Raw genomic sequence first — 576,716 nt, 5'->3', positions numbered from 1 at the left:
CCCTGGGGCATGGGGGGCCTAACTTGGGCCCCCTACATGCCACTGTGCCCAATGACCATGCCCAGGGGACACAAGTCCCCTGGGCATGGCCATTGGGCAAGGGGGCATGACTCCTGCCTTTGCTAAGACAGGAGTCATTTCAATGGGGGTTGTGCATCAAAAAATGGCGCAAGTCCGGTTAGAGCCATGATTTTTTACTCAAACCTGACTTGCACCATTTTTTGATGCACAACCCCCATTTTCCCCTACGCCGGCGCTGCCTGGTTCGAGTCATTTTTTTTTTTACTCTGACCAGCCCGCAGCGCCGGCTAACGTCAGTCCTTAAATAAGGCGTTCGGCTGGTGCGTAGGAATGGCGTTAGCCGGCGGTACATTTTTTGACGCAAACCAGCGCCGGTGCTGGTTTGCATCAACAAGTATAAATATGGGCCTTAGTGTCTAAAGAGGGGACCTGGGACCAAAAAAGGCAGCAGTAGAAGTACTTAATAGTGTGGGATCTTAAAGCTATTCAGCCCCTTTACACTGATATTTGGGTGAGGTTGTGAATTGGGGACAGATCTGTCTTGTGAAGGAATATATATACTTTTCAGGGACTAAAACAAGGCTGTGTTCTGGCACCCTCTCTATTTAGCTTGTTTTTAGCAGATTTGTCTGACAAACCCAAAGTAGTAAACTCATACACACCTAGAATAGCCAGATGTCTATATCTAATCTGCTTTGTACAGATTATGTTATTCTTCTAAAACAAAAACGGATTGGGCTTCAAAGATTATTGGGAAGGTTAGCAGATTATTCTAAGAAAACCCGGTTTATACTAAATTTAAAAAAGACTAAGGTTATGGAATGTAGCTTGAGGATAAATAAAAAGCATAGATGGTTTCTGAATGGAGGACAGGTGGAGCAAGTACAATCCTATCAATATTTGAAAGTACTGTTTGATGAATGTGGATGTTTTATCCAACATAACAAAAGAACTAAGAAGAAAAGGCATACCACTGTGTTGAGCACTTTCAACCTTAAAAAGATGCTTGAATAGCCCTAGCATTTTACTACTATTTAAAGTGATATCAGCCAAATTGGCACTTAGTTTAACTTATGGTAGTGTAGCACTGCGTGGGTGAGATGCAGTATGTTTAAATGCAATTATAATAAAATGATATAGGCAGCCTTTTTTTCTACCGCCAACTGCATCTGCGTCACAAATATGTTTAGAGTTCGGGTTAGTAAACCAGATAATAGCCAGAAAAGTGGTCTACGTGAAAATCTGGTAGAGAATAAAAACAAATAAGAGGACTGATCTGTGCCAGGTATTGTGGCAAGAACTTCAATGCAATAGCGGGACTCCTGCTTCTCTTTACTTGGATCTGGCAATAAATGATTTAGGGTTGCAGAAAATCTGGGAAAGTGATTTATCGGTAGCATGTTTTAAAAGAGTAGTAAATAGTGATATAAAGAGGCTATTCTTATTGAAAGAAAAAGAAGCATTATCAAAAACATCACATACATGGGGGTTGGTAAATGATTATAAGCGCCTCTGACATCAGTGGTATTTGGAAGTGGGCTGGTCCCTCTTTTTGAAAAAGGGGATTCTTGCATTTTTGATTAGTGAAGTTGCCAGGTGATAACAATGACTACTTAAGAGGAAGGGTGACCTTGAATGAAAGTTGCAGGTTATTTAAATATGGGAAGAGGAATTTGATTCTTTTTTTATGTCTCTGCCCAGCCTTAGTGCAAGAAAGAAAATGCGTGTTAAAATCAATTTTTAGTCAACGTGAGATACGAACAAGTAGACAAGCAGTAATAGCATGTTTAAAACCAGATGATCCAATTTTGAATTCCTGTATGGTGAAATTTGTAAAGGAGGCAGAGAAGAAATGTTTAATAAATGAAAGGATACAATCTCTGCTGTAGCAGGATGGTGGATATTAAGATATTGTGAATCTGAACTTATTGCCGTATGAGTCTTGTTAAAGTTTGAGTCCATGTTTTTAAAAGAAATTGCCTTTTAAATCGTAGTTTCTTTTAAGACTTTGTAATATTCATGTATGTTATATGGTGGTATTGTCATTTTATAGGCATAACATTTTTTGTAATGGTTTTTATTAACTGTACAATAAAGATTCATTCATTCATTGGGTGAGGTGTTATACCAGGGGATACAAGCGTTTATGAACTCGCTCCACGACAAACAAAGGAGAGAAGACAGCTCCATCATACACACTTGGGCGATCTTCCATGTAGTTTTCTTCTCTATTCGCCGCTGCTGATTCTGTAGTTCCCAGGACACAGAGATTGTTGCTGGGGAAGTAGGCCTCAATATCTTCGGTTTTAGCCTTTCTACAAGGTGGAGTTTCTCCTCTGTGCTGCCAGCAGCATCCCCTGTATCTGAGACACATTGTTCCAAGTGATCCAAGCGAGCATCATGTTTCTCAAGTTGGTCTTTCATTCTGTCCAGCCTGGCCATGAAACTGTCAATTTTAGAGTCAATTGTTACTTGGCTGTGCTTCATTTTAAGTAGTAAGACATAGAGCTCTTAGTCAGGCAGTGGATCAGGATCCGACTAGGAATTAGCATCTTCCTGCAGTTTGTCAAGTTAGAAGAACCTCTAGGACATGTGCGTCTGTGCATCCCTGTAGCAGACAAAGTCACCTTACAGATTAACCAGCTGCATAAAGTACCATGCTGAGGATATTCACTATTTGTTATTCCCCATGCTCATGCAGTAGCAGCACTGCTGAGGAGGGCAGCAGGCAGGTGCAAAGACCCAAAGCAGTCAATGTAGAAAGGACAAACTCTACACCACACCACAGGTCAGGGTTCTGGAGAATGACCAGAGGAACAACTTGGAAGGAGCACAAGCAAGCTCACCAGGATGCACTTCACTCTACTCCGTTCAGTTGTACACTCTTGCATTGGACACGACTCCACTTACGCCACTCCACTGTGTGCTATTACACTGTACCCCACTCCACTGGGGCAAAGCTCTCCTGGATGCCCCATGTGCCAGGCCGAGCCTCCCGCTGTGAGCCACTGATCAGCTGCCACATGCACTAAAGGCTGGCACTTTAAACAGCAGGATGGAGGGTGAGGGCCGCGATCAGCCCCGCTCTCAGGCAACTCTCCAGCCATCTCTTCTGCCATATGCCCTAGAGCATCACTATCAAGGCTGAATTGTTGTTGGTTGGTCTGACTCACTCCCTCATCAGGCAGACTCATCTTCGTGGTCCCTTCAGATGGCCACTCGCTGATGGAGCCCGTGCAACAGTACCTCAGTATATCAGTAAGAGCCAATGCCAACACGCCTAGTGCAGTCCCATCCACTGCAGGGTTGCAGCTGCCAAGGTCAGACTAGGCCGCACTGTGGCTTAGGTGATGCACAGAAGGAACTGCAGAGCAGTGACTCACTTCAGCTATACGCAACTCCACTACCACCACAATGTCAACTGTTTCCTTTTATCTTTATTTGGAAAGTTGATGCACCCTCATGAGGGGAGGATAGATGTCAAATAAATGCTGCAGCCAGAAAAGGTTTACTATAGTGCAGCCTTCTTGCAGTCCTGGAGTTTGTAGCTGCCAATGTGGCTTTAAGACACTGAAAGGAGCATTGGAATCAGAATACGTTATTGTATGATTAGTTAAAATACTTTACAATTTTAAGAACATGAAGGACATTAGACCAATAAAACACAATGTTCATAAAACCATTGATACCATTTGTCTTGGATGATTAAAATTGCATTGCCGAATCCCTTTAGGATTGGAATGGAGGGCCTAGGTAAATGAGTCTGATAAAAACGACCTTAAGGTAAAGTAAAGGGGAGAAAGGAGTACAAACTAAACAATAAGGAGCATTATCCCAGGCTCTTGAACAGCGCCTTCAAGCATTGTTATGTGTGGCTTATGAATTTGCCAGATTTCGCCAGTTCCATTGACTCTGTGAGAGTGAACACCAGCAAAGTTGCCTTGTTGCAAGTTCTTATTCCATGTGCAAAAGAAAAGTGTTTTAATAAAGTACAACAAAGGTTCAGGAGTGACGGGCAACAACATAGTAAGTGATTAAAGGATTTGTGCTTATAGTGACAAATTCTGCAGTTGGGAGTTTTATTGAGTGACTGTCACTTGGGTTTTACTTCTCTTGTTTGCAGATCCATTAGCCATGCAAACATTATTTGTTTCAGACAAGGTGTCTGAAGTGTGCAATTGAGGGAGGTATGGGGTCTGAAGCAAGCCGGTTGAACGCTAACGTACGATTGCCCCACTGCTACCAATAATTTGGATTTGTAAAGTTTATCAATGTCACTAGCCTTGGACAGTGCTTTTATTTGTTTTTTCAACATTACTTTGATGACAGCACACGAGAGATGCAGATTTTCCAATACCGACTGGTCAATTTGAATGGCGGCCATAGACTTCCGAATATAAAACGACCAGTGGTTCCCTTCTTGGGAAAAAATACCCTGGACAACAGCTTTCAAAGTAAGTGGATGGGCCTTTATAGTCCTACAGTAGTAGTTTACGAAGGACGCCATACTTGCCTATTTTTGGGCCTTCAGACCAAATTCTAGCCTTATTAGGCAACTCCAGAAGTATGTTGATAGTCTGAAAACCAATTTGAATGCTTTGAATTGATACTTCTCCATGGTGTTGGCTAGTTGTCCCGGATAGGCTTCGAGGTGATACCTGATCATTGGTAGGGGAGTTGCTGCTAAGGCTTGTTTATTGGGTCGGTGGAAGGTCTTTGTTTTGTTAATTGAGTTACCAAAGACAAGTACTTTAGTCCTGAAACCATGGGCCACCTTTTTACTGATAGAAGCAATCACAAATATTAGATATGTTACTTGTGTCCATGCACCATCTTCTGCCACCACCTCCCTACATAGTAATGTAAATGTGTACTTGTAAAGCGCACTCTGACCCGGAGGTATCGAGGCGCTGAACGCATACCGCTGTGGAACCCCTCCTGGCTTTCCCTGTAAGATGCCCAGTCCTGGGCAACCCCCAAGGTGAAGCCAGGCATCCCAGCGCTGTTGGGGCCGTTGTGGAGATTAAGCAAGCTATTGCCCAGAGTTGCAGAGTGAGACCCATGAGTTAGTTTAGGCACCGAGGCGAGAAATATCCTGTCCAGGGAAATTGAGCCCAAGAACCGCTGAGGCGGGAATTGAACCCTGGTCCCAGGCCAGATCTCTGCATCAGGGTCTGCCTCTCTAACCATTGTGCCACACTTCTCCATAGTGGCATGGTTAAGAGAGAGCCATAAAATGCACATATTGCTGCACCTGACAACAAATTCCTCTGAAGATCTTGCTCTGCCACAGTCACTATGTTTTGGTTGTTCTACATTTCCAGTTGATGCCAGAATTAAGAAACGCACCATGAAGTAAATTAATATCTAATATCACCCATGACCCTCTAACCTTGGACTTTTAAGTCACGCTATTCACCTGGGGCCAGACGTACGATGGCCTAACACAGTCACAAACAGCAAAAATCGACATTTGCGACCGCAAAATGGGCTGGTACAATGTACCATCCCTATTTTGCGAGTCGGTCACAATTACCGACTCGCAAAATGGGGATTTGCGACTCGCAATCAGGAAGGGGCGTCCCGAGGGCATCCCTTCCTAATTGCGAGTCTCAAGGAGATGTATGATTGTTTTATGACCGCAATTGTGGTCTCAAAACAATCGCAGTTACCTCAATTACAAATTGGTGGTAACCCATTCGCAAACAGGAAGGGGTCCACGGACCACTGCTTGCTCTAAAAAAAAAGAAGGAAAAAATTATTTTTTAAATGCCTGCATTTCAAAAAAATAAAAAACTGATTTATTTAAAAGCAGTCACAGACATGATGGTCTGCTGTCCCCAGCAGGCCACCATCCCTGTGAGTGCAGCCATTCCCAATGGGGTCGCAAATTGCGGCCTACCTCATGAATATTAATGAGGTAGGTCATTTGCGAACCCATCGGGAATTGCAAATAGTGTCATTGACACTTGTGCATTTGGTTTTGCGAATCGCAATTGAGTTGCAAATTGTGAGTCGCAAAAAAATGTGGTCGTACATCTGGCCCTTGATCGGTTTACATATGCAAGGCTTTACAGGACTTTATGCAGCCTGTGCATCCATGATGTATCTCCGCATACTCCTCCACAGTTTCAGTTGCCTCATTCTCAGAATAAACTTTACGATAGACCAAAAAACTGTATATTACAAAATAATATAAAGGTCTTACCCCACTGTAAAATTAACTTCACAAACCTAATAAAAAATGTTTTATGAAAAGGACACGTATTAACAAATTACATAGAAACATTTTGTTACACGCACATATATATATATATATTTTTTTAACTGTGTTAATATTTATTTTTTACTAAAATAACACAGTATATTCGGGATAAATAAAATGCTTTTGTGAGAGTAGTACTAAGGACAGTTTTGTAAATAGATGATACAAAAAAACAATAAATACGTATTGCTACTATCGAAGGATTAGGTTTCAATTCGAGGCAAAATAGTCTATGTCTCACCAGTTGTTAAAATTATACATGTGCTGAACTTCTGAGGAACTGTTTAATTGCTATAAACAGTTGTCAGTATTTTTCGAATGTAACAAAAACACAGTTTCTGCTGCCTTATTAAAGCTAGGTTTCGATCCATACAGTTAGCCATTTATTTCCAGGTGCTGATTTTGAAGCTTAATTTCTATGTTTCCCAAGGGTTATACATTTGTTTGAAATAAAAAAAAACGTAAATATGTTTAATATATATGATAGCTTTGCTGAGAACTGAAATATTACATCCATAAGCACTTTCATTCAAATAATGTGCAGGCAACTTGATTTTGCTTCAATACCAGTCTAACCATTCTACAGAGCCACAGTCACTCATTTTAAGCCTATGAACAAATAATTCCACGTTAATTAGGAATATTATGTTTCTTTTTCATTATATGCAAACTGTAATGATTTTAAAATAAAATTATTTATGTTTAAATAAAACATATTTCATAAAATTATTATTATAGGTTAAACGTTACTGTATAAATGTGAATCAACAGACATATGTCCATGATCTACCTATCTAAGAGTAGTCAACTATATGTTGTATCTTACTTCACTGCCATCGTCTTAATCACTGCCGTCATGCTTTTGTCCAGCATCAACATCACCCTCCGGCAGTGGCTATTATTCGTCTTCTGTGATGAAGCTATGTTGTTCCTTATGGCAATTTGTGTAGCATCCATTCGAGCATTGCAATTTTAAAGACTTCACCAGGAGAGTACATTACAGCACCACTGGTATTACCTAGACGTCTGAAGTGAGCCTTTAGCATGTCAAAAGTATGCTTCACAGGCCCTCTGGTATGTGTGCTTCATTATAACAGACCTAGCCTGGAGTTCTTGGTTGTCAAAAGCCATGTTTGACTTGAATAGGCTGAATCATCTGCCATAAAAATGTATAGGTCAATAATATTTGTATAAACCTTTTAAAATATTGAAGATAAAACGTGAAATTATTATTGTGCACTAATTGAGCAACCATATAGGCTCTCGTTGGTGCTAGGGCTGCAGTCTACTGTGGTACACTGATGTTGATCCTCGAAACCATGCACAGACACTGGTATTAAAGAGGCCTGCAAAGCACACCATCTCCACACCGAATGCATGAAACCGCGCTCGGTACACTTGCTCCCAGTCTAGAGGTGGAAACGTGGTTGGAACTACTGACTGTACGTATGCAACCTTATGTGAAATTCCTCATAAAGCATATAGTTCAGCCTTAATGTTATTCATAATTGTAGCAAAAATAGAGAAGCAGGTGTATTATTCCAAATGCAGAAGCATAACTTTCAGGAACCATTTGAGGACAGAAGAAAGTGTTCATTGAGACATTTCGTTTGATTCTGCAATAGCATCTTGAAATTATCCAGTTCCACAAAAGTACAATACTGCTGTGATCCTAACAAATGGTGATCTTGCAGTTTAAATATTAATATCTGAAATCAGATCTGGTTCCAAATATCTTATAAGGCCAACATTGTGTTGTAGTCCAATCTATATTTCCTAATGATGTGTCTTTCGTGTATGAGATCTAGATCTGGGCGCGCCATGTACACACAGTAGTGGCGTACCCTACCTACAGTTCTTCTCTGTTGGTGAGGATTATGCTGTTTGTGTCTGTTATAAATAAGTGCATACAAAATACTATTACAATATGTACAAATAACATATAAAAAGACGTGTATACAAATAATCAAATAATATGAAATGTGTGGAAAGGTAAAAATACTATATAATTTCTCAGCGGTTTTTCCACCAGGGCAGGGGAGCGTCACCCCCCTGCCCACTGTGAGCCACCGGTGAAAATCATAAAATGGCATTGAAATGATTTCATTGCCATTTTGGTTTTTCCTGATGTGTGCACCGCAGTTCCACCGAGGCAGTAGACTTGTGGGGTGTGTCCTCTGCTGCTGATTGGCAGCATGCAGGGCAAGAGCAGTGGCTGGCTTCTCCAAAGTGTGTATGTCAATGTGGCCGTTTATCTTGACATGGCCAGCCTGACATGCGCACTTTGAAGCTGCCCATCTCGAGTTGTCTTAGAGAGCTGGTTAGAGAGAAAGCACAGGCCTCCAGGGCCTGAAGGAGTGTCCTGCCAACCCCTCCATCCAATCCAGGTGCTTCACTCATGCTGGTTAATAGCATGAGAGCAGTGCCTGGATTGGTTAGGGGAGCTCCACAGGAGGCTGCAGTTTGCAGAACCTTGAGGAGGACGTACAACAGTGGGTAAGTACCTTTTGTTTTATTTTTATTTAAAACTTTAGATTTATTTTGGGTTTTTTGAGGTAGTGGTTGTTTTATTATAGGCTTTTGGAGGGAGGGTGTATTTTATTTTGGGGTTTTGAGGGAGGGAATGTTTTATTAAGGGATTTTGGAGGGGAATGTGTTATTTTGTTTTTTGGGAAGTGGTGGGGTACTTTGCTCACCCCACCACTTTTGAAGGTTACCAGCTGCCCCTGCTTTAACAAGTTTTTAAAAAAATAGGACTATAGGTTATGCATTACTCTCATAAATAAAAATAATACAGTTTAAAATATATATATTGTTCATGATATTACCGATATACTATTAATATTTATATTTTTACATTTCAAATTATGTGTTTTTATAAAATAAATTTAGATTTTGTCATCTGCTATTTGTTGTGTATGCCTCCGTTAGCAACCATGATGGGCCTGCCATTTTTCTGGTTACTTTTAATAATGATGATAAGGGCATCATGGTGGACAAGAAATTAAAACATGACAGCCGTAACATGGCGGATGCCATATGCAGATGCAGGAAATGTCAGTTAATAAAGTCCCTGTTTGCCAGTTTGTTAGAAATGTACCTTTGTGACTATACATGAAAAACATAGCACACTCACCATGGTGGGTGATTTAGTAGTCTGCCATTAATGTACAATCCTCATCCAATAAACAAGCATTATCATTGGTGGATTTAGTTTTGGATTGGTGGAAGTACGTCATCTGCCATGGTATGTCTACCAATGGAAATACTTTACTGTGGCATGCTCGACCTGGCCAGGTTTCTTTAAATGTTCACCTTCCTTTTCATCAATGACTTTCCAACATATCCTCCATTGCTGCTGCCATATTGTTCTGTTTGAATTTAATATGCCTGACGGATGTAGTGACAGCGCACCCAGCTTTACTGTAGAAGATTTAGAGATCTTAGCAGAGGGAGCCCTTGCAAATATTTACAGTTATGTGGCCCAGCAGTCAAACAGGCCAAAAGATAAACCATTATTACATTAAGTTGGTTTCTGTGATATCCAGCTGTAGGCGGTCTGCCCACCACTGTCGCAAGTGGGACCTTGAGATGTCTCCTCCCAGATCAACACTGTAATAGCTTTGCGGTGAGTCCCATGTGTGATCAGCACCCTCAAGCCCGCCGAAAACACAGGCTCTTCATTCATGGTGTCCCAATTTATCTGTACGTGGCCCTGAGTGCATAGTGTAATAAGAAACTACCTGGTCTCCTAGTATGTTGGTTTCTTAATCCCTCAAAGAGGATCCATAGACCTTTGTCAAATAGGTCTCCCCAAGTGTGTATGCCTGCCTCCCACCATGATCTTGGTGATGTGTGAGTTGACAGCAGTCTGGGGGGTCCACAGTGCCAATTCTGGTGCATTCTGGTGTACTGCCCCAAAGTTAAATGCATGTGTCCCAGTTTCATTTTGCCACCACCATGAGTGCATTGCTGGGGAGTGCCAGTCCGCCCTTGTTCCATGAGCCATTGTAACATGTTGGAGCCGTGTAACCATGCCAGGATGTCATCTTGTTCTGGATTTCAGGTACTAGCTATCCAGTGTATTGGCCATTAGAGTTGGGCTGCTGCATAATACAGCTCATAGTTGGAGGCACCCCCCCTCCAACCAAAAGTGAGGTGTAGAGTTTTGACAGTGCCATCCTGCACGTGCCAAAGCATAATATTAATTGGGTCAACTATGAGCACAATTTTCTGGCAAATGGTTGCCTGATTATCACTGACAGAGTCGCAAAAAACTATAACAAGTGCAGAAGGATGAGCATCTAGAAGATAACAACTCTACGCATTGGCGATAGAGGCATGGAGCACATAAGGGAATAGCGTGTTGCTCGGCTGTTACTGCCCTGCCAAGATTACCTTCTAATACGCCCTGTTCATTGTGGTATATATTAATGCTCAACCATTTAAAGATGTTAAATCGCCAGTGCATCTCAACCACCTGCAGTGTTCTCATTTGCATCTCCATCAGTGGTATGAGAGGGAATAAACATGATTTTCCCTAGTCATTAGGAGGCTTGACATTTCTCTGAATTCATTGAGGGAGGCCATCAACAGTTGTAAAATGTGTGAGTTGTTGCAAAGGTACACTAAGGTATTGTTGGCATGAGATACTACGTGCCAACAGTTAGCAATTTTAAAACCCTAGTCTGGAGCTCGGGCCCATAGCAGGCCTGCTAGGACCTCCATAGCTAGAGCAAAAACTAATAGTGAGAGCGGACACCCATGTCTAGTCCCACTTTCAATGAGGAAACTATCTGAGATTACCTTCCCCGTATGGATCTGCGCAGTGAGGAGACATACCCCACCCAGGAACCCCTGGCCTACTCCCATTCTGCTGAGGATCTCCATCAGGAAAAAACAGCTTAGTGTATCAAAGGCCTTCTCTATGTTTAGGGAGGCCACCTAGTGATTTTGTTTCTGTGACTTGGCCTAGTTCATGACGACAAAGAACCTTCCTAAGTTAAGAAACATATTGTGCCCTAGTATGAAGCTTTCTGGTCGTTCTGTACCAGGAGGTGTAAGATAGGCGTCAACTGATTTGCCAGTACCTTTCCCAGTACCTTGCTGTCTAGGTTGAGCAGGGACAGTGGGCAGTAAGATCTGACCACCAGGGGGTCCCTCACAGATTTGGGAAGGACAACTTGTAAGACCTCTTGCATAGAGGAGGGCAGTAGACCCCTAAGTTTAGAGGCGTCTAGTAGTGATAGCAACTGCAGCACCAGTTGTGAGGCATATGTCATATAAAATTCAACTGGCAAGCCATTGTTGCCCAATGTCCTACCCATTTTCATTTGTTTAGGTGCCTGTTTAATTTCAACTAGGAAGGCTGGTACCTCAAGGTCTCCGCCCTACATTTATGTGAGCCTGGGTAGTGCGATTCTATCAAGGAGATTCCCCACTTGGGATTCTTCGTGCTCCTCTGGAGAAGACTACAGGGTGCTGTGATATTCTTTGAATGTGGCAGTGGAGGAGTGTTCTTTGGATGTGTTGCTCTCCTGTGTGACCAGGTGCCTCTTGAACTTGCCTACATCATCCTGGAAAGGGGGTAACTCGAGGTCAAGATAACTAATTCAAGGGTGGCAGAAGGTAGATCCTCATGACAAAACTGTGCAGTTCACCATTTTGGATATTCTGCTCATCCAATATATGTGAAGTACATTATTGTATCTCACCTGTCAAAATATAGGAAAGGCCCTAAATTAGTTTTTTTACATTTTTTGCTGGTGGGCTGCCATCCCAGAAGCTTTTCTGAGGTTTTCCTCTGTGGCACTCTGGTGGATGACTTTTGTCACATTTAGGTCCGTCCACCTGGTTGAGATGTTTGTGCCATCAAAGGAGCCACCTACATAGCATATCCTCTGAAGATATTGAAATCTCCAGCAAGGAGGCAGAGATGTCTTAATTGCATGGGCAATTGTCTGCCTATCCAGTTAAAACAGGGTCCTAAAACATTAAGAGCCTGATTATGAATAAAGTGGTCCTAAGACTGCTGCACCCATGGTGGCGATTCGACCGCTGCAACCTTGGCAGTCCGACTGCCAAATTACAATACTGGCGGTCAGACCACCACAAGAACACCGCCACCTCCAGGGGTGTGGATCCCGACACATTGGTGCTTGTGAAAACCATGTTCAAGCATGGCTTTGCTGTTGTCGGCACTGCCGTGCTGATCACGACTTGCATTTCCACCAGCCTTTTCAGGGTGGGGACCCGCCATGAAAAGACTAGCAGAAACGCAAAGATGGGGCCACAGGGGGGCCTCTGCACTGCCCATGTCCATGTCATAGGCAGTGCAGAGGCCCCATTGCAGAACATTGCGCATTCCGACTGTACTGGCAGCTCTCTCTTAGAGCCAAAGCCAATCCCTCCAAACTGACTGACCTGCCAGCCCCCCGAGAACATCAGAATGCATCAGTCTGGAGGACGCTGGCAGCCTCTAGACTGCTGTATTTGCAGTCCCACAGTCGGACCGCCAAACTCATAATCAGGCTTTAAGTCTTCTGCTACCCTTGCAGGATGGAGGGCTGCCCACCAAAAAGTAAGCATATGTATTAAAGTTTAACAAAATATGTCAGTATATTTTAGAATTTCAATTTTCACGTTTCAATATTATTTTGGAAAATGCATTACTTAATCAAAATCACTGAACAATATCACACCTTCTGTTATTTTTTAACTAGTAATAATATTTATATAAACTTTAAATTCACTGTTTGTCACCGTCCACGACAAGAAGTACCAGTGGGCCATCACAAAAACAGTGCGCTCTCCCTAGGGTCTCTCTGTGCCTCGGCATCGACGTGCACAATTTGAGGCAGGACCTCTGACGGTGGAGTTTCTGGCTTCATTACATCAAATGGGATAGTACACCTAGCAGAAGATGTAGGTGCAGTTCTCAATGACCCCCACTATGCTTCTCATTCTAGTGGTTGCCTGTTTCGTCTTGGCTGAGCAACTACAGGCCAGAATGTAGCAGCAAAGGAGAGAGTATCATAAAAGGAGTGAGTAACCTTAATGAAAAAATTGCTTTGTATGTTGTTTGTGAATAAACTAAAAATGTTGTTTATCCATAGTTAATACATATTTGTTTTATTCATGAAAGAATTCTCACATACAAATCCTTGTTGGCTTGTGTCTACTAAATATTTTAATATTCTGGCCTTTGAAGCAGTAAGCATTTTTGGCCAATATCAATTATATATCAAGTATATTGATAGGTATCTATTCATTAACATTAAAGAACAGGTAGATGTCTTTTGTATTAGGGGTAGCTGGTGGAATGTCTTTAAAAGAGGTTCTTTCCACCTAGCAAACATAACGGCCTAACCAATCTATTTACAATTGGACAACTCTAACTAAATGTCTCATCCTGTGTCTATCGTGTGTATGCCTTCTTTCTAGGGGCAGAGAAGCTTAAATACATTCATCACACGCAGTAAAAAATATCCCTCGTCATTTGGCCAATATATTATTATTTTTATACAAAATGTTATTTTGTGCTATTTTGTGAGTTGGTTACTTGCAAACAAAAAAGTTACAAAATAGGTCTGCTTTCACCAAGATGCACAATTAAAGTGTGGTAAAAGGCTATGCATTGGGTGCAGCTCAATCCACATAAGTGACATACTACCCCACGCAGGAAGCGACATTTTAATATGATGGGCATTTCTCCACCAGAATGACAGATGTGATAACATCTGGTCACATGGCATGACATTGGTCCACCATCCAAGCAAAACATAAGGGTCATTGGGCCTTCTTTGGAGTTTAACCCCTTCGCTGCCAGGCCTTTTCCCCCTCCTGTGCCAGGCCTTTTTTTGCCTATTTGGGGAAGTTCGCGCTTAGGCCCTCATAACTTTTTGTCCACATAAGCTAACCAAGCCAAATTTGCGTCCTTTTTTTCCAACATCCTAGGAATTCTAGAGGTACCCAGACTTTGTGGGTTCCCCTGAAGGAGGCCAAGAAATTAGCCAAAATACAGTGAAAATTTCGTTTTTTTCAAACAATTGGAAAAAGAGGCTGCTGAAGAAGGCTTGTGGTTTTTCCCCTGAAAATGGCATCAACAAAGGGTTTGCAGTGATAAACTCAGCAGCTTCCCAGCTTTCAGGAACAGGCAGACTTGAATCAGAAAACCCAATTTTTCAACACAATTTTGGCATTTTACTGGGACACACCCCATTTTTGCAATTTTTTGTGCTTTCAGCCTCCTTCCAGTCAGTGACAGAAATGGGCATGAAACCAATGCTGGATCCCGGAAACCTAAACATTTCTGAAAAGTAGACAAAATTCTGAATTCATCAAGGGGTCATTTGTGTAGATCCTACAAGGGTTTCCTACAGAAAATAACAACTGAAAAAGAAAAATATTGAAATTGAGGTGAAAAAAACATCAATTTTTCTCTACGTTTTACTCTGTAACTTTTCCCTGCAATGTCAGATTATCGAAAGCAATATACCGTTATGTCTGCTGGACTCCTCTGGTTGCGGGGATATATAGGGATTGTAGGTTCATCAAGAACCCGAGGAACCCAGAGCCAAATAAATGAGCTGCACCCTGCAGTGCATTTTCATTCTATACCGGGTATACAGCAATTCATTTCCTGAAATATAAAGAGTAAAAAATTGCTATCAAGAAAACCTTTGTATTTCCAAAAAGGGCACAAGATAAGGTGTTGAGGAGCAGTGGTTATTTGCACATCTCTGAATTCCGGGGTGACCATACTAGCATGTGAATTACAGGGCATTTCTCAAATAGATGTGTTTGTTACACACTCTCCTATATTTGGAAGGAAAACATTTAGAAAAAGACAATGGGCAATAACACTTGTTTTGCTAATCTATGTTCCCCCAAGTCTCCCGATAAAAATGATACCTCACTTGTGTGGGTAGGCCTAGCGCCCGCGACAGGAAACGCCCCAAAGCGCAACGTGGACACATCCAATTTTTTGAAAGAAAATAGAGGTGATTTTTGCGAAGTGCCTACCTGTAGATTTTGGCCTCTAGCTCAGCCGGCACCTAGGGAAACCTACCAAACCTGTGCATTTCTGAAAACTAGAGACCAAGGGGAATCCAAGATGGGGTGACTTGTGGGGCTCGGACCAGGTTCTGTTACCCAGAATCCTTTGCAAACCTCAAAATTTGGCTAAAAAAACATGTTCCTCACATTTCTGTGGCAGAAAGTTCTGGAATCTGAGAGGAGCCACAAATTTCCTTCCACCCAGCGTTCCCCCAAGTCTCCCGATAAAAATGATACCTCACTTGTGTGGGTAGGCCTAGCGCCCGCGACAGGAAAGCCCCAAAGCGAAACGTGGACACATCCAATTTTTTGAAAGAAAACAGAGGTGATTTTTGCGAAGTGCCTACCTGTAGATTTTGGCCTCTAGCTCAGCCGGCACCTAGGGAAACCTACCAAACCTGTGCATTTCTGAAAACTAGAGACCTAGGGGAATCCAAGATGGGGTGACTTGTGGGGGTCGGACCAGGTTCTGTTACCCAGAATCCTTTGCAAACCTCAAAATTTGGCTAAAAAAACACATGTTCCTCACATTTCTGTGGCAGAAAGTTCTGGAATCTGAGAGGAGCCACAAATTTCCTTCCACCCAGCGCTCCCCCAAGTCTCCCGATAAAAATGATACCTCACTTGTGTGGGTAGGACTAGCGCCCACGAAAGGAAATGGCCCAAAACACAACGTGGACACATCAAATTTTTTCATAGAAAACAGTGCCTACCTGTGGATTTTGGCCTGTAGCTCAGCCGGCACCTGGGGAAACCTAGCAAACCAGCGCATTTTTGAAAACTAGAAACCCAGGGGAATCCAAGATGGGGTGACTTGCGGGGCTCTGACCAGGTTATGTTACCCAGAATCCTTTGCAAACATCAAAATTTGGCCAAAAAAACACTTTTTCCTCTCATTTCGGTGACAGAAAGTTCTGGAATCTGAGAGGAGCCACAAATTTCCTTCCACCCAGCGTTCCCCTAAGTCTCTCGATAAAAATGGTCCCTCACTTCTGTGGGTAGGCCTAGCGCCCACGAAAGGAAATGGCCCAAAACACAACGTGGACACAGCATATTTTTTCACAGAAAACAGGTGTTTTTTGCAAAGTGCCTACCTGTGGAGTTTGGCCTCTAACTCAGCCGGCCCCAGGGGGGGGCAGAAATGCCCTAAAATAAATTCCCCCCCCCAAACCACCCCTGCCCGGGAGCAACCCTTGCCTACGGGGTCGCTCCCCCTGCGTGACATTGGCGGCAAAAAACAAATCCCCGGTGCCTAGTGGTTTCTGCCCCCTTGGGGTCAGATTGACCTAAAATCGGCCAATCTGCCCCCAAGGGGGGCAGAAATGGTCTAAATACAATTTGCCCCCCAGGGGAGCGACCCTTGCCTGATCGGTCGCTCCCCATCTCTAAAAAAACAAACAAACAAAAAAAAATTGCCCTGGCGCCTTGAGGTTTATGCCCCCAGGGGGGGGCAGAAATGGCCTAAAATAAATTTGCCCCCCCCAACCCTCCCCCACCTCCGGGAGCGACCCTTGCCTACGGGGTCGCTCCCCCTGCGTGACATTGGCGCCAAGAAACAAATCCCCGGTGCCTAGTGGTTTCTGCCCCCTTGGGGGCAGATTGACCTAAAATCGCCCAATCTGCCCCCAAGGGGGGCAGAAATGGTCTAAATACAATTTGACCCCCAGGGCAGCGACCCTTGCCTGATGGGTCGCTACCCATCTCTAAAAAAACAAACAAACAAAAAAAAACACAAAAAAAAATTTGCCCTGGCGCCTAGAGGTTTCTGCCCCCCCTGGGGGCAGAAATGGCCTAAAATAAATTTGTCCCCCCAACCTCCACCCCCCCCCGCCGGCAGCGACCCTTGCCTACGGGGTCGCTCCCCCTGCGTGACATTCGCGCCAAAAAACAAATCCCTGGTGCCTAGTGGTTTCTGCCCCCTTGGGGGCAGATTGACCTAAAATCGGCCAATCTGCCCCCAAGGGGGGCAGAAATGGTCTAAATACAATTTGCCCCCCAGGGTAGCGACCCTTGTCTGATGGGTCGCTCCCCATCTCTAAAAAAACAAACAAACAAAAAAAAATTGCCCTGGCGCCTAGAGGTTTCTGCCCCCAGGGGGGGCAGAAATGGCCTAAAATAAATTTGCCCCCCAACCCTCCCCCACCTCCGGGAGCGACCCTTGCCTACGGGGTCGCTCCCCCTGCGTGACATTGGCGCCAAAAAACAAATCCCCGGTGCCTAGTGGTTTCTGCCCCCTTGGGGGCAGATTGACTTAAAATCGCCCAATCTGCCCCCAAGGGGGGCAGAAATGGTCTAAATACAATTTGCCCCCAGGGGAGCGACCCTTGCCTGATGGGTCGCTCCCCATCTCTAAAAAAACAAACAAACAAACAAAAAAAATAATTGCCCTAGCGCCTAGAGGTTTCTGCGCCCCCCCGGGGGCAGATCGGCCTAATAATAGGCCGATCTGCCCCCGGGGGGGCAGAAATGGCCTAAAATAAATTTGCCCTCCCAACCCTCCCCCCCTCCGGGAGCGACCCTTGCCTACGGGGTCGCTCCCACTGCGTGACATTGGCGCCAAGAAACAAATCCCCGGTGCCTAGTGGTTTCTGCCCCCTTGGGGGCAGATTGACCTAAAATCGCCCAATCTGCCCCCAAGGGGGGCAGAAATGGTCTAAATACAATTTGACCCCCAGGGCAGCGACCCTTGCCTGATGGGTCGCTCCCCATCTCTAAAAAAACAAACAAACAAAAAAACAAAAAAAAAATTGCCCTGGCGCCTAGAGGTTTCTGCCCCCCCCCTGGGGGCAGATCGGCCTAATAATAGGCCAATCTGCCCCCAGGGGGGACAGAAATGGCCTAAAATAAATTTGCCCCCCCAGGGAGCGCCCCTTGCCTAAGGGGTCGCTCCCCTTGCGTGAAATTCACGCAAAGAAAAAACTTCCTGGTGTCTAGTGGTTTCTGCCCCCCTTGGGGGCAGATTGGCCTCATCAAAATAGGCCAATCTGCCCCCAAGGGGGAGAGAAATGGCCTAAATATAAATTTCCCCCAAGGGGAGCCACCCTTGCCTAAGGGGTCGCTCCCCACCTAAAAAAAATTACAAAAACATAAAAAAAAAAAAAAAAAATGGTCTCTGGTGCCTAGAGGTTTCTGCCCCAGGGGGAGCAGAAAAGGCCTTCCTGAAAAAATGCCCCCCCCGGGAGCGACCCTTGCCCAAGGGGTCGCTCCCTTATGTGAATTTCACCACAAAAAAAAAAAATCCCTGGTGTCTAGTGGGGTTTCAAAAGCCGAATTGCAAGCAATTCGGCTTTTGAAACCCTGGGAGAGACTTCAAAGGGAAGGAAATACATTTCCTTCCCTTTGAAGCCCCTCCGGGCCTCCCCCAGTGATTGAAAGAGAAATGCTTTTGCATTTCTCTTTCAATCGCGCTGGAAGCAGAGCTTCCAGCGCGATGGGGGAGGCCCCTGTGACAAATCAGCGCGCGCTCGCGCGCTGACGTCACAGGGGGGGGTCGGGGTGGAAGGGGAAGGTCTTGGGGGGAGGGGGGTGCACGGGAGGCGCGCTAGCGCTCCCCCAAGTTCCACTGTGCCTTGGACGAGGTGACCTCGTCCAAGGCACAGGGGAACTGTAGCCTTGGACGAGGTCACCTCGTCCAAGGCACAGAACAGGTTAAGAGAATGGATACTCTGCACTAATGTAGTGGATGATCTGTTCGCCGTATTACAAGTGCATTAAAGCTTATGAAGCTTGTAATATTGTGACTGGGATAGCTGCCACATTCAGTTAGACTATCCCATCTGCAAAACTCTAAGGAAGAACCCATAGAAAAATATATTTTAAAAAACCAACATAACACCTTGATATATGTTCTTAATCTACATGAGCAACGTGTCGGTTCATCCAGAAAAGCTACAATACTTAGGCCCTCATTACAACCCTGGCGGTCGGTGTTAAAGCGGCGGTAATACCGTCAACTGCCCGACAGTAAAAAAAGGGAATCAAGACCATGGCGGAAACCGCCAACACAGACAGCCACTTTAACACTCTGACCACCACGGTGGTAGAAACAAACACTGTGGCGGTAACCGCCAACAGACTGGTGGAAGACAATGTACCACCCACTGTATTACAAGGCACCAATCACCCATCTTTTCCGGGGCGGTACCAACACCATCAAAAGCACAGCGGAAACAGTACACAGAAGGGAAACCACTCACCTCTCAAAGACGGCGGCAACGACCATGGTGAGTACTGCACCTAGCACACAGGGGAGGGGGGGAGGAAAAACAGAGTGACACACACACGCAACACGCCACACCCCCACCACCACCTTCACCCCCAACACCATACACACAAATACATGCAGCAACATTACACATACAACCTGTAGCCCTCTGGAACAGTGATACTCAAAGTACGGCCCGGGGGCCGCATGCGGCCCTTTTGACTTTTACATGCGGCCCCCCAGGGCAGCAGTAGCACTAGGTTGCTGTTTACTGAACTCAACAGGCAATACTTTGTTTAAACATTATTGAAGATAAAGAAAGGAAGTAAGGAATGAGTCCTGAACCGCTTAACTGCAGGAACACTTTTATTTTTTAAAGAAATCTTGCAGCAAGTGTCTGCAACTATGATAAGGGTCCATAAAATTTCAAAAAGTGTTTTTCATTTACACACAGGACCATTTAATCTTAGTACTTCAGATTATATCAGTGCATGGAGAAGTATTTTTTTTTTTTAGAACAACAGATTTCAAATATAAATTCAGAAACATTCATTCATACACCCACCTTGATAACAATGCCAATAATTAATTAAGTCAGTTATTATCTGCAATCTTTGATTGGCCTGATGTGCTACTATACCTGAACAACTTCCTAGTTTTTTTCAATAAAACACAGGAGAAGGATTCGCACAGCACACATGCATTGTGGGGTCCTCCTACATGCAATAATGAAGGGAACGTGAAATATAACAGTTGCCTAGAATCACACAATTTGGTAAAGTGGGGAAGCTTGGATGAATGCCAGATTTTCTGGTTTCACATTGAGTGATTCAGCCGCTAGATCTATATGCTTTGCTGCCCCTTACACCCCCCATAATGCCACAACCCCTCCCCATCCAGAGGCCCCTCCTCCCTTTGATCACCACGCTGCTTGCATCAGTGTGGCCCACGGTCACACCACCGACCAAAGTTTGTGGCCCCTGGGAAAATGTTTGTGAGTACCCATGCTCTGGAAGAACGCAAGGACAAAAGGAAATTATTGTAACGAGTGTAATCATCGAAAATTCAGATATGGAAACAGGTCTGTAACAGATCATTATATACAAATATGTACAGCAACTACACAAGTCCGGATAGTGTTCCATTCATTGTCCGTGGACCAGTGGTCCCAAAATGCATGGGCGAAGTCCACACATGATACCTGCCTCAAAATGGAGAGAACACTGCTGGGGCATCAGGTCGAAAAAAACAGGCACCTCAGGGGGAAGGGGCGGGGGCACCTCAGCCGGATGATGGGACAACGCCACTACTCCTTGAGGGGGCCCCATGCCCACTATTTGGTCCTGGGGAGTGCAAAGCCACAGTCTCACAAGTCTCTCAAGTGGGTGGGTTGCCCACTGTTTGGTCCTGGGGAGTGCAAAGCCACAGTCTCACAAGTCTCTCAAGTGGGTGGGTTGCCCACTGTTTGGTCCTGGGGAGTGCAAAGCCTAGTCTCTCAAGTCTTTCAAGTGGGTGGGTTGGCCACTGTTTGGTCCTGGGGAACGCAAAGCCACAGTCTCTCCAGTGGATGCTGTTCTCCACTGGTTCTGGATGGGGCTTGGTGCCCAGAGTGCTTCATCCTGCCAAGGACTGGGGTAGTGGATGCTGTTCCCCACTGGTTCTGGAGGGGGCTTGGTGCCCAGAGTGCTTCATCCTGCTAAGGACTGGGGTAGTGGATGCTGTTCTCCACTGGTTCTGGAGGGGGCTTGGTGCCCAGAGTGCTTCATCCTGCCAAGGACTGGGGTAGCGGATGCTGTTCTCCACTGGTTCTGGAGGGGGTTGGTGCCCAGGGTGCTTCATCCTGCTAAGGACTGGGGTAGTGGATGCTGTTCTCCACTGGTTCTGGAGGAGGTTTGGTGCCCAGAGTGTTTCACCCTGCCAAGGACTGGGGTAGTGGATGCTGTTCTCCACTGGTTCTGGAGTGGGCTTGGTGCCCAGAGTGCTTCATCCTGCTAAGGACTGAGGTAGTGGATGCTGCTCTCCACTGGTTCTGGAAGGGGCTTCGTGCCCAGAGTGCTTCACAAGGTGTGTGGCAGTTCCCATTCCCGCACCTGGGTGTCAGAGCCACGAGATTTCCTGGGAACAGGTAGCATGATACTCCATGGAGGCAGAGACACACTCCACCCTCTGGCGAGATAGCCTGCTATCTGCTGGTACTGCAAGTGCTGGTTGTGGTGCCTCATGTATACTGTGCAGGGTCCAGGACGTCTCCTGCAGCCTCGAACGACTGCCCACTGGGGATGATGGTCATGTGGGCTGTGGTGGCACAGTCTGAGTACTTCGTGGGGCAAGTGGCGGTGGTTGCGGCGGTGTCAGCGGCGGAGAAGCTGGCGGTGGTGCATGTGTCAGCACCTGCGGAGGGAGACACCAGGACGTCTCCTGCAGCCTCTGATGGTTGCCCACTGGGAATGATGCTGGGGACTGTAGCAGAGGCAGCAGACGGGCAGGTGGGCGTGCAGGTGGCGGTGCAGGTGGCGGTGGTTGCTGCAGTGACCACCGCAGTACAGGTTGCTGTTCTGTCCTGCAGAAGGGGTGTCACCAGTCCCTCACCCTGAGGCTCCGTGCCCTGAGCTGACTTCCCTTTAGCCTTGTGTCCCTTCCCCACCTTGGAAGTCGCTGCTGGGACCTTGGCACTGTCCTCTTTTGTCTTGGAGGAGGCCTTGCTGCTTGGTTGGTGCGGCTTTTCCCTACGGCATGGTGTCCCCTTCTTCACCTTGGCAGGCGGCGGAATAGGGTGATCCTTGGCCTCACTAGGTGGCACACTGGCAGTGCTGATGGGTGAGGCCCGCGAAGTTACAGGACTTGCAGGGACCACAGTGCTTGAGGATTTCGTGGCTGAGGTGCTGGGCTAGGATCTGGACATCCTGGCCCTAGGGGAAGGACAGGGGGGAGAGGTGTAGGGAAGAGGTCAAAGTTAGTGAGGAAAAGTTTTTTAGACACACTGGGACGGGAAGATGGAGGGGGTTTGGGAGTGGAGGAAGAGGTAGTGGTTGTAGGAGGTGTACGTCTACTGAATTTGGGTGAGGGTGCATGGGCTGGAGGCTGTTGTGAGGTAGATGGCCGTTGAGTGGCTGTGTGCTGGCGTTTGTGTACTTTGGGAGGAGGGCTCACAGACACACTGGGAGAGGACACAGGGGAAGTGTGAATGGTAGTGGGGGTGATGATTGCACATGAGCGGTGTTTGGTGATGGGAGTGCTGGTGATGGAGGTGGTGGCTGAGGATGTAGTGCATGCAGGTGTGAGTGGAGATGAGACTGGGAGGGAGGACGTGGAGGAGGGGGACACAGTGGAGGCAGTGGATGTTGGTGTGTCTGCATGGGGATGGTGCTAGTGTGAGTGCCTGTGGGATGTGTGGTGCTTATGTTTGCCATGTCCACTCTTGTGTGTTGATGAGTGTGCATGCTGGTCTGATGGTGTACTTGGGATAGGCTGAGGTACAGGGGATTGGGTCTGGGTAGTGGAAGTTGGAGGTGGGAGGCTGAACACAGGGACAATGGCTGCCATCAGTGCTGAGGCCAGAGCCTGAAATGCTCTCTGTTGCGTTGCCACATCAGAATGAATGCCCTCCAGGTATGCATTTGTTTGCTGCAAATGCCTCTCAACACCCTGGATGGCATTCAAAATGGTTGATTGCCCAACAGTGAGGGATCTCAGGATGTCAGTAGCCTCCTCACTGAGGGCAGCAGGGCTGACTGGGGCAAGGCCTCAGGTGCGTGGGGTGAAGGAAATGCCCACCCTCCGGGGTGAGCGGGCAAGGGAAACTCGATGAGGGGCTGCTGGGAGGGCGGTGCTGGTGGGGGGGTGGCGGCTGTACCTGTTGTTGCGATGGGCTCAGAGGTGCCCGCCACTGCAAGGGAGCTCCCATCAGAGGAGGAGTCGCTGTCGCTGGTGTCTCCTCCTGTCCCCGTCGTGGAGCTCTCCTCGCCCTCTGTCCCACTGGTGCCTTCAGACTCCGTAAATTCACCCTCCAGGACCATGTGGGTTGCAGCTCCCTCCTGCTCCGGTGCCACTGCTTCTCCACCAGATTATGCTATTGCACAGAAGGACAGGGTGACAAAACAAAAAGGGGGGGAAAGACAGAGGAGAGACATGGTCAATGCCTGCAACAACACCACAGTTGGCGGATACAACACACAGGGAGCAGCCCTATGCACTAGGCCATGCACTAACAGTTCAGGGGAAATTCACATGCCCATGGTGGACTGTGCCTATACCCATTTGATGCACACCTGGAACCCACAGGAGCCTGTCTAGGTGTAGATGGCCACTACCACTTTTGGGGTTGGACTGGCACTCAGCCTGCCTTACAATGGATCTACCCTGGCACGCTTGCCATACCCTAAGGGAACCCACAGTCCTCTTCCCACACCCAGAAACCTCATAAAGTGCGCAGAGTCAGCTGCATGAGACTGTACTCACCCCCTTGTGGCTGCTGTGATGCCCTCAAGCGCCTATCGAACTCCTGAAATGCCACCGACAGGATCCGGTACATCAGGGGGGGTCATGGTGCGACGGGCACCCCTTCCACGTTTGGAGGCCACCGAGCTGGACCTTTGCTGTCTTCTTGGTTCAGCGGCGCAGGTCCTACCATCTTTTGCAGCAGTGGGTGCTCCGTCTATGGTAGACCCCCAGGGTCTGCACTTCCTTGGCGAAGGCACGCCAAATACCCTTCTTCTGGTGGCCACAACCTCCCACCCTGGCCCACAAACACATACACTGACCATCCTCACATGCTGGCCTCTGCCCACCCCCCACCTGTATGTTCCATCGACGCCACTCCATACATTCATGTCCCATCCATCATGCTCACAGTGTACTTACCTGTTTGTCTGGTGGACCGCAGAGTTGCGTGTACTGGGGGAGGACCCCATCCACCAGTTTCTCCAACTCTTCCACAGTGAAGGCAGGGGCCCTTTCCCCAGACACTGTAGCCATTGTCGCTTCCAGACTCAGGTCACAGCAGCACTTGCAGCGTAGGTCCTCTCCTGTTGAAGGTCAGGTGTCAAGTGAGTGAACAGATAGAAAATGGCAGTCACGTCCGCGGCGGTGCGTACCGTCACCACCGGCGTACATCGTCATTGGCTCCTGGAACCCATAGGGCCCAATGATAACCAATGCTGAATTGCACTGCGGTCTTCGTCCACCTACCGCGACGTGTACAACGCCAGGGAAGTTACCTCATTTCCCCTTGTCCCTCCTTACAGGTCAGGCAGCCGCCATTTCTGGTGGCCACATGGCAGGCCAACTAACTGCGTCACAGCAGTTTTGTGCAGGAATACAGATAAACAGCACTAAACACAGATTACATCACATTTGTTCTAAACACCCTTGTGAAACCTCTGTGGTGTATGACCCTCTGCTCACCCTTCACCTCCATATGGCATGTCCGCTGGGGCAGATGATGAGATGGCGTCATCCTCCGGTATACAGACCCCTGGTGGACCTGTCGACAATGGAAGACAGACACATCGTTATCACCTACAGACATGAACTGTGTGCCCAGTTGGAGCCAGACCTGATGTCAGCTATCCGCCATGCCACGAGAATCCCCCCTCTAGTGCAGGTCCCGTCAGAACTCCATTTCCTGGCCTGTGGGTCCTTTCAAACAACAGTGGCCATGGCATCAGCGATGTCACAGCCAATGTTCTCTAACGTGTTGTCCAGAGTGTTGTCTGCCCTGCTGAAACACAGGCACAGCTACATCGTTTTCACCCAGGTAGAGGATTTGCCCACATTGAAAGGTGACTTCTATGCCCTGGGACATATCCCCAACATCATTGGTGCCATTGATAGTACACATGTGGCATTTGTCCCCCCCCGCAGGAATGAACAGGTGTACAGAAACAGCAAAAGCTACCATTCGATGAATTTGCATATGGTGTGTTTGGCAGACCAGTACATCTCCCATGTGAATGCCTGGTATCCTGGCTCAGTGCATGATGCTTACATTTTGAGGAATAGCAGCATCCCTTATGTGATGGGGCAACTCCCCGGAGGCACTGTGTGTGGCTAATAGGTTAGCCCAAGGTCCCACCACAGATTACATAGGTTTCTGGGTATGGTAGAGTTCCTAATGGTTGGTGTGTGTCTCACAGTTGTCCCTCGATATTTGCAGGTGACTCTGGTTACCCCAACCTGTCATTGCTACTGACCCCAGTGAGGAATCCCAGGAAAGGGCAGAGGAACGCTACAATGAGGCACATGGGCGAACTAGGAGGATAATTGAGCGTACTTTCGGCCTCCTGAAGACCAGGTTCCGGTGCCTCCATCTGACAGGTGGCTCCCTATACTACTCACCGAAGAAGGTGTGCCAGATAATCGTGGCATGCTGTATGTTTCACAACCTGGCTTTGCAACACCAGGTGCCTTTGTTGCAGGAGGATGGGCCTGATGTTGGTCTTGTGGCAGCTGTGGAGCCTGTGGACAGTGAAGAAGAGGAGGCAGAAGAAGAAGATATAGACAACCGAAACAACATCATCATGCAATACTTCCAGTGAGACACAGGTAAGAGACTGGAACTGCTCCTTTCATATCAGACTACTGTAGGACATTGCATGATTCTGCCTTTTTGCTTCTGTGTATGGACCCTGACAGTTCACTTTGGCTTTCCATTTTACAGATCTGTGTACCAATTTCTGTCTTCTGCTATGTTTACTGCTGCCCAACAACTGTCTAACATTGGTATGTGAAAATGAACATTGACATTGCTATTTTTCTGAGAGGTTGCAATAACAAATTTGTGAAAGTACAGACTGACTCCAGATTGTTTTGTGATTCAAGGGTGTTTATTTCTGTGCTAATAAGTGGAGGGAGCTGTGCAATGGGCTGGGGGTGATGGTGGAGGAATGTCCATGGTGGAGCCCAGTCTATTGGCATCACAGGTGCATTGTTCAAGGGGGCATAGGAAGTAGAGTAATGGCAGTTGAAGGTGGACAGGGTAACAGAGTGGGACAGAAGGGTGACAATCAGGAGAGGCTTATTTCCTGGTGGGGGTCTTGGCAATGTTCTCTGTCTTGTTCCTGGATCTTAGGGCCCATTTGCAGGGTGGTTCTCCTTCTGCAGGGGGTAAGGTGCTGGTGGCCTCTTGTTCCTGTGGCAGGACCTCCTGTCCACTAGCGCCGGCAGAGGTGGAGGGCTGTTCATCATTCAGGCTAGTGTCAGGGGCCCCTTTGGTGTGCCAATGTGTCCCTCTTAGTGTTGGCCATGTCTGCCAGCACCCCTGCAATGGTGACCAGGGGGTTGTTAATGGACTTCAAGTCCTCCCTGATCCCCAGGTAGTATTCCTCTTGCAGCCGCTGGGTCTCCTGGTACTTGGCCAGTACTGTGCCCATGGTCTCCTGGGAATGATGGTATGCTCCCATGATGTTGGAGAGTGCCTCGTGGAGAGTGGGTTCCCTGGGCCTGTCCTCCCCCTGCCGCACAGCAGTCCTCCCAGCTTCCCTGTTATCCTGTGCCTCTGTCCCCTGAACAGTGTGCCCACTGCCACTGACCTCAGGTCCTTGATTGTCTTGGGTTAGTGGGGTTGCCTTGGGTCCCTGTAGTGGTGGACACACTGCTGATTGACATGTCCTGGGGACAGAGGGATGGGCCCGCTGAGTGGGTGCTGTGCTGGTGTTTCCTGAAGGAGAAGGTTCTGTGGTTGTTTGTGACAGTGGCAGTGGAACCGACTGTCCTAAGGTCCCAGATGGGCCGGGCTGGTCATCTTGATCCAGCCGTGCAGAGCTTCTGTCGTCACTGTGGGGGACTGGATATGTGTGGCACCTCCTGTCCAGGGACGTTGGGTAGGGGTCCTGTTGGGGGTAAATGCATAGTTATTGTATCTGTGTGTGCCATCTTGTCCAATGTGTGAGTTACCCTCTACTCCTGTGCTTGGCTTATTGTCTTTGGCCTTGTGTGATTGTTAATTTTGGGACCTGGGTGAGTATCTGTACTGGACATGCTTTGCTGATGGGTGTCCATGCATTGGTGTGACATGCAGGGCTTGGTTTAGGGATGTGTGGATTGTGATAGTGTGGTATCTGTGGGGTTTTGGGTTGATGGGTGTGAGGGTTGGGCTAGGAGTTTGTGATGGCATGCAGGTAGGGTGGGGGGATATAGTAGTAAAGATATGACTTACCAGAGTCCAATCCTCCTGCTACTCCTGCGAGGCCCTCAGGATGCATGATCGCCAAGACTTGCCCCTCCTATGTTGTTAGTTGTGGGGGAAGAGGTGGGGTTCCACAGCCAGTCCTCGGTACTGCTACCTGGTGTCTGGATACCACGGAACGCACCTTCCCCCGTAGGTCGTTCCACCTCTTCCTGATGTCATCCTGTGTTCTTGGATGCTGTCCCACTGCGTTAACCCTGTCGACAATTCTCCGTCATAGCTCCATCTTCCTTGCAATGGATGTCTGCTGCACCTTTGATCCGAACAGATGTGGCTTAACCCGGATGATTTCCTCCACCATGACCCTGAGCTCCTCCTCAGAAAACCTGGGGTTTCTTTGAGGTGCCACGATGTGGTGTGGGTGATGTGTGAGGTGCTGTTTGTTGTGATGTGTGATGTGTTGTGTTGGGGTGTGCTGTTTGAGGTGCATGGATGTTGTATGAGTGATGGTGTTGTATGCCTGTGGATGCTGGTGTTGTGTTTGCTATTCTCTTTCTCTGTGCTTCTTCCAAAAATGTTGTTGTAAGAGGTTGTGGGTTGTGTGGGTGTGTGTTTTATATTGGATTGGGTGTGTGGGTGTGGTGTGTGTGTATGTGTATCAGGTGTGTGTATTTTGAATTGTCCAATGTGGCTGTGTTTTGTAAGTGTGTGTGTATTTTGAGCGCAGCGGTGTGTACCGCTAATGGATTACCGCGGTTGAATGACCGCCACGTTGATTCGTGGGTCGTGATAGTGTGGGTGTAGTTCTGTTGGCATGGCGTTGTAAGTTTTGCTATCGCCAGTTTATCACTGACCTTTGGTGTGATGGACTTGTGTGGGTGTCTCTATTGTGGCAGATTACGAGCTGTGGGTCATAATACCTGTAGCAGAGTTCCGCTGTGGCCATGGCATCTTGACAGCCGTCAGCACGGCAGTAAGCGGGATTTACCGCCATGGTTGTAATGAGGCCCTTAATATGTTGTGACATATGTCAATATTAAACGTTTTTGCAACCTGGAAAGGAACAGAAGAAAGTGCTGATGAGTTTGTAACAATAATAAACTATAACAGTCTAAATTTACACTCTACCAGTCGCATAAGTAGAGGTGATGTGAACTTTTTAGATTTTAAAAAATATATACTATTAAGAGTAAATTATTACAGCAAAAGGTGTGCTTGCGGTAAATTTTGACCATGACTGGTGTGTAATTTTGTGATGTGGCATAATAGCATAATCTGGGGAATTTCACATAATAAAAGTAATGCAAAATTACTTTTCAGAGTTATGGACTGATGTAGAGTTTGGTGGAAGGGTCACTCTGTCACGACGGTGATGGATATCCCGTTAGCCAAACTATAAATCCCATTACATTATGTGGGATTTATATTTCGGCAGGCGGGATATCTGTCACCGTTGTAATGGAGTAACTCCTCTGAAAAACAGTAGATCAGGCCCTGTAGTGGTGGACACACTGCTGATTGATGTGTCCTGGGGACAGAGGGATGGGCCCGCTGAGTGGGTGCTGTGCTGGTATTTCCTGAAGGAGAAGGTTCTGTGGATGTTTGTGACAGTGGCAGTGGAACCGACTGTCCTAAGGTCCCAGATGGGCCGGGCTGGTCATCTTGGTCCAGGCGTGAAGAGCTTCTGTCGTCACTGTGGGCCTCTTCTGTGGGGGACTGGATATGTGTGGCACCTCCTGTCCAGTGACGTTGGGTAGGGGTCCTGTTGGGGGGTAAATGCATAGTTATTGTATCTGTGTGTGCCATCTTGTCCAATGTGTGAGTTACCCTCTACTCCTGTGCTTGGCTTATTGTCTTTGGCCTTGTGTGATTGTTGATTTTGGGACCTGGGTGAGTATCTGTACTGGACATGCTTTGCTGATGGGTGTCCATGCATTGGTGTGATATGCAGGGCTTGGTTTAGGGATGTGTGGCTTGTGATAGTGTGCTATCTGTGGGGTTTTGGGGTGATGGGTGTGAGGGTTGGTCTAGGAGTTTGTGATGGCATGCAGGTAGGGTGGGGGGATATAGTAGTAAAGATATGACTTACCAGAGTCCAAACCTCCTGCTACTCCTGCGAGGCCCTCAGGATGCATGATCGCCAAGACTTGCTCCTCCTACGTTGTTAGTTGTGGGGGAAGAGGTGGGGTTCCACAGCCAGTCCTCTGTACTGCTACCTGGTGTCTGGATACCACGGAACACACCTTCCCCCGTAGGTCGTTCCACCTCTTCCTGATGTCATCCTGTGTTCTTGGATGCTGTCCCACTGCGTTAACCCTGTCGACAATTCTCCGTCATAGCTCCATCTTCCTTGCAATGGATGTCTGCTGCACATTTGATCCGAACAGGTGTGGCTTAACCCGGATGATTTCCTCCACCATGACCCTGAGCTCCTCCTCAGAAAACCTGGGGTTTCTTTGAGGTGCCACGATGTGGTGTGGGTGATGTGTGACGTGCTGTTTGTTGTGATGTGTGATGTGTTGTGTTGGGGTGTGCTGTTTGAGGTGCATGGATGTTGTATGAGTGATGGTGTTGTATGCCTGTGGATGCTGGTGTTGTGTTTGCTATTCTCTTTCTCTGTGCTTCTTCCAAAAATGTTGTTGTAAGGGGTTGTGGGTTGTGTGGGTGTGTGTTTTATATTGGATTGGGTGTGTGGGTGTGGTGTGTGTGTATGTGTATCAGGTGTGTGTATTTTGAATTGTCCAATGTGGCTGTGTTTTGTAAGTATGTGTGTATTTTGAGCGCAGCGGTGTGTACCGCTAATGGATTACCGCGGTTGAATGACCGCCACGTTGATTCGTGGGTCGTGATAGTGTGGGTGTAGTTCTGTTGGCATGGCGTTGTAAGTTTTGCTATCGCCAGTTTATCACTGACCTTTGGTGTGATGGACTTGTGTGGGTGTTTCTATTGTGGCAGATTACGAGCTGTGGGTCATAATACCTGTAGCAGAGTTCCGCTGTGGCCATGGCATCTTGACAGCCGTCAGCACGGCAGTAAGCGGGATTTACCGCCATGGTTGTAATGCGGGCCTTAATATATTGTGACATATGTCAATATTAAACGTTTTTGCAACCTGGAAAGGAACAGAAGAAAGTGCTGATGAGTTTGTAACAATCATAAACTATAACAGTCTAAATTTACACTCTACCAGTCACATAAGTAGAGGTGAGGTGAACTTTTTAGATTTAAAAAAGTATATACGATTAAGAGTAAATTATTACAGCAAAAGGTGTGCTTGCGGTAAATTTTGACCATGACTGGTGTGTAATTTTGTGATGTGGCCTAATTGCATAATCTGGGGAATTTCACATAATAAGAGTAATGCAAAATTACCTTTTAGAGTGACTGATGTAGAGTTTGGTGGAAGGGTCACTCTGTCACGACGGTGATGGATATCCCGTTAGACAAAATATAAATCCCATTACATTATATGGGATTTATATTTCGGCGGGCGGGATATCTGTCACCGTTGCAATGGAGTAACTCCTCTGACAAACTGTAGATCAGGCCCTAAGCCTAGGATAAAACAGATTAAGGGGCTCATTAGGAGTTTGGCGGGCGGGAAGACCCGTCTGATGAACTTCAGAAGGGGAGGTTGCGGCCATACTGGCTACCTCCCTGCCGGACCCATTAAGACTTTTCCGCTAGGCTGACTTGCGCAAACGGAGGTTTCCGCCAGTCAGCCTAGCGGGAAAGTGGTGGCAGCATTATCTCTGGTTCGTAATCGAGCCGGTGGCAATGCTTTCGCCTGCAGGATGCACCAGCACCCTCACAATGTTAACTGTCTACACAGCAGCCAGTGAACATTGTGATGGTGATTGGCAGGGGGACCACTGCACTGCCCATGCCAAGCGCATTGGCAATGAAGGGGCCTCCAGTGGCCCCCTGCACCTGTTCTCCGCCAACCTTTTAATGGCGGTGATACCGCCCTGGCCGATTACAACCTGCACCCACCATCACCCTGTCGGGATCACCGATCCCGGCGAAGACGGTGGACCCCTGGTGATAATATGGAGGTCAGACCACCACATCAGTGGCAGTCCTGACTGCCACCGCGAGGCTGGCAGTCTTAAGACTGCCAGCCTTGTAATGAGGCCCTAACTCACATTTCATCCGGGCCTAGACAAAAGTCTATCCCTGTTGCCTAACATAATGTTCAATGCACTCAGGAAATGGGAAATTAATAGAGTTCAGTGATAGATAATGAGAACTGATGGGAGGTCATGAAGTTGCACCACCATCTGAAGGAATGGGAGGGCTGATCTAGAGGTCATTGGAAGATCTTTGAGTGGAACAAAATGAACCCATCTTGTGAAATGATCAGCGACCACCAAGACTTTGTATAAACTGTCCACAGCTGGTGGTAGGTCAACTATAACATGGAAAAATACTCTGCACCACCCATTGCAGGATTACTTCTATTTTTTTATGCCCATGCTGATATCCAGGTGAGTCATGATGAATTCCAAAAACTTAAGCTGTGAAAAGAAATATGCATTTTTTTAGCTTGGCATAAAAAACAATTGTTTCAGCTCCTGAAACACTGCCTTTCCTGCTGAATGTGTTCAGGGATCCAGCAGGTGTTGATTAAAATGCCACTGACATATATCACTGCAAAGACATCCATAAAGTCCCTGAGGATCTTTTTTTGTTTTTTCAAATAAAAAAAAAAGGTCCAAAAGACTTGTGGTCCTATTCGAACCTTTTCAGGCTCTGACAAGGCATCAAGTGACCAGCGATCTAGTTTCTTATACATTGTCTTATTATACGTCTTTCATCTAGTCTAAGGATATTAGAGCATCAGGCCAGTTGCGAGGATGATGGGGATTTACAATGCCAAATAAAGCCTGTCACCATATTTTCCTTCATACTGGTTTTTGTATTCTCATTTTCTATTTCAATTAAGGGATAGGCCTGGATGCATGATATCAGGCAACCAGCTCATGGACTTTTCAACAGTTATGGTTTCTACTCCACTTCCTTCTTGTTGAACAAATGTTTGATACCTTGTTAAGGAGAAGGAACACATTGGGGGTCATTCTGACCCCGGCGGGCGGCGGGAGCCGCCCGCCTGGAGGGAACCGGCAGAATACCGCTGCGCGGTCAAAAGACCGCCGCGGGTATTCTGGGTTTCCCACTGGTCTGGCGGGCGACCGCCAAAAGGCCGCCCGCCAGCCCAGTGGGAAATACCCCTCCATGAGGATGCCGGCTCCGAATGGAGCCGGCGGAGTGGAGGATGTGCGACGGGTGCAGTAGCACCCGTCGCGAATTTCAGTGTCTGCTAAGCAGACACTGAAATTCAGGGTGGGGCCCTCTTACGGGGGCCCCTGCAGTGCCCATGCCATTAGCATGGGCACTGCAGGGCCCCCCAGGGGCCCCACAACACCCCATACCGCCATCCTGTTCCTGGCGGCCGAAGCCGCCAGGAACAGGATGGCGGTATGGGGGTCAGAATCCCCATGGCGGCGCAGCAAGCTGCGCCGCCATGGAGGATTCTACAGGGCAGCGGAAAACCGGCGGGAGACCGCCGGTTTTCCCTTTCTGGCCGCGGCTGAACCGCCGCGGTCAGAATACCCTGGGGAGCACCGCCAGCCTGTTGGCGGTGCTCCCGCCGACCCCGGCGGTCCTTGACCGCCGGGGTCGGAATGACCCCCATTGTCATTAGCCTGAGCCCCTACCCATAGGGTTGGGTGTGTTTATGAATTTTGGGTGCAGTACAATAAAGGCAGGCCTGCAGTCTCCTTATGGATTATTATGTGGCTCTGCTTTTTACCCAGGGTACCCCGTCCCAAGTAGAGCTTGCAACCGTGGAGTATCAATGGACTTGAAATGTGTTCTATACTGATGTACCTTTCCAATTTGTAATTTAGCAGATGTGTTGCTTCAAAGGGGCCTAATGTTAACTACCTTCTTTCAGTGGCTGGGACAGGTTCTGTTAAGGCCTTAGATACAAAAGTCAGGAATAAGGAATGTGCAGCTACCACATTCATGAAATTACCTGTTTCCCCATAATTATTGTTGCAAGACATAAAAGGCTATTTTTAAATGTAAGTTACATTTGTGAGTGATTCACACATGTAAATTTTCTCTTACACGTTTGAGTAACTTTAATACTTTTGACTAGGCACAAAACGTGAGCGTAAAGTAACTCAAAAGTATAGACCTACATTTCTCAGCCTTTGAATATGGGTTGGAACCTAACTTACAAATGCAAATTGCTACAAAAAAGTGTTTTTACTTCAGATGGGAATATGTATTTTAATTTAACCGCTTTGGTGCAGGCATCGGCCATTGGCCTACACCCACACTACCTCCCTGGTGCCTCAAACGAGGCCTTCCTGACCCGGTTTCCTGGCCCTGGATCGCAGTACAACTGCGATCCAGGGCCAGGAAACCCTACTAGACACCAGGGATTTCACTTGGGGGAGTTGGCCCCCTTGGTAAATTTTGTTTATCAAAAAAGGTAGGATTATCCCTGTGGGTGCAACCGCACCCCATCGCGCCCCCCAGGGATTTAAAAATATATTTTTTAAAAAGGCAATTTTTTTTTAAGAAAAGAAATTGACAGGGGGTAGCCCATGAGCAGGGCGATCCCCTGTGGGAGCAATCATTTAAAAAAAAAAAAATTGTATGGTTTCGCTGGTGGCCACTATGGCCCCAAGGGAAACCATACAGCTATTTAAAAAAATATAGATCTATATATATATATATATATATATATATATAGAGAGAGAGAGAGAGATATATATATATATATATGTATATATATATATATATATATCTATGTAGATAGATATGTCAATATAGATAGATATATCTATCTACATAGATAGATATATCTATCTATACAGATATGTGTATATATATATATATATATATATATATATATATATCGATGCCTATATCGGCCCCCAGGAAAACCACACCCACATATAAAAGTGATTGATATATATATATATATATATATATATATATATATATAACTGTGACCTTGCCCTGGCATCGCATGCTATTTGGTGAGTCCGTTTGGAATCCGCATTGATTGAATAAAGTTCCAAGTTATCAGATTGAGCACCTGCCGTACAGTCGTACACATTCGGAGTGTTTTGCAGCAGGCATTGTTGAAGCTCCGATACGTGTGAGCACCATCAGCGCGTCCGGAGCTTCATTCTGACGGGCGCACACACGTACTAAGATTTTGAAAGTGTGTTTAGCCTACAACGTAGATCTTCCGCTCAAAAGCGCGTTTAAAATTGAAGTAACGTGGGCTTAATTTCAAGCAGGTGTGAGAGGTTTCACATTTCTGCTGCGAAGCACACGCAAATATGGCATCAGTATTCTGAATTGGACGAATGTTTGGAGATATTCATGAGGATCAAGAGCGGAAGCAGAAGAACAGTGCTATACTGCTACTCAGAATGAAAATATCATTTTCAAACAACTTTGAACAGTAGCAAAGGGACTGCTATGATAATGTGAGTACGGACCATCTATCCCTTCTAAGAATTAAATCTATATTGACTTAAAAACTGCCTTAGAGCTGGGACAAGTTTTCTAACTGTAAGTTTGATGTTATTTTTTTTATTTTTTATTGAATAAGAGACTGATGAATATTATACATATATAGTGAATGTGATATATTTATTCAAATTTGAAGAACATCAAGGCATTTAAGCTGGGCAATAGCAGCAGAAGACTCTGTGAGTAAACAGAGGGAGTGTCACTTTAATTTTTGATCCTTTTGATTTTGGATTTACTGGCTGTAGGCGGGTCTCTTCGACCTCACCTTCCAGCTCCTCCGACTGGCGCCTTTCGCACTCCTCGGCCAGAGGAGTCTCGCGTTCCCATGGCGACATGGGAACGCCTACGGACGTCTGGGACTCGGATTTCCGGGTCCCGGCGTTGAAAGAGAGGACGGACACCATGAACGGGGAGGAGGAGTTCTCCCCGCCAGCTACGGTAACAGAGGAAGACCGCAAACAGCCAAGCACAGCAAGAAAAAACACGGAAGACGACGAAGACAGACAACAGGAGATTCCAGGGACCGGCAGAGAGTCTGCCGAGGCGACCAGAGTCCCCGAGAGGAGCTTTTTCCGCCACGGCTCCGGAGGGACGTGGCTTCACAAGGTACGGTCCTTGTTCCAAGGACACCACAAGCCTTTACAAATACGAGGGCACAGGGGAGAGGGGACAGAGACAAGAGGGGAGGGGACTGAGGAGGGCATTTAAAAAGGGGACACCAGAGAGAGACTGTTTCTGGAGACTAGCAGAGCACTTGGGGAAAGCACGGAAAGGGTATTTTTTCATAAACCACACGTGTGCCTAATCCTCCCACCCATTCACAGCCGGGTCTCTCGCTCTCTCTCACTCTCTCTCTCACTCTCTCTCTCACTCTCTCTCTCTCTCTGACTTTATCTCTCTCCCTGTATGTTTAAAACTTTAGTACTACGCAAATATCCCCACAACCAACTTACCTTTTGTTTTCGTTCCTTTTCCTTTTTCCGGTTTCACCTGGGAGTTCACATGAACCGACGCCAGTCAACCAGGAACCTATAAAAGACAAAGAAAAGAGACATTAAAGAAGAAATCCGCTGGAGTACAGCAATCAAAATTCCGTTAACTTAATTATTTCCGTTCCACCTTATTTCAACATCCTCAATAAATAAGCACTCTCACTAAAGAACGTCTCAGAATCCTCCGTACCACTCACCTCACCCCACCACAGTGGTGTCAGAAGTGGGATTGAGTACATAGGTGGTACATAGAGGCAAGACGGGATGAGGGAGAAAACTACGCTGGAGGATATGATTCAGCAGTTGGCGGAAGGTCAGCGACACCTTCAACTGGTTTGGGAAGCTCATCAAAGGGAAGCAAAAGAGGACCGAGAAGCCCTACAAACGGCATTAAAGAGCCAAGCCACCATCATGGCTAATAACCAGCTGGTGCTCCAGAAATTAACTGATACCATCGCAGCCAGCAAAGTACATCCTAATGTCCCGAGTTCTGTCCTACAAAAATTCCAAAAAGGTAAGGACCCTGACGCGTTCTTCACAAACTTCGAACGTGTGGCATCCTCGGCACAATGGCCGGAAGAACGCTGGGGTCAATATATCGCTCCTCTCTTGACGGGTATCCTCCAAACAGCATTCCAGGCCGCTAATCCTGGGGGTACAACCCCTTACAAGGATATTAAGAGCAGTATCCTAGAAAGGGTGGGACATGACTCAGAGTACTATAGGATGAAGTTCAGGAAGGTGAAATGGGGACAGAGCGAGGATCCCCGTACCTTCTACTTCAGGGCTAAGGATCTTGGCCTAAAATGGCTGGGGCCGTTAGGAACAGACCGAGAAGATGTCATTAAAGCCATTATTTTAGAACAATACCTGGATTCCCTCCCAGGCAGCACGAGGAGTTGGATAAGACAACACCCCAAAATAGATACTGAACTGGCTGTAGACCTGGCCTGCGCCTATCACAGGTCTATTGACTTTAAGACTCTAGGGCCCAGAAACAATGCCAAGCCTCCCGTGGGACCCCTCAAATATTCTCCACGACGACCTCCAGAAGAACCCGGGACCCATAGAACCAGAGAGGCAAACCCCATGCAACAACCCCAATGTTTTAGCTGCAGGAGTGGGGCCACATTGCTAGGATGTGCCCAAGAAAAGGCAACCGGGTAGAACCCATGGAAATCGGGGTCACCAGGGGTAGGGTATTATGTACTGGTAGAGGAAACCATAAGTTTAAACAAATTTAAAAGTAAACGGGACCCCAATAGAAGCACTGATCGACTCGGGATGTAGTCAGTCGGTAATACGCAGAGACCTGTTAAGTCAAATGGATCGGACCCCGAACCAATGGGTTACTATCTGTTGTATTCATGGGGATAAAGAAAATTATCCACTGGGCCTGGTAAGAGTAGAGTGGGGAGAGCATCAAGATTTTCTTTCAGTAGGAGTTAGGGACCGATTGGTGGAAGACTGTGTCATAGGTACAGACTATATCAGGTTCACCGATCTCTTAGATAAAACAAGGTCCCCCGTACCGTCACCAGATTGGTGGTCTGAAGCACCGTTTTCTAGCAGTCATATTGAAGGGTCCCCAGCTCTCATAAAATTGACTAGGAGGGAGAAAAGACAAGAGAGGCAAAAGTATCAAATCTCAAGGTCCGGACAAAACCCTGAGAAACTAGTAGCCAGTACAGTCAACCCTACTATCTCTTTCCGAGCTAGTCAGCGAGAGGATCCCACTCTATGTCACGCATGGAAAAATGCCAAAACTGGATCTACAAATGAGGTGGGTCCTTATTTTTCAATACATAGGAATCTTCTCAATAGAATCACCACGTCCACAAACGGAGAGAAGAAACAACTGGTGGTACCCAAACCCTATCGTAGTCAGGTCCTATTCCTAGCCCATAATCAGCCAGGGGGAGGACATTACGGTCAGGAAAAGACTGAGGAGTATCTATTAAGACGATTCTACTGGCCAGGGGTTTATGCTCAAATCAGAAAATACTGCACACAGTGTCCTCGGTGTCAGTTAATAGACCCAGGAGCTCTGAGAAAAGCCCCTTTACAACCCCTGCCCATCATTGATATTCCATTTTGTCGTGTTGGTATGGATCTGGTCGGACCACTCTTTCCATCATCAAAGGGACACACTTATATACTAGTCTTGGTAAATTACGCTACCAGATATCCGGAAGCAATTCCCCTACCTAGTATGACCACGAAATCGGTAGCCCAAGCCATGATAACCTTCTTCTCTAGGGTAAGATTCCCCCAGGAGATACTAACAGACCAAGGCACTCCTTTTATGTCGGCCCTTATGAAACAGATTTGTAAAATCCTAGGGATCACACAGATAAAAACCTCAGTATACCACCCCAAAACTGACGGTTTAGTGGAACGCTATAACCGCACCATCAAAACCCTGCTGCGGAAAACAGTTGAAGACTCCGGAAAGGACTGGGACCATAAACTACTGCTGGTCCTCTATGCCATCCGGACTCATGAACAAGCCTCAACGGGACATAGTCCCTTCGAACTGGTGTTCGGGAGGCAACCCCGTAATTTACTCGATAAGGCCGCAGAAATGTGGGAAGAAGAAGGAGATGAAGAAAAACCCCTATTAGAATATGTCAGTAAATTAAAATCTCAGTTACAGGTAGTGTGGAAAGATGTACGGAAACATCTAGAGAAGGCTCAGGCGAACCAATAGGCATATTATGATCAGGGGACCAAACTACGGTCCTTCCAACCTAATGACCAAGTCCTAATAATGCAACCCTCCTCCGAAAATAAACTGTTAGCTAGATGGCAGGGACCCTACAGAGTTGTCAAAGCAGTTTCCCCAGTCACATATGTAATCGAATTATATCAGCACCCAAAAAGGACCCAAATATACCATGTTAACTTATTGAAGAAGTGGGAGGAACCAGAAGACACTCCCAACCCCTCTGCTACCGGGTTTTTAGTAACCCTGATCACTGCTTTAGATATGGACCTCTATCCAACAAATAGCGAAGAACAACAGGAAGGTCCATGTATAAACGACTCTCTTACAGAAGCGGAAAAAACCCAACTCTTCACCCTGTTACAGAAACATTCACAGTTTTTTTCTGGTACACCAGGTAGAACTACATTAATCCAACACCACATTAGAACACCGGAGGGCCAAACCATCCGCCTACGACCCTACCGAATCCCTGAAGCCCGAAAGCATCTTATTGAAGAAGAAGTAAAGAAAATGCTATCCCTAAAAGTTATCGAACCATCCACAAGCCCCTGGTGCTCCCCGGTAGTTCTAGTTCCTAAACCGGACGGATCTGTTCGGTTTTGTATCGACTTCCCTAAGCTAAACGACCTCTCTCTCTTTGACACATATCCCATTCCACGAGTAGATGATTTACTGGAGAAACTGGGAAATGCCCGATATATGTCCACCCTGGACCTAACGAAAGGTTACTGGCAAATCCCACTCGCCTCTTCCGACAAAGAGAAGACGGCCTTTTCAACACAGTCTGGCCTTTATCATTTTACTGTTCTTCCCTTTGGCCTTCACGGTGCTCCAGGCACATTTCAACGCTTAGTGGATGGGCTTTTAAAACCGTTCCAAGCGTTTGCCGCGGCTTACTTAGATGACATAGTAATCTTCAGTGACACCTGGACTGACCATCTACAACATCTCCATAAGGTCTTCTGCACCTTATATGAGGCCGGCCTTACGGCCAACCCCAAAAAATGTGTCCTAGGGAACACACACATCGCGTCTCTCGGTTACTTTATAGGTAATGGGATTCTACAGCCCCAGAAAAACAAGGTTGAGGCTATATTGCAAGTGCCAGTACCCAAAACCAAGAAAGAACTTCGATCCATTTTAGGTCTGGTGGGGTAATATCGTAGGTTTATTCCTCAGTACTCCACTATTGCCTCCCCTCTCACTGATCTCCTAAAAAACACTATCCCACCAAGTTGCCCACATTCTCAGACTCCCAATTCATCAGCTTCAAACGGTCCCTCACATCCGAGCCCGTTCTTAGGTGTCCAGACTTTTCCAAGACCTTTCATTTATATGCAGATGCTTCCACTGTCGGTTTAGGTGCTGTCCTTACTCAACCAGACGATGAGTGTCACGAACATCCCATAGTATTTATCAGTAGAAAACTACGTCCCAGAGAATGCCACTACCCCGTTATTAAGAAGGAGTGTCTGGCTATTAAGTGGGCCGTGGAGTCTTTGCAGTATTATCTGTTGCGCAGGCCTTTCATCCTGTATACCGACCATGCCCCTTTGACCTGGTTAGCCTCACATAAAGACACGAATGCTAGGGTGTTACGTTGGTTTCTGGAGCTTCAACCTTTTACCTTCCAGGTCTGCCACATTCCAGGTGCCCAGCAGGGTCCTGCCGATTTTCTCTCCCGGTTTCCCGACTCTTCGGTCCTCTACCAGTCCCGATCATGGGATGGGGAGTGTAGGCGGGTCTCTTCGACCTCGCCTTCAAGCTCCTCCGACTGGCTCCTTTCGCGCGCCTCGGCCGGAGGAGTCTCGCGTTCCCATGGCGCCATGGGAACGCCTACGGATGCCTGGGACTCAGATTTCCGGGTCCCAGCGTTGAAAGAGAGGACAGACACCATGAACAGGGAGGAGGAGTTCTCCCCGCCAGCTACGGCAACAGAGGAAGACCACGAACAGCCAAGCACAGCAAGAAAAAACACGGAAGACGACGAAGACGGACAACAGGAGATTCCAGGGACCGGCAGAGAGTCTGCTGAGGCGACCAGAGTCCCAGAGAGGAGCTTTTTCCGCCACGGCCCCGGAGGGATGTGGCTTCACAAGGTACGGTCCTTGTTCCAAGGACACCACAAGCCTTTACAAATATGAGGGCACAGGGGAGAGGGGACCGAGACAAGAGGGGAGGGGACTGAGGAGGGCATTTAAAAAGGGGACACCAGAGAGAGACTGTTTCTGGAGACTAGCAGAGCACTTGGGGAAAGCACGGAAAGGGTATTTTTTCATAAACCACACGTGTGCCTAATCCTCCCACCCATTCACAGCCGGGTCTCTCTCTCTCTCTCTCTCTCTCTCTCTCTCTCTCTCGGATTTTATCTCTCTCCCTGTATGTTTAAAACTTTAGTACTACGCAAATATCCCCACAACCAACTTACCTTTTGTTTTCGTTCCTTTTCCTTTTTCCGGTTTCACCTGGGAGTTCACACGAACCGACGCCAGTCAACCGGGAACCTATAAAAGACAAAGAAAAGATACATTAAAGAAGAAACAGGAGTACAGCAATCAAAATTCTGTTAACTTAATTATTTCCGTTCCACCTCATTTCAACATCCTCAATAAATAAGCACTGTCACTAAAGAATGTCTCAGAGTCCTCCGTACCACTCACCTCACCCCACCACGCTGGCACATAACACTATGGCTTCTGATAGAAATGTTTCACGATTGGCGGCAGCTGAGGCATTATTTAGTGCAATCAATAACAAAAATTCGGATACGGGAAGCAATGGAGGAGGTGTTAAAAATCTGCGAACTTTATGGAATAACTTGTGGAAAAATTCCAAAAAAGAACAGTCCAAATGGTGGGAGGCAGTAACTCTGCAGAAATATATAGACTGTGAAAGAATCCCTAGGGGTCTGAGGATCTTTATTATACCAACCTTTGATAATCCTGACCCGGAAATGGTCGTGGAATGGATGGAGAATAATCATCAGTGCAGCATGAACATGTTAAAAATACTTGTTAAATATGCATGGAAGGACCAAGTGAAATTGAGTGAAAAGATAGAAGCAACGACCAAGGAATTGAAGGACATGTGTACTGCAGAAGAATTTGAAAGGGAAATGGAAAAGTGTAATGATAAATTACGTAAGACCGAGGATTTATTAAAGGCAAGGAAACAACAGAAATTTTTAAGGGATCTTAATGACTATGAGAAAGGACAGATTCTCACCTTTAGAAGAAAATATGAAATGATTAGGAATAGATCTAGAGAAGGTTTTTGGAATATGAGAACAGGGAGTGATAAGAACTTGACATCAGAAGAGGAAACAACTAAAACACAACCAGAAGCGAGTAGAGTAATACAGGACAGTAAAGAGAGTGAGAGTGATATTTCGTATCAATCTGATAGTTGTGGAGTAAAAGACAATGTTTTAAAGGAGTTCGACCTGATAGCCCAGGGAAGATCCATGGGCCAAGTGGGGAGAGGCAGAGGAGTACACGCAGGGCGAGGAAGAGGTGGAAGACCAAGAAGAGGCTTCAGAGACTCAAAGGAAGGTTCAACAGGAGTACAGACGAGGGGCCAATCATCAATGAAGTAATGAAAAAAAAGACAGTTGTTAACCTTTCTACAAGAATAATCTCTGATATGGAACGTGAAGTATTAGCATTAGGTTTATCATTTTGCCCGGTTATGCAGTTTGATTATACACAAAGTCGTATTGATTTTTTTCATTTTGTCAGGAATTTAAAATTGAAAAAATGGTTTGAAACCAAAGTGAAGGATGGTAATACAAATAGTAATAATAGGCCATCAATTTTGGAAATTGGAGATATCGATTTATTGCATACTTTGTGTGAACTTGATGAGAGCACTGTAGCGGAACAAGATCCGATTTTAAATTTATCTCAGATGGGAACTGATATTGATGAAAGATGTCCCAGTAATTTCAAATCTAAATCAACTTTTTTACCACCAGTTAATTGTGAAGCAATCAATGTTTTTGAAAGAGGTGTAATTGGATGTTTGAAATCTCTCAGATATACAAAGAGACCCAAATTTGATAATTTATCAATGGAACATAGAAAAGCAATTCAGTCTCTTCAGAGTGATAAAAGTATAGTGATTAAACAATCCGACAAGGGTGGAAATGTTGTAATTCTATCTAGAGACAATTATCTAAAGGAAGGGTTAAGACAACGACAAGACCGAGAAAGCTACTTAGTAGTAGATAGAAATGAAATGTTAATAGCTAAGAAGGAAGTGTATGATAGATTAGAGCAGAGGTCTTCAAACTTTTTGATGCCGGGACCCCCTCTTAAAAAAATGTAGGTGTAAGGACCCCCTTCTTGATAAAAATTTCTAGAACCTCGTACTCCTCATCATCAACAATAATAAACATCCCCATTTCGCAGAGCAAATCATTTTTACTGTGAGGAAATAATATTAAACAGTGTTTTCGCAAATCAAAGATCAGTGAGTGTGGGGGCGTGGTCAAGGGTGTGGCTAAAAACAAAGGTCCTCATTTATTAGGAATTGACATGGGGCAGAGTTTCAAGGCTTCTTGCTACACTGCCACACTCCAATACAAAAGGGCAGGAATGGACCGTATTTATGAAATACAGAACATTTCTGTCCTTTCCCCCCTGCGCTGGTGCACAATTGCTGCCTAGTGCCAACATAGGCAGGATTGTATTTGTGCAGGAAGGGGCACCTTCCTGCACAAAAACAATCCAGAAAGGCATTGTACCTCTTTCTACATGCGTGGCAGATAGCAGCACACATGGAAAGAGAAAAAAACAAGGAGAAATTAAAACATTTCTCCTCATTATGTGTGCTCTAGGGAGACGTAAGGTTTTGGTACTGCTCCAGTTTACGTGATTTTGTAAATCTGGGGCAGTGTCAAAATCCATCTGTGTTGCATAGGAACACCCACCACTACGCCCGTGGAACGCCTCCTTGACGCAAAGTAAGGCAATGCAGCAACTTGCACTGCCTTGCCTTACTCCATATCTACAAGGCCATTCAATCCACTCAGGGTGGCTTTGAGTCAGCTCATAGTACGATTGAGAGGCTTGTGATGCTGGAGCATCAAAAAAAGTGATGCTCCAGCAGCGCAAGCCTCTCAGAAATAAACCCAAGATATTCTCTAAATTTTTTTAAGTCTTTCACCGCCAGGTAGCTACATATAAAATAATAGCCAGCTGAAATTAAAAATAAATAAAATAAAGTTGTTACTCATTGGGAAATGCACTGTAGTGCATTATGAAACCTCTATTAGTTAATGCACTGCAGAGGTCTGTGATTAACCGGAGAGCAACAGAACTAAATCTTTGTTAGTACAGTTGAGAATAGTGACTTGTGTATGTTTAGTGCCATGAGGTCACAGCCTGTGACAGAAAGCACTGTGAATATATAAAAAGGCATTATTTTATACTTACATTGCACACAGTATAATATAGGCCACTACAAAAAGGTTTATTATAAAACTGTGCTTCCAAAATGTTGATTTAAGTAATATCAGAGCATATGCAATACCTTTTTTTTAATAGATGTCCCTTCAACACCTCCAGGTGAAGTGAGCGCTGTGTAAATACAATTACAAGCATGCACTTCACAGCTCAGTTGTTAACTCTTCGCACTACCCCTCAAAAAAATAAATGTTTGTCTTCACAAAGCTTTGATCATTTAAAGCTGCTCCCAAGCATCCTTTACATTTGCAGATCAGCTCGTAGAGCACATTTGCTCTTCATTCAGGAAGCAGAAGCCCTGGGCTGAAAGTCTCCTTAGCTGTCTGTGCGGCTTTCACAGCACAGGAGACTCAAATTAAAGTTCAGCTGAGGCATTTTAAGGATCAGCTGGGGGAATGTGCGACCCCCTTTCCAGGTCTCCATGGCCCCCCTGGGGGTCCCGACCCCCAGATTGAAGACCTCTGGATTAGAGGAATGGAGGAATTCAGGATTGACTGAACTAGAGGAGTACCAATTCTTGAAGGTAGAATTCCCCAGAACTGCAGCAATTTACTTCTTACCCAAATTACATAAGAATGCAACTGATCCACCGGGGAGACCCATTGTATCATCTATGGGCAGTCTGTTGGAGAATGTTTCGAAATATGTAGATTTTTTCCTGCGCCCATTTGTGGAGTCTCTTCCCTCCTATATTAAAGATACTAGAGATTTTTTACGGATTATTGAAGGAATTGGGTGGGAAGATGACTATATCCTCCTTAGCCTAGATGTCAATAGTTTATATACATGCATCCCACATGAAAAGGGTATTGAGGCAGTGAGACATTTTTTGCGGGCCAGATCATTGTCCTATCTTTTACACACCGAAATGTTACTTGATATGATACGAATGTGCTTGACCAACAACTTTTTCATTTTTGACAATACATTATACCGACAACGCCAGGGGACTGCAATGGGGACCTGTTTCGCCCCCAGCTATGCGGGTTTATACCTAGGTTGGTGGGAGGAACAGGTGGTCTGGAACATCACTGGTTATGAGGACCGGGCAGTCCTTTGGGTGAGGTATATTGATGACATTTTTTGTATTTGGAGAGGTAGCAAAGCATCAGCTCTTCACTTTGTCGAGGAATTGAACAATAACCAGTTAAATTTGAAGTTCAGTTGTACATTGAACTCAGCTGAGCTGGAATTTTTGGATGTGAAAGTTAAAGTAGTTAAGGACAAATTAGAATGTGACTCTTTAGGAAAATCACAGCGGGTAACAGTATCCTCCATGCAACCAGTAGCCATCCAAAAAATTTGATTTATAGCATCCCATATGGAGAACTATTACGGGCTAGAAGGAACTGTAGTTTAGATACTACATTTGAGAATGAGGTTGGAATAATGGTCAACAGATTTCGGGAAAGAGGTTATCCACAGACAGTCATTAATAAAGCACTAAGTAGGATCCGAAAAATTAAAAGGGACGATCTTCTGGTTGAAAAGCTGGATAATACTAAAAATGAGAATATCAAGATAAGATTTATAACCTCTTAACATAATAGGGTTAATGATATTAAAAAGGCCTTTTTACGATTCTGGCCGGCCCTTAAAACTGATGAGAATATAGGCAAACTATTAGATGACTACCCAGCCTTTACCTTTAAAATAAGTCGCTCTCTGAAAGATGTGTTAAGCCATAGTTTGATATCGAGAAATGAACAAACAAAGTCTATTGAAGGATTCTACGCTTGTGGTAAATGCAAAGCGTGCAAGTATAGTATTAATTGTAAGGAGGTGAAGTTTCCAGGGATGAAAAAATCTTTTACAATAAGGAAACATCTCTCTTGTATATCGGATTATTGTATTTATGCTTTAAAATGTCCATGTAATAAATTCTACATAGGTAGTACGATACATATGGCAACAAAACGTATCCTGGAGCATATGAGAGCAATTAAGAACGAAGTCATATCCTGTGGCTAGGCATTTCAAGGAATATCATGACAAAAATGTAAATAAACTACAGTTTATGGTTCTTGATAGGATCCCAATGAAAGTAGGAGGCGGAAACAGGACCTTGGATTTGAGGAAATTAGAATCCAGGCTGATCATTAAATGCAACACGATGGACCCTATAGGAATGAATAAGGACGAAGAATTATCTGTACATTTGCACTAACCAGTCGTGATTCCAGTATTATGCATTTTCTGATATGATTACTTAGATTTAGTATTAGTAATTTTATTGTACGAATTTTTGATTTTCTCTTTTTGATTTGATATTATTAATGTCTTCCCATTTTTTTATCTCTTGACAGGAATTTATATTGAGCATATAAAAGCAAAAGAGCTATTATATCGGTCTAATCTAAGGACTGTACGAAGGGTATGGCTTTCAGAATGTCTATCAATTACAAGAGGTATGATAATTTAGATGATACATTTTGGAACTGATGTATTTAGAAAATGAAGCAATGTTCGGGGAATATATAAAAAGTTAAGTGTTACAGGTACACAACGAGTGGAAAAATGTGTAAAAAAATGTGTATATATAAGTGAATTATAATTATGAGGAATATTCTGTAATTAGGTTGATTTTTTGGTTTAATTGTGGTTCTGTTTATGGTACCAGTAGTACATTTAAATATGACAGCCATTATTGTATAAAAGAAAGTAAGTCAGTTTTTAATGTTAATGATTTAGGTAGTATGTAAAATAGAGAGGGAAATGGGCTCGGAAATATCTCTGTGAACAAGGGTGCTTTGCCTCCTGAAACGCGTTAGAGTTTAGAGTTTTGTTAGCTGTTTTGCTGTTTTTGCCACATTAAATTTACTTTTAGTGACACGAGTGGCTGTAAGTCTCTCTTCTTTTAGAAGTGATTTGTTGCTGAATATATATATATATATGTATTCGCCACCAGTTGTCTTGCAGTTGCAGCTTGCGTCTTCAAAGTGATGCACATACTTCAAATGACGCGTTTCAACTGTAGCTTTTAGGCAGCAATAAAAAAGTCAAGTAAGTCTTGTGATTATGTTTCTGCTACAAAAGGATCAGACTTTTGTCTAATGAGAGTTTTGATGCCATAAGTAGCGCAGAAAGTTTATATGCCTACGGCAAAGATCAAATCTGTATTTGATGTAAATAGCTGAGTACATTAGTAAAGTCAGCCATTGCCTGCGCTAAAATACAAATGAAATGTATGTGCGGGGGCTGTGGAGGGATGAAGGGCACTTTTGCTGGGTGGTAGTGAGGGAATCCGAGGAGAAGGTCATGGGAGTGGGAGCACCAATAGTGATTGTTGGACTGGGCGCTAGAGGCGCTAAAACTGTAACGATTGGTATGTGACAAGGTGAAGTAAAAGTGTGTCTTTTTTTGAGTGTCTTGAAAGAACGTGCTGATTGAGGGAAGAAGTGAAGGTAAGGTGACCTCTACTGTTGCACGTATCACACACACACACCCACCAGCAATTTTGTGACTGTCTATGTAAGCTAGTGTTTTAGAGCAACAGTACCCTGCAAAGCTGAAATGTTGAATAAAAACTCAATATTTTCTTGGATTTCTGCCACACAAACGAAAGGAATATGCTGGGATCCACACAATTCCTACCACCCCGTGTTTCCACACCTGCCCTTATAAAAACACTACCTCACTTGAGTGCCTGTACCTAGTGCCTGCGTCAGGAATGGTTCACCCCAGGGTCAACAGTTGCCCTCATGTAAGGGCCAACATTGACCGTTGTGTGATCAATTCCTGTCTCTGGCACTAGGCCTACCCACACAAGTGAGGTATAATTTTTATCGGGAGACTTGGGGGAATGCTGGGTAGAAGGAAATTTGTGGCTCCTCTCATATTCCATAACTTTCTGTCACCGAAATGTGAGGAAAAAGTGTTTTTTGGCCAAAGTTTGAAGTTTGCAAAGGATTCTGGGTAAGAGAACCTGGTAAAAGCCCCACAAGTCACCCCATCTTGGATTCCCCTAGGTGTCAAGTTTACAAAAATGCACAGCTTTGGTAGGTTTCCTTGGGTGCCCGCTGAGCTAGAAGCCAAAATCCACAGCTAGGCACTTTGCAAAAAACATCTCTGTTTTCTTTGGGAAAATGTGATGTGTCCATGTTGTGTTTTGAGGCATTTCCTGTCGCAGGCACTAGGCCTACCCACACAAGTAAGGCACCATTTTTATTGGGAGACTTGAGGGAACGCTGGGTTGAAGGAAATTTGTGGCTTCTCTCAGATTCCGGAACTTTCTGTCACCGAAATGTGAGAAAAACGTGTTTTTTGGGTCAAATTTTGAGGTTTGCAAAGGATTCTGGGTAACAGAACCTGGTGAGAGCCTCACAAGTCATCCCATCCTGGATTACCCTAGGTGTCTAGTTTTCAAAAATGCACAGGTTTGGTAGGTTTCCTTGGGTGCCGTCTGAGCTAGAGGCCAAAGTCCACAGCTAGGCACTTTCCAAAAAACACGTCAGTTTTCAATGTAAAAATGTGATGTGTCTATGTTGCGTTTCCTGTTGCGGGCATTAGGCCTATCCACGCAAGTGAGGTACCATTTGTATCGGGAGACTTGGGGGAACACAGAATAGCAGAACAAGTGTTATTGCCCCTTGTCTTTCTCTACATTTTTTCTTTCCAAATGTAAGCCAGTGTGTAAAAAAGACGTCTATTTGAGAAATGCCCTGTAATTCACATGCTGGTATAGGCACCCTGGAATTCAGAGATGTGCAAATAACCACTGCTTCTCAACACCTTATCTTGTGCCCATTTCGGAAATACAAAGGTTGTCTTGATACCTATTTTTCACTCTTTATATTTCAGCAAATTAATTGCTGTATACTCTGTATAGAATGAAAACCCATTGCAAGGTGCACCTCATTTATTGGCTCTGGGTACCTAGGGATCTTGATGAACCTACAAGCCCTTTATATCCCTCAACCAGAAGAGTCCAGCAGGCGTAATGGTATATTGCTTTAAAAAATCTGACATCACAGGAAAAAGTTCTAGAGTAAAACATGGAGAAAAAATGCTATTTTTTTTAGCTCACTTTCAATATTTATTTTATTTCAGCTGTTATTTTCTGTAGGAAAACCTTGTAGGATCTACACAAATGACCCCTTGATGAATTCAGAATTGTGTCTACTTTTCAGGAAATTAGCTTTCTGGGATCCAGCATTGGTTTCACACCCATTCCTGTCACTAACTGGAACGAGGCTGAAAGCACAAAAAATAGTAAAAATGGGCTATGTCCCAGTAAAATACCAAAATTATGTTGAAAAATTTGGTTTTCTGATTCAAGTCTGCCTGTTCCTGAAAGCTGGGAAGATGGTGATTTTAGCACCGCAAACCCTTTGTTGATGCCATTTTCTGGGAAAAAAACACAAGCCTTCTTCGGCAGCCCTTTTTCCCATTTTTGTGAAAAAACCAAAATGTTCGTAGTATTTTGGCTAATTTCTTGGTCTCCTCCATGGGAACCCACAAACTCTGGGCACCTTTAGAATCCCTAGGATGTTGGGAAAAAAGGACGCAAGTTTGGCATGGATAGCTTATGTGGACAAAAAGTTATGAAGGCCCACGTGCGAACTACCACAAATAGCCAAAAAAGGGCTCAGCACAGCGGGAGGGGGGAAGGCCCAGCAACTAAGGGGTTAACCTTGAGAAAAGTAGGCTTAATGTAATTTGATATATTTTACATTTTAACTTAGAATGTAGCTAATACTGTTGTCGCATTTTTTCTTTCATCTTTCATTTAAAATGAATATATAAAAGAATTTAAATTGATATTTAACAGAAAATGTTTTTCCAGTGTTTTTCCAAGTTTAAAAAACGTTTTTACTTTTCCCTATGCTTTACCATGCAGAGATATCCAATCCGACTGCAGAGCGCTCCTTGTGGTAAAGGCTAGGCAACTTTTCCCTAATTTTACAATGGCAAGATCTCTGCCTGATCTCTGAGAGCTCCCCATGGGAAAGAATAGGCAACTTTTCCCTAAACTGTACCATACGGAGACCTCTACACCAACTGTGGAGTCTCCCTGCGGAAACAAATAGTGAAAAGTAAAAAATGTTTATTCACCTTGGAAAAAGGTTGTTAAAATTTGTCTTATGTAAAATATGAATGTAAACTATTTTTATTTATTTATTTTAATTACAAACCTAAAGAAATTACTACAGCATGGCTTACTTACAATTTTGACATAAAAACAAAATTATTTAAAATATATTTAAATTATTTTTCACAAGATGAAATTAAAAAAACACCTGAAGTAAAAAATTTTTTTTTTTATTAAATAGTAATAATTATTAAAAGTGATGTATAAAATTGGCAGTCATGTCCGGTTTGTTGTCTATGATGATTCTGCTGTTTCTCTTGTGTAAGCAAGGCTTGGGAATGGGTCCCCGGACTTTTGTTCCCCAGTTGAAGTCCCATAGTGAGGCATCTTTCCCAAAGACCACCACATTGTCCAAGTTCAATTTGAGGAAGCTGGATTTCATCTAGGTTGCTACTCGGGTCATGCATGTGATGAGCTTGTTCGTGGTGTTGGGTATTTTGTCGGAGAGGGACAGTATCAGTTGTGTCTCATCGACATACGTGAGGATGTGTATTTTGAGAGATTGTATGATATCGGTCAGAGGAGTCATGTGGATATTGAAGAGCATAGGGCATGACATTACCAATGAGAAAAATGCCATTGCACCTCTGTCTAAGCACACAGCTGGCAATACCCCTACCAACTTCAACAATGACACTGTAATTGGTCTTTTAACCATTCTACTTTCCGATCAAGCCCATGTTGGGCCTTCCATAATATGCTTGCTAATCTCCCCAAAAGAAGCGCTGTCACCCCAGAGCAGCTTACCACAGAACACCATACCTGCCAATTTCCATGCAAATTAAACTGCAACCAAACCCTTCTCAATCAAATCCACTATAAAATTCACCACATCTCCCAGACTCACAGCTTCTGAGCCATATGCTCTGGTTCTATACTTAGCCTCTGAGGCTACAAAATCCTCCCTTGTATTCTGGTAAGTCTTCCGTATTGAGCTTGCCAATGACCCTTCAATGACTTTGACTACTCTCAGCAGCCTCCATCTGCATCTCTATGACATGCCAATCCTCAATTAATGCAAAACCATGGAACGCTGTCCACAAAAAATGAGACACTGTGTCCGCACTGTAGTTATTGACACACAGCACATGCTGCACTCTGAAAACAATGTTCTAATGCAAACAACCTAAATTGGATATCCATAATACCAGTAATAGGCACAAATCTTTCACAGACTGCCTGTTAAATATGTACACCACTGCCATGTTACCTACATAGAATGCCACTTTCTTGTTCTCAAAATATATTCCCCACATCACCACCGCCACCACCAAAGGGAAGAACTACAAGAACGCAAGGCTCCTACCTCCTGCATTCCAATCATCCTCCCAGCATTCCGCACAGCATTTGCCATCCATAAACCAGCAGAATTCAAAAACATCTCACTTTGCCCTAAGTCTCTGCCTGTTTCACCATGTTCAGAGCATCTTCCACTGAAGCATACATAACTGATGTCAAGTCTTCTACAATAAAAATATTGACGGACACCCCTTCTGACCAAGGCAAACGCTGTATCAATTGAAATTGGCATCTCTCATTTTTGGGAACCACACCCGTGGACGATCTTATGAGGTGCTCAAACGACCAATTTGGAAGCACCCCTAAATCCCCCCCCTCCCTAACTTCTTTGTCCAGCTTTGTCTGCAACTTACCCTGATGTATCTTTGCAGAATGTAAATTCTCTGCTCAGAGTCTCCCCAAGGACCTTCATACCTAACCTAAAACCCTCTGCAAAACCCCTTTCCAACTCCCTGCAACTTTCACCAAAGGATATCTGCAAACAAAACTGAAGTCCATCCACTTTAACTGGTGACTAGTTTTTTCCCTTCTGACCCTGACAAACCCTTCCCCGTTCTCTTTGTGCCTGACCAACATCTCTTGTTGTACTTGGGTCTATTTCCAAAGCAGTGCATGACCAGATGTGTTCTCCACATATAGAGCATTTGTGCATCAATTGGGAGAATTTCCTTTTGCAAAAACCTAAATTAAAGGCTGAACAGGTCCCTCCCTGCACAGTCTGTTCTCTTCCAACCTCTCCCACTCATCCCTGTGTCAGATGCCCTTGGAAGGGCTGATAAAGCAGCGGAAGTCCACTCACCATATGCGTCTTAGGGACTTGACTAGTAGGTGCCATCCACTGAAGCCACAAATCAGTGACCAACTCTCTCCATTTACCATTTACGTCTTCAGCTAATCTGGGTCTAAGTTTCTCATGGTACCTAACTGAGGCTAACCATTCAGAGAATATCTATGTACATAAATAGCACCACACTGTGCTCTGGAATCTTTGTGCAATAAACAGTAGCATATATCAGAAATACCATCGTCCAATTTTTTATACTGATGGGCTATTTTGGTCTTCTAGACAATTCCCACTCCTCTTCCTTCAGCTTTCAAGTAATAACTTGAAAATGTCAATATAATCCCCCTTCCAAAGGTTTTCTTTCATGGGCGCAATCAAATGCACACCCAATGGTTTTGTAATGCCCATGTAGTGGAGTGTCTAATACCTTATATCCTTACTCTCTTATTTACAGCCCTCTTTATCCACCCCATTTGTTGTCTCAACTGCAAATTCTTCTTACCCTCATTTACCACAATAACCTCATTCCTTTTACACTCTGGTCCACAATGTATTTACATTTTATCAACTACCTTCCTACTCTGTCCTCCCCTCTATTCCCTCTTACCCTAATTGTGTGACAGTGCAAGACATCCTTATAGTTTGAAGGCACTAAAATTACATGCAGTGTTAGGACCCGCTCCAAAGCCACCCGCAGCAACGGTATCATCATGTCCACTCTTCCACTTACATGCTCTTGTGTTTGCTTCTGCTCAGACACCTGAAAGACACTAATCTCCTTGCCACTGTTAGACAACACTGCTGACTCCGACCCTATAGTTGTTCTGGCCACCATTGCCACTCAGCTCATTTCCCACACACACTAAGAGGGTCATTACAACCCTAGCGGACGGTGTTAAAGCTGCGGTAATACCGTAAACAGGGCGGCGGATAAAAAAAGGGAATTATGACCCAGGCGGAAACCGCCAACAAAGACAGCCACTTTAACACACCGCCCGCCATGGCGGTACAGACAAGCAGCGCGACGGTCACCGCCAACAGACAGGCGGAAGACAATGTACCGCCCATAGTATCACAACCCGCCAATCCGCCACCTTTTCCGGGGCGGATCCACCGTCGATAAAAACACGGTGGAAACAGCTTTTGCAATGGGAAAACGCTCACCTGAACACATCCCACGAGGAACGAGGACTCCATGGACCCGGAACTCCAAATACTCCCTTCCCTTGTCTTTCTGCTCCTCTACGACCACCATCTACGGAGGCGCCGAAGACAACGGTGAGTACTGCACCTATGACATGGGGCAGGCAAAAGTTAGGGGGACACCCACCAAACACCCCCACCCCCAACCTCGCATAATACAACATACACACCAATGCATCCAAACAAAATCACAGTAACAACCCACAATCACCCCGGAAGAATGAAAAGACAAAGTGAAATCCGTTCAAACATTGTAATGTTGCAATATACATGTCTTACAAAAATATACAGATATATACGATATTCAGTCAGAAATATATACATTACGAGAAGTAGTGCAGATATGTACATAACAATGTCCGTGCACCAACAGTCCAAAAATGCATGGGCGAGGCCCACAAAAGATACCTGACCACAATCGGAGAGAACACTGCCGGGGCATCAGATAGAAATACTACAGGCACCTCAGGGGGAAGGGAAAGGGGGGCACCTCAGCCGGATTACTGCAAAGCCAGATCCATGACGGGGCTCCATGCCCATTGATGTATCCTGGGGAGTGCAAAGCCACAGTCTCTCAAGTCTATACAGTGGGTGGGGTGCCCACTGGACCATCCTGGGGAGTGCAAAGCCACAGTCTCTCAAGTCTCTACAGTGGGTGGGTTGCCCACTGTGCCATCCTGGGGAGTGCAAAGCCACAGTCTCTCAAGTCTCTGCAGTGGGTGGGGTGCCCACAGGACCATCCTGGGGAGTGCAAAGCCACAGTCTCTCAAGTCTCTACAGTGGGTGGGTTGCCCACTGTTCAATCCTGGGGAGTGCAAAGCCACAGTCTCTCAAGTCGATAACATTCTCCACTGGTTCTGGGGGGGACTGGTGCCCAGACTGGATGAGTCTCCGCGTGAAAGTTCCTGTCCTGTCACTGTCCCAGCTGAACATGGGATAAGGATGCCTGATGTGGCGGTCTATTCATTCCTACCCGGTGCTTGCCCTGTTCAGCGGTCTCCACCATGGCGGTCTTTGCCCTGTTCAGCGGTCTTCACCATGGCGGTCTTTGCCCTGTTCAGCGGTCTTCACCATGGCGGTCTTTGCCCTGTTCAGCGGTGCTTTGCCATGGCGGTCTTTGCCCTGTTCAGCGGTCTTCACCATGGCGGTCTTTGCCCTGTTCAGCGGTGCTTTGCCATGGCGGTTTTTGCCCTGTTCAGCAGTCTTCACCATGGCGGTCTTTGCCCTGTTCAGCGGTGCTTTGCCATGGTGGTTCTGGTACGGACATTGGTGTGTGGCATGACGCTCCCTACACTGGGCATTGGTGTGTGGCATGACGTTCCATCATAGCCCACCTGGGCTGTGGCAGCCGGGGCCCTCCTGGGCACTGACTCCGGCGGTGGCGGTGGTCTTCTGACCAGTGATGATACTTGGGCCCTCCTGGGCTGTGACTCTGGCGGTGGTCTCCTGACCAGTGACGATACTTGGGCCCTCCTGGGCTGTGACTCTGGCGGTGGTCTCCTGACCAGTGACAATACTTGGGCCCTCCTGGGCTGTGACTCTGGCGGTGGCGGTAGTCTCCTGACCACTGACGATACTTGGGCCCTCCTGGGCTGTGACTCTGGCGGTGGTGGTGGTCTCCTGACCAGTGACGACAGTGCTGGCGGTTGTGTCTCGACCGCCGGGAATGATGCCGCCCTTCTCCGCCATGACACTCACAACAGGCTGGGCAGACTTCCTCTGGCCCTTCCCCACCTTTGGTGGAGTCACAGCTGACTCTCCAATCCCCTTGGAACCCATGTCAGTTGTTTTCCCACCAGGAGTCTTCACACAGTCCCGTCGTCCACTCTCCAATTTTAGAGCCTTTACAGGGGGTGGGCTGCCAGCGCCTTGGCTCCGGGTCACACTGCCTGCCCTGGTGGCCGGTGCACTCCACAAACCTTGAACAGGCACCACTGGTATTGGAGGCTTTTTGGCTGAGGTGCTACAACTGGACTGATGAATTGGAAGGGGGGGTGGGAGCAAAAAGGTCAACTTTACAGAGGGACTGACGTACACTGGGATGGGTAGTTGGAGGGGGTCTGGGAGTGGAGGAAGACGAGGTGGTTGTCGGAGGTGTCACTTTAGGTGTTTTGGGTGCAGGTGCAGGTACTGGAGGCTATTGTGAGGTGGATGGATGTTGGGTGTGTGGGTGCCCGCGTTTGTGTACTTTGGGAGGGGGTGTCACAGACACACTGGGAGAGGACACAGGGGACGTGTAAATGGCAGTGGAGGTGGTGAGTGCAGGTGAGCGGCTTGGGGTGCTGGGTCTCCTTGTACGATTCATGGTTCCTGTAGATGTGGTGCATGCAGGTGTGTGTGTAGACGAGACTGGGAGGGAGGAGGGAGAAGAGGAGGAGGGGGACACAGTGGAAGCAGTGGATGTTGCTGTGTCTGTACGTGGGTGAGGCTTGCATGAGTGCCTGTGGGTTGTGTGGTGCCTATGTTTGCTTGAGCTACTTGTGTGTGCTGACTTGTGTGCATGCTGGTCTGTAGGTGTGCTTGGATGGGCTGGGGTACAGGAGATTGAGTCTGGGTGGAGGAGGTTGGAGGGGGGAGGCTGGACACAGGGACAATGGCTGCCATCAGTGCTGAGGCCAGAGATTGCAGGGTTAGCTGAAGGACAGCCTGACCAGAACGAATGCCCTTCAGGAATGCATTACTGTGTTGCAACTCTCGTTCTACACCCTGAATGGCATTCACAATGGTAGACTGCCCAACAGTGAGTGACCTGAGGAGGTCAATGGCCTCCTCACTGAGGGCAGCAGGGGTGACTGGGGCAGGGCCTGAGGTGCCTGGGGCGAAGGTGATGCCCACCCTCCTGGGTGAGCGGGCACGGGGTGAACGCTGAGGGGCTGCTGGGAGGGCGGTGCTGGTAGGGGAGGTGGCGGCTGTACCTGTAGAAGTGGGGCGCACAGATGGTGCCGCCACCACAAGGGAGCCCCCATCGGCGAACGAGTCCGTGTCGCTGCTTGGTGATCCGGTGGCCGACGTGAAGCTCCCCACGCCCTCCGTCCACTGGTGCATTCAGAGTCCGTGGTGTGGCCCTCCATGGCCATGTGGGATGCAGCTCCCTCGTGCTCCGGTGCCAATGTACCTCCGCCTGATGATGCTGATGTACAAAAGGACAGGGAGAGCAGAAAAAGGGGGGGGGGGGACAGAAGAAAGAGAATTTTAGTGCATGGCATACCGCTACCGTTGGCGGACAAGACAGACACAGCAGCCCCCTGCATTACGCCGTGCTCCTGCCCTCTGCACATGCAATTTGTGGGATATGGCCTACATGGCAATGGTGGACATCTGCACACATGGATGCCACAGGGGCAACTATACCTGTACTTGGCACTCTGCTGAGGTGGGGTAGAGTGCCACATGGCCTGCATTACGGAGGGGCCTTGCCTACCAAACTCGCCCTGGCCTAGGGACACCCACAGCCCACCTCCCCCACCCAGACACCTCCACTGCACGCAAAGTCAGCAGAATGAGAGTGTACTCACCCCCTTGTGTCTGCTGTGATGCCCTCAAGCGCCCATCCAACTCCGGGTAGGCCACCGCCAGAATCCGGAACATCAGGGGGGTCATGGTGCGACGGGCACCCCTCCCACGTTGGGAGGCCATCCCTAGCTGAGCCTCCACCGTCTTCTTGCTGCAGCGGCGAACGTCCTCCCATCTTTTCCGGCAGTGGGTGCCCCGTCTCTGGTTGGCCCCCAGGGTCCGGACCTCCTTGGCGATGGCACGCCAAATGTCCCTCTTCTGGTGGGCGCTGACCTACATGACAAGCACAAGGAAAGAGGATCAGTCATTACCAACTGTGAGTGGCCCCCTCCCTACTTTGGCCATGTGGCCAATTCATTCCCATGCATTAATGTTCTATGAACTCTGCCCCCTTCCCTCTTCCAACCAGCCCTCTTCACCCAGGCCTAGCCCATACAACGTGCTCCCTGTGTACTAACCTGTTGGTCTGGAGGACCGTAGAGTAGCGTGTACTGGGGGAGGACCCCGTCTACCAGTTTCTCCAACTCCTGTGCAGTGAAGGCAGGGGCCCTTTCCCCAGACGCAGCAGCCATCGTCGCTTCCAGACCGAGGTCACAGCAGCACTTGCAGTGTAGGTCCTCTCCTGTCGAAGGTCAGGTATCTAGTGATTGAACAGATAGAAAATGGCGGTGACGTCCGCGGCAGTGCGCATCATCACCACCGGCGCACCTGTTCATTGGCTCCTGGGACCCATAGGGTCGTATGTCAACCAATGCAGCATTGCGCCGCGGTCTACGACCGCCTACCGCGACGGTGTGCAACGCCAGCGCAGTTACCCCACAATCCCATTGTCCTAGTTTAGAGGTCAGGCAGCCGCATTTCAAGGGCCCACATGGCTTAATTTACCTCTGCGTCACACATAGCTAGGCCTACACTCAACACACATACATGAAGGGTTTTGTGAGTGGTGTAGTCTTGTGTGTAACTGTGGGTACATGCCTGGAGGAATAATGACTGATTCGTCGCTGTTGTCCTTCGTAGGCACCGTCAGCTGGGACATGTGAGAAGATGGCGGAATCCTCCGGTGTACCGACCGCTGGTGGACCTGTTGACAATGGAAGAGCGACATGTCATCGTCACCTACCGGTTTGACCGTGCCACAATCCAGGAACTATGTACCCAGTTGGAGCCAGACCTGATGTCACCAATCCGCCATCCCACTGGAATCCCCCCTGACGTGCAGGTGCTGTCAGTGCTCCATTTCCTTGCAAGTGGGTCTTTTCAGACAACAGTGGCCATGGCATCAGAGATGTCCCAGCCTATGTTTTCCAACGTGCTGTCCAGAGTGTTGTCTGCCCTGCTGAAACACATAAGGAGATGCATCATTTTCCCTGAGGTGGCAGATCTGCCTACAGTTAAAGGTGACTTCTATGCCCTTGGACATATCCCCAACGTCATAGGTGCCATTGATGGGACCCATGTAGCTCTGGTCCCCCCCCACAGGAGTGAACAGGTGTACAGGAACAGGAAGAGTTATCATTCTATGAATGTTCAGATGGTCTGTTTGGCAGACCTGTACATCTCCCAGGTAAATGCTATGTTCCCTGGCTCAGTGCATGACGCCTACATCCTGCGGAATAGCAGCATCTCTGATATGATGGGTCAACTCCAGAGGCACCATGTATGGCTATTGGGGGACTCTGGTTACCCCAACCTTTCCTGGCTATTGACCCCAGTGAGGAATCCCAGGACCAGGGCAGAGGAATGGTACAATGAGGCCCAGGGGCAGACTAGGAGGGTGATCGAACGCACCTTCGGCCTCCTGAAAGCCAGGTTCAGGTGCCTCCATATGACAGGTGGATCCCTATTCTACTCACCGAAGAAGGTGTGCCAGATCATCATCGCCTGCTCCATGCTTCATAATTTGGCTTTGCGACGCCAGGTGCCTTTTCTGCAGGAGGATGATCCAGATGACGGTGTTGTAGCAGCTGTGGAGCCTGTGGAGCCTGTGGACAGTGATGAGGAGGAAGCTGAGGAAGAAGACAACGACAACAGGGAGTCAGTCATACAGCAATATTTCCAGTGACACACAGGTGAGAACATTTTCATTTTTAACATGACATTAACTTTCACACGTCTACCTATATCCTGTCTGTCGATTTCAACCACTATTTGGTAACTGAGTTGTACCTTTCCATTACGGTTTCACAGGTGTGGTTACCAACGTGTCATCTGCTTGCATCCTTCAAGGACTTGTGATGTGTGACATAGGTATGTTAGCCTTAAAATAGGAAACGCATTATAACACTGTCATTGATAATACATATTTACTAAATCACAGACTGACTCCAGATTGTTTTGTGTTTCAAGGGTGTTTATTGAAGTGTTCAGAAATGGGAGGTGGTTGTAAAATGAGGATGGGTGATGGCGGAGGAATGTCCATGGCAGAGTCCAGTCTATTAGTCCCACAGGTGCACTGCCCATCTGGGCATAGGAAGTGGAGCTGGGGCAGTTTAAGTATGGACAGGGTAACAAGGTGGGACAGTGGGAGTACAAACAGGGTGGTCTAATTTCCTGGCGGGGGTCTTGCCATCTTGCTCTGTCCTGTTCCTGGATCTCAGCGACCGCTTGCGTGGTGGTTGTCTGTCTGCAGGGGGTGGGGTGCTGGTGTGGTGGTCCTGTGGCGGGGCGTCCTGTCCACTAGCGCCGGCGGAGGTGGTGGGCAGTTCATCATCCTGGCTAGTGTCAGGGGCCCCTTGGAGTGCCACAGTGTCCCTCAAGGTCTGCTGTATGTCCTTCGGCACCCCTACGATGGTGCCCAAGGCGGAGCTGATGGTCCTGAGCTCCTCCCTGAACCCCAAATACTGTTCCTCCTGCAGGCGCAGGGTCTCCTGCAACTTGTCCAGGACGGTCGCCATCGTCTCCTGGGAGTGGTGGTATGCTCCCATGATGGAGGATAGGGCCTCGTGGAGGGTGGGTTCCCTTGGCCTGTCCGCCCCCTGTCGCACAGCAGCCCTCCCAGTTCCCCTGTGTTCCTGTGCCTCTGGCCCCTGGACTGTGTGCCCACTACCACTGCCCCCAGGTCCCTGTTGTTGTTGGGGTGGTGGGTTAGCCTGGGTTCCCTGTAGTGGTGGACACACCGCTCATTGACCTGTCCTGGGTAGGGAGGTTTGGGCCCGCTGGGTGGGTGCTGTGCTGGTGTTACCAGAGGGTGGAAGGTCGGTGTTGGGCTGTGCCTGTGCAAGGGGAACCGACTGTCCCGAGGCCCACGATGGTCCGGCCTGGTCATCAGGATCCAGTAGGGCAGAGCTGCTATCATCACTGTGGGCCTCTTCTGGGGGTGGAGTGGTGTTGTCTGGACCCTCTGGTGTGGTGACGGTCCTTCGGGTTCCTGCAGGGGCATAAGTGCATGATTATTGCATGTGTGTGTGTAATGGTGTGCAATGGGTGGGTGAGCGTGTACCCCAGTGCAAGCATTCCTGTGTGGGAGCTTGTGTGATGGTGGTTTAGGGGGTTGTATGGGTATGTGCAGTGGGCATGCATTAGTGCTGGGTGTCCATGCTAAGTTGTGTCATGCAGGGCTTGGTGTTGGGATGTGTGGTTTGTGTTATGAGTACATTAGTGAGGAGTTGTAGTGATAGGGGAGGGGGTGAGGGTGGGGGTGTGTGAGAGCATGCAGGTAGGGTGGGGGATATGATAGTTAAGATTTGACTTACCAGTGTCCCATCCTCCACGACTCCCGTGAGGCCCTCAGGATGCATCATGGTCAAGACTTGCTCCTCCCATGTTGTTAGTTGTGGGGGAGAAGGTGGGGGTCCGCCGCCAGTCCGCTGAACCGCGATGTTGTGCCTGGAGACCGTTGAACGCACCTTCCCCCGTAGGTCGTTCCACCTCTTCCTGATGTCCTCCCTATTTCTTGGATGCTGTCCCACGGCGTTGACCCTGTCCACGATTCTTCGCCATAGCTCCATCTTCCTGGCTATGGAGGTGTGCTGTACCTGTGAGCCAAATAGCTGTGGCTCTACCCGGATGATTTCCTCCACCATGACCCTGAGCTCCTCCTCGGAGAAGCGGGGTGTCTTTGGCGTGACATGGGGTGGTGTGTATGATGTGTGGGGCGGTGTGAGTGTTGATGTGTGTGGTGATGTGTAGTGGTGTGTGGTGTTTTGTGCGTGGATGTGGTGTGGGTGATGGTGTTGTTTGCCTCTGTATGGTGGTGTTGTCTTGGCTTTGCAGTCTCTCTGGCCTTCGTCTCGAAATTGTTGTCGTAGGGGTTTGTGGGTGATGTGGGTGGGTGTTTTATATTGTGTTGGGTGTGTGGGAGTGGTGTGTGTATGTGTATCAGGTGTGTGTATTTGTAATTGTCCATTGTGGCGGTGTTTTGTATATGTGTGTGTATTTTGAGCGCGGCGGTGTGTACCGCCAATGGAATACCGCGGTTGAAAGACCGCCGTGTGGATTCGTAGGTCATAATAGCATGGGCGTGTTTCTGTTGGCGTGGAGGTGGAGGTTTTGTTTTCGCCAGTTTATCACTGACCTTTGGTGTGGCGGAGTTGTGTGGGTGTCTGAATTTCGGCGGATTCCGAGATGTGTGTCATAATAGCTGTGGCGGACTACCGCCGCCGCCGCGGTGTATCGGCGGTCTTCTGCACGGCGGTAATCGCCTTTTACCGCCAATGTTGTAATGACCCCCTAAGCTCTTTAGCACCCTCCCTCTCCTTCTAAATCCTCATCATCCTCCAACACATCCAATTTTCTCTCTCAGCCTCTTGCACCTCTCATGCCCGGCAACTCTATGTCTCCCACTCCATCAATCCAAACCGACATGCATTGGTTGACCTTTTAGTGATCATCTTGAAAGGGATCACTCTAAATCTACACTTTCTCTCACCTCTTTTGACCAAAGCCACTTCTGAGTTGGTTGCCAAAGGCTAAACCCTCTTCATCCCGGGGTCTTTGAGTCTTGTGTCGCTGCTGCTTCTGCTGCTGAAGAATGTCTCTCCCCTCAGAGCTGAATCTCCCCACACCCCTACTACCCACCAAAGACTCCTCATGTGCTAGTCCCTCTAACTACTGTCCTCCTATGTCTCATCTTCCACACAAACCCACTCTCCCCTTCCGCCCCTCTTCATTAAACTCCCCCATTCGCTACCCTGACATCCGTCCCTCCACCCAGACCACCTGTTAACTTGAATTGCCGTCATTTGTTGTGCTTCTCCCATGCTCCTCACCACGCCCTCCCTTTATGCCCTATTTCAGCCCCCTCTCCATTTGTCTACCACAAATTTCTTTGGGTGTGTCAGCTTATTCTGCCCTCTATCCTTTTGGCTAAAGGCATATCAGTATTCACCCACACTGCCTGCCACCCTGCTACAGCCAGTCCTTTCCTCTATTACATCATAAAATGCATTACTTAGTTCTGTTATAAATGCTCTCGCTGATCACGTATACTCCCCCTATGTAACCAGTGTGACATTGCATGTTTTAGCCTGCCCACCCTTTGTTCGTTGCAGATCCATTGCGGTGTGTGTGTTGTGCTCTGGATCCTCCAAATCCAATAGAGCATGCACAGCAGTCAACCTCATCCCTGTGTCTCCCAAAACCAAAAACTCAGGGACACCGCCGGCTGCAGCTAATCTGCATGTGGCCAAAGAGTGTTTAATTTTTCTCCTGACAGCTTCAGCCCCGTCTTGTCTCTGCTACTGATGCGTATCACAGTCTGTCAGCCAAAACATGAGGGGGGATACCTGCAAGATATGCTGAAGGAGCCTTTGAAACTCACATCAGTAGGGCCTGAGTGGGAGGCCCTCCAGTGTATGTAAGCCAGTATGGACTAAGGGGGCGTCTTACAGTGTGGATAGGCCAAGCCCCCCGATACCGCAGAAGCTGCAGGGTCCTCTATTACAGCCCTGCTGTCAGCATATCTCTTCCGCAAACCTGCTCCACTCTCTCTCTCCTCAATAGTCCTGGCCTCCTGATATACCTCAGTAAAAAAAGTGATGTCCAGAGATTTTCATTTTTAGTTTCTGTTTTTGTATCTTTAGAGAAGTAATTTAGCTTATGTAGAAATTGCTAATCCGGGCCAATTTTTTCTGGACAACATTTTTAAAAATGGCAGCTGTGTTGCAATGATGATGTAATATTTCAGGAGCAGGGAGACTTATATGCTTCATTTTGGTGTCAGGTTTTAGGGGTAAAGTACTCTTCTAGAGACAGAAAATAATTCCTCAGTGCAAACCTTTGACCATTTCCCAAAATGGGGGCTCTTTAATGATGTTTTACCTATCATATTGGTAATTTATCTTTATATTGTTTTTGTTTCAGGTTTTCCTTTGATTCAAATTCGTAAACATGAGCGAAGCAGGTGGGAGCAGAGGATCTTTACCTCCTGACAGTGTTGTTCACTACAAAATCTGAGGACTCCTTCAACAAAGAAAAATATGTCATATGCCAAACTAATCTGAAAGAAAAGCTAACATCAACTGTGGCTGGACAGAATACAGTTTGAGATGCTGTAGAAATATGGCAAGACAGAATTACCAAAAGATTGAAACAGATGGGTGTAGAGGATCAAATGTTTTATCATTGTAACAGCAAGTGCTACAAGTTGTGTACAATAAAAAAAAACTGGATTTTTTTTTTCAAAAATAGCAGAAATCAGAGAATCACAACAAGAATCCAAGTCTTCTGAGAAAGCGACGACAAACAAACCCAGTGCCCATTCAATTAGAAGATCGATGGCTATCCCTTGTCCACCTCCAAAAACTGTTCAGAAAGGAGAGGATCTTCAGTGTGTTATCTGTGGGTTAGCCAGAACAAGAGCCAAAGCGATTGACAAAAGAACAAAGTACAAAGTATGTGAGTCTCAAAGGGCAAACATGGTATTATCTGCAGCTAGTTTCTTCCAAGATGAGGTTTTCAGCTAAGTAGCTGATCTAAACAGTGAGGTGAATGTATTTGAAGCGGATTTGTATGCCCGCCCAAACTGCATGCATGCACACATTAAAAAATACGAATGTACAACGAGCTCCCAGCAACAACGTAACAGCCAAACTTCAGTTAAGTTTGCAAATTAAGGGTCCGATTACAAGACTGGCGGTCCAAAGACCGCTGTGGCGGTCCAACCACCACATTACAACATTGGAGGTTGGTGCCATCAAAAGACCACCATCTCCACCTGAGTCTCTGATCCCGACGGTATGACGCGGTCATGGATGCAATAAGCCACGGCGGCGGTGAAGTCAGCACCACCATGCTGATTACAGCCATGTTCTAGGCCAGCCTTTTCATGGCGATTCACCTGCCATGAAAAAGCTGGCAGAGAACAAGTGTAGGAGGCCACAGGGGGGCTCCTGCACCGCCCATGGCATTGTCGTGAGGAGTGAATGGGCTTCCCTCCCCAGCACCGTCAGAATACACAATGTCTGCTGTGCAGACAGTGTGCATCGAGAGAGTGCTAGGGGGGCCCCGTGTGCGATTGCATTAGACTTGGCTCCATGTGGAGCCAAGTCCAGTGCCGCTGCACGTTTCCATTGTGCTGGCTGGTGGAAACCTTGGTTTCCGCTAGTCAGCCCAGTGGAAAACTGTTAATGGGCCATTGGGGAGACCGCCAGGTCTGCGGCGATCTCCTCCCCATGGGTCTGGCAGTCGGGTTTCCCGACCGCAAAACTTGTAATCAGGCCCTAAGTTTTAAAGCCACTCTTGAGTGCTGGCTACGGGTTCACACTTAGTGAGATCAGAGAAATAATGGTCAACATTGATGAAACTGTATTGGTCCATAATATTGAAATTTAGATTTGTCTGGTGAAAATGTAAAATGACCGACTTCATTTTTGCCACTTTAACAGAAAGAATGAGCCACTTACGTTTTTCACAGCTGATTTGACTCATGAAGTTCTTGCTGCCAAAATAAGATCACAGGATCATGTAAAATCAGCCAGAACCATTGTAAGAAATGCCCTGAAAGATTCAGATTTTGGACTTAATGACAAATTTTGTGATGCCCAGAAGCTCCGCAAATCATGGGAGTCAACACAAATGCCTGATGTTGTCTTAACATTTTTTACATCATTGTTTAATATCAGTAAAGCAAAACTGTTGCAAAATAAAGTTCTTGAGTTCGGAGCCCACAACACCGATGATGGCTTTGAAGATATAAGCAGAGAAGTGGAAGACAATCCCAAGAACTGAAAGGCTTATGCTGTGCAAATGTACTGTATTTTCCAAATCCTGTTTTATGAATTACATCACATCAAAAAGAAAACTCTGCTACCCATGATGACTGCCCACGCAATCTATGACAAGTGCAAAAGTAGAGAGCTAATCATGTCAATAAATCGGATGGGTGTATCATCAAGTTATAATGACATAGGTCATCATTATGAGTTTGACGGTCCCACCACGGAACCGCCAAACTTGTGGGGATGATGTCACTGACATGGCGGTAGTGTCCCCCCTGCCCTTTTACAATGATCCCACCAGTTTGACTGACGGAAACATTGCAATAGAGCATTCCCTCTGGTCAGACTCATAGAAACAGTGCTATCAGATAGAACTCGGATCCCTATCTCATAGCACAGAGGGGCTGACCAGCACCCTTAAAATGCACACAGTGGTATTCCGATGGTGCTGGGTGGGGGGGCACATCATTACCGTCAGCCTATCTATGTCAGCGAAACTGCCATGGAATGGCTGGCTATGATGGTAGTTGTACTCAGCTAGGCGGTGCTGAGTTCAGCGCCTCCCTGGCTGAGTACAACTCTGACCGCCATCATGCCACCGTGTTCCCAGCAGGGACGGTGGTCATCTGGTGGATCCGCCCGCCACGGTTGTAACTGGGCGATCGGGCTTCCCGGAGTGTGGGAGTTCAACCATAATGAGGCCCATGGCACACAGCAGGAACTTATTAGCAGCTCCTGCTGTAAAAACTTGTGAATCTGACAGCACACCACTTCCAAGTCACTTTCCCAGGAAAGGGTTAACAATTGTTGCTCTTGATAATTTTTATTTTGAAGACAGCTCTTCTTTGTCTGGAACATCCAGCACACATGATACTGCTATGGTTTTTCAAGACTGTACGAATGAAGTAGCTGCTGGAAAACAAACTGTGACAGCTGTAGGCATTAACAAACGAAGCTGCAAACTGATAACTCAACTTCCTTGCCATTGTGTGCAAAATCACTATAAGCAATCCACACGTCCCAGTCTACCAAAAAGTTTCAAAGTGACTGAGGACATGAATCTTCTTCTACTTGATGCTGTGGACTGCAAAGTTGATTTAACTGAATTTATCATATAGCTTATTCAGTGCGGATTGAAGGATGAAAAAATGCCAGTTCTTCTGTGGGCTTAATTTCATGCTCTGATCTCCCAGAATACTGTCCCCCTGAAGAAGGTTGTGGTTTTACCAGTAATACCATCACCAGTCAAACTAAGCAACACTATACACAGCTCTAAAGAATTTCCCAAATGTGCCTGCTCATCTTGAACTGCCAATTTAGTGCGAAGAATGTGTTTTCTGTATTGTAGCTGACATTTTTATGAGCAATCCAGTAGAATTTGATGTTATTTATCCAATAATACGTTTTTTCTACATGACAAATGTGGTATTGTTATGAGCAGGAAGACATCTCAGTGGACGTGGCATAGATGATGCACTTTTTGAGGCTGAAATCTTTGGAAGCAAAACTGTCCGGTCAGTATTGAGTGGAAACCATTTGCAATAAAGTATTATCATCATATCTGAGGCTATAGAAACATTGCTTTGGAATGCTTTCTTGAACAAGAATGACAAATTATATTTTGCATATCTTATCAGAAGTGAACAAGGCACATGGTGCACTTCATTTAAAAGACATAATGCAAATCCAGGCAATGTTCAATACCCTCAGTTCAAAATCAGAAAACCTGAAAACCAAGTTCGTAGAGTTTGTCAAAGAATGAGGAAAAAAAAAATCTGAACTTTGCAAGTACTGGGGAAATGTTTTACACATGATAGCTCTAGTGAAAAACTTGGTACAAGCTGATTGGAATGGTAATTGGGAGTTGCATGTGAAGACTGTGGAGTTACTGATCACTGTGTTTCATTAATTGGATTGCATAAACTACCTGAGATATGGGTCCTAGTGTTTGGAAAGAGTGGAGAAGCAAGAGTTGGTAAAACCATACCTCTACAGAAAATTCATCCAGTGACATTTTGTGGTGAAAGACAGAGAAAGGAGGTTCCATGCTGTGGCTTCAGGTATGAAACTGGAATAGACGATCCAGAGATCACAGAAAAGCACAGAAGGAATTGTTGGTCAGACACGTAAAAGTGAATATGTTGCTCAATGGCAGCTAGTTTACCATGAAGTCCTTTCTCTTTGCAATGTTTTCAGAGAGATGACAAATTCAAAATTAATGGACCATTGTGAAATGGTTCCTCACCACAAACTTGTGGGAAAAAGAGGGTAACATTTTAATTAACTTGTTGACAGCCATCTTCATTTCACGCAGCAGCAAGGAAACCCCTTTGAAATTAGTGAGCCTGTGTGACTACATACCTTCGTGACCAAACAATATGTGGATAACGATATAAAGACATGTCTACTAGATGTCCTGTAACGTCGATCAAAACTATACAAGAACTGAAGCAGGAAGGAGAGAAAAAGCTGTTTGATATAATCACTTAAGCTTTAATTGCCATAATAAGAGTTTCGTCCAACCAGCCACTACAAAACAGATTACATAAAATCAACTTTTGCAAGCACATAGAGAGATGGATGTAGCACAAAAAGGAGTGAATTTATCGAGGACATTCTGTGCATGCTCTTCTTCTTCCAACAAACGCATTATTTGATGGAGATGCAGCAACCAAACCAGTGAAGCACCAACTCGTACAAGAGCTCTAAAAAAAACCTTTTGCCGGAGGAATTTCAATTAAAAAATGTTTCCTCATTGAAAACTACTGGTGTTGTGGACTATAGGTCACAATTGCGAATGCCAGAACTTCGGAGAGAGGTCCATGCAAAACTTCAGAGAGGTCGTTCAGGATTTTTCTACAGATATCAAAGCCAGTGTACACCTCGCAAGGACTGCATATTGTCTTTAACAGTTATCTTGAACTATCTGTCAAGGAATGTGAGCGAATCAGATGAATGTCTACAGGTGGAACAATTGACCTTGCCTACATCAAAAATTCAACAAAATGAACTTGGAGATGCTTCAGTGAGCACTGAATTTCTAATTATTTGCAAGAAGAATGATTCTCAATGAGGAGATGGAGCCTGCAGAGATGTATTCTAAGGGTATGGGCCATATTGTTTAAGAACTTAAAAGGAAATTGGAGGAAGCTGACCTTCGTGTTGTGCCACAAGCTGAGTAGGGTGTTCTAAATGGTTCCAATCGAGTCATTGTACTGTCAAATTATACAGATGCTATTATTGTGCTACTTAGATTTGGCATAATGTTCATAAGTCAAGGATTGTCAGGGTTTTCGATATTTTATGGAGCAGGCGAAAAAACACACTTAGGGCCTCAGTATGAGTTTGGCAGTCCGAGGACCGCCATGTTGGCGGTGGCTGTCAGACTGCCAACAGGCTGGCAGAGAAGACCGCCAAATTATGGCATTGACGGTGAGGCATACATAATCCCACCAAAGCACCGCCGGCACAGCCAAAGCGGTCAGACTGCTGGGGTCAATCGGAGCCATTTTCAGTCCGGTGGAGACCATGTTTCCGCCGGACTCATTACGGGGTTGCAGACAGCCAACATAACTGCCACGGTCGGACCACCATGGAACACCAGGCAGAAACGAACAGCATAAAAGAAGACACTCACCTCCAGGAAGCCATACTCACCTGGAGCCACCATGGAACCACTACTAGACGTTATGCTGCTCTCCTGCTTGCCGAAAGACAACGGAATCATCGCCAACAAGGGAGACAAAAACTGTAAGTACACACACTCACCTGTTACATTTGTAAAATGTATAAATTTGTACTGTAACATAACATACCATAGGGAGTGGGTGCAAGACTATACTCGCATGTAACAGCACAGTGACACACACACCCTCACATACAGCAACAAATATACCCACACATACATAGCATGCACACTGCAGCCAGCACACACACACCACACGTCAATAACACACACTTATGCACAACAACACGGCACAGGGCCAGCCTCACTAATTCATATACAATAAATGAACTCGTAACAACACCACAACCGCACTAATATGAACACATATCAAACACTCACAACACACACACACAGTACACCGAACCTATTTTGCCATGCACAATGCACGCAGACTCAAACAGGTCAAAACACAGAGCCACACAGCACTACAACAAACACATATCAACACTAACACAAAACACTACCATGACAACAACAATTCGGCTACATACACATACCTGTCACACAAATCACACCCTATCCCGGGGGGATAAAAGCACTGCACAGAACCTCACAGACTGCTCAGATAATACTGGAAGCATCAAGCAGCACACACACACAAATACTGCCACACAGCTAATGTCAGCCACAAACAAATCAAACCTAGAAAAGGAAATACAGGACAAAGATGTAACCTGAAAACCAACAACTGCTTGGTTTAAACTTTATGTTAAATATTGTTTTAGAAAACATTGTCCAAGGCCATAGGCCAGTTCTCATTTGCAGAACAATAGCACCAAAGGCACTATATGATGCCCCCACTTGACTCCTGATTGTCATGTAACCTCCACAGGTAGGGGTATCAAGGGGGCAGGTAGGTACTGCAGGAATCCTTGGGGGGTGGTGGTGGGAGTCATGGGCTTAGGCTTGGGAGGGGGCGGAGTTTTTCAGGAGTGGTTGACTTTTTTTGGCATGGAAGGGGCCTGGGTGCTGGCGGGGGGTAGGGAAGTCCTTGGAGGTGGAAGGGATGGGAAACTGACCTTTTAGGGGTGTCACAGGGGAGGAGGAGTAGAGAAGAGGTCAAACTCGGCAAGCAAAGATTTTTTTGGGTACACGAGGATGGTTATCTTAAGGGGGTTTGGGTGTGGTGGGTGAGGGAGTCAGAAGAGATCACCCCAACGGTATCGGAGAAGGAAAAGCCATCGCTCACAAATCCACCCTCCAAAATCCACACCCACACGGATGACACTCTCAAGACCGCCGAACACCTACACTTCCGGATCCACACTGACCCCAACACCACCCTCAGGGGAACGTTCATCTACCGACCCCCAGGACCACGAGCACCCTTCAGCGTCTCCATCGCCGACCTCACAAGCACCCACGCGCTCACCTCTATGGACTACATCCTCCTTGGACACCTCAATTTCCACTTGGAGAACAACAACGACGCCAACACCACATCCCTGATCGACAACCTTTCCAACCTCGGCCTCAGACAACTGGTCAACACACCCACCCACATCGCCGGCCACACGCTCGATCCGATCTTCTCCGCAAGCAACCACGTCACCTTTAGCCACACCACCGAACTCCACTGGACCGACCACCACTACATCCACTTCACATTCAAGAAGCACATCGAACACCACCGCACCCAACTACCACCACACCGCCGCTGGAGCAAAGTCACCGAAGACCAACTGACCAGCACCCTCGCCCAGAACCCGCCCACCGACTCCACCGACCCAGACACCGTCGCTCTCAACCTACGACAGTGGATCAATGACTGCGCCAACACCCTCGCACCACTCAAGAGGTCCACCGACAACCAAGGAAAGAAAAAAGCCGCCTGGTTCACTGACGAACTCCTCACCTCCAAACGCACCTGCCAGAAACTAAAAAAGAAATGGCTCCTCGAACACACACCCGACAGCCTGGCGGCCTACAAGGAGGTCACCCGCAAGCCCCACCAGCTAATCCGACTCGCCAAACGTTCCCACTTCACAGAACGCCTGAACAACAACGCACACGACAGCAAAGAACTCTTCTGCATCGTGAAAGAGCTCTCCAACCCCAGCGCCAACGTCAACGACATCCCACCATCCCAAGAACTCTGTGACGCCCTGTCCACCTTCTTCTATCAGAAGATCGCCGACATCCATGACAGCCTCAACACCACGCCTCCGTCAGACCCCACCCCCGACAACTCCACCTGCGCCAACCGCCTTACCGCCTGGACCCATGTAGACGATGCTGAAACTTGCAAGATCATGAACTCCATCCACTCAGGATCTCCTTCAGACCCTTGCCCCTACCACGTCTACAACACAGCCGACTCTACCATCGCCCCCCAACTTCGAAAGGTCATCAACTTATCCTTCGAAACCGCGACTTTCCCGGACAGCTGGAAGCACCCAAAATCCATGCCCTCCTCAAGAAACCCAAGGCAGACCCCAACGACCTCAAAAACGTCCGCCCGATCTCCCTCCTCCGCTTCCGGCGAAGGTCATCGAGAAGATAGTCAACGCTCAGCTCACCCACCACCTCGAGGACAACTCCATCCTGGACCCCTCCCAGTCCGGTTTCAGATGCAACCACAGCACCGAGACTGCTCTCCTCGTCGCCACAGATGACATCAGACAGCAAATGGACAACGGTGAAACATCAGCCCTCATCCTCCTGGACCTTTCCGCAGCCTTCGACACGGTCTGCCACCGCACCCTACTAACACGCCTCCACGAAGCCGGAATACAAGAAAAAGCCCTCAACTGGATCTCCTCTTTTCTCTCCGGCAGATCCCAGAGAGTCCGACTCCCACCCTTCCGCTCCGAAGCCACCAACATCATCTGCGGCGTACCCCAAGGCTCCTCTCTAAGCCCGACGCTGTTCAACGTCTACATGGCCCCCCTCGCACAACTGGCCCGTCAGCACAACCTCAACATTCTCTCCTACGCCGACGACACCCAGCTCATCCTCTCCCTCACAAAAGACCACACACACCGCCAAAGCCAACCTCCACGAGGGAATGAAGTCCATCGCCGAGTGGATGAGAAATAGCCGCCTGAAGTTGAACTCTGACAAGACGGAGGTCCTCATCCTCAGACGCACCCCCTCGGCCTGGGACGACTCCTGGTGGCCCACCGCACTGGGACCCCCTCCAACGCCAGCCAACCACGATCGCAACCTGGGTTTCGTCCTCGACTCTGCCCTCACCATGTCCAAGCAGGTCAACGCAGTTTCCCCCTCCTGCTACAACACCCTCTGTATGCTCTGTAGAATCTACAAATGGATCCCGACGGAAACCAGAAAAACGGTGACCCAGGCCCTCGTCAGCAGTAGACTAGACTACGGCAACGCACTCTACACAGGCAACCCAGCAAAAGACATCCGTCGCCTCCAACGCATCCAAAACGCCTCCGCCCGACTGGTCCTCGACGTACCCCGCCGATGCCACATCTCCCACCACCTGAAAGACCTCCACTGGCTCCCCGTGGACAAGAGGATCACCTTCAAGCTCCTCACCTACGCTCACAAGGCACTCTACAATGCCGGACCAGCCTACCTGAACAACAGACTCAACTTCTACGTCCCCTCCCGCCAACTCCGCTCCGCCAACCTCGCCCTCGCTCCCCGCTTCCAACGCAAGACCTCCGGCAGCAGATCCTTCTCCTACCTCGCCGCCAAGACCTGGAACACCCTCCCGACCCCCCTGCGGCAGACCCAGGACCTTCTCACCTTCAGGAGACTCCTCAAGACCTGGCTCTTCGACCAGTAGCAGCACCCCCCCCACCTCAGCGCCTTGAAACCCTAACGGGTACGTAGTGCGCTCTATAAATATTGTGATTGATTGATTGATTGATTGATAGGGAGTGGTTGTATGATGTGTCGGTGTGGATGTTTTGGGTGCGTGCTTGAGGGAGGTTTGCTTGTGGGTGGTGGGTGTCTTTTGGGTGGGTTAGTGTGGGCATTTATATGCCTTGGGCTGAGGGGGTGGAGGTGCTGGAGGATGCTGTCTGTTGGGGAGGTGACTGCTGGTATGGTGGATGTGCTGCATGTAGGAGTGTCAGTGGTTCTGGTGTCTGCAGGTGTGGTGACTGGGGTGGATGTCTGAGGGTCTGCTGGGGTGCTGTCTGTGGGTAGAATAGGTGTGGTGGCTGTATCAGTGAATGTTGGTGTGGGGCAGAGGTGCCTGTAGAGAAGGAAACGCCCACCCTCTTGGATGGGAGGGCACGGCCAACTGGGTGAGGAGCTACAGGGAGGGTGGGGTTAAAAAGGGGGTGGAGTATAGAGATCGTACTGAGGTGGTCCCCGATGGGTCCACCACCACTAGGGAGTGGCCACTGGCTGAGGATTCTGAGGAAGATGTACTGGATCTGGTCTCTCCCGCCGCACTCCTCTCACCCTCTGGGCCACTGGGTCCCTCGCTGTTGGTGTTCTCGTGACTGGAGGTCCCGGGCCAGAAGCTTCCTGACTCGGCTGTGCCCTGTCTCCTTCCTCTGCCGGTAATGATGCTGAAAAACAGAGAGTCATGTATGGTCATCACATTCACAAGATAACACTTCCATCATACAGTACACATAAGTCACATTACATGCTGTTCACCAACACCCCCAGGTAGTGCCAGTAAAGTGCCAACATCATGTCACAATAAAATATGATTTATGTCCCTCAATATGAACATTGTTAAACACCAGCTGAGCTACCTAACTGACACCTGCAATACCATGAATTAAGTACACCAATCACACTGACCATACCATTTCAAGGTGACTTTGCCACATGATACAGGTTCTCTATCCACAACAACATGGTCAAGCACCATTGAAGCAATATTTTAGGAATGTGAAATTGCTTTATACTGAGCCAAGACATACCCAACACATACAAATATTTTAATCTGATGTCATGTACCAGGCTATGACACTTGTAAAGTAAAGGCAAGTAAGCCTTGTGTAGACAAGCCAATCCTTCATTTCACATAGTCATTACCATACACAATAGACATATGCAAACCTGTAAGAACTCAAATTTCAATACATTGGAAGTTAAGGTGAAGGTGTCACACACACATGCACCAATAGTGATGTATCAAGGATTGAAAATACAATATGGACCAAGTCATCTAGGTCATTGGTCTTCAGAAATCAAACATCATCAGTCAAGTAAGGGCCAGGTTAGCTCTGACCTATGTCCCACACACAACCACAAGATGTCAAAAAGAGGGTACCAGAAATATGGACAACTGAACTGTGCAGAAAGATGAAAGCAAACCTACGTAATCATGCAATTTGTCCATCATTGGGCCACTGATTGAGTGGGTACATCACTACACACACATCAGACATGGCAAGCCTTACATCTGTCTTTGGAGGATTCTCTGGCCCAAAGCACATGTGTTGCCAACATGACAGGTACACCTACCAAGATGTAAGCCACAAGCCCAGATACACTTACATTACTACTCACATGTGTAGTTGAGCTACCAAACCTGCACCACATAGGTCTCAATTCCAACATTAGGCTTCCAAACAGCCAGAACTCATTTGTCACATCCTTCACAGCAAGTATACATACCTATTTACAATGCTGAGTCTTTCCTGAACCTTTCAAATGATACATGATGTTGATATATTACTGTCAGGAATGTAACTGTGAATAGGCTACAATTGCCAATGTGTTATGCCTACAACAGTATGCCCGAGGACAATGCTGTGTGGCCACTTTCCACTAACAAAACATTAGCAAGGTTGGAACATTCCTAGCTTCTCATATCAATATATGTATGCCCATAGAAATGTTGGAACACCACAATGGTATCCAACATCCAAGTTGTCTATTCTGATGAGGCATAACAAATGTCTACGTACATCCCGCTCTTACCAAGGGGGATTACCTTGTAACTGGTGTGAAGATGTTCACCTTGTAGATCTTGTGACATGTCAGATGGACATCACAGCCTCACATGCTGCTGTCACTTATCAGAAAGCATTAGGAAATTAGTGATGAATAGGAAATACCTGACTCTAAATTGCACATCAACAGGGATCTTGAGACATTGCAGAGGATACAGATCAAGGACATAACACTTTACTACCACGACATTGGGAGGATTGACCTGTTGGTGGGTATCAACAATCCCAAAAGTAGAAAATGCAGTATAGTGGTACACATGACACCGTCATATGTGCACCAATATATGCTATTGTACTGGGGGTGACCACCATAGTTGAGTAACATGCCTCTAAATACCTTTGTATGTGCACACCTGTGTGCTATGGATACCTACGGTATATCAATGTGTACACAGGAGATCTGCGACACTTTGCACTTACCACATTGTCAGAGCCAATATTCTGTTCCCTCATTCAATCACCTAGTAAAAGGACAAACATTAGTTAGGTCTGTACTTACCCCTTGTGGCTGCTGTGCTGCCCCCAAATGCCCATCCAACTCAGGGTAGGACACACCAAAATAGGGGCCATTAGGGGGGTCAGGGTTTGATGGGCACCTCGTCCTCTTTGGGAGGACATCCACAGCTGGGCCTCTGCGGTCTTCCGGGCCCAGTGTCTCAGGTCCTCCCACCTCTTCTGACAGTGGGTGCTCTGTCTGCTGTGGACCCCCAGGGTCTGCACTTTCTTGTTGCTGGCACAGCCAATCCCCTTTTTCAGTTGGGTGTTGATCTGCATGGATGACATAGATAAAAAAGTATGTCATATCCACATATACCATACTATAACAGGCAGGATTATAACCAGTTAGCACATCAAGCCAAACAAAGACTGTCTTCAACATCCCCTCCACTGCTAGATGAGCATATGCAGTCAGGACAGATGTGAGGTGGAAACAGGCAGACAATATGCATCTCCAGCACCATCTGTCATGTTATCACATATGACCAGACAGCAAACACACTTGCAAATATGCTATTTCAGGAGGAGTCTGGTATACGAACTCCGCTAACCTTGTGCAACAGTTACGAGGTGGGTCAGGGAACATACATCAAACACTCTCCACAATGTCTCAGGACTCACAATCTGTCACCAAATGTAAGTTCATGACCAGGAACTCGTCCCTTTCTATCACAACTTTAGACCCCTACAGACTGTAAGGGCACAATCAGAAATGTTGCCCATCAGCCTTTGCTTTGCTTCACAGAGTATAGCTGGGCTAAGGGAATATTTGTGCACATGGCGAACTTGCCTGATCCTCTGGTGCACCATAGAGGTGTCCATACACTGGTAGGACCTCCTCCACCAGCTTCTCGAACTCCTCAGATGAGAAGCCAGGGGTCCTGTCACCTGTAGGACGTGGCATGATTGCTCCCAGAGACAAGACACAGCAGCTCAAGTCATGGAGATCTTGCTGGCAGCAGTATCAGGAGTCAAGTGAGAGATGACGTATGAAATGGTGGTCACGTCCGCCACGTAAGACACCCTCACCACTGGCGGACTTTGCCAGTAGCCCAAGACCGCCAAAGGCAGCAATGTGTTCCAATGGCAATATCCACTGCGGTAGTATCCACCTATCACCATGACGACTTCTGCCGGTAGACGTAGGTCATTTCCTAATGTCAAGTATAGTAGGTCAGGTAGCTGCCATTTTTAACGTCCTTAGATGGTCAGAAAAGTTTAAATAAAGATACATCACAAGGCCAGGAACATATCTACGTCATAGTTTTCAGTGCTGGCTTTGAGCCACCATGTATTTAAATTTGGATTTAATATACATGTTGTAAGATACATGAAATGTGAGTTGTGTATAATTAGTGGCATGGCCTGCATCCTCATGGAAATTGGATGGATGGTATCGGTGTCTATCATATGTGAAACATAATAAGAATGTCATTATCACTGAGACTTTCAGTGACATGCATATCCATTTCCTAGTCATAATCAAGGTAAGGGGATGACATTGCAGCAATAGGTAATTATTTCCCTAGGTATGTCCTGTGTACCATGTTTAACTATTTCATAAGGCATGTCCACGCATCATGTGTGACATATGTGGATTCACACTTACAATGGATACATTGACTGCTAGACATACCATCTGATACTCCTTCATCCAGTTACCCTGCAATGAGAAGGATAAAACAAACTCCAGTGTACCGTCCACTAGCAGACCTGCGGGCCATGGAGGATCGCCATGTCATTCAAACCTACCGCCTGGATAGGCAGACAATCATGGATCTCTGTCGGCAGTTGGAGCCAGAACTGATGCCTTCCATTCGTCAGACAAATAACATACCTCCCATTGTACAAGTCATGTCAGTGCTGCATTTCCTAGCCACAGGGTCTATTCAGAATACAGTGGCCCTAACTGCAGGCATGTCCCAGTCTATGTTCAGTCTGGTCTTGAAGGATGTACTTTCTGCATTGTTAAAATACCTGGACAGCTACATCATATTTCCACAACATTAGGATTTGGCCCATGTGAAAGCAGATTTTTATGCTTTGGCACACAACCCACATATGGTGGAAGCCATTGAGGTTCCCTCAAATGGCAATGAACAGATGTATCGGAACAGGAAATACTTCCACTCCATAAGTGTGCAAGTAGTCTGTTTCGTGGACCTCTACGTTTTCCAAGTATGTGCAAAGTACCCGGGTTCATTTCATGATGCATTCATCATGCAGAACAGCAATATCCCACTGCTGATGACACAACAGTACATAGAGAGGGCCTGGCTGGTTGGAAAGTGATATATGTGATGTGTGTCAGTATCTTATGTTGCTGCCACATGTAAGGATGTCAAAGATTTATATTTTCACACATGTAACGATTCCTTTCAGGGGATTCTGGCTACCCAAACTGCCTCTGGTTGTTGACACCAGTCAGGTACCCAAATACGCCAGGGGAGGATTGTTCACTGAGGCACACAGAAGGACAAGGATTGTCGAGGGCAGATTTTTTACTCCTAAAGGCTAGATTTCATTGCATTGATAAGTCTGCTGGAGCCCTCCTCTACTCACCCACCAAAGTGTGTCAAATCATTGTTGCCTGCTGCATGCTCCACAATCTCGCCCTGAGACATCAGATCCCATATATTACAGATGAGCGGGAGCCAGCAGTTCCAGCGAATGAGAATGCAGAAATGCCAAGTGAGGATGACTGTGATTAGGATGAAGGTGGAGACAGCTGGACAGATCTCATAAATCAGTACTTCAACTGACTGCAGGTATGTGTTGTTCTGTTACATACTTGACTCAGTGGGTTATTGGGGGGCTTAGAGATGTTTGAGAAGGGTCTTTGTACGACCATCAGACATCTCATTAGTTGCTTAGCAGAACATAGCTCAGGTGTGCATGCAAACTTGTACTTGGAGTTGTGATTATCACGATGATCTCCTTTGTTAATGTTTGTCACATTGCACAATCAGTGTTACTATTGTATTTGGGACATGTCTTTATAGGTCTCCATTACCATTCTCCATTACCTTTACCTGCCTATACCTTTTGTATCACATTTATACTCTGCAGATTTCTTCTCAAGGTCATCCTCATGTGGTCAATTCTGAATTGTGTCACAGGCAGGTGGGATATGCAGGTCTGACATGTGAAGTGAACATGAATAGTTCCAGGTACTTTATGGCATCATATTGGTGGTGTATGAGTTCCATGCCCAGACTGTCAGGACAGTGGGATGGAAGTGTACTGTTCCACACATTCGACCTGTGTGCCATGTTATCTGGGTCAAGGGGGTCAAACGTGTGATCTTGTGTATCTGACACATGTCATCCTGTGCAATCCGTAACCTGTCCCTTCTCATTGGTTTGATGATGATGCCATTTCACTTGTATGTAGCTGTCACTGTGTTACCTCATTTGTAGTGAAAATAGGTAGGTTTGACCACTTACTTTATGTTTCACCACTGTGCATATTAGTTGTTCAATGTTCACCAGTTGCAGATTACATTTTGTATTCAGTTTAGCTGCCTATTGGCTTTATCGTGGCATTTGACATTGCAGTTGAGACATTGCAGATGAGCTGTGTTTTTCCACATGGTAAACTAAGTTTGTGTTCTTCGTATTTTCTCTTACCGAACACAATAGCATGATAAGAGAGAACATATATATTTTTTTTTTTTTCAGAGCAGGGAACAAGTTGGCCTTGGAAGAGGGAGCCATGAAATCTTGGCCAATTTTCAAAGTTGTTTCTTCCAACTCTGACCTACAGTAGCCAGCATGTTTTGAATATTTACATCTGAGAGGGAATGGCCTTTCAGAAGGCTTTTTCCATGATTGTTTAAGCTATTAAAAGGTGGTCCTGGTTGGCAAATAGGGCAATTTCCGAGACCTCAGTCAGGATTGGACGTCAAATACCTGACATTTTCGCGTGAGGGTGGAAATCTCTTTCTCGCAGTTGAACAGGGGTCATCAACTTGCTGGCATGAGAAAGATGAAGAGCATTGGCAGGCCCTACAGTGATGAATTTTGACTTTATTCTGTGCTTTGCAATTATGCTATAATATAATCACATATATTTGCTGTGTACATTGCAGTTGAGGATCACTCTGATATATTTTCCTTTCATTGCTGTGACTATTTTTAAACGTTTGCCTCCGACCTACTAATCTCCTTTTTCAGGAACCTCGTGGTGAAGTAATAATAAATGTCTTCTTTAAACTAAGAAGTGCATTCCAGAGATTTTTGTCAGCTCGGTCATTAGTGAAAGCAAAACATCATTGCAAGACACTGTGCATGTGTGTGACGACTGACCTAGGTTAGTAGCATGCCTACAGATACCTGACCATGATAAGTGGAAGGTTCAATGACTGGGGACAGTTGTACTGACCTCTGTCTGTATCATGGAGTATCATCATTAGAGTCGTATGATATGGGAATGAGATAAGACTTGACCAGATGACTAATAGAACCAATCTGTTTGCCTATTTGCATAGACAAAGACTGACATGTCCCAACTACATTAGTCTGTGGGGTGCTTGTTATTCACACCTATGCTGAAACATTACATTGGAAAGCTGTACTGCACTGTGTGCTATTTGGCATGTTGTCAACCTATGTACAGGAGAGTGCAACAAATGGGATTAGGAGTGTGTCCGTTTGTTTTAATGTACATATATCCGAACCAGATTCAACAGTGCATGTGACATGGGACTTAACAGATTTGATACATATGTGAATATCATGTGTGAGCAACACATTTCACAGTTAACTGTTCAAAATAGCTGAAATATGACTCCCAAACATGATATGTGGTTTAGTTGTACGTATTTACAAGTGCACATGGATATTTAAGGAATGTGATCAAATCATTTAGTGCAAACTGTGGTGGATGCAATCATGAGGGTAGCTGCTACATTTGGAGTCCCTTGTTCAGTGTCCTTGTGCCATTGGAAAATGGATAGTGGCTGTAACACAGTCAACAGGATGTATCTGTGCCACAAGGGGGACCAATTAGTAAAGGATCACTTCCTGGCAGTGGTTTAAGTCTTGGCATCTGCTCCTCCTAGATGTTTTGGTGGACATTCATGTTTGCAGGGGGGTTCTTCAGCCACAGAGGCTGGGGTGTCTGAGGCATGTCCTTCCCCTTAGAGAGCCTCCATTCTACTGGCTGCCACAGATGATGAAGGGAAGGGGCAGTTACATTGCCAATGGAAGGGGTCTGCTGTTGAGGACATGACCTACTCAGGGTGGTATTAATGTCTCTCATCATTCCTGTTATGGGGGACATGTTGGCATTGTGGGCCTCACTTTTGCATGAGTTCCTGGTGGTTGTCCCTCTGCAGCTGCTTAATCTCCCCCATCATGGCAAGTACCTGGCCCATCACGCCTTCAGACTGTTGGTAGGCTCTCAAAACTTGGGAGATGGTGTCCTGGCCAGTTGTATCCCTAGGAGCTTCAATCCGCTGGTCTATACCATCCTTCCCACGCACCCTACCCCCACGTGTCTGTTGCCTTGGCACAGTTTGCCCACTCCACTGGAGCCAGGTACTTCATTGTCATGGTCTTCTAGTGGCGATTCCAGTACCTGTACTGGGGGGGTACATGATGGTATTAATTGTCAATAGAACACAGGTTTAGGGGCGAATGGTTGCTTGGGATGTAGATACAACAGGGGTGGGAGGGGTCGATGCAGGCAGGGTGAGGCTGACAGTTGCAGACTGACCAGATGTCCCAGATGGGCCAGAGTCATCCTCAATGTCCTCACATCCAAGCGTGTTCTCCTCACTAAGGGCTTCACCCAGGGGGCAAGTGGCTGTTTCAGGTATTCTCTCCCTGGTCACAATGGGTAGGTGGCCTTTGAAGAAGTGGAACAGACAGTTACTGATTGTAATGCAACATATGGGATCAAACATTGACAAGTAGATATGATATGCTTTGAGCCATGTACAGAAAGGCTTAGCTTGATTCCCTGATATGACAGTGACACCTGCCTTCAAGTCTGGGGTAGAGCTATACGAGATACAGGGATTTCCTATGACATATACTTTGCTACAGAATACCAGATTAGTTTGACAGTTGGATGTCTGTTGATAAGCTCATATCTTGTCTGCTGTGTAGCTTAATATTATTGTACATGTTAGCTCCCAGTTAGCAATGGTTCAGTATTGAGACACCAGACAGCTGCAGAATGTTAAATGGAAACTGACCTGTACATCAGCTTAGGGGTAACCAATCTACCAGGCCAAAAATATCAGGTTACACCTAGTACAGCACACTGCAGATGAGTGTGTTCCTCCTAAGTGAGTAGCTTTCAATGGGTGATGGGAGCTAAAAGGGACATTTTAGAACTGGACACAGCTATAGCTGTGTGTTGGTGGTATTGTACCAGCAGATGCCCATGGCATTGCTATAATTGCCCTAGACTGTGATGTTGTGGACCATTCTGGTGGGTTTAGTCAATTGTGTAGTTGACATGCAAGGCAATTTTCATTTTGATACACAGACACTGTGTCCCCAGGTGAGTTTAGTAGACATGTGGTATGCCAGAGAGAGGTATTTAGACCGTTGGACAGAGGGATGGTGAGTGTGTTGGCTGCGAAGATGTCAAAAAGTGATCAGTGAGCATGCAAGACAGAACTCAGGGTGACATTTTGAGTGTTGTGACTTACCTGACTCGACTCACCTATGTATTCCTGCCAAGCTCTCAGGATGCAGAATGTCCAAGTCCTTCTCCTCCCATGATGTGAACGTTGGGGGAGGAGGTGGCCCAACACCAATCTTGAAGACAGCCAGCTGGTGCCTGGCGGCCATGGAACTTACCTCCCCCTGAGGTCATTCCACCTCTTACTGATATCCTCCCCTGTGCATGGATAGCTTCCTACAGAATTTACCCTGTCAACTACATTTTGTCACAACTTCATTTTCCTGGCAATGGAGCTTTGTTGGACCTTTGCTCCAAATAGGTGTGGCTCTATCCTGATGATTTCATCCACCATGACCCTCAACTCATTGTCTGTGAAGAGGGGATGTTTTTGTGGGGACATGGTAGAGGTGGACAACACAATAAGGTAAAAAAACTGGTGATGGGTTGTGGGTGCTATGTTGTGAGTGGGTGACGAGTGGTGTCTGAAGTGTGGAAAAATGTTGTGTGATGAGTAGTATTTGGAGTTCTTAGGGGTACCTATTCTATGGTTCCTAATTTCTGTGTGCAGCCTCTATCTTGCTGTGTATACCGTTTTTGATGCAAAGGATTTTGGGGTGTGAACGGGTGTGTTTAGTAGAATGGTTTGTAGGTGTGTTGGGTTTCTGGATATGTGTCAGGTGTGTGGAATTCAAACTATCCAATGTGGTGTGGTGTATTGCCATGTAGGCCGCCGACCACCGCGGTTCGCACCTCTATTGGATTACCACCGTGGGAGAACCGCTATCGTGTTTTGTTAGTCATAATTGGTTTGTAGGAGTTTTGACAGGCTGGTGGTGCTGGTGGTGGAACTGCCTTTTTCCCACCCTCCAGAGTCCTGGCGGTGTCAGAATTTTTTCTGGGTTTAGGAGGTCCTGGCTGGGTAACTCCTGATATGATATGGTAGTCGATGTGCCCGCCAACATGGTGGTCTTTTGGTGGCTGCCTCCGCGGTGGTCTTACCATCAGACCGTCAAACTTGTAATGAGGCCCTTAATCCCGCTTCATATTCTGTGCAATCAATCATTCAATCAGGGATTTGAAAAGTGCACTACTCAACCGTGAGGGTCTCAAGGCGCTGAGTAGTGGGGGGTAAAGGCAGGTGGGGAGGTGCTGCTACTGCTCGAACAGCCAGGTCTTGAGATAGTTTCCTGAAGGTAAGGAGGTCGTTGGCCTGGCGCAGGTGGGTGGGAAGAGTGTTCCACGTTTTGGCGGCGAGGTGCGAGAATGATCTACCCTCGGTTGTAGTTCTGCGGACGCGTGGGACGGTTTTAAGGGTGAGGTCGGTGAAGCGGAGATGCCGGGTCGGGGTGTAGAAGGAGAGTTGTCTGTTGAGGTATTCTGGTCCGGTGTTGTGCAGTGCTTTGTGAGCGTGGGTGAGGAGTTTGAAGGTGATTCTCTTGTTGACTGGGAGCCCGTGCAGGTTTTTCAGGTGGTCTGTGATGTGGCAAGGGATGTCCAGGATGAGGCATGCAGAGGCGTTCTGGATGCTTTGCAGCCTCTTCTGGAGTTTGGCTGTGGTTCCTGCGTAGAGGGCATTGCCGTAGTCCAGCTTGCTGCTTACGAGGGCTTGGGTGGCTGTTCTTCTGGTTATGGTGGGTATCAATTTGTAGATCTTTCGGAGCATGCAGAGGGTGTTTAAGCAGGAGGAGACGATGGCGTTGACTTGCTGGGTCATGGATAGTGAGGGGTCCAAGATGAATCCTAGGTTGTGTGCGTGGTCGGTGGGAGTCGGAGCGGTTCCGAGAAGGCCACCAGGAGTCATTCCATGCGGTGGGGGTGGAGCCGAAGATGAGGACTTCTGTCTTGTCGGAATTGAGTTTGAGGCAGCTGCTCTTCTCCCATTCGGCGATGGCCTTCATTCCTTCGTGGAGGTAGGTCTTGGCGGAGTCTTTGGTGAGGGAGAGGATCAGCTGGGTGACGTTGGCATATGAGATGATGTTGAGGTTGTGGTATCGGGCGATGTTAGCGAGTGGGGCCATGTAGATGTTGAAGAGGGTCAGGCAGAGGGACGAACCCTGGGGTACGAAGCAGATGATTTCGGTGGCCTCTGAGTGGAATGGGGGAGGCGGACTCTTTGGGTTCTGCCAGTGAGAAAGGAGGTGACCCAGCCCAGGGCTCTGTCATGGATTTCAGCATTGCTGAGGCATGAGTGTAGGGTGTGGTGACAGAAGGTGTTGAACGCGGCTGAGAGGTCCAGGAGGATGAGGGCCGTGGTTTCGCTGTTGTCCAGTATGGTTCTGTTGTCGTCCATGGCGCCAATGACAGCAGTTTCGGTGCTGTGGTTGCTGCGGAATCTGGATTGGGAAGGGTCCAGGGTACGGTTCTCCTCTAGGAAGCGGGTTAGTTGTCTATTGACGGCCTTCTCAATGACTTTTGCTGGGAAGGGGAGCAGGGAGATAGGCCGGAAGTTCTTGAGGTCCTTTGGGTCCACCTTGTTTTTTTTAAGGGGGGCGTTGATCTCAGCGTGTTTCCAGCTCTCCGGGAAGGTGGCGGACTCAAAGGAGCTGTTGATGATCATCCGTAGTTGGGGTGCGATGATGGAGCTTGCTTTGTTGAGGATGTGGTGAGGATAGGGTTCAGATGGAGAGCCGGAGTGGATGGTGTTCATGATTTCGATGGTGTCGTTGATGTTGATGGGGGTCCAGGAGAGCAGGAGGTTGGTCGGAGGTGAATTTGTGGTGTTGGTGGTTGCCAGAGGGGTCTGGGTGCTGGAGCTGTCGTGGGTGTCTGCAATCTTGTGGGGGAAGTAGGAGGCTAGGGAGTCGCAGAGGTCTTGGGATGGCGGGATGCCGTTGGCGTTGGAGTTGAGGTTGGAGAGTTCCTTCACGACGTTGAAGAGCTCCTTGTGGCTGTGTGTCTTTGAAGGCGGTTCTTTTGGTGGCCAGGATGAGTTGGTGGTGTCTGCGGATGGAGTTTTTGAAGGCTGTGTGGTTATCCAGAGTCTGATCTTGGCGCCACTTTCGTTCGAGTCTTCGGCAGCTTTGTTTAGATTGCTGGAGGTCGGAGGTAAACCAGAAGACCTTTCTGTCGGTGCGTCTATTGGAGGGATTCTTGATTGGGGTGAGAGTATTGGCACAGGTGTTGACCCATTGCATGAAGTTGCGGGCGGCTGCATCAGTGTCGGTGGTGTCGATGGGTGGGTTCTGGGAAAGGGTTGCGATAAGTTGTTCTTCGTGACCTTGTTCCAACTACTGTGGGGGATCCGTTGTGGGTGGTGGTGTGTTGTGGGTTTCTTGAAGGAGATGTGGATGCAGCGATGGTCTGTCCAGTGGAGTTCAGTGGTGTGGCTAAAAGAGACGTGATTGCTGGCGGAGAAAATAGGGTTGAGTATGTGTCCTGCAGTATGGGTTGGTGTCATGCTGAGCTGTTTGAGGCCGAGGTTGGAGAGGCTGTCGAGCAGGGTGGCAGTGTTGTTGTTGTTGTTGTTGTTGTTGGTGTTCTCGAGGTGGAAGTTTAAGTCTCCGAGGAGTATGTAGTCAGTGGATGCGAGAGTGTGTGTGCTAGTGATGTCGGTAATGGAGTCGCTGAATTGCTGTCATAGGCCGGGGGGCCTGTAGACAAAGGTCCCTTGGAGGGGTGGTGTTTGGGTCAGTGTGGATTTGGAAGTGCAGAAGTTCGGCGGTGCTGAGGGTGTCTCCGGTGTTGGTTGTGATCCTGAGGGTGTTCTTGTGGATGATGGTGATGCCTCCTCCTGGTTTGTTGGAGAGGCATCGCAGGTGATCTTGTAGCCGTCCGGGATGGCTATGGTGATGTCAGGCTTTGAGGAGGGGTCCATCCAGGTCTCGGTCAGGAAGGCGACGTCTTGGGAGGCTGAGTCAAGTAGATTCCATAGCTCTAATGCGTGCTTGTGGACAGAGCGGGTGTTGAGGAGGATACATCTGAGATGGTTGCGTTCTGCCATGGTGGGGGGGTTGTTGGCGTGGAGGCTGGTGCAGGTGCAGTTCCGGCAGGAGAAGGGTCCGCGGGTGGTCTGTGGGAGACTTGAAGGCAGACGGGAGAACGGCCGGTGTTGAGGGCGCGGAGGGTTGCGACGTCGTAGTGAAGACGTGCATGGCAGCGGTGGGCGCTGTCCAGGCGCGGACGGGTGTGGACGGGCGCAGACGGGTTTGCCTTTGGTATGCCTTTAGCACGCCCGCTGCGCACGTCTGCTGTGCACGTCTGCTGCGCAACCATGCATCGCCCGCCATTAAGTAGGAAGGTGGGGGGAGGAGAGGACAGCTGGGAGGCGGGGGGAAGAAAAATGGTGCGGAAAAGAGCGTGGAGCCGAAAAGGGGTCGGGTAGCAGGGGCAGCAGCGGTGGGGGAGAGAGAGAGTGGGAAAACAAAAGTGAGAGAGAGAGAGCAGAGTGAGAGAGAAACTAGGAAAAGGAGCACTAAGGGACAGTAGTGGAGCAGAGAGCAAAGCAAAAGTAGGAGAGAGGCAGAAGGTAGCCTAGTAGGAAAGCAGAGCTCTCCCACTAGACACCAGGGATGAGGCGCAGGCAGAAGCCTGCGGGTGGAGGAGGGCCTTGAACTCTCGACAGCGGTCAGGAGTTCCGAGGAACCAGGGAAAGGGCTCTACTTAGAGGGTGGAGTCACAGGAGGTAGAGCAATGCACTGACCAGGCAAGAAACTTGACCCAGAGATGGCCAGTGTTCTTATCAAGGCACATATTTTTACAGGTGATGACATTATGAGCAAAACTGGAACAAAGTTTGGAGTTTTAACTGTTGAACCTGTGAAGTTTCTAAAAGGATTTGCTAAGACACATGAAGAACATTACTTTAAAGACGTAGAAAAATATGTTGTGCATGTGTGGAAAATGAGTTTTGACTGTCACACATTTGACAATCTTTTGTATAGTGAGCTCAAGAGATCAGTCCTGCTAAGTGACCTTCTACCGACATCATATTCTGTGCATGGACACATTAAAAGAGCATTCTAATTGATCAGATTTGTACATGTTTTGGATCATGCATATGTAGGGAAAGATCTTTGTGAATTTGGTTGGTGAGAGATTGATGGGGTGCCAAAATCTATGAAATTTCTAAAGCCTCTACCCACAGAACTTACACGTACACGTACTTGCAAAATCTGTGCTCCAAAAAGATGTCCCTGTCGATATGCTCTTTTCAAATGTTCAACATTCTGCAAATGTACCATAAACAATTGCCGGAACAAATAAATAAAGTGAACTATGAAAATGTGTCTAAAACAGGAGTGATAAACATTATTTTTTCATATTCAGATCATAAACATTGTTTGGTGTATACATAAAAGGATTAAACGCCATTATGATTTGTTTAATTTCTATATATGACTCTTCTTCCTCTATTATAGTTGCCATTTTGAAAAATGGCTGAAGGGTTGCTCTGAGGAGTTTTTAGCTGCCTATAAGACTACTTAACCCCCAAAACCTATGTTTTCACACCAAAATGAAGTATGCAGGTCTCATGGTTCCTGAAATATTGCATCATCACTGCAACACATTCGCTCGGATCAGCAATGTCTCCCCAGGCTAAATTACTTCTCTAATGATCCAAAAACACAAATCAAAAATGAAAATCTCTGGACAACAATTTTTTATGGCGTTATATCAGGAGGCTGGGATTACAAAGGCTGGCCTTTTCCAAACACTTTTGGATATTTTGTAATCGGAGCAGAGCAAGTGAGCACCACTGCTGTTACTCCCTCTGCTAATCTCCTGACAGGATAGGCCAGATGCACTACCCATACCTGTTCCAGCACACCAGGGACTATTATGGCCTCTTTGAGAACAATGCCATAACCAAAGTAGACATTTGAAGGGCCAGGCCAGTCGATAATAACCTTTGGCCCTCTGGGCACACTATTTATCAAAAGTCATTTTAGTTAGGAAAACTGCATTCGCGTTTGAATGCATACATTGTATAATAAACACATATAGCCTTGAAATGATACAGCTTTACTTAAGGAAAAGGCGGTGCTATGGGGCACCTTTGAAATCAAAGCAATTTGCTGCTGACAGTAAAAGGAAGGGGTGGCCTTGACTGTCTTATATCCTGGGCAAAGGCCTAGAAACGCAGCAGCAGCAGTAATGATGCAGGACACTGTGCACTTCGGGACTGCCTGCGGTGCAAATCCACAGGTCCATTTATTTGCTCAGAGCAGGGGGACCAACACCAGGAAGGGGAGGGAACCTCCTTGCAACATAACATTCCTCCCTTACCCATGAACAACAAAAACCCAACAAATGCAAAACATCATGACATAACAAACATTCCAGTCCTCACTTAATTAATCAAGGGTACCACCCATAGCCAGACATGAAATATTACACAATATGCCAGGTCATAGCAATACCAAGTCTCGTAGCTTAGTTGATCACACTGGGTGAGGCCTGAGACCATATCTTCCAGCTCTGGCCCTCAGAGGTGCACTCACCACAGCCTCATCAAAGACAGTTTGTCCAGTGTTCTCTTGTGGATCATTCTTCTCCCGTACATCAGGTGGACTTCCAGGATGGAGCATGTTCTCCTCTTGGAGATCACCTCGGGTTGTCACTCTCTCAGACCCAGGAGTGCAGACGAGGTCCTTAGCCGTATTCTCACCATCCGAGTCAGGAACAGTGAGTGTGTCACAACCCTCCTCAGAGACAGATGCCTGGTGGTAGCGCTTGAAGAAGGAAATGTTCTGAGTCACCGACTCCTGTCCTTTGTTGGCAGTGACCATAGTTCCTCGAATCCTCACCACAGTCCAGGGCATCAGCTCAAAAGGGAGTTTGAACTTCCCACCTGAGTGTCTGCTCCGCACCAGCACCTGATTTTGGAGAGGCGAAGCACGTCAACGTCTCCTATGTGACATACAGTCATTGGCAGACCCATGCTGTTGCAGCTTCTCACCCTCCTGCTCTTGCAGGGGAGTGGGGACATCACAGTGGGGGATGGTATCTCCCACGTGTCGGTTTATGCACATGAACTTGGGAGTACTTGAGTAGTAGTGTGGGGTGTGAGACGGTACTCCCTTAGGGGAGCATATAAAGCACAATCAATGTTATGTGACTTGGCCACCACAATCCTCATGACTTTATTCAGTGTCCGCATGAACCACTCAGCCTCACTATTAGCTTGCGGCCAATATGGGGTGATTTTCCGGTGAGCAATGCCATGAAGAGCCAGGTAGTCTGCAAACTCCTGGCTAGAGTATGGCAGGCCATTATCAGTTCGGAGCTCCCAAAGGATGCCATGAGTAGCCATTAATTTCTCAAAACAAGGAATTACATGTTCAGCCGTGGTCATGTCCAGTATTTCCACCTCTGGATACTTGGAAAAATCGTCAATGACCACCAGCATGTGTCTGCCATCAGGCAGAGCACCCAGGTCAGCACTAGCCCTGTACCACAAGCTGGATGGAATTTGCTCCGTAATGATGGGTGCTAACATCTCAGAGGGGTCTACAGCCTGACAAAGTTGACATTGTTGCACCACTCGCTCCACATGATGATCCAGCCCCAGAAACCACTCTTTGCATCGCAATCGTGCCTTGGTTTTGACCTACCCTTGGTGGGCCACGTGAGCTAGGTCCACCTAGTGACCTGGGAACCACCAATTGCACATCCTGGAGTAAACATCCCTCTGGAGACACAGATAGATCCTGTTGAACATGATGAAGCGTAGCCAATGTACTACGAGCATCCTCGGTCCTTCTAGAGAGATCGGGACCAACTCATGCCATCTTCCAGTACGGACACTGGCTATGGCTTGTTGAATGCATTCATCATCTTGGGCCGTGCTCCGGAACTCTTGCATAGACACAGGTAGAAGTTGAGACCTATCAACCACCAACCGCACATAGTCCTCCACATCATCTGCCTCCACTTCCTCTTGAACCGTCGCCGACCTAGCATGCCATGACAAGTAATCTGCTGGATTTTGGCACCCTGGCCAATATATTTAGCAAGGTGAATTGGTATTCTTTTAATTACAAAATCCACTTCTCTATCCTGGGAGGGGAGGTGGACGTGGACCGGTTGAAAAGGGGTATCAGGGGTTTGTGATCCATCACCACTGTGAAGGGCTGGCCATACAGGTGAAGGTGGAAATGACGAGAGCCCCAGTGATCAGCAATTGCCACTTTTTAAATGTGGGAGTAGCGTTGTTCCGTCTCCGTTAGGGCTCGGCTGGCATAGGCCACAGGAGCCCACTCCCCCGTGTCACAACATTGAGACAGAATAGCCCCTAGGCCCAGCGGGCACGCATCACCCGACAGCTCAGATTCTTTTGCTGGATCAAAGTACCACAACATGGTGTGAGCTGATAGTGCCTTCTTAATGGCACGGAAGGCTTCTTCTTTTGCGGATCCCCACTCCCAGGGAGTATTGGTCTTCGTCAGTTCTCTGAGGGGAGCAGTGAGAGACGGCAGGTTCTGAATGAACCTCCCGCAGTACGTGAACATCCCCAGAAAACTGCGGACACCGGTGACGGATGTAGGGGCCGGCGCCATCTGGATGCCTTGTACTTTTTCAGGGTCCGGCATGACTGCTTTGTCAGAAAGGTGATACCCAAAGTACACTATGTGGGTTTGTAGAAAAGCACACTTTTCTCGATGCAGAGTGAGCTCACGTTCTTGTAAATGCTTGAACGTGGGACAAAGTCTCTCAAGGTGTTCCTCCATCGTGGGGGCATGTACCAGGATATCGTCCACAGGATGCTGGCGTGCAGGGAGCGTGATGTAGTTGTCACACGGGGTCTCCGGGACGCTGCCAGAGGGGCGAGGGCCGCACGTTGTGAGTAGCACGGTAAGGAAGTGCTGCGAGCGGAGAGGCAGGACCACCCACTACTCGTCACCAATTTGTTATATCCTGGGCAAAGGCCCAGAAACGCTGTTCATTTCGGGACTGCCTGTGGTGCGAAACCACAGGTCCATTTATTTGATCGCCCCTTATGTCAGGGACCTACCACTGCTCTGGCCGGAGCAGGGGGACCAACACCAGGAAGTGGCGGAACCCCCTTGCAACATAACAGACTGAACTGTCAAAATAGCACTATTTGGTGCTTTAGTTTATTCATGTGTTTTGTGAAGAAGGCTTGAAGTGCTGATTGCATCCTGTCCTGCATCTAGGGTCGTCACCATTCACAGACAAAAATACCATTAAATTGTTCACATTTTAAGTTTCTGCACAGGCCCAGACACCATATTTAACTAGAACTTTAAACAAAGTTGTCAGTCTTCACTTTTAGGGTGGCTTTTCTGTCTTTATCAAGTTTATCAGTCAGCCGTCAATAAAGGAGCTCTAGAACACCTTTTAAGGTGCTTCCTTCGTATAACTACTGATTTACATATGCACTGATAACGGGTAAAACACCGGTTTTAGATTTTTTTTTACCGGCTGGGACATAAAAATACTGGTCATGTTGGTGAATAACCGACCAGGTGGCAAGTGGCAAGTCTACCTGCATTTATTTTGTAAACTTGACATGCTCTGCAGTCTACATATTGCCCTTTTGTGCGAGTGAAGTTTGCATAACTGGTGTCCATACTGTATATTTTGCGAAGGCGAGTTTCATTGCTTCTTGCTTCCAGTGTTCTACAAGCACATGCTATTTATGTTTTGTTTGAAAGTGGTTTACACACAGCTCCTACCATCCTCTACCTATTTTGTGAGGGAGGATCCTACTGCTACGTCTTGTAACAATGTGAAGGAGGGTTGCACCACAGTTTACAGTGATGCACCATGTTATGTGAGAGATGCCTGTCCAGCTCATTTCCTTGGTGCAGCTGCTTTGACTGAGAGTGATTTTCTTGGTCACAGTCTATACTGTGCCTTTTTTTTCTAGCCTAAAGAAAGTTTCCCCTGCACCTGTCCATGTTTCTATGTGTTAAGGAAGATTGCATAGCTACTTTTGTGCTTTAGTTCAACTGGGTGTGTGAGCGAAGCCTGTAGTGCTGCTGCCTAAGGTATACCTCTCCTCTGTGTGATGTAATCTTGCCTTCTAGCCCATGTTCCACCTGTTTAATGTATACATGAAGCTTGTGATGCTATCTGTGCAGCACCTGTACTACATATGAGCTAGATTTAAAATGCTACTGCTTGTGCTAACCTGAACCCTATAAGAGAAACTTTATTTTCTGCTGCCTTTGAATCTTTTTGAAAGCATGTCTGTGATCTCTATGCCTACCCCTCCCCTCGACTTTGAACTCTGCACTTAATCGCAATGTCATATGTCATCTGGATAGGAAAGTGATTCGACTGGGCTAAAGCACTACAAACAAAAGGACTGCAGAGTTGAGACAGAAAGACAAACCAAACCGGGTATTGTTAAGAAAGTGGGGGGACACCAAGCAAAGATGGGAGGGTATGAATGCAATGAGGAGAGTGTTGATACAGATATGCTAATTTGAAATTATTCATAAATGTGTATATGTTATGATTTATCAAAGTTCATAGAGAAATTAATTGTAGAGAAAATTAATGTGCATGTTTTAAAATGTGCCCACGGGTATGTCAGCCACTTATACAAACTTGTACTATAAGAACTAAAAATGCGTGAAATAATGAAAATGTGTAATAATGATGTAGTAATGTGCCATAATGAGATGTATAACCTATGTTTTGCATTATATCATAGAAGCTAACTTAGCCAAAGTTGTGGCCCACTTGCCAGGCCTCATGCAGAAGCAGAATTAATAAATGCACGGTGTAGAGGTTGCTAATGCCTATGAACTGACCGTGAACTGTGTGCTTAGCTAGAATTTTCTGCAATTTACCGACAGATAGGAGATGATGAAGTCAATTTGATACAATTATGTGTACAGGAGGATGAATGTACTTTCCCAGGACTTGAAAAATAGAGACACTGACTAAAGAGTAACATGCAACATTTTCGATACCTGGAGAGCCGGATAATGAATCGTACAGTGGACCAATCCATGAACTGAGAAAGACGAAATACTAGAACTCATAGATATGTAGAATAAAAAGTATTGGGTAACGTCACATATGGAGAACTGATTGACCAATTAGAAATTAGGGGGGTGGACTGAAAAACTCTAATAAAAAGTCATGACGAGGGGCTTAAACTTCAGATGAGAGGGCAAATTCAGATGCGAGAGGTGAATGCTGATGACGTCAAGAGACGCGGTTCGAGATTCTGCCTTTGGGCTCATACTCTTGAGAGCCTGATGCGTTGCTGATCGATTGATGACCTTAAGACGAAGACTGACTTTGTTGCTGATCCATTTCGTGGATAGGTAGCTATGACAATGTGACTGATTAACTTTTATGCCTTTCTTTCTAGGTACCAACTGCGTTGTTTTACAATATTCCTCTTAGCTAGATGGTTTCCAAATTCACGTTTTCTGAATTGTTTTTGCATGAAGTCCCACATGCTAAATGCTAATCTGGGTTGGGTGACGTTGACAGTGACAAATGATTGACGGACTGATTGCTGAAGTCTGCTATTAATGCTGTTATATTCTTCTTTGTTGACTTATGCTGAAGCATTCGAGCATATGTTTTCTCAAGTTCTGATTAGATTATGTTATTGGTGTTCATTAATGAACTAATTCTGAGTTGATTGAATAAAGTTTGATCTAACCTGATGACTTAGTATTGTAACTGATAGGGAATAAAATTGATAAAACGTATAATTGAGTTGTGGTTATTCATGAAATGTTGATTAATTGTCTCATGCTTAATGATTCCCTTAGTGGTTGTTGATTGAGTACATTGATATTTGATGTTCATCGATTACTGCATAGCTAGGATACTTCATGCAATCCAAAAGGTTCATTGGCCTATACGCGTCCCTTTGTAAGTTTACTTACTAAGGACCAGGTGCGCTTGCAAAAGTAAAATGAAAAGAAAGCAAAATGAAGAAGCCAACCCTTGATTTGATAAACCACTGCAACTACCCCCCTAATTCTCTCCTTCCCTTTTCACAATAAACTTTAGATTAGACACCTTGTTCTCAAATTAATACATTTATCTTGTGCAGGCATACTTTCTTCCATGCCTTAGCATTTGACTGATAGTTCTATCGATCTTGGGTAAACTGAGAGCAGAGGTTTATGCTGGCTGTGTCAGTGCCCAGAGTATTTTATATCTGTTGACAGCATTCACATTTGATGTGTTTTATAAAATATTTTACAGTGGTGGTATTTAGGGCACTGTCTTAACATACATTACTAATGCAGTGCCTTAAATATCCATCTATAACTGAATTTTAAAAAACCCATGCAGCTGTAGTTTGTCAGTTTTGCTAGCTGGAAGTAATTATAGTATTAAAAGTACATCACTGCAGAGTATGTAAGAGCGCTGAGGAGCATGCAGTGATTTCCAAACACTGCAGGAAAGGGGGCGCCCTCATCCTATGTTTAGAAATCACTGCATATCACCTGGCATCCTTATCAGGGGTGTTTGCAGTGTTACACTCCCCTAATAAATGTATTTTCTGGTACATAGTCTGGCACAGGTGCTTTTAGTTTGGTATAGTGAGGTGTCTGTCAGATTTCAGCAGGACTTTTCCATACATACACACAAACCTCCATCTCTGTTTTTAAAGTATTCAAAAATGTTGTTTATTTGACAAAATGTTGTGTTTTCTCTCATTTAGTACCCCTATCAATTTGCATTTCTCTCCCTTTCAATTGCCCCATAAGCCCTTCTCATGCACCCTGCCTGTCTTATACTGTTTCTTAACATCACATGCCAGTGTGAATGTTGGAAACTCTGACGTTCACACCACCCCAGTCTTAGGGCCTCATTACTAGTTTGCCAATCCCACCACGCGACTGCCAAACTCACGGCGAGGATGACACCACCATAGCGATGACATTCCCACCGAGCATATTACAATGTTCCCACTAGGCTGAAGGCAAGGGGCATGGGCAGTGCAGGGACCCCTCTGAGGCCCCGAGCACTGGCTTTCTGCAAGCCTTTTCATGGCAAGGACCCCACCATGAAAAGGCTGTCGGAGAGACGACTTATGATCAGCACGTTGGCACTGAACTCAGCACCGCCATGGCTGACCCCACCGGGATCCATAATTCTGGCAGTGGCAGCAGTCCCCTGGTGGTCAGACAGCCAGGGTTGCAATCTGGCAGTCAGACCGCCAGGAGTGCGGCAGTCCAACCGCCACCGCTGGTTTGACGGTCCTCGGACTGCCAAAATTGTAATTTGGCCCTACATTTTTTTCTATAATTATAACTATATATGTTCAAAATGTAAAAATATGTATTAAATAAATGATGAAAAAAATAAAAAACAGTGAAAAATGCTACATATCTTTTTTTCTACGAAACTATGTAAATAATAATGGTATTTATTACAAGTATACAACCAAATACTATGCTAACAATCTTTCTAAATATTAACAATACTAATTTGATGACATTAAGATACTCCTACTACATAGAAATACATGTTAAGACAGTTATAGATCACTAAAAGTTTGGAGAAAGCTATGGACACTAAAGGGGTAACATTCACTATTCCCATTCCAGTTGAAAACATTATGAGGATGGTCTTGGACTCTAAAAGGGCAACATTTACTCTTCCCACTCCAATCTGAAGTATTTTGAGGAATATGTTGGTAACTAAAGGGGTAACACTATTTCCACTCCAAACTAAACCTACTACATATAAAACTATTTGTATGATTGTATAATATATATAAATTGTATTACATTAAATTCATATATTTTAGAATATATATATTCCTTACAGCAGAACTTATTTCAATAACAAAAATAATAACAATAACATTATTCATATTTTATATAATTTCAATAAATAAACATGACATTTCATTATGCAAACAAATACTAAATCATACATCGTAAATAACACATATTTATTCTATTTTCACAATTCAATTATAAATAATTCTGAATATTTTAAAATAAATTTAATAATTAAACAAATCCAGCAATTTCACAATGAGATAATTTCAAAATTAAAAAAGTACATTATCAAATAATATAAATATAAATAGTCAATATAAATAATAAAAGTATCAAAAATATTATCGAATTACCAATTATCAATTACCAAATGTATTAAATTAAAAATATGTAACAAAATTACATTTCCAAAATGTTCACATTATTATATTTAACTGTAATACATTTTAATATCTTCAAAAAGTTTATTATTAAAATAATCATTTTTACAATAAAATACAGTGATTTCAATTTTGATATATCAATACAATAAAAATACATGTGACATTATTTATAAAAATAATAATTTACCAAAATACATTTACTAATGTTTCAATATTATTTTGCATGCTATTAAAAAAATGAAAATTACATTTAGATTCAAATATTCACTTTTTAAACATCTCCTCACTCTCATCCCCTAAAAATCCAACATTTGTTTTTACTAAAAAACTTACATATACATTAATTTCACACATTAATGCTAAACTAAAACTAAAAATTTCAAAATTGTCATAATTAATCAATTATCCTATTAAAGACATGTATTAAACACATAAAAGCAAACACTACAATAAAATAAATATATTATAACACAAACAACATTGTATATAATATTTTAAAAAAATATATCTTTACAATGGTATTAAAAACAACACTTAAAAAGATATTATTAACTTCGATATTCTTGTCCACAATATTTTTGCCATCCAGATATTCTTGACGCACACTATGGGCCTGATTACACGTTTGTTAGTCATACCGCCAGACCACCGCTGCAACGGTCCCCAGTACACCATTGAGTTGGAGGTCTTTCCCCCATCCAGTTCTGATGCATGCAGGCTGAACTGCCAACTGCATCGACAGAGTGTGTCCTGCCTGGAAGCGGCGGACTGCAATGCTGGCTATTCGTACTCCATCACCGTCAGGGCCAAGGCTTCCCGCAGAGCAGATTACAAAAATACAGTGGCGCTGGTGGTCCCCTTGTGGCAGATCCCTGACAGCAGTAGGCTGTCACTGTACACGCTCAGCATAGCACCACAATAGTGGCCATTGGATGGATACAAATACACATCTGATGTCCACTGGCCAAGTGGATACACCTGCAAATCAAACTATAAAACACACCCTAATCCAGACCATGATACTTTGTCAATCCACTGCATCACCACTATTTGGACACATTTTGATGAGAAAAGGCAGATCTTTTTCCACCATCCCTATTACCACTCACCACACACTCTGCCAGCACATTTTCTTATAATTCCTTTGTGTACTTTTGTTGCACTGTCCCACTAACTTTAATGTGGGGTATGCCACGGCCACAAAATCCATGTTTCTCAGAGGTAGAGTTGTCAGTCATGGTCAATGAAATCATAAGGGTAGAGCCACAATTGTTTGGAGCACAAGTCTAAAATACCATTAGTCAGAAAAGGGACATGTGGTCCAGAATAGTAGACAGAGTGAATGCTGTAGGTACCATCTTGCGCATGCAGAAGATAATTAGGAAGAGGCGGAATGACTTTAGGAGGAATGTGCATTCTCTGGCCTCCAAGCAACACTTGGAGCCAATAGTACTGGTAGTGGTCCTTCTAGCATCCAATTAGATGATTTCCGTGGGAGAAGAAGGTCTTGCAACCCCTACATCCTGAAGGCTTGACAGGAATACCGGTGGGAGTAAAGTCTCACTAACTGTCACAATACCTCATTGTGCTGTCTACCTAGTTTCCTCACATAATATCCCCAAAGTATTAGAGATGTTGATTTTTCTGTGTCAGTGTGTATTGTTGCATTTGAGATCACGTGTATCAATCAGCATCACATACCATATGCTGTAACTGTGTCTGTAAGGGTATTTTCACAAAGATCTAATTTCAGGACCCATGAAATGTGTCAATATGTAAGCATATGGTCCATGCCAACTGCATTTTGTGAACTGGTATATTACACTAAGGGTCTCATTATGAGTTTGGTGGGCCGACCGTCGGCCCGCCAGACTTTTGGGGAGGAGAACACCGTGAAGCTGGAGGTCTCCCCCTCGGCCCTATTACAATGTTTCCACCAGGCTGACCAGCGGAAACCTCCGATCCTCAGGGAGCCCCAATGCCTTTGCACAGAGGGTGCCCGCAGCATGCTAGAATGCGCACTGTCTGCCGAAGCAGATAGTGCGCATTCTGAGGCTTGAATGTTTGGGAGATGTCATGTTCACCCCCAATCCAAAAACAAAATCTAAGGACATCTAATGAGCTGCTTAATTAAAGTATATGTATTTAACTTCTATGAATGTCTTGTTAAAAAGTTTAATACTACTGAAATATATTACAATAGTAATCTCTGCCTATTTTGTCTTCTTCTAGGTTTCTACTTACTGTGTCACATAAGATCAGGATGTAGATACCATACTTTCCATCAATAACAATGTTCTCTATTTCACAACAGGTCTATCTGGCAGAGCACATGCGCAGAACTCCGACACAGAAGAGACACCCACTCTACCCCAGGACCAAGCTTTCAGGGATGACAACACTCCTGGTGATCTGGATGAGGATGGTGGTGCTGGTCCATCTGGTCAGCCTGGTCAGAGGGCAACAGTGAGCCTCCTTCCACCACAGATATAACACCTTAGCCAACATCATCCACCGAACCTGTGTAACTAGCACTGTTACAACCATTGTGTGCCCCCTGTGCTGGATCCTTATGTGACAATTACCACCCCAGTTACAGGAACCTCCTCCAGGAGTGGGCAGCTTGGGCCAAGAGCACAGGCTTGTGGTGGGAAGGGGTCATGGGAGAATAACTATGGGTGATCATAGTGAGGCCACGGGTGACACTCACACCCAGGACTCCATTGTCCAAGTCTACCATGAGTCCAGAAGCATGATGGGCCAAGTACTCACTGAAATCCAGGAGATGAAGCAGCTGCAGAGGGACATACATCAACAGACGGCGGTCCATAACTCCAACATGGGCTCCCTAATTGGGGTGCTGCAGGATTCACACCCACCTGTGCAGGATTTTACCAGCACCATTTACCCCTTCCTATGGTCCAATTACATCAGGACCATCAACATCTGCTGCAGCCACAGGAAGGGAGGCTTTGCCAGAGGAAGACACACCTGCAGACACTCCTGTCCCTGCAGCTGTGGATCCCCTCTGCACTGGCAAGCTGGGATATTCCTGCAAATTACCAGGTGAGGATGGCAAGACCTCCACCACCACCAGCAAGAAACCTCAAACCTAATTTTCTCCAGTGTGTGAAACACATTCACTCCGTAGACTATTTCTGGACATATTTACCTTTCTAGATGACAGTATTATTTTGGGCATTGGTCTCCAAACGATTTTGTAACTATAACTATGGTTTCATTCACCATGACTGACTTCTTCACTTTTCAGTTTCCTGATTGTTTTTCACAATGTTTCTTTTCCCCATGCTCACTAAAATAAATCCACTAGTCTGAGACTCATCGCCGGCTGTAGTATATCTCACATCTAGCAGTGCATTTATCTACTTCCATACAAACTTGATATCTACTTGTGTAAGCATGAATACTTTGGATATTCACAATGTTTATCTCTGGGTCACAACTATGTCTCACGAAAACATACATACAAGTGTGTTTTCATATACTATCTTTGGTCCATTGCACCACAACAGCTTGGCATTATGCCAGAAACATAGCAAATCATACATAATATCAAATCTGTGCCAGTGGTCACAATTATATTTGCAGACCTTAACAACAGAGAAGGACGGGCTAGATCTCACAATTTCCTATTGGATAGGCAAAATGAAATAGGTCTATGTCATCAGGTGGAGCCATATTGCAGCAATAGACAAACACACGGCAGTACTACATTTTCTGAACACAAAATCATTTCAATCCATATTTCCATTATATGGTGAAATGTCACAAAAAAGATTTGTATTGTGCTATAAGCACTCAGCCCTACAATTATGAGACACATCAACAGCTACATACACTTTGCACACAATGAGAATTTCACCACTTCGAAGAGGTAGTAGCATGATTTGGCTCCACAAAAAAAGATTGTGTGAGCACATGATGGCACACATTTTGCATTTTTTCCACCACATGACAAAGAAAAGTCCAATGGAGTCCTCACAACTTCCATCCTATCACTGTGCAAGCTGTCTTGGTGCAGGATTTGTACTTCCAAAGTTGGTGTCTGCCACACCCAGGAACAACCCATGTCCCCAATGTGCTTCCAGACAGCATCATATACCCACAAATGTCACAACTCTGAAATGTCCAAATGATGATGCCATGATACCTAAAACAGACAAAAAAAGACAATTAGCTATCAAATCACTCGCCAAAATGGCGGCTGACTGACCTCACATATTGGACATTGTGCACCTGACACTGCCGGTAGATAAGACAATTGACAAAGTCAGCTCCTGGAGAACACAGTCCATGTCAAAAATCTGAGCAAAACAAAGCAACACAAACAAAATGACCATGGGTCATAACCTTGTTCACCAAACACCTTTCACGGTTTTTCCCACTTACATACTCCTCTCATCATCACAACAAGAGTTGTACACCACCACATTATGAGTGTGGTGGGTTGACCGCAGCCAACCCGCCACATCTCCACTCACACCACCATGGTGGCATGAGCCGTCGGGCCGGAGAGGTTAATCTCCGACCTAGCGGCCCACAGAGTACAGCTACAGCCGGAGGCATGAAAACCATGGCAGTAGGGCCTACTGGTGACAGGAAATTCCTTCCCTGTCACCGGTAGGCGGCTTCCCCCCAGCAAGCACCTAACCCCCCCAGCAATCCCCCCATCCAAACTCACCCCCCAATTCAAACACCCCCACCCCCGATTCAAACACACACCCCCACCCCAGATTTAAACACCCCGACCCCCTCCGATACATACACACACCCCACCCCCTCAGATACATACACACAACACCACCCCCTCTGATACATACACACACACCCCCACCCCATACATGCACACCCCGCAGACATGCGCACACACATGACACCCATTCATGCATTCGCAGACACGCACCCACCACACAACTGCCCCCACAGCCAAACACGCACACAGCCACACACGCTCGCATCACCCTCCTCCGTCCACCACCCTACAATCACAGCACCCCTCACCCCACAACCCCCTCCCCGCATACACACACACAGACACCCACATGCACCACACATACACCCATTCACCTACACTTCCATACAAACATCCACTCACACTCATCCATACACACATTCACTCATACACACCAACACTCATTCAGGCACGCATACATACAGACATACTGAAGAACCAGAACCTTATGGGCCTGGCGGCGCAGGGTACGCCTGAAATCTCCTTGGATTCACCTGCCTCAACTAACAGAGACACGGGACACTCTGTCAGGCGTAAAAGATCAGATTTTATTAGCTGCAGCTAGTACAGTTGTCCAAGAAGTACACAAGGTATGTTCTCAGGAGACTGCCACTTTACTTTGTGGCGCACAATCTTATATACCGTATAAAAACCATTTATTAACTACATACACTCCTAGAACACATAGAAAGGAGCCAGTAAGAATAATGTAAAGATAGAACAGAGCCAATAGAAATGTCGGAAAACAAGACAGCACCAATAGAAGGAATTGGAAAACAAAGTATCAAGTGACTTAAGGTTGCCTCCCCTCCAGCTGTGTTTGTCACCCCTCCCTTGAACTAATTCATTAACCGATCCACAACGAAGTTGCATGTGGTGCGATAAGTTTGTGTGCGTTTGGAGGACAGTTGTGAAATGAGAGAATACTAGCAAAGGACAGCGAAGGCCAGACGATAAGATAAGATCGGCGGAGAATAGTGTGAGCCTACAGATAGTTGAAACAAGGATTAGAAAACCAGACAGGGATTAGTGTACTCGGTCAGACCTTAATACCAGCCTTGTAAAGATAGAGGCAGAAGGCTGTTTTGAACACCATGTTGCAGAATAAGCAGAAAAGGCAGAATGGACTTCGTTCGCTGTGCTGCCTGAGTGAAGGCAACATAAAATGGCGGCGGGCCACAAAATGGCGGGTCGATACGATCGTATTAAAAATCGAATTTCCTCAGACCCTCCTTTTGCCAGAACTCAGGCAAGATACACAAACTCATGTTAATCTGAGTCGATGTCTATGGCCATGAGGTCATCAAGCTGTTGCTGTACCATCATTTTGATATTCTCTGCTCTTTGTGACTTGGGTTTGGGAATACATGCAGTAGCACATAGGTTGCAGATGGCAGGACCGCAGTGCATACAAAGACAACAAGAGAATATAAAAGCTAAAATTACTCCAAAGAATGTCAATACCTTCCAACCCCATTTGGACAGTAATTCCCAAAACCACTCTGAAAAGGACCAATCTCCTTCGTCCTGATGAATCGACTCGGAGATTATGTGTAACTTAGAGATAGCTTGGTATACTGTCGGAGCGTCATTAGGTATGAAAATACAGCAACTTGATCCGATCAATTTGCATACTCCACCACGGTCCGCAAGAACAAAGTCTAAGGCAACACGGTTCTGCAAGGTCATAAGACGATCAGCCTGTAGTTCAGCTGTAATGTTACTTAAAGCTCCTACAGTGATGTCTATGGTGGTTTCTACGACACGAACCAATTGCCTTATATTTCTGCTGTTGGCCATTGGACCCCAGAAGGGAAGAAATCCTTTGAGGAAATCTCCTCCCTCTTGTCCTGCTGTGTCTTTCGAATCCACAATCCCTCTGCCATATCTATTTTTATGATGGTTCGCAGGAGCGGTGTATGTAGGGGGAAGAAGAAAGGCTATATAACAAGTACCAGAGAAATCAGCTGGCAACCATGTATAAGCCCTATCGTGGCAAACGAAGTATGTACCTTGAGATGGTACTAACGGCAGTGAATTCAAGGCTGAATAAACATATGTATGGGAACATAAACTTTCTCTTTGTCCGGTGTTTGGAGTTCTATCATTTATTTGCAGACAGAAATTTCCTTGTTGGGGTATGACCCGTATCGGAGGAGATTTTCCTTGCTTAACCTTATCATTGAGGCTGGAAATGTAATTAGTTATGTTCCAATTGGTATATGCTTTTCTTTCATCTATGGAAGCTTCACTTTTTTCCATGATTTTAGCCATAGCTACCATTCCCTTTATCAATAAACTATGACTGAAATCTGAACCAACACTATGTGAACTGACAGGTTGTTTAATTTTACTTTGATATGCATTATTGAAAATGACAAAATAAGCCCAAGCGGAACCTTCATAGGAGAATGGAAGAACTAAATATGGCATTCCTTTTTCTACCGTATGTGGTATGAGTCCACACACCCAACAGTCAGTTGTATTGATCACTAACTGATGTTGATGTAACAACTGGACGAAGGAATTGTTAAAGTATTCAGTTCTTCTGATGAGTTCATGCTGGGGAAGAGTGTGAAATAGGTGCGGAGAGATAGTAGAAGAAGATGTAGAGGTAGGAGAAGAGACAACTTTTTGCTGCAGAGTAATAATGATCCAGTTTACAGATGCCAAAAGAATACACGACAATATAATGACGCATAGAGCAATACTACAACGACTATATATTTCTTTACAATTATTCTTTACATTTTTACTTTCTCTTTTATCTAATGTAGCCTCCATCTTTCTAAGTGGATGCTCACGGCAATCTTCCTCAATCACTGTAGTCACGATTATCTACCGTCCTATGACACTGTGAGGTCCTGCAGGCCTATTGCCACTTACTCAGGTCGTAACTAAGACTCCTACCGTGACCCTGCAACCGGGATAGAGTACTACATAGGAGAGAAATTTACAAGTTCTTTGGTCTTGGTCTCAAATTATAGCGTTCCTGTCCAGAGGCAGTCTGGTTTTGAAACAATGTTCCTGGATTTGTCGTGTTCAAGCGACGATGCGATGGTATTGCTTCTTGAAGGATGTCGTCGTCCTCTTTCTCAGAAAGTGTTCCAATTAGACGCGCATCACTGAATGGTACAAATTGCGGAACTTTCTCACTTTCAGAGTCACTGATGCCTCTACGGACCCACTGATCGAAAGGCAAGGGCAAAGGCACTTTCTTGCAGTGCACGGCATGCACCCAGTTTTTCTTTCCTTCGACTTTAACTGCTGTTCTTGTGGTCAAAAGAACCAGGCGTGGCTCTCTCCATCTGGGCTCCAAATTTCTCTGTCGTTGGAAATTTTTCGTGCAGACCCAGTCACCTGGTCGGATGGAATGACCTGGGTCTGTGGAAGCCTCTGGTAGAGCACTCTGAACCTGTTGATGAAGAACACGCAATTTAGTTGTAAGGTCATGCAAGTAGTCAATCAACATCGGGTATGGCAAGTCTGAGTATTTCTTAGGGCGAGGAACTCCCCATACATTAGCTGGGCGACCAAATATCACTTCGTAAGGGCTAAGCCCCAAACGAGAGTGTACTGCTGTTCTGGTGGACAGAAGAGCCAATGGTAAAGCATCAGGCCAATTAAGTCCTGTGCTAGCTTGCACCTTAGCAATTTTAAGCTTCAAGGTTCCATTGTAGCATTCTACTAAACCAGCCGACTGTGGGTGATTCGCCGCGTGGAACTTCTGTTTTATGCTAAGACCTGCACAAACTTTTTGCATGACTTGACCCACAAATTCGCTCCCATTGTCACTCCAGACAATGCGCGGCAAACCAAACCTAGGGAAGAATTCTTTCAAAAGTATTTTGGCAGTTGATAAAGCAGTATTGTCCTTCAGAGGGTAGGCTTCTACCCATCTAGAAAAAGCACATACTACCACCAGAACATATTTGAGGTTGTTGCATCGTTCCATGTGAATATAATCGATCTGCAACACCTCAAATGGATATGTTGGAGGAGCAAAATGACCTGCTGGAGTTGGGGTTCCCTTTCCCGGATTGTACATCAAGCAAACAATACAATGTTTTACCACATTATTTGCACACTTTGGGATCCCCTCATTTTGCCACACTGGAGCCAGAAGTTTACATATTCCTTTTGCACTTAGGTGAGCTGGACCATGTGCCATAGTAACTACAGGTAGTACATAAGCATCTGGTAACAGCCAACGTTGATGTTCTGATAATTCAACTCAACATCCCATCTCATCTAACATTCCTGTACTTTCCTTCCACTTTCTCAACTCATTCTCCGTAGCCTCTCCTTGAATTGATTTCACACTCTCTACTGTATCTTCACACATTCCCTTTTCTCTTACGCAGTTTGCGGGACCTGCAACATACATTCGACTTGTGTTGTCTCTGGCTGTCTTTTTCGCTACCTCATCTGCAAATGCATTTCCTCGACCAACATCGTTCACAATCTTTTTGTGTGAACTACACTTCACGATCGCTATCTGAGTAGGCATTGTAAGTGACTCAAGAAGTTCAGTCACTAATTGACCATGTTGTATCTTAGTACCATGGGAAGTAAAGAATCCTCTTTCCTTCCATAAGCGCCCAAAGTTAAACGCTACACCAAAAGCGTATTGGCTATCAGTGTACACGTTTACTCTTTTTCCTTTGGATAACACACACGCTCTAGTTAAGGCTATCAATTCAGCTGCCTGAGCTGAATTATGTCTAATGCGTGCTGTCTCCACAATCGTATGCAAAGTAGTAATAGCGTAGGCTGAAACTGTATCTCCATTCGGGAGCTTGAAACAAGAACCATCTACCCATAGTGTTCCATCTGGATTCACTAATGGCGTGTCTTTTAGGTCAATTCTACCCTTAGTCTCTTCTTCAGTACGGAGAAAACAATCATGCTGTTCAGAGACATCTCTCTCTTCTGGAAGAGGCAACAAAGTAGCTGGATTCAGGGTATTACATCGTTTGATGTGTATGTGACTAGCCAAAAGCGTCAGCTCATATCCGGACAACCGAGCACTTGTAAGATGCTGCGTTTTTGTCCTATTTAGTAAAATATCCACTGCATGTGGCACCATAACAATGAGAGTATTATCTAGTACTACTCCAGCAGACTGTCGAATAGAAATTGCTGCTGCCGCTGTCGCCTTAAGACAACTAGGCAATGCTTTAGCTACTGGATCTAACGTAGCTGAGAAATATGCGCATGGTCGCTGTTGATCTCCAAAACGCTGCGTTAAGACTGACAATGCACAACCCTCTCTTTCGTGGACATAGAGCGTAAAGGGCTTACTGTAATCAGGAGTACCCAATACAGGAGCAGAACACAAAGCAATACGCAACTCAGTAAAACTCTTCTGACATTCGTCAGTCCACGGAAGAGGCTGAGGCGTATCTTTTAAAGTTAGCGCCAACAGCGGTTTAGCCAATAAAGAGAAACTCGGAATCCACTGTCTACAATAAGAAGTAATGCCCAAAAAGGCACGTACCTCTCTTTGTGTGGATGGCACTGACATTTGTGCAATTGCCTGAATTCGTTCGGGGGTCAATCGTCGTCCCTCCTTTGACAAGAGATGACCCAAATAAGTCACCTCGCGACAGACATATTGTAATTTAGAAGGAGAAACCTTGTGATTCAGATCAAACAAATGACGCAACAGTGCAACGGTCACGTTTTTGCAAATCTCCTCTGAATCAGCGGCAACTAATAAGTCATCCATGTACTGAATGAGAGCGGCACCGGACGGTAAGGAAAAGGCATCAAGATGACATTTTAGAGCTTGACTGTAAATAGAGGGACTTTCACAATAACCTTGAGGTGCGCGTTTAAACCGGAAGCTTCGGCCTCCGAGGGAAAAACCAAAAATATCTCTACTCTCTTCGGCGATGGGAATACTAAAGAAAGCATTCTTTAAATCAACAACTGAAAACCAAGTCGCTGTAGAAGGTATCATCGTCAACAGAGCAGTGATATCTGGGACTACAGGAAACTGCGGTACGACAATCTTGTTTACCTCCCGAAGATCAATTACAAAACGATAAACAGGAGGCTGAGAAGGATCAGTGCGTTTAAGAACCGGAAGAACAGGACTGTTACATGTATTTCCTCTCGTTTCCTCAACCACACCCTTCTGAATCAAATCATGGACAATTTCCAGAAGTGCTTTCTCACCTTCAGTAGAGATTCTGTATTGCGGAATACGTGGCATTTCAACATTGGGCTTAAGAGTAACAACATAAGGTGGGATCTCAAGACAACCAACGTCATTCGGACCCGTAGCCCAAAGCGTTTCGGGAAGAGAAAGCAATTCAGGTGGGAATTGATCTTTTGATAAGTACATTGGACTAGTCATTTTCTGTCCTAGAGTGAGGTATACACCAGAAGGTGAACAATATATCGTAGCATGCATTCTTTTTAATAGATCTAAACCCAACAGATTTTCACCACAACCATTCGTCAGAAGAAGCGGAGCTTCTAAATCATAAGGGCCTATTGAAACAGGCAAAGGGCAAGAAACTGGATTGCGAACAGGGGCGCCAGAAAATCCTACAGATACATTCGTTAAGCCAGACAAAGGTGCGCCAGGGAGTTTAGAATGAATGATAGAGCTTCTCATGGCACCAGTATCTAAAAGAAATGGCTCTGAAACACCCATTGTAGTGACATTAACATAAGGTCCATTCTGATCCACTGGAATTGACGTAACCCCCTTACTTTGTCCATGGCTGTCCTATTCAAAATGAAGACTTTCATTCCCTCCTTCAATATACTGATCCTCACTGTAATACTGTGTAGACCTAACATTTTGCTGGTCAAAGTAATTTCCGGAATTTGGAGGAACAAAAGAACGCTGCTCTTGGGTTAACACACCTCGACCTCTACCTCTATTTGCTGACTGAAGACCACCACGACCTCGTGAAGCAGATGTTGCTCCATTACGCTGCAACAATGCCGGACAATTGTTCTTAAAATGACCTTCCTCCCTACAATAAGCACATTGATTGGGACCTAGCAAAGGTCTTGGAATGAATGGTTCAGGCTTTTGATACAACCTCTGAAACTGCGGAGGCTGTTGAAACTGAGGCTGAACATAACGAGGAGGATAAGCCTGTTGCAAGAGAACTTTAGTTTTTAATTCTTTCGTCTTTTTCTCTTGTTTTTCCCTTTCTTCTTTGTCTCTATTTTCATAATATTGTGCAGTAGCCAATATCTGGGCGGAAGAAGAAACTGCCCATGAACTCTCGGAGTCTTTTAGCTTGTGTGATAGTTCAGGAAGCAAGTTATATACGAACTTATCCACAAATAATCGCTGTCCCCCTTCTGTAGCCATATCTTGACCACTGTGATCAATGAATGTCTCCTCGAATCGGGTAAAGAAATCGGAAACACTTTCATCTTTCTTTTGTTTACATGCTGCTAGCTTATCCCAATTAACTCTCAAAGCAGGCATCATTGTTTTCATTAATGTAATAATCCTACCAGGGAGTTCTGAGATCAAAGCGTCGGGCTTTGCACCACCTACTTGACCTCTATCTGCGGCAATAATAGCGTTCCAATCGCCGCCTAATTCTTGAGCGTGATCCTCTCTACGAATTTTAGCCCATATTGTCTGTGGAACTACATTTCCCATCAACATGTCAATATCTGCTAGATTCATAGTACATGCATCAACTGTTTGCGACAACTCTTTATAGTAACCAGCAGGATTTTTGCGTGGATCTGGTAGTGACTGTTTAAGTGCTAAAACTTCAGACCTTTTCCAGGGGACATGTATCCATATGCGCTGAAAATGCGCAGGAATAGCTGGATTAGCACCTGCTGCTGCAACTTCTTCCTTCCATATTGGAGAAACCTCTCTCATGGGATAGTTTTTCAGTGCTGTCCTAACTGAAGGATCAGAATCAGGAAAAGTCTGTGAGAACAATAGGGATCTGAAAGAAATAAGTGTTCTGACAGCGTTTTCAACCTTAGGACCCACAATAAGTCCTTTGTCAAAGTCAGCCTGAACATCTAACAGATCCTGTGGGACCGAACCCAAATTCATATCCTCCCATTCTTTAGCGAGAGTATCGCACATAACTTTAAAAACATATCTCTGCGTAGGTGCATTCCATTGCAGAAAGGTGGACATAATATCAGACGTACTATATTGGGGACCCTTCTTGATCCATCTACAAGCAAGTGAGTCCAATTTTTCTCGCTCTTCGGAGTCTGGGAATTGACTACGAGACTGTCTTCGAGAAAAAGCTGGAGACACATTTAAAGCTTCAAAGAAAGGTGATAAGAGACCAGAGACAGTATCTGCAAATCGCTTACGCATAGATGGAGAATTTGACATAAGGATAGGGGACAAGGTATTAGGTGAACTAACTAAAGGAGCATTAGGAATTGCCAAAGGAGCAGAAGGCAAAGGAGTTAAAGGCAAAGCTGGCATAGGCAATACTTGAGGAGGCAAATGTGGAAAAGCTGGAACAGGCGGAAGCACAACTGGCGGCTGAACAGGCTGTAACATCGGGGGTGCATTAGCACCTTGTACATAGGGCGGAGGCAATTTCAATAAGTGGGACATTAAGGAATCTTCCTCAAAATCTTTTCTCTTATCAAGGGAAGAGATAGGCAACGTCGGATAGCATTTATCTATTGCCATTCGATGCTGTCTGTCTGAAATTTCCATTGCATTATCTATTTCATCATCTTTGAATTGCTGAGCAGCCTGTATAATCGTCATTCCCTGTGTTTTCCTATCTCGTTTCGCTTGTTTAATTTCTCTCTGTTTGGCTTCCTTACGCCAAAGGCGAAAAGAGTCAAACATTGCCGGCCGGGCTTTTCTTTTAAATAACGTTGCTTCTAAATTATCTAGCACATCAGTTTCGAAACTACCATTTTCTGGCCATTTTAAAACACCATCTTTCTTTGTATATCGGGTCCATGTCTTATTAAAGGCAATAGGACCAACACCATGTTTAGAATAGAGCTCATATGTGGGAGTTCCAACCGAAGGAATCGGACAGGAGTCCTCAAGCTGGGAGTCCCTATTACAACCAAAGCAACAAAGTTTTCCAAACTTAGTCAGACCAGACATCTCACGATTTTTACTGGCTGTTCACAAACATCAAGGGGGTAAAACTTTCAGTTTACACAGCACAAATGCACTTCCCCTCGGCTTTGGCCACTGCAATGGCCAAATCTAAGGACCTAAGGACAAAACAAAGACCAAAATTTGTGGGCGCAACCCACCAAATACTTAACTAAGGATGTCTTCTTACACCAACAGAGGCCCGTCTATCGTCTCGCTTTACCATACATCATCAAAGAAAGGGCCAAGGCAGGGCGGCAGTCAGGGCAGCAGTCGTCAGTAGCCGTCAGGAAGGAGTAACCGCGCTGAAAAAGACCTTCGGACCACTTCGACATACAGGGGTCGCTTGACGTGGCTCGCGATTCCTCCAGAATTTTCTTGCGGGGTTCCTCACGACCTTCAGGCAGAACCGGTACCGCTGAAGCCGCCCCACGTTGGGCGCCAGTTGAAGAACCAGAACCTTATGGGCCTGGCGGCGCAGGGTACGCCTGAAATCTCCTTGGATTCACCTGCCTCAACTAACAGAGACACGGGACACTCTGTCAGGCGTAAAAGATCAGATTTTATTAGCTGCAGCTAGTACAGTTGTCCAAGAAGTACACAAGGTATGTTCTCAGGAGACTGCCACTTTACTTTGTGGCGCACAATCTTATATACCGTATAAAAACCATTTATTAACTACATACACTCCTAGAACACATAGAAAGGAGCCAGTAAGAATAATGTAAAGATAGAACAGAGCCAATAGAAATGTCGGAAAACAAGACAGCACCAATAGAAGGAATTGGAAAACAAAGTATCAAGTGACTTAAGGTTGCCTCCCCTCCAGCTGTGTTTGTCACCCCTCCCTTGAACTAATTCATTAACCGATCCACAACGAAGTTGCATGTGGTGCGATAAGTTTGTGTGCGTTTGGAGGACAGTTGTGAAATGAGAGAATACTAGCAAAGGACAGCGAAGGCCAGACGATAAGATAAGATCGGCGGAGAATAGTGTGAGCCTACAGATAGTTGAAACAAGGATTAGAAAACCAGACAGGGATTAGTGTACTCGGTCAGACCTTAATACCAGCCTTGTAAAGATAGAGGCAGAAGGCTGTTTTGAACACCATGTTGCAGAATAAGCAGAAAAGGCAGAATGGACTTCGTTCGCTGTGCTGCCTGAGTGAAGGCAACATAAAATGGCGGCGGGCCACAAAATGGCGGGTCGATACGATCGTATTAAAAATCGAATTTCCTCAATACTCACACGCATAGATACTAATATCCTGTTTTTCTTCACTTTTGACTCAGCCAAAATATACACGCTGAAAGGCATTGAAAAGATTCTCTAGAATGCACTTCTTAATCTGAAGAAGACATTTATTATAACTTTTCACAAGGCTCATGAAGGAAGGCTTGAATAGCAAAAAGTGTTCTTTTAAAATGTGCAACAATGAGGTAAGGCCATATATAAAGAATCTTCAATCTATAAACAGCAAATATATACATGCAAGAATACAAACACTCATATTGATATATATATATATATATATATATATATATACATATATATATATATATATATATATATATATTCATACACAATGCAAAGCGAATAATTAATCAAAATGAATCACCGTAGGGCCTGTCAGGTGCTTTATCTCTCTCCTGCCAGCAAACTGATGACCCCGTTCGACTGTGAGAAAGAGAGATCTCCGCCCTCATGGGAAATCTATATCAGGCATTCGAGGTCTGAATCCTGATTGAGGTCTCCGAATCCCCACGGTCAATCAGGGACTCTTTTATATCTTTAAAAAAAACAAAGAAGGAGCTTTCTGGAAAACCTCTCCCATTGAGAAGTATTCAGAAATGCTGGCCAGTTTAGGAAAGCTTTGAAAGAAACACGTTGGGAATTAGCCAAAATCCAGAGGAGTCCCTCCCAAAGCCAAACCGTTCCCTTCTGTACCATACACATCAGTCTAGTACATCCTTATCGTCCTGACTGACTAACTCCCCCATATTATGTCCTAGCTCTTCAGTGAGAAAGAGAACACGCAGAAATATAAAACACGTTGAATAACTAGTTTGTAAGTAAACTACTCGCACCTCTAACGTGGCAGTGACGCAGTGAAGCTAAGGCTAAGCTGAATACAAAATGGAGTCTGTAACTGGTGGCCACTAATGTGACAGTGGGCAGCTGAGCCAAGTGCAAAGTGGTGCAACACAAAGTCATCGGTCCAAATACAAATATCACTACACATCCTAACACCCATTCAGGCATGCATACACACTTACATGCAGACACGTACTCACTTCACCTTTCATACACGCATTCACTCACATGCATACGACGATGCATACACCACAACACTCACAGATGCATTCACCCACGCACTCACACATTCATATACACACGCAGACACCACACACGTACACACAACTCCCCCACCCTCCCACCCCTCTCCCCGGTCGGACGCCCTACTTACCTTGTCCGGCGAGGAGGTCGTCTGGCAGGGAACAGTAAGAGGCACTGCTACCCCCAGCAGCGCCCCGCCAGCAGGACACCACCAGGCCATATTAATGGTCTTAATACGGCTGGTGGCGTCCTACTGGCGGGGCGGTGTTACCAGCACCAGGGCGCCACCTTCCACCAGCATGGCTACTACAGGATTACTGCCCTTATTGTGGCGGAAATCCTGCAGTGGGCATAATATGGTGGGCAGAAGACTGCCAGCACTGGCAGTCCCCTGGCGCCCGTCATATCAGTGGTATTCCCAGAATACCGCTGATGTCAAAATGAGGGCCATTATGTGTTAACTTTTGATTTATGCTTGTGCTAGTTGTAGACAAATTATTTGACAACATAACAGAGATCCAATAAATTGCAGTGATATACTGTTTTTTACTCGCTTGTATTCACACAATTCACACATTCGCCCATCAGAAGCACACATTTGGAAGGCCATCGCCCGGAAAATGCAGACCCTATTGTCAGTGCAACATCCTTTGCAGGAAAAGGAAGGGGGACCTGAGGCGCTGGACCCGGAAGATCGCAGAGGGCCAGCTGGAGAAGTCCACCCAACATGGATGGGGAGCGTGCGACAAGCTGACCCCCCCAATGGCCAAGCATACTGGCTGTGGTATATATGGAGCTTGATGGGCAACTGAGGGCCCAACAGCAGCTACAAGCAAGTCCATTTTTTCTTGCCAACTTTTTTTGGTAGCAGGCAGTCATTTGTCCATCAATATTGAGGGTGTATCATGTCCAACGTACAAGAAGAATCCTGGATTGTGTAGGTCTGGTAGTAGGTTCATGATAATGTGCTTTGCCTGATGTCTTTATGACCAGGAACCCAGCAGAGTCCAGTCCACTACTAATTTGCTGTCTCTAGCAGACACATGGCTGAGTAAATTCATAATCACCTCATGTTGTTTGATGTTCTAGATGAAGGTTGTACCAAGCAGGCCACTTGTCTTCATGGTGTCAGGAGGGATGCTCCCTCACTACTGTGTCACATGCACTTTTGCTGCAGTGACTGAACAACACTTTCCATTGGTACTCTGGGATTCAACAGTAACATTAGTGTGCAATCATCACTGGTGGCATCAGCACTAGTGCCTTGATGTTGCCCGGTGCACCTTTCCCTGTTATAGTTTGCTGTGTAATACTGTTTCAAGATTCATTGACTTACTGGTAACATGCATCAGGGAGTGAGATGTTGAAATGTAGGGATCATATGTGAGTCTTTACACTCAGTTTTACAAGGCCATCGGTGTTTGCAATACTAAATGCTGCAGTGCTCTGCCATCCGATTAGGACTGAAGTGTGTCCACCTCTTCATGTCATAGGTATTCACTGACACTCAACAAACTTCAAAGTTGTATTGGATTTTAGGAATGCAATCTAAGAATTGTGTTGTCACAGGTATCACACAGGACTGGGGATGTTCACAGGTTCATATGGACTATTATGATGTGGCCATTTGGAGTATATATCTCCCAATGCTTTGCCCTGATTCTCTCCAGCCTACGTTTCTATGCTACAGGTGATATGTTGCAGAGCTATCTCAGCACAGCTTTCAATTTACTTTCTTGACAATGGACAGATGAGGACGTTTCAAGGAAAAAACATAACATCACTGTGAACTGAGCCATTGCAAGTGACATGATTTCTGCTACAGCACGTATTGCAGCTACATTGCTGAATGACTTGCTCATCATCATATCATAATGTTTCAGGGAAATGAGCATTAGCTGAATTCAGGGGCTTGTATGGTCACTGTGGAAATGTATGTTTGGTAGCCATCATATCTTGTGACATCAGCTCAGTATGGTATGCTACAAGGGTCAAGGTATATAAGGTGAGCAACTGTCCTAGTATAGACATGAGGATGGAGTGTAGACAGGTTAATTCAGGGTATAGGAACTTTTTGGGCTTATGACATCACTGTGATCAACTGTTTTCACCTAATGTTGCACGAATGCACATGCTCATGCTAATGTTGAAGCCCATGTAGTGAAACATGCAGCTGGGTTAACCTGTGCCCTTCTGTAATGTTTTGTGTTTGAATCTAATGGTCAGATGTGTTCAAGCCGATGTAATCAACCATTTTTATGTGTCATTTCAGATTCATCTAGGGCAATTGAAGGAGGCAGGGTCAACATTGTTGGGACAGCAGCTGGCCACAGGGGTTCTGGTTATAATTCCACTGACACAGAGGGAGCCAATGGCCGAGAGGGTGTGGAAAGTGCCATGAGGGATGCAAGCTCGACATCATCATCTTCCAAGTCACCCTCCAGTGGACACTCCTGAGTGGTGGGTACCCCACAGGATCTGTTCCTACTTCGTCCATGTCTGACACCCAGTTCCATCTCCACCCAGTTGGCCAGGCCCACTCTCCAAAGAGGGAAGCCGTCTACTTTGCTCCAGCACCTCAGCCCCTTCCCGACCCCCCCACCACTGCGCAGGGTGAGGAGGCTATTGACCTCCTAAGAAACGTCACTGTGGGACAGACTGCTATTCTGAATGCAGTCACTGGGTAGAGCCATTATGGAAGGTTATACTACACATATGTTTATTGGGTACTTTGATATGTACATGCAAAATTTAAAATGGTATGTGTTGGTGACAGGCTTTTCTGCGTAGGCTTTCATCATGATGCTGAGCACGTGCACCCACTAATTGCTGTGCTTTGATACACTGGGATGTGGGACTGCAGGTGTGTTATTTTCACCCTGATTGCTCATCAATATGACCAGGTTTGTATATTTAAAGTTTGGGACCAATGCAGGACTTAACACAAGTCAATGGGGCTTTTCCATGGATGGATATGTGGGATGTATTCAAATTTCTAATGGAATTTCAAATAGTAATGGTTTCAGCTTGTCTTGTGCAATGTCAATCTCATGGTGCTTGCACTTCACCCTATGATGTATGTTGGACATGTGTTTACTGTTGCAAGTTTGTTATTTGTATATTCACATCTGGAGGGTGGTTGGTTGGTTGTCATGCTTTTTTGTGATGTACCAATTGTTTTGTGTGTACCTTACACCTACATCAGTTGCCCGGTGGAAACATTTTAATATGACTGGGGTGAGGCCACTGGTATGACGGCAGCCTCACCCCCGCAGGTTTGGCAGTCCGCCAAACTTATAATGAGCCTGTGAGAAGAGTGTACCTGTGCAGTGTCAGTGACCTGGCCAAAGAGGGCATCAAAGAGCTGGCTTGGGATCATACATTGGAAGCTGTTCCGAACAGGGACCCACAAAATAGGTTTAGTCCAAGTCATCCGTGCACCTTAGGTTGCATCTGTCTTTGCATTTGTTAATTGAACAGTCAATGGGAACAGTTACGATTGTGGATTACCGTTGATTGCGCCCACAAGGGTGTTGGTTTTGGACGTCATCAGGCAGCAGCGGCAGGACGTGTACTATTGGCTCCATGGCGGCAGAGGTGTCCAGGTGAGTAGAGGTGAGTTTCTGCTTTATAACCTTCCCTTTCCACTGGTTCAGGTGTGGAGGTTTTACCTTTAACAGTCAAGTCGGTGGGAAAGGACATCGTGATTGGACTGGCGGTGTACCTGGCGGTTTGCCCTGTGACATATGCATTGGCCTATACTGTGGTTGGGATTTTCTGGCAGCGGTGGTCTTTAGTCCATGCACCTGTCTGGTTTGTAATTGGGTGGGTGGCCCACAGAGTTGCCAGGCAAGGAACCCAACACCATTTCAATAGCGGTACCCTTTCGGCTAAACTTATAATTGGGCCCTATATTTTTGTACCATTCTGTTTTTTATTCAATATTTTGTCTAAACACCATGTAGATGGCTTAATTCCTGATAAGAGCTGAGGTTGGGTCCCAGCATGACTCTAAGAGCAAAAAGAACCCTTGAATAGGAACATCATGTGAAACCTTTTGCTTTCTCTGATCTTCCCTTTCTCTCACAATCTGCCTCATCTTTCTTTTTCTCTTTCTTTCTGCCTCTCTCTCTAATTGTCCATGTGCCTCTCTCATTTTCTCTCACTCTCCTGTCCATTTTTATGTGTGCTTTCTCTTTCTGTCTCTTCTACCCCTCGCTTTCTCACCCCTTTATCCACCAAGTTTGCCCTCTTTTGGATCTTTCTGTATGTCCCACTTGCTCTCTACTATTGTCTGCCTTTCTCTTTCTCTTTGTTTCTCCTTCTGTCATTCTTATTATTAATTTCTCTCTCCTTCCTATAACTCGATGATCAGCCCCCTTAAGCTCATGCTGGATATATGGGTTACATTGGGCCCATAGATAACTCTGGTGTCTCTGTCCACACCAAGATGTGCTCATACACTCATCTTCTCTGCCTTTTTCACCTTTCTGTGTCCCCACTCACTGTAGGTGCATTCAAGATCTTTGCTTAGTGCCAGCAGCAGGGCCAGCCTTTAACATGTGTGATCTGGGTCCAAGTCCAGGGCTCTGACTCTAGAGGTGTGCTGAACCACCCTCCAGCAGTAATCCTGTGATTTAGGACTAAATCAAAATGTGTTTAAACACTTTTTGAGAAGGGTCCCGGGGCTCTTGTCTGTTTTTCTTGTGTTTTTCTGTTCATTGTTCTCCTTGGTTTAGCTGATCTTACCCATTCCAACCAGTGTTCATATCATACAAAAATAGGATGAGTGTGAGAGGGCACCAAATTTAGTTTCACCCAGGGTGCTCGCTGAGTGAAGGCCAGTTCTATCCAGTACCAACAGACAACCAAACCAACCCTAGCACCAACCCACCACTTCCACTGCCTCTTCTGACCCTCAAACTTACAGTGAGTATTCCATGATCAGAGTCAGCCACACATGCATCCTGCATTCAAACAGCATTCTATACTTACACAGACACCAATGTCCTTCCTTTCTGTCTCCTTATCATCCCTCTTCTGCACTTGCATACATCATTCTTCAAGCCCCACTGGTGCAGTAGAGGAAGGCTGAAAACTGACACAGGAATTTTGGATTTTGATTGTAGAAGTGCTTAAAAATAGGTGCTGGCCAGTGCCCCCTGTGCTGCACTCTTAGGAGCTTGGAAATGAGGTGAGAGTGCATGAGTGGATACAAGAGACAGAGAAGCAACGAAGAAACATGGCTCGCTTTTTGTTTTGTTTGAGAGTCCCAGAGGACCATGGACCATGCACTCATGCCCTCACCTGTGTATAGTGCACCCTGCCTTAGGACTGTAAGGCCTGCTAGAGGGGTGACTTACCTATGTCACAGGCAGTGAGAGGTGGGCATGGCACCCTGAGGGGAGTGCCATGTCGAGTTAGTCATTTTCTCCCCACCAGCACACACAAGCTGTGAGGCAGTGTGCATGTGCTGGGTGAGGGGTCTCCAGGGTGGCATAAGACATGCTACAGCCCTTAGAGACCTTCCCTGGCCACAGGTCCCTTGGTACCAGGGGTACCATTTACACGGGACTTATCTGTGTGATAGGTGTCCGCCACCACTAGGGAGCCTCCATCGGAGGAGGAATCAGAGTCAGTGTTGTCACCTCCTGTCTCCGCCATTGTGCTCCCCTCACCCTTTGTCCTCTTGGCGTCTTTGGACTCTGACTCCTGGATCCTATGGGTTCCAGCTCCCTCTTTCGCCTGTGCCCCTGCTCCTCTGCCAGATGATGCTAATTCACACATGGACAGGATGACAGAAGAAAAAAGGGGGGGGGGAGAGAAAAGGAGCACCTGGTCAATTGCAGCACCAACACCACAGATGGTATACACATTACTGTCACACACAGGGATCAGGATTGAGCACCATTCATCGTACTGGCATTCCATTGGCTAGATACCACAGCAAGATGTGAGCCAATCCCCACCAATTGCACCCCTCCTGGGAGTCACTAAGCCCTGTCTGACATGGAATGCAACCTAGCTAGTTTACCAGATCTAGCAATACAATCATTCCCCTTGAGCTGGATCACGCTGCGATCTCTGACCTAGCATTAAGGGGCACCCACTAACTGACACCCACCACCAGGATCCCATGCCACCTACCAACTGTATCCACCCCCATGTGGCTGCTGTGATGCCCTCAAGCGCCCATCCAGCTCTGGGTAGGCTACCACCAGTATGCGGGCCATCAGGGGGGTCAAGTTCCAACGTGCACCCCGCCCTCGTTGGGAGACCATCCTCAGCTCGGCCTCCGCAGTCTTCTGGGCCCAGCGTCTCAGGTCCTCCCACCTTTTCCTACAGTCGGTGCTCTGCCTGCTGTAGACCCCCAGGGTCCGCACGTCCTTGGCGATGGCACGCCACAATCCTTTCTTCTGATGGACACTGACCTGCAGAGGAAACACTGACAGGAGGACACCATTTCACATACAATCCAGCCTGTCACACATATGGCCCACAAATCCCATTTCCATCTCCACTGGCAAACACATCACCCAGCGCCCACAATGTACCCTACCACCAGACATACCACCCCCCCCCCCCAAATGACACGAGGCTTGCACACACATCTCCATGCAACCTTGTCATATGCATCGTGCACACGGTGTACTCACCTGTTGGTCTGGAGGCCCATATAGCTGTTCATACTGGGGTAGGACCCCATCCACCAAGCTCTCCAACTCCTCCGAAGTGAAGGCAGGGGCCCTTTTCCCGGTCACATGGGCCATGGCAGGATCCAGACACAGGTCACAGCAGCACACACAGTGTAGGTGTTGTCCTGTGGAAAGTCAAGAATCAAATGAAGTTATAGACAGAAAATGGCGGTCACGTCCGCAGCGGTGTACACCGTCACCAACACCAGTGATCCCCATTGGCCACTGTACTTCATAGAGCCCGGTGTTAGCCAATGAGGAATATCACGGCAGTGCAAGAGCGCCTTCCGCCATGACACCCAACACCGGCGGAGTTATCTCTCTTCCACCTGTCCCTACATACAGGACAGGCGATTGCCATTTTATGGTGGTGGACAACACTCAGATAAACGAGAACTGTGTCATTTCTATAATTTACACATACATTGCCATTCCCACTGTCCCATCACATTAGTGCTCTATGTAAACTGAGGTGGTGGCTCCATTGTTCAAATTGTGACACCCTACTCACTCTTGTGTCCCTTAGATACCTACCACTGTGGAGGAATCGGAAAAGGAGACAAGACCCCATGTACAGACCCCTTGTGGACTTGGCTACACTGGAAGACAGGTACATAATACTCACCTATAGACTGGACAGTGCCACTATCACAGAGCTGTGTGCTCAATTGGAGCCTGATCTGATATCAGCTATCTGTCATCCCTCTGGGATCCCCCCTCTGTGGAGGTTCTATCATAGCACCATTTCCTGACTACTGGTACTTTCCAAGTGACAGCAGGCTTGGCAGAAGGAATGTCTCAGTCTATGTTCTCAATCGTGCTGGCAATGGTTTTGTCTGCCCTGGTGAAACACATGTACAGTTACATTGCTTTCCCCCAGGTGGGAGATTTGGCCACTGTGAAGGCAGGATTCTATGCAATGGGACAGCAACCTAATGTTATTGGGGCGATTGACGGTACACATGTTGCGTTTGTCCCCCTTCCCACCAGAATGAACAGGTGTTCAGGAATCGGAAGAGTTTCCACTCACTCAATGTGCAAATGGTGTGCCTGGCTGACCTGTACATCTCCCTCGTCGCTGCCAAATATCCTGGGTCGGTGCATGACGTCTTCTTCCTGAGGAATAGCAGCATCTCAAATGTGATGGCACAACTACAGATGCACAGGGTGTGTATAATTGGGCCCATATTTATACTTTTTTTAGCGCCACATTTGCATCATTTTTTGACACGAAAGCAGCGCAAACTTACAAAATACAATCGTATTTTGTAAGTTTGCGCCGATTTTGCATCAAAAACCGACGCAAATGCGGTGCTAAAAAAGTATAAATATGGGCCTTAGGGAGCCCGACTCCCCACCATGTATGTCAGTGTATGCCTTCTGGTGTTAAACCCAGACCATTGTGTAAGGCTAATATTTGGCCCTCAATACTTGTAGGTGACTCTGGCTACTCAAACCTATTGTGGCTCCTGACCCCAGTGAGGAATGCCAGGACAGGGGCTGAGAATCGTTATAATGATGCACATGGGTGAACCAGGAGAATTATTGAAAGGACCTTCGGCCTCCTGAAGGGCAGGTTCAGATGCCTCCATCTAACAGGTGGATCCCTGTGCTATTTACCCGAGAAGGTCTACCAGATAGTAGTGGCATGCTGCATGTTGCACAACCTGGCCCTCAGACAACATGTGCCTTATCTACAGGAGGAGGAGACTGAAAATGCCCCTGTGGCAGCAGTGGACCCTGAGGACAGTGGGGATGAGGAGGCAGAGGATGAGGATGTGGACAACAGAACATCAGTTATACGCCAATACTTCCAATGACAAACAGGTGAGACAGTAGAACTGACCATTCCTCTGATTATTGATGTTTTCTGTGTGGCTGTAGCAGGATGGTATTCACTTCCTTTGCATCTCTACTTACTGTCACCTATGGCTTCTCATTTTGCAGATGTTGGTGATGTAACAACTGTGTACTGATGTGATGACTACAGACATATACAGGTAATTAAATGTATGCTATCACAGTGTTAAGATCCTTTGCACATGATGTGACTGTTTCTGTATATGCACATTTTCATCCCATAAAACACTTTCACTCAAGTTGTGTTCAAGGGTGTTTATTGTAGTGCAAATAATTGATGGAAAAGTGCAATGGAATGGGGTGATGGTTGAGGAAAGTCCAGGGTAGTGTTCCAGTCTGTTTGTAGCACAGGTCCAGTGTCCAAGGGGCCATAGGAAGGGGAGCAAAGGCAGTTTAAATTTAGAAAGGTGACAGGGTGGGACACAAGGGGGACATTCAGGAGGGTCTCATTTCCTGGCAGTCGTCTTGGTCTTGGCAAGTGTCTCTGGCTTCTGTCTGGGTCGCAGGGAATGTTTGAGTGGTGGTTCACCTTCTGCTGGGCGAGGGGTGCTGGCGGCCTGTGGGTCCTGTGGCAGAGCCTCCTGCCCACTAGCTGCATCAGAAGTGGTGGGCTGGTCAGTAGACTGGCTAGTGGTAGGGGCCCACTGGTGTGCTATCCATTCCTTTATGATGTTGGCCATATCTGCCAGCACCCCTGCTATGGAGACCATGGTGGTGTTGAGGGCCTTCAAATCCCCCTTGATCTCCTGATAGTGTATCTCCTGCAGCTGCTTGTTCTCCTGCATGTTGGTAAGGGTCTGGCCAGTCTTGTCCTGGGATTGTTGGTAAGCCCCCAGGACATTAGTGAGTGCCTCCTGGAGAGTTGGTTCCCTGGGCCAGTCCTCCCCCCGGCGCACAGCGGTCCTCCCAGTGTCCCTGTTCCCCTGTGCCTCTGTCCCCTGACCGGTGTGCCCACACTGCCTCTGACCCCAGGTCCCCGATTGTCTCCTTTGGGTGAGGTGTGGACTGGGGTCCCTGTACAGGTGGGCACACTGCTGATTGACGTGTCCTGGGGACAGAGGTCTGGGCACGTTGGGTGGCTGCTCTGGTGTTGGATACTAATAGGGGAGGCTCTGTGGTGGACTGGGAGTGGGCTGGCCGACTGACCAGTGGTCCCTGATGGGTCAGGTAGTTTATCCAGATCATGAAGTCCAGAGTTACTGTCATCACTGGGGGCATCTTTTGTTGGCACCTCTACCACCTTGGAAACATCGTGGCACCTCCTTGCCACTGAGATTGGCTGGGGCACCTGTGGGGATGTAAGTGGTGTATTATACTTCATGTCTGTGACATATTGTAGATCCCTATCTTCACTCTCTATTTTTGCTGTTGCCCTGCCACCTTTGTTTGTGTATGGTGATGTATTGTGGGATTGTTAGTTCTCCATGCTGTGCATGCTTTCGTGATGAGTGTACATCCAGGGCTGGGAGCGCTGTCCATGCATTGGTAAAGCATGCAGGGCTTGGCAGTGGGGTTAATCAGGTGTGTAGGTGCAGTGTGTGGGATGGAGTGGAGTGATGGGAGTGGGGGTGACGGGGTGTGATGGCATGCAGGTATGGGGGGTGATGAGTAGTAAATATTGGCTCACCAGCGTCCAGTCTTCCGGCTACTCTAGTGAGTCCCTCAGGATGCAGTATTGCCAAGACTTGCTCCTTCCATGCTGTGAACTGTGGGGGTCCACAGCCAGTCCTCTGGATGGCGAACTGGTGCCTTGCTGCCACAGAACTTACCTTCCCCCGTAGGTCTTCCACCTCTTCCTGATGTTATCCTTTGTTCTTGGATGCTGTCCCACGGCGTTCACCCAGTCCACTATTCTCTATAGCTCCAACTTCCTGGCAATGGATATTTTCTGTACCTGTGCTCCAAACAGCTGTGACTCTACCCTGACTATTTCCTCCACTATGACTCGCAACTCCTCAAATGTGAAATAAGGGTGCCTTAGTGGGGACATGGGTGTTGTGTGGTGTGTGTTGTGCAGAGGGTATTAAGTGATGTGATGGGGTGTGGGATGTAGGGTGCGTGACAGATGGATGGGTGTTTGTGGTGAGTGTGTGTAGCTGTCTCAGTGGTCTTCGTTTTAGTCTTGTGGTGATTATTGGTATTCATAAAGGGTTGTGGGTAATGTGGGTGGGTGTTTTATAGTGCTGTGGGTGGGTGGGTTTGGTGTGTGTATCAGTGTCAGGTGTGTGATTTTCGTTTAGGCCAATGTTTTGTTGTTTTGTATTTGGGTGGCAATTATAAGCGCACCGATGTGTACCACCAATGGCTTACCGCCATTGAATGCCCGCTGTGGTGATTCATGGGTCATAATGTGGTGGGTGTTGTTTTGTTGGCGTAACGGTATGGGTGTTCGTACCAACACTGTAACACTGACCTTTGAGCTGGAGGACTTGTGTTAGTGGCAGTATTCTGTCGGTTTGGTGTGTGTGTGTCATAATATGGCAAACGGACCGTGCCACTGTGACGGTAAGCGGCATTTACCACCAATGTCATAATGAGGGCCTATATATTTTATTAATATTATTATATTTTTTACATTTCAAAGTTATTTTTTTATATAAAATATTTATGTCTTTTAATATATTGTTTTAATTATTATCTAGTTCATATCATTATAGAAATTGGAGTACTTAATAGATAAAGTTTTATATTTAGTGTTCAACACTTTTACAAAATTATTTTAGTGTGGAGTGGAAATAGGTAATGCGACCAAATTATTGTACACATTTTTCCCTAACGGTTTTAGATTGCAGTTGGAATCACAAAAGTCACCGCTTTGGTGTCCAAACCCTTCCCCTACATAGCTTAGATTGGATTGGGTATACTAAATGTGATCACTGTAGTGGCTAACACCTTCTCCTAAATGGCTTTGGTTGGAGTGGGAATATAATATGCCACTCCTTTAGTGTCCAAAACGTTCCCCTAAGTTGCATAAATTGGGGTGGGAATAGTACACTCATTTAGTGCCCTAAATTGTCTTCTAAATGGCTTTTATTGGTGTTGTAATAGACTACTTTAGAGTCTAATACATTGTTTCACATATTGGTATGTCTCATATTTTTTGGAACACAAAACATGTCATATTTTTAACATTGTTTCATATTTTGGTATTTCGCAACAATTTTGCAAATATGGTCCATCTTTTTAAACAATATACGTTAGTTATCCGTAATTCTTTTTAATAATAAGTTTAATAGATTTTTTTTAAATATATTATAAATAGTACTATATTATATTATTTTCCTAGTACTATTTATTTTAGACATTACATAATTAGATACATAATACACGTATTGATATGTTTGCATATTTTATAACATTGTTATATATTTTTTTTTTTAGTTCCATTGTTTTTCATAGGGAGATAGTCTTTTTTTTATTTTCATTTAGCTGCAATTATTTTACTGCTATGTCTACTTTTGTAGTCTGTTTATGTCATTTTCCGTCAGACTTGGTGGGAATGAGTTGCTGTTACCTGCAGCTGATCGTTAGATAAGTAAGACCTTTTAAAAAAAAAGAAATTATGGGGCTTGAAGGATGAGGGAGATATAGACAGAATTAGTTTGTTGGTATAGTGTTACTTTTGATTTTGAGGCTTAGTTAGTCATAGTTTGTGTTGGTTAGTTGTGTTGTGCATTAGGCCTGTTGAGTTTGTTAGTAGTCTTGTGTTATTATTGATATTATAATTTTATAAATGAAGTTTATTAAATGAAATTTGTTATGTTTATTTTGTATTTGAATGTATTTTTACAAGTTTACAGATCAGAAGTCATCCCGTGGACCTGTGAGTTTTGCATTTTTTTAAAAGGAAGTTAATTTGGTTTCTAGTAAATAATTATTTTTAGTTTTAATTTGTTTATTCAGCTTTTCTGGACCATTTCTTTTTTGTTGATTTTTTTTTTATAACCAACTTTATTGTTTTATTTGGATAATGACATCTCATAGCGCGGATTAAGCAGATTAAGCAATTTGCGATGTTCCCATACATTACCATACTTAATTATGATATAGTTTGTTATGTAAAAGATCAATAGTCCACAGTGGCCAAGCCTCACCAAATCCTCTACATATAAGAACATTTACATTTCCTGTTTTGATCATGTAGTCCCCAACCATTTAGACCAAATCTTATCATATTTTCTCAGGCAGCCCTTTGCCTGATACACTGGCCAATCCATTCCCTGCCTCCACTTTGATGGGGAAGGAGGAGTGCTCATCACCCATCATGTAGCAATATCTCTTTTGGCTATGAGCAGTACCGTGGCCAATAGCGTTTTTAGTGCTCGTGATCCATCAATTCCCTCCATCACCCCTAGAAGGACCATCAATGGGGAGGGCTCCAGGGCAAGCTCCAAAACCACGGACAGTTCTTTCAGGATTTGCGACCAATAACGTGTGATGATGGGGCAGGGCCAGACTACATGGAAGAAGTGAGCAGGTGAGTGGGAACACCTATTACATCATGGGTTACGTCATAGCGCTGCTCGATAGAGCCTGTTGGGGGTTAGGTATGCACTGTGTAGATAATATGTTTGTATCAAGCGTAGTTTGGCTGATACGGTAACAGCACATAGTGCCATCAGCGCATCTCTCTATCCTCATCATCTATCTGTCCGATCAAGGTTTCCCAATGGGAGCATAAGGATTGGAGAGATGGAGAGGCATTTAGTACTAAGGAGCGATATATCTGTGATACCCCCCAGTGCCCAGGGCCCCCATCGTAGTCTTGGCCTCCCTGGGGCTAAATTCAGGTATAAGAGTATTTTTGGAAATATGTACCTTCAGTGCATGTCTCAGCTACAGGAATTTATGGATTTGTGTCTTGGCCAGTGCGCCTGTCTGCTGGAGTTTCTGAAAGGAAATCAAGTGAGTGCCTTCCCAGATGTCAACCACTAACGTGAGGCCGATGGCATCCCATCGTGAGAATCCCTCTAGGGCCACTACTTCCCATAGTCGTGTACCCAACCATAAAGGAATGTGCTTGGTGATCTGGCTCCACTCCTGTATGTTTTGGGCTGGGCACCCGCTAAGGACCTGGAATGTTATCTCAGGAATAGCCCTGGGGAATGGACTACTGTACAACATATCCATGATACATGAGAATCCCGTGGTTGACAGCTCCAGGCGGTAGGCTGGGTCATCCCAACCCCTCGTAAGCCAATCACTGATGGTCAATACTTGCATGGCTAAATGGTAGAAGTCCCAAGAGATGCGTTGTCTGTCGTTATGCCAGACGAATGTGTGAGAAACTGCGTCCATCTCTCGGACCCACTGGTGTGAATGGGGAGATTCTGAAGGATATAAAGGAAACGAGGTAGGATTAACATCTTGTACAATGCTATACGGCCCATTCCATTCAGAGGCAGTGTTTGCCACTGCCAGAGGTCGGTCCTCACTCTCTGGGTAAGGGGGGGTGATATTTAGGGCACAGGTCATGAACAGCTCTAGAGCTACTCTGATGCCTAAGTAGGTGAAGCTAAGGAGCCGGATGGGGATATTTGAGAGGCTGTGAGAGGGACCAGAAGAGATTTTTTGTGGTTCACCCGGAGGCCTCTTAGAAGACCCAGAGCAAGTACAGGCATCTGGGACTGCTCACTGCTGGGTAGGATAAATAAAGTAGCACATTGTCAAAGTATAGCGCGATGTGGTCTTCTTCTCTTCCCGCCCACCGCCACCCAGTAAGAAAAGCATCTCGTTGGATTAAGTATGCCAAGGGTTCTATGGGAAGGGCAAAGAGGAATGGGGTAGAGGGCAGCCCTGCCTCATCCCCCTACCAACAGGACAAACCTCTGAAAGAACCCCGTTGACAAGAACAAGAGCTGTCTGTGTTTGGTATAGAAGTTGCACCATATTAGGGAAGGCGCGTCCCAGACCCATTTTTCAGAGAACAAGGTCTATGTACCCCCAGTCCACTGACTCAAACGCCTTTTCAAAGTCTATTAATAGTAAGACCAGAGGAGAAGAGAGTTTGTGTCGATGTGTCAGGGCAACATGAAACCTTCTATGGCATTGGTGAGTACCAAGGGTGGGCATTAAACCGCACTGATCGGGATGGATTTGATGGTGCAAGACTGTCTTCAGGTGAGTAGCTAGGATAGTGGTGTATATCTTTACTTCTCCATTTTTTAGCTAAATAGGTGGGTAAGCAGCACAAGATACAGATGGAGGATTTTGAGAGTACTACAATTGTGGCCTGATCCAGATCATAGGGCAGAGCGCCTCTTTGTAAGGCATCGTTATGAAGGTCATGAAGGTGGGGTATCAATATGTCTCTAAATTTGGAAAAGTATTCGGCAGGGTAACCATCCGCGGCAGGAGTCTTGCCCAACTTCAGGGCTGCTACAGCCTCACCAATCTCTTTGGGCATTATGGGCCCCTCTAGAGTTCGACTGACAAAGGCCGGGAGGTGAGACAAAGGTATCTCGTTCAGGAGTGGTGTAGGAGGCTGGCCTGGCTTGTAGTGGGTACCTTGGGTACTTCTCCGTACACCAGGTCCAGTTATCCCTTGTTAGTGAATGTAGTAGTGTTCTAGCAGCTTAGGCTGATAGAGGTAGCTATAGCAGAGCAGCTTAGGCTGAACTAGGAGACATGCAAAGCTCAGGCAATACCACTTATAGTTGCACAGTACTTATACACAAGTAAAGACAATACTTAGTGTTACCAAAAATAAAGGTATTTATTTGGGTGACACAGTACCAAAAATATCTTAGAGACAATACTCCTTCTCGAGGTAAGTATTATACACAATATGTACACCAGACACCAAAATTAGACAAGTAAATAGTCATAGAACAATGCAAACAGTAGGAAATCCTATAGAATGCAATGGGAGAAAATAGGTCTAGGGGCAACACAAACCATATACTAAAAAAGTGGAATGTGAATCACGAATTCCCCCCTAGACAGTGTATTGTGTGCAGAATCACTGGGAGAGTGAGAATACAGTAAAGGTAAGTAAATTACCCAACCCCAGAGCCTGGAAAAGCAGGAGTAAAGTACTGCAAGTTTCCTTAGGACACACTACACCTCTTTTTGGGGATTTTGCAGCAGCCAACCAAGTCTGCAAAGAACAACTGCTGGATTCCTGGACCTGAAGACCTGCAAAAGAAGGGGACCAAGTCCAGAAGTCAAAAGAAGTTCCAGGAAGGACAGGAGCCCCTGCCAACCCAGAAGAGGGTGCAAAAGAAGAGTCCCTGGTTAGCCAAAGACTGCAAAAATGCACTCAAGGAAAATGCCAACGGGTTTCTGCATGATACAAAAGATGTCCCACAGCGTGAGGATCGTTGCAGATGAGATTTCGTGTTGGAAGTGGCCAACAAGCCTTGGCTACGACAAAAGTGTGTTTGTTTGTCAAAATGGCACTGGATGGACCTAGGAGGGACCTGGGGGCCTCACCTCTGTGTGAGAAGGAAGAGGGGGCTCTCACTCAGCACTTTAGAGAGCCCTCAGGAATGCCAGTCAGCACCCCAAGAAGCTGCAGGATCCAGCTTCAAAGGAGGTGCAAAATGCGGTTGATGCAGCACAACAAAAGAAGGTCCCACACTGTGGAGAACAACTCAGCGAGTTGAGCGTCACAGGGTGGAGTGCTGGGGATCTGGGCCAGGCTGTGCATGAAGGAATTTTGCAAAGAGCACACAGAGGCCTCAGGAGGCGAAGAAGACACAATACACAGGGGTGCTGTCGTTCTCAGGGAAGGCAAGGTCTTACCTCCTCCAAATTGTGTCAGCAGGACCTCAGGACAGTCTATGTCGATGATGTCCACCCTCTGGGTCCTTAGGAGCACGCTCGTTGCCGTGAGAGGAGTCCCAGGGTACCAGTTGTCACCTTCGAAGGTGCCTGCTTGGAGCAGGGGAGTGACTCCGTCATTCCACGTGAGATTTCTTCAGTCCTTCTTGTGCAGGATGAAGACAGGGAGTCCCCAGAGCATGCACACCATGGAAACTGTTATAGTTGCTGACTTGGATCTGAGGTTGCTGAAGAAAAGTGTCTCTTGTAGACACTTTGTTGCAGTTACAGCGTTTCTTGGAGCAGACTGCAGTTGATCCGAGGTCAGACGAGTCTGAAGTTGTTGCAGAGGATTCCTGAAGGAAACTTGCAAGCAGAATCTGAAGAGAACCCAGAGGAGAGACCCTAAATAGCCCAGAGAGGGGGATTGGCTACCTTATGGACCCGTCAGGAGGGGTCTCTGACGTCACCTCCTGGCACTGGCCCCTCAGAGCCCTCCAGAGTGCCCCCACACCTTGCCAAGCAAGATGGCTGAGGGCTGGGACACACTGGAGCAGCTATGGGCACCACCCCTGGGGTGGTGATGGAGAGGGGAGTGGTCACTCCCTCTCCTTTGTTCAGTTTCCCGCCAGAGCAGAGAAGAAGGGCTCCCTGAACCTGTGTAGACTGGTTTATGCAAGGAAGGCACCACCTGTGCCCTTCAAAGCATTTCCAGAGGCTGGGGGAGGCTACCCCTCCCCAGCCTGTAACACCTATTTCCAAAGGGAGAGGGTGTGACACCCTGCCCTCAGATGAAATGCTTTGTTCTGCCTTCCTGGGACTGGGCTGCTCAGTTTTCAGGCGGACAGAACCCTGTCTGTGAGGTGGCAACAGCTGTAGCTGCAGTGCAAGCCTCAGAGAGCTGGTTTGGCATTACTGGGGGTCCATGGTGGAGCCCCCAGGATGCATGGAATTGGCTCCCCAATACCAGATTTGGAATGGGGGGGACAATTCCATGATCTTAGACATGTTACATGGCCATATTTGGAGTTACCATTGTGAAGCTACATATAGGTATCGACCTATATGTAGTGCATGTGTTTAATGGCGTCCCTGCACTCACAAAGTCTGGGGAAATGGCCCTGAACTATGTGGGGGCACCTGTGCTAGTGCAAGGGTGCCATCACACTTAGTAACTTTGCACCTAACCTTCAGCAAGTGAAGGTTAGACATATAGGTGACTTATAAGTTACTTAAGTGCAGTGAAAATGGCTGTGAAATAATGTGTGCATTATTTCACGCAGGCTGCAATGGCAGGCCTGTGCAAGGGTTTGTCCGAGCTCCCTATGGGTGGCAAAAGAAATGCTGCAGCCCATATGGATCTCCTGGAACCCCAATGCCCTGGGTAACTAGGTACCATATACTAGGGGCTTATAAGGGAAGTCCAGTATGCCAATTGAAATTGGTAAATGTAGTCACTGGCCTACAGTGACCAATTTAAAAGCAGAGAGAGCATAAGCACTGAGGTTCTGATTAGCAGAGCCTCAGTGGCACAGTTAGGCACTACACAGGCACACATTAGGCCACAAACTATGAGTACTGGGGTCCTGGCTAGCAGGATCCCAGTGAGACAGGCAAAACACACTAACATATAGGTTTTTATCTATGAGCATTGGGGCCCTGGCTAGCAGGATCCCAGTGACACAGTAAAAACACACTGACACACACTCACAAACAGGCCAATAGTGGGGTTAACCATGCTAGAAAGAGGCTACTTTCCTACAAGTGGTGCATCTCGTTCATTGGTTGGTCTGGGCACAACTGTGTACAGAGTGGCATAATATTGAATAAAAGTAGAGGCTATGCCGCGAGGGTGGTATGAGTTGTCCTGTCTGCATCCACCACCTCTGGAATCACCCTCCCCGCCAATGGTCTACTGACTAGCCAATGCAGCAGTTTCCTATTCTTTTCTCCCCAGCCATATATGTGTGCTTGGAAGGCTTGTCATATCAGTTTCTCTTCTTCGAAGAAGAGAGTCCTAATTTCCTCTCACTAGCTTCAGGGCACCTTCCGGCCCTCCTCAATTCCCTCGTCTAGGTCCCATTCCGGTAGCATTGCCTGAGCTACAAGTTGTGTTATGCATGCCTGCCTCCCCTTTATTTGTTGGCGCAGGAGAGCTTTGGCATGGCCATGAATAGCGGCCCTGTCTGCTGCCCACAACTTTATATTGGACTGGAACGTGCCTGTATTTTCCAGAAAGTAATGCTCAATTTCTGTACGGAGGCCAGTGGAATAGGTGGCATCCTGTAGAAACCATGCATTGAGGTGCCACATAAGCCTCCGAAGGAGGTCAGAGGAACCATTGGTCAGGAGTATTGGGGTGTGGTCAGTAACACCTTGAGTGAATATCTGCGTCTGGGTGACTAGGGGAAGATCAGTGGCCGGCATAAAGAGCATGTCAATGTGAGCATGTGTATGATGAACTGCCGAGGTATAAGCGTACTATCGGGAGCAAGGGAGCCTAGTTCGCCACACGGGCCAAGACTTGATATCCTTATATTTAGAAGGTTGGATCGCCTGCAGCGGATCTGCGAAGGGGGCCTGGTAACCTCCAAACCCGGGTCAAGGACAGCGTTCACATCGCCCCCTATAATTGTAGGGCACAAAGACATCTGAGTTATCGTCTTCGTTAGTATGGTGAAGAACGATTCAAGCTGTGGGGGGCCAGGGGGACAATATATACTGAGGAGGTTGATAGGGTGGCCTTCTACCATGTCCGCCAGGGCAATAAATCTCCCATGAGGGTCAGATCATGTCCAGTGTACCACCATGAGATAACTGCGGTACAAGAGTATTGCAACACCCTTGGCTTCACGCACAAAGCCCACATGGTATGCACGGTCAAATCCATATCAAGCAAGAAACGGGCAAGTAGCCCCCATTAGATGCGTTTCTTGTAAGAAAAGGATAGAGGGGTGAAGACGATGTGCTTGTCGCAGCACCACCGCCCTTTTGATTTTATCAAGGAGTCCAATGACATTACACAATATGATGTTGCATGAGATGTGGGGGGGGTTAAAGTTTGTTCAGGGAGGACCACATGTCGGAGAGCATCTGAGGCCTACTGAAGGAACCTGCTGCATGAGTTTGAGCATGTGTATAGAACCCATTTATATGTGGCTTTCAAGTTCCGCGTGACATCAACATGTAAAACAATTGATAATACCCAAATATTAATGAACTATTGTTAACACCCCCCAATACCCACTGTCCCCCTACTTCCCCCTCCAAATGAAGAAGCATCTGTCGCCTTTTAATAATTTCATAACATTCATCCGAAAAGAAGTAAAAATTAGATGGAATGGAGTGGTGGACCCCTCCAGAAAGCAGGATTACTTTGGCTGCCGTGTCGACTGGCCTGTCCAGCCACCACATCATGTCATTGTGATCAGTTAGATTATTGGTGTTTGACTCAGTCTCTCCTCCCCAGGAGGGGGTGTTCGAGAATGCTGGACTGGACTGCAAGGTGAATCTGTATGTTGTGGAGTAGATGGGCCAGGAGACTCAAAACTGGATGATCGTGACAGATGTAGTGTCTTTCGTCTCCTGCGGCAAGATCAACTGCAGGAGCGCTTAGGTTGGGCCCCCCACCCCTCGTACGCCCTAGGCACATGGCCCAAGATCCAGCCAGAGGGAGCAGCGGCATCGGGGTATGTCTGGAGCAGCTGCTCCTCCGTCATCGACTCCCACGCAGACTCAGGGGAATCAAAGAAATGAGCCTTGTCTGCATGCAGGACCTTAAGCAGGGCAGGAAAAAAGAGCATATATTGCAGATGTAGCACTCTCAGTTTCTGTTTGACTTGTTCATAGGGGCGCTGCCTAGTTTGAACCTCACAGAAGTACTCCGGGAAGATTAGGATCTTTGAGTTTTGAAAATGTACTCCATCTTGTCAGCTGGCCTCCGTCAGAATACGGTTGCAGAAGTTGAGTAACCGGGCAATCAGTGCCCTAGGAGGTACACCCACCGGAGGGGGGTTTGGCAGAGAGTGCTTAATGGGCTCGTTCCACTGTGAACCAGGAGGACAGTTTATCAAAGGGTACCATGGCTTGAGCCATGTGTTGAGGAAGTCAATAGGCCGGGAACCCTTGGCTCCTTCCGGAAGGCGAAGGAGATGCCAATAATTGCATCACGATCGATTCCCTGTGTCTGCTGCACGCCATTGTAATTCATGAGTGTGGGTGCGTAGGCGATTTACCTTGTTCTTTCATTCTTGAACCTCATCTTCCACTGAGGAGACACGCTCCTCTGCTTCGGTAATAGGTGCTGTGACATTTTTAAGGTCCTGTCGTATCAAAGCCATGTCCACTTTTACCTCCCCAATCCTATGCTCAACTGCCACCTGTGAAGACTGAATGGGCTGTAAAATCTTATCAGTGTCTCATGTAGCAGGGATTGAGTTTTCCCGGGTGTCCCAGCTGTGAGCTCTGGCCTGGGTGGTGAATTTGTCAATGCGGGTTGGGGAGGATGAGGGTCTGACTGCCAGTGTCTTAATGTGGCAGTCGGACCACCACGGCAGCGGCGGTCCTGACAGCCAACGCGAGGCTGGTAGTCTCAAAACCTCCAGCCTCGTACTGAGGCCCTAAGTATTGTATGTAGCATGACTTATTCAAAGTTGATTATTATTTTATGTGGGTAGTAGTTATTTGTTTTAGTTTAAATGTGATTTAGAAGTTTGTAGTAAGGTCTCTGTTACTGTAAGGAAGTGCCTTTTTTGCATGATCGTCCCCAAAGTTTTGCACTGCTGCTGCTGTTTTTATTGACTGTGAGAGTGCACGGAGGCCTGCTAACCAGACCTCAGTGGCAGTGTTCTAACACCTTATAAAATGTATGTTGAATTGGCTACCACCAGTTAGCATAAGCCATTGATATGGTACCAAGGGTGACCAGGGCATGTAAAACAGAGGGCCTCATTATGAGTTTGGCGGTCTTATGGCAAAACCGCCACGGTGGCGGCTGCCAAAAGACTGCCATGTTTGCGGTCATACAGACTGCCACATTACGAGCTACACTACGAGGACCGCCAAAACCCAGCCAAAATTCTGACACCGCCAGGACTCTGGAGGGTGGGAAAGAGGCAGTTCCACTCCCAGCACTGCCAGCCCATCAAAAATCACTTGAACCTACTACGACCCACAATAGTGGTTTTTCCATGGTGGAAAAACCAATGGCGGTGCGAACCACAGCAGTTGGCAGTCACCATGATAATACACACCACATTGGATAGTTTTAATTCCACACACCTGACACACATCCACACACTCGATACACCTACAAACTGCACTATAAAACACATCCTTTCAGACCCCACAATCCTTTGCAACCAGAAGACCACACTCAGAAAAAAGAGTACCAAATAAAAATTCAGAACCATAGATTAGGCATCCCACCACATTCAAAATACCACTCAACCCACACCTGCACATCATACACATCAAACTTATTTTTCCCACACACATCAGACATCACCCATTACCCACTCATAACACAGCACCCACACCTCATCACCCTTTTTTCTCTTTTATGTGTTATCAACCACCAGCATGTCCCCACAAAAACATCCCAGCTTCACAGATGATGAGTTGAGGGTCTTGGTGGATGAAATCATCAGAGTAGAGTCACACCTATTTGGACTACAATCCAACAAACCTCTATTGGCAGGAAAATGGAGATGTGTCAAAGAATTGTCGACAGATTGAATTCTGTAGGCAGCTATCCATGCACAAGGGAGGACATCAGGAAGAGGTGGAACGACCTTAGGGGGAAGGTCCATGCCATAGCTGCCAGGCACCAGCTGGCTGTCCTCAAGACTGGCGGTGGTCCCCCATCTCCTCTCCCAATGTTCACATCATGGGAGGAGAAGGTTGGGGATATTCTGCATCCTGAGGGCTTGACAGGAATACCTGGGGGAGTCGAATGAGGTAGGTCACTACACCAATAATGTCACCCTAAAGTTCTGCCTTGCTTGCTCACTGATCACCTTTTGACATCTTACCAGCCAACCCCCTCACCACCTCGCGTCCAACTGTCCAAATATCCCTGTCTGGCATCCCACATGTCAACTAAACTCACCTGGGGGCACAGTGTCTGTGTATGGTGTGGGTAATACAGGGACTAACAGCACTACAACTCCCAGCAGGCAAAGTTCTATTATTAAGAAAACCAGAACAGTGTACCATAATGAAAATAGCCTTGCATGTCAACTAAACAATCGATTAAACCCACCTGAATGCTACACAATTGTACAGTCTAGGGCAATGGCAGCAATGCTATGGGCATCTGCCAGTACAATACAACTAGCACACAGCTACAGCTGTGACCTCTGCTAAACTGGTCTTTCTAACTCCCATCATCTATTGAAATATACTCCCCAGGGACACACACACACATATATGCAGTGTGCTGTACTTGGTGGAACCTCACACATATGCCAGGTACAATGGTTACTCCTAATTTGATGGACAGGCCAGTTTCCACTTCATATCGTGCAGCTGTCTAGTGACTCAATAATGAACTACTGCTAACTGGGAGGTAAGATGACCAATAAAAAGCTAAACAGCAGACTAGATATGAGACTATCAACAGACGTCTAACTGTCAAGATACTCTGACATCCTGTAGCAAGGTGTATGATATAGGAATTCTCTGTATCCCATATAGCTGTTCCCCAGAATTGATAGCAGCTATATTTGTCATATCATGGTTTTAAGCAAAGTCTTCCTGTACATGGCTCAAACCATATCTACCTGTCAAAGTTTGTAACCACATTTTGCATTACAAACTGTAACAGCCTGTTCCACTACTTCAAAAGGTCACCTAGCCACTGGGGTCATGGAGAGGACACCTGAGACAACCACTTCCCCCCTGGATGAAGCCCTCGGTGAGAACAACCCTGGATGTGAGGGCAATGAGGACGACTCGGGCCCTTCTGGGATACCTGGTCAGTCTACATCTGTCAGCCTCACCCTGTCTACATCGACTCCTCCCAGCCCTGTTGCTTCTACATCCCAGGCAACCAGTCATCCCCAAACCTGTGTCCCAAGGACCGCTAATACCATCATGTGCTTCCCTGTACAGGTACAGGAGTCACCACTAGAGAACCCAGACAATGAAGGACCTCACACCAGTGGGAGAGGGCAAACTGTGCCATGAGCACAGGCACATGGGGGTAGGGTGCGTGGGAGGGATGGTGTGGGCCAGCGGATTGAGGCTGTCAGGGATACAAATGGCTTGGATACCATCTCCAAAGTTTTGGGAACTTGCTAACAGTCCCAAGGCGTGATGGACCAGGTACTTGCCATGATGGGGGAGATAAAGCAGCTGTAGAGGGACAACCAACAGGAAGTTATGCAACAGTGGGAGGTCCACAATGCCAACATAGCCTCCATAACAGGGGTGCTGAGAGGCATTAACAACACCATGAGTAGGGTTTGTTCACAACAGCAGACCCCTTCCATTGGCCATGTAACACCAGCCCTTTCATCATCTGTGGCAGCAAGGGGAATGGAGGCCCTGGGGAAGGACATGCCTCAGACACCCCTGACTCTGTAGTTGAAGAACCCTCCGCAAATGTGGACATCCATCAAAACATCTTGGAGTAGCAGATACCAAGAGACTACAACCACTAGTCGGGAAGTGATCCTCTACTGATTAGTTCCCCTTGTGTGACACTGATACATCCTATTGACTGTTTTCTGATCACTCTCTATTTTCCAATGGTACAAGGACACTGGACTTGAGACTCCAAACGTTGTAGCAGCTACCCTGATGATTACATCCACCATGACTGAACCCTTCACTATTTGCACTTTTTGGTTTGTTCGCAATCCTTTCTTTTTCCTGTGCACGTGTAAATAAACACCACTAAACTACATATATTGTTTGAGAGTCATTTTACATCTACATAGAACAATGAATAGTGAAATATCTTGCTTGCACATGATATTAACAAATGTACCAAATCTGTTAAGTTCCATCTCACATGTACTGTTGAATCCTGTTTCAATTTACACACAATAATACAAATCAACAATCTTCAATCCCCACTTATAGCACTGTCCTGCACATAGGTCGACAACATGCCAATGATCACACAGTGAAGTACATTTTGTCCTTCAGTATAGGTGTGAATAACTAACATCCCACAGACTACTGAAGTTAGGGACATGTCAGTCATTGTCTGTCCAAATAGGCAAACATATTGGTTCAATGTATCATCAGATAAAGCCTTAACACATACCTATACCATACATCCCAAATGACCATACCCCACGATACAGACAGAGGTCAGTACAAATGTCCTCAGTCATGGAACCTCCCAATTACGTGGTCAGGTATCTATAGGCATGCTACTCACCTAATTTCAGTACTGGCACTGTTTGTGTTGTCCTGAGGAGGACAGATTTATAAAGATTTATAAAGGCTGAAACGTGTCGACTTTAACAGTGGAAGAATGCGCACTGAAATTTTCAAATAACTGGATGTAAATAATATTGGACTGTATCGGAGATGGTTTACCAGCGATAGTTTTTCTGCTGATGGACGATACATCTTTTCCATTTATTGCATTACCTCGACATAATACTGCTTGCCACTGCCTGGCTAAGCAGTTATAGGTTAAGAGATAACGGTGCTCAAAGGAACTTTAGATTCAATTCTTTTTAACATCTTTTGTTTTTCATGTTCAGGTTATTGTATAGCACTTTTTTTCCTGACATGTCATTTTTTGTTTGTATAATTTATTTATTGTATACTGTATAAGATTCCGTCTTTTGTCACACAGTTGTGAGAGTGTGACCTGTAGACACTAAGCTTAATTGTATTTAATTGATTTATCTTGAATGAAGAAATATATTTTTCCAGTGAATAATTTATGTTTTTACTGAGTTATTTGGTTTCGGATTTATCCCTACTGGATTTTTGTTTGCTGCTTTTGATTCTTGTCCCTAATCCAGTGGGGTTAAAGGGCTCCCCCTTTGTGTTCATTGTTCCACCTGATGAAGGCATCATGGACTGAACCCAGGTACCTTGCACATACTTGTGAAATATAGAGGTCCCCCAAACAGACTACTTGGGCATTTATGGAGTAGAAGTTCTTCCTATTCTGATATACCTGTTCATTGCCATGTGGGGGAACCAAGGCTACATAGGTACCATCAATGGTTCCCACTTCATGTGGGATGTGTGCCAAAGTATAGAAATCAGTCTTCACTTGGGCCAAATCATCACACTGTGGAAATCGGATGTAGCTGTCCAGGTGTTTCAATAATGCAGACAGTACATCCTTCAAGACCAGACTAACCATAGGCTGGGACATCCCTGCAGTTAGGGCCATGGTATTTTGAAAGGAGCCTGTGGCCAGGAAATGCAAGACTGACATGACTTGTAAAATGGGTGGGATGCACTTGGAATGACGAATGACAGGCATCAGATCTGGCTCCAACTGGCGACAGAGACCCATGGTCGTCTGCGTATCCAGGCAGTAGATCTGCATGACATGTCGATCCTCCATGGTCTGCAGGTCCACTAGTGTTGGTACACTGGCGGTTGTCTGAACCGTCTCATACCAGGGTAGCTATATTTTAGAAAATAAGAAGGTATGCCTATCCATCATTGTGTCCATTGTAAGTGTTAAAATACATATGTCACACATAACACTTGGACATTCCATATGATATTGTAGAAACATGGTACACAGCACAGACGTAGGGAAATAATGGCTCATTACTGCAATCTCATCCCCTTTCCTCAATTATGACTTTGAAACGGAAACGCATGTCACTAAAAGTCTCTGTGATAATGACATTCTTATTATGTTTCACATTTAAAAGGCGCAAATATTATCTATTCGATTGGCATGAGGGTGCCGAGTATGCCACTAAAGATACACTTACTTATATCTCATCAATATCACAACATGTCTGTCAAATCAGGACCTTAAAATGGCAGCTGCCTGACCTTCTGTACTGTACATTAGGAAATGATCTACGTCTGCCGGCGGAAGTCGTCATGGCGGTAGGAGGGTACTACCTTAGTGGACATTGCCATTGGAACACATAGCTGCCTTTGGTGGTCTTGGGCCAATGGCGATGTTCGCCGGCTGTGACTGTCTCTTATGTGGCGGATGTGAGCGTCATCTCAAACTTTATCTCTCACTTGACTCCTGACACTGCTGCCAGCAAGATCTCCACGATCTGAGCTGCTGTGTACTGCCTTTGGGAGCAATCATGCTACATCCTATAGGTGATAGGGCCCCTTCCATCTCACCCAAGGAGCTGGAGAAGCTGGTGGAGGAGGTCCTACCCCGTATGGACAGCTCTATGGTGCACTAAAAGAGCAAATAAGTGCACAATGTTCATATATGTTGCATTAGCTCAACTATTCTTTGTTATACTAAACAAAGGCTGATGGGCAATGTTTCTGATAATGTCCTTAAAGTCTGTAGGGTGCCAAAGTTGTGGTACAATGTGTGCGTTCATGGGCATGTACTTATGTTTGGTGACAGAATTTGACTCTTGAGACGTTGTGGAGTCTGTTTTATGTATGTTCCCTGATCAAACTTGTGACTGTTGCACATTGTTAGTGGAGTTGGTATAGCAGGCTACTCTTGAAAAATCATTTATTCATATGTGTTTGCTGTCTGGTCATACGTGACAACATGACATCTGATGCTGGAGATGCATGTTGTCTGCCTGTTTCCGACACACATATGCCCTTACTGTATATGCTCATCTATTAGTGGAGGGGATGTTGTACTAACTTGTTAGTGACTCTGCCTGTTTTAGTATGGTACATGTGGACAGGACATTTTTTTTGTCTATGTCATCCATGCAGGTTTTAGTGTCGCGCCAGCTATGGCGCTGTGCGCCGAACACTCCCATGTGGTGTGGTGTTGAAGGGGTGTGCCCACTCCTCAGCACCTCGTGGTGTTCTACCCTATCAAGGGGTTGTTTTGTGGTTTAAACCCGAGGTCATGTGACCCGGGTAATAAAAGAGTGATCGGCTGGGGGCGGGTTTGGAGTTCGCTGCAGCAGACACGGGAAAGATATGTGTCTTGCTGCGGAGGCTGTGAACGCGCTGTGGGTCCTAGCACAAGAAACTAAATAACGTGCTCAGTGTCCTAAATACTTATTTACTAGGTAGTGCCGGCCGTCGCCGACACTACACAGGTCAACGCCCATCAGAAAAAGGGGATTTAGCATGCCATCGCCAAGAAAGTGTTGACCCTGGGGGTCCACAGCTGGCGGAGCACCCACTGTCAGAAGAGGTGGGAGGACCTGAGACGCTGGGCCTGGAAGACTGCAGAGGCCCAGCTGGGGATGTCTTCCCAACAAGGATGGTGTTCCCATCGGATCTTGACCCCCCTAATGGCCCACATTTTGGCAGTGGCCTGCCTGAGTTGGATGGGCGTTTGAAGACAGCACAGCAGCCACAAGGGGGAAAGTACAGATGTAACTCACTTTTTTCCCTTTACCAGGTGATTGAGTGATGTAACAGATTGTTAGTTCTGACAATGTGGTAAGTGCAAAGTGTCACAGATCTTCTGTGAACACATTGATGTACAGTAGCAATCTATAGGACAAAGGTGTGCACATAAAAAATGTATGTTGAACATGTTACTCAACTATGTTGTCCCATCAGTACAATAGCACATGATGGTGCACATATGACTCTGTCATATGTGTACCACTACACAGCTTCTTCGCCCTTGGCAAACGTTAATTCCCACCAAATGGTCAATCCTCCCAATGTCATGATGGTAAGGTGGGTAGGTCCTTGCTCTCTGTCCTCTGCAATGTGTCAAGATTCCTGTCTATGTGCAACATAGAGTCAGACACATTCAAGTCATCAATAGCTTACATACAGTTTCTGAGAAGTGACAGCATCATGTGAGGCTGTGACGTCCATCTGACATGTCACATGACATACAAGTTATCTTCATACCTCTTGCAAAGTAATCCCCCTTGGTATGTGAGGGATGTACATAGACATTTGTGATGTTTCATCAGAGTTAACAATAAGTATGTTGGATACCATTAAGTTGTTGCCACATTTCTATAGATACATATTTGTGTCAGAGGTAGGAATGTTACTACCATGCCAATGTTCTGTTATTGGAAAGTGGCCACACATCATTGTTCTTGGGCATACTGTTGTAGGCATGATACATAGTCAATGGTAGCCTATTCACAGGAATATTCATGATAGATATTTGGCAACATCATGTGTCAATTGAAAGGTTCAGTCATGAATCAACATTGGAAATATTTATATCTACCCCTGCAGTTGCTCTGAAGGATATGTCAACAGAGTCCTGGATGTTTGCTGACTTAATGTTGGCAATGACACCTATGTGGTGCAGGTGTGGTAGTTCATATACACATGAGTAGTATTGTAAGTGCAACCAGGCTTGTGGCTTGCATCATGGTTGGTGTATCTGTCATGTTAGCATCACGTGTACTTTGGCTCTAAGAGTCCTCTACAAACAGATGTAAGGCTTGCAATGTATGATGCGTGGGCAGTCATATTGTTACTCAGTCGGTGGCCTATTGGTGGACTAATTGCATGAATAGGTAGGTTTGATAGTCCCCTTCCTGCACAGTACAGCATTCCATTTGTAAGGCACACATTAGTGACAAGTTGTGGTTGTATGTGGGGCATTGGTCTGAGCTTACTTGGCCCTTACATGACTGATAAAGTTAGGGCCATATTTATACTCCTTTTGCGCCGAAATTGCGTCGTTTTTTTTGACGCAATTTCGACGCAAAACTAACGCCAACTAACGCCATATTTATACTATGGCGTTAGAGGCGAATAGCGCCAAAGTTCCCGGAATGTGCGTCATTTTTTAGCGTGAACCCCTTCCTTGCGTTAATGATATGCAAGGGAGGCGTTCCCGTCTAAAAAATAACTCCCAGGCCTTTACGTGGTATTTATACTCCCGGGCAAAAGAGACGCCCGGGAGTTGGCGTGACAAAAAACGGCGCATTTGCGCCACTTTTTAACGCCTAGTCAGGGCAGGCGTTAAGGGGCCTGTGGGCTCAAAATGAGCCCACAGGTGCCCTCCCATGCCCCCAGGGACCCCCCCTGCCACCCTTGCCCACCCCAGGAGGACCCCCAAGGATGGAGGGACCCACCCCAGGGACATTCAGGTAAGTTCAGGTAAGTATGATTTTTTTTTTTTTATATTTTGTTTTGGTGGCATAGGGGGGCCTTATTTGTGCCCCCCTACATGCCACTATGCCCAATGACCATGCCCAGGGGACAGAAGTCCCCTGGGCATGGCCATTGGGCAAGGGGGCATGACTCCTATCTTTACAATGATAGGAGTCATGTTGATGGGGGATGGGCGTCGAAAATAAATGGCGCAAGTCGGGTTAAGACGATTTTTTCGACGTAACCTGACTTGCCCCATTTTAAGACGCCCATGCGCCATCTTCCCCCTACGCCGGCGCTGTCTGGTCTACGTGGTTTTTTCCCACGCAAACCAGGCAGCGCCGGTCTCATTGCGCCGTCTAACGCCATTCCATAAATACGGCGCCCGCATGGCGCTTCAGAATGGCGTTAGACGGCGCAAAACTTTTTGACGCTAAACTGCGTTAGCGCAGTTTAGCGTCAAAAAGTATAAATATGGGCCTTAGTTTTCAGTAGACCAATGACCTAGAGGCCTTGGTCCACATTGTATTTTCAATCCTTGATACATCACTGTTGGTGCAAATGTGTATGACATGTATTCTGACTCCTTGACCTGAAATTGATATTTGTGACAATTTGAGGTGTCACAGGTTGGCATGTGTCCATAGTGTATTGTAGTAACTATGTGAAATGAAGAAGGTATGGCTTGGTTGCACAAGACTTGCTTGCCTTTACTTTACAACATGCGCCATTGCCTGGTACATGACATCAGGGTAAAATATTTGTGTGTGTTGTTTATGTGTTTTTGATTAGTGGTAAGCAATTTCACATTTCTAAACTATTGCTTGATTGGTGCTTGACTATGTTGTTGTGGATAGGGAATCTGTATCATGTGGCAGTCAACTTGTCATAGTATGGTCAGTGTGATTGGTCAGCATAATTCATGGTATTGTAGATGTCAGTTTGGTAGCTTAGCTTGTGTATAACAATGTTGATATTGAGGGACAAACATCACAATTTGTTGTGACATGATGTTGGCACTTTACTGGCACTACCTGGGGGTGTTGATGAACAGGATGTAATGAGACTTATGTGTAATGTATGGTGGAAGTGTTATCTTGTGAATGTGAGGCCCCTACTTCACTATCTGTTTTCAACATCAGCCCCAGCAGGCAAAGGAGACGGAGCACAGCCACTTGGGGAAGCTTCTGGCCATGGGACCTCCAGTCACGACACCACCAACTGGGAGGGACCCAGTGGCTGCGTGGGGAACCTTCTGGCGAGGGGGCCTCCTGTCAGGACACTACCGAAAGGGAGGTACCCAGTGGCCCGGAGGGTGAGTGGAGTGACACGAGGGAGACAAGATCCACAACATCATCTTCAGAATCCTCCTCCAGTGACCACTCCCTAGTGGTGGTAGACCCATCTGGGACCACTCCAGTACCATCTCTGTCCGCACACAAACATAAGCACCAAAAGACACACCAGCGGCATGCAAACCTAACGGACAGCCACCCACCCACCATGGCATTCCCCTAGCATCTCCATTCCCCCTCAGCCGAAGACACATAAACGCCCTCACTCATCGATACAACAGACAACCACCACCCACAAGCATTCCTCCCACAAACACACACCCCAGACATCCTTACCTAAACATCAAATAACCATTCCCTCTCCCTCCACACCCAAACCCCCTTCAGATGACCGTCCCTGTGTGTCAAAAAATGTTTTCCTTTCTGAGTTTGACCTTTTCCCAACTCTTCCCCCATGACACCCCTAAGAGATCTGTTTCCCTCTCCAAGGCCATCCCTTCCACCTTCAAGGCCTCCCCTTCTCCCCCTGTCAGCTCCCATGCCCCTCCCCACACCAAAAAGAAGTCCACCCCTCCCAAAAAGGTCCAAACCTCTCCCAAGCCAATGCCTAAACCTCCCCCTCCCAAGTGTAGCCTCTCCTCCCCTTCCCCCCAACAAGAATCCCTGAGGTGCCTGCCTACCCCCTGGATGCCCCAACCTGTGGAGGTTACATGGCAGTCAGGAGTCAAGTAGGGGCATCATATTGTTCCTTTTGGTGCAAATGTCTTTTGCATATATGGACTGATCAATGGCCTTGGACTTTAAAGTAGCTTAACATCCTAATATTTGATAACCAACCAGTTGTTAGTGTTTCTGGCTACATCTTTGTCCTGGATTTCTTTTCCTAGGTGTGAGATGTTCCTAGCTGACATTGGTTGTGTGTCAGTATTTGTGTGTGTGTGCTGCTTTGTGCTTCGTGTATTGTGTGAGCAGTCTTTGGGGTTGCGTGCATTGCTTTTGTCCCCCAGATATAGGGTGTGTATTGTGTGATGGGTATGTGTATGTAGCTGAAATGTTGTCATAGTATTGTGTTTTGTTTGTGTTGATATGTGTTTGTTGTTGTGCTGTGTTGCTCTTGTATGTTTTGACTGTTTGAGTCTGAATGTATTGTAAATGGCATTATTGGTTTGTTGTGCTGTGTGTGTGTGTGTGTCGATTGCTAGGTTGTATGATTGTACAATTGTGTGTTCCATCAGAGTTAGTTGTACATTGTGTTGTAGGTGTGTCGAGTCTCTGGCCAGTGTTGGTTGTGTGTGTTTGACATGTGTTTATACTTGTGCAGTTGTGATTTTGTTGTTATAAGTAAGTATTTTGAATGGGATTATGTGAAGCTGGGCTCGTGCTGGGTTGCTGTGTGTAACTGTGTGGTATTGACATGTGGTGTATGTGTGTGTGTGTGTGTGCTGACTGCCGTGTGTGGGCTTTGTATGTGTGGGTGTATTTGTTGCTGTATGTGAGTGTGTAGGGCCGGGGGTGGGGGGTCGGGTAGTTTTGATTTGGGGGTGGGGCAGTCGGAGTACTTTTGTTTTTGGGGGTGGGGGATTGGGGTAGTTTGTTTTTTGGGGGTGAGAGCTCGGGTAGTTAGTTTTTTGAGGTGGGAGGATCGGGCTAGCCTTTTTTGCAGGTGGGGGGTCCGGGTACTCTAGTTTTTGGGGGTGGGGGTGGGGGATCAGGGTCATTTGTTTTTTGGGGATGGGGGTAGTTTGGTTTTTGGGGGTGAGAGATTGGGGTAGTTTGTTTTTTGGGGGTGGGAGGATCGGGCTAGTCTGTTTTTTGGGGGTGGGGGGTCGGGGTAGTTTGGTTTTTGGGGATGGGGGTTCAGGGTAGTTTGGTTTTTGGGGGTGGGGTCATGGTAGTTTGGTTTTTGGGGTGGGGGATCAGGGTAGTTTGTTTTTTGGGGGTGGGGGTCAGGGTAGTTAGTGTTTTTGGGGGTGGGGGTGGGGGTGGTTGGGGTAGTTTGTTTTTTGTGGTGGGGTGGGGTAGATTGTTTTTTGGGGGTGGGGTAGTTTGGTTTTTGGGAGTGGGGGGTCGGGGTAGTTAGTGTTTTTGAGGGTGTAGGTCAGGGTAGTTTGGTTTTTGGGGGTGGAGGGTAAGGGTGGGTTCATTTTTGGGGGTGGGGGTCGAGGTAGGTTTTTTGGGGGGCATGTGGGGGGTCAGTTGTTTTAAGGGGGGCTGGGTGAGATTGGGGAAGTGTTTAGGGCTCAGGGTGGGTGGAAGGTATCCGGAGTAGTTTTGTTCTAGGGGTGGGATGTCGGGGTAGTTTTATTATTGGGGTGGGGAACTTCTGGGCCTTAGGACAAGTGGGCGGGCCACATGCTAGATCCATGCATGCCATTCCCACACATTCCTTTACTAGGCATGCTTTTACAACAAAAAATTGTTGTAAAAGCATGCGTAGTAAAGGCATTTGTGGTAAAAATACGGTTGTTGTTCCGACAGCGTTGCTCAGGCAAGCGTGGTTCCAGCATTCGTTGTTCCACCATACATTTCCAGAGTGTCCCCCAGGGCTACAGCACTCATTGTGCAACCCTGTATGTGACCAAGTCCAAAATGGCTCCCAGACTGCCACTTCAGCATGAAAGATCAGTTTTAAACTGCTAGTGTAACTTTGCCATTTAAACCAAAGGCAAAACCCCACTTCATTTACCAATATATGTAAATCTCCCTGCAGGAAGGCCTATGGAGCCCTTATAAGGGGAGTTGTGTACTATTAAGCAGGACATATACTTTTTATTTGTCCTGACAGCAGAACATCCAAATCGTTATTTTTGCTATGGAAAACTTAGTAGCCCTGTTGGCTAACACAGAATTATCAGCTGAGCACTCAGTCAGGCTATCTTCTGAATGGGACTACTAAAATGGGTACTTTAAGGTATCACATTAATCATAGCCTTAAACCTGAGTTGATGCCCAAGTCAAGTTTAATGTCACTTTTATGGAAATGCAACTTTTATAAAGTTGACACTCTGTAGCTCAGTTTGCCCAGTGGCCTCACACGGTTGCTGGCCAACAGACAGCCATCTGCTCCATTGTGGAGTAGTGTGAATGACTCTCAGGCACATGAACCATAGTAGCCTGTTACAGAGGGAGGTGTTAATTCTTTCTTGTAGGAATGCACTCAGTGTGTTGGCCCAAAAGGTGGGTGTACTCTGGTGAACCATCCTGAAGTTTCCCCCCTTTGTTCAGGTAGCCAGGCTGGCTGCAGACACAGAGATGGGAGACCAGTGCCCAAACCATTTTTCCCTGGGGTATGCAGCCCACAGGCAGTCATGTCTCTGGAGGGAGCTACCAAGCTCCTAACATCTGAGGAAGGGTTCAGACATCTTGGGAGTGGGCAGAATAATGCACTCTGGAATCTGTAGATGCTACAATTAGCCAGGAGTCTACTTTACTTTATAAAACTTTATTCGGCACATATAAATGACCATAAAAGCATGAACAAAGAAAAAAAAAAAAAGACAACAGTACATATTTACAAAGACATTGCAATTAAAACTTACAGTTATTAATTATAGTTAATGGCTCATTGAGTAATACATATGGTCATTCATAAATATATAAAATGAATAATGAAATACATTAAAAACTCATACTTTTCCTGGAATTGATGCACTGATTTAAAAAGGTGGCAGTATAAAAACAAATATCTGCCGATTGCAGATTAAAAATTAAAGCCATGGCATGTTTAACTGTACGTGTTCCGTATTTAACAAACAGAGGTTTCAAAAATACTATACGAAAACATGTATACAGTTTACAGAACAGCAGAAGGTGCACAGTGCTCTGTGTAGATACATTATCGCACCTACATGGCCCAATCGGGTGTTTCTTAATGTTTGGATGGGCTACTAAACAATGTGCCATCCCAAATCTTAGTCTGGTTAGCACAAATTTATGTGAATTCCTAGTCACCATAGTTAGGTAAGATGGAAAACCCTCCATTAGATTGTATCTATTATAAAAAATGACGGAGGACAGTGATCCGGCTATGGTTGCTCGTTTCCTTTCTGCATAAGTTAGAAATATACTTTTCATTTCTGATTTGGAGATCGTGGTTGCTGCACTAGGATTATTTAAAATATTCAGATTAAAAATGTCTGAAAAACAGACAACAACATATTTAACCCAGGGAATATCTCGATATTTATCGAAACGTAGGCAATCCTCAACAATAGTTCTGTTAAGTAGCTTCTCATCGCCAAGCCAAAAAGACCGCCAGATCATCAATGGTTTAAGTGATATCAGATCAGTTAAATAATTAATGGCTAATTCGCGATGGCTTAATTCAGTTGAGGCAGAGATGGGCAAAAACAGGAGCTTTTTTAAAAACATATTTTCCTCCAACTGTAAGTTGTAGGTACAGCTATAACCCCATACTCCTGCCCCATACAGAGCAATAGTCACACATCTAGCTTGGTAAATCTTGAGCATATCCCTGGTTCGACGATCCCCAACTTTTGCAGCAAATCTATAACTACCATAAGCATTTTTTGCCATTTTATTCCGGATGTTATTAAATTCATTGTTCCATTTCCTGTCGTTAGAGAAGGTAATACCTAGGTAACAAAATTTATCCACCTGTTGCACCTTTTCGCCGTCTATAAAAAAGGCATTTAACGTTTTGGCTTTAGCTCCGCAGGTCATGGTATGCGTTTTTCCCTTATTAATTACTAGTTTTCTATCTTTAATAAAGGAGGAAAAACTATCCATTAGTCGTTGTAATCCGACAGGTGTTCGAGAGAGTAAAACAGCGTCGTCGGCATATAGTAATACCGGCACCGGAACACCGTTGATCTGAGGAGCATCAGCATTAACCTTTTTTAAAATATCATCAATTCCATTAATAAATAAAATAAATAAGAGAGGTGCCAAAACACAACCCTGTCTAATTCCTCGTGTAACACAGATTTTTGGAGTACATTCTCCTTTGGTTCCAAAACGTACGTTGGTTTTCAATTTCTCGTATAACCTAGCGAGGAAAAAGATTATGCCTTCTGGGGCTCCTAAATTTAACAGAGTTGGCCATAAAATGGAATGATCTACCATATCGAATGCGCTGCTCAGGTCAGCAAAACAAAGATACAGGGAACCGGGTTTCGCTTCAGTATACTTCCCGATCAGTAGATCAAGATTGATGCACTGGTCGAGCGTACCTCGTCCCTTCCTAAAACCATACTGGCTATCAGCCAGTATGCTATCCTGCTCAGCCCATTCCTCTAATCTTACTAACATCACTCTACTCATAACCTTGACTGAAGAGTCAAGGAGAGAGATCGGGCGGTAATTCTTAGCATCAGATCTACTTCCCTTTTTATGAATTGGCACAATGATTGATTCACCCCAAGTTACAGGGGCCTCGGCACACACGGCAACATTAAGAACAATGGTTAAAAGGGGGCCCCAGACATCTGGCGCAGCTTTATAAACGTCTATAGGTACCCCGTCCGGGCCCTGAGCTTTCCCTCCTTTGCTAGCCCGTATACCATATTTGACCTCACTAACAGATATATCCAAAGGCAGAGTGGGCCACTTATTGGGACTAGGATCATTGTCTTTATCAGAGTAAAAAATGCTGGAGAAATGTGCAATCCAACCCTCGCTAGAAACATTAGAAGTCAACTGTGGTGTTTTTTCATCCCTTAGAAAAGGCGAGTTGACCGTGGCCCAAAATAATGTACAATTTGATAATTCAGCAGCTTGGTTGAGGGAATCCCAAGCCTGTTGCTGCAGTTCACCCTTCCTCTGTTTGAGCGCACATTTATATTCCATTCTTAATTTATTTACCAGTTTTTTGTCCCTGGGCCTCGCTGCTAAAGCCTGCTTGAGGCCAGTTAGTGCGGAAGTGCAAAGGTGATTAAACCATCTCGGTCCGTTCCTACTTTGCCTACTATTGCGACTGGTAAACTTGGCATCGATAGCTTTATTAATTTGGTTAAAACAATATAAAACCCTCTCAGAGTCAGAACTATTTTTTAAAATAGAAGCAATGTCCAGCAGGCTCTCATTAATTATGGAGCTAGTTAAATCATCGGCTCTTTCACCAATCCATCTTAGCCTTACACTGTTAGTCCTATGTGGTTCTACATTAGAAATAATAATTCCCACATCCACCGAACTACCGGCCCAAAGGGTAGTGTCCAGAATAATACGGTTGTGGTCACTTTGGGTAGTTACTTCAATTCTTGGTGGATCACAGTAAGAACTAATATTAGAAGATGTGATCACATGGTCAATGACCGAGCTGGTGTGCCAATTTTTAAAAGTGGGAATGGGTAAACCATTAACATCTTTACAGCACTCCACTATTTCCAGGTCATAGCAGCCCATGAACTTATGCAGTGCTTCCCCATAACTGTTATGTCCAAAATGCGGGACATCCCAGCCGGCACTGTTAGTAACCCCACAAACCCTTTGTGTAGACAAATCGCACAAAGTAGTATTGAAGTCCCCTACCCAGATGAAGTCAAATACAACATTCTGTTCCAGACATAAGTTTTCGACAGCGCCGGCTAAGTCTGTTACTACTTTGACCCGGGTAACATCAAAAATTTTATTATAATAGTTAATCAATAAAACATTATGGTCTTTGTCATCCACAAGCCAGAGGATCTGCACAAGGTCCCCTACAGGTATATACTTTTTAACCACAATAGGACGACAGATCGTTACAAGTATAAGGAGACCGCCTTTCGCTCTACCTATACCACCTCCTAACGCCGGTAAATTGTAAGAAACGAATCCCTCATAGTTAACTTCATCTTTACACCATGTTTCTTGAAGACATAAAATGTCATGGGCATTAACAAACGTTAACCATCCCGGATCCCTCTCCTTCGATTTCAGCCCTGCCACATTCCAACAAACAATAGTAATAGTATCCTTACCCCTGACACAATTACTATCAGGCACCATACCATTGTTTCGTCCCCAATTCGCATTCTGGTTTGAATTGCTTATGTCCCCACAATCGGGCGGTGCCCTTATATCCACCGCCAATTCAATTTCTGTGTTGTTGGGCATCTCTTGGGCCATGGTATTGTCTATACCGATATCCACACAGGGAATAATAATCACCTGGGGTAAGAACTGCCCTCCCTCATTGAGTCAATCATTTGCATCCAGAGAACTTAGGGGTTGAAACCGGTTTTGCATTAAAATATCAGGGTATAGCCTGTGTGTAGCAGGGCATAATCTACTTCCTCTACTCCCATAAGGGGCATTATTATGATGGCTGTAAAAGAAAGCAAGCGAGCGGGCACACACATTATTATCAGCAATTGGTAATGAGGCAGCTCTTAATAATACAGTGGCAGCATGTTGAGGGTGTTTAAAGTTTATAATGACACAGTCACCACTAAAACTTTTCTTAGAGCTCCCTATCCAATTTACCCTTCTGGTAGTCAGAACTTGATCTGAGAGTTCAGTTGGGAATCCACAATGCCTGTGCATCCAGGAAACGGTTTTATTTTTTAAAGACTCGTGGGTTTCCTGATGATTCCCCTTTGCAACAGGGGGAACATTAGCTAAAACTACCACATATGGTGCGCAATCAGGAGGGAGATTAATGGCGCGCCTTCGCCTTACCTCAGTCCAATCCTCTTTTCTATCAGGTATTAAAACAACCTGGCTATCATTACAGGCTAAGGACAGTGCTGTCGAGTAGTTCTGTACAACACTCCTACTAATATCTAAACCTGTAACATCACCGGGGGGAGCAACCTGAGTATCATGATTGCTTATTGTTATTGGGGCTGACACACTATCTGCTTCCACCAGTGTTTTTTTGAGGAGATCGCCTAATCTATTAACCTCCGCGGTTAGCTGATCAATTTTTACCATAAGGGGTTTGACAATACCCTTAATCTTTAAGTCAATAATACTTACTAACTTTTTTGTTTTTTCTGCATCTAGTTTAACGTCGTCGATATTTGCCGTATTATCCTCATCCTTATCTGGATTCTTGAGGGGGCTAACTAATCTTTTTTTTTGCGGGCCGAGCACCCCCACGTTTAGTCTGGGTCTTTCTACATGCTCTAACCACTCTAGGTAGTGGGGTGGGTGGATGTTGCACTATGGGATCAGTGGAAACCTCTAGATCGGCTAAAGTAGAAGTATTTTGCATAATCACTTCCCCATCAGGAACACCGGAATTAGTGCAGACACTACTACTGTCATCCAGAGCCAATGGAGCAGGTGAAAGTTGCACACTAGATAATGGGGGAGAGCTGCTAAGCCCTAGGGATTGTCTCCTCTCGCAATTAATTTTACTAACAATCTTCACTAAATAATTATCCAATGTCTGGGGTATAGAGGGGACTTTTTGCTTTGACATGCTTAACAGTCACAAATTATCACTTTAAAATCGAATAAGGCTTTTCCAAGTTACACACAAATAATAAGATAATAAAGGCTACTTGAAAACAAAATGTGATATACACAACCTACATACAGTCCCCTGGTCTCGGCAGTATACAAACACCGACAGAGCCCCTTGCTCTGCTCCGTCTTTGCTCCGTCTTTGCCTCCACACCTCGTCACTGTCTCGCTTCCTCTGCTCGGAGCCCGCGATCCTCGCAGCCAGCGTCGTGTATGCAGGTGCACTCAATTAATCCACCGACTTCCGGGGCACACCATTTGCCGGGGTCTCCGGGCCGAGGCTCCTCGGTGCCGCGCTGCCTGCCGGGATACTAACGGAAGCCGCAACTGATTTATGAATACCTTGGATAATATATTCCAGAAGCCGATAGGCCCTAATTGAAAGGTAGTGCGATATAGGTAAGGATGTTTATACTTAAATAAACCCAGACGCACTACTTTTAAGGGGCATCACATTTGAGCCTACCTAGTTTAAAACATTAGGGGGGTGGCCCTGCCCTGGCTCTTCCTGGCAATGACGGGCAAGGACGGGCCTGCCCTTGGCCCGGGCTTTGCCCGGGCTTTGCCCGCGCGCGTCCCGCGCAGCGGGAGCGCGTTAATGTTTTTAAAGGGCTCCTTGCCCTAGTGTGTGGCGGCTGGCCCCTCCTCCTGCTTCACAGAGCGCTACCCGCGGCAGCGGGAGCGCGTTAATGTTTTTAAAGGGCTCCTTGCCCTAGCGTGTGGTGGCTGGCCCCTCCTCCTGCTTCACAGAGCGCTACCCGCGGCAGCGGGAGCGCGTTAATGTTTTTAAAGGGCTCCTTGCCCTAGCGTGTGGCGGCTGGCCCCTCCCCCTGCTTCACAGAGCGCTACCCGCGGCAGCGGGAGCGCGTTAATGTTTTTAAAGGGCTCCTTGCCCTAGCGTGTGGCGGCTGGCCCCTCCTCCTGCTTCACAGAGCGCTACCCCGCCAGCCAGGAGTCATCACAGAACAGGAGGGATCCTGGTAGCCTTTTAGCTAGTAATGACATCATCCCTCTATGGAACTTTCTAGGCATAAATAGGGCACCTCTGGAACCCAGAACCTTAGATCATGCTGGAACTGAAGCAGGGAACAATGGAGGACTGGTCTGCACCTGCGGCACCTTGGGCTAGCAAAGAGAAGCCGGTGGCTCTTGGTTCAAGGGAAAGTCTCTCCCAAGCCCCAGACCAAAAGAGTGACTCCAAGGGTCATTCGGCTGACCCTGTGGAACCAGCACTAGAGCCATCAAAGCTGAAGAAGCCCCATCCGGCAAGTTGGTAGCCACATTCCTGGAATTATTGCCAACAGCCACTGGGCACCCCGAGGGACAGAAACATTGCACACAAGTCTGCTGGACCCAGGAGTGTCTTCTGAGTTTGGGGAGTCACTCCCAAGGGACACTAGAATCCACCAAAGGATATTGTTTTGGACCTGCTGTGTACGGAGACTGGTAGTCCAGAATCAGATGACCTTCTACTGGCTTTAAGAGGACTTCAAGGGACCTCAAACTCTGTGGTTAAAGTCACCCCACCTCATCCGTGTAGTAAGGAATAACCACAAGGGCATCCCGAATGACCACACAGCGTCCAGAGCATCCTCAGCATCCTGCATCCACAGCATCAGGACTTCTACATTGAATTAGCAGTGCAGGGGACCCCATGCCATCACCCTTGGACTGTGCAGTGTGCATTCTGAGGGCACGTGTGTGCTATGGCATTGGCCTCAGCTCCCTAAGTCACACTGTTTCCACTGGGCTGACCTGTGGAAACATCGTAATACGACAGGGGTGAGGCAGCTGACTTCACTGCAGCCTCCTCCCTGTGAGTTTTGACCGCCAATCTCATAATCAGGCCCTTAGTTTTAATACATTATCTGCTGTAGCAAATATAATGATGTGTTTTTTCTTGAATAGGTTGTCAGGTAGGAGGAAAGGTTCATAGTTGTGTTTTGTGGTTAAGTGTTGAGGTATTAGGATGTCTTCATATCTTCTAAGGGTAGCAGGACAGTCACTTAGTTTGTGCTATTAAATGTTTTAAAGTGGATATAGCAGGTAGCTGTCCTGCGATGTGTTCCAAGTACTTTAGGGAGTACACCTTTTAACATTTTAGTTGTGGGCTCTTGGGAACTAGTGCTTGCCTCTTTTAAGTATTGGAGTACATGCCTTACTTCAGTTTCTGTGACATTTGGTGGGTGGGGTGGTTGTGTTCGCTCATATTAAAAGCAACATCATTTTTCATAGTAGCACTCTCATTACATGCTTTAGAGTAGTATTTTGCACATTTTCTGTTAAGATTCTTGGGGGGTCATTGCCAGGGTTGGCAGGAGCACCGCCAACAGGCTGGCGGTGCCCCGCAGGGCATTCTGACCGCGGCGGTTTGGCCGCGGTCAGATGCGGAAAACCGGCGGTGTCCTGCCGGTTTTCCGCTGCCCAAATGAATCCTCCATGGCGGCGCAGCGAGCTGCGCCGCCATGGAGGATTCTGACACCCCATACCGCCATCCTGTTCCTGGCGGTTCGCCCGCCAGGAACAGGATGGCGGTATGGGGTGTCGTGGGGCCCCTGGGGGCCCCTGCAGTGCCCATGCCAATGGCATGGGCACTGCAGGGGCCCCCGTAAGAGGGCCCCACTTTGTATTTCAGTGTCTGCTTTGCAGACACTGAAATACGCGACTGGTGCCACTGCACCCGTCGCACCTTCCCACTCCGCCGGCTCAATTCTGAGCCGGCGTCCTCGTGGGAAGGGTGTTTTGCACTGGGCTGGCGGGCGGCCTTTTGGCGGTCGCCCGCCAGCCCAGTGCAAAACCCAAAATACCCTCAGTGGTCTTTCGACCGCGGAGCGGTATTTTGGAGGGGGGAACTCTGGCGGGCGGCCTCCGCCGCCCGCCAGGGTGAGAATCACCCCCTTGGTGTTTAAGTGGAGCCCAGGCACAAGAAACTGTTTGCCTTTCTGTGACGTGATATAACTTGGTCTTTCTGTCTGGAAATATTTTAATAATATAGTTAAGTGAATTATAATAATTTTACTTTTGCTTCGCTGATGTGCATACAGTATTACGACAACTAATTTGCACATGGGGATGGAGTCCTATCTCTTTCTAGGTGAATGTCTGCTGTTTGCTGTAGATTTGTAAATTGCTTTGTGTTGTCCCAAGAGAAGATGTGGAGGAACAGATGTCCCCAGTGGTACTGTGTGCCATACATGAAATCAGTGACGTGTGCGAAGTCTCTCCCTTTTAGAGTTGTGACGCCTAAATCACGATATAGCCATGGCTTGTGATCATCATATTCCACGCAGCCCTTAGAGCTGCTGATTGACATGATTTCCTCCTTTTGATTGAAGAAGTGGATCCTTGTGAGCATGCCTGGTGGTGCTTCTCAGAGAGGCTTCATTGCTGCTCTAGCATTAGTTCGGTCTAGATGAATGGTCTAATCCTCCAGCCTATCCCGATCTGGTGCATTTCCTCTGATCGATCATCTAGTGAATGATCCACATTATTGACCCTTCTGCCCAGGTCACTGAAATATTGTTGAATCTCTAGCAGTTAGTCCTTTAAGTCTCTCCTTGATGGTACTGTTATAGTCTTTTTTCAAATTCCGTTTCTGAATTTTCAACATACAGTTTCACATAATACAGAGCGGATCAGTTACAAGTTGCAAGGGTTTTATCGTGCAGAGTTTACAGGGAAAACCAGCAGCATAGAAACAAAGCGTGTAGTTTAGAGTGTAGTAGACACATTTCAACTGCTGTTACAGTCTTTAATTTATTGCAAGAAGTGCTGGAGATACTCCTGGGAGATAACTGCTGATGGACTGTAGTCATCATCTTTGTGGGGACCGCGTAGATCACGGAACCCTCTATCACTCGTGGGTGTCTCCCTTTAGCTGTGAGTATTTCCTTGACATGTTCCCAGCAACCTCTACTGGAAGTGATTGTGGTGCTGTCATATGTATGTAGAGTCAAGCCAATGGCATTTGTTTCATTGGTGTCCTTTGTTGTGCCACCACACTAAGACCACTGCAAGATGAGTTAGAACTCCTCAGGAGTGTGGAGGGTACAATTGCTGCCACAAACATTGATACTTTCCTCTCTAATTTAGAAATAGGAGTAGAAGTGGAAGTCCTATTTCACATGTCCTCTTGTTTGCAATTTGGAAAGGATTACAAAACCCTTATAAAAATGTGAATGTTTTTTCTGACTCATGTGATTTTGCACCTGAGGAAAAGCCTTTCTGTGCTTATAAAGCATGTGATTTATGTTGCAGATATCAGGGTCTGCTACAACAAAAAGATTTTGTACATCCTTGAAGACTCTGAAAAGGTTGAGTAGATCAGAAAGAAAATATTTCCCCTCGGAAATAACATGCTGTACTCAATGTACTCAAAGTCTACAGAAAGCAAGCTGGTAACATGAACATTTTCCGAACTCTTGACATTTCCCGAGTGCTGTATGAATTAATTTCTAACACTGAACCGGATCTTCTGTTCATTAAATAACCACAATAACTGACTTGAGAACTAAACTTTGAGCCTGAGGGAGCTTCCAGACTTGATGGCAAAGAAAAGCATCTGAAAAACAAGGTTGTCACATACTGAGGTATTGTAGCCTTATGGCTGACAGCTAAAACATAGAACCTTCGTTATTCAGTCATGTTTATGTGGATGCAACAACAAGCTGGTGGAATAATCCACAGCACATGAAGCTACACTCAGTTGAATATTCAACATTCTGCTTACCAATCAAGCAGAACTGAGATTCAAACTTACCATGTGTGACACTGATTGTACAGGCCATTCTGGAATGAAGAGTAAGAAAGTTCCTGTGTTTTCTCATTGATATTTACAAATATCTTACATCCTTCGCCCTTCCCTGGAGTAACTGTGAACTAATGATTGAATTGTGCCAATCCTCTCTAGCAGAGAATCAAAAAAACAAGCAGTCAAGCTGCAGATGTTAAATAGCTTTTGATGTGATCCTGGTCCTAGGTCAGAAGAGAAGAGACCAATGACAAGTAACTTTTAGGGGTTTCCACTGCCTCACCTGTGAAGCAGTGACGTAACGAAACTTGAGGGGGGCACCCTGCAAAGTACCTTGAGGATGCCCCCTACCCCAGGACCCATTCAGGGGCCTGCCACCAGTGCACAGTGTACTGTGCTGAGGGGGCCAGCAGAAACTACCTCCCCCCCCCACCCGCACCGCAGGTGCTGCAGGGGCCTTTGTTACGCCACTGCTGGGAGGCCCAAGAAATAATACTATCTTTGAAATAACATCAAGCAGCAACTCCTTTTCATCTAAGAGATTGTGTTCTGCAGGTAAGAGCTTGTGTATTCATACTCTGTTCAGATTAACTTATTTGAAAGGGCAAGGACTTTACTCTTTAGATTCTGAGGTGTCGAGTTCTTTTTATATAAAGTTTCAAACCAAAGCCTTTTTCATCTTAGTTAGAAGACATCGTTCAACTTTCCATTTTAACTATGCTCCCTTCAAGTTGATGTGACATCTAGAAAAACACCATCAGAGATTACTTTGGTTCCATCGATTCTGTTGGAGTTTTCTTCACTTAAATTCGCAGTGAACGTTATATTTTCTGTCTTATTTTGTGCTGGTGTATTTGTGTAGAATTCAAATAAGATCACATGAAAGAAAACCATGATTAGTCACATAACACAAAGCAATGAGTCAAACAAGTTTATTTTATGTCAAAAAAAGTTTAATTAAACATTAGAGGAGTTTTGCTGACACACAAGAGATTGTTTGTGATCTACAGTTGGGGAACCCAACGCCTATTTGTTTTACCCTAAAATCATACGTTTAGGTTAACCACTGTACAAAATAAAGCATAAGATGGCAAATGTTTGCTGTACTGAAATTGGCACATTAAGAAATGGGTTGAGTGAATAAATAAGGAAAGGTGACCATGCAGGAAGATTCTACTTTACGACAGGCAGGAATAATCAAGTTTCAATCACCAATACCACGTCCCACCAGAACAAAATGAAAATCATGTTGGCAAGTTTGAATGTAGCTACCTACATTACCTAGTAACACAAACCCACACCTCTCTGGTAAGGCACTGTAGAAAAGTAGCTGCCATGAACCACCAATTGTGGCCACCAAAATTCTAATAGTGGGAGCCAGCAAACACCATTGCCACCTCTTGCATACTGTCTACAGCTGCCACCTTTCTAAATGCCTCTGCCACAATTTTAAATGAACGAGCTAGCATCCTACCAGTAACTGCTGTCTACACAAATGTGTGATTGAGACAGCTAGCCACAACAGAGCGGTAGTTGTTAACATTCTCATGACAGCTTCAAACATTCTACTCACAGTGGCAACATCATGCAGTCACCAGGATTCTGGTGGCAGTTGTCAACATTCCATTGGTAGTTCACAACATTGTGTTGATGGGTGTCAATTTCCTACTTGCAGTTGTCAACAGTTTGACAAAGGGAGGGAAACGAGAAATACGGCTAAACGGGGAACAGTGTCTTAGATTAGCTTTGTTCTTCTGAATGCTTCTGAAGAACGCTGCCCTAACTCTGTTTTATCTAGTATCAGGCAGTCAGGGACACTCGTTTGTGTCTGTGAAATATACAAACCGGTGGCAACTTCACAAACGCTAGTGATCACATTTTTCCCTATCGTGTATATTGGGAGGACATTATAACATAGATTAACGTAAGGACAAGGAGCAGCTTCCATTGTGATAGGAGAAAAATTGTTGCCGGATGTTGCAGTGGTGGGGTGAAGGTGCTGGTTGGTGAGTAGAGTAATATGTGTGTAGTAATTCTGCCTCATCCAGGGAGAAGGACGTAGATGGTCAATTGAAACTGTAGCAAAATAACAAACTAAACAAAACCATTCTGGAAACAGTAGCAAAAACACAATCTGGTACATGCTCAACTAAGAGTGCATTATTCCCAGCCTTTCCTCGGCAAGGGATCACAGATCATTCTGAATTTACATCATGTTTAACCACAAATACCACAAATTTTGTTCGGGTGTGGCCTTTGGCACTAGCTTTCAGCACAGTCACACGTGAGGTGCACATGTCCTGTGTGGTTGCCCTTTGCAGAACCCTGGTCTTTTGCACCATCTGGAGATATCCTGTGCCGATTGCAGACCAGCATTCCTTGCACCAGTCCTTAATTAGCGCAAGGGATTTGGCAAGCAAGACTTCTCTGTTGCTCACAAAGAGCCTGTGCAAAGGTTTGACCTTACCTGACAGAAGGCTAACAACACACCTCAGCTACACACCAAAATCAGTAAATGCATCTAAGAATTTTACCAAGCTCCTCACTAGGACATGCAACTGATCAGCCTCCATCTATACCATCATTTAGGGACGCTCTTTTTCTTTCACCAGTCGCTTCTGGTTAATGGTGTTGTGAAGCCCTCTGCTATCCACGTCAGCGCCCAGATTATCACCGCACACCGTTGTGACGAGGCTCACGCTCAAGACCAGCTAACTCAGTGAATCATTCAGCAAAGATTTTTGAAGCTCTCCATTCTTATACCCCTTTATGCTCAGTGGAAATGTCACAGTCTATGGTGGACCTTTCAGAAATCACAGGTCTGTATTGGCAATGGTAACCAGGCACAGTGAGAGGCACTTGTGCATTTTGTAACCACAACTACAACTGGTTTAGAGATAGGCTGGTTCCAACTCACCTACAAAAGAGGCTGTCCTTACCCAGCTGTTTTATGTCAGATGACATATGCATGTGCTTGTCAATTTCAACCAACTCACCTGCTCTCAAGGCCCCATTTCGCCACGAACACATGCATGCAGTGCAACTAAACGAAACAAATACTCCTTTTGTTTTCTGTGTGGCAAGGATGAAACTGACATCCAGCAGTCAAACATGGTTCCTAACATCACTCTGGTGTACTGTGGGCTACAGTCAGCATACTGCCCATGATCGCATATCAAAGTAATACTGGCAACATACTGGAATGAAAAAAAAAATCACAGTGGAGAACAAATTTTAATTGCGCTCATGCCAAAAAACATACATTGGATCGCAATGAAGCACATGTCAAAATGTGGCACAGGTCGAAATGAAGCTGAGGTCGAAATGAAGCTGAGGTCGAAGAAAGGTGACCACCTCCCTCCAGTCCATTTTGGACACTGTTTCCAATCCTGAATTTTTTGCCTAGAAATCACTCTCTTCGGGTGTGTCAGTCCAATTAGTTCAATAAAAGCAAAGAAAGACTACAATACCAAGAATGTAATAGGAGATCACACAAACTTCAAGACTGGAAACAGATGCAGTGATGATGTGAAAGGAAGTCTCTCTCCACGGGGTGAAATCAAGTGACAGGACAAAATACTATATAGAGCACATGTAAGGACCTAAGTAAGTATTGTATTTTGATTGGCCTATAGGCCAATCAGGAAGTGCCCATACGGCTGGTCTGAAGGGTCAGTGTGTGGAGCAGCTGTTTGGCTGTTATGTGGGTCTGTTTTGTGGTCGGGCGGGTTGATTTTTCTCTGGCATTACTAAAAAACCAGCAGCAAGCACAAATGCATGTTTTAGTCCATATCTTTAAAAAAAACATACATCTTGTCTTTACAAGTTCAAAACTGCCCTGGCTTGTTTTAGCCAACTGATTCACAAATTGGAGCCACATTTTTTTTGTGTCTGGTCCAATTTTCTGTCCCTGTCTGACGATGAGCACAGGTCAAAATGACGTGCAGGTCGGAATCCACGATAGGTTGAAATGGATCACAGACTGAAATGGAGCATCAGTTATTTTGGAGCATCATTAAAAAAAAAAACGTGTGAGCAAGAGAACAGGTTAAATAAGCAGACCTGACAAAACCGAGGACAGTTTAACATGGATGACAGGGCAGAACGGATAAAAGGCCAACACGAGCGGCAGGCCAACAGAGATCACAATAAAAATGGAGGACAGGTCGAAGCAGTGTGCAGGTTAAAATGATGAACAATTCATATTGGCTGGCGTTCAGGAGAGGCACAAACGAAGCAGTTAAAAATGAAAGGTCAAATTGAATGGCAGATCTCACTCAAGGAGGGTAATATTTAGTGCTGAAAGCGAGAACGAGATCCTTTTGTAATTAAATATGGATATCGGGTGATGTCTACTCTATCCTGTAAGATAAGATGGCAAAGTACCACTGAAATATAAGCTTCCAGAGCTGAAAAAGTCTCTCACGTTGTAACTCTTGTTTGGAAGTAGGTAGTATAATGGTATTCTTCCGGTGTAGAAAACCCAGTCTGTTGAAATGTTACTATTTCTGAAATGTGCAGAATAGCCTAAAACTACTCAGACCAGTTCTCAGAATGGGCGAGCGTTGAAGGGAGTCATTCTTCCTGAACTGCCACCATGGAATGAGCATAGCCACCTTTAGTGTTGCGGGTGGCATTTGGCCCCTATGGTCTGGGGGCTCACTTGAACCAAATTATGACTGTTTGATGCTACTCAGCTGGGCTGGGAGGAGGAGACCTTGCTTGCTTTAGGGTCATTGGCACTGTAGCTACACTGCTGGATCCTATTGTGATATTTGGCAGCAAATCTTTGTCCCAGTGCAAACCTCTGCCGGCTCAGTCACCCATTATGTAAATAAATATCCCATACTCCCTGGTGTAAGACCTTGCAATTGTATATGGCATAACTGGGTCTGAGGGGTTGAAGCTACTTGCAGGGGCCCTCATTCTTCGCCTTCACGGTTTTCACTCATGCTTACCCGAAGGATCGTACGTCAAAATGGCATACAACTTCCGACAGATCACCCCTGGACACTCTGAGACCGATTTTCCTGCTATCCCATTCCAAACCCTCGGGTGTGGATGGACTGAGGAGCATAAGCCATTCTGAGAAACGTAAATATGACAGACTGCCTCTTAGAGAAATAAAAACTCACGCCAACAGGAAAAAATATGGTAATATTAACTTACATTATACCTCTTGTGTGTCTGTGAAAAATAAGGCAGTGAAGCGCAACATGATAGTTGTACGATTCCCAGAAGGTGCGCACATGAATCGAAAAACTGCACCTCATTCCTACGCCCACTCAGACCTCCACAATTCGAATATTATGTGTTGATGTTTTGTAACTCAAATCGCACAAAAAGTGTTTCATGTTATTTTTCTCCCAACCAGTCAGGGGCAATACTGGCGAGAGTAACAGACAGGTTTACAGACTCAAATACAAAATGATATTCAGAAATAGTCCATTGGCGATCTCTTCGGCTGGGTCTTCAGTATAGCGCCGCCAGGGTTGGGTAATTAGAAAATACTTCTAAAATGTCAGAACAGCGTTGGTCGCTGCTGCGCGCACATTAGCCACTGAGTGGCAGTGTTGCACTTTATTTCAAAAACGATTCAGGCCACAGCGTTGCCTTGGTCCTCGGTTCTCAGGTGCGAAAAATCACACCACTGCTTCCACTCAAAGCGCGCTTGAATAAATAATAACATTTAAAAAAAAGTATTACGAGAAAATGTGAAGTGGTCCTTCACTGCACCTCGGCTTCTCAGGGCTCCTTGCAGAGTAGTTTCTGTGGTTTGTGTGGCTCTTCCTTTTTGTGTCTTTGTTAGAAGTTCGCGCGCTGCCACCAGAAGAAGCCTTCGGCACTCGGTTCGGGCAGCTCCAGCAGGACGGCTTTATTTAGGTGACCAGGACTTTCCTTATCCAGATCTTTAAAAACAGGAAATCAAAATAAACAGTATTAAATCTCACTTCATCAAAAACAAGACAATTTGGCTAAAAGTATGATTTCAGGGGTGGCCATTATCCACTGTATTTTATACACTTTAGAATAGAAAACGTTTTTGATTTTAGAGTTTGTTATTGGAATTGTGTACGCGTTTTACTAATTAAAGACTGCCATAATGAATATATATCCTATGTCATGTAAGCCTCTATAATGATGCTGTTTAAACGTGCACATACTTTCATGAAGGTGAGTATTTAGTTTAAAACACTGACTGGTGCATTTCTTTTTTAATTCTTTCTTTCCTGTCTTCTTTGTTTTGCTCTGACCGGTGTCATGGTCATAAGTGTATATCTTTTCATGACGCAAATACAGAAAGCATGAAACCATTTTGATAACTGTGTTGTGAATGGATGTTAAATATATGATGTGGTTAGGACGCTCTTTGTAAAACTTGTAAATCAATGGAAGCTGTCCTGTTCCCACGAAGACATCATCATCCCATTGGTTGGAACCAGAAGTTATCTTCATGAGACTCGCAAAATGTTACTTATTAAAAATGTTTAAATGGGCGCTCCTAGAATAGAGATTAGAAAAGAGGAGAGTGTTAGGGAGAGTCTTTTTCCTAGACTGCCTGAAAGTCCTTTTCGCAGACTTCTTTGAGAGCACTTTAACTCAGATACATTTTGACTAAGGGGCCTGATTTAGATCTTGGCGGAGGGAATACTCCACCACAAATGTGACGACTATCTTGTCTGCCGTATTACAATCTCCATAGGATATCATGGGATCGTAATAAGGCGAACGGGATATCTGTCACATTTTTGATGGAGTATTTGCCTCTGCCAGGTTCTAAATCAGCCCCTAAGTCTCCTTGCTGATATTTCTCAGATTCCTTCTGAGAAAGACTCTTATTTTATACTTTAACATTATGCTGTTCTGACTCTACTGAGTTTCTTGAGTTTCTCTTTATGGGAAGTTCTATTGCATCTCTTATGCTTTCACCTCTCAAATCTTAGAACACTTCTTAAATTTTGTTGATATTCTATTTCACTTTATTTAGCTTAAAAAGAGGTTAATTTTATGGAACACACTTCATGTTTTGTTCTGTAATTTGCTCTAAAAATATTATGAAATGCTAATAAAGAACTTAACTACTAAAAAGATTTGAATAAAGAATTTAAATTATACCAACAATCCCGTTATTGACTCCTATTGAACTGAATGATAATTAAAAATGTTGATAACCTATTGAGTTAATTGGCGTTTTATTCTGTTTCCAACTTGTAGGAAACCTGCCACCCAGTGGTGGGACTGGAACAGCTAGTATATATAGCAGAGATTTGTATTTTTTTGTGACATTTGTATAGCGCTTTCCCAGTCCTGACGAAGCCCTCTAATACCTTTGGGTGGTGGAGCATGAAGCTACTCCATTTTCTGTGCATGGTTGGTAGATTGTTGTTTTAAGAGAGGTACTTACAGGAACTGCAGTGGTGTTGTGAGTGAGGCTGGCTCAAAGGTGTGGTCCAGAACTGTTGCAGCAAACTTGTGTCTGTGCTTAAGCATTGGCTTAAAGTGGAGATTTGTAGGTTAGACAGAGTCACGTTTTATATATCTACCACAGTTACCTTATCAAATTTATTCTGGCATTTGGGTAAGCCAACATGAACACTAGATTGGGTCCATCCAGAATCAGCGATGAAGCAAGTCAGAAAGTCACCAGCACCCTCCGTATATGTGGGACTAAGCAACTTTCCTGGAAGTGGTAATGACATGCCCATAAAAACGCCACAGACACCACAGCGCATGGGTCTGCAGGTCCACCCAGAAACATTGGTGGTACAACCCAAGGATAACCATGGACAAAACTGCATGTGCCTCTATGGGTTCCCCCATAAAAGTGGGTGGGTTCTATGGAGCCTAGAGGAGGCGATAAAAAAGTATTCCTGTTGAAGGAAGTTGTAGTTATATGAGATTGAGCAGGAGGACTTAAGGAGAATTGTATAGGGTTGAAAAGGATAGAGGTTCTCGCCCTTTCCAGCTCCTAACAGAAGCACACATGCAAGACACAACAGGAAGATACTTTTAACCTCTCTGTCCTTTCTATGGCTATACATGCTGGATGCACTGAAAGGAGAGTTTAAAAACGGTCAGGGAACCAGGATGAGGAGGAGGACTCAAGCTCATGTGGCATGCCAGGACTGCATATATATGTGCATGTCGCCATCTTGAAGATAAAATAAATGCATCTCGGTATATATCATTAGCAAAGATCAAAAACAGCCAATAGGAATCTGCAAACAGATCACTGCTACCACAAGCCTATCACACAGTTGTGCTGGATTGCTACCCACCGTGTTACTAGTGTGAACATTTATTTACATAATTTTGGGGCAAAATGAACATAATGAGCCTGGAACTAGATGCAACTGTTAAATACTCTGGGGCTACTAACAAGTTTGGCGGTAGGAAAAACCTGACCGCCAAACTCCTAATGAGGAGACTGCCACGGTGCTGGCAGTCTCCCCACTGGCCCCATTACGTGTTTTCCACTGGGCTGACCGGCAGAAAGGTGAAAAACATGCAGCAGAATTAGACTCTGCTCCACGTGGAGCTGAGTCCAATTCCATCGCATGGGTGGCATCCGTAGCACCCTCGGAATGTGTACTGTCTGCTAGCCAGACAGTACATATTCCAACTGTGCTGGGGAGAGAAGGGCCCTTGCACTGCCCACAAAAAAGTTGTGGGCAGTCCAGGGGCCCCCCTGTGGCCCTCAGCACTTGTTTAATCAGCATGGCGGAACTGACTTCAATGCCGCCGTGGCTGATTAAAACCACGGGTGCTGAAAACCTGTCGGGATCAAAGATCCTGGTGGAGACGGTGGTCTTTTGGTGGTCCACCCGATAGGGTCATAATGTGGCGGTCGGACCACCATGGCCACGGTGGTCCGACCTCCACTGCGAGTCTGGCGGTCTTCAGACCGCCAGACTCGTAATAGGGCCCTTTGTCTTTTAGCCTTGGTGTCCAGCCCAAACTAACCCAGACTTCTAACATCCTCTCTGCCAGCTGTGGTTGAACCTATACTTTTATCATTAATTGCCACTGACTCTGCTGTTAACCCTTCTCCAGCATGGCTCTTCAGGAAGCTCAGCATTACAAATGTTATTGATAAGTTGATAAAAACTTTTACCTTTAAAATCATGGCCCTAGTCCCAGAGATTTGGGTGCAATGTTTCCACTTAGCAAAACGTAAAAAAATATTCCTAGTAACTTTAAAGTGCAAATTGTTTGAAAAGCAACACGTTTTATAAAAAAAATTGTAAACAGATGATTGAAACCATTACAATTACAATCTGGGCAGTTACCCCCAAAACTTAAGTATATTCTTGCCATTTATCAAAAGGATTCCTAGTAATTTTAAAATGCTGTTTATGCAAATAAAGTAACAACACAAAATGTACTGAAGATAAATTGTAAACATACTTAAAATGATGATGTAATAATTATAAGAGTAGAGTTAATTACCAGTGCAATTTTTCTTCATTATGCCCACCCCCCCTTACACAATTGTACAGTATGGTGTATAAATAAAGTAAGAGACAATTTTGAGAAAATAGTATAAATTAAATTCATCCACAACAGCAGTATATTAAAAGGACTGTCAACTGTAACATACTGCTAATGGCAATCTTTGAGGTTTTACAAATTCACTGCATGAGGCTGAAAGTCGCCTGTTTGCAAAAGCAAGTTGCTTTACAAGCTATCCACTTTGTTAGGCGTGACTGGGGGTTGTAACATTGGTAGTTTCTTCTCAGCAGACATCATACATTTCATAAATCTTCCATTCAGTACTGTATCTTCTCCTTGGCGGCAGGCTAAAACTGCCTGCCTATAAGTGTGGCACCTTTTCCTATGAAGGGAATCTATATTAACCATCTTTGTTCCTCCGCCATCACTGGGCATATGCACAAAATATGAATGAAGTCCTCCTGCATGGTGTTGTACAGCTGACATTCAGTCTCTATAGAAGATCTTTTCTAGTGGGGGGAATTATATAGGATGGTGAAGTTGCCCAGTCTTTAGCCCATTGGTTTCAGTTTCACCTTACGTTTGTAAGGTTTCCCCAAGTAACTTCGCAGTTTCAAGAACTTACACATGCCAATTGTCATCCCTGCCTGAGATCTTTTTGAAAACAGCGGCTTATCTACAAGAATAGAAGTCTTTTTAACTACCGATTTGTTTAAAACTAACTGGTGGACCATAGAGGTTCAAGTTGTAGCCTTACCTGTACTGTTGAAATAAAATATTTTCTACACCAGATACAGCTTCCAACAGAGTGTTATTTAGAGTGCCTTCCTGTGCCCTTTTCATTTTATAGCATGTTTTTAAATAACCACTCAAGCTAACCAAAATGTTGTCTACACAGACCAAATTCTAGCCTTATTTGTGCTGGCGATATATGGCCTGGCAAATCGAACTGGTCCCAGGATGCTTGTTTCCGGTCCAGGTAGGACCTGGCTTGGCAGTTCAGGCTGGGCATGGGGAGCAGGGTGAAGAATGATTTGCATATAGCTGGGTCTAAACTGGGGTGACGTGGTGAGCAAAATAATGATGGATTAAACCCAGGTCTGTGACTGGGCGTTAGTGTTTGAAAAGTTTCAACACTCTGTCCATGATTTTATTTTGTGGTGTTGCAATGTGCGCCTGTAGGAAGTTGGCTCTGTATATACTATTTCAAAGTAAGAAATAGTGTGCACAGAGTCCAAGGGTTCCCCTTAGAGGTACGATAGTGGCAAAAAGAGATAATTCTAATGCTCTATTTTGTGGTAGTGTTGTCGAGCAGTAGGCTTATCAGAGGGTAGTGTTAAGCATTTTTTGTACACACACTGGCAATAAATGAGGAACACACACTCAAAGACTTATTCCAGGCCAATAGGTTTTTATATAGAAAAATATATTTTCTTAGTTTATTTTAAGAACCACAGGTTCAAGATTTACAAGTATACTTCAAATGAAAGGTATTTCACTCAGGTATTCTAGGAACTTTAAATAATCACAATAGTATGTACAGTTTTGACAAAAATGGCAATAAGCTATATAAAAGTGGACACTGCAAAAATCAACAGTTCCTGGGGGAGGTAAGTAAATGTTAAGTTCACAGGTAAGTAAAACACTTACAGGGTTCAAAGTTGGGTCCAAGGTAACCCACCGTTGGGGGTTCAAGGTCACCCCAAAGTTACCACACAAGCAGCTCAGGGCCGGTCAGGTGCAGAGGTCAAAGAGGTGCCCAAAACACATAGGCTTCAATGGAAACAGGGGTGCCCCGGTTCCAGTCTGCCAGCTGGTAAGTACCCGCGTCCTCGGAGGGCAGACCAGGGGGGTTTTGTAGGGCACTGGGGGGGACACAAGCAGGCACAGAAAATACACCCTGAGCGGCACAGGGGTGGCCGGGTGCAGTGTGCAAACAGGCATCGGGTTTTGTATTGGAATCAATGGGGAGATCCGGGGGTCTCTTCAACGATGCAGGCAGGCACAGGGGTGGCTCCTCGGGGTAACCACCAACTGGGCTAGGCAGAGGATCGCCTGGGGGGTCGCACCTGCACTGGAGATCGGTTCCTTCAGGACCTGGTGGCTGCGGGTGCAGTGTTGGTTCCAGGCGTCGGGTCCCTTGTTACAGGCAGTCGCGGTCAGGGGGAGCCTCTGGATTTCCTCTGCAGGCGTCGCTGTGGGGGCTCAGAGGGGTCGTCTCTGATTACTCATGGGCTCGCAGTTGCCGGTGAGTCCTTCCTGAGGTGTTTGTTTTCCACAGGTCGAGCCGGGGGCTTCGGGTGCAGAGTGGGAAGTCTCACGCATACGGCGGGAAACATGGAGTCTTTAAAGTTGCTTCTTTGTTGCAGAAGGTTGCAGTTTGTTAAACAGGGCCGCTGTTCTCTGGAGCTTCTTGGTACTTTGGATGCAGGACAATCCTCTGAGGCTTCAGAGGTCGCTGGTCCCTGTTGGATGCGTCGCTGTTGCAGTTTTCGCCGAAGTAGGGAGATAGGCCGGTGGGGCTGGGGCCAAATCAGTTTTCGTCTCCGTCTTCACTGCAGGGCTTCAGGTCAGCAGACCTTCTTTCTCTTTAGGTTGCAGGAATCTATCTTCCTCGGTTCTGGGAGCCCTAAAATACTGAATTTAGGGGTGTGTTTAGGTATGGGAGGGCAGTAGCCAATGGCTACTGTCCTGGAGGGTGGCTACACCCTCTTTGTGCCTCCTCCCTATGGGGAGGGGGGCACATCTCTAATCCTATTGGGGGAATCCTCCTTCCACAAGATGGAGGATTTCTAAAAGTAATAGTCACCTCAGCTCAGGACACCTTAGGGGCTGTCCTGACTGGGGGGTGACTCCTCCTTGTTTTCCTCATTATCTCCTCCAGCCTTGCCGCCAAAAGTGGGGGCAGTGGCCGGAGGGGTGGGCATCTCCACTAGCTGGGATGCCCTGTGGCGCTGTAACAAAGGAGGTGAGCCTTTGAGGCTCACCGCCAGGTGTTACAGTTCCTGCAGGGGGAGGTGAGAAGCACCTCCACCCAGTACAGGCTTTGTTCCTGGCCACAGAGTGACAAAGGCACTCTCCCTATGTGGCCAGCAACATGTCTGGTGTGTGGCAGGCTGGCAAAAACTAGTCAGCCCACACTGGAAGTCGGGTATGTTTTCAGGGGGCATCTCTAAGATGGCCTCTGGGTGTATTTTACAATAAATTGCACACTGGCATCAGTGTGCATTTATTGTGCTGAAAAGTTTGATACCAAACTTCCCAGTTTTCAGTGTAGCCATTATGGTGCTGTGGAGTTTGTGTTTGAGAAACTTCCAGACCATATACTCTTATGGCTACCCTGCACTTACAATGCCTAAGGTTTTGCTTGGACACTGTAGGGGCATAGTGCTCATGCACCTATGCCCTCACCTGTGGCACAGTGCACCCTGCCTTAGGGCTGTAAGGCCTGCTAATGGGGTGACTTACCTATGCCACAGGCAGTGTGAGGTTGGCATGGCACTCTGAGGGGAGTGCCATGTCGACTTAGTCTTTTTCTCCACACAAGCTGTGAAGCAGTGTGCATGTGCTGAGTGAGGGGTCCCCAGGGTGGCATAAGACATGCTGCAGCCCTTAGAGACCTTCTCTGGCATCAGGGCCCTTGGTACCAGGGGTACCAGTTACAAGGGACTTAACTGAGTGCCAGAATTGTGCCAATTGTGGAGACAAAGGTACAGTTTAGGGAAAGAACACTGGTGCTGGGGCCTGGTTAGCAGGTTCCCAACACTTTCAAGTCATAACTTAGCATCAGCAAAGGCAAAAAGTCAGGGGGTAACCATGCCATTTCCTTACAGCGCCCTAAGTGACAAGCGTTACCAGACATGGGCCTCTTGCTCGCTGTGCCACTGGATTCAAACTAGCTTGGCTGATGAGGGATGATACCTCGAAACTGGTCCCCATATGCTTGTTTCCGGTCCCAGGAGGACCTGGCTTGGTGGTTCGGGCTGGACTGTTCCCGTGGGGGGCAGGGTCAAGACTGATTTGAATATGGCTGGGTCCAAACTGGGGTGACATGATGAGCAAAATAACAATGGATTAAACCAAGATCTGTGACTCGGGGTGAGATTTTGAAAAGTTTCAACACTCCGTCCATCGTTTTATTTTGTAGTGTTGCCAGCAATAAGAACACCCGCCGGCAAATGGCTTCAGAACCATATGCTTGCTGGCAGCAAGTTTTTCCGTGATACTTTGTATCAAAGGTTGAAGAGTTGGTCTGTATAGAACATTACTAAGTATACTAAACACAGCTACCAAGATGATGTTTTTTTAATAAGGACTGTTTGTGTGCTACAAATGTGACTCTTGCATCAAATACTACACCCAGGTATTTGTACCCCAATGCTGATTCCAGCATTTTGTTATTCATGGTGAATGCGGGCACCGTGGACCTCCCTGTGCTGATTATTTTTGTAAGGTTGACATCCAGGGTGTTTGTTTCTGAAAACTTCACCAAGGTGTTTATTAACCTCTGCAGACCTAGCTTTATGTGAATTAACAAAACAACGTTGTCGGCATACATCATAATCAAAGTATTAAAACCTACTACCGTTGGAGAATGGGAGTTGACCTTGTTGACTGATGTTGTTAATTCTGCCAAGCATATATAAAAAAGAAACAGAGCGAGGACACAGGCTTGTTTCAGTCCATTGTGGTAAATACTTTCAATGAAAGTGATGTTCCAGTCCCAAGCCTAATTCTTATCCATGTGTTGGAATATAAAAGCTGTATGGCCTTTAAGAGCAGTGGTGAAATGCCACTTTGCTGGGGTTTGCACCAGAGTGAATTGCGCTGGACCACTTCAAAGGCGGACCGAAAATCCACAAATCATCGGTGTCGGTTCTGACTTTGGTTCCTTATTATGTTGATTGTAAGAAGAGCATTAAGATATTAGTTGCTATTCGTGAATCCCGAATGAAGACAGATTCAGTGAGTTTTTCTATGCCCAACTGGAGAGCTCTGATAACTAGAGTTAATAGTGTGTTAAGGACTGAGGAGACGCTGCAGGTTGTGACGGAGTGCTCTGCACATAAAAATGTTGATAACCTATTGAGTTAATTGGCGTTCTATCCCCTTTCCTCCTCGCCTCCAAGATCTCACCTCTTGGGCCCAATGGGGGTGCGGGAACTGCATGTTTTCAGATACATCAATCCTTTAACAGTGGAGTCCCTTATAGTGCCCGCTTCACCAGAATAAATTGGCATATCATACTTTTATTCTGTTTCCAACTTGTAGGAAACCTGCCACCCAGTGGTGGGACTGGAACAGCTAGTATATATAGCAGAGATTTGTATTTTTTTGTGACATTTGTATAGCGCTTTCCCAGTCCTGACGAAGCCCTCTAATACCTTTGGGTGGTGGAGCATGAAGCTACTCCATTTTCTATGCATGGTTGGTAGATTGTTGTTTTAAGAGAGGTACTTACAGGAACTGCAGTGGTGTTGTGAGTGAGGCTGGCTCAAAGGTGTGGTCCAGAACTGTTGCAGCAAACTTGTGTCTGTGCTTAAGCATTGGCTTAAAGTGGAGATTTGTAGGTTAGACAGAGTCACGTTTTATATATCTACCACAGTTACCTTATCAAATTTATTCTGGCATTTGGGTAAGCCAACATGAACACTAGATTGGGTCCATCCAGAATCAGCGATGAAGCAAGTCAGAAAGTCACCAGCACCCTCCGTATATGTGGGACTAAGCAACTTTCCTGGAAGTGGTAATGACATGCCCATAAAAACGCCACAGACACCACAGCGCATGGGTCTGCAGGTCCACCCAGAAACATTGGTGGTACAACCCAAGGATAACCATGGACAAAACTGCATGTACCTCTATGGGTTCCCCCATAAAAGTGGGTGGGTTCTATGGAGCCTAGAGGAGGCGATAAAAAAGTATTCCTGTTGAAGGAAGTTGCAGTTATATGAGATTGAGCAGGAGGACTTAAGGAGAATTGTATAGGGTTGAAAAGGATAGAGGTTCTCGCCCTTTCCAGCTCCTAACAGAAGCACACAAGCAAGACACAACAGGAAGATACTTTTAACCTCTCTGTCCTTTCTATGGCTATACATGCTGGATGCACTGAAAGGAGAGTTTAAAAACGGTCAGGGAACCAGGATGAGGAGGAGGACTCAAGCTCATGTGGCATGCCAGGACTGCATATGTATGTGCATGTCGCCATCTTGAAGATAAAATAAATGCATCTCGGTATATATCATTAGCAAAGATCAAAAACAGCCAATAGGAATCTGCAAACAGATCACTGCTACCACAAGCCTATCACACAGTTGTGCTGGATTGCTACCCACCGTGTTACTAGTGTGAACATTTATTTACATAATTTTGGGGCAAAATGAACATAATGAGCCTGGAACTAGATGCAACTGTTAAATACTCTGGGGCTACTAACAAGTTTGGCGGTAGGAAAAACCTGACCGCCAAACTCCTAATGAGGAGACTGCCACGGTGCTGGCAGTCTCCCCACTGGCCCCATTACGTGTTTTCCACTGGGCTGACCGGCAGAAAGGTGAAAAACATGCAGCAGAATTAGACTCTGCTCCACGTGGAGCTGAGTCCAATTCCATCGCACGGGTGGCATCCGTAGCACCCTCGGAATGTGTACTGTCTGCTAGCCAGACAGTACATATTCCAACTGTGCTGGGGAGAGAAGGGCCCTTGCACTGCCAACAAAAAAGTTGTGGGCAGTCCAGGGGCCCCCCTGTGGCCCTCAGCACTTGTTTAATCAGCATGGCGGAACTGACTTCAATGCCGCCGTGGCTGATTAAAACCACGGGTGCTGAAAACCTGTCGGGATCAAAGATCCTGGTGGAGACGGTGGTCTTTTGGTGGTCCACCCGATAGGGTCATAATGTGGCGGTCGGACCACCATGGCCACGGTGGTCCGACCTCCACTGCGAGTCTGGCGGTCTTCAGACCGCCAGACTCGTAATAGGGCCCTTTGTCTTTTAGCCTTGGTGTCCAGCCCAAACTAACCCAGACTTCTAACATCCTCTCTGCCAGCTGTGGTTGAACCTATACTTTTATCATTAATTGCCACTGACTCTGCTGTTAACCCTTCTCCAGCATGGCTCTTCAGGAAGCTCAGCATTACAAATGTTATTGATAAGTTGATAAAAACTTTTACCTTTAAAATCATGGCCCTAGTCCCAGAGATTTGGGTGCAATGTTTCCACTTAGCAAAACGTAAAAAAATATTCCTAGTAACTTTAAAGTGCAAATTGTTTGAAAAGCAACACGTTTTATAAAAAAAATTGTAAACAGATGATTGAAACCATTACAATTACAATCTGGGCAGTTACCCCCAAAACTTAAGTATATTCTTGCCATTTATCAAAAGGATTCCTAGTAATTTTAAAATGCTGTTTATGCAAATAAAGTAACAACACAAAATGTACTGAAGATAAATTGTAAACATACTTAAAATGATGATGTAATAATTATAAGAGTAGAGTTAATTACCAGTGCAATTTTTCTTCATTATGCCCACCCCCCCTTACACAATTGTACAGTATGGTGTATAAATAAAGTAAGAGACAATTTTGAGAAAATAGTATAAATTAAATTCATCCACAACAGCAGTATATTAAAAGGACTGTCAACTGTAACATACTGCTAATGGCAATCTTTGAGGTTTTACAAATTCACTGCATGAGGCTGAAAGTCGCCTGTTTGCAAAAGCAAGTTGCTTTACAAGCTATCCACTTTGTTAGGCGTGACTGGGGGTTGTAACATTGGTAGTTTCTTCTCAGCAGACATCATACATTTCATAAATCTTCCATTCAGTACTGTATCTTCTCCTTGGCGGCAGGCTAAAACTGCCTGCCTATAAGTGTGGCACCTTTTCCTATGAAGGGAATCTATATTAACCATCTTTGTTCCTCCGCCATCACTGGGCATATGCACAAAATATGAATGAAGTCCTCCTGCATGGTATTGTACAGCTGACATTCAGTCTCTATAGAAGATCTTTTCTAGTGGGGGGAATTATATAGGATGGCGAAGTTGCCCAGTCTTTAGCCCATTGGTTTCAGTTTCACCTTACGTTTGTAAGGTTTCCCCAAGTAACTTCGCAGTTTCAAGAACTTACACATGCCAATTGTCATCCCTGCCTGAGATCTTTTTGAAAACAGCGGCTTATCTACAAGAATAGAAGTCTTTTTAACTACCGATTTGTTTAAAACTAACTGGTGGACCATAGAGGTTCAAGTTGTAGCCTTACCTGTACTGTTGAAATAAAATATTTTCTACACCAGATACAGCTTCCAACAGAGTGTTATTTAGAGTGCCTTCCTGTGCCCTTTTCATTTTATAGCATGTTTTTAAATAACCACTCAAGCTAACCAAAATGTTGTCTACACAGACCAAATTCTAGCCTTATTTGTGCTGGCGATATATGGCCTGGCAAATCGAACTGGTCCCAGGATGCTTGTTTCCGGTCCAGGTAGGACCTGGCTTGGCAGTTCAGGCTGGGCATGGGGAGCAGGGTGAAGAATGATTTGCATATAGCTGGGTCTAAACTGGGGTGACGTGGCGAGCAAAATAATGATGGATTAAACCCAGGTCTGTGACTGGGCGTTAGTGTTTGAAAAGTTTCAACACTCTGTCCATGATTTTATTTTGTGGTGTTGCAATGTGCGCCTGTAGGAAGTTGGCTCTGTATATACTATTTCAAAGTAAGAAATAGTGTGCACAGAGTCCAAGGGTTCCCCTTAGAGGTACGATAGTGGCAAAAAGAGATAATTCTAATGCTCTATTTTGTGGTAGTGTTGTCGAGCAGTAGGCTTATCAGAGGGTAGTGTTAAGCATTTTTTGTACACACACTGGCAATAAATGAGGAACACACACTCAAAGACTTATTCCAGGCCAATAGGTTTTTATATAGAAAAATATCTTTTCTTAGTTTATTTTAAGAACCACAGGTTCAAGATTTACAAGTAATACTTCAAATGAAAGGTATTTCACTCAGGTATTCTAGGGACTTTAAATAATCACAATAGCATGTACAGTTTTGACAAAAATGGCAATAAGCTATATAAAAGTGGACACTGCAAAAATCAACAGTTCCTGGGGGAGGTAAGTAAATGTTAAGTTCACAGGTAAGTAAAACACTTACAGGGTTCAAAGTTGGGTCCAAGGTAACCCACCGTTGGGGGTTCAAGGTCACCCCAAAGTTACCACACAAGCAGCTCAGGGCCGGTCAGGTGCAGAGGTCAAAGAGGTGCCCAAAACACATAGGCTTCAATGGAAACAGGGGTGCCCCGGTTCCAGTCTGCCAGCTGGTAAGTACCCGCGTCCTCGGAGGGCAGACCAGGGGGGTTTTGTAGGGCACTGGGGGGGACACAAGCAGGCACAGAAAATACACCCTGAGCGGCACAGGGGTGGCCGGGTGCAGTGTGCAAACAGGCATCGGGTTTTGTATTGGAATCAATGGGGAGATCCGGGGGTCTCTTCAACGATGCAGGCAGGCACAGGGGTGGCTCCTCGGGGTAACCACCAACTGGGCTAGGCAGAGGATCGCCTGGGGGGTCGCACCTGCACTGGAGATCGGTTCCTTCAGGACCTGGTGGCTGCGGGTGCAGTGTTGGTTCCAGGCGTCGGGTCCCTTGTTACAGGCAGTCGCGGTCAGGGGAGCCTCTGGATTTCCTCTGCAGGCGTCGCTGTGGGGGCTCAGAGGGGTCGTCTCTGGTTACTCATGGGCTCGCAGTTGCCGGTGAGTCCTTCCTGAGGTGTTTGTTTTCCACAGGTCGAGCCGGGGGCTTCGGGTGCAGAGTGGGAAGTCTCACGCATACGGCGGGAAACATGGAGTCTTTAAAGTTGCTTCTTTGTTGCAGAAGGTTGCAGTTTGTTAAACAGGGCCGCTGTTCTCTGGAGCTTCTTGGTACTTTGGATGCAGGACAATCCTCTGAGGCTTCAGAGGTCGCTGGTCCCTGTTGGATGCGTCGCTGTTGCAGTTTTCGCCGAAGTAGGGAGATAGGCCGGTGGGGCTGGGGCCAAATCAGTTTTCGTCTCCGTCTTCACTGCAGGGCTTCAGGTCAGCAGACCTTCTTTCTCTTTAGGTTGCAGGAATCTATCTTCCTCGGTTCTGGGAGCCCTAAAATACTGAATTTAGGGGTGTGTTTAGGTATGGGAGGGCAGTAGCCAATGGCTACTGTCCTGGAGGGTGGCTACACCCTCTTTGTGCCTCCTCCCTATGGGGAGGGGGGCACATCTCTAATCCTATTGGGGGAATCCTCCTTCCACAAGATGGAGGATTTCTAAAAGTAATAGTCACCTCAGCTCAGGACACCTTAGGGGCTGTCCTGACTGGGGGGTGACTCCTCCTTGTTTTCCTCATTATCTCCTCCAGCCTTGCCGCCAAAAGTGGGGGCAGTGGCCGGAGGGGTGGGCATCTCCACTAGCTGGGATGCCCTGTGGCGCTGTAACAAAGGAGGTGAGCCTTTGAGGCTCACCGCCAGGTGTTACAGTTCCTGCAGGGGGAGGTGAGAAGCACCTCCACCCAGTACAGGCTTTGTTCCTGGCCACAGAGTGACAAAGGCACTCTCCCCATGTGGCCAGCAACATGTCTGGTGTGTGGCAGGCTGGCAAAAACTAGTCAGCCCACACTGGAAGTCGGGTATGTTTTCAGGGGGCATCTCTAAGATGGCCTCTGGGTGTATTTTACAATAAATTGCACACTGGCATCAGTGTGCATTTATTGTGCTGAAAAGTTTGATACCAAACTTCCCAGTTTTCAGTGTAGCCATTATGGTGCTGTGGAGTTTGTGTTTGAGAAACTTCCAGACCATATACTCTTATGGCTACCCTGCACTTACAATGCCTAAGGTTTTGCTTGGACACTGTAGGGGCATAGTGCTCATGCACCTATGCCCTCACCTGTGGCACAGTGCACCCTGCCTTAGGGCTGTAAGGCCTGCTAATGGGGTGACTTACCTATGCCACAGGCAGTGTGAGGTTGGCATGGCACTCTGAGGGGAGTGCCATGTCGACTTAGTCTTTTTCTCCACACAAGCTGTGAAGCAGTGTGCATGTGCTGAGTGAGGGGTCCCCAGGGTGGCATAAGACATGCTGCAGCCCTTAGAGACCTTCTCTGGCATCAGGGCCCTTGGTACCAGGGGTACCAGTTACAAGGGACTTAACTGAGTGCCAGAATTGTGCCAATTGTGGAGACAAAGGTACAGTTTAGGGAAAGAACACTGGTGCTGGGGCCTGGTTAGCAGGTTCCCAACACTTTCAAGTCATAACTTAGCATCAGCAAAGGCAAAAAGTCAGGGGGTAACCATGCCATTTCCTTACAGCGCTCTAAGTGACAAGCGTTCCCAGACATGGGCCTCTTGCTCGCTGTGCCAAAGGATTCAAACTAGCTTGGCTGATGAGGGATGATACCTCGAAACTGGTCCCCATATGCTTGTTTCCGGTCCCAGGAGGACCTGGCTTGGTGGTTCGGGCTGGACTGTTCCCGTGGGGGGCAGGGTCAAGACTGATTTGAATATGGCTGGGTCCAAACTGGGGTGACATGATGAGCAAAATAACAATGGATTAAACCAAGATCTGTGACTCGGGGTGAGATTTTGAAAAGTTTCAACACTCCGTCCATCGTTTTATTTTGTAGTGTTGCCAGCAATAAGAACACCCGCCGGCAAATGGCTTCAGAACCATATGCTAGCTGGCAGCAAGTTTTTCCGTGATACTTTGTATCAAAGGTTGAAGAGTTGGTCTGTATAGAACATTACTAAGTATACTAAACACAGCTACCAAGATGATGTTTTTTTAATAAGGACTGTTTGTGTGCTACAAATGTGACTCTTGCATCAAATACTACACCCAGGTATTTGTACCCCAATGCTGATTCCAGCATTTTGTTATTCATGGTGAATGCGGGCACCGTGGACCTCCCTGTGCTGATTATTTTTGTAAGGTTGACATCCAGGGTGTTTGTTTCTGAAAACTTCACCAAGGTGTTTATTAACCTCTGCAGACCTAGCTTTATGTGAATTAACAAAACAACGTTGTCGGCATACATCATAATCAAAGTATTAAAACCTACTACCGTTGGAGAATGGGAGTTGACCTTGTTGACTGATGTTGTTAATTCTGCCAAGCATATATAAAAAAGAAACAGAGCGAGGACACAGGCTTGTTTCAGTCCATTGTGGTAAATACTTTCAATGAAAGTGATGTTCCAGTCCCAAGCCTAATTCTTATCCATGTGTTGGAATATAAAAGCTGTATGGCCTTTAAGAGCAGTGGTGAAATGCCACTTTGCTGGGGTTTGCACCAGAGTGAATTGCGCTGGACCACTTCAAAGGCGGACCGAAAATCCACAAATCATCGGTGTCGGTTCTGACTTTGGTTCCTTATTATGTTGATTGTAAGAAGAGCATTAAGATATTAGTTGCTATTCGTGAATCCCGAATGAAGACAGATTCAGTGAGTTTTTCTATGCCCAACTGGAGAGCTCTGATAACTAGAGTTAATAGTGTGTTAAGGACTGAGGAGACGCTGCAGGTTGTGACGAGTGCTCTGCACATAAAAAGATAGAGCTGGCCTCTCTTTTTATGTGCGGAGTTCTCCAAATGATTCTCCCGAGACTCTGAAGTCATCGTAAGCTTACTACTAATTTGTGGTTTGTGAATATTAAAAAAAGGTAAACGTACACAAAAGTGTATGTTCACCTTTATGAACCGGGCCCTGTTTGTCCAAGGAAGTGCTCCCATCTAGGGGTTCCCACAGGGCTCCCCTTTTTCCACTTGCGCTCTTCACTGCATACTTGTTGACATCGTAGAAAGTGCTGAAGTAGGGTTTTTTTCTCATGCTGGTGAGCCACAATCCTATTACCATTTTCATTTTCATTTTGGTGAACGATGGCTAGTGGACTCGACCCGCACCATCTAAGACACCCGTCACTGTTGGCTTCCCAGGAACAGACAGGTTTCTGTTTTTAGGAACACCACTGATGCCACCCAAGAAAGAATGCCTAGATACTACTACCATTATTTCCTATAAAGGAAAAAAGGAACAGAGTGGCTACGATAAAGGGGGATAGAGCGGCTATAAACCAAGAGTAACAGAGCACCATAAAGGAATGCTGCATAACTATGCCATATCGTGCAATGGGATAATTTCAGGAATGCCACATAACAAATGTCACACAAAATTCATAAAGTTACGTGAGATTACGCTTCCATCTTAGAAATTTCAGCTAATGAGATGGAAGGACTGTTGAGTGTTGAATATAGGAGTACCTCATCAAACTCCACCAGCATCCTTATAATTAAGAGCCTAGAGTTACAGGCTCTGACCATCCAGGGCCAAGTGGGCCTGTGTAGGTGGCCTCATACATTATTCTTGAATATTTGATAGAAAAGGTGGTCTCAGCAATATCCTCTGCCAACTTAAATGAGATTGATTGACTCCTTGCTAAAATAGTATTGGTATTTTTCAGCATTCTTGGTAATCCCAGATTTAGAAAGCTAGGTAATTTTGATAGTCTTTCTAATTTATCTGTTTTATCATGGAACATGCCTTATCCTAAGAAGGAAATGGGCCACTTTGAATGAGCTGATTTAATTGATAGTTTCTCATTTTTCATTTGTATGTCCTGGAAAGACGTGGGCATTATCACCGTTGTGTGTGCAGGGATTTGATAACATGATATCATGTGGTGAATGAAGACTTGGTGTCGATAAATAGCACATTTGAAATCGATACATGTTTTGAGAGCTCCTAATGGACACACTCGCTATGATTTTAACGACAAGGAGGTCTACAAAAAGGACAACTAGACTAGTGTTGTAGATTACATATTATTTAGCTTAAAATTTTGATATGTACCTCGTTATCGATGTGGAGAATGTGGATTGTGCAGAAAAATACCATTAACCCTTAGCTTAGTCCCTGAAATTGTCTGAATTAATACAACTTCAACGTGGAGATCAGATCAGTCTGGGATCGATTGTTTAATTCTGAGTAAGAAGATTGAAATGAGGCAACCTAAATCTATCATATGCCCTACCTTCTGCGTATTTCTCACAGTCTGGAATCTGCCTTTGGCTTCAGTGTTCACCAGAGAGGGCACGTTTCAAAAGTTACCAACACTGATTATAGCACTATAAACACAATAAAGACTAAAGTTACTAAATATTTTTTTTTTTCTATAGTTGTGGGGTTTGTTAGCAGCGAGATGAAGGAGCAGGACATTACCGAAATACAATCTGCAACTGAAGCAGCAAGATTCCAGTCCTTTTAGTACAACATAGAGAAAATTGTAGCAGCACATTCACCTCTAAGCATGAGGTTCATTTTGCTGACTGAGTGGTTCAATATTTTTCTAGTATATATCACAATTTAAAGGCTGACCCATTACCTATGACTACTGATGAAACACTTTCTCCCCTACATGATCCAAAAAGATGGGACATCTTATTCTGTTTGTTAGAATCTCTATTGACAATAAAAAGGCTCAAAGAGTTGTTAGGTTCTTTTGGCATTGATAAACTCCTGGTGCATCTCTACACATCAGAACTTATTATCTGAGCCCATTTATAATATTTGCTGTTTAATGCAATAGCATTTGGTCTTTCTGTCCCCCATGCACAGCAGGTTGCTAAGATCCTTATGTTTTATTAGAAGGGCTTCCAAAAGGAGCCATCACATTGCTGTGAAATAAACCTCATGAATTTTGACTCACAATTTTATGATACATTAATATCAATGTATTTAGAGGTATAGGTCCAACAAAATACCATTTGTTTCCATTTTTATATTGGTTGTAGGAAACAAATCAGTACAGTGGATCCAGTCATCTCTTATTACTTAGTTGTTCAGTAAGAAAACATCTCTTTATGTTGATGTCTCTGACCTGAACACTAAAGTATATAAAAAAGGATGTTTGAATTGCTTGAATTAATCAAGTCACTGGTGATTACTCAGGCCACATGCCAGTCCACCAAGGCAAAACCTTGGATTCCTTTACAGAAAGGGTCAGCTTGGCAGTTCAGGTAGACTGTTCACACTGGAGCAGAACCAAGGCCGATTTGCTTATGGTTGGGTCTAACCTGAGGTGGCATGGTGAGCAAAAGAACAATGGTTTGGAATACTATCCTGAGCCTTTGCCAGACTTATTGCAGGCATCTTCTCATCTCCTTTTGTGTGTTTAAAGTAACACCCTTAGTGGACAAGGGTATGCCCTGATGTGGGTCCCTTGATCATTTTGCCACTGGAACCAAGGTACACCTAACTAAAGAGCTCAAATGAGGGCAAAACCAGCTTTAGGTTACTTGTGTTCTGGGTTAGAAAGAGTCTGGCTTAGCAGTTTGGGCTGGGCTAGTCCCATCGGAGCAGGGCCAAGACTGATTTGCATTAGGCTGGCTCTAAACTGAGGGGTCATGGTAGGCCTAAGAAAAATGAGTTGGAATGCTACTTCTAGCAATTTCCAGGGTTTGGACTTATTGAAAGCATCCTTCTATTACCTTTTGTGTGTTTGATGCAACTCCCTAAGCGGCTAAAGGTATGCCCAGATTTGGGTCCCTTGCTGAATGCACCACGGGAACCCAGGTACACCTGACTGAAAAGCCCAAATTAGGGCAAAAAAGGTCTTGGGCTGCTTGTGTTCTGGTTCTGAAAAGGTTTGGCTTGGCGGTCTTGGCTGGCCTGTTCCAAATGGATCAGGCCAGGGCTGACATGGCTGGGTCAAATCTGAGATGACATGGCAGACAAAAGAATGAAGGGTTGGAATGCTACCCTGAGCGATTGCCAGTGGTTAGACTTATTGCAAGCATCCTTCCATCACCTTTTGTTTGTTCTCTGACATGCAGGCAGTGCTTGACAACATCATTCCTGACCAACTTTGGAAGAAACTAAGAGACACGGGGCACCCAGAAGAACTGCATGATGCACGGCTGACAATTTTGATTAAGTTAGATGAGACATCGATTGCCAATCTGGTAATAAAATGAGGTCTGAAAAAGTTGCATTCTTGCACCCACCCTTTTTTATTTGCACTTTAAAGATGTGACACCATATCTAGTAAACTGTCTAAATGATGCTCGGTGATTGGTTAAGTGAACCCAAGTACCTATAGTTTGATAGTAGCACCTTCCTAATGTCTCAAAGACCGACAGTTCTACAAAATATGTTCAACTTTTTTCTCAAGTTGGTTTTAAAACGATTAACCATTAATATCACCAAAATAAAATTGATGTCCCAAATCCCAAATAAATCCTCCAAATCTAAGATGTTCCTGGGGATTGCTTACAGAAAAGATGTGAGATCCAGGAACTAGTGGCAATTCCAAACGAGCAAAACATCTTGAAAAAAACCAGTAGTCTTTTGTGCCACAGTAAAGGTGCTATTTTAAGATTTACTGTGTGAAAGATTTTTGTGTGCTTATATTTTTTTTGCTTCATTAATAATATGCAGACTTATTTCACACTTACAGGTCACACTGATATAGTACAGTAGGTTTTTAAATTAATTTTCTATGATGTGTTGAAGCGCATTTTCATGATCCTTGTGAATTAGGCCTCATTTGCAGTACAACTGCAATCTTGTACAAAATGGAAGTCATTCTCGTCACTAATGCTTCCCATTTGTCCACGTGTCTCCTTGCATTTCCGCAGCACGCAACTAAGCTGAACTGTATATGTTTATTTCTATGGTCATTGTTTATACTACTCTCGATGAAGTTACCCAAGCTCAGTCAAAACAAACACTGATCTCAAGGTCCTCCTGCTGGTTCACTGTGCCATTTCCATTTATATAGCACGTTACTGTTCATGCAACTTATCTGTTGTAGCAGCTATGGACAACATTAGCATACAGGGGGATGAATTAATACTGATGTAATAGAATAGTAATTAGGTGCTAAGGTGACACGATGTTTTCATTTGTGCTCTGATTTGCTGATGAAATGATACCTCTGTTCAAACCACAGTGACTCTCCTTGTTAATTTCATATGTGAAAATAATGTATAAAAACCCTCGATTTTGGGTGTGAACCAGACTTTCCTGATGTATTAGGGATGCTGTCTGCTATTCTCCTGATTTTGCTGCTAACTTGGGGTTTAGAATAATTTAGAATTTTAGATCTCTTTATACTATTTCCCATTGAAAGCCTCTATGGAATTGTCTCTTCATCACTCTATTTTTGAATTCTACAATAAAACCATTTAACTTATTATTCATCTAGGATTCACTTGCTGAGTTGGCCCATTTACTTAATTGATGATTTCCCCATATTTTTGATGTTTTGGAAGGGGCTTTAATGTGGGGACACATCTTCTCAAGAAATTTGAGATTCAATGCCGACTTCGATCCAGTGAATGTGGCCATTTTATTTGAGGAAAGTTTTTAGGGTGTCTAAATGTTTGGGGTTCTAACACCGACAACAGCCAAATATGGTGGCAATATTGCATCTTTGGGATAGGGATATAAAGATCTGATAAAGGCTGTTTCCTGGCCTGACTAGCTGTGCAAGGGTGAGAGATGAAACGCATGTTAGGTTGCGGCCCTGCAGAAGAACAAATAAATCCACCGCATGCTAACATTCTGTCTTCACGCTACTATTTGAGCCCAATAATTTTTATCAGGTCCCAAAGAAGCTTGCTCCATCTCGTTTTACACGAAAAGGCATCCTCCTGTACTTCTATAATTGCCTCCCTGACAACTTCCACTTTCATTATTAGTAGGAAGTGAGATTTCAGGGTAAATGAGGGACAATGTGGTGAAATCAAACTTGCCCTGTTTCCCTTGTTTCATGTAGGACAGCAGCATGAAGAGTAGCCTGTTCCTAATATTTAGAAATGGGGTCCCTAATTGTCATTTGGTTTTCACCTTGTCCAAGTTGGGCCCCTCACTCTAGTCAGAATAAGGGAGATACCCTGCTCAGATAACCCCTGCTCACCCCCTTGGTAGCTTAGCACGAGCAGTCAGGCGTATCTCAGAAGCAATGTGTAAATCATTTGCACATAACACACAGTAATACAGTGAAAACACTACACAAGGACACCATACCAGTTTTAAAAAAATAGCCAATATTTATCTATGTAAAACAAGACCAAAACGAGAAAAACCCATCATACAATAATAAAGTTATGAATTTTGCAAGAATGAACTTAAAAATACAGTTGAAGTCAGTAGCTCAATGTGGGGCTATCACTGCATTGTGCGCAACAAATCCAAGAGCTCAGGCCGGCCGCGGAGTGCCGGGCCAGCTACGGTGTAAGGAAGACCTGCAAACAGTACCTTGGAAATGCAGGGCGTCATGATCCTCGCAATGAGATCCGGAGTGCGGTGTCACTGGCGTCGCAGGCGTCAGTTCCGGAGGTGAGTGAGGGGTTATCGGGCCCTTGAAGTTACACACGTTGCAGATCAAACTCCAGGCTGATGACTAAGTCAGGATCGCTGGCGTCGATGGCGTCAGGGCTGCGGTGCGAAGTGGGACTATGCGACATGCAGTACCCATGGGTTATGGTGCAGGCAGCGGCTCGGTAATGGCGTCCTGGGGCGTCAGTGAAACCAGGGCTGCAGTGTGAAGCGGGCGGTGCAACGTGTTGTGTCTCCAGGTTACAGAGCAGGAAGCGTCATCATTGCTGAAGCACTGTCATAGGTAGGCTCAAGGTAGCAGTACGACGCGGGTGGGCTCTGTGCATGCCCACAGGTCGTGGTGCAGACCGGGGCATCTCTTGACGACACTGGAGTTGATGGCGCTGGCGTCGTCGGACCGGGGCTGAGGTGCAGGGCGGGACCGTGCTCTGAGTACCTCACGAGTGATGTCCTCAGGCCACGGTGCAAGCAGTGGCATTGGTGTCAGCATAGAGCAGCGGTGTATGGGATACCAAGGCTGCGATGTGAGCAAGGGGATGGAGACTGCGGGGCCCACAGGTCACGGTGAAAGCAGTGGCTTGGTGACGGCGTCAGGTGGTGCCGTCAGTGAGACCAGGGTTGCAGTGCGACCTGGGGCACAGCTCTGCGTGGCGTGGTCAAGTCACGGTGCAGGCAGTAATCGTTGACTGCATCATGGTGGCTTTTCTTCTGTTGCAGCACAAAACACGCAGTTTCCAGTGCTGTAGGCAGATAAAGCTAATGTCTTTGATACCCCTGAGACTTCCAACAGGAGGCAAGTTCTACTCCAAGCCCTTAGAGAAACCTCACAAGCAGGATACCCAGCAAAGTCCCTTCTTTGCCCTTTTTAAGGTAGAAAAAACAACTGCATGCCAACCCAGCAAAGCACTCACAGCAAAGGTGCAGTATTTTTCCTCCAGCTCTTCTCCTTGGCAGAGGTTCCTCTTGATGCAGAAGTGTTCTAAAACTTTGAGGTTTTGGGTCCGCTACTTATATAAGTTCTGGCTTTTGAAGTAGGCAAACTTCAAAGGAAAGTCTCTGTTTTCCACAAGATCCTACCTTGCCCAGGCCTGGCCCCAGACACACTCCAGTGGGTTGGAGACTGCATTGTGTGAGGAGAGGCACAGCCCTTTCAGGTGTAAGTTTCAGCTCCTCCCTCTCCACTCTAACCCAGGAAACTCATTAGGGTATGCGGGCTACACCCCAGCCCCCTTTATGTCACTGTCTAGAGGGAATTCACAACAGCCCAACTGTCAGTCTGACCCAGCCGTGGAATACACAAGCAGTCAAAGGCACAGAATGGTTTAAGCAAGAAAATGCCCACTTTCTAAAAGTGGCATTTCCAAACTGACAATCTAAAAAACAACTTTACCAAAAGGTGTGTTTTTAAATTGTGAGTTCAGAGACCCCAAACTCCAGATCTCTATCTGCTCCCAATGGGAAACTAAACTCAAAAGATATTTAAAGGCAGTCCCCATGTTAACCTATGTGAGAGATAGGCCTTGCACCAGTGAAAAACGAACTTGGCAGTATTTCACTGTCAGGACATAGAAACCACACCAGTGCATGTCCTACCTTTTAAGTACACTGCACCCTGCCCATGGGGCTACCTTGGACCTACCTTAGGGGTGCCTTACATGTACAAAAAGGGAAGATTTGGGCCTGGCAAGTGGGTACACTTGCCAGGTCGAGTTGGCAGTGCAAGACTGCACACACAGACACTGCAGTCTGAGACATGGTTATAGGGCTACTCATGTGGGTGGCACAACGAATGCTGTAGGCCCACTAGTAGCATTTGATTTACAGGCCCTGGGCACACATGGTCCACTTTACTAGGGACTTATTAGTTAATCAAATATGCCAGTCATAGAAAACCAATCACCAATACAATTTACATACAGAGCACTTGCACTTTAGCACTGATCAGCAGTGGTAAAGTGCCAAGAGACAATAAACCAGCAAAAACAGAGTACAGCATTCCATAAAAACAGGAGGTCAGAAGGCATAAAGACAGGGGAAACACACCAAAAGATGCCTCTAATTTTCGAAAGGGCCATGATGTTAGCAGAAACACAAACACATGCTCTCTCAGTGCATGACTGAGAGCTAAAGAAGGTTCACACTGGAAGTAAGGGGGAACCACTGCAGGGAACTGGGGCAGGTGGTGGAGTGTGCGGTGGAACAATGGAGAGGTAGAAATTTGGAGGAGGAACCAGCAGCAGTGAAGGGGAAGAGCACTCCTGAGGGGGAAAAGAATACACAAACTAGAAGAAAAGGATAGACAGATTGAGCTGCAGCCTTTAAAATGGCATTCTGGCAACTTTAGCAATCAAGCACAGTTGTTTTTTATTGTATAGTAGCAATTATGTAGCGCTTCATAAACCATTAAGGGATGGTGAACCACATTTTTGGAAGAGCAGCATGCTACACTGTGGGAGAATGCGTGGTTGGTAGTGTTATATTTGTTGGAATCATTGGTGGGAAGTGATTTGGTTTATATCTTGTTCACATTATTAAATGTGTTATAAATGATCAATTTAAATGAGTTCATGATTTCCATTGGAATTTTATATGTGATGTGAAGGTTTTATGGGTCAATAACTACAAATACATTTTTACTAGTACTGCAATTAAACTTGAATATTGTCTGAGCTGACAGCCAGCTAACTCTGTTAGACTGATGAGAGTAAGTTACGAGTCACTCCACTGTTAGGTTGTTTTCCCGCAAAGGGTGAAGGAAGCAGTGATAGAGTATAAGAATACAAAGAGATGTCCATGCAAATGTAAATGTATCTACATATGCACAAATGATAAACTTAAAAAACTACAGGCTTCCGGGGAGGAGGGAGGGTGCATGTGAATCTGCAGCACTACATGCCACGAGCAGATGTACACTGGGTAAGTTATATTTTCTGTTCGATGGCATGTGTAGCTGCATACACACATGCTATGCATAGACTACAAAGCGGTCAATCCTCCCAAAAATTAAGCGGTGGCTAGCCTGTAGGAGTTAATGTTGTTTGAAATAATGTCTGGAAGACAGCTTGGCCAACATTGGCCTGTTGCTTGGAAAATACATCTACACAATAATGTTTTGTAAATATATGAGGAGTTGTCCATGTGGCAGCTTTACGTATATCAGCCATTGGTATGCTTCCTAAGAATGCCATAGACACACCTTTCTTTTGTGTAGAATGTGCCCTAGGGGTGATCAAATGCTGTCTTTTTGCCTTAAAGTAACATGTTTGTATACATCTAACATCCATCTTGCTAACCCTTGTTTAGAGATAGGATTGCCTTTATGTGGTTGCTGAAAAGCAACGAAAACTTGTTTTGTTTTCCAAAAACTTTAGTTCTATCTATATAGTACATAAGGGCTCTTTTGAGGTCCAGAGTATGAAGGGCTCTTTCTGCAATTGAGTCAGGCTGTGGGAAGAAGACTGGCAATTCCAATGTTTGGTTGATGTGAAAAGGAGATACTACTTTTGGGAGAAATTTAGGATTTGTTTAAAGTACAATTTTATGTTTGTGTACTTGGAAAAAAGGTTCCTCAAGAGTGAATGCTTGTATTTCACTAACTCTTCGTAATGAGGTAATAGCTACAAGGAAGGCAACCTTCCATGTAAAAAATTGAATTTCACAAGAGTGCATGGGTTAAAACGGTGGGCCCATGAGTCTGGTAAGTACAATATTTAGATTTCAAGAAGGAACAGGTGATGTTCTCGGTGGAATAATGCGTTTTAATCCTTCCATGAAGGCTTTAATAACAGGAACTCTGAACAGAGAAGTGTGTTGAATAGTTTGTAAGTATGCAGTTATTGCAGTAAGGTGAATTTTGATGGATGAGAAAGCTAAATTTGTTTTTTGCAAATGGAGTAGGTAACATACAATATCCTGTATTGATGCTGTAAGTGGATCAATGTTTTTAGATTGACAGTAGTAGACAAATCTTTTCCATTTGTTAGCATAACACTGTCTAGTCGTAGGTTTACGTGCTTGCTTGAGTACTTCCATACATTCTGATGGAAGGTTTCGGTATCCAAATTCTATGACTTCAGGAGCCAAATTGCTAAATTGAGAGCACTGAGGTTTGGGTGCCTGATTTGACCTTTTTTTTGTGTTAACAAATCTGGTCTGGAGAGTTTGGAATGGGGTACTATAGACAGGTCTAGTAGTGTTGTGTACCAATGTTGACGTGCCCATGTTGGGGCTATAAATATGTCTGGCGTAGTTTGCTGACTAGAAATGGAAGGAGTGGGAGAGGGGGAAAAGCATAAGCAAACATCCCTGACCAATTGATCCATAGAGCATTGCCCTTGGATAGGGGATGTGGGTGTCTGGATGCGAAGTTTTGGCATTTTGCATTTTCCCTTGTTGCAAATAGGTCTATCTCTGGTGTTCCCCACTTTTGAAAGTACATTTGAAGTACTTGGAAGTGAATCTCCCATTCGTGTGTTTGTTGGTGATTTCTGCTTAAGAGATCCGTCAGCTGATTGTGTATTCCTGGAATGTATTCTGCTAACAGATTAATGTGATTGTGAATTGCCCATTTCCATATTGTTTCGGCTAGTAGGGACAATTGAGATGAATGTATCCCACCTTGTTTTCTGAGGTAATACATGGTTGTCATGTTGTCTGTTTTTATCAGAACAATCTTGAGTTTGAGAAGGGGTTGAAATGCTTTTAGGGCAAGAAACACAGCCAATAATTCTACATGGTTTATGTGAAATTTCTTCTGATTTGAATCCCATTCCCCTTGAATGGTATGGTTTTTGAGATGGGCTCCCCAACCTATCATTGATGGGTCGGTTGTTATTATGGTCTGAGGCACAGGGTCTTGAAATGACCCCCCCTTCATTAGATTGCTGAGATTCCACCTTTGAAGGGACGTGTACGTTTGGCGGTCTATCAACACTAGATCTTGCAATTGACCTTGTGCCTGAGACCATTGTTGTGAGAGGCATTATTGTAAAGACCTCATGTTGAGTCTTGCATGTGGTACTATCTCTATGCAAGATGCCATCATTCCTATAATTTTCATGATAAATCTTACAGTGTATTGTTGATTTGGCTGTATGTGTGGTATGAGATTTTGGAAAGCTTGTATCCTTTGTGTATTTGGATATGCTACGGCTTTTTGAGTATTGAGCCTATCACCTAGGTAAGGTTGTACTTGTGCTGGCTGAAGGGGAGATTTCTGGTCATTTAGAGTGAACCCTAGTGTATGTAGGGTTTCTATTACATACTGAGTGTGTTGTTGACATTGTGTAAAATTGCTTGATTTTATTAGCCAATCGTCTAGATATGGAAAGACGTGAATGTGTTGCCTTCTTAAGTGGGCTGCTACTACTGCTAGACATTTTGTGAACACTCTTGGAGCTGTTGTTATGCCGAATGGCAGAATTTTGAACTGGTAATTTCCTGCTATGAAAACCTGAGGTATTTTCTGTGAGCTGGATGGATGGGTATATGGAAGTACGCATCTTTGAGGTCTAAAGCAGTCATATAATCTTATTGTTGTAGTAGTGGAATTATATCCTGCAGAGTTACCATGTGAAAATGTTCTGACAGGATGTATAGATTGAGAGGTCTGAGATCGAGGATAGGTCTTAGAGTGCCATCTTTTTGGGGAATGAGGAAGTACAGTGAGTATACTCCTGTTCCTTGCTGAGAGTGTGGGACCAATTCTATTGCTTGTTTTAGTAGTAGAGATTGTACCTCCTGTTGCAACAGAATGTTGTGTTTTGGGGACAATTTGTGGTAACGTGGTGGAATGTTTGGAGGGGTGGAGATTAATTCTAGGCAATAGCCATTGCGGATACTTGATAACACCCAGTTGTCTGTGGTGATATTTTGCCAATGAGAGTGGAAATGTTGATGTCTTCCCCCCAAAGGAGATGTGTGGGGTGGAGGGGTGGGAAAGAAGACACTGATGGTGTAGTGGCTTGTTTTGAGGCTTGGAACTTGCCTCTGCTTCTAAAATACTGTATAGGATCCTCTAAACCCCCCTCTCTGATATTGTTGCTGCTGCTGTCACTGCTTTGTTTGGGAGGTAGAAACTTCCAAGGATTGTGGTTTAAATCCCCCCCTAAACTGTGGCCTGCGAAAGGAGCTTCTGTATGGTGTGGTGTATAATGGTCCTATAGCTTTGGCAGTATCTGAGTCTTTCCTCAGCTTCTCTATGGTCGTATCGACTTCAGGCCCAAATAAGTGTTTCTTATAAAAAAGCATGTTAAGTACAGCCTGTTGGATTTCTGGTTTTAGACCAGAAGAGCATAACCATGCATGCCTTCGTATTGTAATGGCAGTATTTACACTTCTTGCTGCTGTATCAGCAGCATCTAGGGCAGACCTTATCTGGTTGTTACTTATGGCCTGGCCCTCTTCTACTACCTGTTGTGCTCTCTTTTGATGCTCTTTTGGGAGTTGCTGTATGAGTTCTTGCATCTGACCCCAGTGGGCTCTATCATATCTGGCAAAAAGTGCTTGCGAATTCGCAATTCACCATTGGTTGGCGCTTGTGTGGCCACACTTTTGCCAGCGGCATCAAACTTTCTGCTCTCTTTATCAGGTCAAGGAGCATTCCCCTGAAGACTGGCTATTAGCCCTTTTTCTAGCCGCACTCACCACCACTGAATCTGGAGGAACTTGGTGTGTGATGTAGTCTGGGTCTGTATGAGCAGGTTTGTATTTTTTGTCAATTCTTGGAGTAATTACTCTCGCTTTGACCGGCTCACAAAAAATTTGGTCTGCATGTTTGACCATTCCAGGCATCATGGGAAGGCACTGGTATATAGAGTGAGTGGAAGACAAAGGGCCTCATTACAACATTGGCGGGCGGCAACCGCCACCCACCAAGTTGTAACCGCTGTGCGGCCGCCAATGCGGCCGCACTCCCGTGGTGCCCATTATGACATCCCCGCTGGGCTGGTGGGCGGAGGCCCAGCGGGGATGTGGGCCGCAACATGGGTGCCGGCTCCAAATGGAGCCGGCGGTGTTGTGGGCGTGCGACGGGTGCAGTTGCACCCATTGCGCTTTTCATTGTCTGCTGTGCAGACAGTGAAAAGCTGTGTGGGGCTGTGGCAGGGGGCCCCTGCACTGCCCATGCCAAAGGCATGGGCAGTGCAGGGGCCTTCATGGGCCCCGCGACTCCCCTTTCCGCCAGCCTTTCCATGACGGTTCCTACCGCCATGGAAAGGCTGGCGGGAAGGGGACTCGTAATCCCCTGGGCAGCGCTGCAAGCAGCGCTGCCCTGGCAGATTACAACTGCTAGGACCACTGTGGCGGAAAACCGCCGGTCCCGGCGGTGCGTTGCACCGCCAGCCTGTTGCCGGTGCAATCGCCAAAACAGCCCAGACCGCCAGGGTTGTAATGAGGGCCAAAGTGTTGAACAAGAAATCTTCCTCTAGGGGCTCAGTATGCATAAGCACCCCATGATAAGCAGCTGCCCTGGAAACAACCTGCATGTATGCAGTAGTGTCCTCTGGTGGAGAAGACTTTGAGGGGTACAAGTCGGGATCATTATCTGGAATAGGATCCGGGTCATATAGATCCTAGGGATCCACCCTATCTCCATGAGAGTATTATGAGTGCATTGGAAAAGGCAACGGTGGTGGGCTATTGTGTGGAGGTGAAAAAGAAAGCTGTGGAGCATGAGGAGGAGAAGTAGGGACAGGTACTGGCTTCTCTTTTTGTTTTCGGATTTTTGTTGGTGGTGGAGCAGAGTCTAATTCCTCTTGAAAAGCCAGCTTTTAGGCACTGTAATAATTCTGCCAGTCTCCTTGTGTATATGGATTCTGGATTGTCTCTCATCCATAACCTCCAATATAGGCTGAATCTCTGTGTCCTCATCAGAAGTTCTGTAAGATTCTTGCATTGGCTTCGAGACTTGCTTGAGTCGGCTGGAAAGTCCTTGTTCCTCTGTATAAGAGGCATTCTTCGGTTCCGAAGTTTGCATCTTTTTCGGTGCCAAAAATGAAGTTGGCTGTCTCGGCTCCGAAGCAGGGCGTCGAAGCTTCGACTCCAAGGGGTGAGGACACTTACTGGAGTCCGAGGCCGAACTTTTAACTGACTTACTCGACTCCGAAGTGGACGGAGGAGTGGCCTTTTTCGGCGCCGAACCGGAAGGTCGGTCGACAACAGTCTTTTTTTCAGGCCAAACCATAGCCTTCCGGCAGTGGTGTACCCAAGGCATTCGGTACTTTTTTATATGTGGGCATAGGGGCAGACGTACTCACGTGCTGGCCAGCAGTGACAGGTGTATCTTCTTCCGATTCTTGCTCGTAGTCGGTATCTCGGACGGAGACTGCTGTCTGCGCCTGTTCTTCTTCCATGATGTCGAGATGCTCTGTACTCTTCGACGCCATCTCTAACCTTCGGGCTCTTCAATCTCTCAAGGACTTCTTGCATCGAAACGATCGACAGGCCTCACAATCCTCTTCTCAGTGGTCCGGAGAAAGACACAAGTTACAAACCAGGTGTTGGTCTGTATAGGGAAACTTTGCGTGGCACCGAGGGCAGAATGGAAATGGAGTCCGATCCATCGGGCTTCCATGCGGTAGGCCCGAAAAGGCCTGAGTGGGGTGCATGCACCCAAAAGGGCAAAATCTATATTCCAACGGTACTATCGGTTCGAGGCTAGATGGAACACGATCGAAACAATACAGAGGATTAAATTCGTTTTCTAAGGTTTCCGATTTGAAATCTCAGAGCGAGAGGAAACATGTCCGAACCCGACAGTGGAAAGAAAACAATCTAACAATGGAATCAATGCCCATGCGCACTGTAACCGAAAGGAGGAGTCACTCGATCCCGTGACTCCGAAAAGACTTCTTAGAAGAAAAAAAACTTGTAACACTCCGAGCCCAACACTAGATGTGGGAAGAGATATGCATAGCATGTGTATCTACAGCTACACATGCCATCGAACACATACACATATATATATATGAGGAATTACCACTGGGACTAGAGAAACAGCTGCTGCAGCATTGTCTACAGGACTAAGAATTAGGAATTTCCACTGGAACCAGAGAAGCAGCTGCAGCATTGTTTACAGGACTAAAAATGAGGAATTACCACTGGGGCTAGAGAAGCAGCTAGCAGCACCGTCTAGAGGATTTATATTGAGGAATTACCACTGGGACCAGAGAAGCAGCTAGCAGCACTGCCTAGAGGACTTAGAATGAGGAATTACCAACGAAACCTGAGAAGCAGCAAGCAGCACTGGCTATAGGATAAAGAATTATGATTTACCACTGGGACCAGAGAAGCAGAGAAGCATTGTCTACAGGACTAAGAATGTGGAATTACCACTGGGATTAAAGAAGCAGCTAGCAGCACAGTAAAGAGGATTTAGACTGAAGATTTACCACTGGGACCAGAGAAGCAACTAGCAGCACTGCCTAGAGGACTTTGAATGAGGAATTACCGGAGGCACCAGTGAAGCAGCTACAGCATTGTCTACAGGACTAAGAATGAGGAATTACCACCGGAACTAGAGAAGCAGCTAGCAGCACTGTCTAGGGGACTTAGATTGAGGAATAACCCCTTGTACCAGAGAAGCGGCTAGCAGTACTGCCTAGAGGACTTAGAATGAGGAATTACCGACCGGATCAGTGAAACAGCTTGCAGCATGATCTAGAAGACTTAGAATGAGTAATTACCAATGGGACCAGAGAAGCAGCAAGCAGCATTGCCTCTAGGATTAAGAATGGGGATTTACCACTGGGACCAAAGAACCAGCTGTTGCACTGTTTAGAGGACCTTAGAATGAGGAAGACTGAAAGTGAATGAGCATGATTCTGCAGCACACAGAGCCAATTATTTCTAAAACAGTAGAGGAAGGAAAAGTGGCTTGGAAAACATCAATTAAGTATACCCGAGCAGTGGCACAAGAACAAACAAAACCTGAAACCTTTGGTGCCTTTTAAAACCTGTGTTATTACTGGTGTAGTGTGAACACATTGCTATGGACAACCAAAAGAACACTAAGGCTGCAATGCCCAGACAGGAGATGGGGCCATCACATGTTGTAACAAGAGGAAGCATGAACGCACATGAACGTAGTGAAATGGCCAACAAAAATGTTCTCTTGGTGAAATTGCCCGTGAGGGAACTATGCACACAAAGGAGGAACATTTAGAAAAAATGCACCAATAAAAATGAAGCATTTAAGACAAGCACAACAAAGAACGAATGGCAATTGTGGGCGTGGTAAAAACCCATAGATTGAATACATGTCTTGCAGACAGCACATGGGTGCTGCCTAGGCTCGACCTAAAAAGCACACTTTCTGGACTATGATCTAATGTTCTGCCAAATTTGGTGTGATTCTGTTCAGCTGTTCTCGTGGTTGTAGCATCCTCCCCAACCTGGGTACCCGCCAATGAATACACCACACACTGAACTATGTATTACATGTCTTTATTTTTCAGCGTATAACAGCAAACTCAGCATTGTAAACTTGCATTCACTGCACCACGTTCTAACCACTTACGTCATCGTGCCATCGCGCTACGGAGTCCTTCAGGATCCAAAAAGTTTCCATCATTCATACTCACAGGACACAACATTTCCGCCTCTGTTAAATAAAAACCTTTTTTTTTTTTTTTTTTTTTACAAAATATACATATTATATTTCTTCAATGAGTCTTCTTGGTGCTTTTACAACTCGTCCGGATTGTATCTTGGGAAACTGGGAATCAATATTCAGAGTGTCCTTAATCTTCTTTGGTGATGTAGGAGGAATGGCGGCCCGTGATTTGCCAGAGGTTTTCTCTGAGCCAGCCTCCACATTGACACTAATGTCCAATGAGCGTTGAGCCACATGTTTGAAGTGCGAGGAATCTCACGTGACAGATTTTCCTGGATGTTGGGCAGTCACCATGTGACCTTTGTTGGTTACAACTTGAAATGGTTTGGCATCAAAAGGGCATCAGATTTGCATTTTCGTGGCTGATGAATAAAGCCCTTGATCTCCTCATCGGAAAACAATGTTCTTTGCATGTTGCCTTTAGTCATTGTAGGCCTTTATTTTCTGATTACAATTCAAGTCAGTTGTACATGTGTCGGCATCAGTTTTGGATCTGATGTTGGTCCACTGAAGCAACTTGGTGGCTATGGCCTGCCCGAACATCAGTGTGGCAGAGGTTCCACCTGTGAATGAGTGAGGAGCTCAATGGTAAGCTCGTACAGTAGAATTCAAGACAGTCTTGAGGTTGAGCTTCTCTAATGTAGCACACTGAACAGCTTTCTTTAAAGTAAGGATGAAATCATCGATGAGGCCATTAGCCTATGGCCAAAGAGATGTGCTTTTCTAATGCTTCACATTGAGCAAATTGTGGAAGTCTCTGCTATTAAAAGGTGGACCATTGTCAGTTTTCAAAATCATAGGAATGCCCCATGTCACAAAGATGCCATATAATCTCTCAATGACTCTGTCCTAAGTGATAGACGAGAGATCTTCAACGAATGGGAAGCAAGAGCATTTGTTCACAATCACCATCAGGTGATGTCCATTATCAAGTAGACAAAAAAAGTCAACAGCAATCTTGACCCAGGCATGCTTTGACATCTCTCACATATCCAAAGCATATGGAGTAGTTTTCGTTGATAGGCATTTACATTGATGACAGGTTTTTTATTCTTTTTCAACTCGTTCATCGAGATGAGGAAACCAGACTCCATCACGGAGAGCTTGTTTAGTGGCAAGGATTTGATGATGTCCTTTATGAGCCACTTCAATCATTTGTTGTTGTATACTCTCTGGAATGACAATCTGTAAACACCTCAGAATAATTCCTTCTTTTGTCACTGATAGCTCATATTTGACATTGTTGTATTTCTGGTACCCACTGTCACCAGTAGGAGGTCGAGTATGTTGATTCCATGACTGATGTATAATAATGTCTTTCAACATCAACATGTCACTATCTTGACTCATGACAGGGACAATTTGTTCCACCAAAATGGCAGATGGTGTGTTCGATTTCACAATTAAATGTATTTAGGCTTCAGCAATCTTAGATGGGAAACATGACATGAGAAGTAGCATGCAGGATTTTGATCTTTCCCTGTTTGATGCACAATTGTATAGTTATACTCTTGCAATAGTAGACCTCATCATTCAATTTGTGGAGGCCTCTTGGATTTGGGTTGTCAAATATAGTCAGTAATGCTTGATGATCTGTCACAAGCGTGAACAGTTTTCCGTACAGGAATACACAGAAATGTTCAGAAGCCCACATTACTGCTAAACTTTCTTTTTCTGGCTGTAAAAAAATCACATTCAGTCTGAGGCAAACTTTTACTTTCATATTCCACAATATGTCTTCAAGCATTTGGCTGTCTGCTGTGTTGTGCAAGGTTAGCGCCTAACCCGACTGGGCTAGCGTAAACAACAAATTCAGTATGTAGCTTTGGGTGAAAATATGCCATTTCAGTAGTGTTTTCAATAGCCTGTTGAATTCCCTTAAAGCTCGCATTCATGTGACCAGTGAAATGAAACATTATTTTTTGTCAACACTCTCAGTGGAGCACTGGCAGTGGCAAAGTCTTTTATATATCATGAAGAGTAGCTGGCCATGCCAACGAGTGAACGCAACATCTTGTGGGGGACTGGCAGTTGACAATGCTTGTACTTTAGCAGGGTTGGGTGCCCCATCAGAAATGAAATGGGCAAAGAACTTTAGCTTTGCCTCATTGAATTCACATTTCTCAGCATTTATCGTTAAAACAGCATTCACCACGTAAACAACATACTTGCAGTAAAGCTTTGTCATGTTCCTTCTGTTTAGCTCCGAAAACCAATATGTTATTGCTATGGTTAAAAGTTTTTAAAACAAGTTGAACGATATGTCTAATGACATCTTGAAAAAAATCTCTGCAGCTGATGACACACCGAAATTTGGGGGCATATTTAAGAGCACATAGTGCCACCTTAGCGCTTCCATACCTTCATTGTTTTGACCCTAAGGTGGCGCTAAAGTGGCTTTTTCCCCATGCCATATTTACAAATTGGCACAATGCATGCATTGAGCCACTTTGTAAACCCTTGCATCACATTATGCCTGCACCCAGCATAATGTATGCAAGGGGATCGTTCGGGGGCTAGCAGGCCCACAAAAATGGAGCAGTGAAATCTAACAGATTTTACTGCACCATTTTTGGCGTCAATTTTAACGTCTGCTCAGAGCAGGCATTAAAATGAGACTCCTATAGAAACCTATGAATCCTCCTTGCACTAGCGTAAAAAATGCTGATGCTATTGTGCTAACGACCACAATCGTGTGCCGTATTATAAATATGGCCCAACCTTGGTGTTGTTAGGTGCTGGTAGGGGGGTTGGGGGGGGGGCAGAAAAAGTGGCACATCAGCTCTGATGCACCACTTTTTCCTAAATAAGGGCCTTAGTCTCTTGGATCGAAACAGACCAATATGTCTAGAAAAGGTTGTAATGTACCTGCAATTCTCCCTGAGTTCCAAATGACGATATCCTTTGTGTAAATCAAAGCGAGAGAAGACTTTCAATTGTGTTATCATATTAGCAATATCCGGACTGGGATGTCATTCTCTTTCAATTGCCTTCTTTGCTTGATGCATATCGATGCAGATGCATACAGCTCCTTCACCGTCCTTTTTGGGCACTACCACTATTGGAGAAAAACATGGCTTCGGATGAGTAGAACATTCAATAGTATCATGCTTAAGTAATGGTTCATGCTCAACAGCTTCTTGTAAATGAAATGCAATTCTTCTGTGTCTCTGGGCAACAGGTGGAACATCTTACTTGATATGTAACTGTACTTTCATAGTCTTAAGTTTTCCTAATCCCTGAAATAAGGACGGAAACTGACACTGTTTTGTGATGAGCATTCATAGTGTAATTTACCAATATCAGCCCCATATCAGCAGCTGTGCTGAAACTAAGTAAACCGGTATTTGATGCTGTACCTTGAAGTATGTGAATGGGCCCTTGCACTTTTGTTTTCTTGTGTTTCATTATTGCCACAAATGAGCCTTTACTTTTCAGAGGTGTTGATGCAGCTCATGTGTACTCTTTTTTTAATTCAATGGTGTTAGTTGCAGAAATGGAGACAGTATTTATTGACGCACTGCTGGTGATGACAAAAATATTTTGTACAACCATTTACTTTCAGTGTAATCTTTGGACAATGTTTGAATGACTTTGGAGGAGAAGGAGAGGATGTGACGTAATGGTCTGAGCTGCTGACTTTGGAAGTAGGGGAACCAGTATAGAGTCTCAGCGCCGGCTCAACAGCCTGTGATTCTGGGCAAATCACCTAATCTACCTGTGTCTAGAATTCAGTGCCTTGAGACCCTCCTGGGTGATTTGCCATGCTTTGCAAATGCTGGATTTATTTATTTAATGACTTGGGTGCTTTCTCATGTTGAATTGTTTTTTACTGTTATTTTTCTTCACATGCAACCAGTCCAACATGTATGCATTACTCTGAGGCAAACACTGACATTGCGCAATCATCTTCTTCACTTTCACTCAATATTGATATTGACAAACTTTTCAACGTTGATTTAGATGACAAATGACTTTGTTTGGGTTGATTTGGCTCAACTGATGTGGTCGCTTGGCCTTGTGGGCATGTGTTGAACATCGCTTCTGGAATGTTTGGTCGGGCATTTTGTCTTCTCGCTGAGACATACATACTTTTTCCTTCACCCTGAAGCCTGTTACAAAATGGTTATCTTTACCACAACCTTTGCATATCTCTCCGATGACGGGACATTTACCTTCGTTTGGAAATGACAATACACATCTGAAACTTCATTTTCCGAGGAGACATCACCTTGTGCCCCTCAACTTTGTTTTTCTGCTTACTTGTCCTGTTCATGACTGATTCACTTTGGGCTCCTACGGCCTCCATGTCAGCAGCTTGTCGATCAGCATGCTCTTCAGCTCTGGCAGCCATGAGAACTTGCTCCAGACGAAGAGTTTCTCTCAGCATTCTTCGTCCAAATTAATCTGAGAGGCATCCATCAACAAATCTGAGATGTATTGCTTCCTCATGATTAAATTCATTACATCTGCAGTGTTTTATGAGTGTATCCCGTCTCTCAGCAAATTCATCTATGGTTTCACCAACTTTTTCCGTTCTTAACTGAAAAAACACATTCGGCACTGGAATGAACTTGTGGTTCAAAGCTTCTATGATTTGACAGTAGGTAAGTTCATCAGCTCGTGGCATTTTCTTCATGACTACTTTTACACCATCGCTAGCAAGATTTTTGAGGTACTTGCTAATATTTTTATCTGTTTCTTTCAACGCATCAATGAAATCATCAAATGTCTCTATCCAAGCAGTTGATCTATCGTCAATATTTTGCTTTTTGGCGGTATCGAAAGGTGGTGATTGTTTCAGGAAAGTGGCAGCATTGTAACTGTTTATAAGATTAGCTGATACTGTGACTGGAGCTGCCTCAAGCTCCACTTGCCAGAAATCAGGATCTGTTCCATTCATGCCCCTACCTAGGCCCTCCGATGGGCCCGCTTTGGGGTCATCTTTTATGAGCTCCATTGGCAGAACGGCTTTCTGCTGGACCTCTTGTTGCTGCAGGTATGGATGGCTCCGTAAAAACATCCCGGGCACTTCTCTGGGAGTCAGCCTCAGAAGCAGTATGAGGACCTTCTTTAATTAGTTCAAATAAGCAGATGACCTTTGTATGTACTTGAGGGGTTGTGTTTGCAGCTTCTCTTTCCTGACTCTCTTTTAACACCTAGCTGATCTCTGCCTTGCAGCACTTTTGATCACAGCGTTATTACATATTCTACCATAGCTAACTGCTGCACTTTCAAACCCTGATGGTATTTGCCTTCAGCAGCAGTGCTCCGTATGCTGTTTAGCTCTATATTGCATAATAGCGCAGTACCTTTTTGTATGGCCTTGTTCGTACCTTCTTGACCACTGACCCGTAGACTTCTCAGTTAAGCTTTCTTTACCTTTAAATACTTTATATTGGCTGGGAACGCATTTTGACTCCACATGTGCCAACCGTCGGCTCGGTACCCGCCAATAAATACACCACACACGGAGCTATGTGTTACACGTCTTTATTCTTCAGTGTGTAACCGTGAACTCAACATTCTAAACTTGCATTCACTGCACCAGGTTTTCACACTTACGTCATCATGCTACGGAGTCCTTCAGGATCTAAAAAGGTTCCATCATCCAGACTCAGAGGACACAACAGTGGTATCACTGTACAATTTTCCTGTTGAAAATTGAATGGGTAAATTGCATTTTGGGAACACCCTTCTTCATGGCCGCCAATTTAAGGAACAACCCGAAACATTCCATGAAGGTGCCAAAATGTACGAAACAGTTTTTGAAAAGGTTGGTGAAGATTAGCCAAACAGCGTCACAGTTATTAGGAAACCAAATAATGTTCTTCCTTTGATTACTAGTGCCTAACTATAACTACACAGTGGCAACTGCCACAGTGCGCTATCTATCTATCTATCTATCTATCTATCTATCTATCTATCTATCTATCTATCTATCTATCTATCTATCTATCTATCTATCTATTCACCTGTATCTAGTCACTAAAAAAACAAAGGCTATAGGGACGTTATAGTTAGGATATTGAATGTAAAAATTCTTAGGAACTCAAAAAACAAACAAAGGTTAGAAGGGCCTTATAGTTAGGTTCTGATTTTACATGCACAAAACCATAGAAGTTCAATATTTACAATTATACTTATCTCAATAAACTATAACTGGTGACCTAAGGAACCTATAACATATGCCCCATCATGCACAGTTCTCTCATCCATAATTTTATTGCAAATGTTGCAGATATATTATAAATGATGTCATAGAAGATGTCATTACTGATGTAATATGTAGGGAAAGTAGAAGTGTCTGGCGAAGGCATGAGTTATAGCTACCTTAGGACACAAGTTATAGTTTCTTGAGATAAGTATAATTATAACTGCTGAAGTTCTATGGTTTTGTGCATGTAAAATCTGAAGCTAACTATAAATATGGGCAGGCCCTGTGGCTAAAACCCCACAGGCACCCAACCCCATGCCTTTGGCTGTGCATGGGGGAGCTTGACAGCAGGGTGTGGCCTGCAGCCAATCCCTGTGGCCAGCCCTCTGCAGACACCTAACCACACCACGCTGTGCGTGGGTGGGTCTGCTGTAGGGTCTGGCCTGCAGCCAGGTCCTGCAGTCAACTCCCTGCGTACACCCACCCCTGTGCCTCGCACAGCCTTCCTCCAAGCTCGATCGGGGTTTAGACGCAGGGGTTGGCCTGTGGCTGCCCTGTGGGCCACCCCCCATTTGTAGGCAATACAGGAGGGAGGCACACAGTCCCCTTCCTCTGGCTAATTACAGCCCCAAGGACCCCATCCAATTACTAGAAGGAAGGGGGCTCCACAGCCCCTCTTTCTGAGCTGATATAGGCCCCAGGGACCCAATGCCCCAGAGCCAGGCCTATTAGTGAAAGGAGAGGAGGCTGCACAACTCCCCTCCCTGGGCTTGTTTCAGCCTCAGGGGCTCCATTCCGTGGGGCCTGGCCAATTACTCAAATTTGAGAGGGGCCACACAGCCCCTCTCTGTTGGCCAATATTGACTCCAGGGACCCCATCCCCCAGAGCCCGTCCAATTAGTGGAAGGGGACTGGCCCTACCTCAGGCTGATTTTGTCCCCAGGGACCCCATCCCCTGGGGTCCAGCTTCTTCATGCTGGGTGCCCTGGGTCAACCCAGGGCACCTAGTGTGCACTGTTGGGGACCCTGCTGGCTCCCTGCCTCCAGTGAAAGCCGACATTGCTCCTGCATGCAGGAAGCATTAAAAAAATATCTCTATATATATATATATTCTAGCTTTGTGTGGATGGCACTGTGCCAATCCTATGCTTAAAAGTTTACTAGAAAAACAGACTTTTGAGGTGAGCAAATCTAGCGTGTAGCTGGTGTTGCAGGGTGCTTCTTACTAGAGATGCTCTCCACCTAAACTTGGGAACTACCCAGAGTTCTCTCTTCTGTTTTGCAGCATAATTTATGCATCACTATATATATAAATATATATATATATATGTATATATATATATATATATATATAGAGAGAGAGAGAGAGAGAGATAACTTTAGGGTTATGGGGCGGGTAGTGGTAAAGGGAGGTAATGGTGCGTTTAGGGATGGGTACTGATAAAGAGGTGTAAGGGTAATTTTTAGGTGTTAGGGGCAAGTACTGGTGAGGGGAGGTAATGGTGATTTTAGAGTTTAGGGGTAGGCAATGGTAAAGGGAGGTAAGGGTAAATGTGGAGATAGGTGTATTTACACGTGCCTTTAGGAAACAAAATGGTTTCTTACCTGAAGGAGTAGGTTTGCAGCTTGAAGCATTTTCTGGATTCAAATGCTATGCAATATTCCGCAATCTACTGGTCGGGTCAAGAATTCTCCACTATGCTAGTAGTTCTTCTCTTTTTTGTTGTTTTTGTTGGGGCGTTGACGGCCCCACCATTTGGTGTGCACTCCAGCCTCCTCTGATGTCATATGCCCTACCCAGAAACTTTCAATCGGGGTCACCACCTTCAGATTCTTTTTTTTCCTTCTCTCTTATCTTCTAGGGGTGGTGGGTGGGTCCCTGTGAATCCAGAAAATTCTTCAAGGTGCAAAACTACTCCTCCATGTGAGAAACAATTTTGTTTTGCAGCATGAATCTTTTTTGGATTCAAATACTGTGCATCAATTTTTTAGCTTTTTTTTATCTTGCGGTGGTTGGAATGAAGATGAGCTTTCATTTGTAAATAGATGTTTTAATACTTTTTGGGCGACTTGAGCTTCCTTGTTCATTTGAATATCTATGCAATAATGTTTTGTAAATGTAAATGTGTACACTGATGACCAAGCAGCTGTTTTGCAAATGTCTTGCAAAGGTATGTGTGCTAGAAAAGCTATTGTTGCTCCTTTTCGGCGTGTTGAGTGCACTTTTGGTTTACAATATGAATGTATTGCTGCACCTAAGTGGCAGAATTGAATAATTTATGAGATCCATTTACAGACTGTACCCTTTGTCCCTCTGGTGTGCCCATTTTGTTGTCTGCAAATGACACAAATAATTGCTTTGTTTTTCTACTTGTCTTTGTTTTTTCCATATAGTACGTTTTCGCTCTTCTTGCGTCCACTGTGTGTAATGCTCTTTCCACTTGATTTTTTGACTCTTGGAAAAATCTTGAATTGACTAATTTATGTAAAGTGTGAAATAACTTTGGCTAAAAATTGTGGATCTGTCCTCATCCTTGTGGATTTGTAGGTATGGCTCTTGAATTGTAAGTGCCTGCAGTTCACTCACCGTGTGAAGCAATGTCATTGCCACCAGGAATGCCGTTTTCAGCGTGAGCATTTTTAATGAAGCCTTGTGCAATGGCTCAAAAGGGTTTCCGTATTAGCAGTGTTAGTACCAGGTTTAGGTTCCATGTAGGGGCTGGCACCCATCTGTGTGGTGCTATACCATTTGCTGCCTCTAGGAATCTTTTTAATACAGGTGTTCTAAAGAAACTTTTTCCTGCATGACCTCTTGTGTAGAACACAATAGCTGCTAGATGAACTTTTAATGAAGCATATGTTAGTTTGAAGTCTAATAGGTGCGTGAAATATTTAACGGCTGTTGTGTCCTTAGTATTGTCCTGTAGTAGGCCCATCCGTAGGCACCAGATGGAGTAGCTTTCCTATTTGGCCATGTAACACTTTCTTGTTGTTGGCCTTCTTGCTTCTCTGAGAATGGCCATTGTGTTTCCCAGTAAGCCTACATGTCCACATTCTAAGTCCTCAGGAGCCAGACTTCCAGATTGAAACTCTCTGGTTCTGGATGGAGAACTACCCTAACTTTTATTGACAGCAGGCCCTGTTGTTTTGGTACTTTCTGAATGTTGCCCGTGCCATTTTCTATTAGTTCAGAGTACCGTGTTTGTCTTGCCCACTGAAGGGCTACCAGTATTAGCATCAATCTTAGCATGTTTGCATTTGTTGATTACTCTGTGTAACGGTGGTATGGGGGAAAAGAGTAAGCAAGTAACTCTGACCAGTTTATTAACAGATCATTCACTAGGGACTGGTGATGTGGATGTCTGGACACAAAATATTAGCATTTTGCATTTGCTGGTGTTGTGAATAGATCTGTTCCCCATCATTTGAATATCTGTTTGAGTACTGCTTGATTGATTTCCCATTCATGGGAGGGTGATTCTTCCCTGTTAGCTTGTCCAATTCGACATTGTCTTTCCCTGGAAGATAAATTGCTGTTGGGTCTATTTGTCTCTGATTGGCCCAATTCTAGATTTCAAAAGCTAGTTTTGATAGAACAAAGGATTGTGTTCCTCACTGCTTGTTGATATAAAATGTTATCGTAATATTGTCTATTTGAATTAATAGAGATTTACCCCCCCAGCTTTTTTAAAAAGGCTTTTAAGGCTAGGTACACTGTTTTAAGTTCCAGGACATTGATATGCTGGACTGCTTTTTGTTCCTTCCATACAACTCTGACCTTAAGTGAGCCCATATATGAGCACCCCAACCCATATGTGAGGCTTCTGTGGAAATAGTTACTGTTGGCATTGGTTGTGTAAATGGTCTTCCCACTGTTAAATGTGATCTGTTTCACCACAACATCTCCTACTGTATTTTATGTGTGACAACCACTAGATCTTTCTAACTCCCTATAGCGTGTGATGTTTTGGTTTTGAAGACATTCCTGAATTTGACTCATATGTAGCCTTGCATATGAAATAAGAATGATGCACGAGTCCACCTCCCCCTCCGGCAACACCCTCCCACCCCACCACCCACCTGCTGTCGGAGACTGCTGCTTCTGGTAAAGGTAAGTTTCTTGAAGTATTGACTCAAAGGGATACACTTTTACCTCTTGAGTTGATTCTCGCTCCCAGAAAGATTTTTTCTTATTCTTGTTTTGGTGATGATTTTTTTATATTTATTGAAAACCCCAGGCTGAAAAGTGCTGCTGTCATGGTTTGTATGGCTTTTTTTCATTTACCTAAAGAGTTTGCTCCTACTAACCAGTCATCTAGACAGGGATAAAAATGTAACGGTTGTCTTCTCAAATTTGCTGCCACTGCTGATAGGCACTTTATAAACACCCTTGGTGCCAACTTTATCCCGAAGAACAGCACTCTGAATTGACAGTGTGTCTTGTCCACTACAAATTGCAAGTATCTCTTGTGTTTGTGATACATTGGGATGTGCAAGTAGGCATCTTTTAGGTCTATAGTTGCCATGCCATCCCCTTTTTGTAACTGCAGCAAGATCTCTTGCAGTATTGTCAAATTGAATGTTTGCATTTATATAAACTTGTTTATAAACTGGAGGTCTAATATAATACATTTAGGGCCAGATGTATGAAAGCAATTTGCATTCGCAAACGGTGCGAATGCCCGTTTATGAATGCAAAATGCCATTTCAGAATGTATGAAATACATTCTGAACGCAATTTTAAGGAATCGCTAAAATAGCGATTCCTTAAAATTGCGACCCTGTTTAGAGAGTCGCAAATTGTGACTCTCTAAATTAGAAATCGCAAATAAGGATTCCTTATTGCGATTTCTTAGCACATGTATGAAGCAATTCCTAAATGCGATTTTGGCATTTAGGAATCGCTAATTACCACCAAGTTGAACTTGGTGGTAACCATGTGCAAAATTTAAAAATGCATTTAAAATGCATTTTTAAATTGTACATGTAAAACACGCATGCCCTTTTGGCATGTGTGCACCTTACATGTCCCCCCAAAAAATTGGGGTGCAGCAGAGGGGGCCTTAGCCCCCCAGCACCCTGGGGTTTTGCATTTCTAAAATTGTGATTTCTGGTTCAGAAATCGCAATTTTGGAAATGCAAAAAATTTGCAGATAGGGGCCAATAGCTGCGAATGGGGCCGGTATCGCAATTTGCGATTCGGTAATTGCATTTGCGATTTTTAAGAAATCGCTATTACCGATTCGCAAACGTGATACATGGCACTTTGCGAGTCGGAAATAGCGATTTCTTAAAAATCGCTATTTCCGAATCGCAAAGGGCCGTGATGATACATCTGGCCCATAGTTCCTTCTTGTTTTGGGATTAAGAAATATGTTGAGTAATTTTCCTGATTAATCTCTTTCCTGGGCACCCTTTCTATTGCCTTCTTTCCCAGCAACTCCTCTACTTCTTTCCTCTTTTGAGTGGATCGTTTTCATTGGTCCCTTTGCTGGTGGTGTTTGGAGATCTATGCAATATCCAAGTTTTATGATGTTTAATATCCAATAAGATGATGTTACCTTCCTCCACTACAGAAGGAAGTCTATTATCCTGTCCCCACTGGTCTTATGTGTGATAGGTTTTGATGGCGTGCTAAGTCACTTACTGACAGGGGGCTTCTCCTCCCCTGTAAGGCTGCTCTCCTCCTTGTGCAAGACCCCAAAAGGACTGACACCCTTGTGTCTGACATGCCAGTATTATGGTGGTGGTGTCTGTGTGATGTGAGGAGGTACTAGAGAAACTTCCTCCTGCCGACCTTGTGACCGGTGCTGTTCCTTTCCTTAGACTGCCTCCGAAATATAGAGGTCCCATAGATTTAGCTGTTTTGCTGTTTTGTTTCAGCTGTTGGAGGGTTTCATCTACTGTACTTCTGAACAGTCACTCCCCACTGAAAGGCATGTTGATGATATTCACCTGAACCTCTGGTAGGAAACCAAACACCCTCAACAATGCATGGCATCTTAGAGTTGCTCCACCATCATTTGTTGACTTGCAGTGTTTGCAGCTTCTAGTGCCGATTTAAGGCATGTATTGGAGATTTTTTTTTCTTCTGCTAGGGAAGCTGCGTTTTTCTGGTACTGTTTAGGGAAGTGCTTCGTTGGCTCAGCCATCTCATCCCATTGTCGGTATCCATACCTATTTAGCAAAATGTTGGAGTTGGCTATTCTCCAATGAGCAGCAGCATCTCTCTCACATTTTCTGCCCACCATATCCATCTTTTTACTTTCTTTGTCTGGTGGTGGACCAGAAGTAGTTGGGATGTTTTCTCTTTTCCTAACTGTAGATACTATAATAGTCAGCTGTGACTGTTCTTCTTATGTACAGGGGATCATTAGAAGAATGTTTGTATTTTTTCTTTGCCCTCGGTGTCAACAGCTCTGCACATTGCTGGCCTCTTGAACGCCTCTCTCCCCTGATCCAAAATGCTGAGCAGTATTGGCAAAAACTGGTTCCTGTTTTGGGAAGGCAGCAATGTCTCTAGGGGGAAGCAGGTTTGGGTTTTTCCTCTTCTCATTACACTCCATACTTCTCTGCTGCTCTTTAAATAAGAGTCCATACATAGCCATATCATTCAAAGGCTATGGCCTCAATGGATATGCATCAATTCCCTCTTCGGAGCAATCTGTTTCGATGTCTTGCCACTGAGTTTCGACATACTCAGGTCTTTCACAGTCCACAAACATTCCCATGCCCAAGTTGTCAGGATCCTCTTCATTGAATAAGAATTATTGCTCTTCTTCTTCCTCCTGTGATTCAGGTGTCATTGGGAGTTCTAGTTCTGTGACATCCTTCTCAATCTGTTCTTTCAGCATTAAAGATTTCTGAGAAATTTGAAATTGCCGAAGGGACGTGTCAGAATCCATTTCTGCCTCAAGTCGTCTTTGCTTTCACTCGATTTCAGTGAATCAATCTTCGGGGTCAAGCATCGATGCTGATTTCTTTTTTGACATTGAGGAAACCTCTCTGCTTTGATCATCTTTCAATGTTGTTGTCTTTTTGGGTGCTTGCCCTTCTGCGGTGTCCTTTTTTTGGGATCCAAGGGATTCTTTTTGTCTCTGCTTGCCTTTGGTCAGCGATTTTTTTCAATGCAGAGGCCGCTCTCTGTGCTTTTAAGTCTGATAGTTTAGACTCTCCCCCTGAATGTTTTTTTTAAGAGTTATCTTGGGTTTGAGTTGTTCCCTCTTGGCATCAACAATTCTCAATTTGACGTCCGAACCTTCTCCTTTTGCCCTTTCGGCGATGTTATCCCCGTTGTTGCTTGACAACCCGAGATCTTAAAGCAATGGAGTCACCTTCTGACCCTGCATGGGGTAGTGTGCCTGCCTCTGTTTGTCCTTCGCCCTCAGCGTCTTTGGTTTGAAATCCGCAAAGGCCTCGCAGTCTTTGCTGTTGTGGTTGAGCGGGAGACAAAAGGTACATACCTAATGCTTGTCTTTCTTGGAGAATTTGTGATGGCACTTCAAGCACAATTGGAAAGGTGTCTTCTCCCTATCACATGGAACAGGTGGGTCCCTGCCCGGGCATCCTCTGATATACGCTTAACATTTTTAATGAAAATTATCCTTCTCCGTGCCTCTTTTTGATGATCTTGTTTGGTTTTTGGTTGCCAAAAACGGAGTCCAAACTTTTTATCTTTGCAGACTGGAGAGCCTTCAGCAATGCTTCCAGAACCAACAGTGGGAAAAATAATCTGAAGAAGGTGACCTTGAGTGGGAGCTTCCAGGGACGACATATGATTTTAGAGCAGGTTGGATAATGCACCAAATGGTGGGACTGTTGACACCCAACAAAAAAAGAGAGAAGAAGGACTACTAGTATATTGGAGAATTCTGGACCTAACCGCCAGATGGCGTTACAATGCACAACATGTGAATCCAGAAAAGATTCACGTTGCAAACCAATGTTTACTTTGGATCGAGGCGTTAACAATGGAGTGCGTGTCTCTCTTGATGGGGTGTTAAGAGAAGTGTGTTGGAGATATATATATACATACATGTATGCATGTATATTTGTATGTATATATATATATATATAGACATCAAACAGGCTCCACTTCAGAGCCTCCCGGAGCACTCTTGGAATTTACAGCCACATTAATTTCATCTCCCCAGCATGACGCGTTTCGGCAACCTGCCTTTCTCAAATGCCAGTCGTGAAAAGGACATTTAAACACAGGTGCTTAAATACGTTTTTTTCATTGCTCTTTAATCATGGTATTTGTAAGTGAAAAGGGACTTGCGTTCCCCATTGAAAATCTAGCTAAGAGCGCCGCCATCATGTTATGTCTTAGAAGTTGTTTACATAGTCCCAGTCATGATTTTACTCCAGTGGATTATAATACCAAAGTGGTTTCTGGGCACATTCCTTCAACTTTTATATCCGGTGCACTCTCAGTTTAAACACTGTTGTTAAATATCGTGTCTTTCAAAGCATGTCAATGTCCCTTCATAAATAAATGTGCTATTCCTTTTCATCAAGCCGTATTTTTGCCCATAATTTTACTCCATGCTTGAAAGCGTTTGTTAAGTAACTTACGCTAATCCATGTAGTCATGTCCTGAATTAACAGCAAGCATATATTTCCGAGTTGGAATATACACACACACACACACACATATATGAATATACACATTTATTTATTTATTTAGGGGTTTTACTTACCTTAAATATATTTATAATCTGTGGTAAAGGCACGCGTAGTAAAGACTGTGTGGAAAAGGCATGCGTGGTAAAGTGGTAAAGGTATGTGTTGTAATATCATACATTCGTGATGGTTTGTTTGTGCATAAGAGATGAAAAAGTGCTTCCTCGTCCTGACTGGTTTTGTTTTCCATAACTAATAAATAACTGGCCCTCTAACATCTAGTGTATGGAGGGTCCTCTCTGTCTGTGCTTGTAGATGCTAGAAAAATGCATGTAAGTGCATAGCCTGGTTAACATGGAAGTGTGATACCACCTATAATCTGTGTGTTTTTTCTCATTAACACTCAATTCTTTGTATATGCAGGTAAGGCTCCTGTATTGTGAAGGCCTGCAGTTCACTAACTCTTCATGGAGACATGATAGCAATCATGAAGGCTGTGTTTACAGTCAGATGCTTGAGTGCCACATTCTGCAACGGTTCAAATAGTAACTTCATAAGTTGGGTCAGCACCAAGTTGAGGTTCTATGTAGGTGGTGGAGCAGACTTTGGAGGTGCGTCCAACATCTCCCTTGTATACGCCATTATTTCTGGAAAATGTATATTTAAGTGAAGCATAGAAAAGCATCTCATCTAGTAGGTGTGTGAGGAACTGGATACTGTAGAGTCCTGTATTCAGAGTTTAATAAGACCTTTCCTGTTGCAACACTTCACAATGTAGATCTTACTTTTAGTTGGCCTTCTAGCTTCTGTAAGTATCTCCATGGCCATAGTTGTTAAACCCAGGTGTCCAAACTTTAGATCCTCAGAAACCAAGCTGTTAGCGTAGCTAGTTCTTGGTGGTATCCCTGAACCCCCTGTATAGTCAGTAGGTCCTGATGCGCTGCAGACTCATGACTCTGTCAGGTCCATAACAGCCTGGGCCACTGGGGTGCTGTCAAGATTAGCACCATTTCTATCTGCCTGCATTTCTGTATCATAAGAGGAATCAACGGCACTGGGGGAAAGGGTAGGCAAATTTCCCTGACTATTCTTTCAATGGGGCATTCGCTGTTGACTCGTGGTATGGAAAACCTGGATGCAGCTGTTAATTTGTAAATAAAAACGTGCCGGTGCCCAAAGCTCTCCTCTAAAACACGCTGCTGCTGCAACTTAATGTGCCAGCACAGAATACTGAGGCAGTGTAATCCTAATGCCACCTCGGCTCCCCTTAATCCATTTACAGCCACTACCTGCCCCTTCAGCTCACTCTTGCAGCTTTATCGTTTCTCCCTTTGTTGTGCTTTTCCATCTTTCCTTTTTCGGTATTTCCCATATCTGTCTTTTGCTCATAGCGATTGCCTAATACAGAAAAATAAGTGCCGGCCCTCAAAAATAAGTGCTGGTGCCCTGCACTGGCTCAAATTAAGCATTGCCTGGATGCAAAGATTCGGCATTGGGCATTGCCACTGAAGTGGAAATGAAATGAAAATCTCATTACTTCACAGTGCTTTAAGAGGCTTATCTTGAAAATTAACCACACATAAATCCAAAATCCAGGAAACTAAAAAGTCATGTTTTTCTCAGGGCACTTCCCATGCCCCCAAATCTCTCCAGAGACCTCCTTTGGACTATCCATGAGCCACCGACTTCCTGTTATATGCTTTTTGTTTTTCAGCACGCCATAAACCTTTGTGAGATGCTTTCATCATTTTCCCCGCAAAAGATCACCATCATCACCACAGGCTATTTTGAAGGGAATGCATTGTACAGCCAAGCAATTGCAAATTACTTATCTCTCCCATTAAAGTCATCATCACATTTGTATTGTTTCACTGTATCTCCAATCAGCATGTAACTCACATCACTTTGCACAGTTGCTCATCGGGTTGCACAAATTATCTTTACTGGGCAACCAGACGCAATACCTCAACCTGTTTCTGAAAGAGGGTTTGGTGCGTCGTTTTAACGGTTCTCATTGTCAGGGAGTGGTTCCTGTATAAAAGAAGGAGGCAGTCGTCACACATGAGCTACAAAAAACCGCTTTGAATACTGACAGTCCTCTAATTCTCAAACCATTTCTCTTTTACCTCGTCTCCATTTTTCTAAATATTGAAAAAACTTGTTTTGCCCTATTTCCCAAATATGTCAAACGAAATTGATTTCTTGATTCCTTCTACATCTCTTCAGGCCTGTACACAGTACAGGCCTGTGGTACTTTCAGCACTAGATACTCTCCTGAGACTGGTGCATAACTGTGGTGTTAGCGCCATCAAAACTCTGGTTCTCCTTTGCTCTGTTCGACACATCGGCCATGAGACTGGCATTTCAGGCCAAGTGCTATAATGGATTAATTCTCTTCTGTCCAACAGTGTGTGATCCGCCATTGTCCTTCACTTCAAAATAAATCCCAGGCTAGTAAACTGGGTTGCCCATCAGAGTCCTTCACTCTCCCCACTACTTTTTTTCAAATTGTACATTATCCCCATAGCTACGCCACTTCATCATTATGGAGCACAGTTGCGCATGTACATTGAAAACAACCGGTTTATTTTTTCTATCTTGTGCCATCAAAACTCATCTGTCTAAATCCAGTCAGCAAGAAACTGAAACATTGCTTGGCGTCACCTGATGGTGGATGTCCCAGAACTTTCTGAAAGCTAATCTACAGAACACTGAAGTTCTTTTGGTCCCTGCTGACGTGTACCAGTGGCCCAAAACTTACTGTCCTGTGGTAATGGGCCCCTACACAGCCCCTGCGTGTTCCCCAAAAAGGCATTCATGTTTGATTTCTCTCTTTATCTGGAGCTTAAGGACTCAAAGGTGGCCATTGCTTGTTTTTTTCATTTACAAATATTGAAGAAAATTGTCTCTTGACTGTATGCTGATGTGCATATCCATCATCAATGCATTAATGCAATCACAACACGATTATGCTAATTGAATCTGCATCTTCTTCCAAACTATTTCACAGCCTCCAGCTTGTGAAAAACATAGGGACACTGGTTTTTCACTGTTGTGCCTGAAAGGGCCCCATTATTCCAATTTTGTGATCTCTTTATTGACTACCCATTCGCAACAGTGTCCATCTTCAAATCTAAGTTCACTGTGCATAATACGTCTCATGGAACAACTCCTAAATGTTGGCCACCAAATTTTCCTGGAACAATCCAGATAGAAATTTCTGCCAACATGTTCCTTATGTTGGTTCCCTGATCTAAATATGTTTCTTATGGTGATATGGTATTCGCCATAGAAGCTGCTAATGAATAGAACTCTTTGCTGTTGTCTCTATGATCATATTTGTCTGCTCTGTTTCAAGGAAGAACTGAACACCCGGCGTTTTACTCAATAATTCATTTTGTCTTTCACTGTGTTGTGTTACTGCTCTCCACAAGAGGCTTATTTGTTTGAATGCTCAACAAATACCAAGAACATGCTATGACATACACATAGCACAGCATGATATATCATAACATAATATAAACTCTAGCATTACATAGGTCAATGGTGGAGGAAGCAGACAGCATTCAGCAGAGGCTACAAATGTGTGGACCAGTCTCTAGAAAAGATGGTACATTTACAGAATGGCCTCAAACACTGATGGACGATGTTTGGAATGCCCTCGCCCTATTAGAACTAGTGGCCACACAGAAGACACCGAACTAGGTGGCAGATGTGTGAATCATCCCTTATCAGAGGTGATGAATGCATGGACCATTCCACAGTAGAGGTAGTCAATGTGTGGACCAGCCCCAGGTGAAGTGAACCATGCATGGGCCTCAAGAGGTGGTGGATATCTGGACCACTTTCCAGTATTCTACAATCCAGCACACTTTATTGCTGCACAGATTCGAAATTTGGACAGGAGTAGGGCGTACCTCCCTTGCTCTTCCGACATTCTTTCATCTCAAACTGTAGCCAAAATGTCAGTATCAGAACAGCTAAATCATCAGCATGAACTATGTCCCCAAATGATCATCCATATCATCCTTCAGTTTTAAACAATTTGTATGCCCCTTGGCACATCTTCTTGAGCAGTGCCAAGTGAACTTCCAAATGTACGCAGATGACATACAGATCTATTTCTGGTTATAATGCAACCTCAAAGTTCTAGGAACATCACCACATGCCTAGATCATGCCTTCCACTAGAGAAAGGAGAGTTTCCCATGTATGAAAAGAACCAAGAGTAAGATCAGCTGAATCAGAAAAAAAACACAAAGGGTCATATTTACATGAAAGTTGCGCATTATTAGTGACGCACCACTTTTCTTGCGTCCCCTAACGCCACCATGTTAGCATCGTATTTACAATACGGCACACCATGGCGCATGTTAGGGGCAATAGCATCATATATTTTACGCTATTGTAACGCTATACTGGATTATCGTTAAAAAATGACGCTAATCCAGAGGCCCACTGAAATCAATGGGAGCCTCAAGCTTTAAGCAGGCATTAAAAATGACGCTAGAAATGGCGCAATGGAATCTTGTAGATTCCATTGCGCCATTCTTTTAGCTTCTCTCTAATGAGGGAACGCCCCCTTTGCATACCTCATGCATATATATTATGCATGATGTGGCGCAAAGGGTTTACAAGGTGGTGCAAACCTGGTTTGCGCCACCTTGTAAATATGGCGCTATGGTAGTGGCCCGTTAGCGTCACATTTGCGGCAAAAATGTTGCTATAAATGTGGCGCAAAGGGGCGCAAGGGCTTTATAAATCTGGCCCAAAGTGAGGAGGCGTGGCTTAGGGCGTCAAGATGGCAGTCGCACTCTAAGAGAGCTCCGGACCCCTCCGTCATCCGCCCGCAATAGCCTTTAACATCCTGTATTTCCATACATTGCTGGCTGCCCCAGATCGACCCAAAACCCAGCTGGAGCCCGGAGACCCCGGAGGTCTGATGATGCCCGGAGACCCGCGGAGAGCCGGACCTGGCCCGGTGGTAGGATGGTGCGGCGCCGCTGACAATCCGGCACCCGGACCTACACCGCTGGAACTGGCCGAGCAGCTGAGGGGCCGAGATCGTGACCCGCTGCCAAAAAACCCTGGGGGAAGAGGCGACCGGTGCGGTCCTGCATGCGCTGGGTCCGGGGCAGTCCGGGGAGAGGCGGAGGTGGCGACCGCGGCCGGCCCCCCGAGTCTGGGACCCGTCTGCCCGGGACTGCCACACGTGAGACACCAGCAGCCTTCTGAGGCGCGTGGGCGGCTCCCGAGTCCCGGGATGCCTGCCGAGGCCTTGGCACAAGGCACCTGGGAGAGCCGGGCCGCCGGGAGTGTGAGGAGCTGGACCGCGTCTGGCGACCACTCGGAGCAGCCCGAGAAGGAGGTGAGGGACCGGCCCGAACATTTAAGGAGCGGGGTGAATCTGGGGCCCCGGATGGGACTGAAACCAGTATGCTGGGGGGTGGGTACGCCTCTACACCCCCTGCCCGTGGGAGATCTATTGCCATCAGAACAACCTGGACGACCCGACGGGGCGGTGAGATTCAAAGGCCCCAGCCTGAAATTTAACGAGCCTGCACCAAGGGGCCCTCCAACATAAAGTCAACCAGCGAGCAGACAAAACCACGCATCGGATTGAGGGCTCTCTCCGCGGAACCGGCCGAGGGTGGCGGACCACGCGCGAACGGCACGAAGGCAAACAACTGCCAGGAGGAATGAGAGTTGCCTGAGGTCCTGCTGCCTCTGACCGGATAGGCCCCAAATCCAAGTGCGTCACCTGCATGTAAACGACGCTGCAGAGATAAACAGCTTGGTGGCCCTGACCGAAACTCCCCCCCTTGGAATCTCACCTTTTGACCCGGAGTGCTCGCCGGAGGGTGCCCGCGCTTCTTGAGGCCCTGAGACGGCCGGCTTGGAGCACCACCAGTCCCGGCCCTCAAGTCACTACGGGCAAAGACAGGTCCACCAAGCAACCACCGGCCTCCCAGCAGAGGATTGACCAGTTCACCGCGCCAACGGTCTCCCGGACTGGAGGGGACACAGCCCCTGGGGCCCCTCCTCCGGATGGGGTACATGCAATCCTTCAGGCCATCCAGACCTCTCAGCTGGCCGTAGAAACCAAGATCGGAGAAGTGCACGAAGACATGGGACTAATAAGACAAGACTTACAAAGCGCAGTGGGCCGAATCACGGAGGTTGAGATCTGGGTATCCCAAACAGAAGACGACCTAGCGGAACTTAAGACCAAAGTGGCCCAGTTGCAGACCCGAACGGGCGAGTTACACCGCCGTGCCGAAGACACGGAGAACCGCTCCAGACACAACAATCTGCGATTGGTCGGGTTCCCAGAGGAAGCAGAGGAAAATAAACCCTCTGAATTCCTAGAACAATGGATCAAGTCGTGGATACCAGAACACTCCCTCTCACCCTGGTTTGCCATTGAACGAGCGCATAGAGCTCTGGCCCCGCGGCCCCCTCCGGGCGGACCCAGAAGACCGATGATCGCCCGCTTCTTGAACTTTAGAGATCGCGACAGCATTCTTAGGGAAGCCAGGCACTGCGCCGACCTCCACTGGAACAATCCAAAAATCATGATATTCCCAGATTACACCGGAGAGGTTCAGACCCGACACCGATCGTACGAGCACGTAAAACAAAAACTCAGGGCGATGCAGCTCTCATCCATGCTCCTTTTCCCGGCGCGCCTAAAGGTCCTGATGGGAGTGAAAGCATATTTCTTTGAAAGACCGGAGGAGGCCTGGGACTGGTTAACGGAGGGGGGGTTCGGGTCCCGGAGGGGACCTCCTGTGCTCACGGGGGTTCCCCGGGCCGGGGCCCTCTGCCCTGGACGGACACCCGAGGAGGGCGAAAACGCACCAGGTCTCGGCGGGGGAGGCGGAGAGACTCCAGCGGCCCACGTAACGGATCCGAAACACTGAATCCCGACCATCACAGAACTCAAGAACCTGTAGAAAACTCTGGGACCTGAAATTCGGACCGTGCAGAGGAGAGTGACCGCTTGAGCCAAACTCCCACAATTTGATGACTGCGAGATGCGTCTCCCTCGTGACTGCATTATTGGATTGGCGGAACCGGTGAAACCGTCCGCGTAGGGCCCCGGACCAGAGGCCTGCACCCATTACTCGAGACTCTTGGACTGATGTACAATACCACCTAAAGGGCATTAGTCACGTTCTACCAACTACTAATTGCAAATGATCAGCATCAAAGGAGGGGTCCACCTCTCAACACCACTGGCAGCCTACCTGGCTGTGTTACTTTGTTTGGGACATTGGGCGACAGATGCTTCGGGGCCTGAAGTATGGGGTGGGGGGTTGTTGGGTGGTGGTTAGTTTACTACAGGGTCAAGTGACTCTAGTTACACTTGGTTTCCTTTTGGTTCTTTTATATTGTTTATCTGTTTGAGACGGCTGATGCTGTGCCAAACTACAGGCCCTCAACACTCTTCCACATTACTATGCTCCACACAACCCCCAGGCTGACAAAAGTCCTTTCATGGAATGTAAACGGACTCCTAGACAAAATTAAGAGGTCAGCAGTGTTCGCCACGCTTCGTAGATACGCCCCCTCGGTGGCCTTCCTACAAGAGACTCACCTACTTGGCACCAAAAGCCCTATGCTAGTGCGGGGAGGGTACGATAGGGTTTACCACTCAGGGTTCTCAAGGGGCTCTAGGGGATCTGCTATCTTGCTACACCGTACCCTTCCCATGGTGGTCACCGCCACCCACTTGGACCCACAGGGGTGGTTTGTAGTTGTGACTGGCTCCCTACAAGGAACAACAGTAAACCTCGTTAGTGTATACGCCCCCCCAGCTGCCTTTGAGAACTTCCTACTCACGCATCGAGGAGTACTGTCAGGACTCCCCCAGGGGACAACCCTAATAGGTGGGGACTTCAATTCTGTTCTTGACCCTGCAATTGATGTGTCAGGTTCTATATCCACCAGCCGCTCTTCCTGCTCGGCAAATCTAAATGGATGGGCAGAGAGCCTCGGCCTTTGCGAGGTCTGGAGAATCTGGCACCCCAGGTTGAGACAGTACACACACACCTCAGCGGCAAACCAAACACACGCCAGAATAGACCTGATGTTTATGCCAGCGTTGGACGTAACGCGGGTGACCGGGGCAGAAATATTACCCTGCGGGGTCTCCGACCACGTGCCTCTACAGATTTGCCTTGGAGGCACAGATCCAGCACAACGCCCGCTATGGCGTCTAAACGCATGGCACCTACTGGACAATGACTACAACCAGGAGGTGCGAGATCACCTCGCCCAATATTTTAAGCAAAATGTAGGATCTGTAAGCTCCCCAGGCATAGTGTGGGCTGCTTGCAAGGCGACACTGTGGTGACATGCTAGACATCTCCTTCGTATACGCGAATGGGCACGTAACGCGCGAGTAACGGAACTTGAAGCTCAGGCGCTGCGACTTGAACGCCGCCACGCGGCCTCCCCTTCGTCCACTTCCCAGAGAGAACTCACTGCACTTAGAGAAGAGATTAGACACTTACTGCTGGAGACGGCGAAACATCTCTGGCGAGCTTCAGCGGCCCGGGTCTATGGTTGGGGGGACAAGAATGGAAAACTCCTGCACTGGCTGGCCTCAAGACCGCTGGCCAATAGAGTTATCGCTGAAATAACGGATGACTCCGGAACTCTGGTCACATCGCCAGGTGACATCGCAAAGTTCTTTGCCGCCTACTATGCCCGTCTCTACACAGACCATCCCCAACCAAAGGCTGAGCAAGAGTCCCCCCTCCCAGAAGACATTACTCTCCCTAGAATCTCGCGTGTAACTAGAGAAAATCTAGACGCCGCCTTAACTCTCGAGGAGATCAAAAATGCTATAACCAAACTAGCGTCAGGTAAAACACCTGGCCCGTACGGGTTCCCGGTGGAATTGTATAGCAGATGCGGAGACATCCTAGGCCCCCACCTACTGAACATGTACGTAGAAGCCCAAGCAACCAATAGCTTTCCCCCTGCGATCGACCAGGCCACAATAGTCGTGATCCCGAAGACACAACCCCCGTCGCGGCACTGCTCGGCGTACCGCCCCATCTCACTTCTAAACACTGAAATGAAAGTGCTTTCCATGATTCTCGCCACCAGACTGAAACAAGTGCTTCCTTCACTGATACATCTCGACCAGTGTGGGTTTATGCCCACCCGCAGTACAAGGCACTGCATAAGGCGTCTGCACGTAGTATTAGCCCATCGGAGGGACCTGGCCCAGTCCCCCCTGGCTCTCCTCTTGCTAGATTTTGAGAAGGCCTTTGACACTGTAGACTGGTCCTATTTGGAACGAGTCCTGCAGAACAATGGGTTCGGACCCAAGTTTCGCGGCCTTGTAAGGCTCCTGTATTCCAACCCAACGGCTCGAGTCTTGGTAAACGGTGAGATATCAGACCAATCCCCATTTGCCAGGGAACCCGTCAGGGATGCCCGTTGTCCCCCCTGCTCTTCGCTCTTGCGATAGAGTCCTTGGCGAAAATGCTGAGGGAAGACACTCTGGTTGAGGGGTGGGCTTGGCCTGCGGGTCCTGAGGACCGCGTGGCCTTATACGCGGATGACGTGCTCATATATCTATCGAACCCTGCCAAGTGTGGCCCCCGAATCCTGCAACTTTTGAACCTCTTTTTCGAGGCCTCTGGCCTGACACTGAACCCCAGTAAATCCTTGCTGGTTCCCCTGCATCCCTCACGGGAATGCATTGAGTGGCAGCAGCAGATCCCAATCAGCTTTAAATACCTGGGAGTGCAGGTGCCCTTGCTGCCTGAAATGGCATGGGCACAGAATGTTGCTCCGATGTCCTGATGAATTAAAGAGGACCTACAAAGATGGCAGACCCTACCCCTCAACCTACTTGGTAGAATAGCACTCTATAAGATGATGGTTCTCCCCAGGCTCCTCTATCTTTTGCAAAACTACCCGTACCCAATTCCTCGGAAATGGTTCAGAGAGACCGACACGATGGCGCGCCTCTTCCTTTGGGGCAGTGCCCTCCCAAGGCTGGCTCTCACCACCTGCCAAAGGGACGTTTATGAAGGTGGTCTGGGAATGTCGAATATTTACTACTACTATCTCGCCATGCACCTATTAGTGATCAATGACTGGATGGGAGGAGGTTGGTCAGATCCAGCCTACCGACTGGAACTCCAAGCACTGGGCTACAACCAGATCCTTGACATGCTATATGGGTGTCCAATTCCCAAGCAATGCCTGAGATAACTAGGGTGGTCCTATTGGGATGGCGGAGGCCCAAAAGAAATCTGGTTGGTGGAACCGTCTCACTCAGCAAACCCCACTGTGGCGGGGCAGATTGTTGACAGAGACATCGGCGCTGGAGGGATTTCACGGTTGGGACGCCATCGGTATTTCCCTACTCGGAAATGTCTGGGAGGGATCACGGATCCGCTCCTTCGAGGAGCTCCAACGACTCTTCTCTTTAAATAGAACTCAGTTTCACAGATATTTGCAACTCCGCCATGCGCTGTCAGTACATATCCAGGGTGGTGAAGCTGTACCGAAACATAGTCCTATGGAGGCGAAGGTGCTGATGGGAAGCCTGGGCGGGGGGGTTCGCAGATATACCGCTCTTTGATGACCAATACTGCGCTGCCCCTGGAGGGTCCCTGCCGGAAGTGGGAGGGCTGGGTGTGCCCCGTGGAGGAGGGGGAATAGAGAGAGGCACTCATGGCCCCGCGGAACCTTACAATGACGTCCCGTTTCAGACTGCTGCAGTCCTACTTTCTCCACGCAGCCTACCTCACACCACTCAGACTACACAAAGCGGGCCTCCGGCCCCAGGCCGACTGTCCTCGCTGCTCTGGCCCGGCGGCCGACTTCTTCCACATGGTGTGGTCCTGTCCATCCATAGCATCTTCCTGGAGGGCCGTGGTGGGAGAGGTCTCGAAGATCCTGGGTAGTGAGATCGAACTGGCCCAGATAACGCTCTTATGTGGGGCATTGGAAGATGTGGGACTCAGGAGGGCGGACCGAACCTTCCTGGGTATGGCATGCCTAGTGGCTAAAAGAGATATAATGATGCACTGGAAGGCAGCTGAGGCACCAACACTGGCCAGATGGCGACAAGGCATGGACTGGTGTGCCCAGCGCGAAAAACTTGTGTACGAAGCCAGAGGTTTCCCAAAGAAATACTATAAGATATGGGGGAGGTGGGAAGCCTCTGGATGCTCCTGAGCGGTGGGAGCCATGTCAAATCTACTAGGACTGAAGGTGCCTCGAACTCCTGGGGCATCGCTCACTAGGAGCTTATTATATTAATTTATGTCTTACAGTGTGTTATACGGCTGCAAATGGAACCATAAATGTGAACTGTTATTATTGCCCACTGGGCTTGTTTGGACTTAGAAGAGCATCCGTCTCCAGGCACCAATTGGTGCCTCCTATCGTTGATTATTATTTTTATTAATTTTATGTGTTTTATTTTCTTCACTCTTTTTCAAAATCAATAAAGTTCTTTATAAAAAAAAAAAAAATCTGTCCCAAAGTTTCAATAGAATGGCCCTCTGCCCATTACTCTGAAAACTAGAGGCGTGTCTACACTTTGACACAGAACAAATCAATGCAATGATCAAGGTGATTATCCTCAGGCTCTCCCCAGTCAATAAACTCATGCTACTACTTTAAACTGATGAACCGTGGAGCTGAAAAGAGACCTCATCATGTCTCACTTGAACTAATATCTACACTGGCCACCTCAAAACACTAATTGGCAAGTTACCAAGGCTACAAAACCAATCATCCACTACTGGCTATCGGTTTAATCCAGGATCAAAATCACGGTCCTCTGGATCGGCCACAGGAACCTCTCTGCTCATTAGCTGCCAACCTGTTCCAGCAATGGTCGTTCAGAAAAATGAAATACAGAGGAAGATCCCTGATAAAGTAAGGACCAAGACTGGGGATGTTGCTCTTGCAACACCCAGAGCCTCCTCCTTGAAGTCAGAACTCAAATGGAAATACTTGACGAAACCTACAAAACCTGAACTATTTAGACTTTCACTAATTAAATTGCTACGCTGGGACTGACTATCAGCTAGGCACACCTCCCCTACCTGACCGGAAATCGTGTCTTCCTCATTTACTATCCTTCTAGCTACATTTTGCTCTATCTTGCACTCTGAAGTAACTGAGAGTTTTTACGCAACACACTATAAACTTCCCCAAAATAAACAACAAATAGGTGGAGGATACATGGACCATCTTGCAAAAGAGCTGGTCGGTGTGTGGACCGTACCCCAGCAAAAAGTGGCCTATGCTTAGTCCATTCCCCATTAGTGGACAATCCACCACCACAAGTGGCAGATGCATGGACAATCCTGCAGAACAGGTGGGTGGATTATAGAAGAAGTACAATAACATTGTTGGCTATTCCCTAACTGAGAAAGAAGGATAATTTGTGCTGGGCGAGTGAGGTAAAAGAGGCCATATTGAGGCTTTGATTCCGCGGCAGGGAAGAAGAAGACCAGCCTTGGAGTCCCTCGTATTATGACCAGACACTAATTGCTAGGCAACAAGGATTTTGCTATTTTAAAGACCTTTAACACTGTCAATAAGACACTCGCTCGTGGTGCACTGATGCTTAATTTCCAAATGTCAGATCTGACACACTGCATATAGTGTGAATTAAAGCAAAACATGGAGCGTGGGATGGGATGGGTATATGATAGCAAACAGGGCCTGCACAGTGCCCAGTGTTACACTGCAAAATCAATCCTGACTTTGTAATAACCAATTAACCGTAACAAGATTAAACATGATTTGAAATACAACGTAGCATGTGAACCTGCTCCTGGAGGTGATGGTAAAGTGACTGACTCTTTATGGCAGCGATGGAGGAACAATGATAAACAGGTGTTCCAGAGATGTTCTGATGGGATGGGCTCCATGAAGACTGATTTTTGTGGTATCATTAGATACATGTAAGACTTCCTCAATTCTGTTTTGACTTCCACACGACCCCCCTCATATATGCACCTAAACCTTAGTATACAAATAAGAGCAAAGTGTTTTTAATAGAAACATCCATTGCATTCCATACCTCTTTGTGGTTGAACCCATACTTGTATTCAATGGGTTTTCTTTTTCGATAAAACTTTTTTTATTTTTTATTAATATGATGTCGAACAGCACAAACAAAACCCAACAGGTCACTGATAAAAAATTGGCACAATTATCATAACACATCAGGCAGGTCCAAGGTAAAACAGGTTGATGCATAGACTGGGGCCTCGGCCCCACACACTGAGCTACACATCCCTCCCCCTACGATAAAACTAGACTCTTTGCCCCGTCCCAGTTTTCAATGTTTTTAAATGATTAATTACCCCTATAATAGTAGTAGAATGACTGTCTGTAACCAGCACCCTGTACACAGTCAGGAAACTTGAAAACCTTACAACTGGCTTCACATCTCGTTTAGTGGTCATGCATTGACACAATCTTTTCTTACAAACGTTTTAGAATCATGCATCATAGGGATCACCTATGTAAATCTAAAAACATGTCAGGTTGCAATACTAGTGTAACTGGCAAATAACTCACATTGAACTTTGGATTTTCCTAGATTCACAGGTTTACATTGAGTAATAAGTATTATCAAATGTGGGGAGATGTGAAGGGAGTAAATTGGCTTATAATTATGACAACAAGAAAAAAAGATGATACATACGACAGGTTCATAAAACAGGTTTGACTGCCCTGGAGTAAAAATGTGGAAGAGGTCTAGGCACAATTCTACACCAAGAAATGCAACGAATGACCTTATAAAGACATTCTGTACCTATGAGAGAACTCGGTATAAAACATGTTTGGGGATGGATGTAGCAGGTGTTGGCGTTTGTGGTTGGGAATGGGGTAACATGGCTTTTGGGGTGAGGGATAGAAATCATATATTTGTGTTTGGGGTGATTGGATGGCAGAATGAGTAGTATTTGATCTGTGTCTGGAACTTACTGCAGTGGCGGCGCATGGGTGAAAGTGTCTGAAGAGATGGCAACAATGGGACATCAAGTTCTGAGTTGCATTTGGGAGTGTGGGCACCACATGCAGACTTGTAATGCTCCTTGTTGATGCACACCCCTGTTACTTGCATATGCCAGGCGAATTTAGTTAGTGAATGCCCCACTACTAGTCAGTTGTACAAGTAAGGATACATAACTGTGAGAGTTAACTTCTAGGCAATCACTTTCTAATACCAGAAACAAATCCATTCACACAGGGCTTAAGTCTGGATAGACAGCTGACAAATAACTTACCAACATTTACAACGTGTTTTGTTGGGTGAATAAAACTAAGGGCCAGATGTACGAAAAAAGCAATTTGCGACTTGCAAATTGCGAGTCCCTGCGACTCGCAATTTGCAAGTCGCAAATTGCTATGCAGTACGGTGTCTCAGACACCGACTGCAACTCGCAATGGGGTCGCAATGACCCACCTCATGAATATTCATGAGGTGGGTCGCAAATTGCGGCCCCATTGCGAGTATGGGCACTCCCTAACATGGAGGCCTGCTGACGTCAGCAGGCCTCCATGTTAGCGACCTGCTTGTCAATAAAGCAGGTTTTTTTTTTTTAAGTGTAGCCTGTTTTCCCTAAGGGAAAACGAGCTGCACTACAAAAAAAAAACGAAACCTTTAGTTTCGGATTTTTCAGGGCAGGGAGTGGTCCCTTGGACCACTCCCTGCCCTGAAAAAATATTTTTGGGTGCAATCACAAACTGGAAGGGGTCCCGTGGGGACCCCTTCCAATTTGCGATTGGGTTACCATCCACTTGAAGTGGATGGTAACTGTGATGCCATTTGCGACCGCATATGCGGTCGCAAATGGTATTGCATCCCAATGCGACTCGCAAATAGGAAGGGAACACCCCTTCCTATTTGCGAGTCTGAAATGCATTTTGCGAGTCGGTAACGACTCGCAAAATGCATTTCTGCATTGGGATACGCGTTTTGCGACTCGCAAACGGCAAATTTTGCCGTTTGCGAGTCGCAAAACGTTTCGTACATCTGGCCCTAAGTCACATAACATGGGTAACTTTATCTGTGCAGCACTGTGAGATATGCCAGGAACCTGTGACATGAAATAAAATACTCATTAACTCACTAAAAAAATAACCTCTCAGTAGCGGGGAACATACCAGTAAAAATTCAGATTGCTAACAAGAAAAATGAGACCTGACTGGAACAGTGGAACAAACACCGACAGCAGATACCCAAATGGTTACTTGTACTATATGCGCTAGGCAGTCTTGGTCATGGGTTTCAGAATTCCAGCCAGACATGCAGGCTCTAAATCAAGGTAAAGTGGCAGCAGACGTCACAATAATATCTCTGGTTTGCTTTGCCACACTGGTCCTAGGTGGGATGACGTTTAACTCATGGCAGCTTTAAGTTCTCTTTGAGGATATTGTTCCCTTCTCATAGTCTTACATTCGCAACCTACCAGATGCTTGTGCAGCACTGGAGTTATTTTTACTGTCAGGTGATAAAGCCGCCGCTGGGCCTTCTTCTCCATTTGTGTGATCAGATAGGTCACCTTTTGATAAACTCTTCTTATCTTCTTGTGCATACTGATCTACTTGTTGAGAGACCTCGGATTACTCCTCCTCTTGCTTCATCACGGATATACTTGCTTCAAATATCCTTTTGGGAGTGTTGTGTGTGGAATACTCCAGTGTTTGTAAATGTTCTTGTGCTTTTGGGATATAGAATATGCAACCTTCTCCACGGACCTTTTGCAATATTGAACCTACGACCGTGGATGTCCAAATGCCACCTCATAAGTCATCTGCTCAGATTTCTAAACATAAAAGTGACTCCCTCAAGACTTATTAAGGCTCAAAATGTTGTAGACATACAACATTTGAATTAACTTCATCATCATGCTGCACTTGGATTTTCGTGGTTGTGGGCACAGTGCCACAATGTATTTTCGCAGCTATAGTCAATTTTGGTTTTAAAAAGAAAAACCTCAAATCTTTCAAGACAGATTTTTTTCTGGAGTCTTTCCCAGTATTGTGTGCTTTTACCTGAGGTGATGTATTTGCTTATGCATGTTTATCCATGGATGGGCTTTTGTTAATCCCCTTCACTGTGAATCTCAATTAGTTGGTATTTGGTGGATGTTGTCTGAACCCTGTCGTTTTTTGGGCACTCCCTAGAGATTGCGTTTTTGGGGTATCGAATCATTAGAGCCCAGCTATTGCAGGTCATTTCAGTTCTTTGCATCTGCTGATTCTTTACAGTTTCTGAGGTCGGGCCACACATTAAATATTTTTATCTTCTATCGTTAGTGTGTCTCTCATGAGCTCTCCGTAAGTTCGCAACATTCCTCTCGGCTGTCTCTTTAAGGCACTGATTTCTACCTTTAACCCAAATAACAAACGAGGTACAGCAACATCAAATCTTAAATGCAATTTTCTCCATGTAAAACTGTATTGAATCCTAGTTTGTTTTAATGGGAGACAGGAGTTAGCTAAATAAAACCTATTGAAACTTTACTGCATCCTCTTCATTGCCTGTGTTTGATTGAGACATAGAGTTTATGTGACAAAGAGGTAATCTCTGTTTAACCACGACACTCCTTGAGATGTCACACTCTTGAGTCCATGTGTAAAGGCTGCCACAAATCACCTTTTACTGTTTGGGTTTTGGTGAGGTGCTGCTTGTGAGCTGGGAGGGTTGGGATGACAGTTGTGGCTTATTGTAGGACTGGCATAGTCACCTACAAACATAAGTACTGTCATCCTTAAACCAGCAGTCTTGCCTAGAACAAGAGTCAAACTACAACAAAACCAAAAAAGGATTCATGCTTCAAAATGAAATGGTTTCCTACCTGTAAACGTAGTTTTGCAGCTTGGAGAGTTTTCTGGATTCACATGCGATCCACCCACCTCCCCAGAAATGGGATAAGAAGCAAACAGGTGGAGAGAGGAAAAAAGAAAAAAGGGAAAAGGAAGACAAAAGGAGGAAAAGGAAAAACAAATCTGAAGATGCAAGCCACGCACTGGAACTTCTGGGGCACCGTCTGATGTCACACAGAGGACGGAATCAGCACCAAATGGTGGCCGACGACGCCCCCCAAGAGTAAACAAAAAAGGAAAAGGCTAGAGCACAACTTTCTGGACCCAACCACTAGATAGCTGAATAAATAATGCACAGTATGTGAATCCAGAAAAGGATTCATGCTGCAAAAATAATACCATGAATGTGAGCGAGCAAACAATCTCAATTTCACTTTGGAGATTTCACGGGATTCCATCTCAAATAATAAAAAAATTAATGGTTATTTGTGAAGCGCAATTTTCCCATAAGCTTGCTAAAAAGACAAAAGCTCTGAAACAACATCATTAAATACACAATTCCTTTCATAGTGTGCCAAGTCAATGAAACCCGACGCTCCCCAAGTGTTGACTCAATTTTTTCAAAGATGTGTTTTGGGTGCCCACATATGCCAAAAATTACCCTATTGTGCTGATGATCCTTTGGGTCGTGGGGCCTTGTCAAGTAGACCTTTTCGCATCCAGACTGAATGGCCATTTGAAACTATTTTTCCAGATAGAGGCTGGATCCAGCAGCTCTAACCATGGATATGTTTCTCCAGGATTAGTCATCCCAGGTGAATTACGCATTTCCCCCTTTTGCAATGATTCCCAGGGTGGTAGCTCAGGTCTGACGGCAGCAAGCGCAACTACTATTGGTGACCACTACCTAGAAGACCCAGTCTTGGTTCCAGGCCCTTCTGGAGATGTTTATCAGTCTTTCCACTCTTCTCCCATTATTCCCGGACCTTCTGACAGATCCAGTGGGCTTTTTTCACACTCTTCTCCTTCAAGATCAGGGGCTACCTTCTCCAGTGACACCGCACACATCACAAATGAGGAGTCACTGAAGTGTGTCACACCCCTCAGGCTAGGGCTCAAACTTCACCAGCCCTGAACAATCTGTCTCTAATATTTGGTGCAGGTTCCTCTATGTTTGTGCGCCAGCCATGATTAGATGTCACTGTTGCCTCCGGCTTCTTGACCCTCACATGCAGCAAGTGCCGGAGTTTGTTTATTACACTAAATAGTGAATTATAATGTATTTTTCACCTTTAGTGTATTAAAAACAGGGCAAAACACACGAAGAGTGAAGACCCGAAGCCCATAAAGGCGAGCTGGACAATGTGGACGGACCCCTGGTTAACATCAGACAGTAGCATACACACTTCCTACTTTCGACACAAAAACCACCCAAGTTTTCACAAAACGTTCACTTTTCTGACACAACCACTAGATGGCAGAACATGTACACAATGTGAACTGATTCATGGTCTGAAACCGTTTTTAAGTCTTGTCTACTGGACAATGAAAATACCTATTGTCAGCTTACAATGGGCTTAGAGCAACGGTACTCAAAGTACGGCCCGCGGGCCGCCAGCGGCCCCACGGACCTAGCTTGGCGGCCCGCGAGACGCACAACAACTCTTAGACCATGCCTGTGAATTCACCATACGTCAGCAGCCTTTAATGTGCACATGGGCTTCATTTTACACCTCTGACGTCACGCGCTTTAAGATGTTAAAAATACATATCTTATTGCAGTGCAGCACAGGCTTGAAAGCAACATTGGTAATAATAACGGGCACTGCATCTGCATTCAAGTCACTGCACGTGGCCCCCTTTCAGGCCTCTCTCCTCCTTCATAGAAGGGGCAAGTTGTGGAAGCCTTTGCATTAATGCATTGATGTTTGCAGTGCAATTGATTTTTTAAGGTCAGACTATTGCAAATACACTTACGTACACATAGGGTTCTTTGAGACAGCCGTCTTGCGCTGTAATTCACAGTTTGTGTCTGCCCACTACATCATCCTACTGCAGCAGGGGTCTGCGGTTCAGCCCACTTGAACCACTGGCTGTCAAACTTTGAGTGACAGTATTTTGCCTCATTACAAGAATACAGGTGCCTGAAAGGAGCGCATTTCAGTTTCGGGGAGGATGTATCTAGGCTGCTGAGCCATACATTTATTTTTCAAGGTTTTTTTATATTTATTCTACCATATTGCATATTTTTGCAAAACATCAATACATTAGAAAACATTGCACGGTTGCCCAGGCCATGCTTTTGAGCTTTAGTTTCAATTGCAGCCGCCCGTGTGCCAATAAGTGGGAAAAACATGTTTTAAATAAAGAACAGTGTATTGAAGCGGGCCGCACTGCCTTAATTATGAAAGTACCTTACTTATACAAAAGTCTGGCACTCCCTGTGTGGCAGAGTTTGGTCCTATCATAGTTAACGTAACACATGGGTTTCCAGGCCTCCGTGCCAAGACAAAGGTCAACGCAGTGCCACGTGACAAAATATAGCACAGCTTGTGATTAAATGCTGACAAAAATACCATTGAGTCGTTAATCAAACGCTTCTTGTCACATAAAATCTGAGCCTCTGCAACCATTAAGATTACCAGTGAGTGACCTAATTTACGTTTTTTTTGCCCCAGTTCTGGCTGCTGGCACAGAACATCCTGTTAGTGAACTCTGAGGTCGTTCACACTGTCGGAGAGCTTCAGCGGTTTAGCGGGGAAAAGAGTAATTTGTCCTCTGATTTAATTTTCATTTTTAAACCCACAGTTTTAATGCACTGACTCCCGTCTCTTGATTTTCACAGTACTCGTGTTCTAGTTATTGTAGTATTTGGGGGGGGTCCTAGGCCCTCATGCTACTGTGAAAGATGACATGGACACATAGTTGTGCTTATTACAACCGGCATGCACCTGTAATGGATGGATGTGGGGTGAGTGTGGAAGCCTGCCCTGGAGGAGTGGCTGGTGGAAGCACTTCATCTCAAAACACTAGAATGAGTTCATGTGGACTCTACATCCCTCCAAAACGTTATAATAAAAAAAAAAAAATCCAACCTGTGGGAGAGAATAAAACTAAAATAAACACCACTGAGTATCTTCAGGCAGTTCACCGGATATGAAGATTGGACAGGTGCAGCTGGGGGCAATCAGCACAGCATCAAGGCATTCCTTCGTAGTTTAACCAGACTATTCTCAGCATGAATGGCAGTGCTGACAAAGTCCGGATCCCTCAATTGCCTGTCCACGAGGTTACAATGCACTCGGACACTGTTAGTTCTGTCCCACCTGGGCTCACAGTGTTGGAGTCTATTTACAATGTCCATTGGGATGTCGCATCCTGAGCAGCGGTGAAATCTATGTACAAAGTTCAATGTGGGTGCATCAGGAGTGGTGCTGTAAGAATCTCTTGGTAGGCATTCAGGCTCCATTGATAGCAACTACGTGTTGGTGTATTGTACTGGGAGAAAACTAGGCGCTCTGGGTAGCGAGGTGAATATCAACGAAGAATGTCAAATCTCGAAATGGTGCACTCTTGAAAGACCACACCCAAAAGGTCTTGATAGATGCTAAAAGCACTATTGCAAATATAAAGTACAAGAGGCACTCATTATAACATGACATTTTTCATGTTATAATGAGTGCCTCTTGTACTTTATGTTTCCATTGATAGCAAACCTTCAAAGACTAAGGATGACATGGATGAAAGTACATCATCTTCGAGGGCCTTGGTGTTTCCCAACATCAGCTCGCACCCAGCTGCACTCTGTATAAATAAAAGGCATAGCGGTGCTGCCATTAACTCAAGGCACACACTGACTGCTTCCACAGTGCCACTCTGGTATTACACGGAATAATGTACCCCCATTAGGAACAATCCGAGGACAGATACATCGCTTTGTTCTTCAGGGCCTGCACCGATCTTTTCGTATTTTAACAGAGTTGCAGGCACTAGTCAATACATTCGTAAATCCAACATACCACACCTAATAACATTAAATGGGTAGCTTTCCGACAAAAAAAGGAAAACGCTTGTAGCCTCTTTACCAATCGTAGCAAAATCCCAGCTCTAATTGAACACTGTGAGCCTCGGCTGCGACCCATAACCATCAGGAAAGGCTCTCCCCCCACCCCATGCTTTCACAACAAACTGATTGCCTGCTGTTCTACATTTGTGGCATCTTTACAGTGCTTTGAGTCAGGTAAGGCTCTTTGGTTATTTATTTGTTTTTAATGTAGTGTGTGTTACTGGGGTAGGCGTGAGAGCAGATTGCGCTGTGTGTGTGTTACTGGGGTAGGGGTGATAGCAGATGGTGCTGTGTGTGTGCGCACTGTGTGTGTGTTACTGGGGTAGGGGTGAGAGCAGATGGCGCTGTGTGTGTGCGCTGTGTGTGTGTTACTGGGGTAGGGGTGAGAGCAGTTGGCGCTGTGTGCAGATGGCGCTGTGTGTGTTACTGGGGTAGGGGTGAGAGCAGATGGCGCTGTGTGCAGATGGCGCAGTGTGTGTTACTGGGGTAGGGGTGAGAGCAGATGGCGCTGTGTGCAGATGGCGCAGTGTGTGCTACTGGGGTAGGGGTGAGAGCAGATGGCGCTGTGTGCAGATGGCGCAGTGTGTGTTATTGGGGTAGGGGTGAGAGCAGATGGCGCTGTGTGTGTTACTGGGGTAGGGGTGAGAGCAGATGGCGCTGTGTGCAGATGGCGCAGTGTGTGCTACTGGGGTAGGGGTGGGAGCAGATGGCGCTGTGTGCAGATGGCGCTGTGTGTGTTACTGGGGTAGGGGTGGGAGCAGATGGCGCAGTGTGCAGATGGCGCTGTAAAAAGGGGGCGGGGTGGTTGTTCCCCCTCTAAGCCCCGCCCCCTCTAAGCCCCGCTGTCACTTCAGTGCGGCCCTCGGCCGCAAACCATACTGCAATTTTGGCCCCCGAGAAAAAGTTTGTGAGTACCCATGGCTTAGAGCCTGCCCAGTGCTTGTTGGTTTTATTGCCAGTCTCATTTTCTTGTTTATCTCGTTAACTTCTGTGGGCGTTCTTTCGTTTTTTGCATTTGTCCCTTCCCTAGAGCAAACACAGCCTAATTTTCTTTCTGATTAAACACTCCATAAGAATGCATGTGTTCTCAATCTCACTTGTGTGCTTCTCTCTCCCTTCTGCCTTGCTGCATTTTGCTCTCTCTCACTCGTGCACTATTCTCCCATGTCCCTCCATATTGCACTTGCCCTCATGTGGTCCTACCATTACGTTGCTTTCTTGCTTGTGCGCGTCCCCCTCAAGTGCTTCTTCCCTCTCCCATCCACCACCTCCAGGTTGCTGCACACTCCCGCTCCCAGTTACTAGCCCCCATGCCTATAGCTGCCCTTTCCACAAACCTAGGGTCTTTTAAAAAATGTGCTTCTCTTATGCAGAGGACCAGGCAGCAAATTCCTGCAAGCCTATCCGCCATAAAGGTGCGCTTGTGCTACTTCTACTTCTCTTTTTTTTAATTTAATGATCCATCCCAAGTAGTTACATTTTAAAAATGGCGCCTACGTCATTTTGTACGAGTGTCTGCGTAATACAGTATGTGCATGCCAACAAAATGACGTTGCTGCATGGATGCGTCATTGCACCTTTTTAAAACAAAATGTAACCATGCTGTACATCATAGTTAAAAAGCATTGACAAACTCAATAGGTCCCAGAGGTAAAACCTATTGGTTTTCTCAATATTCCTTATAAAATAATGTTTTTTAATCTCATTCATCCATTAATTTAAAATCTGGGGCCATATTTTTTTTTTCACATATTTGCAGCAAGTTTCCATAAAGGATGCAGTAATCTCACAGGCAGTTTTCCTCATTAGACCAAAATATCTAGAAACATTGCCAACCACAAGAAAAACATATCATGAAGACTTTAGTTTCATAACACATTCAAACGATTGTGCGCATGTCTCTCTGTATCCACAGGGAACTGCTCTGTCTTTACCTCTCCAGCCAGAATACCCATCTCGTTGCGCGTTGCCGATCTGCAAGTCAACCTAACTGCAGCAATTCTCACAATGTTCAAACTAGAGCAAAGCCAGCTCACCTGCACTCAATCCTACCAAAGATGGTTCGGAACTCTGCTTGTGTGGTGTTACCGGAAGGGTATTCTGATGATGATAAGCAGATGTTGCTTTATCCAGCGACCAGTAAGATGATACACTGAATGGCTTGACTCTTCCCAGGTGTTTCCCCCTTACCTCTGGCTGAAACCCCAAACGTTAAGGTGCCCTACATCTTAGATATTCAGCAGAGCTCACATCCAGCACATCAGAGTTGAGATACCCTACGTCCAGTCAATTTTGTCATGGGTGCCCTTCCTTCAACATGCACAGTTTTCACAAGACGATGGTTCACCCCTCCACTTCTTAGTCCTCGTTGAACATCAAGTGTGCCAAGGACCATCGCCCTGCAATCATCTATTCTTCCTTCAACATATTGAGAGGAACTCCTTTAAAGGAGTTAAAAATGCCCATGGCCACTGCCAAGACAACAACTGCAATAGCATGATTTATTATGATCCTCATGGAGTATGTTTCAAACTTCACCACACTCAAGCCTTGATCAAGAAAGTGTTTCAGAGTCTCAGTGGGTTTGGACTGAGAGGATTCTTTCCAGTGGGCCAATTTCAACAGAGGTCATTCTCCTTTCGTCTTGGTATCCACTTCTTAAGCCCACTTATGAAACTGACAGCCCTCCTTTCTGCTTGTGGCCAAGGTGAAAGAGGTAACTCGAGCAGAAGTGGATTCAAGCCCAAACTCCCACTGTCTAGACCAGGTAAGAACATTAAACATTTCACCTTCATTCAACAGAGGAATGAGATGGTGTGTTGCAATGTTCCTCTTAAACTGACAATTAATTAAATTAGTTGATTTTAGGTTGTCATTATACAGTTGTGTTTACCCATCTCTTCTTCCAATGAAGAAATACATTTAGTAGCCAAGGAGGCTGAGAAGAAGCTTAAAAGGAACTGTGGCCCTTGCTCCTTCCCAAGATGGTTTCGTCAATTCCATCTTCTGAGTATGAATTAAAAAGGAAGTATTGAGGCTTGTAATAAAACTTTATGCCCTAAACTGATCATAGACATAGGAGCATTTTCAAGATTGAGAGAACCTACATTCTTTAAGATACTCTTATTTACAAAGAATGAATGATCAGGCCTGACTCCTCCAGGATGCATACTTTTCAATCCTGCTTTTTGAGGGACATAAGGAGTTCCTGAAGTTCCAGTCGAAGGACAGGATGCAGCAATTTAATTGCCTCCTGTCCAGCCTGTTACCAAAACACACAAAGCAGTGGTTGCCCACCTTTGACCAAAGTCATTTAACATTCATCTACCTAGCCAACAACTTTCCAATGTACCAGTATTCTGTGAAACCAGCTTAGCACTTTAATCCCAGTGTTCATCTCCTGCACAAACTTTATTTAACACAAAGAAGCATTCCTACACATCAGGTTTAGTTTATGGGCACATGCTTGCATACTAGTGTGCTCTCAAACTGGTACAGAAGAATGTTTTCACCAAGAGAGAAGTGAGAGTAGTCCTCGATATGGGCTCTCTTCTTCTGAAGCGTCTGGCATTGTTGACTGGAATCTTGACCATCTTAATTCATGCCTTTTTCCCAACTCTAGTTCACTATCAAACACTCCAGTTACGGAACGCCTCACCACTTCTAAGACGTCTTTCGCATTATGACTCTACTCACATCAACACGATATGGAAGGATGAATTACTCTTGGGATTATCCATTATGGAAGCACAGAAAGGGAGAACTATTTTTGGTCATCTCAGACATCATTATAATGTCTGATACAAGCAGGTGATGTTACCATTTGACTCCAAATGAGATTACTACTGGCGGAATTTGGTCTGTAGAGGAGTGTTTCCCTGCATCAACTTTTTTTGGAGTTTCTTTCCTTTCATCCTGATATATGTAAACAGACAATATTCCCAGTGTTGCTTGATCCTCAGTATGCAAAATATGCCCACCTTCAGGTATATAAACAAGCTCATAGGTGCTCATTCCAATGTCCTCATTCCAGTGTCCAATGGAGTACTAAAAAGAGTTCAGCCGCCGCTGCCTGATGAACAGTTCTCAGTTCATCTCAGTGCTTGTAACTCAACAGAGGACTGGGTTTCTTTGCAGCAAGGGCTGCACCAACACAGCTTTCTTTTGGGATCCTCTGGTGATTGGCCCCTTTGCATTCTTTTAAAACTAGCAACTTGGGAAATGTATTTACTGGTGTCTGGACCTAGGGCCTTTTACAAAATGATCAACTGACTGGTTGGACTTCTTCGGTTGTGCCTTTCCATCATTCTCGCTCCTACTCAGTGTACTGTTGAATGTGAGAAGAACGTAAAATGTACTTGTCCTGATCACCCTCTAGTGTTCCTCAGAAACCTGTTTGTCATCTTTCCTGGAGATGAAGCTGGACTGCCTGCATCTTCTACCAATCAGAGCTGATCAATTGGTTAGTCTATGAGGTTTCTCCAGCATTGGACAACGTTTTGTAGCATGCAGCAAATGCTTCAAAGCTTCTTGATCCATCATGGGCTTGGACACTGAATGAGCACAGGCATTAGCCTGGGACGTGGGGGCAGAATGTGGATCCCACTGACGATTCTATGCCTGCCTTGGTAAACTTTCCCTGAAAATTATCCATGCATCTTTAGCTCTTTTTTTCTGCTGGGGGGGGGGGGGTGTGATGTTAGTGATTTCTCCGTCATCAACAACCACTTCATGTTTGACAGGTTGATGTGTAACATTTCAGGGAGAATAGTAGCTGGTTCCCTCTCTAAGCTTATTTTGCCTCTTTGCCTGCCTCCCGAGAACCTTGATGGCCCATCTCAGATGTCACCAACCAATCTCCTCTCCTACTCTGACCACGTTGATTCATGAAACCATGGTCTCAGGTGGTATACATGCATTAGCTTTCGTCCCCATATGTTGTGCAGCCCTGTAGCAGCCAATGGTTTCTGCTTGGGACACAAGTTAGAGGACAGTCTTCAGGGAGTGCATCAGTCCTGCACGCCTTCCTACTTTTATCAGATGCCCATGGACTTTGTGGCCCTTTGGGTACTTAAAGAGTTTTAAAATTAATGCATGTAATATTGAGTTTGTCATTGTGCAACAAAAAACGAAATGTTCCTGACCGGCTGTAAGTTTTCTTGCAGTGTGTGGGTGACATTTCTTTGTTTGGGACCTCTAGGCCTTCCCTCTTGGCCCAAAAAATGGACGTTGGACGTTCACCCTAAATTCCAAACTAGGGAAGATGGCCTGAGTTACATTGCTGCAATGCCTTATGGGCTATCCACTGAATGTTGTCATAACATAATGCTTCCCTAAGCTCTAAATTGAGCAAGGAAACCGTGAGTTTGGTGGATGGGAAGCCCACCATTTCAGGTCAATGCCCTGCATTTGCCCAACTTTAAATTGGGCCCTGTGCAAGTATATTCACAATAGATCTACACATTAAGAAATCAACTTGTGGTCTGATTAGTGAAATTCTCGAGGCAGTCGAGCCTGTTGTTACCAAGATCTTTGACGAATCAAAGCAAATTCATGGTCTGCTCTTGGTAAATGCAGTCTAAATGTATAGTGTTTATGGAATCGGTGTAAGATTTAAAGGTCTGGGGCCTGAAATTCACATTTTGAAATGAAAAATATGCTTTCCATTAAAGTCTATAAGTCATGGAGACTCATCAGGTGTGAGCGTGATGTCTGTCTCGGAGAGACATCCTTATTGAGGTGTTAGGTTCCCTGATTTACCAAACATCGCTGAGTAAAAAAGGCAAACCAGAAATATCACCCATGGATTGTGCTGCCTGCCAGACTGGAGAGTTATACGCACAAATGCTTCTTTGTCGATATTTAAGGTAGTTTTTCCCTCAAGACAAAGGCTGACCTGCTTTCCTATAAACATCGTAGAAAGACTCCTATCGTAAAACAATATTTTTAATTAAATTGGGTCTGTCCTCTGGAAGAATGGTTTAGCCAGTACCCAGGGTTCTTGTAATTGAACTATAAAGCAGTCTGTTGACATTTTAAATGAAAAAACTATTCCAGGAAGGCTTAGTGCTAACAATTCATGTTAAACAGGCTGTTTTATATTTTTAGGACCGTTTCTATTGCTTCTGTAAATTTTAGTACGTTTAGCTCCAGCGACATGAAGGGGAAAAAAGAGCACTTTATAAAACAGTCTGCCTCTGTGTTGTTTACTGGTTCCGGGGCACTCACAATTGCATCTGCGCCTTGCGGGAACACTTAAGCTGCGCTCTTCAGAGCACGCACTGGGGGATGTGTACTTCCTCCTCAGCTGTGGCAGGCAGGAAGTAGTAGGATGACCACCTCACCCCAGGACATCATGGAGGACACTGCTTCCAGTCCTGAACGTTTCATCTAGAAATCACTGCTTTCAGTTTGTAAGTATAATTAGCTGAAAGGAAGCAAAACAAGACTACAACACCCAGAATGCATCAGGCTATCACACAAAAGTCCAGGTGTGGGAATTGTGTCCATAATAACTTGGGGGAAGTGGTCACCCTTCTTGCTGAAGTCCAGATGCAACAAAATTTTGGTTCAGATCTCCACAAATGTTTATGGGTCTGCTTCAGCTCACGATTTGGGAATCCGCTTTGTTGTAAAATTTTGGTGTGCAACACAGTCAGTTTTGTTCCAGCTACAGCATTTAAAGGCAAACACTGAGATTGTTGCTGCATGAGCCAGTCACTGGTTCAGGTGATAAGCATCCTTATTTCTGGTTAACCAGTTTACTGTCAGTCAGAAGAAAACACTACTAGACATTAGAGGAGGAATGTATCAATTAGAGGACTGAGGACTGCAAAGAAGAGTGAGTGACAGTGCAGGAGGCAAACACATGGGACACAAGCAAGACACAGAGAGACACAATTAAATAGTAACAAAGTAAACAAGAGACTAGGGCATCCTGGAAGCGAACAAGGTAAGGTATGCAATGTGTGAGCAGGTAATAGCATGGGGAATTTACACCTCCTTTTTTAACACGGACATTTGGCTGCCTGCATTGGAGTGCCTAGTTAAACAGTGCTGCAGTTGGAGGTGGTAAAGTGTAGGGAGGGGAGTGAGGGCATGGGGGGTACACTCCCTGAAAAAAAAAACTTAAACAGCAAGTCACTATCAGGCAAATACTGGCGTCGAGAGTGTTTCGGTGTTTGCCCCTCTGTGAAATGTCCACAGATCGTACGTAATGTATCACCCAGAACAGAGTTCAGTCTAACAGTGTGTGTAGGAGTAGCTGGTCAGTGAGAGTGTGGCACGTGAGAGGTTCTTTGTCTGAGCTCGGCACAGGGGTATTTTATTACCACGGGGAGTCATTAGTGGGAAAAGTTGAGAGTCACAGAGAGTGGTGGATTAGGGGGAGTATCACAGGGAAGTGGTGACAGGGAAAAATTCAGGGCATATTTGCAAGCTCCTAGCGCTACCTTGCACCCCTCTAGCGTTATGGTTTTTTATGCTACGGCAGTGTTAAGGAGGCCTTTCTCCCACACAGTCCTTACAAAGTGCCGCAGGCATAATGTATGCAAAGGGGGCATTCCAACGTAGGGAGACCTGAACAAATGGCGCAGTGAAATTTACAACATTTCACTGAGCCATTTTTTCTGTTATTTTTAATGCCTGCTCAGAGCAGGTGTTAAAATGCCACGCCCATATTAACCTATGGGCCTCCCTGTGCTTTGCTGCACTAGCGTCACTTTCTTGCAAATATGCCCCTCAGTATCGTTGACTGTCACCAAAAGCAATGAGTCGGAAGAGGTGGGCATCTAGGAAAGAAACCAGTAGGGATGTCACAGAGCAGATATGTCTGTGCGTTCAATGTTACTTTAAGTGAGTTCATTAGACATGATTGCACAAAACCTGAAAAATAGGCTTATAAGGCTTCAAAATTGATGAAATTAGTTTTCTTGCTTTTCCATGTATACTAGAGAAATGTGCTGTGTGTGCAAAACTGCTACCTATTCTGTTCTACTTTATCCAGCTAAGTGGATTTTTGGGGCCGGATTCACAAAGGTAAATTTTCACTTTTGTGTAAGTTTATGAATGTTTGTTATTCACAAAGGTATTTTACTAGTAGTATCTTAACGACTGCGGAGTCTCCACATATGAAAAATAGGGCAATCCCATCCTATTATGTGCGAAAAACTCAGAGGTTGTAAAGATACTACTAGTAAATACCTTTGAGAATAGAAAACAATCATAAACTTGCACAAAAGATAAGTTTCTATTTCCTTTGTGAATCAGGCCCTCTCCATTTTGCTGAATATAAGTTGTGTCTTTGGCAAAGAGGTACAGCCTTCTTCGCCTTCCACACTAACGAGGCGTAAAAGTAACAGGCAGTAAAATCACTACTCTCACAGATGCTTCACATGAAAGGACTGTGTTATCTTAGTGTTGCAAAAACAGGGTTCTGGAAGAGTAAGCAGCCGCCTTCACCTTTGAACTACTATGGAGGAAAAGATGCATCAATGGCCCTAAATATCGAGTGCCAAGGAGAAAAGAGATGCTCGGTTGCATGCTGTCTATGTGACCATTCGATTGAAGACCTTCTGTCCTACAGGTATGAAGCGACATTACATGACTCAGCAACACAGTGCATAATGACACAATGCTGTAAGATGATTTAGACTAATTGACTAGGGATGTGTGATGAATAATGTTTGGAATTTATATTTTATTTACTCCAATAATTGAAATTGCTGGGGTGTTCGCTATCGTGATGTAATTCTTAGAAATTCAAGTTGCAAGTTTATGAATAATTTCGGCAGCAGTAGCGTTTCGTGTGGGAGAATCTAAGTAAGCTAGCTGTACTCAGGCAACAAATTACTAAAAAGGAAAATGAGTACTGAAGTAATGAAGGATGTAAACGGTCATAGGCAAATGTAAAAGCAGTAGGTACATTTCAACAGTGTTACCAGGGGCATTAAACGGCGACATTTAAACACACGTACAGCTATGGACAGCTTTGAGGGAGGCTAGAGAAATAGGGGAATATGTAAGAAAAACGGAAAGAATTGTGACGATTAGGAAGGTCACTTCAGTAAATGCGTTTATAAAACAGGTTCTATGTATAACGTAGCAGAGGTAACAAGGGGAGAAAAGCACAGGCTATTTGGGGAGGATGGAGAATGGATGGACTGCAACCGGTGGGCGGATGCTTGTGTTCCCTCCTCGAGGGGGCCCGGCCTGGCAGTCGGGGGCGGACTATTCTCAGAAAGAGCAGGGCCAGTGCCACTCTCAATGGGTGAAAAACTATGGGTTAGAATGCTACCCGGAATGATTATCAGTGGTTTAGACTATTTGCAACTATTTCTCCTTTTACCTTTTGATTAACTTGATGTTTACCTATTTTGTTAGCAGAAAATGGGAAAATAGCGTTACCAGAGGAACTGTATCAGATAAAAAGGTAAATGACAAATGTGAAATGAAATGCCGATGAAGACATTCGTCTTGATCACTACTGGGTGGTTTTACATCAGGTTTGCATGCGGCGGACTATTAATTTCAGCATAAAGAATTTGCAGACAGTTTCTCTGGAGTACCACAAAAGTGAAGGAAGATTTCCCTGCTGCAACCAACTATAATTGAGTCATTATCAGATCCTCCTATGCTATAGACTCGGTGTAGCCTCTTTAGGAGTGACTGCCGCAGACGTTGTCGGAGTTGCCCCACTGAATTAGCAGTGTTATTGCAAACAGATTTTTGTCACTCTTGGATCAATAACTGGGTACATCCAGCTTACTTCTTTGGCCTTTCATTTTTCATGAACTTGAATTTCAGTAGTTTGTCAACATCTTAATTTGCTGCTGCTGTTACTGACTTGATGTCAAAAGTGGTAGTTGGAGCAACATTTCTCAAGTTTCTTTCTTCCTGCAGCTCCACTTGAAACCTTACTACATTTTATCTTATGATTCAACCATTTTAGCCAGCTCCCCATATATGTTGGGAAGCACAGACGGCTAGAAGAGGCATATACAATAGGAACAAAATTACAATTAGAACAGAATTAAACCCACATTCCTGGGAGGGTCCTTTGCTCTCCTCAGCCCCATCTGGACTGTCACCAATGCACGGTCCTCTGGATCCACTTAGTGCCCTGTGACCTCCTGAGTTCCATCTTTTGAGTCAACAGCACTTCCTAATTGCCCCCATTCTACCTCCTGCAAGTCCTCCACCTGTGCCACAACAGGACACGTAGGGGAGGGCGGATGTTCTTTAGATTTACTTGCTCTCCTCCTCTTTCTCAGGGTCTAATCGTCTCTTCCTTTGGTTGTTTCATTCAACCATAGACTGGATCAGTGGAGGACACGCTTTCCTCCCAAGAGTAGATACACCAGCCAACAGGAGTGCACTTTTTTCACGGGTTGTGTTGGGCTCTGCTAATTCATTCTCAGAAATAGGTGAGGCAAGGGTGATTTATCAATGGACTTTGTCCTTAAAACTGGACCCTGGTAATGGGGCACCTTTCTCTACACTGGGAAAGGACTTTGAGATGCATAATTAACTCAATCTCCTCTCTCTACGCTGACATATGGAGTACAGTGTCATAAAGCAAGGAATGTAAAGATGGTATCCAAAGTGAGTGTGCTGTCTGTGTTCAAAAACAGCAATCTTGTACAGGGTAGACCACAGGAAGCAGCCTTAGTGTTAGCATCAGGTAAGGTATACTGTTAAATTGGCAAAATATGGTGTGATTTTTTTGCATTTGGTAATATAAGTTTACTGAATGTAATGTGCATCATGGAGCTTATAACAGGGCCAACTGACTGAGGTTCTCAGATAGGTATGAACATTTCGAAACGCTGCCTTAGCTGATCCACCCTTGTGGCTCACTACCACCATCACACCTGCAACTGCTCATGACTTTCTGAAGACGGTTCAGTCCAGTTTCCCTGGAGTATGACAGATATGTATGTATTGTGAATCCATGTGTGAGGAACTGGCAGGATGTCAGATCATCCTATAAGTTGGACTGGGCCTCAAGAGAGGGAAGTAGACAACTGTGGACCAGCACCATCAATGGCTGCACTCTGTCTGCATGCCTCCATAGCCACTTCCTTCAGCCAACCTAGTCATTCTAACTCTCTTGGTTTGCAGAAGAACAGCACATAATAAATACTACTTATGATAAAATACCAATATTTTTGTGTGCGATGATTTTAGGGGTTCAGGGCGGGCATACTTTATTTTCCCCTGTAACAGCAGCAGATTCCCTGACAGGTGTGCCAGGTTCTAAGCATTTCCTTGACTCCTGTAAGAACAACTCTGAGGAACTGGTGGGGAAACACCTGTCCATTCTCCGTTTCTCCGAAAAGATTATAGTTTATTTTAAGGGATAGTGAAACCTACCAGGTGAAACCTCCAAAAAACCAAGGATGGAGATCTCTGACACATAGTGGAAGGAGCTCAGTTTCACAGTGTTCAGTGAATAGATTCATTCAGCATCGATTCCACAAAGCTTTTTCTATGAGCAGTTGTGTCTTACACCTGTCTTAGACGTATTCCATCTGAATGGCCAGACCTGATTCACAAAGGATTTAATGTGACCAGTTTCCAGGTATACGACCTGTTTATTAATAGAATCCATGCATACTCAAGCTTTAGACCCTGAAATTAATGCAAGCCTAGAGTAAGGCACACCCACGCATAGTAAAAGATTTCTGAATCAGGTCGTCACATAAAGCAAAGTGGGAAGAGGAGGGAGGCAGGACGTCGGATCAGTTCACGGTCACTCATAGCAAAGATTGGGATTTGTTGAGTGAGAGACAGCGGTGAGGTGGTGGAGGTAAAGGCCACAGATGGCAATTGGAGAAAGCATGTTTCATACTCACGTGTACAAGGGCTGCAGCTGTAAGTGTGAAGTCTTCTGAGGCGCCTGGTAGCCATAGGAATCAAATCCTCCAATGAAGTCAACTGTGACAAGAAAGACAAGCATCACCAAAGGTTGCGGAAGAGAGGTCTTCACCCGTCTACATCAACAATCCAAGAACCTAGAGCGGCCCAAATGTTGGAAAGGTCACACTAGGCACAGGCATTCAAGACACATTGGACAAGGGGGGTGATCTCTCAGTAGGCTGGAGGTGGCATGGGAAACCATGAAGGCTCCCAGACAGAGATTTGTTGACACTGCCGCTTAGGGGCAAAAGCTGTTTGCAACATCTCACAATTTCCCTATGAACGAGTCTTCCTTTGACCCAGCCTCTGGGATCGACAGAAGCCTCTCGCTAAGTCTATGATTTCCTTCCCTGGAAAGTCATTTGTATTTTTATAGTTCAGGATTAAGGACATACAAAGTGCACTACTGCCAGACTGGGTGGACCACACCTGTCCCTTACATCATTGGCAGGACATCACAGCAGCCTAGTAACAAAGGACAGAAGTACATAGATGGAATCAGCGACAGCCTTGAAAAGATTTCTCGTGCTCTCTTCTCGCTGCGCATAATGGGGCTTCACAGTTTTACCTCGAAGAGATAGGGACGGAAATTACTCCCTCATTGTCTGTATAGTGATCTTCATGGCTTGTTCACATGGCGTACAATCTCCATTGAGGCGTGTAATTTAGGAGCGCTCGAGCTACCAATCAGGCTGCTCCTGAGTGCTGCTCTTTCATGACTCACAATGCCAGTCTGGCATTGTGCAGGGAAGGGCAGCACATTCTTGGCTCTGCCAGGTCTTGATTCAGGCATTATCCAAAGGAAGTATTAATACTAATGATATAAACGCTATTATTATGAATAATATTAATAGCAATCATAATAATAACCAGAAATGCTAAAAACAAAAAATAATAAAGAATGCACACAATATACACAGAATATGAATCATAATACTTATGTTAAACATAACAAGATCATAAAACTATAACGAATAGTGCTAACAAGAACACTTGTGTCGTTATTATTACTGTAATTTTTAGTAATAGTAATAGTATCACTGCTGCTACTAACAATATCATAAAAATACTACTACTACCAACAGTGCTAACAAAAACAGTATTGTAACTGTCGTTATTGTTATTAGTAGTGCTGGTAGTAGTAGCAGCAGAGGGCTGGTAGTTTGTGCAGCAGTCGTAGCAGTAGGACTAGCAGTGCTATTGCTGACAATGGCACAAGATCCAGTCTTGTCTAGGTTCATGATCAAGGCCCGCCTGCTCTGAATTCGAAATAAGTTAGGACTTTGACGTCTCACAAGGTTTCCAGCACTTTGTAAGTGAATGGTGAAAAGCAGGAGAAGAGAGAGAAGAAAAAGATGTCGAAGAAGAACTAGAGAACAAATGACCATAAGATTGGAGAGAGACAGAAGGAACAAAGTAAAAAAAAAAAGGCAGAAGAAAAAGGGAAGGGGACAGAAGAATGAGGATGATGAGGAGGATATGGAGAGGGCAACGAAGGTCAAAGAGAGATGTAAGAGCAAGAAGAATATTAGGATGCTGGTAACAGTGCACTTGAACTCTTGCTGCGAGCTGGGTGCCACCCCAGGTACAAACTGTGCACCTGGTAAAGACCGATAACATGGGGAATGGTGTACACGTTGTAGACAATGTGTGCATTATTCTTAGTTTCATACCTCATGGTGGGAGATTAAGTGCTAACAGATAGTGTTTTCATATGTTCCAAGGAGCGCCAACTCAAATCTCACCCTCAGATGTCGACTGGGATCTGCCTGGCAAAAATCACGCGATCAAAATCCCAGGGGTGAGCAATTCGAGCATGAGCTGCAATTCTGATTCTGGGATTAAATTCTAATGGAAATTTGCAGCCTTTTTGTAATAACATTCTAACTGTACGTCTAATTTAGGCACTTACAGTAAATGCCATTATTTTACTGCTTTAAATCAAGGCCATCCCCATCATGCCTTGACTTGCTTTTCATTTACAGGGCAAACCGTATCACCAGCTCAAACCCAGGTGACATGCGGACACCTCCAAAGCAGAAATCAGTAATGATCTAAGGTCAGCAATTTCCTCATGGTGAATAAATATGTAGCTAAAAGCACTTTACTAGAACATTATTTTACTATTTTGTAAGACCATCATATAAAACATATAAGCAGTCAAGCAAACAAAATTCCAGCCAACCCCTTGCCTTTTGCCCCTTGCCAACGCCATTAAATCTATAAATGAAACAGTTATACGCTCAAACCTACCAGCCAGTTCCACATTCCCACCCTCCCACTCCGGCGCAGCCACTGTTCTGTAGCCTTTGAGGGCGGACGCCAATCCTAGAACCATTTTCCAAAGGTAGTGAAATTCTCCTTACCTACTCTCCATTTCCCCCCTGACGAGACAGCCTCTGCTGCCTGCTCCGGGTCAATATTCCTCAAAGGCGCAGCAAAGCCTTAGGAGGTGGCAGGCTCACCTGGTACTTGGCGTCTAACAGCTGGCAGGTCACTTCTCGGTTAATGAGCACCGCCACTGGGGTTCAATCCTAGAATGCATCCTTATTGTGTGAGAGCAATCAATCAGGAATTTGTAAAGCGCACTACTCACCCGTGAGGGTCTCAAGGCGCTGACGTGGGGGGGGGGGGGGGCTGGGGAGGTTCTGCTACTGCTCAAACAGCCAGGTCTTGAGAAGTTTCCTGAAGGTAAGGAGGTCTTGGTCTGGCGCAGGTGGGTGGGAAGAGTGTTCCACGTTTTGGCAGCAATCACCCTGGTATCCTGAGCAGGAAAGGCAGAGCTCGTCTCTATTCCCTGTTCCAGTAGTAATGCATTCTATGGCGGCTTCCATTGGTACGAGCTGAAGCTTAAACTGATAGTACGCCCCTACAGACAAGAAGAGCTTCCCTATACCAGTCCCCAATAACTTTAGCTACATGTGCGTCCCACCAGGCATTCAGTTCTTCCACAAGTTGTGGAATGGAATGGGATGGAATTTTTTTTTTTAAGCAAAACCTTCACCAACGTAAGCATCTTGGCGCTAGGAACAACCCAGATTAGAGGCAGCAATGTGCAATTAACATGGCAGATAAGCCTTCAAGGCCTTCCCAAAGGATCTGTGGCATATAATGGATTTGGTCCTCAAAGGAAGATCGTTCCAAAGTCAGGGTCCAGGCAAGAAAAGGGCCCCAGCTCTTAAAACAAGGGATGGCACACAGTGACTGGGTGTTAAACTAAAGACTCCTCACAGGATTATGTAGCTTGTAGAGACCTTTTAGTGTCACTATAAATCTGCATAACACAGAGCCCCTTAAAACAACCTTGTGTTTTAACGGGAGCCAGTGTAACGAGATTCTGGCCCGATTGTTGTGGCAAAACCTTTGCCAAATCCTTGCAGAGTGTTGAAACAGTCTGATGCTGTATAACAAAATACTTTTTTTTAGTGCAGAGTCCTTCACAACTTATCTATAAGCGCTTGTCTCAAATGAAGGACATTTAACATTCCTCTCTTCTTGCTACATCTTTACAAGGGTCTTTGTGACCTCACCCTTTGCTATGTCCTTGAGAGAAGGGATTTTCTCCATCCCGCGGAGCATGTGAGAACACAGACATCAGGCACTATTGATTACAACCATAGAGGAATACAAATTGTCTTATATTTTAAAATTTCAACAAGACTACATAATAATGAAACTCCCAAGAGACCTATTTAACCTACAGCCAAGAAGATCTATAATGTGTTGCTGACCACCCCAGCGTACTGGCAGTCCAGCAAGCAGCCAGCAACAGTAATGACGTGGTTGTCCTCGGGGGTCCTGGTTAAAGTTCACTACTGGGGTCACCATACCCTCAGGTACCATATGTTACAGCCATAGAGGAATACAAATTGTCCTCATTTGTGAGTTTGGTTGAAAAAAAGCATCCCTATGCTGAATAAAATGTGTCCTACCTCCCTCTGATGGCAAAAAATCCAAGATCTATTGATAGTCCTTGCCCCCTTCGTTGTTTATGAATTAAATGGCACCACACACAGTCCTTTAACTCGGTGCTTAATTTGTAAATAAAAAACGTGCCGGTGCCCAAAGCCCTCGTCTTAAACACGGGGCTGCTGCAATTAAATGTGGGAAGATGGAATACTGAGACAGCGTAATCCTGAAACCATCTCAGGCCTCTTTAATCATTTACAGCCATTCCCTGCCCCTTCAGCTCACTCTTCCAGATTTCTGCTTTCTCCTCACGCCTTTTCGTTTTCCCCTTTCTCCGTCTTTCCCATATGTGTCTTTTGCTCGCAGGAAATGATTGAGGTAGAAAAATAAGCCCCGGCCCTCAAAAAAAAAGTGCTGCTGCTCAGCACCGGAAACAACAAGCACAAATTAAGCACTGCTTTAACTGGTTGATGGGTGGCACTTCACCCCTGTCCCAGCTGCTGTTGTGTCCTCAGGGTGATGGAGAGTTGTCACTGTCTCACTGCTCACTTTCCCTTTTAATCGCCTTTTCAGTGCAGGGGCAGAGCAGCTATCCTGCAGTGGTCCTGCGGCTAATGACCGAGACTAATCTGCCTTAATTATTTCACAATGCTGCTGATTGTAGGCACTGGAACAATGGCGTAGGTACTTACAGCTGTCTTCTTCCTCCATGAAGACTTTGCTGACGTAACAGGCATAGACGAACCCGAACAGCTATGGGTAGAGAAGAAAAGAGAGATAAAGAGGGAGAGGAGAGTTACGATTCATTGATTAAACGCAAATCGTACTGTGGCCAGGAGCAGCGATGATTCATGATGTATTAGACAAGCAGATGCACTCAGTGTCGGCTGCTGGACTTGTACATACATCACCAGTCTTGCTACTTTACAGACATTCTCCAAAGGACACCGCGCATGCTTTTTAGAAACATTAGAGGGCGCTACTGCTACTTCTAAGAGCAAACTTCATTAATACCCGTAGTTCAACCAGCGCTCAGGATTCACAACCTAGTTTACAAACACGCTTTGTGAACCTCCTGGTTCTCGAAATAATGTCATTATTATATATAGTGTTTGGAACAATCTTCACCGACACTTAGTGCTCCTTTCACGGTTCACCAGGACGCCTAGGTCTACGAACACTCTTTATTAACAGAGCTGGGTATAGAATGCTCGGTGCTAAAGCCCTAGTTCCCTTAACACTCTTAATATCCCAAGTTCGACGAGGCCCCATTAAATAGGTCACACAGATTTTTGCTCACAATTTACTTAAATCCCTAGATCTGAAACCACTATTCATGTGAGTAGTTAGATCTGAGAACACTGTTAAGCTACCCGTATATTTTTCTTTACTATGAGCTTAACTTTTTGATTACCCATCACTAGATCCTGAGATATGAGGTCACTATTCAGAACACCATGGGATCTACGAACACTTTTCACTTGGGCTCTTATATCTGAAATGAACTTGGCCTTGGGCCTGTAGATCCAACCACACTCTTCATTCAGCCCATTAGATCTGAAATCACTCTCAACTCAGACTCTTAGTCTGAAGATTACTTGTCCTTTAGACCCTTATATCTGGCAATACTCATCACCAGGACCTTTAGATTTAAGATCATTTTTCAGTTTTGCCCTTCAAACTGAGATTACTTTTCACTCAGGATCCAATGCCAGTAAATGTGACATCCACCTTTATTCGGAATACTAGATCTGACATGACTCTTATTTTGGACCCTTAGACCTGAATTCAATTATCACTTAGACCCTTACCTCTGAGATTATTCTTCATTCTGCATATTAGGTATGAAATCACTCTTTGGATTTGAGATCATGTCCCACGTGGTCCCTTAGATCACTCCTTATTCTAACCCTTGTATCTGAGGTCACTCATTAGCGGCCTAATACCAGAGAGCACTCTTCATTCTGACTCTTAGACCTGGGATCACTCTTCCCTAGGGTCACTAGCTCAGTGCAAACCATCACATCACAACATGTTTGCATCTTCTGTTCTATTAATTCCCTTAAGGGATGTGGATTCCATTCCCATGTTCACCTTTCCTTTGACTCCTGTGGTCCAGAATGGGGAAAACAAGAAGGCATGCATTAATTATTAGCACCTTGTATAAGATGACCCCCAATAACAGAATGTACCCTGTTCATGATACTGTCTTCTTTTAATAGTTGTATGTGCTCTGTGTTTTTCCTGTTTGACATCCTACTCACATTCACCCCAACTAGCCTCTCTTTGCCTAAAGAAAATCTTTAGACGGGTAATAACTTTGCTTTTATGAATTTGTAGCTATGTAATAAGCTGTTACTATTTTTTTATATAAATACATATAAATACTTCAAATTTGTATTTTAAAATTTCTGCAAGACTACATAATAATGAAACCCCCCAAGAAACATATTTAACTTACAGCCAGGAAGATCTGGAATGCACTGCTAACCACCTCAATGTACTGGTAGTCCAGCAAGCAGCCAGTAACTGTAATGACGTGGTGGTCCTCGGGGGCCAGGTCAGAGTTCACTACTGGGGTCACCAGGCACCCAGGCCCGTTCTCCATCCACCAGGAGCGGTGCAACGAGGTGTTGAATGTCATGATAAAGTCTCGATCCTGGAGAGATGGGGTGCATAAAAGAGATTCACGGTGAGAAGGGCACCTCATCACCCCACCCGCCTCACAGAAATGTGGTACCTTCATAGGCAGTACTGCAGTGAGACTCATATGCTACAGGCTTGTATATCAAAATATCATACACAGAAATATCATCAGCCATAAATATAATGTTCGAAATAGCGTTTACAAAAACATTCGATTTTCTACTATTAATTCCAAATAAGTGATCCTTTTATAAAAATTACATATTTTTGCCGGACAATATTTTGATAATAATATTCTGGCAGTACACCGCCACTGGCACATTGCAACACCCGGGAATCAACCATGGTAAGCAACACAACTGTCAATGTATCCCCATGTCACAGCTGCAGAAATCCTTAAAAACGGGTCACTCATAGTTAAGGACGCTCCTTAAATTAGGGCCCGCTGCATTTAATCTGTATACACATTTTGCACGAGTGACGTGGATAGGGCCATTTCTCTTGGCTTGTTGTTTAAATAAAGCAGGCTGGTGAGGCATGTATGTTTACTGTTTGAGGTGAAAGTGTTCTGATTGTCTGACTACCTCCCACTCTCCAGCAGGACGATATACTGTACCACCTACAGAAAATGCAGTGCCATCCTCAGCAATGATACCAGTACAGTTACTCTGCACTCTCTCCTACATATTCTCTTGGTTCACACAGTCAATTGGTTAAAATAAGCAATTTCTCACCGAAGATTTATTTCGCTGGATGTATAGTTGCACAAGAAAGGCTACAAATGTCTTCTTGGGTGAATGAAAATTTATCTTGTGCTACCTATCGGCCCATGAGATTCAATATTGTTTCATGCAATGTTTGATATTTGTATGATATCTTGTTGACGTATAGAAATGTTTGTCTCACTCAAGCTGTTTTTGCACCACTACATTCTATAAATAAATCCCCTTAAGTGATGTATAGTGTCCACATATGACTTATTGGCTCCTTTCCTGGATAGGTAAACTAAGATACTGACCCAATTTCAGGCTGGTTTTCGTACGAAAACCAGCGCAGTAGATCAAGTGTTCAGGTTTCAGCTAATCAGGTGGAAGGAGGTCGATCTAAAAAAGGATTGCCTTTATGTTGCTTTTGTTGACCTTAAAGCAGCATTCGATCTGGTCCCAAGAGGCAAGCTGTGGTGTATTCCTAGAGATCTAGGCGCTCCAGGCCACCTCCTCGATATTACTATTTGGCTACACTGCAATACCTATGCGCAAGTTAGATGGGGAGCGAACACAGAAATTACCAAACCCTTTAGGGTTGATACAGGAGTACAGTAAGGCTGTTTCGTAGCCCCTACATTATTCTTGCTGTTCATTAATAGTTGTATAAATTATCTCTTCGGCTGTGACAATGACTCTCCAGTACTAGGGGAAATAGAAATACCAGCTTTATTCTCAGCAGATGACAACTTGCTAGTATCCAGAACTCCCAAATACATTGAGACCCTTTTGAAAAGGTTTTACACTTTCTGCTTTGACCATGGGCGTATTATCAATGCAAACAAGACAAAGGTCATGGCCATTCATCCCCACAAAGGATTCAGAGGGACCTTGACATTTAATGGGGAGGAGCTAGAAAGAGAGTCCTTGATTTTGACCATCTCAGCATTCAGTTGTCCAATTGCAATACCAGGGTAAATCAGGTTACAAAAAGCACCCTTATACTAAACCACAGGGCAGCCAATGTCTTAAAATTAGCGAATAAAACTTCCCTTTATCCAATCTCTCCCCTTCTTGGAACATGGAGGGCCAAAGCTGTAGCAGCTGTAGCCTATGGAGCTGAATTTTGGGGTCATGGTAATCTCAATCCCCTGGAAGTAGCTGAGAATACATTCTTGAGAGTGGTGCTTAAACTCCAGCAAAGCTCTTCACTAGTCCTCAAGCAAGATTTAGCACCCATAACCCCTATGGCTCATCTGAAACCGACAGAGTCTGGTCTACTCCCGAGCTGAGACATTACAGGGTGGGCCTTAGTGATGTCTTAAATAGGTCACAGGGAGGGACAGTTACCTTGGCTGAACTACGTTAAGCAGTTACTTTTATCGCTGGCTTTGCAAGAGTACTGGCTAGAGCCACATAAAATGACATCACCAGCAATTAATAAGCTGAAGCAAATCTTTTGGGAACACAAAGAGGGTAAACTCCATAAACACCCAGACTTGGGGCACATGACTGAGCCTTTTTTAGAATTTAAGCCATTTTCAGTCTTTAAAAATTAAATGGGTGACATTGATTCTCCTTTTACAAAAGGTATACATCTAAAGTTCAAGATGGGCTCACTTCCACTTCCTTCATTTACAGCTAAATGGAAAGGTAGTCATGAAGGCAGTAAAACCTGCCCTACCTGTAGAGAGAGTGATGAAACAGATGCTCATGTACTATTCTTCTGCCCAAGAATCAAAAGTAACTGAAGAGTTGCATTGTTCCTTTATGTCGCCCTCTGGGCATTCGCCAGTATAAGACGGCTTTGAGAATATGCAGAGTAGACACGTAAAATCATTAAGCATCTGCCCCCACAGGCATAGCTTAGTTTAGACAGTTGCTTTTCCTTCTGGATTTTTAACATTGCAACAAATTAATGGCTTTATTGATTGGATTATATTCCTGTGGCTAATATATGAAATATAAATATTTTTATTGAAAAGTTCTTATCAAGCATAAAAACGTGATGTTTTTGTTTTATATTGTTGATTGTTACTTTTATGGTCTTTGATCGAAATAAAGTATTTAAAAGAAAGAAGACATTCTTATTCATCTCTACATACACTTTTCTCTCTCTAATGAGATGTATCCTCTTTGAACTGTTTTGATGGTCACATGATTTCTAAAAGTATATAGGCATTCAGGTTCAAACTCTGTTTTCTAAAAGATGAACCTTTTCTATGTAAAGAGCTTTGGTGGCTGGTCGGCCTAGTTTGTGTGATATAACAATGTAAATAAGTATAAAAGTACACAAGCTCAAGTACCAGGCTGAATAGAACATTGTGACTCAGTGGCCATTTGATGTATCTGCAGTCAGGAGGTATCTATATATTTAGGAAGATGGGGAATGTTTGCCATTAGGAGACTTGTTTTAAAATCATAAGTGGTGACAGTACTGTAATGCTAAAAGGTGTTGGAATGATAGAGGGAATCTTGAAAACTTTTTAGTTGCAAAATTTTCACAGAAACCCAGAAGTCAACAGACGGATGGCTAAATGATAAAAGCCAGTGTACACAAATCAGAGACCTCTACCAACGTGTAAGCTTAACTGATTTAAGATTAGGAAAGTGAATCTAGAGAGTGCTCTCAAGTCCTCTTCTTGTGGGTCAAGCAGCTAAGGATGCCACTATGTTCAGGGGCCTATTTAATAAAGTTTCATGCAGCACAGCAAGTCACCTGGCTGTGCTGCATAAAAGGGCAGAAATGCACCATATATAACATTATTTTGCACATTCCTGCTCTCTGCCTGTGCTGGCGTACAATATGTTGCCTAGTTCCAATGCAGGCACCCTTGCACAATGGTGCAAGAGTGCCTGCGATGTAGGAAGTGGCACCTTCCTGTACAAAAACAATCCTGTGAGGCATTTTCTCTTTTTAAGTGTCCTGCAGAATACAGCACTGTTAGAAAGATGAAACAATGAGGAGAAGAAAGATGTTACTTACCCAGTGAGCACCTGTTCGTGGCATGTAGTGCTGTAGATTCACATGCTTAACCTAATCCTGCCATCTAGTGTTGTGCTCGATTGTGTGCAAGTTGTTTTTCTTTTAAGAAAGTCTTTCGAGTCACGAAGTAGTGTGACTCCTCCTCTTAATGGTAATGCGAATGGTCATCGACTCCATTGTTAGATTGCTTTCCCACGTGGCGGGTAAGGATGGAATACAAAGCAAAGTATTGTATAAAGAGATGTCCGTTTGAAAGGAGATTATGTGTCCGGTGGGCACATGTGAATCTACATCATTACATGCCACAAACAGATGCTTACTGAGTAAGTAACATTTCCGTTCAAGGCAAGGTGTGAAGCAGTCCTCCTTGTGTTTCTTCCAAAGATGGTTTCACAATTCCACCTTAGTCAATCTATCGAACTGCCTGTCTTTTTTCCCCAACCAGACTTAGTTGCAGAAAGAGCTCTGCACATGTTAGACATAAAACGAGCTCTCATGTTCTACATTCACAGGACTAAGGCCCTCATCATGAACACGGCGGTAAACACCGCCATGTTCATGCTGGTGGTCTTTCTACAGATCACCAGCCCTCTTAAGACCCCGCCGGCCCAGCAGAATGCAGGGCCGGTACATTGCCAACGGCTCCACATGGAGCCGCCGTCAATGCCTCAGTGCAGCGGGTGCAGCAGCACCTGTCGCGCAGATCACTGCCCATAAATCGGGCAGTGACCGGCGCAATGGGGCACTGCACGGAGGCCCCTGCACTGCCCATGCCAATTGCATGGGCAGTGCAGGGGCCCCCAGAGGGGCCCCAGAGCAACCGTTCCGCCAGGCTTGCCCTGGCGGGGGAACCCACCAGGGAAAGGCTGGGGAAAACAGGGTACATTATCTGGAGGGCAGCGCTAAATGCAGGGCTGCCCTGTCGGATAATGTAATCCGCCATCGTCAGGCTGCCTAGCAGTGGCGGTGGGGCGCCACAGGCGGCCATCCAGGTGTATATTATATGGTGGTCTTTTCCACCGCCGCCGGCATGGCGGCCTGAACCGCTGGGTTCATAATGAGCCCCTAAATACCAATATGTCCTATGGGATTTAGATTTTGACGGATGGGATATCCGTCACCGTTGTGATGGAGTAACCCCTCCGCCAATATCTAAAACAGGCCGTAAGTCATTTAGAAAAACACAACAACTATTTGTTGCTTTATCAAAACCACACAAAGGAGGGGCCATTTTTAAATCAGGCATTGCAAAATGGATTTTTAAACACATCCAAACATGCTATGTTAAAGCTAAAAGAACTGTACCCATTCCACCGAGAGCTCACCCCACTCATAAAAAAGGAGCTTTAATGGCCTTTTAGGAATGACATATGTAAAGCAGATCCATGGTCTAAACCGCATACATTTACAAAACATTACTGAGTAGACATACTGGCCCACGAACAAGCCAATGTGGGCCAAGCAGTTCTACGTACGCTATTTCAAACCGTAACTCCCACAGGTTAGCCACTGCTTATGGAGGAGGACTGCTTTACAGTCTATGCTAAGCATGTGTATCTACACCCACACATGCCTTGAATGAAAAATGTTACTTACCCACTAAGAATCTGTTCATGGCATGCAGTGCTGTCAATTCACATGTGCCCACCCATCCTCACCCACCATGCTGGAAAACAATCTAATAATACAATCAATGACCACATGCACCACCAGCAAGAGGAGGAGTCACACTACCTTGTGACTCTAAAGACTTTCTTTCAAGAAAAACAGTTTGCACAGATCCGAACCCAAATCGACATGGCAGGATAATGCTAAGCATATATATCAAAAGCCACACATGCCTCAACATAAAGATATTTCTCCTTGTTAGGGGAAGGCATACAATTCTGATGCATTTCCCGGTCTACCACTCGTGGTCAAACTGGGTATTCATCAGAATACAGGGATGGATGCGTGGGAACACCCACCCTACCCCACCAATGTAATCTGTCCACCTAGACTCTTTGAAAGCACAGCCGGGGGCCTCTTTATCAGCTTTTTCTTCATTATCGATTGAAGAAACTATGGGGAGTATTCTTATGTAAATGAAGCTTACCATTGGATCCCTGCCACCTACACATTTTGGGTCTGTCAGCAGATGTCATCTGTCCTATTTTCATTGAGCTGTTTCAATGTTTCCTTGGTCCCGGCATCTGTAGCACTGACCTGGAAGTTGGCAAGCGTCGTCCTGTTGTTAAAAAAACTTCTATTGACTATTCTCTTTTAGCCAACTACAGGCTCTTTTAGTATTGCCCGCTGCTTCCAAGATACTCAAGAAACTGATTAACATTCAGTTAACAGAGTATCTTGAATGTAACCTATTTCTTCATGAAACTCAGTCAGGTTTTAGACCTTATCACAACGCTGACAGCTCTTCTAGCATGGACGCCAATTCACCGAAATGCCAAGGGTAACAGACGTGAAATCACACGCCCTATAACCACTTTCACTTTAAAACACATACTTACACATACACACATTTCTCTCTCACATAAACACACTCTCACCCGCAAGCACACACATAACATACATTGAACAGCATTTTTTATTTACCTCAGTTGCCAGTGAAGGGCATATTCTATCTAATTTTACACCATTTTATTACACTAACAGTGAAAAATATATTATTATTCACTATTAGTGCATTAAACATTTGACAGAAAACAAAGAGATTGGAGCCTGAACTAACTTCCATAAGTGAGCTGCCACTGTGTTCCTGGCACTGAATTTACCTCCTCTTGTGTCAGGGGGTGGCAAAGGCAGTGCCAGGGGTCACAAAGTGCAAGCCAGGATTCACGGCTGTGTTCCCCTAAATGACGTCCATGTCTTGTAGCTGTTTCAGAGCATAGCAACCAACAGCGGCTCCTCCGCTATGGCAGAGGTGTGCAACACCCCCCACCCAAACCACCACCAGCAGCAATAAACTATGTTTATTATTGTTTTATTTTTTAAGGGGCGGGGCCATGGTGATGACAAGCATGTAGGGGGAGAGCTGTGCACTCCCCTCAGTGCGCATGTGTGTCTGGCTGGCCGTCTCAGGCCGGCCAAACACACATGCGCACTGAGCTCTCTCCATCCCAGCACTATGTTCTGGCCAATTGTAACACTGCTTTGATGCTGGCAGCAGCATTTGGATTGGCCGCAGGGAGGCCTGGGAGCCTGTCCCTGCAGTGGAGCCAGAAGGCTAATGTGCGACGATGCAGCGATTCAGTACGATTCAGGGATGTTTTTTTTTTTTTTATATAATTTCTCTCTCTCCTCTCCCTCGCCACGTGCCACCCCGCCCCTTTTCTGCGCTGTGAGCCATGACTGATAGCAACTCTACTCTTGACAGTGGCGGAGCTGCTGTCTTGGTGCTATTAGACTCGCTGGCGGTGTTCAACACTGTCTTATGCTCTTCTGCGACACCGACTCGCTAACGTGGGTGCCTGTGGCCTTAACTTAAATTAGCTAAATTATCTTCCTTCATTTTTTCTAAATCAGTCTCTTTTCTTCCTTTCTCTTCCTCCCAATGGCTTTAGAGCCTGGAGTATCTTTGGGCTCTTCATTGAGCCCTTCCCAGCACATATAAGGCTTCTTTGGCCGATTTGGTACACTCACTTGGCCTTAAAGTGTTTCCATGTGCTGTCAACATGCAGCTTATTGTTACCATATCAGAGAATGTATTACTAACTCTAGTCTCTTAAACCCTTTCTTATTCCTATAGCCAACCGGATAAAGGAAAGCTGTCTTCAATTCAATGTAGATAAAACTGGTCACAATCCCAGCCTCCGGCTGAATTTAGTGCCTAGCCTCTCCCTGCTAAGTCAGCAAGAAATCTGAGAGTAAAATTTGATCAGGCTCTCTCTTTCAACTCTCAAATGACTAAAGTCTCTCCCAGTGGTGGCTGGTGACATTTGAAAGTGGTGGGGCATAAACGTTCTGGATAAGAGGACGGTGGCGAGTGATGTAGCAAGCTAGCCCGACCATCCTAAGGGGGAGTCAGGGGGGTTGTCCCCAGTGAAAATGTTGAAAAAAGTGTGGGCAAAAGGTGCATTTTTAAGCAAATTTGAGAACGGAAGAAGGTTAATAAAGCAGTTGTGAAACTGTAGTTATGTAATGTTGTCAGGTTGTGAATGTGACATGAACAGCCACATAATCCATCTTCTGCTTTGCAAACAGCAGATTTTAATGAAAAAACAAATTTGTTTCTAGCTCAAACAGATCAAAAATTACTGAAAACATGGCAACATGTGTTTGTTCCTTTGTAGCGGAAGGCCCTTCTCAAAGGCTAACAAGTCATCTTTTAGCTGCTCATTACTGTACTTGGGTGTTAAACTGGTACTAGAAAGGGGAAAGCTTTACCAAAGCAGTGTTAGCATCTGTGAAAGCCGCAAGTTCTTCATAGATTAAAATAAAACCAAACCTGCTTTCCTGCATTGAGCAGCTAAAACCAGTGAAAGGAGCCCCTCCCGCGGGGTCGTGATTCTGCTATCGCCCTGCACCCCTTCGTCTCTACTCTTGCGATGTCTATAAACCATATGTGCACTACTCCTGGATCTTTTTTCACCTCTTCCTACGCACACGCCTTGAATTGCTCACTGACTGCGCCAAATCTCTGGAAAACTCATCCAACCTGTCCTTAAAAGCATTGATGGGGGCTGAAATGGTCAATGACATGTGAATCCCTGTAGAGAGTAGCATGGACGTATTTACGACATACCAGACAGACTACGTTCCCGGAAGAGAGGCGCTAAACGGATGTGTTCATCTATCTCATGCATATGGTATCTGTTTGCATTTTTCACCAAGTTATGTATTCTACTCCTGATGCTATGTGCAGCGCTCCACTCTTCCCAGTGTATAGGTAATTTTCAAGGGCCCTTATAGAGGCTGGGTTAGTTGCAATATTCTTGAACCAAAACCCTTCAAAGGGGTGTTACACAGCTGCCAGGCTTCCCAGTTCCATGTATACCTCGTTAGTCCAGTCCTGGTGTTTCCCTAGAATTCGAGATTACTCCATCACCAAGGACAGTGCTTCTTTTACACGTCATTGAATTGAGGTACTGCTTTAGGTGAAGTGAACCAGAACTACAATATACAGAATGCACTAGGTTGTGAACATCCGACACAGAAGACCCGTGCACAGTGTTCTGAAAAGCTTCCTTACATACATGTCATGTGCATGTGTGATACATGTGCTACCGTACTCGCCTTACTCCATCCAAAGGCAATGCTTGGGGTGCAGTAGCTTTACCCACCAAGGACACTATACACAGTACAGCAGCATATACAGCACTGCATACTGTGCACACAGAAGAGTGTGGTGTTTCTGACACATACAAATGGGCAAGAACATGTGTGACCAACCTGTTGTGGAAGAAACAATTCCTTGCACCACACCTGTGGTACACTTATCACAATACCAAGAAGTTTAGAAGTAAACATCTGCTACCCTCTTCGCCGGAGAGCTCCCGATTGTTTTCTTTGCAATATAGTAGTCCCAGCCATGAGAACTACAGGACTGCGAGTACCAGAATGCAAAGCAAAAACACAGAGCTGATAACTTCTCCCACTGGGTAAGGATCTTTGATACGACGAATTAAAATATAATGGAACTTTCTGACACATGTTTTTAATAATGCTGCTCTACCTACAGAAATGAAGTGGACTTTAAATTGCAATGAATTTCCAATCAATCAATCATTGAATTTATAAAGCGCTCTACGTACCCGTGAGGGTTTCAAGGTGCTGGGGGGGAGGGGGCTGCTGTTACTGATCGAAGAGCCAGGACTTGAGGAGTCTTCTGAAGGTGAGTAGGTCTTGGGTCTGTCGCAGGTTGGTAGGGAGGGTGTTCCAGGTCTTGGCAGCGAGGTATGAGAAGGATCTGCCGCCGGAGGTCTTTCGTTAGATGCGGGGAACAACGGCGAGGGCGAGGTTTGCGGAGCGGTGTGGACGGGTGGGGGTGTAGAAGCTGAGTCTGTTGTTCAGGTAGGCTGGTCCGGTGTCGTGGAGTGCTTTGTGAGCGTGGGTAAGAAGCTTGAAAGTGATCCTATGTGATTTGCAGATCTATTTTCTCACCTTGACATTCAGCGGCCCAATAAAAGCCACGCTTTGAAAACACACATCTCCGTTTCTTCATCGGGGCCCGCTCCACTCTGCTTACACCTCAAATCAGCTGTGGAGACACTAACTTTAGGGAATACCAATGCTTGATTTGTGTAGGAACTTGCAGGTTGTGAAACCCGCACTCATTCTTGGGAACCATTGCAATGAGCTTATTTTTCAACATAATTTGGCCCAGAGCAAGAAAGACAAAGGAGAGAAAAAGTGAGTGGAAAAATACGAAAACAGTGACCAATGTTCATAGCAGAAACAGAGAGGAGCTTGCAAGAGTGACATATACAGAGGAGAAGACAAAGGGAAGTGGAAGCACAGCTGATGTATCATTTAACACCTCAGCAGCACCAACTTCCTCTCCTAAGAAACCTGCACTTGTGTTTTTCCCACAAGTTAAGCATCGAGAAGTCCCCTAAGCTTAAGGGTCACTCAGCAGAGCAGTCAGCTGCACGGCCAGCAGCCTGGTCCTCCGGAGGCGCAGGAATCAATCACTTTACATACAGGCAGCAGGACTGGAAAGCCCCTGAGAGGAACCAGCATAACTCAAAAATTTACTGTACTCGCCCACGCATCCTTGTCCGCCACTAGAATGGAGTCAGCGCGAGTCCTCCAGGAGCCTCAGCCAACTCCCCTCCACAAATCCGGACGCTGATCTCATTCTGCTGATAATGTTAGCAACATGAGAGCAGCACCAGGATTGGTTGGAGTACGGCTGCCTTGACGCTCCATCAAGCACTGGTTGTCTGTGCCTGTTCTCCAACCAGGTGTCTAAGTCAGCTGAGTAGAGAGGTTTAAAATGCCCATGTCAGGCTGGCTGGCTCAAGACAGCCTGCCAAAGTGACAAGCACAGTTTAAACTGGAGCAACTCTGCTCCTTGATGCCAATCATTAGCTTTGGCCCCGTCCAGCACTGCCACTCGCGGTGGCTGAAATGAAAAATAAAATGGTAAGCTCTTCATTGCCTTTTTATTTTTCATACTTGCTGCATTGTCAGCGGCAGGGATGGGCGATGCCCCTCTGCCCTAGGGGAGGAACCGCCTCTGGACTCTCTCCTTGCTTTTTACCCTACTTGGTCCCATCAGAACGGTTTTAGAAACTGCCCATCTCTACGTGCAAAGATGCAGTGCACGCTCTCATTATGGCCAGGTTGACCTACGCTACCTTGTTCTACCTAGGGATTGCCAAATATCTGATCAGGAGACTCCAAGTGGTGCAAAATGCGGGTGCCAGCCCTATTCTTAATATTTCTTGCCGCTGCTTTTTCCCTTCGTCTCAAGGAGGTTCATTGGCTCCTGGTCACAAAAGATTCTAATTACAAGCCCTCCTGATCACCTATAAGGCCTGACTGATAATGAATCCCCCTATTGTACAATTTAATTCAGCCAGGGCCGGCTTCAGGGCAGTGCGATCAGTGCAGGCGCACCAGGTACTGACCTGCGCTGGGGGACGCTGATCTCAGGGGGCGCTGTTTTTAGTAATAACTTACGAAACTTGCGATTTTAAAGCACCTGCTTAAACGTTCCTGGTGCGTCCAGCCTTCAGGATGCAATTAAAATGTCAAGATACTTCTTGTGATTAATGTTCCTACTAGGGAGAGAGATGGGAGTTTTGTCTAGTGGGAGCTTTGACTCGCCATAAAGTAGCGTAGAGGGTTAATGTGTCTGCTGCAAAGAATAGAACTATACGTTATGTGGATAGCTGAGTGGATTAGTAAAGCCAGGCTTTACAAGCGCATTAAAACGGATGCATGTGAAAGGGGGGCTAGGGAGAGATGAGAGGTACATTTGCCGGGTGGTAGTGAGGGAATCTGAGGAGGTGGTCGTTGGGGTGGGCGCCAAAACAGACTGTCACACAGGATGCCACCAGCTCTAAAACTGGCCCTGAATTCAGCCATACTTTCCTTTACTCCATTTACATACCTATTCGGCTGACTTGGTATCTATTCCATGCTTTGCACAAGCTAGATATAGAGGACGCTCGTTCAGTGTCCTTTCCCCCAAGCTCTGAAATAAACTCCTGCCCCCGCTCCCCCAACCGCCGTCCACCCAGATCCCTCAGAAACCTACTTCCCCAAATATCTTAAAACGTGGGTCTCTTCCTAAGTGGCAGTTCTATTCCTGTGACTGTTCTGTGGTATTTATCATTAGCGCCTGGGCGCCCAGTTTGGGCAGCTGTATAGGCTTTACAATGAGTTCATGTATTCATTCATACACATTACCAGAGCAAGCTTTCTTTGCACACTCTGAAAGAAAATGAACGGCACAGAAAGAAGCAATTTTATGCATCATTACATACATTAACAACTAAGGCCACGACCCTACTCTGATGGTTTGCCCATTTAGGTAATCTTCGGGCTCCTCAAATGATCTCATGATTATCAGTCACTTTCTTGGAGATCTCTTCCCCATGTGTATAATTAATCCTCTCAAGAGCAGGTTTTGAATCTGTTCTTGAACTGTATTATGCTTCTTTCTGTATCACTATTCCCTTGCATTTTGTTCGGAATCTTTGTTGCTTGTAAAGCACTCTGCTGTCCTCGTGGAACATGTCTATGCTTATTAAAAAACTGCAAATCAATAGATGAATACCTTAGTAGATAAGGTGTGAAGTGACTTTTAAATGGTGAGTGGTCTGGGGAAGAAAAGCAGATTACTATTAGTTCATTTATATCCATATATTTATAGGCCCATCTGCCACCCAAGCGACCCCCCCCCCCTTTAACTGTTGAACTGACAACCGGCTCTTGCTTCACTTCAAGGCTTTCAATCAATAATATTAAAAGTGCAACCCTAGGCTGCTTACTTGAGAGAGCACTAACTCGATGAAAGATGTTAAATGAACGAGCAAGAGTTCATGTACACGATAACTGAAGGAAAAGAAAAGAAGCAAATAAGGAATCTTGCATCACTTAAGTGCAGGAAAACCTTCATTTTTAAGACAACTTGCAACAAAAGTCTAAAATACGATAAAGTCTCTTCAAAATTAAAAAAAGGGCACTCCATTAACATGGGAGAAGCATTTCACCTTATTTCATCAGATTATATCAATATATTGAGAAGTTATTTTCTTTTATTAAGTGGTAGTTTAAAAAAATGATTGTAAAAACATTCATGCCTTCTCCCATACTGACAACCACACCAGTAGTGAACTAAGAGGCGAGTTGTCATGTGGATCCCTCTGGGTAGCCTGGGCTATTACACAAGACCAACATTATAGTATATTAACCTACATGCAAGAGAAGGTTTTGTACAGCACATAGCCTGATCGTATGTGTTTCAAGGTACTCTTATGTGTGATCATGAATAAAAGAGGCAAAGTGAAATAAAATAATTGCCTAGGAGCACACAGTTTGGTCGAGTGCGGAAGCCGTGACTGATCTCAGATTTTCTGGTTTCACATTGTATAATCCTATTTCATTCAACATTCAAGTTAGTTCCATTTTACACTCGACTTTCCCAAGGTAGTGATAGCAAGCAGAGAAAACGTACCCTAATGTGGGATAGAGGGATAGCGATTCAGATACAGCATAATACAGCACTGTCAAATCTCTGACTCTATTCTACAGACTAGGGGCTTCATTTGTTGGGCAGTTTGGACTGAAGCCCTCAAAAGAACTCCATGACTCACTGAACACACCAGAAGCTTTGCGTCCCTTAAGACAACATAAGGCTACAACTTTTATCTGGCTGTACAAGATTTGCACATTGAGCAATCTTGAACTTTTGGAAAGACAGTGATACAGTTCAGCACCAATGGCACTCAATGACCACTGCAAACGGATGCAGCAAATGATCAGTTTAAGAACTTTATTTGTACTGGTTGAAAATGCCAATTTTAATTGGTCATTAAAAATGAATACTGCATTTCACAGCAAAGCTTCTACGTTTACAGAGGGACAGTGCTAGCTCTTGTCAGGACATATGCTGTGCTTACACAGAGGCAGAACTGTTGTGTCTCAGCTGAACTGCAATGTGTACCATTGTGCAGTTTTGGCACATCTCGTGAGGCTGCTACTTTTTAGGTTTCACCTACACAGTGCATGTGCTTTGCTGCAAGCCATATTGGTTACAATTCAGTCCTGCCCACAACATACCATTAGTTGTTTTCATTATCACGCTCACTTGAAATCTTTCAATTGTTTTAACTCCCATAGGCTTTCCTTCCTTTCTTCTGTGATCTCCTCCCTGGAGCATGGACCAAATATATTAGTTCTTCCTAGTCTTTGTTCTTCCTCTTCGTTTTGCAACGCACTATTTTTTTATTTTATTTTATAAGCGTTTCTGTATTATTACTGGACGTGCAATGTCCTTTCCTACTTCTAACACAGGCATATTGCTTCTTATTTATATTGCTCTCAGCATAATACAATCTGTATTGATGCTTTAGTTACTTACACTCACAACTGTACTAATCAGCGCCACTCTACTCTATGCTACTCAACTCTATGCAATTCAACTCCACTCTACACCACTCCACTGTAAGCTACTTCACTGTATGAATATCAACTCTATGCCACTCTACACTACACCACTCCACTCTACACCACGCCACTCAATACCATCCCACTCCTCTGTATGTCACAACACACTATGCACCTCCATGTCACTCCACTCCACACCATTCATGTCTATGCCACTGTACTCTATACCACTCTACTCCACTCCACTCTATGCCGCTCCACTCTACTCTATGCCACTCTACTCTACACCACTTAACGCCACTCAACAAAATGACACTCTATGGCACCCTATGCCATTCCACTCTACGCTGCTCTCCATTATGCCACTCTACACCAGTCTATGTCACTGTCTCTACGCCACCCAACTCTACACCACTCCACTCTATGGGCCAGATGTAGCAAAGGGTTTTTCCCATTCTGTGTCAATGGTAAAATGTGTTCGTACATATGGCCCTATGTCACTCCCCGCCTCTTTACTACACACAACTCCCCACTCTTTGCCACTATACACTACACCTCTCCATTTCACTCTAGGCCACACTATGCCCCTCTGCTCTATGCCACCCAACACCATCCCACTCCACTCCATGCCTCTCTGACATATGCCACTTTACTCTACCCAGCTCCATGCCACTCCACACAATGCCACTCTGCATCATTCCACTCTACACCACTCTGTCACTCTTCTCTACGCCGTGCTACTGCACGCCACTCCACTCTAACCCACTCCACTCTGTGCCACTCTCCACCACTCCATGTCACTCTACTTTATGCCACTCCATTCTACGTCACTCTACTGTACTCTATGCCTATCCACTCTACACCACTTAATTCTACTCTACTCTGCGCAACTCTATGCCACTGCATTCTACTCCATGCCATATTACTCCACTGTACAACACTCTATGCCACTTTACTTCACTCTGTGCCACTCGACTCTATGCCACTCAAGCCTCTCTACACTGTGACAATTTATACCACTCCACTCACTCTATGCCATGCTACTCTGTGCCAGTCTATGCTATTCTACTCTACACCACTTTATGCCACTCCACTCTACACCAATCTAATCTATGCCACTTTACACCCACTCTACTCAACCCCGCTCTACGCTACACCACTCTGTGCCACTACACTCCATTCTGTGCCACTCTATCTACACCACTCTACTCATTGCCACTCCAGTCTGTGCCACTCGACTCCACTCCACTCTACTCCATTCCCCTCTACTCTATTTCACTCTATGCCACTCCACCCTAAGCCACTCCACTTCACTTTATGCTATTCTATGCCACTGCACTCTACACTACATCACTCTACTCCACTCTCCTCTATGCAACTCTCCTGTACTCCAACCCACCAACCAATAGCCATGCTGAACAGCAGCCACCCTGCTGTACAACATGGCTCAAAGATACTAGCAAAGAGAATAGCTCTCACGTGAGTAAGACCAAATGGCTTTGTCAATGCTTAGTTCATGATTCAGCACTGGCGCTTCTCACCTGCACTGCTAAGCTTACAGTGGGACTGTGGTGTCACCGCAAAATGGGGCACCAACGCGTACATGGGGACAGCGCCAGGGTCGGTTTGGGAGTAAAATAGGCCACGCACCCCCAAAATATGTGGCTCACCTTTGAATGTGTGACTTTGTGCAAAGTATTAATTGTATGATGGGACTCATTTTGTGGAAAAGGCATTCAAAAGTAAGTGTTTTAAAGCCACGAAGGATTGGTAGAATTTGTCAAGATTGGAACCCATTATTCCACTTCATTTCATCCAAAGTTCTTCTGGTGCTCATCTTCAGATTTTAAATCCTCACCTCACTCTCTAGTCCCTCAATCTACTGCTCACTAATAGGTCCCTTAGCTCTTGCTCACCCTGAGATCCAAGACTGCTCATCCCATCATCAAACCCTAAATGTCTTGCTCCTCCTTAGGATTCCACTAGCCCCATTGACCAAGAGGGCTCCAGAAAATCTTGTTGACCTTCATGTCTGGAGAGTTTGGATCATTCTCAGGGGTCCATAAGCCTTCCTTACATGAGGCTTTAGCTCATCATCAGTTGGTCTCCACACTACCCACTTCACTTCTGAAACCCTTTAGGTTTTCTGTACTCTTGGGCCCGTGTCTTCCCTTCTCACCCTTAGGCCCTGTATCCCTTGTTCATACTTAACTAGAAGCTTTGGGGCACCCCCAGATCTGCGAGGATCATTCACAATGTGAATCCAAAAAAATGTTCTGGTTGTTCTCAACGCCACTGGTGCCCTGCTCATCTTAAGGCCCTGATGCTTGTACTCAAACCCAGAACTCCAAAGCTCCTTCTTACCCTCTCTTCTTCACCCATCCCCTAGTGTTCCAAATCCTTCTACTCACGTTCACGTTCCCAGTAACTTCCTGCTCAATTTGAGCCCCTGAGGCCTCTCCTCAAACTCAGTTCCTTGAGGCACTTGCTGGCCCTCACTTCTGTAAGGTTCTTGTGACCTTTCAGTGCCTAGAGTCTTCTGCTACTACAAGGGCAGAGTCATGTGTACAAAGAGCACCTGCAGGCCAGGACTGAAGAGCACTGAGAGAGTTTTGTTTGCATATCCTTTGTGCAGATGAGGATTGGGATGCATTGGCAGAGCTCCACTGTCCCAGATTTTGCAGAGTCAGAATGAGTTGCTCTGGCAGAGCTCTATGCATATGGTGTATCTGCAGGTTAAGACTTCAGTGCACTGATAGTGCTGGTATTACGTCTGGGATGTACAGCTTAGGAATGAGGTGTGCTTACCGAGTGTGATCAGTGTTGCGGTACATTGGTAAAGCTGTGTGTACACAGTGTACATCGATATCAGGACTGAGGTGAACAGGCAGAGCTTGAGGATGCAGGGAATGTGCAGGTCATCCGGCACAGCTGTATGCGTAATTGATCAATGAAACCAGGTTTCATGAACTCTAACAGAGCTGTGTGTGAACAGGATATGCGCTGGGCAGGGCGGAAGTATGCTGACAATGCTGTGTATGCACAGGCATGTGCAGGTTAGGGCTGAAGTGCACTAGCAGAATCACCAGAACTCCGTGCGCATGTTCGATCTAACTGCAGTACCCGGTCAAAAACTACTTGTTGGTGCCCTTTTCCATTTGTAGCCAAACAGTTTCACAGAAAATTGACGCCAAATGGTACATTTCAAAGCATGTTGGGCCAGTAATTGGGCCAGTAATAGTTCATATGGGCGCTGGGGCTTCCACTCCAAGATTTTCTTAGTTAAATAAGTGGCAAAGTGGGCATTTTAATGAACAATGGATCAATAACATTAATTGAAGACAAGTGGCAAACTGAGCATTAATAATATTTTTCAAATTAAGACTGGTTCCAGTAGATGCAAGTGGTGGGCACCAACATGCATTTTTCGAGGCAGGAACTTAAGAGCCAAGTCACAAGAGGGAGAGTCAGAAAATGAAGAAAGACAAGGCAAGAGAAATTTAGGAAAGCATTGACAAGGGAAACAAGCATTTGCCATGCAATGGGTCTGGCATTTGCTCGAGTCAGAGCTATCAGCGTTGTAAACTCCTAACCAGACTTTTCTTGCCACATAAATTGAAAATGAAAAGTAAAACAGTTTCACATAAGCAAGCCAATTCAAAGCGCCAAGGCATGAGCATGAAGGAGAGACACAAAAGGAAAAAAGTTCGCTCAAGGTCAAATGTATTGGCAAAAGTGTAATTATCCATGTAACAGGGTCAATGTCCAAGGTGGTAAACAAACCGCCCCAAGGAGGGACAAACGTAAAGCATTTACCAATGATAACAAAGGATTTTTAAAAGGCAAACCCATGAACGAGTGATAGTGATGGGAGTGTGGGCGTGATTAAAATAGATAACAGTAGGAAAAGCATTGCTTGCGCACTGCCATGCTCGATCAGAAAACGCAAGGATGAAAGAGGACATGCAGGAGTGAGATAAAGATGTGTTGGGTGGTAAGAGAAAAAAGCATGGAGTGGGTTCAAGCACTGGAAGCCTTGGTATTTGGCCACCTCAGCATTAGATAGATCCAGCGGCAAGCTCCTAAGAAAAAACTATATGCGCCTGCAATAATTCTTCTATAAATTAAGCAAGGAAATGACCCACTGCGCGCATCCACGATGAGGGACTATGTTTGTCTTGCAGTTATTCCGGGGCAAGGCAGACTGGGAAACAAAAACATGTTCAAACTAGCTCCACACTGCAGGAGGCTGGAAAAAGAATGGATGCATGGGATTTGTTTGGATCAAAACAGCTCATCCAGTTCTGAAAGCGCCTCCGAGACTGCAGCCCAACAGGAAATGCCGAAGTTGGAGAATCGTCACTCAATCTCATGTAAGAAAATCTCGTCCTTTGGCTGAAGGAAGGACACACTGCCATTGGAGCTGCCTCTTTTTCATCATGGCTGCGTTAGACCATTGCCCGGTGCCTGGGAGTAACATATCAGGCTCTTCTTAAAATTCAGCATATACCGGATTACACAGTACATCTGGTTTCTCGGATGAGAAAACGTGACCATGTCACGTCGCTCTGAGAGCTCTGCCCTACCTTCTTGTGCACTTTTCTTCAAGGTTCTTTGCCCCTGCCACAGAGCATTACACAAATGTAGCCCATTTAGTCACAGACTGGGGTAATCACCCTTTTGGAACATTCAACATTTATCTAGATTCCTCAGTGTAGGAGTGCCACTAGGTACATATATACATACATTGACTGGCTTTGGGTTAGCCCGCTTCATCCAGTGGTCTGCTCAACTGGCTTTCACATTTTGCTTCTGCCCATCACAGCGGCAGGCAGTGGGTCAACCCACTTCAGCCACTGGGTCTCTTGTACTGTAAGTGACAGCTTTTGAATTAACCATATGTGCACATCTGCCTACAAAATGCATCTTAGTGCCAAGACAGCGGGAGGGGAGGCAAAACTTAACTTTGTCAATTATTTATTTATTTTCACTCATAATCGTTTTGTTATTTTTTTGGCATCATTGCGTGATTAAACTGGGTTTTCAGGCTACATTAATTGAAAGGCAATAGTACCTTATCAGTCCATCAATAATAACATATGTTCGTGTGATGCCTGTTCAAACTAAAACGTGGATTCTCACAAGTCTATAAAGCAACAAATACTGTTCTAGTAAACTTATATACAGTGGTTATTTTTTAATTAAAATAATTGGAAGTATTTGACTGCTAACTTTAGGCAGCAATGCTTTTTTATGTATTTATGTAGAATATGCTATGAAATTAACAATTCCACTTGCTTTCCAGGACCAGACCTATTGGCTTTACCAATACTTGTTACATCATGGTATTTTATTTGTTACAGCCACACTTACTGAGTAGTATCTAAGACCAGGCACAGTGAAGAAAATGTAATATGTACAATATGCTAAACTATAAAAATAGTTTGAAAAACTTACTGTCCTAATGTTATTATGGAACACTTGCTCTTGTCAGGTAGGTTTCTTCATCTCTTTTCCCGAACTTCCTCAGGAGTTACAACATCAAAGTTTCAAGGGGCCTCGTGATGTCTTTCAAGTTTTGGGGTTTTGAGTGAGCATTCGTGTATTCACATTCCCAGCTCAGACACATCACAGCAACGTGATCTTGGGGAAAAACACTTCACTGCACCCTGTCTTAGTATCTCCACATCTAATCAGAAGCAACAACAACCTTCCTCGGTGGCGCTGCTTGAATATGGAAATCCCTACGGTTCCGTGTTTCTTCTATGCAATAAAACTAGGGATGCTGTCCTACCGTGTGTGCCACCCTCAGATTTCCAAAGGACCGCTGACACTGTTTTCCAAATTACTCAGGCTCCTAACAGAGCCCACCACAACTTCTTTTCAGGCTGTTGAGGGCCCTACACACCACATTTGTGCATTACAGACACTCAACAGCATTTCTCAGAGGCGTAGCTTGATAAGATTCGAAGAGTAGTGAATCTCAAATTTCCCAACAAAAAAGGTAGTGGGTTGCAGGGTGAAGGGCTGAAATGACCAACGTTCACAATGAACTGTTCCCATGAAGAGCAGAGACAGTACTTATCTGATTATGTGGGCCTCTGCCTAGAGTGCCAAGGTGGGCAAAAGATATGGGCTGGAATGCTACTCTGGGCGACTGCCAGTGTTTAAAGTATTTGCGAGCATTCTTCTCAACGCAGTTTGGGTGTATGATAGTTTGCGTAGAACTTTGTGTAGTCTGCTTGTGAGTAACTAAAAAAAATTGGGCAAAATTGAAATTACGTATTATTCAGTGAAACAAAGCACCTTGAACGACAGCCACTCGCAGTTGCTCATGTGTGTTGGCAGAATATTTTATAGCAAATTACCTGCTCTCTGTAAATTGTTATTGTGAATGGCACGAAATTATGCAAAGTGGCGTAATAGCATAATTTCGGGAATTTGGTGTAACAACCGTAATGCGATGCTCCAGAAATGTACAAATTAATCCTGGCTTAGTGTTTGATTGCCAGTTGCGTGCTTGGAAACCTGACAGTAAAGAAGCTTTCCAAGTCTACTTCGGCCAATGTTTGCGAATTCTAAAAAGTAGTAAATGTGCACCCATTCACGGCGTGCTGCAATTGGTGCAGATTTACTACGTTTTTGGTAAACCGGCCAATATATATAGTTAAGTTCCTGATCCAAAACATGTTAAAACATCTCAGTGAAATCAGGCTGTCAGGAAAAATCAACAGAGACAGCAAACCTGACTTAGAGCCCTGAGACCCAACTAACAAGTCATAAATACATTTATTTAGAGGGGGTGTCACAGCCAATACACAACCCTGAAGCTACCCCACCCCCAAGCATTTTCACCATCCTACCATCATACAATAAAAAAAAACTGCATGCACTGATAAAAGTCTTTTCATTCATGTTTTCTTGTATTTGTAAAGAAACTTCATGGTTTCACGCCTTGGAAACATTTGGATATGTTCCTCTGAATATGTTGCTCTACCAAAACTATTGTTTTGCAGGACCCCTCCTAAAGCATTATTATGTCCTGGGGATCCGATCTCCCGGGGTCAAACCAATGAAAAAGGGGAAGGGACCCATGTGACCTCCCTCCCCGAGACTTCATAGGCTGCATCCCCCAGCGCTGTTTTCTGTTTAAAAGGGAGGAGAGCTGCACGCCCCCCTCTTCAAACCTTATCAGGCCCCGGAGATCCAAACCCCAGGTGCAGTGCAAATTAAAAGCGTTTTTGGGCCCCGGGACCCCACCCCTGAAGCCAAATTTAATAAAAAAGGGGAGGGGGCATGCAGCCCTCAGCCCGAGCCATATTGGACCCCAAGAACCTCCCTTTAATAAATGTATTGTGCTGTGGGGGTTGGGGCCTCAGGGGCCAAAAACAGCATATGTTGGAAGCTGCAGGGAGTCCCAGGGCTCCCACTAAACCAGCCAATTCCCTGCATGATGCAGGAGCTGGCATTGCTCCCGCCCGGAGGGAGCAGCTATTTACACCCTCCCTTTAATAAATGGATTAGGCCCTGGGGTGTGGAGCCTCAATAGCCAAAAGCAGCTCAGGGCCCCGCTCCCCTTCCCCTTAAATATAGAATGAGTCCCTGGGGATGGTGTCCCTGAAGCCCTAAATGGGCTGGGGAGTGGGGCCCTACTCACACCCCTCCCTCTCAATAAAATGGCAACTGGCATTTTTTTTCCGCAATCCCATGGTACCCCCATGGGATCATGCCAAAATTTGCAGGTTTTTTTTTTTGGGTGTAATGGGTGATCTCTCTGGGTACTCTTCATGGGGCCTAGGGAGCAGGGTATCCCTACCATGCCAAATATTATTTTTAAAGTTCAGGACAGGGGACCAAGTCCCTGAGTCCTGTAATGGCCACTAGTAACATTTTTCTCATGTTGCTGGTAGCCAATCAGAGCGTTCGCTTTCACTTGAATCTGACTAACAGGAGTGAGATGGATTAAGAAAAAAAAAGCTCACTGGGCCAATCAGAGCACTTTATTTTTAAACTGGGGCTCTTGCGGAGTCTCTTGGATCCAATGGTCCAGATATACAAATATTTTTTTACCTTTCTTTTTTTAAATCTACTGAATGGATTTACACCAAATTGAAAAAAGCACGCTTTCTGGACCAAGATCTAGATTTGGTGTACTTCCATTCAGCAGTTTTTACGGTAGTGCTGTCTAAAAAAAAAGTCTAGAGAAAATGCATGGGGATTTTTGCATTTTGAAACCTCTTTTTTTCTCGGCCTCCCTCGATGGATCACTCCAAAGCTTTCCATGCACAAACTAGGCAAATAAGAGCACTTTTTTTAGAATCTTTTGTGAAGATTCGTCTAACAATGCCACAGTTATTAGCAACACAAGAAATGCATTTGCTAAGGAAAAGATCCCCTAACTATTACTGCCCAGTGGCGACTGCCACTGGGTTATATACCTATATAGATTTGGATCTGCTCTAGAAACCCATTATATTATTGTATTTATCTTCACTTAATATGCCATCTTTCAGTTACTGTTGCTTTTTTAGTTTACTTTAATAACATTATGCCAAAGGTAATTTGGTAACACCCTCTCTAAAATTATCAAGGTCACTCAGTAATGCAATGTAACATCCTGTGATGTCATCAGCAGCTGAATGGTTGGAAGATGTCACTTCCACTACCTCTGCCATTTTGGGGAATCGATGCCAATGAGTGTGATCTTCCCCTCAACAAATAGTACCAGTAAAAGATTCTTTATTTGAAGTAAAATTAACTCCTTGTGTTAATAGAAAGCTGGTGTACGCATCAATATGTGCAGAAAGGAAAATGCAATGGAAAGTGTTGATATTGCCATTGTTATGCCAATTGCTGCACCAGCAGTAATATTCATACTCTTGAAGAAAAATACCCCCTGCTTTTTAAACTGTACTATAGCGCCCAAGCCTCCCGGTTTCTGGGCGCGAGTCATTTATCTGAGGGATGATTTCAAGCAAGCGGCATGTCTCGAGCCCACGAATATACGTCATCCTCGGCACCCGTGCAGAGTAGGGACTGGCACCAGAAAGCATAAACTAAGTGCCATGTTACCTGCACCAAGCTCTGCCCATAGCTGGAGAGACCATGTACAAGTCACCATCTGCTGCTGTTACAACGATATAGGTAAGTAGGCGATTGGAAGAGAGCAAATGCACTGAGCTCTGTACAAGAAGAGGGGGCAGCGGTACAGATGGCATCGGGGGAGTCAGGAGGAACGGATGTATAGTGGCACAGTACCCTAGGGGATCAGGAAGTGACGAAACATCTTCCGCTTCTTGTCGAAGTACAGGGGTGATGCTGCATGTCGGGTCTCTACTGGGATGTTGTTAAAGATTTTGGGGAAAAATAACATATATAAAATATCCGGTAGCAATAAATATCCCGAACTAGCAGAGCAAAAACATTGTAAAACCATTAACAAAGAATATAAACTTAAATTGATGAACATCACTATTCTAGAAAAACTGACTATTATCACCAACATTCGCTCGGTAAAGGGGGGGTCGAGGTGGGGACTAAGGTGAAGGAACTTGAGGCTGTGTAGAAAGGGTCTCCTGCATTCCAGGCACCGAAGCAGCGAGGCGAAGAGCTCCCCCGAGGAGGGATTTATACCCCTGATGTACTCTTGGACTGTGGAGAACCCACAGCGAACCCAGCACCTCTGGCAGCCATCTGCCTATAGAAAAGATTGCATCGCACCGCTGACCCACTAAGCTTTCATGTGTGTGTTCGTGGGGAGATGTTCATACACACACACACACATTACCTATGCATAACATGCGTGGCACACAGCATGCATGGTTAAGGCACAAATACCTGCATGGTAAAGGCACCGTTGTAAAAGCTGTTTCCCCGACATACATTGCCTGCAGGAAGCACAATTGCAATACATTGCAAAAGACCTATACTGCTTTTCCTTACAAGTTCAAAAGTGCACCGATTTGCAAACGTGGATCTCTTTTTTTTAGTTATCTCGTTCGCTAATGGGAGCATTTTTATTATGCCCCCTCCCCCCCCCTATTTTCTGTCCCACTCTGACAGTGAATACAGGTACAAAATGAGTGTCTGTGAACCGGTTTGCCTTTGGCTCACAACAGAACAAACCATCATCGGTTAGGCTGTCCTCCCGTCATATTTTTCTGGAAAACGTTGCACCAGCTCCTGTTTTCGTCACTTTTATCAAGATGTCTGGTCAAAAAGATAACCGGCCTGTTACTGACGTCATCCTCTGTGCTATAAATGCTGATATTCACGGCGGCTGCCTTGACATGCAGCTTTTAATCACTCCTCCTTGTACGACAGAAAGTCACATTGTCGACGGTGGGCCTGGCGCAGCTTCGACCGACGGCCTTCAGCCATCCCACTGCCATTGAACAGGAGATTAGCGTCTCTCAAGTCCACTATCAGGCTGCTGCAGGCGCGGCGCAGCGGATTATGGTCGCGTTTTATCCCTCTGCTCATTGACAGCCAGGCTGAAGGCGGTGAACGTGACTCTGCGGATCCGCATTTAAGAGTCGTGCCAAGATCGGACAGGGGCGCGGCGAGGGCCCTTTAGAGACAACAATTTGCTATAATTGTCCAGTTTTTGCATGCCACTTAATTCAGGCGATGAGCAGGTGAATGGTCCCATTTAAGCAGACATTGGAACCAACTGGAGAGTTAAAGTTGATAATTGAGGACTATTCAGAAAGGGATGAACTGGTGAGCAGGGACGTGGTGGCGGTCATGGCAGAGCAGATGCTGTTCAAAGGTGTCCAACCTTGAGTCTTCCACCACTGCACGGCTGCTCCAAAATAAGCCCAGGCCACTGGTGACTGAAGATCTCTTCCCGGGGCGTAGCTTGGTCAGTAAAGTTGGGGAGGAGGACGGCAGTGTGAGTTTCAGCATTTCCAACAATCAGGCTGGCATATGGGCTCATGAGAGGGGCTTAAAGGGCAGTGGAAAGGGAGAGGAATGCGGATTGGTAGTGGCACTGCAAGAAAAGACATTATTTTGTGAAATAACCAACATTTTTTAAGCCTTTTCAGAGTAAAGGAAAGATTATGTGTCTGTTTTTGTCTGTGTGTGTACAAAGTCTTGGTGAAATCCGATAGACACCTCACCATACCCGAATGAAGGTACCTGTACCCAATTATTTATCCCAAAATACATTTATCAGAGGGGTGTACCACCGAAACACCACCCTGAAGCTCTGCCCCTGATAACTTATTAAAAGGACAAATTAATGGTCCATTGTACATCGAAAAAAAAAACTCTCAATAGTGGCTGCTCGATATATTGTGAGAGACTGCTCACATTTATTAGTGCATAGTGGATGCCCAAATGCTTCTCTATACAGATGGCATCAGACTGAAGACCTCGGTCCTGTTCACTGTTGAAAGGGAACGCTTTGTACATTGACACCAACTCTCGGACCTCGTGTTGTACTCCCTAGGAATTGGCAATCTCTCCCAAGAGGGGCCACAATCTCTAAAAGGTCAAACATTACAGCAATTGTAAATAATGATGTGCTTCAGTGCGAGATAACCCAATAGTACAATTGTCTATGTGGCAAGCCTCTGTCCAGGATGCCTGCTCTTCTAAACCCAGTTGCGCCCAGTTTAATTCCAAAAATAGATTTTTACACTGCCAGAGTTCCAATACACAGCCTTATAGATATGCAGACAGACCCCAACGCCCATACATAAAAAGTTTTTTTTAAAACACACACTCAAGAACTGTGTTCAACACTAATCTGACAAAATTCTCAAGTTTGTGTTACAGATTAATTCAATCAATTTATGCAGCCACCTCTTCTTCCGTAATTAACTATGCTAGATATCCATCCCGTCCCAACCTCTTCTGTTCTGCGACACCATGTCAAGGCCAAAATATGACAACATTTCAACATTCAAATCATGTCTCTCTGCCAAATGTCTGGTAAAAGAAGTTAAAGGATCTCGGTGTTTAATTGCCCGAAGATGTTCAAGGACACATTTTTGTTAATGGGAACACCGCATTACCCACATATCAAAAAGTACACAACAATACATTCACACAAAAGCCAGAGGAGCAAGTCACCCATTTTCCGATCCTCCTTTCTTTCAGCCTATCAACACCTATTGCTTAGTATTGCTATTCTCTGCAGGTTTTACCTCTCCCACATGTAAAGATGCCTGTACCAGTCATTGTCCACTTTTCTCCTGCATTGGTGCCTATGTCACTACTAACGAGGAGGTCCCCAAGTGATTTTGGTTTATGGTATGTAACCCTAACTGAATTATCTAGCTCCTTTCCGATGATACTATCTACCTTTACAACATTACAATATTTGGTTAGGGCTTGACATACTTTTCTTGCTTTTGTGAGGAACCCTGTGATAAAGCGTATGGTGCTACCCTTCTATTTCATTCTATGTTGGGGTCCAAAAAAGTATTGCATCCCAATTAAGACTCTTAGCCATGTTGGTGGTTTACTTTAAAATCCTGAATGGGTGTCCCCTTTTTTTTAACATCTCTACAATGTTCTGTTTCTCCTATCTGAACAGCACTTCATTGCTACAATTTATTTTCGCTTGCTTCAGCTCCCCATATAGGGTACTCCATTTTTGTTTTTTTTGGGTGATGGCTGTGAGCGTGGAGTATGCATTTGCATAGTAGACTGGTCTCTAACCTATTTCCACTTACTCTCACATGTATGTTCAGAAAATCAATCTCTTTTTTATTCATGCAGTGTGTGAAGGCCAGATTTAGATTATTTTCAACCAGACATGACACATAACCCTTTTTGACTCTCTATCACTCTCCCTGATTACAACAGGTCACCGATATACCGTACCAATAAGAGTGTGTGGCTGAAGACCGCCTCATTCTCGGTATCCCAGACACTGATCCACAAATCTGAACAGCTGGGGGCGAATCGGGTGCCCTTTACAGCTCCAGATGTCTTTCTGAAGTATTGATTCTAAAAATTAAGAAATGTTATTTTTCAAGTAAATAGTATGATTTCAAGTAGCATGTTGGTATGATCATAAAAATATGGGGGTCTGCTATAAAAAAACTATCTACATGCCGCCAGGCCTTGATTGTGGTCTATGCACATGTTGAATAATGCTACGTCTAATGTTAGTAGGAGGAAGGTGGACTCCTGGTGGATCCTCGAGATCTCCTGTAAGAAATCATTACTGTTCAGACAACATGATGACAATTTGAACACAAAAGGTAACATGAAATGATTTAAGTATGTCTCAGTGTTTTCAAACAGACTAGCTATTGATACTATAGGTCTACCCAGGGGCTTGGTCCTTTTCTTGTGGACCTTGGGGAGCAGGTAAAAGACAGGAGGGGTAGGCTTCTCTGTCTTCAAAATCTGGTACTCACCATAATCTATCGACCCCTTCTCTCTCTAGTCCCATAGAAGATCATGGTATGTGCTTACAGTTTTCTTATATTCTGAAGCTTCAGCGCTTGTGTAACAGCCTGATCCTAGCAATTGATGGTATGCTTGTTCTTTGTACTGTTTAAGTCCCATAAAACCAAATTCCCCCCTTATCCAGGGGTTTTATTACTATTGTATGGTCCTCTTTCAATTGTTTGATAATTTCTCTCTGTTTCTATATCAAATTGCTGCTGCTATTATTTGTACTTCTCTGGCTCAATCTTAGTTTCCAAAGTTCATCAGTGACTAACTCATGAAACATATCAACATTGACCTCTCGGCATGTTGGGGTAGTTCCTTGACCAGAGTGATGTAATATGTGAGGTAATTAGCGGTGCATAATGGGGGGTACAAGTTATAGTTAGTTCATTAAACTATAACTGGCATTTTTGAGTAGTATTTGGGTTTCGTGTTAGCTAGTGGCCTTTTCAACACTTTACTTTAATGTAACTTTAACCTTATTTTTTAGTGAATGTACATGTTCTTTTATGTGTGTGTTACTGTTTATTTTTTACCACACGCAGCATCCAGCTTGTCGGCCCTTTAACAAAGAGCACACCCACAGAAAGCAAGACCCTTAAGTGCCAGGGACTACTCGGGCAACGTGTGCTTTTTGAGACTAAAAAATATTTTTAGTTTTACTCGATGCCGTTTGTTCAGTTAAATGAGGGTCCAACAACTTCCACAACAGTAAAGGTTTGGAAAAACAAAGACAAACCTAGCATTGACAAAGCCAAAAGGCTGCTGCCATCACCAGACCTATTGGCTTTGCCAATGCTTGCTAAGTCAGAAGAGTCGCACGTAATCAAACAAGGTGACACAGCCAGTGAATCCAGTGGTATTCAGTGGTATTCACTTTACTGGTTCCAAATGAAACATAGCAGAGGTCTCCTTCTGAGGTTGTGTGAAATCATCTTTCCTGTATTATTTAGCATGGCTGATGTTCAGCTGCAGCGATCCTACTTATGTCATCTTTTCTAGTGAAATAATAGATGTCATGAATGTTTAAAGGTTTTCTGGCCAGAGTAAAATTGCATTTTGCCAGGGATTCGATTTTAGTAGCTTACCTCATTTTCCTTTAATACTAAATTGGCGTTTTGGCGTTTGATTGCATAAATAGAGAAAGTTTGGGGGTTTTGCGTTAGCTAGTGGACTTTTCAATACATAACTATAATGTATCTTAAACCTTGTTTTTTCAGTGAATGTTTGTGTGTGTGTGTGCATGCCTGTGTGTTGCTGTGTATTTTTTTCCACACACCACAGCATCCCGCTTGTCTGCCCTTTAACAAAGAGCACACCCACAGAAAGCAATACCCTTAAGTGCCAGGGACTACTCAGGTTTTGGAAAAACAAAGACAAACCTAGCATTGACAAAGCCAAAAGGCTGGCTGCCATCACCAGACCTATTAGCTTTGCCAGTGCTTGCTAAGTCAGAAGAGTCGCACGTAATCAAACAAGGTGACACAGCCAGTGAATCCAGTGGTCTTCATTGGCATTCACTTTACCGATACCAAATGAAACACAGCAGAGGTCTCCTTGTGAGGTTGTGTGAAATCATCTTTCCTGTATTATTTAGCATGGATGATGTTCAGCTGCAGCGATCCTTCTTATGTCATCTTTTCTAATTAAATAATAGATGTCATGAATGTTTAATGGTTTTCTGTCCAGAATAAAATTGCATTTTGCCAGGAATTCGATATTAGGAGCTTACCTCATTTTCTTTTTACACTAAACGGGCGTTTCATTGCCTACATAGAAATGTGCAGAGATATTTTTATTGGTAAAAGTCTGCTGCGTCCATGAGTGCGGGAACAGCCCCACTCCATAGCCCCGCCTCTCTATCCGTTTGCAAGGATGGGGCCACCTTCTTCTAAGGAAAGTCCTTTGCCACCAGAGCCAGGGCTACTATTCACTAAACTCCCCAGTCCCTCTCTCAAAGAGTGCCTATTTCCTTCACCACTAAGGCCAGCTGCCCACCCCTCCCATCCCAACTTCAGTAAGTTCACCTTCAAGGAGAACGCTGAAGTCGGGAACTCATTTCAATCCGATTCAGACAATCGTGACTGAGGAACAACACAGAAAAACTGCCTGCAGGGTATGTACTTTTCTTGTGTCCTGAAGATTCGCTAGTCAGACCATTTACAACTAATCTCATCCAGGACCTCTTCTTTTTAATCTAAAAGCTGATCTTTCATGTGTCCTTCCTCCCGAGGTAATTTATCTTTTCCATCACTAGAAGTCAATTGCATCCACCACAAGGTCCCCTCTCGTTTACCTAAAGGCTGAGAATGCACCAGCGGCTGGGAATCAAACTGATGATGCCACTGTATTGGTTTATTCATAGTTCCGGTATGGAAACACAGCAACAGTGGGTAATATCAGCCATCAGCAGATAAGGAAACAGTGAACTATTAAGAAAACAAACATAGGAGATGGTAGGTTCACTACACCAAAGGGAGTAGAAAGATTCCATGTCACGGGACAGAAAGTGTGCACTAAGGATCCAAGTGGAGGGTGGCTCTAGTGAGGAGGGGGCATGCAAAATGAAAGTGGGAAAGGGATGGGGGCATGCTTGAGCATTCAATGTTGCAAAAGAAAATCCGCGGTCCACCAGTGACAGTAAACTAGGCTGGTCGGCCACTGTACCCTTGCTGCTCAGCACCGCTCTTGCTCTTAATGCAACCTGTGATGCAGTGCCTCTGAGGCCTCTGATTCGCCCAATTGCTTCGGCATACCGGATATTCACTGACTGTTCTCGAACAACACCTGCCTTTCAAGGGTGCCAGTGTTTCAGCAAAACCACTTGTTTCCTCAACTGGCCAACCACCTGTGGTTGGCCTATGAAACCGGACACTATACAGTTAAGGAAAAAGTTAATTGTTGGCTTGTGCGCTATGACTTTTAGCTAAATTACCTGCACCGATTGTCTTGGTAAAGAAGGCACCATACCGAAATTCCTGCTTAAAATGAGATTTGCCTACATTGATCTTATTTATTCACTTTTTTATGAAGTTAAAAAAAGGGGTTGAGTGCTTTCTGACATACGTCAAAATAAAATTATATTTTAGGTTCAAAATAGTTTTTCTTAAAGTTTATCCAACTACTTCAGTTGCAATACCAACCTTTGACAATACGCTGTGGGACACATGGGCTTTTTTCAAGTTTCTGCCTCCTTGGTTAGAGCCTCTTGGTGAGTCATTGGTGTGAGGAAAAGTTTTCAGTATCAGTACATGACCATTTTGGCTGATCACCATGCGCTCTTCAAGTTGTTTTGCATTAGTTTAACTGTAGTTGGCTTAAACCAAAGCACACCAAAAGGGAGGAGGAAATCTTGGAACACAGCAACCTGATGTGTGCTGGTCTATAACTTTCTGACCTTGATCCAAATTCTGAACTGATGACTTCAGTTTGGTGATTTGGTTTTTGGAACCAAGCCATAACCCAACTACCCCCCCTTCAATTTCAGGGATCAAATTGATCCCCACTATCCGCTTTGATGTCTTCTGTATGTTTTTCGTATGCCTGGCCTTTTCTGACTTTGCTCCAAAATGCAAAGGATTCTGCAGTTTGCCTCATGAGGAGTTTGGACAGGCAGGAGGCAGTGCTTAATTTGTGCTTGTTGTTTCCGGTGCTGAGCACCGGCACTTATTTTTGAGGGCCGGGGCGTATTCTTCTGTTTCAAGCATTTGCTGCAAGCAAAAGACCCATATGGGAAAGACGGAGGAAGGGGAAAAATGAAAAAGCGTCACAAAGGGAGAAAGTAGAAAGCTGCAAGAGTGAGCTGAAGGGGCTGGGAGTGGCTTTATATGGATTGAAGAGGCCCGAGATGGCTTCAGGATTACGCCACCTCAGTATTCCGTGTTCCCACATTTAATTGCAGCAGCTGCATGTTAAGAGGCGGGCTTTGGGCACCGGCACGTTTATATTTACAAATGAAGCACTGGCAGGAGGAGTTCTTTGCTATGCTACAAGCTGCCCCTGGCTTCTGTATTCAAGAACAATTATGGTCCGCAGAGACCTTCACTGGGAGGCTTTCCTGATGCAATCCATGGGACTGAACAAACCAGGGGCTTTCCTGTGACTCCCAGCCTTGTGGACACAGCACATGGGCCCATCAAGCTAAGATAACAGACAGTGATCTCAACCAATAGTAATTTGCTGGTGGGGCCCGATTGGTTCTGAAAAATCAGGAAACACAACAGGTGTGTACCTACAAATCTTTATTGTGTGTTATCCTAGTGTATGGAAATGGCAAGCAATTATTGCAACAACTATTATAGCAGTAGCCAAAGTGAATAATAAAAAAACTGAACACATAGGCAATTCCTTATATTATAAAGAGAGCCTAACAAAATTCTACACTACTGTATGCTAAGGTAATTCTGCAATCCCCACATACGTAGACCCAGCCTTATAAAAGTGTCATGCAATGCAGTGATGCAACCAAAGATGCTGTGTTGCGCTGTGTGACAGGAAGAGAGCAGGGGGATTCCATATCTGCAGAGACATGGCTCTCTCCTTCCCTCTCCCTAGCCCCGCCACAGAATTTTGCTGCTGTGAGCAAAGCACACAAGTTTGCACCATAGTGCAAGGTTGTGTGTGTGACTCTAGCGCAGGTTTTATTCTGGCAGGGTAGTAGATAGGGTTTTGTGTCAAAAAGCACGGTGGTTGCATGAGAATGGCCTTGTAACACCCCTGTAATGCCCCCTTGACACTAATTAAGGCAAAACCGCGCTTTGCCTTGGTTTTCATTACTTTTCCTTACAAACCAACACAACCACCATTTGTTTGTATTGGTTTGTAAATTCACAAAAATGTGTTGCGTCGGGCTTTCGCTGAAAAAGTATTGCAAATCTGTTGTAAAATGTGCCCTTATGTGCTCAGTCCTTGCTCTGCCAGCAGTCCAAGTTAATGGGTCGGTATACTGTTCTCTCAGTCTTCGTTGACCTCCCTTGGCCTAGCTTTCTGATCTCTGCCTACATTCTTAGACAATGTCTATTGTTTACGTTTTTTACTGATAAAATGTGCAACAGCAGTTTTTGCAAAAACGTGAATTTTATTTTCCAAAGCGGGATATTCGTGTTTTTGCTATACAATTGCTTTACAAGTAATAAAAGACCCACCAGGAGCCTGCAAAGGTAAGCAGGAGAGCTAATAACACAAAACCATATTATGCTACTCCAACAAAAGAGGAGGGGCAAATGCCATATTTCACAGAACAATATCCATTTTCTTTTCATTTAAATGCATCCACTACTTGCACAACTGCTCTTTCAGGTCTGATTACCCGATGATCTGTCTGCAGGGGCTGCAAGAGCTGGGTGTCATGTTTCTGTCCTAAGGAACGGTAATGGAAGTGTTCCCTTCCGCATTCGTCTGCTCAGGGCCACCGATGCTTCAGGAAGGAAGTACAAGATTTTCGAGTTTCGACTACATCGTGAAACCATTGCACTCATCTCTCAGTCTCGCTGTCTCTTATCCCTCACTGCTGAAACCCCCGTCCAGCAGGGTCACCTTCAGAATGATAAGTGAAGTCCTGAACATTGGAGACAACAAACATTTCTCTTTCTGTAATAATCTGCCTGACTGTTCAGTTCCGAGTGTTCGAATTTCGGCATGTCACTTAGTGCCTCGGGGCCGGCACCGTGATGCTTAAAAGATCTAAAGTTCAATTCTATATCAATTTTCAGACTTATAGTCGTTGAAACTCATACTGTTAAAGGTTCTTTAGAGAATGTAAAAAAACACTAAATCTTTTTAAGCACAGAAAAAGTGAAAAATGAAACTTTGATAAAATACGATGTCTAAAAGCGGATTTGTTTCTGTGACTAAGTAGCATCCGATAATTCACAGAATTCATCACCTGTGGCAGAGTAAATCGACGGTTGCATAATTAGTGGGCGGGCTTCATCCCCAGCTAATCTGTCTCGCCTGTTGTGCAGTTGTGGATTTATACTTTTGATCCATAGCTGCAATCTGCTCCTTCGACTTCCTCCATTGAGCTCCTCGCACTGGTCCATCCATCTATGTCTGAGAAGAACAGTACGCCACTGGGCAAGCGCAGCACGTGGGCCCAAACAAGAAACTCATCCCTGTTATGGAGGGGAGATACAGTAGATCAATAAGGAGGCCCTTTGGTTTGTTTTTGAGTGCCAAAGAACTAGTTCAAAGTCACAATTTGTGTCAGGCAGGAGCTACTGGACACAGTTTAACGAAGGCTGGTTAGTCTCCTATATGTCTCAAAGGTTGACATTCAGTTGGGAATACCAGTGCTGTAAATAGACTAGTACCTACAGCACATCTGATGGTTGGTACCAAACTTCATAGCCCAGTATCTCATGAAAAACTTCCTACAGTCAACAGTTCTAGGGGATTGCGACACCAACAGACCTTGGCATCTGCTGGATTCACTGAATGTGGGGTTGGGGCTCAGCCATAATAGATCCAGAAACATCAACCAAAGAGGCACCACCTTTAGGCTTTGGAAAACAGGATGTCCTACTTGAGCTGGAAAACGGGTGGTATAGATGCAACTGAGACTGGGAGCAGAATAGTGTAGGGGACACACTACCATGTATTTTACTGCAGGCTGAGCCTTGAAACATTTCCTGCAGGTTCGTAGCACTCTTGAAAGTGAGATATTTCAAGTTTGTCTTTGGTCAGCTAGGCTGAACGGATATCAGAGCTAATCTGAGGCACAATCAGTTAAGATTACCTTAGTGACCTTAGTTCATTGTCCTCCTTGTCAGGGGCCAAGTCTTCTCCATGGTATGTACAGTAGAGCTTTCTCAAGAGTAAGTGAAAGAGGCAGATTTTGAGGGAGGCTCAGTTTTAATGCTATATTATGCTATTCGTATTCACATGGCATTCATTCTGCCATTGGTATGGCTTCATGGCATCCGTCCAATAGGCAGCCAATCAGAGCACCCGTCCAATAAGCAGCCAATCAGAAGCAAAGCTGATTCAAATTCCTTTCACTGAAATGTCTAACTAAAACAACTTTGTCCTAGCAGGATATTATTTCCAGCTCTGAGTCATGCAACCTCTTCTTGAGTCAGGATGTGGGGGGAGGGACCAGAGAACAAAGGCGGCCCTTCCAAGAAACCATGGCATCTGAAACAAAACATCAGGAGTGAGAGTGGACAGAAGGCAATACAGGCACAGAAAATAATGAACCATGCATGCTTTGCAGGAGCCAAGCTTTCACGGCTTGCAGGCTCAGTTTTAACATTGACTATGTCCCCTTCCCCCAAAAGCCCCCCATTACTTTAAAGGGATCTTATATCTTATTTTCTGAAGATGGAAAGAGAAGAGACTTACAAGTAAATTAAATATGCCAAATGTGGAGAAGTCAATGTTACCATGTTTTAGAGGACAAACCACCTACACTTTAGCACTGATCAGCAGTGGTAAAGTGCACAGATCCCATGAGGTCAGCAAAATAGGTCAGCAAAACAGGAGGTCAGAGGGCAAAAAGTTAGGGGAGACCACGCAAAGGATGCCAGGTCTAACGGATTCTTATGTAACCCTTGAGAAAACTAACAGCAGTTTCAACAACCCTACAGACAGGTTAACACAGCTGCTGAACTACTTCAAAGAACTATGAACATCCGAATTTCTGGGTTTTGTCAAAGCAAGCTGGCCAGTTGATTGCCCTTCTTACCCTTCAAATGCAGTCTTTTAACAATTTCAGCCACCACCCCAGTCAAAACAGTGATTAACAACTCCTCAACAATAGGAGGTTTTCCAGAATACTTAAAAAAGGCACACATAACCCTTTTAACACAGGAGGCAGAGAGCCAGCTGGTACAGCAGGGGCCTTGAGACTCCCCCCGAAGTCCCCATCGTGCACACTGGGTGTGCATGGCACCCAAGTGACATGGCCTGGCCCGAGGGATGAGGTCCCTGGGGTTGAGATCAGCCCTGGGGAGATTAAGTTGCGGGCGAGCCCGAGGAGATAGGGTCTTCGGGCCCGTTCTGGCCATGGTAGTCATTTCACAGAAATTAAATCTCATCAGGAAGAACTTACAAATTCAAACATAGCAGGTGCCCCTGTCGAAGATCCACTTCTGTAAAGGACAAATGAGCCTAACTCCTCGCCTTGGGGAAGGCAAAGCAAGTGTGTTTTCTCAGAGATTCCATATCGAACAAGCATTTGCAATGCAATGAGTCTCGCATTTGCTCGAGTAAGAGTTATTAGCGCTGTAAACTCCTAACCGGACTTTTCTTGCCACATAAATTAAAAATTAAAAGTAAAACGGTTTCATATAAGCAAGCTGATTCTCAGCGCCACGCATAAAGAGACAAACAAAAGAAAAAAAGAAGTTTGCATGCAGTCAAAGTTACCGGCAAAAAAGCAACTAGCCATGTAACAGGGACGATGGCCAAGGCGGTAACTAAACCTCCCCAAGGAGGGACAAACATAAACCATTTACCAATGTCATCAAAGGATTTTTGAAGGGCAAGCCCACAAACAAGTGGTAGTGATAGGCATGAGGTGGGAGCTGTTAAAATCACAGATACATACCAACATGTCAGGTTCTTTCTTGTCCTCTCCTGGTGAGAGCAGACTCCATGGTTCTCCCTTTAAATTGCTACAAGTATTTCAAATGTGCACTTATTTTATATAGTGAAAAGGAAGGTCCCTGGTTTGGTGGAGATTTACCTCTTTATAGTCTCATTGTCTTCTCTATAGCAGGATTCATGTTATCACATATTTCTGGATAAACATGCACCAGGAACAATCATATTGCCAAAACGCAAACAAGGTCACTAGTGACATTTCCTTGTGCTCCATTAAGCAGCTGTAGTGTAGAATACGTACTGGACATTTCCCCAAGAAGGCAGAAAGAACTCCACTTGAGTAGATATTTTGTGCAAAACTGTGGACTCTTATTGGATGAAAGGGAAGGTGAGGTTCCTCTGTGGCCAAGTCACTCACACAGCTACTGATACACCTACGTAGACACTCACACACCACAAACAGATGCACTCAGACAACCATGCACTCACTCAGAGACTTATGTACTCACTCAGAGACCCACTCAGATGCTCACAACCTCACTCACAGACCCACTAAGGTACTTATGCACCCACTCACAGACCCACTGAGACATTCATACACCCGCTCCCAGATCCTCTCAGACATTCATGCACCCACTCACAGACCCACTCAGACTCACGCATCCACTCACAGACCCACTCAGAGACTCATTCTCTCACTCAGAGACCCACTCAAAAAGTCATGCACTCGCTCACAGATGTGCTCAGAGGCTCATGTACCCCCTCACAGACCTACTCAGACACTCATGCACCCACTCACAGACTCATTCAGAGACATGTTGTTAGGCTCACATTTTAAACATACAAAACCATAGAAACTCAACTGCTATAGTTAGAGTTATTTCAAGTAACTATAACTTGTTCCCTAAGGTAACTCTGACTCATGCCATCGCCATGCACTGCTAATTACATCTCATATTACAACACTGATGACATCTTTGATAACATAATTGATAATATCAATGTAATATTTGCAGTAAATTTATTGAGGAAGAAACTGTGCATGGCGGGGGGTGAGTTGTAGTTACCATAGGGCACGAGTTATAGTTACTTGAGATAACTCTAACTATAACCGGTGAATTTCCATGGTTTTGTATGTTTAAAATGTGAGCCTAACAACAATATCCATGTAACCTTTGTTTTTTTAAATGAATATATACACACACACACATACATATATATTTCAACACTATGGTACACATATATGTTCTATGCATGTATATTTACAACTTAACACACATGTCTGTACATAGACAACTCATTATGGGTATGTACATATGTGAAAATATTTAAGTCTGTACTTTGGATAGGAATGGCACTGTTCTCTCTTTGCATATGTGAATCTGTGCATATTTATGTATGTATGTTTCTATTTCTAAATTAATTAAAAACAAAAAAAAATAAAATTTGTGGGTGAATATTTAATATATACATATCTAACTGGTGCTGTATGCATATGCCTTTGTGCATCATTATGGGTTCACGCATCTATGAAGACATTTTATTAAGCTATAAGTATGTCATTGTGTATTGATAACATATGTGGAGATGAGGATCTATTTATGGGGCTATGACCCTTTCTTTGATTTTACTTAGATGTCTAAGTATGTAAATATGGCTATAAGGATGGTACATGTAAAGGTAAAGCAATATGTTTTAGGTATTGAAAAGAAAAAAATACTATAACAGAATATGTACAAATATAAACAATATACATGTGTATGTTTGGCCATGTAAATGTTATTACATGTATGTACACAAGGATATTGATGTATAGGGATCAATTAACTGTACCAAATTATTACTAAGTGTAATTCACATATGTATGTATGCATATAATTATTTGTATATACGTAGATAACTGAGGTTGTTTGCATATATGTATTTGTTGCTTTTGGTCATTCAAAAAGAATAAAAAAATTATATAAACAAAAACATGTATGTGTGTCACAGTATAAAGATATATACAGAGAGATATATGGCATATCTATATCTATAGTATATCTATAGTATAGATATAGCTATAGAGTATACAGACAAAGATAAGTCATTTAAGATGACTGTTTGCACAAGGGTTTATACTTCTTTCTATGATAATACATAAATATATGACGGTATGTAATTGTGATTAAAGGGAAGGTACTTGTAAGTTTAAAACAATTTAGCTATTAAAAAGAGATAACATATACAAATGTGTAGTTATAGTTAGGACCTAGTTACCAAAGGAAATAGATTCTTGGTTTTGCTAATATCTTTTGTGCCGTTTGACAAATATTCCCAAAGCCTTCCATATAAAAAAGGTTCATCCAAACCAGCCCCTTCCTGGAATGTTTTATGGTGATCCATTAAGCGGGGGAGAGGGGTGAGAAAAAGATGGACTGGAGGTTTCTAAATGGAATATCCACATTCAATTTTGTTAGAGATTTTGTACAGCCCGCAGCCAAAATGGCGGAACGAAAATGCATATTTTTGCGATTTGGTGTAAATCCATTCACTTGTTTTTGAGAAATTAAGATGCAAAATATATAGACACCTGGATGGTTGTGTCATGGGAATCTCGAAGGAGTCATGTGGGCACACAATTTCAAATAAAAGCACCAATTGATTGGCCTTAGAGGGTTTTTTCCTGTTGATTGCCTCACTACAGTGGGTGCGAGAAGCTCCCATGATTTCAGCTGGAGCTCGCACACTAATTGACTGGCCGCAACACGAACAGAAATGTTGCAGCTGCCATTAGAGAACATAGGGACTTGGACCCTGTGTCCTGGTAATGAAAAAGTATAAAAGTAGCATGGTAAGGATACCCTGACCACCTGGACATTGTGGGGCAATCCCAGAGGGGCCAAATAAAAAGAAACAAAAAAAACAAAACATTTTGGGTTGCCACGATCCCGCAAGACTCTTGTGGCAGCCAGTGTCACCCACCTTACTCTTGCATGAGTCCCAAGGGATCGAAAAACATTAAAAACAAATAAACAAATGGGATGGGTGTCCCTTGGGCAAGGCCAAGCCCTGCAGCCAACACCATAACATGAATGGTGGAGTGTTATCGTCCACAGGAGTTTGGGTGCCAGGCCCTTTGGCCAACCCCATACTGTACACGGCCAAAGGATGTGCACCGCAGGAGGTTGACTACCAGGGGAGTTGTGAATGGTAAGGAAAATGTTACTCACCCAGTAAGCATCTGTTTGTGGCATGTAGTGTTGAAGATTCATATGCTGTGCATAATCCTGTCATCTAGTGTTGGGCTCGGATGTGTGCAGGTTGTTTTTCTTCAAAGAAAGTCTTAATGTAACTACTCCTTTCGCTGGTAATTCACATGGTCATAGACTCCATAGTTAGATCGTTTTCGTGCATGGTGGGTGAGGATGAAACGTGAAGCTAAGCGTAGTATAGCAAGATGTCTATGTCAAAGAAGTTTGTGAAAGTAACTGTAACAAACACAGGCGACCAGGTAGGAGGGTGGGCTCATGTGAATGTACATCACTTCATGCCACAAACAGATGCTTACTGGGTAAATAACATTTTACACTTGAGGCATGTGTGACTGTAGATACACATGGTGTGCATACACTGTAAAGCAGTACTCCTCCATAAGTGGTAGCTAGCCTGAGGAAGTTACAGCTCTTTGGAATAGTATAGCAGAACAGCTTGACCCATCCTGACTTGTTTATGGACCAGCACATCAACACAGTAAAGTTTTGTCAAGGTACGTGGTGTAGACCATGTAGCTGCATTGCATATGTCTGCAATAGGGATATTTCTTAGGAAGGCCATAAAGCCCCTTTTTATGAGTGGAATGGGCTCTAGGAAGAATGAGTAAAGTTCTTTTAGCTTTAGCATAGCATGTTTGGATTCTTTTAACAATCCATCTTGCAATGTCAGATTTAGAAACAGCCCTTCCCTTGTGAGGGTTGGAGAAAGCAACAAAAAGTTGCTGTGTCTTCTTGAATGATTTAGTCCTGTCAAAGTAATACATGAGTGCTCGTTTCACATCTAATGTGTGTAGATCCTTTTGCGCAACTGAGTCGGGTTGAGGAAAAAACCCAGAAAGCTCAATGGATTGTCTTAGGTGGAACTGCAAGATCACCTTTGGGAGAAATTTGGGGTTGGTGCGGAGTATTAGTAAGAAGGGTACTCACAAGGTTAATGCCTGAAGCTCACTGACACGTCTAAGGGAAGTGATACCGACTAGGAATGATACCCTGTAGGACCGAAACTAGGGCAAGAGGCAGCAGTAGAGCGGCTCAAATGGAGAGCCCATTAATCTTGTCAATTGAGCGATGCGAGGCCTTTGGGCAGTCATGCGCTATATAAATCCAAATAACATAACATAACATAACAATACAATATTGAGATTCTTGGAGCTGGAGGCACCCGAAGAGGAGCAACTAAGACCTTCCAAGAAGGCTCTGATGACCGGAATTATGAATAGGGAAGTATGTTGCCTATTTTGTAGGTATGCAGCTACTGCCACTAGGTGAAGCCCAGTGGATGTAAAGGCCAAACCAGAGGGGTGCAAGTGAAATAAGTAGCATACAATGTCTTGTACCTTGGGTGCTAAGGGATCAATGTGTTTGGATTGGCAAAAGTGAACAAACCTTTTCCACTTAGCAGCGTAACTGTCCCAAGAAGTAGGCCTGCTTGCCTCTTTGGGAAATGTCCATATATTCGGGTGGGAGATTGAGGTAACCAAATTCTAGGACTTCAGGAGCCAGATCACAAGGTTAAGGGACCTGGGGTCCGAGTGTGTGATTTTTTCACGATCCTGCGTGAGAAGGTTCTTCTTACTAGGGAGTGTTTCTTGGGGAACTACTGAGAGTTCGAGGAGTGTGGTGAACCATGGTTGTCATGCCATTGTGTGAGCCACCCGGATGAGGGTGAGAAATGTGTGCCGAAGTTTGTAAACCACAAATGGAAGCAATGGGAGAGGTAGAAAAGCATAAGCAAATATCCCTGACAAACTCATCCATGGGGTGTTGCTCTTGGACTGTGGGTGTGGATAACTGGAGGAAGTTTGCCCATTTGCCATTTTCTGCTGTGGCAAAGAGATCGATGCGTGGTCGTCACCAATGCTGGAAGTATTGGAGGAGGACTTCCGGCTGGAGTTCCCACTTGTGGACTTGTTGACGCCTCCTCCTGAGATCTGGAAAGTCATTGTTCTGGCAGATACTCCATTAACAAGTGAATGTTGTGTCAGACAGCCCACCTCCAAATGGTTTGGGCTAAATGAGAAAGCTGTGGGCACCTGGTGCCCCCTTGCTTTTGGAGATAATACATGGCTGTCATGTTGCCTGTCTTGATGAGGACTACCCTGCCAATTAGAAGAGGAGGGAAGGCTTTCAGCGCTAGGTGAACAGCTAGTAGCTCTATGTGATTTACGTGGAGATGTCGCTGATTTGATGTCCAGTGGCCTGGACAGTTAGATCTTGCAAATACACTCCTCATCCTGTAAGGGAGGTGTCCATTGCTATGGTCCTCTGCAGAACTGGGTCTAGGACATGCCGTACTTTTCACAGATTGCTGGTGTTCCACCATTTCAGAGAGTGGCAAGCTTGATAGCCAATCAACGCTAGATCTTCTCATTGATCCTCCTCTTGAGTCCATTGGTGTGCTAAGCACTCCTCCACCAGATGCATGATAAGGCTGGCATAAGGTACTATGGCGCTACATGAAGACATTATGCTGAGGAGGTGCATGACTGTCCTACCCGTCATCTGTTGAACTACCTGAAATTGGGGAACGAGTATCTGTAATAATTGTACCATGGTAGTATTCGGATAAGCTATTCTTAGTTCTGCATTGAGAATAGATCCCAGATAAGGTTGGCTCTGAAGAGGTTGGAGGTGGGATTTTAAGGTGTTGATTGTGAAGCCTAATTCGTGAAGTAGGTTTATGGTGACCTGAGTATAATGGTAAAATTTTTGACGAGTCGCACTCTTGATGAGCTAATAGTCTAGCTGTGGAAAGACATGTATGTTCCTTCTGCGCAGGTGAGTGGCTACTACCTCATGACTTTTGGTAAAGCCCCTGGATGTGGTAGTGACCAAAAAGGGAAGCACTTTGAACTGGAACTGCTGGCCGTTTACTACAAACCTTAGATGCTGGTGATGTCCCGGGTGACTAGGAATATGGAAGTTGGTGTGCTTGATGTCCAGGATGACATCGTGAAGAGTAACCATGTGAAAGTGCTCTGAGAGGATGTTTTTGTTTAGGGATCTGAGAAACAATATTGGACTCAGGGGCCATACTTTTTGTGAATAAGCAAGTATACTGAATAGACTCCTGTGCCCTGTTGGCAGAGAGGAACGCGTTCTATAGTTCCTTTTTTCAGGAGCGCTTGTACTTCTTCCCTGAGCAATGCTTGATGTTGTGGGAAGAGTCTGTGTTTGCGAGGTGGAATGTTGGGAGGTATGGAATTTGGCTTCAGACAATAATCATGTTGGATAATATCCAACATCTACTGGTTGGAGGTGATGTTTCACCAGGCAGGAAAGAACCCCTGTAGACGACCCACTTCATTTGTTGTGTGATTGGGGATAGTGAGAGATAAGTTAGGGTTTAGTGGTGGCGGCAGATGGTTCAGTGAATCCACCTGTGCCTCTGCCTTTGGAGTGGTTACCCCTGTATGAGCCTCGGTAGTAGCCTATAGGAAAGGTGGTTTGACTTTGTGGTCATTGGTATGAAGTGGAGGTCTGAGGAGAAGTTGTTTTGGACCCTCTGCAGTAGGATGCAGTGAAAGGAGCCGCAATGGGAAAATGCTTGCAGAGCTTTCACAGTCTCAGAGTCTTTATGAATATTTTCAAGTAAAGTATCTACTTGAGGGCCAAACAAAAGTTCTCAATCTAATGAAAGGGCAAGTAGATTCTGCTACATTTCTGGTTTAAACCTGGAGACCCGAAGCCAAGCATGTCTGTGCAGTAAAACACTTGAGTGTACCGCCCTAGCCGCAGTATCCCATGCATCGAGGGCACAACATACAATTGTGCTGGATATTAACTTTCCCTTAGAGGCTATTTGGTAGCCCTGTTTTTTGTGATATTGTGGGAGGAATTAAAGGAGTTCCTCCATCTCGTCCCAATGGGCTTTATCATACATGGAGAGAAGGCTGTTGGAATTAGCAATAAGCTAATGATTGGCGGATTGTGCGGCTCCCCTCTTTCCTGATGCATCTATTCTTTTGCTCTCTTTATCTGGTGGAGGGGCTTCACCAGATGCTTGAGAATTGGTTCTTTTGTGTGTGTTTGCTACCACTAAAGAGTCTGGTGGAAGTTGACCTCTTATGTACAGCGGATCATTTGGTGACGCCTTGCATGTTTTGTCTACCCTTGGTGTTATCACCCTAACTCTTAGAGGGTCATTGAATATATCAGGTGTGTGACTGCCCATACCCTTTAGCATTGGTATATATTGGGAGGAACGCTGTGTAGAGGAAAGTGTCTCAGTGAGGACGTCTTCCTCTAGGGGCTCCTTGTGTAGTTCTACCTTGTGGAAGATGGCAGTCCTACCAATTAGGTCATGACAGATAGTAGTGTCATCCTGGGGGAGTGGTTTTGCGGGGTACAGATTGTGGTCTGTATCCACTGGTGTGTCTGTGTCATATGTATCCCATGGGCCATCATGTGGTGGGTTATCAAAAGTGTCTCCATTGCTTTGTCCCCTATAAAAGAATGTGCTGACCCTTCCAGTGAATATGGTGATGGGATAACTGGGGAAGCAGTCGGTGAGGGTGAGTGGTGTACAGCTTGTAGGGGTGGTGAACTAGTGTGTAAAGGACTTGTGGCTTTATCCGTCTTCTTTGTCTGTTTAGGTGGAGTTGGTAAGTCCAAAGCCTCTTCAGAAGACAGCTGCCTTTTGGAAGTTTGAGCACCAGTCTGTAGAGATTGAGTAATTAACCAGCCTAAATATCGAAGTAAGACTGCAAAAAGGCAAAGGCCCGTGCGGAGCCACGGTCGATGAGTCACACCAATGGAGCTGGAGTCATCGAACCGAACGAAAGAGAGAAAGGGACTGTGATTGATAACAATACCGACAGAAATCAGATATGAACTGAAAAGAGTGCAGCATGACGGTGTTGAACCGGATCACAAGAACACACATCCTAACCCTACAGTGGAAGAAAATAATCTAACAATGGAGTCGATGTCCATGGCATTAGCAGCAAGAGGTGGAGTCACAGTCCCTTGTGATTTGAAAGACTTTCTGTAAAGAAAAACAACTTGCACACATCCAAGCACAACACTAGATGGCAGGATTATGCACAGCATGTGTATCTACAGCCATACATCCCGCAAACTAACATATTACTTTATGTTAAAAAAAATCTCGAAATCCACTGGAAAAAAAACAAAAGTTAAAGTGACGTTATAGTTCGGTATGGTAAAAATATCTAACTTTATATTAAAAAAAAAAACAATAGACTGAAAAAATCAAAGGTTAAAATTATGAAATAATTAGTTGAAAATGTAAGCTAAAATGTAATATTTTAAACTAAAAAAATACTACAATTCTCACATATAGTTAAACAAAGTAACTTTAACTTGTTCACTCACCTTGCACTGCTTATGACCTCACGTATGGCCACACTCACTCATCTAACATATTGCATAACTCATGACATGTTCTATATCATTGATAGCATCACTGATGACATCTGAAATGTGTTCATTGTTAACAACATTGTGCATTTTCCTTTAACTGGTGAATTTCAGTGGTGTTTTGAGCTTAAAATTTTACATTTAACCTACATATTTACTTAATTATAATGTCACTGTAAACTTTATTTTCTTCAGTGAACTTCTGAGCACTTTTTAATGTAAAGTAAAACATTTTTAACATAACTAACGATAGCGTCACTGTAATCTATGTTTTTTTTTGTGAATTCTTAAACATGATGGCATATGTATATAGATCCCGTTGTCTTCATAATGCATTTAGATGCATCCTTTTATAAGAAGTTACATAAATATGGAAGAAAAAGAACAAAATAACAAATATTGCACAGTCGATGAGTATATATGCCCAACACATATGTACATATGGGGGTTCTGTGACATGTACATAAAAATTAAATAACTATACATGTGTTATAACTGTAATGTGTATGTATGTATACTTATCTCTATAGACTGTGGCTATGTCTCAATATGTGTATATATATTTATTTTTACTTGCGGAAAATAAAAATATATATACTTTTCCCTTCAACCTCTGCCTGTACCTCCACTCTTGGACTTATCCCAAAACTCTCTGACTACTCTGGAGACTTCTAAACACTCTCATCAAATTCTTGCCCCCTTTATTTAATTCTTCTGACTAATAGGCACACATGCCCACCACTCCAAATAGCATGTCACATCTTTTCTTTACTAATCCACTTCAATCAATCTATTCCTTTTAAAACAATACACTAAATGAATGAGATCACAAGAGCACCTACTTAACACACTTGCCACAACCAATCTGCAAGAAAAAAACTAAAATTGCACTTTTATTAATCTACTAACATATTACTTCTAACCTTGGGTTCTGGAGTAGCATGCTATGCAGTGCAATGAGCTTCAATGCCTCGTGAGGGGTACTAAGTGCTATATAAATACTATTTACAATTACAATACTGGTGTGGAGACATAGGATTCCTTGTAGTTTTATGATGGAGTATGTTACAATAGTGCTTTGTGCAAAGTAATTCTTGAAAGTTACTCTTTTTTCATATTATGTCATACTGGTTGTATCAACTGCTGTAAACACCCCAAAAAGAAGAAGAAATTAAAAGACATATATCCAACATTCATAACTGTTGTAAATAGAGAGACAAATAGTCAAACAGCTGCACATTACGGATTCTATTTCCCAGTGAAAAACGCACTTAGACTCACACACCAATCATTAATACACGGCTTCTGAAAATCAGTTAACGGCTACTCAACTACAAAAAGCAAAGAGAAACAGTTAAGCAACATCCCTACGTAACATTTGTAAAACAAATGCTTCTCTTGTGGAACCCTACCACTGTCAACAAGAAACGGGAAATGTCACACAACACATTACAGCCTTAGAGCCCGCCGTAATGGGGCTCTTCCAGCCATTAAAGGCCCGAGCCGAAGGTGAGGGCCTTTAACAAGGAAGTGGGCCTTTAAAGGCCTGTAATACCGCTATGGCAGGCTCTAAGGCTATTAGAACATTCTGCCACTAGAAGGTAGAATGTTCTAATATAAAAAACAAAGTCCTCACGGAGCCCGAGGGGACTTAAATCCCCTCGGGCTCCGTGAGGCCTTTATTCACAGCTATTGCTGTGAACAAAGAGAACATTGGAATGTTGACGCTCAGCTTTTACCGGCCAGTAAAAGCCCAGAGCACTCCCATTGTCTGCAATGGAGCTCCCAACATTCCAATGTTCTAATAGCTATTCAACAATTCAAGGTAACCCAAGAACCAGCACCGGTCAAAACACATTAACAGGTGACACACGCCTCTATTAAACTAGTTTAATTTGAAGTTAGATTGGACAAAATTACTGCAGCCCCCTTCCACTAAGATGTAATTGTATCTTTTATTTCTCTGAATGCCGCAAGGATCCAGGCTTTGCGGACTTCAAAATACCAACATATTTTTTATTAAATGTGAATTTGTATAATGGAATACATGTTCAGTGAAAAGAAATCATTGTTGATATTTCAGTGCCATACTTAAGAATAGTAGATATTTTGGTATTGAAGCTATAATTGCATTCCATGACAAGAGAGTGACCAAAATGTCCACTAAAATATACACTTCAAAGTTTAACGCACGTATCACCAAAAAGCATCTTCGGTTACCAGGAGTATTCCAATAACTAAAAATTATCATTCCACTAGAAACTTATGCTGGATTGTCAGCAATTAATCCACAATGGAAAATTAACAATGTCACCATAAAATCTTCCTTGCTACACATGAATGTGATAATCAATGTAGCCAGGAATATTCTAATTTACGCATACTGTAGTATAATTCAGAGTTCTTCCTTTGGACGTCTGTGACTGACTACTACTGTATTTCTGGGAACAGAGGATCTTAAAAGTTTGATACTCCTGCTTTAGCCTTACGTTCACGAAAAACTGGATGTATGGTTGTGGACTGGTGAATGAGAGCAATTGTCAACAAGATAGCCTTTGTAGTGGTTTGTGGGCTCTGCTTTGTTTTTTCTTTCAAGTGCGTTTTTGAAGTACTTTCCACCAGGCTGCTCTGAAAGAGTAGTAAAGCCATTTTAGGATAACCTAGATAGTATGGATCTTCCAGTTTTCAGGCAAACACTTCAGTAAACACTTAAACCTGTAAAGTGTACTCTTAATTCTGGCTACGGCCTATGAAAGCAAGAAAGCATCTGCTCTCTGGAACGTTGGTACTCACAGAATATTGGGTATGTACAGAGAGCATGGACGTACCTGGGAAAGATGTCCGACTTCAAGGTAGAAACAGATGATGAAGGCATTCCATCCGACCCACACCACCAGCCACACAGCATACTGTGGGGAAACACAACAGGCACATGAAAAGGCAGAGCTGAGATGTGGCAGATAGTAGGCTGAAACAGTAATAATGCAACGACCTTATACATCTACAAAGTGCAAAAAAGAAAATACCAAGCAACAGGCCTTTCCCATCTGTGCACCTAGGATCTGGAGCAACGTTCCCACAGCCAGAATCAAGTCCCAAAATCTTACATTTTAGAAAACAGCTGAACATACACCTCGTTTAACTAATACTAGATCACAACGATGTAACAGCATGGGCATTATTTAGGGGTCGCCAGTGGTCGCAGCTATGACCCCAGGCTTGTCCCATGCGACTCCTGGCACTGACTTTGCGACCCCTGGCGTCAGAGGCGGCAAAATCAGTCCCATGAACACAGGGGCAGTGTTTCATTTCTTATTTTCTGCTCGTTTTTCATTAATGATATACTATTATTCACTACAAATATAGAACACAATTAGCTGGAATGGGACATTACATGCCAGCTCTGGCAAGTAAGTATGGTTTTAAATGTGTGTTATGTGCATGCTTGGGGGTGAGCGTGTGTTTATGTGAGAGAAAGCATGTGTATGTTTAAGCATGTGTCTGTATATGTAAGAATGTGTGTGTGTGTGTGAAAGTGAGTAATAGCCAGTGACAAGTAGTGAGTGAGACTGTGGCCCAGATTTACTATTCCTTGACACAAGGCAATGCTGCACCAAAGTTGCTGCACTACCTTGCATCAAAGGGAGGGAGAAAAAATGAACCCTCACTGTGCGCTGTTGCCCTTTTGGCAGCCATGCGCCAATGCACACACCCTTCTGCCATAGTCCAAGTATATGTGCAATCTCCGAAGCATAGCTTTTGTAGTGGAAAAGACCACTTCCATACAAAATCTATACTTTACGGCTTTTTCCACTTTGTATGTGTGTTCTACAAGGCAGCACACATGCAAAGTTTGTAAAACAAGGAGAAAAAATGTTTCCTCATTACATTTGCCTTCAGGAGTCGTAAAATGTTGGCCCACACTACTGTCCACCAATGTTTGTAGATGGAGATTTGTGTCAATACCCATGAGTGGTTTCATAAGAATACCCATGCACTTCCCATGGATTTCCACGTTGACACAAAATAACACAAACCAGAGCATAGCTTAACTTTGTGTTACTTTGGGCAACTATCCAATTCAAATGTAGATGAGTTGTATAGTGAAGCCCACCCTATCACTTTGTGCTGGGCGATGCAAACAGGGTGCAAAGCATTAGTAATCCTGGGCCAGAGTGTCAGTAAGTATAGTGAGTATCTGTGAACTTAAGAGTGAAAGCAAGTAAGTAAGTGACAATTATTAAGAATGTTAAGGGTTTATAGGAGAGTGTGCGTGTGATGATAGGACCATATGACATGCCTTCCTGGTAAAAAACAGGGTCAAGGGTCATATGATGTCACTTTCTGTGACGTATTTAATGTCTAGATGCCACTTACGCCACCCCTGGCCTTTAGTTGAATTGACACCCATGTGTGACAGTTCTGTTCCACTCTCAGAGCCTGTTTTCCCCTTCAATCATTCATTGACTGTCCATTGCTTTTGTCCCAGTACACTGCTCCCCTGCCTTTTAGCTAAGTTCACACTCTACAAATAGTGCATATACACCTGTAAACAACTGACAAGATCCTCATTGCTGTCAGTTGGAAAAAAATGTGTATATTAACAAGCTTGAAGAATTTCTCAGAGATTATCACAATTGGATGTCCATCACAGCTTATCATTTTATATGAGTTATTTGATATAGTGTGTACCTGACTCTAGGAAACAACAGAATGATTTCTTGATCATATTTTTATGTTGAAAAAAAATATCAGAAATTAGGACCTGATTGTGAGTTACACTGAGTGGTGTCCGTGGATGGGATTTCGCTCCACCTGATCATAAGGTGTCCAGTGTTCCTGTACACAGATTTAGCGGGTACTGGAACATCGGGCCCATTTATACCCCGTACATAGTGTTCACCTACAATATTTGTATCATGCCCAGTGTACAGAAAGTCTGGGTTGGGTTAAATATGGTAGGCATCTGTCTGCCTTGTATTACACCATCAGGTTTGGAAGGTATGTAATGCTCATCTGGGAAGGATAGCAGAGGTGCAGCATGAGGAGACATTAGAGGAGGATGGTCAGTCATCTGGAGAATAAGTGAAACACTCTAACCAATGAAGTATGAAATGCCATTGATCTGGGCATTACTAGAGAAGCTAATGGCATGCACAGGGGTAGTCATGCTAGCGGTAAGAGGCCCCATTACCATTGATGCTAGAAGCACAGTAAATGCCCTGACAACATATGAATAGGGCAAGCAAATAAAACTGAAGAGAAGCAAAAAAAGTCATTCTTACTGAAGTCTGTGCATGCCACGCAAAGACTGACATAATGCACAGCTCGAGGGTAAGGCAGATCCCAGGGTACTTTTTCATTTTGTCGGAATGAGAAGGTTGCACTTTAATAAGATGACAGAGCATAAAGGTGGCTCTGGGAAATTGATTTGGCTTAATGAGATTCTACGTTATGGATTACAAGAGCACCCATTTTATTAGCGTTAAAGTACTGCACTTTGCAGAGACTGGAATCCATCCAGCGCTGGGCTCCAAGGAACACTTACACTCATATCACTGAGAAAGCCTTGCACCGTAGAGAGAAGAGCACCGTGGGACTTGGATCTGAGAACAACACTCTGGTAAGCAGAAATGAGGCTACCCAGAAGGGTCAGTCATAAGAAATCTCAAAGAATGAACAGGGGTATGATATAGTGACAGATAACCGTCAAAGACTTCCCAACTGGAGAAATCCATGATATCTTTGGGGGGGGTATATGGGTATAATGAAACTACGTTAAAGATCCATAAACCTACATGGGGTCAGGAACTCATTTAGAGGTAAAATGCTCCAAAAACAAGGAAGGTGCATGATCACCGAATATGGGCTGTAGAAGATGTAAAGGCTTTTAGGTTTTAAAATCAATAAAAGTCGAATATCACTGTAAGTTGACTGTCACTTGTCAGCTAAGTGAGAAACAGGCAAGCAGGGCTTTTCTGCCATGGTGTCTTTGTTTGGGGACAGACCTTTGCAATCTCGTGGTAATTCCAGCATTTTGTTTCTTTCAGAAAAAGAACCAAGATTTTTTTTTACATGCTTAAAAAAACGTCAGTCTATCTCAAAGACAATTGTCAGTGACAGGAATACATCGCAATGCATGGGCCATAAAATGTGTGTCATGGTGTTTCAGTAGTTATTCGTTTTTCATTTAATTTAGTATTTCAGTATTGCTGCTCTCCCTCTTCGTGTAGTTAATTGAAAAAAAAATATATATATATATATATATATATATATATATATATATATATACATATATATATATATATATATACATATATATAATCTCAAAAATGCACCTATGCATTATGTAGAGAAAGAAGCAGACCTGTAGCAAATTGCAACTTCAAAAATGTGTAAAAGAAATGAGATAAAAAAATTTAGTCGGGGAGTAACCGAGGTGACAGGAAGAGGAGCCAATACTGCTGAGCAGCAATGAGAAGCGGGCAGTAACGAAGAACTTGGGAAGTTTTAAGATAAAACTGAAAACAAAATCTAAGAGGGAGGCATGGAGGAATGAACTTAAAAGCTAAGGATGGTAAAGCAACACAGAGTGTGAGGGGTGGCTGCGTAAGGGTGGAAGCAGCACATGGTACAAGACCATGAAGAAAACACATGCTCTCCTATGGAGTGCTTATAAAAAAAGAAACAAATGTTCAATGAAAGGGAGGTAGTTCAAGGCAATAACACAACTCATCCAGCCAGACAAATCTAAAGAAGCTATTTTTGAGGAAAGGGACAAGCATAATAATAAAATCCAAAGACATTGAATAAGATGTAATCAGATGACATTGAGAAGAGAGGGGAAGCGCGTTTACACGGCCAGAGGCAGCCAGCGGAAGGGTGCAGGGCCCGAGAGCCCCTTTAACGACTTGGTCGCGCTCCCGACTTGCCGGAAGCGCGTTTACACGGCCGGAGGCAGCCAGAGGAAGGGGCAGGGCCCGAGAGCCCCTTTAAAGACTTGGTCGCGCTCCCGCCTTGCGGGACGCGTGCGGACGGCGCCCGGCCCAAGGGCGGGCCCGTCCTACGCCCGTCATCGTCAGGAAGAGGCTGGGTCCCCCGATATTCTCTCTGTGACTGTGGGACTTGGGAGTGTGTGATGATCAGATTCTTAGGCAGGTATTTCTATCTATTATTTTTTGTTGTTGGGTGATTAATTTTGTATTTCTATAGGCAATCCTGCTAGATAGACTCCTCGCATTGTGAGAAGGCTTTTTTTTATCTTTGCACTGTCATAGATTTATAGAGACTGTTCTATTTGTGCTAATTCTTTTAACTCTAGCGATTAGTACTTTAGAACATTATTGGTTGAATTCTTTTAGCACAAAATAACTAGTAAAAATGGGCAAGAGGAAGCTACTTAGTGCAAAAGATACTCCTTCTCAGAAAGATCACTCTTCAATACTAAAATGTATCTCAGGAGCAATGGGTGCTATTGATAAACAGATTACTAATGTTGAGGAAAAGATATTAACTCAGAAGGGCCCGTTGGGATCCTCTAATAATTTCCTTCTGCCAGCATTAACCTCCCCGAAATCGACTAAGCTGTTGGAATGCGGGATCCAAACCAAAGGTCTAAATGGATGTATCCAATACATAAATGAATCTATCTCAGATGCTGACGAGCATTCACCCTCCTCTAAACGCACAAGAAAACCTAAGTCAGCTAGAAAGGGTAGAGTTTCCAGTCAAGAGCCACCTGATACAATTAGACACGGCAACTCTGGAGTTCAACCCACGGAACCCACGGAACAAGTTCAAACTGTTCTTGAGAACATAAAAACTGGTCAGAAGCCTAAACAATCTTTAGTGAAAGTAAAAACTAACACCATATACACCATTAACGCCTTGGAACATTTAGTGAGGTCATCCTTTGAGCTAATGATAAAGCGTTTAACCCAAGTGGAGGAAAATGTGGAGTTAATGCTCAACTTAATGAAGGCTCAGTCTTTAGGCTCAACAGCTGTAAATACTCAACATTGTGGTAATACAGACCCAATCCGAAATCTAATTTCTCCCAAAGAGTGTCAGCACCCACTAATCATTCCCCAGATTACCCAACGACATGTAGATCCCTGCTGATCTTCAACTAATATTAGAAGTCCCCAACATTTAAAAGTGAACACAAATGGATGGGAACAACAGAACAGATTGAAACCTCCCCAGGATACTTCTCCAATATTAAGAGATATATATTAGATCTTCCTCCCTCTGACACTCCCTATGTGATAGTTCTTGCAAATGTCCCTACCCTATCCGAGGATAATAGGGAAACATGGACAGCTTTGAGAAATAAATCCCTGAATTGGATAGGAACTCGTATGAAACCTGGAATGACAGATTCACTCTTTGAAGACATTAAGATGGTCAGAAGGGTAAAATGGGTGGGCAGGAACCATAAAACATTTAGAGGTGACTGCGTGGTGCTCTCGTTTAAAACTCCAAAATTGGTCGAAGAAATTTAGAGAAATTTAAGGCTGCGACAAATCCCTGATCACGGTATTTCACTGCTCCCTTTAGGTTTTTTTAATAATTGTAATCTAAGACATGATCGATCTGGCCTTAATCCTGAAAAACAACTAAGTAGGTTTGAAAGAAATTACACGGTCCCTACTAAGAATAGATTCCATGGCCTTTCCTTGGAAGAAGTTGATTGACTGTCAACAGATCAGGGAGTGGGCAGGACTAAGGGCCAGATGTAGCAACCGTTTGCGAGTCGCAAACGGCGAAATTCGCCGTTTGCGAGTCGCAAACGTGGGTTTGGCATGCAGAAATGCATATTGCGAGTCGTTACCGACTCGCAATATGCATTTGCGACTCGCAAATAGGAAGGGGTGTTCCCTTCCTATTTGCTAGTCGCTGTGGGATGCAATACCATTTGTGACCGCGTACGCGGTCGCAAATGGCATCGCAGTTACCATCCACTTCAAGTGGATGGTAACCCACTCGCAAATTGGAAGGGGTCCCCATGGGACCCCTTCCAGTTTGTGACTGGACCCCAAAATATTTTTTCAGGGCAGGGAGTGGTCCAAGGGACCACTCCCTGCCCTGAAAAAATACCGAAACAAAAGGTTTCGTTTTTTTTTGCAGTGCAGCTCGTTTTCCTGTCAGGAAAACGGGCTACACTTAAAAAAAAAAAACTGCTTTATTTAAAAGCAGGTCGCGAACATGGAGGTCTGCTGACGTCAGCAGGCCTCCATGTTAGCGAGTGCCTATACTCGCAATGGGGCCGCAATTTGCGACCCACCTCATGAATATTCATGAGGTGGGTCATTGCGAACCCATTGCGAGTCGGAGTCGGTGTCTGAGACACCGTACTGCATAGCAAATTGCGACTTGCAATTTGCGAGTCGGATGGACTCGCAAATTGCAAGTCGCAATTTTGCTTTTTGCTACATCTGGCCCTAAGCTCTTTATGATGAGCTCTGCGCTTGACCAATTGAAGGGTGGTGATGGCTTGGTGGAGAGTATGGGAGACGAAAGGACGGATATGGAAAAATCAGTGAGATGGAATGTCAGCGATGAAACGCAAATTCTGTTCAATCGGCCTTTTTTACATCAACTTCCACCCTTCATATAGAGAGTAACATCTCCCCACCAACAAGGAAAGTAACACAATATTCACCTGAGGGACAGGGTATAAATACCCTGAGAGATTATTTTTTATTTTGGAACGTGGCAGGTTTGCGCACTAAAATCAAGAATGAGGATTGGTTAGAATACATCAGACTTTTTTCCTGTGTGTGTTTACAAGAGACTTGGTCCGTGGATCCCATTCACATAAATGGTTTTAGGACATTTCACATCCCTGCAGTTCCTTGCTCACGGGGTAGGGCAAAAGGTGGACTGTGTACATTCATCTCTAATAAGTTTGATTCAATAAAGGACATTACTTTAACTTCTAATATGTTTTATCAACTGATTATATGCAAACTAAAAAATATAGCACAACTGTTGATTATTAATTTTTATAATAATGCCCCTCAACAAAGATTTTTATCTATACTTAGGCTATTGCAAGAAGACATGGATCGAGTATGTAATTCCTCGCACAAAGAGACCTTTATTGTGTGGGAGGGCGATTTCAATACACATCTGTGTTCTAGGACTGATGAGAAACCCTGCTCTTTTGGCACAGATGGAAATGATGATTCATTTAATTTTATACACAGTCATTATGGCAACTTGTTGAACGACGTATTATTTAAATTTGATCTCCTTTTTTGTAACAGTTTAAATCGTAGCAATTCACAGCTAAAATCTACTTCTAACGGCAGGTGTGCTAATACAATAATTGATTCATATTAGTATCTAATAATTTAGTTTTTTGTATATCCGAGTATAAAATCCATGACATCATGTTCAGCGACCACTATCCTCAAAGTTTAAGCCTTGTATTGCCTCAGACAACAAATAAACATAAGGGAGTAGTAGAGAAGGTAGCGTATATTGAATTGGGAGCAAGAAATGGGTATACTATTTGGTGGTCGCAGATTGAACCTATAGACTTCATGGAACAATTGATGAGTAAATACATTAATGAGTTTGAAACTTGCCACACAGACAACATCAGTCCACAGGATTTTATTAAAGCATTCACTGTAATCACCACTGAAATAAAACATTCTCTCACATAAAGTTTAGGTAAATCTAGATCTCGGGGAGACAAAGGATGGTTTGATAGCGAATGTACACAAGCCCATAAGAGTCTAAAACAGTATTTACAAAGTCAAAACCCTGTCAAACATTGAATTATTTTTCTTCGGAAAGAGTATAAGAAGGCCATAAAAATAGGAAATGGAACTTAAAACATGAGGCATGGCATTCTCTTTATGATGCAAGTCTCCAGAACGACAATGTCAAATTCTGGAGGATAGTGAACTCCCCCCTCCTGTGTGATGGAATGATACCAACTATTGAAATAGCCATCACGGAAGAGGAGTGGGTCACCTATTTTTCCAGAATATATTCCTCAAAGAACTTAGCCTTGGACTCAAACGTCCATAGATCAGATTTTTACCCTATTATTCCACCATTTAGTTTAAAGGAGGTCACTGATGCTATTAACGCCAGTAAGAGCGGGAAAGCACCAGGCCCGATGGAGTCCCAATTGATATCTATAATTCCAACGTTTTATTATGGGGCCCATTATTGACACAGGTTTTATATGCCTGATGTGCCACAGCCTTTATCCCAACCTGGGCAGAGTCCAATATTTTCCCAATATTTAACAAGCATTTACAATGCAACGGGTCTCGCGTTTGCTCATGTTAGAGCGGATTGCGTTGTAACTCCTAACCCAACTTTTCACCTGTCGGGCAAAAGTGCATTTATGTAAGTAACCCAAAAAAGTGCAATTAACTATGTAAAGCACTCGACTTCTGCCAAGCGAGATCGTGCTTGTAAATTAGAGAAAAAGAAGTCCACGAGCCCGATGGAAAACAGCGAGCCTCGCATGTTTTCTGTACTTGGTCGCTGCGCTCGAGGCGGGCTAGCCATTGGAAAAGGCATGACGTATGCTTGCCTTCGACTAATGAAAGCAAGCAGATTTTATTAGGCAGGCCCACGAACCAATAAAAAACACTGACGTGAAGTTGACAGGGCTCCGAGCCCTTTTCTAAATACAAAAACGTCTCGCTGCGATACGCATGCGCGAGCGCATGCAACGCAGGCTCGACCCTAAAAAAGGAGACCGCCAAAATCCTGCATGTTATCGTCCAATTTCACTACTTGATACTCTTGCAAAGATTGCCGGACGCATTGTTTTAAATAGGCTACGGGAATGGATGGAAGACAATAACATCCTTTCTGAACTGTAATATGGTTTCAGAGTTAGGATAGGGACTATGGAGCAGGCCCTGAAGTTGGATATTATAATTGGTAAATATACGAAGGCTAAGTCAGGAGCCTTATATCTTGTATTTGTCGACCTCACCTCAGCATTTGACTGTGTGATTCACAGCAAACTTTGGTCTATCTTACTGGATTTGGGGGTAGATACTACAATAGTTCATTTCATTAGGGAATTATACGCTGGAGCTAATGCTAGGGTGCGCTATGGGTCTCAGGGGGAATGTACCTCAGCCTTTCCTATAAAGCGGGGGGTACGTCAAGGTTGTGTTTTAGCTCCCTTACTGTTTGTTTATACATTAATAAACTAGAGGATGTATTATCTAATGCTTGTAGTGATCTACCACAAGTTGGTCCCCGAAAGATCCCAGCACTCATGTATGCGGATGACGCTGTTTTGATTGCACGTACTCCAGTAGCTTTGCAGCGGTTATTAACAACCTTTGATAATTACATGGAAGACTTAGGCCTTAGAATCAATCACTGTAAAACTTTTTCAACGACGCGTGGTATAAAATCTGTAAAGAAACCCCAAGTCATGTGAAAAGGTGTCAAACTAGACGACACAGAAACCTTCTCATATCTAAGTATTATGTTTGATAATAAAGGCAATTGGTCACAAGCCATGAGGTCTAGAAAATTGCTATTTATGAAAACTATTATGGCTATAAAAAAAATCTAAAAAGGTTGGTAGGGCCACCCCCAAAGACATGATGACAATCTATAATGTAAAAATAGTTTCTGTTGCACTGTATGGGGCAGGTCTTTGGGGATATCGGAAATGCAATGCCCTACAGCTAGCTGAAAATGATTTTCTAAAGTCCATCTTAAGTGTTCCAAAATCTACCTCAACCCTGGTGTGTCATACAGAAATGGGGGTAACATACATTACAGATTTAATAAGCATTCAACCAATCTTACTTTGGCACAAAGTATGGACTTCTGACTCTGCAAGGCTGAATAGGGCTATTATAGAAGATGCTCAAGTACTAACTCATTCGTTGCATATCCCATGGCTGACCTTTATAAAGAACTTTCTCACAAATCTGGGCCATCCTGAGTTATATTCTACTCCAGATAAAATGGAAACTATCTCTAGGAAAGACTTGAAAAATATCTGCCTTACCTATTTGGCCGCTTCGCGATGGGCCATTGAGGTAAAGAAACCTAGTGAAAGGAGGAATCTTCTGCTACAGCAAGTAGATGGCATAGAAACATATTTAAAATATGTATCGAACTCGAGACACCAGTATGTTCTCACACGCTTAAGACTAGAGAACTTTCACCGTATCGTCAGTTTTCCGCTTGCTAACGACTGGACTCTAGCTCTGGAAAAATGTCCTTGTGATTCAATGTCTGACCAAAGTACAATGCATATAGTTTTTTTCTGCAAATTTTATTCTGATTTGAGGAAATTATTTTTAATTCCATCTTTTAAACTCTATGCATTTTAAACAGTCGCCCAGCTTTTATTTACCTGTCGTCCCTTCAATCAATTATGATCTGTAATGGATTAGCTTTATTTTTATATGCAGTTATTAAGGCCAGATCACATTATTAGGCAAACCGGGGAGGTTTTCTACTTTTACATTTGTTAGTCAGGTTAATAGTATCCATTTTACATATACTGTTTTATTGATTTTATATTGTTCTCAAGAAGAATACCTGAATTTAGCTTTTTGCAGTGAAATTTATTATATGGTATTAATTCTTGTATGGTTTGACTTATTTTATATTCCTTTTATCTTTCATGATTGCTGATTGGTGGTATTTGTATGTATCACTTGCTTTTATGATTGTGAAATACAATCAAATAAAGAATTTGAAGAAGAAGAGGAGAGAGGCACCAAATGGAAAGGGAACGGTCTGATCCAAATCCCACTATACGTATTGCTCTTTCAGGACCTAAAAAGGGAGAGTCTAATCAGCCATTAATGTGTGAGTGAAGAGAAATTCTGAGGAAAAAACATAAGAGGGGGGGAACTCTGAGAAAAGGGGAAGATATAAGAGATACTGAGACACGACAGGGTTACACCCATGGGTAACTATGTGCTCTGCATGTGTATAATCAAGTAATCAGTCAACATTAAAGGGATCCCTCAGAGCGGGCGAGATAAGAAGAGACAAGATAAAAGGGAAAGTATTGAGGGATTCTGAGAGAATGGAGTGAGCTGTTGAATCCCAAAAGAGGGTCCTACATGGTCATAACTGTGGCATCTTAGTAGAGTGTCGGATACAGAAATCATGTCTAGAACTAAAGTCTATGAAGGTGTTTCCTTTTTGATTCCTTCATGAAAGAGTGACTCATGCCAGCACACATGTTTTCATCCTGCACTCATTAGTACATGTGAAAGGAGTCAGCTGTCTCCAAGATGCCCAACCGTGTGCTGAGCACGGAGTGAAGAGACATGCTGCACAACTGCAGGATAATTGCAACTTCAACTCATACTCACATCCAAAGGTAAGCTCCTGGCATTGATGTAGAAAATATTCAGAAAAAGTAAAGAGATGATACACCCAGGTAATAGTGCAAAAGATTTGGAGTCTGGAGAAAGGGGTGAGAGAAAGCAGGAGCTTTGTAAAAAAAAGGTAAAAAGATAAGAATTACTGGCAAAAGGGACCTGGCTGATGAATGACATAAGATGGTGTGATATATGAGGAATTCTAGAAGCTACAGGGAGACAAGACACATACAGGAAGACAAAATGTGGTTTTCACAAAGAGAGAAAATAACAGGCAGCTCTCTGGGGGGCCTGTAAGACTCAAGGGAAGTTTACAGCGTTGAGACATGCATTGCCACTGTCCTTGGAGACAACGGATCCAGATACTAATACTAGCTCACTGAACCACCAAGCATCTCCTCCTTGGACATTGTCTCTGGTAGCGAAGTGAACAGTCAAGCTAACACTAGAATGATGATGCGGGATGGAATGACTACCTCAGGCAGCACATGTATTACTTAAAATAAATATAGTGGCCAAGCAGTGTTATCCTTTTGCAATTGAAAACATTTCTATTGTTAATAAGTAATATGCTCAGTAGCTTTGAAAAGTTTTATGGTGCAATTAATAGTATTAAGACATATCTTGCTACTTAGTGGCTACTCTTTGCTTCCTAGCATTATCCACAGATGCAACACTTTAGGTACAAATAGTTTCTTATTAATCCTTCAAATAACAATGTTTGCAATGTATTGTTCTCACCAACACAGTTCGATACCTGTTTCAGTCTTTGTTGTTATGTTAGATGCAGTTTTCTCAAGCCACGGGTTGGGATTTGCACTGGTTGCTACATTTCGAAGACATTAGGCGCATGGGTGCCGTTAGTGCTTGAGGTCAGTGCTCCTGTTCAAGGGGTGTACATTTTAGGATTTTTGATTTGCTTCCTATGAAACCCCTCAAAGACCAGGTTATCCACAGATACACCTTATAAACACTAGATGATGCTCGCCCGAATGCCTAGTAAGCTATCAGTAACACAAAGGGCCATGCAGGGAAAGTGCCTAGTGCCCAGTGATGGAGGCAGAGCCACAGGAGTTTACTAGCTCAGAGGGCTACCATTGGGTGACTAAAGTTCACTGTGCTGCCCATTCAACATAATCCCAGTAAAAACACTATTTTAAAAGCCCTTTGAGTTTCAAACCTCCAATAGAGGTTGGATTTTCTTTTTGCCAGGGGAGCCTACAGATCCAGGGACATGTAATTCCAAAGGCAAAAAGAAAGCTGGAGACAAGAGAGGAATCACTTGCAGGGCTGCTAGGCAGTCATTGATTCCCAGGTGAGCGCAGCATTGCCCATTGAATTATCTTACTTCTTCAGGATAGAGGATGCAGTGGCATAACAAAGGCCCCCGCAGCCCCTGTGGTACGGGTGGGGGCCTCCAAGCTCCAGGGGGCCCCCTCAGCACAGTACGCTGTGCACCGGCGGGGTCCGCAGGGGAAGGGGGTTCCCTTCAGGTACTTTGCAGGTTGGGCTCAAGTTTTGTTACGCCAATGAGAGGATGATCGTGGCTGTGGTTTCTGGAGGCACATAGGGGCTTACATAAGTCTGCAGCATGGGTGGGACAGGGGCATAGCAGGTTCAGCAACCATGATGAAGGTGAATCCTCTTCCACCGAGCCCCAGCCAATGCAGACCTCTGTTGTTAGCTTTTCCTTCTGTACTGTGGCTGGGAGACCTTAGTTTTGGAGTGGCACACACCTCACAACGCTTGTCAGCTAACTGAAATCTTCTTACAGACACCTCTGTAGGGTGTAGTCCAGTACTTACTCTTACAGCAGCCAAAGATATCCTCTTTGTAAGACAGTTTAGTAGTACAGAAAAGGGTAGGTTTTAAATTGCTTATGGGACCTCAGGTGCTTTGCTAGAAGATGTAACAAAAGTTGCAGGCTGTTCCACTTCACCACCACTAAGTATGAAAAGCCATCCGGAATGGAAATTTAACTGTGGGATCTTTAATAGTGTCATGAAGACGAGCGCAGCTGGTGAACTTCAGAGAGCTGGCTAAGTCTCTTACAAAGGCACTTGGGGCTACAGGCCTTAGGCACAGGATACATGATCTAATTACAACTTGGGCACAGCAGAATTCCTATGTGGAATTCTGCTCTGCCCCCGATCATGTCTGTCTCGATGCCCCCGTGCCTGGTTTTCCAGCGTGCAGTAACAGAGATCTTGATTTTAGGGACTGGAAATTCCAGAATGAGCAATCTGTACCAAGGTAAATAAGTTGGGTGCTAGAGATGTCTTACTCAAGTGCCAAAAGTGGTATAGTGCAGCGGTGATAATTATAACTAAAGCTAGTTTTGCTACATGGCTGTCATCTAAGGGCACCATAGACTTGTAAGGGTGGTAAAATGGTCCCACTATCAAATCACCAAGTCCCAGTTCCCATGTGCACTGAGTGAAGACATTGGGTAACTAAGCTCCTGGATTTACAGCTTCCTCCTGTGTTTTGCCTGCCAACCGTCCATCGGTGCGTCCAGTGACTTGTCGATCAGCTATTTTGTGCAGCCATGCCAAGAAAGCAAGTGAAACCGTCAGACCTGAGGTGGTTCATGGTAGACATTTAGCTGCCTGGGCCTAGCATGCTGTTGGATTGCATAAAAAGGTTCCGACTCATTATTCACTATCTAATGTCTGGGCAGTGCCCAGGAGGGTGAAGTATCGCAGAGTTTCTCCTTTGCACCCAGACTAGGGCCCAGTCTAGACTCTGTTCTTGTGTTCTCGGCTGCACACAGAGTTGGGGCTCCAGCCTCTTTTCACTGATAAACAACCGCATGTGCTCAGGAGCGCACTTCGCAAACATCAGAATAGACAAAATGTGCAGATGGTTGAGAGAAGGAGCTTCAATGCCCTGCGGGGGTTCAAAGACTGGAGAGGCAGCCCGTGATCTGAGACCCGAGAATGTTCATTGATGATGATTGGCGAGAGTCAGAAATCTTTCTTAAGAATATGTAATTAGGAAAAAATATGTTTAAGGGTGCACAGTATGATTAATTTTCTTTTTAAGGTTCCTCTAATGTTATCTAACATTGATTTATAGCGTCAGTGGCGCCACTTATGATATGTGGCTGGAAAGTAAATGTCTTCCTGCCTTTAAAAAGAGTGGTGGTCTGCACACATGTAGCTAGAGTGTGTGTTCAAACTTTTATGTTACAGGAAACTCAGCTGTACCCCTGGAAATACCTAAGGTTGAGATCTTGATGGGTTACACTACGGTTTTGCTTCTCAGTGAAGGGGATCAACATGAAGATCCATTGTAATACGCCAGTAAAGGGGTGTTATGGGGCGATGGGCAATCAGATTAATATGAGCGACAACAGTGGGTTATCACAGTTCTAACTTGAACAATACTGACTTATGCATCATGACTGATGACATCATTAGAATATTATCCAAAACCTTACATATATTGGAGGTAAAAGAAACATTGTAGTTGATCTTATTTATTTTGCATTATAAGAAGGTACTCAGATAAATTATCACAACTCTTTCTTTGTAGGCTACCTGAAGAGCAGTGCACCCATGTGACTGATCTTTTATCTTGGTGTCAACTTTATATTTCTCTGGCACGGCATGAACTCTAGGCTGGAAGTGTTGTGTGATGTGTAATTTGTATATTAAAGAATGTAAACTTGGATGACCATAGCTTCTTAGTGTGAACACCTACATGGCTATTGGTAAGATCATTAAAAAGTTCTTCCAGATAGCTGAAACATATTGATGACAAGGGATGACTTTGATACGATTCAAGATGGTAGATGGGTAGGAGCTACATATCTGAGTTTCTTTAACTATTTTTACCTTCTAACTGATATGTGGCAGTAAACACTACCACTCGCACTCCTTTGAGAGATAATGGAATGTTCTGACCAGACACCTGCAGTCTGCAAAACTGAAACACCGCTTCTCAGGCAGCTTTCCTGCAAGCTCCATGAGGGTGCCTTAAGTGCCTTAAGGGCTTGATCCTTCTGGCACCTCATATCCTAAAACCAGGGATGTAGAGCACTGCCACACAGAGCAGCCAGGGAACCTGGTTTGTCACCAAAGAGTGTAAAGAAGGCACATACAGTTCATGCGGCATGGTGGGCCTGCGCCCTTCTGGGATCCGTAGTCAGCTCAAGGCCAGTGAATATCGTGAGATGTGGGATTCACAGGGATCCCTCCTCACATTCCGCATGTGGCCCTATCATTTTGTGCTTTGCCAGTGCTGTTACTGAGTGACAGCAATCATGCGGTAAGTAGCAGTCCACCCACTGACCAGAGGACAGGTCTGCCAGTTTGGGATGGAACTACTGTATAAGTAGGCACTGCCATGTCACGTAAGGAGTGTGTGGTAGATTATATTGGGGTAAACTGGTGTGGACTGGGTAGACTGGGGTGTAAAGTGGAGTGGCATTTTGTAGAGTGGCCTTTCGTAGAATTGGTGTGGTGTAGATGGAAGGGCATAGAGTGGAGTAGAGTGCTGTAGAGTGGAGTGGTGTAAAGTAGAATAGAGTGGTGTTGAGAATGCATTCTGTAGTACCGCAATGCCATTACAGACAACACATTTTCAACTGAAATGACCATTACATTTTCACAGATAAAACTGTACAGCGCACAAACGATAATGTATGGAAATGTCATCACTTAGTATACAGAAGTTTTGATGGTATCCAAATATTTTTTTCCATCAAACTTCAGAATTACCAAAAATTTGATTCATTTGTATTTTGCTAATTCTGATATATTCTGAAATATCAGCACGGTACACTTTTGTGCTAGAAAAAATAACATTGTACAGCCTCTCCTCTTGCATGGGTACCCAGGATTGTCACACACATTCTCTCACTGTCAATTCAGAGAAAGAAAAGTAAACACCAAGCTCCTTGGAAAGCAGAGACTGACATTTGGCCCCTGCCTTTGAATGCACAGCAAATGTGACAAGATAAGAACAAGATTTAAACGCCTGTTTACAGAAAGAAGTACTGGGAAGGACAGAGTAAACAAGAGATGCTCAAAGAGGGACGAACTCAAGCTGGACAGCCTAAAGCAAATAAAGCAAGCAAATAGAAAGCAAGCAAATGTGATTAACTAAACACAAACCAAATGGTAAGCAATGGGTGGGATGCGTTTCCAGGGAAGCTTTCATAATACCCACAAGACGTCATAAGCAAATTAGATAGCTGAGCTGTCTGGTAGTCTTCGACCTAAAAATGAGGCACACAGTCAGGGTATAATTAATTAAGTCGATATAGTATACGTTGACTGTCAAAAAAAGCAGAACATGATTCGTCAAAAATCAGAGAAAGGGAGGAAAAGTCAACTGCTAAATTACGGTTGAAGATGGAGTTACGCCTACATTGGAAAAACAATCAAGAAGTTAGCTGGGCATTGTGTGTCACAAAGACTTATGAGAGTGTCAACTGTATCATGTCCATATAGGATCTATATTTACCGCTGCTGGTAAACAAAGATAGAAATTCAAGTGAGGTCCTCTACAGAAGGCTCTATGGATTAGAAAAAAATGTGCAATAAAAAACATGAGGAGGAATTTACTGCCCTGTGTTTCCAAGCTCGGCTGTCTGCAGCCCGTGGACTAACTTGGAGATACAAAGCCACAAAACAGAAACACACAGACCCCATTTGCACCGGCGCCAGTGCAGACAACGGGATCATGATTCCCAAGTCGAAAAGTCTTGCTCCCCTCTCTCTAATAAACGAGAGCTTTTATTTCACACACCATAGTTCTCATTCTAAGTGCGGTGTTATCCTGCTTTTGGTGCAAAATGGGTGTTTGTGCCTGAAACAGGATACTAAGTTGTGCACAAATCGAGCTTGCTCTGATATTTGAAGTAGGATTTTCACAACAACAAATATTTAGCTGGTAGTAATTTGTGCCCGAGAATGGGCTATACATGAAAAGAGGGTGAGCAGCCTCTTGATACTTCAACCTTCACTCCAGGGCTTGCTTAGGTAGGGGAGATCCTCGGAATCGCATTATGTGAGAATAAAAAAAATAGTTTGATGAAACGTGAATTGAAAAAAGTGACAACATTTTTTTTGGGGAGGGGGTATATAATAAATATTAAAAATTGTAAAACACTGCAAAAAGGAAGTATTTCATATTTAATGATGTTCTTGATCTTTTCTTCAGGTCTTCACTGAGCTGTAATCTACCGAGAAGAATAGAGGTCTGACGGAAGGGGGAACCCCTAGGTGAGAAGTGCAGGCGGATCACTGAGCCATCTCCCCTAGGGCCTACGGATTTAGCAGCTCATCAGTGGCATATCCAAACACAAAGAAAACGGGTGACTCGGAGTTTCTTCCATAACAGAACTCGGTAAGCAATTATTGTATGCATTTTTTCTGTACAAGTATTAAAGCAGCACAAGGCAGTCACAAACTCTTCCTAGCCTGGCCAGTGTGCCTTGAGAAAACTGTCCCTGAAGGAGGATTATTTTCTTGAAAGGTAGTCTGAGTAGTTTACCTGAGTCCATTTGTAAAAGAAAAACTGTTTATGTTTACAGTAGTTATTGGCATAACACAGTTTTACCAAAATTTACTACCCTGCAGCCTTAATCAACAATGATTGGTTTGGTTTTGCAGGGTAGCGCTTTATTGGTGTCCATGAATACCAGGCAACATTTTATATTTTACCACTACAAATAAATTAAAGTCTACCTGTTCACCTTTCGGTCCAGTGGCCTGTAGCTCTTGCTGTATCAGTATGCTTTTAGTGTTCATTTAAGGACAGGTGTAGGGATAAGGAAGACCATGCCTTTCTCTGGCCCATTCATGGAGCCCATGCTGACCTCGCAACCAGACCCTTCCAGGCAGACTCTGACATGAAATACAAACCACGTTTGCAGACATTGCTTTGGAAACTAACCAATGCAGATTACATGAATGCTTTCGTAATTCATTACTCCGATGCATATCTAAGAAAGGTACATTTTACAAAGTATTGATAATTATTGCCCACCAATGGGTGTAAAACGCTCAACTTTTCTATAGGAAAAAACCCATTGCTTGAAACCTACAGTGGAATAGTGTAGAGTGCACGGGATGTAAGGAGAGGCATTTGCAGACTGTGGTCCCACTATGTGTCCAATGAGGTGATATGCAGTCTCTGGTACTCTTGTTTGTCTTTATGGAAGTGGTGCGTGTTCTCTGATCTACCAGTGTCTGTAAGCAGGTAGTGCGCCATGTTTGGCCCTCCTCTGTGTTGAGTGTCTGTAAGCAGGGAGGTGTGTTTGGCCTCGTCCTCCTCGGTGTGTAATGGGGAGGTGTGTAGAGCGGAGCCATCCTGTGTATTTGCAAGGAGGAAGGGTGTACTGACTTGTTCTTCTGTATAACTGTGAGGAGGAGGGTGAGAAGTTTCTTATCTTTCTGTGAGTCTTTGTTTCCCGCTCTTCTGTCTTACCTGCTGTTAGTGGTCAGGGTGTTCTGTGTGTCACTAGCAGTCAGAATGTCAGTGACCCAGATCGTGTGTATAGGCTGAGCTGGGAACGTATGCACCAAGCCTCTTTAACTATTGTAGCAGAGACTGTAACAATCTACTTCTGATAGGAAAAGCAGGAGCCTTCTTAACAGGCTGGCGCATCTAAATGTCTGCTGGGGCCTGTCATTGTCATGCCTGGCAAGTACCATATATACTTCTCACTATTCTGACGTCATGAAATACACTAATTCCTCCCCGATCAAGAAGTAGAAAACAACAGAGGTTTTGCGGTATGTGCACCCCGAGGATGTTAGGACAGGCTGTAGATGTCACCCACATTTCACAATACCCTGGACACTGCTGCTTGTTCAGAGAGTTGTGGCCTGCCCTAACATCCACAGGAAGTCGGAGGACCCCCACTTCACTTACCATTATGAGGTATCTCGATCTGTACTGCACAGTCCCAAAGATTCCCAGGATGACCGCCATGATGTGTAGGAAGTTGGCCAGAATGGGTGCCCACTGGTATCCCAAAAAGTCGAAGATCTGCCGCTCCAGGGCCGCGATCTGCAAAATAGAGAGAGGAAAAACACAGTTACTCACACGGGCCTCTCAGGGCACTGAAACTCAGACCGGCAAGTAATTAATGAGCGCTTCCACGCACAATTAGCTCCAACAGACGAAACGTCTTTCATGATTCATTGGTTAGCGTCGAACAAATTGTGCCTCGTGGGGTTGGGGTGTGGGGGCTGAGAAGGAATAATCTACATGAGAAATGTTAGTTCAGAAATAGCACAAGACTGTTGTGCCCCTTCATTCCCCATCAAGTGGCCAATTCCTCCATGCCTAATCCAGAACTATTGGGGCGACACATTGGGACTGCTGGTCAATTTAGTACATTCGTTCTCATGCCTTCTCTTGATGCAAAACATCTCCCTGGTCTTGCGTTGGGCTCTTCCTTGCAGCTGCTGTTCTCTACTGTTGCTCGTACAATGTCTTCTTTCATGTATTCCCTATCCTATTGGGAAACTAGATATCATAATGTTACCCTTGAATCCCAAATCCACATTTATCATTTCACACTCCTGCTATGCTAGATGGAATGTCTTGATTTATTTACGTCCGCAAAGAATTTCACAGCATATATCATATCAACCAATCCCTCAGTGTATACGTATTTACATTCCTGAGCCTCTTCTTGTCCAGGTTCTCCTTTAAACTATTCCCCATTGTTATGCCCTGTTTTCCAATGTCTCTAAAGTTGTTTTAGTATTGTAGATATGTGACTTCAATACCAGAATATGATGCTCCAGATGAGGGCTCCCTAGTGCGAGAGCATTCACAAGGGTAGGGCCTACTCCCTTCTGTTGACTAACCTTCTCACTAAGCCCCTGATCTCACTCTGCACTTTCCTTATTTCGTCCCTTCAAAGTCATCTGAAAACCATAAGTGCTGGATCTTATATGGAACTCTGAGGCTTGGCCTCTCTCTTCGGCAATTCTGTCTTCTGATTAGCTGGGTTATGCAGTGGGAAGGCAAATGAGTAGATACTACTGGTGTAGAGATGCTCATTTTGTAAGTGCTGGATTGCATGCCACCTCCACTTTTACTAGCTTTTGTGTCACTGAGGACAGGCATGTGTTACCCGCTCCACTGCTGGTCTGTCACAGAATGTCCAAGACCTCTGTGCATAATTTAGATGGCAGTGCAACCACAAGAACAGAATTGAAAATCCAGCTACTTCATCAACAGAGAGAATACACTCTTCGTGGCTTGCAAGATGTGCAGCTTTGAATCTTCGTGTACTGCTTTGTGGTGGAGATGGTGTAGGCTTAAGCTACCGTGGTATTGAAGACAATGCTGGAGATACAGAAGTCTAGCCTCAGTGGTGGGGACCAAATATCAACTTCCTAAAAGTAGTTAACTTACATACACCACACTCATGCATGCACAGCCTTTAATCAAACCCATGGTATTGACATAGATGTCTCCAAACTGAAAGCTACACCTGGCCAGGACTGGACAATTGTTCATCCACAGAGATAATGTTTTCATAGATCCATCACAGATTGTATACAGTCACTGCCCAGCAGTAGACTCCCATATAAGTGATCTTTACACAATACAAAACATAACCACAGAGAGTCAAATACAATGTGAGCAAACCACTCTGACCATGGTCAATGGCTACTCAGAACCATAAACAGCACCTGCATACCAAAAGTTAAATGGGGCCACACAAACTGCAGAAATGCAAAATTCATCATATCACTTCACATTCCAGTGTTACCCTAAGTTAGGTGCCCACTATACTAACACTCACAGACATGCACAATATATGCACAATATATAGCTTGCTTCTAGATTATGTGGCATGCAAAGTCTGCAGGGGTGGCGGCATACTTTGCACTGATCATACTAAGTGAAGGGGGCTTTTTAGCCAAATATTACATTTTTAAAGTGTTTCCCTAACATATCAGAATTCATCATACGGTCCATTACCCGAATGCTGAAGAACGGCTACTATCTTCATTAATTAAAACTGTAACAGAGGAAGTTACAGTAGTCTTTTTATTTTTAATTTGTAAATGAGTTGCATATCCACATCTGAATGATGAATTTTCAGCCTACAACTTTTTAACAAACGGTTTTTTAAATCTGTAGCTTGGCTAAAAAAAATTAAATTTTATGCAAAAATAGGGACACATAGTACATCTTAGGCAATTCGCAGTAGCAAAGTTTGAACAGCTCATTATCTGGTGAAAAAAAGCAATCATTTTGCACAGAAAAGAAAATGAGCTCTGCTTGGTGCATGCCATTAGCTCCAAGAATGGTCTAAAAAAAGTAGGCAGTGGCAAGATGTGTTATCTGAATGGACTTTGTAATTCCTATGTGCCATAAATGTATGTTTTGTTGAACTCACAATGTTAGCTGCTACCCCACTGACACATCTCCACACAGCAGCTACAATAAATGCTCTTGGCCTAAGGCAAAGGTGCTACCCCATCTTTATAAATGTGTATGGTGTTCTTTATTAGGTCTTCTTTTGTAAATGTGCATATATGTGCAACTATATACCAAGATGAAGAGGGTAAAATTGACTCCTTCCAAGTATGCTGGCAACCTCTCAATCTGTTTCGCCAGTTCTCACTCATTCGTCAAGTCCAGTAGGGTTTTGAACACTGAACGTCAGATATGCACATGCAATACGCCCACATTAGCATGAATAAGTGCTACTTGTATAATATTATTTCATGTTTGGTAGTTTCCTAAACCTGCTTTTCAAATAAATTGTATAACCTTGGGGAAGTAACAGCACATATTCGCAAATTTGCTTTAATTCGTGTGGATCATGGATTGTCAGCTAAGGAGAAGCCAAAACAAAATGTTCTACCTGAAATCTACACGGGATATATATATCTCCTGTTAGTAACATTTACAAACTTCTGTCAGGGAAGCCTAGTGACTGCGGAAACAAACTGAAAGAACTGTAAATATGCTCAGTGGCAAACAGTTGCTTCTGTTGTCTGAGACCCCTTGAACAATTCACTCCTATGCTTTACTCTTTTCTACTCAGATGATAATTATCTGTCAACATTTGCTTTACTTGTATTATGTTACTCTACTTTTTCTACTTTTTTGTAGCACTCTTCTAACTTTTTCGTTAGTGAAAGGTCATATGCCGAAAGAGTACATAAAACTAAAACTGCTTGGGCAAACGCATTATTTTGGCACGTCACCAGGCCCCCGATGTTAACATTATAAAAACATAATAGCCATCTACCCATTATGTAGGCCCTGTGGCAAGGTTTCAAACGTCTCCTTGATATGGCCCTGCAGAGGTCGAAGACAGAGGTAAGATGGTCTACAATTTTAGAGTAGTCATGGTGCCACTGTGCTCAGAATAATATGCATGAAAGGTGACAAGTGTTTCCTTTAGAGAGCCACATTTAAGGAGGAAACCCCACCAAGGGTGAAAGCTCCTTTGTTCAGTTTGTGATCTTGTAGTTCTTGATTGAAGATGAAGAAAGGACTGGAGACGTATGCAAGATAACAAGCTCTTACTGACAGCAATTAGAAAATAGCCAGGCTACGCTGCAACAGGAATCCAAAAAGAAAACTGTCCAATCGGCATGAAACAAAAATTAGGACGAAATAGTAGCAAGGGTCGAAGATCATTGCAAAAAAGTCAGGGAACGAAATGTACTGCAATGCATCTTTCTGTCACGAAGTGTCCTTTATATATAATTTAAGCAGGAATTGATAGCACAGGAAAATGTCTTGTACTGAGACTTTCTGCAAAGGACAGACCACAGTCTTAGAAAGGGCTATTTTTAAGGTTTGCTTTTGTCTCTTTCCTGGAGCTCATGGCATTCGTTCAACAATGAAACAGAAATCTAAGTTTGACATGATGCACACCTAGCATAATTCTGATGTACCGCTCTTTGCACGCCATGGTCCGCCTGGCTTGCAGAAAACCCCTCCAGGTCTAGATGAGTGGGAAGTGCCGAAATGAACCAGGTGGCAAGGGTACTAAGCAATGGTCTGAGCACAAAGCCTAACCGTGCACTGAAGGAGAGTGCATTGAGTGCTTCAACTCTTTCCGAACACAAGTGGTCTCTGGTAAGCCCTTGGTATTCTCCTCTGCACAGTGAAAGTCTGAATGTAATGAATGTTTGATAGTGCTGTAAAAGCATCAACACCATTTTATAAATCAGAAAGTTGGTTGTGACTTATAGATAATTGATCTAGACCCACCAGAAGATGCCAGCTTTAGAGCATTCTTCCAGAGCACTGACACCCGACTAAGAGATTTCAAGAAACCTGCACTATGTATGATGATCCACGTGTTATATTTGATGCTGCCCAATGGTTTCAAAACTGCCATTCAGCACCAATAAGGCCCAGCTTGTTGCTTGGGTTTAATAACATACCCCTGGAGGCACCATTCCATTGATAACCATCATCCACATGGCGGGGTGATCCCGAGGGGTGACCCTCGTATGAACTCAAGAGGACCATGAGGAGATTTTGTGTTGCACCAACAAGTCAATGCCATAATATGTAAACTGGTTCATATGTATTTGTATATTGATTGATTGATTTAAAACAAGTGGAGGTGCTCAAATTACTTTGTAGAAACCCACCACTGGCTCTGCACAATTCCAATGTTGTTGAAAAATCAAGGAGACCTGGCCTTGATCCCACCATGTCTCTTTTTGCACTATCCTACACTTCCTGTCTCTTTATCTCGCTCTTGCTTATTCTTTTTTATCCCTACTTTCTCATTTTGTCATTATTTTCCCATCTTTCTGTTTTTCCTTTTTTTTACCTTTTCTATCGTTCTCTCTTGGTCTGTGTCAAAGTCTGATAGAAATGACTGCTGGACCCCAAAAATGAGTGCTAGTGTCCAACAACTGCAATCATTGGCACAAATTAAACACTGATAACAGACTGCATGTTATTTTTCCGCTCTCCCTTAGTTGTGAAAGAGAGCTTCCATTAAGTCACTTTTCAGAAGATAATGCATGATATTTCGTGTCCACGAAGATTTTAACAAACATTTTTTTAATGGGAAAACTATGTGATCAAGCCAAGTTCCTCAACAGTTCATCCTCTTGTGTAAGGCTCTGTGATGATCACCTGGTCTCCCAGGTTACGTGCTTTGGCATAGTGCCTTAGATGTAAGTGACTTCTAGGCACTGACCAGAGTTTTAAATTAAGTTTCGTTATAAGATTAGGGCACCCCCTTGAGATGGATGCCTTGGCATTTAACATCACCAGGATCAATTGATCAGTCAATCAGTCCCATTGGCTGCCACAAAGGAATTTGTGCTAATGGCGCTAACTTCACTCCCGTTTGTCCTCACATTCAACACCGTGGCTCCAAGATACGTGCATCTCTTGTGCTGGCAACATCCGTTCTACTCATACCGTGGGCTGCCTCATGCTTGAATAACTGAACAGGACAATCTGGTACTGAAACATCAAGCTCCAGCCTTCCATCTCCACCTGAATAAAAGACATGAACATGTGCTCATCTTGCACACAGGCCTGGGCTCTAGATGTTATGCTGCCTTTGTGTACATAGATGCATACATTATTCAACAGTAGCAAGGACTGTCTCAGCAGCTACTACCATCCGAATAATGCTTTCCATTATGGTCTCCTTCAAATATCTTTTCAGAAAAATCTTTTAGCAGTCAGACATTGAGAAAACATGGCTGTTTCCTTAAACCAATGAAAGTAGTATTGAGACACTCCTGGATTCACATCTGCAGCCCCACCACAAGTGCATGAATGTTGTTTGTGCTCTGCATGGTACTGTCATCACCGATCACAGGGTTCTAGGTTATAATACGCATCGGTGACACCGCGGAGAGATTGCAGCTTCTCTAGGTCACATGCAGTCTGTTCCAAAAACAGAAGGATCCCTATTAAACTATGCAGAAATACTCCCTCTCAAACAGAGCGCCTAATCTAGAACAGTAGAGACATGTGCTGCACATCTGCGCCTGGAGACTTGAACGTGCACAGAACCGAGGGATCACTGCTTCTCTCCATTGTACCGTGTCCTCCACACTAACCTCTTTGCTGCTCAGAGGCTGCACTGACAGGCCGCACACTGAGCTGCCTTAATGCATTGCTGCATTAGGCACGTGCGGTTTTGATCGCATCATTAAGGAGCAGATGCTAATAGCAGTTTTGTTATTAGTTTTATGATCTCGTCAGGAATCCTTAAATCTCATTAAAATATTTTTTGGCTAATTTGTTCTCGAAACAAAAACACAAATTACCACTGCACAATATCAATGAAAAGCGACACCATTTTCTAGGGAGATGCAAAGTGTATTTCTGCCAACAATGTTAAGTGTAGTTCAACGCGTTTCCTTTCTTGAAGGCTGTCAAGCTTTCCAATTTGCTTTTGCACAACTTTTTTGTGCATTTCGAAAAAATTGTCATTCTATTTAAACACGCAAAGCTGGAACGTATGTGTAACATTTCTTTAAAAGTTTACCCTGCTGCAAAGCTTTCAACTACAGAATTGCAAAATTTTAAGAAATGTTTTCTGCACGTTTACCTTTTGAGGAGAAAGCACGAGTAAAAAAAATGAAAGAACGTCACAACATTTCATACATTGCAAAACAAGTCTGCAACCGCTAGTAGCCTCAATCTGGTCTCCAGGCAAGGCATTCTTACCAGAGTATGTTCTAAACAAGTAGTCGGTGCCTGGCCCAAGCACCAGTGCTTAATTTGTAAATAAAAACGTGCCGGTGCCCAAAGCCCTCTCCTAAACACGCGGCTACTGCATTTAAATCTGCGAGCACGGAATACTGAGGCAGGGTAAACCTGAAGCCACTTCGGGCCTCTTCCATCCATATAAAGCCACTCCGGGCCTCTTCAATCCATATAAAGCCACTCCCTGCCCCTTCAGCTCACTCTGGCAGCTTTCGCGACGTTTTTTCGTTTTTGCCTTCCTCCGTCTTTCCCATATTTCTCTTTTGATCGCAGCAAATGCTTGAGGCAGAAGAATAAGCCCCGGCCCTCAGTGCTTGAAATGGAAAAAATAAAGTGCCGGTACTCTGTATCAGAGTACCTGCTTGTTTCTAAAAAGTGCCGGTACTCTCCAATTGAAAGTATTACGTTTTTCTTGAGATGTGCCGGTACTCTCCCTCTCAAAATAAAAAAGTGCCGGTACTCAGTACCGGACAGTACCGGCCCATTTAAAGCACTGCCGGCCCTCAAAAATAAGTGCCGGTGCCAGGACCGGAAACAACAAGCACAAATTAAGCACTGCCAAGCACTGAGTAGGATTGACAGAAACGATGTCGTTGCCTAACCCTTTCATTCAAGGCATGGCGATGGCCTATAAGGTATAATCGATAGAAAGGGCAGGTATGACGCAGCAATGCGCTATGAGTAAATGTGTCTTCCGCTCGTCCGCTCACCGACGACCAGGGACTGCCGACAATTCTGCGAGCCAGCACTTCTTTGAGGGCGCTTACATTTTAGAACCTATGCACTGGGGAACTAAAGTCTGGCTCGTCCCCGGTCTCCGGCATCGATCGATGTGGAAGGAATGCATAATAAAACACAGGACAAGATTGATAGATAGGCTCTGGCCGAGATGGCCGGAATCCACTTGTACCAAGCATTTCTAGGAATTAACGTTCGGGAGCTCTGCGAGACCAATTAAACCACGCAATACTTTCTGTGCTACGATTACTCACGCAGCGCCGCGGCCTGCTGCAGCGCCAAATCACCACTGTGGGAAATGAAATCCGACGCAGTGCAACGATCATTGAACCAACATGTAGAACAGCTGACTACAGAGACCCTGAGCAGAGCGCAATGGTGGTGGTGCCAGCTCTGCATTAGAAAATACTGCCCATTTATAGGCGTCCCAAGATTCTGCAAAGGCCTGGTCAGGAACCTTAAATAGACTTTAAATAAAATCGCCTTTACTCATTTTAACATGACCTTTCTGTTTTTATTTACCTCAATTATCATCAAGGTAGCTCTAGAACACATTTAAAGTGCTTCTTATAGTTACTGTTTGGAGTATATCCTGATAAGGGGCAAACTGCTGTGGTCAGGTGATTTCCTGATATTTGTAACCACTGAAACATTAAGATACTTGTCATGCTGGTTAAAAAAAGGCCAGGTGACAACCTAAGCATTGTCAAATGGTGCAATACTTTCTAAGCCATGGAGGCCCAAAGTAGGCTCCTTTTCAGATTTTCAGAATCTCCACATCAGCTAAATTTATAAACAAAAATTCTGAATGGAACTTATTTATATTGTTTGTGCCTATCCAGTAATCTAGACCTCCTTGCACTCACCTGAATTCAGGCCAGGGCCATATGCAGCAAAAGCTCCTGTTTCAGGCCTCTTGTGCATCGGCCGGTGTACAAGAGGCCTGAAAAGCAGCTTCTGCTGCCTACGAGGCTGGCCTGAATTCAGGTAAAGCCAGGCCAGGGCCGTAGGCAGCAAAAACTGCTGTTTCAGGCCTCTTGTATACCAGTGTGCACAAACAAAAACACATTTTTAAATGAGGACTCACCTGGGTCTTCTTGCCAGCGGCCTGGCTCTCTGCCTCCCTCTGCCCCCTGCTCCCGGGCCTGACCTGGGCTGATGACAGAGGGTGGCCTGGAATCCTCCTCCTGGATCCAGAGCTGCTGGCACCAGCTCCACTGCCTTCGGGTCAAGACTGTGCACTGCAGCCTAGTTATGGGCCACACAGCGCACGAGCAGACAATATGCACTTGCCATGTGTGGACCATAACTGGGCTGCAGTGCGCACGCAGTGAGCTCCGCTCCACTGGCAGGGCTAACTGAGTTTTTGGATAAACGCTGCGCTTCAAGAGGAGTGCAGAGTGCCAAAAACACTGTTTGCTCCGTCAACCGAGCTCGCCGCCCACCCCTAATTTATAAGCCAGGCCTTTTGGCACAGCCAAAGTTTTTTTTTATTTTTAGTTATCAATCTAATTTGGATCAATAATGAAAAAGAAATACTGGGGAGGGGAGCGGAAGAAAATCAGGTGATGTGGACGGTTGGAGAAGTAAAATGGGTATGTTGACTAGGGAGAGGAACATAGGGGACGGAAACAACACAGGGGAGGTGGAGAAGCACAATGGTGAAACAAAGCAACACGGGGAGCAACAAGAACACAGGGAGACATAGCAACACAGAGATAGAGGAGCACAGAATCATACAGCAAGACAGAGCAACATAGAAATGGGAGGGAAACACTGGAGGTGGAAACAAAACAGGAGGGGCAAAGAAGCACAAAGCAAGACTGAGCCACATAGAGACTTAGAGGATCCAGGGGGAGCAAAGAAGCACACTTCAACACAGAGCAACATGGAGACCATGGAGGGTGTGGGGGGAGGTGCACATTGTGATAGTGCAACATGGAGACGGGGAGGTGCAGAAGCATACGGTGAGGCATAGCAATGCAGAGATAGGAATGCAGAGAACCACAAGACGAAACAGCAACATGGAGATGGGGACAGAGAAGCACACAAGTGGGGCAGATTGAAAATAAATACACTCTCATAGGCTCAACTAAATAGAAAAAGCAGTACCAAAAAATGAGCAGTGTGAGAACACAATAATGCATCCATGGCCCAGAGGAAGGGCAGACTCACGATGGAGAAGTAAAGAACACAAAGCACATCAAATAAGAAGTAAGAAAATGAGAGTGACAATGAGGCCAACCAGTGGTAACCAATGAATGGGCTCTAAACCTATACAATCTCTTGCAACCTACGGTGCATGCACTGTCGTAGGCACGTACTAACAATCAGATAATTATGTGTGTTATCACATCTTTAGCAGGTATTTGTGTGTAACTTACAGATCACAGGTTCCCATTCACATATGATCCTTCTTTGGGTTGAAACACCTTCTAACAAGATCTCTCCCTCACATGCAGGTCATAGATCTAAAATGGGTTAAACTGGCTCAATGATACATCCTTCTGGTGCTGATAAAATGAGAACCGCTGTGTTGGTCTTAATAGCACCCCTCAAATGCCCAAAGAAAACAAAGGTAGTTTGAGCCATAAATGGTCGGTTATATGTGAGCTTATGTACCTCCTGCGGCTTAGCAAGACATTAAGGAGTTCTACAGAAAGCAGAACAACTTCATAAGGGGAGCATCCTTTGTTACAATACATGTGCACCCTCACCTGCCTTTACAGTACATGGTGTGTCAGGATCCCACTGATGGAAGACATCTTTAGAACCACATGAGATCATATAGCCATCAAGAAAAGGTTAAACAAATACTGCTTGCTGTCTGAGACAAGAAACTATTGTAAGCAAATATGGCAATAATTTATATGCCTCCAAAGTGTAGAATGCCTCATCATACCACACACTGAATCCTTAAGACATCAAAACAACCAAAACCACAGGTATGGAAACAACATATTCTAAGGTGGCCACCTCTAAAGCGTAGTTGTCAGTATACATTTTTTTTTGGGGGGGGGGGGGGGAGAGAGAGAGAGAGAGAGAGAGAGAGAGAGAGAGAGAGAGAGAGAGAAGAGAGAGAGAGAGATAGAGATAGAGAGAGAGAGAGACCTGTTGTGGTGAGTTAAGTCTTGGTTTGCTTGTGTTCCACTCCAGGAAGGACCTGGCCTGGCAGTATGGGCTAGACTTTTCCTATTGGAGCAGTTTCAAGACTGATTTGCCTTTAGCTGTGTCCAAACTGAGGTGGCATGAAGGGCAAAATAACAGTGGACTGGGACGTGGCCCGAGTAATTAACATTGGCTAAAAGCAAAAATATTTTGGTCTCAAAAGCACCAATTGACATAGAGTCCCTGACACTGAAGGACTACTTTGTGCCTGGATGTACTCCAGGAAGAATGCCATCACTCACAGTGAAATTACCCAATGGCTGAAATGGGCTGACGCATTGCTCTGCTTTAGTAGGTGAAACAAAAATGAAAATGGCACAATAACAGACCAATGATTGAAAAGAACTGGTTGAAAGGCCCTGTAAATAGGTATATACAATTTTGTTAAAATGAAAAGGCCTTAGCTAACATCAGACCTAAAAATATTAGAGAGAATCCTTGAATTATAATGATAGAAACTACTACCGTGGATACTAGTACCAGGGAATAGCAGCACTGGCTTTGCACAGCAGTGCCTATCCAAGGACATGGATGGCAGAGCCCACGGTAGACTAAGAGAACTCTGCCTCTTGGCCCACTGTGCTCCAATCCTGCTCTGCCAAAATCCCTCATTTGCTTGGCACTAGAACCAGAGCATGGAGGATGACTTAAAGGAGCAGCTCCTGTAGGGGCAAAGTGGCAGGGCGGGGGCACAACAACACAAAAAAAAAGAAGAAACTTGCCTCCGCTGCCGCTTCCTTACCGCTCTTCTGGCTCCTGTCCCACTCGTTGCAGGCACAGGCCCCCAGGCTGCCCTGCGACCAATCCTAACGCTACTCTTGCATGAGAGCAACGTTAGGATTTGCCGGAGCGCTCTGGCTTGGCTCTCCGAGGCAAAGTGGTAGCCTCTGCCTGCTCTCTCTAACCCTGCAGCACAGTGCCGAGTTGGTAAGAGCCCTGTGCGCATGTGTGTTTGGCTGGCCCGAGGCAGCTCGACAAACATACATGTGCACTGTCCGCCCGTGGCCCCGCCCCCCTGTAAAATAAAAACAATAAAATACACTATTTATTATTGTTTTTATTTTTTATTTTGCATCTCCTGCTGCTAACAGCATGGGAGTAGCCAAGCCTGAAGACTAAGCACTATGGCCCTCCTTTCAACCTCGGCGGTCTTTTCACAAGACCGCCAGTGTAGGCGGTCTTCCGCCAACCATATTATGACTGCTGGCGACTCGCTGCCCTTTTTTGGACAGAGAACCGCCAGTGCCATGCTGGCGGTCGGCGGTGTAGTGGAGGCTGCTCCACCGTCACCGCCACGTCATCAGAACACCGCCCACCGTAATACGACCCAGTATTCGGCGTGGCGGTGTTCTGGTGACGGGGTACTTGCAGCGGAGCAGCCCCCATGGATCCCGTTCCCTCCCGGAGGATCACCGGAACATGTAAGGTGATCATCCATTAGGGGAGAGGGGTGGGGAGGGTGTTGTGTGGTTTGTGCGTGCATCGGGGTGTGCGTGGGCATGTGTAGAGGGGTTGTGTGAGTGCGTGTATGCATGCGGGGGTGTAATGTGTGTATGGGAAATGTGACGTGTATGTATGTATGCATGTGTGCATGTATGTGCGCGTGTATGTGTGTGTGTGGTGTGAGCGTGCGTGTAGGGGTTGTGGGGGTGTGTGAGGGGGTTTCTGTGGGTGTGGGGGGAAAAGGGGGCAGGTGGGGAGGGGGTCCTACCACCTCTGGGGGTTGGTAGGGGGGTCGTGGGTGTTGGGGAGGACTCAGGGAAGGGTGAGGGGGTGGGGGAGACTCCAATCAGTGCCAGGGAACGAATTCCCTGGCACTGATGGTACATACCGTCATGGATTTCGTGGCAGTACAAAACCCCACGAAATCCATGGCAGTATGTGGGGTCCTGATACCGCCGGCGGTCTAGTGATGGCCGCCAGGCTGGAGACTGTTGTCTCCAGCCTGGAGATCGTTACCGCCGTGGCGGACGGTGCAGGACATTAGCAGTTTGGCATATGCCAAACCGCCAATGTCATAATGGGGCGGTAATGACCGCCATCCTGTTTGCGGTCTTACCGCCGTTTTTCCGCTGTCCGCCAGGGTTGTAATGAGGGCCTATGTCTGTTACAAGAAGCCTGTGACAGTCTAGTGGTTAAATCTTTGTCTAACCATTCCGCACATGCCGTTGCAGAGCCACAGGTAAGGGGGTTCCCCACGATCTGACACAATACCAATGTCAGCTTGTGGCAGTTGTCACAAATTGCCACTCTGGCACTCGTGTGACCAGCCCAGGGCTGATAAAATCATTGCAAAGAAAAATCCCAGGAATACAGAATACGTATTCTTGGCTATTTTGCTTGGACGATTGACTTTTTTCTCGTCCTCAAAGACTTATTTTCTCATCATTACATGTGTATTTCATCGCCTCGATGTGCCTATTTGCAGCAGCTAGCAGGGCTTACTGGTAGCACTTGTTTATGATGCTTAATAACCCGCTGTGACTTCTATGCTTTTATCACCAGGGCCAGCACTAGTCACGTCCCCAAAATGCCAGGAGTAATGGTAGGAGCATACCTTGCCTTATGACAGACTCTTGGCACCACAAGAAGACTTTTTAGGGTCGAGTCTCCGTCGCATGCAATTACGCATGCGTTTAGCTTGTGAGACGCTTTAGTAAATAGAAAAGGGCTCGGAGCCCCATCCATGCCACGTCAGTGTCTTTCATTGGTTCGTGGGCTTGCCTTTCAAAATCTGCTTGCTTTCATTAGTGGAAGGCACGCATACGTTGTGGCTTTTCCGGTGGTTTGCCCTCCTCGAGCGCAGCGACCAAGCACTAAAAACATGCGAGGCTCGCTGTTTTCTGTCCGGTTTGTGGACTACTTTTGATCTTTCTTCGCAGCGCGATCTCGCTTGGCAGAAGTCAGGCGCTTTGCATGACATCGACCCTGTTAAAAAGTTAATTGCACTTTTGCCGATAGGTTTCACTACGAGTGAACTGTAGCAGCGATCTGTTTTTTTCCATCTAATGAGGCAATAAAAGTCCGGTTGGGAGTTTACAACTGCTAATAGCTGTAGCTCAGAGAAATGCGAGACCCGTTGCATTGCAAATGCTTGTTATATTCGTGACCTTTTACCTAATGACATGAGAGGAAGTAGTCACATGACCCTCGGACCATATGTCATTACAGGAAATGACATAACTGAAGTTACAAAAATCCTCAATAAAGGCAAAATTAACAAATAACAAGAACGTAAAAAAAAATACACATGTATTTTAGTTACCACTTATATGAAATAGTGTCTGTAGGAGGCTGGCCTGGCTAGTAGTGGGTACCAAGGGGTACTTACACCTTGCACCAGGTATCCCTTATTAGTGTAGAGGGTGTCTAGCAGCTGAGGCTGATAGAAAAGGTAGCTTAGCAGAGCAGCTTAGGCTGAACTAGGAGGCGTGTAAAGCTCCTACTATACCACTGGTGTCATATGCACAATATCATAAGAAAACACAATACACAGATATACTAAAAATAAAGGTACTTTATTTTTTATGACAATATGGCAAAGTATCTCAGTGAGTACCCTCAGTATGAGGATAGCAAATATACAGAAGATATATGTACACAATACCAAAATATGCAGTAATAGCAATAGAAAACAGTGCAAACAATATATAGTCACAATAGAATGCAATGGGAGCACATAGGTATAGGGGCAACACAAACCATATACTCTAGAAGTGGAATGCGAACCACAAATGGACCCCAAACCTATGTGAGCTGGTAGAGGGCCGCTGGGACTATAGGAAAACAGTGAGGGTTAGAAAAATAGCCCAACCCAAGACCCTGAAAAGTGGGTGCAAAGTGCACCTAAGTTCCCCAGAGAGCACAGAAGTCGTGATAGGGGAATTCTGCAAGGAAGACCAACACCAGCAATGCAACAACGATGGATTTCCTGACGAGAGTACCTGTGGAACAAGTGGACCAAGTCCAAAAGTCACGATCAAGTCGGGAGTGGGCAGATGCCCAGGAAATGCCAGCTGTGGGTGCAAAGAAGCTGCCACCGGATGGTAGAAGCTGGGGATTCTGCAAAAACGACAAGGGCTAGAAACTTCCCTTTTGGAGGATGGATGTCCCACATCGTGAAGAAGCTTGCAGATGTGTTTCCGTGCAGAAAGACCGCAAGCAAGCCTTGCTAGCTGCAAGGGTCGCGGTTAGGGTTTTTGGATGCTGCTGTGGCCCAGGAGGGACCAGGATGTCGCCAATTGCGTGAGGAGACAGAGGGGGCGTCCAGCAAGACAAAGATCCCACTCAGAAGCAAGCAGCCCCCGCAGAAGTGCCAGAACAGGCACTACGAAGTGGAGTGAACCGGAGCTCAACCGAAGTCACAACGGAAGGTCCCACAACGCCGGAGGACAACTCAGGAGGTCGTGCACTGCAGGATAGAGTGTCAGGGACCCAGGTTTGGCTGTCCACAAAGGAAATCCTGGAAGAGTGCACAGGAGCCGGAGCAGCTGCAAATCACGCGGTACCCAGCAATGCAGTCTAGCGTGGGGAGGCAAGGACTTACCTCCACCAAACTTGGACTGAAGAGTCACTGGACTGTGGGAGTCACTTGGACAGAGTTGCTGAGTTCAAGGGGCCTCGCTCGTCGTGCTGAGAGGAGACCCAGAGGACCGGTGATGCAGTCTTTTGGTGCCTGCGGTTGCAGGGGGAAGATTCCGTCGACCCACGGGAGATTTTTTCGGAGCTTCTAGTGCAGAGAGGAGGCAGACTACCCCCACAGAATGCACCACCAGGAAAACAGTCGAGAAGGCGGCCGGATCAGCGTTACAAGGTCGCAGTAGTCATCTTTGCTACTTTGTTGCAGTTTTGCAGGCTTCCAGAGCAGTCAGCGGTCGATTCCTTGGCAGAAGGTGAAGAGAGAGATGCAGAGGAACTCTGATCAGCTCTTGCATTCGTTATCTAAAGAATTCCCCAAAGCAGAGACCCTAAATAGCCAGAAAAGGAGGTTTGGCTACTTAGGAGAGAGGATAGGCTAGCAACACCTGGAGGAGCCTATCAGAAGGAGTCTCTGGCGTCACCTGCTGGCACTGGCCAATCAGAGCAGTCCAGTGTGCCAGCAGCACCTCTGTTTCCAAGATGGCAGAGGTCTGGAGCACACTTTAGGAGCTCTGGGCACCTCCCAGGGGAGGTGCAGGTCAGGGGAGTAGTCAATCCCCTTTCCTTTGTCCAGTTTCGTGCCAGAGCAGGGCTGGGGGATCCCTGAACCGGTGTAGACTGGCTTATGCAGAAATGGGCACCATCTGTGCCCATGAAAGCATTTCCAGAGGCTGGGGGAGGCTACTCCTCCCCAGCCCTAACACTTTTTCCAAAGGGAGAGGGTGTAACACCCTCTCTCTGAGGAAGTCCTTTGTTCTGCCTTTCTGGGCCAAGCCTGGCTGGACCCCAGGAGGGCAGAATCCTGTCTGAGGGGTTGGCAGCAGCTGCAGTGAAACCCCGGGAAAGGTAGTTTGGCAGTACCCGGGTCTGAGCTAGAGACTCGGAGGGTCATGGAATTGTCTACCCAATGCCAGAATGGCATTGGTGTGACAATTCCATGATCTTAGACATGTTACATGGCCATGTTCGGAGTTACCATTGTGACGCTATACATATGTCGTGACATATGTATAGTGCACGCGTGTAATGGTGTCCCCGCAGTCACAAAGTCCGGGGAATTTGCCCTGAACAATGTGGGAGCACCTTGGCTAGTGCCAGGGTGCCCACACACTAAGTAACTTGGTACCCAACCTTTACCAGGTAAAGGTTAGACATATAGGTGACTTATAAGTTACTTAAGTGCAGTGGTAAATGGCTGTGAAATAACGTGGACGTTATTTCACTCAGGCTGCAATGGCAGGCCTGTGTAAGAATCATCAGAGCTCCCTACGGGTAGCAAAAGAAATGCTGCAGCCCATAGGGATCTCCTGGAACCCCAATACCCTGGGTACCTCAGTACCATATACTAGGGAATTATAAGGGTGTTCCAGTATGCCAATGTGAATTGGTGAAAATGGTCACTAGCCTGTTAGTGACAACTTGGAAAGAAATGAGAGAGCATAACCACTGAGGTTCTGGTTAGCAGAGCCTCAGTGAGACAGTTAGTCATAACACAGGTAACACATACAGGGCACACTTATGAGCACTGGGGCCCTGGCTGGCAGGGTCCCAGTGACACATACAACTAAAACAACATATATACAGTGAAGTATGGGGGTAACATGCCAGGCAAGATGGTACTTTCCTACAGTGTCCTGCCGTGATCTGACAGCGATGCAGCCATCATAAATAATTCAATCATCATATTTTCACATTACAACATAAAAAGCCAAAACATAGTTTTAATAGTTGAATTATGGTATTCAATCTAGAACCCAAAACATTATATGCCCATTTATGTCCTCAAACGCCCAAACCCACGTACAAAAATATATTCTTAGAATTATCTTTAAATGCTTTGGCACAGCTCAAAATCCCCAGTCTTAACACCAAATTTCAAGGAAAACAGTCCCAAGACCAAAAACAACCACCAAAAAAACAGAAACAAAGTTTGGAGTGACCAGATGCAGTGCTCATGACAGGGCCTCTGAGAACACCACCAAGGCTGTATTCCTAGGCATAGCCACCTATGCTCACTTTAGGTGTCACCAGTGTAAGTGTCGCTCTAAAAGCTCAGGTATAGCTTCATGTGCCAGATTCAGCAATACTATCTGCAAAGATAGCTTCTTGCACTGGGATAAAGCTTTCTGTAGCAAATGCAATCTGATAGGCACATAGGCCCCCATTACGACCCTGGCGGGCTGGGGAGAAGTGGCGGTAATACCACCAACAGGCCGGCGGCAAAAAAAATGGAATTATGACCATGCCTTCGGTCTCCAGCCCAGCAGCTGTCACCAGACCGCCGGCAGTATCAGGACCCTGCATACCGCCATGGATTTCGTGTGGTTTGGAACCGCCACGAAATCCATGGCGGTAGGCACTATCAGTGCCAGGGTGATTCCTTCCCTGGTACTGATAAGCGTCTTCACCCCCCCTCCAACACCCCCGAGTACTCCCCCCAAACCCCTGACCCCCCTCCCCGCCCCCAACATAAACACACACACACCCTCCCCACCCCCAACATTAACACACACACCCCCTACACGCACACATTCACTACAACACATACCTGCACACATGCAAACAGACCGACCCGCACACATTTTCCAGACACACAACACACCCCCACATGCATACACGCACTTACACACCACCTCTACATACTCACACGCACACCCCCATGCACGCACACAACAGACAACACTCCCCCACCCCCATCCCCTAACGGACAATCACCTTACCTTGTCCGGTGATCCTCCGGGAGGGAACTGGATCCATGGGGGCTGCTCCGCCGCCAGCTCCCAGTCACCAAAACACCGCCACACTGAATCCTGGGTTGGGATTCGCTAGGCCGTGTTCTGATGACAGGGCGGTGGAGGTGGAGCAGCCTCCACTTCCCCGCCGACCGCCAGTATGGGTGCTGGCGGCTCTCCGTCCGAAAAAGGACAGAGGGCCGCCAGCAGTCATGATGCCCTGCGTAGAAAACCGCCTGCACTGGCGGTCTTCAGCACAGCGGTACCTCAGCGGTCTTGAAAAAAGGCCGCTGAGGTTGAAATGAGGCCCATAGTTCTGTTGCATAAGCACACATTACCAGCATAGTCCCTGACCTTCTCTGCCCAATGCTTGGGTGCATAGCAACTGTGGCAATATGCAAGGAATAATATTTAGGAAAATCACAGTTTATACAGTGCTTTTAATTACTACGTTGGGGATCTTAGTGCTATCTATACTGGGTGTTACTGTTTGTCAATGCAGTGGTACTCATTTGTCAACCACAGAAGGATTAAACACTGAGTTTTCAGTACTGGGATTTCACCTTTGATTTGTAGCATTTCAGTCTCTCCCCTAAGATGTCTCACTACATTTACAGAGACCTACCACTTTTTTTTAGGTTGCCACCACAGCTACTAACTATTGCTTTTCATGGTGGGGCGAAACTAAGGGGCATATTTATACCCCATTTGCGCCACCTTTTAGTCATTTTTTAATGCAAATTCAGTGCAAAACGAACTCCATAGTTATATTTTGATATTAGACCAGTCTAACGTCAAAATATTGGAGTTTGCACCATTTTTTAGATGCATGAACCTACCTTGTGTCAATGAGATGCAAGGTAGGCGTTCCCATCTAGAAAATGGTGCTAACCCTGTGGCTCCATATTTATCCCCCTGTTCTAAAATTACGCATGGGGGGGGAGGAGGGGCAAGCTTTGCACCCTTATTTAACATCTGGGTCAGACCAGGCATTAAGCGACCAGTAGACCCATTTCCATGGTTAAACACCATGGAATAGGTCCACAGGTGCCCTCCTCAGCCCCAGGAACACCCCACCCACACCAGAGGGACACCGGAGGATGGGGGACCCAATCCCAGGTAAGTAGGCTATATATATATTTTTTTTATTAAAGTGCTATTGGGGACCCAACTTGGGGCCCCCTGCATGGCACTAGGTGCAATGGCCATGCCCAGGTGACACTGGTCCCCTGTGCTGACCATTGGGGTGGTGGGCATGACACCTGTCTCTTCTAAGACAGAAGTCATGTGGTATGGATGGTTTTGCATCAGAAAATGACGCTCGGCTGGTTAGAGTCATAATTTTTTTGTCTAACCAGCCTAACATTTTTTTTTGGTGCAAACCCCCCTTCTCCCATACCGCCAGCCCCACCCGGCTAACGTCATTTTTTTTACACTAGACCACCCTTGGCACCGGCTTGCACCATTCCATAAATATGGCGACCGGCTGGCACTCAGGAATAGAGCAAGCCAGTGCTAAACGTTTTGCACTAGTGCAGTTTTGCACCAAAATGTATAAATATGCCCCTAACTGCGGGCCCAGATTTACAATTTGGAAAACACCACTTTTTTGGACCTTCAATTTCACCGAACTGTCTCAATGTAATTTTTCACCCCCTCAACCTGTCTGACTGGTAACCCCTTCCTTCTCTTACTCCATCTGGCCACTTCTTTCACTTTCTTTTTCCGTCTCCGGCTGAAATCTTCCCTAGATCGCTAAGAGTATGTTACCCACAGTAAGAGACTAGCATTTTGTAGAAAAACATTCCATCTACAAGGCTCTTCCCTCGATCCATGTAAACATTGGAATGAGGAGTGGGAGCGTGTGAGGAGCCCGGGAAATGAGTCTTGGGACAGCCTAGTGTAAGGGCAAGAGCTTTGAGTGAACGACGACCCACAGAAACACCCAGCTAACGTAGTAAATGAACAAATAAGTATACAAAAGTGCATAAAATAATACACAACCTGTTCATGATCTGACAAGCTATCAGCAACAATGTCTTCTCCCCACGCCTGTCATAAACTCTCTTTCCTCTCTTTATCTCTCATCCCTCACTTATTTTACATTCGTGCAGAACGGGGCGCCCTTGTCTTTTTCCTAATTCCCCGATCCCTACATATGTTCATTCATGCCCATGTGAAATGGCTGGATGGAGGCAGTAGCTGCTCCATCATGAAAACATGTGGTCTAAGGCAGCAGCAGGAGGACCCAAAAGAGTAAAACACACAGTCTAGGGGACAGCTGAGCTGGGGCTCATGGAACTTGCTGCCATTTCTTGTCACGTGGGCTGTGCCACTGCTGGAAGAGTTCCTCATCCTTGGTACACATAGACGTTGTTTGTGTGTGACGTTTGGACGCCCCTTCTGACTCCTCTGTTCTGAAGCAGGCATCAATGACAGAAGGTAAAAGGGGCTCTGTCCAGCAATACCTCAAATGGTTATTTATGGTTTATTTCGATAGTCCTTGTGTCCAAAATGTCAAACTGGCAAAGGTTAGCATTCTAACAGCAGAATTCTCCTACCTTTGTGTGTGTGTAGGAGGCTGGCCCTCTATGTAATGTGCAAAACCAGGCACATTGTGAAGGGTGTCCAGGCACCCACACATTGGGTTACAGAGGTAAAAACTAGACCACCTAATGCTCTAATTTTTATGGTAGCTTGGGCAAACCTTTTGAAGTTTTAATAAAAATAGTCTTTTGTGGGTAATTACACACCATAGAAATCAATGGAGAAATACTTCAAAAATGCATTAAAAAATCAGGCAATGCGTTTACCAATGTCACCTTTTGCATGTATGTTGTGTTTGTCGGTGAGCTCTATGGACCAGCTGGAGAAGTTCGGGCGGCTCCTGGTTTCAGTGGGAGCAGATGCAGAAAGTCGTTGGAGCTGGTGCCAGGCAACTGCAGGGGACCACTTGGAAAAGCCCTGCACAGGCAGACTTAAAGTTAAGTCCGGTGTGTCCCCTTCGAGTGTTGAGGTTGCAAGGGGTGGGGGTCCCTTAAGGCACAACTGGTTCTTGAATGCAGAGCACGGGACAGCCAGATGCAGAGAGAGTTGGTGAGCCAGGAGCTGTACGCAAAGGTGCCCAAGGAACAAGGAATCACGTCTCTTTAAGGGTCGCTCCCAGGGCAGCAGCGGCACTCGGGTGGGAGGTCCTGGTGGTTTCTGAAATCCCTCATCTGGGACTTTCCCCTAGTCCTTTTACAGTCCGGAGTGGACTGTCCTCCTAGGTGTCCGACGTGAGGTGACCAGTACCTAAGGCTATTGCACTGTTTGGCACACTTGTAGAGTTTGTCCTCATAGTCTGTCTGGTGGAGCTTGGTCTAGCTGCGACATCCAGTTCCTTGATCAGCAGCCAGTCAGTGAAGTGGCCTTCACTGGGTCTTTGGTTCCTTGTTGATGTAAAGTGATGCCTTCACTCTAGAGGGAGATCTTTGGCTATTTTTGAAGAGTGTAGGTCCTCTGGGGGTTTGTATAGTACCTCCAATGTCCAAACAACCCTTCAGCAGCGATTTTCGAGTCCTGGGTGCAGCAGGCAGCGTTTGGCGCCTTTTCTTGGTGCAGCAGGACTTCAGTTCTCGAGCCTTGTGTCTTCTTTGTTGCTGGTGTTCTTTTGTCCTGGGAATCTGATTTCTTGTTCTAAGAATACCCACTAAATACTGTATTTTGTGGGCGCTTAGGGGAGTACCTAATAGTGACCTAATAGTGATCAATGGGCCATCTACTTCCTGTGGGCAGAAGCCACTTCCCTACACCTGATTGGCTATTTTCCTTCCATGCAAGATGAAGGAAAATTAAATGGAGGGGTCACCTCACAAGCAAAACCTTAGGGGTGGTGTGAGCTGGAGATTACCACTTCTCCTGTCCTTTGTGTGGTTTTCCACAGTTGCTCCCACCAAAAGTGGGAGTTTTCAATGGGGCGGCTATCTGCTGCTAGCAGCAAGCTTGGGGGCTGAGTTTCAAGGGAGGTAAGCCCTTTGAAGCTCACTAGCAAGGCAGTGCACATTCCTGAGGGAGCAGGACCCCCACCCAGGAAGGGCTTTGTTTTAGGACCCAGAGAGCAGGATCTTTCACCTCAGGGTTCCAGAATCTTGCCTGGTGGTGGTAGCTGGTTGGGACCGAGCAGCAACCATGCCACGGTAGTTAGCTTTTGCAGGGGGCACCTCGAATGTGAACCCTGGGTTCATTTGGTAATAAATAAAATACTGGTATCAGTTTGGATTTATCATTTTGAGTTGTTTGATACCTGAGAAGCAGCACCCCTTGTAATTCAGCACTGGAATCATACAGCTCTGGTGAGACCCCTCCAGGGCTCAGTGTAGCTATCATGTAGCTGGGTAATTACTGACCAGTGTCCAGCACACGCATTAACATGGCTGGCCTGTTCACTTACTATGCCCCAGGCTTGGCAAGGACACAGAAAGGGCATATCGCTCATGCATCTATGCCCACTCATACAATATAGTGCACCCTGCCTTTGGGCTGGAAGCCCTGCCAGAGGGGTGACTTACCTATAGTGCATGCAGTGTGTAGTAGACAGAGCACACAGGCTGTGTGCTATGTCAAGTGTGTCTTTTAGGACTGCACCTGAACACTAAGCCTGCAATGGCAGTGCTGAGTGCTTCTGAAGGCAAAGTCATAGAGGGTGGCTCAATCTGTGCTGCTGCCCTCAGGGACCTACCCTTAGTACCCCAGGCCACAGGTACCTAGGTACCATCTACTAGGGACTTATAGTGCCAGCTAAAGATGTTGCCAATTGTGCTGATGCATTACAACAGTTTTAGGGAAAGAGATATGGCCCAGGGAACGTGGTTACCAGGAGCCCTGGGTACTAAATACTTTGAGACTATACCAAATACCAGGCAAAAGATGCCTTTTCTCAAAGTGCGAGTCAGGCATAGTATCTCAGTTAAGTGGCCTCACCCCATTTAATTGCTCGATGGCGTTGTTGATCAGTGGCATTAGTGGGCGCATTGGTGGGTGTGGTCAGTGACTTTTCACCTTTGGATTCTTCATCTATAAATAAGGACCGAAAACAGTGTTTGCTCACCTTTCTAAGCCTTCAGTTTTGAACAACGCCTCAGGCCTGTTCATTGGATTCTCAGCTTGGCATTTGTGGCCTTCAGCTGATGCAGGCTGGTGCTAGGTTTCAGCAGCTACGGTCTCCGAGTTGATGCAGATGAGCACTCATCTTTGAGAGTTGTGGCCCATGCGCAGATGCAGGCAGTCTTTGGCAGTTGCAGTCTTCAGACTGATGCATGTGGAAACTAGTCTATCGCAGTTGCAGCCTCCAGGCCAATGCAGCACCACCTCCGAGGTGAACAACTATGGTTGCAGTGGCAGCACCAGACCTTCAGGATAGTGGCAGAATTGACAGTCAGAATATGACATTCTAGTGAATATCCTCTTTATGTGGCTTACAACTGGAGCTGCACTGGGAGTCTGCCGTACCACTCACGATTCAGGTCAACAACAGCAGCACTCCCTGAAGGCAGTTGGCTACTTCTGGATACTTACCATAACAGGGCTTTCTAGCTGGATACTTTCTGTAACTATAGGGCCATGCTCCCTCAATCCCTGTTCGAGGAGGTAGGCAGGATTCTAGGCACTACGGAGACACTCAGCTTTCCCAGCAAGTTGCAGACACAAAGTGATGTCCACTCACCTATGAAAGTCTAGCTGTCAAGCAGACACCAATCCTGGTCACATAGAAGTCATTTCAGTACCCTGCACAACACATCCTTCCATTGTCAAAAAGAACCTGGAACTGTAATTAAAAAGGGTGGTTTGAATCTCATGTTTATACTTGTTTTCCAAACAGGAGATGTTATTCAATGGTCTAAGGTCTCAGAATCAGTATGAGCTGGTTCTTTTCAAGTTTCATTTTCTAGCTATTCCTCAGTCGCAGCTTTTGTGCAAAATGGTGGCTATCATAGCAGATAGCATCAGTAGGTGTGATCTGTAGATAATATAGCTGTAAGAATTCTAACAAAAGTTGTAAATCTCTTTTGCTATACATTGAATGGCATACTGTGCATCCCCTTAGCTGCTGCCCCCCACCCCCAAGTGCTGAGCCTTTTTTTGGCTATTTGGGGTAGTTCACGCTTAGGCCTTCATAATTTTTTGTCCACATAAGCTATCCACGCCAAATTGACGTCCTTTTTTCCAACATCCTAGGGATTCTAGAGGTATCCAGAGTTTGTGGGTTCCCCAGAAGGAGACCAAGAAATTAGCCAAAATACAGCTAACATTTTTTTTTTCAGAAAAATTGGGGAAATAAGGCTGCAGAAAAAAGCATGTGGTGTTTTTTCCCTCCTTCCAGTTAGTGACAGAAATGGGAGGGAAACCAATGCTGGATCCCAGACAGCTAAACATTTCTGAAAATTAGCCACAATTCTGAATTCAGCAAGGGGTCATTTGTGTAGATCCTATAAAGTTTTCCTACAGAAAATAACAGCTGAAATAAACAAATATTGAAATTGAGGTGAAAAAAACAGCCATTTTTCTACTATGTAACTTTTTCCTACGATGTCATATTTTCAGAAGTAATATACCGTTACATCTGCTGGACTCTTCTGGTTGCAGGGATATATAGGGCTTGTGGTTCATCAAGAACCCTAGGTATCCAGAGCCAATAAAAGAGCTGCACCTTGCAATGGCTTTTCATTGTATACCGGGTGTACAGCAATTCATTTGGTGAAATGTAAAGAGTGGAAAATAGGTATCAAGGAAACCTTTGTATTTCTAAAAATGGGCACATGATAATGTGATTAGAAGCAGTGGTTATTTGCACATCTCTGAATTCCGGGGTGCCCATACTAGCATGTGAATTGCAGGGCATTTCTCAAATAGACGTCTTTTTTACACACTGTCTTAGATTTGGCAGAAAAAATGCAGAGAAAGACAAGGGGCAGTAATACTTGTTCTGCTATTCTGTGTTCCACCAAGTCTCCCGATAAAAATGGTACCTCACTTGCTTGGTTAGGCCTAATGCATGTGACAGGAAACGCAACATGGACACATCACATTTTTACATTGAAATCTGACGTGTTTTTTTAGAAAGCGCCTACCAATGGATTTTGGCCTCTAGCTCAGTTGACAACTAGGAAACAAACCTACCAAACCTGTGCTTGTTTGAAAGCTAGACACCTAGGGGAATTCAGGGTGGGGTGACTTGTGGGGCTTTCATCAGGTTCTGTTACCCAGAATCCTTTGCAAACCTCAAAATGTGGCAAAAAAACACTTTTCCCTCAGATTTAGGTGCTGCAAAGTTCCAGAATCTGAGAGGAGCCACAAACTTTCTTCCACCCAGCATTCCCCCAAGTCTCCTGATAAAAATGGTACCTCACTTGTGTGAGTAAGCCTAGTGCCAGCGACAGAAAATTCCCCAAAACACAATGTGGAAACATCACATTTTTCCAATAAAAACGTACGTGTTTTTTGCAATGTGCCTAGCTGTGGATTTTGGCCTCTAGCTCAGCCGACACCTAGGGAAACCTAGCAAACCTATATATTTTTGGAAGCTAGACACCTAGGGGAATTCAGGATGGGGTGACTTGCAGACTCTCACCAGGTTCTGGTACCCAGAATCTTTTGCAAACCTCAAAATGTTCAAAAAAACACTTGTGACAGAAATGCAAGAAAAATAGAGTTTTTATTCAACATTTCACCTTTGCAGGGTATTCTGGGTAAGAAAGCTTTGAGCAATCCATACAAGTCACACCTCTGTGGACTCCCATGGATGTCTAGTTTCCAGAAATGTCTGGGTTTGGTAGGTTTCCCTATATGGCCGCCGAGCCCAGGACCAAAAACACAGGTGCCTGCCTTACAAAACCAGGTTGTTTGTGATAGATAATTTTGATGTCTCCACAATATGATTTGGGTGGTGGAATTTGGGGCTGAACTAAATTGGGGTGCTCCCAAGAGAGCACTCTCTCTCTGCTTGCCGCCGCATTCACCTGCTCTCTGGGTTGGGCTAACCCACTATTACCCTGTTGTACAGACTGTGCTTGCGAAGGGACAGCAGGACTGTCCTCATCACCTCCCTCATAATTTACTGGAAGAGGAGTTATCGAATGGGACTCCGACTGAAAAACCACTCCCAGAGTCTGCGCCATTATCCTATCCCTCAGATGCTGTCTCAGTATCTGCTGTCTCAGTCTCTGATCCTACGTCAGAGCTATCCTCTATAACCTGAGTGAGGGCTTGAGGAGCAGTCATCCAACAAAATGCCATCTCTGCTACTGGCTAAACTGTCGCTCTAAAACACTAGCCTACGTAGACAGTCACAAAATTGCTGGTGTGTGTGTGTGTGATACGTGCAACAGTAGAGGTCACCTTACCTTCGCTTCTTCCCTCAATCAGCACGTTCTCTCAAGACACTCAAAAAAAGACACAGCATTACTTCACCTTGTCACATACCAATCGTCAAAGTCTTTAGCGCCTCTAGCGCCAAGTCCAACATTCATTATTGGTCCTCCCATTACCTTCTCCTCCTCTGATTCCCTCCTTACCACCCAGCAGAAATGCCCTTCATCTCTCCACAGCCCCCCTCGCACATACATTTCATTTGTATTATAGCGCAGGTAATGGCTGGCTTTACTAATCTACTCAGCTATTAACTTAAAATACAGATTTGATCTTTGCAGTAGGCATATAAACCTTCTGCGCTACTTTATGGCATCAAAACTGCCACTAGACAAAAGTCAGATAATTTTGTAGCAGAAACATAATCACAAGACTTACTTGACTTTTTTATTGCTGCCTAAAAGCTACAGTCGAAACGCGTCAGTTGAAGTATGTGCATTGCTTTGAAGACACAAGCTGCAAGAGAACTGGTGGTGAATATATATAAAAATAGATCACTTTTATACGTGGGTGTGGTTTTCCTGGGGCCGATCACAGCCCCCAGGGAAACCATACACACATTGACAAAAGTGATCACTATCTATCTATCTATCTATCTATCTATCTATCTATCTATCTATCTATCTATCTATCTATCTATCTATCTAGAGAGAGATAGAGCTATATATGGACATAGATCTATATATTTTTTATAGCTGTATGGTTTCCTTGGGGGCCACAGTGGCCCCCAGGGAAACCATACAACTATTAAAACAATTATTGACCCCACAGGGGGTCGCCCTGCCCTCTTTTCAGAGGGGGCTGGCCCCTCCCCCAAGTGAAATCCTTGCTGTCTAGTAGGGTTTACTGGCCCTCGAGGGCCGGTTCAGGAAGGCCTCGTTTGAATCTCCCCTTCTAAATAAGGCCTTCCTGAACATTGGGGTGACCCATTTGGGCCTGTTTTCCCCACTGGAGCAGCAAGTGGCCTTCCGGCCGCATCCTTCTCCAGTGGGGAAAACAAACAGTGATGTCAGCGCACCTCACAGAGCGCTGATGTCACAAAGGGGAGGGTGGGGTGGGAGGCACAGAAGATCATTCATGTCTCCCTGGGTTTTTTTAATTTAAAAAAATCCTCCAATGCGATGCATCAGAGGATTTTTTAACCCCCTCACTGGTGTTGGCAACTGGTCGTGACCCGCACCTGTAGAGGGTATTATGTTATACGTTTAATTTTTGAAAATAGAAAGAATAGATTTGTCCTTATAGAGGTGGTAGTCGGTGAATAAGGACTTATTTAAAGTACACAGATCCTGCTCCAGCTGAGCTCTGTGTTGAGCAGCAGCACTTCTTATAATTCAGCACTGCAGTTACACAGCTCTGCTGAGACCCCTCCATCCTGAGCAGCAGCACTTCCTGTAATTTACCACTGGAGTCACACGGCTCTGCTGTGCCTCTTCCATCCTGGGCAGCAGCACTCACTATAATTTAGCACTGCAGTTACACAGCTCTGTTAAGACCACTGCTTCCTGAGTAGCAGCACACCCTGTAATTCAGCACTGCAGTTACACAACTCTGCTGAGACCCTTCCATCCTGAGCAGTAGCAGTGCCTGTAATTCAACACTGGAGTCACCCAAGTCTGCCGTGACTCTTCCATCCTGGGCAGCAGCACTCCCTATAATTCAGCACTGGAGTTACACAGCTCTGCCAAGACCACTTCATCCTCAGCAGCAGCACTGCCTGTTCAGCATTGGTCTGTTACAGTTCTACTAAGAGTCCTCCATCATTGCCAGCAGCACTCACCCATCTTCAAGTAGTGGGGGCACACAGTTCTACTGAAACAGCTTCAGCCACAAGTGGTCTCAAATGGCTTTGTTCTGAAACCTCCATCCTTACTAGCAGTACGCCATGTAATTCAGCAGTTGAGTCCCACCGGCCAGCAGTAGAGTCCCGACCAGCAGCACTCACCGTTCTTCTAGTAGTGGAGGGCACAAGGCTCTGCTGAAATAGTTTCAGAAAACATTGGTCTCAAACAGCTCTTTTGAGACACCTGCATCCCGAGAAGCAGCACTCACTGCCTTTCCACCACTCGCACAGCTTTAGCACAGCTCCATTTTGACCAACAGCATTCCATTGGTAGTTTTGCAAACAGCACACGTTGCACACTCCCTGCTCTTCTACCGCTAGTTTTATGCCGCACTAACACAACTCTCTCCTGACTGGGAGCATTGCCTTTTCTTCCAGACTCCAGTACCAGTGTCACACATCACAGATTACACACTCCAGCGCGGATCTTCAGAGCCCTGCAGCGCTGGCACAGAACACAACACCGCCAGATTCTTCTTCCGGTGTCTTATAGGTGAGCTGGGCTCTGCTTCTGGTTCCGGTTAAATACCCAGACCGTGCTCCCACGGTGCGTGCAGCGACCCAGAGCCCTAGTGGTAAACCACACCTGTGCAATTCAGCCTATGCAGTGCTGAGGAGACCCTTCACGTGGCTGCTGGGGATAGAAGCTCCTTTGTTTCCTGACAGTGAATCAGGATCCAAATGACTAATTTGAATGATTCCTTTGGTTCTAGACTCAGTGCTTTAAATGGGCTGGTACTGTCCGGTACAGAGTACCGGCGCGTTTTTATTGTAGGAGGGAGGTTACTTGCACTTCTCAATAAAAACGTAATACTTTTAATTGGATAGTACCGGCACTTCTCAGAAATAAGCAGGTGCTCTGGTACAGAGTACCTGCACTTCTAGTTTTCATTTTCAAGTACTGGTTCTAGTGCTGTCCTGGTTAGGGCAACACCGCCAGACAATAGACTCAGTAGCCCATGGGAGAAAGAAAGACGCACTCTGTATATTACTTCTCAACTTGGCCGAGAGTTAAAACGAGATACTTTTTTTATGTGTTATAACACGAAATTCAAACTGAATTGGTTTTTCGTGCTTAATATGCGTTAAATACTATCATATCAAATAGCACTAATTAACGAAAAGACAAATGTATAAATCATTTGAAACACTCGGTATCTATTCAACATTATGCCAGCAGTTACAGACAGATGTTTGCAGTAGGAGCAAATAAACTCAGCTTTACCGGGATATAAACTCATGGTGTGCAATTTGCACAAGGATCTCTGCAATTCCCAATCAACCTAACGAGCTATCTTACACGGATATGACCTGTAGGTGACGCTCTGCATGACAGCATGTGCACAAACCCTCTAAGCGGTTGTATGACGGTTAAAAGAGGTGACCAACGGCTTATACACAGATCTTTGAAGCAACCATCCGAGCTATCTCACCATCATTATACTCATCCAGACGTTTAATGGACATACATATCCCGCAGGAGCAGGTTCATTGGGCCTCTGGTCTACATTAAATACAATATCTTTGTGGCTATTAAATCAAGTCAAAGCCACTTCACCATAACATTCCCCATCCCTCCCAATTTCTTAGGAGACTGTTTATAAGCCTAATGCATAGCGACTATAAGCAACGAGGCGACACTAACTGTACCACTCACGACTCCACCATTCGTACACACCCCCGTCTAAATGGTGGATTTCTAGGAGAAATATTTTCCATTTCCATACTGTTTACGCGCACACCGCAGCCGTGACGTCGAGCTTACTTGAGCTAGTTAAACTCAGTGTGTCTGTCTGTCCGAGTGCCTCGAGCTCGACCTGCAGATCCCCGGTGTGCCAGGGCTGGCGTTCACGCGGGTTTCACAACACCGCACTCCTGACCTCGGGCATGCTGCCAGTAACTCGTGTGCCCCTCGGGGAGGAGCTGGCCGGCCCGCGGAGCTTAACTCCATGTCCGTGTTGTTTTATTAAAATGGACATCGACGATAATTACTGCTCAGGTCTGGGCGGTGCTGCTAGCCACAAACAAGAAGGGACGGAGTCGTGGTGCCCACAGCGAGGGCTCAGAACCAACATCATTCCGAAAGCACAGACCTTGCACTATTTATTCGACGGGCCTTCGGGGGCAGGGCAACACCGGGAATTGAGTTTTTTGCTTTCTCTGTCTCTCTCCCTCCCTCTCCTTCCCCGCTTCTCTGTCTCTCTCCCCCATCTCTCTTAAGAGTGAGTGTTTTTAGCCTCTATCTTTCCATGATTTGAGTTTCGCAGCCCGTATATTGAGGAGGGAACGATCACGTTCCTGGACACAGAGCACGTGAGGGTTTCAGGCCTGGCCTGGTTTTAGGAACCTCACGTAAACCATTTATGAGTTGTGCAATATGTACCACTTCCACGCATCATCCAGAGGACAATTTTTGACGGTCAAATCTGAAATTCATCAGGGGGGAAATAACGCCTTAAATAACTGGATATGACGATTTTGGGGATGTAAATACAGAAATCCACGTTATGTTCCATTTTGAGGGCAATAATCATAGTTAAGTGCTCCTTAATGGACACGATACATTTTGCGCCCTGCGGCTTCAGAGCATATTAAGTGCGATAAATATCGTATCCATTTCCGGCCCGACCGAACTGGGGAAGAGGTATGGAGCAACTGAGCACGGAGCATCAAGCAGGGCCCATGCATACACCGCAAGGTGTACAATGCAGTGCTTAATTTGTAAATAAAAAAGTGCCGGTGGCTAAAGTTCTCTTTTGAAACATGCGGTTGCTACAATTACATGTGCCAGCCACCTCGGGCATCTTTAATCAATTTCCAGCCACTCCCTGCCCCTTTCAGCACACTCTTGCAGCTTTCTGCTTTCTCACTTTCTGACGCTTTTACGTTTTTCTCTGCCTCTACCTTACCATTTGTGTCTCTTGCTCACAGTAAATGTCTGATGCAGAAAACTAAGTGCCGGTCCTCAAAAACAACTGCCGGAGCCCCGCACCAGAAACCACCGGCTCAAATTATACGCCGGATGAGAAATGTAACGGGTCGGTTCCGATTGTGTACGGCAGTCTATTCGAAAACAAGATTTCTCATTTTCTTTTAGAAATACACGATGCCCAGAGCAAACTTGTTGCCGTATTGGTAGTTCTTGCAGAACTGTTGTCCCTAGATGTAGATGACCTGACTTCAGATGTTTCTCTTGTATTTTTTCATCTTTAGTCTGGCAATGCCGTGGCTCCTGGGGTGGCACTGCCTATGTCAGGCGTAGGTACCTTTCTCAGCGGCGATGTTGCGTCTGGCCTTGTACATGCCTCAGCTGGTCCAGGAGGTGATTTGGGCTTGAAATGGGATGGGGTGATGTAGTTGGACTTCATCAAGGCCCCGAAGAGATGTGCTGCGGCGTGTAGGAGACCTTGCGTGGAGCCCACGAGGCGTCGGAGAGGCTGCTGGGGAGAGTATTGCACCCGCCTAGGTGGGAGTGGACCAAGCGTTAGTATCCTCAATCGGTTTCAGTAGTGGCAACCCCTATGATCGCTGATGACGTCAAAAACTGGAAGAAATGAAAAACGGAAACTAGAGCCTTGAGACCCCGTGTTGCCATGGCAATGGCAAGCATGAGCGTGTCAGCAGCTGCTGTCTTACTGGGGTCCAGGTGTCGTGGTCCCTGACCCACGTATGGAGGCCCAGAACACCCTAGCTCTGTATCCACTTACATGGAGGGTCTTAGGTGGGCTCGGCAGCGTGAGGGCGCCCGCAGTAGACGCAAAACAAATGACAACCAGACCTTGTGAGGGTCGTATGTACTGTAGGAGGGCTCCAGGCCTGGAAGTAGAGCATGTGAGGGCTTAGACACGGACAGAACAGTCCCTGGCACAGACGCAGATGACCTGCAGTCCTAGGCCTGTGTATGGAGGGGTTGAGCATACCCAGACTGCGTTTATCAATTTTTTTAATTGCCACTGTTTTTAGAGTACAAACTCCACTTTTACAGAAGAGAGTGCACAAACATCAGCCGGAGGTCAGCCATGCACTGACAGCATAATAGCAGACATTTTACAGTGCAACTTTGGTCACGAATGACAGGGGTAGAGAGCGTGCAGTGTATGAGCGGTATACAATAGTAAACAAGAAGTTGGCGCTTGAAAAGCGGTGATGCAGGGTTACAGCGGCCTATAGCACAGGTTTTAAAGCAACAAGAAATGCATTGGAAATAGCGTGGAGCACCATTTAGAATACATGAGTGTAACATGCATTTGTAATGCAATGTGCCTCGCATTTGCTCGATTTACAGCTATTAGCCTCGTAAACTCCTAACCGGACTTTTCTTGCCACATAAATTGAAAATGAAAAGTAAGATAGTTTCACATAAGCGAGCCGATTCACAGCGCTATGGCCGCCATGAGCACCAGCGTGAAGAGACAAAAGGAAAAGAAGTTCACTGCCAGTCAAACTTATCGACTAAAGTGCGATGGCCAAGGCGGTAATAAAACCTCCCCAAGAAGGGACAAATGTAAACCATTTACAAATGTTATCAAAGGATTTTTGCAGGACAAGCCCACGAACGATTGAAACTGATGGGCGTGAGGTGGGTGTGGTTAAAAGCCCAGATACATACCAACACGTCGGAAAAGCAGTGCTTGCACGCTGCCATGCTCGACCGAAAGCGGGTCAAAATAATCTTTTCTAGGGACAACCCTCTCATTCAAGAATGATCACTGATCGATGGTGACTCTGAGATGGGATTTCACAGCTTCTTTGGTTTTCAAATAATGATACACATTCAGGCCCTGCTTCGTTCCTGCCGAGGCAAGAAAATAAATGGGACACAAAAGGCCTTACTGAAGCAAAATGTTTCACAAATATATTCATTGAGCTCAGATAACAGAAACCAGAAACCTGTAGAACCAGTGTGCTGCAGTTCGTGGAATCCAGGACTTAGATATTCCACAACACTACATGTCCACTACTACATATCTGATTTGACAGATTGGGTTGACATGTGATCCATTGAGCTGCCTAAGCTGAAACTCTGGTCTGGATCTACTAACTTTTTCACAACACATCACAGCAAGATGACTTGCTGTGCTACAAGATATTAATATTAAGATATGGCACATTTCTGCTCTGGTCTGGATCTACTAACTTTTGCGCACCACAATGCAGCAAGGTGACTTGTTGTGTTGTAAGATATTAATATTGAGATATGGCACATTTCTGCTCTCTCATTGTGCTGGAGCATTAAAGGCAGGCTAGTGCCAATGAAGGCACCTTTGTGCAAAGGTGCATTTTGTGCAGGAAGGAATACCATCCGTAGAGGCATATTCCTCTTTCCATGTGTGCTGCGGAATGTAGCACACATGGAAAGAGGAAGGAACAAGGATAAAATAAAGATATTTCTCCATGTTATGCCTCTCACGTAGGTGTTCCATTTTAGCGCTAAACCAGGTGTGCTCCCTTTAGTAAATCTGGGTTTTGGTTAGAGTGCACAGGTGGATGCATGGGGTGCCCATGCTCCATCCAGGTAGTGCCATCCCACGGCAGTGTAACGTGCAGTGTTGTGGTACAAATTTTTACACAGGCATGCAAGGTGGTGCAAATCAACTCTTGCATGGATTTGTAACTCTCTACTAGCATTTTGCATCATGCCTGCCCCAAAAAAGTAGCACAACTTCAATGCAAAATGTTAGTAAATCTGGGGCTAAATTCTGTTCCCTCACTCTTTCACTACACCAGTATATGTAAGGGAAGGAACTAAAAAAAAAAAAAAAAAAACTGTAATGAAGGAAAGAAATGAAAAAAGTGATAATCAACATTTCTTTTTACAAAAAGTAACAATGACAAAAATACATAATGTTTCAAACTTATATTTTGTTTTTGTGAAAACCTGAAAGGGGTCTTAATCCATATAAAGTAATGGGTTTCTCTCAGGAAATATTTAGGCGTATTTACAATTGAACTCATTTTGATATTTGTAATAATTTCTTTGTTATTGTTGATTTCATGTTCAGCACATTTCCGTCCGACTTGGTTCACCATTTTGGTTCCCTCGTTATTGTATTTCTTCATTTTCTTTTAAGTTCCTCAAGAAACCTAATCTTATCTCATTATTTTAAATCTTTGGTGAAGAGTCTTAGGGGGTCATTCTGACCCCGGCCGGCGGCGGAAGCCGCCGGCCTGGCTGGAACCGCCAGAATACCGCTGCGCGGTCACAAGACTGCTGCGGGTATTCTGGGTTTCCCGCTGGGCTGGCGGGCGACCGCCAGAAGGCCGCCCGCCAGCCCAGCGGGAAACACCCTTCCATGAGGATGCCGGCTCCGAATGGAGCCGGCGGAGTGGAAGGGGTGCACCCGTCGCGTTTTTCAGTGTCTGCATGGCAGACACTGAAAATCTTTGTGGGGCCCTGTTACGGGGGCCCCTGCAGTGCCCATGCCATTGGCATGGGCACTGCAGGGGCCCCCAGGGGCCCCACGACACCCCATACCGCCATCCTGTTCCTGGCGGCCAAAACCGCCAGGAACAGGATGGCGGTATGGGGGTCGGAATCCCCATGGCGGCGCAGCAAGCTGCGCCGCCATGGAGGATTCCCCAGGGCAGCGGGAAACCGGCGGTATACCGCCGGTTTTCCGTTTCTGACCGCGGCTGTACCGCCGCGGTCAGAATGCCCATGGGAGCACCGCCAGCCTGTTGGCGGTGCTCCTGCGGTCGTTGGCCCTGGCGGATTTTACCGCCAGGGTCAGAATGACCCCCTTAGTCTTTAACAACCTTATTTAAATTCTGCCTGTCCACCTGCTGAATTTGTGGCTCCCTTCAAGTGCAGCATTACCTTCCTTCAAGGTCACCATTACCCTCTGGTTCTTTTGCTAATGTTCCACATAGGTCAGTTGTTTCTGAAGCATCTATAGCTACAGCTCAGACAGTGGTGGGCAGACCGGTCTCTTATCACTGGCTGCCAGACAGACCTGATAAATAGGTCTTTCCTGCTGTCCTGCATAGCTCATTGTCGCACTTGGGCAGAAGGTGCACCAGGGTCTGGTTGCAGCTGCTGTGTGCCTGATTGGTCACATTCTGTCATCCTCTGGTTGATTTGACAGAAGCAGGTTATTGGGCACACTAACACTGACAGGTTTGCTGTATGGTCTCTTAATTGGGAACCACTGAGACAATTCCACGGCCCTCCAGTTGGTGAGGAGACGCTGACTACTTATGTCTTATGGGCTAGATGTGTGTTTCAAGCTAGCCCTGCTCCTTTTTAACCTGTATTGAGTCCACTCCTATTCTATGTACACAAGCAATTTTTTTATAGTACGCCTCAGCCGCAGCTTGTCCTTTGGGGCTGAGGGGCCACGCCCCCACCACCTTTTGCCCATCAAGAATAGTGCCTGTCAGGCTTAGCAAAGGTCAGCCTGACAGACACTGTTCATTTTCAGGTCAGCCAGCCAAGAGCTAGACAAGCGCTACTTGCGCAGGCTCCCAGCTGCCTGAGCTGAACCTTGCTGAGCTGAAGAAGTCACAGCCCTGTGGGTGTGTCCCCTTCAGCCTAGCAAAGGTGCAACGAGGCCCTCCCCCTCATGACACAGGGGAACATCACTGATTGCTTCAGACCTGGGCACTTCAGGTTTATGCCCTGAATGGCCCAGGGCCGAATGTCAATCAGTGACACCATACCTCAGAGTGGGGTGGGGTCAGCAGTCTCACTGACCCCATCCCTTTCTGTGATGAGTTGGGACTGTTACCTTCCCTCATTGGCTGACCCTAGGTTAGCCAGTGAGGGAAGACTGCAGTCCCAACCCTCCAAGGACCTCCGAGGCAGAGCTGAAGGTGTGTGTGTGTTTTTTAATGTTTGGTGCATGCTTGAGTGTGTGTTTGAATATTTGATAATGAATGTTGTGAATGTTGTGTGCGCATTTTTGTGAATGAATGAGTGTGCATGTGCATTGTGCCTGTGTGCCCCGCCCACCCCACTCCCTCCTAAAAATACCGGCCACCACTGGTATGTCTACTATGTCACACTATTGAAATCTCTTAGGTTGTAAAAAATTGCTTTTTATAATTGATATCTGTTAAAAGCTTATTGCCCTTTTGATAAATGTGGTCCATTAAGACCTTGCTACTCACCAGACTTTTTATGTTGAGTTCCCCTAAAATGAAATAGCTCAAAGTTTTGCTCAGAACCCTGTGGCGTGTACTACCAAATGTCGGGGTGCTGAGTTCCAAGGCTGTCTGGCCTTGATTCAAAGTCATGTCTCCTTCACCCAATACCACACACTCCCTGCACCTTAATCTCATTCTTGCAGGTTCATTTTCATACCTGCTTTCTCTCTGTGTCACTGTTCTTTCCAGCTTCACTTTTTCTTACTTTCTTCTCCGTTTTTATCTATCACTCTTTTAATCTAGGTCTGATGGGAAATAAATCCTGGGTCCCAAGAGTGAGTGGCAGCGGGCCCCACCTGCAAACACGGGCTCAAGTTAAGCACTTGCCGTGATGTAATGTGTAGTTAAGGGGTGTTACTTCAGGTATGAGCATTCTTAAAGTGAGATCTACCCCATCAAAGCATAGGTGTGGCCGTAAACGTCGAGACCGACAAAGAAAATACATTTCTGTTTTTTAATTGGTTGTTTTACACGAAGACACATCTAGACATACACAATAGAAAGGTTCCGTATTTTACCTGCCTTCCAAGGACTGACCATAGATATGGCAGAGGTACAGCCTATCCGAGAATTGTTAAGAATCAACTTGGAGACGATCTGTCTTGAACCAGATCTTCAGTAGCCTTCCTTTAGAACAAGAACACTCTCTTGGGAGAAATTATGTTTTTTTAGACAGTTGGTTTATTAGACAGTATTCTGGAACAAGACACTCACCATTTTAAGCCTGGGAATGACTCAGAGCATGAAATCCCCAAATAAGTGCCTGGCAGTTCTTTCACAATTTGTTTTAATCTACAGATTAAGAAGTGGACAAGGTTTCCCATGTTGGAATCTGTATGCAAAAGTACAGAAAGGTCTTCTGAAGTCAAACACATTGGGCCCGATTCAAAAGATAAAGGTCTAAGTTTACGACTTTGGGAATTCACAATTCACTAGTATCTTTAGGTCCATGCTCAGGGCGAAGATCCGACGTAAATATATTACTCGTAAATATGCCTTTGTGAATTCCCAAAGTTGTAAACTTAGACATTTCCGAATTTGGGAATTGAGAACATCTAAGTTTACCTTTGCGAAGTGGCCCAGTGGTTCGAGCGACATGTACATGGATTGCAGCACCCTGAAGACAGACCTGTTAAGAGCATGTCAACCTTCTTGGGAAACAGGACACTGGTATTATATAAAAAATATGGAGGTTTTGATATAGAACAGATCTTCAAATGTGATGTTGCATCACCCTTTACGTGTAACCGTTTGGATAAATAAGTTTTAAATAGACCTCCCAACTTAAAAACACAATTCACCAAGAGAGGACGGGGTGCGCTTTGGAGGGAGTGGGGGCTCATGTCAAGGACTACCTTAGTGACACTTCTGCCCCCTCCCGCCACTAACCTCCCGCCTCAAAAGAAATATAAAAAAAAGGCTTGCTGAGGCTGGCACCAATGTTCCGAGAAGCTTTCCCATCCCTTCACGGAGATCTCCTGCCCAGCACCTCAACAAGGTGGAAACACATTTTGTTCGGTGGTTTGCAGCTCATTTTCCCTGCGGTCATGATATATCGATTCTTCACTGACAGACCGTCTGAAGGGAACCGATATTGTGTGACTCGCAGTGGCACTGTGTGGGTTGGCAGGTCTGTGCACCCTCACTGGGCTTACTGTGCACAATGTAGTGTCGCCGGCCAGTGACATAGCCGGCCAGCCGACACTCTATGAGACATGGGGGCGTTCGGGGTTATGTAATTTGTTGTTTGTGGAATCCCCGCATGTTCCGAGTGATTCCACCTCTTTGCATGTCGTGTGTGGTTTGCTCCGTGGCCTCTGGCCCGGAGCTATAAAAATAAAGAGGGGCGTGGTCTGGTAGGGAGTCGCCGCGCTACGAGCACACGGACACCGTGTTGCAGGGTGCTTCTACGACGAAGGCCCAACCTGACCACGCCGGCCCGTCAGGTAAACCCGAGTCGCGTGAGTCATTCCTCCTCGATACGCACCTCTCGCTTATTGCGTGTTGTAGCTCTTATAAGAGCTACAACACTACATCAACTGCTGCAGCCTGGATACGGTAAGCAGAGGGCGCTACTACCCTTCCACTCTTTACAATAGTGATCATTTTAACTTGTTAACCAGAGCTTCATGTCCCACTGCAGGTATTATTACGGCACATTGTAATAGAACGCAAGTTACCAAACTCTGAAATATGGAAGGGTGAGTCATTCAGACTGGGATTTAAACTCGTGACTTGCAGTTTACTGCATATCTCATGGGCAAGCGTTTACCTCTCAGAGCAATCCTCTGCTCTGGCTACATCAAGTTCAATCAATAATGCTTTAAAGGTTATATCTGTAGGAAAAGGAAGCCATGTGCTTTACCTGGCTTTACATTTAGAATCCGTGCCGATACCCAGGACTAGTTTATTATTTTGTAAAAGTGAATTACACAGAAAAATAGTAGAGATAGTGCAGACAGGATGCATGGCTCACGAGCCATGCAGGTATCCGGCTACTGTTCTCAAATCGGGATTAGGGGCCACAGCACATAAAGCGAGCACTGGAAGGACTAACTTAAGACACGGTCTCCGACATGGTTTTGGCCTGAGTGATGGCTTGCATAGTAGAAGATCAAGACAGCGCTACATTACCAACTTCACTAGTGATAAATGGTTGTTTGCCAGGCGTGAGCAGCTTTTGCCTGGAAATGTAGCAGCATTTGTTGCTATATATAAAGTAATCCACAAAACACAATGACATATGCGATGCAACCGAAAACAATTAAAACATAACAGAGCACAATGCAACAGCTAAAAGGGAACACACCCACAGTATAGCGTAACAACATCAACTTGCAAAAGACTAGCATAAAAACGCAGCAGCACAAACACTAACAGAATACCACATTATAATGCCTCACAACCAATATGCACAAATATTCTTGTCACACATTGCCAACTCCAGAAACCTGTTTTCATCATACAGTGGTGGAAGGATTTTGGAGCAAGTTCTGCCTTAAATTACCCAAAGGAGCATGAAATAGCGTCAGTCAAAAATGTTTTGTGTTTCAGCCCTTGGTCGTTACAGAAACACCGGAACAGAATATGGGCCTGATTCCAACTTTGGAGGACGGTGTTAAACCGTCCCAAAAGTGACGGATATACCACCTACCGTATTACGAGTTCCATAGGATATAATGGACTCGTAATACGGTAGGTGGTATATCCGCCACTTTTGGGACGGTTTAACACCGTCCTCCAAAGTTGGAATCAGGCCCTATATCTCTCCAGGGGAGTGCCTTTGTAGAAAAAGTAATCCACACCAAGCCCACTAGAGAAATGTCTATTTTCACATAAAATTTCTGTACATGGAAACCACTACAGAGCAAGGCTGCATAAAAGAAATAACTACAGATATGTTTTGAAAGGAAAACAGCATTACAGCGAAACAACTTTACAGCTAAGCTAGTTGACAGCAAAACCATTCAAAACCAATGCAGAGCAAAGTCCTAAGTAGTAAAGTCTCTCAGAGAAATGTCTCCAGAGGGAAAAGACAAACTTGAAAGCAACAACCACAGGGCAAACGCTTTGAAGAAACCACTACAGAGAAAAGTTGTTATAGAAATTTCTTTACCGAGAAACCACTATAAATACTTTCACTGGCAAACCACTATCGCGAGAGGTCATTCGATAAGAGAGAAACACCTTAAGGGAAAAAAGTTGGAAAGTTCTTGAAGAGACATCCCTTCAGACACAAACCACCACAGACCAACTTTTTTTCAGGAGCCTTTCTGATTGCAATTTAAAGAAGCATTGGCAAAGCCAAGAGGTCTTGCCTTTGTGACCTAATGACTTTGCCAATGAATTTTGGCAATGCTGTACAGTAAAGAACGTGGAGCTGTTGGGGGATAGTATATGAGCGAGAAAGCAACACAGTGGGAGAAGCACAATAGGGTGAGCACAACAAGGAGGACGGTACGTGAGAAGACACGGGTGAAAGAGAGCAACACAAAGCATGACAGAGGGAGGAAGAGCAGTATACAAGAGAGTCTATAAATCATTGTTTATATGTAAAGGTATTTCTGTTGAAGGGTATTCTTTGTAATGAAACTCTTACAGACCTCTTGGATGAATTCTTGAATCCACTCCAGTCTGCTTTCTGGTTTTGCATTTCCACTTAAAGAAACTGTAACTTCCCAGTGGGAGTAGTCATGCAGATTGAAGAGTTTTCTGGATTCAAATGATGTGCATTATTCTCCCACCTAGTGGATGGGTACAGAATTGTTTTTTCTTCTTTTTTTTCTGTGGGCGTCGTCAACCACCATTTGGTGGTATGTCCATCCCCTCTGTGATGTTAGATGGTGCCCCGGTTGTTCCTGTTCATAGTCACCATCTTTGAATAATTTTTTGTATACTTCTTCCTTATTCTCTTCTTTCCCACCTGGTTGCATCATCTCACATTTCCGGGAAGGGGAATGCATTACATGTGAACCCAGAAAACTCTTCAAACTGCAAAACGACCCCTACTGGTAAGTAACCATTTTGTTTTACAGAATTAACCATTTTCTGGATTCACATACTGTGCACTGTATTGTGTTAGCAAACATGTATTGTAGTACCTTTTGTCCCACCTGCACCTCTTTGTTCATCTGAATGTCCACACAATATTGTTTTGCAAAGGTGTGTACAATGCAGATTGTGTCCATGGGTACGTTTGTCAGGAAAGCTAGTGTAGCAACTTTTTTCTTTGTTGATTCGGCTCTTGGGCGTGTGGACAGAGTCATCCTAGCCCTAATATAGCAAATTAGTATTGTTCCCACAATTCATCTTGGGATTTTTTGTTAGTTACTGTGGAACCCTTGGCTGCTTTGGCAAATGCAACAAACAACTGTTCTGCTTTCTGAAACTTTTTTGTTTCTTGGAGATAGTACATTAAAGCCCTCTTTACATCCAATGTGTGTAGGACTCTTTCTGTCTGTGTCTTGGGCGCTTTGATGAAAGATGGTAACTGAATACTTTGGATGACATGGAAGTGGGTCACCTCCTTGGGATGAAACTTTATATTAGTTCTGAGAACTATCTTGACTTTGTGTGTCTGCAGGTATGGTTCCTGTATTGTTAGTGCTTGTAGCTCACTCACTATGTGTAATGATGTGGTTTCAATTAGAAATGCTGTCTTGAGTGTGAATGCATTGAGATCCTTTTTGTGCATAGGTTCAAACGACTGCGATTAATTGCGTTAGCACGGCGGTTAAGTTCCACAATGGAGCTGAAACTAATCTTGGTGGTGCTGCAATCATTTTTGCTCCTTCCAATAATCTCTTAACCACTGGTGATGTAAAGAAGCTGGGTCCTGAAATACCGCTGAAATAGGCTACTATTGCTGCCAGGTGTACTTTAATGATGGGTAGGTTAACCTGGGGTCTAACATGTGAGTGAGGTAAGCCAATACATTTTCCAGTTTTGTCCTTCTTTTCATATGTGTGCTATTTGTGCACCAGTGAATGTATCTTTTCCATTTTTCAGCATAACATTTTCTAGTGGTAGCTTTCTTTGTCTCTTTAAGAATTTCCATTGTCCTGGGTAGCAATTGCAGATGCCCGAATTCTAGGTATTCAAGAGCCAGGCCGCTACACTGAGAGTTGCTGGTTTCAGGTGGTACACTTTCACCGTCTGCATTGCTATCAGAACCTGATCTGCTTTGATTGTGATCATTTGACCCCTGGACATCTCTATTAGGTCCCAGTACCAGGTCTGTCTGGCCCACTGTGGAGCTATGGAGATGAGGTTTGCCTCTGGTTGTTTGGCTTTTTCCAGCACCTTTGGTATCAGGGGGATCAGAGGAAAAGTGTATGAAAGTCTTCCTTACCAGTTTACTGACAGGGAACTACCTTCTGACTGGTGATGTTGAAATTTAGAGGTGAAGTTTTGGCATTTTGCGTTTGTGGCCCTTGCGAAGGGGTCTATTGTTAGTCTCACCCAGACCTTGAATATTTTCTCCAGTTTTCCTTGTTTTAGTTGCCACTCATGGGAGCTGTTTTGTCTGCTTAGTCTGTCCGCATCTATGTTCTGTATCCCTGGTAGGTGGACAGTTGGTAGTGCTATCTTCATTGCTATTTCACATTTCTGTATTTCTTGGTCTAATTTGGTCAGGGTGAACAATTTTGCGCCTCTCTGTTTGATGAGATAAAACACGGTTTTCTGTTGTCTGTTTGTATTAGCACAGTCGTGCATGTTATGTGTGCTTAGAAAGCCCTCAGGAGTAGGAAAACTGTCTTCATTTCCACGTAGTTGATGTGTTGCAGTGCATCTGTGCTGTTTCACTATCCTCATACCTTCAGGTTACCTGGGGTGCTCCTCAACCTTTATGGGATGCATCTGCTGTGATAATCACAGTAGGAGTTTTTGTCTTGAATGGTCTTTCATGTCACGTCCTTTGATTTTCACCATTTAATCTCCCTTTATATTTTTTCTGTGACAACCACTAGATCCTCCCAACTTCCGGTGGCTTGTGACCATTTGTTGCAGACCCATTCCGGGAAGGGGAACATGTGCAGTCGTGAGGTATTATGAGTGATACGAATGATGCCATCATGCCCAGTAGTTTCATGACAGTCCTCGCTGTCAAAGACCAATCCCTTGCAGAGTTGTCATCTTGAAGTGTTGTGTTCGAATGAACTTGTTTATGAATCTGAGGTCTAGGTTTGGTCGCAGGGTTTGATCTTGGTTTGGGGCCAGGAATCAAGGTGAATAGTTTCCCTTGTTTGCTTGGTACTCTTTCTATGGCTTTCTTTTGTAAAAGTTCTTTGACTTCCTTCCTGAGCTGAAAGATTTCTTGACCTCAAAGCCTCCTTAGTTTTGGGGTAATTTGTGGTGGCTCTTTGGTTAGTTATATGCACTATTCATGCCATATTATGTTCAAAACCGAATAGTCTGAGGTGTTTTTTCCCCCACTATTGTGGGTAATTTCCTATTCAGCCTCCCACTGGTGTTTTTGTGGTGAAATGTGTTGCTGCTGGGCAAGACATTTGCCTGTTGCTCCTCAACCTCTTAGAGTGATGCCCATGCACATCTGCCTGCTGGCAGTGTCTGCTGCTCCCAGGGTGATTTCTGGCAGGTGTTTTCAATGTTTTCCCCTCTTGCATCACTGCCTTGGTTCTCTTCTTGTACTCCTCTGGGAGGTGTTTCATAAGGGACTACATCTCATCCCATTGCTGGTGCCCGCACCAGTTCAACAGGGCATTTGAATTGGTGATCCTGGGTTGCAGTCTCCCTCTCCATTTTCCTTCCCATCAGGCCCAGTCACTTATTTTCCTTTTCAGACAGTGGGCCTTTGGTGGTATGTGCATTCTTTCTCTTCCTGGCAGTTGAAACAATTTCCCTGAATGTACTTGGAATCTTGAGTAGATGGTTTATATTTCTTCTCTTCTCTGTGTGTAACAGCCTGTGCCGTGGCTGTTTCCCAGAATGCTTTGTTCCCCATGTCCAATATCCTGGAAGCATGGGCAAATAAAGGTTCCCCTTGTTTGGTGGCATTAAGCTTTCAAGGAGAAAGCATGAGTCACTTTTTTCCTCCTCTAATTGGACCCCATAAGTCTCTGCAGCCCTGTTTATGAGGCTCTTCTAGAGGGGATGAAGGTCATCTGGTGAAGATGGCGTCAAAGGATAGTTGTCCACACCTTCTTCTGGGGACTCAGTGTTGAGAACGCCCCACGATTCTTCCTCAAAGCCTACTCCTCTTTGTGAGGTTTTGCTGTTACTAGGGCCTCCAAGGCAGACTGGTCATCCTCGGCCTTGGTGGACATTGAAGGCTTGGCAGGAATCCGAAAATACTTCAAAGAGTTGTTGAACTCCTTCGCCCTTTGTATAAGTGTGGGCATTTCGACCTTTAGCCTTCTCTTCTTTCTTTCGTCCTTGAGTTCTTTTTCAGCATTGAGCATTGGTGAATGTCTATTTTATGGTGCTGACAGATCTACCATCTCCTGAGCCTTGGTCTTCTCTCTTTCTCCCTCTAGAGTGGATGAAGTCACTGAGGGTTTTGGTGGTGTCTTGCCTCCATCGTTATCCCTGGGTCAGGATCCGTGTGGCTCCTTGGGCTTTGGCTGACTTTAGGTCGAGGAGTGTTTTTACGACATGGCTCCATTGTGGGACTTAGGGGGTCATTCCTACCCTGGCGGTCTATGACCGCCAGGGTAGGTCACGGAGGAAGCACCGCCAACAGGCTGGCGGTGCTTCCGGGGGCATTCTGACCGCGGCGGTAAAGCCGCAGTCATAAACGCGAAACCGGCCGTGTCCTGCCGGTTTCCCGCTGCCCCAGGGAATCCTCCACGGCGGCGCTGCTTGCAGCGCCGCCATGGGGATTCCGACCCCCTTACCGCCATCCTGTTCCTGGCGGTTTTCACCGCCAGGAACAGGATGGCAGGAACGGGTGTCGTGGGGCCACTGGCATGGGCAGTGCAGGGGCCCCCTAACAGGGCCCCATTAAGATTATTAGTGTCTGCTATGCAGACACTGAAAATCGCGACGGGTGCCACTGCACCCGTCGCACCCCTTCCACTCCGCCGGCTCCATTCGGAGCCGGCATCCTCGTGAAAGGGGGTTTCCCGCTGGGCGGGCAGGCGGCCTTCTGGCGGTCGCCCGCCAGCCCAGCGGGAAACTCAGAATGACCGCTGCGGTCTTTTGACCGCGGTACGGTCTTCTGGCGGTTCCCGCTTGGCGGGCGGCAACCGCCGCCCGCCAATCTAGGAATGACCCCCTTAATGTCTGAGGTTTTTGGGGCAGAGCCTTTCTGTAGTTTTGTTATGTTAGGATTCTTCTTTTCAGGATCCTTCTCTGCCCTTTTAGCTGCTTGCCTCTTCTTCGTGTCACCCTGATAGATCTCGACGTGCGACTCCCCTCCATGCACTCTGCTTCTTTGGCTTTCTCCTCATCATTGCTGGATAGGCGGAGGTCCTTCAGCGAAACCTGTGTCCTCAGAGTGCTGGCCATGGTGGTGTAGTGTTCCAGCCTCTTTTTTCGCTGTACCTTCAGTGTTTTGGGTATGATTTGCCTTGCAGGCCTCATTTCAGTGGTCTTTTGGGAGATATAGATTGCAGACCTAGTGGGGGTCTCACTGGGCAAACTTGTAGTGGCATATTGGGCAGAATTTAAAAGGGGTGTTTTGCATGAACCCTACCTGCCTTCGTTCTCTGACCACCTACCTGGTCCTGGTACCGCGGGTATCTCCCGTCACTTGGAAGAGAGAAGGGCCCCCTTCTCTCATAGTCATCATCTCTCTCGGAATCTTAAGCCAACGGTTGCATTTCTTAAAAAAACGTGAGAGTTTTTTTTTTTAAACATTTCAGAGCATGTCCGTTGCTCCCAGATCCAGACCCAACGGTGGATAAAAATTTGATGATGGTGACTACGCACAGGAACATCCATGCACAGCCTAACGTCATAGAGGAGTTGGGCATGCCACCAAATGGTGGTGGATGACATCCACAGAAACATTTGTTTTTAAAAAAGAAAAGACAATTCCGGACCCAATCCACTAGATAGCAGAATAATGCACAGCATGTGCATTCAGAAAAGGATTCATGCTGCAAAATAATGGTTCTTTTTCTTCTGCAGTTGCTGGACTTCCCCCCTAAGCATAAATCCTTCTTATTGGCATTTAAGGATTGCCTTTTGCCAGTCCAGTCCTACATTTGTAACAACAACAAAAAAGTGCACAGGCCACATTTTTTTAGGCAATCCCCACCAGTGCTATGAAATTCCAGTGTTGCACTATACCAAGACTGTCAAAAGTTGATTCCACCTCATTTGTCTTTATTCCACCTCTATACTTCCTGCTTCTTTATTTCATTCTTGATGGTTCTTTTTTATATCTGCTTTCCCTCTTAATCGCTATTTACCTATCTTTTTCTTCTTCCTTCCTTGTCTGCCATTCTGGTGAGTTAAAATAAGTCTTGATCCACAAAAGTTAGTGTTGGTGCCTACCACCTGCAATTACCAGCACAAATTAGGCCCTGCCAAAACCTATTTGTTGCTGCTCCTCCATTGCCATGCTTCTGGTATCCCAAAAGTGAGGCAACAATTCACTTTTACCTGTTGGTTACAAGTGTGTTTACCTGACCCCAGACAGGTACATCCCCAAACAACAGTGCGAGATCCAGGATAGCTTTTCCCCATAAATTCCTTTCAAGAGCACTCTCTGGTGTGGAACATGGCTGCCTCTATTCTGCCATTGTCAGCACAGGTCATGTGCCGCCTTGTACCTCATGCCTGTCTCTGATTCAGTTTCCATTGCTTCAAGCCCCTGATTAACAGACCGTTATTTACTCTGAAATGTTTTTCCCAAATCCCTTTTCCTGCATGCCTTCCCCTGTTGTATGAATTTCGTATCTTTCTTCTCGTGTGCAACTTGGACCTAGATTTTTCTTGATGTTACTATTATTTTTTTAATGTCATAATTTAGAAAGCACAACTTTTAGCTAACGATGTAATGGCGGTTGGACATAGAGTGGCCAGAAAAAAAAACAACCAGCCGAGAAGCCATCCAGCATGAAAACATTAACACAAGAGATCGATTTTAAGAAGCTTCCAAAAGAGGAAGTAGTCACAGATCTGTCAAAATTGGCACTGGAGACCAGTGGCGGCTCCTCCGCTATGGCGAAGGAGAGTCGCCCCCCCTGCCAGCAGCTACAAAGCTGTAAATATAAAAGGATAATAAACCATGTTTATTACTGTTTTATTTTTCTAGGGGTGGAGCAATGGGGGAGGGGTGACAGGGAGAGGGAGTTGTGTGCACTCCCCCCAGTGCGCATGTAGGTTTGGCCGGCTGTCTCAGGACTGCGAAACACGCATGTGCACTGAGCTGTCTTCAACCCGAGCTGCATTGCCGGGTTGGTGACAGAAGGCACAGGCTCCCAGTCTGTCTGGGAGCGCAAAGGCAAGGAGCTCAGGACAATCCTGACGCTGCTCTCATGCTGCCAGCAGCATGAGAGCAGCGTTAGGATTGATCGAAGGGCAGGCTGGGAGCTGTGCCTGCCTGCCTGCCGTAGAGACCTGAAGAACAGCGGTGCGCAATGCGACGAGGATCGAGGCAAGTTTCTTTTTTTTTTGTTTTGTTCACCCTGCCCCGCCCCGTTATTTTGCCCTGCCGCCAGCTGCGACTGCTGGAGATAGCTCTATAAGCGCGGCCTGTTAAGGATCTCCCTCGCACATTGAGAATTTTTTTAAAGCGCAGCGAGTTCCAGATGAACGATCGCATCTCATGATGAGGAGTGAGAAATCGGACAGAAACACCTGGCCAGTGCTGTTAAGTTCCTGCTGAGCAAGGTAGAGCACTTTACACTGGATCCAGTATTTAATGGGATGCTAGTACATAGAGTGATATAGCTTAGACACTTGATCACATTCCCGGAGTCCAGAAATGAACCGAACTACCACATTCGATATATGCAGCATTGCCTTCTCTGCGCCTCAGAGGGAACAGGTATAGGCCATGTTTAAAGAGTTTACATCCTCTAGAATCTTTGCTCTTGAGTTAGGAAAGGCATATTCTGCAAAAAGGTGTGGGTGGCTATACCTTCTGGACCTGGGCCTCAAAATTCAGAACGTGGTCAAACCAGACGCCAATGAGTCAAAAGAGTGCACATAAGCCCTTCAAAGAGCAAGTGCGCTGACAAGGTTTCCTTCAGTGGCTCACATTCAGCAAGCCCTCACTCCCAGAGACATGCCGAGTAAACATAGGCAAGTTGGCTTTTACTCTTTCTGCTACAGACAGACCGAGTTAATACAGAGTATGTACAAATGTCAGTCTTTCACAGATAGGATGTTAGGTTTTACTGCTTGGATACAGATGTTCTGAATCAAAAACAGCAAGAGGGTCCAACTTCTAGATACTGTGGGTCCAGCCCAATGATGCAGAAATGTATAGTCCTTGAAATAGTGGGATTCTGGCTCCATGCACTAAATACGGGTGGTCCTAGACTTGAATACAGTGAATGTGAGGGACTGAGTCGTAGATAAAGGTGTGAGAGTCTCAGGTCTAGATGTGGAGGGTCCCAGCAGGTAGATAATGAGCAGTCTGAACACCAGAGCTCACTTCCTGAGATCGAGATATATACTCTCTGAACAAAAACGGTCCTAGATCGGTAGGCCAGATCCTGGTGTCAAAATGCATCCTCCTGCAGAGGCGGTCTCTCCCTTGGCACTGTCCCTATAAGGACAACATGCGTGCGTCCACAGGATGGGACATCTGGGTGACACTATGGGCCACATTCACAAGAAAGTGTTGCATCACTAGTGATGCGCCACTTTTCTTGCGGCCCCCTTGTGTCCCCTAACGCCACCATGGTATCGCCGTATTTACAATACGGCGCACCATGTCACATGTTGGGGACAATAGCTTCATTATTCTACGCTATTGTAATGCTATACTGGATTAGCATAAAAAATGTTGTTAATCCATAATAGTGTTAAAAGGCCCATTGAAATCATTGGGAGCCTCATTTTAACGCTTGCTTTAAGCAGGCGTTAAAAATGGCGCTAGAAATGGAGCAATGGAATCTTGTAGATTCAATTGCGCCATGTTTAGCGCCCCTCTAACAAAGGCACGCAAGGCCCTTGTAAATCTGGCCCTATGTATCCAAACCACCAGCATGGAAAGTGGAGGCAAAGATCTCTCCCAAGCTTATTGCCCACGGAAGGACAACACACCTGGGTGCCTCAGACGGCCTTTGATTGGTGGTGAGAGTCATGTCTAGCCCACCGCGGTCCTCACGCAGGCGCAGCGTTTTCCCTGGGTACCCACAGATTGGCAGAGGAAACCATCGCTCTAATAGCTGTTAATTACTATACAAGAGTCGCAGTTTCGGCTCTGTTGGGCAGCCACAAACATCTGCGCGGGAATTGCCTTGCAGGGATTTGCCTCACACTGAACCGGCACTTACTTTCCTTTCTCTGAGGCCTAATAAGCCAGATGTGCATTCTAAATTCACACAACTCCGAGCTAGACAGCTTCGCTATCTGCCACGTGGCCCCCTTCCCCCCCCCCCCCCCCCCACACACACCATCTTGTGACACCAAGGGACCAGCAGAGTGTGACCGTCAGTCATGAAGTCAGCTGGGGTGTGGGAGGGGGTAGACGTGTGGAGGGGCACAGAGAAGGCATGTGCACCTGCATAGGCTATGTAAAGAGAGCAAGCTCCTTCCACACATTCAAGGCTTGAACTGATGTTTTTTGGTACCGTGTGAAGTTTGCACAGCAGCAATCCTGTGTATGAGGGAAGTTTGTGGTGCTGTACCTGCTCCACTGATTATCTGTGAAGGGAGTGTACGCAGCTGCCCACGCCCTACTTGTTACCCTGAAGAGATGCTTGAAGTATTGCTGCCCTTTCGGTAATGGTTCTCACTACAGGGGAAGCTTGTACTGGGCTTGACTGTTCTGTACCTATCATTTGTCTGATGGAAGCTTGCACGGCTTCTGCTCATGCTGTGTCGGTTCGCTGTATAAGGGAAGCTTTCCCCACAGCTGCTGGTGCTGTACCACTTCTCTTTGTGAGGAAAGCTTGCTCTTCTGCTGTCACTGGTTCACGCATGTCATGGATGCCAGGAAGGCTGTTGTGCTGCATATGTTCTCTATATGAGTGAAGCCTGCCCAGTGCTTCATTTGTGCTTCTGGTTTCCGGTGCGGGGCACCGGCACTTATTTTTGAGTGCTGGCACTTATTTTTCTGCCGCAAGCATTGACTGCGAGCAAAAGACACATATGTGAAAGACGGAGGAAGAGAAAAACGAAAATGATCCCAGTGGGAGAATGCAGAAAGTTTCAAGAGAGAGCAGAAGGGGCAGGGAGTGGCTGTAAATGGAGTGAAGAGGCCCGAGATGGCTTCAGGAGCTGCCTCAGTATTCTGTGCTCGCACATTTAATTGCAGCAGCCACGTGTTGAATAGAAGGGCTGTGTGCACCGGCACGTTATTATTTACAAATTAAGCACTGAGCCTGCCCTGCTGCTCTTCTGCACCAGCAAGGTATGTGAGGGAAGCTTGTTCCGTTGTTTTACTGCTGCTGGTGTGTGCCTGAAGATAGCTTGCACTTGTGCTATGCTTCTGCTGTTACCTGTGTGAGGGAACTTTGCTCTTCTCATGTCAGAGCTGCACATGTTACGTGTCAAGGAACAGATAAGGCTGTTGTGCGACGTGTGTCTTCATGAGTGAAACCTGCACAGTTGTGCTAATGTACACAAAGGAAGCTTGCACTTTTTTGCTGCTCCTGACATGTATGTGATGGAAGACTGCACTAGTGCTATACTGCTGCAGTTATCGATGTGAGGGGAGCTTGCACTGTTGTGCTGCTCCTGACATGTATGTGATGGAAGCTTGCACTACTGCTATTCTGCGCAGTGATTGATGTGAGGGGAACTTGCACTGTTGTGCTGCTCCTGACATGAACGTGTTGGAAGATTGCACTAGTGCTATAATGCTGCAGTTATTGTTGTGAGGGGACATTGCACTTTTGTGCTGCTCCAGACGTACGTGACTGAAGCTTGCACTAGGGTTATACAGCTGCAATGGTCAATGTGAGCTTGCGCTGTTGTGCTGCTCCTGACAGATATGGAAGAAGCTTGCACTAGATCTATACCGCTGCAGTTATCGGTGAGAGGGAAGCTTGCTCGGCTTCTGCCTGTGCTACACAAGCTCTGTGTCAAGGGAGCTTGCACTGCTGCTGTACCGAACCTGTTTTCAGTGTGAGACAAGCTTGTGCTTCTCTGGTATTTATGTATGTCACTGCACCTGCTTGTAGTTCGCTTGTACTAGTTGTGAATGATTTCCAGTCGAATATGGGTCCTTCAATGTGACAGAGATGTGTGAAGTTGTCTTGTATACAGTGATTGATTGGAACTGCACGTTAGGTTTTTTTTTTCTTTATGAACTGTGGTAAGCTGATAGTGGCACAGCTTGACCACAAAGGCCACTTGATGGGTCTCAGACACCAATGAAATATGGACCGCTGAGGAAAGACCACATCAGTGACAGACATTCGTAAACACCAGCCCCATTGGCACCAAAAGCACCTTGGTCAGGATGGGCTTTCTTCTAACAGTCCAAGGCAAAATCCACGTTAGTTGTCATCTGTTTTCTCAAAAGGAGTGCTCTGAATCCTCTTTTTGAGAGAAGTTGCTAAACGCCCCTCGGTCTTAAGTGGAAGACAGAAAAAGAACTTCAGGGCTGCCTGAGTAAACGAGAGAGAAAAATCATAGTGGCAAGATGACAAGCGCTTCCACCACTCTTCCTTTTGTGGCAAACTAATGACTGCTTGTGGGAGGGGCTAATGAATGGCACATTCACCAGAATCATGGAAATGACGAACAGCTTGCAAGGAGGACTGCCCTTTGTAAAAAATAAGAAGATGCTTATGCTTCTGATAGACCGATGGAGCTAAAATAGGGTCAGCCTCAACTGTAAAATACTTGGCGGGTGGTTGACTTCACCCCCAGTGACAAAATTACCCTTAAGGGTTTCTGGCTACAAGGAATTGTGTCCATTTTCAGACATCTTCTCACCTGCCTCTGTGCACAGTATTATCGCATGTGCATAGGCATGTAGCGGACGAAGTGTTGGAAGAGCAGTGGTGGAGGGTAACAGGTATGTGAAGATGGCACTCAGCATGGTAGAGTGCCGAGCCTCCCTGCCAGCCGCACGCTGCCTTGTGAAGCAAAGTCGAACCCTCTTAAGGTCATCCCTCACTGCTTCCACACAAAAGTGCAGCTACGTGAGGCCAATGCACAAGCTTCTTAAGTAATTGGCCAATTAGGGTGATCTCTGCCAGAGCAATGGATTAGAGGCTAGCCTGCCTGTCGCATACTGATTGTGATGAATAAAAGCCACAGCCGTATGCGCAGGGAAGCAGAGGGGAACCCACCCATCACTAGGCACCACCAAGGGGGGCTCGTTGGGTCCGAACAATGAAAATGTTCCAAATGCCTCGTGGGACACGCTTGTGAAGATGAATTTTTAACACAGTTAAATTGGGCTTAGCTTTTGAGTCACCACAGCTCTGTCCTGTTGGAAATGTTGGGGTGGCTCATTTTCAGAGGGAGTAGTCTGCACAAAAATGGAGAACGTTTGTACGTCAGACACACAAAGCAGTGTGCAGATATGTGACTGGTTGCACAAGCATGGAAACAGCATGTATTTATAGCACTGCACTACACTGGCATCTCATGTGCATGTTTGCATAACCCTGGAGGAGAGGGGGCCTTCTTAAAGGAGCTGTATTCGGTGTCATCTTAAGGATTTTGGGGTTTTAATCAGAATATATTTTGGGGACTCCTGTTCAGAACAACTTTGACTTTATTTTACACATTTTCTTATAATTCAACCCCCATGATGCCAAACAATACTGACATACTTAAACTTTCAAAAATGCGGTCAAACATGAACAGCTGAAATACGTCTTGCTCGGTGTCCTTGTCCCAAAAATCCTTAGGCTGACACTCGACACAGAGAGAGAAAGAGTCAGAGGTAAGCAGTGAGTGGAAAGTGGTTGAGAGTAACAAATATTCAGAAGTGAGATGAAGAGAAATTTCTCTTTGTCTGGGGGCTCTTTCAAAGGTTGGTGCCCTGGGAATTGCCACTTTGCCCATGCCTTAAAACGTTTCTGGCTTCATCTCCTTATAAATACAACAAGCCTCTCCAGCCAAAAAGGAGTGAATACCCAGAAATCGCATGGGTTACAATTCATCACCCTGTGAAAGGTAAAGTCAGACACCTCTTGGTTCTCTATATCCATAGTCCCTCAAATGATTTCGTCTGAGTGGATTCTGTAAGGCTCACTGTGCCGTACAAAGGGTTGTGGGGGACATAATAGACATTCTAAGATGCACCTCTGTTGTTTGACATATATATTTTTGATGATATATATGGAAAATGTCACTTACCCAGTGTACATCTGTTCGTGGCATTAGTCGCTGCAGATTCACATGCTGTGCACATCCCGCCATCTGGTGTTGGGCTCGGAGTGTTACAAGTTGTTTTTCTTCGAAGAAGTCTTTTTTCGAGTCACGAGACCGAGGGACTCCTTCCATTTCGGCTCCATTGCGCATGGGCGTCAACTCCATCTTAGATTGTTTTCCCCGCAGAGGGTGAGGTACGAGTTGTGTATGCTAGTAATAGTGCCCATGCAATGGAGTTAATACGTATGTACATAATGAAGTTTAAAGTAATATATTTACAAATTTACAAATGTTCAAGATCAACTTCTAAACGGCTACAGGCTCCCCGGGAGGCGGGTGGGTGCATGTGAAATTGCAGCGACTAATGCCACGAACAGATGTACACTGGGTAAGTGACATTTTCCGTTCAATGGCATGTGTAGCTGCAGATACACATGCTGTGCATAGACTAGTAAGCAGTTATCTCCCCAAAAGCGGTGGTTCAGCCTGTAGGAGTTGAAGTTGTTTGAAATAATGTTCGTAGTACAGCTTGACCTACTGTGGCTTGTTGTGCCGTTAACACATCTACACAGTAGTGTTTGGTAAATGTATGAGGCGTAGACCATGTTGCTGCCTTACATATTTCGTTCATTGGAATATTTCCTAGAAAGGCCATGGTAGCACCTTTTTTTCTGGTTGAGTGTGCCTTTGGTGTAATAGGCAGCTCTCTCTTTGCTTTAAGATAGCAGGTTTGAATACACTTAACTATCCATCTAGCAATGCCTTGTTTAGAAATTGGATTCCCTGTATGAGGTTTTTGGAAAGCAATAAATAGTTGTTTTGTTTTTCGAATTAGTTTTGTTCTGAAAATGTAGTACATTAGTGCTCTTTTGATGTCTAATGTATGCAGTGCTCTTTCAGCTACAGAATCTGGCTGTGGGAAGAACACTGGTAATTCTACCGTTTGATTCAAGTGGAACGGTGAGATCACTTTTGGTAAAAAATTTGGATTTGTCCGTAGAACTACTTTATGCTTGTGTATTTGAATAAATGGTTCTTGTATGGTAAATGCTTGAATTTCACTCACTCTTCTTAGAGATGTGATGGCAATCAAAAATGCAACTTTCCATGTTAAATATTGCATTTCACAAGAGTGCATGGGCTTAAAAGGTGGACCCATGAGTCGTGTTAAGACAATGTTGAGGTTCCATGAAGGAACTGGTGGTGTTCGTGGTGGTATAAGTCTCTTTAGGCCTTCCATAAATGCTTTTATGACTGGTATCCTAAATAATGAAGTTGAGTGCGTAATTTGCAGGTAGGCTGAAATTGCGGTCAGATGTATTTTTATTGAAGAGAAAGCTAGCTTTGACTTTTGCAATTGTAGTAAGTATCCTACTATATCTTTGGCAGATGCGTGTAAGGGTTGAATTTGATTATTATGGCAGTAATAAACAAATCTTTTCCATTTATTTGCATAGCAGTGTCTAGTGGTAGGTTTCCTAGCTTGTCTTATGACATCCATACATTCTTGTGTGAGGTCTAAGTGTCCGAATTCTAGGATTTTAGGAGCCAAATTGCTAGATTCAGCGATGCTGGATTTGGATGTCTGATCTGTTGTTTGTGTTGTGTTAACAGATCTGGTCTGTTTGGTAGTTTGACATGAGGTACTACTGAGAGGTCTAGTAGTGTTGTGTACCAAGGCTGTCTTGCCCATGTCGGTGCTATTAGTATGAGTTTGAGTTTGTTTTGACTCAATTTGTTTACTAGATATGGAAGGAGTGGGAGAGGGGGAAAAGCGTAAGCAAATATCCCTGACCAGCTCATCCATAACGCATTGCCCTGAGACTGATCTTGTGGGTACCTGGATGCGAAGTTTTGGCATTTTGAGTTTTCTTTTGTTGCAAATAGATCTATTTGTGGTGTTCCCCACACTTGGAAGTAAGTGTTTAGTATTTGGGGGTGAATCTCCCATTCGTGGATCTGTTGGTGATCCCGAGAGAGATTGTCTGCTAACTGGTTCTGAATTCCTGGAATAAATTGTGCTATTAGGCGTATGTGGTTGTGAATCGCCCAATGCCATATTTTCTGTGTTAGGAGACACAACTGTGTCGAGTGTGTGCCTCCTTGTTTGTTTAGGTACTACATTGTTGTCATGTTGTCTGTTTTGACAAGAATGTGTTTGTGTCTTATTATGGGTTGAAATGCTTTGAGCGCTAGAAATACCGCTAAGAGTTCTAAGTGATTTATGTGAACCTGTTTTTGCTGTATGTCCCATTGTCCTTGGATGCTGTGTTGATTGAGGTGTGCTCCCCACCCTATCATGGAAGCATCTGTTGTTATTACGTATTGTGGCACTGGGTCTTGGAAAGGCCGCCCTTGGTTTAAATTTATACTGTTCCACCATTGAAGCGAGATGTATGTTTGGCGGTCTATCAACACCAGATCTAGAAGCTGACCCATTGTGATGCTAGGCACTGTTGTAAGGGCCGCATGTGCAACCTTGCGTTTGGGACAATGGCTATGCATGAAGACATCATGCCTAGTAGTTTCATCACCAGTTTGACTTGTATCTTTTGATTTGGATACATGGTCTGTATCACATTGTGAAATGTGAAAACTCTTTGTGGACTTGGAGTGGCAATCCCTTTTGCTGTGTTGATTGTTGCTCCTAAGTATTGCTGTGTTTGACACGGCAGAAGGTGTGACTTTGTGTAATTGATTGAGAAACCTAGCTTGTGGAGGATTTCTATGACATATTTTGTGTGTTGTGAACACCGTCTTAGCGTGTTGGTTTTGATTAACCAATTGTCTAGGCACGGGAACACATGTATTTGCTGCCTTCTGATATGTGCAGCTACTACTGCTAGGCATTTTGTAAAAACTCTTGGTGCAGTTGTTATTCTGAAAGGCAACACTTTGAATTGGTAATGTATCCCTTGGAATACAAACCTTAGGTACTTTCTGTGTGAAGGATGTTTTGGTATATGGAAATATGCATCCTTTAGGTCTAGTGTTGTCATGTAGTCTTGTTGTTTGAGCAGTGGGATTACGTCTTGTAATGTAACCATGTGAAAGTGATCTGATTTGATGTAGGTATTTACTGTTCTGAGATCTAGTATAGGTCTCAGACTTTTGTCTTTTTTGGGTATCAGAAAGTACAGGGAGTAAACTCCTGTGTTTATTTGTTGTTTTGGTACTAACTCTATTGCTTCTTTTTGTAGCAATGCCTGAACTTCTAGTCCTAGAAGATCTATATGTTGTTTTGACATATTGTGTGTTTTTGGTGGAATGTTTGGAGTGAATTTGAGAAATTCTATGCAATAACCATGCTGGATAATTGCTAAGACCCAAGTGTCTGTTGTTATTTCCTCCCAATGTTTGTAAAACTTGGTTAGTCTCCCCCCCACAGGTGTTATGTGTTGGGGATTTGTGACCTTGAAGTCACTGCTTGTTTGGAGGAGTTTTGGGACTTTGGAACTTTCCTCTATTCCTTTGAAATTGTCCCCCTCTATATTGTCCCCGAAAACCTCCCCGCTGATACTGGCGCTGGTAAGTGGGCTTTGTTTGTGAGGTTGTGGCTTCTGTGGTTTGCCCTCAAAACCCCCCTCGAAATTGTGTCTTTCGAAATGTGCCTCTGCTCTGTGGGGAGTAGAGTGCGCCCATGGCTTTGGCCGTGTCAGTGTCTTTCTTAAGTTTTTCGATCGCAGTGTCCACCTCCGGCCCAAACAACTGCTGTCCGTTGAATGGCATATTCAGCACAGCTTGCTGTATCTCTGGTTTAAATCCTGATGTACGCAGCCATGCATGTCTCCTTATTGTTACAGCTGTGTTGACAGTTCTAGCAGCTGTGTCTGCAGCATCCATTGCTGACCGTATCTGATTATTGGAGATACCCTGTCCTTCTTCTACTACTTGCTGTGCTCTTTTTTGGAACTCCTTGGGTAAATGTTCAATAAGGTGTTGCATCTCATCCCAATGGGCCCTATCATATCTGGCTAGCAAAGCTTGCGAATTTGCAATACGCCACTGGTTTGCTGCCTGTGCCGCCACCCTTTTGCCTGCAGCATCGAATTTTCGACTTTCTTTATCTGGAGGTGGTGCATCTCCTGAAGTATGAGAGTTGGCTCTTTTGCGCGCTGCTCCCACTACAACAGAGTCTGGTGTTAGCTGTTGTGTAATGTACACTGGGTCTGTTGGTGGTGGTTTATATTTTTTTATCTACTCTTGGAGTAATGGCTCTCACTTTAACAGGCTCCTCAAACACTTGTTTGGAGTGTTTTAGCATTCCGGGTAGCATAGGAAGACTCTGATATTGGCTGTGTGTGGACGACAGTGTATTGAAAAGGAAGTCGTCTTCAATGGGCTCTGAATGAAGGCTGACATTATGAAATGCAGCTGCTCTTGACACCACCTGTGCGTAGCCTGTACTATCCTCTGGTGGCGATGGTTTAGCTGGATAGCATTCTGGACTATTATCTGACACTGGTGCGTCATAAAGGTCCCATGCGTCAGGGTCATCTTGACTCATTCCTGTATGAGTTGGGGATTGCATCGTAGGTGGAGTGGCTACCGGTGATGGTTGCGGAGAGTGATGTGGGGATGGTGGCGGTGTTACTTGTTTAGCCACCTTTGCGTGTGGCTGTTTGTCTTTGTCTTGGAAGGCAAGCTTGCGTTTCATTTTGACTGGAGGAAGAGTGCTGATCTTCCCTGTATCTTTTTGAATAAAGAGCCGTCTTTGTGTGTGATCTGGCTCTATTGCCTGTAATTCCTGTCCAAATCTATGTGTCTTCATTTGTGTGGACAGTCCTTGTTCCTCAGTGTAGGAACTTGTTTTCGGTTCCGAGGCCGGATATTTAGGTACCGAAACCTTTTCGGCTGCTTTTTTTGGCTCCGACGAAACCTTTTTTTACTTTCGGCGTCGTGCTCTCTCGGTGCCGACCCGTTTCGGGGCCGGTGTCTCGGTGCCGAATCTTCTCTGAGACACTATCTCGGGCCCGAGATTGCTGTGTGCCGGTATCTCGACCGGAGTCGGATGACTTCGACACCAGCTTGCCCTTTTTCGGTGCCGATGAACGGTCACCTACTTTTCGGGTTAAGCCATGGCCTGTTGGCGGTGGCGTCCCCTGGGCTTTAGCGCTTTTCTCATGAGTTCTTGGTTTCGACGTCTTACTCACGGTTTTCGGCGTTTCCTCGGGATCGATCTCCTCAGAGTCCGACTCCTGGGTGGAGAATGTTTCTTCCTCCTCCTCGAAACGCTCTTGTCCTGTCGGCGCCGACGCCATTTGCAGTCTTCTTGCTCTTCGGTCCCTGAGTGTCTTCTTGGACCGAAACGCTCGACAGGCCTCACAAGTATCCTTCTTGTGTTCCGATGGCGGAAAAAAACAATCTAAGATGGAGTCGACACCCATGCGCAATGGAGTCGAAATGGGAGGAGTCCCTCGGTCTCGTGACTCGAAAAAAGACTTCTTCGAAGAAAAACAACTTGTAACACTCCGAGCCCAATACCAGATGGCGGGATGTGCACAGCATGTGTATCTGCAGCTACGCATGCCATCGAACATATATATATATATATATGAAAGGGCCTAAAAATGGGTGTTTTTTTAATTTGAGGTCTTACTTTGTGAGTGCACAATAATAATTGACTACTGTTGTGTATGCTTTTATCAGGTCCCCAGTGTTTTACTTCTGCACTGCTCGAAAGATGTAAAACTTTTTTGCAGAATGACCTTGCTAAAGCTCTAGTTTATAGGTGTACTTATGTGGGGGCTCTGCGGTATGGCTCCTGGTTATACCCTATAAGAGTTTTTCTGGCCTATAGGTCAAAGTGGGCGGGACCAGAGGGGGACCACGTGCCCATACTTTTTTGATTTATGAAAAACCGTTCCCCTACTTTTTTTAAAAAGACAATTGTCCCAGGATGGTCACTTCCGATAGTTTGTATGCTTCAGCTGAAGTGTCATTCAGTGAGTCTCCTCTTCTGTGACACCAAAACTGGGCAGACAGCTAAACTAGCATTTGTGCCAGGCTGCCTGCTTGGCTGAAAGAAATGCAAATATGCACAATTTGTTAATTTGCAAATTTAATGGTTAATCTGCAAATGCAAAGGATGTTTGGTAGCTGGTAGTGGCTTTAATTGAAGTCACTCAAAGCTTTGTGATGGCAAAGCTTTATTATTTTTGAGCAGCAGTGCAAAGAGTTAACAACTGAGCTCTGAAGTGCGTGCTTTTAATTGTAATTGTATTTATATAGTGCTTACTACCCCGGCGAGGTGTTACGGGACTGTTATGTAAAAAAAAAAAACGGCATTACGTACAGTCTGGGTATTACTAAAATCTATATTTTGGAAGCATCATTTTATATTAAACCTTTTTGCGCATTTTGTGGCAGTCTATCCTATACTGTGTGTGATGAAAGTTTAAATAATGACTTGCACATTCACAGTGCTTTTCGTCAAAAGCTGTGACCTCGTAGCACTAAACATATACAAGTCACTATTCTCCACTGCACCAACCAAGATTAAATTCTGTGGATGTCTGGTTACACACAGGCCTCTACTCTACAGTGCATTAACTAATAGAGGTTTCATAATATACTATAGTGCATTTCCCACTAACAACTTGTTTTAGATATTTTTCATTTAAGCTGTGCATTATTTTATATGTAGCTACCTGATGGTGAAAGACCACAAAAACGTACAGAATATTTGTTTTTGTTTTTAGCCACCTTTGACCCGCCTGCATGCTCAGTGACCTTGCTCCCAATGCATGCTCAGTGACCCTGCCCCCCATGCATGCAGCATCACAGCTCCTATACTTTTTTAATTGCACTTCAATAGCTGCTTTGGCGTGCCTCTCATATTCATAGCATACCATATTTCAAAAAGGGGTTCATGATAACGACTTAATTTGTGCAGTTGGCTGCAGGTTATGGGCACTGGTACTCATTTTTGGGGACGTGGACTTATTTGTCATCGTCAAACTTTGACCTCAAAGAAGAAAGGCAGAAAAGGGTGCTCCGTGGTTTGATTCATCATCAGTTGATATGAGACCTCACAGCTACCTGAAGACACCTGTCTTAAGCCATTGGTTGGATTGCTTCCAAGTGACTGATAACACTTGGATACCCATGTGCTCGATCAGCCTTGCTTATTTGTCTGAGTCAACTGTTAATGCTTAGCACTAGAGGCAAGCTAAGTATTACTCAACAAGTAGTCCACCTGGTTGTCAGCTCCAGGGCAGTGCTACTGTGCAGCTGTATTCCTGCGCATGCATGGCCCATATTTCCGTCCACTAGGACAGTGTTCCCCGGGCCGCGGACCGGTGCCGGTCCGCGGATCAATCGGCACCGGGCCGCCCGAGGTCTTCAAATCTTGAAGGCATGTTTAAATACAATTAAATTAAAATTATTAAATCAAAACAAGCGGGCCACGGAAAAATTATCAAACATTTACCGGTCCGCAGCGATAAAAAGGTTGGGATTCACTGCACTAGGACATAGGTGGACCTAATTTATGAAACAACAACATCAGAGGTTAGAGGTCAGTCCTAAAGGAAAATGTGTGCCCTTATGGCTAAATATAAAAGTGTGTGCACCATCACAACATGGTTTTCTCCTCTCGCTCTATTTACGAGTCACACTTTCAAAGGACGTCCTCAGTCTGATGACATGTAAGAGGAAGTCCAACTTTGCCTCTATTTCCGCAAGAACATCTGCCACCACCAGGTCCTGGCTCTCACTGTCAACTTGGGTGATTTACTATTGACAAAATATGCCACTGTGTCAGTCAACAGGGCATCCCACATCCACTTTGGAAGCTGTTTCAATTGTTCTGTCAATGACTATGCCAGGGTAACTGGTGTTGGGTTCAATCAGCCACACTAAGGGCCTAATTTTAAGTGCAATAAATCGTAAGACACATGTAGTAAGGCGGACAGGATATCCATCACTTTGTAAAGGAGTACTAATAGGCCAAACTCCACATCAGTCTCTAAGATACGAGGCAAAATAAACCTCTCTGTTCTGGCACACTAAGGGTTTTGTGATCTCTGTAACTAGGATAACTGCCAATTCATCTCAGTTATTTAGATGGCAGCACCATGCCTGGCTTTGCCAGTGCATGCTTGTACAACACTGGGGCGCAGGATACCCTTTAAAGGTTCCTGATTCTCTTACCGCCCACTGAATGTTAGACACACCAGGATGTTTGCAGCTCTGAAAGAGTGAGATTGGGTCTTCATGTCCTCCTGTTTCGTCTGTCCCCTTGAATTTCATGCTCATGCCATCAGTAGAGAGGCTATTTGGTCCCAGGTCATGTGGACCACTTTCAGATAATCTTGCTCCTAAATATCAGCATAAAGCATGATAGGACTTGTAGTTTCCATTTAGTTTAAAGATCTGCAACTCCCAGAATGTTTAGGGCTGTAGGCTAAAATATCCTGACTTGCTACAAATTCTCCTCATGGTACTGGGAAAGTTGACATCCAAGGAGCAGGAGCCTCTTGCAGGTGACTGCAACTCGAGACACGGTGGGGAGGCCTTCAGGCCCCTGGAGTCTGAGGAACCACCAAATCCTATGACAAGGGCCCTTAATGCACTGACTGCCATGTGATTGACTCTGTCCTAACATTTCTGCCATACATCCGTCTTGCTCACAAGTAAGGTTAAGGGTTTGAGTGACAGTCCCAGAGACTGTTTAATTCAGCAAGACACTGGAATTGATGCAAGGTTCACTCTTCCAATTTTGATTAAATGAGTTATGATTAGCTAAGTAATAAGAGGCACCCTTTATACAAAATGTCAAGGTAACAGCGTGTTAGTGGTATACTCGATATAAGTTCTGCTGTGAAGCTGGCCTGTTTCTCTACAGGGATCTTGGTATTATGTGTCACTGGATTCCCACGTTAAGTTGACTAAACTATCCAGCAAAGTAAAGCAAATTATATAGCAAGGAAAGGTAAATAATACAGTAAATTATGCAGTATATCGTGCATTTTGTCATTTGAAAACTTAGGAAAGGCATCTCAATATTTTAAAAATACATTAATTTATCAAGACAAAACTACACATATTTCAGAAGATCCTAATTAGTGTTATTCAACAATTTCATCTTGCATCTAGGCATAAAAACGCAATTTTTATTAACACTGTCCTTTCTACTTTACAGAGTACAATAGTGTATTTAAATATTTGCAAGTACCACTCTGCAGAAAACAAGACTATGAATGCATATGTCTTATAACACGAAACATTTGTTTATTGTGTGTATGCAATTAAGCGCAAAATGTGTCTTTGTTTACGAGTTTGGTCCGTGTTTGGACAATTTGCATCAGGTGTAAGTTATGGCCTCTGGAAGCAGCACTTTAGATTAAGAAACAGTCCTGCATAACAGTGTAGTAGATTTTATATTTAGTTTATGTGTCACAATAGGAGGGATTTTAGGATACGAAGAATTAGACCATATAAAAATATGGAAAATATTTGGAATTCCCCTAACCTCCTCTTGAAATGGCTGCTTCCCGAAGAGCAGTATATGAAATACATGCCGGTTTGAGATCAAATGGCTGCGGTGCAAACACGAATTTGTGTAAATATTGAAACAAACATTTTCATAACAAAAATAAATAATTCGTTGTGCCCTATTTGAATTACAGAAGAAGGCCTTTCTTGCAATCCATTAACTGGAGATGTTTGCATTATGGAGGAAAGATTGTCACCTATTGCTATGGCTGAGTAGCAACCTGCAGCTGAGAGGTGACCAGTTAAAGTTTGCAAAGTGCGAGATGCTGCACTTTTAGATGCACTGTATGAAGCATTCATTTTTTGTAAGAATGTGAACATCTTGCAGTGGGTGGTGGTTAATTTGGCAAGTGCAGCAAATCCATATTTAAACTGAAAACACCGCATGTGGGGCCTCGTTTTACTAGTGGTCACGATTATAGGCTCCGTGTGTATCTCGTGAATGATGTTTCAGGAGCTCTCAGAGGTTGCATTACAGGCACGAGACTGGGGGCATCAAGAGGTGAGGGGAGCTGCTGACTGCTCTCACGGCCGCCTGCAGGAATAACGAATACAGCAGGGGAGCTTCAGACGTACTAAGGCTCTCGTCGGCAGAGGGTTGGGAGAGGGGCTGGGCCCTTGATTTTGCAAAACGGAAATCCCGGTGATCGAATCAAAACTTCTGGTTGACAACTGTGCGCTGGGGCCGGTGCGAACATGAATTCCACGTGGACTTCTTGATACCAGCATTCCCAATAAAAAAAAAAAGCAGCCACCTCATCTGCTGTTTGCCAGAATTCGAACCGTGTTCTTTTCAAAGAGTGGAAGAATGAATGAAAGGGGTAATTAATGCAGCTCTACGCGCCTTGTTAAGGCTTCAGAGTTGTTGACAAGGAAAGACTTTGTTGGGCAGAGTTAATAGCCTTTGAGCGAGCCCAAAAGACCCTTGCATTCCTGAGGTGCTGCCTAAAAGTGGTCCTAGTTTTCCACCCATCTGGTACCCCGCCACTGTAGGCACCGCTGACAAGTGTCCCACTGCCGTGGCTGACATATTCACCTGATGTCGGCTTTTTAAACCCTAGAATTTACTTAGCTGAAACTTGCTGAGCTACTACTATAGTGGGAAATAGGAAACTAAAAGTCCATTATGCAGTGTGCTGTTGGCTTAAAAGCCAAGACTGGCTGAACAAGGGGCTGCGGGGTGAAACAGTGCCTCTCCATGGAGCAAAGTGGTAGAAAGGGGTCCTATTTGGCAATTTGTGCCTATCCCCTATTATACGCAGGTAACCCTCCACCCAGAGTAGAATGCAGGCCGGCAACGTGCTTTTACAGGTAGGTGACTAAATACATTACTCCTGTTCTAAGTTTCGTCTATTTTGGGCCACCTTAATGTTTGGAACTTCGGCCAATCCGGTTGCACCTGGCAGTAAAACGCTTGATATGCAGAAGGCAGGCATATGAAGAATTTCATGGGTGGAATATTGTGTGTTTTGGTTTGCAGTGGGTTGTGTGGAACCCAGATGTTTCTCCATATTTTTTCTTTAGGTGAAATGTGTCGCCCATTCTTACCCAGTGCTTAATTTGTAAAAAAAAATAAGTACCAGGGCCCTTGTCAAGAGGCCACTGTAGCTTGTACCCCCCATTGCCCCTGCCAACGCTGCCAATGACAGTATTGACAAATCTGCTAACCATCACAGTCCTCGGAGTGTGACAATTCAAACTGTTCGAAGTCTGCATGGCTATAAGAATGGCTTGGGTAGCAGATATTGGTTGTTTTTAATGTATATACAATTAATAAACAACTGTTATTCTGCTCATCTCTAAATAATACAAACAGCGCCACCATGTGTCAGCTCTGAAAAGTGCCTGTATTGATAGTTTGTGCTGGAGCCGAACACCGGAAACTACCTGCTCAAACTAAGCACTGCTTACACCTATTATTTTCCACAAAATTCCAGGAAAGATACAGAGCCAAGCTGGTCACTCTGCATTGGAAGTCAGGTAGGAGTATGTGTGATGCTATTTTGTGGTCTTAGTAAACTGCTGTCTTCTGCGCTCACTCACCTTGGTGAATGATTGATGAATATGTCTACTTATGTATTTCACTGCTTGGATCTCCTGCGGATAGATGTTCAGACAAATACGTTTTTGAAGAATCATCCTGAAGCGACTCAGCATTCCCTGCCTGTGGTGAAGTCTCATGCTGAAGGAATCTTTATAAGAGACATTGGCTCTTTGGCTTGGCTCTTTGGCTCGGCTGACTTTATTCAATATATTGTATCATATTCGAAATTGTATAGCGCTTACTATCTCAGGCAAGACGTTGATGCACTTTATAGCAAGTGGCATGCCATTTCCAAAACCAAGATTAGTGGTTAATTTCGTGGTTATTAGTTTTTGTTGTTTAATTGAAATTAGTCTTGTCCTGCCAAGGAAATCATTCCATGCATTTGCTCGTGTTTCTCTGCAGTAGATTAGATTGATGGGAGTTCCATGTGATTATTAGTGGGGCTATGTGTGTTTTTCCAAACAAAGCCAGACTGGCCTTTTATTCCATCTGACATTTCCTCAGTGCGCTGGAGCACTGCGGGTGCCTCTGTCACTTTCCCCAGTTCCACAAGATTCATTGTAAAAGGCACATGGTCTTTCAAGAGAGAGAGAGTGGAAAAGAGGGAGAGGGAACGGGAGCGATGGAGAGAGTGATGGCGAGAGTGTGAAATCTCAGAGGGAAGGGGAGAGAAAACGGATGGACCTAAAGAAAAAGATAGAGTAAGGACGGGTTGAGCCTTTTTGCCGAGGTTGGTTTTGGTTCCCAGTCGGTCCCTGCTTGGGAGAGGGGGGAGGATGAATTAATAAGGTAAAGCAGTTAAGGTATTTTTAAGTTGCATGGACCTGGTTTCAAAGAAGGGAGGGTTGTGATCTATAAAACGAGTGTAGGTAATTTGTAGAAATACTATAAAAGAGATTAAGTGAGAGAGGCATGTGGTTTAACGTATGTGATATTAAGAGAAAGGCACATGCAGAGGATGGAGGCAAGGAGGGGTCATTCAAAAGAAAGAAGAAGGAAGAATTCCAAATTCTAAGTCAAGGTAAGATTATCAGGCAGGGTTTTGAAAAATAGCAAAAATAGCAGGAGTAGTTCTTTTTTGAAAGAATGCAATCTGTGGATGTAGAAGCGTAGAATTAAACTGTAGGAAAAACCCCAACATTATTTGTAGGTGAAATATGGATGTATGTAATATTTTGACAGGCACTAGAATCAGGCAGAACAGTCTAACCACACTAAGATTGTTTTGTTAAGACAGGAAAATCCCCCATATAGTAAATGGGCGTGTACCCCAGCCCCGAGTGCCTTGACTGTAAATCTGGTATATTTAATTTTATTTTCGCCCTAGTGTCACGTTAATCTAGCAGTGCACAGACGCAGAGCAACTCTGGGAATTCAGGATTTTTAGCGATTGTTAGAGTTAAGGAATATGACAAAAATATTTAGGGTTGCTTTTTGCTGAAGTCCAATGGTAAAGCATGTGACTTGCTCATACTGCATGAGAAAGGTGAACTTGAGCCACTCTTAGTCTCCGAAGTAGTTAGCCCCAGCCATCCCTTCACCTCAAAGAAACAAGCTGGAGGTCGTGTAAGCAGCCTTTGACATGGTAGGTATGGATTGATTTGGATGTTATGGGGCAGCCAATGATATGGCTAAGATCTATTATACTAAATAAACTACAAAGCATTGGGTTTGGAGAGTTCCGATCTCCACTGGTGTGGGTTTCCCTCGGCTGACTTCACAGCTCCCTGTTGCTTCCTCTTCTGTTTTTCTTTAATTTACATGCCATAAACCTGCTTTGAGGCTTTGAATTTTTTTTTCGGAACGAACAACACAGAGGCCTACCTGTGGTCACCCTAAGAAAAGGCAGGAAACAAAGCTCGGGGAAATGTCTGACTCAAAATGGAGTCCGTGGGCCCTCCTCACAGCCCCTATTAAACTTTTGGAAAGACAGCTGACAAATGTGGTCTACAGGGGGCATACGTGAATCCTAAATGTGTGTTTTCTGCTTGCATTTTTCCACTGGAATTGCGCTTGTAAATGTAGGAAGAGAAAGTGAAAATATTTTCCAAGCCTGCAACGCGAGAGCAGGTTTCGTGGGACCCATGTGACATCATTGTTTGTTTGTTTTTATTTCATTCTTTCTGTAAACGTTAAACGTGCTGTGGTTCACTGAAAAGGTTTACTTTATGAAGATAGAGGGGCAGGGTATGAACATTTACATATGGGGTGTCCAACTTAAGCTAGGAGGGCTAAATTCATGCCACGTTTTCAGGATAATCAATGATCAGGTAAACGAGTTCCATTTAGAATAACTATATGTATTTTTATCTTATGCAGATATCCTGAAAAATTAGTATAGATCTTACTATCTTCGGCCTACTTAGGACACCTATGTGTCACAGACTGCTCTGCCTTCCTTACAATTCACTTTGTTCTATGGAAGACAACAAGCATGTTTTTTAATCCATTTACTTGCCTGGGTTGTGTTACGTGTTCGAAATAGTCATTCTTTTTTCTGTTCTTGCAGTTCTTCACTCTTGCACCATGCTCAGTCCACATAGTCTGTTTACAGAAAATGTTCTTATATAGTATGATCTCATATTTGATTTGCATATTATGCAAGTTTACTTTGTTCAAAAAAGTTTACTGAGTTAGCTCTACCAGACAAGCACAAAGCATTGATCTTTGGTTAAAAATGGAAAGAGGAAGGTGTATTGTCCAGCCATTGATTTGCAAGTTGTTTCACTGGACAACTGTGCTCAGATTCATACTTTCTCATTTTACTAAATTGCAAACCGATTCAGTCTCGCCCTTCTCCTGCAGTACCACATGGAGAAGGCACATCGATGGACTACAGCCAGACGACAAAGTATTGATTCTTCTGAGATGGTTCCAGACACTCATATTTTTGAGAAACAGTTACAAAAGCCTCAATTGTCCTTCGATCAGTCCTGGATTTGTCTACTACCAGTCGAATGAACTCCTTAGTCTCCCCTGCTTTGCTGCCTCTTCACAAGTTAACCTTCCTGGATGTCTGGACAAATAGTCCGCAGGGGCTCCTTTGGCCTGGCTGATATACTACCTCAAAGAAGTACCCCTGGAGCTGAAGAATCCATTTTGTAATATGAGATGATGGATTTGATGCGGTTTCCTTGACACGTGGTGCTAGGGTTTGCGTTTGGTCGTGACTGGAAACTGATTCCTTTAGAGATACACATGGATGTGTTGAGACCCCACAGAATGGAGAGAGTGTCGCTGTACCATCTTAGTGAATGCCCTGCTGGTATAGGCTACTGTGGCCCAATGGTCATTGTTTTGCAGCTGCAACAGTACCTCACTAAAGGCCCTATTACGACCTTGACAGAGGAGTTTCCTCCATCATAAATGTGGCGGATATCCCGTCTGCTGTATTATGATCCCATTATAGTCAATAAGGGACATAATACGACGGAAAGGATATCCGCCACATTTGTGATGGAGAAAATTCCTCCGTCAAGGTCGTAATGAGGCCCTACGTTTTGAAGGACTGGCATTGACAAGGAGTCGGGTTGTAGTATCTTATTGAGGTGCTTGCAGAGAGGGTGTATTTTTTTTTTTTAAAGTTCTTTTTAATGATTTTGATCAACCAAGTGGTAACACCGTCACCTGTCTGAGAACAGTTATGGTAGGCATACCGCTCCGAATGCAGTAATGGTAACAACAGGACCACCGCCGTAGCCTCTCACCGACCTAACCACCAAGCTTTCATACATATGTGAACCCACCAAGCTTTCAGACATATGTGAACCCACCAAGCTTTCAAACATATGTGAACCCACCAAGCTTTCATACATTACATATAAAACAATTACGGTACCCTGGTTCCCTAATAAACCAACCCCTACTCCAACCCCTCCTGCGACTCCCAATTATGTAATGCATTAGGGGTTCGTTTGATCTGCACTCTTCTTTTCCACAGGCCCCATATTCTCTCAAACAATTGCGGGCAGCCCCTTGCTTGGTACAGCAGTTTGACAGGCCTCTGGAGGATCCTGCAAGGCTTCCATGTGATCTTGCAGGAGGTACATCAGTTTCCGGTATCGCAGGTATTTTGCCCCAGGTAGCTACAGGTTTTTCCAATGATCTTGGGTGAGAGTTTCCTACTGCTAAGCTTTTTTCTGTTGTGAGATCTGGAGATTCAGCTCACATTAAACTGGTGATCAGGGATGCTTCATTGTGTGTTGCATGAGCCTCAGCCAGTTTGTAAGATCTGGCTAGCACCAACATCGCCGGATGAGGCATCTTAGAATGTATCTCTGTAACTGGTTGGAATGGCGTCTCTGAATAATTTGCACTTTCATCTTCCCTTTGGTGTTGGAATACCCACATTTCCTTGCTAGACCCAAGAGGTGGGTAAAGAACAGGTCAAGGATTTCCATAGGGCATTTCTTAGTGTGGTGCAGTATAAATCACTCATAGTCTGTGTTGGTTTGTGAGCTGAACTGTATGTTAAGTGTTGCAAACAAGGTGCCATAGTCATTGGATTAATCTGTATCAGTCAGGGTTTGAAGCGTCTTGTGGACATCGTCACCAACAAAATGTCTTTCTCCTTAGTTGCCGTAAGGTAGTTATCAAATCTAACAATACAGGACCGCTATTTAGCAGTCATGGGTGATGGTGCTGAAACCATGTCAAAAAGTTAAAGCTGAGTTGCCACCTTGGACATCATGATTATTGTGGCGTGGCGCACTTACACTCAGCAGTTAGCCTCTGAGAGCTTGATATCAGTCTTTAAGAATAATGTATGTAGGCATCACCTGGGTCTCTTAAGAGATAGATCCAACATGTCTTGCATTTTACAAAAGATATTGTCGAGTGGGGCAAGCACTTTGTGTAGAAGTGTGCTGCTATGTGCTTGAGCTGCCTTTTTCCGTACGTATATTCTCTCCTGTACTGTGGACGGTACTGTTCACCATCAGCAGGTGGTGTTCTTCCTCAATCAGCAAACTTGGGTCCAGTTTCTGAAAGACACCCTCATTAGGCCTTGAAGTGGGCAGGGCAACAAATTAACAGAGAGAGCCAAGCTAGAGCCCAGCCAACAACCTGCCGACTCCAAGAGCCCATGCACGAGCCAAGCCCTGAAAACAATTGGTACCTAAACCATGCAACAGAGATCATGTGAAAATATGAAAGTCTCTTAAAAATTAAAAAAAAATATTTCTTTAACATGCAGAAGAGTTTCAACCTAATACGTGAGATCAGTTTTTTTTTTTTTTACAGCACATACCCTCGTATTGTAAGTTGCTCTAAAATCTGATAATGAATCAAAATGATGCTCTGTTAAATAAAATCAGACAAGTTGGTCACATTATGGAATTCACACATCAAATGGCTACCTCTTTCTCTCCCTTAATACCAAAGCTTTTTGCTTTGTTTTGAATTATTGGCACATCATTGTAGAGTGTGGGTGGCAGACAGAAGAAACATCAAAGCTCGGCTCATTTTGGGCTTGAGGGTCCAAGTAAACCTCAAGCTGATCCAGAGCCAGGCTCATAGGTCGTACTTGCCTCGAGCTTTAAGTGGCTCGCCCAACTCTGATTAGGCCTTCACGCTGCAAATAATAGAGCCTCCAGATGTGAGCACCTTGGAAAACACACAGCCTGCTACAACCATGATAAGAGCATGCAAATTTTGTAACTGTGATGTAGGGTTGGGCTCATAAATTGTCACATTCAACACAGGCCGCGCTTTCTGGTGAGAATGTTGTGTCACTTGTCAATGTTTAGAGGTCAATCATAGAATTGCCAGTATAGAGCTGCTCATTGCCAATTGTTGCGGCGCCACTCCTGTGCCACATGTTACAGGAACGTGGGCATGCTGGTGCTGTTGCTTGCAATGGCCACACATGCTAACTAATCAAATGCATTCCAGGCCCCTTCATCACATTGTTGATGCACCACTGGGCTGCCAACTCCTGCTGAGCATGCAGGTGTCACCGTGCTGTTCGACATCAGTTGGATGCAACCAACTACTTAACACTCAATATTTATGGTAAGGTGGAATGTGAGTCGTTTTATATACACATTTGTACTGGCCCTACTTGGTTGCCACATACACATGGGGTGTACTTTTGTGTAAGGAAGATGACACCTGGATTCCCTGTGTTATTGCTTAAGCTGCACTGTACAGGCTAATCGTCAGTTCATCTTGGCTGAAGCTCCTTCCTCATGCGAGGGAAACAAAGATAATGTTGTGGGTGGGAGTTTAAGGCCTGTGACTTTATATATAGGTGGTGGCATTCCCTTCCCTCCCACTCAACCAGTCTACAGAGAATTGTGCTGTATAGACTCCTACATCAGAGTGTCGTCCACTTATACTACCTAACTTAGGGACAGTGCCTGGAGCGACATCTGAGAAATTATCTAGGCAGGGGGCTGCCTAGTGCCCAAACCCACCCTGAGTGGTGTTTGCCTAATGCTGACCCAAAATGTCTACCCTCAATCAAGGTGGTGTCAATTGTTCTGAAACTCAATCTTATCAATCTGCTTTCCTTCTTAAACAATCTTCTCATTGTTTATCAGGCTCTTCTTTGGATCTTTCTCTCCTTTAGAAAGATAATCAAATTTCCTTTATATCACCTTTCTCTTTTATGGAATTTATATCCTTGTCCCAGAAAACTCTTTTTAGTCTCTCCCTATTCATGATACTACTTACAAAATATTTAGACCCATACTGTTCTCTCATCTCTAAGATAAGGACCAATTCCTTCAGACTTCCATTTGGCATAACCCATTTCTGGAAATTCACAATAAACCTACTATTGGAAAACTTGTAGAACAAGAGGTTTGATTTGGGTGCATCAACTTATATCCAATGACTCTTCTTACCTCTCCTCAACCATAATTACTTTTTAAATTTCCCAAATCATATAATAGTAAATTTAGGGCAAGATGTAGGAACATAAAATTTAGCAAGTTGCAAATTGCGAGTCATACCGACTCGCAATTTGCAACTCGCAAAATTGTATGCAGAAAGGTGTCTCAGACACCTTCTGCGACTCGCTATGGGGTCGCAAAGACCCACCTCATGAATATTAATGAGGTGGGTCGCAAATTGCGACCCCATAGTGAGTCCCTGCACTCACAGGGATGGTGGCCTGCTGGAGACAGCAGACCTCCATTTCTGTGACTGCTTTTTTAATAAAGCAGTTTTATTTATTTTTTAATTGCAGCCCGTTTTCCTTAAAGGAAAACGAGTTGCAATTCAAAAAAATAATGAAACCATTTGGTTTCATTTTTTCAGAGCAGGCAGTGGTCCATTGGACCACTGCCTGCCCTAAAAAAATATTTTCAGCAACATTCACAAAGGGGAAGGGGTCCCATTGGGACCCCTTCCCGATTGCGAATAAGTTACCACCCACTTCAAGTGGGTGTTAACTGCGAATTGCTTTGCGACCGCTTTCGCGGTCCCAAAGCAATTCTACATCGCGGTGCGAGTCGCAAATAGGAAGGGAACACCCCTTCCTATTTGCGAGTCGGATTCACATTTTGCGAGTCGGTACCGACTCGCAAAATGTGAATCAGCATCGCGATGGCCGTTTTGCATGTCGCAAACTGCGTTTTTCGCAGTTTGCGACATGCAAACTTGTTCCTACATCTGGCCCTTAATTCTTTAATTCATGTTATTTCAAATATCTGAGACATAGTGGGCCAGATGTACATAGCTTTTTTCTTGCTGCAAACGGCCTGATTCTGTGAATCGGGCCGTTTGCGACAAGAAGAAAGCATTTTTTAAAGTATAAACCCTATTTACCGAATTGCAAGGGTAGGGGGTAATTCGCAGCAGTCAGCCTAAATACCGCTGCCACATGCCTGCTATAGGATGGGCTACCATATACTTGGCAAATATCAATACAAATTCGGACGTTTCTCGGCGCAGGTTGTAGTTTCAGAACATATTCGCACTCTTCTTAAAATGTAAGCAATCTTCAGCCATGCTCCTACAAGACAATTGTTCACCAGATTGTTTCTATTCGGAATTCTACGCAGCGACCTCTATAGGTGGCGGGAGGAACAGGCAGGGCTGATGCCCACATAAACCCCGTTACCATAATAAACATTTTATGGCTTTAATACCTGTAATTTGTTCCTCTACATAACCTATGTGGAGTGAGCGCGAGGCACAGCGTTCTCCTCAGAAAGAGCACTTCTTTTCAGATGGCAGCAGGCACGAGCGTATCTGCGCACCTTGAAGTGTTTGAATTGGAAGGAGTCAGGGAGGGGTGGAGGCGGGCTGGAGCAGGTGGAAGGAGAGAGCACGAAGACGAGCGGAGCGAGATAAACCCAGGGGCGCAGAAAAACTGGAACAACACCAACAAACCGCAGATTGAAGGCTCGAACTGCACCTGTTCGAAAATTATCCTGCGTGCCCAGTAGCGTGCCCGTGGGCGCAGTGCCGTCTGGGAAGGGGGAGGAAACAGCGGACCCAGCTGGAGCGTGCTGCAGAAGCAGACAGTGTCGAAAGCAACTGCAAGTGCTAACGAAGGAGTCAGGCATTTGGGGTTTCCACCAACACACTTTTCTACCAGCAGTGCGACAAAGCTGCAAAGTGTTTTTTCAAGCCACAGAAGATAAAGTGATGTTGGCTAAAAAGCTGTTACTGTCAAAACGTGTCACACGTTGGCCGGAACTCTTGGCAACTACACCCAAAGCCCCATTATACCAGCCCCGAGATTGTCCCTGGCAGGGGCAACATATATTTTATTCAGTGAGTCTTCCAGACTTACAGTGGCTCTTCCCCACTATTATTTGTAGGGGTCTACCATTCAGAGGGAATGGGCAGATTAGTGCTATGATTAGTTTTTTTTTTTTAAATGTAAGTTTAAAGGAGAGTTTATTGAAGGAAATTGCAACAATCATTAGATATTACAAGTGAATACTGTAAACATATGCATAATAAAAAAGAGTAATGTGAGTAAGTATAACATATCAAATAAACAGAACAATTTGCAAGTAGAGAAGAGAAAGTAATAACATTAAAAAGATTTGTAGGGAAAGAGGTCAGCGAAGAAGAGATGATGAAACTATGAAAGGTGTAGAGAATATATTATTCAATATAAAAATAGCTTCTGTCAATTTTATAGCCAGAATTAAAATGGAAAAGACAACATTCCATGAAGGTTTAGTTACTTCTTTCTTTAAAGGGCAATGAAACGAAAGTTTTTCAAAGAGGTGTCCAAAAATAGACCATTCAGTGAAGGCCTTGGAGGGGTGGTTACATGGCAGTAACGTTACTGATTATGACAGCCTGTATAACTTGATCCTGAGAGAGCATATTCTTAATAATTGTGTGTCTGATTTGTTGCACCAGTACTTGGTGGACTCTGATCTGACCTCTCCCCAAGAATTGGGAAAGAAGGCAGACAAATGGGTCAGAACAAGGGTGAACAGAAAAGTTCATACAGGGGGTGACAAAGAGAACATTAAGAAGAAAGATGGTGAAAAATCTCAAGATAAGCATGGGGATAAGGGTAAAACCAAAGATCCCACTTCAAATCTTAAACACTCTTCAGGGGGTGGGGCTAAAACAAATTATTCCTCTTCTTCTCAACCTACACAATTTAAAAAGCCTTGGTGCTTTGTGTGTAAAAACAGAGGCCATAGGCCAGGGGATAAGTCCTGTCCAGGTAAACCCCCTGAGCCTACCACCACTAATACATCAAGCTCTAGTGCCCCTAGCAGTAGTGGTACTAGTGGTGGGACTGCTGGCAACAGTCAAGTTAAGGGTGTAGTTGGGTTCACTTATGGGTCCATAGTAGAAACTGGGGTAGTCAGTCCCAAGACAGTTTCTGTCACACCTAGTGGCATTGGCCTTGCCACACTGGCTGCTTGTCCCCTTACAATGGATAAGTACAGGCAGACAGTTTCAATAAATGGTGTTGAGGCCCTGGCCTACAGGGACACAGGTGCCAGTATCACTTTGGTGACTGAAAATCTAGTGCACCCTGATCAACACATCATTGGACAACAGTATAAGATTATTGATGTCCATAACTCCACTAAGTTTCTTCCCTTAGCTATAATTCAGTTTAGTTTGGGTGGAGTTACTGGCCCTAAGCAGGTGGTGGTATCACCTAGCTTACCTGTAGACTGTCTCTTAGGTAATGACCTAGAGGCCTCAGGTTGGGCTGATGTAGAGTTTTATGCCCATGCAGCCATGCTGGGCATCCCAGAGGAATTGTTCCCTCTCATTTCTACTGAAATGAAAAAGCAAAGGAGAGAAGGCCTGAAAACTCAGGATCCCTCTCCATCAACAGGTAAAAAGGGTATCACAGTATCCCCTAACCACCCTACCATTCAGGATACCATTCCTGTGGTGGGAGAAACCTCTCCTGGGGTGGCACCTGTTCCAAGGGAATCATCAGCTGGCAAAGCTGGACTCCCTGAGGTAGAAGTACCTCTCTGTGGGATAACTAACATTGGTGAGAAAAAGAGCACCATTTTAGTTAACATGGAGAATCCCTCCAACCCTCCCAGAGAAACTTTAGTGCAGAAACTCTGCACTGCCTCACAACACTTAGGACAGCATCCCTGCCCTAGTGTGGAGCTCATAGGACAGCATCCCTGCCCTGCTCCAACTCAAGAGAAACAGCATCCCTGTTCTCTCTTCCAGCCATATGGACAAAGTTTTTGCCCAGCTATGGCTTTTCTGAGACAGCATCCCTGTCTGGCATTTCCATCATTACAAATAGGTTCAGTGGACAATTCCCACTGCTCTAAACTAAAACTTACTGATAGAAACTCTGAAAATACATCTTCACATTGTTGCTTAGCTAAAAAACTTCAAACAGGGTGGTTTACATCCCCACAGGGAAGTAACCATATAGTGGATGATAAAGGGAGTAACCAGTCTAATGCAGAACTACTCTCTACTTATCACCACTTAGACAATAAAGTCTCAACTGGCCAAGGTTAGCCTTATTGTCCTTCGTTTGGGGGGGGGGGGTTGTGTGAGAAAGTAGCCTCTTTCTAGCCTTGTTACCCCCACTTTTGGCCTGTTTGTGAGTGTATGTCAGGGTGTTTTCACTGTCTCACTGGGATCCTGCTAGCCAGGGCCCAGTGCTCATAGTGAAAACCCTATGTTTTCAGTATGTTTGTTATGTGTCACTGGGACCCTGCTAGTCAGGACCCCAGTGCTCATAAGTTTGTGGCCTATATGTATGTGTTCCCTGTGTAGTGCCTAACTGTCTCACTGAGGCTCTGCTAACCAGAACCTCAGTGGTTATGCTCTCTCATTTCTTTCCAAATTGTCACTAACAGGCTAGTGACCATTTTTACCAATTTACATTGGCTTACTGGAACACCCTTATAATTCCCTAGTATATGGTACTGAGGTACCCAGGGTATTGGGGTTCCAGGAGATCCCTATGGGCTGCAGCATTTCTTTTGCCACCCATAGGGAGCTCTGACAATTCTTACACAGGCCTGCCACTGCAGCCTGAGCGAAATAACGTCCACGTTATTTCACAGCCATTTTTCACTGCACTTAAGTAACTTACAAGTCACCTATATGTCTAACCTTTACCTAGTAAAGGTTAGGTGCAAAGTTACTTAGTGTGAGGGTACCCTGGCACTAGCCAAGGTGCCCCCACATTGTTCAGAGCCAATTCCCTGAACTTTGTGAGTGCGGGGACACCATTACACACGTGCACTACATATAGGTCACTACCTATATGTAGCTTCACAATGGTAACTCCGAATATGGCCATGTAACATGTCTATGATCATGGAATTGCCCCCTCTATGCCATCCTGGCATAGTTGGCACAATCCCAGGATCCCAGTGGTCTGTAGCACAGACCCTGGTACTGCCACACTGCCCTTCCTGGGGTTTCACTGCAGCTGCTGCTGCTGCCAACCCCTCAGACAGGCATCTGCCCTCCAGGGGTCCAGCCAGGCCTGGCCCAGGATGGCAGAACAAAGAACTTCCTCTGAGAGAGGGTGTGACACCCTCTCCCTTTGGAAAATGGTGTGAAGGCAGGGGAGGAGTAGCCTCCCCCAGCCTCTGGAAATGCTTTCTTGGGCACAGATGTGCCCAATTCTGCATAAGCCAGTCTATACCGGTTCAGGGACCCCTTAGCCCCTGCTCTGGCGCGAAACTGGACAAAGGAAAGGGGAGTGACCACTCCCCTGACCTGCACCTCCCCTGGGAGGTGTCCAGAGCTCCTCCAGTGTGCTCCAGACCTCTGCCATCTTGGAAACAGAGGTGCTGCTGGCACACTGGACTGCTCTGAGTGGCCAGTGCCACCAGGTGATGTCAGAGACTCCTTGTGATAGGCTCCTTCAGGTGTTGCTAGCCTATCCTCTCTCCTAAGTAGCCAAACCCTCTTTTCTGGCTATTTAGGGTCTCTGTCTCTGGGGAAATTTTAGATAACGAATGCAAGAGCTCAGCCGAGTTCCTCTGCATCTCTCTCTTCACCTTCTGATAAGGAATCGACTGCTGACCGCGCTGGAAGCCTGCAAAACTGCAACAAAGTAGCTAAGACGACTACTGCAACTCTGTAACGCTGATCCTGCCGCCTTCTCGACTGTTTTCCTGTTTGTGCATGCTGTGGGGGTAGTCTGCCTCCTCTCTGCACCAAAAGCTCTGAAGAAATCTCCCGTGGGTCGACGGAATCTTCCCCCTGCAACCGCAGGCACCAAAAAGCTGCATTACCGGTCCCTTGGGTCTCCTCTCAGCACGACGAGCGAGGTCCCTCGAATCCAGCAACTCTGTCCAAGTGACTCCCACAGTCCAGTGACTCTTCAGTCCAAGTTTGGTGGAGGTAAGTCCTTGCCTCACCTCACTAGACTGCATTGCTGGGAACCGCGACTTTTGCAGCTACTCCGGCCTCCGTGCACTTCCGGCGGAAATCCTTTGTGCACAGTCCAGCCTGGGTCCACGGCACTCTAACCTGCATTGCACGACTTTCTAAGTTGGTCTCCGGCGACGTGGGACTCCTTTGTGTAACTTCGGGTGAGCACCGTTTCACGCATCCTCGTAGTGCCTGTTTCTGGCACTTCTCCGGGTGCTACCTGCTGCTGAGAGGGCTCCTTGTCTTGCTCGACGTCCCCTCTCTCTCCTGGTCCAATTTGCGACCTCCTGGTCCCTCCAGGGCCACAGCAGCGTCCAAAAACGCTAACCGCACGATTTGCAGCTAGCAAGGCTTGTTGGCGTTCTTTCGGCGGGAAAACACTTCTGCACGACTCTCCACGGCGAGAGGGATCCGTCCACCAAAGGGGAAGTCTCTAGCCCTTTTCGTTCCTGCAGAAACCTCAGCTTCTTCTGTCCAGTAGAAGCTTCTTTGCATCCACAGCTGGCATTTCCTGGGCATATGCCCATCTCCGACTTGCTTGTGACTTTTGGACTTGGTCGCCTTGTTCCACAGGTACCCTAGATTGGAAATCCATCGTTGTTGCATTGTTGGTTTGTGTCTTTCCTGCATTATTCCTCTATCACGACTTCTTTGTCTTTTGGGGAACTTTAGTGCACTTTGCACTCACTTTTCAGGGTCTTGGGGAGGGCTAATTTTCTAACTCTCACTATTTTCTAATAGTCCCAGCGACCCTCTACAAGGTCACATAGGTTTGGGGTCCATTCGTGGTTCGCATTCCACTTTTGGAGTATATGGTTTGTGTTGCCCCTATCCCTATGTGTCCCCATTGCGTCCTATTGTAACTATACATTGTTTGCACTGTTTTCTAAGACTATACTGCATATTTTTGCTATTGTGTATATATATCTTGTGTATATTTCCTATCCTCTCACTGAGGGTACACTCTAAGATACTTTGGCATATTGTCATAAAAATAAAGTACCTTTATTTTTAGTATAACTGTGTATTGTGTTTTCTTATGATATTGTGCATATGACACTAAGTGGTACTGTAGTAGCTTCACACGTCTCCTAGTTCAGCCTAAGCTGCTCTGCTAAGCTACCATTATCTATCAGCCTAAGCTGCTAGACACCCTATACACTAATAAGGGATAACTGGGCCTGGTGCAAGGTGCAAGTACCCCTTGGTACTCACTACAAGCCAGTCCAGCCTCCTACAGTATTGCAATCTGGTGCCCTCCTATGGTCCCTTTTGGTGGCACCGTGTGGCAACTGGATTCAGTGGTGTAAACATAGCATTGGCCCTTGTCAAGAGAACTAGGATCAAGGGACATAAAAGTCTTCTCCAAGGCTTGGTAGCAAAGGTGGTAGTACTAAGATGTTGCTATATCGATATGATGCTAAAAAGATGTAGCATTTCCCTAAATTCAGAAGGTAGGAGTATTCAAGAGTTTGGTAGTGTGGGGTTTAAGTTGTGGCTCAGGTACACCAGGAAAGTATATCATACAGGTGTTGCTGAGCAGGCAGCTTGACTCATGTTTTGCATTACGGCAGAGGCAAGTTGGTGCACTTACTTGCAGAACATACACACCAGTGGTTTGTTGTCACTCCTACAGAGCATAAGAGAGAACTAAGCTGCTAGTCTGAGTTGGATGCCAGTAGGGGACCAGCGCTTCAAGGAATACTCTATATTGAGAAACTGTGCCCTCAAGGAGACCTTCCTCGTTGACTGCCAAGAGCAGCAAATATTTTCAGATTATTGACATTCATCAGCACTTGTGTGCCTGAAACTTAATATATTCCTCCCTGTTAGATTTCAGTTAGAGTTTATGGATAAAGTATAGCTAAACATTTATTCTGGAACCTTCTGTAAAGATGTTAGGAAAAGAATGCCCCTCCACCCCCATTAAGGTTAGGATTAGGGGTCAGGAAAGAGATGTGATCTAGTGGCTGAATTAAGGGAGGCAGAGAACAACAGTTTGGGGGTAGGCGATGGGTAGAAGATGTGGTCTAATGACAGGAACGGCTTGCGTGGCTGGGCGGGGCAAGGGGCGTGGGGTTGGGAGGGCAAAGGGATCGGAGGGCACAGGAACAAAATAATTAAATAATAATAAAAAAAAGAAACTTACCTGCTTTGCTCCCGCGCTTCTCTCTCGTCGGTGCTGCAGGCACAGGCTCTCAGCCTGCCCTGCTCCACTCCTGACGCTGCTCAGAGCAGCGTCAGGATTGGCTGGTAGCGCCAAGTCGCTCCTGTGTTGCTGGGCTGGAGAGAGCCCTGTGCACATGTGTGTTTGGCCGGCTCGAGACGGCCAGCCAAACACACATGTGCTCTGAGGGGAGTGCACAGTGCACTCCCATCAGCTCGTCACCCCTAATGCCTGCCCCTTTTACATGGAAAGGATAATAAACAGAGTTTACTATCCTTTCCATGTAAAAGGATTTGCAGCGGTTGCTGCTGGCGGGGGCGAAACTCCTCCGCACATACAGAGGAGCTGCGCCTGTCTAATGACTAAGTAATAGCTTAGCTTTGTAAATTGATTTAATACACTATGGATGGAATCTCAGAGGGTGCACCCTGCAGAGGTTGAGAGAGATATGAGACAGGAGGTATTGAAAGAGAAAATGCAGTTGTGTTATAGGAGAGAGGTAGTAAGAAGGGAATAAGGTAGCAAGACACTTAGGGGGTCATTATGACTTCGGCAGACGGAAAAGCCCATCCACTAAAGTCCCAATGGGTATGTTGCTGCCAGTGCGCCACCTCCCCACCGGCCCCATTACGAGTTTCCCGCTGGCTGAGCAGGCAATGGGCTGTAGCATTGTCGCCGGCTCGTAATAGACGCAGCGGCAATGCTGTAGTGCGTAGGGTGCACCAGCAGCTGTCGCAAAGCAGACAGTGAACTTGGCGACAGGGCTGGCCAGGGGGCACCTGCGCTGCCCATGCCAAGTGGGGTCCCCTGCATCCCATTTCCTCCAGCCTTTATTTGGTGGGGTTACAGCCATGTAACTGTCGGCGGAGAGGGGGTCGTAATCACCTGGGCGGCCCTCCTTGCAGCACTGCCCTGGCGGATTAGGACCGCCAGTACCGCCAGACTCTCATGTGGAAAAAAACTGGCGGTGGTGCTAGCGGTCCAACTGTGACGCTATTGCCGAGGTCCTAATGTGGTGGTCGGATCGCCATATTGGCCGCGGTCTGACCCCAACAGCAACCCTGGCAGTCTATAGACCGCCAGGGTCGTAATGAGGGCCTTAAGATTGCAGGAAGAGAGGTAGAAAGATAGGACCTTGTGGATATGAGGAAGCAAATTAATGGTAAATTAAATTAAGAAAAGAGAGATGAGGCAGAGAGCGATGAGTTAGAAAAAAGAGGTTAGATGAAGAAAGAGGTGTAATATCGGGAGGTGGAGGGGAAAGTAGAGGTAAGCTGTCAAAAAAACTGAAATTAAGAGATGCAAAAGACACATGGAGCAGAGTGGGAAACATAGTACTGAGGTTCAGAAAGAGGGATGGAGTATAGTGAGAATTGAGATAGTAAGATGTAGAAGGAGGCACACAGAGTCGTAACAAGATTGTTTAGGTAATGAGAGAGAGAGATGTGAGGGACAGATGCGCATTAAGACAGAGTTGATATAGACAGAAGTGTGCTTACGAGCGATGAGTTTGAAAGGGATTGGGTAGATACAGTGTTGGATTACCAAATAGGCAAAGTAGGCACCGGCCTATGTGCCCCACTCCTTTTAGGGGACCAGCGACAAAGGATCAAAATCATATTGATTTGATCTTGAAGGAAAATTATAATTAAGCTTTCTTAAATTGTTTCCAAAATATAGAAAAAAATGAATCAACTCAAAGAAACGAAAAGTTTACATTAAAGACTCTATAGAGAAAATTCTGTATTAATGTAAGGTACCCATTAACAACTTAAAGTACATAAACCATAGCCATCAGATTCACATAACAGTTTGGGGGTCATTCTAACCCTGGCGGTAAAAACCGCCAGGGCGAATGACCGCGGTAGCACCGCCAACAGGCTGGCGGTGCACCGCTGGGCATTCTGACCGCGGCGGTTCTGCCGCGGTCAGTAGCGGGAAACCGGCGGTCTCCCGCCGGTTTCCCGCTGCCCTGCAGAATCCCCCATGGCGGCGGAGCGCGCTCCGCCGCCATGGGGATTCTGACACCCCCTACCGCCATCCTGTTCCTGGCGGGTCTCCCGCCAGGAACAGGATGGCGGTAGGGGGTGCCGCGGGGCCCCTGGGGGCCCCTGCAGTGCCCATGCCAATGGCATGGGCACTGCAGGGGCCCCCGTAAGCGGGCCCCAAAAGGAATTTCAGTGTCTGCTTTGCAGACACTGAAATTCGCAACGGGTGCTACTGCACCCGTCGCACTCCAGCAACTCCGCCGGCTCCATTCGGAGCCGGCTTCATTGTTGCTGGGTCTTTCCCGCTGTGCTGGCGGGCGGCCTTTTGGCGGTCGCCCGCCAGCACAGCGGGAAAGCCAGAATGGCCGCCGCGGTCTTGTGACCGCGGTGTGGTCATTTGGCGGTAACCGCATGGCGGGCGGTAACCGCATGGCGGACGGCGACCGCCGCGGTTAGAATCACCGCCTTTGTCTTTTAAAAGCTCATCTTCTGTCAGCTGTCAGTTTGTAAAAAAAATCAGTACAAACTAAGAACGTGTAATGTTTAGTTTTGTGTAATAAAATTGGTTTATTAAAATCGATGGTTGGTAAAATCAAAAATGTATTGGGAGATAATTTACGAGGCCCCCCCCCCCTCCCCCCCCCCCCCCCGAAATTTCGACTGTCTTTGCAAGCAAATTAATGGTATTGGTAAGGATTTTTATTTTGGCCACAGCCAATTAGTGCAAATGCACAGCAACCAGCTTTGAAATGATTTTCATAAGTTAAATGAAATGCATTCTTAGATGGCTGACTTGGACTTTCACTCATGCACAGCTAGCATCATTGAACGCATATTTAATTTTTTTTAAAGATGGTCGCAGGGGACGCACCTGCATCCATGGTGGCCATCTTTAAAGCTTTTTATGTTATTTTATACATTCTGCTCAAAGATGGCAGCTATGGATATGTGGCATCCTCAGTGTCTGTTATTGAACTGGATTTGTAAAAGTAGAAAGAAATGAAAGGTGCCTGCTGCAAGTGTGTGCACACTTGGGTAGCTACCTTGAAATGGTCAAACATATTTAAGCTGGCCAACTAAGAGAATGAGGGAGACAAAATAATCCATCACATGCACTACAAAGCCTTACGTCAGCAGTAGAAGGTCACATCAATGAATTATAACAATATAGGACTGAAATGCTGTTGGGTAAGACAAACACAAGAAAATGAAGGAAAAACTTTGAATGAGGAACATGGAAGTGGGATAGACAAAAATAATCTAATCAGGAGCAAGGGGCTGGCCAAATGCCCTCTCTTTATTTGTAATGTAATATATTGAACACAATAGGTTTGACTGACAGACATCTAAAGCTGTCCTAAGCAGAAATCTAAAAATACATTAAAAAAACTGACTCTTTGCGTGCGTAAATTAAAAACAAATGATATGAATGCACACATTTAAACGCAGATTGGATCCCCAGCCCTGGCACTGAAGTGCACTACTCTTACGGAAGATGTGCTAATATGTACGAGCAAAATGCTGTCACTCACAGTAAAGGGAAGGACAATATCTGAGCCATTACCCCATGTTGTGTGCTGTGGCAGATAGAAGCACAATGTGACTGAGACTTGAAAAAAGCAGTAGATGAGAGGGCCGACTAAAAGCCCCTGGTTGCAGAAAACTACATAACTGAATTTCGGTTTGTAAAATTTGGTTCTTTTAATAAGTATGACGTGTAAAAGCACTAGGAACACAATTTATGCTAGGTTTTAGTTCTGACCTAGAAACTGGCACTGCTATATGCTGTGACAGATAAAAGCAAAATGTGAACGCCACCAGAACAGATCATTAAGTGAAAAAGGCTGCATTAAAACTAATAAAAGGGGTGTCTATATGTCATGAGGAGTGAGAGGACGGTCCGGACTATCTCAAGATAACCACAGTTTTACACCGCACCACAACAAGGTTAGCAGCATAGTTGGAGAAGAGGAGAGACCTTTCCAATTGGAAGCAGTGGAGACTTTGGAACGCCAACAGAAAATGACATGGATGGAGCGGGGAAGGCGCACAAGGAGCCAACAGAAGGAAGAGATATGTTGGAGAACCACGAGAGAGAGAGAGAAACCGGGAACATAAGATGCTTAATATTGTGTACGTCCAGTAGCCAATGTGAGGAAGGCGTTGTGGTCCAAATCACCACGGTCTTGGGGGACTGTGGTTTGAGGCAAGTGCTGCATCCATATTTATCTCAGTGGGTGAGCTGGTGATAACAGGAGAAATTTCCACTTGGATCCTACCTGTTTGGAGATAGGCTATCAGAACATCAGTCTATGCACAATAACACTGCCTGTCACAAGGTAAAGGTGGTGGGGAATCATATGGGACTTTACATAACAGAAATTTATATCTCTTTATTATATTCCATATACATGTATACCTTTTTATGTAATATCCATATAATAACCTTTTGTAGACTTCCCTCCTCCATTCCTTCTTTGACTCATCCCAAACCTCTTTTTATTACCATGATCTCCCAAATAAAACCTTCTTTATCCTATTCAATCCAACTAATAGACCTACATGTCTACTGCTATACCAATCCACCACTATTCCACTTTAGGTTCTGGAGTTGCATGCTATGTGCCGAAAAGTGCTTCAGCGCCTCATCAGGGTTGGTGAGAGCTATATAAATGCAATTACAATTTCAATCAGCAGTGGAAGTCAATCATGGACATTTCTTTCTATTTTTCCAGGGGGACCAAAACATTACCTCAAAAGTTGAAGAAGACTAGTAGACCAAGACCAGAATCCAACTTGTTGTATGGTGGAAATATTGGGAAACCCCTGAGAAACTGAACCTTGCAGTCCTTATAAATAGAATTATTTTTGCCTTCAAAACTACTTGAACTCTGCCATGATTTTCGAATCCATTACACTATACCGGCTAAAAGTACAACAAACTGTCTCCTAACCTTCTATGAAGGACTTCTACTGAGTTTATTAAAATGATATAATAGCAATGTACTCATTAATGAATTTTATTACAAGCATATGGTTGCCATGTTTTATTTTATTCACTTCTTCTTTATTTTGTGGCATACGCTTCAATGAAAAAACATGAAAAAATAATATTTGCACCAGCTTCCCAAGGCCAAACCTCTGGCTTTGCCAATATGTTTCCCATGTTGGCCTCTTAATTAGGTGATAAGAGTCCTACTTCATCTAGCTGTGGACCTCTTCATATGTTGCAAATGCTTCCAACTGCACCAGCACAAATAATTTTTACTATGTATGGCGGAGACATTTGAGAATTCGCCCTCAACTCTTCTTCAAGGTGACCTTCCACCTTAACAAATGCCAAAAGGATATGTCTTTGTTAAGTTTTCAAGCTTCCATTTTTATAATAAATACAGAGTTAGAAATCTGTTTTCCTGTCTCTGTTTATCTTTGAAAAAGTCTTTGACAGAAATTAGTTCTTATGAGTGCCTCTCAATGCTGTCAGTCACCAATGTCCGGTCAACAGCTTTACACATTGACAACACAAAGTTAAAAAGAGGGATGTTGTTTCCAAGTGACTCTTAAAAAGCTGCTGATGTTCTCATGCGCTTGTACTAGAATACTAATACCTTAATGAGAGTGTAAAGTTTTGTGAATATGGTTATTTAATACACTAAAATCCCCACTGCCCTAAAAGTGTGAGTGTATAATCATCAGTTTAATAAACACTGAAACACTGAAACACTCTTGTGTCAATTTTTTTCATTCACAAAAATGAAAATGATAAATACCAACTGAATTGTCAAAAAAGGAAATATCCTGAAACCGGGAGCCCTAATTATAAAATAATCAATGCAAAAGCGGAACTCATGGGTTTATATTTAAAATACATTTTACAAAAAGCAGTCAATAGGGCTTTTTCGAAGTCCCCATCTGGATCCATTTGTCATAACATAAAACATTAAAACAATAGCAAAACCGCCAATGAGAGTACTCTTTGAAGTTCTAGTCCATCTTTTTCAATAGAGGATAACAAGTCCAGATTAATGAGAAATCTCACTGCATCTATGGTCCCTCTGTTGACTAGTACAGCCCCAGATGCTTGTTTCCGGTCCAGGGAGGACCTGGCCTGGCAGTTCTAGCTGGACTGTTCCAATGGGGACCAGGGTAAAGACTGATTTGTGTACTGCTGGGTCCAAACTGGGGTGGCCTGGTGAGCAAATAAAACAATGGATTAAACTCAGATATATGAATTGGGGTGAATGTTTATATTGGTCAGCATTCTGCCCTTCATCTGTTCCTTTTGCTTTTGTCGCCCTAAGTGGGAAGGGTGGCCCAGACAAGTGTCCTGTGCTGACAGTGCCACTGGTTACAAGCTAGCCTGGCTGATGAGGGGTGATACCCCGAAACCGGTCCCCGGATGCTTGTTTCCGGTCCAGGGAGGACCTGGCCGGGCAGTTTAGGCTGGACTGTTCCCATGGGGAGCAGGGTCCAGATTAATTTGCATATTGTTGGGCCCAAACTGGAGTGCGTGGTGGGCAGAAAAATTATGGATTAAACCCAGATCTGTGACTGGGGGTGAATGTTTGCATTGTTCAGCATTCTGTACATCATCAGTTCTTTTTGCTTTTATCATTTAGAAGTGGCATTCCTTCTCAGTGTGCCTTTTGGACATAGAACCATGAGAAAAAAGTCATTATATGGGTTACTTAGACACAACAGGCTTTTACTATGACTCATCTCAGTAACATGCAATTTATTAACTATGGAAATCTATTGAAGGAACCCATGATCTGAAAGCACAACTGGAATTCTCAGATTAATCATGTCACTAAGAACACAACATACCAACTGTGGGCCTTTCAGTTAACCTTTAAAATGTTAGTTGTTGTGGTCTTGGTCCACTAAAATTGAACTACTTAAACAAGAAGTGTCCAACGTCAATCTAGGATCCATACCAGGTTTTTGGAATGCTCACGTAAGATACGTCTACAAAAATTGGATCTGATTGAAACTAGTTTACATAGTCTTTGGTTATCCTGATGTGGGTCTAGCACTTTTAGACCAACAGTGACGTAACTGAAAAAGACTAGAGTGCAAATTGTATAGTCTGTCAAAGGATCAGGCTGGAATCAGCTATCCTCAAACATATCTGTGTGACAGACCCATCACAAAGAACCAGGCGTAAAAAATGTTTTATTTTCTCCATTATGTAGATGGGCATGAACAGCAGATTCCTGTTCTGCGGATGGGGCCAGCAATCAGAAATTGAAATTTTAGCATTGTTAAAACAAATGTTCCACATTAAGATTTTCCAAACTGAAGATGAGATTCAGCAATGATGCTCAAGCTTAACGTTGAGTAAAGCAACACCAGGGGTGGTGCACATTGGGTCACAGGTAAAATGGTGGGGCCACCTACAAAGGCTTTGTCTCTCTCTCTTAATATTAATATTGATAGACAGATAGATCTATCTATATGTTTGATTACTTTTTTTTAATTGGACTTGTATGTATCTATTAATGTATATTTAGACATCTATATGTATACACCTAACGAATTTAAACATTTTAAGCAAACACTGCTTTGCAATGGAAAGTACCAGGACAAATTAATGTGACTGTTATAGGTTGAGCTTAAGCATGCGACCTCTTGTATACTTTTAGTATACTTCTGGGGGCTTTAAGCCATTTCATGTGTTTGTTTCAGTGTCATTTAAAAATCCTTGCTTACTAGTGTTCAATGGTTTTGCTTTGATGGGAGATGGTGGGAGTGCCGTCTTTTTTGAACCAGAGTGTCTTTAACATGGAATTATAATGTTGGCCGGACTATGAGTGATCTATGTTGGACTAATAGGAGTCTTAAATTTATCTTAATTTCTAAGAGATATATGAAACGCCTTGATTCCCACCCCAGATGTTTTCTTCATTTGTGTATCTTCCCCATTGAACTACTGTTTCCTCGTGTTCTCCTTGTGTTTCCTCATGTTCTCATAGTTTGATAAATTTGGATGACGCTCATCACCAAATTCTTCAAGTGTCAGAAAAGTGGCCGCTTTGCACCGGGGACTCGCTGTCCAAGAAGCAGTCAGGCCAGGGGGCGGCACCAGGAACCAGCACCAGCAGCCACGACGAGCACTTAAAAGCACCTTGGGTTTCCCACAGTGCGGGACACTTTGCACTGGGGACTCGCTGTCCTGGAAGCCCGCAGGCCAGGGGGCGGCAACAGGAACCAGCACCAGGAGCCACGATGAGTGCTTAAACGCACCTTGGGTTTCCCGCAGCGCAGGATGCTTTGCACCGCGGACTCACAGTCCCAGAAGCCCTCAGGCCAGGGGGTGGCACCAGGAACCAGCAGCCACGGCGAGGGCTTAAAAGCGCTTTGTGTTTCCAGCAGCGCACGCCATGCCTGGGCAAAGCCCGGGCCAAGGGCATGCCCATCAGAGACCGACAAAGGCCGGGCTGGGCCAGCCCACTTGGATATAAGGTAGGGATTGGACTTCTGTTATTTTGACTGCTTCTTCTTTGATATAGTCATTACTACTCCCAAATACATTCTAGAGGATGGAGAAGCGTAAAGCACAAGGGAGTCCTGTGGTGGGTGCAGCTTTACCCAAAATCCCCAAATCTCATAAAACTTCTTATGGATTTTTCAACTGTGTAACTAACGAAATTGACACCTTGATTAAAGAAGTAGAGTTTATGCTAAAGGGGAAAGAGAGGCCAGACACTAAGAGGCTGAAAAGTGTCTCTCTCTCTCGCTTCTTTGTTCAAGTCCAGACTGTCTAAAAAGGGAGACACAGCCTGCAACAGAGACTCCCCTACAGTTCTGTCAATACCAGGGGAACTTGACAAACCTAACGCAGAGGCTACAAGAACCAGCCCCCCCACAATAAACAGTTGCGGGTGCTCAAATAAGTAGTGTAATTGTGCACAAAATTCCTTGCACAAATCGCTTTTAGCTGTTGGGGGACCTCAGCCACTCCCCAGGAATTATTTATGCTGATTTAAATTTGGAAACATCTAGCCAAAAGCCTATTGGTGTGCACTCCCAGGAGGAAGTGGTCAATCTCATTACTGGTATAAAAGAAGAGGTGAAGGAGTTTAAACAAATGATAACAGAGGTATTTAATCTTCTTCGACCAATTGCAATAAAAAGGGATAAGTAGGGCGCCCAAAGAGAAGGTCTGAAACACAACCTGCCTACTTCTGTAGAGCAGAGGAATGTACAGAGTGAGGGCCCTATTAGGGTTGCTGATAGGGCGAGAGTACCCTTGGCAGTTTCAATAACAGCCCCAGGGTTAACAGTGATAACAGCCCTTTGCTACAGTTTTACCCTCATATGAGAATGGCATGGAGCTCCACTAGTGTGCAGCCTTCTGTTAACAATTACAATAGTGGTTTTCCAATTTATATGTGTAAAGTCCCTTTACATAATTTATATGTGTAAAGTCCCTTTACATAAGAAGATAGCCTGTCCCTAAAGAATAAAGTCACCCACTGGATAAGACACTTTAGACAATGTGGCTCCATCATATATTCAGATATTATCTCTACCAAGCTCTATACACAGAAAACAGGGTCTTGGGACACTATTGAGTTAATGTTATCTAGCCCTAAGTTAGTAAAAAGTTTGATATCCTTGGAGGCACATAATCCATTACGAAATGGTTCAAAAGAGGCACTTCGTCCAAGGGGGCATCTACCAACTTGAGCAGGGGGACACCTATTATGGGAACTGTGGATTTAGTTTCACCTCTGAGGGCGTACTCCACGGACTTGGAGGGAGCGTGCAAACTCGACCAAAAAACAGAGAACACTGAGAACAATACAAGCAGATGATCTCTTAGACATTGACTGACTGTGCTCATCACCAGCCACCCGAACATCAATCTATTCCTGAGGGGGGCAGTTCCCAAATGGAATTAAAAGTGTACCCGCAATCGATTATTTTTAGGAGGCATGACCCAGTTGAAAATTTAAATATGGCAGAAGCTACTAGGAGAATAAATTTAACTTCTACCTCTAAGGTCTCATGTAGAAATCATGTGGGATCTGGGTCCTTCAACCTTGCATTAATTACAAGGAATGTAGCTGGCATACGAAATAAGTTTGACGATGTTGAGTAGGGGTTGTTTATTGATAGCTTTAGCATCTGTTTATTCCTGGAAACATAGGCCACCTCAAATGTCCACCGTCAGGGGTATATCTCATTTTGCAAGAAGGCTAGCCTGACTGCTGCTGGGAGAGCAGGTGGGGTCCTAATTACATGGATATAAATCTCCCAGGTGGGTGAAGTAAAGTAAATCTTTGTTGATTCAGATGATATACTGGCAGTTTCAATTTAGTTAAATCAGAGACCCCTGCTTCTCTGTGTTAAAATCTATAACAGACCAGGCTCCCCTAGCTAGTCAAACTATTAATATTATAGGTTTGTTGAGTGCTCTTGTTACAGAACTTTTTCCTTCACATTTTGTCATTGTAGCTGGAGATTGTAACATGTCCATAGTGTCTAACTCCCTTTCCTCTGAGTTAATGCAGGTAGAGGACTCTATACGGGGAATTCCAGCTTTTCCTATGTTGAGAAAACAGTCCAAATTTAGCACTAGGGGCCTGAAGGTCTTTGACTTTATGATAACTTTTACGAGTTCAAGCGATTTAGTGGCTAAAATGCACGACTTAGTCTCCACCCAACTATCAGCCCTCACATCTAGCACACACACACCTAATCAGATCATTGCCACTCATGCTGAACTGTTTTCTTCTCTGAAAGAGCTACAAGGGAAACAAATAGTTGAAAGTAGGCAAACTCAATAGATGGTTCAATAACACATATAAAAAGGCCAAGCTTAGACTTTTGGAAGCAATAAGACAAAAAGACAGATTAACGATAATCCTGACGAGACGTGAGTATACCGCTGCAATAAAGACCAGTAAGATACGGTGGGAGGAGGCAACTTGGCAGGAACTGTTATCAGCAGCAAAGGAAAATAAAGCAAAGCGGTTTTGGTCTTTGGTTTCTCAAAATGGGCGAAATGAGAATCCTATACCTGACTGTCACATGTACACTGACAAGTGGACTCTCTACTTCACTGAACTTTACAGACAGGAGCTCACTTTTTCAGTTGTCATAGAGAGTGCAAATGCGATTGGTACTGCATGTGCAGGTGTGATTACACTGTTCACCTTAAGGGAAACCGAGATAGCTATCATGGCCAAAAAATATGGAAAGGCGCCTGGGCTAAATGGAATACCGTCTGACCTGTTTAAATCTGACCTGAAACTTTGGGGCCCTTACATAAACAGCGCGTCAAACGCTATCTTGGCGGGCAGCAAGCCCCCATTCTTGGAAAAGTGCAACAATTGTTCCAATTCATAAAAATGGGGATAGGTCGGTCCTGGGTAATTATAGACCGATAAGTCTGCTAGACAATTCATAGAAAATATTCTCCTATCAAGTCTTGGGCAGGCTTAGCGATTGGATAGAGGAAAATGATGCCCTAAGCCCTTGCATGCGGGCTTCAGGCAGAAGACAAGTACAGTGGATCAGGTCTTCCGTTTTCTCACAATTAAGTGGAAAACAGTGGACCTGGATGCTGGAAGACTTTTTGTTTCTTTTGCAGACCTTAAGTCCACCTTTGACTTAGTCCCCTGTCATAAATTATAGGAGATTCTGGGTAAAACTGGAGTTTCGGGCCCTCTGTTAAGGTTGATCCGAGAACTGTATTCCGGGAGCTTTGCCAGAGTAAAGTGGGAAACAAACAGGGAACTAACGGGATAGCTTCCAATACAGAAAGGTGTGAGACAGGGCTGTGTGTTGGACCCCACACTCTTTTCACTTTTTATAAATGCTTGCATCCCCTATTTATATGATTGCGAAAGCGATGCCCCTAAACTGGGTGGGGCAAAGATGCCATGCCTATTGTTTGCTGATGACACTTTATTATTATTGCAAACTGCCTCTGGGTTGTTTAGGCTCCTTGAGAAATTGCTGAAGTTATATAGGGAGTATGGTTTACAAATAAACAGCACCAAAACCAAATGTATGGTTTTTGGTGACATCAAACATAAAGTGAAGAAAACGATATCGCTAGATGGTGAAACTCTCAAAACAGTCTCAGACTTCGACTATATGGGAGTCAGATTAGAGGATTCCCATTAATGGTCAGCCCAATGGTTAAGGTGTACTATGTCCCTGGAACAAAAGGCAAATGGTATTCTGAAGTTTGCCAGCAGATCCTCCAGCTTTTCCATCACACCAGCGATGGAAATTTATAAAAGTCAAGCTGGAGGGTGAGTTCTGTATGGTGCAGAGCTATGGGGACATGGCAAACTGCACGATTTAGAATGAGTGGAGATTTTTTTTCTTAAAGGCCTTGTTAAAAATGCCCTTGAGCTCCGCTACGTTGTCTATTCAAATGGACCTGAATTTGCATTCTATTGCAGATATAGCTGCCATGAGGCCATTACAGTATTGGATTAGGATCTGGTCTATAGATATTTTAGATCCAAACACGACATGGCTAAGAGTGCTGCTAGGCACCCCACAAGTTGAAAAAATTGTGTGATGTAGTTATGTAAAAACACTTTTTTTTAAACTTGGGCTGGGCTCGTATTGGATAGACCCATTGCACCTTGCAAAGAATGGTATGCGTATTTTGAAGGATGCATACTGGACGAGTTTGCAAGTAGCAGAGCTAGCATCAGCACCGTCTGGTAGCATGATGGACAGCTTTTTTTTTTTATCACTTAAGTGTCATTATAAATTCAAGCATTATTTGGACATGATTATATTACCGTTAACACATGCACTTTGTACTAGATTTAGAACTGGATCATTACTGCTGCGTGATCTTACTTCTAAATGGAAGAAAAACGAAAGCCAAACAGACTCTTGCCCGATGGGATGTAAGACCATAGAGAATATTTGCCATGTCTTATTCCATTGTCCTGCGTATAAAAAGCAGAGGGCTTGTTGGATCTGACCACTCTGCAAAACCCTGGGCATTAGGGATCGTCACTCGGCCCTCAGGATTTGCGGAACAAGCCCGCACGGGACCGTGGTATGTGCGGTGGCAAAGTTCTTAGCAGCAGTCTGGCATATTAGAGCCAAATCCTTAAGCATTAATGTATAACCATAACTATGTTTTTGATTAACATTCTCTCTACATTTGTATATACATGTATTTTATTAAGTTTTAAATTATAATGTAGAGTGGGAGAATGCATGCCACTGGATTTTAGATCTTGAGGATTTTTGTTTTCAATTTATTACTATGCCTTGTGTTTTGAAGTGAGATGATAATGTTGAGAACTTAATTTCTTATGACAAGAACCCAATGTTTCATTGTACATCGAATTTTGAAAGTGAGCCACAACACGGATGGTAAGGCTCTCGTTCACTTTCTTTTCGATGGTCTGTACCGGGCACAAGTTTTTAAATCAAATTATTTTGTATTGCACATATTTAAAACTTTCAACTTATATCTCAGATCTTGTGTATGTTGTATAACATGAATTTGGACGAGGCGCCTTTTATAACATTTTGGATCTTATTATTGTCTTTTCTTCTTAAATTGTTTTTTTCTTATACTAAAGATTGTTGTGTATAATATGCTTTTATGGTATTTTTGCTAAAACAAAGCTTGAAATTGAAAAAAAATGAAATAGTGGCTAGTCATGCCCCTTTGTCCCTCATCTTTGTCTTCGAGAGCAGGGACTAACTACTGTATAATTGCACTTTGCTGTTTTATCTGTTCTTTGGGAGACATTTTTTTCTTGGTTTCCTGCTCGTGTTCTGCAAACCTTCCCTTTTCAGTTGCAGAGCATTCTTGCTCTCAGTCTCAGCTATTGTTCTCTATAAGTGTCTGCTTTTTCCAGAATGTTGTTACTTATTTTTTTTTCAACCAGCATATTACTTTTGTCTGCCCTCCCTCATAACCTGAATGCACAGCGTAACACTTTTCACAAAACGAGAGCTGCGCTTCATTTTTCAGCACAGCACCCAAAAGTCATGGGGAATAGGTGGAATTCAAGATTTTAAAAGTGTTAACGTAACCATGCTGTTCATGCTTACATTTCACTTGCTTTACTTAATCTAGCATTCTCTATGAGTGTTTGCTTTTTCCAGGATGCTGTTACTTACTTTTTTTTTTCACAGCCAGCATATTACTCTTGCCTCCTCTCCTTCATAACCTATTTCCCATTTTCTGGTTCTCCAGTGTTTCAAGGTCAAATGAATGGAAATAGCGCTATGCAAATATCATCACTCCACTGCATGCAAAAAAAATGCCATTTTCAACGCCAAGATCTCCAACTTTAACAAATGCTAAACAGATTGCATTGCAAATGCTTGTTTTCTTTGTTGCCTTCTGGCACATTCAGTAATTGTGGTAGAGGAAGGGGGTGGGGTAAGATTAATAGCTCATCTAACCCACCCCCTCAAAATGATGCCAATGAGTAATACTCATCTCAAGAGATTTGTAGAGAAAAAACATACTGATTCCTAGACATTGCCAGGAGGCTGTTATAGCAGTCTTGGAGGATGGGTTCATTTAATGTAAGCAGGGGAATGGTCCTTGTCACAATGATGAACATTAGTGCCTGTTTGTGTTGCAGACGTTTCAGTGACAGAGTTGTCAAAAAAGATCTGAGATTGCTAGGTAGGCGCACAAGGTTCCTCTGGCTCCTGAGACTACTATGTAGCTTCAAGCGGACCACTCGCGGAGAAGGGCCAGTAGGGGATGGGTATTCAGATAATCTTATTAACCCTTCACAAAAAGAATGACAGGAAAAAAAGTTAAAGCCATTCACAAAAAGCCTTGTTCCAGCACCGGTCAACAAGACATCGGCCTCTATTTCTCTCAGGAGGTCTTTCTGCTAATAGCAAACAAGCCATTTTGACTAACCGATGGACTGACAATTTCTATATAGCTATTAGCTAAAAGAATGGATAACCAGGACTGCACCACACCTGTTGTGTCACTCACATTAATGGAGGTCTACCATACAAGTCTCCATATTTTATAGGCCAACAAGAAACTCTACCTTGTAAGCCTCTGTGGCACCGCCCATATCAACAGAATCTCACTCAGCCTAGCATTGTAGCCTTCATTATTAATTTCAGTCTATGTTTTGCTACATGGATGAAGTATAAATCAGTCTTAAATGCAGGTTTTCACTCTAGTATGCCACATTTTCAAACCTAGCAGAGTGAAGGTAACTTGAACCTTGGCAGGGCCGGCCTTGACTGCTGTAGAATCATATACACAGCCTTCAAACGACCCTCAAAGATAGTCCACAGACATTAGAAGGACAGTCTTGAGACCCCCAGGGTGATAAATCGTGCTTTATAAATGCTGATTGATTGAGAAAATGAAACTGTGAGACTTAGAGCCTTAATATGAGTCTGGCGGATGGTTTAGTCTGTCTGCCGGACTTCAGATGGGGAGGTTGCCACCATAGTGGCTACCTCCCCGCTGGGCCCATTAAGAGTTTCCCGCTAGGTCAGTGGGCAGAAACCAAGGCGTAGCACGAAACAGCATACAGCATTATCTCCGGCTTGTAATTGAGCCGGCGCCAATGCTGTTGAATGCAGGGTGCACTAGCACCCTCGCAATGTTCACTGTCCGCACAGCAGACAATGAACATTGCATGGCTGCTGGCCAGAGGGACCCCTGCACTGCCCATGCCCCCATGCCAAGTGCATGGCCAGTGCAGCCGGGCCTGTGCACCCGTTCTCCGCCAGCCTCTTCATGGTGGTCAAAATGGCTGGCAGAGAACAAGATCGTAATCTCCAGGGCAGCGCTGCTTGCAGAGCTGCCCTGGCAGATTAGGACCGCTGCAATAGCCAGACCACTGGGATCTCTGATCATGGCGGTGCTGGTGGTTCCACCGCAGCACGACCGCCATAGTTAAAATATGGCGCTCAGATGCGGCGGTCTGACTGCCATCTGTGAGTCTGGCAGTTTAGTGAAAGCCAATACCAAGTGAAACTATATAAATTAATTAAGAAATAAATACATCTGTATACATAAAGAAATAAAGAAATAAATATATGTACCCCACCACCAACTAAAATGTGCCACAGGTCTTCAAGTGCTATTTCACCCAAAGGAAGGTAGGTTTAAAAAGGTACACACAATTCCCTAGTCACTGATCAGAGGAAGGCTGATAATTCACATCTCACTCATTCTAACAGCCTCACTCAATTATGGCCAATTCAGCAGCTTTGATGGTTTCTTCGATTTGTCACTTCTGGAAGAAATCCTTTGTGTCTTGAAGTACGGTCCACGAGATAACAGAGGAGGGAAGATTATGTCAGTTTTACTCCCTGCAATGGTGCCAATACGCCCAACAGAAAGACTAGTGAATAATGACCCTCGCTACAGAAAAAAAAGAGTAAATGATAGGGAGGTTTCTATCCCTTATTGCCTACAGACATCTTTGCTAATATATTCAGATCATACCCATCAGTAGCAGCTCTGCACCACAAGGGGGAGCCCTACCTGTTTGGCTGTCATTCTGAAGAGGGATTTAAATTATCTAAATACATTATTAGAGAGTAAGAAATACGAGCAGGGATAGCCATGTTTAAATATTAGGTATATTTTTCCTACTTTGAAAATCAATATGATTCCTCATTTCAAATGAAAGGGCAGAATAAATTCAAGCTTCAAACTGTTACCCAGAGCAATGCCTTCAATACAGCCCCACACTTCGGAAAGTGGCCATGCTAATAGCCATCTCAAGTGGCCATGCTAATAGCCATCTCGTAGACTTCCACAGCGTCCCATTCAGAGGCTGGAGGCTCGGCTACAATCATCTCCATAGACCAACAGAGTCTGACTCATAGGAAGGCAGCCCTGCTATTGGCCATTACCATACTCTTCAACGAGGTCTCACCTATTGGAAGGGTCGCTCATTTTAAGGTATCCACACAAATTACTATCCCATAGACTTCAACAGGGAGAGACTCAATGGATGAAAACCCTCCTGATGACCATGCTGTAAACTCTTATTCGAAGGCAGACACGCTGATGAAATCCTGGTATGGCTTAATGTTGTCCTATAGATAAATAGATATGCTATGTTTGCTGCAATGGTGAGTCTTTCAATTAATGTGATAAGTCGTCTGTACATGCTTAGAACAAAAAGCTCAATTGACTAAACTATTTTTAAACGAAAGTGTATGCGAGCAGCACTGGCTAAGACTGTTTGTGGATGTCCTTTAACACCAACTGATTTTGCTTGTTGGTTTCATGTTCAGTTAGGCACTCAGATGCATTTATTTCCCACGTCTGGGAATGGACCACTCCACAGTTGAAGTGCTCAACTGATTAGCACACTTGTAATTTGCGAGGGGAACATAACCCCTCCTAGTGCAAGGACTTTAGCTTTAATCGCTCAGACGTAAATTGCTTTCGCAGCCACTTCCAATATGCCTGAGGTCTGGTGAATCCCACTAATAGCCTAAAAATATTCAATATAATTGATATCCGCCTAATTCTGAAAGGAAAATAAGATTAGACCTGAAGTCAAGGGTGGTATGGGGGAGTTGGTAACTACATAGTTAGGAAAATTTAAAGGCGAGCATAAGAAAACAATCAACGGAGGGCTAGAATCAATAAATGGCAGTACTGTGGAACATATACATATAGGTTACTGGAGACAAAGTATTTGGAGATAGTAGGTGCATTGGGGCATGCAGAGTCTATTGAACATGAAGGGGTTCTCAGAGCCCGTTGATTGCTTAGGGAGTGTTCAGGACTCATTGAATGATTGTTGGAGTTTCAAATATCATAGAATGAATAGTGGTGTTAGAAATCATAAAGTTGTTACGAACTTGTACAACGGTTAGGCGTGTTCAGAACTCACAAAATATTAAGGGGTATTTGAAAGTTGTGGAACTGGTGGGGTGATCAGGATTTATAGAATTATGGGGTGTTCAGAACACATTAAATGTGGTTATGTTTGGAATTCCTAGAATAATTGGGGGTGTTTGGTGGTGTTGGATTATTTGGGGTATACAAAATTCATACAATGATTGCAGGTGTTCAGAACTTGTTCAACTATTATGACTAAATGAAATTCGCAACCTAATTACTAGTAATTGGAGCTCAATTAATCACTGTTGAGTTTCAGAGCTCATCAATTGACAATAGTTGTTCAAAACTCATATGATAAGGAATATTGTGTGGAGCTTTTGAGTCACAAAGGATTGATGTCTCCAGTAGGGCCTTCACTAAGAATTGTGTGATCACCAACCCAGTCTTATTAAGTGGGTTATTATACAGTGATTGAGTCATCTTTGGTAAATGTTAACCAATTGGATAATTCACATAGATTCAAGATGAATAACAAAGCTGTTTGGTGGCCTGATCAATGGAAGATGATGTATAAATATATTTAAAAAAATCACTAGCAGAGCTTGTCTGCACTGGAGAATGCAGGAATCTTGCTGTCAAACTCATCTCTAAATAATTAGACCCGGGCATTCCTAAATCAAAACGACGTTGTGTGGGGCAATTTCCCCTTTTTTCTAGGAGCTCAGCCACATAACTCACTTCCCATAGAGAAATATCACGAGGAACGGCCTGGCACAGATTCATGACTTTATTAATTCCTACTGTAGTTTAGCTTGTTTCATTAGATACTGAAACACCATGGAGGGAGAAACCATCGAGAAGAGAGCCATAATAAGAGCTACATCGAGAAACTCCAGCCTGCACCATAAAGCTTGTCTGAAGATACTCAGAGGTGTAAATAGAGATCTGCCTGCCTTCCTTCCTTCCTGCCAAATGGAACTACAGTTACTGATTATTACAATTATCTTTGAGATCAGTGTGGAAAGCGGCATGTATCTCTGTACTTAAAAGGTCACAACAAAATCAGGGGCAGATAGTAGTAGGAGTTGGCATGGGTGGCTTGGTGATGGCTGGTCAACCGTCTGAGCGTGGTTGAAATATAACCTGTTCTGTACCTTGCAAACACAGAATAAGATAGCACATCTGGATGGAGAGAGACTCCTGGCTCCCTTGCTCTGGAGAAGAGAGATATTCTGCATGCCATCCACATGCTTGTCTATTTATGAGACTAGTCGCTGATGGGTGGAATTGAACCTGTAAACATTGCAAGAATGGGGGTGGGATATGAAGGTCCCTACTGGTTATTAAAACAGAACAAGAAGCAGCATTTTTCAAAAGAAAGGCGCTTCTGTACCCACACACCACTACATCGGTTCAGAGAGTTTTATTTATTTATATAGGTGTTTTTTAAAGCTTCAGTTGTCATTTTATGGTAACTTTGAAGAGCGTGGAGCTGTGAGCCTAAACACTGAAAAGATGAAAGCCAAAATCATTGCCCCCTACCTCTTCTTTTCTTCTTGTCGGGAAAAGCAGTACATTTATTTAAACAAGTATTGGCAAAACCCGTAGGTCTGGCCTTTGTCAGCTGATGCACTGATTATTATTTTTTAATTGCAAGCAAGACTCCCCTACAATTTAAAGATATAAAGAAAAAAAGAAAACCTGCCATCAAATAAATGTGGCCCCTTTATCCCTCCATTTAAAATATAAAATGTAAGAAATATTCACCTGTTCTATAACGAGCGATATACTGTAAGCAACATGTCTTTGAGCTGTACCATGTATTTTATGATTATTATTAAGGAGGAACGAATAACTCACCACCCAACTGAGCACTCAAATCGCTGGCACCTACAATATCACTTAAACACTTCATAACATAAACTTTGTGTGCAAGCAAAACACATGACTTACATTTAAAGTTATTGGAAAAAAATAAAATAAATCGCACACTTTGACCTATTTTTAGGTGAATATGACCAATTTGCCCCATGGTAAATGCTGTGGTGGTTGGAAGCAAAATGTGAATAACCATTTATCAGACCACTGTTGAAGTCGTCTAACCAAAAGGTCTTACAGGCATTAATATCATGTATGACTTTTTGTGGAAAGTAATAGGCTAGTGACCAGACCAGACCAGAAAAAAAAGCATTAGCAAAGCCAATAGGAGCATATCTGATGATGAAGCATGACACCCGGTTGGGTGTGTGAGGAAACTTGCTCCTAGAATTAGGACTCCCCTGTGTTCTTTCTCCTGTCACTTTCTTTTGGAACAGTGTATCATGATTATTCTTGCCTATGCAAGAGCTATTTGCTTTTACTATGTATTTTAGCCATCTTTTACACCAGCATTTCTGCTGTTCAGCATGGCTAAACTTTTGTGGGATAGAGGAGAGTGGTGTGGTGTGGAGTGGAGTGGTGTAACTGAGTGCCTTAGATTGGAGTGTCTCAGAGTGGAGTGGTGTGGCATAGAATGGAGGGGCATAGAATGGAGAAGAGTGGAGTAAAGTGGAGTCAGTGGCATAGAGTGGAGTAGAGTGAAGTAACAGAGTGGGGCAGAATGAGTACAGTGTAGAGGAGGGTAGTAGAATGGGGGGTCAGAGAATGGTGAGGCATAGAGTAGAGTGTTGCAGAGCAAAGTAGAGTAGGGTGATGTAGAGTGGAGTTGCACAGAGAGGTGTTCTAACCAGCACATTTTTCTTCTACTCTGTTTCCATTCATTGATTTTTTCTCTCACTCTTCATTATACGCACAATCTCCCCTTTCGCCTCTGCCGTGCCTGCTACCATAATCCTGTTGAGCTGAAGACAGAGGCGATCCCCAAACCTTCAGAACTGGCGTCCATTGGCTTCAGTCCTCTGGGAAATACCCAATGGGTTAAATGGTTAGTCAGCCAGGTGAGGACATCTGAGTTCTGAATGCAGATACCTCTTTTCACTGGTCTGGTTGTTGGCACTTTCCTGGAGTTAGGCCACACTACCTTGATTTGGCAGGAAGCACATATGGTCTCTGCTAGTACTGTCTTCTTTGCTAGCTATATATTACCAGGAGATGTGTGGCTGCATCTTGCCTGCTCACTCTACTGCAGTGGTTCCCAACTTTTTGACTTCTGTGGACCCCCACTCTATCATTACTGGAACCCGGGGACCCCCATTGAATCATTATTGGAATCCAGGACTCCCCTCCCCCTGAGTGATTAATGAAAACTGGGGACCTAATCTGTTAATATTATTTAATTTTCTAAGTAATCGCGGGCCCCTCAGGAGGCTTCGTGGACCCCTGGGGTCCCCAGACCAGATGTTGGGAACCACTGCTCTATTGTATTCCTAAAAGCCATATATCTTTTTCGATGGTGCTGGAGTAGATGGAGGTCTTTACCTATATGGTGGCCCTCTTGGCTCACTGCTCCGTGGCAGCCATGATGGTGTGGGCTGCACACTCTGAAATGGTATGGGGTTGTAGACCTTTGGTTTGGGTGGTAGTATGTAGGGTTGCAGCCTTTCCTGATAGATGCTCTCAGGCTATTTTTCCAGTAAGATGACTGTGATATTTTTATTCTGGTAGTTTTATCTGTGACCACGGACCACGAAAATACCAGGGGTCACTATCCAATTACCCTGTATGCTTTCTATATAGGTACTTGTCCACTTCCCTGATGTCCTTATGAGCGAGATTCTTGGTTTAATTGCTGGAGGAGAATTATTTGCTGTAATATCTAAAGAAAATGTAAAATGTTCAGCTGTGTAGGACTCTCGATTCTCAGACTCTATTTCTGCAACTTCTTCTCCTCTATTATCTTGGCCTTTTCCTGAGTGTGACACTGGACAAGACAAATGAGTTGGGGAACATGGATAAAGATCTTAAAGACAAATAAATTAAGAAATATGATGTGCCTCCATTTTTTTATTTCTTCAAGTATAGCTTGGGCATCCCAGGTGGTGAACCACAGCCCATGACTACCCGTGGCCACTTCTGTCATTTCGAAGAACCACTTTCAGGTAATTTGCATATGCATCGTGTTTTTAAGAGCCTGTTTCTGCAAGAGTGCCATGACTAGGACTAGACAGCAATTAAAATTGTCAGACGATGTCCACATTGTGACCTATTCATATGATAGCAAGGCATTTTCAAGGGCCATTGCAGATTGGTCCACCAGATTGACAATCATGCAATCCATCTTGGTAGCCTGGGGAAAAATCAGTGGCAACCCACTCCAGACAGTACATGGATGAATCGTTCTTGGGAATTTTCTGTTTTAAGTAGCTCCCTGAGAGCCACATAGGTTCCCTGACCTAGATAAAAAAAACACTTTAGAATGTTTTTCTGCTGAACTTCAAGAGTAACAGACGTGCACTATCTCTTGGCCAAAATGGAGAAGCATGGTGAACACTTCCTCACTTCGTCAAGTCCTCTGCTGTTAGTACAGGCTCTTGTGTGGAGGCTCAAGTCAGGTTGGGGTAGTGAATTAGAAGGTTGAATGGGTTCAGAAGAGCCACATTATCAGACTCCTCAGTGTTCCATGTTCGAAGATCTTTAGACAGTCTTTGGATGATGTGTTAACCTTATAGTGGAGCAGCTTGAAACCCCACCCCAATTCTTCTGGTCCTTCAAATTTGATTATTTGAGCAGACTTTAGCTACATTTAGAGGATGTGCTTTATTACAAGAATTTTATGCCAGTCTCAAACCACCCCTTATGTGTTTGAACCATCACATGATATTTCAAAGTAATTCTGTGTTCATTGCTTTGAAACAGTTCCCACTCCTAAGGTGTAACTGACTGATCTCACCTCTGTGAATGTACAGATTGGCTATGCTTTCCTTCAGCAATTGCTTTTTTATATCTCAAATTTTCAACGTTCATAAAAAGAGTGCCTGGTGAATCGGATTCCTTATAGTCTACAGACATGTTCCCACCATGGGGCAACCATAGTGGTCTCCCTGGACTACCTAAAATCAGAATCGCCCCTCTATTTCCACCAGACTCCCACGGACACTTCTGGCACAGTCACCTCTCCACCCTCCAAGAATATTTCAAACTTAATTTTAACATACTTTTGTTAACTTTGAAACAACACCTTTCTCTGTTTCGATAATTCAACAGCAGTATTGGCCTACATGCAAGAAACACTGCACCAGGCGCGCGGTTTCCTTTAGTAGCGGGGGAAGAGCAACATAAACATTAGGTCTTCAACAAAAGGACATGCATGGCCCAATCAGAATCATAAGCTAGGTGAGTGATCAGGAACCGAAGGACGCAGTCAGTCAGGTTGAGAACCAGTGGTGTAGCGCCAAATGATGCCCCCCGCCCTGAAAAAGATACACACGAGCCCCTTTATGAGAGATATTCCCGGACCTTGGCCTCAATGGGGCACCCCTGGAGGGTTGTGGGTCCCCCTGAATGGGCGGGGGCGCGGCAGAGGCCTATGTTGGCCGCTGAGGAGAATCCGCTGCAGCCGAACACATGGTGCTGTGTAACATGATGCCGCTGCGCCGTTCATGATCTCGACAGAGAGCTGTTTTCATAGAAAACCGCTACGAGTAAAACGTGTTGTAATACTTTGAGAAGACATCGAGGCTGACTTCACTAACGACCACATTTTCTTTCGGTTTTTTTAACTTTCCACAACTTATATCTGCTCAATAGTGCGGAAACTCCTCACATCTGCATATTAGGCTATTGTTTCCTTTTCTAAGTCTGCAAATTGCCGATTCTGTAGATGTGATTTGACAATAACTAATTTGTTTACCCTATGAATCGTTAAAATGTTAATACCACACCATTACTACAATTCGATTGATTTAATTATAGGATATGTAAGGGGTATTGCGGAAATAGCCATAGGGATGAACTTTTGGATTCATCCACACTGCACCATAATTTCAATGGACTCAACGTTAAAAAACACATTGTGTTGTTTGAGGAATGTTTGTTCCGCATGAGGTCAGCCTCAGTGCCAGGGAGCATTCCCTCTGCCAGCCCATGAGCTCACATCAGCTTCACCTAGCTCTGTGCTGGGATTCGGAGGGCTACTTGTTAGGGGGCCCATTCTTCCAGGTCTCAAACGGTGACCTTGGTTATCAAACTTCTCCCCTTGAAAACAAATGTTTATGGGGTTTCTCAACAAAAGGTAGAGATGCAGTACTAAAGAACTAAAGACTGACACTGACCTCCTGGTCAATTTTCATTCTATCTCAACTTTTGACTTTCATGAGAAGTATTCTCGCTGAGTGTACATTAAGGGTGTTGAGCTGGCTTCATGCCATGCTCTGACAGCATAAAGTGCAGCTCGTGTACTGTATATGCCCGCTGCTCGAGGGCACACAATACATGCCAAAGCGAACCATTGGAAGCCACTCTTGTAGGGGCAGCTTCTCACTAATCCCGTTTGTCTTTATGCCTTACTAATTTTCCTTCCAAGACATCAAGGACACCAGCGTGACACGTCATTAACCTCCTGGAAACATGTCGCTATTCAGAAAAAAACAAGTACAACACACCCGACGATCACACACACTACAACTATTCAGTGACAGCCCATCTCCTCCTCATCTTAACACTCTTCCTCACATCTTGTCCTACCTTGCCTCTGCCTTTCCCCTTCTACGGCTATGTTCTCTTCTTTACCAACATGCTCCTTCTACTCCAAAATGGTCTGTCTAGTGGGGAAAGACAGCGTATTATGCCCCAAGTCCAGTGCTTTCCAGGGCTCTGTGTTCCTGCAGCAACATTTATTTATAGATTTGTAAAGGAAGCAGGCCTTTTATATTAACAATTAGTAAGTTTACATTGTCATCCCACTTGGTGGTGTTAGTCACCGGAAGTGCTGTTTTCTCTTTCCTTTGGGGACTTTTTTTTCCCAATTCATCAGGTACTCCTGGCACCCGGCATAATTGAAAGAAGTGTCCAGGGGGGTCCCCTATCAAGCTTTTGACACCTGCCCAACAAAACCGGTCCCGTACTTCTTTTGTCGTCACCTATCCATTCTATATACCTACATTCTCCTCTTGAAACCTCTCATCTGTCACCTTCCGTTACTCCTGACCACGCCACACTCTTTCATTCCTTAACTGTTCGCTGCTCCAGTCATCTCACTGCCACTCCCTTCGTCCTCATGGACCGCCTGCTTTGATTCCTTATCTGCTGATGAATTCATCCAGGGTCCAACTCCCTCCTTCTTGTACCAGCATGTTAACACTATCATGAAAACCTGTGATGATCCTACATCTACCCACATATTCCTGCCTACAGTCAGTTAACCCACCTGTCCCATCCTTTCTTTCTGGTTTCCAGACCTCTCTTTCTCATCCTATTCACATCATTTATTCTCCTGCCCTTACCTCTGCTCACCCAACCTTCCTACTAACCGCTCTCCCCTCTACCTCTCCCTTATTTCTTCTGCTCTTTCTAACCCTGTGAAATCACTACTCAGCATCTTGGAGACAGACAATAGACCCCTGACTTATCACCTCTACTCCCTCTTACACTTTCCTCCTCCCACCTCCAATATACACGTGTGTACGAGCTATTTACCACCTCTTTTTCATCTTAAACACATGATCAATGAACAAGAGCTGCCCAAACAGCCATGACATGCTACCGGCTTCGAGCCGGGCCTCCTCTTCATCAAAGAAAATTGGTTAAGTCAAGAAGCCACTCTTCTGCTACCGCAGTCAAGCTAGCAGGCTACACAATTCTGATCAGAAATAGTCCCACTAAGAATATCACAGGGGGGCGTATCATGGTTTCCAAAAACTCTCCATCTACCAAAGCCATCCAAGCTTTCAATGCCTCACATTGCGAACAACTGTTTATCCAGTGCGCTCCACCTACAAACCTCACATTCTTACTGATAAAAACTCCCCAAGTGCTGCCTTACTTCACAAAGTCTTGCACTGGTGCGAGCTCCTTCTCAGTCCAGGAAGGCACCTGTGAAACTCAATCCTGCAAGAATACAAATAATTGACCACCACCTCGAATTCTGGAAAGCATTTAAAGCCTGGCTGTTTACAATTTGTTGAGGTGTGAGAAAGGACGATGCTTAATAAAGGGAGTGCACTCACATTCACGACAGCATCTTTACTCACATCTTTCTCCGCCACTCCAGATGTAAGCGCACTCCCTCCTTTGCTGCACAGTGATTTTACAATGCCCCTGACTCTCACGCAAATCACACCCAATGCTTACCATTAAAGCCAGATTACAACCACCCACTCTTTCAACCAGGCACACCGAAAGAGCCCCCAGGGACCCTGATGACAATCAGAGCTCTTTTCCTCCTCGCCAGGGGTATGAAGTGCTATATCCGTTCTGCAATACATAACAGATCAAGTCAAATGACCAATAACTGGTCGAGGCAGAGGGATAGCGGCAGAGGGAGACAGCCAGAGAAGCGGAGACAGGGGTACTGAGAGGTGGGGTAGATCAAGAGATGAAAGGAAAAGGGAGAGGTACAGAGAAACAAAGTGGGAGGGGTGAGTGCCATGGGAGAGAGGCATAAAGAATAGTGAGGAAATAAAGAGACAGCGGCAAGAAGAGAGTAGAGAGAAAGGGGAAAAAAGATGGAGAGAAAGAGAGAGTCTTTATTTGGGCGGGGCTTGAGACTCATCATCATTTGGCCATGCACTTCACTCGCCTGACAAGTGACAGAGTTAGCCCCAGCCTGACTTGTAACATCTTCCCTTGTTCCTATTGGAAGACTGACTGACTGACACTACCCCACATATACTGGCCTTTGAGGGGAATCACTATGCAGGGAATGCACGCCGTCTCCATCTAGGCAGGCCTGCTTTGAAACATCGGGTGTCGTGAATCCGGTATGTACATACATGTTCTCAGAATCCATCTCACTTCTATGTCCTACAGGGAAAGAACACGCATCCTGCCCCTCCCCCAGCAGCCCCTTAAACCCCCTTCCCCGTGCCTTTTTTTTCATGCCTGATGGTGATGGGGTTGCCATGGGAACGGTTTTGGCTCACAGATGTAGAGACACATCGCTCGGTGGGGCGCTGAGTGTCTAGACAAGTAGGACCCCCAGGAGCCCCCAAACCGAGCCACCGTCAGAAATTTAAAATGAATAATGCACGAGGCGCCGAAATGACAGCACCATTATCATGGGAGCTCAAAGGAATGCATAGAACATTTTATAGGAACCAAGAGATCATACCTGGCCCGGACCCATAGGAAAACACGCCCAGCACCTCCTAAAAGCGGGGGTACATACCTACACCCCAAAACGCCCCGCCCCCTAAAAGAGAAACATTCGCATACACTGCATAAAACAAAGAGAAAATAATACGTCACAAACTGCCTGAGGGTGTATGTAACATAGTACGTGCTTCCCCAAAGGAGGAAATGATGGCTCTTATTACCAAAACAAGAGAAAATAGGCACGCCTAGAAGTTCGAAAGTAAATCACACCTTCCCCTGTAAAGGGAAAATTATGTCTACCAATACAAAAAATCTAGTGAAAACCATAGCTCACACCCCTTAACTGTTTGACCATGTCATACCTGCTCCACAGTCAGTGCTTAATTTGAAAATAAACACGTGGTGGTGCCCAAAGCTCTCTTCTGAAACACGCGGCTGCTGCAAATAAATGTGCCAGCACAGAATACTGAGGCAGTGTAATCCTGAAGCCATCTCGGCCCTCTTTAATACATTTAAAGCCGCTCCCTGCCCCTTCTCTTGCAGCTTTCTGCTTTCTCCCTCTGTGGGCGTTTTATTTGTTCTCTCTCTCCGTCTTTCCCTGTGTGCCTTCTGCTCGCAGAAAAATACGCGCTTCCCCTCAAAAGTAAGTGCCGGTGCCCCGCACCGGAAACCATCGGCTCAAATTAAGCACTGTCCCCATGGCGTAGAAAAAAATAATGAGCCTCCCTGCAAACGTGAAGAGGTGCCCCTGAAAGTTTCGTTCCTCGCAGATATGCATTATGGCTGAATGCCCCCTATCCTCGAGGGTTGAGGGGCCCCTGAGTTTGGGGACCCTCTTGGTCTTGGGTGTGTTACACCCCGACGCCTCCCACAAAAGACCCCGCCTACCACCATTTAAAAGTGACAGAAAATACACAAGCATCCCAAATGTTATACCCCCAATATCTAGGTAAAATCATACCTGGTTCCCAAAGAGGAAAATAAGCCTACTGTTCGGTAAAACTGTAAAAATAAGAGAAAATCATAGTTCTCGTAACAGGGAGGAACATACGCCAGCTACAGTGCTTTAGACGGGAATATAGAAGTGTCCGTACTCAGTATTTGGAGCACATTTTTACTCCGGAGAAGTGCTGGTACTCTCCCATTAAAAGTACTGCAGTGCTGCTGAGAAGTGCAGGTACTGTCCCTTCCAAATTAACAAAGTGCAGGCACTCAGTACCGGTCAGTACCCGCCCATTAAAAGCACGGTCAATTATCATCCCAAAAGAGAGGATACAATAACTACACCTCCAAAAATGTTGAGAAAATCATAAGTTTCTATTAAAGAGAGGAAATCGCGCCCTCCCCCCTCGTCATTAAAAGATGAGAAACACAATCATGGCCACGTTGAAGAAATCCAGAGGAAATCAGAACTGGTCCTGTCGGAGGAAATCACGTCTAAAACACATGGAAGAAATATGAGAATACATTATATTTTTTTTCCTTCAAAAAAGAGGAAGTCACCTTTACACCTGTTAAAACAAAGGAAATCCTAGCCTAATCTCCAATTTATATCATACCCCCAGTCAGTGGAAATCACATCGACCAATCATACATATACGTTAGAGCTGTCAAAGGAACACCTACCCATTTCCCACACAGTCAGAGAAGATCATACCTGCTTCTCCAAGTAGGGCAAATTACATCAACCATCCTTAGATTAAGTAACCAAAAGTAACAAATGAAATCGTACATGCAACAATCAATCATACAGAAAAAATACCAGGTTCCACAAAAAACAGGCTAGCACATCAACCACACCCAAATAAAGCAATCACACCCACACTCCTATCTATCCCTAAACATCCAGGGCAAATCATATCTGCTCCCCCAATTATTGGAAACAATATCAACCAACCATATACAAGGCAATCATGCACACAATTCAAGAATAGAGGGAATTATCCCTTAACCATCCACCTTTGACCCCTCTCAAAAATATCTTAGAAAACCATAATTATTCTCAAAGAGAAGGTCAAATCGATTGGTTCTAAAATATATGGGGGCAGATTTATGAAAAATGGCGCTGCACCTAGTTTCAGCGCCACTTTTCTTGCGCCCCTTAGCACTCCCCTAACGCCACCATGTGTGTGCCGTATTTAATATACGGCGCACCATGGCTGTAGTTAGGTTGACTAGTGTCATAATGTTTTACACTAGTCCGGCACTTTGCAGGGTTAACATAAAAAATAATGACGCTAATCCTGCAAAGCACCAAGAGTCCCTTTGTAATTAATGGGAGCCTCTTTGCGTTAGAAAATGCCGATACAAATGGCACAAAGGAATCTTATAGATTCCTTTGTGCCATTTTTTACAGCCCCCTCTAGCACCCAGAATGCTTCCCTTGCATACATAATATGGCGCAAGGGGTTACAAAGTGGTGCAAGGCAAGCATTGCGCCACTTTGTAAATATGGCATGGCGTTTTTGCCCATCCAACGCCTCATTAGCGAGATGTCATCTAGTTTTCTTGTCAGTATTTTTTTTAGATATGAAAAATACAGAAAATAGGTTTTATTTAGGACGATTCTCCCTATCCTCAGACATGTGTGCCAGGTAAGATACCTGTCAGTATGCACAGGCTCCCTAAAGTCAACCACTACTACACACCATACATAAGTAAACCTACAATCCTGCACTCACATCGTTAACCCTGATAAGAAGCAGAAAACTATAGACCGCAGTCACCTGCACAAGTGACTGTACAATGGAGAAATAACCCTGAAAATATCTGATGTAGCAACAGAAAAGGGTCAGCGATCAAGTTAGATACAGAATGCGATGCATACCAAAGAAATTTGTCAACACTCAGTCTGGACTTCTGGAGATTGATTGTGTAGCAAGGGAAGTCAACCAAAGAAAATTTTTCAATGCTTCATTTAGAGATAACGTCCAGTATAAAGGCAAATGGGGTAGTGATGGACAAGAAGATGTCATCTGAACCACGTTGGAGTGTCAACACTCAGTCTGAAGGATGTGCATCCCCAATACGGACTAGGAAACATCATGGGACCTTAAAATCGTGGAGCAATTATCGATGGACAAAATACTGAAAGGTAAGTATGTATAGGTTTTCTAACCTAACGCCACATATACGTATCTGAACGATATATACCTTCAAGGTACGTAGATGTGGAGTTAAGAATATTAAATCTATACTTCCTCAAAATGCACTTACCTTTCGATGTATTGTTCCTCAACGTTTTTGTTCACGATATTAAAGCATCACAACATTTCTATTCTTAATATTTAGTAGTACAAACAGACTGGAGACATCTTGTGTTCTGGTGGGAACGGGTGTCTCAGAACACGATCTCAACTCAAGAATATCTTGCGTAAACCTTAGTCTATAGCTAATCATTTCTAGGCTCTGTGTGGGTTTCAAATAGCTGAGCAGAGAGGCCTACTGCTGATGTATGGTGTGATCTACCTGTTAGTGTACCTTCATAGACAAATGGAGCACCATGAGTTCTGTCATCCCTCTAGTCATGCAACCGAGGACACAACAAACATGTCTAGTGTCCTTAGAGCTGTCCCGAGAAAAAGTTAATCGAGGGTTCTCTCCAAGTGGACCTGATGGTATGGCTAGTAGGGATAGATGCTAGCATGTCAATTACTGCTCCGTGAGGCTTAAAACTGGACCGAACACAATTCGGGGGATTTTTCTGAAATCCAGAAGAGTTGGAGATAAGTTATTCGGTAATATGCCAGATCACTCTCCACTGCCTAGAGGCGATTCATTTTTGCAGTGTGTGCAATTGAAGCGCTCCCAATTACTCATTTACTGCCAAAGCGCACAATAAAGGCAACCCTGCGTGACTGTAAAAAGCTTTCGCGAAAAAAGACACACGCCATCTGCATGCCATACTTCCATTTAACGAGTTACCATTTTAATGATCTGTTTTTGTTGCTGTTTTACACAGCTCTTTGTAGCGGTTTCTGGAGTAATTTCTCATGCTCAAGGGGATGTGGGAAATCAGCACATCCAAGTTGCCTCACTGTGTTATAACACCGATTTAAGAAAATAACAAAGTGTTTGGGATCAATTACAGCTTTTGTATTTTGCGTGCAACACTTAGAAAACCCGTTCATTTTACCACTTGTCAATTGTAATCTTGCTGCACCATAGTGATCGATGATTACAAACTATCAGCTTACAACTGAGGGAAGCTAGAGACACCCGCCATTAACAACAAAGTGAGCCATCTCGAAGTGATTATGGTCTTCAGAGGAGCCTTCGACACAGTGTAAAAATTCCAGCGGATCTACTCACGCCAAGGATACCCACAGGAGCTGCAAGCCAATATCACCCTCGCCAAATTGCTTGTATGCTGCGCAAATGATCTGTTGTCGGCACGTTCAGAGTGCAAAGAATCTAACCTACGGCAGCAAGATAGCTCCTATATGCTAGCCTCTAGGAACACATCATGCCGGACCTCCAGGTGCTTTACTCACTCGCTAGCAAGGCACTGTGCCTTCAAGGCCTATGCATCCACCGAGCCAGCCAAGATTAGGGCCCATAGTTTCCTCCAAGCTAAATTTCTAAAAATACATAGAACAAAGCCCTTCAGTTTAGAGTAGCGGGTCACCTGTCCATCCCCTCCCTCGAAAGGAGCTTTGGAGGAACATTGTTTGCCATAAAAGCAGCAAAGCTATGAAGCTCACTGCCAGCAAAGATAAGAAACATACCGGGCCACATAAAATTAAGGAAGGAAGCTGATCTGGCTGTTTCATAACCAAGAGTGCTGAACCACTCTGATGGCACGGCACCACAAAAGCTGTGATCAGTCAAGACCATGAGAAGCTCCTCTGCACACTCGTAAGCTGCTCCTCGTTGCAACTAGTGAGCCTTACTATGGAGGCAAGAGTCCAATGCATCAGCCTCAACTCTGTGGACTTTTGTTTAGAAACGTATGAAATGACTCTTCATATCGTTTACAATGGCGAGCTGTATGCAGTGCACGCGTTGGTCTGTCCCTTGGATGGAACTCTACACTGCTTTTATCTTGGTTGCTTGCTCCTCTGATCTTCACGGTCAAATCATACACAACTCATACCTGGGTTATTTGTATCCATTACATGCTTCCGGGAGATCGTAGTCTCGGTCCTGGAGGTAAAATATAGAGCTCCTACCCTGGCTGCATGCACTCAGCACATTCCTGTCTATTATCCCTTGTCACTCCAGGGAAGGGTGAAAAGAACACGTGTCATGGTTGTGTTTCTCTTGTGATCTTTCTCGTTGCTCAAGGCAGGTTCATGGATCACTGTATACAGTCCACCCCATGAGTCCATGGATTATACAGAACATTTGTCACGACTTTTGCATCAAGCACATTCAGTGAGCCTTTCCTCTGTCACACCAAGTGGTTTTTGTAGGAACCTACAGAATAATTCATGTCCAACCATCAATGTAAAGTCTCTCTCTCTCTCTCTCTCTCTCTCTCTCTCTCTCTCTCTCTCTCTCTCTCTCTCTCTCTCTCTCTCTCTCTCTCTCTCTCTCTCTCTCTCTCTCTCTCTCTCTCTCTCTCTCTCTCTCTCTCTCTCTCTCTCTCTCTCTCTCTCTCTCTCTCTCTCTCTCTCTCTCTCTCTCTCTCTCTCTCTCTCTCTCTCTCTCTCTCTTCCTTCCTCCATGCCTTGAAACTCCTTTTATGAACCCTGCTTATAGAAAATGGTTCCTCCTGTTCTTTTTCCACGTCGATGTGCAGTTCTGAACATGGGTCTACTGAGTTTTGGCTTCTAAAAGCTACTTGGCCAGAGGTGAGAGCCATCAGCATCGTGTACAAGGCCGCCACGACCATCGTCCTCGCCTGTCTGGCCGACAAACCCACGATCTCTGGTGTCTCTCAGCAAACTCACAGGCAAGACACCGTGAGAAAGTCATTCAACTAGGACATTCTGGGCATCAAGGGATAAGTAAAACCAAAGCTAGAATACGTATGAGCTATTGGTGGCCTGGTATGGATGTTGGTATAGAAAGGGTTGTCAGGGATTGTCCTGACTGTTACAATAGCGATAAGATCTAAAAAATGAGAGTACCCTCGATGTGTATCAGGAGTCCATCTAACAGACCATGGGATGTTGTGGCTATGGATATTGTGGGACCGATCTGTGGTAAAGCTGGAAATAGTTACATCTTAGTATTGGTCGATCATTTTTCCAGGTGGGTGGAAATTGGAATAGTCCATAGTGTTGAAACCAAGAGGATAATTAGTCTGCTTGAGGAAATTTTTGCTCAAGAAGGTTTTCCAAATGCAATTCTCACAGACAATGGTCCACAATTTGTATCCAAAGAAATGGAAGATTATCTTAAGAAATTGGGAATTAAACACAAGTTGTGTTCGCTGTATCATCCTGAAGGGAATGGGATTGTTGAAAGGTTCAACAAATGTGTAAAGGAATGTGTGCAATTAGAAATGGCGGCAGGAAGATGTTGGAAAGAAGGCCTGAGGAAATTTTTGGTAGCTTATCGTTTTACCCCACATTCATCCACAGGAGCTGTTCCTTTTGGATTGTTTAGAGGAAGGAAGGCTAATACTATGCTGGTTCCTGGTTGGGTTATTGGGGATAAGAACAAAGCGGTGTCTTGGTCCGGTGGTGACTGTGAAAGGATGCATGAGAAGAAATCGGAGGAAAAGAGGAAAGATTACTTTGATGTAACGAAACGAACTTGTGCTGTGAAAGTGGAGATTGGGGACAAAGTTCTGATAAAGAAACCCACTTTTGGTAAGGGGGGGAGCAAGTTTTGGGGCCCGTTTAGTGTAACTAAGTTGTTCAGAAATGCAGTGAAGGTTAGTGATGGCAGAATTTGGAATCTTAATCGCATTGTTATTTCTAAAACAAAATGTGTTTAAATATTCCATTTGGTACTCTTGCTCTTGCTCTCTTTCACTTTTCCAAATATGTTTTGTATTCTTTCATTATGATAATGTATATAGTTTCAAATGTTTGGTTGGTTTCTGCATATTTTGTTTTTTGGGGGGAAGGTGTGTGGTATCTTCATGTACAGTGTATATCTCTCCACTTCTATGGAGTTATGGAATGTTATTTAGCATACAGAATGTTTGGGTCTGGGGATTCTTGGGAGAGACACAGATTGGAGGAGAGATGGAAGGAAGAAGCTGTGATTAGAGTTGTTGGATCTATCATTGTGGATGAGATATCTATCTTGGACTTAATAAAATCTCAATGACACATTCATCTATGGATATTATTTTCACATGTACTCCATGACAAACCAAAAGTTTAAAAGAGATAAGACTCACTTGGTCTGTCTCATAAAAAAATTCCCTGCAGTCTCCTTACTTCCACTAAAATGCAACCATGTATGACAATCCACATGCTTATCCTGTTAGATTAACAAATTAATTCAAGTGCAGCATGTAAGTTCAATAGTTTTGTCCCAAATATTGGTATCTACGAATTTAAAACCTCTTAAGAGAAAAAATCAAACTAGGAATACTTTCTCATAAGCGATGTCAAGCTCAGAAATGTCTTTGGATCCTACCAAATTGCTGAGTTGCCTGACCGATAAAATCAAAGCTAAGAAAACAAACAAACTCCAACAAAGACCATATTTTCCAAGCACTAAAAAGGAAAAATGGGAGCCATAGTCCATACCAATCCACCCATCTTAACTTAAGTAGCGTGGGGAGAGGCAAAAATGGATCATGAGTGAATCAGCTTATTTAATATCCAACTTGTGCAAAAATATTTAGCGGTATTAAAAGGGTTTCAAAAATCATAATTTAGATTATTTTAGACAAAAATTCAATCTTGATGAACTAAGTCTAATCTTGGTTGGAATTGTAAGAAGAATACTGAACAATGAGCCAGTGGTTTTGATCTTAACAGAAAAATCTGTTATGTTCGATGGCATCTGTCGCTGTAGATACGCATGTTCTGCAATAGCTCGCCATCTGGTGTTGGGCCGGAGTGTTACAAGTTGTTTTTCTTCGAAGAAGTCTTTCGAGTCACGGGACCGAGTGACTCCTCCTTTTGTCTCCATTGCGCATGGGCGTCGACTCCATCCTCGATTGTTTTTTTTCCGCCATCGGGTTCGGACGTGTTCCTGTCGCTCCGAGTTTCGGAACAGAAAAAATAGTTAATTTCGGAAGATTTTCGTCGGTATTGTTGCGTTCGGGATCGGCATACTTACATTCAACACCGCATCGAAGATCGAAGAGCTCCGGTGCCCTTCGGGGTAATTTTTCGATCCTCCGTCGGGGCCTGGTCGGCCCGACCGCGTGCTGAAGAACGCCGATGGAACGGACCCCGTTCCGTTTCTGCCCCAAATGCCACAATAAATACCCCTACACAGACCAACACTTGGTCTGCAACCTGTGCCTGTCACCTGAGCACAGCGAAGACACCTGCGAGGCCTGTCGTGCGTTCCGGTCCCGAAAAACACTCCGAGACCGTCGAGCCAGAAGACTTCAAATGGCGTCCGCACCGACAGCCCGACGGGAGTTCGAGGAACAGGAAGAGGAAGGTACCTTCTCGATCCAAGACTCAGACTCCGAAGGATTCGACGATACACAAACCGTGAGTAAGACGTCGAAAACCACACAAAGAAACATTTACAAGGCCCAGGGGACGCCACTGCCACCAGGCCATGGCTCAACCCATAAAATCGGTGACCGACCGTCGGCACCGAAAAAGGCCCAAACAGTGCCGAGATCGTCCGACTCCGGTCGAGACACCGGCACGCAGCCTTCTCGGGACCGAGAAAGTGCTGGAGACAAGCCTCGACACCGAGATGCCGGTGTGGACACGGCTCGACGCCGAGACAGCGGCACCGAAACAGATCGACGCCGAGAGGTTTCGGCCCCGAAAAGGAAAAAAGTCACCTCGGAGCCGAAAAAACACGCAGACACAGTTTCGACGCCGAAACAAACTGCAAGCGACCCAGCTTCAGGCTCTTATACAGAAGAGCACTCGCTAACCTCCCAAATGCAGAAGCATAGGTTTGAGGAAGAGCTACAAGCAACTGATGCGGACCATACGCAAAAGCGTATCTTCATTCAGCAGGGGACAGGAAAAATAAGCACCCTTCCCCCCATTAGGAGAAAGAGAAGGTTGGAGTTCCAGACGGAACAAGCACCACAACCAAAAGTGGTGAAAAGAGTTACACCACCACCCTCTCCTCCGCCCGTGATTAACGTTTCACCAGCACAAACGCCATCACACTCCCCAGCTCACACCACCATGAGCCAGGGTGACCAAGACCAGGACGCATGGGACCTATACGACGCCCCAGTGTCAGATAACAGCCCAGAGGCATACCCTACAAAACCATCTCCACCAGAAGACAGCACCGCGTACTCTCAGGTGGTGGCTAGAGCAGCACAATTTCACAACGTAAGCCTCCACTCAGAACAGGTCGAGGATGATTTCCTGTTCAACACACTCTCCTCCACCCACAGCTCCTACCAAAGCCTGCCTATGCTCCCTGGTATGCTCCGGCACGCAAAAGACATATTTAAGGACCCGGTCAAAAGTAGGGCAATCACACCAAGGGTGGAAAAAAAGTATAAGCCGCCTCCTACAGACCCGGCTTTCATCACAACACAGCTGCCACCAGACTCTGTTGTTGTAGGAGCAGCTAGGAAAAGGGCCAACTCTCACACATCTGGAGATGCACCACCCCCAGATAAAGAAAGCCGCAAGTTTGATGCAGCTGGTAAAAGAGTCGCAGCAGAAGCTGCAAACCAGTGGCGCATCGCGAACTCCCAGGCACTACTTGCGCGCTATGACAGAGCCCACTGGGACGAGATGCAACATCTCATTGAACATCTGCCCAAAGACTTCCAAAATAGGGCAAAACAAGTGGTTGAGGAGGGACAGGCCATCTCCAACAACCAGATCCGCTCCTCCATGGACGCTGCAGATACAGCTGCACGGACAATTAATACATCTGTAACTATCAGAAGGCATGCATGGCTCCGAACGTCTGGATTTAAACCAGAGATTCAACAAGCAGTTCTCAATATGCCTTTTAATGAAAAAGAACTGTTCGGTCCAGAAGTGGACACAGCGATTGAGAAACTCAAAAAAGATACGGACACTGCCAAAGCCATGGGCGCACTCTACTCCCCGCAGAGCAGAGGGAATTACAGCTCATTCCGTAAAACGCCCTTTCGAGGGGGGTTTCGGGGTCAAAGCACACAAGCCAGCACCTCACAAGCCACACCGTCCAGTTACCAAGGACAGTATAGAGGAGGTTTTCGGGGACAATATAGAGGAGGGCAATTCCCTAGAAATAGAGGAAGATTCCAAAGCCCCAAAACCCCTACTACTAAACAGTGACTCACATGTCACTCACCCCCTCCACACAACACCAGTGGGGGGACGAATAGGTCATTATTACAGAGCATGGGAGAAAATCACTACAGACACTTGGGTTCTAGCAATTATCCAACATGGTTACTGCATAGAATTTCTACAGTTCCCTCCAAACATACCACCAAAAGCACAAAATTTAACAACACACCATTCCAATCTCCTAGAGATAGAAGTGCAGGCACTATTGCAAAAGAATGCAATCGAATTAGTGCCAAACACACAAATAAACACAGGAGTTTACTCACTGTACTTTCTGATACCAAAGAAGGACAAAACACTGAGACCAATCCTAGACCTCAGAGTAGTCAACACTTTCATCAAATCAGACCACTTCCACATGGTCACACTACAAGAAGTATTGCCATTGCTAAAGCTGCACGACTACATGGCAACTTTAGACCTCAAGGATGCTTATTTCCATATACCAATTCACCCATCGCACAGAAAATACCTAAGGTTTGTATTCAAAGGAATACATTACCAATTCAAGGTACTGCCTTTCGGATTAACAACCGCACCAAGAGTCTTTACCAAATGTCTAGCGGTAGTCGCTGCACACATCAGAAGGCAGCAAATACATGTGTTCCCATATCTAGACGACTGGCTAATCAAGGCCCATTCGTTAATAGAGTGCTCAAATCACACAAATCATATCATACAAACCCTCTTCAAACTAGGGTTCACCGTCAATTTCACAAAATCCAAGATTCGGCCACGCAAGGTACAACAATACCTGGGAGCCATAATAGACACATCAAAAGGAGTAGCCACTCCAAGTCCACAAAGAATTCAAAATTTCAACACCATCATACAACGCATGTATCCAACACAAAAGATACAAGCAAAGATGGTATTACAACTCCTAGGCATGATGTCATCATGCATAGCCATTGTCCCAAACGCAAGACTGCACATGAGGCCCTTACAACAATGCCTAGCATCACAGTGGTCTCAAGCACAGGGTCACCTTCTAGATCTGGTGTTAATAGACCGCCAAACTTACCTCTCGCTTCTGTGGTGGAACAACATAAATTTAAACAAAGGGCGGCCTTTTCAAGACCCAGTGCCACAATACGTAATAACAACAGATGCTTCCATGACAGGGTGGGGAGCACACCTCGATCAACACAGCATACAAGGACAATGGAACGTACATCAAACAAAACTGCATATCAATCACCTAGAACTTGCAGTTTTTCAAGCACTAAAAGCTTTCCAACCAATAATAGTTCACAAATACATTCTCGTCAAAACAGACAACATGACAACAATGTATTATCTAAACAAGCAGGGAGGGACGCACTCCACGCAGTTAAGCATGTTAGCACAAAAAATTTGGCATTGGGCAATTCACAACCAAATTTGCCTAATTGCACAGTTTATACCAGGGATACAAAATCAACTCGCAGACAATCTCTCTCGAGATCACCAACAGGTCCACGAATGGGAAATTCACCCCCAAATACTGAACACTTATTTCAAACTCTGGGGAACACCTCAGATAGACTTGTTTGCGACAAGGGAGAACGCAAAATGCCAAAACTTCGCATCCAGATACCCACACAAACAATCCCAAGGCAATGCCCTATGGATGAACTGGTCAGGGATATTTGCTTACGCTTTTCCTCCTCTCCCTCTCCTTCCTTACCTGGTAAACAAACTCAGTCAAAGCAAACTCAAACTCATATTGATAGCACCAACTTGGGCAAGGCAACCCTGGTACACAACGCTGCTAGACCTATCAGTGGTACCCTGCATCAAATTGCCCAACAGGCCAGATCTGTTGACACAGCACAACCAAAAGATCAGACACCCAGATCCAGCATCGCTGAATCTAGCAATCTGGCTCCTGAAATCCTAGAATTCGGGCACTTACAACTTACCCAAGAATGTATGGAAGTCATAAAACAAGCAAGAAGGCCATCCACCAGGCACTGCTATGCAAGTAAATGGAAGAGGTTTGTTTGCTACTGCCATATTAATCAAATACAACCATTACACACAACTCCAGAACATGTAGTGGGTTACTTGCTTCACTTACAAAAATCTAACCTAGCTTTCTCTTCCATTAAGATTCACCTTGCAGCAATATCTGCATACCTGCAGACTACCTATTCAACTTCCCTATATAAAATACCAGTCATTAAAGCATTCATGGAGGGCCTTAGGAGAATTATACCACCAAGAACACTACCTGTTCCTTCATGGAACCTAAATGTTGTCCTAACTAGACTTATGGGTCCACCTTTTGAACCCATGCACTCCTGCGACATACAGTTCCTAACCTGGAAGGTGGCATTTCTCATCGCCATTACTTCCCTGAGAAGAGTAAGCGAGATTCAGGCGTTTACTATACAGGAACCTTTTATACAACTACACAAAAATAAAGTCGTCCTAAGGACCAATCCTAAATTTTTGCCAAAGGTTATTTCACCGTTCCATCTAAATCAAACAGTGGAACTTCCGGTGTTCTTTCCACAGCCAGATACCGTAGCGGAAAGGGCACTACATACATTAGATGTCAAAAGAGCATTAATGTATTACATTGACAGAACAAAGAACATCAGAAAGACTAAACAACTCTTTATTGCATTTCAAAAACCTCATGCAGGAAACCCAATTTCAAAACAAGGTATAGCCAGATGGATAGTTAAATGCATCCAAATCTGCTACCTTAAAGCTAAACAACAGCTGCCCATTACACCAAGGGCACACTCAACCAGAAAGAAAGGTGCTACCATGGCCTTTCTAGGAAACATCCCAATGCAAGAAATATGTAAGGCAGCCACATGGTCTACGCCTCACACATTCACCAAGCACTACTGTGTAGACGTGTTATCCGCACAACAAGCCACAGTAGGTCAAGCTGTATTAAGGACATTATTTCAGACTACTTCCACTCCTACAGGCTGATCCACCGCTTTTGGGGAAATAACTGCTTACTAGTCTATTGCAGAACATGCGTATCTACAGCGACAGATGCCATCGAACTGAAAATGTCACTTACCCAGTGTACATCTGTTCGTGGCATCAGTCGCAGTAGATTCGCATGTGCCCACCCGCCTCCCCGGGAGCCTGTAGCAGTTTGGAAGTTACCTTCAATTATTTATATATGTATCATCTCAACCTTAAATAAGTGCATACTTAGTCACTCCATTGCATGGGCACTATTACTACAATTCAACTCCTACCTCACCCTCTGCGGGGAAAAACAATCGAGGATGGAGTCGACGCCCATGCGCAATGGAGACAAAAGGAGGAGTCACTCGGTCCCGTGACTCGAAAGACTTCTTCGAAGAAAAACAACTTGTAACACTCCGGCCCAACACCAGATGGCGAGCTATTGCAGAACATGCGAATCTACTGCGACTGATGCCACGAACAGATGTACACTGGGTAAGTGACATTTTCATTTTGCAACAATGTCACAGACAGCAATCAACTGGCACTGGATAAGAAGTAAGAGTTTAGCAAATCCTTTTGGGATGTACTGCTAATCCTATTGGAATCTGGGAAAATCAAGTGCTGTAGATTTTAAAATGTGTGTGAAGAGTGAAGATGGAGACTTACAGTATAAGAAGGATCGGATCGGAAATAACACTGGAACGTTTAGAGACAATTGAGTCAGTTTTATTGGGTTGCAAATATAGTAACCAATTGTGTGTGGGTTTGATTACTCTCCACTTTTCTTGCTGCATGACCCTTTCTATTCCTTGTGTCCTCATGTCACATTTTAAGGTTTTCTCTTCCTAATTCTATCACTCATTTTTACAAGCATTTGCAATGCAATGGGTCTCGCATTTGTTGAGTTAGAGCTATTGGCATTGTAAATTCATAACTGGACTTTTCCTGCCACATAAATTGGTAAACCATGCCTCATAATTTGGTATTTTCCTGCCACATAATTCAAGGGGCCCTGCATATAACTAAAGCACTTCCATTTACCTTCTTCCTCTATCTGAAGCCAAATATTAAAATGTTGCCATTTCGTGTCCTAATTTAAATCTGTCATGCTAATTCCAATAGAAAACCACTTTCACCACCCCACCATCAGAGTTGCTGGCTGGCTAACACAATTCCCAAAACAAGACAACCACAGAGGAGTAACAAGAGAAATAAACTAGAAGGGTCACCCAAACATTTCAAGAGTGTTCAAACAGTCATAGTGTAATAAGGATGTTAGGTTGGCCTAAATCATGGTCATAATTGTAATAAAGAGAGATCAATAAAACGTACAATTAGCATATCAACCCAATGAAAACCATTATCATAAATAAACGTTTGCCATTGGACTGTAATGCTCAGAACATTCCCTAGAGAGCACCAAAATGCAAATAGCATTTGTAAGAAACATGGTCACGGTACCATATAGTTAGTCCCTTGAGGGCACAACCACATGAAAAGAAAATGACTGAGAGTATTGCAGTGTAACCATATATTTAGCCCCTAAAGGGCGTAGTCCATTACACATTTTCAGGACCTACTAGAATAACATTACAAACAAGACCGTTAAAACACACACTGCTCTCAGCTGTAAAACAAAAGTTCCAGCCATGAGAGACATTAAAAAGACACTGAAAGGAGAGAGGGGTTATAATTTTGGTGTCAATGACATCAAGGGATTTTTGAAAGAGAATCCCACGAACGAAAGAAAATGATGGGCGGGAAGTGGGTGTGGTTAAAAGCTCACAATACTTATAACAGGTCAAAGCTCTTGCGCGCTACACTTAAAAATGAATTTGATCCAATGGTCACATTCATTTTTTAACTGGATAAAATTCGTTTTTAAAATTAGTGATAGTAACTGAAAGAATATTAACATGATATTCTGTGAACTGCAGTCTGTAATTTAAGTTTGTGATGATACAATGAATATTACTTGGAGAATCTACTAAAATGATATAAAATATAATTTCTGCCAAAATAACATTGTAAAACGCATGTGAAGCAGTTTTTAAAGGACCAGGGTATGCTGCCAGAATATGCTACCATGGCTTCAGAGAACATAATAGGGGGTTTTGGGATCAGTCTACAATTTGGACTAGTTGGGATGTCAATGAAGTGAAAAGAAGGTGTCAGTAGGAATGGAGGGTGGATCAGTCTTGTCAGGTCATCTCAGGTGCATAGCCCAAAATAAAATAAAGAGGCACAAATTCCATAAGTGATGAAGGCCCTTGGGAAAACATTTTGTCCTTTGTCCAGCTTGGGAAAGGCCTCGCTAGGACTTGCTAATCTTACAGGAACCTCGTAGAGAACACAAGGGGTGTGAACCAATTGTATAAGGTGGTGTCTGACTGAAAACAAGCAGTTGGCCACTAAATTCTTTAGAGGATCTGAATTTCAGAAATATTCCGAGTATGAGACTCTATACCAGGTATATTAGTGCTATCATATGTGGATGTTACTTTTAATCCTTCAGAATACTTGATGGTTTACTGTTAATTCAATATTCAGCGCAGGAATCCTATGTGCTCATGAAAGATAAATATGCGCCTTGTTTTTATTTTCCTAATCAGTTCTAATACTTTCAGCCCCATTGGCCCTGCCCCGTGTACACTTCACTTAGCTGTAAAATATTGGCGGCCAGCATGCTTTACTGTTTAATATGATTTCATTAATTGGTTTGGGGCTGTTGGCTTTATCAAATGTAGGAAAGAATGATTTCTTAAATTAGTATTTTCCTCGCCCTAATGAGGAGATTCGCTGATCTTGAAATGCTTCAGAGCTTCTATTTCTTTATGCTCTCCCAAATATGTTCTGCTGGTTCTCTTATGTTTAAAAAAGAAACATGAGTTGTAAATGTTGGTGTGTTTAATGGTGAGGTCATTTGTGTCTGACTCGACGTACCGTAATTGGTCTATTTCCTTTGTTTATTAGTCTTGGTGCATCATTAGTGGTTTATAGCTGTTGGTGTGAGGTCACTGGTGGTTGGGACTAGGAGAATGAATTAAAATGTATAGAGCACATGATTAACCAGGAAAAACACTTGTGCCCATATTAAACAGAAAATGATGAAGCGCGATGCTGCCCCAAAATTGGCAGCGCAGTACTCCGTCATTTTCACAACACAGGGGTGTGCTGTATTTAATAGTATATGGCACACACCTGTGTTGTCCCCTGCTCCAGCGCTAACTTTTCAGCCAAGTGCCAACACAGCCACCCTTGCGCCATGGTGCAAGGATGGCTGCGCTGAGGAGATTGTTTTTGTGCAGGAAGGGACACCTTCCGACACAAAAACAATCTGAAATGGCGATTTGCGCTTTCTATGTGTGCTGCAGAAAAGACGAGAAATAAAAGTATTTCTTCTTGTTGCGCCCTGCTAACGCCACCCATGGGGTGGCATTAGATTTTGGTGCTGCCTCAGGTTTACAAAAACTCGTAAATCTGGGACAGCGTCAAAATGCAATGGGTGTTGCTGTGGCATGCCCACAGCAACACCCATTGCACGCCCCTTCCACGCAAAGTGCTGTGTGTGAATGCGTCATATTTACAAGGTAGGGTTAAGTCACAAAAAGTAGCTTAACGCCACCTTGTAAATACGGTTCAGGGTATAGCGCTACCAGAGCGTCACAAAAAGTGATGCTCCAGTCGTGCTAGGGGCTCTTAAATATGCCCCTTAGTAATAAGATACATAGTGGAACTCATTATGAATATTGCACTGCTAGAGGTAAGCGAGCAACTAAAAGCTCCAGCCAGGCGTGAGCCTGAAACTTGGTTCCGACTCAGCTCAAGGTCCTGTTTAAACCTCAAACCCATGAAGAGTCCATTTGTCTTCTGCCTGCCTCCCACCCTCTAACCAGGCTGCGGCATTACACCCAGTGCTGTGGACTTTGGAACAGAAAAACCAGGCTCGAGTCTCGTGGTGTAGGTTCAAAGTTGTGTGATTCTGAACAAATAACCTAATCACCCCATGCCTACACGCAATGAATGTTATCTTGTGTAATGTGGCAGGTGCCCATGTATAGCGCTCCAAATGGGACTTCGGTCGAGTTCATGCTATATAAAAATTTTAACATAAATACACAAAGAGGTAAAAACAAAGCTTTAACATAAGGAAAGCCCAGTACATACCATTTGCTGGCTGATTTGTACAAAGTGAAACATGAAAGCCTGGATAAATTGCAACTCCACCACTTAAATTGTGTGATCTTAGGGAAATATTTTATTTCACCAAAACATTTTTCTTTATTATTGTGTATGAAAGCACTTTCAAATATGTGCGTACGGAATACCAGTTGTACAAAAACGTATCTTGCTTGATGTAATAGACCTTAATGTTGCTGTATAAAAATCTGGGCCTCTTACAGGGTTTATACAACAACTTCCTTGCCTTTTAGTGCACTAATGGTTTATGATAAAAACGAACACTTTTAATAAGTGCAGAGCTATACCGTGAGGTGTTGCAGTCAAAGCTTCACATGTTAAAGAAATAAATTTTTTAGTTTAGCTTTGAAGTGACTTTATCATATTTTATGTGATGTTTGTTGGGTGATTTACAAAGCAAACATTTTCAGGGTTCAGTTGTGCATGAGTCTAAGATCCGCGCTAAACCCTTGGCTCGGTTCTGGCCTCTCCCTGGTAATTTGTTGGCTTGCGCACCTCTATGCACTGTAGTGAACATGGAGAGGCAGAGCATTCCGGACTTTGGAGCTGCATAATGAAAATGCGCAATCACCCATATAGTCCTATGAACCTTAAGCGCAGTCGGTAGGGTAGCTGTTTCTGAACGGAAAGGCATATCAGGCAGAGAAAAAGTGAACCCACTGTTTACATAGCTAGGGAACCTTGGTGTGAAAGAAGTGGCACAACAAAACATGTGGGGGTCCAACTGCAAAATACATGAAGGGGCCCACCCACTCAGGGCCGGCTTTAGCGCTGGCGGTGCATCAGTCTTTTGTGGTGTCTCCCCCATGTCTTCCTTCTCCACAAGTACTCTCACTACCACTCTCCAACAATGCCCCTCACCTTTCTGTAGCCCCTCTCTGACATACATTTCTTTTTTCTTTTATGAAGCACTACTCATAGTTCACTCGCAATTTTGTGATTTGCATAGTACACGTTATTTGCAGCAGGCACATTATCCCTCTGCGCTACTTTATGAGTAAAAACTGCCACTACACAAAATTGTGATCTCTCACCAGCAACAACATTAATCAACAGGATTATCTTGACATTTTTATTGTTTCCTGAAAACTGCTGGATGCAGAAGCAAATTCAGTGCTTCTAAACCCATAAGTCATTTTTAAACACAGCGCCCACACCAAAGTCAGTGAGGTTGTGCTGCCCAAAAGCCAGCCCTGCCCCCACGCTCCAAAACCAGCCAGGAGCTCTCAAGCCAGGGACCTGTAGACACTGCCTGGGGGGGAAGGGGAGAGGGGGGGCCTGGAGCTCAGGGGACTCCCCCCACACTGCGGTGGTTGCATGGGCTGTTGTTAGGCCACCTGGTGAGAGGCCTTGTGACAAAGACACTAGGCAATGAAATGCTGCATTGCTGACCAGGCAACCAGTGCAAGAATTTAAGGTGAGGCAACATTCCAGTGTTTCTACGTAGTCTTAAAATAAATTAGGCAGCAGCATTCTGAATTTGTTACGTTCTGTCTATGTCATATGCAGGACCACAGGAAATATGAGATTCTGTGGCTGTGGTTTCTTCACATAATTATGGATTTGCTGCATTTCCCACATAATCCACCACCTGCTGCATAATCTGTAAATTGTGAACAAAAAAAATAGTTCTCAAAGAGATATAAAGTTACTAAACTCATGGCACACATTTGTGCGCTCAGTAGAAGGCCCTTTGGAAAGGTTAACTGGTCATTTTTCAGTTTCTCATTACTGTATTTGGTTGCTAAACTGATATTAATACAGTGACATCTTTGCCTAGACAATAGTAGCATATGTAGAAATTACAAAATAATAAAGTAATTCTATCAAACAATTTGCCACATTATGTCGCATAGTTAAGTCTTCTGCATAATCTGCAGATTTTAGCAAGAAAGGTTTGTTTGTAGATCAAGTACGTCAAAATTGACTAAAAGCACTGTGACACATTTTGCAGCAGAGTGGAAGCCCTTTCCCAAAGGTTGACATTTGGGTGTTGTACCGATAATAATGAGGTAAAACCTATGCCCAGATAGTGTTAACAAGTACACCAAGACTTGACAAAGCCAATAGTTCTTGCGTATGCAAAAGCTATTGGCTTTGCCGATGTGTTTTTGCCATGTTTGTACACCAGCGGGGCTGCTGTTCAGCATGGCTAAGACTTTGTAATGTAGAATGGAGTGATGTGGAGTGGAGTGGAGTGGCACGATTTAGAATGGTGTACTGTAGGCTGGCACAGATTGAAGGGGCATAGAGTGAAGGGGTAGAGTGTAGAGGCATAGAGTGGCTGACACTGAGTGGCGTAAAAGGGGCATAGAAGCTTGTAGCATAGCGTGTCGTAGAGCAGAGGGGCTGAGTGTAGAGTGGTGCAGAGTGGTGTGGAATAGAGTGGAACTGAGTGGTGCAGAATGTTGTGGACTCGTGTAGAGTGTTTTCGAGTGGCGTGGAGTGGCGTAGAGTGGAGGAAATAGAGTGGGGGCTTAGAGTGTTGGGGCATTGAGTGGAATAAAGTGTTGTAGAGTGGAGTAGAGAGTCAGAGTGGAGTGGCATAGAATGGAGTGGAGTGGCAAAGAGTATTGAAAAGTGGTGTAGAGTAAAGTGGTGTTGGAGTGGTGTAGTGTGGTGTGGCACTGACTGGTATGGCGTAGTGTTGTGCAGAGTCATAGAGTGGAGGGCTCAGGTGAAGGCAGCAGAAAAAGCAGCGTTTCTGCAGTGGGATGCATCGTTTTCAAGTGACGCTTCGGTGTTGTTGCATCAGTTCTTGTGTTGCAATACCGCACTCACCTTCAAGGGTCCAGGACTGGGATTGATGCCACTTGGCAGAGTAGGACTCACTGCAGAGGAGCCCAGGTGCTGGCACCAAGATGCAGGTGATGTGTTTGATATCCCTGAGACTTCAGAAACAGGAGGCAAGCTCAGTCAGGCCCTTGGAGAAACTTTAGATTACAGGATTTAGAGAGTTATATCCAGTAGTCTCACTCCCAGGCAAGAAGTAGCAGGCAGCAGCAGAGCAAACAGGAAAGTTGCAGTCCCTTCTGACAATACCTTGGTCCTTCCTCCTGGTAGAATGTCCTCAGTCCAAAAGGGTTCAGAGTATATGGTGTCAGAGGCCCAGTACTTATACCCAACTGTGCCTTTGAAATAGGGGGACTTCAAAGAGTGGTACTGATGTGCCCTGTTCCCTTTCAGCCCAGTCCTGTCTGCCAGGAGGTCTGTGTGGTGTTATCGATCCCTTGTGTGGGGCAGGAAACTATTCTTTGAAGTGTAAGTGAGAGCCCCTCCACCCCTCCTGCCCATGAAGACCCATCAGTATGCTGATAGAATGCAGGGGCAGTTGAGTGTCCTGTATGTATGGCTGTCTGTATTGAATGCACAAAGGTAGCTGTCACCTATCCTTACACAGAACAGATGTGGATTGGAGGCAGGCTAAGACACAGGATGGTTAAAATGAGAAAATGCTAACTTTCTAATAGTGGCATTTTCAGACCTGCAATTTAAAAAACCACCTCTAACAAAATATGTTTTTAAATTGTGAGCCCATAGACACAAAACTCAATTTTTCTACCTTTTTCCAATTTGAAATTACACTTAAAAGATGTTTTAAGGCAAACCCACCTTGTATGGAAGAGATAGGCCCTGCAATAGTGAAACACAAATTAAAGATTTTTTTACTATCTGGACACGTTAAACTTCTAAGTACATGTCCAACTTTTTAAATACACTGCACCCTGTCCTTGGGGCTAACCAGGGCCTACCTTAGGGATGTCTTACATGTAATAAAATGGAAGGTTTGGCACTGGCAAGTGGGTACACTTGCCTGGTCGAAATGGCAGTTTAAACTGCACACACAGGCTCTGCAATGGCAGGCCTGAGGCATGTATGAAAGGCTACCATAGTGGGTGGCACAACCAATGTTGCAGGCCCCCAGTAGCATTTGACATACAGGCCCTGGGCACACATAGTGTACTTTACTAGGAACTGACTAGTAAATCAAATATGCCAATCATGGTAAAGCTAATGTTACAGTAGTTTAAACACAGAGCACATGCACTTTAGTACTGGATAGCAGTGATAAAATGCTCAGAGTCCTAAAACCAACAGAAACAGAGTCAGAAAAAGAGGAGGAGGAAGGTAAAAAGCCTGGGGTTACCCAGCAAAAAGGGCCATTTCCAACAGAGGGTCAAAAAAGATTTGTTTCTATATCAAATGCATCAAAAGTAACTAAAAATGTGGTAACGTGTTGCAGCACAGTGGAAGGCCTTTGGGCGTGGTTTAGAGTGTCGTGTAGTGGTGTAGAGTGAAATGGTGCTGAATGGAGTGGTGTAGAGTGGTGAGGCTTTGAGTAGCGTAGAGTGATGTGGCATAGAGGAGAGTGTCAGGGAGGGTCATAGAGTGGAGGGTTGTAGAGTGGAGGGTCGTAGAGTGGAGGGTCATACAGTGGAGGTTTGTAGAGGATCGTGGGGTGGCATAGAGTGGAGTAAAGTGGAATGACAGAGTGGAGTAGAATGAAGTAGAGGGGGTGGAGTAGAGTGTCAGAGTGGAGTAGGTTGGAGGGGTACAGAATGGAGGGGCACAGAGTGGAGTAGTTTGGAGTGGAGTGCTGTAGAGTGGAGTAGAGTAACTCAGATTGGCATAGAGTGGAGTACAGTGGCATAGAGTGGAGTGACAGTGTCAAGGCGTAGAGTTGCGTAGCATATAGTGGAGAGTCAGAGTGGAGTGCTGTAGAGTGGCATGGCATAGAGTAAAGTGTCAGAGTGGAGTGGAATAAAGTGGCATACAGTGTCATAGAGTTGAGTGGCACAGAGTGTTGTGGAGTGAGTACAGGGTTGTGCAGTGGCACAGCATGTTGTGGAGTGTCGATGAGTGAGGTGGCTTAGTGTAAACTGTCGTAAAATGGCATAAAGTGTTGTACAATGCTGTGAAGAGTCAGAGAGTGGAGTAGAGTGGAGTGGCACAAAGTAGACTGTTGTAGAAGGGAGTGTCGTAGAGTGTTGTGGAGGGGCATAGAGTGGAGGGGCATAGAGTCGAGTGTTGTAGAGTGGCGGCGGGGTTGTAGAGTGGAGAATTACAGAGTGGAATGGCATAATATGGAATAGCGTGGTCTAAAGAGAAGTGGAGTACAGTGTTGTAAAATAGAGTGGAATGAACTAGAGTGTCAGAGTGGCATGTTATGGAGTGAACTGTTGTAGAGTGGAGTGTGGTAGAGTGGAGGGGCATGTCATAGAGTGGTGTGTTATAGAGTAACATGTCGCAGACTGGAGAGGTGTAGAGTAGAAGGAAGTGGAGTGCAGTACAGTGGTATAGCATAGAGTTGAGTAACATGGAGTGAAGTGCCATAGAATGGAGTAGTATGGAGTGGCGTGCTGTAGGGTGGAGTAAGGTGTCAGAGTGGTGTTGAGTACCGGAGAGTGGAGTAAAGTGGTGTAGAGTATAGAGTGGCATAGAGTATCTTAGATTGGCATGCAGTGTCATAGAGTAAAGTGTAATATACTGGATTGTTGTGGAGTGTTGAGGAGTGTTGAAGAGAAAAGTGGCGTAGTGTGGAGTAGTGTGAAATAGAGTAGAATTTGATAGAATGGAGTAGAGTGACATAAAGTGAGTAGAATTGTCTAAAGTGATGTGGCAAAGAATGGAGTAGAGTGGCCTAGAGTTAAGGGCCGTAGAGTGTCATTGAGTGGGGTAGAGTGGATTGGAGTGGCATAGAGTGGAATGGCTAAGAATGGAGTAGAGTAGAATGGCGTAGAGTAGGGTGGCATGGAGTAGAGTGCTGTACAGTGGATTGTTGTAGAGTGGAGTGGTGTAGAGTGGCATGGAATGTCCTGTTATGCATAGAGTGTTGTCGTGTAGAGTGGAGTGGTGAAGAGTGGAGGGGCGGAGAGTGGAATGGAGTAGCATTGAGTGGAGCCACGTAGAGTGGCATACAGTGGAGAAGAGTGGCAGAGAGTGGAGAAGTGTCGTAGAGAGGGGTGGTGTAGGGTGGAGTGGCATAGCACACTGGGTGGAGTAGAGGGGAGTGCAGTAACTGGAGTGGAGTAACTAAAAGTGGAGTAAAGTGTCAGAGTGGAGTAGTGTAGCGTGGAGTGACAGGGCACAGAATGGAGTATAGTGCTGTAGAGTGGAGTGGCATAGAGTGTCATAGAGTGCCTTAAAAGTGGAATGTAGTAGAGTGGAGTGGCCTAGGGTGACCCACATGAAGCATAACTTGATTGCAGGCAACACAGAGACCATCTTGGACTTCTGGAAAATACGTTGTTGGTCACTGAAATGAACTCTTCTGCTCTATATCAATGCGTTCTACGTAAAGTTAAAAGTATAATTCAGAAACAAACATGAATGCAGTTTAGGTGAGGTTTTTTTCTTTAGTTAGCTTAACTAAACACTTCAAAAAAGTATGAACAGTACAACATTTTCCTAAAACGCCCTTATCCCATAACACAGGAAGGATGCTTAGAGTTCTTCTGCGATGGCAGCCTCAAGTGTCAGAAAAGGCGGAGCCCTGCTGCTGATTGTGGTGCTTTGACTGCTATATGACCTTTGCTGGTTCCGCCAGGAAATGGTGCCGTATCCTGTGCAGTTGTCTGCGAAGGCCTCAGTTTTTCTTCTGGACATTGAAGATACCACTATCACTATTAGCTTTGTGATGGAGAGGGGTGGGGGAGTGGGGGAGAGGCTAGTCTGCTAGACGAAACAAGCACTGCCACCTACCAGAGAGGAAGCACTCACTGCTAGGGGATCCGACAATCGCAGACCAAAGGTTTTAATGCCAGAGAACCTGGCATCAACTTCTCGAATTGACACACTCTTCCAGAGTACCTGCCATATCGGTTGTGAGAGCTGCAACGGGCAACAACAAAAAGGTGGATGCAGGCTACAATGGAAAGTGAGAGGGTGGGGACAGACAACAACCACATGAGAGAGAGGGAGAGAGAGTGGGTAGGGGATAACAAAAACAAGACACCAACGGAGGGAAGGCTGGTGGGGACAAGCAACACTGAAAAGGGAGGGAAGACAGAGGAAAGGGCACTATGGGGAGGTGGAGGGAAGTACACAACACGAAAAATCCAGCTGAATAAGACACACTGTGATAGAGTGCTGAAACAGAAAGAAAAAAGTAATGCCCGAAAGAAAAAGCAGTGGAGGGACACATGTGATGTGCCCATTCTCCAGGCAAGTGACAAACACAAGGAAAAGAAGGGAAGCCTGGTGCACCTGACCAATAAATAGCAAGGAAATGAGAGTGAAAATGAAGTGAATCAATGGTTAGTTAGGGGTGGGTTCTAAGCCCACTGATAGAGAACAAAGGGCCTGATTACGACCTTGAAGGATGGGATGCTCCGCCACAAATGTGACGGATACCCCATCCGCCATTTTACAAGTTCCATAGGATATAATGGAACTTGTAATACAGCGGATGGGATATCCAACAGGTTTATGGCAGAGTATCCCATCTGCCAAGGTTGTAATCAGGCCCAAAATGTCTTGAAGAGACAGCTCATGCACTGCCTAGACGAGACCTATATTCAGAAAAAAGGCTTAATGTTTCACTCCTTTATTGTTAATGCAATCAATTAAGAAAGAGGAAGAGACCATGTTAAAGACCATGCGCGTCCTAGCAAATAAAAACAATGCTGTCTCACCTCCTGCATCCAGTAACCTCTATCTAATTTTCTACAAAGAACAAAACAAGCTCTGTTCTATTTTGTTTTTGCAGGTTTTGCTCAAACCTGACCTGAGGACATCAGAGTGCAATTTAGTTTACCCTTTTTTTTCGGTACAAGGAGATTAAGCCTGGTTTCTCATTTCAGTGCTCTAGCAGCTGGTCAACATTACCTCTTCTATAGTAAAAAGTATTGGGAAAATCAGTAGGTCTTGCCTATGCTAGAGCTGTTGGCTTTGTCAATGTCTTTAAGCTATGATGTACAGCAGAGTGGTTGCGAATGCGGTCGCAAAGCAATTCGCAGTTACCACCAGTGTCACACTGGTGGTAACCCATTCGCAAAAGGGAAGGGGTCCCCTTCCCCTTTATGTGAATGTTGCCCAAAATGTTTTTTCAGAGCAGGCAGTGGTCCAATGGACCATTGCCTACTCTGAAAAAAACGAAACCAAATGGTTTCGTTATTTTTTTTATTTTGCAACTCGTTTTCCTTTAAAGAAAACGGGCTGCAAAATAAAAAAAAAACTGCTTTATTTAAAAAGCAGTCACAGACATGGAGGTCTGCTGTCTTCAGCAGGCCACCATCCCTGTGAGTGCAGGGACTCGCTATGGGGTCGCAAAATGCGACCCACCTCATTAATATTAATGAGGTGGGTCTTTGCAACCCCATAGCGAATCGCAGACGGTGTCTGAGACACCGTTCTGCATCCGATTTTGCGAATCGGAACTTCCTACATCTGGCCCTTGGAGTGGCATAGAGCAGAGTGGCATGGCGTAGAGTGGAGTTGCATAGAATGGTGTAGTGTAAAGTGGTGTAGGGTGGCATAGAGTACAGTTGTGTAGGGTAGAGTGGAGTAGTGTAGAGTGGCATAAAGTGGAGCGTAGTGGTGTAGAGTGGCATACAGTAGAGTGGTTTGGGGTGGAATAGAGTGGGGTGGCAGAGTGTGCTCACATGGAGTACTGTACTGTGGATTAGAATGGCACAGAGAGGCGTGGTGTGGCGTAGAGTGATGTGGCATGGAATGGTATGGCAAAGAGTGGCACAGAGCAGCATGGTGTATAGTGATGTAGAGCAGAGTGGTGTTGAGTGGGACAGAGTGGCATAGAGTGCAGATTCATAGAATGCCATAGAGTGGCATTGGGTGAAGTGGAGTGGTGCAGAGTGGCGTAGAGTAGAATTGAATGGTGTGGAGTAGAGTGGAGTGGTGTAGCATAGAGTGTCATTGGCAAAGAGAAAAGTGGCATAGGGCCAGATGTACAAATCGTTTTGCATGGCGCAAACTTCAAGATTCGCCATGCAAAACAGGCATCGCGATGCACATTCCCATTTTGCGAGTCGGTACTGACTCGCAAAATGGGAAAGCGACTCGCAAATAGGAAGGGGTGCTCCCTTCCTATTTGCGATTTGCACCGCGATGCAGAATTGCTTTGTGACAGCTAACGCGGTCGCAAAGCAATTCGCAGTTAACACCCATGTCAAGTGGGTGCTAACTCATTCGCAAAAGGGAAGGGGTCCCTATGGGACCCCTTCCCCTTCTTGAATGTCGCCCAAAATAATTTTTCAGAGCAGGCAGTGGTCCAATGGACCACTGCCTACTCTGAGAAAACAAAACCAAATGGTTAAATTTTTTATTTTGTATTGCAACTCGTTTTCCTTTAAGGAAAACGAGCTGCAATACAAAAAAAAACTGCTTTATTAAAAAAGCAGTCACAGACATGGAGATCTTCTGTCTCCAGCAGGCCACCATCCCTGTGAGTACAGGGAATCGCAAGGGGGGCGCAAATTGCGACACACCTCATTAATATTAATGAGGTGGGTGTTTGCGACCCCCTTGCGATTCGCGGAAGGTGTCTGCGACACCATTCTGCATATGATTTTGCGATTCGGAAATTGCGAGTCGCCCTGACTCGCAAAATCAAATCTTCCTACATCTGGCCCATAGAGTGGGGTAGAATAGGTTGGAGTAGAGTGCCATAAAGTAAAGTAGCATAGAATCGGATAGAGTGGAGCAGAGTTGCATAGAGTGGAGTGGTGCAGAATGCTATAGAGTGCCATATGTGGAGTAGCCCAGACTACAGTGGCATAGAGTGGAGAGGCATTGAGTAGGGTGGCATAGAGTATGGAGTAGAGTGGAGTGGCGTACAGTGGAATGGAGTGGTGTACAGTAGAACGGGATGAAATGAAGTAGTGTGCAGTGGCATGGTGTAGTGTGGTGTAGAGTACAGTGGCATAGAGTGGGGTAGAGTGGCACAGAGTGGGGTGGAGTGGAGTAGAGTGATGTAGGTTACAGTAGAGTAGAGTGGTATCAAGTAGAGTGGTATCAAGTGTTGTGGTCTGGTGTAAAGGAGAGTGGCGTGGAGTGAATGGGATCAGAGAGGCGTAGAGTGGAGTGGCATCGAGGCATCGAGTAGAGTGGAGAGGTGTAGAGTGAAATGGCATAGAGTAAAGTAGAGTGGCCTGGAGTAGTATGTCATGGAGTGGAGCAGAGTGGTGTAGAGAGGAGCAGTGAGGAGTAGAATGGCATAAAGTAGTACAGTTGTGAGTGTAAGTAACTAAATCTTCGATTGTAGGAGAACACATTGCATGTTCAAGAATAAGAAGGAATCGCTTATGAAATTTAAAGAAAATAGTGTGTTGGAAAAATACTAGATAGGACAACGATGAGGAAGAACACATACTTGGTCCATGCTGAAGGGAAGAGTTAAGACAAGAAAGGAAGAGAAACCTAGGGAGATAAGCAATTTAATGAATTGCGAACAATACTTCTCGCAGCACATTGTATGTGCTGTGTAAGAGAATGAAAATGGCGAATTTCTGATTAGTGGAGATCTAAAAGTTTACTAGCTTCTACCAAAGTGAATAGCTGCTGGTTACTGATGCTTAACATAGTGTTAGCTGAGAACTTGGTGAAAGTTGAGAATGGTAAACGAGATCAGCCTATAATTGGTCACAGCAGTAGGGTTGGTAGTGGGCTAGCATGATAGTAAGTGACCCTAGTAGATCTAAGGATGTCATTGTATTCATGTAGCTCAGCTGCTTAGTTGAACCTATCTTCCTTACACAGTAAACCTGTCATCATTGCTCAAGCTTCTTACAGTGTCTTTAACACTAACTACCTCAGCGGTAAACCACGGAGCCGAAGATGTGCATTAAATCAACTTGATAAGCTTTAGAGGGATGGAAAGGTTGAGTGCAGTGCAGCAGTATCCAGTATTCATTTGTTTAAGGAAAAAAGAGCTAATAATTTCATACCCTACAGGCTGTGCAGACGTCTATACATTTTTAGCCACACCCCTTAACCTCAAGAGATGCTATTCTCGACCGATTGAGAGAAATAGACACGCATACCGCATTCCGGAGTCATTGGAAATAAAAGTAGCCTTACTGACCGACCAGATAAATTCTAGATCTAAAGTAAATTGGGTCACCTTATGATCCACTAGAAGGAGATTAAAGTTGCAGCTGCCATAGATTATTGAACCCGAATGTCATGGACTAAATATCATCTGACAACATTATTTGTTTTAGGTATTGTGTACAAAAATATCGAGCCATTTAGTTAATAAAGAAAAATCTAGTTAGGTGAAAGCGTTTGGATTTATATTATGAGAATCAACTTGCCACAGTGAGTGGGCCTATATCTAACTGCAGGGCTGCCGGCTCAAGGCTGCACAGGAATCCATAAATTCAGAAGCCTCCTCTGTAGTGGAATCATTGACCCCGGCATAACAATTGTGTAGGATGATGACTGATTCAGATTTAAGCCTTAAAAACATCACAAGTTCCATGAAGAACTCAAAAAATAGGGGGAGGGGACTGGGAGGACAATAAATTAGAAATGTTAGTAGCACTGACAGTTATGTGAAGGAGCAAATATTTTATGTGGGTTTGAGAACCCAAGAAAAATTCGGGATATGCAAGAGCTGTTTTTATAATAGCAGCCGTCTCCAAGGTAGTAAGTACAATTCTGCGTAAGTGCTTATGGCACTTAGGAACAGCATGAGCTACATTGGTAAGTCAGAAAAGAATATCAACAAGCATTTGCAATGCAGTGGGTCTTGTGTGTGCTCAAGTTAAAGCTATTAGCGCTGTAAACGCCTAACCGGACTTTTCTTGCAAATAAACTGAAAATGAAAAGTAAAACAGTTTCACGTAAGTGAGCTGATGGCTACCATGAGTGCAAAGCAAACACACAAAAGGAAACAGAAGTTCGCTCGCAGTGAAACGTATCGGCAAAAGTGCAATTATCCATGTTACCGGCAAAAGTGCAATTATCCACGTAACCAGCAAAAGTGCAAATATCCTTGTAACAGGGTCGATGTCATGCAAAGTGCTTGACTATTGCCCAGAGAGATCATGCTGCCTACAAAATAAAGGAAAAAAGTAGTCCAGAAACCATACAGAAAACATGGAGCCTCAAATGTTTTCAGTAGCTGGCTGGTACACCCGAGGAGGGCTAAACACCGGAAAAGGCATGACACATGCATGCTTTTCACTAATTAAAGCAAGCCAATTTCAAAAGGCAAGCCCGCAAACCAACCAAACTGTTGGGCATGACATGGGCATGGTTAAAACCCCACACCTTCGACCCTAAAAATGATTACCTGCAATAAAGTCAATAATCTAAATGGCTTGATAGAGCACAGGACCAGAAAAGATCATACTCGTGACATGTTGATTTTATGGGCTCATCCTAGCCGACACTAAGAAGGGAATGGACTGAAAAGTAGGGCACAAATCATTAAGGAGTGAAGTAACCTATATTTGTATGCACAAATCGGTCAAGTCTATAGAAGTGTGGTAATTTAGTGTGTGGCTCCTTATGTGTGGTTACTTGCATGTAATGCTTTGTGTCTGTTTTTTGTTATTGGTTAATACCTGTTGGTGGCAAGCTCTTCATATTTACAAAACACTATACTTTTTTCGTTTTGCACAAATCTATTAGTTACTACCGAATGTTAGTTGCTGGTGGCTGCTTATGAGAGGCCACAGCCCCCACTATGTGGTATTGGGCTTCAAACAGTTCTTTCTAAGGGCAAAAACACTAAAGAACTTTCTTGTAGTGCCAGCCTGTGTAGTGTTATTTTCTGGAAAAAAGCAACTGGTAATGGAGGTCACTCATAATCTGCGCCCCAGTAGGCTGCTATCAACTTGTCAGTAACACAAAAGAAAGCTGGTGTTACATCATAACAGTGGTGTCAAGTGACCAAAATTAGAGGGACAGGAATTTCCCATCATAAATCCTCTGACCCCAGAGAATATCAAAGGAGGTGCCAGAAAACAACCACTCAAATAAGAATGCACAACTCCCTGCAAAGTCATGAGTATAAAGGCTAGCTTGAAGTGAAAATGGATCACTTTGAATCCATCCTCATGAGGAGCCAAGTAAGTATTGAGCTGCATAAGATGGGCCTCTATCCAGAGAGGTACAGTGGGCAGAAAACAATGGGTTGGAATGCTACCCAGAGTGATTGCCTGTGGTTAGACGATTTGTAAGCATTCCTCCCACCCACTTTTGTGTGTTTGATGTAATGTTCTAAGTGGCTAAGGCAGTACGGCTGATGCTTAGGGGATCTAAAACACTGACCTACCAGCAGTTCCATGCACTGAGCGAGAGACTGTTTCTACTTGCTTTGACCGCCAGAAAGCTAAAGGAAAGAAGTGAGAGATGTAACTTCACCTGTTTATATTTGGGAGGCCCGTGCACTGACATCACAATGTAGGCATGTCAGCAGCACAACGAAGAGCGCATGTGCATGCTCCATCCATGAATTGTGCATGTGTGAGGAATACTTTTCATTCCAGCCCCCTCAAATAGTCACAATCCCATTGACAGGCTGAGAATGCCCAGCGCAGAACAGCATGTCTGAGAACTGAGCTTGCTTGGGCAGTAACTGTATCATGAGAGAATATTCACCAGCCCAATCAGAAATCAGAATTTAAACAAGCATTTACAATGCATCGGGTCTCGCGTTTGCTCATGTTAGAGCTGATCGCGTTGTAAACTCCTAACCCGACTTTTCACCTATCGGGCAAAAGTGCATTTATGTACATAACCCGAATAAGTGAAATCAAGTACGTAAAGCGCTCGACTTCTGCCAAGCGAGATCAGGCTCGTAAATTAGAGAGAAAAAAGTCCACGAGCCCGATGGAAAACAGCGAGCCTCGCATGTTTTCTGTACTTGGTCGCTGCGCTGGAGGAGGGCTAGCCACCGGAAAAGGCATGACGTATGCGTGCCTTCCACTAAGGAAAGCAAGCGTATTTTATTAGGGAAGCCCACAAACCAATAAAAAACACTGACGTGAAGTTGACAGGGCTCCGAGCCCTTTTCTAAATACAAAAGCGTCTTGCTGCAAAACGCATGCGTGAGCGCATGCAGCGCAGGCTCGACCCTAAAAATTAGTAAAGTAGGGTCAGCTCCCAGCACTGTCCTGACTTCTGGGAGGGCTGTCAGCAGTCTCCTGCTAGAGGGCTACGGTCTCATTAAGCTCAACTGAAGACAAGCAGTGATAGGTGGAGAAGACCATTCCTGTTGGTAGGATGGATGTTCTCCAAAGTTCAGGTATGAGTGTTCAGGCCAAAGTTCACCCTCTTCCAGTATATTCAAATATCCATAGATGCATATGTACATTCAGTAACTATGCAAATTTCATTCAGGAACTGTACTTTATCACACATCCTCTTGGCTGCTTCACTGGGTGCGCCACTAAGTGATATTATAGTCAGCAGGAGGTGAACACTCATTTGCTTCATGATTAGCACTAGCCCTTCTGGTCTCAAGGGACTCAACTTAATAAATTAATAAAGGCAGAACTAAATATTGATGTTTGCAATATCCTGGATATGAATGGACAGTCAAGGCCATAAGATACATCTGATGTTTCAAAAAAGAGAGCACGAAGAGCTCTACTTATGACAACAGCATGGGCAGCAGTTGGTATGGCTCCCATTGCCTGTGCAGTGTATGTGTCTGACACCTTGAGTCAGGGAGCACGAATACAATACCTGTGATGGAAGGATGCCACTCATGAAAGCTGTGCTGTTCACATTGAACATTATTAGCCTCACTGTGGTTTCTGTGATCCTGGCCCATGATGCCTCAATACTGACAGTAGAAAGGACCAGATGTATCAAAGATCCGTTTTGCATTTCTTAAATAGCGAATTTCAAGAAATAGCTATTTGAGAAATGCAAAATGGGTTGTATGATATTTGCAATTCGGTAATAGCGATTTCTTAAAATTTGCAATCGCTATTTCCGAATCGCAGTTAGAGAATGGGACTCCATTCATCTCTATGGACCTGTCGGCCCATAGGTGCGAATGGTTTTGCGAATGGTTTTGCATTTCCCATTCCAGTTAGAAATTCGCAAATATAGGTAATACAAACCCCAGGGTGCTGGGGGCCTAAGGCCCCCTCTGATGCACCCCAAAAAAATATTTGCGGACATGTGAAGCACACACATGCCCTAGGGGCATGTGTGCGCTACATGTCATTTTTAAAAATACATTTATAATGCATTTTTAAAAATTGCACATGCTTACCACTAAATTGGATTTGGTGGTAATTGCATTTCCTAAATGCCCCATTTGTATTTAGGAAACACTTGATACATGTCCTTTAGAAATCGCAAATAGGAATTCCCTATTTGCGATTTCCTATTTAGAGAATCACAATTTGCGATTCTCTAAATTGCACAGCAAATGCCTTTAATACATCTTGAAAGGCATTCGCAAATGAACGAATTTTGCGATTCGCACCGTTTGCGAATGCAAAATTGATTGATACATCTGCCCCTTAGTCTCTAGTACTTTGATTGAGCAATGGTTGCATCATTTAGTGTAATATTTTGGTAGAATGAAAAAAATTAAATTATAACTCATGAGTTGTGCACTGGTGCATTTTTCTCCACCAATTGACTTACTACTTTATCTGGCCACAAATTTGCATGCTGATGTAACCAGGACCACTGGAATTATACTGCGGGATTGACTAAATTATGCAGCAAGAAAAGTCAAATTGTGTGGCTTAATGACGTGAAATCCAAATCCTTCATGTGGCATTATATTTTATCACAAAATGCACCCTTGCGTAAATCCTTGATGCCAGGATGCATTTCTTGGGAAAAGCTAGAGAGAAAAACACAACTCACGCAAGCAACAGCCACCTATAGTCTGACCATTCACGTTATTCTAGGGTGTTTGCGAATGGAACGTAATTATGCAACATGGCGTAATGACCTAATTTTGAGTAACAAGCGTAATGTGCGATTCCCAAAATTACCCAAATTACTCTGACATAATTTAAATTTCACCAGGATCACCTAAATGCCGCAATCTGTAACTGGAAAATGGCCTACCTCTGCTCGACAAAAGGAATGCGTGACAACACGTGTCATAGAATTTTTTTAATGCTTGGTATGTTTCAGGTAGAAGCATTTTTTTTTGTTAAAATCTGCATGATAAATAAAAGATAATGGATTATGTGGCAAATGCGGCAAATTCGTAGTTACCCATGATCCACGAACATATCTGTAGTCTTTCAACACTGTGCTCTACTGGGCATATGGCTTAGGGCTATTCACACAGCAGCAGATAGGAGCAAACTAGCGAAGGTCGAAGTAACACAGGCAATGAGCAAACAGTATAAGGCCATATACAGGACTAGGGGGTGCACAGGGGAGAGTTATTTAGCGTGAGAATGGTGCGCACAGCGTGGTAACTACTGAGCAGAGAATGATGCATATTATACTGCAGAGAAAAGAAAGGTGAACACAGAAAGGCAGGGGTTACAGGGGGACCCTGGTGGGCGTTAGTCAGCATGGTGTATGCAGATGTTTAATTCTGAACATCAGACAATACTGCATACATGGACGAGTGGTGATGGTGGAGGGCGATGGGCACATGGCAGGAAGTGATTGTTAAAGGGTGTGAATGCTGCACGGGGGAAACTGGTGACTTTCAAGCAGAATGGGGTACATGGGAGAAAGGTACACACCGAAGAACGGTGCAGGGGCTGTGTTCGGACAAGTCCATATTGGAGTCACATGGGGTGTCAGTGGTGAAATATACAAATACTTCTCTCGTACAACAGACTGCATCGAGACACCCAACCCCCGCCACACTAAGAGATCCACGTGACTGCGTCAGGGCGTCTGGAAGGTTGCAGAACAAACTCTTTCCAAGGACTGGAAAGGGGGACCCCATACATAGGCACCCTTTCAAAAGAAACTGGACTCAGGGCTCGGAAACACACCGGAGGACCGGCCCAGGCAGCGGGACACGGATGCACTCCTGCACACATGGAACATATATTAGGAGAACTGTGAACACGGGGCGAGTGGTACATGCGAGGGACATTTCTGCACATAATTGAGAACAATGAACACACGCGGACGTGTGGTACCCAGTGTGCGAAGGGACCACATAGGAATGATGCTGAGGCATATTTTTCAAGGTTGAGAGACGCGCACAGTCAAGATCCTTCTTGACACTTCCGGTGCCCCGTTTAATGTACTGTAATTACTTATAGAGCTATTATCCAATCAAAAGTCCTGTAATGCAGCTTGCTGCCATCATTGCGCTGATTAGTACACGTGAAGTCTGAGAGATGCTTCTTCTTTTAAGTCTTAGAATGAAGGCAACTATACTCTTGAATTATGTGTCTACTAATTGCCTGCCCCAGAAACCTCTTCATTAGTTATGGGTCCCGGAAGAGCCTCTACTCAGCTTTTACAGTCTTACGCAGTTCGAGGTGCTCCTCAGAGCCACCGCAGTCTGTCACACACCTTGGGAGTCTGTACTCTGCCGCAAGAGTTTCTCCCTGGCTCCCGCAGTCTTCTCCTAGTTCCATGTTTCACTCGGCACCCTATCCACCCAGAGACTGGAAGTGGCAGCTCGGCATTGCTTCCTTTTATGTAGTTCACTCCCTGTATGTCTCTTCTGACAGCTGCTCCCTCATCTACCCACACTGCCTAATACTTTGCACCCGCCCGGATTCTTCCACAATTCTAACCAGCTGTCTCTCTAGATTCCCAATTCGGCTGCCTACCCTTTATGACTTCTCCAGCCTTCTTTTTTCTTCTTCTCCTCCTCCAGTCTGGATTCACTTTCTATCAGTCATCTGGTTTCTACCGCCCCTTCTTTCTTCCTCGCAGGCATCTCTGCCCTCCGCATCCCTTTATCCCCCCTCTCTGGCTTCACTCTGGCACTTCTTCTCGGTGTTGTCTCTCTCGCTCCCTCTCTTCTCCTCATCCTCTCTAGCTGTTCCTTCCCCTATGTCTCTCATATGCTCTTCTTCCCCCCTCACTTCCTCTGGCTCCTCTTCTCCCCCTCAATGCTCTCTCCATTTCTTCTCTTTCTTTTCACCCTCGATCTTTTGAATTCTCCCGTTTCCCTCCATCGCTTGCTGGAGTCTAATCTTTCTCACCCTGACTGGTCTCTACCCTCCGCCCTTCACTGGCTTCTCTTCCCCTCACCAGATTCTCTCATCTCCCTCTTTATCTCATTCCTGACGTCTGCATTGCCATCTTTCTCTGGCATCTTTTTCTCTCCCTGGCACATCTCCCCGAGCCTCCCAGCTCCTCCGCCTCTCACCTTATCCTGTCTCCTCATTCCACCCAGTCTCCCCCTCTACCCTTCACTTGCTGTCTCGCGACCTCACCGATTCCTGTCCTTTTCACATGTCTCTGACCACATTCTTACTTCCATGTCTCTGCTTTACTACTAATAATATTTTAACTAATCCTAACCCCACCATCTCCGTCTTCTCTCCCCCTCTTTTCCGGTGCCCTATACATCCCATCCCCTTTTTCTTTAACTTTTAAATCCTTTTGCTGTTTCGTTTCACCTGCCTCATCATTTTTGTCCATTTATCCCAAATCCATCATCCAGCCTTTCACGTGTGTTAGACATTCCCCGTTCAACTGTTACTTGTTTGAAAATAACCTTGAAAGCACTATGAATCTGAACACAGCATCACAGAATGAGTGAATATGTGTCTAGCTCTATTTGTTGCCTGTGACTGTGAGGTTTGCACTATCACTGATTTTTTCACCCTGAACCTTCCGAATAGAAGCTCAGTTATAACACCACTGAGATTCTACACTGAAAAGTGGAAACACAATGGAAACATCTATCTATCCATCTACCATTTTGTGTGTCTCTGTCTGTCCATCCGTTTGTCTGTATCTGTCTACCTATCTAATAGAGAGAACTTTTGAAATATACTGGGCGTTGTGCTTTTGCTGAACAAGATTTGTTTTAACGTATGATAAAACATATGGGTCTTTATCTAAATTTTAAAGACCATCTGCTGACCCCAAAAAAAAAACTATTTCGCCACCAGGTGAGCGCCCAATATCGCCAAGGAGAGTAAGACTTGCCTGGCATACCACAAAACTATTGGACGGCTCTTTCAGAAGCCTTGGATTTGAGCCAATGTGTATGAACATAATTCACTAAAATGTACTGTTTTTCTCAGTTGTTTCAAAATGTCCACTACTTTCAAAGTTCACTAGCTGCCAATGGGCAAAGGGTAGCCCACTGTGGCATAGGTTCCAAGCACAATAACAGAAAATAATTTCAGCTGGAGGTTCCATGGGCAGCATTAAAGTCCGGAACCTGACATTAACTTTCTAAACAAAACTTTGAAATCGTAATAGTATGATGTAAATTGCAGTGCCTAATTTGTATAATGATTAGTGCGTAACATAAAGCTTTTCTTAGGAGCTTGCACCAGCGCTGCTGATTGCCAAGGATGCAGAAAACCAAGGGTAACTGGTTGTGACTACACCTCATGCCTCTTTGTTCCAATAACTTACATCACCTCTCGGTTACCTCACTATTCGAGCTTCTTTAGGATTCCATTTTCTCGCATTATCTTCTTCATTCTTTCTGCCTTTCTCTTTCTGCCCTGATGATGAAACATAAGACCCACGCCCCAAAAATGAGCACCAGTTCCCACACCTGGAAGAAATGAAGGAGAGTGTAATACAGTGACTGCATTAAGCACAAGACTCCCAGGAGTCCGTCTACGCAGGCTTGGACTGGTAGCTAAAAGTAACTTTGGGAAAAAATGGCTACCAGCCCCATACAACGCTCGTCTGGTTAGTCTCACCTTTCTGGATGTGGAGAGGGACTTTCTCTTCTACGAATTTGAAAGATATGGCTCCAGTCAGTGCTTGAAATGGAAAAATTAAAGTGCAGGAACTCTGTAAAGTGCCGGTACTCTCCAGTTAAAAGTATTACGTTTTTCTTGAGATGTGCCGGTACCCTCCCTCTCAAAATAAAAAAGTGCCGGTACTCAGTACCGGACAGTACCGGCCCATTTAAAGCACTGGCTCAGTGGTTTGTATCAAAGCGCGATTTTCCAATACAGGAACTAAAACGACAAAGGATTTAGAGGAAGACCTGAAAAGCTTCCTCTTTAAATATGTCATCACATCAGGGTGTGGGTGTGATCGGTCTGGTGACTCAAGAGACTAATGCGCTCACTGCAGGGATCTGTTTGATCTCACAGTTACAGGGCGAAATCCTGGTGGGTCTACTCAGCCTTTCATCCTCCTATGTAACACTGATCTGAGTAAGAAGACAGGTGTTATTAACCACCAAGATGGCCGCTGGGGCACAAGCTTCACAAACACACATTATGCCATGATACGCCTTGCACGGAGAGCCAGCCCATCCGTCGTGACTGTGTCCCCTTCTCAGATGTGACCTCCACAGCCAGTGCTTCCTCGTAAGACAACATCACTGTCCATTGTGGAGCTTATGGGTTGCAGTATGGAAATATGCTCCCAGGCTCCTGCAGTGCAGTGTTGTTGGTGAAGGTGCCTATTATAAACGTTCCTTAACTCCGATGATGTTCTTTAAGAAATAATTTATTGGCAAGATGAATTAACAACAGCCTCCAGCCACAACCGGTAGCGAGCATTTCTCCTCACAGCTGTCAACTGTCACAGGAACAGTTATAGAATGCTGGTAGGAACCAACTGGGAAGACACGGGGAAAATGGGGAGGAATGGAATGTTACACTTGGATCCCTATGGGCAGGTGGGTACACAATGAAAGTAAGGGGAAAATAGAGAATGTACATTTTATACAAAATATTACTTATGATAAATTACAACAGTGCCACTCGGCGCTTGTGGGTCCGACCACTCATAGTGATGAAAGGAAAGTCCTGCAGGGACCACCTACTGCCAGTTTCTTGATTCTGTGAGTGAAAACTCTTGCTGGAAGGCTGCAGGTGGGGGTGTTACTCTTCACAGGAAATATATATTTCCTCCTTCATAAAACAGCGTTTTTACACTCACTGATTCTTAATCACCATTACTACGAAATTACTTTGCATCACCATCTTTATGCTTCGTTCGGTAGTAAGCGATGCCACCGATTGGCACAGATTCCAGTGTGAATCTTCACATAGAGCGGTTTGAAATGACTCTTTCTGTTTCTTTTCCTCTCCCTCTCTCTCTCTCTCTCTCTCTCTCTCTCTCTCTCTCTCTCTCTGTCTCTCTCTCTCGCATGCACAAGCGCACACACACACACATGCCCCCATCAGTTCTTAATTTCTACAGAAGCATGTTGACACCATAGTGCTTTTATAATGTCCTTAGTAAACGGCATTGCAAGTAACAACTTGGACTGTTGCTGTTTGCCAGGGAGAGTCACAGGTAACCTTTTATCAGGAAAAAGCGAGCCACAAGTGGGGGGCAGGGGCGAATGTGTCTATAAAAGCTGAACATTCCCGACAGACGGTTGTATTTGACAAACTGAAGCATAAAACAGAACTGTTTCCCTAGTGAAGATTATGCGAACTCTAATTCCTGGGGTAAAATTAAGGGCGGCGGGGCGTGTATTTTACTACAGTATACTGTAGGGGCAGCAAAGGAAGCAGCTACTTCTGCAAAGGTGTTTTATGGATATGCAGGCTCAAAACCCTAACAACGGTAAACAAGCATTTGCAATGCAATGGGTCTCGCGTTCACTCGAGTTAAAGGCATTAGCGTTGTAAATTCCTAACTGGACTTTTTTTGCCACATAAATTGAAAATGAAAGTAAAACAGTTGACATAAGCGAGCCGATTCAAAGCGCCACAGCCGCCATGAGCGTGAGCCCGAAGGAGAGACACAAAAGGAAAAACAAGTTTGTTCACAGTCAAACGTTTCGACAAACATGCAATTATCCATGTAACAGGGTAGATGGCCAAGGGGGTAACAAAATTGTCTGAAAGATGGACAAAAGTAAAGCATTTACCAATGATAAGAAAGGATTTTTGAAAGGCAAGCCCATAAACAAGTGATAGTTATGGACGTGCGCATGGTTGTGGGCATGGTTTAAAGCCCACAGACAGATTACAACACATCAGCTTGAACGCTCGACCTAAGAACAGCGGATGAAAGAGGCTCAAGAAAGAAAGGACAAGTCTGTTCCACAAGTCTTTCTACCGGAATCTACCTGTTTTTGCAGGTCTCCAGGTTTAATAATCAATATCCCTGATGCCCCAAATTTCCCTACTGTGCAGACAGTCATTCCAAATGTCTATGGCCTTAAGTGATTACAAATGTTGAGCAGAAGAAATTTTTATTTATTCTATAGTTGTTCCCTCAAGCACCTGGAGGTTCTGGGAAAATTGAAATCCACTGTGAAGACCTACTCACGTTTTTCTCCAATCACAAAAGTTAGCCCATTGAAGTTATTTATTGATTGCAGAATACTTTTGACTTCATGTTGCAGTCTGAAGTTCACTAGCTGTTACCGGTCGTGCTTTACCTTTGGAATGGCCTTTTACAAGCATCATGATTTACGTATACACTGGGCCAATTTTATCAAGGTTTTGTGTTGCCCTTGCACCACACCAGAGAGCACAAGGGCAATGTACAACCTAGGTGAGATCTATCAAGCCACTGAAGGCCACCTTGAGTGACTCTGTATGGCGTGATAAATATAGAGTAACGTAAGGCAGCGTAGCTTCTGTCTTGCTTTACTCTGCTTCAGTGGGTGTTCCATATGTGGAAAGTGGGTGTTTCCATGCATTCACCAATGGATTTTGGGGCATTCCCAGATTTACCATTAGTGGTAGACCTGGGAATGCGTCAAAATGCTACGCCTCACCAGGTAAGGTGCAACGAGGAGAAATATCTTTATTTTTATTTTATTTTTGCTTTCTTCAGCACATGTAGATAGAGGAAAATGCCTCTAAGGATTGTTTTTGTGCAGGAAGGTTTTTGCCTTCCTGCACAAAAACAATCCTGCCTACAATATAGGCATTCGTGCACCATGACGCAAGGGAGCCTGCGTTGGCGCTAGGCAGCCAAAAGTGTGCCAGCACTAGGAAAGGGCAGGAATGCGCCATATATTGGTAAATACAGCACATTCTTTCCCTTTCACGCAGTGCAGTGAAAGAAGGTAGCTTACTGCGTTGCGTGAAAGAATGATAAATCTGGCCCTATGTATTTACCTTCCTATACCACGGTGCACGTACTGGAATGATTTGTTGAACTTGGCTCCAAACCCCCTTCTACTTGAAGACATTCAGTATGATGTCTACGCAGAGGCTGGCCATGATTCATGCAGCTGTACCCTGTGAAAAGTATGCACTGCATAGTACGCGGGCATCCTCAATGCATAGAGAGCTCTCAAGTTTCCCAGTTGCATGCATGAGCAGCCATACAGTCCAGGTTTATTCTTTGCATTCTGGGATTTGTAGTCCTGGTTTTATAATAGGAAGACTGTATTACAAAGCCCAGGATGCAAAGATAAACAAACCCAGGACCAGGAAAACTGCTCATGCATGGACTTATGAAACTTGAGAGCTGTCCTATATACCAAGCACAAGACGTGCCACAAGCTGTACACCTTTGCGGCCATGCCCTCATATATTTGCTGCACATGTTACATATCATATGTGTCCTGAAGGCATGAATACATGTATTGTGCACAGATCACCTCTTCTGTGAGGCATAACTGTTCATAGTGCCCCTGGACATGACCTTTGGCAATATTCTATATCCAGTACACCTATGCATAATACCAGAGGGCATAGCTTCCCAACATGCACTAGTTGCACCTCTGCAGGCACTGCATGCAGGCAAAGAACAATGCACAACATTTCGTAATGGTAATTTGCTTTTAATGATAACTTATTTTCGGCCGTCACTTCATGCTGCGCTTCTGATGTTTCTAGCACTGTTACTATTACCAATCTCAGAAGGATGGAAGGCTAAGTTGGCCATGTAAATACATTCAGACTTGTGCACTGCAGATCACAGAAGATATCAAGGGCAAGCGTTAAATCCCTTATAACCTTTTTCTCGAGGCACCAGAAGAACCATTTCCCTTATCCGTAAATCAAAACCACATCTGTGAAACCAGAACCTAAAAAATAAATTATCAGCTCACCCTAAGTGAGCTCAGGGTGTTTACAAATGTGCACAACCGCAGCCCCAGACCAACAGATCGCCCCCAAAAAAGGAATGTTTTTTTCAGCACTAAAAGAGCATTTTCCAAGACGGATACCAAGACTTGGTCACCTGTTTGTGTTAAGGCAAGATACCTTTGTGCCTAACGTGCATCTCTAAGATCAATTTCCGCATTAGTCTCCATGGATATGAGTCTGGGACTCCAAATGTTCAATAAGCTTTAGTTGTTCTTAGCCTAAGACAGACTCTAAGATCTACAATTCCGTATAATGGAAGATACATACATCCAATACATGTATTTTTTTTAAATTGCTCAAGAATTAATGAATTCATTTACCTAATTCTCAAAAGGGCTACACAAATTCCAACTGAATGTCCGAAATGGCGTGGAACAGAGCACTTGCTATTGCATTTTCATTGTCAACAAATTCCTTATAGAACATTGTTGCATCCCCCCCAGAGCCATGGTATATGTGTAAGCGCTGCATATTCTCTATATATGCATTATCAATATTCACGGGTATTTAAAACTATTTACAGCCACTTCTTGATAGAATATTTCTAAAGGTTGGCACAGTCGAAGCACAAATATGCACCTTCTTTTTGCACGTGAAAAGGACTACTATGCAGTGGGCACTCCAAAAAGTATCTTGGAGGCGAGTTGTGCATTAGATCACAAGACAGTAATCAATAGTTAAGGCAAAGAGACATCATGACGCTTCAACTATTGGAGTTTAATGAAGAAGGGGGGGGTGGTCCTTGAATTGGTGGTGGCGTTTGGGGACTATACTTATAGTTATTAGAATGGTTGGAGACATTTGGTCGCAGAAAGGTGCATCCACGCCAGAAGAAGTTCTTTAACCCATTTTTTTTTTTTTGCACAATCTCTACCTTGTTTGCTCTCCAGACTTGATGTTAATTGCTTTAGCACACTTGTTTGTTGGAGAGAAAACCGTTTCCAGGCGAGTTACAATTACGTCGATGGGTTGAATGGGCACATTGAATTTTCCTTTATCCGAGCTAATTTTTTTAATATGTATTTCAATTTGTCTTTTGAAATTAAGTAGAAAGTGATCATTTTTACATTTTTTGTGTCACGTTTTCATGTACTTTTTGCGAATTGTCTTTCCGAAGTTGTCCAGTAGATTTGACCTTAAGCAGATATTTTAACATTTTCGTTTTTTCGTGACTTTCTAAGTCAGCTGTTTTTGTTTATGCCAGAATCAAAATTTATTGGATTTAGATTTTTCAATTAATTCCATCAACATTGTGAAATGCTCTGTGGACACGTGTTCTACTGGTCGTTGTGTAAGAAGGTCCCTTGAAGTATTTTTCAAGGTCATTTTTTCAGCTATTTTGGGTGTACAAAGTTATGAGTTCATGTGGAGCATATAATGTGCAACCATTTACTTTGAGGCACTCTCACCGAGACCTGGAAAGTATCCTTGAAAAGGCTCCCTTAGAGAGTATCAACCGACCTCCAGGAAGGTACATTGAGGGTTTGGTGGTGGTTGTGTGTTGTATATTTTGTGATTGAAGAGCAGGAATATGGCCAGGTAAGGGGTAGCAAGCCCATTGACATACCTGAACCCTAGAATGAAGAGCATGTCAGGGGACCGTTTGGTACTGTTCTCGATGTGTTGAAGGGATGGGTTACCATTCAATGATCAACAAATAGATTCTTCACATAACATCTGCTTATGTTTTGGATCTACCCTAAAATTTGTTTGGAAGACTGCATTTTATAAATTCAAAAATAAACACACAAGGTCCATAACTAGACTACAGAGATGCCAAGTTTGAAAGACACATTAGAAAGTAAAAGGAGTTTTCTTCTGAAAAATACTCCAATGTGTAACATTATAATTTTATAAAAAGAAGATTTTTTTCTTTAAGCATGTATGCTTTGCTCAGTGTGTTCTTTTAGTGATTATCTAAGAACCAGCCTACCTCTCAATGAGCCCGGGACCATTGTCATTATGCAGCAGCGTTAGTAGCCGTTATGCAAACCATTTTGACCCATGCAGTAGATCTCACTCGATGTTGCTGTAAGACCAGTACTTTGAGCATGTAGTTGCAGCTGGAGCTCTCAATTTTGGGCACTAGTTCTTATTATTCATCTTCAGACTTTGATCAAGAACAAGAGAGTGAAAAAACACCAAAGGAGGAAAGAAGGAGGTAGAGGAAGACAGAAAACAGCAACAAAAGGAGAAAGCAAGGATGTGAAAGTGAAATAGAGGACAGGGTGCGTCTATTGTTGGAATAAAAAGGCCAACATTGGAATCAAGATTACACCACTGTGGTATTCAGCACCTTGACCTTTGATAGTGCAGATCTCAGGCTTTTGAGCAAAGCTTTTACAAATCAAGCATTGCGTAAGAACCTCCACACCTCCCCCACAATAAGTGGCCTTTGTCTAACTTCCCTCACCATGAACATGTGGTTGCATGGCAGGTGCACTGGGAAGGAGGAGCTGCAATGATGCCCCACCCCTGAACTCCAGGCAAGTCTAGTCACCCACAGGATCACCAAGGTCAGACAGCACAACGCAGCAATTTGATTTGAAGGGAGGCAAGAAGTGGGATTGGTGGGGCTGATCAGATAGATAATGAGTTTGCCTTGCGTCTGCCGGTGGCCATAATTTCTCACGGGGCCTGATGTGCTGGCTGCGTTATTACATTTCAGGAGGCATTGGACCTTCCCGGTCAGGACTGCTTATTATAAAAAACCTCCAGAGAGCGGGATGGCTGAATGTATCCCTTGGAAACGTAGCTGTGGGCAAGGAGGGGGTGCGGGATACACAGCACATTCAAACATAGAGAGACGGGAACGGCAAGGAAGAAATGGGAACATTTCAAGAGGAAACTACCAGCATACTTGATATTCTCAAAGATATTCGCCGGTGGAGCAGTTCAAGGGTTTCATGTAAAGCTCAGTGTTTGATTTAGACCCCATATGCAGCAATATATTTCGAAAAATATAACGTCTCAAAAATGTAGACTACCAAAATCTCGATCTTACATAAATACCACATTTAAAAAATGTCAACATGTACGTACTTCCTAAACTCACTTACCCCATACCTCTCAAATGGATCAAATTTACTGTTTTTAACCTAGTACCAGCAGATTTGGGGCTAGGGCGTGAGTGTGACAAGAGGAGCAGGTTGAAATTCTTGTAGGCAAAATTTGCACACGTTTGAGATTTTGGTAGTCTACGTTTTGGAGTAAATTTCTTTGCAAAATATGTTTTACGCTCTATGCTTGCACATGCTCCCATTTATTGTCTGCTGAAGCGGATTGTTAGTACACATTGAAGAACTGATAAGCAAGGTTCTTGATAACTGCCTTGGCTTGTTGTCTTTTTTTTATGAAGGCAAGCAAACAGTTCCTGCAATAGAAAAAACAGGTTGCTAGGGTAACCGTTAATTGCAATAAAATAATCTCCCCTTCTGTTTGCGAGGAACTGGGTTTGGTACCAATTAGAGGGCAGTCTCCCTGCATAAATATCACTTGTGTTTGTTGAGGAGCTGCCGTCCCCGCCAAGGTGGAGGCCCTCTGAACCCCTTTAATTAAGATATTTATCTGAAGCGCAGTAAAAGCTGACTAACGCGTCATCCTAAGGTGATGTATCCAAGGTGATCCATGCTTTGATACACCACATACACAACTCTATAATGGAACACGTGGAATGAGAGTTAGGGATTGGGATCCCGTCAATGTGATTCTTTCTCATGCTTGCATCACCACATCTGCATTTCTATGGAGAAATACAGGGAATAAGACTCGGGGATCTAGACCTCTTCCAAGTGATACATGCATGTCCGGTACATGACATCTGCACAATTGTCGAGGGAGGGATAGAGGTTTGAGGATTGCATTCTCTTGAGTGTCATCCATGCAGAAACATGGGACACAACACATGCATATTTGCGAAGCGATTGTGGGGTGAGAGGATTGAGGGATGACATCCACTTTAATAAGAAGATTTAACCGGAAACCTTCGCTGGTCTGACAAAATGAATAACATTCTCTTGATGGTAACAAGGATTGGGCTACTTGTCAAAGGTGATCCATGCAGATCTGTTCAGGATTCTCCTCAAACGTGCATTCACAGAGGGCTGGGATTTTGTCATCTTCTAATTTCTCTATGCAGAAACCTTTTTGGGCCCTGGTGCATGTATGGGATTGACAGTAGGGCCATTAGATCTTCCTTGAAGTGATCAGTGCAGTAACCTACTGGGCTCAGGAATGTACATAAAACCTGTGTATTGATGCACTAATCGAAAGATGCAAAGAAGTAATAGCAGAAAATGACAGATGCATTGGAGGAAATGCATGGCAGTAGGAGGCCTCTGCCTTTAAAAGATTACCTGCACTTTTCTTGTCTATTCTTGGGTCTACCATGATTATGCTACTTTGTTGTAGTCACACAGCGATCTGCTGTCCTTTTGGCTAAGTTAGAGCTACGTGGATACCTACAGCAAGTGAGAAATCCTAACACCCGCCACCAAGCAGAAATTAAAGTTCAGGCACAAGCAGCAATAAAAACACAGACATTCTCATCACACATTAATCCACCATTCTTTCATCAACAGCACAGGTATCCTATATAGTTGGCTATGAAATTGCTCACAATCCATGACCAGAGTACAATAGTGACATGAATATGGCCAGAAAATAATACCAATAACACAAACACATCTTAAGCTAAATCAGACAACATGTGAGGCACACAAAACTTTCCTAATTGTGGTTTGAGGATGGATAAAGATGGCAAATCAAATCCACTTCAAAGTGATCCATGTGGAGACCTTCTAAGTCCAGCTGTATGGCACGTTTGATAACTGTGGGGAAGGATGCTGTGAGGACTTGGGTTATTCTGATCGAAAATCCTATCTTGGGCTAAAAGTTGCAATACCCACTTTTTGTGGCAATATGGAAGGGGTGGGCCTCGGTCTACTTCCACTTCAGGGTGGTCGACTGTTACCCCTTTCCATGCGTGAGTCAAACATTTTTTACTTTTTTATGAATCTTTGAGGAGAGTAGGCTCAAGACACAGGTTGTTTTTTCTAGAATGAGCTGTGAGACTCCTATGGCTGAGCACTCTTTTACTTATAGTAGACAGGAGGGAGTGAAACGAGGACTCTGGGCAGTTCTTTTTGTCTGGTACAGACAGAGACCTCCTATCAGCCTAGAAATGTACACAAGAGCTTTTTAGGTCCGGCTTTAGCCAGTACCATTTGATTTTGCTAAAAGTAGGTGTTTAATATTCATATTTGTAAGGGTTTTCACCCATTTCTTTTAATCATTTGGTCTGTTATTGCGTCATTCACATTTTTTTCCACCCACTTGCGTATACAGCTTGGGGAAAAGGGTCAACCCACTTCAGCCATTGGCTAACTTCATTAAAATTGACAGCATCCTGCCCCTTGACAAAGGAGCACAGTCACACACAAGGTAGTTTTCTTCAGTAGCGGGAGCTACTGTGACTTTATGTGCTTTTAAAGACCCAAAAATATTTTTTTCTTTTTGCCAAAGTCTTATTTTATATTGGTGAAAATCAGGCACCTCCCCAACAATAATGTATTACAAAAAACGTGACAAAACAAAACAAGTAGTGATAAGTATAAAAAGTTGGCAGTTAATAAAAAAACCTTTGGCTTTGCCAGTGCTTGCTTTAAAGGTAATGGGCCTGTGATCGTGGACTACGTTTAAAAAAAACATTTTTATTAGCCTTTCATTAAAACACAAACAAATGCCCCCCGAGAAGGGCTTCACAGCCCATTCTGTCCGATCACTAGGAGGAGTCAGGCACCCCTCCATATTTCTCTACTTTTCCCACTCCCTGCCTCCCTCGGTCCTTTACCTGGTATGTGGGGTTTTCGGGAAGGCGGAAAGGTGATCCAATGGGGCTGCAATTTTAGAGCACAATCTTACAGTGTTGGCCTCAGAATGTCTTTACTGAAGTGTTCACTTCTGGGGAGGGCATGGAGAGAGGGCAAATAGGTGCAGGGTAATAGAACGTTGGGGGGGGAAACCTGCTTGGAATCCCCTTTCTTGACTCACAATGAGTGACATTAACAAGACACAGAGAACCTTGTATTACTTTTACATGCATGCTTGCGCTATAGTTTTTTGTTTTTTTGTTTTTTTGTTTTTTAATATGGTTTTGTCTCACTACAGAGATAGCCCCTTGGAATCACGCGCCATTCGTTAGAAACCATAAAAGAGCATTATATAATTTGGTAGGGGATGCAGTGCGCTATTTTTAATAAATTAGTCGGACAAGAGCAGAACATACATTCTAACATTAATATGTGGTTTTAGTTAGATAAACTGACTGTGAGCATTTGGGAACTGAGAGACTGAAACGCTCATGGAGCCAAAAAAATATAAGTACTAGTCATCGCGACTATCACTCAGTCACAAAACACAGCTCCCCTCACTGGGAAAGCCCATGATCCCAGTTAAATTCCCACAGGAATCCTCATCCCCCAGGAATAATGTTCATCGAGTACTTGTATTATTAGTGCTTTGGTGCAGAGCTACTTTACAGTTGCTGATTTGCCCATTGGCCATGGACTCAGCGGGGTGCCTCTGGACATTGCCTACCCTGATAAATAAGTGTAAAATGAGTGAACGGTTTTCCTAGTGGAAGGCATCAATGGGAAGTGGGTTGTTACTTGTAATCTACCATCAAAACCTGTATAGATTTGATACATATTTGGTGTTTATCTTCAGGGTTTATCTGATTGAGGGGGTGGGTCATCCAACCCTCTGGCTAACACAAGTCAATTGTGGCAGATGGAGCCGATCCCTTGTGTTTTACTGGCCAACATACTGTGTAGGCTGGTTATTAGCTTTCTGATGTGCTGATTGGCGACTATGTTTCTGATAGAGCAGTGATCTCAACTCCAAATAGGCCTCATTTAGTTGCTCGTTAGCCAAGGGTATAGCGTGCTAATTAGTAGAGTGGTCTGATCTTTCCTTTGATTTAGGATTAGGTAGATCATCCAGTTCTGATAGAGGACGTAGATCCCCATACCCAAGTTCCCACGCCCCAGGTCATATACTAGCATCCCGTTCACCCTGTATTTGGGATTGTCAAGGTAAGTAGACAGTCCAGTAGAGAAAGGCAAGGTCGACGCAGCATACCTTTTACAACAATTCAGTCCTAGAAACATCACTACCTGCTTATGATGATTATCCAGGCAAGCAGGAATGCAAAAATGCTATGGTAACTAATGTGTGTTGGCCGCGTTGCCTCGCCTCTCCCCTCCTGGATAGACAGTTCTTTGCTGGTCGCTCAATCATCCAATAAACGAACATTTTATTACACTGATATGTCCTGAAGTCGTCCATATGCCATGCTAATCATGAGAGGATACCATAACATGCCCACTATCAAATTCCCTCCTCCTCCCTAAACTAGCAGGCTTTTCTAGAAGGCCATCGTTAAAAAACATGGCATGTTTGCGCTGAGCTCCCAGTATCAATGATACAGAGAATGAAACTGGATACTCAATGTGCATATTATTAAAGAGCAGAACATATGACAGGGAATCCTACTGGAGACAATTTCTCACTAGGGAAAATTTCGGATGATCTGGCTTTATCTGCTTATGCAGAACATTCTGACAGTTGTGTTGTTCTTGGTGATGTTGGAAAATCGGGATTTACCTAAACAGTTCACACTGTTGGATGTGTTGGAGGGATGATATTCTGGTAAAACAAAAATACAGTCAGTTCTGTGCTGATCACTGCCTCGAACCTGAACACATATAGATCTAGATGTAGGCATCATTGCCTATGCCCTTTCAAGCTGATGGATGCTAGGATCATAATCAGGTATGAATTATTCAATAATACAATTTTAGAAGAAAGTGATTCATTCATCTTCTGCAAGGCTGTTTCTTTCATCATCGACTGAGAGACACAAACACAGCTGCACAATAATAACGAACATCTAGCGTTAAAAAACATGATTGGGGACGTTTTTATACAGGGAAAATTACCAGGGTCTGATATATTCAACAGCATTAGTCAACCAAGAAAAAACTCCACACCTGGCAATCACATACTTTATTTTTGGCAAGTTCATCTTGGGCACTTAGAATGGTAACACTGCTGGCCCCTATGATTTGCCAGGATAATAACAATAAAAATGTAAAGCTAAGGTGTTTTCACTGCTGCATACCCAAATTGTCTGATCCCCACCGCCTCCACCACCCCAGTCACATGGAAAGAAATCTTTCTCACAGTTGTATCAAATGAAAGCAAGGATTAGAGCCAATGGGCATTATACAGAACAATATCTTGACAGAATAAGAATTCTCAATACTCTGATCAATGTAGGAGTAGGAATTGTAATTTATGGTGCAGTACATCTAGACAAATGAGGCCTTAACTTAACCAACAAGGCTTGTTTTCTCAGACACATCTTATGAGAATAGCAGAGGAGGTTTTTCAGAGGTAAAGATTGCTTCTTCTGGTCCTGACCAACGATGCACAATTTGCTTTTGACATGTTACACGGGTAGTTCCTGGGAGTTCTTTTGGAATAACAGGTCTGAGGACAGATTATGAAATATCGTTCAAAACTATATAAAATCCGCAAAAGTTGTCAATAATGGCCAAATTACACTAGTATCTAATTGAATATTACCACTGTAAATTAGAACATAAGGACAGGCAAAATATTAAATCATTGGTAGGCACTTGAAAGGTTGGGCAAGGCAGAAGTTTGTGATAAACTGCACTTTTGGTTATACTAATTGCATATAGCATTTGCTAAGGCTGACGACACAGTGTCCAGACATGTGAATATGATTACTTTAGGAAAATAATAATGCATTCTGCGTTTTGTTTAAAGCTTGGTGTGATGTTTACTAGGCTAAGAGCATGTCATGGATTAATTTACATCTTCCAGCTTGCTGAAATAAAACTCTCCTCACTAACACAATGAAACACAACTGAATCTGACAATGAAGCACACCCCATGAACAATTTACCGAGGGATGCGGAAAACAGTTGAGAATTGTTCTGTATTTCTGTACATTTTCTTAAAATAATTTTGTTGAATCATGCAGTATTGAAAATGATATAGGTTACGTAAAGGGATTGTTGTGGCCTCTTTCTATCATGCAATCGCCCCACTACCTTAATGCTCCCTGCTGCGAAGCCAGTGAGTGAGGTCATGAGTGAGGTTATTGTATGTTGACAGTGTTTGTGCTTGGATGAGTGGACAGTTGGAGTGAGAAGGGCTGAGTGGCAGGATGCTGCTCCTGGTGGGGCTTTATCTGTAACCTACAACTAAGCTAATAAGCCTTCTTCTTTTATAACCTACAAGCATCCATCATTGATTACAACACTGGTGACGATTCAAGGACGAACCAATGCGTGAAAAAAAAAAGAAACTGAACCTACAGAAACTCTAAGGAGGAACCAGATCACAGAGGAAACCTAAGAGAAGAGAGATTGAAAATCTAAGAGAAAAATATGGCGCTAAAGAAACTGAAAACTGAAGTGAAGAAGGACACCCTGGAAGCCCCACCAATGTCTTTTCTACCAGATAGCCTATACTCAACAGAGGTTAGAGGGCGTGTGACCTGTTTAACTTCAAGGCAAGCTGTTAAATCTACTAGGTGTGCAGCAGCCAGGAAGTGTAGTGGCCTGCAGATTAGGAAGGTGGTCTGCACAGCAGTGCAAGGAGCCAGACCTGTTTTACCTGCTTGTATGGACTGGGTGTATTGGGGAAATGGTCTGCTGAACTGCGTGTGTAAAGAGTTAGAAATGTGTGGCACTGAACATTTGGCAACCTAGTGGTAAGTCAGTTGGAAGAACAACTAGTGTCAGCATTTAAACACTATCTGAAGAGAGATCAGTGAACTTGTGCAGCAGCCACTTGAAGCGCTGTGCTTAAGGGCAAACACTGTGAGTAACAGTTACAGTCTACCTGTTTACTGGGTTGTTGAGTTTCCCCGCCCCCTATGCTACAAGAGAGATCATTGGGTACCTGATCTGTTTCAAGGAAACTTTCTGAGAGGAAGACTACAGCGCTGACCTGGTACTTGAGAACAGCTCATGTGTAGTGGAGAACATGTGTGCCAATTTTTCGTATGAGGATAAAGAACTGTGCGTGCATTTAAATGGAATAAAATGTAGAGTGGCAATGTATTCGGGTGAGAAGTCGCTCACCTGCATGGAGTATTTGAATAGTTTCCAGGGAATAATTTAACTTTAGATATACTGTCATGTGCATTTTAATCAATACCATACATTGCTTGAGTATATTTTTCACTACTGTTATCCTCTATTTTAAATATGCATTGGGTTGAATTGAGTAATGTTATGTTTACGCTGACAATGCTTGCCACTGCTGAAATTAATTTTTAACGCTGTATTGAATTGAGAAATGTTATGCCGTTACTAACATGTTTTAGAGTTGTTGAGTCGTGGCATGTATGTTACGCATGGGAGGTGCACCCTAATGCTATTTAAACATGAAATTTTGCTTACCATATTTTGCGTGTGTATATTGGCCTGAAGTTTTAAAGCCATGTTTGATTTTATAGACGTATAATTTGAGGTTGGATGCTAGAGTCACGAGCACAGTGACATTTTAATGTTGTGATATTAGTATTTTGATCCGTATTTGGGATTGTGTTTTTGACCATCCTTCCTAAGGGGTTAAGGATGTGAGGGTAGTGTGTTAAGCCCAATGTTAAGGGGGGTACACCCCAGCAATATATGTCAATCCTTCCTATGGGGTTAAGGATGTGGGGGCAGTGTGTTAAGCTCAATGTTAAGCGGGATACCCCCCAGTGATATGTGTCAATCCTTCCTATGGGGTTAAGGATGGGGGGGCAGTGTTTTGGGACCAGTAGGTAGTTACATACAAATGCAGTAGAGGGTAGGTGAGACTCTGGTCCTGTTCGAGTACAGGGTGATAGGAATATGTGATCACAACCCCAATGCAATAAAGGATAGGTGAAACCCCGGTTCTGATTAAGTGAATGGTGATAGGGGTGCATGTTTACACCCCGATGCAGTGGAGGGTAGGTGAGACCCTGGTTCTATTTAAGTGAATGGTGATAGGGGTACATGTTTACACCCCAATGCAGTGGAGGGTAGGTGAGACCCTGGTTCTCTTTAAGTGAATGGTGATGGGGTAGGTGGTTACACCCAATACGGGAGAGGTGGAACGAACTCTAGTCCTGTTGAGTTGTGAAAGGCAACAGGCTGGTCCTGTGATAGTGTGCATGATGTGGAGGGAAACAAGTAGTTAGTGTTCTCTGTTGGGTGAGCAGGGAAGTTTTGTGTTATTTGTACATTTGTATTCTAAATTTGTGGAACGTATTGATTAACTGTGTTATACCATCTTACATCCCATTGGATTATTGAAGTTATGCAGAGTGCGTGTTTGTTAACCTGTTCTGTTTATTTCGATGGGGTGGTACTCAATTTTGGAGGACGGTTGATGGAGGGTGTTTTGCCGTGTTCCGTTCTGGTGAATATTTCTTTGTTTTCATTGTGTTTGGCCTCTTTCTATCTTATGCATTCTCCCCACTAAATTAATAATCCCTGCTGCGCAGCCAGTGAGTGAGGTCATTGTATGGTTGGAATGTTGACAGTGTTTGTGCTTGGATGAGTGGACAGTTGGAGTGAGAAGCGCTGAGCGGCAGGATGCTGCTCGTGGTGGGGCTTTATCTGTAACCTACAACCAAGCTAATAAACTTACTTCTTTTATTACCTACGAGCATCCATCATTGATTACAACAGGGATCCATTTAACCACTAGCAGGTTCAGCTGACTAAAGGGTTCTTAAAAAACAAAAAGTGGGTCTTGAAACCCCAGTTTCATGACTCCACATAGGACTGCCTTCTGTAAGACCGATTCAAAAGCAAATAGGAAAAACTTTAGAAGCATGGAAACAAATTCAAACTGAAACTCAAATTGCAGTGAAACAAATTTGCACTGGTTATATTGTTCTATAATCCTTCCAATTCCATACAAATCCAGTACTATGTTCATTACATGGACTGTCCCCATGAGGAACAGGATCAGTACTGATTTGATTGCATTCAACGGGCTTCTCTCCAGACTGGCACAGTGGGCTAAAAATGAAGGGTTGGAATGCTACCTAGATCATTGCCAATGGTTTAGGCTATGTGCAAGCATTGCTCATGAATAGACGCTTGCTGAAACCACGTATGCCTGAACGACGCGGTTGGAACAACCACTGCGTTGTTACCACTAATGCCTTTACCATGAATGCCTTGACAAAGATTTTTCGTTGTAAAGGCATGCCTGGTACAGGCATGCATGGTTCCAGCATGCGACCCCCCTGAATCCCCCACTGACGCCCCTAAAACTAACCCGACCCCCCACCTCCACCCCTACAACCTAAACCACCCCAACCCACCCCTAAAACTACCCTGAATACTCACACTGCCCCTAAAACCTAAAACTACCCGACCCCCATCCCCCCTAAAAACTACAATTACCCTGACCCCCTGCCCCTAAAACTAACCCTACCCGCCCCGAAAAACTAAAATTATGATGATCCCCTATCCCTAAAACTACCGCACCCCCACCCACCTCTAAAATCCAAACTACCCCATCCCCACACCATGCCCCTAAAACTGCTGCGACCCCCACCCCTAAAACTAAAGCAATCCCTCACCCCGCCCCTAAAACCTAAACTACACCCAACCCCCCACCTCCATCCTTAAAACTACTGCGACCCCCCACCCCACCCCTAAAACCTAAAACTACCGCAACCCTCCACCCCCACCCGTCCCTAAAAACTAAAATTACCCCGACTCTCACCCCGTCCCTAAAAATACCCGACCCCCCACCGCCCCTAAAAACTAGAATTACCCCCACCCCGGACCTAAAACTACCGCAACCTCCTTCCCCTAAAACCTATAACTACCTCGACCCTCCACCCCACCCCTAAAAACAAAAACTACTGTCACCCCGCCCCTAAAACCTAAAACTACTCTGACCCTCCACCCCGACCCTAAAACTACCCGAACCCCCACTTCCGCCCCTAAAAACTACAATTACCCTGCCCCCCCATCCCACCACTAAAAACTAAAATTACCCGACCCCCTGCCTCTAAAACTACAGCGACCCCCCACCCCCACCGCTAAAACCCAAACTACCCCAATCCCCCACCCTGGCCCCTAAAACCTAATCTACCCAAACCCCCCACCCGCCCCTAAAACTACCACAACCCCCCACCCGCCCCTAAAACCTAAAACTACTGCAACCCCTCAACCCCCAAAACCTAAAACTACCCGACCCCCAACTCCGCCCCTAAAAACTAAAATTACCCTGACCCCCCACCCACGCCCCTAAAACGACCCCGACACCCCACCCCGCCCCTAAAAACTAAAATTACCCTGCCCCCTACCCCTAAAACTACAGTGACCCCCACCCTTAAAACGCAAACTACCCCAAGCCCCCACCCCTGCCCCTAAAACTACCCTGACCCATGCCCCTAAAACGACCCCGACTCCCCACCCCGCCCCTAAAAACTAAAATTACCCTGCCCCCTACCCCTAAAACTACAGTGACCCCCACCCTTAAAACGCAAACTACCCCAAGCCCCCATCCCCGCCTCTAAAACCTAAACTACCTCAACCCCCCACCCCTGACCCTAAAACTACCATGACTCCCCACCCCGTCCCTAACACCTAAAACTACTGTGACCCCCACTCCCAAAACCTAAAACTACCCCAACCACCGACCCCACTACTAAAACTACTGCAACCCCTCAACCCCCAAAACCTAAAACTACCCCAACCCCCACCCGCACCTAAAACTACCCGACCCCCAACTCCGCCCCTAAAAACTAAAATTACCCTGACCCCCCACCCACACCCCTAAAACTACCCTGACTCAACACCCGCCCCTAAAAACTAAAATCACCCTGCCCCCTACCCCTAAAACTACAGTGACCCCCAACCTTAAAACGCAAACTACCCCAAGCCCCCACCCCGCCCCTAAAACCTAAACTACCTCAACCCCCACCCCTGCCCCTAAAACTACCATGACTCCCCACCCCATCCCTAAAACCTAACACTACTGTGACCCCCACTCCCAAAACCTAAAACTACCCCAACCCCGACCCCACCCCTAAAACCTAAAACTACTGTGACCCCCACCCCACCCCTAAAACCTAAAACTACCCGAGCCCCTAAAAACTAAAATTACCCTGACCCCCACCCGCCCCTAAAACTAGCACCACCCTCCACCCCGCCCCTAAAACCTAAATCTACCCCGACCCCCCACTGCTAAAACCTAAACTACCCTGATCCCCCACCGCTAAAACCTAAACTACCCCATCCCCAGCCCCTAAAACTACTGGGGCCCCTCCACCCCATCCCTAAAACCTAAAACAACCTCGACCCCCCACCCCGCCCCTAAAAACAAAAACTACCCCCACCCCGCCCCTAAAAACTAAAATTACCCTGACTCCCCCACCCCGCCCCTAAAACCTAAACGACACCCAACCCCCCACCCCCACCCTTAAAACTACTGCGACCCCCCACCCCACCCCTAAAACCTAAAACTACCCCGACCCTCCACCCCCACCCGTCCCTAAAAACTAAAATTACCCCGACTCCAACCCCGTCCCTAAAAATACCTCGACCCCCCACCCGCCCCTAAAAACTAGGATTACCCCCACCCCCGGACCTAAAACTACCGCGACCTCCTGCCACTAAAACCTATAAACTATTGTGACCCCGCCCCTAAAACCTAAAACTACTGTGACCCTCCACCCCGCCCCTAAAACTACCACGACCCCCCACTTCCGACCCTAAAAACTACAATTACCCTGACCCCCCACCCCACCACTAAAAACTAAAATTACCCCGACCCCCTGCCTCTAAAACTACAGCGACCCCCCACCCCCACCGCTAAAACCCAAACTACCCCAATCCCCCACCCCTGCCCCTAAAACCTAATCTACTCAAACTCCCCACCCGCCCCTAAAACTACCACAACCCCCACCCCGCCCCTAAAACCTAAAACTACTGCAACCCCTCAACCCCCAAAACCTAAAACTACCCCAATCCCCACCCCGCACCTAAAACTACCCGACCCTCAACTCCGCCCCTAAAAACTAAAATTACCCTGACCCCCATCCATGCCCCTAAAACTACCCCGACTCCCCACCCCGCCCCTAAAAACTAAAATTACCCTGCCCCCTACCCCTAAAACTACAGTGACCCCCACCCTTAAAACGCAAACTACTCCAAGCCCCCACCCCTGCCCCTAAAACCTAAACTACCTCAACCCCCCACCCCTGCCCCTAAAACTACCATGACTCCCCACCCCATCCCTAACACCTAAAACTACTGTGACCCCCACTCCCAAAACCTAAAACTACCCCAACCCCCGACCCCACTACTAAAACTACTGCAACCCCTCAACCCCCAAAACCTAAAACTACCCCAACCCCCACCCCGCACCTAAAACTACCCGACCCCCAACTCCGCCCCTAAAAACTAAAATTACCCTGACCCCCCACCCACGCCCCTAAAACTACCCGACTCCCCACCCGCCCCTAAAAACTAAAATGACCCTGCCCCCACCCATAAAACTACAGTGACCCCCACCCTTAAAACGCAAACTACCCCAAGCCCCCACCCCGCGCCTAAAACCTAAACTACCTCAACCCCCACCCCTGCCCCTAAAACTACCATGACTCCCCACCCCGTCCCTAAAACCTAACACTATTGTGACCCCCACTCCCAAAACCTAAAACTACCCCAACCCCCGACCCCACTCCTAAAACCTAAAACTACTGCGACCCCCACCCCGCCCCTAAAACCTAAAACTACACTGAGCCTCTAAAAACTCAAATTACCCTGACCCCCACCCGTCCCTAAAACTAGCACCACCCTCCACCCCACCCCTAAAACCTAAATCTACCCCGACCCCCCACTGCTAAAACCTTAACTACCCTGATCCCCCACCGCTAAAACCTAAACTACCCCATCCCCAGCCCCTAAAACTACTCGGGCCCCTCCACCCCATCCCTAAGACCTAAAACAACCTCGACCCCCCACCCCGCCCCTAAAAACAAAAACTACCCCCACCCCGCCCCTAAAAACTAACATTACCCTGACTCCCCCACCCTGCCCCTAAAACCTAAACTACACCCAACCCCCCACCCCCACCCTTAAAACTACTGCGACCTCCCACCCCGCCCCTAAAACTACCCCGACCCTCCACCCCCACCATCCCTAAAAACTAAAATTACCCCGACACCCACCCTGTACCTAAAAATACCCCAACCCCCCCACCCGCCCCTAAAAACTAGGATTATCCCCACCCCCGGACCTAAAACTACTGCGACCTCCTGCCCCTAAAACCTATAACTACCTCGACCCTCCACCACACCCCTAAAAACAAAAACTACTGTGACCCCGCCCCTAAAACCTAAAACTACCGTGACCCTCCACCCCGCCCCTAAAACTACCCTGACCCCCCACTGCCGCCCCTAAAAACTACAATTACCCTGACCCCCACCCCACCACTAAAAAATAAAATTACCCTGACCCCCTGCCTCTAAAACTACAGCGACCCCCCAGCCCCCACTGCTAAAACCCAAACTACCCCAACCCCCCACCCCGGCCCGTAAAACCTAATCTACCCAAACCCCCCACCCGCCCCTAAAACTATCACAACCCCCCACCCGCCCCTAAAATCTAAAACTACTGCAACCCCCAAAACCTAAAACTACCCCAACCCCCACCACGCACCTAAAACTACCCGACCCCCAACTCCGTCCCTAAAAACTAAAATTACACTGACCCCCCACCCACGCCCCTAAAACTACCTGACTCCCCACCCCGCCCCGTAAAACTAAAATTACCCTGCCCCTACCCTTAAAACTACCATGACTCACCACCCCGTCCATAAAACCTAAAACTACTGTGACCCCCACTCCCAAAACCTAAAACTACCCCAACCCCCGACCCCACACCTAAAACCTAAAATACTCCGTCCCCAGCCCCTAAAACTACTAGGGCCCCTTCACCCCGCCCCTAAACCCTAAAACAATCTCGACCCCCCATCCCGCCCCTAAAAACAAAAACTACCCCCACCCCGCCCCTAAAAACTAAATTTACCCTGACTCCCCACCCCGCCCCTAAAAATTGAAAACTACCCCGACCCCCCAACCCTGCCCCTAAAAACTAAAATTACCCCCACCTGACCCAAAACTACTGCGACCCCCCCCACCCTGCCCCTAAAACCTAAAACTACCCCAACCCCCAACCCTGCCCCTAAAAACAAAAATTACCCCCACCGACCCTAAAACTACCCATCCCCCACCCCTGCCATTAAAACCTATAATTACCCCGTACCTTAAAACTAAAATTAACCTGACCCCCACCCCGCCCCTAAAAAATTAAAACTACCCCGACCCTCCACCCCTGCCCTTAAAAACTAAAACTACCACCACTCCGTCCCTAAAACTTACCCCCCAACCCTACCCAACCCCTTTTACCTGACCGCGTCCTCTCTGATCCTGAATCTGTTTATCTCTGCCTTAACCACGCATGTTTGTTCCTCAGGAAAAGCGTGGTTAAGGCAGAGAAAAACAGGGTCGTTGTTCACAAAAGCGTTGTTCCGCTCTCTTGGACAACGCACGTCGTTGTTCAGCCACTGTTGTTCGGGCTGTTTCCAGTTCCTCACATAACCTTTTATGTGCTTGTCTAGGTACATTAACAGCTGCATTTTATGCCTGAATGTATTTCGCAATTTCTAGAAGTAGTCACCAAATATTTTTGATACATTTGAAAAGGCAATGTCTTCATCGATATGATGCACTATTTCAATATGGCAACAGTTTTCGATTGAAATATTTAGGAAGATACCATTAATAAAGGGTGAAGAATGTTCCTGTGTCCATGGTCTTAGGAACTAGACCTGAGGCTAGATTTAGCAACAAACTATGGTGTTACTATTAGGAGAAACGTTATCGTGCCTGGCTGGGCTAAATACTGTACATACAACAGGCAGATGGTCTGAAGTTCCGTCTGCCCCTGTCTTGGAGACATTAAGATCCATCATGGCAGCCGAGGAGGCATAACACTGCTGTTAGTTTTGAGTTTGGGTCAATGTCATCAGATTGTCATGGTGTTTTTATTTTTAATCATTTTCTAGTTTTGAAGCCTGTTTGTGTTTAGGGTCATGATTTGGATAAGCAAGGAAAGTTAAAGCTGTACTCCTCTGTGCTTCTGATTTATGAGCACTGGAAAAACGAATTAGGTGATTCATTGAAAGCTTCTACTAACAGTTACTCCAAATATAGAGATAGCAGATTTGACCTTAGCAGGCTGAAGCAATGGTCACGATTTGTTTTTATTCTTACATTTGTTATGACTCATAAATAAAAACGAAAATAAAGAAAACAAACCAACATACAAAAGTGACCAGCATGTGCCTGAAATAAAAAAGTTAAATAAAAAAAAAAAACACAGATGTGCCTGTTTTACTATGATGTTGTCGCTATAAAAACAAGCCTTTCAGTTGGGCCAAACATCCTACCATCACATTTTATGAAGATGACAAAAAGAAATTATCACCCAATAAAGCACTCAAATTGCAGACAGCTACAATGTCACCTAAACTATATATATATATATATATATATATATATATATATATATATATATATATAGATATATATAAATAACCGCAACAGCAACTTTAAAAGTGAGACAGGAAATAAGTCACCATCTAACTAAACACTTGAAGTGCAGGCAAAATATATAGCCTTTTAAAAAATAAAAACACAAATAAAGTTAAAGTAGCACATTTTGAAAGAGATTTGTGACTATATATTTGTGACTGAAAGAGTAAGGAATTATTTTAAGCCAATATAAACAAAGTGCACATGCCATTTGCACTCAGTCAAAGTGAAGGGAGGAAACGGTTAAAGTGATCAGCCCTATTTCTCCATACTGTATCCTGTGGTTGGTGGAGACAAAATGTGAATGACAATTCAACAGAACAATGGATGAAGTCTACCGACCAAGATCTCGTCTATTAACCTATATTATGTATGAATTGTTTTGGAAAACAGTAGTCTGGTGAGACAGACAACAGTTTTAATAAAACAGAAAGTAGTATAGAGACAGATTCATAATAGGCTTGTTTCGAACAGGGTCTCCTACAATGCACACTTTGGCAAACCTCTTGTTGCTGAGACCCGGACGACATCAAGAGGGATTAGTTGTTGTATATTGAGTAGTATTAAGGAGCCTCGCAGCTGCTCACTCAGCAAAGCACATTCCTCCTATCGCTGTGTCATCTTTAGTCAAAAACCCTCCTGCAGCAGAGTCTACTGTTCTCCAAAGCTGCCCACTCTACTGAGGGCATTCTGTTAAAACAGCCGACAATGACCCCCACTCATCCTACAATGCCCTCTATCCAGACTCCACACTACCATGTGCTCAGCTGGTCTTCAAAACATCCCAGTTCTACTTGTTATCCAGCCTGACTGCCAGGTGATATATATCACAACCAGCCTGAGTCCATGTCTACGAGAAACTCACCAGGTGACTCTCTGAAGCTTGTGCGGAATGCCTACCTTTAACATAAGGCATTATGAATCTGTGTCGCTGATCCTCCCCTTGTGAACGAGGCTCTGATTGGCCAGCATGGCCCTTAATAAGAGTACTTGTGCTGTTGCGGAATCCAAGTGCATGCTTGGCACCGTTGACAGAAGGCAAGTTATGCACATTCATTCACCCCATTTTTTCATATTAATGTGATGATTGAATATCTTCTCTGTTCTATATTATCTATCATCAGACCAACTGCACTTAGTTATAATTTTGATCTTCGCGCTAGCAGCAACTAGATTCCTTCAATTCCCCAAACATGGATGTTTTATAAACCGAATAGGTCACAAAGTACTAGTTGCAACTTGCGAACGTTATTTTTGCGACCAGTAAATAATTAATTGAACTATATACAGTTCAGAACATTAAGCTTTGGGATGGTTTGCAATCTGACATTTCTTAATAATATTCATGAGGATGGTTGCAAATTACAACTTCGATAGCAGGCCATCACTGAGATTGTGGCTTGCTGGGGTCAGGAGACCACAATGTGTGTGCTTGATGTTCAATAAAGTAAGCTTTTTATTTTTAAAGTGTAAACATTTGGCTTGAAGGAAACAGGGTGTGTTTAAAAAGAAAAGTTTCCTTTTTTTGTACGCGGAATGGCAGTTCTGGTGGAAAACTGCCTATTTCCAAACAAACATTGTTTAAAATTCACAAAGGGAGGGGGTCCTAAAATGACTACTTCCATTTTGTTACTAGGTTACTACCCCCACTTGCGAGATGGTTACATTTGAATGCTTCCACATTTTGCAACTGGATTTCAGTTACATATGATACCGATTTGGTATTTGCACAAGATGCCTACAACACGCCCCTGGCTGCAACTTGAGAACATATGGCATATTTCTAAGCAGTACACCCATCATCTGTGTGTTGCTTGCACTTTCAATTGTGGAGCATGTACAAAGAGAGACTGCACTGCATTCCTAGAAACACCCACAATGTTAGCAACAAATTTTTAGTCTAAAATAAAGAAACAAGCCTATGGGATTTATATTTCAGCGGATGGGATATCTGTCACCGCTGTGATGGAGTAACCCTTCTGCCAAACTCTAAATCAGGCCCTAAATCTGTAAAGTAGAAGGGTCATCATACTGAGACACAAGAGAGCAGTTTGAGGCTCAGCATATGAGGTTCTGCTTTCTGAAGGAAGAGGTTGGTGGACAATGATCATGGGCAGGTATAAAAATAATCATGCCTTTTGCCATGTCTCAACCTATTGTTCCTCAGTTTTTGTTTTTTTTTAACCTAAGAATCACTTTAAAATCACTTTCCATACTACGATTGGATAATCTTTGACCTGTGCAATAACCCCATTCTTGTTCAATCCCTTTCCATATGTGCATATTAAAAAGAAAGGGATTTTATGAAATTATTATTTGAGTTGGGAAGGTAGAGTATCTTCCACTAGTCGTGAGGTTTAGAGTGTGTATCATGCTAAATGAGGCTACGCCTTCATAAGCCAGTAGAATAGGGTTCTACCAGTTGCATAGCAAGGACGCCCTGAGCCCCAGTGCAAGCGAGAAAAAGAGCCTCTCTCCCACCACTGCTAACGCAGCCACACCATGATATCCCACAACGTTCTGTGCACCTATCACACTGCCATCCACAACCACTTCCATGCACACCCACTGTACTTGGAGGCATTTATTTTTATTCAAGCTGCAGCACGAGCAAGTGAACCAGAAAAAGTTTACCTGTAACAACAAAACTCCATCATTCCAACTAAAGTACGCTGGAAAACAATCCCATTGTAGACATTCCACCATCGTCTACACTTCATGGTTCATCCCACCACTCCCCGGGGTTAATAAAGGCCCATAAACCAACCTCAAGATAGACCCCCGTGCACAAGTGATCTAATTCAATAGAATCACTGCATTTCTACTATTTTCCACGTATGCAACACTATTGCTTTACCCTATGCAAAGTAAGTAGCACTTATGTTAGGAGCCAAAGCGTTGGGCTGTACCTATCCCTCGTGTCTGGTGGATTCATTTAAAATTCAGTGCAGCTTGGAAAACCGCATGCAAGTAAAGAAAACCAACTGGCATTGCAAATCAGGCAGTTATTGGCTGTCCTAGGATCCCATCTGCATACATCACTGACAGTGATCCTCCTTACATGCCATGGATGGAGAACATATTCAGAAGCACCGTCCACACTATGAGCAACAGCAAGCACCTTGGCAGTGACATTTTGCCACTTTGCACTCCCTGCCATTGGCCACATTTCCAACTTGTAGGTACAACCTGGTGCCCACTGTGGGTGGAACCACAGACAAGTATATACTAAAGCCTTGTCATCTCAGATAACAAAAATGGCGGTGCCAAGCCTTGAACAAAACTACCCCACCTCATGGCTAGGATTCTGGAAGAGACAAAAGTGAAAGGAGACGAGTGTTTTGGGAAGGGGGAGCGCTCCGTTGTTTATTTAGGATGTGATCTCAACGGCCCCAGCACTAGAGAAACTTTGGGGGAAAGGAGCTGAAGGTTGAAGGAGATGTGGGGCCTTAAGATGACCCACATGTAAGCCCCGGGGTTAACCAAGGTTAAGCTGTTCTTTCTAACTACCCTCTTAGTGCAAACAAGATCTTAACAAAGTGACTGTGTCGCCTCTCCCCCTCATACGTCTCTCAAATTAATTATGCACGGCTGAAAAATGCATTAAAGGGAGAGACGGAGATGATAGAAATTCGGGTCATTAGCTGAGAATTATTAGCAAGACCATACTGAGGAGAAGCTTATGAAGTGTCTCCTTCAATATGTGCAACATTTATCATAGGGCAGGGGGAAGCAGGTAAAAGGCTTGGAAATAAATGATTCCCCTACTCTTTTTAATTATTGCACTAATTACGACGGTTCCTGCATTAAGTGGACAGCACGGGCCTGGATGTGGGATAGACAATGTGGAATGGACCACATGTGAGGAGTGTAATGGGGTTCTCTGTCCTACCTGTACATCCAAGCACTTCCATCCATCTTTATCACTCTCTCACACACACAAACACACACACACACACACACACTCTCTCTCTCTCTCTCTCTCTCTCTCTCTCTCTCTCTCTCTCTCTCTCTCTCTCTCTCTCTCTCTCTCTCTCTCTCTCTCTCTCTCTCTCTCTCTCTCTCTCTCTCTCTCTCTCTCTCTCTCTCTCTCTCTCTCTCTCTCTCTCTCTCTCTCTCTCTCTCTCTCTTTTTTTCTTTCCGTGCGAGGATTTACTAAGTATGGCACCAGCAAAGCAGAAGCATTTTGGACTGAGAAATGCAACAGAAAATAATAGCGGCAAAGGGGGTTGATTCAGCAAAATGCAAAGGGCTTAGGAAGTGGCGAGCCACACAATTTGATGCCAATTACATCACAGGCTTGACATGTTTTCTCTCCCACATACCCAGAGTTCTACTCTGTGAGAGGCCAAGGGGAGGACAAGAATTGGGAACAATAGAAAGTAAAGATGGTTCTTTGAAATCCATATACTTTCAGCTGATACATTGGTCTCCTGTATCTTGAGTCCAGGGGTAGCAAGCACAGTAATAAAGGGATCAATCGGAAAACAGGGAGTAGTGCCAGCTGCCCTAGCTAACCCCTTATTGATATTGATTGAAAGAGGACCTAAACACTCTATGTATGAGCCATGTACGCCCAAACCAACTGACAGAGAAGAATTTGAGTTATTGGGTTAGACATCTTGACACATTTCTGCTTACATGAGAGCGAAGGTGAACAATAGTGAACAAAAAGAGGAATGATTCCAGAGCTCAAATGAAATGCAACAGGCAGAATAGATTTTTAGAAGAATAAAGGAGAAAGCACGGTAAAAATTAAATTGTCAACCACAAATCTGTTATTCCAAAAAACTTACTTAACATTTTGAGTGGCAGTCGGCTTCCACGCTCTACAAACACGTCTTCTGGCTACATTAACAAATGGTGGTGCATATGCAGAAATTATATGCCAATGTGGTCGAAAGTACTCTGGTTAGTCAGGGCGGAGTCTTAAATTTTATGGGTCTCCGGGAAACCTGTGTGGTAAGATGGCAACTGTCCTACACAACCACGGCAATACCATCTTGCCAGGTGAAAAGATATTATGATATCCCACAGTGTGGGTGCTTTTCAAAGGGGCAGTATTTGCAAACAGAAGCAACCCGACTTGCTCTCCTTCATCAACGCATTAATATGGTTAGAAGAGCGAATCACATTCAAGGATAAAGGTCTAGAGGTGTTGGTTGATCCTGCCCCATCCTGCCAGTTTTCATTATTTCTCTAAATGTTCCTCAGTTGTTTTCATTTGATGGTCTCTGACCACAGAGACCAACATGCGGTTGGTATAGATTGCTCCCACATAGATTTCTGACCTCTACCTGCCAGGTTTAAATCTGCTCAACCTTTCATCTGCAGGGAGTGAATGACCTGATGTGGCTATTGTGGGACTCCCTGGTTTGTCAGAATTTTCTCAAGGGGGCAGCCTTTTTTCTTGCTTTTTGGTCCGAGATTATAAAACTAGCAAAGAAATCCACGAGCGGGGAAGCGTCTGCTAGATCAATAATTTCAAGTGCATCCCAGAATTAGGCATGCTTCTAGCTCCACTATCTCCGAGTATGTCTCTCTTGGACACATAGGCTGATGCTAACATTTATTAGACTGTCAAGGGCGCTCCTTAGCATATGGGCTGTAGATCCTAGCATCTGTGGACAACTGAGGATGGCTGGGGGAACTGTAAATCCTAGCATCTGTGGACAACTGAGGATGGCTGAGCGAAGAGAAAGACGGTTTCATTGCTACCTTCTTGCAGCCAGAATACCTATTTTCTCCCCAGGCAGGCTGTTGGAAAACGGCCCAACATTTTGCCTTCCTCCTCCTTTTTTTTCTGACCTCATTTTTATTGGCTCTAGGACTCTGGGAACTTTACCACTGTAACCAGCGCTAAAGTGCATGTGCTCGCTCCCTAAAATATGGTAACATTGGCTCATACCCAATTGGAATATTTAATTTACCTATAAGTCCCTAGTAAAGTGCACTATATGTGCCCAGGACCTGAAAACTAAAATGCTACTAGTGGGCCTGCAGCGCTGATTGTGCCACCCACATAAGTAGCCGCTTAACCATGTCTCAGGCCTGCCATTGCAAGGCCCGTGTGTGCAGTTTACAGCCACTTCGATTTGTCATTGAAAACTACATGCCAGGCCTTAAACCCCCATTTTATTACATATGTCACCCCTAAGGTATGCCCTGGGTAGCCCAAAGGGCAGGGTGCTATGTAAGTAAAAGACTGGACATGTGCTTGTAAGTTTTACATATCCAGGTAGTGAAAAACACACAAGGTTGTTTTTCACTTTTGTGAAGTCTGCTCCTCTCGTAGGCCAGCAGTGAAAATTCCCTTGTCTACTTTTAATGGTAGGGAGGAATCCTGCATACTGTGAAAGTTGGATTTAACATTACTTTTTTAATAAATGCCACTTTTAGAAAGTAGGCTTTTTCTGCACTTACTGCTCTCTATACCTTACAGCCTGTCTCCAATCCAGGTCTGGTCTGTGCTGGTTGACATCCCCCCTTGTGCACTCTATCCAGACAGCCATAAACACAGTACACTCAGCTGCATCTGCATTCATCTGCATATTGATGTGTCTTCCTGGGCAGGAAGGGTGGAGGGGCTTTAACTTACACTTCAAATGCTAGTGGCAGGATCTCACAAAAAGGCCTGATAACCCCCACAGATCTCCTGGCAGATAGGGCTGGGTTGAAAGGGGGAACTGATGCTCTTCAAAGCCACTCTCTGAAGTCTCCTCTACTTCAAAGGCACATTTGGGTACAAATACTGGGTCTGTGCCCCCCTAAAATCAGACACTTCTGGACCTACAACTGGACCCTGTCAGAAGGACTGCTGTGCTGCTCAATGGACTCATCTGGACTGCTTTTCTGAAAGCACTTCCTCCTGCTTGTTGACCTGCTGCCTGCTGCTCCCTGACTCTGCCCAAAGGAATTTGCCTTCCCTCACATGTGATCTCCAAGGTCTTGGACTGAGCTTGCCTCCTGTTAAGAAGTCTCAAGACTTCACCAGAGAGAGAGAGAAAATCCACTGCACCAGAAAACAGCACACCTGCAAAATCAATGCATCGCCTGAAGAATCTACGCAGCGCCTGTCTCACAGCTGAAAAACCACTGCAGAGCCTCCTGACTTGATGCAGAGCCTGTTTCATCAGCGCATTTTGGATTTTCCACTCATTGTCCTTGGGCATCAAAATATCCCTGCTCTGTAATAAGGAGCCAAGGCTGTGCACCTGGAAATCGATGTATCACCTTGCCCGCAATGAAAAAAATAGACGCATCACCTTTGCCATGCCAGAACAAAATAACGCATTGCTGTACGTTCTGATACATCACCTCTGCCACCTCAGAAATATCGATGCATTGCTTTACTTTCCGATGCATCACCTCCTCTGTGGCCCCTCTGAGTCATTATTTTTTACGCATCCAGGTACTTTGTGCTAAAAAGATACAACCATTGATTCCTATGGATTAAGACTTACCTAAACTTAACAAAAGTGATATCTTGACTTGTGTATATTGGATTTTTGTAATTTTGGTCTTATTTTATTCAGATAAATATTATCTATTTTTCTAAACTGATGTAGAGTGCTTTTGCAGTGTTTTCACGGTGGTACTATATCAGTTGTTGCACAAATACTTTACACTTTGTCTTCTAAATTAAGCCTGCCTGCTATGTGCCAAGCTACCAGAGGATGAACACAGGATAATTTAGGTTGTGTTGTGACTTACCCTGACTAAGATTGTGGTCCCTACCTGGATAGGTGTGCATATCTCTGTCAATTAAAGACCCAATTTCTAACACAGGAATGTGTACCGGCTGTATAGGACAAACTGCCAGTTTTTGAGGCAATTTAAACGATAGTTCCAAGCTATCCCACTGTCAACAATAAAACCCTGCAACTGATTACTGTGGACTGTAGGAATAATATCATGCACCTAGCATTCTTGACAGTGATATATATTCTCACACATTTCCTTCCTCTTCATTGTTTCAGTTTGCTGCTGATTGTGCTTTGAACTTCGAGGCCCTGTCTCACCTCTTTGCTCTTTGCCCATATCGAATGACTGTCGGGTGCACCTCGTTGTGTCAAAGGCAAAACTCTGTTCTTCCTACTGGCACAAGAATCTGAAAGTCAGAGCAAGATTCAAAGCCAGTGGTACTTCAGAAGGTGAAATATAGTAGCACCCTTAGCAAAAGTAGTAATGAATTTCAGAACCTGGATTGGCGATCCCAATAGGTCTGGCGTTTAAGGAATGGTGTATGGGAATGTGAAGCATTACAAGTAAATATCACACGAATAGATAAATTCTTGTGTGGGAGCAAAGAACTGCAGAATAATATTGGTGTAAGTTGTGGGGATGACCCTATTAACACACAGATTAGAGAAAAGATCGGGGGAAATACGCCAAAGCCCGAGCAGATGGGAAAGGGGAATGACCAGGAAGAAGACTTGACGCCATAACTAAATGCACACAGGTGCTAATCATGTCCTGGAAGTTGAAAATAAGTATGGGGAGATCAGCCAGGACACTGCAAGCATATTGTCCACCCTCACTACCTTCTATAAAACATTATGCACCACTGTGTGCAGTGGGAAGATGGATATAGCAGCCTATTTGGAAGATTTAGCAATGGGTTGACTATGTGATTGGCATAGCTTTTCCTTAGAACAGTCATTCACCCTGGAGACAATACTTGACGTAACAGGCACGCTTCCAACTAGCAAAATTCCGGGAGCAGGTGGCCTCCCAGCAGAGTTCTATAAATGATACTCTAAGATATTGGAGTCCATATCTCCTTGCACTGCTGAAATCAGGGAAAGATGCTAGAAAATGAGACTCCTACCAGTCACTAACACTAATAAATTATTATGTTAAAATACTAGCCAAGTTAGTGGCTACCATCTCAAGCTTCTGTTGACTAACTTGGTGAGGCCGGACCAATCAGGGTTTATCCTGGCAGGTCTACTTCCCATAACTTGCGTAACTTTTTCACAACACTACAGGATAGCGACCCTGAGCTGAATGCCATAGCTGTGTTTTTGGACTCTACGAAAGCTTTTCACTGTCTTGAGTGGGAGTACCTCTTCTCTTTCTTACACAGGATGGGTATCTCTACAACTTACTTAAACTGGATTTGGCTTTTATACGCTAAACCTATGACACAATCACTGTGCGCATTAATGGGGCGGTATCAGCACCCTTTGTTTTATCTAGAGGCACCAGGCAGGTCTGCACGCTTTCGCCTATTTTATTTCCGCTGGCAATGGAACCACTGGTAGCAAACCTCCCATAGCATCATAGGGACTATGCACTCCTCTACTCAACTTGCCATTTACTAGGGTCTCTGTACGCAGACGATATTACCCTATACCTACGAAAACCCCATAAAAAACAGAACACTGTTGTGATGGAATTCACCAGGCTCGGGGTGCTTGCTGGTGTGTAGATGAATGTTGTGTTGGTGTAAAACACAGATATTTCCCCTCACCTTCAATAGCCCCATGCTTCTATCCGGAGTTCACAATCAGATGGTGCCCTGTAGAAATAAAATACTTGGGGATATGAGTGCATCAAGACAGGGAGCAGGTCCGGTGTGCAATTGATGGCACCACCTTGAATTGCCTGGTTGATAGGATCACTAGGGGTATGTCATTGCCATTATCACTGCCAGGGCACATTCATCTGGTCAAGATGGTCATATTCCCTAAATTATTATAATGGTTCTTGAACATTCCAATAGCATTTACAGAGTCATTCTTTTCTACTCTTCAATCACATCTTATCTGATTGGCCTGGGCAGGGAAGCAATGCTGCATTAAATTGGAGACCCTTACACTGCTTTTTCATGGAAAGGTTTTGAGGTATCAGACTTAGAACTATATTATTTGTGCGCACAGGCCCATTTCACTATATACTGATGTAGCCCAATACCCTTCCTTCCCCACCTGGTGGTAGAGGAGAGCTATTTGGCGCCATGCCTCCTTCTTCATTCCTGGGAATTCCCTCATGTAGAAAAGATATGGGCACGTCTAATTTGGAATGTATAACAAGAGCAAGGAACAATATAGCTGTAGGGTAAGTAGGGCTCTTCGCTACTCCCCAGATTCCCGCTGGCTTACCCCCCTCTTTTGCTCCTAACCATGAGAAGATTGTACAGAAATGTATGCAAAGGAAGGGCATGACCCATTGGGGAGACCTCTTCAGATGAGGCTAATTCATTACATTCATACACCATAGGCTGGGAAGTAGCGGTAGACAGGCCTGCCAAGTTTCCCACCTGAAACACCGGTGTTTAACACACTCCACAGAATGCTGGAGGCCAACGGTTCCAAACATCTAATGACAATACTGTACCTCATAAAGCAAGAAGTGATACTACACAACAGAAGAAAGGAGTGGGTGGCAGGGGGAACTGGTTGAAGTTCTTGACAATAAGAAGTGAAAATGCTGCTGCACTCTAATGGGCCATGTCTCCTCTCCCCTAGTAGCCGCCTTAGGAATACACTACAAGTTCCAGCAGCAGGCCTAATATACACCTGTAAACCTAAAAAGATTTGGGTTGACTGTTGTGTTAGATGCAGGCAACCAGGGGCTGGGTTCTTCCATTTGGCTTGGGCGTGCAAGGTTGCGAGTGCTTACTGGAATAAGATACCAGCTCCTAGCTCCTAAATCAGCAGAAACGTTTCGTAGCTCTAGCATTACTGATGGCTAAACGGCTAGTAGATTGTAGATGGAGCAAGGGAAGAGCTCCCTAGTTGAAACATTGGCTTACAGACTTGATATATTGTAATGAGCAAATGGATCTCTATGCTGAACTGCACCCAACCTCACGTCCCAGGGTTATATGTCAACCCTTGCAGACTTACCTGCTAGAGCACCCTGTTGCCCCTACAGACAATAAATGAAGGCTGGGGTTGACACAGAGATACTAGGGGATCTCCAAATGTTCTACCTGATTTTCCTCATATGGAGCTTACTATACTCTATGGGACAGATCACACGGCGACCTAGGGAACTCAACCATGTGCAGTACTCTACCCTCTTCTGTCTGTAGGAGGTGCATACTCATTGCTGTTGGGTTGTTAATCTTGTTTAAGATCTTTAGTTTACTGTCAGAAAATGTACTGTCATAAAAGTATACTGTAATTATCTCCAGGACCACTGTTATCAAGTTATTACATGCTGAAAAGCAATAATAAATAAATTAAAAAAGGAATATATTGGTGTAGGTTAAAGAGGCCAGGTGACAGTTGCACTGTCCAGACATCCTTAAAAATTCACGTAGGTTACTGACTGCTCTCCTCCCAGCTGAAAATTCATCATCACCTTTCAGGGAATTCCTTAAAAGGATGGCTGATGTTAGAAGAGGGTTTTCATAATCTCCAGGCTGCACTTATCATTTCCCATGGTTCATGTTTACATCTATGCCTTGCTCTGTGTTGATTACCTGTGTTTTTTTTTCCTGAGGTTGAGTTTGTCAATGATATGGCAGAAGTTCGTGAATTATCGATAATCGACAGCTTCTCTCTGAAGCCTACCTGTGTCTTGTTGACGACGTGTTCTTTTCTCATCAGTTTGTTCTTAAATTTGGCACCATTGTGCTTGTGAAATTTTTGGGTTAATGTCAGTCAGTTTGATTAGCATGCAAGAGACTGATTACGTTTTTGTATACCTGTCATTTTTGTTTGATGATGGCTGGATGTAGTTTGAGGTTTAGGGGGCCATGCTGGTCATTCATTATTTTTTTTGATGATGGCTGGATGTAGGTTGCTATTTAGGGACCCATGCTGGTCATTCCTTACTTTTTTACATTCCAAAACAAACCTGGGAATGACTGTCTCTCTTTGCGTAGCTCATTTGGGGCTTGGTGATTTGATTTTGATCCCCCATGTCTTGAGGTCCGTCATGCTATGTCATAGGATGTATCAAAAACTGTCTAGTTGGAAAAGGTGTAATGTGGGCTTACAGACCGCTCACTGCTTATCATTGGTTGGCTTAATTATTACTCTAATTTGCTTCCTTCTTGTTCGATGGCTTTTCTTGTCCATCTTGTCCCATTTTGTTTTTATCCTTCCCCTGAAGCATAACCTATTTACCATTCTTTGGATGGCTTACTCATATCCTTTCATTGCTCACTTTGAGGGAACTACTTTCTTTCCTTTTTTGGTTAAGCACTCTGAGACTGCATGGATTTCCATGCTGTCTGTCTTGTGTGCTTTTCCTCCTGATCCTGCTAAATAGTCACCCTCACACTCCATGCTGCTGTCTCCCTTGAGTTGCAAGCCTTCGCTTGTGTGCTTCTTCTCTGCCAAATTCCCCACCTAACCCGCGCTCCTTGTTGCTTTCTTTATTGTGTGTTTCTCCCCCACCCCTGTGTTGCTCACCGTTATTTGCTGATTTTCGCCTCCTGGCCCACTTCCCGTTGCCTCCCTCCACAGGTTCCTCCATTGACCCCGTGGTCATTTTTAAAAAAAAAATTTAAAAAATTGCTGCCAACACCTCTGCCTTAAAAAAAAGCTCCTCACGTTAATTATGCTTCATTTATAGTTATCTACTGACCCATCCTTGATCCGTATAGAAAGAAAATGCAGCCTATGTCATTTTGAAGGCACATGTATGTGTACTAATGTATGTGCACACCTGCAAAATGACACAGTTGCTGCAGCCGTATCATTACTCCTTTGTTTTTCTTTTCACCAACCTGCACAGCATCTTGTCGGTGATGTATAGAAGCAACACAAAGCATTGGCAAAGCCAACAATAGTTCCCAAATTTGAGACCTTTTGGCTTTCCCAATGGCTGTTTAAAGTCGTTTTGACATGTTGAGTCATTGTGTCACTACTTAGTCTGCATATATCAATATCTTGTCAGCTTGGTCAGATCTACCCCGTGGCTGAAATGGTCCTGATTCTTAAATTAGTCTGGCTAGTTCGGTGGGTTCTGGTGCTGATGTCCGTGTGCTAGGAAATGCTTTTTATCCGCATAGACCATACTTCAGGCAGGCAGGCACTTCGGTTCAGGGCTCAGGTACAACTCCTCTTAACTTGTTCCAGATAGAGTGCATACACTGCATGCTACACCAATACTCAAATCACCTTCTTCAGTTCAATGTAGATCTTTAGTGTAGCTGTTCAAAGGATGGACTGCAAAGGCCCATTACCTGTTCATTGCAAAGGAGCTGCACGGTGGTTTTGCTGCAAATCAGCAATGAACCTATTTGAATGTGTAGATAGCCAGCTTCTGCAAAAATCATCACTTTCACAAACTGCCTTCCAGCAAACTGAGACAGACAGGCATGGAGTGGTAGGGTTTGAACCAGTCTCAAATCAGACATCTCACGAGACGCTTAATATACAGTCACACAGAATGCTACCTTGACAGCTAATGGAATGAGGTAATGTCTAATGAGAATCAATATACCCTGAAGTCACAGTAGTGAAAACATGTAGCCCTCAGATTTTATCGCAACATGACATACTTTTAGGATGGGGTGGAAGATCTATTTAAGATACTGCATAAATCTTTAAAGTAATAGGGACATGTTGGACATGAACCTGCATACAGTAACATGTTTTTTCCACAATCTGAGGTAGACTGCCACCAATTAGGCAGTGTATCCACAAGCACAGTTGTGCAGATTATTCTCTTGATTTTAAAATGGGGGCACTTCTCGTGCACTCCATCTCAGAGAGCTAACGACAGCCTAGAACTCTTCTGACTAGCATGTAAGGCTTGCTTATGGGTGGTGTCTAGGATCAGGAACCACCAAGCGAAATTGACCAACAGATATCAATTCAGAGCATAAAGTGCAAAATAAAAGACAGCGTGGAACATCAGCGACACATATCCTCAAATGTATGAACTGGTGCAGACTTTCTTAACCTCATGTCCATTAGAATTACATGTGTATTTCCCCAGGTCGGATGGGCGTGGAATATCAACTCGTTTCACAGTGTGGAAGGTGATTCACAGAGATAGGTAATGGGGAACAGTTCACAATGTAGAGAGATATTTAGCCATCTTGCCATCTAAATTCATAATGTGTACGTCACACACACACACATGATAGGCAATGGGCAAAAATCGAATGAAATCAAGTACTGAAAAAGGCATGCTAAACACTGCTCTGAGTTGCCACACCAGAGCTCCTCCCCCACCCACCCATCGACCACTCTGCTCACCATCGAGTCATTCATCACTTTTAGCAGCTTGGGCTTTTTCGTTTAACCTTCTGTCAAGGGTCCCTGGGCAGAAACGAGATGTCTGTTTCATTCCCACATTGAGCTACTACAGCATGAGATAACCGCAGAGGGTGGAGAAATACATCCTGAACCATCAATCCAACTTATCAGCCTTCAGAAAACAACCCGAGACCCACGAACTCCAACTAGCCGGTCTTTGGAAAACAACCTACCACCCACATGTTCACCCACCAACATAGCCCAGCTTCACAGTACAACATAAAATCCACCAGCACACCCACCTGGGTGCATTTTTGGGTATTTGGATAACACAACCAGCTCCTATCTTCCAGCTTTCAGAAATCAATCCATGTCCCACCTGCTCCCTCATATCTACAACCTCCTGGATTTCATAAAACTGCAAACCCCAACTGACTAGCCTTTGGAAAACAACCTGAATTACTGAAACTCAATTACTCAACCACCACCACAGTCTACAAATCTTCATAATACAATCAGAGATACATCAGCACACTCTACCAGCCTTCATATTTCAACTAGCCAAAACCTGAAAGCCTTCTGAAAACAACTGAGGCCTTACCTATTCACTCCTGTACACAATTGACTGGCTTTGGGAAGACAGGAAACTCCAGCCTTCTGCAAACAACCAGAAATTCTTTGGGTTCACCTAACAGCTGAATCTACTGGCAATCTGAAAATGGTAAGCTGACAGAAAATAGGTTAATTAAAAATGCCGGCCTCACAGATCATCTCAGACACACCTGCTTCGCAATACCCCAACACCCAAACGCAGTCATAACGCCATTGCTCACAGAGCTAATTCGTAGCCTATTTTGGGTTTCCCTCCTATGTAAAAGCAAGAAACATATCAAAATATACCTAGCACCGCCCTCTATCCACTTGCATCTCCTAACAACTATTTTTCATGATCGTCCTTCTATAGTTCACCTCTGATGCCAAAGTCCTTGAGCAGGTCAGGAAAAAGCTGGCTGCAGCTGTCTTCAAGATCTAAATCCACTTCCCCTTATCACCACTCTCAGTAGACTGTCATTAGTTGCTTTTTGAATCATATAAAATTATACTACAATTAAGATTGGCTGGTAGCACAAAAGGCCATTTAAGGTCACCACAAGCACACAGATCAAAGTCTTGATCAGCAGTACAACTCCCATAAGATAATAATAACAAGCATTTGCAATGTAACAGGTCTTGCATTTTCTCGAGTTTGAGCTATTAGCGTTGTAAACTCCTAACCGGACGTTTCTTGCCACACAAATTAAAAGAAAAAAACAAACCGCGATTGTGCTATGTAAAATGCAGCGCGATCACGCTGAAATTGAAAACGGAAAAACAGAACGCAATTGCGCTATGTAAACCCAGCGTGATTGCGCTTCGTGGAAAATAAAAGGATAAAGTAGTCTGGAAACCATGCTGAAAACATGGACCCTAATATGCTTTCAGGAGTTTACCGGTGCTGTGTAGGTGTGCTTAACACCGGAACAGGCATGACGTATGCATGCCTTTCACAAATGAAGGCAAGCGGATTTTAAAAGGCAAGTGATGGGCGTGGTTAGAAGCCCAAAGAGAGATTACTGCAGGGGACGGAGCGCCTTACGCTTGCCCCTAATAATGATTGGCTTATCCAACATGAGGCTTTTCCTACATGCACTGGACAAAATATAATTATTTTAATTTTGAGACCCTTCTCAGGCCACTCCGTATCATGTGAACTGTAATTCTTACACTCTTGAAAGTCCAAAAACAAATACAGAAATGCCTGCACAATTTGTAAACAGCATTGACTTGTTCCAGCTAGGAACCCTCAGTGCTTGGCTCTCTTGAGTTTGGATGTAATCTCTTACTATAAATAACAGTGATGCCCAGGCACAATTTCCAATAAAGGGGAACTTTCATCTCACACTTTTTGGCATTCAATGGCCCTCAAATAAAAATTCCACATTTATGGTGTCACTTTGTCAGTATTTTCCTCAAATTAAAACGGTGAAAGCTAACATTTGGCAGCTTCTACCTTCCTCCTTTCTTAATGTTCTCTAAGACATGTCAAGTGGAAAAGGGCCTTATGTTGTTTTGTTGTTTTATATGAAGCACGCAAAAGACATTCATTTCAAGATATGAAACCTTATTATAGTTTATGGGGCCTGAGAGGTTGGCCAGGAGTGGCAGTCACAACAATCAGAGCTGCGACAGAGGCTTTGACCACCAGAGTATTTCAGTATTTTTGCCAGATAGTTGGGGGTTGCTGTAGGTGCTAAAAGCTAAGGTGAACTAAATGCTCTACTTTAATGGGAAGCCATTATGGCTCTAAAAAAGGAGCAATATTAGGCTTCCTTGGTTCAATTCTTGGCGTGCTTCAGATCTCCAGGCCGCACACAGTTCATGCTAAAAGAGCACCTGGCTTCTACCCGCTCCCCTTCTCCTGATCTTTGTTTCTACCAAACCTCATTAATATTACATATTCAAACCTTGATACTGTGCTTCATTTCCCAAGGCTCGGCTCCGAAGCTCTGGAGGAAATCTTTAAACAGCCTTCCTCGGCACAATGACAATTTTCAGCAAGGGGCTCCATTGGACTGGAGTAAACTCCATGCTATTCGAATGCTAATTCTTCAGCTTGGTGCGTTCATCTGAAAGACATCGGCCTCCCTTTCAAGCCCTTCTGCGCCCCAACAGCAGCTCAGCGATGCAAGGAATATGAACCCACACTCCAAAAAGATTCTTTCGTGCATTTTTTTCTTTTACGAAAATTCAATTTACTCGAGCTTTTAGTGACACCTTTTGTAATCGATTCTCCTAGAGATGACTGGCTAAGGCCCAGCTTGTAACTATGGGAACGGGAACAGCCCATTCATACAACCAAAGCCCCCTCCCCCCCCCCCCCAGAATGTAATCTGCCTGGAAACAACATTTGTTCACCCATAAATCCAGCATCCCGTAGACAAAAACAAGGGTTATGTGTGACAAGGTACTTCCTGGAGGCACCAGGTCCACGTCTAAACTCTAAGAACCCAGACTCTCCCCACTGCCCTCCGTCTAGGGATACATTTATGCCTAACACCAACTTCATATTAAAAACATCTACAGTTCTGCTATCCGCAGAGAATTTTTCAGTTGTGTCCCAAAATAATAAAATACAACACACCTTTGGTTCATTTACCTAAAATATTCAAATTTTAAGCAAAAGCTCTGTCAAAGGTGGTCACCACCAGTAATTCACTAGTCGTGTGGCTGATTAGCAAAAGGCACTACTTGACATTCTCTAGTACCGTACCGTTGTGCTCCAGACTTAGGTTGGATATACCGAGCTACGTCTAATGACGCCCCTTGAGGCCAGTCCCCCTATTAGCCCGTATTCTGCAAGTCACATTCCCAAGTGCCCAGAGTTCAGACCCTTCCTCAGATTGGCTGAGTCGTCAAGCACTCCACTGCACAAAGGTCCTATCTTTGTGTAAAAAAAAAGTGCTTGTGCAGACACTAGCATGTACCTGGTCCGGTACTAGGCATACCTGGACCTATGTACATGCCGTTTTCTGCACAGGCACGCGACCTCTCCGGTGCATGCGAATGCAACTTACAAAAGGAGACACCCTACGGCGCATGCGCACGGGACCCCGATGAACAGAACTGACAGCGCCGTCGGAATCCAGTTTACCACAAGTAAACTAACACTAAAGGAACGGGGATGTAGAACTGGACACCACGGCATCGTACGCATCCGAATATCTCACTCATTCTCCGCATGGCTGGTCTCTTACAATCCTAAATAATGGCACTAATTCTCCTTGCCACTGGCCTCACACCAGTGAAGCTCAATCATCACTTCATCCTTCAAATTAATATAATTCTGCAGTGCAACACTCAGTATCACTATGGTCTCCAGGTACAGTCAGCGTTCTCCCCCATTCTCGGCTTAGGCAGCGCACTCGGGCCGACGATTCGTGACGCCCCCTCCTGCTTCGGTCACCTGCTGCCCAACAGGCAGGCAGGCTGCTTTCAGACCGAGCAGCAAATTAAAATCTCCCAAGAGAGCCCTGAAGGAGATGTGACGGGGCGTGCGCTACGGCAAGGGTGAAAGGTCAGATGGCAGCGAGGGGCCCGGAGGTCATAATTCAGAAAGCCTCGTGGCCTGAACACGTTTGGGGAGAGGGATGCGCAGGGTGTGCAGGCATGTGGGCTGATGGATGCCTTCACAGGGGAACAAGCGCGCGCAGCTGCGCCTACTCCCACCCAGGGCTGTCGTCATTTTTTAGAAAAACACTGGCCACATTTGACTGTCCCAGTTCGTACCTATTTGCGTAGAACCACATTCCAAAACAGCTTGTTAAAAGAACCACTGGCAAAGCCAACGGGTGCCACCTTCACAGGAGCTAGTAGCTTTGCCAATGTCTTTTGAGCCATGTTGTACTGCAGCATGGCGTAGAGTGGAGTAAAATGGCTTGGAGTGGAACAGAGTGTCTTAAAGTGGGTGGAGTGATGTTTAGTAAAGTGGGGTGGCTTACAGGGGGGTAGAGTGGTTTGGAGTGGACTGGCGTAGAGTAGAGTGGTATAGAATATAGCGGGGTAGAGTGGGTTGCCATGGAGTGGAGTGGTGCAGATTGGAGTAGGGTAGATTAGAGCGGCATAGCATGGAGTGGTGTAGAGTCGAGTGGTTTAGCAGAGTGAAGTAGAGTGGAGTAGAGTGGCATAGAAAGGTGTAGAGAAGAGTGGTGTAGAGTGAAGGGGTGTAGAGTACAGTGGAGCAGAGTAAACTGTGTTTGTGTGGACTGGAACGGTGTAGAGTAAGTAGCACTATGTAGAGCAGAATGGCATGGCACAGAGTAAAGCAGCATAGAATGGACTGGCATGCAGTAGAGACAACTGGCATAGAGTGCAGCGTCATACAGAAGTGCAGAGTAGAGTCCAGTGGTGTAGAGTGCAGCGGTATAGAGTTTTACAGAGTAAAGAAGAGTGATATAGAGCGCAGTGTCATAGAGTAGAGTGGTGTATAGTGCACTTGGATAGAATGCAGTGGAGTAGAGTGTTACAGAGCAGAACAGAGTGGCATAGAGTAGAGTGGAGTATAGTGCAGTAGCATAGAGTGCAGTGGCCTAGAACGCACTGTCATAGAGCAGAGTGGTGCAAAGTAGAGTCAACTGCCTTACAGTGCAGTAGCAAAGTCTAGAGTACAATGGCGTAGAGTGCAATGGTGTAGAGTGCAGTGACGTACATGAGAGTGGTACAGAGCAGAGTGGCATAAAGAGCAGTAGCGTAGAGTTGTGCAGGGTAGAGTGGCATGATAGAGTAGAGTGGCATAGAGTGCAGTGACAGAGTGCAGTGTTACACAGCAGAGTAGAATAGGATGGCATAGAGTGCCGTGGTGTAGAGTTAAGTGGTACAGAGTGGAGTGCAGTAGTGTAGAGTGTAGTGGCATAGAATGCAGTGGCATAAAGTAGGGTGGTGAAGTGTAGAGTATAGTGACGTAAAGTGCAGTGGCACAGAATAGAGTGTAGAGTAGGGTAGACTGGGATAGAATGCAGTGGCATAGAGTAGAGTAGAATAGCATAGAGTGCAGTGGTGCAGAGTGGAGTGCAGTGGTGTAGAGTAGGGTGGTGCAGAGTAGAGTGCAGCAGCATAGAGCTTAGTGGCATAGAATGGTGCAGAGCACAGTGGAGCAGAGTTCAGTGGCAAAGAGTAGAGTGGTGTAAAGTGCAGCGACAGAGTGGTGTAGAGTTCAGTGGCAAAGATTAGAGCAGTGCAGAGAAGAGCAGAATGGTGTAGACTGCAGTGGCATAGAATAGAGTGGTGTACAGTAGAGTGGCATAGAGTGCAGTGGCATAGATCAGAGTGGTGCACAGTAGAGTGCAATGGCAAAGAATAGAGTGCAAAAGCATAGAATGCAGTGACATAGAGTAGGGGGGTTAGAGGGAAAAGAAGCTACATGGTTGGGAATATAGGAGACGGAGAGAAAAGGCAAGCACTCATATGGAGTGATTATCTCCCAGGTAACACTCTCCAATCCTCCACTTTCCCACCCTTTTGTTTTCCATTTTGCTTATCCCCCTCTTTGTCTCCCTACCTATGACATCTCCTATTTTCTTTCTCCCACCAATGTCTCCCGATCCTATCTTTACTCACATCTGCATGTGCTAGTCTCTGCTTGTTTTTTTCCTCCTTTCATACTATGTTCTCATGTTCCTTTGTTGTTTCTCCTCTCCAGCTCTCTTCCCTCACCTGTCCAAGTGTCTCTCTACTTGTATTCTCTTTCTGGATGCTTACTTTGTGTTAATGGTTGATTGGTGTAGACATCGTTACTCACTTTTGGTCACAAGGACTAATTTTTCATCCTCAGAATTTGACCCCAAAAAAGGCAAAAAGACAGATGCGACAAGGGGAAGACAAGAAAAAAGTGATTAAGAAAGAAAGCAGGAATGAAAAGAACCTGTAACACGAAATAGAGAGACAGGAAATGTAGAATGGTGGAAGCAGTTGGAACAAGGTGGAATCAAGATTAGGTAGTCTGGCAAATCAACCACAAAACAATCCCCTGAGGCATATTCTATGTGTGCAGCACACACAGAAAGAGGAAACAACAAAGAGAAATAATAATATTTCTCCTCGTGTCTCACCTGGGATGGCACAGTAGTCTTGGCACATTCCCATGTCTACCACTTACGGTAACTTTGGGAATGCATCAAAATCCATGGGTGTTGCGAGGGAACACCCATGCACGACCCACACAACGGCTCCCTGGGGCAGAGTAACCCAGAGCAGTAATTTGTGCTGTGTTGCATTACTCTAGATTTATATAACCCCTTAGGGCCATGCAAGGTGGCATTGCGTGGCTTGATAAATCAAACTTAAGGGTTGCATCACTTTTGCGTCCCATTGCGTGGTGCAAAAGCGACACAACCCTTTGAAAAATCTACCCATAGGTCACTAAGGCTGCAAAAAATTGCTGTGCACTCACGTGGTGGAGCTCCTTCAATGGCCTCCTCTAAAGCTGTTCCAAGACCTGAGCATCCAATGGCAGACAGGCCTTGGGCCATATTCAGGCTTAGAGGCAGGGACTTGAGGAATAGGTTCTGCTTCCGAGAAAGAAGCAAATATTAACATGCTGGGCCAGCTGAAGGCTTTCTGGCATGTTAATGTCATGGACTCCGCAATTCTAACCCCCTCATCTTATGAGAAATCTTTTTTTGTTCATGTGCTTTCAAGATTCATTTATTAATAACCACCACCGGCTTGAAAGGCGTAGTTAAAGGTTGTACCTGTGAAATACAGCTTGGGTGGTAACCCTACCTTCAGCACCCCATCCTCGAGGTAAGTATTGGTAAACGCTTTGTATTCAGCACTCGTGGAGATGGCAGCAGCCCTGGAGGACCAGGACAGGCCCTTGCATATTATCAGTACAATTCGAAAAAAACCTATGTTTTTTTTTGGGGGGGGGAGGGTGTAAACCAACCATACAGTCTCTGTCCATTTGTGCAGATGCCTGAAACTACAGAACAGCAGGAAACCGCTTAGTAGTCCTTTTTTAGTTCCAAATGACCCATGGAAACAGGACAATCAAAACAGTTAAGTAAAAGAAAGGCTTTTATCCGCTCGAGCTTAATGCAGAGCCAGGGAGATGCTACCAGACCAAGAAGGTAAAGGCATTGGAGCCAGGTTATAAGGGCTTGTGGGACTTAGGCCCCACTAATTATTTATAGTAAGTGCCCAAGGTTTGGACCAGAACCTTTCACACTGTATACTGGATGAATCTGTGTGAGGCTTATGTTCTGCCAGGTGCCTGCTCGAAAGGTGTGAAACAGTGGTCAGCATTTTTGAGGGAAACGGGTGAGGTGTCAGACATACGGCTTCAATTCAAAGCCATTTTCCTACTTTTAGCATCAAATCATTTTATCGTTCAAGGAAGCACATTAACTTTAACTCGTTGAAAAAATGATCTTTTTAAATGCACCAAGCAAGTATACTAGTTGTTTAAGATGTCATGTAGACTCATACACCAGGCAAATACATTAATATGTAGAAAACATGCATATGATTTATTTTCACATTTTCTTTTGGGATAATGTCTTATATATATATTTTTTAGGGCTCAGTCAAAAGACCCCTTCGGGGCACCAATAGAAAGAAAACATGATCATAAACATCGTAGCCCCTACATGTGGATTGTATATGAAAACATGCATTGTATGTTGTAAATGTACATACACGTTGCTAAGTTTTTGCCTCACCTATACCTGAAAAGGAGGGAGCAGTAAGGTGATGACAGTCCTCTGTATGATAAGGTAATACTGATATACACTGCCTATTCTATTTTCATGAGGACTGGGTATCTACTTTCCGGGTTCAACTGATAGCAGACTTGGGCGTCCAGCACTGGTTGGCTGGGGAGCAATTTTAATAAATAAGTGGCTTATCAATTGTTCTTGAATTTGGTTAAGTTTTTTCATTCAAGGGTGTTTTATGTGGACTGTCATGCACGTGAGTAAGGGCATCCTGAGGGGCATGCTCGCCATCTGGCCGCCTCATGGAACTGGCCATGCAATCCGATTCCCAATATTAATTTGGTGAACATGTTACACGTAAGGCCCCATCACTCACAGCCCTCCCACCTGCTCACATGTATGTATATGGTATTTCTGTAGCACAGTTGTAGACAAAAAGCTGTCTGTGGGTGTGCTAAGAACCACCATAGATGAAGGGCTTGTCTGGAAGATAAGCGGGGCTGCTGGTCGTGATGGCTTTGTAAATGGTGCAGTTGGTTTTGAAGATGGTGCCGGCCATTAAGGGGAGTTCCATCAAGCCTGGGGAGTTCCATCAAGCCTGGGGGCGGGGGAGTCATGATATCACCTATAAACACAGCATGAGGATATCTTAAAACTGTGGCATGGTTACAGGATTTCTGGACTTACAATGGATACCCACCTTAGGTATCATTACTTAGGCAGATGCGAACGGAGAAAAAAAGACGTTGTACTACAGGCACTATTTTATACCTCTGGTTCCCGAGATTAGAAGCCATGTTATGGACAACGAGACTCGTTATAAACTATACTTTTCACACAGTACTTTATTGAAGAGCGGAAAAGGTAGTTGTAAACCTGCACTGCATGTCGGTCCGTCAGCCGGGCTGCTCTCTGTTGCCAGGATTCAGACGTGAGGCCCGCCGCTGAAGGTACCTCGAGCATGCAAACACAAGCTGCTCGGCCACGTACACTTCACAGTTGGCCGTGCTTTCATTAAGGGTTTCACACCGTATAATTGGCCTGAGAGCGCACAAGGAGTGAGTCCATTCAGCCGGCTTAAAGGATTCGGAACAAAAGCGCCGCAACGAAAGGACAAGTGCGCCAGATGGGCCCGGAATGTTTAAGCTTCAGCTCCAAAGCAAGGGCCTCGGTCACCTGCAGCTTGAAGGCCAGGAGAAGTGGACAGATGGGGAAAACAGGGAGGTTTGGCTCTTCAGGCAATTAAGAGATTTCAGGCAGCCAAACTCGATCTTTCGGCCACGACAGTATCCGTCTCCTTGGCCCCGCATCCTTTATTGCATTTATGTGTGTGTAAAGTGATTTGTGTTGCACACGGGCCCTTAGGTCAGCTCAGAAGATTAGGAAGAAAGTAGAAGACCGGAAATAGGCAAAACTGCTTCAGATATAGAGAACAGAATCCAACCAAATGTAGGGGAAGGACTAAAGTGGACATGGGTCAATAACTCCTTGTGATGTAGTAGACCCTGCTTGAATGCCGCAAGGAAAAGCTTTGGTTTCCAGCAGTTTTAAAAAAAATTGAAGGCAGCTGTTTTTAGCTCCGAGTAGATGAGTAAGGCCATTCGAGATTTTCAGGCCTTTGACTTTTAAGGAAAGTCTGCCACATTTTAGGCCCTCGAAGGAGCAAGTTTTTGTGGATCAGCTGGTAGGATGCGAAGTTCAACTACCAACTGGCAATTGCAATCCAATTTTTGGCTGCATCCAAGCCCACCTATTGCTTTCCCTTGATGGCTTTCCTTGTCACTAATATGCATCTTATTCCAGGCCCAGCTTGTCAATTTTCTGTTAGACTTGTTCATAGAGCCTTGTCTCTTTATATCTCTTTTGATTTTGTTGCCTTTGCTGCTTCACTGCTTTTGCTTTTCAAGAAGGTGAGCACTCCAGGAGACTATGTTTTCAAGATGTTTCCTCCATGTATATCTCGCCCGCTGTGCTCTGTATTTCTCTTCCGCACGTCTGCTCCTCCCCACTCCTCTCATGTTGCACCTGCCTGTGTGCTTCTACCCATTGCTTCCCCCATTGGAGCCCTCAGTGTTGCTTCTGCCCACCTGGGCCCTTATCCTCTCTTACCTGCTGGTGCTTCCCCCACCAGAGCACTCCATGTTGCCTCCCACAACCCTTTTCATTGTAAATTATATTTATATAGCGCTTACTACCCCTGACAAGGCGTTGAGGCACTTTGCAGCGAGTAACACATTACTCCAGAACCCAAGATTAGAGTTTAATAGTGAGCAGGTTAGTAATAAGTGTTTTTTCAATTAAATTATTTGTGTCACTTCCGCTCTCTCACCCCTACCCGTGTTGCATCCTTGACCCTGCACCCACCTGTGTTGCTTCCGCACGCCCCCTTTCCTGTTCTCCCCTGTATTGCTTTCATGGCTATTGTTGCTTCCACCCTCTGGTATTTTCGGTGCGTAAACCTCACCTGCTTTAGTAATTTAAAATGCTTTTGAATGTTTCAAAGAAAAGAGCCCCCATCATTTGTAGGTGTGTGCATGCCTGTTATGTGCACCTATAAAATGATGGGAGTGTCTGCATCAAAGGCTTTTTTAAATATTTAGCTATGTGGCACACAATTGGGGGTGCTTTGAAGCGTGACTACAAGCAATTGGCAAAGCCTGTAGGACTCAAAAGCGAGACCTCTTGGCTCGCAAATGCTGGTCTTTTCTGGATTCCATCAGGACCAAGTGGGACACATACTAGGTTCACTTGACATGATTGTCATCTGTGCATATTTGTTATTTAACAAATTATGATTTGATAGTATCAGTACAAAGTGGCATTTAATAATAACAATGTATAACACAGTGGGACAACTGTCTTCAGAATAAATATGAAAGTGATCGGCAGAAAAGTATGTCATTAGTAGCTTTTAATTACTTAGGATATTTAGCAGCTTTTAACAGCAAAATATAAGCACTGGTAAATGCAGTATATCTAGCTTTAGCAACCTTGCAACGTCTTTTGACTTTGTTTTTTGCAAATACATGGAGTGTGCAAAAAATGACATAATATAAAAATTAAGGAGTGGCTCAGCAGACAAGGCACACCTAACATGGCAGTGCACCCTTTTTAAGGTAGTTATGTACATCCCATTAGGCAAAATGCTGTCACTCATGGAGAAAGACAGCCAGTGGATGAAGTAGGTTGAACCATGGCCACATGCTGTATACTGTGGAGGGCGGAAGCAAAATGTGAATGGCACTTGAACAGACCAATGTATGATGAAGGTTTGACCGAAAGCCCATGTATGTATGTATATATGTAGACCAGATGTGATTCAGCGATCTCTGTATTTAAAACAGTTTCAAATTTATTTATAATCAGCGACTTGTGAGGCAGACAGTGGCTTAATATAAAGAAATTACATCAGAAATCTGCTGTGGTTTCAGAGCCAGCAGCCAGTCTGCTCTCAGAGCATAATAAAAGCAGCACTTTCAAGAACAAAAAGGAAATATTGCTTTTCTTCTGCTCTGTTTTTCTAACCCAACAGTGACAAGCAGAGAGGAGACATTTATTGCAACATGTTTATGTTTTGCACTTTTTAGGTAATTATAGAAAAGTTAGAATATTTCAGCATGTCTCTACACATTCCAAGCTACTGCATCCCTCTAAAAAAAACTGACTTGTGTTAAACCAATTCTAATATCTTATTGCAACAAATATCTAACAGCTTTTTTGATGTGTTTAATTTTGATTTAGAGATTCTATTTTAGGATTTAAGTGATTTATGGGAAAGGTGATGTGTAACTATATATTATAAGGAAGAAAGTACCCTCTGCCGTACATGCTAAAGATACTTCAAGTCATCTCTTAGATTCATAAGCTTGTAAAGGAACTTGGTGTTTGGCCTTGTTCCATTATATGGTCATAAAACGTTTTGGTGACTTGCAATATCCTTATAACGTACAGCAGGGGTACTTTATCCCATATATGTATGTTTCCTTATACAACCTTTTATTAGGATTTTTTTGGAAAGCATGAGGCTGGTGAAACTATGAAAGCTGTCTCTTGACGAGACCTAAAATCAAAATAGGTCTACCTCAGCAGAGTATGAATAGGCTTGGATATGAATAATGAGATGTGAAGCCAAGTTGACTAGGTGCCCATTTAGATAACTAGTAACAATTGTTGTGAAAGCAACACATGTCACTTTATCCTTACAATTGCATATGAAAAGGTACACCTAAAATGAAGAGTTGGCGCAACGAAGGGCCTAGGTGTTTCAAGTCGAGGAACAGTCACTAGATATATATTTTGGACTCTGATTGAGCCTGAAGAAATTAAACTGGTTATTTTCATATAAGATGCATCATCGTGCTCGAACGAGAGGATTCCTGAATAAGTCCCTAAAGTGTAAAAAAACGTAATCTGAAATATTTTCACCCGTGTCCTTTGTTCGGGACAAATGAAGGTGAAAAAGACCGAAAAGCAAAATTATTGTAATTTTCTTAAGAGTGACCTTTGACATTTTTGGCAAATGAACTGGCTAGCGGGCTGCTGATTCTTATATTTTTTAGCACTTTAATAGTTCCAATGGGTATGTTGCCAGAACAAAAGGAAACTATTTAATTCAAATGTGATCATTTTAATTTACAATTTTTTTGATAGCATAAATCTTCTGAGAAGGGTTAGGCATAGTAACGCTTAAATGCCACTGCCAGATAAGGTTTGTTTCTAAGGACTCTGCGTTTGCCACTGCCTAATGAAGTCTTTGACTGACCTGCACTGTTGTGGCATGTCTGTGACACTTCCTGAAGATGTCTGTGACCACAAATTTTAAAAGAATCCTGTGATTACAGCTGTCTGAACCAGTGGCAGCTGACGCATGTTAATGGTAGTGGGGTGGGTGGAGGAAGTGCGGGGGGAGTGAGGCGTGGGGTGCGGTTAATAATTTAGAAAAAAAAACTTACCTGATGCTGCCGGACGCCTTGCCCTCTTCTTCCTTGTCCCAGCAGCTTCAGACTCCCTGCGCAATTCCTGCGCTGCTCTCATGTTATTACCAAGCATGGGAACAGCACAGGGATTGGCCTGAGCAGGCTGGTTTACCACTCCCTCAGGTATAGGGAGTCTGTGCTGTTTCTCCAACCCGGCTGGCAAATACAGCTGGGTTGAAGACACCTAAGTGCGCATGTCAGTTTGGCCGGCCTAGAATGGCCAGCCAAACAGACATGCGCACTTAAGTGCACTCACTCCTCCTCCCACCTCCCATGGCCCAGCCCCACCCCTCCCTGCACATGCTGGCTCAACCAGCAGCTAAAAAATAAAACAATAGTAAAATATTGTTTTATTTTTCAGCTGCTGGATCTAAGCCAGCGAAGAAATGCTCCTCCGCCATTGCAGAGGGGCCGCGGCTGGTCTGAACACGTGTATGACTATCATTGTTTAGACGTGTTTATGACTAACTGTCAAAGTCTGTGGAGGTCCACAACTGTTAGCCAGTATCCAGAGCAGCCTGGGAGTGTCAGCCCATTCAGATGTCTGTGACAAACCTTTATGGACTGATGTCACAGGGTGTGTGTGAATCGCACTCTGTGATGAGGTCCATGATTTAATTATAGTCGGAAGCCTTTCATTATGTAAAACTCGATGTCAGTGGTTTGGTTACACTAGTGTGTCAATGGTTTTCTTAAACTCGATGTTGATACTTCAGTTACAAGGACGTCAATGGTTTGGCTGCACGCTGTAGTTGGAAGATTTATTGCAAGCTGATGCCAATAGTTGGGTAAAACATGGATATGGATACTTTGAGTGTGCAGTCACAGCTCCATAGTTTGATTACAGTTTGGTGTTAGCGGTTTAAGTGTTAACCATTGAGTAGTTGGTTTAATTTTATACTTTATCATGTTATAAGTTTGACTGTACTAGTGTCAATACATTGGGAGAAGGGTGAGAGATCAATGCTTTGATTACACTGAATTACTGAATTACACTGAGGTTGATAGTTTAGTTACTGTCAGATGTAGTGTTACTACCGTCTGGCATTAGTGGTTGGTTTAAGTGTTGATCACAATGTCCCTGGTTTTAATGCATAATTTATGATGCCAATGGTTTAAGTACAGTGGTGTCAATACTTCGACAGAACAGTGAGAGTTCAATTGTTTGATGATAGTAAGGTCTATGGTTTTGTTGCAGTTGGTTGACAATGGTTTGGTTACACTTAAATGTCAACAGTTGTCAAACAAACAAGCAAATGCACGTGACAAAGAAAGCCAACCGATTGTAACTAAGGGACTGGCTCCAAGTCCCCTATGTTCTTGCTAAGGCACAGTGCCTCGCAAAAGACAGCGCTCGCGCTGCCTTGTAGGCTCTACTTAAAAAGAGTCAAAAGAGCCACTTAGCGAGGCAGTTACTTACTGGCCCTGGGGACCGAGCATAAGTTCCATGCTCGCCTATCAGCCGCAGAAAGAGCAGTCCGACCCTTTGGGATCTGGTCACCCCGCATCCAAGGGTCAACAGGCGGAATTTTGAGATCCAGCGGCAGCATCCGTTAGAGGGGGGAACAGAGACGTTTGTTTCTGTGTCTTTATTTAAGCCCTTTGATCCATATTTCTAATTCTATTTCCTTCGTTATCTGTCCCGAGTGCTCACTGCAAGTGCCGGCCTTTTGTTTCCTGAATGAATACAAATGAAAAGCCTTTGCCGGGGAGAAGATCACTTTGGGGACCCGGGGTCTCTGATTCCATTAAAATTTCACTCATTTAATAATCTCCAAGTTTAACATTGCACGAACGGTAACCGCAAAGCGGAGGGTCAGGGGGAGCAGGTGGTGTGAGAGGTGGGAGGCAGGTTCAGATCAGAAGGAGCAGGCGCACAGGGCAGAGTCCTGGGGTTCTCGACAGGCAATTGCCTTCGCTACAGAATGCACCATCATGTCACTCGCTTGATCTCCAACTTGAGGCACTATTCTCATGTCACTCCATCTTTCAGTTCTTCTGCGGGCTCGTTAAAAGGGGGTCCTGGTGGGCGAGGACACCCAGGCTTCCCTCTGTAGTCTCTTTAGCCCGTTGCCTCTCAGGGCTTCTTAGAAGAACTTATCTGTGCAACCGTAGGAGCTGGCGTAGTAAAGATTCCTGCAGGCCTCAGGATTCAGTCTGATTCTGCCTCCTTCTTCACTTATGACATAAAGGTGAATTTTCAGTTTCACGTTGAGGTATTAAAAGCATTTAGGCCAAATTTCGATTTGTAGCCACTAGCTCTGGTGTTGGGGTTGATTAATCTTTCTGGCTGTCGTTGCTGCTCTTCCTTCGAGGTGGGTTAATTACTCAGATGGCAGTAAAGCGCTATAAAGACACTACCAGACGACTAAATAAACATGTCTGTCAGAAACGGTCAAAGTTCATAGCAATGAATGCACTGAGAAACTAAACACTTTGCAAACCATGTGAATTGCAAAAATACTGAGTATACACAGAACTGGTTAAGATTGAGGCCCTGTGGCTACTCTTAAACTATTAGAGTATGTGCCGGATTCAAGGTCTACCCCACCAATAAAACTACTGCAGGTGCTGATAAAATGACCTTGGTGTGGGGTAGACCTATTGGGAAGTGAAAGTGTACTAGCACCAACCTAGCCAGAGGGACACGAACATATGTGCACTAACACATTGCACCAACCAAGCCAGATAGACATAAACATATGTACACAAACATATTGCACCAACCTAGCCAGAGGGACAGGCAGGCACTGGGTACTTTTTCACCAGCAGGGGGGCAATCATAAAAGGATCTGTAATGTGGATGGCAGCATATGTGTGGCAGGAATTAGCCAAATGATGTAACTAATGCCAATTGGGTGAAATAACAGTTGGAGCAGCAACGAAGGTTGGTGACGTGTGTAGGCACTAGGCCCATTTTTAATGGGGGAATTGTGGCTACTGCTGTGCATGTACACTCCCTAAGCAAAGTACTCAAAGTTGTCATACTTGAGCAGTCTCCGATTTCATGACACCTATTAGCTCAAAGGAGTCCACATTTTGAACAGTGCTTCGCTCTCCATACCTCTCTTATGTTACTGAAATGGGCATAGTGGGCTCAAGGCTCAATCACAAGTCCTGATGGCATCCTGCATAAGGATATGGCATGAAGCACTTGGTAGGCTGGTCCCCTGACAGAACAAGACTGAATCGGCCCACCCTGTGTTACTCTTCTGTCCTCAACCTTCCATGTGATTCCAAAACTTTCTTTCAGATCTCAAAGTCCTTTATCATTTTTATTTTAAATGGGAAGGACTAGTCCCATGCTTCTAAAATTTCCTCTCCGATACTTGTCAGTTTCATTAGTAGGGAATGACTTATCAGGTCAAAAAGGAACAGCATGGTGAAAAGACACCTACCCTGCCTAAATTTGGGAAGCCTCTTTCTTTCAATCTTAGCTTTCCCCTCTTCTGTTAGTCTTGCAAAAACATATTTTACATATGTCTCAGTGAGTTAACTTTCATTTATTTTTCTTCTGTGTGGCCCCTTCTCACTTCTCTCCCCCTGTAAATGCTACTCTCACATTTAGCAAGAGGCATTTGATCCAAACGATCGTAGCCAAGTTCTGTTACTTAATGCGTCATATTCAGTTATAGACAATTTGTCAATCAGCCTCTCCAATTGTGCTCCCGCCAGAGAAGTGTGTTGACTAGTGTGCTGGACACTGCAGCTAATGGCTGTCCTAGGCGAAAGGAGCATTTTTCTGCCGACCAGTTTATTCAAGCAACTCCATAGGGCCCTAAGGGAAAACGTAGATATCCCATACTAAAGTGAGGGTGTTGGCATTGCCCCAACGTACCTAACCTTAACATTGCAGAGATATTACTCAAAATCTGCATCACATCTGCATTTTAAGGTTGAATTTTCAGCTGACCTCCACCAACGAGTAACTTTAAACACCTATAACTTTGGCTAGAAAGGCACTCGCTTGGTTGCAGGTCGGTTGGTTGGCAGAGTTTGTTGGACACTGCAGTTGAAGTCTGACCATGGAGACATTTTGCCCATCTAGGTCACCCAAGAACTCAGGCCTAGGGGTCAAAGGGACACGTTTATGGACAAATCAAACAAAGGATGCAAAACATATGGCACCTTTAGGCCTATAGAACAAAAATAATTATGAACAATTGATCATATGTTTTCTCTAAAATATGTTCACTATGAAAACAGCTGGAAAGCAATACAAAAATAGCACTTTGGAAATTGAAACATTTGAAGATGTAGGTACTTTGTACAATGCCTAAAATCACTTTTAAGTCATTATTTGTCCCCTCCCTGCATTGAAAACAATGTTGCACATAACCCCTATCATGCACTAGGGAACGGGGGAGTGGCAATCGAAGTGAAATCCCTACAAGACAGCAATTAAAACAACACACTCACCCACACGTTCCTCTGTAGACATCTCAGACCCATTCTGCCTAGAGCAATCACTAATTCCTCATGAACTGCTTTAGCAAAACAAACACTACAAAACAGTAGCCAGGGCTTGAGAGTCAGGCTTAGAGCCCTGGGCATCCTGCATACAGCATATTGGGGCAAATCACCCAGACACCTACAGAAACTGGCATCCTTCCAAGAGCAAATGAGGAATCTAGGAACAGGACAGTATACTAGGTAAACCAACAGAGTCCAATGCACCACGCATAGAGCATATTGGGGCAAATCACCGGGATATCTACAGAAACTGGCATTCTTCCAAGTGCAGATGAACAGAAACATTAGACTGGGTAAACCAACAGAGTCCAATGCATCACGCATAGAGCATATTGGGGCAAATCACCGGGATATCTACAGAAACTGGCATTCTTCCAAGTGCAGATGAACAGAAACATTAGACTGGGTAAACCAACAGAGTCCAATGCATCACGCATAGAGCATATTGGGGCAAATCACCGGGATATCTACAGAAACTTGCATTCTTCCAAGTGCAGATGAACAGAAACATTAGACTGGGTAAACCAAGAGTCCTTTGCATCACGCATAGAGCATATTGGGGCAAATCACCGGGATATCTACAGAAACTGGCATCCTGGAGGGTACAAACGGGGGGTCTATGAACAGCAACAACACACTGGGTAACCAACGGGCCTTCAAGGAGTTCAGACATGGGAACAGGTCCTTAGGAGCCTAGGGCCCACTAGGTTATGCTATGCAGATTTGCAGAGTGTAATATCACCCGGGAGTGAATGAAATGTAACAGAGAGATGTGTGTACAACGTGTAACTAAATAGTAAACAATTGTGTGTGAAGGTCCCACAAAAATCCTTTGTATTTGGTATACCATTAAAAAAGGTAAAATTGCCTCGAAATGCATATACCTGTCATCAACAAAATCAATTAACTTTAGATGACGGTCGAACAGGTGCCATCTCGTCACAAAGACAATGTCAGTTTTCTGACATTATATAGGATTAAAACTTGCAAAGCAGGGAGAAGTGACAGAAACAAAGAAGTAACATTACAAAAGCAGCCTGGTGTTCAATTGATGTTAAATATTAATACAAAGGTACCATATGGCCATAACACAGAAGGCCTGTCTCTATTTCTAGACAATTATTCAATATCACACGCACTTTGACATTTCTGGGAGTTTAAATTATATACAGGGACTGGTATAAAATTCCTATGATGAATTATTTAACAAAAATGTTATTAATGAACATGCAACTGTATTGATCCTTAACACTTGGGAAAACTAGACACGGAGTCCTATAAAACGTATTGCTAGCGAAATGCACAATTTCAAAACCAGAATTCAGTCATCAAACACAAGTTTCATATGGTTATAAACAGGCTACTGTAAAGGTGACCTGCATCTGAAATACACAATTAGGTTCAGTAGTTACTCGGATTTTACTTTTTACAAAATGGATGGGCAAAAAATATTTATTGCTATATGGAAAACGGGGTGAGATGTCTAAGAGGAAATAAATCACAAAAGATGATTATTTTGCATATCTACAGTGTTAAAAATATACAGACTGCTTAAAACGAGATCGCATTGTTTTATTGATAGATTTAGGTGATCACTGGATGGTTGTAAAACTAAATAATCGATTTCTGGCATATGTTTTTATTGATCCATGCATATTAAACTCGCTAGTTGCTACCCTAAGATGTTGAATAAATCGATCTTTGAAACTGTTTTCAACAACTCTCTTAGATGGATTGCAACCACCCTAAAGCTGTTTTCCTAACAACATATCACCTTGTTTTGACACTTACACACTGTTTCTGAACCGACTGGGAATAAGAATGTGTTAGTCCATTTAAAGGCAATAAATTGAGCCCCACAGTAGGGTTAGCCCCATGCGTGACCAAGAGGCTTACTCCCTGGTCGCTAAATGGATTGATACACTTAATTAATTGGCTTTAATTTGCATCAGGCTTTTAGCAAAGTAGGCGTTGAAAAGAATCAAGAATTTTCAGCACGAAGTTGGTTTTATATTTACCATGAATAAGTATTTTGAGGGAAAAACATGTCTGCTTGCTGGACAGATCACCATATACAGGTGAATATAATTTTTTGGGAAGCAAATAGAAAGACATTTTTCGGAACTATTATTATGTTCTTAGGGCAGCCTCATTATGAAAACTCCAGCGAAGATGCTAGGAAAATTTGATTTATAACTCACTGTTAATGTCTTGTCATTAATGGATAATGTCAATATCTGGTCATTGCTGAATGAAGTAATGTCTGGACACTGTTGGATGATGTCAATGTCTGGTTACAGAGGATGCCTATATCGTCTGGTCATTGTTGGAAGATGCCAATGATTAATCACTGTTGATGTCAACGACTGGTCAATGTTGGAAGATTTCAAAGTCTGCTAACTATTGTCAACGCATTTTCAATGTTGGATAATACAAATCTCAGATCAATGCTCGCTGATGTCAGTGACCTATTACAGTTGTCAACATATGGTCACTGTTGCATTGTGCTAATGTCTGGTCACTGGATGATCTCAATATCAGGTTACTGTTGAATGATGTCACATGCTGCACAAGGTTCATGCCATTATTTGTTTTTTGTTTAGTACTGAAAATGACTAGTTATTATTCGGTAAGGGCATTCTTTTCCTTGGGCTCTTGAATATGCAATGTAGCTTTCAATTTCTGCCTCTAGACATAACTTTCTTTTGAACGCCCATTACATGTTCCCATCCGTACTCATGAACAACCGCAACTCTTCAAGCCTCTCCAAGAGTCTCTGAAGTGACCAGATGGCAGTGTGAGGGCTCAAATGACCTTAAATAAATATGTATTTGTTTTGGTAGCTCTAAACATCCCTTTTCCAAGTCACTAATATGCGTGTTTCCCAATGTTGCCTAATGAAAGCTTTATGAAGGGGTTAAAAACATTTACGCCTAATTAGGCCTCCCTGACTCTCCAATGCCTTGGACACACAACTTGCTTTTAAACCTGTGCCTTGAGATTGTGGTAACATGGTCAGCTTCTTGTTCATGTGTTCCTCATTCTTTCCTTAACTCTCAACTATCTCCCATTTTGGTTTCTACTTGTCCTGAGTATTTTTGTAACCTACCGGCATCACCCTGGAAATATCCACAATAGACCTTGCCTGCACTATCTTTTCAAACTCCACTGGAATCCCCAAGCTTCTCTAAACTAGTATGCTGTGCCTGTATTAATCATTCTTCGGAGTTGTGCTTCATCTTAGGTGTAATAATTGATCCTCTTTTGGATGTTAAATTGCATTGTCCCCTATATGAAACCCCGTAAATATCCCTTACACACCTCAAGGCACTTCAATGTCTTTTATTGAAGGACACCTCACCACCAATGGCTTTAAAATCCATACTTCAATGGACACCAATCCGAATTTGATATAAATTATAAATTAATTATTTGGCACGCTGTCTAAAATCTCTTTGAATAACCAAACATACAATAGTCCTTTTAGTCTATTGCTAGCCATCTCAAAAAAGCTAATCAAGATGATTCCAGAAGACCCATAATGCCTAAATGGACCCTTATCTACTCAGATGTTCAAAGGTAGGCTTCTTACTAAATGGATCGTTCAATAAACGTATAAGAGATGCTCAACTTACTGATGTGCGGTTGCCTACAGGTGACTTAACTCCTAATGTATCTACTGGACCACATGTGCCTTCTACCATTCAACAGGCGCTAAAAGAGATGTAACTGATTTTTGAAAAATTAAGCATTGGGTTGTTGTCAAACAGTGGTTAGCCTTTCAAAACCTCTAGAAGACACAATTTCTTAAGTCAGTAAGTAGTCCTAAGTAATGCAATGAAGATCAAGATACTACTTTTTTCTCAGTAATCAAAACCTAATTTAGGCTGTTTGTAAATACCCCCTGGTGTGGTGGTCTCGATCCCGCTCTCACTTTGAAAACAATGTACTTTTTTTGTCTCAATCCCAGTCCTAAGGCTTCTCCCTCTCATCTATTTTATACTTCTGCCAGCCCAGTATCTGTGTGTGGTGTATGTGCTGAGCTAATGCTGGGCTGATGTATTCACGAGGCTCTGTTCCCTTTCTGCATACGAGTTCCAGTCAGCTAAAAATATAGAACTGGGATTCGAACTGCCCAACAGTCATCATTCTTGACTTAAAATGTGTCAAAGCAAAAGAGAAAACCGAGGTTTTACCAGTACAAAACTGACAATTTAGCACACAATAAAATAAAAAAGAAACTGTAGAAACCGAAAATAAAATTCCCCGGCGAGAGAAATCGGCCTGTCCCCAGGCGGCAATCAAACCACCTCCTTGCTGGAGCGAACAGATTTTTACTGCCATTCAAAACCTCTTCCAAATATGTTTTATATGTTTTAAAGCGTTGGAGTAATTAAATTTATGACTTTGGAACGTAAAATTAAATTAACTGGGAGTAGTGTAGCTGGAGCGGTTATTGCGGGACGGCGGCGGGCACTGGTTCGCTAGTCCGGGGGTCATTAGTGTGTGACTGAGGACACGCCAGTGCACCATCGAACCGGCGGTGCCACCTAGGTGGAAGAGCTGATCACGGAGGCGGATGAGATGGCGCTTCCCATCCCCGCACGACCAGCATCCGTGATCACCGGCCGAGGGGGAAGTCAAGGTGGGTTGAAGCCAGCACCTTCGTTTACCTTCTAGAGGGGCGGGGTGGGGGGGAAGGGGGGTTAATCCAATCCCCACTCGTTTACCTGGGTCTGCAGTCCCGGCGATTATTTCCGGGAGAGGCTGTCTATAATGGTGAAACGGGAGCCTCCTCCTTCATCTTCCAGAGGGGGTGCTGGTGGGGTGTTTGCCCACTCTGGGATCACCATGTGCACCGAGCGAGTGCTGGGGGTTCCCAGACTGTGATCACCTGCTGGGATCTCGGCCCCGCGCTCACCTGCTTGTGGCCGCTGCAGAGGTGTTCACAGGACCTGCAGTCAGGTGATACAGTCTCTCATATACCTTCTGCAGGTTTGTACGGCGGGGAACAGGCAGCTTTTGCCCTCTCCTGATGGTGGGAACTTAACGTGGGAGGCTTTAGTCTCTCACAAGCTCTATCTTGTATTCACAGACATATTTTGAATATGTCGTTCAACCCAAGTTCAAACCTTAACCTAGGCAGAATCAATCTCCTTTTACTCATGGCTCACAGCGTCTGAAGTCCAGAGCCGCAAACCACGCATTGCCTCATGTCCAGAAGGCCCTGCGTAACTCCTCAATCCACGCACATTATCCACAAGCTTTCAGTCACACGATATAATAAGCTGTCACGACGCTTTATGTTCACGTTCATTAGCACAATTCACCTGCGTGACAGCATTGTCCGGGGCTTACAGGTTGTGAGGCATTTCCTCAAAGTGTGGGGGTAGATAGTGTAGAAGGATACGTGGTAGGCAACATTGTTTACCACTGGTGCCTCCCGGTCTCTGGTGCTACTGCACCTGAATAACCAAGTTACTCCCTTTGGGCTCTGGACTCTCCGTGGTTGTGAGGGCGAACAGTCAAAGCCTTCTCTGGGAGATAGTAGAAACTTTCAAACTCAGATACAGGATGACATAATACATGACAAACAATAAATGTATTGTCAGCTAGAACTATTGCTTTTCAAGTGAAAAGGTTTTCTTGTATATGAAGGTTGCGTAGGGCATCAAGAAGTATTCAGACACAAAAACTTAGAAGGTTCCAACACTTTTCTTTGGACAGAATACAAATACCAACTGTTTAGAAGGCTCAAGCAATAAGGAGCTATAATGCAAATACCATTGGGGCCTGTGGTCAATGTTGTACTCTGGGGGCAGGTGGAGTGGGAAGGATTGAAAATTACCGAATGTTCTTATAATGGTGGGTGTCTTGCCTCCTACTATAAGTTGTTTTGTTGTTTTGTTTGCAGACTCTAGTTAACAGAATAAATGTCACCAGGCATTTTAGAAATACATCAGGTTTGTAATGATAACACTGCCCTTTCTCAGCAGCCTGAGTGTAAGATGGGACATCGTTAACTATGGTGCTTTGGATATCAGTGACACGGGGCATTGCACACTGTTGAACAAGGGGCTGGTGCTGCTCCAGTTCATGCCCATGGATGGAACAGTGTGACTTGAAATGTGATCACACCACAGAGGACCCCATGATGGCATGAAAAGGTTGGAGTCAGTATCTTGTGATCAGCTGTCTCAATCTACTGGACACATCACGTCTTGCTAGCAACTAGGAATTAGGCAATTAGGGTGAAGATCCAGTTTACCTTAAAACTACAATGTCTTTGGGACCGCAATGGCTAGAATATGGTCAGATCAGTTCTATGTCTCTCGCAGGATGCATAGAGGCTTGAGCATGCTCCCACATAGCCATGGCTTCTATTGCCTAGTCAATGTGAAGTAGGCCATTGGCACCCTTGCAAAGCAAATGTCTTCAGTTCAAGGTACTCTGTGGCTCTTGGGTGAAACTTAGCACATCTGAAGAACTCCATTACAGGAGAGATTGAGTTTGTCCTGGTAGTACCATCTTTCTAGAGTCTGGTGAGGTGGTCAATGATGAAGCATGCCACATTATGTGGTTGAGGCCTCCTATTCAAAAAATGATGTATTGGCATATTGGGCCCCTAAGGCCTTCTTAGTAGGTAGGGAAACAAATCTGTCCTCTATAGCAAGTCCATGGTATCTTTTTTGTTGTAAAGTAGTGTACCAGGAAGAGTCACTGTGAGCTCTGTTGCCTCAATTTCTCTCTAGGTGATAACACACATCCATGTGAGAGAGGACATAATGCTACAGTCCTGGAGTTTCATTTAACAAGCTATTCTGTTCTGCAATCTTTAGGTTTAGCTCCCAGCCATTGAACCCAATACACACTGTATTATGTTCATGAAGAGAGGGAAAGCCCAGGCCACAGGTTGCCTGGGTTTACTGGTAACTCCCAAGAAGACCACAGAAATTTCAATGTTCCACTATTTTGAATTTCTGCCCATCTACAGATTTGAGAAAACTGTAAAAGGCGCACTCTCTTCTGGGCCACCTATCACTGAACGTCTCCTACAAGGGCATTGCAGTTGAAGAATATAGGTGCTACTTGGACTCTAACTTCCCCATCATTACATTGCCTGGTCTTTTAATTAACTGCTGCACATTCAAAAGTGGACGAGCTGCGGCATATAAACATCTACAAAATAAATAAATAAGCAACGAGGCACTATAGTACTACCGCCTCCCCCCAAGTATGTAAACACGTCCTGCCAAGTTATGGTAAGCATCTTCAGCGAACTGTCAGGCAGTGAGGGGGACAGTAAACGGGGAGTTGGGGGGGGGGGGCTTGGTGTCAGATGAGACCCATCAATAGTGTCACACATGGATTGCCACGCTAATTTATTTCAGAAGGATCAGGAAGGTAAGGATGGCGAAGGCCCAATCACATCAAAAGCAAATTTGCGTATTAGAGGGGACAGGAGCGAAAGGCTGTTAATGTAGTATGGTGTGCGGGGACATTTCTGAGTGGAGAACTGTTCATCTTGCACATTAGCACACATGACTAGTGCAGAGAAAAACAAGGGGGGCAGGGAGAGGAAAATATTATTATCTGTCATTCATTTCATATTTCTTTCTTATCCTCCTAATTAACTGGGATGTGGCCGGAGGCTATGTGTGACTCCCCCAAAGGCCTTATTTGCTGTGGGAAGGTGCAGATGCTCGGGTCGGTAGAGTTCATGGTCCCTATATGCTTTGTCATTGATCATGTCTTGGAGATGTCACACAGAGCTGGTGAGGGATGGGAAATAGCACGTGGTTTACTGTAACATTAATAAAGTTGCATTCAAGTGCAACACTGCGACATCCCAAATGTCCACTATGAAATTTCCTCTGGTTTACTGTTTGCTGCTCAGCGCCCAGCTGTATTTATTTCATACATTCAGACTGAAAACAAGAAATCCTTCCCAATAGGACTTTGTATTTTTGTTTTACTATAAGCATTACTTTTCTTTTGTTTCAGTCTATAGAATATAACTGATTGTAGACTAACTTGGCCCTGGCCGGTAATATTTGTAAAAGTGAGAGATTACAAAACCATGCACCTTTCCACATGACATGAAACATTAGGGGTTCCTATTGGCCTTGTCTCCTAATGGCCACCACAACGTCAATACTACTGCTATGAGGGACAGGGCAATATATATATATATATATATATATATATATATATATATATATATATATATATATATATATATATGTATCCTGAGGGAGAAGAATGAGGCCAAAGTGGGTGTGTCAAAATCCTCAATTTTGTATGTAATGTTCGTTAGTCCCATGGAGCCTCAGCCCAAGAATCTCTGTAGTACACTGCAGGATCTTGGTTCAAATTGCAAAATGCCTCACTAAATCTATTACTTTATTACTTTTAAAACATTATGGGGGTGATTCCAAGCTTGGCGGGCGGCAGGAGCCGCCCGCCAAGCGGGAACCACCAGAAGACCGTACCGCGGTCAAAAGACCGCGGCGGTCATTCTGGGTTTCCCACTGGGCTGGCGGGCGACCGCCAAAAGGCCGCCCGCCAGCCCAGCGGGAAACACCCTTCCACGAGGAAGCCGGCTCCGAATGGAGCCGGCGGAGTGGAAGGGGTGCGACGGGTGCAGTAGCACCCGTCGCGAATTTCAGTGTCTGCCAAGCAGACACTGAAATTCTAAGTGTGGCCCTCTTACGGGGGCCCCTGCAGTGCCCATGCCATTGGCATGGGCACTGCAGGGGCCCCCAGGGGCCCCACAACACCCCATACCGCCATCCTGTTCCTGGCGGCCGAAACCGCCAAGAACAGGATGGCGGTATGGGGGTCGGAATCCCCATGGCGGCGCAGCAAGCTGCGCCGCCATGGAGGATTCCCCTGGGTAGCGGAAAGCCGGCGGGAGACCGCCGACTTTCCGTTTCTGGCCGCGGCTGTACCGCCGCGGTCAGAATGCCCAAAGGAGCACCACAAGCCTGTTGGCGGTGCTCCCGCGGACCACGGCCCTGGCGGTTTTTACCGCCAGGGTCAGAATGACCGCCTATGTTACATGGAATTTTTCTGCATAGTGACAGGACTAGTGCTGATAGTTAGTGAATGTACATTCTGGTCGGTCGATTGTAAAAACTGACATGAGCAATCCTCACTCACACAGAGAAAGAGGCATGAAGATCAGAAGTGAGCACAATTTCAGCGAGGCAATGTGACTTCAGTTTTGAATTAGTAGAATATTTCATTCAACTTGGCAAGTGTGATCACCAACCCAGAATGACTGAATAACCATGTTTTCCATCAGCCCCACACACTAACGATAAATGGATTCTAACGCTGAGGCAGTGTCCCTGATCACCCCCAGGCCTTGTGTGTCCACTGTTACTTGACTGTTAAGTTCCTGTACTAAGATATAGCGTCCAGTCATGTTCTGGTTGCAAAGGCAGTACAAACAGATTGGGTTTTAGACTACAACAAAAACTTCGTATGAAGGTGTAAAATTACCAAACAATTCTTCCTTGGACAGACACGCCAGGATTGGGCCCTGAAAAAAGACATTTCCATCTGTACTTTAAGGTCCTTGATAGCAGCCCTGTTCACTGCAGGGAGAAGATGTGAAATCAGTTCTATAGGTAACACTCGCCTCCATTTTCTGACCTCTCTACTAGTGACATCGATGCTGTCCATAGTATTGCTATTTGAATAGCACTTTCGTGTTCCTTGTGGAGTACAAAACACTTTCTGAGTGGTCCAGTAAGTAGCTACTCTATTTGAATTATGTCTCTTGGGCTCTTTATCCCTAGTAAGGTTCTGAAGTACTCTTATTTGCATCAGCACATCAACGTCCTTCTGAGTGCATGGCTGAAAGTGTGGCTATCGTTAGAACTGTAAGGGACATAGGCCCTCATTACGAGCCTGGCGGTCTGTGACCGCCAGGCTCGCGGTTGGCGGGAGCACCGCCGACAGCCCGGCGGTGCCCCGCAGGGCATTCTGACCGCGGCGCTTTGGCCGCGGTCAGTGCAGGAAAACCGGCGGTCTCCCGCCGGTTTTCCACTGCCCGTTGGAATCCTCCAAGGCGGCCCAGCTTGCTGCGCCGCCTTGGGGATTCTGACACCCCCTACCGCCATCCTGTTCCTGGCGGTTCGCCCGCCAGGAACAGGATGGCAGTAGGGGGTGTCGCAGGGGCCCCCGTAAGAGGGCCCCGCTTGTATTTCACTGTCTGCATAGCAGACAGTGAAATACGCGACGGGTGCAGTAGCACCCGTCGCACCTTCCCACTCCGCCGGCTCGATTCCGAGCCGGCGTCCTCGTGGGAAGGTTGTTTCCCGCTGGGCTGGCGGGCGGCCTTAAGGCGGCCGCCCGCCCGCCCGCCCAGCGGGAAACTCAGAATGCCGGCCGCGGTCTTCAGACCGCGGTGCGGTATTCCTGCGGCGCAACTTTGGCGGGCGGCCTCCGCCGCCTGTCAAAGTTGTAATGAGGGCCATAATGTGTGACTATGGTGTATAAAGTTTTGATGGATGGTGTATGCACCGTACATGAAGCATCGCACTGTATCAACATGGGAATCAAGGAATATCTATTGCAGTGTTATGATCAGAATGTAGTGAAATCGTTTCAGAAAAAAAAATAAAGCAGCCATTATGTCAAATTAAAGGAGTCAATTTATTTTTCCTCCATCTTGGACCAGCAACTATCACTGGCAAATACATTTTCGGAAATTTCTGTGTTTGTGGGCTTGGGAATCCAGAGGTTTTATTCAATATCTGGCTGGGGTCAGGATGTTAAAATATCCTACTCTTTAAAGATATCTGGCTGAGTTTTGGATTTTTTCTTTGATAATTTCTGCATTGGTTTTAGATTTGTGAATGCCTCTTTGTTTTTTTGTGTTTTTTTTAACTTTAGGACCTATTGTAACATCACTCATTCGCTTGCCCCTTTAAGTCAAGATGGGAACACAAGTCGCAATAACATCAGTCAACTGTTTCACTCATGTTTCGCGTGAATAGAGTGACCCTTAAACCGCAACCAAATATCACACTAGTTTTTAGTACACTCAAAGAGGTGGGTAAGTGTAGTGGTAATCGAGTTTCCACAGGCTCCCATGACATAATGCCAACAGGGGTATACGCGGGACCAGGAGTGGGTGAAGGCCCTGCAACTAACCCCTGCGTTTGTTGCCCTTAACTAAACATGCATTTGCAATGCAACGGGTCTCGCATTTCTCCGAGTTAGAGCTATTAGCAGTTGTAAACTCCCAACTGGACTTTTCTTGCCTCATTAAATGGAAAAAAAACTAGCGTGATCGCGCTGCTAAACAATGGAAATGGAAATAGAAACCGTCTCAGGGTCGATGTCATGCAAAGCGCTCGACTTCTGCCAGACGAGATTGCGCTGCGGAAAAAGAGAAAAAGTAGTCCACAAACCGGATGGAAAACAGCGAGCCACGTATGTTTTCAGTACTTGGTCGCTGCGCTCAAGGAGGGCTAACCACCGGAAAAGGCATGACGTATGCATGCCTTCCACTAATGAAAGTAAGCAGATTTTAAAAGGCAAGCCCATGAACCAATGAAAGACACTGACGTGACATGGGCGGGGCTCCAAGCCCTTTTCTAACTACTACAGCATCTGGCAAGCGATACGTATACGATAGCGCATGCTATGCAGGCTCAACCCTAACAAGCGATATGCATGTGCTAGCGCATGCTATCCAGGCTCAACCCTAAAAAGGAGGTATGTTCTAACTCCTAAATAACCGGACAGCAAGGAAGGTTGATGCACGAGTAAATTGTGCACTATGCTGCCAGGGGTGACCTGGATAGGCCCAGGTCACCAAACCTCCAATATCCTGGGGAACGACAGCGAGAACTGCAGGGGACATCTGCCTCCTTTGAGGCTAAGGCTGCTCCAGTGCTACAGCAGAGCTTGCCACATGCTGGCAGCCATGTTACCTTCATCCACTTTTGTTTACAGTACTCTAGGTGCCTAGCCATTAGCAAGCCTCAAAAGGCTTTGTACTACAACTGTACACAACATGAGAAGACCTCAACATGCACAGGTGTCTTCTGAATCTCATCATTTCAGAATTTGATGAGTATTGTCACAACCGTGAATACCTTGGACATGCAACCAATGGTCCAACCGTGAGATGACCACTTGGATTTAGTTTCTTCAGGCATCATGGGCTACGTGGGAGAGAAAACCAGGAAGAGACAGCAGATGATCAGTGACAAAGGGTGGGGCTTAAACATGGCTTATGCTTCCATTTCGAAGTGGCCTATTACTGAGAACACCTGAATTAGGCATAAGTGTAGCGTGGCTACTCGCAAGACGTAAAGAGTGGTAATTTTTACAGTTTAAGAGGAGCCACTTACACGCCTTCATTAAGCTCACAGCATTAGCCATGCTCGGGGCGCAGCACTCTGCAACAGGCAGGTACATATGTAAATGTCCTTCCAACTGACAGGCTAATTAAAAAGCATTTAATGAGCTACGAAACGGGTAAAGATAATGAGATATTGTAACTTGCACACACGTGGTATGCCAGTACCCACACTGATCCTGGAATCACCTGGTCCTTTCTTCCTCAATAACCCTTACGTTCCACGTTCATTATGTGTGCCAGGCAGTGGCATGCTGGATGTGACTGTGTTGATGGCAGACTACACAAGATTGGGTGACAAGATAACTGATGCCTTTGCAGTTAATCATTCTACAATATGTAACTAGTTCTCCAGACGGCTCTGATGACAAAGTCTCTAATTTGGGGATACTTGGGGTGTTCTAATCAATTTCATGGATCAATGTCACAGATGTTTCTCCTTCAAGACGAGGAGACAACTTCTCGGTCTAAAGCATAAGCTTCTATGGAATCAATGTGAAATGTGTTCACTTCTTTCCTTTTCCCGAAGATCACAGAACCCCCCCACGGGGAAGCAATGTGATCTGACAGCTGATGAAGGTGATTCTATGTCCCCTCTCATGATCTCCCGCCAGGCTCTTTCCTGTTGCTGTCTCTTAGCTCCGGGGTTGACGCGGCATGTCAATAGTATGACAGCTGGAGAAGATCCCGCGGCCCTTGTACAACATGGCCGACAAAGGAGAGAAAAGACGGCCCTGCTCCTGCACCAGTTCAAATGTTCGGAAACCCAGCAACAAGCCAACGCTATGAAGCAGCCAGGTCTTCCCAGCCAAGGGAACTGACTCAAGCTATGCTTGATGCCAACACTTATCACAATGAATACTTGGCAGGGTATGGCCTGCAATGCTAATATTTTGAGCCCTGCCTTCCACAGTGCCCACTGAACACTACAAGGTCTGTACAGCACTTTAAAGTGCTCCGATGTACTCGGCCTTATATGTGCCACATCAGCAGTTCTTAACCTTTTCCCTGCTTTAGGCCCATGCTGAATCATTGCTGGAGCCCAGGGGCCCCCACTGAGTCATTAGTGGAAGCCAGAGACCACCAGCCTAAACAATTCTATGATTTTAACAACAAAACAATGCACAAAAATATAAAAACATGAATATACCAAACTAATCCCCAGATATTGGAAAAGTTAGTTTTAATTCACAATCAAATTTGGAAACGTTTTCAAATGTTCAATTTTGCTTCTTTATGTGTGAAAAAACTTTGTTAATTTTAATTTATTAAATTTAATATTGTTTAATTTAATGAAATATCCGTGGACCCCCTGAAGAGCCCTTGCAGACCCCCAGGTGACCCTGGATCACACGTTAGGAACCACTGTACTACATGAAACCACAACAGACCCGCTTGGTTGTGCATTTTCATGAAGAGGAATCCAACCACCCTCTGAGTACTACACACATTCATACAGAAAGACAAGTGTTTTCTTTCTCCAGTGTTTTTTCAAATAACAAAAATCAGACATCAAACACAGCCATGCAGTAGGTTTCACTATGGTGAAATCTCACACCAGGGTGCACCGTGGGACGGATTTATAACTAGGTGGACGGGTTACTTCGCCACAAGAGTAACAGATATCCTGTCCACCAAAATCATTATCTTAAATGGAATTTAGATTTTGGCAGAAGGGATATCCGTCACCGCTGTGATGCTGATTCTGGCAGACGGGATATCCGTCACCGTTGTGACACAGTAACCTGTCTGCCAAGTTCTAAATGAGGCCCTTGGTGAGAAATGCATGTTGGAAGGGGAAATGACAGATTCTTCTCCAAGATCTCTCACTTACATTCCAGGAAATTACATTATACCATCCTTGACCCTGACAATGAGCTACTTTATATGTTAACTACACTGTCTTGGAAAATGGGACAGAGACGTCCATAAACATTGATACACAATTGGCACAACCAAGAAGTTCCCTGGAGGGGCATGCCCTTTTCCAAAAAAAATATGTTGTGTTTTTCGGTTAATAGGTTTATGTATCTTTTTTTTATTCCTTGTGCGAATTTCCTTACTAAGGTTGAGCTCCATTTTCTGATTGACTTTCAACCGCTGAAAAAGGAACTGACATCAGAGGAGGACCAGAAGTGAATGCTGAGATCCCCGCTTGCTGTAAAGACGCAAAGGTAAACAATGCATTATCACAGTGCAATGAGAAGAGCGAGGGGAATGCTGGTATCCACTAAGTTAGGTATTTATTCCAAGAACAGATTGAAATCTGTCTCTTTCCTGGATAAATCATTGCTATGATCTTGCCCAGAGTACTGTGTCCCATCTAGAGCCATGCCACCACACGCATGAGAAGAGACTGCATACAGTGCAAAGCTCGCCCTCACCAAGGATTTTCCTAGTGTGTGACTCAGCATGGTGGATCCTACTGTGAGGGCCACCACAGTATACATTAATGAATGGCTCACCCCGTGTGTACTTGTGTGAGGTTCACTATGGTGCATCTCAATGATGATCATCAAGGTTTATACTAGTGTGCTGCTCACTATTGTGTGTTCTACCAGGATGCTCTCCATGGTGCATTCAAGTGCGGCTTTCATTATGGAGTATCTTATTGCAAGGTCTACAAAGGTGAATCCTAGTGTGAGATTTGTCATGCTCTCTCCTAGAATGGGGTCCCCCACGGTATACCCTAGTGTATGGTTCACAGTGTTGTATTTTAGTGTAGGGCTCCCAATGTTACACCATGGTGTAAGGCTCAAAATGGTATATCTAAGTAAAGTCTTACCATGGTGTGACCATGTGTGAGATCAACTGCGGTGCATTCTAGTATGAGGTTCATAATGGTGCATCTTAGCAGGAGGTTCACCACAGTGCATAACTCACCAAGGTGTATCCTCAAGCAATGCTTACCATGGTGTATCCAAGTGTGAGATGATAATGATAATGATGTAAGGTGTTGTAAGACTCAACCTTGAGCCCCTTATAGTTTGAGTCACCATAGTATATTTTTATTTTCAGCTCAGGTTCACCATGCAGGCTTCCTAGTGTGAAGCTCATTGTGGTTCTGTCATAGTGAGTGGTTCACCACAGTATATCTTAGTAGAAGGCACTTTATGGTGTATCCTATTGTGAGGCTAATATTGGCGCTTCTTACAATGAGACTCACTGTGGTGTTTTCTAATGCATGAGTCACCACAGTGTTGCTTAGAGTAACGCTCACTATGGCAGATTTTGGTAAAATGGCTCCCTAGCACGATGGTTCAGCGGTATGGAGGCGAGGTGATGCTATAAATGAATGGAGGATGAGGATCTTGGTGTGATATTATCCTGCAACTTTGTTGACTTGTTCCATGCAACTTTTCTGGTGAAGTGGCGCACACACACAGTCTGACCCTGTCTTGAGGCTGCACGATAACGCTGTACAGCTAAACTGTAGTGCTGTGACTCCTTTACAGCAAAGCTACACAAGCTAGATAATAGTGCTGCCCCATGAGTGTGGGCTCGCCACTGACAAATCAGTTTATGTGGGAGGGAGCGTCTCCTCAGGCCATGGACATCCATTAAGGGAAACACATTCTACCCTTGGCTTACCCTGTGGCACCAATGCCCTTGCTACTGTTGGACTCAGGGACACTCAGACATGAATTCACCAAATTGCCAGGATTAGATGTAGTGAGATCATGACATTAGATGGTTGATATCATGTCCACCCATACTTTCTTAACGGCTTGTCTTTTTTGCTGAGGGCAATGTTAGGTTCAATGGGCTGGTCTTGACTGAAATGTGCACGTTCTACCCAGTTCAGAGTACTCCCACATCCAGTTGTTCGACTTAAAGGAACAGTTGTGGCTTTCTCTGCTTGGCTGCAACACAAATGGTGACCGAAGCATCAGTTCTCTCAAAACACTATTTTGACGCTTCCATCGAACAGCCTCCTCCAACATCACTGAAAGGTTTCTGAGCAGATGCAATGTTTCATGTGGCAGCTCAGCAAACTTTTTGTTTTTCAAAAACAAACTTCCAAAGCAAGAGTTTTAAAAAACAAAAAAGGAATTACTCTGACACTCTGAGAGTTTTCTCCCAGGGTTTTGGGGGGAGGGCTATTATTTTCCTGTTTGGGACCGCCAGGGTTTTCCTGGCAGTTGTTAACAGGAAAAGAATGTATGTCAGAACATACACTCTAAATAGGGCAGATTGCCTGTGGTACGTATGCTGACACTAGGGGCAATATTACAGCTAGTACCCCTGGGGCACAATAGGTGTGTGTGTGTGTGCCCACTTGGCACACCCTGGAGCATAATTGTATTACAGAAGGGGCAGCGGATGGTTGTGCGGCCTCATCTGTAGTACTGATAGCTCTGGTGCACATATAGCGTCAGCGCTGTCTTTATAGTGTGCATTTGAATAAGGTGTGGCCTTGTGCCAAAGAGAGAATTCACTTTGCCTCTACTCCTGTGTTGTATCGCAGATGTGGGCACAGAGGCACACATGCCATTAGGGGACAAAAATATAGTGCACTGTCAGTGCGAGCTACGAGGGCAGCCCTCTGGAGGGTTGAAGAGGGTCCCATTGACCACCCCCAGACATCCTTTCTAATCCCTCTTCAAATGCAGATGGGATGCCACGTACTCAGAGAAGCAAGGAGCGGCTTTGAAGCAGTGGCACCTTATTTCGATGAATGCGCTGCTGTGGGGGCAGCATGAGTTTGCGGCTGCCCTGGGGAAAGAGTATTAATTGAAATAGGGTCACTATTTGCTCCAGGTGCACATGCTTGAAGGTGCACTGTGGTGCAAAAGTGGCCAATGTGCCCTTTGAGTAATCCAGAGCCTTTTCTCCATCTAGACATCATTCTAAGGGTTATGGGTGCTGTCGACAGAAACATAACGTTTCATCTGACTCTAAATAGAGTGGGTCGACTGTCAGTTTGGCAGACAGGATACTCCGCTACAAAACACTACCAAACTCTAAATACCCGCCTAAGTAAGGAGCTGTCATATATCCCCATGGACAATTTGTGGATCCAACCTTCATGGACGTAAAAAGTCATAGCAAAAACTCACACAAACACAAAAAAGTACATAAAAAATATATCGCGGTAGGCATAAACAAAATCTAGGAAAAATTCATGCAAACTCAAAATAGTACATAAAAAGACAAAAAATATCACTGTCATAAATCAGGAAACAAACATCCAGTCAAATGTGTACTCAAATATCCCCTACTGCCATCATTACGACTGTGAACAACCTCAAATCTTTGATACCTGTCCCAGAAGGCTGACTGACTTCAGAGCATGGGCCACGAAACCCCTATTACGAAATGTGACGAATCCCAACCCTAATTAGGTCGGGGGGAAATTATATTGTTTATGTGTGTCTGGTTTTTTATACTGTAATCTTCATAAACAAGAAATGAAAAAAGGAAAATACTACCAGTATTTTCAAGCTACAATACAATACACAGAGCACATTAAAACACCCCTTAATGCCAACACCAGAGAAAAAATATAGACACATCACACTAATAGTTGCAATAGCAATTATATACATACCACCCAACTTATTAAGGAACTGAGGGGTAAAAAAACGGATGCATTGGTCAGCGATAGACAGCCTAGGAAATGATGGAGTGGTGGTGGGGGGGTGGTATCGAAGGTCAGAGAGAACAATGGACTTATTACCCTGGCCCACCCCTACAAAGCAATGCAACTGGTTTTACTTGTGTTCTCCGCCTCCGATATGGGAACAGTCTTGCTTGGCCCCTTGAGCTGGAACTGACAGATCGGTGTAGGGAAGAAAATTCCCTGGAGACAGTCGGGAACGGCCGTGGATTCCACCCTACCCACACTGCGCCCACGCTTTAAGATAATGCGAAGGACAGTTTTCAAGTCTATGAGACCAGCATTCTCAGTACCTGTAGGGTATAGCAAACTTTTGCAGAATTAACATTGTGGTGCGAGTATGGCAAGAAAACAGGAAGGGCTCTCTTTAGAAGAGAAAGACGGGGGGGGCTACGACAGTGTTATGGGCGGCTCTTTGCAGTGATTATGACAGAACAATTGTCATTTTGATAAATGTTGCCCTGATAAAACTGGGTACAATTAAATAGATTTACAGCTAACTGTTTAGAAAGGTACCAAGATATCAGAAAAATAAAGATTTTTAACAATAAAGCAAGACTAAATGGAAGAACAAAGCTATATGAGGCAACGCAAACACTTACAATAGTATAGTGAAAGTTCACCACGCCTGCCTTTCTTCATCAACTCAGCAACATTAGTAGTACACCTGCATTTTTAAAGTAGTAGTACGCTCCTAACATGTTTCTAAGTGCCTTCTCCTGTCTCTTTTTATGTTACCATATTCTCACAATTTTGCATCTGTCTTTCTAGTGCACCCAGGTCTTGATGGCCTCCCCAACCACCAACAATAACCTTTTAGTCTGGAGTCTGCTTTAAGATTTAAACAGCCCTACCACCAGGTACTTTCAGAACACACATCAATCCATTTTCTGCGTGGCACTTGATGCCCAATGCCTTCTCCCCTTGGAAACACACTGACTCCGTGGTGCACCCGTCTTCCATACCTTTGGCAGGTAGTGCACAGGGAAACCCAGCAGTGGTGGTACACAGAAAGCATAAACTTCAGGGTGGCAGGCTGAACAATTTAGCACGGAAATGTACTGATTTGCAGATTTGCTTTTTTTGCCAATCCACAATGTAGTATGGATCCTATGGGACCGAGAACTCCAAAATGGGCACCATGAAGTTCCGCATCACAGCTGGTTTCCTCACACCAGCCGTTCAACCCTGTGAGCGGATGCAGTCAAGCTGCACAGCTACAAATGAGACTTCGGAAGAATGAAAAAAGAGAGGAAAAGAAAGTGTCACTTAAACCCTTAAAATCTATAAATGTATGCCTTCTTTCTGAACCAGACGACCTCCACACTGCTGCCAGGAGTTTCCGAACTACTCAGAGAGAAGACGACTCTTTGGTACATGTGTGAGCACAAACCACCAACCACAACACAGACCAGGTAGGAACTTACTTTTGAATAGATAAGGGCTTGTTGTATAGACAAAGTATAACAGGAGGTTAAACAACTGGTTATACCGCAAGTCTTCAGGGAGCAGGTTCTTTGTCTGACCTAAAATCAGGCAGAAGGGTGACATAATGGACAGGAGCAAACCCTGAAGTTCCTATTAGAAAAGATTTACTGGACCAGAGTCTTCAAAGAAGAATCTATGTTTTGTTCCTTCTGCCCCCAGTGCCAACTGGTTAACCCTGCGGGGGTTGCCAAGGCTCCCCTACAACCTCTTCCCATCATTGATGTACACTTTAAAAGGGTAGGGATGGATCTCGTAAGACCCCTTCCCCCCATCTGCCCGAGGCCACCAGTATCTCTTAGTCCTGGTGGATTATGCAACCACATACCCAGAGGCCATCCCGTTATCCAGCATGACCTCTCCGACCGTGGCTCAAGCCATAATTACTTTTTTTCACGAGTGGGTTTTCCCAGGAAATATTGACTGATCAGAGCACTTCCTTCATGTCTCGTGTCATGTCTTAGGTATGCAAGAGCTTAGATACACAGCAGATACCTACAGCCGTATATCACCCCCAAACAGACGGGTTGGTAGAACGCTATAATCATTCCATTAAGACTATGTTGAAGAAAATTGTTAACAAAACCAGGAAGAATTGGGATAAGAAACTCTCATTAGCCTATTTGCTGTACAAACAATTGAGCAAAAATCTATTGGGTGCTCGCCTTTCGAGCTTTTATTTGTGAGGAAACCATGTACCCTTCTGGAAATGTTAAGAGAACAGAGAGAAGAAGAAGTGGAGGAGGGCCTCCTGTTATTGAGGTATTGTCCGCAACTAAAAGAGACGCTAACCAATCTGTGGGAGGAAGTACACCACAATTTAGCCCAGATGAGACAAAAGCTCACCTGTGACCGAGGGACTGAGTTGCGGGATTTCAAGATAGATGACAAAGTACTTGTCCTGCTCCCTGCAACTTAAAAGAAGTTCCTAGCTACCTGGCAAGGTCCCTATACCGTTACCAAAAAATCACTCCAGTAACATATTGAGTGACTGTTGGAGTAGGGCAGATATACCATGTAAATCTCTTAATAAAATAGGAACAGCGCACACCCACCCAGCAGGTAACAGCTGCAACCGTCAATTTATTCAAAACAGGCACTCCTGTGGAAAATCTGTCGCATCCCCTCTTTGATTCAGAAGGAGAGAACATAAAAATGGGGGAACAATTGACAGACTACCAGAGGGGACAGCTAGATACCCTTTAAAATAAATCCTGGACTCTTGTCAGGCCACCCTGGTCAAACAACCCTAGTTACTCATCACATAGAGACCAATGGTATCCAAGTCATCCATCAAAAACCGTACAGAATCCCTGAGGCGAGATGAAAGGCAATGGAAAAAGAAGAACAGGTGATGTTAGACATAGGGATATTAGAACCCTCTTGTAGTGTATGGTGTTTCTCTGCAAACCTAGTTCAAAAACGAGATGACAGCCTGAGATTTTTTTTTTGACTTCCGCTAAGTAAATGCCATTTCCCAGTTCGACACTTACCCCATGCCCCAGGTGGACAAATTGATAGAGAGGGTGGGAAAAGTAATGTCTACATTGAATCTCACAGAGGGCTATTGGCAAAATACCCCTAAATTCAGAAACTAAGGAAAAAACTGCTTTTGCGACCCCTACTGGTCTATCTCAATTGTGTGTTTCCAATTGGTCTTCATAGGGCTCCTGGTACATTCTAACATTTAATTGACAGCCTTCTCAAACAACATACTGAGTATGCTGGGGCCTACCTGCATGATATTGTGGAATTTAGTCCAGATTGGGACACCTACTTGCCTCACATTGCACGGGTTCTGTTGTCACTCACCCAGGCTGGGCTTAGGTTGAATCCAAGGAAAATGCTATTTGCTACTGATCACATCGACTACCTTGGGTATTCCATTCAGGATCGAGTAATACAACCCTAGCTAAACAAGGTGGGAGCGATCAAACAAATATCCTGGTCTACAACACAAAAAAAAGAAGTCATATCTTTCTTAGGGCTCGTGGGTTATTATTGCCAGTTTATTCCACTTTTCTCAGACCTGGAAAGCCCTTTGTCTGATCTCCTAACCAAAGCCCATATGGGAAGACATCTTGAATGTTCTCTGTTCAAGCGGCCAAACTATGAAATTAATTAACCCAAATATAAGATCCACGGATAATTATCTTATCTTCAGAAGACTACACAAGGGTTGGCTCTTTCCTACATAACCACCTCGCTGAAGCAACAATGGACTTATATCCCTGTGTATGTAAACATGTTATAATTTGATTATGTCTACATATATAGATCTGTGTATTTCCTTGAACAAATACGTGCAACATATATTTTATCTTAAAATATACACAGTCTTTAGGCCTGTTTAACAAATGTATATTTTACTTCAGTTAAATGTATATATTTCTAGGTTTATGTATGTGTGTGTGTATATATACATATACATATATATATATATATATATATATATATATATATATATATATATATATATATATATATATTAATCTACACTTGACATGCTCATAGGTCAATAGGTCATTGCATAGTTTCTGTATAAGTTGCTTGATTAGATGCTTATGGGTGTCTGTTTTTATTTTATCTATCACAATAGGTAAATATCATAACTATTTATCTACAAACATTTCACTATTGAAATATTGAGGAAAGATCAAATAATGTTATAAAAAAACACAAATTAATTAACTTCAAATACTATAACTCTTGAAAGCCTGTGTTTATACAATAAAACTTTATATCTCAATATATTATATTCCTTACACATTTATTCCCTTAATTATGCGATCATGTATCTATGTATTTACTACTCTAATCCTACTGTACAAGAGAAAAAAAAAGTTACTCTCTCAAAAGCTTTACTCTGTCCGACCATCTCTCTATACCTCTATCAAACTATCTTCTATCTCCACTCTCTGACTCATCCCAAACGCATTCTGCTACAAAATAACCCTTCCCAGACCTTCCCTCCACTACCCCTCCAGGCTCACCCCAAACCTCAGTTTACAACTATGATCTCCCAAACAACCCTACTAAATTCTCCCTCATTTATCTCTCCTTTGACTAATCCCAAACCCAATTTAGCCACTATGATCTCTCTAATCCCTTTTCTACAGACTCTTCCATTCTCCACCTCTCCTTTACTCATTCCAAACCTCATCTTACTACAGTGATCTCCCAATTAACACTTCTGGATTCTTCTTTCCTCTAGCCCTCCATTATTCTATTCAAACCAACTAACAGACTCAGATGTCCTCAGCTCAAATTAGCTCATACCTCCCTATACAAATACTGTAGTCATTTTTCCCTATACTAATCCACCACTAATCCTTTTGGGATCCAGAGTAGCGTGCTACTAGCCGAAAAGCACTTCAACGCCTCATCAGGGTAGTGAGAGCTATATAAATACAATTACAATATCAGGCTTTCTCCAGAATGAAAGAAACACTGTGTAGCCCCCCAAACCACCTTGTTGTGGCCTGATTTCAGCCAACCATTTGTACTACTGACTGATGCCTTGGGCCGTGGACTAGGGACAGTATTATCACAACTAGACAAAAAGGGGACTGTATGCCTCGTGTTATATATGTCGCAAACTGTTTCCTACACACAGTTACACCATGCCACCATAGAGAAAGGATGCCTCATTATCAAATGGGCTGTGGAAGCCCTCCAATACTACCTCCAAGGATGCACCTTTTACTTCTTAACTGATCACGCCCCTCTTGCTTGGCTGGCACAAAACAAATACATTAACCCAAATACTTTGTTGGTTTATGGCATTACAACCTTTCTCCTTTCAGGTCTTTAATGCCCAGGAAAATGACAAAAGAATATTGACTATCTTTCTCTCTGTCCAGTGATGGAATTGTCCTCCAGTTCATCCGAAGAAGGGAGGCATTGTGATATGGATCCTATGGGACTGGAGAACTCCAAAAATGGCCGCTGTGACATTCCATGTTAGAGCTGGTTTCTCCACACCAGTCGTTCAGCCCTGGGAGCTGATGCAGTCAAGCCGCACAGATCCAAATGAGACTTTAGCTGCTGGAGCGGGCACGAGTGATGTGGAGGAGGAAGAGATTAGCAGAGACGAGCGAGAAGAGAACATGAAATAAGCGGAGGAGGTGACTTCAAGAATGGTGTGCTGGAGAGGAGAAGAGGGACAAGGTCTGGACGAGCAGGACAGAGGATCTCCAAGAGCAGAAGCTGGGACTCCAGAAGAGGAGAGGTGCAGAGGAGACAGCAGCAGTATGGAGGGAGGACGCATTACTGACGCTTATCCCAGTGGTCCCCGAGCAGAGTAGGAGACTGCGGGCCCAGAAAGAAACTGGACAGCGTGTTGAGCTGATGCTACTATCATTTATTTCTGAAGGTCATGCTACTCCATTGGTGAGACCCCTTTCTGGGAGGCAGGAACTTACCTACTCCTGAGCCGGAATCAGAAGAGAGAGGACAACGACGAGGAGACAATATCAAGTGAAGAATATTCAACAGAACAACCTCGCAGTTTTTTATGACAGACTCCTAATAAACCACTCTGATGTTGCTCACCAATTAAATCTGCATCTCTCGTCTAATTCATGAAGGAGGAAGGAGGACTGTACACAGACCTCTCTACTTCGCTCAACAAGCACAAGCCACTGTACCCTGCATACGGAAGACCTTGGATGGAGGGAGAGCCTTTGCCTGCCTTGTGGCAAAGAGCTGGAACACCCTACCCCTGCACCTCAGACAGCCAACATCGCTACCCCAATTCAGGAAAGACCTTAAAACCTGGCTCTTCGACTGAAGCTCAGAGGACAAATCCCCTTAGCGCCTTGAGACCCTTATGGGTGAGTAGTCGTGCTTTATTAACCCTGATTTGATTTGATTTGAGGAGCAGTGCTACACTTGAGCAAAGGACAAACAACAATATTACACACCATTTTGAGGTTGCTTATATTTCTTCAATGGATGATTACATTTATATGTTTATGCATACTTATAGAAGCTATGTAGGCAAGCACTTCAGCACCCCACATAGGGGTAGGTAAGAGTTATATAAATGCTGTAGTACAATACAAAACAATATCATACAACTTAATTGCTTTCTTGTGTTTGTTCCCTTGGAACATCTTTTGTGTTCTATCCATGGAAAGCAATTAAACCACTTTTTTTTAGCATAGTATACTTGGATTATCAAATGTATTAAGTTGACTATATTGCAATCAAAACTTTTGAATCTAATTATTTTTAAGAGATTGGAAGTGTACAGGAGACATGGGTGATTGAGGGTTTATTTCTCTGGCCTTTACATACGCGGACATAAAGGAAGTGTGTGGGTTCTGGCGTCACATTAGAAATATTGTGCCTTGTTTCTTGGCCTCCAATAGTAGGTGTGTGGAATGTTTTTGCCACTAACGCCTTACCCGTGCTGCCATTGGGGAGTAGGGTGACCACCTCACTTGAAGTCATTGCGGAGACTGTCTCCATTCCTGATTTTTTTGTCTAGAAATTGTTGATTTTTAGGTGTTAGGCTAATTACTTCAATGGAAGCAAAACTGCAGGACTGCAACGCCCAGCCTGCACTAGGCCAGTGATACTCAGAGTACAGCCCATGGGCCGCATGTGACTCTCCTGACCTTTACGTGCAGCCCACTGCACTAATAATATAAAGATGTTAAATAAATGGTCAAGCATCTATTTGCAGGTTAAATGAAGTTAAAGAAAGAAAATAACTGGGGTGTTCTGCACAGCTTAACTTTAGGAACACCTCCATTTTTAAAGGCATCTTGCAACAAATGTGTAAACATATGGTAAAGTCTCTTCAACATTTAAAAAGTGTACTTCTTTAACATGCAGAACTGGTTTACCTTTGTACATCAGATCATATCAGTGCTTTGAGGAGTATTTTGTAAAAGTGATAGTTTCCAAACATGATTTTATAAACATTCATGCTTCCACTCACCCTGACAACAATGCCAATAGTGAACTAAGAGGCAAGTCAGTTGTTATGTGCACCCTTTGGGTAACCTAGGTTGCTAATATATATGGGCAACACATTGTAGTATATGAAACCAACCACAGGTGAAGGTTTTGTAAAGCACACATCTAAAAGTGAGGTATTTCAATGTCCTCTGATATGTCATAGTGAAGAAAAAGGAGGCAAAGCTAAATAAAACAATTTCCTGGGATCACACAATTTGGTCAAGTGGGGAAGCCAGGATTGATCCCAGGTTTCCTGGTTTCACATTGTGCAATTCAGACACTAGATGAACATGCGTTGCTTCCCCAACACCGAACTTATACACTCCTTGCCCCTCCCGACAGCCATCGTGCTGGCATTAATGCAGCCATAGGTCACACCACAGACCAAACTTATTGGCCCTTGGGAAAACATTTGTACCTTTGCACTGGGCTATTCTACAAAGGTCTAGGCCTGGATACAGGGTACATAATGACCTGGAGGTAAGTGGTTACAAATGGGCAGGCTTTACGGTCCAGCACTCCATTAGGTGTGCTTTGTTTCATGGCCTCGGTTGTGGCAGGAGAGTTAATACTGTCAACATTTTGCTTGCAGCATGACAAGGGATTTGGGGGTTCTGCTGGTACATCAGTCGCACTGCCCTTGGTTTTGGCCTCCAGTCAGGGTTGGACAAGTAGCTTATAGGGCAGTTGGGCAGTGCCCGGAGGACTGGTCTGACAGGTAAGTGTGTGGGATGGTTTTTGGGCTGTTTATGGGCCTGTTTTATGGTCTGCTGGGTCATTTTTCAATATGGATTTCCCTGATATGAAAACAAACATTGGCTAGAGCCAGCCCAAGTCCATGCAGTCTTCCATTATTAATCCAGCGTGTCTTTACGACTTCAAAACTACCACAATTTGCAAACATTGGCCACTTTTTTACTTTCTAATTCGCCAATCGGGCCACTTTTATTTTAGTGCCGTTTTCCGTTCCAGTTCGACCATGCCTTTAGTAGCAACTACTTGGAGTCTTATAGCCTTCTAAACCTTTCCTGCACCAGAACGAGGATGCTTTAGTAGTCTGTAACCAGTCGTCGACTGGGAGTGAAAGGCAGGTCTGGAAATGTGTTTCCAGCCCCATTCGTTTACTGAACAAATGCTGCAAGTGAGCTGCAAGCGAGTCCAACTGCCTCCAGGAGGATTGGCAGTGGGTAAATTATTTGAGGACCCACAAGAAAATCGTGTGTTCCCTCAGAGCCGTTTGCCAGGCTGGAGATCAGATGATAATTACATATGTCCACCCCCTAAAAGCAGTCCCCTAGGTCTGTATCCTATCACGGTTCCCTGTACCCCATATGACCTGTCCAGCCTCTTTAAAGCTAAGTGCCCTACTTCTGGCACCAAACAGCAGGGGCTGTGAGCCTGCTGTTTGATTCCTGGCGTGCACCAGCACTGGAGTGATTTGGGGGTCCAGGCCTTGTTTCCAGGCCTACAGGAGCAAGGGCCGGGAGCATTTTCTGCTGCGGTACTATAATTGCACCGGCTCAGGGGAGCGCTTGCCACTTGCCTAGCTGTCAAAAAGCAAACTAAAAAGAAAATATGACATTTTTTTCATCGCACCAAGCAGTTTTGGGTTTGTTGAGACAGGCGGCTGTCGGCATGGGGAAGGCGCGAGGATGGCGCGAGGTTTCCTCATTATGAGCGGCTGGCGGGAGAAAGGGGAGGAGGGACCGCTCCTGTCAGACTTGGGAACCATTGATGGATGCTAAACTGGAAGAGGAGGCGAAGGGGATGGGCATCTTAATGAGTTGTGGCACCGAAGCGAGTGGCATGCACGCAAATCGGGAGGTTTTGCAACAAGTCTGTGGGTCTGAAACGTTGGCAGAGCTGGTGCAGTTAGGCCCATGACACGCAGCTTGACATACATTCCAAATGTACTGGCCTGCCACACAATCATTGCTGAAATTGAAAACAATGTACTCCTGGAATCCATAAATTGGGGGCTGAGTCACGAGGAATGGAGTTTGAGAAGCATTCTAACGGTCAACGTATTCAATTATTTAAAAAAAGATCCGCTGCAAAGAAATTTGCAACAAGGACACTTGTGACAGTAACTCTGTTCTAGAATAGCTAATTGGTCACAAAGAGTCTGCATTGAATACAAATCTTACGTGGTTAAGACACAGTTGCAGAGAATTTTGTGTACACTGCAATTTTGGGGAGATTATAATAGTGGTAAAATATCTCTAATCAACAGTTCTGGGAGAGTCCTGTGTTTTGTCCAGTTATAGTTTTGACTCATAAACTAGCACAGCGGGTTAGTGTGCCTGCTGCAGAGCACATCTTGTAAACTGCAGATAACAGGTTTGTATTTTGTTTAGATACGTGATTGAGTGGGCTACTGCTTTTGACATGGAGATAATGTTGTTACTTCCAGTTCATAAGTAGCATGCTTCCTAATATACCACAGTGATCTGTTTACCAACATCAAGGAGCTGCATGCAAACTGGAAAACATGGGTTTCGATCCTTACTGTTTTTCTCAATATGTTGTTATTCTTAGATTGCAAAGAAGGGTTCCTATGAGAAGTAACAAACTATTGTTACTGCAGACAACCACAACCACTGTGTTATGTTTTATACCCTGATTCTGTGTTTCTCCTGGCCATTCACTCTTGACATATAATGTGTGCAAGTATAGATGATTTGTGATTTCTACACGTTATAACACTCAATGGCTTATATAACGTTTCCTGCACATTGATTTACACATTTGTATGATTTGTTGTGTCTATGTGTGTGATGTAAAGTGCTCCAACATCCTTCACTGGGATGAGTAGAGCTATAAAACAATGAAATAAAAAACTAATAGGTGTCATTTAAATCAATATTCGTTGTATTACTCATACAGATAGATATCTTGCCTACTTACAGCACATAGGGAGGTGAACATATTTAAAAACCTGTCCCCAAACCCTAGCTTTTCTTGAGTACGTGTGAACTGATAACAAGCCCCACACCTTTGTTTCCTTTCATTGCATTGATGTCTAGATGTAGGCTCCAAATGTCTCCCAGTCCGGATGATACTTGGAAAGGAGGGATGATCACCCTTTAAAGCAGGCCTTTGTTTTGGGCCTACCTGGAAGTTAAAATAAGAAAGGCCTATCGCTGTCTTCAAGCTGCTGCTCCCAATGCAATGCAGATCACATGCTGGCACTGATTTATTATGTTCTGGTGTCGTAAAATGACATCCGGACAAATTCAGCAGGTTTCCTTGGGTTGGCTGGATCCAGACCCAGCCCAGAAATAACTGCCAGAACTAGGATCCAATGGGATCCCCCTAATTCCCAACACTGCATTCAAAACATCGATTTCTCGATGGCAGTCTGTCTCAAGTGACATAAGGACTGTTAGCATGCCGAACTACTGGTTCCAGGCTCCCCTAGCTGTAAAGAGAAACCTAAGCCTAAATGCATGTTCACCTGTGCTATGTCAACCAGCATGGAGCAACCGTGAGGGTCTCAAGAAGTATTCTGGAGTACAGAGGCCAGATAGTCCAGGTAGAGAAAAGAATGCTAGTCAGTCTCAGGAAAAAGACTGGAAATAATTGCACTGTGAGGGGTATGAGCTGTTTCTGTGATAGCTTTCTACTCTGGACCTCACTGTTTCAAAATGTATCGCACACACAAGCCCTGGCTCCTCAATAATAACCTGGAAAGTTTTCAATTATACCCTCTGGCACAACTGCTGAATCTGTGTTGCATGAGAAAAGGTATTATTGCAAGAATAATTAATACATCTGTTCCCTAATTGGTTAATAAAAATAATATATTGCTTTATAAAACTGACCAAAGATCACGGACTCATACCATATAGATCAGGCTATATGGTGACAATCTATGGTCATGGGCATAGGATGGACAACCTCTGCCCAAAGACATCTGACAATCTTTGCTGAAGTTCATCAAATGAGCAAAAAGCAATTTATTTAGTAAAGAAGAGCTCTACACGCCTTCTATGGACATTTCCTATCCAGCACAATAAATGACAGAATTATGCCAGTTTCTAATTAGAAAACAGCTCTCATCAGAAAGTGTTCTCTTTAAATGATGAGACCATAAAATTATGGCACTCCAGCAGGATGATGGATCGAACATCAGCAGCAGGGTAAGGGCGTCAGGCGCGGCTGCATTATGAGGAAAAGGACAGGGACTTGTCAAGGTGAAGTGAAGGCTGGACTGCAAGCGGGCAGAATTAACAGTCTTGGCTACTTCATATTGACCAATCAGTGTTTAAAGAACAGCCCATGCAGATACGTAACCAGGCCACGCCTGATGCTAATGGCAACGGCACACTTGGTACTAATCAATATTCATGAAACACCAGCTGCTAGTGAATATCCATGGGACCCCTGGTGCTAACCAACATTCATGTAACTCCAGGCTCTGATACATGTCCATGAGACACCAATTAATAATCAATACTCATGCAACACCCAGAGCTGGTTACGTTCCACTGGAGACCTTTAATTAATAATTATTAATTCAACTACTTGTGCTTATCAATCACCACAGATCATCACAGGCTAAAACATATCCATGGACACTCGGTGCTAATCAATATTTGTGCAATACTCAGTGATGATCAACATCCATGGGAAACCTTGTGCTAATAAAAATCCTACAACTTAGATGCTAATCAATATCTATAGAAGATCCCACACTGATCACTATCCATGGGGCAGCACTTGTTGCCATCCAATATTCCTGCAAAACAATGTGCTGAACAAATCCAAAGGACAACTGTTGTTCGGCAATACTGAAGCAAAGCCAGGTGATGATTAATATATATGCACACCAAATGCTAATTAAAATGTATGCAACACTCTTTGCTAATCAATATCCATGGGGCATTCTGCATTGCTTTCTATTCAGGGACTACGGGTGCTAATCACTATTCAAGCAGCAGCTGGTGCTAATCAATATCGAAGAAACACCCTCTTCTGATAAATAGGAATAGAATGCCAAGTGTGGATCAGTATCCACGGGACATTTGGTATTGTTAGACCCACTGGACCCCTCATACTGATCGATATGCACAGCTTACCTGATACTGATCGATACCACTAGGATACCTTGTGCCACTTTACATCCATGAGACTCACTCTGCCGCTAAACATCCATTCAACACCAAGTCGACAGCCGTCCATGGGACACCTGGTGCAGATGAATATTCATTGAGCACCTACTGCTAGGACACTACAGGATAATCAATATCCCTGGCACACTTCGTGATGACCATCATCCTTTGAGCACTACATGTGTATTAATATCCATGTGATTTCTCATGCTGATCGATAGTCATGAGCATACTCTTGTCGATCAGCATCCACAATGCTAATCAGCATCCACAAGACTTCTCATGCTCATCGCCATCAATGGATTACTACATGCTGATCAGTATCTATGCGACACAACATGCTGATCAATCGTCGTGAGATACTTAACCATGTCACTTTGTAGGAGACATCTTTTTACTGTATTTGTTTACATATTGTAAATCAAACAACATTGCTTCTTCTTAAAGCTTAAGCATGCAAGGTGTTACCCAAAGATAGATGGAAAGGGAAAGGAGAGGAGGGAAAACAAACATACAGGCGAATAAGGAAGAAATATCAGAAAATATGAGATAATTTACAGTGAGGTACTGAAGGCAGCAAAAACACCAATGAACACCAGAAGATTCTGATTAATACTCATATTAGTTGTACATTAGAATAGTGATTGTTAGAAGATTGAACTATATTGTTAAAGTTAAAAGGACTCCAATAGGAACCCAATTTGAAATGTTTGTTTTTATATATCAGAAAGGAAATAAAAGTTAGTTTTGAATAATCTCTTCCGATCGCCTAATTAGGCAAATTCAAATGAAAATTAAGTATAAAAATTACAATGATGCCAATATGTGATATTCACACAAAAATAACTGACATGAATATCGGTAATCTGACTTTCAGTCTCTTTTCTTAATACTTGTCTGTTAGTGGCCATCAAGGAGAATACTTGGTGATGCACATGGATGACAAGATTCCATCTATATCTTTTGTATTGTTTTTATCAAACCAGCAATAATTAACACCAGCAAGAAGGAATAAGGCTGAGCTAGCTGCATCCACTTCTTTCTGGCACAGTAAAAAGAGGAATGGATAGCTGCAACATATTCCTCGGTTGTAGAATTTAATGTATTTGGGACTAAGTAGGAAAAACAAGGAGTATTATAAACATATACTTACCACTGACTTTCAAATTATACTTATGGCTGTGCACTCTTCAATAGCTTTGAAAACACTTACAAACTGATTGCTTATTAACTGCACATTAGGACTGTAAAGGCATTCTCATTAATGACCAGTAATTTGCAATTATTTGTAATAAAGTCAATGGGAAATGTTGGAAATAATTGTGAAACAGTAATCAACTGGAAGGAATGGGGGCACAGTTCTCAAAGGAATTTATCAAATCTGAGTAGCCTTGGAACCTTTTTTTAACAAATAACTTAAATAAATTCTGAATTGATAATGAGTAAAAATGTGAGGTGCTGAAACCAGCTATGGATTCTTGGATTATTTAGCATGATTTTTCTTTAGTTTTTACAATGATGGGCATATCTGTAGACTATGTAACTCCTACACAGTAGGATTTACTTCGAACTATGTGAATTTTATATATGTTTTTTAATTTGCTAAAATCTTACAAGTGGAGCAAATTCCTCTTTACGCAATAATTTTGTGGCAACGGTGTTACAAGAAAACATTTTCTGTGTACAATTATTCCCGGTTAAAGAATGCGTCGACCTTGACTGAAATTCAAACACCAAAATAATATTTGGATTGTCTTTGCTCCTTAAACTTTCTGTGAAATGTGTCATGTTAGAGTTTAAATCCTGGTCTTAATCTGTGAATCCCATACCGCAAACACCACTTTAAATTGCAATGTTTAGAACAAAGTTGGAATGTTTTGGTAGCAGACATACTGTTTCACGATATCGCATTAGAAAATCGGTCAGAATATCGCCTTGTATTATTATCCTGTCCTAAATTTCATTTACAAAAACGATATCCTCCATTGGAATTAGGAATGTATAATCTACACGCAATGGGCCAATATTTTTGGAAATAACATTTAGGGCACAATATTTTTTAGCTTAGTCAGAGGATGTTTCTCTATACAAAATAGTAACATACAACAGTGTTCTAAATCCCCACTCGCACTTTAAAGGTGAAGTTGAGGGTACAGGATTCACAAATATACAGTGGGGTCTGTGAATGACGACATTGGAATCTGCTGATGAATTATTCATTGCAGATTCTACATAATTCAGCAGCCAGGATTTGCTGATCTCGGTGAAGCCTTGCAACTGAATCTTGCAGTAGCTGCTTCTGAATAATTCAACAGTGGGGCCGTATAGACAGAAATATGACATATACATTCACGTCCAGACACACCCTGAAACATGTGGCATGTGTGACAAATATGCAATATTTGCTTCAGGGCCTTGGCTTTATGACTAGTGCATTAGCCTTAATGTCACCAGCCTGAAGACCGTAATACAGCCCTATACCATCCACCAGTTTCCCATGCCCACATAAGGAACACATTGGTGCCCCTTTTTCTCATCATAATGCAATTGTTGTCTCCTGCCGCACATCAGGCACAGAGGAGCCACTTCTCCCAAGTGACACGTCATGCTCTTAAACCCCTAGCATTCTGGGTCCTCGCCACCTCCAGCTTCCACACACATGAACATATGCACTCTATTTTCCCAGAGTATTAGGATTGTTTACACAATTTTTAAATTCCTGAAATTCACTAATAAACACACACCACCAAATCTCTTTAGTTTCTAAAGGTCCCATTGGGCGCGGGGATCGAGTGGCTTTGTAGGGTGAGCCCACTGAAATCAACGGAGATAAACGAGTTTTTGGAAGATCAGGAAAGGTTTCAAAGCTAGTGAACTTCTTAAAGTCTAAGGAGGCATTTTATATTGTTTGTCAGATGAAGGTGAGCAAAAGGCAAGGTGGGTGAATTCAGAGAGTGATGTCTGCGTGGTAGTATGGTTTTCAGCAATTTCTATTATTCCCAAATATTCAAAATATATAGAGTGGGCTTTGGATTTTTCTGAGAAATACATCTCTCTCACACCATGCTGTTGGTGTTTTGGTGAACCATTCCCCCTTCCAGGAAGTGCTTCCCTTAGAATGCATGAGGGACTATTTGACATCAGAAAAGTAAACTCAATCATCACACCATTGGCCGCATTCAATTGTTAATATCCTAGGTGCCGTCTACACAGAACCCATATTTTCTTTTGCAATTTTTGTTCGTTTTTGTTCCAAGCATTGGCAAAGCTAATAGGTATGGCTTTAATGTGCAAAACAGCATTTGCGAATACCCGCGTTTACAAGCCTGAGAATAAGAAAGTCTGGTCTACTGCCGTTGTCAATGCGTGTTTGTTACGTCATAATAAGGGAGAGTTAAGCAGTGTCAACTTGCCATGTGGCAACACTAACACAGTTGGTGGCTGCGGTTAAGACCTGCCCTCAGTTTGAGGCATAAGGCTTGACGCGGGCTGCAGAGAAGGCTGAGCATATGCTCTGCAGTTTTGAGGCCTGGCCTTACTTGAGAAATAAATTATGTTTCAGCAAGCTGCGCACAAGCTGCGAAATATCGTACATACACCCTCATGGCCGAGTTTTTTTTAAATCATTAAGTGCTGTATTTAGATGCTACATCTTATTTCTCCGTGTTTGTTAATTGAAATCAATTAGCTGCATTATTGATTGAAAGCGGACATGCAGGTGCAGTAAATTAAAGGCTTTCTATTAATGTCTCAGAAGGAATATAGAAGGTCAATCGAGACCGCTTTAAATCCAACAACGTTGTTTCTATGCAGTGGGGTTAGTTATTAGAGTACAGGCCCCTTTGCATAATGTTTCCGTTCCAGACTATGAGCACTAGAGGTAGCGCTCCGAAGGCAGCGGGCTCGCCACATTCCGGCACAAGGGTATCTCCCTAAGGAGTCCAAAGCAGGTAGGGAAGAGTCGGATCCATGACAAATCTTCAGCATATCCACGTGAAATAAACGTACTTACAACGAATCTAAATTATTGCATCTATTTACATTTTTATTTGGGAGCACAAAAATCTGTTTTGGAGTCGGCCCTTCTGTACGCCTTTGGACACCCCTGGTGGATTAGGTAGCGAGGCCTAAGTAGGCCGAAGACATGCACGAGGTCACGCCCAGGATATGTTATGTTATGCCTATTTGTATAGTGCGCTAACCGCCAGTGAGGGCTGCTTGCGCAGAGGTAGAGACACAATCGCGCTAAGACTGTCTCGGTTCCTTGTGTAATGGGAGGGGCACCTCCGCTCTGCTGAGTGACTCTGATTAGCAGCCCCTGGTGATTTAATGCCAGCGTTCCTCCGGCTGGTGAAATACACCTTCAATACATGCCCTGCGTGCTGACAGGCGACAGTGACGCCTGGTGATGTGTGGGATGGGGGCGTGAGCATATATTGTGGCTTTGGTGGTGATGATTGCTTCACGCCACACCGTTCAGCCCCACCCAGCAGCGTAAGTACTACAAGCAGCGACAGCTCCTGAGACACTCAGCAGTGCTGGGAGAAGAAGGAAGACAGCAGTGGTGGGGCAGGGGAATGCAGGGGGAGGAAGGGAAGATGGAGAGTGCTGGAGAATAATGCAGGGAACACCGAGGGACGAAACAGAGAGGAAAAAATAAAGCAGGACGGAGAAAGGGTGTATAGAGAGCAGACGAGAGAAGAGGGACAGGGTGAAAGGGGAGCGGCAAGATTGTGTGCAAGGACACGGGAACCAGGGTGAGAGTGGACAGGACAAGCCTTGGCAAAGTCAATAGGTTTTGCTTTAAAAGGCAGCGCGAGTAGCCTTTCTCATGTTTACTGAGAGCTTGTGAAGGGGCACTGAAAACAGCAATGTGGGGGGGGGGTAAAGAAACGCATGCGCTCTTGCGGATTGAGGCAGTGCTTAATTTGTGCTTGTTGTTTCCGGTGCTGAGCACCGGCACTTATTTTTTAGGGCCAGGGATCATTCTTCTGCCTCAAGCATTTGCTGCGACCAAAAGACACATATGGGAAAGACAGAGGAAGGGAAAACCGAAAAAGCGTCAGGAAGGGAGATAGTAGAAAGCTGCAAGAGTGAGCTGAAGGTGCAGGGAGTGGCTTTATTTGGATTGAAGAGGGCCGAGATGGCGTCAGGATTACGCCGCCTCAGTATTCAGTGTTCACATATTTAATTGCAGCAGCCGCGTGTTTAAGAGGAGGGCTTTGCGCACCGGCACCTTTTTCTTTACAAATTAAGCACTGTTGAGAGGTACTAAAGACATGAGCTATACAGTGGAATGATACAATTCATGGAATCAGAGCACTGTGCATCCTCAATGCTAGTCACAGACAAACAGAAGAATAGGAATAAAAACACAACCAAGACAGCTTGAGATAACAGCATACAATCACAAGCAAGGGTTTGACCCCACCCCACTCCCAGTGCATGTTATGTGTTGAATACAAGAGATCTGCCTGCTAACACTTGAAGCTGCCTTTACCCAAGAGCTAAAAAGGGGGGCAACGGGGTGGGGTGGGTAACATAGTGCGTATAGCAGGGGGGGCAAAGAGTGTGGTTAAGAGTGCACATAGTGAGGGAGAGACGGAAGACAGCAGGTAAGAAAGGGACGGCAGGCAGACCGGGTGTAAGAAAAGGGGGGCAGAGTGAGATAAGATGGTATGTATAACAAGGGGAGTGGTAAGAGAGTGGGGGACATTGGATGCTGGAGCAAAGAGGCGGGGAGAAAGTGGGCACAGAAAACAAATCAGAGACAAAGCAGTGAACAAGGAGGGAACTGAGAGAGCTAGTAAGAGACATTGAATGGTCCTTCGTGTAGCCTTTTCTGAGAGGCTTTTGCTTGCCCAAGGGCAGAGTGATTTTCAGCGTGGCAGACCAAAGAGCACAATACTTTTTCGTGTGATAGGTTGCACCTGTATCCCAGAAATGAGGAACCGGGACTAATCGGTATTATTTCTATGGAAATATGACCATGTGGACACAGGTCTAGGCATCTCACAGTGAAAGGAATGGCTTAAAGAGAAAGTGCAACCAGTTTATGGGCCAGCTAGATGAACCCCCGGCATTACCAGCGCCAATATATGGAAAAGAAATACTGATTGACATTGTGCACACACCCATTGCAGTGCCGAAATGAAGATTGTTATTGATGATTTCAACCCAAAATCAAGGCCCGGTCTGAGGAAGACCCAATTTAAAATTCACTACTTTGAAGCATAATTCGCATGAAGGCACACCTCTCAAAGGTCAGCAGTCAGAGACGTTGCACTTTGACTGACTGGTTGTGCAATGGAGATGACCAAGACAACTGTATTGTTCCTTATGCAGACTATCTTCACTGTTTACCAGTGGCATAACACCAATGATGGGACCCGCAGCAGAATCTGATGAGGGTCCCCTATCGCACGGATATTAATCGGCTTTGGGCTGCATGGGGGCTCCCTGAAGGACTGCCCCCCACCCTCGTTCCCACACCTCAGGGACTGCAGGGGCCTATGTTAAGCTCTTGCGGTTGCCAGGTGGATATTGATTTATCGCCATTGTCATGGCCCTCAGTACTGCGATATATTATAAAATACTTCTGTCCTGGTCAAGACATCACTGTAGAGGGCGGCTGGACACATTCCATTAGCCGGCAAAGCCTGAGTTGAAACGACTGACGCCACATAGCCCTTTGTACCCCGCTTCCCGGCAGTGCCCGGACACTGAGGCACACGCCCGCCACAGCGGCTGCGGGAGGTAGGCGAGGCAGCTGTTGCTATGGATTTCTTTGCCACAAAATACATCGCCTCCCATTACTTGGCGGTGACACACGGTATTGCCCTTTCACAGGCGCGTCACCCCAGGCAGTGCAACCATGGCCAGCAGAGCCACGCCGCTCCCAGCATCTCGCCAGCGCCACGTAGGCCATAATCTGTGGTAAATCCTGGAGCGTTTCAGAAAACATCCTCCCTTCGCACCAAAACATCAATGGAACGCTTCCCGAGCCCCGGCTCCCTACCACTGCCAACTGCAGAAGCCCCTGCCCCCTCCCAGCGTGGGAATATTCCCAGTAATAAGCGTGAGGAGCAGCGGCATTCCTTCCCACAGGGATTTCTGAAACGGAGGGCCCTACAAAGGCCACCCGAGCCAGGACGCCTTTCTTCCCACAAAGAGGCCTTGATCGCTAACGACAGAGAAGAAGGAGGGGGAGGAAGGCGCGCGCAGCTCACCCCTGCAAACCCCAATGGCTGTTCCGGTCGCTCTAATTGTATGTGTCGCCTCTCGCTGTTTGTTGGTTTGTAAACAAGCTTCGAGGCAGGGACCCGAGCGCCGACCTGTGAGCACGATGCGCAAGCATACATGCTAATGCCTTCTAGAGCATCCTGGCGCACAGGTTAGTCTCGTGTTCCCCACCTGTCTCGTTTCCCAAAGATGGTCGCGTAAACTCAGAGGGAAGCACGTTTTTATAGGTTCAATGCAGTATTGATTATCAGCCCTTCCGAAAAAAACAATTTAATTAATGGAGCCGGTACTGTGTATGAACGTTTCTTTTAATTCCATTTTAGTACCTCCCCATCTGCTCTTTCTGTATAGGTGAACACTGTCAATTCAGTCATCCTCTGCCCCTTAGTGGGTGTAAAATTGTGGCCTTACCTCTAAGTTTGTGGATTGTCTATAGGTTTAGGTTTCTAACATCTGGCCACCCTTTATTGCAGCAAGCAGAACTCACTAGGACAGTGGTTCCCAACCTGTGGTCCGGGGACCCCTGGGGGTCCGCGAAGCCTTCTTAGGGGGTCCGCGAGAGCCTAGAAAATTGAAAAATATTAACAAATAATGACAATTTAGGTCCCCAGCTTCCAGTAATGACTCAGACGGGGGTCCCCGGATTCCCATGATGATTCAGAGGGGGTCCCTGGGTTCCATTAATGTTAAAGTGGGGGTCCACAAAATCAAAAGGTTGGGAACCACTGCGCTAGGAGATCTTGCAGGGAGAGTTGCTACACTGTGGAATCACTCAGCATTACTTACCAGCCAGTGACACAGTCGTGTGATGCTGCCCACATAGGGCCTCATTATGACACCAGCCTCGCAGTAGCAGTCAGGACCGCCGCTGCTGTGGCGGTCCGAGTGCCACATAAAGATCCTGGCAGTCAGACAGCCAGGGTTCCTGCAGCATCGTCAGGATCCATGATCCCTACGGCCTGGCAGTGGCAGAGATCATAATCTGCGAGGGCATTGTTGCATGCAGCGCTGCCCTGTGGATTACGACTTTTGTTATCCGCCAGCCTTTTCATGACGGTTTTACTGCCATGAAAAGGCTGGTGGAGAACAGGTGCCGGGGGCCACAGGGGGGCCCTGCACTGCTTATGCGCAGTGCCGGGGTCCCCATGCCCAGCATCATCGCAATGTTCAATGTCTGCATGCAGACAGTGAACATTTCAAGGGTGCTGGTGCACCCTGCGGGCTTCAGCATTGCTGCTGGCTTGATTACGAGCCAGATTTCCGCCCGCTGACCTAGTGGGAAACTCCTATTAGGTCCAGCGAAGTGGTCGCCACAGAGGCGGCGGCCACCCTGTCGGGAGTTTGGCACATGGGCTTCCCTGTATGTCAAACTCTTAATCGGGCTCATAGTATTTATACGGAGATTTACAGGTACAGAGCCTGAGGTAGATTTCACTATATTGACTCTTTCACGTCCCAAGCACTGAGTCTCATCACTCATCTATTTGATTGCCCTAAAACATTGCATATCATATAGGCATTTTGTGTTAGGATTTCTAACCCAACAAATGTTCTGTGAAGTTTTTGATTTTCACTTTTTCGCAAAGTTGAAGTTTCCCTTTTTACCATCCATAGTGCACAGTTGTTTTTGGCTTTACAAAATTGCTTTCTATGCACATAAAGATAATACATTTTCATTTAAATGAATACAGCGAAGTTGGAAAAGGTTTACACATTTGTCTCTGCAAGTTTACCCTTGACAACAGTTTTAATGTATTTTGCTACCCCCAATTAAAACAACACCACCGGTTTTCTGCAAAGTATATTTTATGCAGAACCATTCTGTTACAGTTCATATTATGTGTGATAGAAATTGTAGCAAAAGTCACGATCTCCAAGCATTAGTAGCAATGTGAAACAATATTAAACTTTAGCAAAGTTGCAGCATATTTCTTGATGGTTGCAAAAAAGTAAACTCAGCACTGTAATATCATCCAACGCCTAGAAATACTGATCCAGGAAGCCAATGGCAATTCAGCAATATTTCCCAGGATATATGTTAAAATGTGACCATCTACCTCACTGCCGCACCCAGTACCTGTCCATGGCCACTCCATGAAACTACTTTTCACCAAGACTGTGTGAAATACACATAATTTCCTTTGGCTAATTTTGCAACATTTTGGAAAAATGTTAGGAAATTATACAAAATGCAAATCTGACTTTTAGTGCTACACTTTAGCTCAAAAACCACAAGTGCTGCGAAAAAAGCTCCTCACATTCTATTTGGTCATTTTGTTCCCTTACATCCACAATGAGGATTTTACCCAAACAGACTTAAAATTATGCGACGTGGCATAATGGAGTAATGGAATTTTGTGTAACAACAGAAACACACAATTGCAGAAATTAGGCAATAGTACACGCTGGAGTAATAAAAACTTCACCTGTGTTTAATTTTTACTCACTGCTTAAGGAGGCCTTTTATCAGAGATACCCATGATGATTCTAAAGTCACATTTCTCAAAATCCCGTGCTTGCATCCTGAAATTACACCTGCTGATGGGACACAAGTGCATACGTTTTTAAGACATGTTACCTGTCTTCATTTAGAAGCTACAATGGATAGAAATTAGGATTGGCAAATTATTTTTTTGGTAATACGACTTGGCAATGTATTTTATTAGGCACACATACTCTTGCATCAATGCCGTTTGCCATAGTTTGCCCAACTTTTTCTTTCTCCTACTTATACATTTTTGCACAAGTTTTATCTGAGGTATACTCGCTTGAGCAGAAAATGACTTGAGGGAACTGGGAAGCTGCATGTGTTGCTTGTACAACATTGCTCACTTGAATTTAAAAGCTATAAGGAAAGTACACTGAAAGGAAACTATATTGAGCAGGCATCTGGCATGAATTTGGAAAGTGATAAATACTTCCGTAACAATTTTCATGCGGGTAACCACTAAAGTGCATTTTGTACAACAAGAATAATTGTCATGAAAATTATGCATTTCCACTTGTGAAATGCTTTGCTCTCTGCCGGGCCTAGTGGCAGACACAGTCTCTTGTGGAGTGTTGTCACAAATATGTACATTGCTCTAAAACAGAAACTGGCCTTGTCCACACTCAAGAAAGCCATGACATGAAGAAAAAGTAAGATATGTAGTAAAGTGATGATACACTTTGGTGGTCCCTTTTCAGATACAATGTCCGACTTCACAAGGTAAGCCTAACTTCACTGTTTCCGTCTGTTTCTTATAGGTGCCAAGAGTCAGTGATACAGTCAGTGATAACCCTGGATGGAGGCTTTAATGGAATAAGTTTTAAGAGTAGGAGTATTTTCTCTAAGTTTAGCTTAAGAGTTGCTTCTACCTTTCCCTGGCCATAATCTATCTTGGGTATTTGAAAGCACATATGCTTTAACAACAAAGCACTATAGAGTTCTACAAAGATTCAAGGACACAGATTTACGAAGAAGAGTAACCGGCTTATTTCCTTCTGTCCCAAGCCACGTTATTCACACAATATATAGTTTAATAACGACATGCTAAGGAGGCCACCATCGAAAATGTTATGGCCTTGCTCTCCAGTATAAGAGTAGCATGTTCATTTCCTTTAACCTCCATCTTTAGAGTGACCTAGTTTGTGAGTACAATGTCATGAAGTCACAAAATCTACAGCTGGGATGTTGATGACTATGGCATTGATGTTGGAGCTCTATGCAGGCGTCTCTAGCCTGTGGTTTGCTTTCTTCTAAGATTCAATGCTAGACCTTTCTAAACTAGTCTAATGTTTCATGTTGTTCAATCTACTGTCATTGAGTAACACATAACTAGACTGTATCCTCACTAAGGGCTGTGAGGAAAGGGGTAAACTATCAATTGATAGAATGGCTCACTAGCATCCTTCTTGGATTCATTGACACAGCCTGCCCATGTGTCGCATCTTGATCTTCTACTCTAGAACGAAGACCTTTGCCCTAAAATGCCTCTTAAGTAATGCACGCCCCACTAGGTCACAATGCCAAGGGTGGGTGGTTTCAGATGCTATGTTACGCAGTTTTTATATACCACACGTCTTCCAATTACAAAGTACCTTAGTGCTTTTGTATACAAACAAATAAATCTGTAGTTTTAGGTTTCCCAAAGGAGGGCAATACTTCTGCAGCTGTCTGTGAACAGGCAATGCCCAATTTAATAAGAGTTGTGTTGAGGTTGATATAAGGTTGTCTCTGTAGTTGTGTGACAATAGAGGGGTGTGAGGGGTTCTTTGAGACCTGGTCAAACCTTCCTGAGGTACTGTGAGGGGTATTACTGTAATGGTACAGGTCTCTTCACCCTACACGTAAACCATGTTAGTTTTGTCAGTTAGTTTATATGCATGTGATCTTGAGAGACTTACCGCTGTAAAGTCCACAACTGTAATTTCTTCAGTGCTTATGGAGTGTGCATGAGGTGTATTGGTGTGATTTCATTGCTGTGAGTGCTTACGTAGATGTCAATAACAAGTTGCTGGATTAGTGATGTGTGTACCCCAAGAACAGGGGCTTTAACTTGTTATCAAGGTTTGCAGAGAATATGAGCAAGTCAGTATGTCAGTAATTATGATTTTTTTCAGGTCAGTATTTTCCTGTTCCACCCCTGTAAACTCATTTCCCCCTGTCCTCTGTGTTCTCTAGCTTGCTATCACAGTCTTGTGAGATTTATATAGAATTGGGAGGACCAATTACTTGGCCCTTGGCACAATACATTATTGTCAGCAGGCTGATGTCGGGGACTGTGGATCTATCCAATATTTGAACATTGGAAGTTGGCAGCTCCATTGAAAACAATGGAGTGCTGCGGGCTTTTACTGGCCGGTAAAAGCCCGCAGCGCCAACATTCCAATGGGCTTTGTTCACAGCAGCAGCTGTGAACAAAGCCTCATGGAGCCCGAGGGAATTCTAATCCCCTCGGGCTCCGTGAGCAATTTGTTTTTTTTTAAGAGAACATTCTGCCCTGAGTTGCAGAATGTTCTAATAGCCTTAGAACCCACCGTAGCGGGCTCTACCGGCTATTAAAGGCCCTTTCCCTTGTTAAATGCCCTCGCCTTCGGCTCGGGCATTTAACTCGGGAGCGGGCCTTTAATAGCCGGTAGAGTCCGCTACGGCGGGTTCTAAGGCTATATAGGATGTCCTTAAGGCAGAAGGCAATGTCAACCTTCCCTAGGCCCTGACCCGAGTGGGTGATGTGGTTGTAAGATGAGGGTTTTCATAAAGTCATATTTTGTGGAGGAGGGACAGATCTTGTGGCTCTCCAACCTAACCCGAGTGAGTAAATTATCCCCACGCTCTGCTCTGGTCTCCGGCTCTTTACCTAACCTGTGTGAGCTGTGGCAGCGTTGTCATGTAGGGGCTCATTTATGCGAACTATAGGATAGGTACACGCATTATTCCGTTGCATTTTAATATAATCTGGTTGTTACCTGTTTGCAATGCAATAGAACCTGCAGCGTAGCTAGATTTGACATTTAATGTCAAGACTAGACATTCAAATACACGGATCAGGTATGGAATAGGTAGTTTCAGCTCCTGACTTTTAGCATTGTAAAAAGTGCAGCCATAGTGAAAGTTTCACTCTCAGAAATCACAAGTGCAGCAGTGAAGCGTTTGCACGGTCAGACCTGTAACAGCACAGACAGGTGTAGTCCAGGCTGCCTCCCACATACTCTGAACAGGTACAGCTCGGGTAGCAACGATGGATGTTTAGCCAGACAGGTACAGCATGGAAAGCAGCGGTGCACATTTTCTGAAGTCAAAACATGCACAGGTAACATGAGTACCTGCGCTAGCCACACATGGAGCAAAAAGAACAAGCAGACAATGCATTTCCTTCAAACAGGCAAAAGTGAGACGAGTACAAGCTTCCTCACGCACAGAATAGGCACAGCACACACAACAACAGAGCATTTCTTACACAATAGGGCAGTTACTTACAAGCAGCGTTGATGTGTGCTTCCTGCTGAGGCACAGAGCAGGGACAGCAGGGCAAGGCTCCCTCACACACATAAAATGTGCACCACAGATGGCAGGGGTGCAAGCTTCTCTCATATACCAGTGCAAACTTTACACAATCAGGACAGATACCCTATAAGTAGCATTAATCATGCTCCCTGTTGATGCATAGAGCAGGTACAACAGTGAAAGGGTACTTCACACACAGCCCATGTGCAGCGTAGATTGTAGCAGTGCCAGCTTCCCTTACACGTATGCACAACGGGTACACCAGAGGCAGCAATAATGTGCGCTTTCCTCACAGACAAGTGCTGCTCCAATAGAAGCCATGCACGCTACCCTCACATACAGAACACGTGCAGCACCAACTAGAGGGGGTGAGCTAACAAAGTAGCAAAGAGAACTGAGCAAGTCTTGAGTCAATGGTCTGGTTTGGCTTTAGGTCCCTGTACACTAGCCAAGCCACAAAAATAGTTCAGATGTAAATCATGCAACAAACATAATAAAAAATACAATATAGATGCTTTAAAAGTCCAGAGGGTGGTTTTCTTTAACATGCAGAAGCGTTTCACTTTAGTATATCAGATTACATCATTGCATCAAGAGGTATTCATTAAAAGTGATAGTTTTTAAACATTAACGTAGGCACATTCTTGGTTCTATTTGACAACAATTCCATTGATGAACTGAGAGACAAGTCAGTTTTCATCTGTACCCTAAATGTGGGCTTGATTATTTTTATGCATGGAACAACATTATACTTTATTACATCAAACACAAGGATTTTGTACAAAGCACCTCCGAAACTCATAAATTTGAAGGTGCCCTCATAGTTGATAGTGAAGAAATAGAGTCTTGGTGAAATTAAATATTTCCCAAGGATCACACAATTAGGCCCATCCAGCTTTGATCTCAGGTTTTCTTGCTTCACATTATGCAATTCAGCTGAGTATCACTTTCTCTCCTTTTTAATATCAAAAGTTTATGCTCAGTTTTTGATTCTTGGCTCATGAGAGTAGAACATGAGTGGCAGGAAGACCCCACATGAAAGCTCAACTTCTGTTGAGTTTGAGGATCCTGGATGAGCTGAGCCAGTGTCAGGCGTCTGACTCGAGCCTTCAGTGGCTTGCCAACCTCTAGCAAAGACAGCAGGCACGTGGGCTTCCCTCACACAACACGACAGCACATGCGAGAGTGGCGCAAGCCTCAGTCTGATACACATAACTGGTCCCACAATGATTCTGTCACAGAACACGTGAAGCACGGACAGAAAAAGTGCAAACGTCCCTTCGAGAATGAAACAAGTCTTTCTTGCCCATTCTCATGCCATAACTCATGACGCTCCATCCCAGCAGAATGAGATGTTATTACGTCTTCTTGATGCAGTGAGTGCGTTCCTGCCCCTGTTTTGCATTAATCACTGCCAGAAATGGCATATTTGGTAAAGGGTCAGATAAGAAGCTTTTACAAAGATACTATCCATAGTCTTTGGATGTTGCGAACCAGATGTACATAGCCCAGTCGTTTCCATCTTCTGTTATTGTCCTTGTGAACTGTGCAGTAACTACAGGTGTGTGCCGGAAGGAATGGAAATTATAGAGCGCAGAACTATCTGTCTTGCTCCCTATGGTGCTGTGACACATTGTAGGGCTTATGAAGGACATACACACACAGTGCGACCACAAGTGCCCGCCTGTGGTGGACAGGCAATTATCTGATGAAAGTAAATCACTTCCTATACAATAATTACATACGAAATAATCTGCATAAATTCTGCACCGCAAAAAAAAAGAAAAAACAAAAAACAGCAATTGGTGTCTGAATAAGAAATGTAAACAGGTAGAACACAGTGCTCTCTTGGGTTCCAAGATTTTTGTGGGATGAGACTTGAGGCTTGAAGAAAAAGCGTGAACCTCTAAGAACATAAAGACAAAGATAATTAAGATGTAAACCAAGAAATACAAGTTAATGTGCCCCGATGAAGACTCTACACCAAGGATCAGCCGAAATATAGTGTTGACATGGGAACTGTAGAGTGTTGATGAACGTTTCTATATAGTGTTCCTTTAGCAATTTCATGCTTGAATCTGAGGTGTTTATGTATTGTAATTTATATAGCGCTTACTACCCCTGACGAGGCGTCGAAGCGCTTTTCGATGAGTAGCACGCTACTCTGGAACCCAACAAGAATTAGTGATGGATTAGTATCGGGAAATAATGTGTGACTAGGAGTTGAGTTTAGATACGAGAGAATGAACGTGGCAGAACAAGCATTATGATTCTATTTGTTGATGTTGTGAAGCATATTATGAATGTTATTTCTACATTATAATGGTGTTAATGTCTTGCGTATTTTATTTTCTGGCTACTAGAATAGAACTACATTCCGATTTGCTCATCAGAAGAATACAAATAATATTAATACTATTATCAGGGGTACTGATAGACAGGACTCCAATGTGAGGATGTTTTTTAGTCTAGAGTTGATATCACAGTCTATCACAATATTTATTGAGAAGTCGCCTTTAAAAAATTGAATAGTTTCCACGTTTGGCACCACAACCATTTTTATTCAATTCATAGTTTGATGTTACTCGTGTGCATCACCGTTTTAAGGTCTTACAAAATAAATAAATAAGTAAATCAATAATACATGGAGATATAATTAGCTAATGAAGAGGTGATGAAATAAAAAATGAGGAAATATATTTGCACATTTCTATACTAAAATGTAAAAGATTGCAGCAACGTTGCAATTTGGAAATAAAGAGAATTTACAATTTCTGCAAAATCAACATCTGTTTTATTGCATGCAGCAATATTTTAATGTTTAGTGTCCCATTTCTGTTTCTTGCCTTAGTCCAAGGGAAGCCTGAGAGGAGAATTTGTTGTCATTTGGGACTGCAGAGAAATGATTAAACAGAGGTAGCGATTTCCACCCTCTCCATGCTTCCTCAAGTTGACACTCATGTAGGTCTCTCCTCAGTGAGTTCTGGGGAAGAATGGGCGCGCACTCTCACCTAAGTGATGAGCACTGGTTTGCAAGGCGGGAAACATGGGCACTGTGAACAGATGGCCTTAGTGCGCAGAGTGAAAAGCTGGCAGTGTAATGCTTAGCAGTGTGAGAAGCTGGCACGGGTAGGCAGTGCAGCTGTTTGGCACATGTTGGGCATGGGATCAACGTACATGGGATGGCACAAGCCGGTAGTGTGACAAGATGCACAAGTAGGCACTGTGAAGGTGGCATGGTGGGCGTTGAAGAAACTGGCTCTGGTCCGCAGAGTGAGAAGTTGGCACGGGTTGGCAGAGTTATGGGTTGGCTCGTGTATGCAGTGTAGGAACTGGTACAAATGGGCAATTGTAGAAACTGGCACAGATTGGGGGGATATGTAGCTGGCACTGGTTGGCTGCGTTTGCACCGCCAGAAACTGGCCTTGTTCCGTGCCCCGGAGCGCTCCATTCAGAAACACACTATCCACATTCTCCATAGCTCTTTGAGTCGATTTAACTTGTAGTCTGGCTATAGAAGAAAACAGGGGAAGCCTCGGGCATATTTATATAGAGAGCACACTGAAGGATGACCGCAAGGGCAGCCAAATACACGCACGATTTAAAATCCCAACCCCGAGGCCCCATGATCCCGCCAACACCCGTTTCACTGGAACTGTTGTGTTCTTATTTTAATGCGCAACACGTGCGGATCAGAGCCCCCCGTGAAGAGCCTGTGCTGGGCATGCCGCACTCCGTGCACATCTTCCCGCCAGATGGCCTTGACCGAATTTTATTGTGAGTTCAACTTGCCGAATGATAACATATCTGCAGTAGGCCCTGCGAAGGAAATGCCGGACAGAGTGTATGGAAAGCAGACAAACCCGGGCTACTTCTAAGGCCTGCCCTTGGGAGTTTAACCTGCTCCTGGAGACGCGCTGCCTTTTTTTAAACTGGAGAACTGGGGCACATCCTGAACCTGGATTCCGTTAGGAAAACGCTTTCACATCCCCTACTCCACCAACTTCACTAAATCACTTTGCCACTGTAAGGGGCCGAGCTCCACCAATTGGGAACGCTTTTATTTACGAACCTAACTTCCCACTTCGAGGTTGTAGCTTGAAAATTAAAATGCCCCCACTTTGAACCAATCCTTTAATGACACGGCGTGGACGACGCAAATAAATTCGACCCATCCTATAATCGTTTTGTTCACCCGTATATCTACATACCTGTCTGTTCTTCCTCAGACCCTGCATTCCCCCATTCATTCATCCGTATTTCCATCATTTCATTCTTCAGTCCATTCTTTCTCCATCCCATCCATGAAATGACTATTCTGTTCACACAACGATCCATTCATCCAGCCATACCCACCCTGTCACTCTTTCATCCATTTTACTTGCACCCATCCCTTAATCCTTTCAAGCGTTCTTGGGCCCATCTGCGTATATATCTTTTCTTCCAGTTCCATGGAAGCTTCCTTCATTTAGTCTTTTCAACCTCTCTTTCTCCCACCCTCCCTTGCTTCCATGTTTATTGCCACCTTTCCTCCCTTCCAGCATTTCTGTCTACTTCCTTCTCCACTCTGCTGTTCAGCTGCTATCTACCATCTCTCTTTCTTGCATTTCTGTCTTGCACTCACTGTTTGCGACCCCCGCCCTTTTTTGCTATTTTCATAATTGCTTTCCTTGTCTGCTGGTTCACTTAGCAGCCCCACCTCCCACACCTCAGCTCTGCCCTGCCCGGGATTCCCTTACAGCGTTTTATGAGACTTTGTCTGCGTACCTCCAAACAGGAGAGGGCAATAAAACAAACATTATGGACAAACCCAGCTAATCAGGCCAACGGGCCCAGTGGGAAGCCCCACTTAATCTTCCGCAGGCTAGCGCTCTGAAGTAACTGCGAAGTGGCAATGCGCACTCTAGATAACACCAACTAAGCAAATAAAGAAATGCAGCTGACGGGCTGTGAAGGAAGCTATCCTTGGACCCACCCTATTCCCTCAACACTGCAGGCTTTCTTCTTTCCTAGTCGCGGCCCCCGGGTCTTCACTCAGACCCACCCCCCTCGTATTCCCGCTTGATAGGCCCCAGCTTTACTCCCGTGGCACAGTGGCCTCTCTTCCAAGTAAAGCACTTGCACTTGTAATGTACGTTGCTCCATTGGGTAAATACTCCATTCATTCCTCTTCAGGGTGGCAAGAAAGACATTGGTTAGCGCTCAACGCCTCGTCAGTGGTACTAAGCGCTATATAAATGCAATGCCATTTCAATTAAAAACAAATGGTATTGCAATTCTCAGTGTGATTAGAGTGTCAGTGCAGCGGCCATAATAAGGAAATAAATGATCACAAGTGGAAAAAGCAGAATCCTGGACACAGTGCACAATCACTTATTGAAAGAGCAGCAGACAACTCACACGTCCTAACTGTAGAAGTATAAAGACCGTGTTTGTTTATGAAATTCCACTAAACCCAAATTCCCAGCACGTGCACTTTCAGTATAATGCACGTGGTTCAGCATCACACACCTCCGCACACTGAATATTCACCAGTGCTCTTGTGCATTTAAGATGCGCTTGCAACGTTTGTTTTTTGCTTCCAGACACAGTCAGACATTTAATGCAGTGAAATGTAAAAAATGTATAGTGGTGTTTGCGCATGCAACAAAGATTTTGACAGCGTACTTACTGAGCAGCAACACCGTCACCGCTAATAAGTAAAAAGCCTAAGCAGTAAAAATTGTGCTGCCAAGTGTGAACATATGTCCAATGTAAGATGCCAAATGTAAGCATCAAAGCAGTAAAAGATATGAATTGGTACAAAATTGACCATAACCGGCTTCTGCCACTGTTCTTTTTCGTCCTATGGTTAATGATGGCCTACCTACAAAATGTGGAAAGACAACCCTACACAGGAAGCATGAGTTGATGTGTACCACCAAACATTGCTTATTTGGCCATCGAACTCATCGACTGAACTGCAGATTCCCCCTCACTCAGTGCCTTGAGACCCTTATGGGTGATTAGCTGTGCTCTAAAAGCACACTGATTGATTGACTGAATGAGTTTGAAAGGGTTTTGGGGGTTCATCATGTCATATATGCAAAGAAGTGCATTTGCATTGTCAAATATTGTGGCATATTAGCCCATTCAAGTGCAGAGTTCCTGTGGCATTGTTTCTATAGTGCGCATGGTACTTTGGGGGGGCAGTACTTAGCTGGTACAATAGGCCTTTTTATGTTTTTAATTATTTTGCGACAGAACACATTTCCGTGACTGTTGATGTCTTGACAGAATATGTACTTACCATGGACATTGCTTCTGCTGTGGCTTTTCATAATGAGGCACTGCCAGAAGATGAACAGGGTGGGCACAACATTATTGTAATGACACATGAAAATTACTGGCACTGCAGAGGGAAAACATCTTGAGTTCCTTTGGTAACTGCGACATAAAAATAACATTTTTTCAGTTTGTGTAACTTGTGTGTGCACCAGGTAGGGTTACCGGAGAAAGAGCACACTTCTACCAATATAGTTCTGAGACAATTGTGCCCACAAAGGTGCCAACAGTAAAGGGCTGCCCTACTTTAAGGCAGGCCTTCTGTGCTTTGAAGATGAAAGAAGGAAGTATTTTCAGACAAAGGACAGAAGGAGAGAGTTTGCAGTCCAGTGGTTCTTTCTGGTGATTTAGATATCAGAAAGAGTCAATTTTAAATGAAAATATGCTCTTGATAATTAACAATACCAGCCACATGCTAGACATATATGTGTAATTTGTGCTCCAGCATGAAGTACTGGACGTCCATTGCTCTTCGCCCCCCTGCTCAGAGGCCTTGGTTCATTTAGAACACTCCTTGAGAAGCTGTTCACACCCAGATGGCTTTTGTATTGTATTGTAACATTTACATAGTATGATGTCAATGACCAGGACCCGCACTCTGAGAATTGTTCCTGCGCCACTGTTAACATTTGTGCTTCACAATGTGAAATAACTGAAGCTGTATTTCAAACGCATGTTAAGATCATGTTTTTCAGTGTTTAGAAAAAAACGCTCTAGTTTAAAAATGAACATATTCTAAATTGAAATCTGTGGCTGAATCGTCAGATTTCACTTTCTGATTTCAGTGTTTCAAACATATAAGTTATCTTGGTAAAAACACAAGGCCAGAGAGGTGGAAACTCAGATTTAAACTGCTGCTGTGAAGCGTGACTCACAGGTTTGGACCACAGGTAGAAAACACTGCTTGTTCATTATGTACAAAAACAGGCTATACGGCAATCTCCTGATTCAAGTAAAGGTTTTTGCCTTTGTGTATTTTGAGCACACACACACACACGTCTTGTGGTGAGTGCACAACACACAGCAAGCAATCAATCAATACCACATCTGCACAGTACATTTGCAATAATTTACTTCATACGGGTATTTTCTCACAATTAATATAAGAGCCTCTTCCAAAATCCATTATCTTTTCCGAAAGCACATTCGTACCATTAATTAAAGTTTCATACAATTTTGGTATCAAAGAAAACAGTGTTCACCTTAATCTTAGAAACTTTGTCATCTGCTTCCTGAATGCAGCAGAAACACCCTTTTAGGTCGAGCGCGCAAGTGCTTCCGACCTCTGGTAAGTATTGTGGGCTTTAACCATGCCCATGTCACACCCATCACTTTCATGAGTTTGTGGGCTTGCCTTTCAAAAATCCCTTGAGGGCGTTGGTAAATGCTTTACGTTTGTTCCGCCTTGGAGCGGTTTTGTTACCGCCCTGCAGACTGACCCTGTTACATGGATTATTGCATGATTGCCAATACATTTTATGTGAGCGAACTACTTTTTATGGGCGAGCGCAAAGCACTCCGTCCCATGCTGTAATCTCTTTTTGGGCTTCTAATCACGCCCATGTCACGTCAGTCACTTTCATTGGTTCATGGGCTTGCCTTTTAAAATCCGCTTGCTTTCATTTGTGAAAGGCATGCATATGTCATGCCTTTTCCGGCGTTTAGCCCACCTACACAGCACCGGCAAACTACTAAAACCATTCGAGGTTTGATGTTTTCAGCATGGTTTCCTGACTACTTTATCTTTTTTATTTTCCACGCAGGGTGATCGCACTGAAGTTTACATAGCGCAATCGCGCTCCGTTTTTCCGTTTTCAATTTCAGCGCGATCACTGTGCATTTTACATAGCGCGATCGCGCTGTTTTTTTTTCCTTGTAATTTGTGTGGTAGGAAAAGTTTGGTTAGGAGTTTACAATGCTAATAGCGCTTACTCGAGCCAATGCGAGACCCGTTGGATTGCAAATGCTTGTTTCTTTTGTGTCTCTCTTTTGCCCTCCTGCTCATAGCGGCCATGGCGCTTAGAATCGGCTCGCACTGCCCTCCCTAGCACCTCCCGCCCGCCCCTCAGTTTTCTGTTCATGTCCACCACAGCATCACTAAGGATCCAGGCAGAGGAAGGGTGCCCACCATACAGCTGCAGAACTGAAAGCACTGCTGCTGCCCCATCCCTGTCCTGTTCGGCGGACACTCACTGCCTAGCCTGAAACTCCTCCCAAAAAGAAACCTGCTCAACATGAGTCGCCGCTTAGGGTAGCTTAAATAGCACAATTTATGCAAGCTTCTAGGTCACAAGCACATGCATTCTTAAATCGGTCAGCAGCTGAAGAGCATCCTTGGCACCCAGCATCCAAACTCTGCTTTGCTGCTGCACCAGGACCCTCACAAGCACCACTGAGGCGCAGAGAAGAGCCTCCGGCGGTGGTGCCACACACTGGTGCCTGACTCCAGCCTGCATCCCAGTTCAGAGCATCCTCTGCACGGATAAGAAGCAGGAGGTGAGCTGAAACGGACGGCACAGCAGCGGCATTACCGTTCCCAGATACTCTCCGTGGGAGGGCTAGACCTCATTGATGCCCCAGGGGATATTACTGAACGCAAATGCATTTCTGGCAAGTCATTTCAAGCAGAATATACTCTAACTAGAAGAGGCCCGATTTTTAAAAAGTTGGAGTTTGCCAATTAATGTTTAAGACCTAATCTAAGCATATAGCCAAAAGTAATCTTTTTAGTCTAGGGTATTTGTTTTGTTGTGTGTGTTAGTTTTTTTGTTTTGTTTTTAATTATGGACTCCAGAAATCTGAGGTTCTCACTCAGGACGTTTAGATCTAGATGCCCTCTTTATGAAAATCAACCCTCATCCCACCACAACAGGGCCTGTTGAGACCAAAATGCTATACCACGTACTCTCTGTACTGGCAAGCAAGAAATCACGTATGAGATTGGCCTTGATCAGGACCATCAATAACTTACAGCTCGAGTCCTATTGCACAGTGAGCAGAGAACCCACGTCTGAGCATATCGTGTTCCACTTACCACTAACAGAACCAGAAAGTGATGGATGGATTGCTTGAAATTATTTCAGCCACTGATTAACTGATTGATGTGGATTAATTTATGCAATTCTACCCATTGCTAGTTTGCAGTTTAAGTGAGTTGTGCTGAGTAGCATGATTATGGCCAAGACAGAAACTGGTCTGGGATTGCTTGTGGTCTTGATTTCCCAGGATAGGGCTTTGTAGTTCAGACAAGACTTTTCCTATTTCCTGCAGCCCTTACCTCTGCTCGAGGCATGCCCAGACTTGTGCTACAATGCACTGGGAATTCTTCTGGTGGACCGGCAGGATGCGGGCCGGTTTAACTGCTGGTGAAGGCCGGTTTTGTCACTGGGGACGGGCCAGCAATGTTTCCTGCCTGCAGCCTTTTTGCTTTAAAAATAAACAATGCAAAACAAATGGTTTTAAAGCAAACTTCACAACCAATTGTGCTTGTGTTTGGATGGTTCCTGTCTCCTGGAGGGTCACCAAGAGCAGCACTGACCTTCAGGGCTTTTGGGAGCTCGGGTGGGGGTGGGGATTGCTCTTGCTTGACACAGAGTCCAGTAAAGATTCTTCAAAATTCAAAAGTGTATTTCTTTATAGTGTGACTGTTCCAACTTATTTCTATTTAGTATACTAAATTACACCCCTGGCCTGGTGATTTGCTCCCTATAAGGGATCTAGGGTGTTACTATAGATGAAGTAACATTATCGTTTTTTGCCTGTGTGCAGCAGACACCCCTCACTGATGTATTACAAGGTGCTCTCATGTGTTGAAGGAAAATAAGACAATGTGAAAGAAGTAATTGCCTAGGATCACACAATGTGGAAGCCGGGATAGATGCAAGGCTTCCTGGTTTCACATTGTGCAATTCAACCACTACATGGTCATCCCATTCTCTCTCCCATTTTAGTTTAAAACAATGCTTCGTGAGTTTTTTAAGGCTCGAACACAGAGCACTGTTAAAATACATCCAGGTTATGCATTTTTAACAAGGACAGGTGGTAGTGTTTGCGGAGGGTGATGTTTTAGTGAAAAAGCTCAAATGAAAACTATAACAACCACTTTTGGTCAGTGTATTGATAACACTTTTTCCAAGTAGCTAAAAATGTTTATTCATTGTCATCCATTCTTCAATTCAATCATCCACCCGCCGCTCACCAATCTAACTATTCATTCATTGAGCCATGCTCAGGAATGTTTACTATCTCTATCCATTGAATGACTGGATAATGCTCTATAATGAACAATATGTTGTACAACATACCATAATTTCCCAAAAAACAGAACAACTCTTTGGGGGGAAACCCCCCATGTCTCACTTGCAGTGGTCATGCTCACTCACTGCGCTTGCTATATAAAGTATGGGGACTGGTCTGACAGAATTTGCCAGGGCTGCTACTGGTTCCCAGTCCGGCCCTGGCTGGAGGCTGTTTGTTGCACCCACAGCGACCAGACAGCCTCGTACAATGTACACACACTGCTCACACTACATCTCCACCCCATCCAATTGGAGCAGGCCATAATCTAAACTGCTTTTGTTTGATTCTATTCTGTGCCACCAGAGTTGAGTCAAAAAACATGTCTTGGAATGTGCTCTGTGTAGTTATCAGTGTTTTAATTTAATCCAATATTGAATGAATGATAGAATTTGTAAAGTGCAACAATGCCCAAAGGTATCAAGCAGCTAAATGCTGACCCTGAGATAATCTGTCCCATCCCCGGAGCCCCTTACAGAAGAGAGCCAAAATGTAATGACTTTCCTAGGTAACATGCAGTTGAATCCTGTCTCAGTCATACTGACCCATACCAGGTCATTTCGAAAAGGCAGATGCAATTTAATCCCGGCTAAGTGACGCAGGAGGTAGTTCCAAATTTTGACAGCTGCCATCGAAAAAGCCCTTCCTCCCCATGACAACAAGATTCTGAGTTGACAATCTGAGAAGTCTATGTGGGGAGTACCATTAAAACATGCCTGTAATTCCTCAGGCCACCAGTTCTGATTCCATATTGGAGAATGAGTTCCAAACGTCAGCACCACAGTTTTTTTGCCATTCAAATTAAGGCAGTTTTTACTCATCCATGAGGCCACTGCCTTCATTTACTTCATAAAACTGGCCAGTGTGGCATCCGCATACGGCACTGCCTGTAGCCCAAATGACGAGATAAGTCTGGCCAGAGGGGAGATGTATAAATTGAAAAGCGTTGGGCTCTAGCCAGACTCCTGAGGCACACCACAAGGCAAGCATAAATGGCCAGCTCTAAATTCCCCACTGGTTACCATTTGAAATCTATCAGTCAAAAAAGATTGTCCACCATTATTAGTTTGCTTGCTGTCTATGGCCCTTATTCCGTGTTTGGCAGATCTTGTCATGAGGGTGCCAGGGCCTGGAATACCCAGTTCAAACTGTTATCCTCCCCATCAAATCCAACAGTTGTTAGTTTTGCCCCTGGAATTAGGAATAACTGGCAAGGCATGCCTGTGCTTTGCCACTGATATGTTTCCCGCTGCTCCTGGGGCAAACCCACTGACATATATCCTATGTCCAGGACAGGCGAAGAAATGCGACAGCATGTGGCCGGTGGGGCCTGGCTGTGGCTGCGTGGGATGGGCAGAGTGGAGAAGGCCGGGGAAGGATTGGCTGCTCTCCCCATGCTCCCGGAGGGGTAAGGCAGGGCCCGGGTGTAGTGACACTTGTGTCGATGCATTGGAATATTGCCCGATTTCCAGCGAGGCGCGTGGGCTTGGCAAGTCAGTGACAAATGAAAGGAATCAGCCGATGTGCAAAACAGTTTCCTCAGACTGATGGATGCCACAGAGACAGGGGTGAGCCAGCAATATCCACTAGGGAAAGAAGCAGCTCGCAGAGCTCGGACCCAAGGTGCTACTGTGCTGTTCGACACTGGAGTAATGTAAGTAAACCAGCAGCGCACCTGACATTCAAGATGCAGCTGCGATATTTAGTGCCACAGGACTTCAGCCACGCCACCTATAGCACTAACAGTCCGAGGCGCTGCTGTGCTGATCCACACTACAGTAAAGCAACAACCCTGCGCTATAATCCAAGATGCGGCTGTACTGTGCCTCACCACATAAGTTAGAAGAGACAGGACCAGCTAAACTCAACCCTGTCACTACTCAGTGCCATACTACAACAGTCCGGCCACACCTCCAAGTACTGCACATCACGATAACCCTGCCGTATTCCAATGTAGATCAACCTAGTCCATTTATCTGAGGGCATCTTTTCAGGTTCAACTTTACAAGAAGTTATGTTTTTCTTGTTTGTTTTACGAGGGGACTCTTCCACATCAACGCCTTTATGTGAGGGGCAAAAATCCGCCATAGAGTTGATCTAAATGTTGGTCCATTCGAGGGAGATACATTGTTCTATCACTGGGCTTTCAGTTATCGTGATGCATTTGGGGATTTGTAGTATTAGTGCCATAGATGGTTCTGCGGCACCTCGCTGTGGCACAGACGGAATTGATTTCTGCAACACTCACCATGAAAACGTTACCACAGCCTCTGGTGAAACAGCGGGGCTGAATTAGTAGAACACACGAACTGGGATAAGTGGATCCAGGACAAGAGGATGGTGCCAGGGCCGCACGGAGTCAGGGAATAAAAACGTTAAGAAAAAAAGCAAGCATATTGGTGCTCACAACACGTGGGCTCCTGTCAAGTGGCAGTACGTCAAGTGTGGGGAAGAGCCTGCTGTAGGTATCCCCCTGCCCCCATCCCAGTATGTGCACGAGGAGGCAGACGGGGGCGAGAGCGTGAAACAGGAGCTGAATTCATTATCCTTTTACCAGCATTGACTGAAGGCATCCGCGGTGGGAGATGTGTACACCCCACCCCCACCACACCAAAGGAATCCATCATAATTAACAAAAACTGATTCTTCAGGTGACCCCTCAACCTTTCAAAATGCAGACGCATTTCAGAACAAAACACAGATTTCACATTTCGTAAGCAAAGCCCCTCTCCCCGCCCCTATAGCTCAGGGGAGCTACATATAAAACGGCGAATTGCACGAGAAGCCAACGAATAGCCATCACAACACATTCATATACATTTCCACACTGCCATACATGCACAGGACCCGAGAGTTACCACGTATCACAACAGTGTTAAGTATCGGTAGCTTAAAGAGGTACTCGTCAGCTGCAAAACTGGTATAGACAACACTATTCATCTAAAGTATATATAATGTAATTAGAGTCTAATGGATGAATTGTCACCCGAAATATTCATTTTACGTATGTGAATATTACACTGCATTTAAATTACACTTTGGAACAGAATCTGCATAAGTGTCTAGATTTTTGAGAGCAACACAAGATCCTATGATATTCACATTTGGTTAAATAAAGAATGGAAGCATCCGAGAGGCTGTGAGCAGAGCGAGTTGTGCCTATGCTGGGAGTCCAACAGCTTATGACAGGGGTGAGGGTACCCTACCCTGCCGGAGGAGGGGGCATCATTCTATCCTGCCAGGGGGAGAGCGCTTCCCGCCCCGTTCTGTTATTGGAAAGCATGACGGAAGGGAGGATCTTTGTGGAGGGGGCTTTGTCTGCACTTGGAGAACAATGAACCGAGAGCCCCTCATTCAGTCTCCCCAGGGCCCTCGGCTTTGCGCCCTGAAACAGCCAGGGGGCGTGTGTGACACAGCCAGGTAGGAGCCTGTAACACCAAGGGTGTACGCATCTCACCACCGGGTACACGCACACCCGCCGGGGTCCATGAGCACCTCTGGTGTCCCAGAAGGCGCTCTCGGCTGCGCGGATCACACACCCGCCAAAACATATCTGGTGAACCCCGGCTACACCGGTCACTCTGTCCCCATGGACAGATGTGGTGAACCCCAGGGCGCAGTCCCGGCAGCACAGCTCACACAGCCGCCCCAGGGACACGTCTGTGTACCCTAGGGCGCACACCCGTCTGCACAGCCGCCCTATGGACACATCTGGTAAACTTGAGCGCCCATTCCTGACACCACGGGTCACATACAACCACCCAGGAGAATATAATATATGGTACCCGAGGGAGCACTGCTGCATGTATCCCACATCTGGGGTCACTGGTGCGGTGCCACCCACCAGCCCACGGGCACATCTGGTGCAGGCAAGGGGTGCTCGCGGCCAGAGGCTCACACATCCGAAGGGTCACCGTCACTCCCGGGCCTGACTGACTCACCAGCTGCATGCAGCAGAAGCCCACCAGCGTGCACCGCCCGTTGCACCTCGCCATGGTGTGGATCCTCGGCCGTGGGCGGTGAAGGGGTGCTCCAGGCTCTCTCCGGGGGCGGTCTACTCCTGGGCCCCGGGCCGGGCTACCCTCGTCGGCTAGCGCCTACCAGCAGAGCCCACATGTCTCCCATCCGGTCTCGCCCCGTCGGGTGGCCGTCAAGGCGCCGCGTGGAAGGCAGGAGGCACCTCTTCGCAGGCTCTCCCCGGTCCTGCCACACCTCTCGCACATCCAGGGGCTGGGGGGTGTCGCCAGCCTGCCATGCATGTGAGAGCCACCCCCAGCTGCTGCCGCTGCCGCCGCCTGCTCAGGGAGGGAGGGACTCCCCGCGCCCCGAGCTGCACAATTTGCAATACAGATTGGCTGCACTCCTTGACTGCTTTCTTAGTTGTGTATACCAGGCAGGAGGGGGAGGGGCCGAAATCACTGACACCGATCTCTCCAGGAAGAGGGGGCGCAGCTAACCCAAGCTCGGAGCTCTGCTGTGAGAGGACCGGGGGAGCCCGTCTCCAAGCTGCGTAGGCATCGGGAAAGCGTATGCGACACCGGGTGCTGCCGTGAACCAGGATCACAAAGACAATAACGTGATGGGTGGAACAGGAGAAAGGGGTTCCACGCTCTCTGTGGCGTGAAAGGACAGAGTCACTCGAGGCGCTGCTTGTTGAGGTGTGAAAAGACTGAGAGATTCCAGGCTCCTTGTGCTAAGGTGTGAAAGGGCAGAGTGATCGCAGGCTCCGTATTTTGTGAAAGGACAGAGTGGGTCCAGGCTCTCTATGGCGCGAAAGGACACAGTACACCTGGGTCTGCTCGCTGAGGTGTGAAAGGGCAGAGCGATTCCATGCTCCTTGAGTGATCCTGGGTTCTGTGTATTTGGTTATCAAGTGACAGGGTGAACCAGCAACTGTGCTGTGTTATGAAAGGACAGAGGGATTTTATACTGATTGTGTCTGTTGTGTTATGGAATTACTGGCACCCTTTGTGAAGCTTGCTGTGAGAGAAAAAAAACACACAAAAGCAATAAAGTGACGGGAAGAATAGAGAGGGTGGTTCTGAGGTCTCTTGGCGTGGAAGGACAGAGTGATCGCAGGCCCCGTATGTTGCGAAAGGACAGTGTGATTTCAGACTCTCTGTGTTGTGTTGTGAATGGACTGAGTGATTCCAGGCTCTGTATGTCGCCAAAGGGCAGAGTGACTGCTGGCTTTGTATTTTGTGAAAGGATGGTGTGATTTCAGACTCTCTGCATTGTGTTGTGAGTGGACTGAGTGATTCCAGGCTCTGTATGTCGCCAAAGGGCAGAGTGACTGCTGGCTTTGTATTTTGTGAAAGGACGGTGTGAGTTCAGACTCTCTGCGTTGTGTTGTGAGTGGACTGAGTGATTTCAGGCTCTGTATGCTGGATAAAAGCAGAGTAATTCTATCTGCAGTGTACTGTGAAAGAACAGAGTGAATTCAGACAACGAGTATTGGAACGAAAAATAATGAACGTGGGCGAAAAGACAGTGATTTCAGGGCATGTGGCCTTTTTTTGAAAGCACTTTGTGATCCCAGGCTTTGTGTGTTGGGATGCGAATTGGTAAAGTGATTGCAGGCTTTGTGTGGGGGTTTCTTGTGAAAAAATGAGTGATTCCAAGTTCTGAATCTTCTGAAAGCATTTAATGAATCCAGGCTCCTTGTATTGTGAAATAGTTAATTGATACCAGGATCTGTAAATGGTGAAACTGCAGAGTGATTCCAGGCTCTGTGTGTTGTGGAAGGATTGAGTGATTTCAGACCTTGTTTGTTCTGAAAAAACAGGTTTATTCCATATGGCCTGGTACCGCCGAGGCTTGTCGCTCAGACCCTACCATCTAACACAAGACCCCCACACCTCAATTCACACTCAACATGGCATTAGTTCACCTTGGATGACAACAACTCTTTGGGAGTCATGAACTCCCGGCTGTTATTTATTTTCAAGAAACATAATAAAAATTCAATCAACAAAACTTTTACGCAGTAACTGCCCCTTAATATTTACATGGTATTTTTCAATTTTCAGATGCCTAGCCTTAACAGAGTCTGCTAATAGATCCAATTTCCTATCACTAACTAAATACATTCCTGTGTATCCAAATATCAGTGACTGTGGATGAGATCATGACTGACTGCTAGGTCACCCAGTCCCTTCCCCTTGCTATAAGGCCTAAGGGTAGGATCTCCACGTGGGATCATTCCATTCCCTCTGCAAAAAATACCAGTTGTGTGTAGACCATGTTCAGGGGCCTGTCTGGCTGCCGGGATATCTACCTCGGGCACCCCTTCCACCCACAGACTCTGAGACTCTAGACCTCGTACAAAGGGCCAGTGCTAGCTCCAAAGTCTTTGCACCTGCATGGGTGTTTTTGCCCTAGGGACCAGATGCCAGCAACCACTTGCAACCTCCCTGCCCCCGGGTGTCATCCTCACTTTCCAGTAAGCACCTGTTGGAGGGTCCAATTACCTTGCCGGCCTGCTGAGGTAAGGAAAAGGCACCTAATTGTCCCCCCAGTCATGATCTCACCCCGCCAAACATAACAACATAAAATACAACAAAGAAGCTTTCATAACAAATCAATCCATGCTGTAAGGAGAGAACATGTTAATAAATATTGAAACAACATAATCAAAATCCCAATTGAGAACAGTACAGATAAGACAGGTGCTACTTGAAAATGAGTTAGTATATCCAAGCAAATGCTAGGAGGGGAGGTGGGTGGATGTTTTTTGACGTCCAAGTGCCGATGGAGCACGCTTCTTTCAGCGCGGCAGGCAAACGGGAGCAAGAGACTCGCTCGCCTACCGATACCCCTTTCAAAGGGGTTGAGAGGTGTGATGGCATCATCCCACGCGGCTCAAAACCACTTTAGTGCTTCTGGGACCACACCGCCCATGTTGCCAATCCCCAGAGACCTCAGTAAGGGAGTCGGGGGCATGACGCGCTCTCTTCCTCCACCTCCAGCTCCATGCCCGGTGCCCTACCATATGCAGGGCAATCCCAATGAGAGAGGGCAACTGTAAATATGGCCTGGAATCGCCAAGGCCTGTCGCCCAGACCCCACCATCTAACGCAAGACCCCCACCCCCCAGTTCACATCCAACATGGCATTACTTCACCTTGGACGACAACA

The 576,716-nt window shown here is 44.8% G+C and overlaps 1 protein-coding gene across 2 annotated transcripts; it reads right to left on the bottom strand.

Annotated features, from left to right (window-relative positions):
• Positions 1 to 159,649: 159,649 nt before the first annotated feature.
• On the bottom strand, positions 159,650 to 574,294 carry NKAIN1 (sodium/potassium transporting ATPase interacting 1). Of its 2 annotated transcripts, none has more exons than XM_069224903.1 (7): positions 573,521 to 574,294; positions 316,107 to 316,244; positions 296,697 to 296,777; positions 248,841 to 249,038; positions 247,072 to 247,132; positions 242,407 to 242,488; positions 159,650 to 162,343 (listed from the first exon to the last, which is right to left on the bottom strand). In XM_069224903.1, the coding sequence occupies exons 1-7, from the start codon at positions 573,572 to 573,574 to the stop codon at positions 162,334 to 162,336; spliced, it is 624 nt and encodes a 207-aa protein (XP_069081004.1). In that variant the 5' UTR covers positions 573,575 to 574,294; the 3' UTR covers positions 159,650 to 162,333. The 2 variants fall into 2 exon arrangements, with proteins under 2 accessions (XP_069081004.1, XP_069081005.1); XM_069224904.1 differs by lacking the exon at positions 573,521 to 574,294 and adding an exon at positions 346,207 to 346,268.
• Between the last annotated feature and the right edge of the window lie 2,422 nt (positions 574,295 to 576,716).

This window comes from Pleurodeles waltl, chromosome 3_1, assembly GCF_031143425.1.
Source record: "Pleurodeles waltl isolate 20211129_DDA chromosome 3_1, aPleWal1.hap1.20221129, whole genome shotgun sequence".
NCBI lineage: Eukaryota > Metazoa > Chordata > Amphibia > Caudata > Salamandridae > Pleurodeles > Pleurodeles waltl.
Note: the sequence above shows the minus strand (reverse complement) of the source record. Positions and strands in the feature narration are given on the sequence as shown.

Bases quoted from the DNA above. Each gene is read 5' to 3' on its own strand.
- NKAIN1 (XM_069224903.1), bottom strand. From the start codon at position 573,574: ATGGCGAGGTGCAACGGGCGGTGCACGCTGGTGGGCTTCTGCTGCATG. The intron at 316,245-573,520 runs GTGAGTCAGTCA...TCTATTTTGCAG, and splicing joins GCTTCTGCTGCATGCAGCTG to ATCGCGGCCCTGGAGCGGCA. The intron at 242,489-247,071 runs GTAAGTACCTAC...TTCTTGTCACAG, and splicing joins CATGGAGGAAGAAGACAGCT to TTGACTTCATTGGAGGATTT.